This window comes from Vulpes lagopus, chromosome 2, assembly GCF_018345385.1.
Source record: "Vulpes lagopus strain Blue_001 chromosome 2, ASM1834538v1, whole genome shotgun sequence".
NCBI lineage: Eukaryota > Metazoa > Chordata > Mammalia > Carnivora > Canidae > Vulpes > Vulpes lagopus.
Window position 1 is genome coordinate 134,414,239 of NC_054825.1, and position 576,716 is coordinate 134,990,954.

The 576,716-nt window shown below is 39.2% G+C and overlaps 2 protein-coding genes and 1 long non-coding RNA gene across 9 annotated transcripts; 1 reads left to right on the forward strand and 2 right to left on the reverse strand.

Annotated features, from left to right (window-relative positions):
• Positions 1–4,517: 4,517 nt before the first annotated feature.
• LOC121484916 lies at positions 4,518–162,703 on the reverse strand. The gene is made up of 3 exons (XR_005986154.1): positions 162,594–162,703; positions 60,058–61,364; positions 4,518–4,687 (listed from the first exon to the last, which is right to left on the reverse strand). It is a non-coding gene; the product is annotated as an uncharacterized LOC121484916 (long non-coding RNA).
• Positions 162,704–162,961: 258 nt separating this feature from the next.
• On the forward strand, positions 162,962–249,988 carry TLE1 (TLE family member 1, transcriptional corepressor). Of its 7 annotated transcripts, none has more exons than XM_041741115.1 (20): positions 162,962–164,274; positions 165,074–165,174; positions 166,637–166,700; positions 166,813–166,857; positions 190,801–190,863; positions 192,457–192,561; positions 205,283–205,487; positions 206,223–206,239; positions 219,123–219,239; positions 222,768–222,821; positions 223,355–223,507; positions 224,613–224,757; positions 225,764–225,954; positions 227,590–227,666; positions 241,097–241,346; positions 243,244–243,491; positions 246,590–246,737; positions 248,159–248,309; positions 249,209–249,285; positions 249,427–249,988. In XM_041741115.1, exons 1-20 carry the CDS (start codon positions 164,251–164,253, stop codon positions 249,532–249,534), a joined length of 2,343 nt encoding a protein of 780 aa, XP_041597049.1. In that variant the 5' UTR covers positions 162,962–164,250; the 3' UTR covers positions 249,535–249,988. The 7 variants fall into 7 exon arrangements, with proteins under 7 accessions (XP_041597049.1, XP_041597069.1, XP_041597098.1 ...); XM_041741135.1 differs by having other exon boundaries at positions 205,286–205,487; XM_041741164.1 differs by having other exon boundaries at positions 192,457–192,531; positions 225,767–225,954.
• Positions 249,989–381,650: 131,662 nt separating this feature from the next.
• On the reverse strand, positions 381,651–382,595 carry LOC121478286 (PIN2/TERF1-interacting telomerase inhibitor 1-like). The gene has a single exon (XM_041733233.1). It carries the CDS (start codon positions 382,593–382,595, stop codon positions 381,651–381,653), a length of 945 nt encoding a protein of 314 aa, XP_041589167.1.
• Between the last annotated feature and the right edge of the window lie 194,121 nt (positions 382,596–576,716).

Here is a 576,716-nt window from a genome sequence, read left to right on the forward strand (position 1 = left end):
CTTTTCAAGACTTAATGCCTCATTCCTTTTTAACTCTGGATAATGTTCATTGTCTGGATGTTGATTTATCCTTTCACCCTTTGAAGGACATCTTTATATAGTTCCCAGTTTTGGCAACTATGAATAAAGCTCCTACAAACTTTCTTTTTATTTTTTACACCACTATTGAGCCTTAATGCACGTACCATATAATTCACCCATTAAAAGTGTGCAATTGACTGGTTTTTAGTGTATTCACAGTGTTGTGCATTCATCACCACAATCAACCTTAGAACATTTTCATTTTTCTAAAAAGAAATACTTTCCCCATGGGCTTCTTTCAGTTTTCAATCTTCTCATTCCTCCTGCCTCCACCCACATTACCCATTAATCCACTTTTGTCTATTGATTTGTCAGTTCTGGAAATCTCATATGAGTGGAATCATACAATATGTGGCCTTTTGTATCTGCCTTCTTTCACTTAGCATAATGTTTCATGGTTCATCTATGTTGTTTTTTTTTTTTAAAGATTTATTTATTTATTCATTCAGAGAGAGTGAAGAGAGAGGCAGAGACACAGACAGAGAGAGAAGCAGGCTCCATGCCGGAAGCCCGATGTGGGACTTGATCCTGGGTCTCCAGGATCACACCCCAGGCTGCAGGCAGTGCTACACCGCTGTGCCACCGGGGCTGCCCAGTTCATCTATGTTGTAACATGTATCAGTACTTCTCTCTTTTTATGGCAAATCATATACCATTGTATAGATATACCATGTTGTATTTAGAGATTGAGCAGTTGAATATTTGAGCTGTTTCTACTTTGACTTTTATGAATAAATCTACTTCTGTACATGTTTTGGTGTGGATGTATGTCTTCATCATTGCTCGCTTATTCATTTTTATGGTTACTTAAAGTCATACTTCCTGTAAGCTTGTTGCTTTCTGAGATTTGAATATTAAAACCATATAGATTCCCTATAAAATGAGATTTCTGGGGTCTAAATGCAACTTTTATCAAGTATCTGGGTGCATTGATTTGCCCTCCTGGCAACACTCGCAGAATTAGCCCTTGAATCAGAGGGATGATGGGGACGTGCTGATTTTTAAAAGTAATGAACACCTTATGTTCTCAAGGATCTATTCTTAGAAACTCAGAACAGGGTGTGGGAAGAGTAAATGCACTCCAGCCAGAGGGAACACGAGCAAACCTAGAACATATTTAAAATACACGTCTGGTCACACTAAAGCATGATATGTTCCAGAGATGAGAATAGCAAAACAATAGGCAGAAAAGGTAGAAAGGGAATCAACTGTGACAGCTTTTACATGACAGTTTAAGACACTTGAACTTTGTACTGATGGCAGTGGGAAGCTCATAGCCGGAAGAATTACACACTCTGTTTTGAGGATGACTGTCAAAAGAGAAGCTGGTTGAGAGTTCATGAGGAAATATGCAAGTTCATCACTGTATCACATAAGATTCCCTTGCAGATGATAGAAAACCGGATGAATTCTGGCTTGCTTCATTTCAATTTATTGACTTATATTTCTCTGCAATATAGGAGTAGATGGAGCTTCTGACTCCCTACCCCTAGGTTATGCCTCCCAGTGTTGACTCATTCTCAAGACACTTCTTACTTATAGTCCTGAGATGGCATCCAGCCAGGGGAAACAGACTTGTTGTCCCAGTGTTCTCGACTTGAGTCCCACCATTCAGGTGAATGGCACCAGCTCAGGTCATAGGAACACTCCTGAAATCATTACTGGGAACTGGAGAATACTATTGGGCTGGTCCTAGCCAGCGCTACTCAAACTGTGGTTCATGCATAGGTACTGGTTCTCACATCCTTGTTACCATCTGCAACAAGTATAGAAACTGAGGAGGGTTAGAAGCTTCTATTGCAATTTGACAGTAATTGAGTCTAATAATGAAAAATTGTGGCTTATATTTATTTTGTTTGTCTTTTTTGCGTGTCATTTTTTCAGTAATTTCTTTGCATCATTTTCTTTTATGCAAGTATCAGTCCATTGTGTCTGGGGGAGTAGGGGAGGAAGCAAACTGGTCCCTCACCAAATGTCTGAGAAACTATGGTCTGATGTAAATGCTCCATTGTGAAATCTGGGAGTGAGTCAGCATTCTGAAAGCACACAGGGAGACTTTGGGAAGCTCCTTCTTTCCCTTGTGCCATGAGAGGGGCAAAAATAAATGTCTGCTATAATCATGAGTCCTAATTGGAGAGGGAATGATACTCCCAGGCTTACTTCACCTCTTTCATTTTCTCATGCATTCTACGTTGACCTGCTCTTCTTTAGAGTCCCTGATAAGAATTAACTCTGCATAAGCTCTGGGTATGGCCATTTTAAGAAGCTAAACATTCCATCCACATTCACCTACCCTTCCCTTTGGAACTTTTATGACTAGAATCAAAGCATTTGAATGGCTTTCCTAAACCATTAGGAGAAAAACAACGTTGAGTGAGACTAACACAAGGTAATTTCTAAACTGAGCCAAATTCTTTAGCCATGCTTTTGGCACTGAGGTCTGGAAACCCCAGAGCCCTATACGAGGTCTAAAGGAAAAAAAAAATGCTGAAGACGAATTTCAGGGATCTCATTTTCTCATTAAAAATACACTTTAGAAAATTATTATAGGTTAACTCGGGAGGGCTGTTGAATGGCAAGGAAATATGTGCAACAATTTGGCAAATTTAGCTTTCATTTCTTTCTTTCAAAATAAAATGGAAACAATAACAACAAAATTAAAATAAAATTTAAAAACCATAATCTAAAAGAGAATTTTGATTCTTTGTAGTTAAAGCTCTGCAATTAAGGTTTTGCTGGAAAACAACCTGTGTTTGGAATCTCAGTGTCCACAAAGGGGAATATAGGCACAGATTTGAGATGTCTGCTGCACTCAGAGCTGGAAATGACCTAGGAAAAACCTTCTAGTCTGGCTTTCTCTTTTAACAAGTGGGAAACTGAGGCCACAGCAGTCTTACTTCTTCCCCCTGTAGTTCTTTCATGTGTGTGTGGGCCTGTACGTATGTGTGTATGTGTGTATATGTGTATTTTCTGTCAGAAGCCTTGGAAACTTGGATTCTGCACAGTTTTAACATAATTCAGACACACTATGTGGGACTCCTTTCTTTCTGGAGTCCTAACACTTTCTATATGAAGGCAGTTGTTCAGTAAGCACCAAATTTTACCCAGTGCTGCCTCAAAATGTGAAGTTTTTGCCTAAGTGAGCTTTACAAACAATAGAGGTAGTAACTTTTTACATGTGAAAATCTAATGGAAATCTAATGTATGCCTTCACATGTTCCACCAACAAATAAACTGAATATAATGTTCCTTCATGACTCAAGCTTGGTCTAATAAACAGCTGTGATATTCCAAAGGAGCTGGAGTATAAATTTCAACATATAGACACAAATGCACACTGGCCCCAAAACCTACCATCATAAAAAAAATAAATATCCATCACTTAGAATTAGTGGATTACTTCTTTTTCATATAAGCACAGTGGTTGTTTATCAAATCCATACAGAGTATAAAACTGACCTATGACAGAATGACCTTTAGCAGGGTACAAGACTCTCCTTAAGAGTTAATGTGGTTTAGGTCACCCCTGCAGGGGTGAGGGAGGGAACTCTAAGGAAAAATGGAACAGAACAAACTTATGTTTGATGGGTACTAAATATGTGTCCCAAAGTCTCACTCATTTCATTTCTTAACTCTCTGGTGAGGGAAGAAATATTTTTCTCATTTTACAGATAATGGAACTCAGGCCCAAGAGACTAAATAACTTGCCCCAGACCACAGAGCAAAAGGTAAAAAGTGAAGCTATGACTGAGCTTGCCATGGTCCCAGGCCTACATCTTCACTCCACATCACACCGTCCCAGAGAGCAGAGCCCCTGGGCCTCGGGCCTTCCTGCTTCTCTTTCATTATCATACTAACAGTCATGTTTTGTGATAGAGCAAAAGCCCCAAAACTTCCTGGGTTAAAACAAAGGACATTTTGTTTGCTCACAGTTCTGCCATCTGGGCCAGGCTTAGTCAGGTAACTCTTCTGCTGATCTTATCAGTGGTCACTTGTATGGATGCACTCCACTGGTAGGGCCTGGGCTTGGCTGGGCTTTTCTCCCATGGCCTCTCCACATAGCTCCAGCAGGGTCACAGAGTCCTCTATGGAGCAGATCAGGGCTCAGGGCTCAGAAGCAGAACTTCTCAGGCTTCCCGTATAGATACAGGAAGTAGTACAGCATCACTCTGCCACTTCTAGACTGAATAAGTCACAGTCCTTGTTCCAGTTCAAAGACAGAGGACTACATAAGGGCAAATACAGGGAGATGTGATCACAGGGACTCAGCAGTGTCACAGGGGTCACCCTAAAGTTTGCTGTGTTTTCTGTTCCTTGTCATTTTATGTCTAGTTTTCCTCTCTTCTCCTGTTTCTCCACTGTCCACTACTCATTCTTGGTTTTCCTGCATTGAACCTGGCCTTCCTTAGCCAGCTGCAGAGGATTCTTACCTTCACATTCACATCCGTGAACTGACCAAACTCACATCATGTCAACTCTGGTCTGGAGGTCCTCCTTCTTTGCAGCTCAGCTGTTCTACCAACAGAGATTCCTTTGTGGGTTTTGGTTGCTGTTTTGCTTTGCTTTTGCTTTGCTTTCCCACCTGGCTCCAATGCTGGAAGTATAGCTTAAAGGGAAAGAAGACATTCCTGAGTCAAGAAGCAACTTAAGTGAATACATGTCAATGCTTTGCCCTTATAAATACAACCTAGAACTTGTGATCTGTAGTTTTACCTGCAAGAAGGCAAGATGTTGGGTTCAATGGCCAAATCAACAAATCAATGGTACATGTTTTACATGACTTAAATTTCCTTAGCTATCATTCACCAGGGCAGAGAAAGAAGGAAGGGTCACAGGAATCAGATAATTCTGATTACAATTCTGGTTCACAGCAGGTTGCTTCTTACATGTGGCTAAAATGAGATCAGATTACATTTCCATTGAATTGTTCAACCTGTCTGATCACTGCTTTGTGCTATCATGAGAGATTCAAAAGTACCAAGAATTAGCCTGAGCCAAAACAGGCTGTGCAGTTACCACAGCATAAGAAGGGCAAAGCTAATGAGAAAAATAATTATGAAAACACGCAGGTGAAGATCCTTGCAGGTGGGATCATGGGTTTCCATTTGAAGTCCTAGGGAATTAAAATGAAAGTGAAAATAAAAGTTTAAATGTGAATTATCCTTCAAGAGTATCTAAATTCATTCACTGACAATTTTATCATTGTTTCTTTTATTCTTCTCCTGAGGCCAGTCTTTTAATCCTTGATTGTTGGATTATATATAGGCCAGATATGTAGGTGCAAAAATGACGGGAATTAAGTTCAATTGGGCTATTTATACATCTAAATTGCTCAAGTGAAGGAGGCAACAGAGATAAAATGTCTTCATTATTATTTTAGATTAATTCATTGACTCTAATCTTATCTGTGCTCTATAGTCACAAACATCAAAAGTTGATTGAAAATGTGCATAAATTCATACATAAATGAATTATACATGAATTTATTATAGCCTTCATGATTTACACAAATCCAATTAACATTCTATGAAACTTCTGGAGAATCTGACTAGATTCTAAGGTTTTCAGGATGAAAAATATGTTTATCACGGAAAATTTTGAAGAAAGAATATGAGATGGGACTAGCCACACTATATATTTAAATTTAAATATAAGGTCATATCATTGAAATAATTTACTACTGAAAGAAGAAACAATGTATAGATACCAAACATAGACTAGAGCTAGTGCAGAAATAGAATTAGATCTGTGTATGAATTTGCTAGAAAATAAAAATGACATTACCAGAAAGGAACTTGTACAGGAGTAACTGGGTAGGAATTTAGGGAAAATAAAATTAGTTTAGATGCAGCTATCATAGTGTATAACAAAATAAGTCCAGGTACATCAAAAAGTAAAATATTTAAAAATGCCCTTTTTCCAAATGCCCATTCAAACAAGGTGATAGATCTGTGAATTTAAAACCCAGGATGAGTAATGCCTGGGTGGGTCACTTGGTTAAGCCTTTGTCTTTGGCTGAAGTCATGATCCTGGGATCCTGGGATGGAGCCTTGCATTGGGCTCCCTGCTCAGTGGAGAGTCAGCTTCTCCCTCTCCCTCTGCTGATCCCCCTTCTTGTGTTCTCTCTTTCTCTCTGCCAAATAAATAAATAAGATAATTTTTCAAAAAAACAGGATGACCTTCTAAGCTTAAAATCATTTTAAGAAATCATAAAGCAAAATACCCAACTGGTAAGATTACATAAAATTTAAAACTTCTACTTGTTGAGGGGGGACCCATAAACTGCTACTTTTAAAAAAGCAGACTGGGAAACTTACTTTCAGGAAATTTAGCAAAAAATTAGCATCTTTAAAAAGGCAGAATTTCATTACTGTAACAAGAGAGGACATTTTCATATTTATTGTTTGTTGGTGAATATTTTTTGTCAATGGCCTTTGTTCAAGGCAACAGAATTAATCTCCTTAAAACTCCAATTCCTTATGACATTTCCTTATTACAAATGTATAGTGATTCGATTGCTTACCATTCTCTGATCTCAGCCATTTCCGTACATATGCATTTGACATATCCCTATACCATCTGCACCCAGTATTTATTTAATAATTTTCTTTAAATCAACTCTGTTTCACCTAAATAAACCCACTTTGTCCTAACCAATAATTTCTATGAAATTGTTAGATGTTAAATTTAATTCCACAAACTTTGAGCAAAGCAGATGATCTGACCCTTCACAATGTACGTGAGCCTCCTCCAATCTGGTAAAGGACTTAAGAAAAAGACTGAGGTCCTCTGAAGAAGGACTGCCTTCGGACTGCCTTAAGATTTAAGACTGCAATATCAGCTCCTGCTGGAATTTCCAGCCTGATGGCCTGCACTGCAAATTTTGAACTTGCCAACTTCTATATTCACAAGAGCTGACTCCTTAAAACAAATGCCCACCATTACTCCTCTGTCTGTCTCTTTCTCTGTGTGTGTGTGTGTGTGTGTGTGTGTGTGTGTGTATTCATATCCTATCCTATTGGTTCTGTTTCTCCAGAGATCTCTGACTAACACCCTTACCAGCCTTCGGCAACACTGACTTTCCAAATTACAGTCAAATGTCTTGGCCTAGATGCCAATGCTTACCTTAATCTAGCTCTTCCTTCCTTTTCCATGTCCACTTTGTGTGACTTTCCAATGTGTCTCTGCTTTTTTCCAGCTGATCACCTCACATCTATGTTTTGCTCAGCATTCTGTGGACAACGCCTTGACTTGCCTAGCCTCCCACATTCCTTTAGGGCCTGGATAGATTTCCACAAAAGGAGCTAAGGAAGAAATAAGACATAGAATAAGATCCTCACACCTAGAAATATATAAAACCAGCTCTGGCAAGTAGGGTTTCATCTCACATGCCAATTCTGACTAATTGGTGGCGGTTACTTGGAAGATTTTAAGAAGGATTCAGAAGCCACCTATGTCAGAAAGAATGTAGGGATCTACTAGTGATATCTGACGGTAGAAGGGGAAGAAGGGCCAGAGTGATAATAAACCTTATATGTAATTGCCACCTCTGGCTTGGTTATTAAGGAAACTGGCCAAGAGTATTTTCCTGAGCCCTTTCCAATGCCTTTTCAAGCAAGGTATTAGATCTATAATTTTTTTTTGCAAAAACTAATCTACATTTACATATGTAGGGAAAGTCAACAAGAGCATTGAGACAAATGGAGGAGTACATTTGCCTCCTAAAAATATTCTTCACATAATACCAAATGTTGAGACAGAATTTGCCTGCTGGGGCAAGTAATTTTGGGAATACAAACAACCCAAGATGCCAGCTTAGCTTTTCCTTGACCATGCTGCCCAGCACCCAGACATTGGGCCCTCCTCATAAATCCCTTTGCCCCAATTCTCATGGGACAGCAAAAGTTGCATTGGTCCCTCCCCCACATCCCTGTCTTTTCATCCCTGAATTGCTTAAATGAGAGCAGCAGCAACCCTCTTCAGAACACCAGGATCAGAGTAATTGATACAGATCTTCCTGAAAATTAATCAAAAACCATCCTAGTAGAAAATCACCCTATGTCTGGTTTTCAGTGGTTCTTTCCCATAGTCTTTCAGGTTGGGGGTGAGGGTAGCAGGATTATTTATACAGCTGAATTAAGTTACTTTCATTCATTCTGGACTTGAGCACTTATTTCCAATAGGACAGTGTGAGAGGCACTAAAGATACAAAGAGAAATTGTGTTTGGTCTCTGCTTTCAAGGAGCTTCTGGCATAATCAATAGTCAAAGAATATAGAGAAACATATCTTAGACCAAGGTCAACAAACTTTTTTGTAAAATAATAAATGTTGTCAGCATTGCAGGTCATGTGCTTTCTGTTGCAACTGCTCAACTGTGCTGTTGTAATAAAAAAAAAAAAACAGCCTTGGATAGTACTTAAATAGATTGTCATGGCTGTGTTCCAATAAAAATCTGTCTACAGAAAAAGGCTGCTGGCCAGATTTGGCCTTTAGTTTGCTAATCACTGACTCAGACTTATTGGAAAATTAGGACCTGAGATGAGTATCTCTCAGAAGAAAAGGTTAAAAAAAAATGGACCCATTTTTGTTTAGTGTAGCTGTTTGCATAATCAGAACCTTATTCCTTATGGTGATTTAAAAAAATTTATTAAAACTCCAAACAAGATCTATGGCCATCTCCTGTGAGGAAATAAAGCAATTATATTTAATGTTAGAATGGCTTTATTCACTTAAAAATATTTTTAATTCAAGATTTGCCATGGTCATAATTCATTTAATGAGGAGCAATTGCTAAATATAAAAATGATGCTGTAGACATCCACAGGGCAGAGTGGAGAAAGCCCTGGAGGGAAATAAGAAAAGTCTCATTTAATGTGCATGGTGGAAATGTGTCCCTGTCATGTACAGAGTTCTTAATTTTTCAAATCCTCATGGAATATTCTGGAAAAATCACCCTTGCCCCAAAACATCAACTAAGGTTTCCTTTCTCATTTTTGTCCCCTCCAGCAACAAGAAATTAACTGAGCAATAGGGCAAATAAAGAAGTCTGGGGAAAATGTGGTGGAAGATCAGAAAGTACACCTAATATTAGTACTAATGTTAGTTCTAATGAAATCCTGGCCTTACAGAAAGAACTGTTTCCAAGAAGTTGATTTGACAAGTCCATTGAATCATGAAGGCTTTGGGGCTATGGAGCCACCAGCTCAGCTTGTATGACAAAGCAACATATCTCACAAAGTCTATCGCACTTTTCCTCAATGATATCATTACACTTCATAGTGTCTTAAAGATTATGAAGAAAAGTACTCTTTGTTTCACTGTGAAACCAACATCCAGTCAGATTCAGCTTTGGTCAGTAGCACAATCACCACCATCATTCACAAAATGACTTTCATTTCTAGAGGCAACAAAAGAAGCAAAACTGAGGAAGTGAGGGATGCCTGGGTGGCTCAGCGGTTGAGCGTCTGCCTTCGGCTCAGGTCGTGATTCCAGGGTCCAGGATCCAGTCCCACATCTGGCTCCCCATAGGGAACCTGCTTCTCCCTCTGCCTGTGTCTCTGCCTCTCTCTCTCTCTGTGTCTCTCATGAATAAATAAAATTAAAAAAAAAAAAAAAACGAGGAAGAGGCCACCTGGCAGATTTCACTTCTATATCACTGATGCCCCTGATCTTTCCCTGATATACAATTACCTTTATATTTAAATCCCCAATCAAAATATTCCACAGATGTCAGTTGATAAATATATCTTTTACTCCCAATTAGGTATTTATCTACATTTTCAAAACAGGACTCCTAAAGTCCAAAGCATCATTACAGCTCTAGTATTGTTTCCTAATGGCAAAACTCCAAGCGTCATGAGTGATAAAATGACTTTATTAAGCAAGGGAAACAGGTTCTTTTCAAACTAACACTGACTAGTTTCACAAGCACTTATGAAACAGTCTTCATAGATTAAGACTGTTGTGGGTAACCAGCTGTCCACTCACCATATCAAACATGTTTCTCACAAATTTAAACACAAATTGTTATGTCATTTTAGGCTATCCAGTGGGTCTAGTTAACTAAGTTTCTTTCTGTGTTTACAAAAAGCCTCACTCTCAAGAATGTGAAATAAAACAAGAAACATGCATCTCCTGGTTGCCCACTCTATTTATTATATAGTGCTAGATGCTGGGAACACTAAGAAATGTGAGGCATGATTCCTGTCCTGAAGTAGTTTGCGTGGTCAAAACAAAAATAAATAGTAAAGCAAATCATTCTTTGATAGGTATAAGTCCCTACAAAACTGCAATAACACAGTCACCAAACTACTCAGGTTTTTTTGTTTTCCTTTGTTTTGTTTTTACTGGTTTCCCATTGCACTTAGAATAAAGACACAACTTCTTAATAAGATTGATGAAAATTCTTGGCCCTAAGTGACAGTCTTTTCTTGAGCCATAGATCTACTTGCTTTCTCTACTCTGTACATACGATCCATCTTTCAGTTCCTTGTTCTTGCCATATTTCCTCCCACCTCAGGGCCTTTGAACAGGCTTTTCCCCTTTTCCAGAGTGAAGGTTCTTCAATCTGTTCCCTCCCTAGATGGTTTCTTTTCATTATCAGCACTTATATCAGCTTTTAACCTTCCACCCCCACCACATTATGTGCTTTCATTGCCTCCATAGGCTTATCCTTGGTATTTTTCACTGTAGCAAATCATCTATTCATTTTATAATTATTGTATTAATATATTTCTCTCACCTCAAAGCTCCATGAAAGCAAGGAAAGTGTGTATTTTTAGCTTATCACTGAATCACTTATGTTTAGCATATAATCGGGACCCAAAAGATATCTGTCTGAATAAATGGATGAACAAATAAATGAATATCTGAATTTATATAAATAAATCTATATCTTTTTATTTGATAATAATAATTTAATATATAATCATTAAAGTCTAAAGTTCATTCAGCAAATGTTTAAAAATTCCTATTATGTACATGGCACTCTGCTAGACACTGGAATATAAATATAAAGACACTGTCCCTCTCCAAGCTGCCTGCTGAGAGATACAAATAAGTAAACAGATCATTACCACCTAACATATGTTATAGGGAAGAGAGGTCCAAAGTGCCATGAGAACACCAGACAAGAATTAACTGTGTCTGGGGCAGCTGAGGAAGACTCCTAAGGATGTGATATTTGAGCTCTTAAAGAAGAAACGGAAGCATAATGGGTAAACTAGTGAGAGAAGGTATTCTATTCCATGAAGAAAATAAAATGTGAGAGGCACCTACCTGGGTGGCTTAGTTGATTAAGCATCCAACTCTGGATTTCGGCTCAGGTCATGATCTCAGGATTGTTAAGATCAAGCCCTGTGTCAGGCTCCACACTGGTTGTGGAGCCTGCTTGAGATTCTCTCTCTCCCTTTCCTTCTGCCCCTTTAGCCCCTACTCTCTCCCTCTGTAAAGAAGAAGAAGAAGAAGAAGAAGAAGAAGAAGAAGAAGAAGAAGAAGAAGAAGAAGAAGAAGAAGAAGAAGAAGAAAAGAAGAAAAAGAAATGGAACATGAAAAGAATTGAAAGATTTGAAGAGGTTGGGATAGGCATGGAAAAACAAATCGTTTGGTACCATTGTGACTGAGACATGTAGAATGGGAATGACTTGAGATGGGGTGCAGACTCTAGGCTGAGGTACAGTGATGAGGGCATGAGAATCTGAGGTAAGAATAACCTGCCCAAGTGGGACAAAATGGCAGTTGGTGGCAGGTACAGAACAGAGGCTGGCAAAGGACTAAAAAAGAAAAAATTGCCTCCGTGGGAACAATGGGGGATATCTGGGAATCAGGGACCTCCCTAACTGGACTCACATCTTCAAAATCACACTTCCTAATGATAATAATCACATGGCTGTTAAAATACACATTCTAGGAACATATCCCGACCCCTCTGAATCAGCATCCCCAATGGAACAGATCGGAAATCTGAATATTATTTTTTAAGACTTTATTTCTTTATTCATGAGAAACACAGATAGAAAGGCAGAGACACAGGCAGAGGGAGAGGCAGGCTCCATGCAGGGAGATTGATGTGGGACTCGATCCCGGGACTCCAGGATCATGCCCTGAGCCAAAGGCAGAAGCTCAACCACTGAGCCACCCAGTTGTCCCTGAATTATTGATATTGAGGAAGCTTGAGAAACTTCTATTCCACCTTAATGCAAGGCTCACCACCCTTTTTCCCAGCACTGTCCATTGGCCTATCAGGGGTGTGGCTGTCCAAGAAAAGGACTTTTCAAAGATGACTTGCTTTCCTTTCTCAACTTTAGCTTACAACATAATGATCCTTATTTCCAATTTAACAATAAAATATGACTGCTAGTGCAGGGAAAATACAAGTATAGTCAACACACACAGTAGCCAACAATTGCATAAGCTACTGGAGAAAAAAAAAAGTCAGCTAATTGTGCACGAAAGAAAGAGAAACTAGACTCTGTGCAGAAGGAAGAAAGCCCATGAACTTCTTCCATTAGTGCAGTGGGCATGGGTGATTTCTTGGGTCTTCAAATCCATTTGCTTCTCCCCAAGTGACTATCAAGTCACCAGTTGGTCTCCAAGAGTTGTGTGCCCAATTGTAGAACAATGGAAGTTCTTTCAACACTTAGTTGTTGAGCTTCTCACTGACAGAGAATGGAGAAAGGGTACTTACTAACACAGCCTCATCTGAGTTTACCACACCCCTATACTGGAAAACAACACAAAAACAATAACAAAACACTTTCAATGCTATCAGTGTTGAGAATTGAGGTGGCCATACTATAATCATTTGGATGCCATCCCTTCACTTAGCCCACACACTTCCTGTGGCCAGCTGGGTCAGTGTTTAACTATCTATGACTGCAGATGTAAATGGACACTTGGGTGTTGCATGAACCATTTCTTTTTTTTATTATTATTGTTTAAATTTTAGTTAGTGAACATACAGTGCAATATTGGTTTCTGGAATAGAATTCAGTGATTCATCACTTACATACAACACCCATTGCCGATCACAACAAGTGCTGTCTTTAATATCCATCACCCACCTAGCCCATTCCCCACCCATTTCCTTCCATCAACCCTCAGTTTGTTCTCTCTCATTAAGAGTCTCTTATGGTTTGTTTCCTTCTTTTTTCTTCTTTTCCCCCTTTTTATATGCATTAACCATTTCTAATGAAGAGCTTTTGCCCTTCTTGGAAATCCAGCTGGGTAACTGCCTCCAAGCCCAGAACTCATTGAAAAACAAGGCAGTGGGATCTCTGGTTGTTTGTATAATTTCCTTGATGATTTTAGTTAAATAATTTTCACAACTCTATGCCTCAGTTTCCCTACCCTTCAATGCAAATGCTTTTTAACCTGTATCATATAATACTATAAAAATGAAAGATATTTTTAAGAGTTTGCTGGACAGTATATCAAAATTATTTGTTGGCATCAAGCCATATTTAAAAGGTAGCCTTTTGTATCAGTGGGCAAATATGTATACTCTGTTTTTCTCATTTTTAAATTGGATTCAATGATGCTGAATTGACAGTAGGGACCCCATTTGAGACAACAGCAAATCGTAGGAAGGGGGAAGGTTTGTTCAAAAGCAGGAACTTAGAGGTGAATACTGCTATGTCTATATGTCATCTTTCTTCCTTAATGACATTTGAATGTAAGATAGGATGCTCTTAATAAAAGATGACTTGCTTTCTAACATGTTTTACTGCTGATTTGGTAAAAGAGGATTTGGAGGAGGAAAATAATGACAGTTGAGAGGGAAAAAGAGTAATTCCTGGATGTTACTGAGCTGTAAACCAATTCCCACAAATATCAAAAATTGCACTTGGTAGGCCCGTGTATTTAAATGAGGATCCCAGGAAAAACTGAGCATTGATTTGTAAATGGTCATCTCCAAATTTTATGGATACAATACCCAGTCACAAAATGATCCATGGAGTTTTCCAAGATTTCTTTGCCCTTTATTCACAGTGGGATTTCTCAAAGTATGTTTTCAATGGATAATAAGAATTGTACGGAAAAAACAAAATAGGAGGTTCATGTTCAGAGCCCATGTATATGTACACTTGGTTCATGACAAAAATGAAACCAGGAAGTGGAGAAAGAATAGTCATCATAATAAATGGTGCTAGAACAACTGGGCATCCATAAGGGAGAAAATGATATTGCATCTATGACATTAGAGTAAAAAATAAATCACACTGCATATTTGACATCTCATATACAGAGCAGTGCTTCTCAAAGTGTGGTCTATGCACCACTGGCATTCAGGTCATCTGCATGATAATTAAATATATAGATTTGCTAGATTACCTTAGACTTGCTGGTTTTCTAAGAATGAGACCTAAGCATCTGTATTTTATCAAACTCCCCTAAATGAGTTTTAGCCCACTAAAGCTTGACACCAGCAGAGTGTTTGGCAGTTAGGAAAACAACCATCTGAATCCAGGCTCTGCCATTTATGGGCAAATTAATCTGTCTAAAAGCAGTTTTCCTATTAGTAAAGTGGTGATAATATCAACCTCATAGATAGGTTGCAATGATTAAATGAGATACTGTATATACAGTGCTTAGCACAGTCTTAGTTCATCATAAACACTCATTAATGTTAAAACTATTTCCCACACCCAGTAAACCTACTAGAAGTATTTTTAGTCACAAAAATTTTCAAATTATAAAATCATACTTTGGGACTGGTAATACTAGATGTAAAGGACATACCTTTATCATGTGTATTAATAGTAAGTGGTGAGTATTTGGACCTGAGAACTTATTTGGAGGTACTTCTTGGAGAACACAGCTATTTGTTCATATACCTCCACCTAAGAAGTCATGGTCCTATCCAAAGATGCAACTTTAGAATTTGTGTATGTGATGCAGTGACAAACATCTACCCAGTGACCCTGATGAGCTAAATCACCGTGGTCATCAATGCAATCACAGATTAATTTATTCAACAAATGTTTACTGGAAGAATACGGTGTCCTGGGCTCTGTAGCAGATGCTGAGCATTAAGAAGAAAAAGATATGGTCCTTGCCCTCCAGTAGCACCTAGTCTGTGAATATTCCAGCATGGCATCTTCACACTTGCATGTATTAAACAGTGTTTCTCAACCATTTTTGTTGTTGTTGTTGTTGTCAAAAGTCTAGAAGACTGGAAAAGCCTAGTTTTATGGGCAGGGCATTTACAGCTGATCAGGGATTAAAGAAAGATATTAAACAATAAATGTATCTAGCTCCCCCTCCTCCTCCTGTCCCCCAAAGCAAACACTTTTCTTTGGAGCTATGAAAACATGGCTAGATTTTCTTCTAGTATCCAGCAGTCCTGATGAGAAGTTTGCCACGGTGAATGAACGCAGGGAACTACCCTGGGGAAGTAAAAGCTACCTTAGCAACCTCTTGGGCTGGGATATTTCCATGCCTGCTCTTCAGTACCAAGGGACTAACAGTCAATGAGGGGAAGAAAAAGATGCTTCAGAAAATAAAAGGCAAAGAATTTATGAGTCTGGGCTCCACCGTGCCCAGATAGTCCTAACCAGGTACACCTGAGATTCAGAGGAGACACTTTGCAAAGACAGCATAAACTAGTTTGCCTGGGCTGCCATAACAAAACCCCATATACTGGGTGGCTTAAATCACAGAAATGTATTCTTTTACAGTTCTGGAGGCTAAGAAATTTAACAGCAAAGTGTCAGTAGGGCCACGTTCCTTTTAAGTGACCTGTTCCGTATCTCTGTCTTAGCTTCTGGAAGTTGCCAGCAATTCATAGTGTTCCTTGACTTGTAGCCACATTAGTCCAATCTGCCTCCATCTTCACACAGCCTGATTCCCTGCATCATCTCTTATAAGGACACCAGTCCTTGGATTAAAGGCAAGCAATTACACATCTCCAAAGACCCTATTTCTCAATAATCACATTCTAAGGTAGATACAAATTTAGAGAAAGCATTATTCAACACAGCCCAGTCTCAGTAGAGCATAGTTTTAGGAAGCAAAGTTGACAGAAGTGGCGACACACTTAGCATCCGGCAGCACTGAAGTAGTCAGGGTTGCCTTCTCACATATTCCTGCCTCCACCAGCAGGACCCACATGTCCACAGAGACAAGGGGCACAGGCGCACGATACTTTAGGGGTCCATGAAAATGTTTTGAACTCTTAAAATCTACACGACCAAATAAGCAAATATAATCCAACATGGATTACATGTATCTTTGTATTGATGCAGTCAAAAGACACAGTTTTTAATATTTTAGGCAAAAATGCTTAGGGCACACAAAAATCACCATGCAGCCCTGTTCACTAATTAAGTCCATGCTCACATTCTCCACCCGAAATTTCCTTCCTCTTCACCATCATCCTGTCTTACCCTCAGGACTCAATTTATGAGTCAGTGCCTCAGGGAACATTCCTTGACAACCACCCCATCTCCCCTCCATCCCATCCCCCACCATGTACCCACACCTAGCTTGGTTATATGCTCTTCATGTACATAGCTCTATCATTCCACATCCACATTATATGGATTACCCATTCCATGGAGTCACTCAGAGACTAAACATCACCTGTCACTGTGCAGCAGATACTACTGCTCCTCCACCCAGATCCCCTTTGTTATCAGAGTGTACTCATTCCCCAGATGTCATGGGTATTGGCTACTAATGCTCACACCTCAAGTCATGCAAAGGAAATGTCCCCGTCTGACAGAAGTGTCGTGGGGGCATTCAGGAGTTTACATTAGCCTCCATTCACACTCACCCCCAGGGAGGTCCACAGCCCATCAATGTCTGACAGCCCTGTTTCTTTCCCTTCTACTTGTCCAGCAATCTCTTGGTTTATTACTTGTATAAGAATTCCTACCTCAATCTCTTCTACGGAGCATGACCTAAGACACTTTGTATCTCTCCAACTGGCATGAATACTTGGCAAAAGTTCTCTAATAAACAAACACATTGAATGAACAAATGAAGAAAGAAAGGAATGAGGTAGTAAGTGTTAGAGAGACATGGAAGCAAGTATCAAAGACTTACCCAGGCCTCTACAAGGGCTGAACTGACAATAAAAGAACTTCAGTTCTCGATAAACTAAAAACTTGAGCCCAGGAAGAAAAGACAGTGTGTAGATTCCAGAACAGCAGCACAAGACAGTTTCCTGACAAGAACTGGAGAAGGGTCTGACAAACCTGAGGAACAGTGCCTACTGTGTGCCAGGAAATCACTCACAGACACCAACAGACCAATGATAGCAAGACATCAAAACTAAACCAGAGTTCCCTAAGTTCTCTAAGACTTGATCGGCCCCAGAGCTGGGAATGAAATGAATTTGCAAGCATGGACTATGAGGTTGGCTTGGATAAATTTTTTTGTACAGTGAGTTGGTGACAGGTTGCCTTTGAAGACCTGATACCTCATCATAGTGCTCTGGTGAGCCTAAACGTCTGATCCTCTGGAGGTTCAACAAGCTGGAAAAATGAGAGATGGTTTAATGGCATGGAATTTTGATCATAGATGTGGTTCTTTCTAAGTTAAGTAGCTCCTCTCAACCTTTGCAGCAGCTTTGGAGCTGAGCAGATGGCAGGGGAGGGCTTGACTAAGTGGTGAAGTTTCAGCTGCAAAAGGCAATTCCTAGAATGACAATTCAGAAACTCATTTCCCCCAACACTTATCATATTGGCAGAGGGTTCGTGAATCTTTTTAGGAAAATGAGAAGGAAGCAGTGCGTCAGAATAAGGCATCCTATGTTTGCATAGGTTATGTGGAAGCAAACACGACACGACCAAATCCAATTCCTCCCTTGAGTTTGCTATTCCCAAGGAAAGGGGCCAGACTTGTTTGTAAATAAAATAATACCAAAAAGGCTAAAGCTTAGGATCTGCAGTATAACAAACCTGCAGCTCACGAAGCAACTGCTAAATGCATTCTGAAACCAGTATACGATAGTTTCAGATGAGCTGCTCCAACCCTACCTGGCATTACAGACACCTGCAGCTTCTAGCTCTATCTTATAAAGAAACTTCAAGGTTGTAGAAAAAGCATAATCTGGACTCAAAGCCTTTCCCTGATACTAAATAACTGTATGATCTTGAACAAATTACTTTTTCTTTTGGAGACTATTTTCCACAAATGTAAAATGGGGGTGGAGGTGGAGGAGGGGGCAAGAGCAATCTCAAAGGATTATTGTAAGAATTCAGTGTGATGATGTATATGAAAGTCCCTGGCAGATAGTAGACCTTAAAGTGGTATCAGTTGTGTTTTTTGTGTGTTTGGTTGTTTTTCTGTCTGTTTTATTTCTATTTTGCCTATCTTGGCAGAAGTTTATGTCAAAATAATAACTGCCGTGCTTTCAAATTATTTTAGTTCTGGCTCATCTACATTTTTTTCTTTATCTTCAAGCAACTTACTATTAAAATACTTAATAAAAATATTTGCTTTCCTTGAAATTCCATAGCCCTTCTTCTGTGTGAATGAGGCAATAAGGTCTGCTTGCAGAGTTTCAGTTTTGATCCCTTACGATGGGCACATAACAGAAAACTATAAATGTATTCAATATTCAGAAGCTATAAATATATTATCTTTTAATAAGGATTGTTTTAGTTCAGTTTAATTTACTCAAAAACAACAGAAGTGTTTTTGGTGGAGATCATTTCTATGGCAAAAAACAGAAAAACTATTTAACTGGTTTAAACAATTAAGGGAATTTACTGGTCCCTATAATTGAAAAGTCTGTAGGACTTTTCATGGCTTGGGCCAGGAATGTTTTGGTCCAGGCTCTGGCTCAGTTTTTCTGCAGTTTTTGTTTTGTTTTGTTTGTTTTGTTTTTTTTTTCAGTTCTGTCTGCCTTCAAATGTTGGCTTTGTTCTTGGGCTGGCCTCCTAAAATGACTGCCAGCAGCACTGATGGTGGTGATTCTGCATTCAAGCTCAGTTTTTAAAACCATCATACAAAAATCCCAAGCTGCACTCTGATTGGACTACCCTGATACCAATCTCTGTGCTAGGGAAATGCTCTGCATTGATTGGCTTAAACTCCTATCAATCACTATGGCAGGGGATCCCTGGGTGGCTCAGCAGTTTAGCGCCTGCCTTTGGCCCAGGGCACGATCCTGGAGACCCTCCATCGAGTCCCACGTCGGGCTCCTGGCATGGAGCCTGCTTCTCCCTCCTCCTGTGTCTCTGCCTCTCTCTCTCTCTCTATGTCTATCATAAATAAATAAATAAATCTTAAAGAAAAATCACTATGGCAAGGAAATGGGATATTCTGAGTGGTTTAGACCAAGCAGGACCCTCCCCTGGATCTGAAGATAAGATTCATCTATGCTAAACTTCATGGCTGTCACTCAAGGAAGACGAAATAGATAACAGAGGAGCAAAATCAATGTTTACTACAGTTAAAAAATAATTTCTAACAATTTAGTGCAGTGTTCCTAAGTGCCAATTTTTTGAGGGGGAAGTTATCACTAATTTCACTATGCTGAACTATTTCCAAATAAAATATCATACTTTAGCATTCAAGGCAATGTCAGAGTCTACTAACAGAAGACAGCTATTAGTGACAATTTCAGGACATCTAGGTTAGGGGTCTCATTTCTTGTTTTTTTCTCTCTACTTTTCCTTATTTTTCTTTCCCTCTATTTTCTCACAAATCTTTCTTTTTCTCACTTTTTCCCTTCCATCTGTTTTCCTTTTCTTATTAATGTGCCTTTTAATATATGCACATATAACGGGATGTGAGATTAGATAGTTCCTGACGTCTCACGATTTTAGCTACAGCCTCAAAGCTGTTGAAACAGATGACAGGGTCCTCCTAGGGAGGCACTAGACAACAGCCTCTCAGGAATTATTAAAAGGAGGCCACACTCATCCATTGCTTACCTCTCTGGCAGGCTATGAAAGGGAAATCTAGAGATTCATCAGAAAGAAAGTTCCTCAAAGGTAAATTTATATGCACAGGTGCGAGGGATGACGTCACCAGCCTGGAGCCAACTGAGGAAGGCTTTTCAAGTGAATCACTGAGAAGGCCAGCGCTTGCCAGAGGGAGGCTGGTATCTTACTCCCATGCTGGATAGTCACCCAAATTCACAATTTGGGAGGCTGGTGGGACAGGGGAAGAAAAGAGAGAGTGGAAGAACAGATACTGCCCATCTTTGCCACTGTCAAACCCCAAGCTTCCAGTTAGAACTGAGCTAAGGAGAGAGTAGAGAGCTTGAGGGAAGCTTTTACTTCGCATGCGAGATGCAAAGTCTGGGTGTTCGTTTGTTTGTTTTAGGTTGAACTAGGTTTTCTAATACCCCAAAATACAACTCTTGAATAATCACCAAATACGAATCTGCCTGAGCTGTTTTCAAGACGTAAGGAAGAAAAAGCCCTAAGGAACATTGGTAGTTGTGGGTACATCTTTAAAATGTTTTACATTCCAACATAAAGAAAAATAGCTGCTTCCTAATTGTACCCCACTGAATGCAATGTACTTAATAAACCCGCAAAAGCATGAGAGATGTATCTACAGTGCGCTTTCCGTGAACATAGCTAGATAATGCATCAGTCGGCTCCTGCAGGAAACTGGGACTGTTCAGAGAGCAACTGGGACGTTCACAAACATGTAGGTGGGGCTGAGGAACTGAAGATGGCAGAGGGGAGCTTCCAACCAAAGGGAGCACCCTGAGGCCTACAGGGAGGAAGGAAGGGGGTGATCGGCCAAGCTCAGAGAGAGATGGAGAAGCTGGTGCCTTGGACATCAGCCGGCAAGGAAGCCCAGTCAGTGGTGGCATGGAGCAGAATGGGTCAGGTGAAAAGCTCACTGGGATTGGCAAATGACAACTCCTCAGCACATGTAATATGTTTCAAGTGTGAAACTCTGACAAATACCATTGTAATTGATATGTGGAATACTCACATGACTTAAAACTAGGGATAAAGTAGAATTTTCCCAGTGAGTCTCTTGGCAAAAATGGAATTATATTTCTCAAGGAGAAAAAATTAACCTCAGGCCAATGAAATCAGCCTTAAAAGTACAAACAAATGTATTTAAACACAAATGTTACTCACCTAAAATGAATCTAGATCACCCTATGATAAAAATTAACCACCAAAAAAAAAAAAATCTGGAAATAAAAATGCTGAAAATGAAAGCTGAAGAAACAGTGATGCTCTGTGGGATCAGGAATGGTGGTGACAAGGCTCTGAGCCACCTCACCCACACTGACATGTCTGCCCAGATGATTAAAGCACCTTCTCTGCTAGCACTTCTGCTAAGACTGGCCCTTAGTGGTATATTTTCTGACACCTGCCATCTGAAATCATGATAACCATCTGTACTCTTAGCAAAACAGAAAGCTTTGTCCTTCTTGGCCTTTTTTCCCCCTCTGTGTCCCTTTGCCATGACTCTCTGACTTCTTACCTTGCTAAACTTAACGTGGACCAACTAAAGTTTCCACATCTTTGTTCTTTCTCACTGATGGACTAGGGAAGCAAGATGTGTTCAACTAACTCTTTCCTGGACCTATCCTTCCAGTTGGTTCCACATTCCAACAGCGCAGATCTCTTTCTCTTTCTAAATATAAATACAAAGAGTTCTGTGTTCTTCCATGGCTCTGGAAAACTTTCTTCCCTGTCCTCAACACACACACACACACACACACACCCCTTCCCATCCAAGGAAATCCTTCAAGATCCAGCTTAAATGCTATCTCTTTTCTCAACTTCTCACTAATCTCACCCCCCTATCACACTCCCACCCCCATTCTGGCCAAGAGAATTTTTTTTTAAGATATTTATTTATTTATTTATTTACTTATTTATTTATTCATTCATTCATTCATTCATGAAAGACAGAGAGAAAGAGAGAGGCAGAGACACAGGCAGAGGGAGAAGCAGACTCCATGCAGGGAGCCCAATGTGGGACTCGATTCTGGGACTCCAGGATCATGCTCTCGGCAGAAAGCAGGCTAAACCACTGAGCCACCCAAAGATCCCTGGCCAAAAGAATTAAATATCCTTTCTCCTCTGCTCACCTAGTACTCTGTCCCCAAACTTTAGAATGGTCCTTATTCACCTATGCCATGGGTAGCTCTTTTGGTGACCATCTTCCCATTAGAATGTTCTCTCTCGACTCCTAACTCTGGAAAACGAACTAGGGGTGGTGGAAGGGGAGGTGGGCGGGGGGTGGGGGTGACTGGTGATGGGCACTGAGGGGGGCACTTGATGGGATGAGCACTGGGTGTTATTCTATATGTTGGCAAATTGAACACCAATAAAAAATAAATTTATAAATTAAAAAAAAGAATGTTCTCTCTGTCTCAAGTGGCAGAGGGATAAAGTTCATAATTTATGCTGAAAGAAAGAGAAAAATATCTAAAAAGTTTTTTGAGATATCTCTAAGGTTTTAGAAGCAATAGAAGTAACCCTCTGCTCCACAGGTGTATCAGGGGCCAGGGCTATAAGGAGATAGATGACAGACATCTGGACTCCTCACTTGGACAGTGGCTTCCCACTTGACCCCGAAATCAGATCAAAGCCCCCTCAAAATCCCTTTAAAATAAATACAAGAACATGTAATAAATTAATCAATTTGCTTCTAAATTTTTAGCCAAGTTCTCTATGTCAAGTTGCCTTAAAATGAGAGGTGGCTATTTATTAGTATCTTCCTGTTTATTAAGGAGCAATGAGGTGGCTGTGTTTATGAAATGGGTTGTTGCTACAACACATTTACACAGTTATAAATAAAGCAAGCTGCAAAGAGATTAGCAATGGAAGATCTGAGATTTTATTTGTTTTCACGAGAACTCTCCCAGTCGCTTCACGCTTAATGGCAAAGTCATGACTGTACCCTAAGGTCTATTTACACTGGACTAAGCGGAGGTCCCCAGCCCCATTAATGCCTCAGCAAGCTCACTGGAGCTGCTTATAGACCGGGGAGGAGAATGATGTCACTTTGCTTTTAATAGATAAAGTTCTGAAGTCTTTGAGTTGCCTTTGCAGTCAGTAAAGACAGACCACCACCACCACCCCCAAAGTGCAAGAGAGAAGTTTCTGACTGTGAACTTTCAAGACTTCCCTTCTGGCCTGCCCCTCCTTTTGTCATGTTTACTATGCACATTACACGGGTCACTCAGGTACAGTAAGTTCCCATTATTTGCAATCCATTGTTCTCCAAAACTGCTTGGTAAACTATAAAGGACTTTAAAATTTTGTTTTCCTACCCAAGGTAGGAACATTCCTCCTTCATCTGCAATTATCACAGCTACCCAGCAGTGAGGATAAACTTGTCCTGATTTCTAAAGCAACATACTGAAGTGGAAAGAACGTTTTATTTAGAGAACTAATGTCCACATTCTGGCTATATTACCAGGGCAAGGACTAGGGTGAGGTGAGCATTCACTCTGAGTCTCCCTGGTCCTGCCATCCGGTATAACCTCTGTTACTTTTTTTTTTTCTTTTGAGAGTAAGTTTATGTACCATAAAATCAACCATTTCAAAAGTGTACCTTTCAGTGACATTCATTATGTCAAAATGCAATACACCCACCACCTCTATCTAGTTCCCAACATTTTCATCATCCCAAAAGGAAACCTTGTTCCCATTAAAGCAGTCACATCTCATTCTCCCTTCCCCCAACCCTGGTAACCACCAACAGTTCTATCTCTATGGATTTAACTCTCCTGGATACAACTTGTGTGCTTTCGAATAGTAGTACTAATTCCTAATTTACCTTGTGCCAAGATGTGATTTGAAGAGTTTTATGTGTATTAATCCAATGAATCCTCACAAAAACCCAATGAGGTGGACACAAATAGTACCAGGTGAATGGTTTATTATTTAATTCTCTAATTATTATTTTCCCATCTGCAAAATAAAGAAAATAGCAATACTCTAACAATAATTTGCTAAGTATATTTTTGGAAGAGGTATTGTTCCAGGCCAGGAACAGCAAATAAGATTCATCTCTAACCAAGTGGGAGTGACTTCCTATTGAATGGGGAGAGAGATCTTTGAAGTGACTCATGGCATAGAACATAATAATAAACTCCCGATGTCTGTCACAGACAGAGGAATGGGTGAAGTGTCATAAGGAACAGAGATTTGCCTTCAATACTAGGAGAGTAGAAAAAAAAAAAGTAAAATGCAGACTATCTTAGCCAAGACAGGAGGGAAGCATCACTTATGAGCACAATGAGAATGTGAAGGTAATTTGCAGAGTATTAAGAGCAGAGGTGTTGGAAGTCAAAACAAACCAAATGGAGTATGTTCACATCTCAACTCTGCAACTCTTGTGAAGGGTAACGTTTTGAAAATCATTTAGCCTTTCTTGTTCCTATTTCTTCTTTTGTAAAATGGATAAATAAATCTAACCTGTAGAGTTCTGGTGGGAATGCCATGGGATAATGCGAGTGAACTACTAGGCACAATATCTACACATAATAAGAACTTAATAAGTGATCAGGAAATAAAAAATATATATATTATAAACTGAAATATGATCAGATCAGTATACTTTATGTATGTAATATATGTATAAAGAGGAGAGAATGTGTAGGTATATGAATACATTGTACCAAATACACATCTACACATACCTACACATTCTCTCCTCTTTATGGGACACACAGTGGACAGAAAGGAGGAATCAAGTCTACCTGCAAGAGGAGAAAGAGCTCAGAAAAGCCTCATAAAAGAGGAGGTCCTTAAGATGATACTTAAAAGAACTGACCCACATGCCTGCCTCACCCTGCTGTTTTGAGGATTTGGTGACATCATTTATTTAAAGCATTTAGCACAATGCCTACAGCCCACAATTGTAAGCTTAATGTAAATGTTTTGGTTCGTTGCTTTATTATTCCATTGTGACCCTCTGAATCAAACAGGGTTCTTGATGGCAAACAACAGAACCTGCCTCCAGCTAACCTAAGCAAAAGAGAAATTTCTTAGGCAGTTCTCAGGGAGCTCAATGAATCAACAGGAAGTAGGCTCAGAGCAGAGGTGGGAACCAAGGGAGGCCAGACAGCTGAAGACAGCCAAGCTCCACTCCCAGGATCAGCCTGGTTAGGCTGACACCATGCACCCACCACTGCCAGACAGACACTCAGCACTGCTGCTGCCAGCAAAAGTGATTCTTAATGTTTCTGAGATTTCACTCCATTCCCTCAATGTAATATCCCTGGTGAGGTAGCCCATTGATTAATTAGATCTGTTGTCTGTACCTCAGCTGCCGGTTTCATCCAGAGACACTATCTGGACTCCTCAACTTCCACAGTGAGAAGCTGGGCCCTTTTCCCACTGAGAATTACACAGCGGGGATCTATTCCAGCAAAAGAAAGGGAATCTGGATGTAGGGTGTCAAAAAAGTTTCAGCTGTATCTTAAAGAACACTGTTTTGACACAGCAGAGAACATCGTACCAAAAATGTAGAAAATCGTCATAAACAATTTCTCTTTCGTCCAGAAATTTCTCTTCAAAATGTAAAATATTTAGAAATCAAGATATTCAGGTCATGTTTAGATGTTTTGTCCTGAAGACCTATTATATAGTAGGCAATCAATAAAAAATAGTGACATAAATATAAAGAGAGTCAGTAATTGTGTGATTAATATTAATCATAAAGTGGGATTTCTTCAGATCTTTAAAAATTGCCCTGAAATGGGGATTTCTCGGTTTGCACTCCTATATAGGCCAATTTGAGATGTGGAAAAATTAGTTCTGCTCTCATTACCCCCATTTGCAAATTTGAGAGATGTTTTTATCTAATGTGAGTGTAAGCATCTGGAAAGTAGTCAGAGGGGAATAGGGCTTATGAGTTGATAACAAAAGCTGGTTGTTAAGAGTGAGTTGATAATGGATTATCAAGAGATCATTCTGATGCTCCTAAGAGATCTGCTCTGAGATTTCCAGGAACTACACAGACCTTTAGACAGAAGGCAGGAGCCAGGGAACAGAAAAATTACCTCAGTAGAAATAATGGCTTCTTACCACCAGCACTGAAACATGCTCTCTCCCATATCGGACAAACCCTCCCTCTACATCTCCCCCTGTGGGGTGGGGACGTGGGAGTGGGGGCTGCCCTACTTCCTTCCTCTCAACTGTCCTGAACATCTTCATAGTTGCTCATATTTGTTTTTCTACTTCCCACTTGCCACTCACTTCCCAGCCCATTGCAAACTGGCTTCTGGCAGCACCACTCCACTGACCATCACTTGTCAAGGTTACCAACAATTGCCTTATAGCCTAACCTAATGACACCTTTCCATCTTTGTCTTCTTTGGCCTCACACTAGCTATGGATGATGCTAATATCTTCCCAGAAATATGCTTTACTAAACTTTCCTAATTCAAGAGTCTCATGGTTTGCCTCCTGTGTATATTCAATTATAACATACTGTCTTGGGTCTTACAAAGACACTCAAAACTCCAGGTTGAATTCATAATCTTTCTCTGCAGCTACATTTTTCCCTATGTCCTCCTTCAGAATGAATGCCTCCCATTTGCCTGGGTGCTAAAACTAAAGACTGCACCATCTTTGAATTTTCCTTCTCTGTGGGTACTCAATCTCTCAGTGCCCCCCCCACCCACCAATTAGTCAGTCAGTGCCAATATTACAGTTCCTAAATAGTTCTCAAATACTCCTACTTTTATGCATCCTTTCTGAAACTATCCTCCTCCAAGAAACCAACTAAATAATTATATGAGCTTAATGAGCTTGCACCTCTGAGTCTCAATTTCCTGGTCTGCAAAATGAGACAGAATGAACACCAAGTTTCTTCCTTTTCTGTATCCTGTGATTATAAGAGTTTAATACCAAGGAAGGGCTTAGGGCAAATCAATTCCCATGCTTTGGGAGATCATCTCACTCTCTCCATTGAAGTTAAATACCAGAGTGGCCAAGATTGTGCTTCTCATCATCCCGCAGCTCTACTCTTACAGACAATCTGAGGGTCTTTGGGACAACTTAAATAATAAAGTCCTTCTTCTTAAGTAGGGATCTGCCTCATGCCACATTTTTGAGCTGTAGAAAATAGTTTCAAATGAGATTCTAATGTTAGTTAACAGGTTAACTCTGTTTTACTGATTGTTCTGAAAGCTCCTTGAAAAGAATAAGACAAAGCTCCTATTTCTTGAAAATGTCGTATATGGGGGTGGTAGAGGGAAGTCCCAGAGTAAAGTTGGCATCCACCTTTGTTGACTACCTCTTGAGTGTATGTTTTAAAACCTGGTTAACAAGGTTGATGGAGATTGGCGGGGTGGAGATGCAAAGATGAAGAAGTTTGGTTAATTTTCTGCAGTAGTAGGGCCAAAATGAAAGCATTACAAAAGAGTAAAGGATTTATTTAGGCCAGTGCTTTCTGTGAAAAAAAAAAATTAAAAACCATAAGAAGACGGAAAAGGTTAAGCAACACAATATGTTGGATTCCACTAATGAATTTAATGGGTAGCCATTTTAATAGGAGTGAAATTAGACTGCAAACACCGTTCTAAAATTATAGGTTCCAACTATGCTAGCCAGTAGTCTGGTGTCCTGATTTTTAAAAGCCTCATTAAAACGTATCATCAAAAAGTAGTATTTGCTGGAAGAACCTCAGTCCTCATCAAAAGCACTGTCAGGGATTCTTACCATAACCCACCAAAGTGAGTAACCAGCCACCCCTTTGCAGAACTAAGATGCGAGCTGAACATAAGTGAAAATGACATGGAATCAGAACAGAGTTGAAAAAGGAGGACCATCATAAAATTGCAATGTACGGTCCCCCTGGAAAACATAAAGCAGCCTAGAGTGAGGTGAGAGGAACCAAGCAGAAAAAAAAAATACATATATATATATATGTATAGACATATATACATGTATATATGTGTATATATATATGTGTGTGTGTGTGTGTGTGTATATATATAAAGGAGAAAAGATCAAGCTTGCAACTTCATTCCCAGGCTTCACAGTTCTATTGTCCTTTCCAACCCATGAGACAGAGTATTACTCAGATGACTCCACTATCATGTGGCCCTTGAATATCTCAGCAGACATCATTTAAGTCATTTAAAAGGATAACTGCAAATTAAATTAGTTCATCCTAATTATGCAAAAATGATAAATTCAAATAAGCAAGGTAATTCACTTCCAAATTAAAAAATTTTTCAATCACTTGGCATCTCAAATCAAAGCAAATGGGTAATGTTACCAATTATATCAATTTGATTCTTAAATTTAAATACATAAACATATGATGAACTGAATTAAAATTCTTATTTGATATGCACTTAACTTATTAACATTTGTACTAAGGTAGAGAACCACATTCAAGATGTAAAACAGGGTCATGTCCTTGGAAAACAAAAACGGTAGTCACAAAAGTACTTTTGTGAGAATCTAGCAACAGAATGAGTCCCCCAAATCTACTAAACAAGTTATTCCACAGGAAAGCAAAGAGGATCACATCAGTAAAGGTAACACTGTTGAAGCTTATGAAATATTTATCAAGAGAAATATTTGATAACTAATAAAAATATTCAGTGTTAGGATGCAGTATAACACATTAAGTTTCAACATGGTTGCACTTATGAGCATGAGACTTTCATAGAAATATAAAGAAATGGACATTTATTGAATATGTTATGGTAGACATTACTAAGTACCTTCAAATATAGTATAGCATTGGAAACTAGGAATCAGAGACATTAAATAACTTGCCCTAGATCACATAGTGATAAATGACAGAGCTAGGACTTAAACTCCATCTTCTGATTGCATATGAGAACCATTTCTATGTACTCAAAATATGATGGTGTTTCAAATATTTGCTGGAGGACTTGGTGTCTCAGTCAGGTAAGTGTCCAACTTTTGATCTCAGCTCAGGTCTTGATCTCATGGTTGTAAGTTTAAGTTCCACGTTGTGCTCCATGCTGGGTGTGGAGTCTACTTTAAAATAAAATAATAAAAAATAAAATATTTGCTTAAATATTTCCTAAGCTTTCTAATAAAAGTCAATTCAGATTCCAGTTTCAAAGCTAATGAGTAATAAAGTGATTTTTAGGAGAAAAAATACAAAAAATAATATATATGCTTTCTGGGTGGTATGATGAATCTTTCAAACACTTGATAAAACATTCTTTAGGTCTCATATAAAAATGAAAGAATTATCTATTGCTGTATAACAAATCAGACCAAAGTGTAGTAGCTTAAAACAGAAATTTACTCCTATGTCTTATTATTCTGTGGATTGACTGGGATTGACTGGGAAGTTTTTGCTTAGGGCCTCCTAGGAATTGCAGTAAGATGTCAGCTGGGGCTGCAATCATCCGTAGCTCGATTGAGCCCGAAGTCAAGATGGTTCATTCATACAACTGACAAGGGATGCTGACTATTATCTTATTTAAAGCTGGCAATCAGAGGGTCTCCAGGTGACGTGGGTTCCTCTCAAAGTAGTGGCTGGGTTCCAAAAGGGAGCAAACCACAGGTAAGTGTTGCAAAAGACCCAGGCTTCTTACAACCTAGTCTCAAAAGTCCCCAAAAGTCCCTTCCAGAGAATCTATCGCCTGAGCCAGTCACTAAGGCCTGAGCATAGGGTTTTAACTCCACCTCTTAATATGAAGAACACATGACCTAAAGGAACAGAAGAAGACTACCCATCACACCTTCACCTTCTGCCTCCTGGGATCTCTACTTTACCAACTGACTTAGAAGGGGAAATGTATAATAAAATTACAATAATATAAGTCATTTTTTTGTATTTTCTCTTTTTGGCTCTCTCTGGAAACAGCATTCTTGAATGAATAAATAAATGAAAGTTTTTTTCTTTCCTTTTTTCATTCTACTCTTATTTCCCTTGTGTCTTTTCTTCTCTTTTCTTTCCTTCTTTCTAACTAAAGATAAAAGGTATAAAAAATTTCTTAAGCAGCAACATATTCTAATTAGTAAGTCATAGTTAAAGTCTACGCGTATCGCCCATCTGATATCTGTCTTATTGAGTATAGAAAAGTAAAAGAAAAAAAATTTAACGCAGACAAGGGAAAGAAAAGAGAGGGGAAAGGTGGGAAAGAAAAAGTAGATTATCAAGGGCAGAAGGAAAATATAAATGGTAAGGAAAATAAATCAGGAAGACTGAATAGTATTAAGCCCAAGTGGCTGAAAAGACAAAGAGAAAGAAGCCAAATTCTTCCCTTATATGCTGCTTCCACTCCTTCCTTTCCGATCCATTACCACCATCACCAACCTTGTCCAATCTTATTTTTAATGCCTGAATTATTTCTGTATCATCTTACCTAATCTTGCTGCCTAGGGTCTTTATCCCTGAAAAGCCATAAAAAACACTGTTGTCCTCATGGTGCACCCAGTTAACAAACAAACAAACAAACAAAATACTAAATAACTTCTATGGGTAAAGTCTAGTATAAGCATTTTAAAGATTTTCATAATCTGACTCAGCCTCTATCATCTTGTATCCTCTATCTTGTTTCTTTCATTCGGCCAGAGCACTGTAGTTGCTGTATCCAAAAACACAGAAAAATGAGACCAGATATCACTATTTATTATATCATTAAAAAGTGAAATCTGGATCAGGAGAAATAACTGATAAATAACAAAAATACTATGTTTCACAAAGCAGTGGCAACGTCATAAGCTTATATTTATTGCACTCGAGGTCCAGATTGCTTCTCAGACACATGACCTTCTCATTTTTGCCTTCTGTCCTTTGCTCCAATTGATCCCATCCCCAGAAGCTTTTCCTGCTGCTCTCTACCTTTCCAAATCCTATCTCACTGCAACTCATGAAGACCTCTTCTTCATGGAAAATGACATTAGCTGATGAATTTGGAAGAAGTGTGATTAGCAGGATTATTCTGAATCTGAAGTACTTTGTCAACACTACAGCATCTGATTTGATTCTCTGTGGAGACCGAGTTGCCCAAGTCCCATTTCAGCTTTTATTCTGTGGATTTGTTTGGTACACAGTAGTTTAAGGACCATTTCATCCCATTTTGGTAGATAATTTAACTGGCATCAATCATTTGTACAACTTTGATTTGCAAGAATTACAAATAGCAACTACAGAAACAATTTTAAAAACACCATTGCTAATATTATAACTCTTTGGGAATCTGATATAAGTGGGATTTTTTAAAAATAGGATGTTTAAATATAATAATGGGTGTAGTACATGATCAAACAGATTTTGTGGTGAGAGTTTATTGTCAGGTGTAATTAAAGCTGTAGATACCATTTTGAAAGTACAGAGTTTAAGGGACAAGGGAAGAGACTTTTGAAGCAAAGTAAAAATTAGGAATAATTACAGTGATGACCATGGGATAGCAAAATTTATTCTATGATGAGCTCAGTATCCTTTAAAGTCCCACTGAGTCCAGGAAAGCAGTTATAAGACCAAAGGCAGCATTGGGAAGAATACCTTTGAGATATGAAAAAGGGGAGTGCATGGCAGTCAGCAAACATAAAAGTGCACTAAAGAGTAAACGCCTTGATCACCAGTAGAAATTGTACACTTCAAAATATCTTTTTATTGTAAGGGTTTTTTTGAGGGGGAGAGGGAAAAAGAGCCTGTGAGCTGGCAGGGAAGGGCAGTGGGAGAGGGAGAGAATGTGGAGCTAGACACGGGCTAGATCTCACTACGCTGAGATCATGACCTCAGCTGAAACCCAGTCAGACATTTAATTGACTGAGTCACCCAGGTGCCCCTATGCTTCAAAATCTCTTATTTTAAAAAACTAGTTGTCTTTTTCATGTCGGATGTTGAACATGCATGTAGTTGTTATTTTTCTTTTCTAATCTCTTTTCATTTCAAAACTGGGTAAAATGAAACTTTTTAGGGGCACTTATAAAGGTGGTAAAATTATTTTAAAAAGTCAGTAAAAGAATATTATCTCAGGAGAGCAGAGGCTTCTAGGGTGATAGCAAAGTTGTATTACCTGCAGTTCTACAGGTACTCACTTCATTCTACTCATTTATGTTTTATACATTTTGCTGTTTATGAAGATGCTATGTAGAAAACCGTAGATAGTAATAATGTTCAGCTTCTATAACTCATTAGCTCATAGATGTCTGTTACTGCTATAACCAGTGCTTTGCTCACATTCACTTTTGCCCAAATATAGCTGGTTGTGCATTGAGAGATGACTTCTTATTTTCCAGAAGACATAGTAAACCAGGTCTGGCCCTTGTTGATATTTCAAAGCAGGCTTTTTGTTGCATGGGCATGAGAAGATGTCTTTCTTAAGCCGAGGATGAAGTTTCTTTTTTCTTTCTTTTTTAAGATTGATTGATTGATTTGACAGAGAGTACACAGAGCAAGAGAGAGAACATGAGGAACAGAGGGAGAGGGAGAAGCAGGCTTCCCACTGAACAGGGAGCCTGATGTGGGGATAGATCCCAGGTCCCTGAGATCATGACCTGAGCCAGAAACAGACACTTAATTGACTGAGCCACTGAAGTTTCATATTTTGTATTATTTAAAGTACCTGATGTAATGCTGCACAACTAGTATGTATTCACTCATTCATTTGACAGATATTTATTGACTTACCCATCAACTGACTCCCTTGAAAGCCAGAGCAATTTGCCAAAAATATGGTTAAATGGCATTTGATAAGTGCTATAAAGACACTAGAGATTCAGCAATTTCTCCTGGCTATCAAATTTATTTTGCATAATGGATGTCACTCTCATTCCCACTGAAGTCTTACAAAGGGATGCTAGAATACTGACCAGTTAGAAGGTGGGGATTTAATAAAAATTGAAATATAAAGAGTCAGAGATAAGAGAGAATAAAAAAAGAAAATGAAGGGGTGCCCAGGTTGGCTTAGTTGGTAGAACATGGGACTCTTTGATCTCAAGGTCGTGAGTTCAAGCCCCATGTTGGGCATAAGATTTATTTAAAAAAATAAGTAAATAAAAATGTATAAATAAAGTAAAAGGAGAGGAATAAGGAGGCAGAGATTGTACAATAGAAAGCCCTCAGTGTCCTACACAGTTTAAGTTGAACCAGATATTCTTCCTGTTTCCTTGTTTGATTTTTTTTTTTTTTTTTGATCCTTCCTCTTGTGCATGCCCCCATCTGGAGAAGTCAAAATGAGCACGGATGCCACTGAGACAGGCCAAAGCCAGGAAAATGTCCTGGGATCAAAACTTGGCTGTGTAAGGGCAAAACTTCTGAGCAGCCAGAAGTAGAAAGAGCCAGAAGGTAAACATAACCCATTTTCGAAGGAGTGCCAAAGGTGAAGAGTGGGAAAGCCAAAATTATTCAAGTCGAAAATGGGTAAGCACAGAGGCAGAAGCTAGGAGAAGGGGAGTTAAGAAAGCCAAGCAGCAGGTAAAAAGAGAAATAGAAACTTGGAAAAAGAAAAAAAGAAAAGTGAAATAAAGAACCCAAGACAATAATTGAGAACCATTCCTTGGAACTTGATCCTGGATTTTGTTGAATATGGGTTAGCTTAATTTAAGAGCACAGGATCCAGGGATGCTTGGGTGGCTCAGTTGGTTAAGTGTCTGACTCTTGATTTCAGCTCAGGTCATGATCTCAGGGTCCTGGGATTGAGCCCTGCTTGGGGCTCAGTGCTCAGGGAGGAGTCTGCTAATCTCTCCCTATGGCTCTCCCCCAGCTTTCTCTTTTTCTAAAATAAATTTAGAAAGCACAGGATCTGAGAGGTACCTTCCTTCCTTATGACTTTATCTGTCACTTGTTGACAGCCTATTATAACAAAGCATTACAAACACTTACTAAAAGGGGCACCTGGATGACTTAGGAAGTTAAGGGTCTGGACACTTGATTTCAGCTTGGGTCATGATCTCAGGGTTGTAAGATGGAGGCCTCTATTGAGTCCTGTCGAGCCCCCTGTCAATTCCTGGAGGAGGTGTGTGCTTTGGGGAGTATGCTTGAAATTCTCTCTCTCTCCTTCTGCCCCTCCCTCAACTCTCTCTTTCTCTCTCTCAAATAAATAAATAAATTAAAAAAAACACACACACAAAACAAAATTTGAAAGCCATTTAGGCAGTCCTGCTAATAAACCAACTTTACTTAGACTGATTTGACCATAAGGATGACCACATCTCCTGAGGACAGTTGTCCCTTCATTGACTATTTTCAGAAACAGAGAACTTTGAAGAAATGGTAGACTTAAATAAATAAATTCAGGTTTGAACCAGCCTGAGAAACTGATAGGTAGAAATGTTTTACTTACAAGCAGAAAATTTACTGAGCACTTACTATGGCCCATGTTGCATGCTCACCCACAATACTTTACATAATATAATAAAGTCATGGCCCAGTGTACTTAATATTTTAAAATTTCTCCATTTGGTCAAAATCAATTAGGTGTTTTTGAGGCTCTTGATCCTCTCTCACCCCAATTTAAACCACAATTTCCTGAAAACTAGGATTACCTTGCCATATTCTTTGTAACCTCTCTCATTTCTAGTGAAGTTTGTATCAGGGGCTCTTAGCACCTCAGAGGTCATCTGGATTCTACTTATTTCATGGTGGGAAAGTGACTTGCTCAGTAAATACAGAATAAAGTGTTTAGTACCAGCCATAAAATAAGTCTTTTTGAATGGTCTTCTCTTCCTGCTTTTCAGAGAAAAAAACAATAATGTAAACTTTTCTATGTGGCCTATACCCCACAGGCACTGCATAATAGCTGAGCCAGGGCTTAACAAAGGATTGGCGGGGGTGGGGGTGGGGGAGTGGGTTCATTCTGGTGGGGGGAAGGGTGTATGTATGCGTGCATGTGCTTGGGCTTGTGTGCTTGTGTGTCACACAATGTGATTGTCCCACATGAGGTTCGAGACAGGAAAGAATGTTCAGGCACATGCATATTTATATCAAAGAGATGGTAGGACCTTCCAAACCACGCCCTCCCCCCCACCCCAGAAAAAGAATTTGTTTTTTGTGGTGTTAATGTTAAATTTCAGTGAGAGGTTTGGAGAAAGGATGAAGAGTAGCTAGGGATAGGTTCACATATCTAATTGTGTAGGAGGGATCTGGTATGAAGCCAACCAAAGTCTTTCCTGGAATTGGGTTATTTCATTCTTGAAGGGAAAAAATGCCATGCTCATTCCCCTCCTCGCTCCCGCCTTACTTTCTTGGTGCCCTTCCAAGGTAGGGCCCCTTGGTGCTGGCTTCTCAGTCCTTCCCCTCCCCACCATCACTCTCCCCTACCCTACCCCGGGGAAGGCTTACCAAGGCCAAGAGGGCCAGATGGGGCTGCTGGCAGAGATGCTGCTGATCCGGCTCTTTCTCATCCCACTTTCTGTCTGCCAATGCTTTTGGTGGTGGCAGCGCCTAGTCCTGATGAGGTTAGAATTACCACCCTGTAGCAGGTGGCGCGTGTACCAGCAAGCATCCAGTTGCATTCACTGGTTGTCCTGTACCTGCTCCGGGCTGTAATGTGCCATTATCTTGCTACTCCCATTTTACACTTCACACATCAGCTTTCTCTCAAGACACTTATTTGATCACTAACACTTTGAATATCATGATCATTGGCTCATTTATTTTTTCTATTTTAAAGTATAGTGTTGGTGTGTGCAGGGAGCAGCCGTATCGATTTCCACATTTGCCAAGGCAAATCCGAGTGTGAGCTGCCTATCATGGTGCTAACTTTAATAAAAGGTTATTACTGTGATCATTATTTAGCATTTATATAGCTCCTCACAATTGTTTACCCATTATTCCTCAGAGCACCCCTGTCAAGGTGATCAGTATTAGCAACCCCCATTGTAGAGGCAATAAATCAGGGGTCCTGGAGAGGTTTCAGTAATATCCACAAAAGGACACAAAATGAATAACCACAGAACTGTGGCAGGCCTGGTCTCCCTCCCTCTAGCATACGTAGTGGGTTCATTCATTCCATCATTCTGGTTAGCAGACCCACACAGGGTGGGATCCTCATAGCAGGTTGCAGCTCGAGAATATACTGAGAGGCCTTCCCTGGCTACACTATGTAAGAGAGCATCCCCTCCCTGTGGCACTCAATATCACATTCCTGCCTTTATAGACTTTAAAGTGCTTAGAGCTACCTGAAGTTAGCTTGTTTGTGTATTTACATTCCTGTTTATTGGCTGTCTTCACCATTCAAGGAGGTCATCTCCATGACAACAGCTGTCTTGCCTGGGTTGTTCATTGCTGTATCCATCCTCTTTGTTGAAAGCACCTGGCATACAGTAGGTGCTTAATAATGCTTGTTGAGTGAATGACAATAACAAGAGTCCCCTAAATACTGTTAGTCACACATCATTTCCTATGCCTTTCATCTCTTTCTGGACCTTCTGGATATAATCACACATAACAGTTATTCTTAATTACTCTGGAGCTAATGATCTAGGTTAGATGGCCCGAGTCCTTGGCTTCCCTTCCTCCTTGGCTTCCTCCCCTCCAGAGATTCCTCCAAATCTTTCAGTCATTTCTCACCTTTAGTTGAGATGGGTCAAGGAGAGACTAGGGCAATAAATAAAAGCCCTGTTAGACAGTTTCACTAGTTCTTTTTTTTTTTTTTTTTTAATTTCACTAGTTCTAATGCCTTCGGAAAGGTAGAAAGTTGAAATTACTGATTCCAAGATTTCTTTTTTACCTTATTTGTAGATTTTTTTAAAAATCCATCTGCTTTATATATGCAATACAGCGAAATGTGCTTTGAAGAAGTTAAAAGCACTATATAAACGTAGCATATAATTATGTATGCATGTAGCCCCATTAACTTTGGTAATTGAGAGTTGGTTATACATTTAAGGTTTAATTAGTTTTGATAGAACAGTCGCTCACACTTTTCTAATGGGTAGGGCCAGACAAGGGCTTAGAAAATGTGCTTTTGGTCGACTTTTTTCTTTTTTTTCAACCCTCAACTCAAGATAAAGCCTGAAAAATCCCTTCAAAGCCTGAAAGGTAGGCAGTAATGCTGATTTGTCATCAACAAATAAGAATAGGGAAATGGTACTAAAGTTTGAATTTTTCCTGCTTCAAATTTCAGACAATAAGATTTCAATTTCCCGGACAGCCCAGGTGGCTCAGCAGTTTAGCACTGCCTGCAGCCCAGGGAGTGATCCTGGAGACCTGGGATTAAGTCCCATGTCAGGCTCCCTGCATGGAGCCTGCTTCTCCCTCTGCCTGTGTCTCTGCCTCTCCCTCTCTCTGTGTCTCTCATGAATAAATAAATAAAATCTTAAAAAAAAGAACGAAAGAAAGAAAGAAAGAAAGAAAGAGAAAGAAAAGAAAAGAAAGAAAAGAAAAGAAAAGAAAAGAAAAGAAAAGAAAAAAGAAAAGAAAAGAAAGAAAAGAAAAGAAAAGAAAAGAAAAGAAAAGAAAAGAAAAGAAAAGAAAAGAAAAGAAAAGAAAAAGAAAAGAAAAAGAAGAAGACTGGTCTGGCCTAAGTCTCCTGACTCCAATTTAATACCCTCCACAATAATGTGAGAAAACCACACTGGAAAGGAAAAACTCATTCCTAGTACTGCTGTCACAGTACAAACTTCAATGTTCAGGCAAATACTGTTCTTTGTTGTTAAACTGGCCACACTTACTCAGTCCCAGGACCTGTGTTTTGCCAAGGGAGGACACAGTAAAATAAAAGACAAGTTAGACTTCCCTGGCTCTTACACTCTCTCTGGGATGGGAGATACACACATACAGACCCTGTCACACAGGAGGTGGGGGTACAGACTAGGAGGGCCACAAAGGAGTTCCCTCTGTGGCAGCAGAGGAGAAGCAGTATCTGAAAACATTCCATGAGAGGGATTGCCTTGGCATGAAATCAAGATTTAATTGAGGATATGTTGAAAAGAGGGAAAAGGAAAAATGGGACGTCTAGTAAATTTTATCTACCTAAAATCTTATCTACCATGGCAAAAAATTTTTTATGGGAAGTGGGCAGGAGGGAGTGAGTTCGATGGGGGCTGAGTTAAGGAGGGCACTTACAGTGATGAGCACTGGGTATTATACAGAAGTGTTGAATCACTGTATCATACACCTGAAACTAATATTACACTGTTAACTAACTGGAATTTAAATAAAAACTTGAAAAAAAAAAAGAATGAGTAATGTTTCTACAAATTGGGAGGAGAGGGGGCATTTCTAGCAGAGGAACCAACATTAAAAGGCAGTGGGAAGAGCCAGTAGTTCATTTGAATTCGGTGTGGAACGCACCTGCATGGACAAGGCACAAGCTGGTGCTGCTGTAGAAGGCCTTGAATAGATGGACGCAGATCTGTATGCTTACATGGCTGTTGGCAAGGACGCCAGGAAAAGCAACCAAAAGGTGGCACGCTGGGAATTGAGCTTCACAGACGGCAGCAGCAGTGGTTCTCACATTTGAAATGACCTCCTTGTTAAAATCTAACTGCTGGGCACCTGGGTAGCTCAGTGGTTGAGCGTCTGCCTTTGGCTCAGGTCGTGATCCTGGGGTCCTGGGATTGATTCCCACATTGGGTTCCCCACAGGGAGCCTGCTCCTCCCTCTGCTTATATCTCTGCCTCTCTGTCTCTCATGAAAAAATAAATAAAATCTTTAAAATTAAAACAAAACAAAACACCTAACTGCTGGGCCCCACCCCAAAGTTTCTTCTTAAGCAAGTTTAGGGTGAGGCCCAGCACTTTCATTTCTAAAAAGTTCCCAGGTGATTGCTAATGCTGCCGGTCTTGGAACAATGGGAGAACCGGTAACAATAGCAACAAGGAGAAGTCAAAAATCAGTTTCAAAAGGACAGAAGTAAAAGGACTGATCCAACAGCACAGATCGGAAGGAACGGGGCCCTGGCCAGGGAGCTGACGGTGGGAAAGTAGGGAACAGAAACCAGAACAGCCAAGGGTTTCAAAGGACAGGGGGCCACAGGACCTCGTTCCAGGTCATTTCAAACCACATATTATTGGTAAATCTCCAGGGCCTGTGCCAGGTACACAAGAAGGATTTGAAATTTGTTTTGAAAACAGCAGTCCTGGGGCATCTGGGTGGCTCAGCAGTTGAGCATCTGCCTTCAGCTCAGGTCATGATCCTGGGGTCCTGGGATCGAGTCCCACATCAGGCTCACTGCAGGGAGCCTGCTTCTCCCTCTGCTGATGTCTCTGCCTCTTTCTCTATGTCTCTCATGAGTAAATAAATAAAATCTATTAAAAAAAAAAAAAAAAGGAAGGAGCAGTCCTGCCTAGAAATTAAGCTCTGAGTTTTATCTTACTTTCCCTCCCTCCCACATCAATAACCTCATTCTAGTGCAGCTTAGGTTGCTAAAGCATCTCTCAGGGAGAACATAAATATCTATCTATCTGCACCTAGCCAGCAAGTGTATCTATCTGTGTGTATAAAATCATGCTAAAGTTGATTTCCTTATTATTTCATGTTAGAACACCCTTGTCGCTAAATAGTGTTCAGAATAAATATGCAGTACAGGAAGCAACCATCTCTACCTAGTGGGGCACAGAATTATGAACTCATCATACCATATAAACACCCCATGAAAACATGGATGAATCCTTTATCCAACCAACGTTCACTGAGTACCTACTACATGACAAGCACTGCGGATGGGTGAGACACAAAAATGAATAAAACATGGGCTATCCTCACCGCAGTTCAAAATCTAGCAGTCCCTTTCCCATGCTGTTAAATCCGCCTAAGGATTGTGTTTGGCTTCAAATAAAAATTTTAAAGCAGGGACAGATGATACTTAGCTTTTCTAAATTGACCACCGCTGTTGTCTAATTATTCAACTGAAGAGAGCACTTCGGTCCTGGGTTGCTTCACCGAGCTCCAATATATTCTGCTGACACGTAGAGAGAGTGTGGGGAGCATCCAGCACCCGTTCACCCCCCTGCTCTTTTAGTATGGTGACCATTTTTATCACTTACACCTTTCAATACCCGCAGAGTGCCACTTGGGTTTTTAAAATATCATTTCCCTTACTACCTCCTAAAATAACAGGGTCACTTCAGGACCAGTGAGTGGTTGGCACTGTGACGTGTTTCCCACAAGTACTAATAGTTCTGGAAAGGAACAAGTAGTTTCACAGCTGCCAGTCTGGGTGCTGAACTTTCTACTGTCAGTGAGAATCATGTCCCAGTGAAAATAGAGAAGTGGAACTGACCATCAAAGGGATAAGGTGACAGGGACTGTTGTTTACTCGAGGCAGAGAGCAACTGAAAATGATTTCTGCAGCTGGAACAAAACAAAGACAAGGGTTGAAGGTCAACTTCCTCTTTTATTTTGGCTAATCAGCACGCCTAAGCAGCCTTTCCCAAATGTCTCGGGTCTGCTGACTATTTTTATTCCGGAAAAGACCCCACATGCTATACTGACCTAAACCTCTTGGTCACTGGAGAGAAACAACAGGGAAAATGTTGAAGTCATCCAAGGCACCCGGCTCTCCCAACCCCAACCTCATCGGTCTCCAAGGATTTTAATTGTTAAATGACCTCACATCCATGCACATCCCCCACACTGGCCTCCATGTTGACATCATCTCTGTCGTAAATGACTGCAATAGCCTTCCATTGCTTAGCAAACCCCCCCACCCAGGCCACTCTTCACACTAATTCACAGAATTCATTTACTCTAATTCATTCATTCACACTAATCTTTTAGAAATTCAAATGCTGGGATCCCTGGGTGGCGCAGCGGTTTGGCGCCTGCCTTTGGCCCAGGGCGCGATCTTGGAGACCCGGGATCGAATCCCACATCAGGCTCCCGGTGCATGGAGCCTGCTTCTCCCTCCGCCTGTGTCTCTGCCTCTCTCTCTCTCTCTCTCTGTGACTATCATAAATAAATAAAAATTAAAAAAACAAAACAAAAAAAAAAAAAAGAAATTCAAATGCTACTACTAAAATCAGAGTACCTCACACATACACAGAAAACCTATCTTAGAACGTTTCTCTGGGGCAGCTGGGTGGCTCAGTAGGTTAAGCATCTTCCTGAGGCTCAGGTCATGATCCCAGGGTCCTGGGATCCAGCCCCATGTAGGGTTCCCTGCTCAGCGGGGAGTCTGCTTCTCCCTCTCCCTCTGCCTGCAGCTTCTCCTACCTGTGCTCTTGCTCTTTCTCTGTCAAATAAACCAATAAAATATTAAAAAAAAAAAAAAACTTTATCTGGCTACAAACTGGTGGTTGCCAGAGGGGAGGGGGAAGGGAAGATGGGTGATGGGTCAAATAGGGGAACCGGATTAAGAATGCACTTATGATGAGCACAGAGTAATGTAGGGAAATTATTTACTCACTATATTAGACACCTGAAAGAAATATGTTGTATGTTAATTATACTGGAATTTAAGAAATAAATAATATTTTTTTTCCCTCTGGCTCCCTATTGCTCCAAAGACTTACTCAATGTGTGCTATATCCCAGGTTTGGCCCAGAGAGCTCTGTGTGCATAATCTGTGTCTCCCACTCTGTTCCCTCTTCTTGTTGCATCACATTCCTCCCTCCTCACTGGCTTTGCTCTCATCACCCAGATTTCCCTGTCTGGAACACTCCTGCCTCCCTGGTTGGCCACACTGTTTCCTACACACCTCTTAGCTTTTAACCCATATCAGCTCCTGAGGGATGCTTGAGGAAAACCCTCTCCTCCCTGGTGGGGCCAGATCCCATGTTCTAAGTTCCCTTGGCACCATCAACCAGCTCATGAACCTTTCATGGAATGTATCACAGGCCATTTATATGATCTTGTATGACTGTCGAATTTCTGCCTGCCTTCCCACTGGACTATAAGATCCAGGAAGGTAGAGACTTGATGTCTTTTTTGCTTACCAATGTGTTCCAGAGCCCAGCACAGTTTCTGGCACATATTAGGTACTAAATAAATATATTCATTATGAAGGATGGAAGGATGGCAGGCAGGCTGGTGGGTAAAGTAATATCAGTAAGATAAGAAAGAAGAGGTCTAGCATTTTAAGTGAATGATAATAATAGATAACAATTTAAACTTCCAATGTTAGGTAAAGTTCTAAGATACATTTGTAATTCCTTCCTCATAACAACCTTATGAAGTAGTGATTTTGATTACCCTCATTTCATAGATGAGGGAACCAAGGCACACAGAGATTACTCACAATCACACAGCTAAGCAATGTACCTCATAAGGAAAGACAGTATGATCATATGTAACCACAGGAAGACAGTCTGCTCAGCGAGCTTTTTTTTTTTTTTTTTTTACTCAATCACTTTGAGGGTCAAGGACTTATCTTATTTGGAACTAGATATTGAAAGCAAAAAATTCTATGTCCTCTACAAATGTACTGACCTCCTCAATAAATGAAGATCAGAAAAAAACCCTTACCTGGATTTCAGCTGCCCCTCTGTCACTTTTCTGGGTGAAATTTGTCTACATGAATGTGAGGTTGCACCACTGCAAGCGAGCACAGTGTAAAGCGAGAACTCACTCTAACTTCAGTAGTCATTGTATTGTTTTAAAGTGAGCAGAACAGACATTGAAGCAGCTAATGGATAAAAGAAAGGGGGGTGGGGGAAGAGTTCAGAGTATGGAAAGAAGAAGGGAAGAGCTGTTCCCTAGGAAGAAAGATTGAAATAGAGATATATTTGTTTAGAAAAGAGGATGAAAAGAAATGTGCTGCCCTCCAAACATCTACAGGAAGCCACCGGCTGTGCACGCCACCATAGATCAGTTTATTTTGGGCCCAACCTGGAATAGAAAGCCTAATGTTTAAACAAGGCAAAGGCTTCTGGGGAGGACGGGAGGAAGGCATTATGTGGAACAAAACAACTTACTTGCAAAATGAAACTCTAGATGGAGCAGTTTGCTCTTTGATTTTTCTGTGGAGACTGATAGTGATTTCACTGGATTAGTAACTATTGAAAAGATGCCTAGTAGGAATACCTTAGCTCTGTGAGAGGAAATAGAACTGGATGATCCACCATCTACAAAAGAGAATGTAACGTGGGGGGTGGGGGTGGGCAGGGGGGTTTCATGGAAAGAGGGAAAGGCAGAATATTAGGGAAGAGAAAAGAAAAGAATGCTAGTGGGAAGAGCTTTGGAACTGTGTCTGAGAACATAGAGTGTGCTACAGAATATGAAACAGGGCACAGGGTACAGGGGTCCAATAACAGGGATGTGAATCCAGCCTCCATCGCCCTCCCGAAACCTCAGACTTCTCATCTTTAACATTGGGGTTATAATCATATCTAGCTCATAAGATTTTCTTTGATGATTAAAGAAACTAATCCTTGTTAACTTCATAGCACATAGTAACTGCTCAATAAACATTAGCGCCACCGTGGCTGGTGAAGATGATTTATCACCTGATAGCATGAACCTGAAATACTAGCTAAGTTGGATAACAGAACTCATCAGAAATAACCAGGAATAATGCTGTCTTGGACTGTCTTCTGGAAGAAAGAAGGTCAGCACCTAACAGTGAGCTTTATCCCTCTGATGCAGAAAACCTGAGATAAGATGCCATCTTCTGGAAACCAATTTCATAGAAAAGCCTAGAATGGGTGTTTCCTATGCTCCCTCTTTTTGCTTGTGTTTGCATCTTTTTCCTCTTCGCTTGCTTTCCTACTTTGTACTCTGTTTTCCAGTCCTTGGAAACCTCTGTTCCTCTCCCCATGTAAGGATCCTGTCGAGACAGACTAAGCAGATCTGTTTCCTCTAAGCTTTAAACACTGGGGGCCAAGAGGGAAAAATGTTTCCTTTGGGCAGGTGCCAAGTAACTACAGGGAGTGGGGGAGAGAGTTTTTAATGACACAGTAAGAAAGAAAATATTTATGTTTCATTTTAATTGAACTTTTCTTAAGCTCACTACATTTTAGTAGGTGAAAAAAATCAACATATGAGAACACTGGGAACAAAAATACACATAGCTCTGGCTTCATGCACAGAAGTAGAAAAGCAAATGGGGAAAAAGAAACCCAGTGGAGGCATCTCTGGGAAGACTGGCCCTACCAAAACTCTGAGCTTGGTAGCACTGCCTTTATCACTGTATTTCCACAATCAGTGTAGCTCCTGATTCATTGGCCCATAAAATTGGCAAGATAATGAACAAGTTCACTACTTTAAATATATTTCATCTATTGGGTCCACTGCAATACCTTGAGGTGCAAGTTTATGGAGTGTCACACCCCAGTCAAACTCAAACCTGGAAATGTGAGAATTGTAAAAGGCCTCCCTCATTAGGAGATTTGAAAGAGCTACTATTGTCACTGTTTCCTAAGCATATGCTATGTGCTAGGGACTACGCTAACTACTTAATACCTATGATCTCATTTAAACCTCCCAGAAGCTGTGTGAAGCAGGTATTATTAAACCTATTTTCCTTACAGGTGAAGTCAGGCAGTTGACTTGGGCCACACAGCTGATTAGGAGTCACACAGCCGATGAGTGGCAGAGTTGGGATTTGAACCCAGGTCTAGACGACACCAAACCCTGCCCTTACACTGCACTTTCACTTTTCAGTTGCCAGGTAGCTGCCCCACTCATCCAGCTACCTGGCAGCTAACAGCCCCGGGAAAGATACTTAGGGTTTATGAAGACAAAAAACAGAGTAGCTGAGAGTGAGAATGTGTGTGAATGTGTGTGTAATATAATTAAATGACATATAGTAGCATTGTTTTTTTTTTTTTTTTTGGATTTTATTTATTTATTCATGAGAGACACAGAGAGGCAGACACAGGCAGAGGGAAAAGCAGGCTCCACGCTGGGAGTCCGATGTGGGACTCAATCCCAGGACTCCGGGATCATGTCCTGAGCCAAAGGCAGGCACTAAACTGCTGAGCCACCCAGGGGTCCCCTAGTGTCATTGTTCTGTTAAACAAATCATAGTGTGGGGCACCTGGCTCAGTCCATTAAGCAACTGACTCTTAATTTCGGCTCTTGTTATGATCTCAGGATCATGAGATTGAGCCCCATGTGGGGCTCCAAGCGTAGCTGGGAGCCTGTCTGAGACTCTCTGTCCCCCTCTCCCTCTGCCCCCCCAAAAAAGATTCACAGTGAGAGTAGGATAGAAACTTGAATTTCCTCTCACTATTCTCAACTTAAAGATTCTGTTCTTTGTTCAGTTTCTCTTAACTGAACCCAGGGTTATCTAGCTTTCCTAATCCATTTCTGTGTGGACCACCAACTTCCCCAGCTGGTCCTCACTGCTATCATCTGTATAAGCCCTACTGAACTCACAGAGTTATCAGGATTAAGAGAATGAATGCTTTTAAATATCTGAAAGAGTACCTGGCATGTTCTTGGTATTTGGAAAATGTTATCTACTAGCATTGTGCCACTTCCTTGAATAGGGATCACACTCTCATTGGAAGAATTCACTTTAGTCCTTGTCAATGGACATCCTCAAAAATAGACGTTATCATGATATTGTCAAGGAGACTTTGCTCTTCTCCTATGCATCTGTGAAATGCTCTCACCTGACTGGCTCGTTAACTGCCCAGAAAAGGCTCCCTCTCTGCCCACAGCCCCATAGCTCCTTGGAATTCTCTGAAGGGGGTAAGAGTGTGTTCTATGCCCTTTGTCACTCTGAGATGTGGGAAAACGTTTTTGGATGTTCTGATGATAACAAGAATCACCTTCTATTTGTGGTCAAAGCTACAAATGGATTTTTTTTTAATTTTTTTTTTGGATGATGGCCATGAAATCTGTGTATCTAAAATCCTCTGGAATACAGCAACTCAGGAATGCTTCTGTTTAATGTCAAGCTTTTAAACAGGCCCTGGAAACATATATAAAGATACCAATTCCAAATCGATCGGCCTAATCCATACATCTTCAAAAAGGATTTTCTATTGACTGTGGAGGTTCCTGACTCACAGAGTTGGTTTCCAAATCCCATGCCTATTTCAAGTGTCTATTGGGTTTCAGACTCTTCACATTGAATTATCCAGCACTGTGCTCCCATTCTACAGATAAGAAAACCAAGAATCATTCAAATGGATTAAGTCAGTGCCCCTGATAATACTTTTCCTCTAATATTTTGTCTTATCAAACTTTTCTTTCCTGAATTATAAAGATCTCCCACCCCTCCCCAATAAAGATATTGCTAAATTTTCTAGCTAAAATCCCTCAGTTTATCACTTGTCTTGATAACACATGGGAAGTGGGACAGGGCTTCCATTTTGCTAGTTTAGAATCTTTTCCTTTCTTGCCTCATTTTAACTCCATTGTCCCCCAAGGTAGTTCTGTTTTCTATAGGTCAAAAATATCAAATATTGGCCACCATAGATGTTTCAACCTGTTACCTAAAAGTCAAGTACAGTCTCTATTTTTAGGTTTATGTAGTTACTGATACTGTAAACTTTGTTTCTTGCTTCTTTATTTTCTTGGCATACAGTATACTTTAAAGTAAATCTTATAAAGTCAAAAGATTTACTGTGTAAATAGCATTAAGACATGCACATATATGAGCTAATGGCCCATTAATACACTCCTGAATTTCAGTCTCTCACAACACATCGAAGATACCTACTTTGGGGTCCCTGGCCTGCCTTGTCTGACGTGGATGCAGTAAGGCACCAGGAGAAGAAATCAATCTACTAAAGAAATCCAAACCTCCTGCTTGAGGAACATAGAACAGAAAATTAGATTTGCAGCAACATGAGGTTTAGTGGTGTGTCTGGCAATGACACTGACAGGAACCCAGGCCTGAGCAGAGGTCAGAGGTCAGAGGGGACCCTGACATATAGTCCCTTTCTCCTACTTTGGACTAGCTGGTCCTTCATATGTAAACACCGAGCAGAGAGCTCCAAGTTTATGATGTCAGTGTGATAGTGACAGTGTGACAGAAGGTGTGACAAGTGTCAGGGAACGTGACTGTCTACTTTCATACCCCCAGAAAGCAACTCATATGTGACTCAGACCATTTATCAATCACTCGCATGGACAGAAAATGACAAGCAACTCACAGGTCCCAGCAAACATTTCTTGTTTGTGTCTTTAAGGCACCATGTCATACAGTTGCTGATGTATCCATAAGACAATCTATGGGGAAGACTCCCCCAGAGTGGTAGAAATTTATGAGTAAAGTGATTAAAAGCTGCTTCAAATCCAGCCTTTTTAAAAGTGTGAACAAGGCTATAATTCAGTGGTGGTTTCTCCAGGACCCTGCAGCCAACTATTTCAATCTAGTGCAAGTGCCTGTAGGGCCATGTCTATCTGTGGAACAGGCAACGGCAGAGCCACCCAATGGGGACGCAGTCCCTACATGGAGAAAGCCTCACTGCGCCCCTCCCTGCTTGTATCACTTTGGGAAAATGACCCCATTCACACTCAGTTTCCTCACCTGCAAAATGGTAGGTATCTAGGTCATAGTGTTGTCGCAAGCAGTAGTGTTACCTGGTCATTAGTGCTCTCAAAAGCTTATAGAACAGTGCCAGGCATGTAGCAGGAGATGAGTAAACAAGAAGAAAGAAGAATTAGCACTTGAGTGCTTGCTCTGTGCCAGGTATTGTGTAAAGAGCTTTAAGTGTAGCCTTTATTTAATCATTTCAACAACATGAAGATAAACACAAATATGATCTGCATTTTGTAAGTGAAGGAGTCAGGCCTCAAACCCAGGTGGTCATCTGACTCCAAAGCCCATGTTCTTCACCAAAAAATGGTGACCACTGTCTGTCCAAAGAATGACCCATAGAGGACAAGATCCTATCAACAAACTGGCCAAGGCCTTCCTTTCACCTTCCTCTAATTCCCTCCACCCCATGGAAGCCCCTCTTCCTGCACTCAGGAGCAGACCCGGGCTTCTAGGAGCTCCCTAAGCCCTCAGGGGTTGCTGAAGCCAAGCTAAGTGGTTCTGGGCTGAAGGGAGATCATTCCAGTGTCTTTTCAAGCTTTGCTCTGGGCACTGAGCCTAACCTTTATTTTGTAACTGATTTACTCTACCCAGAAGTTAGCTTCGGCTACCTTCTGTGAGAACCGGGTAGACTTGGGAAATACTTGGCTGGCCAACCAGAAAATTAAATAAGAAAATCATCAGGCCCTGAAGCCTAATTCTCAAATGCCAAACAATTCAGAACGAGTCACTCTTTTAAAATAGAGAACACTTGTCATCCAGTGTTTAAGTTCTTACAGTATAAAATAGTGTAAGGGTTCAAAATACAGCATGAAAGCCTGAGTCCTAGTTCTAGCTCTAGCTGTGTGACCCTGAGCAAGTTTCTTACCCTCTCTGTGCGACAGTTACCCCATTTATCACCAGGGAATAAAAATAGACCCTACCTCAGAAGCTGCTGTGAAGATTAATGAATTAATATATGTAAGCACTTTAGAACATGCCTGGCACATCCTCAAAGCTATATAAATGTTAGCTTTTCTTATTGTTATTCTATTGTTTCAGTACATATATACAGGCTTTGTAGCAATGTCTTGAAAGAATAACTTTATTTCTTTTGAAAATGGTTTCCCTGTTTTTACCATCTCACTACCAGCCACCACTCCTCCCCTAAAAATCCCCCTCCCCACCATCTCATCTTTTCCTTAAAAGCAAAGGAAATTACATCTAAAAGCCTCATGGAATTACAACACTCAACATGCTCATAAAAGTCAGGAAATGCAAAAGTTAGAATTCTCTGAAGACATTAACTCAGAATGGAGCTCTGAGATATATTTCAGAAGGCTCAAAGTTGCCTCCTAAAGTTTCTGGGGGGAGCCTTGAGGCCTTCGCTAACCACCCCCTCCTCACCAGCTGCTCTGTCGTCTAGAATGCCTCGTGTGGACATTGGCTGGCTTCTGCACCTGCCATGTCAACAGCATACTACCCTTGCTCAGAACTCAGACTCAGCCACCGCACAGAGCAGTGGCTCTTGGGCTCCAGTGAGCATCCGAGTGCCCTGAAGGCCTTATGAAAACATGGGGTACCGGGACCCGCTGCCAGTTGCCACTCAGGTCTGGGGTGGAGCCTTATAATTTGGGTTTCTCACAAGCACCCCAGGGATGCTGATGCTGATGGTCTGGAGCCCACTTGGAGAACCACTGCCACGGGCATTTGCCTGCACCCCAAATACACTCCCCTCAAATCCCACAGACCCAACCAGTTACCTCACAAACGGAATGAAATATTCTATTCATGTGTGTATATTACTCATTGATTTTTTGAGAGATGGAAAGCAAATTCTGTTCAAAGCTCAACACAGCCTCAACAAAACAAGGTGCTCACCTCATTCCAGACGCTTGCCTCCTTCCACCCACCTTTATGCTTGCAGTCAATTTCTGCCTCTATCTCTGCACAGATGGTCAGGACTGTGTGTATGTTTATACACCTCCAGCCCTGCTTGCTTACATGTACACATTTGTGTTTTCTCCTTCTCCCCCATTAAACTATAAAGTCCTTGAATGTCTTTCTCTCTAAGGCTCCATAGCACCTGAAGCTGAACACACAGTGAGTGTTTAATACATGCAGTGGACTGATAAATGTTGACTTTTTTATTGTACCTGGGAAGCAAAGTGAAGAAACAAATATTGCCATGAGAACTTTAAACTTTGCATCAGAGACCAAAGTGTGTTTATTTTTGCAGCATTAATGTAGCCAAAAGATGACTTTCCACTCACATGTAAATATGCGATATGTTGCCAATGAGCATTTTAAATGCTTTGATGCCATTCTCAGACATACCATCTGTGCTTCTTCTTCTCACATAGTTATCAGAATGAGTAATTTAACACAGGGGAGTCTGTTGCATCCTTATAGGGAATTACAAGAGAGACAAGTCCTAGGAATATTAATGTAATTGTAATCAACTTTTATTTTATGAGACATTTTCATGTATGCACCAGCCACATCTCAATCTCCTCTTCTCAGGAATAGCGAAAGGGATGGCACTAGCCCTGAATATTTTCTGAGTTAATAATTAACCCAGAAGTTGTTATTATTATTATTATTATTATTATTATTATTTGCAAATCACATGAACTTAAATCGTCAATGGATGAGATCATTATTATTTTAGCTAGTGAACAGCAAGGAATTGAACTGCACCGAGTTAAGGACAAAGTATATTATCAGTCTTTCCAAGCAAGCAAAGGCTAGGAGGGAGCCAATCGGATAGCACAGCTTCCGTCTCAATGTCCTCTGAGGTCCAGAATATACATTAACTGTAATGACATTGGAGGTCAAATATTTACCCAATTCTGTTGAAAGAAGTCAGTGTTATACCTACTCCCGGTCGATGTGACGGTGTGTGGCCTTTTAAGATTTTTTTTTTTTAAAGGACTCGATGCTACATCTAACCTTCTGATCCCATTCTTTCCCAATCATTAAATTAAGGAGAATTTTGCTGGCGCATTCTGAACACTTGGTTTCCTTCAGCTTAAATCTTTCTAAAGTTCAACCAGGGACCAATAATGAGTTCTAACTGAGAATAAGTGTAGGTTGTCTCTGAATTTTTAAAAAAGTGATTTCATGCTATTGTTACTTTCATAATAAAACGTAGCGACATCTAGGTTGGTTTCTTTCTGTGGTCTGATTCCCAGTGTTGCTTTTATTCACCCAAGTCAGGTCTTGTTTTATAAAAGAAGCTGTGTTCATGTACTTGACCTAGTCTTTTTTTACACATACCACATAATTACAGGCAGCACACTTCTTCCCCTTGCAATTAATTAATCTTTATCCCCTAAAGAAATCAGGACAGTAGAGGATAAAGGGTATTCTTTTGTCTTTAAAGGTTAAAATTACATTTTACCATGCCACATACAGATATTAAGCCAGACTCTTTTTTTTTTTTAAGTAGACTCCATGCCCAGTGTGGAGCCCAACGTGGGGCCTGAACTCACAACCCTGAGATCAAGACCTGAACTGAGATCAAGAGGCAGACACTTAACCGACTAAGCTACCCAGACACCCCTCAAGCCACTCTTTCTCAGAATTTTTTAATTTTTTTAATTGAGATATAATTGACATATAACATCATGTATGTTTATGATGTATGATGTGTTGATATGATACATTTATATATTGCAATATAATTACCATTGTAGCATTAGCTAACACTTCTATCATATCACATAATTATTCCTTTTTTGTACAAGGAACAATTAAAATCCAGTCTCTTAGCAACTTTGAAGTTTATAATGCAGTCTTGTATAATCACCATGCTGTGCATTAGACCTCCAGAACACATTTCCCTACTAGTTGCAGGTTTGTAACTTTATTTATTTTTTGTAACTTTAGATAACATCTCCACAATACCCACAATACCCACATCCTCCAAGTCCCCAGTAACCACTATTCTACCCTATTTTCACAAGCTCAGCTTTTTTAGATTCCACATATAAGTAAGATCATATACTCAGTATTTATCTTTCTCTGTTCAAGCCGGTCAGACTCCCAGCTCATTGGAATGGCTTTAAAACCAAAAAGGCAGGTGTTGCATGTTAAAATATGCCAGGAACAGCTATGGTCAAGAAAATTGGGGAAATAATCCTGATCTTCCTCTGCTACTTCAGAAGCAAAGTTAAAACTGACTTCAAAGGAAACTGATATTCGGATCAATTCCAAGAAGATGAGAATTCAATCCAGTTCAACCACCGCAGGAAACTGTGGATAATAGGAAAGTAATAGTCAACACAAACTCAGTCTTCAAGAAAGTTAGAGAACATTAAAGGGATGATAAGAGGTCAAAAAGCATTTGTGGCAAAGTACTTTTATTCTTCCAGGATTTTGTTGTGGTTTATTTCATAAATTGTGTTGTTTCTAGTTAACAGGCACCTCTTAGACTTTGGAATTAATAAAAGATTACAATCAGTGGTGTAATTAACAATGTGTTTTCATTAATAAATACAGATTTTTTCAAAGCTAGTCAATAGTCCTTCAGTGAAGAAATTCTTGCTGAGAAAAATACATTAATCTTCTTGTTTGTTTATTAAGTTTAACTTTGTGGGGGAAAAAAGAAAAAAAACTAGATCTTTAATGAACTGAGAACTGGAACTGAGCCCATTTTCTGCATTTCTTATAGGGGAGAATGCTGGCAACTTAGCATTTTTGCAATTGGGCATAGTTCTTTGCCACAAGGTAAGATTCATAAAGGGTTTGAGCTCTTCACATACAAATTAATTGGAGTTGTTTTAGGCTGAGTCTACAATTTCTCCTTCTATGCCACACATTTATACCTGTAAGGTTTTTTTTTTTTTTTTTTTTTGCCTACTGCAAAATTAATTTCATCCCCATAAAAGTCTTCCCAAGTACCCAAATACATAATCTCATCCATCAGCAAACTTTCAGAATCTCTCCAGCTATAACAGTTCCATGTATTTCTAAAGACACATTCCTGTGAAGCGTATGCTTGTGCAAAAACATGTCTCAGAGACTTCAAACTCTGTGGTGTTGCTCTCTGCTGCTCTGAGAGCACCATACAGGGTGGTGGATGTTAACTTGGCATTGTGATGGCATGAACGTGCACCTAAGCTTTGGAATCAGACCTGGTCCGAGTCCCAGCTCCACTACCCAGCACCCAAGTGACCTATGAGATTTTATAACCCTTCCAAACCTCAGTTTATCACCTGTAAAGTAGGGATGATAACAACCTAATGGGATGACTACAGCATTTAAGAAGATAATGCAGGTAAGCTACTTTGAAAGAGCATCAACACATAGTGCACACTCAATAAATGGTATTTGCTGTTGGTATGATTGCCTGATTGGTGTTCAGTAACTTCCTCCCTGTAAGAAAGTACTCTTTTCACAATAGTTTAAAAATACATGAACATTTCCCCCCAGAAATGGCTCTTCCACATTACTTGGCTACAACATGCGGACTAACACTTGTTCACCTACAAACTGCTCTTCATTAATCAATGTAATTATGACAATATCCAGCACACAGGCATCTGTTAAGTCCTTACTTTGCACCTAGGAAAGAAGTAACTCCTCCCAGTAATATAATGCCAAATCAGCTTTTCAAGATCTCACAATTTCATGGAAAAAGACAGATTAAGGGAAAAAAAATCAATGAAAAGGAATTGGGAAAATGGCAGACAAAGAAATATTTTTTAAAAGAGGCCATCTTGAAGGATGATTAGGAAGTTTGTCAGGTAGAAAGGATGGAGGCCAGGGGGAATGAGGCTCCAAACAGAAGTATCTGGTAAGGCAAATTATTAGTCAGAAGTTGACTAAGGATGACAAAATCAGAACAAGAAAATAAATGGTGGAAGGAGCACTCTTGTACCTAAGGATTAAGGGGCACTGGGGTCACTCTAGCCGACCACAAAAACAGCTCTCTGAGACCAGTTGTGTCTATTACTCAGATCTTATGTGTCTCTTCTTGAAAAGTAATAAGCTTTGCCACTATGAACTCCATTTTCTATACTGGCATTTGCATTAGATACTGTTTCTTTTCTTCCAAATTTATGTTATCTGCTACGTTTTGCTTATAAATGTAAATGATGAAATCCAGGTGACTTTAGCAAAGAAACAGAAAACAAAAAAACGTGCTCCTCTAATGTCAACTCCTATGGACGCTTCTGCCTCAAGTCTGTCCTTGGAATGGTCCAGAGGGGTACGTCAGTCCCACCAAGTTCTGTACACTCATAATGCACTGGTCCCTATTCCTTGCCTCATGAAATCCTCCTGTCTTATTAAGAGTGGGATCACTCCTATCCATATTATATACAAGCAGAGATGAAACTTGAGAAATACCCTGCCCAAGACCACACACAAGGCACAGAACTGACCACAGGTCATCTGACTCCACAATGACACACGGTAACGCCTGGAGCAGTGGCTCCCTGCACCAGGTTTTGAACTGGGGCCAGCCAGTAAAGACAAATTCATGGTCTGTTGTGGAATGAAAACACAAAGCCCCCTGTAATGACATTTTACATATAGACAGGCTTATTAAAGAATGGTTCTTTATGAGATTATGTCTTACTTCTTTTTTTTTTTTTAAAGATTATTTATTTATTTATTCAGAGAAAGAGAGAGAGAGAGGCAGAGACACAGGCAGAGGGAGAAGCAGGTTTCATGCAGGCAGCCCGATGCGGGACTCAATCCTGGGTCTCCAGGATCACATCCTGGGCCAAAGGCGGTGCCAAACCGCTGCACCACCAGGGCTTCCCGTCTTCTTTTTTATATCACACCGTCAGTCTTTTATTTTATAGGATGATGAAATCGAAGATGGTAGTTGCTTTCTTTATGATGCCCTACTTATGAAACAAAACCCCTCAAAGTTGGCATCTGCTGTCAGTTTTTAACTTTAAAAATTTGTTTTCATTCCCAGAAATCCAAAATCTAAAATTTACTACTGGGTGAGAAAATGTCTTCATCCCTGTAAGGCACGTTTATCTTCTGTTGTCCACATGACTGGCCATTGTCATCTTGAACTTGCAATTTTTCATTGCATGATTTTTAAGCACTGCCACTTCTCTTCCCCAAACTTGGACCCATTTCATAAATACATTTATATTTCCAGGAGGAGAGTAAGTGAATAGATATTAGAATAGCTTTCTTCTACTGTGGTTTCCACAACAGTGAAAAATCTAGGCTTTTCTTATTATAACTGGCTAGAAACATTCGATGCTGGAGATGTCAAGTCATAACAATGTAGGGAGGGAGCCCACTTTGCTCTCAGAACTACACAGTTCTTCTATAGAAAAGACATTCTTAAGAGCTGTTTGCAATATCCTACATTAATTTCCTCTGGTAAGGCATCTCATACAAAGGGGTCTTATAAATGGATTAAGTGTGGTTGGGCACAAAAGTACAGTAAGCCCTCTGTCAGATGCTTTTGAGGGTGGATGCCACAAACAGGGGCTTCCTTCATAAGGGTTCCTTGCAAATAGCTGACTTGAAGTTTTGTGACCAGTAATAACCTCCTTAAAAATAAACCACTTATACCATCTGCTTAACAGTAGTCTATAAATTATACCAGGAATGTGTGGCTTTTCTACCCTGGAAAATGTCTTCCAAGTTGACAAAAGGATAAACAGAGGGAGGAGCCAGGGGCTGGGCAGCACTGGCTCTTCAAATGTCATTGCCATGCACCAGCATTATTTGGCCCTGCCTACTACGCCCAGCATCTTCCTCAGCAAGAATAATTTTCAGATGAGGAAGAACAGAACCCACCTCAGTATTTTAGAGACCAAATGAACCAAACTTGGACAGGGTTAGGTTAGGACAAGCAGGCTGAGGAGCTAGAATGAACCCTCAGAGCTAGAGTGGCCAAAGACAGTGTTAGTTGTAGTCCTTTGGTCACTGAGCCAGTTGAGACACCGATGAGAGTGGAAGAGGGATCAAGGTATTATTTTTACTACTAGAACTATTAATACCTAATAAATGTATTAGAAATAACTTCTTGGACCAGAGGCCAATATGGTTTTTATGTCTTCCTTCAAAATGTAGATTCAGGTAAATCCACAGGGGAAAGAGATATTTGTAGAGAATTAGTTATCTAATCTAACTTACATCCATTGGGACATAGCATGACTCAGATTCCATTGAGAATTCAGGAGAAACTGGTCTCAGGTGAGCAATTTTACCCACCAACTCACCACACTGAGCCATGTGGGGCTCTCATCTCACATTTTCCTTCTCAGTGGGGAGAGCCCAAGAAGGAGTGAGGGGAGATGGCCATTTCTTCCCAATGCCCCTCAGAAGGAGAGTTTGCTGGGAAGGGTGAAGCAGGCATGTGGAGAAAGGAACAAGTGAGAAACTGCAGCCCAGAGAGCCCAGAGGATCTCCCCAATAAGATCACAGTTTCTGTAAAGCAACAACTTCAAAATCTCTCCAAACTCCAAAAAGCTGGCTGAGGCCACCTCTCAGATGGTAAGAGAAACAATTTTGTCCAACACTTATTCCAAAGTGCTGTGCCTTGAATCACAGAATTATATAGTTTTACTTGGCTTTTTCTTTGGTTAAGTAACACAGGCAGTCGCCAAGCTAATATATAAAACTTAATTGAGCCTTTCTCTTAAACAATTTTTTACTCTTCAAAATGCAGCCAAACATGACAACAAGAGTGGGATGAAACAATCCTCAGAAAGAAAGCCCTGTGTTCAGGAAATGAGAAAATTAAAATGAAAAGAAAAATACTTGCACTTACACCAAATAAACCATATTATATTAGGTGTCATCCAAGCCAAGAGTTTTCTCAAGCAAAGTGCAGACAAGCTCATTTGAAATTAAAGTCTTCATGCTTCACCCTGTCAGCAATCTCTGAGGTCAGTCTCCATTATGTCCTGAAGTACCAGGAGAAGGATGTTCCACCGCTGGTTCCAGCTGGCTGCACTCTTTCTGTGATTCAAGTTTTCAGAGGAAGGCTTTACACTCCTGTGAGCTTGGGTATGTATGTAAGTGTGCACACGTGCATGTGTGTGCATGTGCGCATGCATGCAGGGGTGGAAGGAGCCAACAGTAGCATTCAGAAGCACCCAAGGAGCATTTCTACTTGAAGGGTAGAATGAACAGCATGTCATCATGCTGTGGACAAGCTTCTGGTACTGTGAGCATGTGGGGGCTGCTGGCCAGTCTTCAACAACCTCTCTTTTGTCTTAGGAACTAACACCCTCCTGCAGATAAGGGGAAAAACCAGAGGTGCATGAGCCAGCAGGAGATAGACTGTGTACACTAGAAGGAGGACTGAGTTCCAGCTACTCCCAAGTCCCATGTGATTTGGTGTTCTTCCTTTCAGAAGATTAGTCAAGGCAAAGTTGGGAGCTGATGATGAGAACATAAGAATGTCAGGGCGTTGAGACAAAGGTACATCATGGGAAAAAAGAAGAGATGTGAGGCAAAGCCATCTGGATACTTGTCTTGGCTGGATCCAAACTCAGACTCTTCATTGTTGCACTTGGTTTTCAAATGGCAGCCTCTGGCTGACGTTTTGGCACTTTTGGGATTTCTCTATCATATTGTAGGTATTTATTTGGGTCGTTGGGTCTCAATATTCTTAAAATGGTTTTTAAAACATCTTGTTTCCTCAAGTTTGAGAACAACTGCAGGAAAACTCAGTCCAGAAGCTTACTTGAATTTCCTTCAAACTTATCCCACGTTTTCCCCTTCTTCCTTTCGTTCTAGGTTCCCCTAACCATCACTATTTTTGTTCCTCTCCTATAACTTATTCAACATATGTTGCCTGGGACTGACAGTGAATACATCCTTTCTAAACCTACAAACTAGCCACTCTTGAAGATTTCTCAAGGCAACATTCCTCGGATTCCAACAATCATATAATAAACAATTATGAGCAAAGCATCCCATTATGTGCTTTGGAGACTATAAGAGCATGCCAGTCCAATGTATTTTGTTCTCTACTGCTGCATAACAAATCACTCCAAAACTTAGCAACTTAAACAATAAACTTTGATTATCTTACAGTTTCTGGGGCTCAGGAATGGAGAAGCAGCTTAACTCAGTGTCTAGCTCACCCACTGCCAAAGGCCACAAGTCAAAGTGTGGGCAGGGGCTGTGGTCACTTCAAGATTCAACTGAAGGAAGGACCCATTTATACGCTCACTCACAGGTGCCCTTCCTCAGGGCCATCTCCATGCTTCTCCATGTGGCCTCTCATCTGCCAGAGCCTCCCTACCAAGATAGCCTGAGCTTGTTTATATGGTAGCTGGGCTGGTGGGTGAGGAATGGGGAGAGAGGGAAGTAGTGACAGGGGGAGAGAGAGAAGGACAAGGAGGAAGAAGAGAAGAAGGAAGGGAGAGAGGAAGGACAAGTAAGAGAACATGACCAACATGGATGTCAGTTTCTTTGTACATTATCTTGGAACTGGCATCCCATCAGTTCTGCCACAGAAATAAGTCAACCAACATTCAAAAGGAGAGGAATACACACCTCATGACTATCAACAGATGGGGATCATTGGGAGCCATTTTAGAGGCTGCCTACCACACCCTGTCAGGCTCCACAGACATCTTGGACAAAGATACAGATACAGCATTGCAAGGCAGTTCTAATAAGTTCTTTGACAGGGTAGAAGGCAAATGTTCTGAAATGGGAGGAAAAGAGAACTTAATTTTATTTGGGGGATGCTGGCAAGGCTTCTTGCAGAGAGTAAAATTTGACCTAAGTCTCAAAAAGACCTAAAAAAAAAAAAAGGCATTCCAGGCAGCCAGGACAGCTTCAGCAAGTGGTCCCAGGATTTGAACAAGCACAAAAGTCACCAGGAGGGCTTGTTTCAATGCAGATGGCTGGGGCCCACTTCCAGAATTTCTTTCTATTCAGTAAGTGGTTAGGACAGGGGAAGGCTGATCATCTTCACTTTAGGCCATGACGAGATCCTCGGTGCAGGGACCACACTTTGAGAAATGCTGAGCAAAGGCTCAGGAGTAGCACATATTTGGAAAGTGACAGATAGATCTTTTTATTTGTCAATTTGGACTGATTCAATCAGATCCTCTTAGAACTAGTGGAAATGAAAGGCATTAGCCTGTACTTACTGAACACTAAAACTATCCACTTTTAATGCTGGGAGGGGTTCAGAGAATCGAAAAATCATCATTTTACAAATGAGGAAGGCGAGGGTAGGGGCTGAGATAGTGAGCGTTTTCTTTAAAATCAGATGGATTTTTGTGGTTCCCTCACTCAAGGGCTCCTGAAAGTAATATAACTAGAGTCCTTTTCCTTTCAAGTCTGAGTGCTTTCTATTTGAAATGGGCTAAGGAGTTTGTGATCGACTCTCCCAATACAATACTCACCCTCCGTAAAAGTGCATATACTCATACTTTGGTAGGGAAGGCAAGCTGAAAGACCTCTCACAACGCTTCGGTGTCCACCTCCTTTGTGCAGAAGGCTGCATGTGACTCCTGCCTGGCTTCCCGGTCATGAGAAGCCTTCTCCACACCTCTGAGGTCAGCTAGCCTTCCTCTTTCACAAGGCCTCAGGTGTACAAAGTCTGGTGCTAAGCTTCACTGCAGCACTTGGATTTGGGTTGCTGTTTCTTTTCAAAGTCTAAATAATTAGTAAGATCTAAGTGCAAACCGGGATGCATCCATCTTGACTCCTGAAATACGCTCTCTTTGGAAACAGGGGAGTGAAACCCTGTAGTTTATTCCTTGCAATGTGTGCACAAAATTAGCCTGGCGCCTTTGTTCTGTTGTCTGAGCTTTTGTCACCTTTTATTTGACTGTACTTAGGGATACAATATGAAGACATTTAAAAGAAACCCAAGGGAATGTCACTGGCACATTCAAACACAAGCATTTGTATCATAATTCTCTTCTCCCTGACTTCCTCACTGTCACTCTTCCTCCAGTTTATCCCCTCCATCCCACTCTGACACAGATTCTTGCTCCAAAAGCAGAAACAAAAACTTGAAAGGCAACTGAACTGTAACCCCCTTTCCATTGTGGTTTCTGCATCGACTTGCAGAAACACAGGTGTCTCTTCAATTGTGACATTCTGAGAAGTCCTGGGGCTTACCGCCCACACTTCCTCCCCAGGGCAAGACTGGACCCGAGCTTTAACCATGAATCAGAAGGTAAACTACAGACGGACCGAGCTTCACCAAAGCTTCACTCCAGCTACTCTCATGCCCAAACCTTGTTTCTGAGCATACATTTGCTCACTGGTGCAAAAGGATGCCACATAGCTAATGTCTCCTTGAAAAACTGAGAGGTGAGAATGGCCAACGGTAAATCCCTTTTATTCATTGCCTTTACCAATTCAACCACAAATTGTTTCCTCTTCTCCCACTGAGCACCATTTAAAGAGCTGTATCAGCCGTACAATGGAAGGAATGAACCACAGATGGGAAGAGAACACATCGTGTGAGCAAGCGCACAGGTCAGACCCTGCCTTCCCCACTTCCCAGCTCTCTGGCCTTGGCTGAGTTACTTAACATCTCCAGGCCTCGTGGTTCCTCACTGGGTCTTGGCTTCCTCACCTAAAATGGAGGTAGTAAACTGGAGCTGTTGTGAAGATCAGAGACGCTGTGTGAATACAGCAGGTGTTCAATAAATGGTACTCACGACGGGCCAGGCAATAAATTAATCACATGATGTTTCTCCCCAAAGAAGCTCTCAATCTTGCTCCTGGCTTGATTCTGTCCTTCATCGGCTCAGAACCACTTTTGTGTACCTACTCTTAATTCCAGCTGGACTAGAGAAACCAAACTTACCTGAACATTAATCCAGGGTCAGCCTCTGCCTGAAAACCTCCTGGCTGAAATAACCAGTATGCTTTTTCCAACCAAGATCACGTTTTGAGTAATGTTATTTTCTAAGCTGTTCATAGGGAACTGTCAGAGAGGAATCATTCCTTGTATCTTCTGGGGGTTGATGGAAAAAAAAAAAAGAATTAAGAAATGTTGGAGGCTGAAGCATCAGCCACTGACATATATTCATCGGAAACAAAGATGACTTTTCAAAAAAGGAAACTGTGGTGCACATAGATGTGGAAAGAAAGACACTTTGGCTGCAAAATCCCCCCATCTTCTCTGGGGAGGCTCATGCCTCCGCCTGCTGTTCATCAGCCTTGATTTTGATGGGGCGAGTTTTAGTCAGCTGCCTCGATCATTTTGGCACAGACAAAAATCCTTTAAAAAATGTTACACTTCATCAAAGTGTATCATGAGACTTCACGGTCATTATCTCAATGGCCGCTCTGATGTGCTACAATTGGCAGAGACACAAACGGTAGGGGGTGTATGAGAAGAAAGCCAGCGTTTCTTGTGGAAAGCTGGCAAGCCTCGCCAAGCTTCTGTCAACAACTCCGCGGTCTGATCCGATGCACTGAGCGTGCTGATGATGCTCTTGTTTCTGGAGGAAGTAAACAAGAAAATGAATTCCACCGTGCAACACAGCCTCTTTGTATCTTCAAAATGGTGTGACTGGACCCAAGCCAGCCGCGTTGAAAGTTTGGCCATTTATGTCATCAGAGACCCAGTACTGATGGAAGCTTTGATTAGGACTTGGACCTGGCTATAAGACCCTTCAGGGGCAGCCACGCAGCAAATAAAGGCATTGATTGGTTGTTGGGTCAATTTAGCCATAAGGGTACAGAGCATGGCTCTTTTGAAAAGCCTAATGGATTAGCTACACAACCAGTCCCACTGTAGGCCTTATTTTTCAAGTAACTTCATGACGGTTTTCCAGCTTGGCAGGGAACTAACTCTTCCTCCAGAGCGAGCTTCAGAGCAGTTCTTGTTATCAATAGTGGTGCTCAAAGGATTAGATACAGCGGGCTTTACAATTTAATGAAAACAGCTGTTGAAACAACAATTAAGTCAAACAATAGTTTGCATGGAAAACTATTAATTATGTAAAGTTATGCAGAAAGTGGAATACCCTTTTATTCTGGGCCTTCTAAAGCAACTGAGCCTCCTTCCATTCCGTGGCTCTCAAGTGTCAGGAAGTGGGGTGCTTGTAGGAAGCTGCTCCAGCGCGGGTGGGTTGCATGTGAGCAGAGCTCCAGACTACCAGTTTGCTGCAAAGTAAGTGAGGGGTAAAATAATCAGGAAAAGATGATCAGTTAAACTTACATTACCTTGGGTGCCTCAGATTTTTCAGACTAACTCAGAGCTGTGCTTTCACAAGACTCTGAAATTCAATGTAAGCCTTGTGGTTGTGATCTCTGCTTTTGCTTTAAACACACACACACACACACACACACACACACACACACACACACAACATTTCTATAACATGCCCCCTTTTGGGCCTCACTGACCCTGAGTAGTTATTCATGGCAACAAAATTTTCTGAGTCATTAGTAAGGAACTGTCAGAAAGGAATCCTTCTCTGAGAACTGCAGGGGTGACCCTGTCTTTGGACTTAGAAGGTTTTCACTGCTTCAGGATGGTCCAGCTTGGACTCAACCATTTCTTTTCCACCTCCTCCCCTCGAAGCTCTCAGCTCTCCTTCCTCTTTCTCTGCTTGCTGGGGCTTTTAAATTCATTGCCTCACTCCTTGCAATTTCCATTCTTGACTAACAGTGCTGGGAATTGACTTATGGCCTTTCGCCTACTCCGTGTTCCACACCTCACTTTCTTCCCCGTACGGGAATCACCAAGCCAAGCAGTCCCATTAAGAAGGTTATTAACTGTATACATAAACATTGCCTCCTGCCTACAGTTAGATTTATTTCTCGTCACTTCCAAGTAACTGGTTTTAACACTCTTTCCAGCACACGCAACACCTTTTATTTGACTATATTGTTTTAGAAAGGCCTTTGGGAATTTAGCTAATTTCGTGCTGGAACTTATTAAGTGGGATTTGACACTCTTTGATAATTCCAATAAACCATTAGTCAAGTCTCACTCCCTTCAGGGAAGAAATGAAAGCTTTATTAGTCATAGGGTCTCTATTCTAAACATGTCACTGGAATTTAGTAGCGCATCTGTGTTGAAATCCAATTGACTTTGTGAATAAATAGAACTTTCCCTGTAACTACAAGAAAGCTGTCATTGGCTATCACCAGTAAGAGAGCATGTGCCTTTTTCAGAAAATTCTCTTTAGATTCCCGTATGCATTTTCAAATAATCCAATGAACTTAATTTACTGACCTGTGAATGTTAATGAAATGAACAGCACACATCGGCACCTGCATACATGCACACGCATGTTCACAAATCCTAATGTACTTGGTTTAGTCATTTCTTTCACTCAGGATACAAGAATACAGAGTAATCTCCTTCCCTTCTGTGGACAGTTTAAAAATCTTGGGAGATCATATCTCTAGAAGGCCCCAGAACATAATTGAGTGTGCAAATGAAATTCATTATTAGGGTCACAAACAATAATCCAATTAACGTGTATCTGTATGATGCCTTTAAAGTCATTCTAAACTCAACATCACATCCATCTTTGAAGTATGACACAAAGTACCATGTCCTACCACACTCCAGCTCACACTTTGCACTGGAGAGCACAAAACAGCATCAAGATTGCAAAAGCAATTTTTCCAGTTATCCAGATGTGGTTTTTCAATCATTCTAAGAATTTTTTCCTTTTCATTTTCTTTCTTTTTTTTTTTTTTTAGCAGTTCATATTCCGTGGCACCACTCACAGCTCTCATGCTGGCACGGTACTCACATCTCTTCATTATTAATTCAGCTCATGGAGCTTAATTGGACAAGGCTAGAGCGAATTTGACAAACATCACAGCAGCAGAAAAAGCAATCACTCTTTCAAGATGAAAATTTGTTTGATGTCTTACTGTGTAACTCATTTACTCTCCTCGGGAGTCATGTGACCTGAATGTTAATCAGCCATTGATTGGTTTTTCTCCTTGGACAGTCACGTGACACGAATATTAATGGGCTGGCACTCAGTAGCTGTACTGTTAGGCAACCTTGTGATTGGCTGCCAGGTTAAGATACGGAGATAAGTGGGTGCTTGATGAGCACTTGACAGAACTTCACAGAAAATTAAAGCCCTAAAATAGCATGAGAAAGTCTTGTCAAATCAAGCATGATTATCATTGAATGCTTAAGGAATTCATCATCTGCATGAAATTGATACACTTCAGCACCAGCAGGCCCTGTAGTCAGCAGGGACTCATCAGATTTTTATTTATATGTGTTCACCAAATCACATTAATTCTGAGAGCTAAAACATGCTAAGGATGAAGGTTATTTTCTGTTCAATCTAATTTATCTATGACAATAATCATCACTAATAATGTGTCAAATTGGATTGCAGTCATTTTATGCATGCATGCTGATTTGGAAAATAGTGTTAAACCATCCCGTGGTAATTAACAACCGGTAAAGGTATGCTGGGGCCTGAAGTAATCAGCATATCTAGATGGAAAATTAAGTTTTATAGAATGGATTTATAGATACATATCCTTATTTAATTCGGAATATAAATTATTCCTGGTAAAAGCCGACATCATTTTTATAACGCCATTAAAGCCAATAACCATTGAGGGACTCGCATCCTTAATTTGCTCCATCCTTCATTTTTTCTCTCATTTTCTGTGGTTAACTTTCTAATGGGTGTCACTTCCTTTTTGACGAGTCCTCATTTTAGTGGGGTTTGGTAGGGCTAAGAGATGAATGAATATGCACTGGTTTAAGTGTTAATCATGGATGAAGGACGTGCATCATACCTCTTAATACACAATACCTTCTAATTATTGGGGGGGGGAGGTGCGCCTCAGGGAGAATACAAAGAAGGGGATGGGGCCAGACTTTGGCCTTTTGGTGTTTCTCCATTATTTCTCCTCACAAAGGGATAATAGGAAACTTTGCAGATTAACTCATAAGGGATTAATGTTTCTTGGGGAATCATTTAAGCCTAAATTGCTTTTACTGAAATACTTTTTATGGAACAGAAGTTGTTTGGGGTTTTTGTTTGTTTTGTTTTTTAAATAAACTCCTGCTTTATAGGGCATTATTGGTATGGAGTACTGGAGTAATGAGATCTTACAGAAATGTCTACACCCTTTGGTGAGTGTGGCTGAAATGTTTCAGAGGAGAATTACATCTCCAAAAGAAGGGGGGAAATAAATACGTGTACATGTTGTTTCTTTCCCACCACCACCTCCCACCCCCATCTTAATCTCCTGAGCGACCAGGACAGCCTCTACTCTGCCCCTCTCTCAGGAGGTCTCTTTATTGATTAAATGAATCTGCTCCAAAGGCTGGCTCCCAGGCTCTTTGATCTAATCCGATCTGATTTTATCCTATCGCTTCAGCAGGACATCGGGGAATTAACAATAAGCAGCTTTACCACAAGTGTTTAATAACTCAACACAATCTCCTTATGGCTCCGAGCTGCTCATGTTCCCATCCAGTCCACGGCAAACAGTGTAACAGATTGGCCACCACCCCCCTGAACCTGAGGAATTTTCATGCACTGTGAAACTAATCGCTTCAAGTTCCTTCATAAATCACACAAAGCAGATTTTAGCATCTTAACAAATTGAAACACACACACACACACACACACAAAATCCAGCTAACGGCTATCCTAAGAGGCGCACTCCCCATATCCTAGAAGGGGGACAGGGCAAATGTAAAATAACTTCTGTCTTCTCAGGCAATATGTTTCTCATCTCCTTACATTTTAACATGAATGAAATAATTTGGGCAGGCTCAACCCTAACAATACTCCAAGCTCAATGACCTTATTTATTTTTTTCCCACTGTGATGGACACAGTGTGGTTTCAACAGGCCTCTTATTGTTCCTGTGACAGCCCTTGAAATATGTGAGAAGCACAAAACTAAGCAAGAATTGTGCATCCTGTGTGGTGCGGAAGACCAAGATGTTAGGCTGAGGTGGTATGGCCCTTGGACTTCAAACTGGCATATGTGCATCAAGGGACGTCTGAAATAAGCATTGTTGAAATGCTCTCTTTTTTTACCTGGAGCTATCCCTCTTTCCACATCCCTAGCTCTAAACTGCAAAGGCAGAATTCATTTAATACCTTCCTCACCACCACCACCACCACCACCACCAAAAAAAAAAAAAAAAAAATTACACAAGACCCCTCTTTTCTAAATATCACGAGCATAGTTAGGAAAGGTGATTCTCTCCTTCTCTGAGACAGAAATGTGGACGCAGTGGCTCACCCTTATGTCAGGACTCACAGAGCAGGGTGCCTGGGAGAAGCTGGGTGGGGAAACCTGCTAGATTATCAGTGCCATGCGGAGAATATTGCTCCAGCACTAATCTCAGATAAAACATCTTTTAGTTGCTCTATTTAATACCTACTGTACATCAGAATTACCTATAAAAACAGGTTTCATCACAGAGAAACAGCCTCCTCTCCCCACCTCTGTCACTGCTCTCTCCATTACCCTGACAGTTCTGTGATTTCTCGCTACATCAGGAGAGTAACCAAGTGCCCTCTAACTGAACATCTGGGGGCAGAGGGAATTTTATGACAAGTTTAGGCCAGATTATTATTACTATGGTGGAGATCCTTTTCCATATCCCCAGGGCCCGGGGTACTTACAAATTCACTCAGATACAGCTGGATGCTTCGTTATTGCTTTCCTAAGTAAAAACATTTAATTTTATATCCTTCTATCCTTCTCCACCCACATCCATTCATCAGGATTTATCCAGATTTTCCCACACTACAAGAGTTCAACATTTTGAGATACCTCCTTCTCCCCCACCGCATCCCACCACAAAAAAAGTCTACTCTGATTTTGTGATCTACTCAATATGGAATGGCATGCTAACATGAATAGTGTTATTATTTCCTCTTTGGAAGTGCCTTTTGCCTTACTTTTTTTTTTTTTTTCCAGATAAACTATGTCATAACAGAAGAATCCCTGTGAAGTTCTCCAAAGAACTCTATGCTGCTTCCAGACCCTGGAACTATAATTATGCCTTGCGAAATTAAAACAGAAAGAGCGTCCCCTGCCAACTGTGAGTGCCCCTGTTTATATCACAAAGAGATAGCAAAATGTACTCAGGAAGGTTCCAGCCAAAGTAATTGAGAGGACCGCCTGAACTCAACTGGGCTTTCTAAACATTGCCCCTGGGTCAGAACTGAGAGCCCGGGAAAGGAAAATAAGGGAGGGGAACCCGTGCCAGCAGCCTATTGACTTTTCCCGCCTGGGCGTATGATGTCATGGAGCTCAGTGACTTTGGGGGCTGGTGTTGACTGAAGTCTTGTTGCACATTAAGTCCAGGTACTTCTACCAGGGAGTTTCAGGCCTGTCACTCCACTGCACGGTGGCCTTCAGAGGTTCTCAACCCCTGCACTTATACACAAAAGTCCCAGAGCACTAGGCCAGGGTGTAAACACATTCCTGACATAGAGTAGTACAAAGAGGATTCTTCTGCTTGCAGTTCAGTCACTTTGCAAGCTTGTCTTTCTTTGGAGCCTTCTTTGTAGGCTGTGCAACTGGAACACAGCACAGAAAGACAGACAGAGAAAGACAGGGAGAGAGAGAGAGAAGAGAAAGGGCATGGAGGAAAAAGCGGGGGCAAGCCAAATCAAAGCCACAAGTTGAAAAAAAAATCCCTATAAAATAAAAGTGCATTATGTTTTTGTATATTTTCAAAATGTAGCCAAACTAAACCATTAAATGAGGATTTTGTTTCACAAAGTCTGCAAACTATTCAACCGCTAACCCACTATACCAAGAATGTGGTGCCAACCAAAATATGTCAAGATTAGTAGTACTCAATAAAATCTCAAAACCAAATGACATGCAAGCTGTATTTCATGATTAGAGCGCTTCCTTATGTCAAGGAACATACATATTAACTTGTTTAAACACAGAGATGGGCTGTCATTCTGTTTGTCAAAACTATACCCATCCAGATGATACTTCACGCTTCCTATCTCCCTGGCAGACAGCATGGACACCATCCAATTAATCTTTACATCATCTGAGAGAAGAAAGAGCTAAAGAAGGGAAAGAGGGAGGAAGCGAAGGAGGGAGAGAGGGAGACACCACTTCCCACTATACAGAGCAGGGCAGTGAGAGCAGGCTTGGTGATTGCCCAGCCCAAGGTCCAGACACGAGGAAAGTATTGGGATTGGAATCAGAATGCTTCCTTTTTTTTCTACCCTGTCACCAAAATTGCAAAACACAAACACCTTGACTCTTTTTTGTGTTTAATCTTAGGAGTTGACATTTGCATCACGCTTTAATGACTACAAAGGGCTTGACGTTCTCTCATGAATCCTTACCACTGTCCTAGTCATGTATTATTATCCCCTTTGTACAAAAGAGAAGCCCTAAGCCTCCAAGAGATGAAGGGATGTGTGCCCAAGCAGCTACCACCACACACAAGGGGAACCAGGGCTGGACATGTGTCCCCAGTCTCTGAACTAAACAGGACCCACGGAAAATGATGCTGCTCCCACAATGCGGCACCATTTTTTTTTTTTTTTTTTGTGAAGTGCTCAAGTTTGAGCTGGATTCTAAAAACAGAGAGGGGTAATTATCTCATTCTCTGACTGTCAACAGCACCCAGCGGCTGTGTGCTTCTACCTGGCAGGAGCACGAAAGGGAGGTTGTTCTCTCATTTACAAAATACAGTAGTAAGATACGTGATGATGTTAGGAACGCTTGAGGGGCCTTTGGGGTGAGAAGGGAAAAAAAGCAGAGCCTGCTCCATCTGTTATTCAGATGCTTCCTCGCTTGTGCCAGCCTGGCAAGCTGGGCCCTGATGCTGCCACGGCAAGCAAGCGGGGGGCTGCCCCGCAGGCAAGCTCTGGGCCCTGGCTGCCTTCCTCCTCCCCACCCACCTGCCCCCATGCCCACACACATCCTTGTTCTCTTGGGCCCTCTTCACGCTGGGGCATCGCTGCCTCCCTTCTACTGCCACATAAGCCCTGCGGTGTGATGGGACCGGACTGGAATGCCAGCCAACGTCTCCTCGGGCACATTCCAGTGTGGTTCCTTCCAGTCTGCCCCTCACTCCTCAGCCTGAGGGGGCCAGTGGGGCCTCAAGGCAGCAGGGGTGTCCATTCCCACCCCCCTGACATCCTCCTCACCCTGGTGAGAAGCCCAGGTCTTTGAAGAGCTGGGCATTGCTGGGTGCCCCCATTCTGTCCCCTGATCCACCGTTCTGTCCCCTGATCCACATCCACACGCACCTGACTCCATCCAGGCTTCACAGGTGGCTTCTGGGAGGTGCCGAACTGTGTCCCTTGCCCAAATTCACACATGCAAGGCTTAACCCCTTGTACCTGAGAATGTGACTACATTTAGAGAGGTGGTCTTTCAAGAGGCAATTTAGGTGAAAAGAGGTCATCTGGGTGGGAACTTATCCAATGTGACTAGTGTCTTTATTAGAAGAGATTAGGATATAGAGAAGAGGCCAAGTGAGGACACAGGGAGCTGTCTGCAAGCTAAGGAAACAAGCCTCAGAGGAAACCAAACCTGCTGATACCTTGATCTTCTCTTACAGCCTCCAGAACTGTGCGAAAGTTAGTTTTGAGTCTCCCCTATCTGTGGCATTTTGTTATGGCAGCTCTACTAACATAAAACTTCTTATTCCCGATCCCAATGCCCTTATTCCCTGTCTTGCACACAGCCGTAGTTTCATGCACCCTGGCCCCTGTGCCTGGAACACCTGTCCTTTGACCGTTGGCCCAGTGGTCACTTCATCTCCAGTGTTCAACTCAAATGCCGGGTCTCCTCCTCAGGAGGTCTTCCCAGCTAACCAGACACGACACAGTTCACCTGTGGTAACCTGGCAGCCATGACACACCTCTGTTGTGTGGTCATCTCCTCCATTTTATCTGATGACCCATCTCCTCAGAGACAGTGAATGTTCTGGAAATGGGAGCCTCTGTTACTCATTTCCGCAGCCTGCCACAATGCCCATCAGAGAGAGGACAGTCACTTAGCGTTTGATGAGGGCACAAAGCAGAGCAAGAAGGAAGGAAAAGCAACACTACTAGCAAGAACTACAACTCATTGAATGTTTGCTGTGTGCCAGACACCGTTCTAAAGGCGGCACTGGTACAAACCAACTCCAGCCTCCCAGTAACCAAGACTGTGATCCTCATTCTCCTGCCGAGGACCAAGGTATTCCAAGATAAGTAACTTGCCCAAGGTCATGCAGAGCCAGGGATCTAAAACCAGGTATCTGGCTTTAGAATCTACCTTTCTGAGAAAATGTCTTCTGAGAAGAAGAGGGAGGAAAGGAGAACGAGAATGGAGCAAAAGAAGATAATTAACATGGCAAGAGCCTTAAATTCCTGGAAACTCATCTGCTTCTCTCAGAAGAGGCTCATTTGAGAGAACATAGAACTAGAGAAGATGCAGCCTCTATTCTCAGGAGGCCAGCCACCACTTAAAGGCGGGATTTCAGGGGGGAGACATCTCCCATAGTGGATAATCCCAAGAAGAGACATTTCAAGGAAGAAAAGAATTCCCAGATGAGAGCTGGAAAGCAATGCTCGTCTTATCCTGCCAGGTGCTCCCTGCAGTGCCCCGGGGACACCTCTCCCTCCGGGATCTGTGCCTTCCAACTGCCCCACTAGTTAGGTGTTGCCCCTGGTTCAGAAACCACACATAGCACCCTTGAGGGTCCTACAAGTCAAGGTTATGTTAATATTTCAGTTTATTAATCCAGTCTACTGGACTTAGTACGTACAGCTGGGATCCTGCTGTTACCCATGGGGTGGAAGGGTCTCTGCTGTTTCCAAACTGGACTTTTTGGGGTTCTGTTTGTTTTAAATACTGTCTTCAATGGAGCACCTTAGAATCTCTTTGCTTCATAAATGCACTGAGCATCAAACAATGACTTAATGAGGCCTGATAAAGAGACACATCGAGTTGTTCTACACCTGCAGACTGCTCTTCTTTGAAGGTTTTCAGATGACCTACTTACCTAGGCTAGGAGCTGAACAGTTAAAACTCTCAGAGGAAATCAACTGTAAATAGGAAGGCTATGTTTAACATAATCCCCTCCAGAAGACTCTCTCTCCTGCGGTCACTGTAATCAACCCCGTAGTATCAGGTGAAGGTTCTTCATTATCTCCCTGTGGCATTATGTCTCACCACATAGCTGATAATAAACTGATGGATTATCAAACAAGATTACAGCTTTAGCAAATAAAATCATGTTTTGTGTTAAGAGAGAAAATGCTTGCTGTCCCTATCTGCCTGGCTAAATATTTACATATCACAGGCTTTCTAGAGTCCCTGTTCTTGCAAATCTGATTTTTAAAAAACAACACAGAGGTTAAGTTAACAAAAAAGGGAACACACTGTGCTTTTGACACTAAGCTAAATGCACCTCTGGGAGAAAACAGGGACTGCCTAAAAGGTAGAACTAAGTAAATCCAAGGCCTCAGGTGCTGGTGAGATCAGTGGGTACATGTGACAAAAGACAAAGCTGAATGTGTTTGGAGGGATTCAAATGCCTACTTTAAAAGGAATATAAATGAAAAAGAATAGAAATATGAAGTGTGCATACAGCCTTGTGTGTGTGTGTGTGTGTGTGTGTGTGTGTGTGTGTGTAAGAAGGGGAGCAGTGGGCTTATACAAAGTCTCATGCTGGTCTGTCCTTTATATCTGTCAAAGTCCTTTCTCCTTCATTATCTATATCCCCTCTCCAACCCCTCTCTTCCTCAATTCCCCCAATCTCTCCATTTTGCAGCTGACATAAAGTGAAGCCTGGAAGTGAAGTGACTTGCCAAAGATCCTGGGAGGCAGACCTCAAACAGATTTTTTGGATTCTAGTGCAACCCCCTTTCTGTTGCACCTTTCTGTTCTAACATGGGGAAACTCTCCTAAGGGAAAGGAAAGGTGGAGGGTTTGCTCTTAATTTTAAGCTTCTTGTATTCATATTGACAAATCTGAAGTTGAATTACTATTTGGTTTAAAGCTTGTGGACAGAAATGGATGTAACTCAAAATAGGAAACAGACATTTAAAAATGCCCATCTTTTCAGCCCCAGTGGCTCAGTGGTTTAGTGCCTGCCTTCAGCCCAAGGCATGATCCTGGAGACCCGGGATTGAGTCCCACGTCAGGCTCCCGGCATGGAGCCTGCTTCTCCCTCTGCCTGTGTCTCTGCCTCTCTCTCTCTCTGTGTGTGTCTATCATGAATGGATAAATAAAATCTTTTTAAAAAATAAAATAAAAAATAAAAACGCCCATCTTTTGGGACCCCTGGAGGGCTGAGTGGTTGAGCACCTGCCTTCTCCTCAGGGTGCGGTCCTGGGGTCCTGGGATGGAATCCCACATCGGGCTCCTTGCAGAGAGCCTGCTTCTCCCTGTGCCTGTGTCTCTGTGTCTCTCATGAATAAATAATTTTTTTAAAAAATGCCTGTCTTTTGAAAGAGAGAGAGAGAGAGAGAGAGAGAGAGAGAGAGAGAGAAACAAATTGGTTTGGGAATTGGACTCTACCGGACAGTCTAAATTTGTTACCATCCCAGGGCAGAGTACAAAGCACTCATAACAAGCACCGCGGCTAGTTGCACAGCAAGTTATTTCAGATGACCTAACTTCCTTCCCTGAATGACAGATCTTGCAAACATAGAAGGGCAAAGAGGCGTGAGTCTCTGCATGTGAAATCCACAGAACCTCTGGGTTCCCGTGACTTTTTCATCTGCTCCATACAAAACAGAAGCTGACCTTCGCTGCAAAGGACTTTCTGTTCAGTGGTCTAGGGAGGTTCACAAAAGCAAGAGGGCAAGATGCTCTATGCTTCTGCCTCTACTTTGTCAGGGGGCATATGGCCTTTCAGCCAAATCAACCAGAGTAATCCTAGAGGGGGAACATGCTGCCCCTCAAGCATTGTACCTGAGGATCCAGTGTTCCACACATATTCTGGTCACCCAATGAACAGTACTGAATGAAACAATTATGAGTATTAATAGATAATAAAGACATAGGGGGGTGGGATGGGGAGGGTCAGGATCTAATAAAGAGACTGGGCTGAAGGACAAAAAAAAAAGACATAATACTATACTTCCCTTCTGTAATGGTATGTCTTCTACAAAACAGATCTAGTGAAACCATGACATTCCCTTCTAATAATTAGAAGTTTGAAAAGGAGATCTTTTTTAAAAATATAAGAAATATAATATCAACCAATACATTTCAAATTATCTACAACTTTATAGAAATGTCAGCAACAAATGCACATCTTTCCTCTCCCACATATTTTTCCCCAAGTCCATAAGAATTGTCTCTTTGCAGTTTGGTGTGTGTCCTTCCAGTTCTTTTTCTATTTTATACATATTTTTCCTACTGTATATATTTTACACACACGTGCATATGCGCCTGCACAGACACACAGATTTGTATGTCTACCAATATCTGCTTTGGCCTCTTTTAATACATTATATAGATGAGGTTATACTTCATATACAGTTTTGTCACTTTAAAAAAAAATGTTGTGTCAGTGATCTTCCCAGATTAACAGTGCCTCATTTTCTTTTTAACTGCCACTTAACTTTCAAGAGTATGGATGTTCCATAGATTACTATGGATTCTCCTATTTAGATCATTTCCAATTTGAGGCTATTATAATTGATAATGCCATAAATATTCATGTGTGTATTATTTTGTGCACATGGTAGAAACACTGAGTTAAAAGAAATGTTGGGTTTTCGAGTGCCTGGGAGGCTTAGTAGGTTAAGTATCCGATTCTTGATTTTGGCTCAGGTCATGATCTCAGGGTTGTGAGATCAAGCCCCGCATCAGGCTTTGAGGTGGGTGTGGATTCTGCTTAAGATTTTCTCTCTCCTTCTCCCTCTGCCCTTCTTCTGCTACCACCACCCCTACCTCCATGATACATGCCCATACATTCTCTCAAAAACAAAACAAAACAAAGCAAAAGAAATGTCAGGTTTTGATTTTAATAGGTACTGACAAAATAACTATTAATTTATACTTTTCCACCTAAGGTAGCTCTTAGCACCTGTCTTCTTACCCCCTCACCAACACAGGCTATTATCAAATTTCTAAATTTGTGTCAATATGAAGGGCAAAGACTACTTTGTGTTAGCCCTTTTTCTTTACCTTGCCCATTTTCTATGGTTTTTAAGGAGAATTTTTAAGAAGTTTTTAGAACTCTATATATTATTGATCATTATCTATTTTGAGTTACATAAACTGTAAATACACTATCTGATATAAACTTCTGGTCATAGATTTTTTTATTGCCTTTAATTCTATATTATTGCCTATTTATTGCCATAATCCTAATTTTATGTTATAAAAATCTGCTAATCTTTTTTTCCTGACTGGCCCCGAGTTTTGTGCCTCACCCTAAAAAGGACTCTTCCCTAAGTTTTTACACTTAGCTCCTTGATGCATCTGAAAACTCAGTTTTCTAAGAGATGGGGCTCTCACTTTATTTTCATTCCAAATCAAAAACTAATGTTCCCAGCACCATTTATGAAGTCATCCACACTTTGTTATATAATCCAAAATGCAAACCTTTCCATATAATTAATATCCGCACTTGCTTAGTCTCTCCAATGCCTATTGCAATTATCCATCTCTCTTCTCTCCAATCATTTCAACAGCATTTCAATTGCTACAGCTGCATGTCATGTTTTGATATCTAGTAGAACAAGTCCTCCTTCATTGTTCTTTTTTCAAAATCTTTATAGCTGATACTGTATATTTTCTCTTTTAAAGCTCTTACTATACATCAAAAAGATAAATAGGAATTTTAAAATATGTGTGAGATATAAAAAACAATAACAAAGCCCCCATTCTACATTTTGTCCTCCAGAAAAAAATTAAAATCAGTGTACCTAATTCCATAAAAAAATCATGCCGGAATTATAATTGGGTCTGCATTAAATTTATAGATTGACTGGAGAGAAATGAACCTTTTAAACATTAAGTATTCTCAAACTGAAACATGGTATTTTCTCTTAATTTTTAGAGAGTTTTTATGACTGTCAGTTAATTCTTACATTTTCTTCATATAGGCATGCATATTTCCTAATAGTTTTTGTTGCTTCTGTGCACAAGGCATTTTTATGATACTTTCTGATTACTTACTCTGGAGATCCAGGTAAGTGACTGTTTTTGACAAGTCGATACTATAATTCTCACTAAATACTCTTAAGAGTGCTAATGTTTTTCAATGGATTACTTTGGATTTTGTAGACAGAATATATATATATGTATATATTGAAACATTTTGTCCTTTCCTTCCCAGTATTATACTCATTTCTTCTTATTTTTTATTCTTACCTAAAAGCTTCAGCTAGGACATCCATTATTATTTTGAGTAAGGGTAGTGATAATAAGCCTTCCTGTCTTGTTCCTATTTTCAATGGTATACTCTATTTTACCATATACTTTGGTATTTGCTTTAGATTTCTGGTAGATACCCTCTACCAAGTTAATGAAGTTTCCTTCTCTGACTAACTTAGAAGTTGTTTCATTTTATTTCAAATCACAAATAGATGTGGACTTAATACCATGTGTTTTTTAGCACTACTGCGGTGAACCAATGGTTTTCCTCTAACTTTTTCATGTAGTAAAATATATTAATAAGATTTCCTAGTGTTCAACTATTATTGCATTCCTGAGATTAATACTAATTGATGATAATGAATTCAACTTGATACTATTGTACTTGGAGTTTTAGATTTATGTATATAAGGCAGCTTGGCCAAAAGTGGTCATTTTGAGCATGTGTGCAGTCACTGTCGGTTTTGGTACCTCAACTATATACAGAAAGACAGTTACATTCAGATGATTTTCTTCTATTTATTTATGGTAGGGATTAACTGGTTCTTAAGCATTTGATGATTTAAAACTCATAAAATAGTCAAGACCGTGTATCTTTTTGGGGGGTTGATTTTTTTTTAATTTTTCATTTCTTCTATTGTTCTCATTAGGTCTTCTATCATCTTTTTTTTTAATTTTTTTTAAATTTTTATTTATTTATGATAGTCACAGAGAGAGAGAGAGAGAGGCAGAGACACAGGCGGAGGGAGAAGCAGGCCCCATGCACCGGGAGCCTGATGTGGGATTCGATCTGGGGTCTCCAGGATCACGCCCTGGGCCAAAGGCAGGCGCCAAACCGCTGCGCCATCCAGGGATCCCTCTTCTATCATCTTTTAAAATAATATTAGTAATTTGTATTTTACTAGAAAAGTGTTTCTTTTCAAATAGACTTTGGATGTGTTAATTTCAAGGTAAAAGACATTATACTTGGGCAGCCTGGGTGGCTCAGCGGTTTGGCGCCTGCCTTCAGCCTAGGACGCAATCCTAGAGACCCAGGATCAAGTCCCATATCAGGCTCCTTGCGTGGAGCCTGTGTCTCCCTCTGCCTGTGTCTCTGCCTCTCTCTCTCTGTCTCTCTCTCTGTCTCTCTCTCTCTCTCCCCCTGTGTCTCTCATGAATAAATTTAAAAAAAATCTTTAAAAAAAGGCATTATACTTTTATGATTTTTAAAAATTTCCTCCGATTCTGTTTAAAAATTTCCTCCGATTCTGTAGTTAAGTCCTCTCCTTTGTTTCTAAAGTATGTATCTTATCTCTTTTTTTCTTGATGACACCAAAGGTTTTGTCTACTATACACTACTTCAAAGAAGAGCTTTGGGTTTTATAGAGGAAGTCAATTGTTTTGTTTTTTTTCTATGCCATTAATTTAATTTATTATCTCCATTCTTGTACATGCTTATTTATTTTACTGCTTCTTTTCTCAATTATAGAACTTTTCAATCCTTTTTTATTTTCTAATAACTGAATTGAGGCCATAAAATTTCCTCTAAGTTCTGCTTTAGAGATGTGATGATTGGTAGAGCTTTGTTTATTTATAAGTGATTAGTAGTTCTTGTCTTTATTTCCTCTTTAAATCAAAAGTGATTTAGAAGAGTGTATCTTTTTTTGAAATACGTAGATTAGGACTAGCAGATTCTCCTTTTGTTGTTACTATTTAATTTTACTGTATTTTATTTTGTTCAAAGAATATAAACTATGAATTCTGCTCTTCAGAATTTATGAAGGTTTTCCCAATAGACTCATACATGATTAAATTTTGTAAATGCCCCACAGACACTTGAAAATTGTGCCAATTCTGTAGTTGATGATCATGAAAATTTATAAATACTTAAAATGCATAAGTTATATATGTTATAGCAAGGCTATAAAAAGTGTTTTAAAATTCTGTTTCCCTGGGATGCTTGGGTGGCTCAGCAGTTAAGCATCTGTTTTTAGCTCAGGGCATGATCCTGGAGTCCCGGGATCGAGTCCCACATGAGGCTCCCTGCATGGAACCTGCTTTTCTCTCTGCCTATGTCTCTGCCTCTCTGTGCCTCTCATGAATAAATAAATAAAATCTTTTAAAAAATCTGTCTCCACAATTTACTCATTTTTGAGAAAGTTGTAGTAAATTCTCCCACTATTATCCACTTCTCTGTATTTCATCATTCTTTTTCTTTGCTTTGCTTTATATTTCATAACTTTGTCCTGCAAACAATTTCATGATTTTTTTGAAGATTGTATTTATTTATTTGAGAAATAGAAAATGAGCATAGGGAAGGGTTAGGGGAAAAGGGAGAAGTAGACACCTTGCTGAGCAGGGAGCCCAACGTGGGGCTTGATCCCAGAACTCAGAGATCATGACCTAAGCCAAAAGCAGACGCCTAACCAACTGAGCCACACAGGTATCCCTACAGTTTCATAGCTATTGCATATTACTGTCAAACATTTTTTATTGTTTTTTCTTTGGGGATGTCATAGGTTTTAACAGCATAAAATTGGAAATTTTTTTATATCTAGTCTAAAAATTTGTGTTAAAAAGGGAAAATTTAAGCCATTCACATTTAATGTGACTACTTCTATGTCTGACTTATTTCTGACCACCTATTTTCATGATTTTTTTATCATTCTTTTGTATAAGTCTCTCTTGTCCTCTGCTTTTTGCTAAATTGTGCAGTTTTTCCATTTTTTTCTTTTTTAAATGTTTAAAAAAGATACGAGTTCTATTTTTTTCCTATTTTTCCTAAGGATTGCCTTGACATCCTGGATATTCACATGTAAACATATGTATCTTAACAATATCTAGAAATAATCAAGATCTCTATTATTTTCCTGATCAAAACAAGAATCTTAATACATCTTTAATTCTGGCCCAACCAGAATCCCTATTCTCTCACCCCTCTATTCTCACATCTACTACTTACAGGTTGGAATTTCAGTTCCATATTGTTAACAACTGTTTCTTTATTATGTGTCAATAGTTCTTCAGACTCAGCTGTAACTTTAATGGTTTGGGGTCCACATCCTTCTTGTTGCTGTATTCATTTTGTTTTTCTTTATCCTATTGTTTTGCAGCAATATATTTTGAAGATCACATTCAAAGTAATCTGTTGGCCATGTCTAAAATATCTTTATTCTGTTCTTTCACTGGAACACAAATTTGGTTGAGTATAAAATTTGAGGTGCAAAATTATTTGTTTTCAGTACACATAAATCTTTAGTGGTTTGGCTGTAAGTACTAGTCACTGCTTTTTTGTGAGATTGGGTTTTGTTTTGTTTTTGTCTTTGTTGCTGTTTAATGACAAAAAAAAATGTGTCAAATTTTCCTGTGTGTGGGGAAAAATGCTACTGAGGTTGATGTTTAATACACATAAGAATTGTCTTCTTTTTATCTAATTTCACATGGGCTAAAGAAGCAAAGAAACAAACTGAATATAGGATTTGTTCTTATAAACTCTTATGTAAAATGAGTTCTAAAATGAAGCCATCTGCTAAAATGAAGAGATTAACAGTGGAAAGGGAACCAAAAGAGCTTCATGTGCTACTCTAATCTCTTTCTAGAAGCTTTAGAACTATATTCACTCTAGAAGGGGTCTGATAAGCATAGGTAAAAACAGTTTTCTACAATAGTACTGTTGCTCAAATAATTAGCTATTGATATTAGGTAATAGTTACAAGGGAACCAGAGAATACCAATGGATTTGTATTTCTTTACATTTTTCACTCATGTACTATCTTATTAATACAATAATTTGCCACTGGAAATTGTCATGTTTTATCATTTTAACAGAAAGCTTTTTTTTTTAATAAACGTTTATTTATGAACAAAGAATTTTACCACCATTGTTGCTCTCATTCTACCCAATGGAAAACTTAGTCGTTGAAGTCACAAAAGTTCATCCAAAATATGTCATTAACATAAGTTTCATGGACTATTGTGAAGAAGGAAATAAGCTTTCTCTCTCTCTCTCTCTCCTTTTTTTTTTTAAGATTATTATTTATTCATTCATGAGACACACATACACACAGAGGCAAAGAGATAGGCAGAGGGAGAAGCAGGCTCCCTGCAGGGAGATTGATGCAGGACTTGATCCCAGGACCCCAGGATTATGCTCTGAGCCAAAGGCAGACTCTCAACCACTGAGCCATCCAAGTGAACCAGGAAGTAAACTTTCTGATGACTACCTTTACACACTGAACTCTTTAAAATGACAGAAAACATTTTTTTCCTCTCTCTACTCTTCTTACCATCTCCTTTCCCTGAAGTTTTCTCGTCATTGGAAAGGGAGAAAACTAACTTCACAGCATCTTATTCAAACCAAGAAGAAGAATTCATTGTTCATATTTCAAATCTTCTGCTGAAAGCTTGTGCCTTTTTGATCATCCACACCATTCCTCACCAACACAGCCTCTTGAATGACTAACGTGTCCAAAATAGAATGCACAGATTATAGCTGCTAAAAGGTCACAAAGAATCAACTTTGACAAAATTTTATTTGAAAAATTAATCAAGGAATGTTAATGTCACTAGTTATCTTTGGCTATAAAAGGAAGGGTAGGAGGGGCAGTGAAGTTAATAGGTCTCTACAATCATTTTCTGTATATCTGGGTACTATTTAAAACTTTTACAATGACAATATAATCATACAGAATATAAAAAATAATAATAAGGCAAATATCTCCAAAAAACAAAAGAAAATGTAAACCATTAGAGATAAGCTAGTCACAAATCCCTCAGTTGGGATAAAACTGGGATTAGAGAATATAACTGGCATACCTCAGGTCACAGAGTAACCCAGTTTCTAACTCCTAACCTCCTTTGTTTTTTTTTGTTTGTTTTTTTGTTTTGTTTTTTGTATATTTTTTTATTGGAGTCCGATTTGCCAACATATAGCGTAACACCCAGTGCTCATCCCACCAAATGCCCTCCTCAGTGTCCATTACCCAGTCACTCCATCCCCCCGCCCACCTCCTCTTCCACTACTGCTCGTTTGTTTCCCAGAGTTAGGAGTCTCATGTTTTGTCACCCTCTCTGATTTTTTCCCACTCATTTTCTCTCCTTTCCCCTATAATCCCTTTCACTATTTCTTTATATTCCCTGAATGAATGAAACCATTTAATGTTTGTCTTTCTCCGATTGACTTACTTCACTCAGGACATTACCCTCCAGTTCTATCCACATTGAAGCAAATGGTGGGTATTCGTCATTTCTAGTGGCTGAGTAATATTCCAATGTATACACAGACCACATCTTCCTAACCTCCTTTGAAAGGAGGGAGTGGAGAACACCAAAGAGCTGCCTCCTCTAACAATAGACATCCTCCCTTGAGAAAACAAGAGATGCTAGGGCTTGAGAGGTGAGTTAACCCAGAAACTACACAGGAAAACTGGTTCATATACTGGAGAAAGTAAAGAAATATGCCAAAACCAGTGAATATGGGTTGAGGAAAGGTGGGTATTCAAGTCATAGAGTCAATACAAAGATTTGGAATCTAGGCTATGGAAACCAGTCAGGACATTAGCATCAAACTGGACCAATGGGTTGCCTCCAACACTGGGTCTTTCTTTTTTGAGTTTATTTAGTGGCTCAATTTGTTATAATATATCTGTCTATCTATATATCATGTATATTATACACATATCACAGATATATATATCTCACAGGAGTAGAGTGGTAGCTAACAGTAGATTGCTGGCTAGGATATAAGAACAACATGTTGAATTTTAGTTTAAGAATCCTTGCACTACTCTATCATATGCCAAACACCAGTCAGTAGTAAGAATTTGTCATGCTTACCTAAGTAGTGATGCAAAAGCAATATAAAAGATGATAAACCCCTGGGTAGAAAGAGTGAAAATCCTTCAACAGGAGCAAAAAGGAATCACTAAGAGCTATATTTTCTTATATTCCTATAACCTAGAAATATTATTGTCATGTGATTGGGACTGAGTCATAGACAATCTTTCAGTCTATTACTTGGAGAAATCCAAAATGAGAGTGACTTTCCGGGGAACCCAAAAGAGGTGAAAAAAATCTAAAGACTTGGGCACAAATGGATGTGGTAACTGTAATGATTTCTCTTCATGTACCCATACTTTCCTCAGATGAAAAAACAAAGCGGTATCTTCCAGGATGATATTAAAAAATATCACAAAATTATAAATACCAAAGTATACTGAAGTTCAAGTCAAGTTTCACATTTATTGGACGTCTAAACAAACTTCTTGATAATTAATCTCCAAAATGTATAAATCTGCTGCAGATATGTGCACATAAATTATAATAAAGAATGCTGGTATGCAATTTGATTCAAAGTGCTTTTTAGTAAAGTACATAATGATGCATGCTGAGGAGATACAGGTATATTTAATTGGATATAATTAAAATAATGATGTGTGTTTAAAATAATGATATATTAAAAAAATTTTAAATGTAAGTGGCTGAAGAACCTGTAATAAAAAGCCAAAGCAGTAAGTACTTTTTGATTACCTGATTATTCACAGAGTTAATACCTTTCATTTAACAAGTAATGCCGTAATGCAGTAATAATGTCACACTGGAGGGATTCAGGGATCCCTGCTGCCAATTTGGGCCTTTGCTTCACCCTCTTCAGAGTATGTTTCCAGGCCTCTTCTGATGTCAACTTTCTTCATCAAAAAGAATTTTCTCCAAGATAGGTAAAATGTTGGGGAAGCAATGGGTACATGAGGTTTAGTGTTTTTTTCCCTTTTTAATTCTGTGTATGTTTGACATGGTCTTTTATCAGTTAAAATAAAATAAATTCTCTCTACATTTTGCACATATATTCTATAATGTTTGGTAATTTTACTGCTTCCCTACACAAAAGACATAACCTATTAATGTGTCAGTGCATGCACGTTTCTACTGTAATGAAATTCCCTTAAAATTTCTACTAAAAATTCCCTTCTGGTAAGTGGACCAATAGCAGATAAATGTACATTTCCAAATCTTAGTCCTGGTTAGGTAAGGCCTCCTGTAAAGATTGCTTTTAATCTCGGCTATTTCCCACCATCCTGATTTTTTCTTTGTTCCCCTTCCTTGTCGTTCACCATTCTTCCTGCTTCTCGTTGAATCAATGAGTCACATCCGCCTCATACATGCACAACGATTTCTCAGATGAGCAGCTGAAGAGCTACCCCACTGCCCAGACATCTCATTATCTTCTGTCCTCTGCTGCTCTGCTGTGACCTCAAACAGAGCTCAGTTCAACTCCCTGTAGAGTTGTATGGGCAGTCAGTGTCCTTGAACCCCCAGCTCTATAATTCATGATCTTGGGAGAGGCAAATGGCTTGGCTGATTTTTTTTTTTTTTTAATTCCTGCTTATATGACTAAGCTTCTGCACTCAAAAGGAGAAACTAGGCTTGTGGTACACTTATAACATTTCTTAAGAATAAAAACCATATTCAGGTTCTCTGTATTTCCTCCCTTACTTTTAATGTTTAATAATTGATAAAATTATAACATGTTTTCACTAGTTTGAAACAGATATTCTAAACTTTTGAAAAATCATCTCAAAAACATCTCAATGGTTAATAGTTTTACCTCTAATGGTTAATAGTTTTACAGCTTCACAAGTACATCTTAAAAGTGATTATGAAACAGGGATATCTTCTTTGTAGAAACACACATAGGACATCCAGAAAACATACATTGGAAATAAAGTTCAATGAACTTTTTGGCATTATTTTGTCTTATAGCAATTTCATTTCAATTTGCACGGGCTATGATTATCAAGCTTTTGATTATTTAATGCTGATGATTCAGTTTATAAATTGCATCCATCTCCTATTCCTGTTTTATTTGGTTCATCTTTTAATTACATTATTACTCAATATCAATATCAACTTTACAAAGAAAGGGCAAAGAAATAAAGGTTAAAAAAAACACACACACACAAGCTAATCTATTGTACCCATTTTAGCATCTCTCCAATATGATGGTTTGGAGGGAAACCTAAAACCACTGACCAAAATGAAATCTCTGGAGATTGAAGACTCATGCAATTATACTCCTCCCAGCGCTAAAAGCAATGAGGGAGTTGTTTTTATATCCCAACTTTAGCAAGATAACCATGGAATCCAATTCTTGAATACTGTGACTGAATTTTTATAAGATTTTCCAGTTAACATGGTTTATATAAACAAATACACTGAGTATCCAGGACCGAGCTGGATGTCTGAAAAAAAATCATAGTCTATGTCCCATGAGAGTGTTTACATTTGAATTCTTACATGTTATAATATGCCTCAAAAGGCAGCTGAAAATTAATTTAAAAATAAAAATAATTAAAAATAATTTTAAAAATAAATTTAAAAAGTCAGTTAAGTCTTCTTGGCAAGTCTTAATATTGCACTGTTAGTTTATTTAACATTTCTCCCTGTTCCCTTTCATTTCCTTCTCGCTCACCCACTATCACTGACCCAGATCTCTACCACCAGATTGTACATGGAAGAGAATGGGGAAACACATTGAGAACAACCAAGGGCGAGGAGGGATGAAAAGAGCCAACAGAAACTTTTACAAGGCCCAGGGTTTGGAGATAATGCTGTAAGCTAAACACAAAGCAGCCAAATTATTTATTTTGTAGTTAGTGGAATTTTCTTCTTCAATGTCAAGAGGCAAGAGCCAAACTTTAGAAAGTCACAGTTTTCCCAAGACTTAAAAGGAAGATATCCTTGATTATGCACATATTCTTGGAATGCTCATAGGTTCAAACTATGTTCTTCCACTGGATGGACTTACAGGCCAAAATGCAATCAAGCTTGAGAGCTCCTAGCTCCAGTTACAACTTTGCAAATGAGGTAAAGACAGATTTGCAAATCACATCTTCATCCTGCCAATACACTCTCTGTAATACGTCTCCTCCATTGCTCTGACTTTGAGATTCCAGTGATTATTCCATGTTCTTTGAGGTACTGCAATCTAAGATTCTCTAAATCTCTGAAGGACAAGGAACGGTATGCAGGAATGAAAATATGTAAGGTGCTAGATGCCATTGAAATATGACTTTCCCTTCGGGGGGAACTATGTATGATAGATTTTAAACAGAATCAAGCTCAGGCCAGATTTATTTTAAAAAGATAGTTCTGATGATGCCAACTTCTTTCAAAACAATTTGTAAATTTAATACAATCAACATAAAAATTTCAACATTTTTTTTAACTTAATTAAATGATGGTAAATTCTATTTGGAAAATAAAATGGAGGGTGGAATAAATCTCTGCCATACCAAAAAAAAAAAAAAAAAAAACAAATAAATAATGAGCAAAGAGGAGAAGGATTTGGCCTATCAAATACTAAAACCTATTAGAAAACTACTAGATTTAAAGCAACAGGGCATCTTTGCTAGAATTTGTAGCCAGACTGATGGAAATAGAATAGAAAGCCCAGAAACAGACTTGAAGTTATGTAAGAAATTAAAGAAATTAGTATTGACACATCAAATCATTAAAGAAAGATTGGATTGAACTATAAATAATAATTGGAAAGCTGGCCAACCATTTTAGGAGAAACAAAGTTCAGGCCATTGTATTATACCTCATACCAAAAATTTCCAATTAAAAACATTATAAGTCGTGAAACCACAAAAACGTTTAAAAAATTATATGTGATCAAAAGTCCACTTCAAGTAAATTTTTCTTAACAAAGTGAGACAGAAAGATATAAGTAGATAAATGTAGAAAGATATTCAATATAATATCATTCCTAAAAGCAAAATAACCCGAGTTGGCTCTCAAAAGGAGGTTAAGTAAATTATAGAACATCCATACAATGAAATAATACAAAGCCACCAAAAATGATGTAGATGTATCTTATTTAGAAAAATACTAAAAATATATTGTTTAAAAAAAGGCAGATCACCAAGCAGAATTAGGTTATAATCTCATAATCTCTTGTGTGTATAACCATAGAAGAAATCTGAAGGGATACACTCCGGGATTTTATTTAGTGGTAGAATTTGGCTATTTAACAATAAGAAAGTATTTTGGGGGTGGAAATAAAACAGAAAAGAGCTTGCATTTTTAGGGGAAAAAAAAGATTTGGTCTGGCAACAGTTTGAAATGGGGCTAAAGTAAAGACTAATCCTAAATTAGGGAGTGGCTGTAAAAGTCAAGGTGATAGCAGATGAGAACCTGAGAGACATTAAGGATAAAAAAGCTGAGTCAGAAATATTTGAGGGGTAGAAGCAGTAGGACCTGGTGATCAGCTGGGTTTTGTTACTGGGTTGCTATTTAGGATACCTATATGTTTAAAAAGTAAATAAATAAGTCATTAATTTAAAAGGAGGATACCACTGTATCATAGGGTACATGGGGAAGCCAAAGTGGTCTGCCTTTAGACATAAACCTCAGGATATGGTGGAGGAGCTGTCCAGCAGGCAACTAGAAATAAGGGGCTGGAAATTGTGATACAGAGTTTATTAGATTGAAGGTATTGGTAAAAACCATAACCATGGCTTATTACCATAAAATCATGGTAATTCTCCAGGTAAAATGACCCCTGGGCCCACATAGCTTCTAGAGCTCTTATCTCACTAGACTACATTTTCCAAATTACATGAGATTTCATTTCCTAAAATCCTAATCATCCAAATCTCCTTGTCTATCATAGTCTGGGATTAAGTAACTGCCAGATCCTCCTTTATATCTTCTAGCGGGGGATGCCTGGGTGGCTCAGTGGTTGAGCATCTTCCTTTGGCTCAGAGCATGATCCCAGGGTCCCGGGATCAAGTACAGCATCAGGCTCCAGTCCCTCGTCCAGCTCCAGTCTCACATCTGGCTCCCTGCAGATGTGAGCAGGGAGCCTGTTTCTCCCTCTGCCTGTTTCTGCCTCTCTCTATGTCTCTCAAGAATAAAAAAATATTAAAAAAAAAATCTTCCAGTGGTTTTTCATTTCAGTTAGAACAAAATCAAAACTCTTGGCCAGGATCTACCATCCCTACGTGATCTGGACTGATATTCTCTCTGATTGCATTTCCCACTTTCTGCATTACTCACTGTGATCTTGTTATCTTGGCCCTGGTTCTGATCCTTGAACACACTGAGTTCTTTCCTATTGCAGAGTTTAGCACATACTCTTGTCTTTGCCAAGAAGGTTCTTCCCTGGCTTGTCTCATGACTGGCTGGCTCCTCCTTATTTTTCAGATCTAGTTCAAATGTCACCCCCTTCGAGGTGCATTCCCTAATCTCCATTTCTAAAAAAAAAACCACTCTCTTCTACATTCTGCTACTCTATCACACCACCACATCACATATCCTTGACAGAACTTACCTCTACTCAACATTAGTTTGTTTATCGTCGTCAATCTTTCCTTCATGTAAGCTCTATAAGACAGATTATCTCAATACAGCACCTATAATAGAGTCCAAGACACTAGGCTTTCAATTATTTGTGGAATCATATAATATGGAATGAATGATCAAAGCATTTATAGTAAGTGGCACTAGACTTGCAATCAGAAGAACTAAATGCAATATAACCTTGGCTAAGTCACCCTTAATTTCCATATATCTAAAATGTGGCAAAAATGTTTACTATGCCTACTACATTTCAGGTTTTCATGAGACTTCAGTTATTTATTAATTAATCAACAAATGCTGGGGTGCCTGGGATCGCTCAGTCAGTTAGGCATCTGCCTTTGGCTCATGTCATGATCTCAGGATCCTGGGATCAAGCCCCATGGTGGCTCCCTGTTCTATGGGGAGCCCACTTGTCCCTCTCCTTCTGCCTGCCCCTCCCTCTGCTTATGTACCCCCCCCTCAAATAAATAAATAAAATCTTTTTTTAAAAAAATGTTACCCAAGTACCCTCTATATGTTAAGTACTATGTTAGTTGCTATGCTCACAGCTATTAATAAGGAGTTGAGTCTGGTGGTTGAGACAGCCAAGTTTAGAGGCAGCTACAAATAGTAAAGCTATTGAAAAGTACAGTGTGCCATAACAATACATAGGAGAGGTACCAAATCCATTCTTAGGGAATCAGAGAAAGGTGAGAGAAGTAGAAATCAATCTGGTAGGGGCACCTACCAGGCTCAATCAGTACAGTGTGTGACTCTTGATCTAGGCATTGTGAGTTCTAGCCCCAGGTTGGTATGGAGATAAAAATGAAATCTTCAAAACAAAACAAAACAAACAAACAAGCAATCAATCTGTCAAGGAGAAGGCTGGGGAAGTGGGTAGGAAGACAAAGAGAAAATAGTCCAGAAGGAGGGAACAACATGTACAAAGGCCCGAAGGCAAACAAGGACAAGGCATATTGATGAACTGTATGCCATTCAGTTCGGCTGAGACTAGGAAGGGAGAGTGATGGCAAATTCATAAGTAGAGCTTTAAAAAGAATCAGGTCAGGACGGGCCTATGCACCAGTGTGGACAGTTTGGAGAATTTGGCAGGAACCAAAGGAGGCAGTGGTGAAAGGGGAGGCTGTTTAGGGCACGCCACAGATGAGTCTAGAAACAGGAAGAAGGCCAATTAGAGAGGGCTTTGGATGCCATGTTAAGGAGTTGGACTCTATGCTTGGGGTGATGGGGAGTTACCATGGAGTTTTAGGCTAAGTAGTGACACCATGCCAACATGGAGAAAAACTGGAGGGAGACAAAAATAATAAACTCAGATTTGTTCATTACATCAGGGGGGAAGTTATGAGTGGCTTAAATTAAAAGGATGATGGTGATGCAAATAGAGAAGTTCCAGAGATACTTAAGAGAAAGATCTGATGTGATTCTCAAATCATGTTTCTTGGAAGGGCATCAGGATTTTGAGGGATGCCACTGATAAACCTTTAATAATAGCAATCTTTTCACAACTCATTGAAAAGGTAATAATTAATGGATAGGATTTCTTTAATATTAAGCTCTTCTGTGATTTTTTTCTCAAATTTTGGATTCTGTTTTACTTATTCATAGCTACGTGGCTAAGAGAGAATTTTATGCTTAGTGATCGTTTGATATTGGGGTCTCCAGGAAGCCAATTCTAAGACTGAGGTTAGTGTGCAGGATGTTTATCAAGGAGTATCCTTGTGATAAACACCTTGTGGAAGGGAAATGGAAGGAGAAATAAAGCATAATATGAGCCTCATGACAACCTTGGACAGGTCAGCCAAGAGCTAAATAGCCTGCCAGAGCTGCCCCATGCTGGACAGAAATGGCCTGGCCATTATACACATCTCAATCAGTTGTTGGGAAAGGGCCACCCTGAGAAGGATGCAAACTTGGGCAGGATGTAACCAAGGTAGTTTCCTGCAAGTAAAGTAATTCCTAAAGGCTGTAATAACTAATGTCTATTTACAGGCTGCATTCCCTATAGCTGGGTCAATAGATTTTTCACTATAGAGGGATCTGAGCAGGTGCACCCCCATGTCACAAAATGGTTGTTAAGTCTATTGACCCTGGGAGGACACCCTGACAGGCAAGAAATATGTCACCCTAAGAAAATTTAAGAGCTTCTTCCCCTCCCACATTTCTTTAACACACATTTAATGAGCACATTTTTGTGTGTATCAGGCACAGTGTCAGGCATTGGGTCAAAGGTAGACAATACAAATATGGCCTTCATGGGCCAAAAATGGGGGAAACATTTTTTAAAAGGAAAGATACTGTACAATTTAACAAAGTATTTTCCCATAGAGATACTGAAAATGAAAGAAAGAGAATAGGGTGAGAGGAGTCTTGTTCCTCAGTGCCCAGGGGAAACCCCTCCAGAAGCCACCCACATTCCTTGGCTCATGGCTCCTTCAACTTCAAAGTCTCCAGCATATTTTCTCTCTTCTCTGACCTCTGCTACCATCCTTATATCTTCTGACTCGGGACTCTGCTCCTCCCTGACTCTTTCATATAAAGAAAGACCTTGGAATCACATCAGGCCCCTTGGATAACCCAGGATAATCTCCCTATTACAAAATCCTTAACCTAATTAAGTCTGCAAAGTCCCTTTTGCTATGTAATGTAACATGTTCACAGGTTTTGGGGATTAGAGTGGGGAAAGCCGGCGGGGAGTGGGGGGGCATTATTCAACCTACTCCACTCAAGTTCCTCCTTTAAAATGGGTATGATAATAACACCACCTTATAAGGTTGTTCTGAAAATTAAGTTCATCCACGTGCTAAGAGCTCTGTCTGGCACAAAGAAAACCCTCAACAACTGTTGCTATTTTTACCATATGGACCTCCTTACCTATGCCCTCCTCTTCATCTCGCGTGTTTCTGCCTTGGTTCAGTCCCTAATCATTCAACTCTTTCTATATTACCCATTGTCTTCAGTTTTGCCTTTTTATGTACATGTCCCTAAACCCCATACTCCCCACCCTTCATACCATCACCAGAGTGGATCCCCAATGATAACGTTTCATGAATTCATTCACTTAATAAATATGTATTGGGTATCTACTGTAAGCCACACACATCCAGTCATTATCTATGTGACTAATTCCTGTGCCAGCTGGACATCATTAACCAGGTATTGAGTCTTGTTTATTTCTTTATCCCAGCATTTCTTTATATCCAGTTCCTGGATATTTCTTTATATCCAGTTCCTGGACTATAGTAGGTGCTCAACAATGCCTACTGAATGAATTCATGGATGGGTGCATCTAGTTACAACATTCTTATAGTTCTATGGTTCTATGAAGGTAGGAGCTGTATTAAATTCTCACCAAAGGAACTTATTCTGATCATTTTTAAAGCAGTTAAGGCACTGTAAAAAATTATGACTGTAGCTCAGTGCATCCCTGGGAGGCATTTCTGTGCCTCCAAACCTCAGAGGCCTCTTTAGCTGGAACTGTAAAGACACACTGTATAGAAGGCATCTGGGTAAACTGTCAAAGAGCAAGGCTTTAGATGCCAATGGGCATCTTTGCAACATTTAGAAAGGAGAACCAAGTGACTCTGCAATGAGGCTGCCATTTTGGTTAAGATATATTTTCTCTCTTTCAACATAATCTCATTTCCTCTCCACCATAACCAAAAAAAAGCAAGATACTGAGAAGGGCCCTTCCCTGTGCTCCCCATTCAAGAGTGCCTGCCAAACCAATTAATACCTCTTGAATGTTATCTCCCTGCTATGTTAATGTTATGTTAATAAATGCAATTAAGATAACATTCAGGAGGTGTTAATTGGTTTGGCAGATGTACATGAATAAGAAGCACAGATATTTTGCTTTTCCTATTTATGGAGGCAGGAAGTGACACAAAGTTGGACAAAAGGAAACTTAATTTGCCTCTAGTCTCTTTTGATACTACTTAGGCCTTTTCTGTTAAGTAATATATGGGATTCTTAAAAATGCTAATTTAGATGGTATTACAAGGATGAAGTGATTGTCAAATGTTGCAAAAACATTGAAATTATCTTTTGCCACAAGAATTAACTACATGGTGTTTACTCCCTTTAAAATGATATATATGCTATACATATATACACACCTTCAGATGCACCCATAGCATATATGCAAATAAGCTCTCATGTTAATTTATGAGGCAGATTGTTCTAGAAGACTAATTTCTAGACTATTCTTGATGTAATTATTTAGTATATTCCAGTGACTTAAGAGCTAATGTTATTTTATTCTAACTTACAGTAAGATGGTAGCTTTTACTTTTTGTGTTTAGAAATTACATATACATTACATATATTTTTATTATATAAATTACATATTATAATTACATAGAATTATAATTATGTATTATAAATTATGTGTGTATAGATATATATACACAGTGTATTCTACCTTGAAAACAAAGATTTTTCTCTGACATTTATAATTATACAAATATATATTTGTATAGACTTGAAGCAAAGAGATGTTACATTGTATTGCCATCAAGGTCACTGTGTTTGTTTCTAGAACTTGGCATCTGTCAGCACATCACATGGCCTTTGGCAGGCTTAGTCCTCTCAGGGCCTTATTAGGACACACCCCTGATAAAAGCCCTGCTAAGAACAGAGATCTGAGCGGATGTGAGAGCACAGACCCACTGAGGATCCTTCTAACCCTGGAGGGCAAATAATCAGTATCTACACTGTGAACCAAATAGGGAGAACTAAACTAAAATGCTAGTCTTCAACCTAGACCTCAAACACATTGGAAACACTTTACCTCGACGCTGTGACATCGTTTTCTGTAAAATGCACCAGCTCTTTAACAAGGGTTTTCCAGGAAGTGAAAGGGAGATGAGGAGCAAAAAGAGGAAGATGAGAAGGAGAAAGACTGTTAAATGTTATATTTATTGCAAGACTGATGTCCAATCCCAGAAATGCTAAAATGTGCACCTCAAATTAAAGAATGCTATGTATTATCTAGGGGGAAAAAAGGTAACAGAGTAGGTAGCTAAAATATAGCCACTGCTTTGTTTCAAGTAGATTGTTCTGAGCCAATATCTGTTATATAATTCTGGAGAATTCACCAATCTTTGAGAAATACATTCACATGTTCTTTGCTAAATGCCCATCCACAACCCTTAACCATCCCTTTGTCTCATTTCTCAATGTAAATTCCTTGGATGTTACATCTGGAATAATGGGATGTTACATCTGGAATAATTTCTAGCTCTCAATCTAGAAGTATGGGTCATTTCTTAAACGCTAAGTGGTTTTTGTTGCTCTTTAGTGACAATAGCTGTTAACCGAAATTTGTTAAGAAACATTCTAATCTATGGGCGTGTGTGTGCAAATGTGTTTACAATATTTTCCAGGGAGACAGAATCATTGCGGCTCAAATTTTTTAGGTTTTACAATCTTGGCTCCCCTCCAGGCTAAGGAGGTAGAGGAACAGTCCCAAAGGCAGTGACACTGACTCAGTGTTTTAGGGCAGTCCCCTACGGCTCTTGGCTTTGATTGACTCTGGGGTGGCAATGAAGCCTTGACACAGATTCCATTGAGAAACCATTTCCAGATGATCCTGCTATACCCTTGAGGGGAGGATTGCTCACAGTGGGCACCTCCTACCACTCTGCGCTGAGAGCTCAGGAGGCTGCCTAAAGATGGGATCATGCAATAAATCTTTTTAAAGCAGCATACTCTGGTCCAGGGGTTGGCAAACGCTTGCAGTTTAAAAAGAATAGGTTATACTCACTTTTCAATTATTCTTTTTTTTAAAAAAGATTTTATTTATTTATTCATGAGCAACAGAAAGAGAGAGAGAGAGAGTGAGGCCGAGGGAGAAGCAGGCTCCATGCAGGGAGCCCGACATGGGACTCAATCCCGGGTCTCCAGGATCAGGCCCTGGGTTGAAGGCGGCGCTAAACCGTTGAGCCACCTGGGCTGCCCATCACTTTTCAATTATTCTTAAGTAAAACACTGCATTTATACTCTGTGGCAGAGACAGCAAATAGATTATATGTGAGTATAATAGGCTAAATTGTGTCCCCCCCATTCATATGTTGTAACCCCCAGTGCCTCAAAAATGTGACTATTTCTGGAGAGTCTTTAAAGAGGTGCTTAGCTAAAATGAGGCCTTCAGAGTGGGCCTTAATCCAATCTGACTGGAGGCCTTATAAGAAGACGAAAACAGTGAAAGGGAATATAAGGGAAGGGAGAAGAAATGTGTGGGAAATATCAGAAAGGGAGACAGAACATAAAGACTACTAACTCTAGGAAATGAACTAGGGGTGGTGGAAGGGGAGGAGGGCGGGGGGTGGGGGTGAATGGGTGACGCGCACTGAGGGGGGCACTTGACGGGATGAGCGCTGGGTGTTATTCTGTATGTTGGTAAATTGAACACCAATAAAAATTAATTAAAAAAAAAAAAAAAAAAAAAAAAGAAAGAAGCTAAACCTGCTCACACCTTGATCTTGAACTGCCAGGCTCCAGAACTATGAGAACTAAATTTCTGTTGCCTAAGCCACTCAATCAGGGCTATTTTGTTATGGCAGCCCTAGCCAACCAATACACACTGAGCAATTGCTACTGGCTGCCCAAAGCACTATGCAAAAATAGGATTCTGGTGGGGCAAACATGGACACGGGAGGGACTGCAATGGAATACTTGCCAGATATTAAGCCATCCTTACTCCATACGGTGGAATGGAGAAGATTTGAATACCTATATACCACCTGCATACAAGAACAGACCCCAAAGTAGAAAAATTTTGGTCTTATTCAAAGGTATTTATACATCCCACCTACAGTTAGAAATAGATGGACTGGGGGATCCCTGGGTGGCTCAGCTGTTTAGCGCCTGCCTTTGGCCCAGGGCCGGGATCGAGTCCCGTGTCGGACTCCCGGCATGGAGCCTGCTTCTCCCTCTGCCTGTGTCTCTGCCTCTCTCTCTCTCTCTCTGTGTGTCTATCATAAATAAATAAATAAATAAATAAATAAATAAATAAATAAATCTTTAAAAAAATTGGATCTTTAAAAAAAAAAGAAAGAAAGAAATAGATGGACTGTATGTGTCTTTGCCAGTTTCCTTAGCTTCCACAAAAGAACGTCCATCTTACTCCCAATGTTGCTAATTAGGAACCATGGCACTGCACTGAACAGAATCAACAACCCAGAACAGATCAGATGCTTTTCTGCTCAGAAGGAAAAGCCTGAAACTTAACTGATGTTCAATATTAGTAGGAAGTCTATAAATAGTTCTTTATGAATAAGTGAATCTCATTCAATGATGTTCTAATTTATTTTTTGAAAATATCCATTTTTAGCTTCATTTCTTCCTCCAAAGGACTTTGCAAAACCATCATTTCTTCCCTAAAGAATTGAGACCATGTGTTTAGGAAAGACAGCCTCTGCAAGATTTCAGTTGACAGTGGCTGATTTTTTTCTCAGTGATCTTCTAATATTTACGTTTTAACTCTTGTTTTTTTTTTTTTTTTTAATTTAACATATATTTTTGGTTCTAACTAATCTTCACCTCAAAATTGGATAGTTGGGTTTTGGGGTTTTTAGTTTCTTTGTTTGCTCTAGTTTAGTGGGTCCATAACAAATAAGAGCATTAATTTGGAAAATGTCCCCATTGGGTGCATTGTTGTCAAAGTAGCTCAATGTTTTTTGAGAGATCTTGTGTAGAAACACAATTAGACACTGATTGCCTGACTTGCCTGATGAACCCAGCCTCTCTTACTAGTGAACAAGGAGGAGCGTAAGGGGATGTCATTAGGCAATGTTAGGACTTTAGAAAAAACTGTTATTCCATTTAGTATAGACCTGGCCAAGGGAACTAGCCCTGTATCACCAACACAAGCAAACTCAATTTGGGCAATTCAAGGGAGTCCACTGCTATGCACTAAATGTTTGAGTCTACCTTCTCCCCCTACCCCCATTCATATGTTGAAACCCTAATCCTCAGTGTGATGGTGTCTGGAGATGGGGCCTTTAGGAGATAATTAAGTCAGGAGGGTAGAACTCTTAAAATGGGATTAGTGCCCTGAGAGACACAAGAGAACTTGCTTTCTCACTCTCCTCCTGCCATGTAAAGATACTGAATCTGCTGGCACCCTGACCTCCACTTTCCAGCCTCTAGGATTGTGGGAAATAAATTTCTGTTGTTTAAGTCATCCAGTCTGTGGTATCCAGTTATAGCAGCCGACAACAGATTAAAACATCCATCACGCAAGCCACTTTACCCCTTTCATACATGTAAGTCCCAACTGCCCACTCTAATCATTCAGTGTGTTTTCCAGCCCACATGCTTAATGATTTAAACCTTCTGACAGCACACACTCCATTCCCTATCTACAGACTTTTCTAAAATAATTGAAGCCCCAATCAAGTAGGAGCAGAGAAGTTAGATTCTCTTCCTCCCAACTTAGTGCATTTGTGTCATTTCTAACCCGAAACCATATTGTTACTTTTAAAATTTTTATTTTTAGTTTACATACAATAAAATTCGATCTTTTGGGGCGCCTAGATGGCTCAGGTGGTTAAGTGTCTGCCTTCGGCTCAGGTCATGATCCCGGACTTCCAGGATCATGCATCACACCACGCTCTCTGCTTAGTGGGTAATCTGCTTCTCCTTCTCCCTTTGCCGCTGCCAACCCCCGACCCCCACTTGTGCTCTTTTGCTCACTCTCTATCAATAAAATCTTTTTTAAAAAGTAAAACTCAATCATTTTTTTTTTTAAGATTTCATTTATTTATTCACAAGAGACACAGGCAGAGGGAGATACAGGCTCTATGTAGGGAGCCCGATGTGAGACTCGATCCCAGGACCTTGGGACCACGCCCTGAGCCAAAGGCAAATGCTCAACCACTGAGCCACTTAAGGGTCCCAAAATTCAATCTTTTGATGTGCCATTCTAAGAGTTTTGACAAATGCATATAGTCATATGACCACCACCCTATCAAGACACAGAACAGTTTCCATTATTCCTCTGCCCCCTGTTTTTAGTTAAACATTCAACCACTAACCACGGAAAACCATGAATTTGTTCTCCCTGTAGCTTCAGCTTATCCAGAATGACATGTAAATAGAATCACAAAATATGTAACTTTTAAAAGTTGGCTTCTTTTACTCAGCAGAATGTCTGTGACACTCATCCAAGTTGCTGGATTTTATCAAATAGTTTATTCTTTTTATTGCTAAGTTGTATTCCATTGCATGGGTATACCACAGTGATTATCTATCTATTCACTCATTAAAGGACATTTGGGTTATTTTCACATTTTGACAATTTTTGAATAATACTGCTATAAGCACTTCTGTACAAATTTTTGTGTGAATGTAAGTCTTCAGTTCTCCAGAGTAAATACTCAGGAGTGGGATAGCTGGATCATATGATAAGTGTAAGATTAATTTGATACAACTTCCGAACTATTTTTCAGAGTGGCTGTATCATTTTGCATTCTCACAGCAATGTATGGGGAGAATCCTAGTTGTTCTGCAACTTCATCAAGACTTTGTATTGCCAGTTGTTTGTTTATTTTTAATTTTAGTAATTATATTAAGTGTGTAGTTTATCATGTGATTTTCATGTCTTTATCTAATGACTAATGCCTAATAAGCTTGAGAATCTGTGCACTTATTTGGCATCTATATGTCTCCTTTGACGAAGTGCCTATTGAAATTTTTTGCTTTCTAAAAGCCTGGGTTGTATTCTTATTGTTGATTTTGGAAATTCTTCATATATTCTAAGTGCAGGGTCTTTGCCAAATATATGATTTGCAAATTTTTTCCCTCAACCTATGACTAGTTTTTTCATTGTCATAATAGCAACTTTGACAATGCAAAAAGTCTTTAATTCTGATAGTCTAATTTGTCAATTTTTCTCCTATAAATCTTGTTTTTAGTGTCATATTTAAGACTTTTCCACCTAAGATAAGACCATAAAGATTTTTCCTACACTTTCTCCCAAAGTTTTGCAGATTTATGTTTTCCATTTACTTCTATTACCCATTTTCAGTTAGTTTTATTTAAAATGTGAAGTATAGGTCAAGGTTCCTTTTTGGGTTTTGTACATGGATGTCCAATTGTTCAAGCACAATTTTTTGAGACTATCTTTTCTCCCTTTGTATCTTTTTCAAAAATCAACTAATCATAATTTTGTGAGTCTGTTTCTAAAGTCTCTATTCTATTCCTTTGAACTGTGTCTATATTTTCTTTTTTTTTAAGATTTATTTATTTATTTATTCATGATAGAGAGAGAGAGAGAGAGAGGCAGAGACACAGGCAGAGGGAGAAGCAGGCTCCATGCCGGGAGCCCGACGCAGGACTCGATCCCGGGACTCGAGGATCACGCCCTGGGCCAAAGGTAGGCACCAAACTGCTGAGCCACCCAGGGATCCCCCTATATTTTCATCAATATCTCATTTCCTTGATGACTACAGCTTTCTAGTAAGTCTTGATGTCATAGAATGAGTCCTCCTACTTCTTTCATCTTCAAAATTTTATGGAATATTTACCTTTCCATATAAATCTTAAATTCAGTTTGCCAATACAGACAGACACACCTGCTGGGATTTTTATTGGAATTGCATCAGATATATAGATCAAATTGGGAAGAACTGACATCTTAACTAGATTGAATCATTCAATCCATGAGCATGACCTTCTTTTTATTTATTTCATTTAAGCATATAGATCCTGGTAAATTTTTACCTAAGTATGAATTCATTTATTGAGTTATCATAAATGGTACTAATTTTCAATTTTGGTTTCTAATTGTTTATTGTTATTGTTTTATATAGGAATACAATTGCTTTTTGTATTTTAATCTTATAGCTAGGGACCTTACCAAATTCACTTTTAAGTTCTAGGAGCATTTCTGTGGATTCTTTAAGGTCTTCTACTTAGGCAATAATGTCATCTAGAAGGTTTATTTTCCAATCTGAATACCTTTTATTTCTTTTTCTTGCCTTACTGCACTGGCTAGGACTTCCATTATGAACACTGAATAGGAGTGGCAGAGCAGACATCCTCACTTTGTTCCTAGACTTAGGGAAAAATACGGTCTTTCATCATTAAGTATGATGTTAATTACAGGTGTTTATAGATGTCCTTAATCATGGAAAGGGAACAAGTTCCCTTTTGTTCCTAGAGTGCTGAGAATTTTATCATGAATAAATGCTGAATTTTATAAATAAACTTTCTACAATCAAAATGATTAACTGGTTTTTCTTCTTTTGTCTGTTAATGTAGTAAATTATGGTGATACATTGAATCTTAAAACAACTTTGCATTACCAAGATAAACCCTATTTGGTTGTGATGTGATACATTTTTATATATTACTGGATTCAGTTTGCTAATATTTTATAGAGAATTTTTGATATCTATGTTCATGAGAGTCTTATAGGTTTCTTACACTGTATTTGTTCTGGCCTCTGGTAATACTGACTTCATAAATTGAATTGAGAATTGTTCTGTCCTCTGCAACTTTTTAGAAGAGATTGCGTAAAATTAGCACAACTTCTTCCAAAAATGTTTGGTAGAATTCACCAGTTAAATAACTTAGGCCTAGAGTTTTCGTTTTGAGAAGGTTTGTAACTACAAATTAAATTTCTTTCATAGAAGTAGAACTATTCAGGTAATTTTTTTCTTCTTAAGCTTTGTAGCATGTAGCTTTTAAGGAACTGGTACATTTTGTGTAAGTTGTCATATTTATGCACAGAGTTGTTCATAGCATTCCTTTATTGTACTTTCAGTGTCTATAAGGTTTGTAGTGATATTCTCTCCTTCATTCCTGATATTAGCAGTATGGTCATCTCTCTTTCTCTTTCCTTTTCTTGGTCAATCTGGCCAGATATTTACTACTTTTTATTTTATTTTATTTTATTTTATTTTTTATTTTTTATTATTTTTTTTTTATTTACTACTTTTTAAAAAATAATAACTAGGGGCACCTGAATGGCTCAGTGGTTGAGCGTCTGCCTTTGGCTCAGGTCATGATCCCAGGGTTCTGGGATCAAGTTCCGCATCGGGCTCCCTGTGGGGAGGGAGCCTCTCTCTGTGTATCTCTCATGAATAAATAAATAAAATATTTTTAAAATAAAAAAATAAAAAATAACTAGATTTTAATTTCATTTTGTTTTCAATTTCATTGATTTCTGTTCTTATTATTACAATTTTCTTTTTTTCTGATAGCTTTGAGTTTAGTTGACCTTATTTTAGTTTCTTTCATTTTAGTAAATGAAAGATTACTTATGTGAGACCTTTCTTTTATTCTAGTGTAAACATTTTAATGCCATAAATTTTCCTCTAACCACTGTTTTAACTGAATTCCACAGACTTTAATATGTTTTATTTTCATTCAACTCAAAGTATTTTATAATTTCTTAAGAAATTTCTTTGGCTTATGAATTATTTAGAAGTATATTTTTAAGTTTTAAATATCTGGAATTTTTTCAGATATCTTTTGGTTACTACAGTTTAATTCTGTTATGAAAAAACATACTTTGTACTAGTTTAATTCTTTTAGGTTTGTTATGATTTGTTTTGTGGCCCAAAATATGGTATATCTTGGTGAATGTTCCATGTGATGATGAAAAGAATGTGTATTCTGCTGTCATTGTGTGGAGAGTTCTATACATGTCAAATAGTGGTTAGTATACTTGCTGGTTTTCTGTCTCCTAGTTCTGTTAATTCCTTAGAGAGGGGTTTCAAGGTCTCTAAGTATAATGGATTTGAATAATTCTCCACTTAATTTTATCGGTTTTTATCCTGTATTTTGAAACTGTTTTTAGATGCACATACACTTAGGACTGTCATATCTTCTTGGTGAATTGATGCTTTTTACAGTATGTACTGTCCCTGGTATTTTTCCTTGTTCTGAAATCTATGTTGGATATTAATAAAGCCACTACCACTTTCTTTTTATTAGTACTTGTATATCTGTTTGCATCACTTTGCTTTTAACCTGTCTATATCATTATATTTAAAGAGAGCTTCTTGCAGACATCCTGTTGTTGGGTTTTGTACTATTTTAACCCTGTCTTTAATTAACGTATTTGGAGGATTTACATTTAATGAAATCGTCGATTTATTTAGATTCAGTTTTATCATTTATTTATTTGTTTTTTAAGATTTTATTTATTTATTCATGGGAGACACACAGAGAAAGAGAGAGAGATAGAGACACAGAGATAGATAGATAGATAGAGAGAGAGAGAGAGGCAGAGACACAGGCAGAGGGAGAAGCAGGCGCCATGCAGGGAGCTCGACAAGGGACTCGATCCTGGAACCCAGGATCACGCTCTGGGCCGAAGGCAGGCGCTAAACCGCTGAGCCACCCAGGGATCTCCTCATTTATTTGTTTTATGTTTGTCCCCTCTGTGTTGTTTTTCTTTTCTCCCCTTTTCTGCCTTTTGTTGGATTTTAAAACTATATTTTTAGTATTTTATTTATTTACATGAATATTTTAGAGTTTGTTCTTGGGGTTACAATTGCATACTTAACTTTTCAATTTATTTAAAATTCACATTTTACCACTTAAAGTGAAATGCAGAAATCTTACAATCATATAGGTCCATTTATCCTTCCCCTTTATGTTGCAATTTTCATATCTACTATGTCTACTTACACTAGAAAATCTCATTAGACAATAGTATAGCTTTTGCCCTTGATAGTCATCAGTATCTTAAAGATTTTAAGAGGGAAAAATATTCTGTTTATCCAGATATTTATCATGTGTATTGCTCTTTCTGTCATAGTTTTCTGCATCTCAGTGACCATTGATTTGGGCTCAAGCCCAAAACTTTGGTGTCAACTTTTATTTTTTCCTCGCCCTCATACTCCATATGCAGGTCATCAGTAAGCTAGCTCTACCTGCAAAATATATCTGGTATGTGTCCTTAAATCTCTCCTGTCTGAAACAAGTATTCTGTAACTCTAACAACTCACTTTAAAATGCTTCCTTAATGAACACAAAAATTTTACCTCCCGGCGTTTTAATAAAAAGCAAACTTCTTTTTAAAAAACAAAATCCTTTGTTTAAAGTTATGTAGAGAAGAAAAACGTTATTTTCAAAGTCTTTTGACTAGTCAAGTTTAATGTAATGAAAAAAAGTTCTAAACCATATCCAGCACTGGAGTCATCATAATTCCATTTTATAGTCAATTGGATAAATTTTCTTTCATTCTGCCTCTCAGAATTTTGTCCTTTTGAAGCAGGCAAACAATTCAGCCTTGGCAATATTGTCTCTCGTTTAACAATCTATTTCAGTCTTATCCTTGGCAGTTAACAATGACCTCGCACTGCTGACACATTTTCAGTGTATGCATGGCTGTGTACGAAATGTTGTTATTTTCCTAAGCAGCTCTCCCCTTTGATCATCAACCTTGTCTTGTCTCCTACTCTCCTCTGCAACTCTAATTGTTTTTACTCCTTTGAAACCTTCTGAGGAAAGGAGGTCCTAAAAGAATACTCTCCCTTTCCAAGGCTACCAGCTTCAAAATTTTCCAGTTTCTTTCTCCCTGAATATTTTTGGTTTTGTTAAAACATATTATTCCTTTCCATCTAGCCTAGGCAAGACCTATCTCCACCCAGTGTTCTTCCATCAGTAACATCTCAACACCTTCAGATGGCACTGTGGAAGAGTATGAGGTTTTAAATCAGAACACTTGATATAAGTCATAATCCTAACACTTCCTGGCTAGAGACCTTGGGCAAATCACTGAGAAACTTTGGGACTGAGTCTCTTCATCTGTAAAATGGGGGTAATCATTATATCTAACTTTGAGGGCTGTTTTAAGGATTAAATAAATGTATATGAATATTCCTGAGAGAAGTGTAATGCAGTGATAATGATTTTTTCTTCAGTTTAATAAGCATCTGTTAGTAACTGACAGGACTAGCAAACTCAAAAGGACTATAAGTAATATAAACACATGCAGCAGGCAGGATTCCAAACATTAGGGAGCAGAAGGGTATGTGTCTAAAGAATTGGAGATCACAAGCCTGTCTGAGGAAGATAACCACTGCTTAGCTCCTCCCAATGACTTACCAGGTAGGGGATGCCTAACCACCCCAGTTCAATCTGGAGCAACTCTGAAAGGCCATTTTAGCTCCAGAGATCTTTATGGTGTCAAATGAGACACTGGGTTTGCAGCAAGGCTTGACTTCTCCCTTGGCCCACTCCTGTTTCCTTCTCCTTTCCACAAGGGTGCTCCTGATGAATAAACATCTTGTACACTAAATGCCATCTCAGAATCTGCTTCCTGGGGAATCCAACCTGCAACACCATTCTTGAACTCATGGAACAATCTGTGTGCTAAGCTAGGTAGACAGATTATTTCAATACTATGTGATAAGAGCTAGAATATATACACAAACAAAAGCTATGGGAAGAAAGGAGGGAGTATCTAGATCAACCAAGGGGACTCAAGTCTTCTCATTTATATATATATATATAAATATATATTTTTTTATTGAAGTTCAATTTGCCAACATATAGCATAACACCCAGTGCTCATCCCATCAAGTGCCCCCCTCAGTGCCCGTCACCCAGTCACCCCCCCCCCCCGCCCACCTCCCTTTCCACCACCCCTTGTTCGTTTCCCAGAGTTAGAAGTCTCTCATGTTCTGTCTCCCTCTCAGAGCAGGCAATCTTCAATTCAAGTCTCTTTTGAAAGCTAATGAGACTTATCTATAGCCAGATAAAGAAGGGGAACCAGGTATTCTAAGTAGAAAAAGAAACACTAAAACAATAGACAGATATCCAAGGAATAGAGACCCTACATATGCATAGAAAACCAATAGCAGCTCCGTAATAATAAAACTTAAAAGACCTAATAGAACTTAAGAGAACTAGTAAAATTTAAAATATAAATTGGGGATTGACATGAGATAGTGGGAGAGAAAAGTTACAATTTAAGAGCTTGGCCTTAATCCAGTGAATATGGAGATGCATTTTTCCCTCCTAACTGAACACTTGTCCTCTCTTTACTCCAATAGGCTTTAAAGTTGGTCCTTCATGGAGCCTATTTTCATTCAATAGGCATGATTTGAGAAGCCTTATTATGATTCAAAATCTAGATATGAACATCTAACTCAATATCTCCACTTAAATGGTCTACAAGAACCACAAATTCAGTGTATCCAAAACTGAGTTCATTACCTGACCTTCTTATACCTCATCTTTCTGAATTCTCTACCTTGGTGAGTATTAGTACTGCCCATCCAGTTGCCCAAGCCACAATCCCATGTAACAGTCTTGATTCCTTTTTCTTTTTCACTCATCAAGTTTAATCCTTCAATGTATCCTATAAATAATCCTATTTTAATATATTTTGGACCATTATATATTTACTGCTACTTGCTGACTTCAGTGAAAGCTTTTGACAACTGATTAATCTGCCTCCAGTCTTGCTCCTATCAAATCCATTTGTCAAACAACTACAAGAGGAATCCTTCCAAAACACAAATCTGATAATGCCAAGCCTCAGCTTAAAGTCCTCCAGGGGTCCTCATAATCTTTGAGATGAAGTTTAAAATCCTTAAAAAAACTCTTCATCATCTGACCATGGATTTCATGCTTTCTGCTTTATGCACACTATATTACTTTAAATATTGCCAGTTCTCTATGCTCTCCCTTGGTTTCAGAACATGTACCAGGTTGCACACACAGCCCAAAATATCTTTCTCTGCCTGTCTTTTTTCCTCTCCTTCCTTTACCTGATTAATACCTATTAGTGCTGCAGGGCTAAACTTAAATGTTAATTTCTCCAGGGAGTTTTCTGTGCCACCCTCACCCTTGTTATAAGTGACTTGTTTATAATTCTATCAATCTATCCTTACTTCTCTCTACCATGAGATTACAATTAAAAGCAGAAAACATGTCTTAGTTCTTTCTGAATTTCCAACACTTAGCATAATATTTGGCACATAATAATTTCAATAAATATTTTCTAAATAAATGAATAAATGAAACAGAATTTGATTTCTGATGGTAATGCAAGTTATAGTTTTAAAAGAGAACCTATTGAAAAAGACAAGAAATTCAGAGTGCCTGGGTGGTTCAGTCGATTAAGCGTCTGCCTTCTAGGCAGGTCATGATCCCAGGATTATGTGGGGAACCTCCAGGGCGGAACCTGCTTTTCCTTCTCCGACTCCCCCTGTTTGTGCTTTCTCTCTCTCCGTGTCAAATAAATAAATAAAATCTTAAAAAAAAAAAAAGAAATAAAAAGTGCTGGCAAGGAGGAGGATATAAAGGAACCCTTACACATTGCTGGTGGGAATGTAATTTGGTGCAGCCAAATTGGAGGTTCCTTAAGAAACTGAAAGCAGAACAACCCTATCATCTGGAGATTTCTCTACTGGGCATTTACTCAGAGAAAACAAAAACACTAACTCAAAAAGATATATATACTCCTATATGTACTACAACATTATTCACAATAGCCAAGATATGGAAGCAACTCAAGTGTCCATCAATAGGGAATGGATAAAGACTTCAGACACATGAATAATAGTCATAAAGGATAAAGAAGATGTGGTATTCACACACAAGAATATCACTCAGCCATAAAAAAGAATGAAATCTCACCATTTGCAAAACACATAAACTGAAGTATTATGCTAAGTGAAAGAAGTCAGACAGAGAAAGACAAATACCATATGATTTCACTTATATGTAGAATCTAAAAAATAAGGCAAATGAATAAGCAAACAGAAACAGAGCAATAGATATAGAGAACAAACTAATGGTTATTAGAGGAGAGTGGACAAATTGGGTGAAGGAGAGTGAGAAATACAGGCTTCTAGCCTTGGAATGAATAAATCACAGAGATAAAAGGCACAGTTATAGGGAATAGAGTCATTGGCATTATAATAGTGTTGTATGGTGACAGATAGCCTTCCTTGTGGTGGGCACAGCATAATGTACAAATTTGTTGAAACACAATGTAGTACACCTGAACCTAATGCAACACTGTGTGTTAACTATACTTCAATTTTTTAAAAAATGGGAGAGGAGCCTGATTGAACTCAGTGGATTGAGCATCCAATTGTAGGTTTTGGCTCAGGTCATGATCTTGGGATCATGGTATTGAGCCCCTGTCAGGCCCTGTGCTCAGTGGAGAGTCTTCTTGAAGATTCTGTCTCTCCCTCTGTCCCTCCTCACTCTTTCTCTCTAAAACAAATAAATCTTTAAAAAAAAAAAAAAAAGAGGATAGAGAATTTACTGGAGGCCAAACACAGATTATAAAATGTAGTAATGATCTAAGCCAGAGAAGTAGGAGTAGAAATAGAAGAAACAGGAGCTAGATAGAAAGCTAAATAGAAAAATGTCTTAAAGGTAAAATCAGCAGAATTAGTGATGGGATGATGGAAGTGAGGGAAGGACTATGGTATAACATGGTCCCTGGATTTCTTTTTTTTTTTTTTTTTTTTTTTGGTCCCTGGATTTCTGACTTGAACACCAAGATAATGATATCTAACTCTGACAGAATATAAGAAAAGAAGCAGGTGGAATAAAGGGCATAAAGATGTAAAGTATGATGGTTTATTCATTCAGGGCATGTTAAGGGTGAGGTGCCTCTGGGATATTCATGTGGAGTTATCTGGACATCAGCATATAAAGAAGTAGATACCATAAATGGGATGGCCCATGGGAATAGTGACAATGAGAAGTAAGTCAGGAACAGTGATCTGGGAGCATCAACTTTGCTATAGATTGTGCTCGACTCTCCATCTTGCCCCAAGACACTGACCTATGTGGACATCAATATTTTCCTTGTCCTCTGGTTTTGTTTGGGTTTAGTTAATGTGGGGGAGCAGCAAGAGACAAAAGGAGAGAGGAGAGTGAAGTGTGGATATTTATTCTCCAGCTTTCTTCCTTCTTCATCTATCCACCAAATGCCATAGCAACTTTCAACCTTCTTCATACAGCTTACCTTTCCAGGTTCCAGGAAGTGACCCTTACACCTTAGGTCTCGGTATGTTAATGAAGAGCCACACACACTTTGTAAATAGCCCCCTCATTAAACTCTCCTCAATTACCCAGCTTGACTAGGTTATCTGTATCCTGAAGAGAGCCTGAGTGATATAGAGAGGATTCTAGAAAAGGAAAGATAGGCAAACTAATTGGATAAACTAACTCTATTCAAGTGATTTAACATTTACCTTTCCTTTCCTAAAAGGTCTTCTCTGATAACTAAAGGAATTACTTCTATAGTAGAAGTTTCAAGGGAATCCCTGGGTAGCTCATCGGTTTAGCTCCTGCCTTTGGCCCAGGGCATGATCCTGGAGATCTGGGATCGAATCCCATGTTGGCTCCCTGCATGGAGCCTGCTTATCACTTTGCCTGTGTCTCTGCCTCTCTCTCTCTCTCTGTGTCTCTCATGAATAAACAAATAAAATCTTAAAAAAAAAAAAAAGAAAGAAATTTCAAGCACCTAGGACAAATAAGTGGTCGTTAGCTAAAATGACTGTAATGGGAAATTAACTTGGGAATCCCCAAGACTAAATTTTAATGTGGCACCTTCCAAAGGGCTAAATAACTGTACAGATGAGTTACTTGTAGGTATCTATGGTGACATGGTCTCATGATGAACTTCATAAGACATAATAATGGCAAGGGGTACTAATAACCGAGTATAAAATAGTGGTGGATCTAAAAGGATTACTCTTGCCAACTCAATGATATCCATCCCACTTGGGTCCACTAGCCAGGCATCAAAATAGAGCAAAAGAAATGCTGAGATGTTAGGGAAAACTGAGCATCTTACTGTACTGGACCACAAGTTAGTAACATTTATGCGTTTGTGGTATTAAAGACAGGATTTTGATACATGTATGACCTCAACATTATTTTTATTTATTATTATTAATAAATAATAACACACTAAAGCTAGACAATGGCCTTTCTTTAGACTCTTCAAATGTAGAATGATAGGCCTCTGCAAACTCTGCCCCAGTTCTGTGATATCTTCTTCCACATCTGAATCCTCTTCGTCTTTACTGCTCCACAGTTTACGACTCACTTTCTAAACGAACCCTGTAAACAAATTCCACTTGACTCAAGGCAGCTACTATCATGGCTACAACCCCTAAGGACTCTAATATTGCCAGCTTGTTTACTGAAAGTGGCTAGATTGCAAATTTAATTTTTTTTGTATGATTTATCTAATGCTGCCAAAATGCAAGGAAAAAATAATGGAGGCCACTCAAGAACAATTAAAAAGTCAACATGTTTAGAAAGAGACCTATTAGTGATACAAACATGAAAAACTTCTGATGTTGATATTGAGGTCATTAGAACTTAGAGTTAATCAGGACATCAGAACTTTGCACTGACTTACATTTAGGTTAAGAAAGCAGGCCCAGGGCTGCAGGTCGTTTGCCCTGCTTTATCTCAAGTCAACATCTAAATCAAGTCAAAAAAAAATTCCAAACTTCCAAGTGACTCTAGAGTCCAACTCTTCTGACTTGCTTCTTACTTCACTAATTTCTTATATGATGTACCTGGCAAAGTCACTCATTCAACAGACACAAGTTGAGCACCTATCCCTGCCAATCATTATTTAACCCCAAAGATGAAAAGTACTTTGGTTTCAACTTCCATACCAAGCCTGTCCTTGAATGCTGGCTTCATGACATAAATCCTTACCATTGATTTGTCTTGAACCAAAACCTGCCCTCATGGGGTTCCAGAAGAGAAAACTCTGTTCTGTTTTCAAATATTTTTCAGAAGTGATTATACTTCTCTGCCATCCATTCCAACCCAAGTCTTTTTGAGGCAAAATATGCCATGTTTGTTCCATCACTCCTTATATGACTTGGTGTCCAAACCATTCATGACTCTGGCCATACTCCTCTTTGCAAATTCAAGTCTTTCTTGAATGCCTCAACTTCTTTCTTTTCTTTTCTTTTCTTTTCTTTTCTTTTCTTTTCTTTTCTTTTCTTTTTCTTTTTCTTTTCTTTTCTTCTTTTCTTTCTTTCTTTTTCTTTTTCTTTCTTTCTTTCTCTTTCTTTTCTTTTTTCTTTTCTTTTCTTTTTTTTACAATGCCTCAACTTTTTGAAAACACTTCTGTGATTCTTTTATGTGTGAATGGGTTTGGCATCGGAACTGAATTTGTATTGACAGATAATTTTGTAATCTTGGGAAAGTTATTCTCATCTCTAAACTGTAAATTCGTCTGTAAGACAGATATAATCATTATTTTCAGATGAATTTGGAGGGTGAAAATAGATGACATATGTAAAGCCCTTAGCACAGTATCCAATACATAGCAGATGCTTAAAAATCGTTAATTGATGCCATTAATAGTACCTCTACTTTCACACACATATACTGTTATCTCTTTTTTTTTTTTTTACTGACCAAATCTAGTACCATCCATCCTATATTTAACTGCTTTTCTCCCTGAAATTTAAGATTTCACAGTATTCACAGTTCATGCGTTTTCCTACTATCTTCCCAGTTTATTAAGATATTCTCTAACTTTTTAATCCTGTTGTGTCACCTGCAGATTTGACAAGCCTGAGCTTTAAGTCCTCATCCAAGTCACTGATAATGCTATGACTAAGAAGGACCAAGGACAAAAAGCCCTGTGACACATCAGGAGGTCTTCATTCAGGTTTATATCTATTTCCACTTTTCATCAGTTGTTTAATGAATTGTGGAGAGAGCTTACTGCATTGACATCTTACACACATTCCTTCATCTTTCCACAAAAACGTCTTAAGGAAAAAATCAGGCTGACAAATTTGTTCCTGACATTTTCCAAATCTATCTGCCCAGTAACTCTACCAAATAAGAAAATATTTGCTCTGATTCAGTGAATTTATACTAGCTCTTGATGCTCATTTTCTTCCTTAATTGCCTATACATCATCTCCCTAATAATCCGTAGTATTTCTTTGCCTCCTCCTTCTTCATGGTAAGCAAAATAATGCCCCTTTCCCCAAATATGCCCATGTCCTAATCCTGGACCTGTGACTTTGCTACTTTATATGGCAAAGGGACATTCTAGATGTGAGGAAGGTTCAGGATCTTAGACAAACCAGGAGAGACTCCTCAATCTGGGAAACAAAGGGTTGCAGAAGGGGAGGAAGGTGGGAGGATGGGATAACTGGGTGACGGGCAATGAGGAGGGTACTTGATGGGATGAGCACCTGGTGTTATACTATATGTTGGCAAACTGAATTTAAATAAAATATTTAAAAAATAAACACAAAAACAAACCAACAAACAATAAAAGGTTCAGGATCTTGAGATAAGGCTATAATCCTAAATTAACTAGGTGAGACCAATCTAATTACACGGGTCCTTAAAAGCAAAGACCCTCTTTTCTGGCTGTGCCCAGAGGGAAGTCAAGTTCTCTAGTGACAACAGAAAAAGTTCAGAGAGGCTTAATGTTGCTGGCTTTGAATACAGAGGAAGGAGACCACAAACCAGAAAACACGAGTGGCCTCTAGATGCTAAAAAAAAAAGGCAGGAAATACATACTCCTTTAGAGTCTCCAGAAAGGAATATAGTTCTGCCGATACCTCGATTTTAGCCAGGTGAGACTTGTGTTGGACTTCTGACCTTGAGAACTGTAAGATAATATACTTGGGTTGTTTTTAGCCACTAAGTGTGTGGTAACTTGTCATAGCTGCTATAGGAAACTACTATTTCCTTCTCCTCTTCCATTTTAAATATATACTTTCAGTTGACATGCATTTTTCTTCAAATTCATTTAGGCGGGCAGCCCCAGTGGCCCAGTGGTTTAGCGCTGCCTTCAGCCCAGGGTGTGATCCTGGAAACCCGGGACTGAGTCCCACGTCGGGCTCCCTTCATGGAGCCTGCTTCTCTCTCTCTCTCTCTCTCTGTCACGAATAAATAAAATCTCTTTTAAAAAATTCACTTTAGGCCAGTTGGGGTTCGAAATGGCCAAGGCACAGGAAACAAGTATAAGACAAGTCCAGCGAATTGCAGGAAATCATCAGTTAATCTCTTAATAATTTATCCTGGGCAGCCCAGGTGGCTCAGCGGTTTAGTGCCACCTTCAGCCCAGGGTGTGATCTGGAGACCCAGGATCAAATCCCACGTCAGACTCCCTGCATGGAGCCTGCTTCTCCCTCTGCCTGTGTCTCTGTCTCTCTCTCTCTGTGTCTCTCATGAATAGATAAATAAAATCTTAAAAAAAAAAAAATGTACCCTTATCTCTTCATTGCAGTTTGCAGTGAAATGTCTCCATAGCAAAACTTGGTTAGAATATAATCATGTTGGCCATGTAATTATGTTTCTTTAAAAACAAACATCTTAAATGTCTTTTGATCTTTACTCCTTTGCACCTCTAATATGATTCAATTAAAATCAGTTTTATTGAACGTATTTTATTCTTATAACACATGTGATGTTATTGTGGATGCTACAATTGTGAGCCAGAGTCCAACGAAAGCCTCTGAGTTCTGTGACTTTCAATAGTCATTTCCATTTCTCTGGACCTCAATTTTCAATACCTAGAAAAATAAGGACACTAGACAGGATAATCTCTAAGGTCTCTTTTTCTCCTCTAAATTGCTGTGTTCCATCAGAGTACAGTTCCAAAAAATAAAAATAAAAATAAAAAAGAAGTCCCTGTTTCTTTGCTGAAGGATCAACTCTTTGAAGTATAGCACTTCAATACTTTGTTCATGCCAGTCCTTCTACATGAAATGGGCTCTTCTTCTCCTTTATTTTCTCTTACCACTTATATCTCCAGCTAGGAAAATCCTACCCTGCTTTCAAGTTCCAAATCAAATGCCACTTCTCATGAAAACTTCCTTGATCTCCTCTGAAGCGCTACAGCACTCATTGCCTGTAGCCTGATCACAGATGGAGTTATTCTATTCTATTCTGTTGCAAAATCTTGCCCTTCCAACTGGACTGCAGCTTTTCAAGGATGAGGATTGTGTTCCTTGTTGTTTGCCAACAGCAGGTACTGAGTAAATATCCTGCCTTCCCTCCTATCAATGGAAGTGGTACCCTACTCAGTATCAGCCACCACATCCTGTCTTCTGATTCTACATCCCCCACCTCTCACAGACTTGGCAACATCATCTACTTCAACTCCAGTTTCTCTTCCAGCCTCAGCTCATAAGCTCAACAACCTCCAATTTAAAGAAAATTCCTCTCTCGGTCCCATGTCCAACACTAGCCATATCCTTGGATCTCCCACTGCCAAATTTCATAAAAGAGTTGAGCTATTTACCCTTACTGCCTCAACTTCTCCATTTCTCATGTTTCTGTCCACTCCAGTCTGGTTTCCACTCCATCAATCCAATGAAATGTACTTCCCCATAGGTGACCAACATCCTCCAAGTCACTACAGTTGATGGACAGTTACTATATTTATCTCCTAGGCAGCAGCTTATACACCTGATGGGTGTATAAGTGACCTCTGACCTCCTTTTTGGAACACTGTCTTCCATTGCTTTCCATGATACTATACTTCTTCATTCTGCCTAGATGCTCCTTTAGTCTCTGTTGCCAATGCACCCTCTATTATTCACCTCTTAAATACTTAACTTTCTCAGCCTTACATCCTGGACCCTCTTATGAATTTGGTCTACAAGATCTCCTTAGATTCTTTCCATTCCCAAAGCTTCACCTGTCCTGTGAAAGAGTGAATTAGACAAGTAAGGCCTTTGCTCTCCAGAAGTTTATATCCTAATGTAAAAAAAAAAAAAAAAAAAAAAACAGACAAGAGGCAAACAAATAAATCACAAGATAATCTTACATCGTGATAAAGGATTTTTGCATGCAGATACCATACAACAATAAAATTAAAACAAAGTTGCAGATCAACAAATGCAAAACTCATAAAATTCATATGAATGATTTTATTATTTTTTTAAAGATTTTTATTTATTTATTTAACAGAAAGAGAGAGCATAAGCAGGGAGAGCAACTAGCAGAGGAAGAAGGAGAAGTAGGCTCCCCACTGAGCAGAGAACCAGACATTGGGCTCAATCCCAGGATCCCAGGATTATGACCTCAGCTGAAGGCAGAATCTTAACTGACTGAGCCACCCAGGCGCCCCCATATGAATGATTTTAATTTAATGGGACAGGGACAGATGTCCACTCCACCCCACAAACTGAATATGGCCAGTGTGCAGGCTCTTCTGAGTCCAGTGTGCTGACTACATACCGTACAATGACTCAATACTTCTACTTCTTGTCTCTATTTAAGTTACATAAAACCTTCCTTTATACATCTTGTGATAAAGTCATTTGGCCTTCACTTAGTGAGAACCTTCACATTTTAACTACCTGTGTGTTCTTTTTTTTTTTTCCCACAAATCATGTGTCTCTGACAATTAAAGTAGCACTCCTTGGCACCACAAAATCCTAAACACAGACAAAAATGCAGGCCCTGAAAGCATGCAGCAGCTCTCTGTTCAGCTGCTCATCCAAAGGAACCAAAATATGTTGATTATCATCAAAATGGAAACACAAAATTAAATTCTCACAGAGAAATAGACACCGCTGAAGAATACAACTGCAGACTTTCAAGGATCTTAAGACCTTAATTTGAGAAATATGAATAAAGTGAGAAAGGTCATTAACTTGAAATCAAAACCTGTTGATACACAACCCAGCCCTGACATTGGTAGCAAGTGGGCCTAGGGTATTTACCTTATAGACTTGTTAGAAAGATTAAATAAAACCATAGTAATCAAATTATTTGTGGAATCATCTTTGTTGTCTGTGAGAAGATGCCTTAGCCAGGTTTCTCAGAAAATGGAGGATGAAAGTAAGCAATATGCTAATCCTTAAGGGGGTGTCCCATCCTAGGAAAGCTAGAATTAAAAAAAGCAGAAAGGTCCATTGTTCAGTAACCATCAGGGATGGGAATATTGCAATTTTTCCTTGCCCCTGTCAACGTTCAGTTTATTAATACAATTAGAAAAACACTAGCCTACAATTTTTAAGGGTTTTACTCAAATTACAGTTAGTTAACATACAATGTAATATTAGTTTCAGGTGTACAATACAGTGATTCAACACTTCTATACAGAACCTGGTGCTCATCATGACAAGTATACTCCTTCATCCTCATCACCTACTTTACCCATCCCCTCACCCAACTCCCCTCTGGTAACCACCAGTTAGTTTATTCTCTATACTTAAGAGTCTGCTATTTGGTTTGTCTCTCTCTCCTTCTCTTTTTTATACCCCCTTTGCTCATTTGTTTTGTTTCTAAAATTCCACATACAAATGAAATCATATGGTATTTGTCTTTCTCTGGCTTATTGCATTTAGCAAGATACTCTCTAGCTTGTTGCAAATGGCAATAGTTCATTCTTTTTTATGGCTAAGTAATATTCCATTGTGTATCTATACCGCATTTTCCATATCCATTCACCAGTCGATAGACATTTGGGCTGTTTCCATAATTTCACTATCCCACAATTTTGCATTTAAATCGTATACTCAATTATGATGTTTTTTTTTAAAGATTTTTTATTTTTAAGAATCTTTAAATCCAATATGGAGTTTGAACTCACAACCCCAAGATCGAGAATTGCATGCTCTACTGTCTCAGACTCTTGGACTCCTCAATTACACTGTTTTTAAAATAAAACCAAACCTCTATCTCTCCCCTCAAATTCTTCCTATAAAGAGAAAATGCCTTCACTTCTAAAGACCATTTTTGGGGTTTGTTTTAATATGGTTTGCCATATGAACATGGAAGTAGATTTGCTGAACCTAGCTGCCTTATTTGAAATGCAAAACTTTAGAAACACAAACATGCAAACATGATTGCAAACATGTAAAGCAAAGCATTTTATCTGAATGACCCTAATCAAGGCAATGCCCTGTTGAATTAAATAAATACAACAGATCTGGGAACAGGCTAAGAAGAAATAAAACATCTAAAGCGGCTAATTGCCCTTGGCTCACTGAGAATATTAATCTTATTTAACCTGTAAAAGATAACCACAGGGAAAAATATCAAAAGGCCTATGTGTCTCATAATTTTTTTTCCAGCCAACCATTTTGCAATTTTCACTTCTCACTTCCAGGCTCTGTGCCTATTTTTAGACATTCAATAACAGTATAAGCCAGTGCATGTTAGGCATGAATTAATGAACAGTAATATCTAGGTTTGTGTCAGGGAGTCAGGTAAGATGGATGGTGGAGAGAAGGAGTGTTTCATGATCTTACATAAGATAACACCATGGTGTTTAGTAAAGGAACGATCTCCCTATGTGCTCTTCAGACAACAGTCAGAAGGAGGTTCATCCTGCCAGGTTAGTGGTGAGGGGGCGGTGTACAGCTTCGAACATTCCACCCACCATGAACAACTGGAGAGAGAGCCACCCAAGAGAGTGCCTACAGAATTCACTCAGGTCAGGAGGCCACAGTGAACACAGCCATTCCAGTAGATTAGCAGAGGCAATAAGCAGAGGTAAGAACTCCAAGATAAAAAGTGGACACCTTAGCTTAGACCAAACCAATAAGACAAAAACAATGGAAAGCATGCAGAAGAGAATCCAGTCCAAACAAGCATAGAAAATTCCCTTAGCTACACAATTTTGCAGTGGTCACTGCTCTCAGAAGGAGGTGAATATATAAGAACTCACTACAGTGTTCTTCCACAATGATATGTATAAATAGGAGTATAGACTTCTATGTATTTCATTTTTTCTAGAATATGGATTCAGCTATTCTTAATATATTTTGTCTCCTTTGTAGTCCTAAGTTAAAATGAATGAATGAATGAATCACATAGTTCTTGCCATATATACATTTTATATTGATTTCTGACTTTTATCAAAAGTCTGGCTGCCAAATGGCCAAAACCAGAAAGAACCATTTCTCAGGTCTATGTGAAAGTACGTTACCTATATTTATAGTGCGTATCTGCTATTTTGTTTGACTAGAACCCCTTCTTCTTTCCAAGAAAACTCCCTTCTTAGAACGGCTCCATTCCACATCACGTATGTGTTTCAAAGGGATTCAGCTAGCGTATTTTTAGATGGCCACAGGCCATTGGCACAATTGATTTAACCAGGCTTGGGCCCCTGCCTAAGGCCAAGATAATCAGGGCCTTCCACAAGGCTTTTCTGTCTGGAATTCAGAAATAAAGTCAGTCCGTCTTTGGCATTTTAATCACAGTATGTGAAAGTCAGTAACTACAATGAGAAAATGACCTGAACACCCAGGAAGAGCCCAGATGAAGGCAGAGAAAATGAATACTAATAGTTTGCTTCCTGTGTCCAGTTTTATTTTACTTTGTGTTAAATTTCTGGCTGTTTCCTTGTCTTTCCCATAGAGTAACCTCTAACCCCATCTTTGGTTACTTAAAATATCCTAATACTCTCCTAATAAATTCCTCCCTTTTCCTAAATAAATTCAATTTGGATTTTGGTTGTCAGTAACCAAGGGGATCTTGAATAATATAACAATATATTGTCTTACTTTTGGAAGGATGAATATGAAACTGTGTAAAAACTAAAGGACTAGGTGGTGATTTCCAGTTACAACTTTGTTTTAGCCAACCTTGATAGACGGCCTACCACAAGTTTAACCTCAAGGGTTAGGCAGATATATCAAGGTGAAAGGAAAATTTCCACATTGGCAGGCCAAGACTAACGAAAAGGCAATCACTGTAGGAGACAATAGGAAACAATAAGGATTTTCAAAGAGGTCTTCTCCCTTTTGTTCTTTTTATTATTTTATTATTATTATTATTATTATTATTATTATTATTATTATTATATTTTTAAAAGTCTTTTGCTCCACAGGTAGTGCAGCTGGGAAGCCATGGGTGGTCTACTCCTCACCCCACCAGGATGGCCCAAGATGACACGCCTCATGATCAGTGCCCCTAACTAAGCAGAGTCCAAGGCTGGGACAAATCAAAGGAGAGATTTTTACAAAACAGGTTTATTTTGCTTGCTGTGCAGGGGTAGCCTAGGACGGTCTAGCTGTAAGCTGGGATGTCTGAAATTAGTGTGGCAGGAAAGGAACAGCATGGAAGATGCTTAGCTCCTTCCTGTCTGCCATCACCAAACCCACATTCCCAGGAGAGCAGAGACATCAATGCCCCTCTGGTTCACAACAGCTTTTGATTCTCCCCTAAGGGGATGGATTTGGGAAGCAAAAAGTTTTTTGTTTGGGTTGGTTTTTTTGAAGGAAATCTTAAGACAATAGAGCACCACTACCAAACATCTCCCCCATGTCCATGATTAAGAGGTAAAAAGGAGACAGTACCACCCCAGGTAAGCATTGAGAAATAAAGACTTGATCAGCCTAGCAATCCCAGGCCCCCAAGTGGCTCCTAAGGACATAGAGACAATCCCATAGTGAATGAGTCTGTGGGACTAATCCTGCCAAGCAGGAAAGGCACTGCTCTACCACCTGTTGCTGCCCATGTGGCAAACTATTATTATTTTTTTAAATTCTGAAATCTTCACCACCCAAATCTCCTACACAACAGAGAAGGAAATGTAAAAGCATGGCAATTAAGTGACTGTCCTCCTTCTTTCTGCTTTCACATAGGCATTATTAGTATCCATCTGAAGGCATACCTGCTGTTAGCCAAATGAAGTCTATAGTGTTAAATTTCTAGCTACTATGTGTATGTGTGGTAACAAATATATATTAAGAACTGTGGAAAGAAAAGCCCAGGAAAGAACCCCTTCCCAAGTGTACTTGTTCTTCAGTACCTTGGCAGAAAAACGCATACCCATGCAGAGACAATCTTCATTCAAAATCACACGAGTTAGACAAATTTTACAATGTGTCATTGTATTAGTAGGGGGGTGCCTGTCTGGCTCAGTTAGTAGAGCGTGTGACTCTTGATCTCGGGAGTTGTGGGTTTGAGCCCTACATTAAGTGTAGAGATTTCTTAAAAACAAAATCTTTAAAAGAAAACAACTTTTGCTGAGTATGAAAATGAGTGAAAATGTTTTATTACTTAAGTTGTATTCATATCTATTGTTTATTACTTTTTACTGTTTTTAAACTCTGAATCACAGATTTCATGATATTTGGGCAAGGTCCTATTGGTTGTTTTGCAATTGGGCTTCCATCTATGTTAATGGTGATTTTTAAAATCCCAAATTTAGAGTTAGATGTATGCTATTCCTTTTAAAGCAGTTTCCTGAGGAGACAACAGTAAGGCTAAAATTGCTTGAAGTCTTTCTGGTCCCTCCTTACATACTGCCTAAAGAAAGAACATGTGCCTTATAGTGAACCAGATCTGGGTTTGAATTCTCTGTTTACCACTCATTTGCTGTCTAATCTGGTAATCAACTTCTCTGCCTGTGCTTTCATCTCTAAAACAGGGTTACTAATTCCTACCTTTCAGGGTAGTTGAGAGATTTAAAGAAGACAGTTGATGCGAAGCACTGCAATAACTTTGGAAACATATTAAGGCTAAATAAATAGTTATTCTAAAGTTTGCCTTTTAAATATCCCCAGTGGTTACAACCCATGTTCTCTACATTTTTGAAATGGCCTACATCTACACAAAGCCCAACCCCATGGCAAAGGTGATCCAGCTGGGGCAACACAAGTTTTGATCAGACACAAAGCCAGCCTCATATGTAATGAGGCTGCTTTGGTAATATTACTTGAAAATTGGTTCTGAAGAAATTGCCAAAGAGAATTTCCAAAAGTGGCTGCATGGCCTTCTGTGATGATTGTAGTCTTCTACTTCAAGTCTACACAACATCATCAGCTACTGCCCTTCTATCCTACCTATAGCTCAGATCCACAGTCGGTCCCAACCAAGGTTGCTTGGCTCACCAGACATCAGAGGCTGAACCTTCAGTCATCTTCTCAAACCTGGTTTCTAGAGTCACATTTCCAAGGGCTGGACTCCTGAATCACTCTGCTGACAACCAGATCCAGAGTCCAAGAATGATCAAAATCACCTTCTTAAGAAGCTGCTCTCAACTTCAGCTTCCAATACTGCCCTCAGTTCATTCAACCAGATGTTCCCAACTCCTAGTCCTGACAGGTTACCTTGTTGAGCCCTCTTTACTGTCCCAGATCACCCTTGGCATGCCAATTCTCCTGCTATTTAAAATAGGTCCTGCTACACAGGGGGAGAATCCTTGCATGGAAATATGGTTAAGTGCTTTTTTTTGTATGCAGTAGAACCCAAATCTGGTTGGTTTTAATAGAAAAGTAATTTATTAAAGGATATTGGAATTGACATAAATCAGGGAAGACTGGTCAACCAGACTCAGTAAATAGTATAGAATGAGAGGCACTAGACATTGGCCAGCACCAGAGCCCAAATCATGTCTGAGTCCTTCTGCTAAAGGCACTGCTGCCAACACCATAGCATGCTGGACCTCCTTGTTCAAACTACTATCTCAGAACTGTACATCAGATGCTGCCTTGCTCACAGCTGCTGCTACTACACACATCCTCCAGATGGATTCTCCATTGTGCCTGCTTCTTTGCATAAAGAGCTTCTTCCTCAAAGTGTGGAAGGGGCCAATTTGATTGGTCTATCCCAGGTCACATGCCAATGTCCTCCCTTCAAAGGAGCCTAGGCAAGTATCTGGCACTGTCAGCTTCTAACAGGTGGATAAAAACCAAGCATCCACTATAAGTGGTAACTAAATATCCATAAGATCTCTCATGCTGTGTCCCCTTTGAAGAGGACATCCACTCCAATGCAGCAGGCTTTGGCATACTGGGATTTTTAACATTTGGAACACTTTTCTGGAAAGCCTTAGAAGAGGTTATGCTTTTAGACTCAGATATTTTACTTCTCTATAATAGATAATATCTCAGAATAATTTCAGCCTCTATAATGAGGAGGTAATATGAAACAGACTAAAATTTCTTCAAAAAAGTTAATAATATTGTTTCTAACCATTAAAAACAACTGGAAAAAAAAAACTAAACATTCCACAAGATGATTGCCTGCAAAGTCATGGTATATTCACTTAACAGCCCATTATGCAGCCATTAAAAATCATAACCGTATTAATTTTAAAAAATAAAAAGGTACAAAGTATGATATAAAATTGCCTGCACTAAAGGCAAAATTCTATACAGAATATATACAAAATTCTATACAGAATTTTATTCTCAACCAAATAAAATAATATTGACAAATAGGAGGTAGATAGAAATAGACATATAAATCACCTTATGGGTAACTGGTGGTATTTGAGTATTGGTTGAGTACTAGATGATATTAGGGGGTTACCTGGAGGGAAGTGTGCTGAATATTACTTTGAACAGTCACAATGTCTATAATTTAAATGGTCAGCAAAAATATATAAGGGAAATACAGCAGAATGTTAGAGACACATAAAATATTTTAAAAGGTTCGGAGTAATTAGATAGAGAAAGGAAGACCAAAAGAATGCAAATATCAACCAAAAGAAAGATGGTAGAGCTGTATTAATATCAAAGTAGACTTTATACAGAAAGTACTGGTAGAGAGGAATTGAAACACTTCCTTGTGAGAAAAGAAGATAGATCGATTCTAAATTTGTATTCACCCAATTTAACTTTGCCTCAAAATATATACAGCAAAGACTGAAGAAAGAAATGAACCCATACATACATTTAGTGAGAGATGTTTAAATCTATTATTTACTCAGAGAGATGTCTTAAATCTCTCTCAGTAAATAATATAGTGGACAGTCAAAATAAGTAAGTTGGTAAAAAATACAGATGGCTTGAACAAGATTAAAAAACTTGATGTAATGACATACAAGGAACATTCCCAGCAACAACTTTAGAAAACATTTTTTTTTCAAATGTAAGTATTTATAAATTTATAAAATTGACATAACCTGGATAGCAAAGCACATTTTAGCAACTTTCACCTGACTGAAATCACACAGAATCTAATCCCTGGGGGTACCTGAGTGGCTCAGTTGGTTGAGCATCTGACTCTAGATCTTAGCTCAGATCTTGATCTCAGCATCATGAGTCCAAGCCCCATATTGGGTTCCATACTCAGTGTGGAGCCTACATTAAAAAAAAAAAGAAAGAAAATCTGCTCCCTAGACATCGCAGAATTATACTAAAACATCAGTGTTAGTAGAAATATAGATACCATTACCAAAAAGATGACTAGAAAGTCACAAATTTTGCAAACTAAGAAATACAGATCTAAGTATCTCGTGTACAAAGAAGAAATCACAAAAGAAACTAGAGAAGACCTTGAAGTAAATGATAAAAAAAATTACTTATTTCCTCTAAAATGATTCACACTACACTACTAGGTTACTAAACCAAAGATAGTCTGTTTTTGTTTAAAATAGCAATACTGTTTTTGCCCAAAAAAGAGCTAAACATGACCAAACAAAAAAATTCAGTGTCAGCATTGAGAAATACCAAATCTGACTCCTTCAAAGAACAAGGGCCAATCTTTGGGTGTCTTTACTCTGTCCCACGCTATACAGTTTGAGCAAGGAAATTAGTCCAACTAGGGGATTTGAATGCATTTTTAATATGCATGTGACGCTGTTAATTCAGGTTCATTACCATTAACCAGTACTTCTCTCTGTTAGAGCAGAGAGCAAGAAATAACAGAAGCCTTCTGGCTGGCTGACAACACATGACAGTACAAGAAATGTCACCCAATGCAGCTTGAGGAGCTGCAAGTCTGAAATAGACTCAAAGAGCTTTAACTAAGTGTTTCAGTAACCTACACCATAAGGAAAGAGTCCCTCGGTCAGGAATTTAGAAAGGAGACATTTGGTGTCTGTGCCAGGCTGCACATTTTCAGTAAAAGAAGTCTGTTCTGCAATCAGAATTCCTAATTTGAGCTCCCCCACTGATTACACTGTGTCCTTGGGCTGAGCATTAAACACATCAGATCTCCCTGAAAGAGGGTGTGTATCAAACATGATAATGAATGTGGATGTGCTTTGTAAACTGTAAACGGTTGCAAAAATATTAGTGATTATTGTGTCATAGCACTGTCCCAGGTGAACATTTATTGAGGTCACAACATAAGCACAAAAAGTAACCATTTAGAAACTGAATATTCCTCTCTTCTTTCTCTCTTCTGCCCTCTCTCCTTTCAAGTTCGTTCTCTCTCTCTCTCTCTCTCATTTTGGCAAATACCACAACAGTGAGAATAACAGTGGTGATGTACTAAGCAGACTCCGCACTATGCACTTTATATGTGCATTAATATTCAATTTTCACAACAACCCTCCAAGGTAGAGATTTTTCAAATTTCTCCGATGAGGACACCTGGCACAGAAAACTGGTGGCATTTAACCCTGGGTGGGGGTGAGAAGGGTGACAAGAATGATGCGTGGTCAAAATGAGCCCTTTTTAAAAAAAATGCTAAGAGGGACAAGCATGCACATTTCAAGAGAGTTCTCAGAGTAATTCTGTCTTCTCAGGCCTTTTGTGGAGAACCAAACCACTAGGTTAGTCATTGTGGTCAAGCTGTTAAGAGAGTTCAGAACCTACATTCAAGTCCAGGCCTCCCCTAGCAAAACTCATGCTTTTTTTCCCACTTTATTTCAATGATATATCATGCAATATACATTTAAATTTATTTCTATTTCTGAATCACAAGTAGTAAGTTACCCTCACAGAAAATTTAAACTAGATAGCACACCTTCATCTATAAAATATCTTTCCCAAGAATTTGTAACATAAATCTAATAAAACCTCTAGATTCACTTCCAGATTACAGTAAATACTTGGAATATGAAAACAAGTTAAATGACATGGCAGAGAAACAGATAAATCCAGAATTTTATATACTATGATCATATACAAATTATAATCCAAGATAAATAGCTTGGATTCTTCCAAAAGTTAACGTTATTTAAGAAGAAAAAAAAGTGGGGAAACAGTTCTATATTAAAAGGAACAACACAGACTTAAAGACCAAATGTAAAATTTGAACTTTGACTGTTGAACTGGGATTTGAGATGGAAGGAATGAAAGACATTCGTGGGATAATTAAGGAAATCTGAATATGGAATGCACATTATATAATTCTGTAAGATTGATGATGATTTGGCAGGCTTAGTTAAGTTAGGTGTGATGATGGTATTATGGTTATTTATGAGAGTATACTAATTCTTGGAGATGCATGTTAAACTGCATAGGGGTGAAGCATGGTGTCTGCAACTCTTAAATGATAATATACACACATACGTAGACAGAGATAGAGGAGGGAATAAAAGTGCTGCATTAGTAGAACCGTCAGGTTTTATTATTTTTTTTTAATTTTTATTTATTTATGAGAGAGAGAGAGAGAGAGAGAGAGAGAGAGAGAGAGAGGCAGAGACACAGACAGAGGGAGAAGCAGGCTCCATGCACCGGGAGCCTGATGTGGGATTCGATCCCGGGTCTCCAGGATCGCGCCCTGGGCCAAAGGCAGGCGCCAAACCGCTGCGCCACCCAGGGATCCCGAACCGTCAGGTTTTAGAACCAAAAGTACCCTGGGAATGAATCAGTACGTTTGACATCCTCAAGCAGTTGAAGAAACTGCAGCCCAAAACAAGATGACTGAGGTCACCTGGCAAGTTGGTGACAGAACCTCAGTCCTCCATCCTATGACCAAGGCTCCTCCCTTCACACTACACTTTCTTCCACCTTTGGGAAAACTGTTAACCATCTATTGTAATTTAAGTGGAAATCCTAAAAGAGTCAGGCTTAGTTACTCCTATGCCTCCGTCTTAATGAAAGTAAAATTTTGCTCAGCATAGCACTTTGATGATCTATCAAGCTTGCCGAAGTAAGATTCCTGAAAGGATAGAAAAGTAAAAGTAAACACTGGATGTCATGCATTGCGCTAAGAGCCCCTATAGCTATGATTCTATTTACTTCTCCCAAAGGCCCTATGAGACAGGCATAATATTTTATAAAGTCTACCTCCTAAACCTGCCTCTTAGGTTAAAAGGTAAAGACAATTTCAAGATAGAAAAGGAAAGGGAAGGGATCTCTGGGTGGCTCAGTGGTTTAGTGCCTGACTTCAGCTCAGGGCATGGTCCTGGGGTTCCGGGATGGAGTCCCGGGCACATTGGGCTCCCTGCATGGAACCTGCTTCTCCCTCTGCCTCTCTCTCTCATGAATAAATAAACAAAATCTTAAAAAAAAAAAAAAAAGAAAGAAAAGTAAAGGAAAGGAAAGAAAGGAAAGGAAAGGGAAAGAAAAAGAAACAGATAACAAACAACTGAAACACATCCATGAACCCTTTGAACATTTAATAACTATTTCTCCATGAAACAGAGTAATTATGCATATAGCCCTATGATGATGAAAATTAATAATAAGAGGGGATATCTAACATGTTAAATAACAAACTAACTTAGTAACCTGACAAATCCAATGATAAATTAATTATTGGATGGGGAAAAAAATCCAAATTAGATTAGAATCTAAGTATTCATGAGCCTCGGTGTCCGTCGAAAGATGAATGGATAAAGAAGATGTGGTCTATGTATACAATGGAATATTACTCAGCAATTAGAAACGACAAAAACCCACCATTTGCTTCAACGTGGATGGAACTGGAGGGTATTATGCTGAGTGAAGTAAGTCAATCGGAGAAGGACAAACATTATATGTTCTCATTCATTTGGGGAATATAAATAATAGTGAAAGGGAATATAAGGGAAGGGAGAAGAAATGTGTGGGAAATATCAGAAAGGGAGAGAGAACATAAAGACTCCTAACTCTGGGAAACGAACTAGGGGTGGTGGAAGGGGAGGAGAGCGGGGGGTGGGGGTGAATGGGTGATGGGCACCGAGGGGGGCACTTGACGGGATGAGCACTGGGTGTTATTCTGTATGTTGGTAGATTGAACACCAATAAAAAATAAATTTATTAAAAAAAGAAATTATAATAGGAAGGCATATATATGGACCATAATTTATTTAAAAAGTAGATACTGATGCTAATATAATTCACTTCAGGCTCAGTAATAATATGTAATTGTTTGAATTTTTACTCATTCTGTCTAGTATTTCCTTTACATGAAAACACACACACACACACACACGCACGCACACATGGAAAAAAAACCTTCCCCTCTCCCGAAATGAGAGAAAGGGGAATAATGACAGAAAAAACTGAAAGGAACGGGACAGTCTAAAATCTCAGAAAATAATCCACAAAAGGCTAAAGTAATGCCTCTTTCAAGAACAAGCCCTCACTTACCAAAAGTGAATGGAATCTGGACAGAACCACATTTGGACCAAAATTTTAAATGGGTAATATTTTAAACCTAGTTCAGAAGGACTTTATGGGGAATGCTGCCTGGGTCCTCGCCCCTCTTAAGTCATCTCAGGATGTGAGAAGCAAGGGGAAGTGTTAACATTTAACATACATTTTGAATCTATCTTCCTCTTAAAAATATTATTTCTACCTTTACTACACAGGAGAAAGTGAAGTGGTTAATTGAAGACAAAGTTCATTTTTGTTTGAAAGACAAAAGAGACACAGGAATTTTGCACTGGCCTTGCAAGAATATTCAGAGAATTATTCCAGTTTTACATTTTATGTAAACAAAAGCTAAAAGTTTAAAACCTGAAGTACTTTGACAAGTTGGCCAGCTGTTAATTCTTATACTGTAATAAAACTAGGGGTTTAAATAGATCACAACATGATGAAAATAGTAGTATTCAAATGACTTATAACGTCTACATAATGATTTATAATACAGCTTATTTTTCTTTAAAATACATGAATTTTAACTGGAGAAATGAAAAACTTTATGATAGGGATGCCTGGCTGACTCGGTGGTTTCAGCATCTGCCTTTGGTTCAGGTCATGATGGAACCTGTTATCAAGTCCCCCCAATGGGGCTCCCTGCAGGGAGCCTGCTTCTCTCTCTCTGCCTGTGTCTCTGCCTCTCTGTGTCTCTCATGAAAAAATAAAATCTTTTTTTAAAAAAGAAAAACTTTATGATAGTAAAAGGATGATTTCATAAGAATGGAAAAGTTCCTTTATATTCTGTCAATCAAGAAAAACACTTCTGGCAGTTTTAAGAATCATAGTTGAAAACTTACTAATACATTTGTTAGAGATAATATTTCCTGGGGTGGTTGGCTGAGTCAGTCAGCGAAAAGTGTGACTCTTGATCTCAGGGTTGTGAGTTCAAGCCCCATGATGGGTGTAGAGATTACTTAAAAATAAAATATTTTTTTAAAAAATAAATAATATTTCCTTATGGATGAAAGTATCATTTTAACATGCCAATCAGCAACTAAGTGTCTAATCACCTGGTTCTTTCACGCAAATATTCACTCACATAGATGTTCAAATTATAAAGCTATCGAATCAAGATGGATATTTATCTTCAGAGCAGGGACGGTTGTCTACTTCCCCTGTCAACCAGGGGCATCTTCACTCAGAGGTAACTGATTGTATACAGTGTATGACATTAGGAAAACCCACTCCACTGGCATGTGACTTTCCTCCTCTAGATGAAAGAGCTTTGTGTACGGAAAAGAGATTGGACCACATATTGGAAGGCCACGTTTTTGCATTAACTCTGCCACTAATAACTGTACATCAACAAAGACCTATCACCTTAATGGTATCTCTGCCAAACAAATATATATCCCAAGTTTAAATACAAGGAAACTCCAGCTAAACTCAGAATTGAGGCGTCCTTCCACAAAATTAACAAACAAACAAACAAACAAGAATATTGGTCTGCCCTCTTTAAAACACTGTCAAGTTAGGGATGCTCAATTAAGTGCCTGCCTTTGGCTCAGGTCATGATCCCAGAGTCCTGGGATCAAGTCCCGCATCAGGCTACGCGCTCCGTGAGGCATCTGCTTCTCCCTCTCATTCTGCTAGCTCTGCTTGCTCTCTCTCTCTCTCAAATAAATAAAATCTTAAAAGTAATAATAAAAAATAAATAAATAATGTCAATTTAATGAGTGCCTGGCTGGCTCAGTTGGTAGACTATGCGACTCTTGATCTCCAGGTCATGAGTTGGAGCCCCACATTGAGGGGAGAGTTTACTTAATAAAAAATTAAATTAAATTTAAAAATGTCAAGTTAAGGGGCATCTGGGTGGCTCAGTTGGTTAAGTGTCTGACTCTTGATTTCAGCTCAGGGCATGATCTTGTGGCAGGGTCCAGCCCCATGTGGAGCTCAATGCTCAGCATGGAGTCCTCTTCAGATTCTTTCTCCTTCTCCCTCCCTCTCTGTCCCTCTCTGCTCACATGTGCACACACTTCCTCTCTCTCCTAAAATAAATATTTTTTTTTAATGTCAAGTTAAGACAAAAGCTGAGAAACCTTTTCAGAATAAAGGAAACAAAGGAGACATGACAACTCAGTTAAATGCATGATCCTGGTCTAGGGGAAAAATTAGCTTAAAATTATTTACTGGGACAATTGAGAAAATGTGAATTTAAATTTGGAATGTGGTGTATATTATATCAATGTTAAGACACTTGATTTTGATAACAACCATGGTTATTAAAGAGACTGCTGTCCTTAGGAAAATACCCAAATATTTCAGGGTAAAAGGGCATAATGTCTCCAATTTACTCTCAAAGGATTCAGGAAAGAAGAAGAGTTTGCAGTAAAAATAGATTCACATAAAGATAGTAAATGGTGCAAGATATAAATAAATATGAATCTCAGTAAAAGGCATAGGGGGTTTCTTGCACAATTCTTAACACTTTCATGTAAAATTGAAATTATGTCAAAATAAAAATATTGTTTACCAAAATGCTAAAAGGAAAAGATTTCTGGGAGTGACTTGGCCATCCACAATGCCCAAAACCCCAACCTGAGTGAACGATCTGTACCAAGTAGGAAGTATTGGATGTAAAGATGTATCAGCGGCTGAACAAAATGTTGTTTACCAGATGAGGTAAAGCTGATGCTAACAGAAATACTAGCATTACCAGAACACTGTATGGTATATAGATGGTGACTACACTTATCGTGGTGAGCACAGTAACGTGTAGAATTGTTGAATCAATATGTTGCATACCCGAAACTAATCATACCTCAAATTTTTTAAAGATAAAAATTCTGTACTAATTTTTTAGACCCAACTTTCCTTGACATGAAAGGGAATAACTATCCCTGAGTCATCATATTGGAATGGGTAGGAATAAACCCAGCTGTGTTTCCTTTTAGCCTTCTAATTTAAAGTCAATATTTTAATAATCTTTTAGATTCTCCAGTTGGTTGCTCTCAGGCTGGAAATGGACCACCACCAATATGTAATTAAAGGAAAATAACAAATAGTTAGAATATAGATTACACAGGTGCTGACTTACAAATGCAAACGTTGTAGCAGAAGATTAAGCTCCCAGGAGGCTGGAGGTGTGTGTCTCTGCTTATTGCCATCATAATTCATTAATGGTCAAAGTAAAGCTGAGATCAATATTACTGTAGTCACAGGAATGAGAAAAAATGATCAGCACCAAAATAAGATACAAAGACAGTCTCAAAATATTTGTCCCTACATAATTAAGAAACTAGTCACTGTCATGAATTTTAAAACTTAACAGATTCTTTTAGCTGTTCTATGTTCAAGAGGTGACACAGCTTAAAGGATCCTGAAAAGAACTGTTATTCCCCTAGATAAGACCATATATATATAGAGAGAGAGAGAGGAAGAGAGAGAGAGAGAAGTCCTCTTTTTTTTTTTCCATCTGGGTGGTAAAGAAATAAAAAGGAAGGATGCTAGGATATGGTAAACACCATAGAAGGCAATACAGCATGTAATGGTCTCACAAGAAGCTCAATTCTGAAATACATTGAAGAGGATGAACAAACAAACCTTTTAGTAAGATCTGTGCCTAAACCAATAGCTCCAATGCCAATTCCTTTGGCCCCAGCAAAGGGGATCAGATTCAGTAGGACTATGTTTGGAACCAGGGAATCTGAGTTTGATGACTCCTCCCCAACCCAGTCACCTCCTATAAACACTGTTTTTAAACATGTCTGCTTTTAGGTCTTCTGGTTGTAAACAGCCCCAACCCATCCCCCCAATTTTAAGAACTAAATACTGACTGCTCTTTTACAATATGGTTATATTTTAGATAAATTAGAATGATGAATATTTGAAATAGTGTAATTGGCCTATTGGGTAAGTACTTGTTTCGTGCAAAATTTGAAATAGCTTAACTCCTGTCAAGAGTAATCAAGAATTGCATAATTTAAAGCTAGCAGGCAGTGTGTATGTTTTTATCTGTGTGGCTATGTGACATGCCACTTTAGCCAGTAATCAGAGGTACAGTGGAACTTGTAATTACACCCTCCTTGATAATGGGATTTGGATATAACAAGTTTGGTGATTGGCTCCTGTCTTCTTGCAGCTGGCTTACCTTGCTCATTTCATTAACTCTGTACTGAGTTGACTCCACATGTCAAGTGACCGAAGTTTTCAGATCTCGCTTAGGAAGTTATGGCAGAGTTTTTACTTGCACCTGCCATCATTCAACAGTAGCTTGTGAACCATGCTGTCATTTAAATGCACATGAATGACTACATGTGATTCTAGTGATTTTTATGTTATTTTAATCTTTAGAGTTATAATTTTAAAATGGTTTTTTATCCAGTAACAAAGCCATCTAAGCTTTCATTCACTGGGAGCAAAAACCCAATCCTGAAAATTTTCTTTTTGGAACAAAAGTTAAATGAAATAAAATACTATAAAGATGCCACATGGCCAGTTACCAATCGATTTTGGAGACAGTACTCTGTGAAATATTAGAGGTAATTCTGAGAATATTTAAAAGACTATTAAAGCAGATACAACTTGAAGCTTGCAAACATGATCTTATAATTGGGCATGAATATTGGAATGGGAAAAAATGCCATGGCTGCAAAACCATCAGCACTATAATGTGTCCTTAAGCTAAAGAGATTGCTGATACCTGTGCTCAGAGATTGTGCCCTGGGATCTTACATGTATGACTATGAGAAACCACTCATGAATTATGCATTCTTTGAATATATGGGATGTTTGGAAAAATCATTCCTCTTTTCAATTTCCTGGTTGTAAATGGCCTCCAGTTATGAAATAAGAATTTAGCTCATTTATATTATCTTCTTCCTCCTCCCAACTCTGCTGAGTTTGGGGTATTTATATTATCATTTTTAAGTTTTGTTTTGGTTACCCCTGTGAGCTTTAAATAACATGCCATGCTATGCCTCAATTTCTCATTCTAAAAACTTGAGTCATATCTTGACTTCCCATTATAGAAGTTGTGGGTTATCAGTGATACTAATCTTCTATTTCCTTCATTTTCCACTTCCCATCTTCTGTCAGGTATACTTTTACATTATGAAGATTAGCGTTTGCCTTTTTTCCTTGCAACATAACCAAGATCTTCCTTTCTTTGTCCTTAGGGTGACTATAGAGTTGAAAATCAATCAGAATACTTACATTAAGACTATATCAATATTGTGCACTGCCAAGCTAAGTAGCATGTTAGGATTATTTCCTTTTCTATGAGGGCAATGGTCATAACCTCTCATCTACTTCAAAGGAAAATGTTTTAGCACCATGTACTACATGTCTTTCTCTGACACTCTATACATTATAATTCATCAAAATTGGATCCTAATAGTCTTAATTAGCCTCTTATTTTTCTGGATGTCTTAACTGCCTATCTTTTTTATTGACTATATATCATAAATGTATATTTATGATATACATTTTTAAATATATATTCTTATATATAAATGTATACTTTATCTTTTATTTTTTAAGATTTTATTTATTTATTTATTCATGAGACATATAGAGAGAAAGGCAGAGACACAGGCAGAGGGAGAAGCAGGCTCCATGCAGGGAGCCTGATGTGCAATTCAATCCCGGGACTCCAGGATCACGCCTTGGGCCGAGGGCAGGCGCTAAACTGCTGAGCCACCCAGGGATCCCCTATACTTTATCTTATTCTCAAGGTTTTCTCGTTGGTTTGTTGGTTGGTTGATTTTCATTCTCTCAATCGCATTATGAACTGCATGGAGTTCTCTTTTGCCCTGGAATCCTTCCCCTTGAGCTGTTCATTCTTCTGCTTCAAAATGTAAGATTTTAGGGGCACCGGGGTGGCTCAGTCAGTTAAGCATCTGACTTGATTTCAGCTTACGTCTTGATCTCAGGATTGTGAGTTCAAGTCCCTCATTGGGCTCCATGCTGGGTGTGGAGCCTACTTAAAAAAAATGGAAGATTTTATACCATATTTGACTTCCTTTTCCTGTGTTAGATCCTTTGACTTCTTCTTTCTTGGATAACCTCCTCATTCTGCTAGAATACATATTTAAGTAACTTCTTAAGAAAGAGATCCTGGGAAGTAAAGTTTCCTAGCGCTGGTTTATATGAAACACCTATGTTCCATGCTCACAGTTGATTGATAGGTTGGCTGAATATGGAAATTAGTTTCAAATTCAATTTCCCCTAGAATTGAAAGGACTACTCTATTATCTTCTAGCAGCCAGAGATGTTAATGAGAATTTGGCTGCTCAATTTTCATTCCTCTGTAGGTGGCCTAATTTTTCCCTCTGGAAGCTTTTAGAAAGTTTTATTTATTCTTAGAGTTCTAAAATTTTACAAAGTTGCATCCAAGTGGGTTATTTTCCCCATTTATTATAGTTGGCCCTTAGGAGACTCTTTTAATGTAAAGATGTACATCCTTTTCCAGGAAATTTTCTTATATGATTTCTCTTTCGCCATTCTCTCCCTTTCTGGATTTTATATTACCTAGCTGTTAGATTTCTTAAACAGGTTTTTATATCTCCTCTTTTCTTTCATATTTTCCATCAGTGGCAGAGAATGCTATTATTTGTACCTCAACATTTACTTCACTACTGTCATCTTTGTTTATTTACATCAGTTGATTAAAATAATAGTACTATAATTAACAAATGTGTCAGACTGGAGCAGAATCTTTGATTTTACTGCTTTGAGTGCCTGATCCATAGACATGATCCTCCAAGTGCTATAGTAGGTAGCAACTTCTTGAAGAGTTGATGCTGAAACTGCCAGGGGATGGAATTTAAAAACAAAAAAAACCTTACTTACGTCCAATTGCAGTACTGCTTTCTCTTCTGCCAGGCTCATCACTCTTACAGAGATAAAATTAAATTGGTCTGGCATAATTTGTACTTCACAAAATCATGTTGATTATTACCCAGTACCTTGTGCTCTTCTAGGTGGTCGCAAATTGATTGTTTGATGATTTGTTCTTGTATCTTCCCAGGTATCCAAGACAAGCTGAATAGTCTATAATTATTATGGTTGTGCTTTTCCTTGTTTGGGGGGGAAAAAAAACTAACCCAAAAAACAGGTACTCCATCTGCTGATTCCACTTGTCAGCATCTTCTCCTGTCCAATCTTCCTTTTCTAAAATAAAGGCTAGTGGTCTTGCAATTACATTTGCCAATTCCTTAAGTACCTTGGGATGCAAGTAATCAGGCCCTGCTGATTTGAATGTCCCAAGCTCTCTGAAGTGCTCTTCAATCACTTCTTTCCCTACCTCCAATAAGATAGCACTTAATCTGATTTAGTTTCCTTATCATTGCTGATTAAAAAGAAGAATAAAAACACGTTAAAAGCTTGGTGAAAACCTCCACTATTACAGTTGTTGATAATTTTTGTTTAGCAGTACTTGTTAATGGGTTTTTTTCATTGATAGTTTTAAGGATCGTATTTTGCATCCTATAAATTCCTACCTGTATCTAACTTCTCTCTCTCCTCCCTTTCTTCCTTTTTCCCTCTGTCCTTCGCTCTCTCCCTCCTTAAATTTCTTATATAGAGTCAAGTAAGGGGAAAGGAGAAAAAACAAAAGAGGCAAAGAGCTCCACATTTTATAGGAGAGACATTTACTAATCACAAAATATCCACAGCCTCCATCAAATTTCCTGGCCTGCTTACAGTTGAGATAAGGAGCATGTGACAAGTTCTGGTCATGACTTAGTTCCCTATCGTCCTCTTTCCTCCTGTCCCACTAAATTTGAAGCCACGTGTTCTAGATGATGTACCAACAAGCTGCAAGTGGCCTGGACCACTGAGTCACCACTGAATGGAGGCAGGACTGGGGAGCCATCAGTCCCCCAGAGAACCATGTGTTAAGCTGCTAAGATTTTGAGGTTTGCTTTTTTTTTTTTTTTTTTTAAGATTTTATTTATTCATGAGAGACACACAGAGAGAGAGAGAATGAGAGAGAGGCAGAGACACAGGCAGAGGGAAAAGCAGGCTCCACACAGGGAGCCTGATGTGGGTGGGACTTGATCCCAGGTCTCCAGAATCACGCCCTGGGCTGAAAGCAGGCGCCAAACCACTGAGCCACCCAGGCTGCCCTTGAGGTTAGCTTCTGCAGCAGCACCTATCCTATCTTCACTAATACAGTACTGATTTCTGGATTAGTCAGATTATGCTAGGTTTTCCTAAGGGAACAAATTAACCCTGAAATCTAAGTGGCTTAACATAACAAAGGTTTATTCCTATTTGTGGTACGTAGTAGATAGTCTCCAAAAAGGGCTCCCAGTAACTCTTCCCTCCTGGAATACACACCCTTGAGTCGTCACCTCTCTCTCTGTCTCTGCATTGATCCCGTGACTCACAAGAAAATGTACCAGAAGTGATCCTGTGATAGTTCTCAGTCTCAACCTTAGGAAATCCTGACAGCCTCTGTATCTGAAGTCACTCATGATATAAAAGTCTGACCATCCCACTGCAGAGAGGCCACAGACAGATGCCCAGAGAATGAGACTCCATGTGGAGAAGCACTGAGGTGCCAGATGTGACTGAAGAATCTATCTTCAGTTCAATTCCATTCAGGCCTTCCAAGGACTCCAGCCCCAACCAACATTTGACTACAATCACATGAAACCCAAAATGAGAAGAGCAGAACTGTCCAGCAGAGACAAGCCAATTTACAGAATTGTGAAACCTACCAATAAATTATTTTAAGCCATTCTGTATGAGATGGTTTGTTAGGCAGCAATTGCTGACAGAAGCATGGTAGACAGACAGTGTTGGGTGTATGGGGGCTGGGCTCCACACAGACATTCATGGAACCATGTTGATACAGCTCGTATCTTACATGTTGTATCTGTACCATTGGGAACACATGACTTCCTTTATTGCAGTGGCAAGGCAAGAGGGGGCTGGGTGTTACATACCAATTTCTGAATGCTTCAATCTCTGCTCCCAATCCCTTGGCCCATGAGAAATGTCAGGGAGTATGTGGAAATTCAATGAGCATTAAGCGTCCCTGTTACAGAATGTGCCACCTAAAATTTGTCTTTTTTCCTGTTAGTATTGTAACAAGGTTTATCAAGGAATCATCCAACTATCCTTCCCAAAATTGTAAACAGTGGTGTGCAGGGCTGGCTCATATAGCTCACAAGAGCCCACTGAACATATTTCCTCTTAGTTCTGCATTCTATGATGCCATGTTGGTAGTGTGAAATCAGCCATGGTGGAAATATTTACACCACAGGAACTGGCAAACGCTGTTAAGCCAGGGATCCCTTGTCTGAGAGCTGTTTGTTGCATATTTATCAGACCATGCACCAGCTAAACAAGATCCAAAGTATACCCATTATTTAGTTGCCTCTATATTCACACATATTCATTTATTTTTATAGGTAGAATTTTCAAAACTCGCCATCAACGGTTTGATCTTTCTGTTCCATATTTCAAATAACAGCTGAATCTATGAATTGAAGATGTTTGTACAAGTCTGAGCAACCTTTAATAATAATAAAAAAGATGACAACTTGCAGCTTTCTATATGTAATCAGGCTGTACGTATTTCTATAGTTAACTTCCCTTTAGTACAGTATAGAAAACATTGCCTTAATGTAAGTACAAAACATACCTATTTTCGGTCAGCATCAACAAGGATTTAATCCTTCTAGTATTTATCTAACACTATCTTAGCCACTGATTTATTCTGAAAGCTTCAGTACCATTTAGGCTCTAGGGTTTATAAGAACATATCTTTTCTTTTAAACCTTGTTGAAAGAGTTAATTCAGCCTCCTGTTCCACTTCAACTCCTCCTCTCCTAGCCTTCATCCTCCACACACACAATCAAGAGAAATGCCATCAATAAGGTTCAAGCCTCTGTTATAGGGTATAAAGCAATATAAAGCAAATTTAAATAGCACCTTGGAGGCCTGAAGGAGTTAATACATCTTTCGGCAGTGCCTACTTTACAGCTCTGGAGTATTCTGGATCCTCAAAACCTGGATCATTATTTATTAAAAGCATGAGAAGAATCCAGTTGGAGGGAAAACCTCATTCACCAAGCAAGAAGAAAGGATATGCTTACAAATGACATTTGAAAACAAGATGACCACAAACCTTTTGCTGGAAATAACAAGAGATTTGAACTTGATCCCTGCCTAATTATATGGCAAAATAAAATATAAGATGATTCTGGAATCAAGGACACAAGTCACCTTTTTTTTTTTTAAAAGATTATATTTATTTATTCATGAGAGACACAGAAAGAGAGGCAGAGACATAGGGAGAAGAAGAAGCTGGCTCCCTGAAGGGAGCCCAAAGCAAGACTCAATACCACAACCCTGGGATCACAACCTGAGCTGAAGGCAGACGCTCGCTCAACCACTGAGCAACCCAGGTATCCCACAAGTCATCTTTAAAATGCTGCTTCCTAGGTAAAACCCAGTGAGACCACCTATGCATAATATTTTTTAAGATTTTATCTATCTATCTATCTATCTATCTATCTATCTATCTATCTATCTAAGAGAGACAGAGAGAAAGAGCATGAATGGCGGGAGGGAGTGGACAGAGGGAGAGGGAGAAACAGGCTCTTCCCTGAGCAGGGAGCCCATTGCAGGGCTGGATCTCAGGACCCTGAGACCAGGAGCTGAGTTGAAGTCAGACACTAAGCTGACTGAGCCACCCAGGCACCTCTACCTATGGATAAATTTGATGTCCATTAATTCAAAGAAGGAAGAAAAAGGAAGAATTCTCACTACACCCACCAACCAGTATATTTTCCATCACCAGATGGATAACTTTCTGAGAACTCTGATGACTTTTTGAGTTTCAGGGATTTTTCCATGTATGAATCAAGATTCTTTTGTGTACACGTATGACTGATTCTATTTTCTAAAGATGTCCACACTAATATACATTCTGGCTACATGCTCTTCCCCAAATGTGATACAAATATTCCTTCATTGAGAAGCAGGGAGCATTCCTTGAATGCAGCAGACAACTAGTTCAACTCTTTGAACCTAGGGCAGGAGGGTGGGAGGGAGTCTACTGTCTCCACAAAAAGGATGAGGCAGAAATAACACTGCGTGACTTCGAGACTAGATCATAAAAAAGCGGGATGGCTTCCACCTGGCCCCTTGTTGGGATCACTGCAGCGGCCCCATGGGAGGATTTCTATGGTGGCAGCATTCCCAAAGGTTGTCTGGTTCATTCTTCTTAGTTCACTGCTGGTGTTCTTTCAAGCTGTACCCATTTTGGTCCTGAGCCAGGGGGAACAGACTGGGCTGGGTTTCCCTAAGAGGAACCTGGCAAGATAGGAAGGTGAAGCAGGACGTACTTGCCACTGTGTTTGTTTTCTGGTGTGGTGGTTGTGTTGTGTTTTACTTCACTACACCATCAGTCTTCGCTACCTAAATAGAAACATGCTGTGTAATCTTTGTCACACCAGTATTATTTTAAGTAAACACAAGGAGGTGGCACAAAAGAAAATGGATATTAATCAGAGCTCCAGTCCTGAGCAGCACTCCCTACAAACAGGTGCCTTTAAAACCATCCAAGTTGAACACTTGTTTGGAGGTCACTTGTATCCAAGGCAATCTGCAGTGGACAAGATAAAAAATGATTAGTTCCCTCTTTCAGAATTCACGGTTATGGTCATCTCCAGAGACTTCAGTTCTGTAGCTCACTTCTGAGCCAAGAACCCACTGAAATGGGATTGATGAAAAACATTAGGAAAATATCTCTTCTAATTTGGCAAGTCTAATGCTTGAGTGACTATCAAAAACAAAGTGAAAACAATAAAAATATCAAAACAGTGTTTTTCATTTTTTTTTCTCCTTCCTCCCTTCCTGAATAATCAGCTTCCAGAGACCATGCTGATATATATTCCTCTTTCCTTTCAAATGCAGAATCAAGTGCTTTGCAGCCTGGTTTCTCTCCTGTCCTTGCCCAGGCCTGTGCAAGCCAATGAAGGGGGAAGGAAGGAGGTTTGTAACTCACTAGTGAGCAATGGAGTCACCACCCCACTTCCAGCTTCCTTTGTTAAGCTTTAAGGTTGTATGAAATTATTAGTTATTATTATTAACCTATTTACTTTTTCATATCAGTTTAAAATATTATTTCTAATATTTAATACTTGAAATATTACAGCTCAGAGATCAATCATTCTTTGACTGCAGGGTCAGGCTATTAGCACCCCACCCATTCTGCACCACAGCCTCAACGTATGAATGATGAGGTGTCTCACCTACTTGGTTTATTTCCAGGAAGGGTCATGTAGGGGTTAAGGACTTATTGCCTAAATGCTTGGGTTTGAAACCCTACCGTTTGAACCCCTATCGTGTGGTTTAACCCCTTTGTCCTTAGCTTTCCCATCTGTAAAATGGGGATGATAATAGTATCTACATCCTAGAACTGTGGCAAGATTAAATAAGTTACTATCTGTAAAACACTAACCCACTAAACCAGGGCCCAGCACATATTAACTACCTGATACATGTTAGCTATTTTTACTATGACTAGGAATATCGCAAAATCATATTCACAACATAACATTATATTATGTTGTCCTCTAGCTGCATACCATGAAATCACCATATAAACAAAAATTAGCCAGAACCTTCGCTATTTCGGTTCCTAGACACTCTGTATACGATCCAAATTGCAACACCTGGGACTGACTAAAGTCAGGGAAGACTACCATGAGGTTCCAGGATTCTTGTTGCCAGTAATCCCACATCTAAGAATGCCATCTATGGACATTTTCAAATATGCCAGCACAAGGTACGAAGCAACTCACTGCAGCATTATTTATAGAGTGAAGAATGAGACCCAGCCTACATGTGGAACAGTCTCAGAATGATCAAATTAACACTACAAATATTATGCAGTCACTAAGAAGGGTGCTTTTTTTTTTTCTTAAGATTTTACTTATTTACTCATGCGAGACACACAGAGAGAGGCAGAGACACAGGCAGAAGGAGAAGCAGGCTCCCCGTGGGCAGCCCAATGCAGGACTTGATCTCAGGACGCTGGGATCACAACCTGAGCCAAAGGCAGATGCTCAACCACTGAGCAACCCAGATGCCCCAAGAAGGGTGCTTTTGAAGAATTCTTAATGACTAGTGAATGCTCATGAAATAAAATTAAGTGGAAAAGCCAGCTTCAACAGACCACATTTGGTAACTATGGATGCGTATCTACAGAGAAAACCAAACTCTAGGGAAATGCATCAAAATGTTTACAGTGGGGGTTTCTGAGGATGGAAAGACTTTATTCATGATTTTTGTTTATATTTCTTGATTTTTTTTGGTGTCACAAATTATTCTATATTTGAGGAAAACATTAAGTCATAAAGCCAAAACATTTAATAAAGACTCTTTCAGAAGACACACAACGGATTAACAGGAACCGAACTCATGGTTTCTAAATCTCTAGGCATTTTATTTTCTGTGTGTGTGTGTGTGCAGCTCCAAACAATGCCAAATAATGGAGGTAGGTGTTGCTATTCCTCAACTTATCTTTGCTTTGGAAACAAAAACTGAGAAAAGTCATGGCTAAGAAACAGAGAGAGAGAGAGAGAGAGAGAGAGAAAGAGATGGGTGGGGGCAGTTGGGGAGGACAAGAAGGGCTTCCTAAGGCATTAGGGCACAGTTTGGCATTAGTGAATTATAACCATTTGTTTTCACATCAGGTAGAAACATCCTTGGCCCATAGCAAAATGGTAGAGGGCCCTTTACCAGTTCTTTGGGAAGAAGTTTTAGAAAAACAAGTCTGTGGTAAGAAAGAAAAGAAAGAAAAGAAAAGAAAAGAAAAGAAAAGAAAAGAAAAGAAAAGAAAAAAAGAAAAGAAAAGAAAAGAAGAAAGGAAAGGAAGGAAAGGAAGAAAAGGAAAGGAAAGGAAAAAAGAAAAGAAAAAAAAAAGAAAAGAAAGAAAATAAAGAAGAAAGCAAAAGAATATTAATGCAAACAAGACATTTGTTCAAGTCCAAATAGACAAGTACCAGAACTCCATGAATTCCCATGCCCTGGCTCCCTGAGCCTCGCTAATAAAGCTCCCTCTCTGAAAGCAGGTGAGCCGCCCTCTGAAAGGGCTTGGAAGCATCAGGGAGGTCAGGCTCACCTGCAGGCCACCTACTGCCCCTCAACTCGGGGTGCAGGTACTGCCCTCCCCGCCTGGGAGCCTCTCCCCTCCCACTGTGTGCTCAGGAGAGGGAGCTTTGTAGGCACTGCGCTTTGGCCTGAGAGGCAAGATTAATAAAATTAGGATTATTTATGATACTGGAGTTATTTAATAATATTTTTCAAGAACCTGAAGGATTTATGTAGAGGAACTGCAGTTTTAGTAACCAAACCCTTTTGGAGGGACTCCAAGATAAACTCGTCTTGCCTGGCTTCCGCCCAGAGCCCCCCACCTCTTCCAGTTTCTCTTGGCAAAGAATCTCTTCTACTTCACTGAAGGGTGGATGGTCGAGGAGATGACATTCCTGGCTGCTTTATCTACCTCTGTCCCACCTCAGCATGTCTCTCAGCTTCTTTTTGTTCCTTCAAATCTCAAAGGAAGAATCAAGAGGGGAAGGGAAGTAACATTTGCTGAACGCCTGCTCCATGCCAGGAGCTGGCAGATACATTACTTCATTTAATTCCCACAAACACCTTGTGAGGTAGGCATAATTATCCCTATTTTGCTTGTTAGGGGATAGAGGAAATTTATTCTTTTAGCAGCTGGTAGAAGAATTCCTCTTGGGGACAGAACCAACTTTGTGTAAAAATGCCTTCATCAGCCTCTTTGGGCCGTAAAGCAAGGATATGGGGCACTGTGTAGAGAACTGGGGGTGGCGGCGGGCGGGGCGGGGGGGGGACTGGGGGCTCCTGATTCAGAAAGAAGAGACAGAAGTAGGAGGTTTAGAAAAAGACTGTGGGGCAAGGGGAGAGGCACAATGTGCTCCACTCTCAAAAGTGAGACTCATCTAATCTCCAATAAATAGTGCTGAACTATGAAATGCTTGCTGAGAGAGAGAATTCTCAGCCTGGGCTTGTTGGAACAGGGTGAAATGGAAGCCCCATGTGTGTCACCTGAAACGGTGAGAGGTGGTACCAGAAGGATATGTTTCCTCAGTGAAAGAGGAAGAAGGCCCCACTTGACATGGAGCTAGATTAAGGCATCAGCAGAAGGGGTCTGAGGCTCAGAGGAGTCAACCAATGTTACTGAGCTCAAACAGCAGTGATGAATATATGCATCACCAGGCGGGACCAAACCAACCTCAGGTCTGTTTATTGCCAACCTCCTTTGCTTTTAATCTAATCTACAGGCCACACTGGCTCTCTCCTCTCCAAGGCTGGCTCTTCCACTGGTGCACTCCATCCAATCCTTGTCAAAGCAGTGAATATTTTTTGAGTGCCTAATATCTGCCAGGCATTGTGGCCTACATTTACTCATTCAGTCCTCACGACATCACTTTTATGTTTGAGCATAATTATTCAGATTACAGAACATGAAAATTGCTACTTAGAGAAAGGGAAGATGAAGATGCTAGTTCAGGGTCACATGGCTGGAAGTGGTGAAGCCAGACTGTTTGGTTCCCTCATCACTTCCCTTCCCACCTCCATCTGGAATGATTCCTCTAATTAATCCATGGAATTAACCCATTCCTTCCCTGCCACACCCTGGGCTGCACCCTAAGATGGGACCTGGCTGGATGTGCACAGGTCACACAATTCCACTCTGTTTTGCTCAGGCTAAGTAGTGTAACTCAGGGTTTAGAAGACCTTTTCTCTAAAGGGCCAGACAAATGGGCCAAAAATGATCTCTGAGGCCAACTACTCTTTTTTTTCTTTTTTAAAGATTTTATTTATTTATTCATGAAAGACACAGAGGAGAGAGACAGGCAGAGACATAACATAGGCAGAGGGAGAAGCAGGCTCCATGCAGGGAGCTTGATGTGGGACTTGATCCCAGGACTCCAGGATCACACTGTGGGCCAAAGGCAGGCAATAAACCACCAAGCCAACCAAGGATTCCCTAAGGCCAGCTACTTAACTCTGCCTTTGTAACATGAAAGTAGCTGGAGACATCAAGGAATGAGTATCGCTAAGTTCTAATAAGACTTCATTTATGGACACTGAAATTTGAATTTCATACAATCTTCACATGCCACAAAGTATTATTCTTCTTTTGATTTTCCCCTCCAACTATTTAAAAAGGTGAAAACCATTCTCAGTGAGAGAAGGACACGAAAACTGTGCTGGATTGGGCTCACAATCCAGGTCACAGTTGCTGACCTCTGGTTTTAGTACACACTCCTTTCTTTAGGGTTCTGCATCCAGCTGGGCCTGCTTCCAGGCTGAATAGCCTCTGGGCTGGGCTTTGATCCTTCTTTCCTCTCACCTATAAAACCACACATGTTCAGTTCCTGAGCTTCTGCACGTGCCTCTCTCATGAGGAGCCCTCTTCTAAATGCTTCAGCTTCTCCTGCTGAACCAGAAGAAAGGCTGTCTGCTGTTTCTGAAGGACGTGGCCATAAGATAAGACAGAACTGCCAGTCACTTAGGTGACCCCGTGAAGCTAAGCTCCAGGGCAGGTGAAAGGAGTGTCACCCTAAGGCTATGACAAGCTTTGAGAATAATATGCTTTCAGATAGACTGAATGTCCTAGAAGGAAATCTCCTGGAAGAGAGGGTGGAGAAGACATTGCTAAGAATCAGACTCCGAGCAAGGAGTCCTGGAGCCCAAAATGGAAATGTCTTTCTCATTCGGGAGGCCAAGAGGACAAGGAATGGTAGGACAGGTGAAGGACAGGAATGCAATTCAGCTCACTGCCAGGGACAGCTTAGGTCAAGAGCCAGAAAAATGATCAAAATGCACTAAGGAGCAAGTAAGAACTGTGAACATTTATTAACCATCTGCTATGTTCCATGCACTACATTGCAGGGCTCTTTACACATATTTTTTTATTTAACTCTTTTAACACTCTGGTCAAATAGGCATTAAAAAACAAAACAAAAAAGAAAAAGAAGAAAAAGAAAAAACTTCTCCTTGCATTTATTTAAGAAAAACAGAACACATATTAATTGTGCATCTTCTATGTAGCAGAGACACTGGGCTAGATGCTGAAGACAAGAGAAGCAAAAACAGACCTTGCACTTGCCCTCATCAAGATAATAGTCTAGTACAGAAATTGGCAAATCTCTACTATAAAGAGACAGTAAATATCTTACTAGGTCATAGTCTCTACTGCAATAATCCACTCTGCCACTGTAGTACAAAAATGGCCATAGGGAATACATAAATGAGTGGGCTTCCTCATGTTCCAATAAAACTTTATTTATAAAAACAAGGTGCAGGCCAAAGCTAGCTATAGTTTGCTGAACCCTGGTCTAGCAGGAGACATTCATTAAGCAAATAATTTCACAAATAATAACCACAAAGTGCTATCACATCAAAGTTCCTGATAACAGAAAAGCCTATAATAAGAGGGAGTTTTCCTATTCAGGGAGACAGAGATATCCTAGAAGGAGTGGGCTTAGATCTAAATGCAGTAATTACTGAAGAGGGAAGCAACAACTATCCCAGCGGAATCAGTATGTGCAAAGGTCCTTGGTAGAAGGGACCATAACAAACTCAAGATTGAAGGATTGTTTATGTGGTTGGAGCAAAAAGAGTGGGTGAAGAGAAGATGAGGTTGAAAATGTCCACAATAGCCAAACTGTGGAAAAAGCTGAGATGTTCGTCTATAGATGAATGGATAAAGATGTATTGTGTGTGTGTATGTATATATGTATATATATACACAATGGACTATTCCTCAGGCATCAGAAAGAATGAATACCTACTATTTACATTGATGTGGATGGAACTGGAGGGTATTATGCTGAGTGAAATAAGTCAACTGGAGAAAGACAATTATATGGTTTCACTCATATGTAGACTATAAGAAATAGTGAAAGGGACCATAAGGGAAGGGAGGGAAATTGAGTGGGGGAAAAATTATTACAGAGGAAGACAAACCATGAGAGACTCATAACTCTGGGAAACAAAGGGTTGCAGAAGGGGAGGTGGGTGGGGGGATGGGGTAGCTGAGTGATGGGCATTAAGGAAGGCATGTGATGAGATGAGCACTGGGTGTTATACTACATGCTGGCAAATTGAATTTCAATAAAATAAAAATAAATTTTAAAAAAGAGTAGGCTGGGATCCCTGGGTGGCACAGCAGTTTAGCGCCTGCCTTTGGCCCAGGGTGCGATCCTGGAGACCCGGAATCGAATCCCACGTCGGGCTCCCAGGGCATGGAGCCTGCTTCTCCCTCTGCCTATGTCTCTGCCTCTCTCTCTCTCTCTCTCTCTCTCTCTCTCTGACTATAATAAAAAAAAAAAAAAAAAAAAAAGAGGAGGCTGAAAAAGGCAAGTAGGGGACAGACCACAGAAGATCTTATGTATCTTATTAAGGAACTAAGTCTCTAAGTACAGAAACTGTGGCACAAGAAATTAAGTAACATGCTCAAGGCAGTTTAGCTAGTAAACAATGCAGCTAGAAGCCTAGTCTGTTTACTTCCATCCCAATTTCTGTACTCTTTGTTCACTTTGGTTTTATGTTTGCCTTGTGTCTTTACAAACTCCTTTTATGAAATTCCAAAATCTCTCAGTGAAATTAAAAGGAAAGGGAATTTTGTCTACACCTAGGCTACAAGGCTAACAAAGCCCTGATATCAGCTGAAAACCAAAGGAAACCGAGTAGAGGAGTCCTGGTTAGAAGAAAGTACAAGCACTGGAGATAGCTATACTCTCTATTCTCTTCCATCTCGAATATCCCCTTATATGGAGCCTTATTAAATTGTCCTTATACTCAACATCAAATAGTTGTCTTCAGAATATCACCAAATCCCTACAACCTGCTCTGACACTCCTTCTTTTTTTTTTTTTTAAGATTTTATTTTTAAGTCATCTCTACACTCAACGTGGGGCTTGAACATACAACCCCGAGATGAAAAGTTGTGCCAGCCAGGTGCCCCTCTGATGTTCCTTTCTGATCTAGCTAGCCCCTGCCTACCCCTCCAGCTCTGTCATCACCACTTCATTTGTCACCCTCTCATTTTGGAAAATTGAATGACTTGCTTGCTGTTCCATGAAAACTCCCTGATCCCTCTTCTTTTGTGCTGGAAGAGCCAAGCCACCCCTGCCTTTTTGTCTGGTTAGCTTCCCGTCTTGAAGAATCAACTCAGGAATTACTACTCAGGCTTCCACTTCTGCAGGGAATTTTTCAGGCCTATTCTCCACCTAGCCTGAATGCTGTGTTCCTTCTCTGTACTCACACAGTCTCCTGTGTTAATAATGGCTAACACCTTAAAGTCCTGTTCATGGCCAGCCTCGCTCACTGGACTCTGAGCTTGTGAGCTCTGTGACAGCAAAGAATTTCTCTGATAGGCATTTAGCATTTTCTATGTAGAAGTTAATTTGTTTAACATCACTTTCCATGTGGAGGTTAACCTGCTTAACTTCTTGTTAATCTACTTGTCTCTGCCTCCTAATTTTTCTCGTATTTCTCCTTTAGAGGTCCTAGAATCAACTGTCTCAAAGTGGGGTCCCTGATTCAACAGTATTAGCATAACCTGGGAACCTGCTAGAACTGCAAATTCTCAAGCCTTCCTCCACCTTAGTAATCAGACACTCCAGGGGGTGGTATCCAGCAATCCCTGTTTTTAATAAGCCTCTAGGTGATTTGGATGGTCTCTAAAGTTTGAGACCCACTACCTTGTAGGAAGTTATCGCTCATTAAATTGTTGTTGATTCCCTGAAGGTAGTACCCACTTATTTTCAATCTGGAAAAGAAAAAGTCATTGAGGAAATGGCAATGGAAGCTTCATTAGACTGGAGTTTTAGGAAAGGAATTTCTGGCATCATTTCAAATACATAACTTGTTCGCTCTCCTTCATATGCCTTAAAAATATGACTGATTCTCCTTTATCTGGCTCAGTCTGGCTTGGGTGTGGACTTGGAGAATGGAGGGGTTTGGACAAAATAATCCAACTAGCTGCCTTCCAGTCTTCAGGTTCTCTGCTTCTAGGATAGGCTATACACCACAAAAGAAATACAAGTTAGGGAACAGGGGACTTTGGGTTTTCCACCCACAAGGAAGTATATCCTTTTTTCCCTTCATAAGTTGAATCTGTGCCAGTCTATACTCATAAAAGAGAGATGACCAGGACCTTTTGAGAATGGTAATTGTTTGTTTTCAGGTCATAAAAATGAATCCTTGCATTGTTTTCAAAGGAACATGCTCTTCATGCAATCTATACAAATTGAATGACAAGTAGGTGAGGTCCAAGATTGGGAAGATAAAAACTTCATTTGTTGATTTTTGGCCAGAGAGCTGAAACAATGGGACAAAGGAGTGGCTTGTTGGTATAAGCTCTATAAAACACAATAATATTAGTCATGTAAACAGAAGAAAATAGGAGAGGCCTAATGAGATAAATTACACCAAGTCACCACATTAGGGATTAAAATATTCTGATAAAGCAAACACTAAAAGGTCCAAAAGAAAGGATAAAGGGAAGAGTGATAACTTCAGACTTGGAAAACAATGGGTCCTTCTATCCAGGGAGCTGACAAGAGGAGCTTTCAGAGACTATCTGAGCTGACTGAGCGCCTATTAAGATCCTACTTTTCTTCCAAAAAAAAAAAAAAAAAAAAAACACCCTCTGCTCAAACCACTGGCAGACAAAGCCAACACATTCTTTTCTTCTTTGCTTCTCTGTTCTTTTTTTCCCCTCTTCACAATTGCAAAGCAACCCATTTTGCTATATAAGTCTGTGAAGGGAATAAAAGCGTTCACAGGTTTCCAACTCTGTATTTGCATTCGCTAGATTTGTTGGCCTGACTTCTAAAGTGTGAATCAGCCGCTGTTCTCAAGCTCAAGGGAAAAAGAGCCAACTTATCACTGTTTAAGATTGCCCATGTACCTGTGTGAACAGCAACTTTTTATGACTGATTTTATAGGGACGGTTGAACAATTGAAGTATAGTGCACGGATTTGTGCTACTTAAGCTAAAAGTGCTGCCAGGTCTGGAGCAGATATTATATATCTGTCTTTATTAAGTATACATCTATCTATAACTATGAAGAAATAGAACTTTCCTCAAAACTTGGAATGGGTAAATTCTCACTGGTTTACAATACCCAAAACTTCTTAGCAATGGTGATGAGGTTGCCAAAAGCCAGTGAGCATTTTAAAAAACAATAGAATAAATAGTGGTAATAGTAATAATAATAATAATAATAATAATAATAATAATAAATAACCAGGCTATCAGACCTGGATTCAGGTCAAGAGCTGATGATACTACTGCTAGAGATAGGACACCAGCTGAGCTTTTCAGGAATATTCTTCCTGGGTGTCAAAACTCAAGGCTATGAGAAAAAAAACAAAGCAAAATGAAACATTTGAGCCTAGATATTTTCACAATAAACTTTTGATGATTTGATTGGTTGCTTTTATTATTTTTATTTATTTATTTTTAAGTAGGCTTCATACCCAACATAGTGGCTTAACCTCATGATCCTAAGATCAAGACTTATATGCTTTACCAACTGAGCCAGTCAGGCAACCCCATTTAGTTGTTTTTAAAAGGTATGTATGCATTTGCTATGGAAAGTATTAAAAATATTAAAAATGCAAAAAAAATAAATAAACCCAGCCTTGATCATAAGACCTACATAAAGCCATATTTTGGTTTATGTCCTTCCAGGTTTTTTTTGTGTGTGTGTGTGTGTGTGTGTGTGTGTGTGCGCGCCTATATCAAGATAGGCACACACATACAAATACACACAAGGATTGGTATTAACCAATCCAATACCATACTATGATATACTAATATATACTACTGCATTATGTACATTTTTCACTTAGTAATTATTTTTTTAAAGATTTTATTTATTCATGAAAGACAGAGAGAGAGAGAGAGGCAGAGACACAGGCAGAGGGAGAAGCAGGCTCCATGCAGGGAGCCTAACGTGGGACTGGATCCTAGGTCTCCAGGATCATGCCCTGGGCTGAAGGCGGTGCTAAACTGCTAAGCCACCCAGGCTGCCCTTCACTTAGTAATTATATATAATTTATTTCCAACAAAAATTTTAAAGCAAAGGTTGTAAATTGATAGCCAATGAAAAGGTCTGATTGGCTCAAACAGTGGCCAACCAAGTGGGGCTGAGGAGAGCTAATCCTTTGAGACAGGGCCTGTGTTCTCTACTTTGCTGAAGTCTCTGCTACTCTACTGTTCTCCATCTGAGACTGGCAGCTGCCATTTCTAATTTCACTTGTACTTAAAAAAAAAAAAAGTAGTTAAGAGGAAAGTGAAATAGTACTCCTGTTCTCCATGTCTCTGTTTTACATCCAGACTTTTTCACTCACTTCTGTTACTGCTTGGCACCTAGGTTTGGAATCCTTTTACTAAAGCATGTTTTGTAAAAAGCTTTAGAAAATACAGCATTGGGGCGCCTGGGTGGCTCAGTTGGTTAAGTGTCCGAATCTTGGTTTTGGCTCAGGTCGTGATCTCAGAGTCATGAGAGACTAAGCCCCATTTCAGGCTCTGTGTTCAGGGGGAGTCTGCTTGAGATCCTCTCTTTCCTTCTCTCTCTCTCCTTCTCCTCGCATGTGTGCATGCTCTCTTTTTCTCTCAAATAAATAAATAAAATCTTTAAAAAGAGAAAGAAAATACAGCATTATGTGACTTCCATAATTTACTAGACCAAATCACTGCTACTGCATATCCAAGTTGTTTCCAGTTCGTTGATATTACGAATAATACTAGAAGAAACATAAATGTAAAAGGAAGTTCCTAGAAGCAGAATTGATTTTGAAGGGCAAGAATATTTTCTTTTTGATAGCTGCTTCCAAATGCCTTTCAGGAAAGTTGTACCAAATGCATTCTACTAACAACAGGTGATTTTGCTTATTCCCTATTCTCTCTCTATGCCAGAGTATTACTATCCATTTTGGTAAAAGTATTTGCCAGTTTGAGGAGTTAAAAGTGGCAGTTCAAGCATTATGCTAAATGAAGTAAGTCAGAGAAAGAGAAGAACTGTATGATCTCACTTTGATGTGGAATTTTTTAAAATGGCATTTTAAAAATAGCAAACATAAAATGGGCATTTTTAGGGGAGCCTGATTGGCTCAATTGGTAGAGCATGTGACTCTTGATCTTGGGGTTGCGAGTTTGAGCCCCATGTTGAATGTGGACTGTACTTTTAAAAAAAAGCATTTTTAATATGTATTTCATACTCATTTTTTCATATAAGGCAATTATATTTTCTTTGGGAATTGCCTATTCATGTGTTTGCTCATTTTCCACTAGGGTATTCATAATTTTCTAAATGGACTATAAAAATTTCATAAGTAATGATATAATTTTACTTGGTCATATATGCTATAGGGTTCTCCCCAGCTCTCATTTTAATTTTGTGTGTGATTTCTTTTGACATGTTTAAATTTTTAACATTCATGAAGTCAAACCTAGCCATGCTGTGTTTCCTTCCTTTGTATACTTATAAAGTCCTCTACGTTGTGACTGTGTAAAATTTTATGTATCTTTCCTCCTGTTCTTTTATGGTTTTCCATTTTACATTTATGTTTTCAGTATCCCTTTTGCCCTCTCAATAACATCGGCCAGGGCTCCATAAATGAAACTCTGCCTCTTGGGCCATGTGACACTATATCCACCCAGGGTTCCTTTTTAGTTCTCATGCTTCTCTAATTCTTCTCAATTTTCCCATAATAGCTCCTTGCATATTCACAATCCTTTAAATATTTCTTAGACTAACATGTGCTTCAAAAATGATTTGGGGAATACCATAAAAATGCAGTTGTTCTGCTTCCTGGGGTAGGACTCAGAAAAATGCATTTTCACCAAGCATCTGAGAGAATTTTTCTGTGAACTGATGAAGGAACTCCTGGGCCCTTTTGCCAATGTAAACTCTGTTTATATCTCTATCTCCATGTCTACACAGAACCACATTCACATCTGTGTAGGACCTACTGAACATCTGTAACTCAAACCCAATACAAAACACAATTAATTACCTCTCTACTCAAAACTGCCCATCTGCAACCAACAAGAGGTCTCCCTGCCCCGGATCTGAATCAGCCATTTCTCCAAGGATCTCTAATATCTTTTATTAGATAATGATATTTAGAAACTAAGATGTGGGCACTGTACACTCACCATTATCTTGGCTTTGAACTGTTTCCTTAGGACACAGTTCCAGCAGTGAGATTATTGGATTACAGAAGATGGAATATTTTATGGCTCTTGATTCAATATTGACAAAGGTACAACCAGCCCATTCATGGGCCCGTTTGGGACCATATATCTTTGCCTTTCCTCCCTCAGCTGGTGTCAGTCACTAATATTAAAGCAGTAGCATTATCTAACATTGTCCTCCTGGTATTAGAAGTTCAGGGGAGAGTTCTGACATACAGTTCCTATCAGTCTTCTCTAGTCGTCTAGGGATCTTTGCTAATGGAGAGAACAACAAATTCACTCTGAACAGGAGCCAAATATGGAAGAACTAGGTGGGCAAGTGCCCTAACCAGATCTCACTCATGCCCCTTCTCTAAATCAGTGAGTATTTGGCACATTTGCGGAGGAAGATGGGGCAAAGGCCAGAACTTGTAGGCAAGGCTTCCCACTTGCATTTACCTTCTTAGTCTAAGCACCTTCAGAATGCACCATGAAGACTAGCCTGGCTTTTCATGATGGCAGCGAAAAATAGAAAGATGGGCATGATTTCCAAGCTTTAATCAACACTAACATGCCCCCAAAATGTGTGGCCCAGATTGGCATATTGGAGGAGACGGAGGATGGAGAGAAAGGTAGTCAAGAAGAGGAGTAGAAAGGGGGAGAAATGTGATTTCTCCTAGACCTAGAGTTATCATTTGTGACAAGAGGGAAATGGGATTCCTTCTCCCACAAGTACTACCAGGCATACTCTTCAACCATGTTTACTCTTCCTTCTCTGAGGTATAGCCTACATTTGCTCACCCAAACTAACTCCAAAAGACACTGCAAAGCCCTTGGAAAGAAAAAGACTTGCTACAAGCTGTCTCAATTTCCTTAAGGGCCAGAAGTGAAGAAAAAGATGTCAGGAATATAACATGGTATGTTAATTATACTGGAATTAAATTTTAAAAACTTAGTGAAATTAAGAAAAGAAAGAAATGAAAGATGCCAGGGAAGAATCAGAGCAGATATTGATCATCCTAACAAATCCTATACTTGTCCAAAAACGTGCCACTACTGTATTGCTGCTGATGGTGAGTTCAAGAGAGATCACTTCCTTTTGAGTTCTTCTGATGCTCCTGATGACTGGAACTCCTACCATCTCCAAATTGGACTGCTCTAAGTCCAGCTCGTTCAGTTAAATCCAGACATTAGGTCTTAGCTAAAGAGTAGTCAGTAGCCGGCATCCTGGCTAAGAACACGGACTGTAATGTGGCTCTGCCATTCACTAGAGGTGAGATCTGGGTCTTAGTTTCCCATTTATTAAATGGAGATGTATTAGCCAGGGTTCTCTATGGAAACAGAACCAATAGGAGATATATGGTGGGAGGCAAAAGAGAGAATTATTACAGGAAATGCTCATATGATTATGGAGGCTGAGAAGTCTGCCTGCAAGCTGAAGCACTGGGAAAGCCAGTGGGTACTTCTGTCTGATTCTAAAGGCCTGGGAACCAAATGAGTTGATGGTGTAACTCTCAGTTGGAGGCCAAAGAGAGAACAAGGATTGAAACCACCGTGGGGGGGTAGTAGGAGTGGTGATGGCATAAATCCCAGTTCAAGTCTGAGGACCAGCAGTGTTGTCAGAGGGCAGGAGAAGATGGATGTCTCAGCTCAAGCAAAGAGCAAATTTGCCTTTCTTCCACCTTTTTTTGTTCTATTGAAGGCCTGACTTGACCAGATAATACCCATTCACACTGGTGAGGGCAATCTTCCTTATTTATTCACTCTGCTTCCTGAAATACTGCCACAGTTATACATAGAAATAACATTTTACCAGCTCTCTGGGCATCCCCCTTAGCCCAGTCAAAATGACCCATGAGATTAACCATCACAGGTGAAAACAGTACTGACTTCAGAGTCATTGTGAGGAATAGAAGAATTTATATGTAAAGTATGTAGAACACTGAACTCAGAACAACGGTTAGAAGGTGATGATAATGATAATGGCAACTAAAGAAGGTGCCAAATGGCATTTTCCTTCAACCTGCTAGCATAATATTCCCTCTGACCACTGTTTTCATTTTAAAGTGGTCCCCAAACTACTTGGTCCCCAAAGTAGCGTCAGAGGATGCTACTGCTTTAGGAGCTGGGCCAAAGTGACTTATTGCTACAATCATATAATGACAGCCTTCCCTACCCCTCTCTCCACTAACTGCAGATCAAGTTAAGTAAATGGATAACTTAAAAACTTAAGTTTAAGTTTTTAAACTTAAATTTTCATCCCATTAGTTTTTACACTTTCAATGCTAAATGAGCATTTGGAAAAGAATTAATGAGTAGAAAATAATTATTACTAGAAATGCTCAGAAATAGTCACCCAGGCATAGCTCAACAGCCAGATTATTTTTCATGAGGATGTACCCAATTGTTTCTATTCTAGATTGCATAAATATAAGAGTTATTTTCTGCTAGTAAAATTAGTCTTCAATTGTATGAGAGAATGAAGTATGTCAGTATTTGGTTTTGTCCTACCAAGAGGATAGTAGGGTCAAGGTTCAGTGCTAGGTGAGAAAATTTGGGTCCCTAAGATGAGATACTGAAGGCCTTCATGATGCCATCTCCAGGCACATGGCTCCTCTTTTGTATACAGGGCTCACTAAACATAACACTCATCTGACTGTTAGCATGTACTGTCTTATAGGATTTTATTATTATTACTCATCATTTAAAGCATTAGTTTTTATTTTCCAGTTGCACTTACATCTATGAAAGAATGACTTTTATATAGTTCCTTATGTCTTAAGACATGTCTAGAAGAAAACTATATTTTTGGTGTATATCTGAAAAAAACACATTGGTTAATAACTTGTTGCCTTGCATGGATTATGCTTCAAAATTTTTAACTTCCAATAATCACCCCCAAAAATGAGATGTGTGGTAGCTAAATCTTAATCATGAAGGAACTAGAAAATGTCTGCCAACTAAGGACCAACAGCCCATAGTATGAGGTCTAGAGCTGGAGCTTCATGATTAGAGGATGAGCCCCTAAAAGTAGTTGTGGCTGGGAAAAAAACTCGGCTCCACCAAAGTAATTCCACTTGCTCTAAAGGCTTATTGGTGGCCCTCACTACCAAACTGCAAATGATTTGTACTTTTCTGGGTCCTAACATTTGAAGAGGCTGTCTCCCTATTGATTCCTTTTATATATGGAAGAACTGTGGTTTTTGCTTTCTACACAGACCACTGAGCTAAACTCGGTGAAACTAAATTCAGCTTGAAACTCTTATTGGATATCTGTTGAGACTGTGGAACTATACAGTATCCTGTCAGAATGTTTTTCAAGAAATATGAATGATGGAGTTCACAGAAGGAACATCTTAGGCTTTTTTTGCACTGGAAATAAACATTCTCAGCCTTAACCTCTTCCACTCACAAAGAACACCCCCCTCCCCACCCATGCCTTTCCTTACCACCTGTCTGCCATACTTAACTCAAAGGGATGATGGAAATGAGAATACTTCATGCCTAGAAAAGACTCTCTTCTAGTCCATGCTCGTTCTGATGCCCGTAAATACATTATTATGTGAATACACCTACTAAAAAAGAGGGGTGTATTTCGAAGGACCTGCTTGAAAACGTTGGATGACACTTGAGAGACTACAAACTCTTGATATGCGTCCCCATTTGACACTGAAAGAATTCTTACTGAGGGAAATTGAAGAACGAAGTACCACCTTCTGCTTGTCCATTATTCCTTCTCCATCTCCAATCCTGGGAGCTCAGTACTGTTCACAACATAAAGATAGGCTTTGTTCTATATTCCCAAACAATACTTTTCCTGAAATGGCTATCATGGGGGGAGGGAACATATATAGCAACGCTAAACATACTATGTTTTTTAGGTCATAAGGTTCTTTTCTCTTTTTTTAAGCCTAATTTGAGTAGCCAAGATTATTTACTGATGGTCTAATTTTTTCCATAATGGAAAAAGCCAAACCTAGACAGAAAAATCCCTTCTTTTTTTTCTCTCACTCTTGTCATAAACACAGGTTTTATATTTCAATTTTTCCCCTTCTCTCTAAAGTAGGCCTGATTTCAAATGAAAGATTTCAAATGAAGAAAGACACATAGAAGAGGTCCTAAAGAGTCTCTTGGTAGACACAGAATTGTTGAATTTAAAGATAATTGAGTTTGACTTCTACCATATAACAGCAACGCACAGCCATTAGGATTCTTACTTAGACAGGGCTCATCAATTCTCACTAAACCTTATTCACAGATTTGAAAGACCTCGGCCATTGCTAATAAAACAGATGATGTGGAAGGAAAGTCTCTGGGAGGAAAGTGGAAGTTCCCAGTTCAAAAATAATCCTAAACCAGATCACACTCCTTAAAAAAGTTCCATTAATATCTAAATGACTTCCTAATTTCTATATGTGTTTCTCAAGATCTTTCCAAGCACAACTTCATATTTGTTGGGTAAGATGGCATGACATTCAAGGAAAACATATTAGAGATCTAATTCCATTAAGTGCTCACTGGTTAGTCACAAGTTTTTACTATTATATTCTCTAAAGGGGCAACCCAGGGCATTTAGCCACCAAAGGAACTGTCGTATGCTGTGGTGAAGTTGTTCATTATTTTTCATAGCCCACCCCCAAAATTTCATTTTTATTCCAAAAAGATAGGTGTATTAGTATTATTTCTTCTTTTTTTTTTTAAATTTTTATTTATTTATGAAAGTCACACACACAGAGAGAGAGAGAGAGAGAGAGAGAGAGAGGCAGAGACATAGGCAGAGGGAGAAGCAGGCTCCATGCACCGGGAGCCTGATGTGGGATTCGATCCTGGGTCTCCAGGATCGCGCCCTGGGCCAAAGGCAGGCGCGAAACCGCTGCGCCACCCAGGGATCCCAGTATTATTTCTTCTTGAGTATGAAACAGCCTATGAATGTAGCAGTGGGATAAGGAGAGGTCATTCAAGGTCAGTGGCTCCTGCCTTTCCCTGAGATCCACTTATCCTGTCCCCAAGAAACACCATGATGATGTACTTCCTGAGCCCCAGAGGACTGGCCCACGACTGGACTAGAGTTCCACTTAGAAAGCCCCTTGGGAATCCCTGCTGCCATCTGATTTTCTAGGCTGCTCCGAGGCAGGGGTGGTACTTCCCCAGCTGTGAGGGTAGAGCCTTTATCAAGCCCCAGGTAAAAAGGGAAAGAACACAAGGCTGTTAGGGCCAACCACTGCATTAAGAACTATATATGTTTATCTCAGCTCATCCCATTCAGTGTAGCAACCACCCAGAGAAATCTGTGCTGTCATCCTGATTTTATAGGCGAGGAAACTGGCCCAGAGAGGGGAAGTGGTTTGCCCAAGCTCATATAGTAAGAAGCAGATAGGAATTCCATTGCAGGGCCCTCTGTCTCTGAACCTGGTACCCTTCTTGGTATAATTATGTTTGTTAGGTATTTGGTTTTGTTTCTATGCTTGGGGGGTGGGGTGGACAGGGAGGTGGACGAGGGGCACCCTGAGATGAGGGGAATATGGGATGGGGATGCAGGGCCAGCATTGCAGGCAGCACCAAAAGGATAAGCAGGAAATTTCCTGAAGGGCTTTGGATCCTACCAGTTTGGAATTACGACTGACTTTAGGGCAGGGATTATGATTCATTGTTGTAAAAAGTGTAAAGGAAAGAAAGCCTGTCCTAATGTTATTGATTATAGTTTTGGGGTTAATGACTTTCCATAAGTCAGAGATGTTAATCAAATTTAAAAATTCTATAGCTGTGATAGTTCACTTTATGTCAATTTGACTAGGCTAAGGGATGCTCGGATAGCTGGTAAAACATTTCTGAGTGTGTCTGTAGGTGTGTTTCTGGAGATTAGCATTTGATTCAGCAACCTGAGTAAGGAAGACTGTCCTCACCCCTGCAAGTGGGTGTCATCTAATCCATAAAGGGTCCCCCAAGTAAAACAGAAAGGAGGAGGATTGGCAAAGTCTCCTCTTTTCTTGAGCTCGGATGTGTAGCTCCCAGTCCTCTTGCCTCCAGACTCTAAAACTTATGCCAGTGCTCCCTCTGTTCTCAGGACTTCATACATGGACTGGATCATACCACTGGCTGTCTTGGTTTTCTAACTTACTGATAGCGGATGGTGGGACTTCTTGGCTTCCATAATTGCATGGGCTAAGTCCTGACTTCAGTGTCCTATTGGTTCTGTCTCTCTGGAGAACCCTAACTAGTATGATTGTATAATTTAAAGCAGTGTTTTTAAACCAGGTGTTGCAATGTGTGCTTGTGACTTGCATGTGCATGTGTGTGTATGTGTGAAAGACAGAGAACTGGACTGAGATTTTAAAAATGTATTTCTTACTATGGTCCGTGGTCAAAGACACTTGAAACCCATTGGTTTTCAATGGGTTGGAGGATAGAAATAAATCCAATCACATTCAATAGGCCAAATATTTCCAGACGTGTTATCAGGGCCCTGGCTACGTGTCTGCTGTTACCAGGACATCTCAAACCACTATTAATCACAGAATTCTCTATGGCCTCCATAATTTTGTGTTTTTATTTTTAAAAATGTTATTTGTGAAGTTGTAAATTAGAACAAGTTGCCCTGTTGGCCTAATGGAGTTAAGACTCATGGTCTCCCTCATTCCTCTGCTACTGAGCTGTCTTTATTTGCTGAATTGCAATGTGGGGTATGGATTGGGTGCTGCCAGAAAGCACACAACTCAAAGTGGCTGTGTTTCTCTGCTGGTGGGCACAATTCCAGAGCCCGAGGCAGCTGTTAACTCTGTTTGCAGAAATATAAATTCTTAAAGTATCAACCTTAGCTCCAAAGTGCCAAGAGAAATCCCTACAAAGCTTGTGGGCAAAATACATAGAAACATTTTTTTGTCAGTAGGTCAATGAGCAATGGAATCTAGTGAGAGGAGAAGGAGAAATGATACCTAAGTACTCAGCAGTGGGTAGAGCCTCCTACGGAGCTCTGCCAAGTGCCAGGGTTCAAAACCAGTCCTCCCACCTGCAACTCTGGGAAAGTACTGGGCTTCAGGTTTCTTTATCAACAAAACATGGATGATAATATACTTGCCTAACAGAAATGATGTGGGGGTCAAATGAAGTTATACAAACAAGTAAAAGCACTTAGAAGAATGCCTGACATGTAGTAAGTGCTCAATAAACAATCATATGCACAAATTTAGGAAATAAATAGAATGAGAATCCACCCACTGTGAAATCACCAAAGAAAAGAATCCTATTGACTTAAAGAGATTGGTAACATACACATAAGATAAAATGTATCATCTTAACCATTTTTAAAATCAAATTAAAAAACATTTTTAAATAGGCTTCATGCCCAGCATGGAGACTAGCGTGGGGCTCAAATTCACAACCTGGAGATCAAGACCTGGGTGGAGATCAGGATTTAGAGGCTTAGCCGACTGAGCCACCCAGGTGCCCCTTAACCATTTTTAAGCACAGTTCAGTGGCAGTAAGTACATTTACATGGTTGTGGTGCCATCACCACCATTCATCCAGAGGACTCTTGGAAGACTGAAACTCTACAATAATGCCCCATTCCGTCTCCCCAGCCCTTGGCCATTTGACTTCTTTTCCACAAATTTGCTTATCTTGGTGCCTCATATAAGTAGAATCATACAATATCTGTCTTCTTGTCAGGCTTATTCCACTGAACATAATGTCCTACAGGTCTGTCCACATTGCAGCGTGTGTCAGAATTTGCTTCCTTTTTAAGGCTCGTTGACTTTTTAACCTACCAATTGCTTTTTTTCGAGTTTTCAGAAACTAAAGATGTAAATAGGACACCTCCTCTCTCCAACAAAGGCAAATAACGTCTGGAAACACTCCCTGGAGTTACCTGGAGATACCTGTCTCCATAGAAATGCTAATTGGAAAACCAGTTTTCCTTAGAAAAGTATTATTCCTTGAGGCAGGCTGTTTACATTAATCAACATTCCTCTAATACTTGTCAGTGTTTTGTAACACTTTTTCAAGTGCCAATTGTAGCTTGCCAGTTCTTCTGAAGTGTGGCGCCTGTGAATGGGGGAAAACCGGAATGGTAACTCTGTTCCCTGGGGGCATTTTCTGCCATGGTGAAGCAGTAATTTTGATCATTTTCATTTTACACAAACGTGGCTTAGGTGCACGTTGGCTAGAGATAGTGGATGGACTGATTAGTCGGGGTGCGAAAAATCCCCGTTTCCCTGTACCTTCCTATATTCACCTCCTTGTAAAGTATTCAAGTTTTTCATTGAAAGTTGTGGATTTAATCTGTTTTACACAGCAACCAGAATCTGCTTACCACTGTCACAGAAATTTTCCCTTTCCATAAACATAATGGGGACAGGAAAAACAAAAACATGCTAAACAGCTACAATTAAAAAGAAAAAGAAAAGATAGATGGGACATTCCAGCCGACAACTCTTTGATTATGCTTTGTCATTTTTCATGATTTTTGGGGGGAACTATTTATTTATCGGCACATCATAAATATGTGCCTCTGTGATTCTAGATGAGCATAACATCAATGTCCGAGATTTAGTGCCATTTTCGTTTCTTTCAAATTAATATTTAAAGCTTAGTACACACAGCAATCCTCTGTTTCAGCATTATATTTCAAAATATTTAGGAAATTCCAAAATCAAACCAACAATTTGTAAATTTCACTGAAAAGCTCAAGCGATGAAAAGGCCAGTAGAACAACTATTTTTATAATGGGAATTAAGAAATTAAAATAAAATTTATTTGCTATCTTATTTTTAATATATAGTTTTCATTTTTGTTTTATAGTGAAGTTTCTGGTGATTTGAGCTTGATGGCACAAAAAACGATGCATCAGAGGATTGCTAATGTAATTTTCTTAAAGATATTCATTTTATATTAATTGATAACTAAGGGTCATTTGAGACTGCAGAGAAAACAAACAAAAATAAATAATAAAAAAACTAAAAGATCCAGAGCCAAGTGGGTAATCTTTTGGTTACTAAGTACAGTTTTTCCGTGATCAGAGAAAAAACAAACAAAACGCCATTTTTTTCATACTTTTTAAAACTAGAAACATTGTGAATCAATCTTTTAACGACAAAGGAAATTTTCATATTGACACATAAAGAAAAAGATGTAACATTGACCCTGAAATTATTTTCCCATTTTTTTATCATGAAAGATTCCAAACATAGTTGAAATACTAAGAGGAGTAGTGACAGATTCTATCCTTAAATTCTGAGACTACATGTTTCAGGAAATTTGCTTTCTCTTTTTGCACACACACTTTTTATTTGCTGTTGCAGACATCATTTGAAGTTGTAGGCTTTACCAAGAATCTTCTCAGAACAACATCCTCCTAGGTAACCACAAATTTCTCACATCAAGAAAATTAACCATGATTCCATATTACCTAATATCCAGTCCCACATTCATATTGCCCAAGAAAGTCTTTCAGAGTTGCTGGGGGTTTTTTGTTTTTGTTTTTTTGTTGTTGTCATTTTGTTTAATAACAAGGAACCAATTAAGATTCACATATTACATTTCTCTCATATGCCTTTGTTTGGAGGGACAGTCCTCCCTATTCTCTTCCCTACACCTGTAACACTGGCTTATTTTTATTTGTTTGTTTATTTTAAAGTAGGCTTTACACCCAACTTGGGGCTTGAACTCAGGACCCTGAGATTTAGAGTTCATGCCATAATGACAGAGCCAGCCAGGTAACCCTAATATTGACTTTAAAAAACATTTTTAAAAATTTAGTTATTTGAGGTGGGAGGAGCTGGGGAAGGAACAGAGGGAGAGGGAGAAGTAGGCTCTCTCCTGAGCAGGGAGCCTGTTCCGGGGCTCAATCCTAGGACCCTGGGATCATGACCTGAGTCAAAGGCAGATGCTTAACTGACTGAGCCACCCAGGCACCCTAACATTGACTTTTTAAAGAGCCCAGGCCAGTTGTCTTGTGACATGTGCCAACATTCTGTATTTATGTCATTTGACTTGTTCATGTAGGCCTAGAATTTCCATTCTAGAGGCTGAAGACATCTGGAATACCTACCGCCTAGCCTTCTAGCTCTTTATCATTTCCCAGAGCTCCTCTGCCTTCAATCATGAGGAACACCATGAGATCACAGATGAGCTGAACTCCAGCTTCAACTCTTCAAAGCAATTGCCAGTTTCTTTTTTTTTCTTAAGATTTTATTTATTCATCACACACACACACACACACACACACACACACACACACACAAAGAGAGGAAGAGACACAGGCAGAGGGAAAAGCAGGCTCCATGCAGGGAGCCCAACGTGGGACTCGATCCCGGGTCTCCAGGATCATGCCCTGGGCTGAAGGCAGCGCTAAACCGCTGAGCCACCGGGCTGCCCCAATTGCCAGTTTCAAGAAAAAAAAAGTATTGGAGATCCCTGGGTGGTTCAGCAGTTTGGTGCCTACCTTTGGCCTGGGGCATGATCCTGGAGTCCCGGGATCGAGTCCCCCATCGGGCTCCCTGCATGGGGCCTGCTTCTCCCTCTGCCTGTGTCTCTGTCTCTGCTTCTGCCTCTCTCTCTCTCTCTCTCTCTCTCTCTCTCTCTGTGTGTGTGTCTTGTGTGAATAAATGAATAAAATCTTTTTTTTTTTTTTTAAGTATTTAAAGGATACCCCAAAGCAAAAGCTTTTCTAAGGTTAAAAGAGAGGCATCCTGGTTTAATACTGATCTCCTTGCAAGTCCAGGGTCTGCAGCGTGGTAGGCCCTCACAGACAGCACTCAGGGGGTCAAGGTCAGCTCGTGGTTTATGTGAACACGTAGGAAAGATCAGCATACATGCTTCCTTTAAGGTCCTTTTGCCTTACCAAATGACTCTTTGGCTCCTGTTGAGCTAAATACTAAACTGAAAGAATAAAAAAAAGTGTATTACCTCGACTTTTATCAGACTTCAGAATGGAATAAAAAAAAAAAACTTGCTAATTTACACTGAGACGTATTGGTACGTTATGCTCTGAGCTCCAGGAAATATCTGCTCTTGCCCCAAAATACTGTCTTTGCTTTTCAAGGGCAGCTCCCCAAGGACTTGGAGAGCTCTGATAGAAACTATTTCAAGGAAAACTAATCCTGCATCTACGGGAACACGGAGGAGTGTACCATCCATGTGCATAAGATGTAAACAGGCCGAGAAGGGCATTTAATATGTGAGAGAAAATGCTCCAGTGGTATTTGGGGCTGTGCTTCTGCAGTGGCTTATAGACAGGCTATTTTGGCCTGGTACCTCTCTAGAAATACAGACTTAAATAAACAAAAGTTCAGCCTCCACCGAGGTGGTGTCCTTCTGCAAGTGTTTTTAAAAACGTGATTGGCCAGCTAAGAAGTTTATCCGCCTGGTGCCTCAAATTCTCAAACAGTTTATTTGAATACCACGTGAATGTCTAATCTCCTACAAGTTTTGGGGCTTTAACAAGGTAAACAGATGAGTGGCTGTGAAAGTAAACACTGCATTTCCTCCCAGGCTCCAAAATTCTACTCCCTCCATCCCTTTCACTGGCCCCAGCCTTCCCCTTCCCAAGCTTGGTCTCTTGTACCCTGCAGAAGTACTGAAATTGCAAAGGAGACATTTTTAATTATAAGTACTACAGTAATGAATTCAAGTACACTCGTTTATCATAAAGGGCTTTCCCATCTGTCTCTAAAGTATACTTAAAAAGGCTGTGTATTTGATAACATTAGCACTGAGCATCTTCCACATATTAATGTTCAGCATTTTAGATGTTCTTCGCTTCCCCCAACCCCTGAAGACAACACAGCGGTAGTTTGAGAAAAGGCACATTTATCTCTGTGTTTGGGAGTGCCTGTGTGGTCTTTTCCTAATTTATTTGCACTCTAATCCTCAGGGATAGCATCCCAATCCCCCATAGGCAAAGGGAGATTAGGGAATGGGGATGTCTGCTTCTCCCCATTCTGACAGAGAAAAGAAAACAACTTCCTCAAGTCCCTCAAGTTCATCTGGCCACTGTACAAATTGTTCTTGAGCATGGAGGGTTTCCAAAAGCCCTAATTAGCAACTCACAGCAAACATTTCTTTGCATTAGCTAATGATCCGGCTACACTTGTAAGCAAACAGAACCAACATATCTAATCAATGCTGAAAAACCAACCAAATGCCTATTAAACATCTGGATGTAATTTTCTAGTTAGAACAAAATGAAAACATATGCAGGTTCCTTTGATCTGCATCTTAACAAAGAAATTGTTGATAAAAAAGCACACTGGTCAGTCAATGTGTCATTTTCATAAACTACTCGTTTCTCTTCAAATGCTCCCAGTTTAATTTAGTTGGTTTCCTGCAATCTCTAATTTTACCATATTGTGTGAAACCGCAAGAGATTCTTTGGATGTGATTTTATTTGAGGTTTTACTGCTGCATGGATCGGCTACTGATTTTTTTTTTTTTTCCTTTCTTTGCTTTCTCTCTCCATGCCCCACACCCATCCTGCCCTTTTCTTTGGTAAAGGGGTGGGGGAAAAGGTTATAAAGCAATGCTGGGAAAATTCTTCTGGACCCTATATTCTCAGGGTTTAAGAAAACTCAGTTAAAAAAAAAAAGTCAAATGAGAAAATGCATGAGCAATAACTCACAGCTAAAAGGAAGAGAAAATAATGTGATCTTCAGAAACCGACATACTCATTTCAAATAAAAAAGTAATAGATTTAAAAGTTGCATAATATCATTGATCAGCAGCCATAGCTTTTTCTATGACATGTTTAGAACCTGTACGATATACCATCTACTTTTTGTAATGACTTACGCCATTGGTTGACTTGAAAATTTGATAGTCAGCAGCAAACAAATGGAAATATACCCCTATATGCATCAAGGATAAAATAAACAATCTGGTAATCTTCTTGTTGCTTTGCAGAGGATAAAAAGGGGATTGTTTTTTTCAGAGATAATTTTCTATGGAAGCGGCGTACTTAATATCATTTCATGTAAAAACATCATCAACATATGAATATGTTAAAGGTAAAAAAGATTATGGTTAACAGACTTTAAATAGAAGACTAAAATGACAGATTTCATGGGTAGGATTATTTTCTTTTAAACAGGCTGTAGCCAATCTGCACATATATTATTTATTTAAAACATAAGATTAAAGCTACTTGATTGTTAAACACCATCATTTGTAATGCAGTTTGATGAGAGTTTTGTAGTATAATTATTACAGCATGACAATCACAAAGAAAATATGACCTTGAAAAGGGGCCCAGCCTTCTCCCTCTGTCAAGGAGGATGGGATACACTCGAAAACCAACCATCTTTATGTACACAATTAAAGGTCTTCCAATTTTGAAATCATCACTCTTTCTTTTCTCCAGATACTACATTATACGGAATTCAGAAGGTTCTTGTCACGAAGTACACCGTTTTAATCTCTCTGTTTAAACCTAATTACCAGTGTGTGCTAGTAAATCAAAATAAAGCTTGGGTAAGCCAGGGAGAAGTGTCAGTTGCCCCAGTTGGCTCAGCATGCACAGGCATATTTGTGGCATCCAAGTTCTTTCTACACAGTCCTGAAGCTGATTATGGGATGAACTGACCATAGACTGGCATATGGGGCCCAATTACTAGATGAAGATTACAAGGAACGCAGGTTGCCAAAGGACAAAACTTAGCTGCCCATGAATCACATTATTTCAAAAAGTCCTACACGTGGAGCAAGTCTGCTCCAGTCATCACTCCGTTTAACTCAGGAAAGAGGGACAGTGCTTCCTTCCTTTTCATTCTCCATGTTAGCAAAACGAATAATATAACCCTCTCCCCAACCCCACTTAATGAGAACACTGCAAAACCGCATACCCAACTTGTTTAAGAATTTACTGTGGCCTTGTACAGGCTGGCTAAAATCGCTCCTTTAATTTTTCATTTATAATTGATATTTGGGATTGATGCAATTATAGACAAATCAATATCATGCATATTTAAAAACAACTCCAACGGTGAAGTGTATTATCTAAAATGATTCTTTTAACATTTCAAGAAAAAGATCTCTGAGAAAGAAAATCTCCGAATCAAATGTGTTTCTGTTTAAATAAATGCTTTTCCATAAGTCCCTGGAAAGTAAAATAGTGAGAACGTGGGAGTTATCAGTACCCAAAACTGAAGTATATTCCAAGGTAGGATGAATGCTTGTCAAAGACGTGTCTTTCTTACCGAAGTATTCACCACCATTTGGCTACCACAGTATTATTCACTCACCGATCGTGTGAAAATAGCTCAACCTAACTGTTCTTTAAATAAAAGTATAAATGCGGCAATACTGAAGGTTTTCTGCTGTGTCGTGTATTTGGAGACATAGACAAAAACTGGAGATTGACACAGTGTGCCACATTTACTTAAAACCTCTAAATACCTTCTAGGTCAAGTTCCACTCGTAAGAATTTTAGCCACGAGTGGCTAATGGACCCAACGCTTCCCATTTAGGTCCTTGCGCAGCTCCGCCCTGCCCTGGGCACCACCCAAAGGATGGGGGTAAGGGGCGGGCAGGACAGGTTCCCAGGTCTCAATGCGGGTTTATCCCATTGTCTCCCTTTGTTTCTAGGAATGGGGAACAGACTCGTGGGCATGTTGCTGAGAGGCCCCTAAACTCCCGGCGGCCCCCAACTCCCAAGACGGCGAATTCGGTCCAAGACAAGGACCAGAGATTTCGCGCTTCCGCGACTGGGACGCGCGTGCCTTGCCCTGGCAGCACCTCGGGGCATCCTTCCCGCCAAACGAAGGCAGGCCGACCTTTCCGCAAAGTCGTCTGAAATGCTTCAATAAGAGCCAACCGCTCCCACGTTGGGTGCAAAGGATGGGGGGGGGGGGGGTGGCCTGAGTATCCAGATCCTAGTGTTAGACGGCGGTGACCCTGCGCCAGCCCACGCGCCGCCGCGCTTTCCACCAAGCGCACAGTCCACTACTGCTTCTCACGGAAAAACAACCCTCAGAGAGATTTTTGAATGTGACCTCACTTTCAGAAGAGGAGCATCGCACAAGGAAGGGGCGCGCACGGAAAGACTCATTTGGCTCGAGCTACCAACCTCCCCAACCCTCCCCCGCCCCCCATAAGAAACTAGGCGGGTTAGACTCCGAGTTACTTTCACTGAGATCTGAGGATTTCCATTAAAGGGAAAAGTGAACAAGTGGCAGGATTTCTGCAAACTCGAGCCCCCAGCTTCCGCGGCGGCACGCTCGGTCCCTCCCGCTCGCGCGCGCCCGCGCCCGCGCCCGCGCGCACCCGCGCCGGCCCCACGTTACTTTGATTGACAGCCCGGCCCCGCCGCTCTCCTTCCCACCGACCTTCCCATCCGCGGTGCCAATCTCGGCGCCTCGCCTCTTCCCATTGGCTGCTTTCGGCGTCCCGCGGCTCCTCCGGGAACAGTTCCTCACCGAGCCCGGGAGGACGCGGCTGGCTGGGGGGGGGGGGGGGGAGCGGGGTGGGAGGGGAGACCGGGGAGACGGCGGAGACGCGAGCGAGTCGGGTGCGAGGGGAGGGGGGGCCGCCCGCGCGGCGCGGCGCTGCCATAGGCTTCGGGGAGGCGTCGCGTCAGCGCCCCACGTTGGGCGCCCGCGCGCGATTGGCTGGCGCGCGCTGCCCCGCCCCCCGCGGCCTGCCGGACCCGCGTCCCCGCCGGCTCTGCGCTCCCGCCCCCCGCCCGCGCGGGGCTGGGCGGGGCCGGCGCTGGTTAGCTCCGGAGTGTGAAACCGCGTGTTAATGTAACCGGCGCGAGAGGCGCGGGCGGCGGCGGCGGGAGCGGCGGCTGCAGGAGCAGCGGCAGCGGCAGCGGCGAGTACCCTGCGCCCCGCGTCCCCGAGGCGACCGACGGCGCCACCCCCACCCGCTCACGGCCGGGCGGGACCAAACCCCCCGCCGCGACTGCTCCGGACCCGCCCGCGGAGTTTGCCCGCCGGGGAGGGCGGCCGGGCGCGGAACGCTCTCCTGCTCTTTCCTCCACCGTCTCGTGGATGTCGCCCCCCGGGTCGTGAGAGAACTTTGCGGCGGGCTGGAGCGCCCTTTGCGACGAGGCAGACGAAGGGAAGGAAAGAAAGAGGGCCCAGGCCGGGGCTTGGGGCAGGAGTCCGGAGCGCCCGGGCCGGCCGTGTGGGGCGAGCGCGCGCGGGCCGCGGCGCCCGGATGCGCCCCGGGCTCGAGGAGCAGCGGGCGGCTGCCGCGCTGCCCCCCGCGGAGTAGCCCGCCGGGCCGGGAGGGGTCGTGCGGCCGCGGAGACCGCCGAGTGTCGGTGGCGCGGGGCGTGCCGAGCCGCCTCCCGGCGCGCCCTCCGCACTTTCCCCGCCGCGGCGTCATCCCGCGCTCCTCCGCCGGGGCTGAGGCTGCGGGGCGCCAGGCGCGGAGCCTCCGCCGCGGCCCGGGCCGTGCGCCTCGCCGCCTCCCGGGAGCCCGCGGGCGCCCGGCGACGGCGCTGCCCTGACCCGCGGCGGCCGGTCCCGAACGTCGCCGGGCTTGTCTGTGTGGGGTTAGCCGGGGGCGCCGGGCCACCTGCGCCTCGCCCGCGGCCGCGGCCGCGGGGAAAACCCGGAGAGGAGGCGGAGCGGGAGAAGAGCGACGGAAAGCGGCCCGCCTGGATCTGTTCGCCCCGGGATCGCCGAGGGGAGCGCGGCCCGAGGCCCCGCGGCCCCGCCGAGGCAGCGGAGGCCCGCGGGTTGGATCGCAGCCCCCGCGCCCTCTTCTCGGGCGCCGGCGCCACCGCGCAGGTTCTTGGCGCAGCCCGGCCCGGGGCGCCCCGCGATGTGGCCCTGAGCGAGGGAACGCGCACCGGCGGGAGCAGGAGTGGCCGGGGCGCCCCGCCGAGCGCGCCTGCGTGCGTGGCCCGCGCGCTCCCAGCGCTCCCGGGTTTTGCCCGGCTTCTCGGCTTAATTTTCCTCGGCGGGATTAAAGTTGGAAATTGAGCGGAGAATTGAGTTGCCCGGAAACAGAGCTGCGGCCGCCGCCAGAGCGATGTTCCCGCAGAGCCGGCACCCGGTGAGGCGCGGCGGGTACTGGGTGGGGGGGGGGCGGGGGTCGCGGGGTGGGGGGGGGGTGGGGGGGGATAGACGCTCGCCCTGCGCGGCCGGGAGACGGGCCTCTGTTAAATTCGGGAGGACCACCCCCCCCGCCCCGCGCAAGCCTCTAGGGGTGCACGGCTGGGGAGGTCTCGGAGCCTCCCTCCTGCGGTGGGGAGGGAGCTGAAGCTCAATTTTCCCCTCTACTCTTGGCCCCCTCCGAGCTGATGTCTAGACGGGGCGGGCGGGGGCTCCCGGGGACGCTGGGGTTTCTTTCCCGAAGCGATTTCTCCCTCCACCCCACCCCCTTGCCGAGACGGGTAGGACGCCCCCCCCTTTGTCTCTCGTCTCGCCTATTTACATGTCAATGCGGCCCCCGTTCCGGCGCCCCGGAGGTGGCCCCGGCGTCTCTGGGAACGCGGAGCGTTAGGGACTTGTTTTTCTTCTCTGGTCCCCGGGGTCATTATCGCCCCCGTGGGGAGGGGGCGGTGGCAACGACGACAGTTTGGCCTGGTTTTCCCCGGCCGCCGGGAGCCCCCGTCCCTACAGCCTGTGACCCGGGCGCGCGTACCGAGCACCGAGGAGGCTCCAGACTCGGCGAGGGTCCGCTTTCTCCTTCCATCAAGCGCAGAGCAAACTCGAGTTCAGGGCTCCGTTTTCCGCCACTTCTAACTTTATTTTTTGTTTACGTCCCGCCCACTTGTGCTTCCTCTGACTTCATTGTTTTGTCTGTCTCCCCGCATCCCTGTGCCTCGATTCCCCTCGGCGGCCGCCCCCAGACGCCGCACCAGGCTGCAGGCCAGCCCTTCAAGTTCACCATCCCGGAGTCCCTGGACCGGATTAAAGAGGAATTCCAGTTCCTGCAGGCGCAGTACCACAGGTGCGTGTCCGGCCGCGCCGGGCGGCGAGCGGTAGCCCCGGGGGCAGCCCCGGCACCTCCTCGCCCAGCCGGGGGCGGCGGCGGCTGTACTTAGTCCTCGCGTCCAGGCGGTGGCGTGTGGAGTCGCAGTTAAGACCTGTCATTCATGTTACCCTGTTTCCAGGTTATTCCTGGGCCGTCTCTCCTCTAATCTCCTCCTACTACCATTGTTTCCCTTTTGCCGGTTTGCTGCTGTTACAGGGAGCCTTTTTTTTTTTTTTTTTTTTTTTGAGTATTTAGGAGTTGCATGAGAACCGTCAATATTTGCACTTCGTTTATTTATTTTGCAACAGGCTGAGCTGAAACCTTGGTTCAATCGATGCTCCAACCCTGGAGTGCAGGTTTAGGGAGGCAGAGCCAGTGTTGAAATCGCTCTTTGCCATACCAGGGGATTGTGTTGTCTGAGACAAAGTCCATCATGGGAGACCAGGTGCTGTTAGCTGTGCCCGTCACTGGTGATGAGGGGGGTGGGGGTGGGGGGGGTGGTTAGGTGCAGGGGAAAGCTCCCCTGCCTTGGCCTCGTCATTTTGGAGTGGTTTGGGCAGGACAGGGGACTGCAGGCTCATTTATATAAATCCTGGCTTAGTCTCTTCACCTGAGACCTACTTCAAAAGGTTTATAAATGAAAAGTGATTGTAAAGTGCCCTGTCCATAGTGGATTTTCCAGAACTGTTAGTTTCTTTCCCATGTTCCAGTGAAGTCTTAGCTGATTAGAGCTAAGAAATAACTCTGTAATGACAGCCCTTATTTTGGTCATGCTTGAGAAAAAGTGCACAGATGCTTGGGTGTGAATTTTCTTATTTTGTCAGAGGCTTTTCTGATTGTTGACCTTTTGTCTGCTTGAAGATAATAATCTCTGGAACTTGAGGCATACCTGCTCACACTGTGTTTACCAAGCCGGGAGTAGCTACTTAACATATTTTGGCAGGGATTTAAAAACAAGATTTCAAAAGGGACCAACAATTGTAGAAGTAACTCTACAAGTATAGTTTTTAAATTTGGAGACTGTTTGAGTTGGCATAGATGGGACAGCCTGTGTCTGATGCTGAAAACTGTGCAAAGGCCAGATTTTGGTGGAATCCAGAGGAGCAAAACTGGTCCAGGGAAGTAGGAGTGAACAGATGAACGGGAGGAGGATTTGGTCTTCTGAGTAGATCAGAGGTTTTGACAGATTTTTCATTCTTGGCATCTGACCAGGTATGCATCAAGAAGAAAAATAATAGTAGCTGAATGGAGACGCTGTACTGTTCACCTTATTCCTTTTCCGTATTAAATGCAAGGACAAAGGTTTTGCATGTTTACCTAGATAGTTTATGGCTTTTCCAAATTGGTCTGTGTTTTTACTTGAAGTGCAAATATGTGAGGCAGATGTTAAAACAAGTGACATAATGTTTACATTAAGTTGCCTGTTTTGTTTTTGTAGCCTTAAATTGGAATGTGAGAAACTGGCAAGTGAAAAGACAGAAATGCAGAGGCACTATGTGATGGTAGGTATCAGAGATTAGACTTCTCTCTTTTGCATGTAAGATTAGCAAATACGTGTTCCTAGCATTGCAAAACATGAATTAATGAAATGCTTGATTTTTTTTCTTTTTGCAGTATTATGAAATGTCATATGGATTAAACATAGAAATGCATAAACAGGTAAGCTCTATTGAAATCTCAAGTTGAAATGAGAAATCAGTCATTATGATTCTATAAAACTGGCTGTGTCCTCAGTGGTGGTGGTGGTGGGGGGGGGATTTGTATGCCCTTAGTTTCTTTCCCTTCCTGTGAATTGATTGTAGTATTTTGCAGCAAGAGTTGTTTCTTGACAATTACAGAATCTGTAAGTGACTAGGTGAGAGGTGCCTTGGAAATGTGACCCAACTTGTCTATATAGGCTGATAGAAATTGAGTCTCTGAGTTGGCTTTTCCACCTGGATAGATTTATTCTCTGCTTGAAAGATCTGGGTATCCCATAGAGTTCTGAAATTCAGAGTAACTTACGTTTTTTTGCTGGTTGGAACAGCAGTGTGGTCCTGCGGGTGGAGGGGAAAGAAGGATATTCAGGAGTTTCTTAAGCAGGTTAAACATTGTATATGACTAACTGTGGGGTTCTCGTCTTGCTTCGGGGTTGCATAAAGTGACATTCAAGATTAGTGGCTTATTAGCAAACATCTTTTTGAAAACTTTCTCAATTGATGCAGATTTGGAGGTGAAAAAGCATTCTTTTATGGCCACAGCATATGTTGGGAGTCGCTTCAGTCCTAGTGGTTTTAAAAGCATGAAAAGATTAGTGACTGGAAAGCTCTAGCTATGACTATGAGTTTGCAAGTTCCCATAAAATTCACACTTATGGCTACTATAATGGTGTATAAAAAGAGTATTGAGCTGGAACAAGGCACTAAGGACCTCATAAGAGAAGAAAAGCTAAATGATTGCTCAGCCCAAAGGACCCTCGATTGAGTAGTCATTGTCTGCCAAAGAAAGCATTAATGGCAGGGTGTAAGTATTCTGGAGATATGCTGACATTCACTTTTTCATCAAGACGCTGGTACAATAAGTCTTTTAGAAATCGATTGCCTCTTAAAAAATTATCATCAGATGAAGTTGCACAGTTGGACACATTTCAAAGTGCAACAATACAATTCTTACTTGATGTATATGTGCTATTTCATCTCAAACCCTTGTTTCATTAAATTAAAGAGCATGGCTGACCGGCTGGGGCACAGTGGAGAAATTGATTAGTTCAGCCTTCAGATCTTCCTTATATTCAAAGACTTTCATTAAGCAAGTGTGTTTCAGAGTTGAATTCTGCTTTTGTAACTCCACACTCTTTGATTTTTAATTCATCATAGATTTCATAATGTTAAGTCGTGTACATTAGATCTATTCTCAGATATGTGTTTGGAAAGGGATAGTTAAGTTCAGGGCCTTTCTTTAATAATATAATTGGGCCTTTAAAAATGCTGATTTTATTCTGATTTGCAAAATTGGTAGCCTAGATTATGTTGGACTTGTGCCTTTGTTTTTTGTGTGTTTGAATGGCAAGTGCCTGATTGAGGCGGTTGTAACTTGTTGATAGTAATTGGGCAAGAAGATCTATGGTCATTTAAATGAATTATGCAAATAAACTGGGTGAAGGAGTTGTAACCTGCCACTTTTTTTTTTTTAAAGTTACCCCAAAGGCATACTTTTGCTAATCACAATTCTAGAAAGGGTAAACAGGAGACCGAGCTTTTTCTTAAACTCATAAACTCTTTTACAAGGAAACACTACCTCTGGATGATGCTGTATGCTGATGCAGGATTTATTGGGGAGGTAGAGGAAGTGTGTAATTCTGCCGGGTTCCTGAAGGTTACATGGTTACATGACCTCTTTTTTATCGAGTAGGAAAAAGGAAGAAGGGGCGAAGAGGGTCAGGAGCCCCATGGTGTGAAAATAGGTTTCTGATGAGTTTCTATACACTATTGGGCATTTGTGGGTAATATTGTCCATCCGTGAGCCACTATGCATTAATAATATGCTGCGTATAATTGGCTCAGTAATTTGAAAAATGTGAAAAGCTGAGAGATGCCATGTTCTTCATAGTAGGGTATTAAGCCTCTTGAAATTTAGTTTATATTGTAAATGCTGACAGACCCGTAACTAGAGTGGTGTGCAAAGCAGTGCTGTAATTCAGTTTAAAGTGGCCTTACATTTGAAAAACATCCTTCTGAATGTCACACATTAATAATAAGTTCTGAGGAGGCATTTGGTGCAGCTAGTAATCATAATTCTTATTAAAACTGGTGACGTCTGGCCCCCAGGGTGTAGCCAGGCTCAAATTGATGCTTTTTGCCGCCTGATCACCAGCATGGCCTAAGTGCTCATTATATTGTAGAGAGGGCCTTTGGAGCTCTCATTAGATTTGACAGGAATTCTCTCTGGGGGGAAACTGGGCATTAGTGAGACTCCTGACAGGCTGAAATTAGTCCTGCTTTATGGCTTATAACCAAATGCTAGCAAGGCATCATCAGGGGACACAAAAAATTGTCATTTCTGACAACATCTTTGTTACTGAAAAAAATGCAGCGATGGGGAAACTTTCCACGGAGAGAGCTTTAATGTTGTTAAGATTTGTCTGCAGTGTGACGACCGCTCTCTCCACCTTTCAGCGGGTTTGTCTAAGAAGTGAGTTTTAGAGATTTCAGTGTCAAATCTCACCACCAACTTTCCCGTCTGGAAGTTTTAAAGTGGAAGCGTGTCCAAATGGAGAATGGTATAATTGTGGTTTCCTTACTTGGGTTGGTGCCCACAGTCCATGTTTATGTTGTGTCAACACTTTCTGATAAGCCTTTCCCTCACTTTCCCTGCTCCCGTATGTGGCTGGTTACTGAAAAGTCAGTGCACCAGGGATGGTAATAGGTACTTAATTTTTTTGCTGTGGCATTTAGACAGTTGTTTTTTGTTGTCGTTATTTTGAGGAGTGCCTGGGTGGCTCAGTCTGTTAGGAGTCCGACTCTTTGATTTTGGCTCCTGCGGTGATCTCATGGATCCTGGGATCTAGCTCCTGTCTGGCTCCTTGCTCAGCGGGGAGTCGACTTGAGATCCTCTCTCCCTCTCTGTCTGCCCCTCCCTCGCACAGGTGTACACACTCTCTCTCTCTCTCAAAATAAATAACATCTTAAAAAGAAAAAAAAATACAGGTTTTGCTTTTTGAGTCTTTTATAGATCTCTGCCTACCCATCTCTCTCCAGGTAGATTGTAAACTCTGGGTGTATCTATCCAGAAGAGGTGGAGACATCTCATGAAACGTCAAGGCAGTTATATGCCCCCAAAGCATTAGGGTACAATACAAAACAGCGGGTGAACGTGAGTCTAGTTGTTTTGAGGGCTGTGCCTGGTGTGTTTGGCAGTGTGATCTTTCAGGTTTTGTTTTCTGTCCTGTGGTGTGGTATGTCCTCATTTGGTGTTTTTGGAACAAGATGCACTGTAAATACATACATAAGCCTTATTTATTCCACTTGTGGATCTTTTTACAGGATGCTGATGAGGCCATGCCATAAGTTGTCTTAGTGGCGTGAATTTGTACAGCACTTAACAGTTTTCAGAAGTGATTTGCCTCATCCTGTGTGGTTGATTGGGTAGGTGTTTTGCCCTGCCTGCAGCTGTGGGCATGTGTTCGGCGTCTGGGATTTGTCAGGGCCAAGTTTCTGTTGAAGCTGGTCACCTGGTTCCCTAGAATTCAGTCCTGCTTTCCTTGATCGACCCCTTCCCCCCCTGCATTGGAGGATGAGGCCACACCTGTGGCCTGCGTGTGGTGACCCAGTGCCCTTGGCTGCATGTCTCTCCTGTTCTTGCTCTTTGTGCTGAAAACTTCATGTCATGATACACAGTCACATCAGGACCTGGTGCATTCTAAGAGTTCCTGAAAATCAGCAGTAGTGACTGGTCTGCAGAGGTCACAGCCATGGGTAAGGTAGAAAGTTGTAGCCAACCGAGCACTACTGTCTGCAGGTTAAAATATGTCTAAGAACAAAAGAAAATTCGAAACTGTTGTCAGGACTCCTGGTTGAGGCCCAGTGCACAGTGAGCATGATCACTTTGTCTCTCTGTGCCTCTATTCTTCTGAAGAGCGGGGCAGAGTGAGCACTCGGGGCTCTCCAGGGCGGCCAAGAATTTAAAAATAAATGAAAGGACTGGCTCTGGAAGGAAAGAGGGATTCTGCAGTGTGGTTGTGGGGCGGGGAAGGAGAGGAGAAAGAGAAACAGATGAGAGCTTAACATAACCAAGCACCATGTGATGTTTCTGCCAGCGCCGTGTCTCAGACCACGTAAATTTTGGAGTGAAACCGCTTTCACGCTTTTGATGTGTGCTTTAAAGTTTCTCTTAAAAAATAAATTGTCCTCTGGTAGTGTTTTAAAAGTGCTTAGGTGGAACTGTTAGGAGTTCACCTGCAGGTTAATCCCTTAGATGTGACTCTTGCTATTTGTCTGCAAGTGTTACCTTTCTTCCTGCTTTATAACCATGTGTGTTTTCTGTCTACCATTTCTCACTTTGAGATTTTTTTTTTTTCCTGAGTCTAAGTCTCAGGATGGGAAAAGACTCGCTGTAGTACTTGCAGTTACAGCTAAGCTCTACCAGGTGTTAATTACCTTGTAATACAAAGGGAGTCACTGTCATCAAGAGTGGAGTGGTCCCCAACTTCATGTCCTTAGTGAGGCCTGCCCTTCACAAGCTTCAGTGAAGAGAGAGAAAGCTCCCTGTGTATTTGGAACACAGATTCTGAGGCACAAGATTAGCCTTTGGTTTTTATCAGCCAGCAGGGCGAATCCTCCCAACTTTGTGTCACTCTGCCTGACCCCTTCAACAGTTGGCTAGTTCATGGTTTCTATCCAGAGCCTAGACTAGGATGAGGTAAGGGATGCACTTGCCCTGGGGCACAGAATTTAAGGAAGGGATCAAAAAACGTAGTCATTAAGATTTTAAAAAAATATTTTTAAATTCAAAGTTCATGCCAAAAAACTCTGAGGAATGAAATATGTGATCTTAAGGATGGGCCTTGGTATAAATAAAATACAGTTCCATCGGGGTGGGTCCCGATTTAGGGGACTTTGGGGACTGGATGAGTCATTGACTAGTTGTCTGGGCCTCAGTTTCCTTCTCTGCAAAATAAGTGATTAGACTAGGCAAGTTCTCAGAATGACTCCTCTTAGGAGAGGAGAGTTGTCCCTCCAGACCACACCCCTGCCAGAGTTGAAAACCTGGTGCCCTGTGTCAGTTGAGGAGAGTCTTTGGCCAGAGAGCTTAAGATACTCCTTCAAATAGTGTTTATTAAGAAATGCAGAAAGAATCTGTTCCTTTAGCAAATATTTAAGTAAATCATCTTGTGTGGTAGTTAAACTAACGATATATTCAGTTACTGGCTCATGGAACCATTTTAGGTTTCCATAGATGTGAGTGTTTGCTCTTCTATTATTAAATATTTGTGGTCTTCAGGAGTGGATTACGTTGGAGGAAACTAAGAAACTGGGCTTCTCAAAGGCTTTGATTGGCTCAATTGTCAGCTCCCCCCACCCCCACCCCATCCCTGTTGGCTTACTGTTAGTTCAGAATTTGAAAAACACATTTTCAGAACTAGTACTTTTAATGTGGAATATTTGGTCTGATAGTTTTTAATTAAATTTTAGGCAGCTGTTTTCATAAGTAGGCTTATTTGACAAGAGTAGGCATTTATAGATTGAGAACAGTCCTCACCAATGGGATTGGTGAGTTTTGTGTTATGAAATGTGCCATAGAAATGTGTCTGTGACTGTGATTTGGTGTTTTAAATTAGAGCACGTGTGTGTGTGTGTGTGTGTGTGTGTGTGTGTATGAGAGAGAGAGAGAGAGAGAGAAGGCATGGGCACTAAGGTGTGGCAGATAGAGGGCAAGGTGAAGGTCATTTTGGGTATAAGATGAAAACTAAGAGGAAAAACCAAACTCCGAGAATTCCATCCATTGAACTTATTTTTTCATCTGCCAGATGGAGAAAAGCTATAGGGTGTGGTGTGTTTATAGCCCTATGTACGTCAAAGAGGTATAGTAAGATATATTATTTCCAGTGTATTGGTAGATATGTACTGGATTTTCACTTGACAAAGTAGAACCAGTTTTTGAGAATGAATCTGTATTTGGACTTGCACGTCCAAATCATGCTGTTTGTGGAACTGCTCAGTTAACTGCAGCACTGTACCGGGTTTGATACTGTGGGCGCCATTCCTGGTCTAACTAGATTGTTAGTTAGCCCCTGGTATTTTGTGCATCCTGTCCTTGAAAAACTTGAAAATATGCCACCAGACGCGTTCGCTTACAAATTTATGAGTTATAAAAGCGTATAAAAGTATTAACACATTGTATATGTTTGTCATAAATGCAAATCATAAGCAGAGGGATCAAAATAAAAATCCTCACGCCATTGGTGTGTCCTCTGCGGTCACTTGGGTCCATGTGCTCTACTGTAGAGACCAGCAGCCTCCATCCAGACACTCCAAACTCCAGCCCCAGAATGGGAGCATCTTTAAAGTGGTGAATGCAAACTTTCAGGGCTGGGTCTTCAGGTATGTTGGTGTGTCTGTTCTTTCTAATTTTGACTTCCCGCTTTTGTCAGGGCGTCTGTGTCCATGACTCACAGCCTCGTGTGTCTGCCCCCAATTACTGTCCCTACTAGTCTTACTTGGTCACTTCTGTCCTCCTTCCACCAAGCCCTTTAATCCAGCCAGTGGGTCTCCTCTTCCTGCCTAAAATATGTTGTGTATTTTTCTGTTTTGTTTAGAAAAAGTCCAGGTCGTCTTGTCAAGCTTCACAGGCCTTCCTCAGTATCCTTCAAGGTCAAGTTCAAATAACAACACTCCCTGTTTACCTTAGGCCTTCTGTGTCCTCTGCACCAGGAGCCTGTCACGTCGCTGAGTTTTGTTCCAATTTCTGTAATCATGTTTTTTCACATGTGTCTTTTGTTACTCTCACTAGGCTACGGTCTGCTCAAAACTTGCATTTGAGACTTACTCCAACTGCTTCCCAATGGGTTAGCCACAGTGGGCACTTATTAGATAGCATTTCATGTGCTGCTTAAGAGAGTGGTGGTTGGGGATGCCTGGGTGGCTCAGCGGTTGAGTGTCTGCCTTTGGCTCAGGGCGTGATTCTGGGGTCCAGGATCGAGTCCCTCATGGGGCACCCTGTGGGGAGCCTGCTTCTCCCTCTCCTCATGTCTCTGCTTCCCTCTGTGTGTCTCTCATGAATAAATAAATAAAATCTTAAAAAAAAATAATAAAAGAGGATGAGGGTGGTATTTGTTTTTCATTTTGGATCCTGGACCCATCTGAAAATCAGGTGGAAGTTGCTTGGCAAATAAATTCCACACGTCTTTACACGCAAGATAGCCTTACCCAACAGCTTTGGCCATTTATCATAAGATCCTTCAGTAAATCCATGGAATCCAGATTAAAAACTTGAGCTCAGAGTACCAGGCTGGATTCTGAGGCTGACGTGAAGAATGAAATGTTTGATTTTGCTAGATGTTTTACAGGACTTCAGGTCTCATATAACCACTTCTGCTTGGTTTTTCTTTGGGACCAGTGATTTATAGACAACATCCATGGAGGCTTCTTCATGGGGGAGTTTAATTACAGTGGTATATTTGGGTTTGTACTGAAGAGAGAGTGAAAACAGAAGTGGTGTGTTGCCAAGGCCTGGATTTCTGTGCAAGCAACGTGTGTGCATGCATCACTGGCCCTAGGGTCCCTGCTGGTCTCCTTAGGACCACTGCAGCCCCTAAACAGAATTATGGATAAGTAGCTCATAATGTGTTAAGTATAAAGACATTTAACTTGACTTAGTTGCCAGATTTCTTAATGACTAATATCATCCCTCTTGATTATTTACTTTTGGTCTTTACATACCTCTTTGCCCCACCAAACATTTTATCGTGAAGAATTTCAAATACACGGAAAAGGAGAAGGAAATAAACAGTGAACGCCCACACTGTTCTCACCTGTGTGATCCCAGGATTTGCCTGTCACATAACCTTACAAAGAGCTTTTGCTGACCTCCCCCCAGTAAATAAGTGAAAGAGTAATTCTGGAAAACTTGGGTTTGTTGGAGGGCCCGACCTTTTCTTAGCTACCAACCCCATTTTAGACTGAGAGGTGAAGGAGGGCTTTTCTCCAAGTACATTTTAAGAATTCCATCTCAACAGGTGTTTACAACATTTTAGCGCACTTTCCTCTTAGACTTGCCCTTTGTGTTGCGGTATGGTTGTATTATGTGGTGTTAGGGCGCTTTCTTTTTCAGCTGTCACCTGGAAGCAGAGATTTGTACTTAAACAAAAAAGCCAGACTCTCCTCCCCTCACCCCCCAGCCTTTCCTATTTTTTGGTCCTTCAGAAAGGACCTTTAAGATGCCATCAGCATATTCTCTGGGGAGGGAATAGTTTTCATGTTGTTAGGTAGGAACCTGGGAAGAAATGGTGCTAAAGGACTCTGATTTTGAACTTTGGATGGATGGAAACTGTCCTTTGAGGGAGTTTGCATTGGCCTCAGAGCCCATGGGTGGTGCAAGGATGTGAAGTGCCAGAAAACAAAACCTCTTTGAGGACCCCAGTGTGAGGAGGAGGCTCTTGAGGCCGGGCCCTCCAGAAGCAACAGCCTTTGTCTCTCCTGGGCGCCCTCTTGATGCCTTGAGCAAACAGCCGGTCAGAGCCTCTTACAAGTAAGGTGACCAGCCAGTGTATTGACACACAGAGACACAATAGAAAACTGCATTAGGAGGTGAGCCGTTGGGATTTGCAGTAAATATATTACAGAACACAAGTGACTTGCCGATACTGCTTGTTTAGCAGTTTGCAAGGGCAATGGCAGTATGGATTTTTGAATTAGAAGGGAAGGGCTGTTCTTTCTCTGTGCGGGAACATCTAGTTGATGGCTGGGGAGAAAATTGATTTAGAGAACAAAATGCAGCCGCCTTTATTTGTGCCATTTGAAAGGCTTCTATGGATTAGTGAGTGAAAATAAAAAGGTCGCATTCGGTTTAGGAAAGGAGGTCTTAACATTGATCTGCATCTTGGTCTGGAATGGAGAGAATAAAGGATGGACCACTGGGGTGGAGGAAGGGTACCCTGTCTCTGAGCAGCCTGCAGCTACAGGTCTCCACTGGTTCCCCAGTGTCCCTGTTGTCTTTTTCAAAAGTCAGCTTCTTGGGCTGATTATTGTAGCGTAAGCTGATATGGGGCATCTGAGTGAGCAGTCATGGCTCCCATCCATTGAGTGCCCCTGTGCCCTATAGAACCTGTCTATAAATCCTTCCGGCCTCCTTTTGTGTAGATACTAATCATTTCTCCTTGCTAAAGAGAAAACAGCCTGGTAGGTTAGGATGGCAATAAAGGGTAGTTATCTAGAGTAAGTGAGTTTCTTACGCAGTAGTGTTTACATTGGTGCCTGGCACTTGGGCACCCTGAGGGAAGGATACTTTGTTCTTGAAATCGATTACCTAGATATATTATCAGTCCCTTTAAAACTGTCCCCTGCTCTTGGAATTCTAGGCCATGCTGCCATCTTGTTTTTCCAAGCCCAGCAACTTCCTTCCTCCTTGCATTATTCACTTCTCGTTATTTCCCTTCAGTTACAAAGGTTTGTATTTGTTTCCTTCTAAGCTCTGAGGCATTTGTCTTTAGGCTTCAGAGGAAACTTTTTTTTTTTTTTTTTTAAATCACCTATTGGCAGCCTCTGTTGTCCAAGGAATCTAGAAGAATTAAAAATGCTTTATTTAGGCCAAACAGCACAATGTCCCCTTGGAAGGCAACAGCCTTAAGTAGTTAATACGACTACCAGTGGGAACAGAGTTCCGTTGAGTTCTTTCACTTAAGGGGATGGAGAAGCAACAAAGAGGATTTGATTCGTTTTGTGGAAGTGAGTTTTGGGAGAATAAAGGATGATAGGTGCGTGCTTGCTTATTTATTTATTTATGTAATGTAGAAAATCCAACTCTTAGTTGGAAGAGAGGCTTTGTCATCCTGAAAAAAAGGAGGTGAGAATTATCAAGTGAAGTTGTCGTTTGGTTAGAGAAGGAAAAAGTCCCCAACCTTGGTTAGGTAGACGTACAGACCGTTTTCTTTTAGCTGTGGAAACTTGTAAGATGTTATGCAGAAGTTTGAGTAGATACTTGTGTTACGTTCTCCACGGGCTTGAGATCATTGTAGACTGGCACAGTCCACAGCTGCCACTTATGTGCTAATACTTGGGGAAGCAGGAAAAAAAATACACAGGGGAGAAAGGCAGGGGCATTGGGATTAGACACACTGGAAGTCTAGGTTTTCAGCTCTTACTGCCATGCACGATGGCATAGATGCCGTAGAAACTTCTTGGATGTCATCGTAAGCGTTTGGGGTAGAAGAGAGCACAGTTCAGATTGTGCCAGTACCTGCCCTCACACTTGCTTTAAAGGCTCGACAGCCTGCTGACATCTGTGTGCTGAGAAGCCCTACGTTGCTATCTCTCTGTGTTGAGCTTGAGAAGGGGTCCTGAAGTCCTGAGTATCTATCTGCAGGGGAAGCACGAGGTTCTCGACAACCCACTTAGCCTGCCAGTTGGCCCAGGTTCTGGAGCCTTTTACATTTGTGAGCCGCTGGCTCTTCTACAGTGCCTGGGCTGTGAGCTCCCACTTGCAAAGCCAGTCTCCTTGCACAGCTACCAAGACAATTGGAATTGGACCACTGAAATGTATCCAACTTCTGTACTTTTTAGCTGACCAAAGGCCAGAAGCATACCACTAACTCTAGAGGGAAATTGCTGACTTTTGGATCTCATGAGAAATCTGTATTCCATAACTGACTTACCCTAGATGTGCTATTCGCGCATTAAAGTACAAAGAGGTGTCACACATTTTGGCTATGTGGCTTTCTCTAAGGGTACAGAGATTTTTAAACTAGTTGTTGAATCTGCATTCATTCTTATTTCTTGACTAATGCATCAGGTATGGCTTCCCACCTAAAGAGCCCAGACAAATCAATGTCAGTGCTCTAGTATCATCTTGTGTAGCCATTGCTTTGGTCATTATTTTATCGTATGTTTGAATACCCTCAAAAGCTGTGATTTTTAATTTTCTTTTCCTGATTAGTTTGTAGCATCACTCTTGTTGATTTTCCTCAAAGTATTTAAATTGCTCAGGGTTTGTATGGAATGATTACCAATTGTTCCTTCTCAAATTAAAACAGTATAAAAGGGAAGGAGCTTTTGAGTAGACTTTGCACTGTGAGAATATTGGTATTGACACCATTTATAATTTGGAGTACAGTTTGAAGACCAGATTCTACTGTTTGTCGCATACTGGTTAATATGGCTGTAAAGAGGAGATGAATGTGGCTACTTTTCCAAGTCTATTACTCAGGAGGACTGTAAATTTGATTGGCTGTTACAATTCTAGCAGAATCATTCGATTTGAGAGCAATAGAAAGATAAGATATCCAATTACCCAAATGATTTGCAGGGTTAGCCAACGTTGTCATGGAGACACGAGTTGGAACAAATTAAATTTTAAGCAATAAAATAATCTTAAAGCCCGTCTGGGAACAAGAAAATTTGGCAGTGGCACTTACCTGAATTGAATCTTAGCTTGACACGATGTTGTTTGACATTGATATACTGTGGGGGCCTAAACTTATATATAGTGCAGCATTAACTTAAAAAGGTAGCTCGGCCAAACCAGTGAAGGGGAGTATTAGTATAAAGTCAGGATATTAACATTTATTCCATGGCTTAATTGATAATTAGGCTCTGGGTTCCCAGGAATATTTTGTATCTAAGGATTGAAATGCCTTAATAATGATTAAGCAGCATTAATTGGACACTTGGAAAAAAAATTATTTCGTAGCAGCATGCAGTTTCTGAAACCGCTGCTGTTCCCCTGTGTGTGTGTGTGTGTGTGTGCGCGCGCACGCTAGCAGATGTAATAGAAATCGTGTGGCTGTCTTTTGGTGGGGGGTGGAGGTGTAAGTATGCATATATTTGCATGTACAAACACGGAGATTTTGGCACATGCCCCTGCACTGCAGATAATTCTCTGTATTCGTTAAAATTTCTGCTTTGCAGTACTGCTTGCAGACTGGAAAATTGCGTTCCAAACTTGAGCCCATGGCCTAAAACCCGAGTAAGTGTCGGTCTGGGGCTTAGAAGGTTATTTCCCCTTATTAATGTATTGTTTAACTGGTTCCTGGCTTGTGCCGCGGATTTGGAAACAGCCGAGTGGCCCAGAAGGAGGGAGGGGAGGGCCTTTTATCCACATGTCTATTAGACAGATGGAGATGAAAATTGGTCTGAGGTCAGGCCATTTGCAGCGTTCTCGAAGCCTTCGATTTTCCTCTCATCCTCACCACAGATCATCTCAAATGATTCAGTAATGACCAAAAGTGCAACATTGACCTTTATTCCCTGGTGGATTACTGTGTTTCACAGTCCAAATGGCAGGAAGTCTATTCTCTTCTTCCAGAAGGAGCTCAGCATTATCGAGCCAGCCCAGCCCTGTGGGAACCAGTATAACAGAATATGGGGTTCAGTTTGGTTTCTGCTGCTCTGGGAAATGAGAATTGACATGTCCCAAACCCACATAATTAATGAAAGGGTATCTGGGATGCTTTCTGAAAACACACAGGAGCACATGAATTGATTTGCCCACTTGTAAAAGAACTGGTGAGTTACAGGAGCGGTAACTTCTGGGGACCCATGGCTTATGACTTGCCCTCACATTCATGGCCCTATTTGTTCCCCCTTTATATAATGTTTCCCCCAGTGTAGCTTAGCACGGTGACCTTGTAACACTGGATCACTTTCAAGTTCTAAGTTGGCATGTCTGGGTAGAAGGAGACTCCGGGCTTTTCTTTGACATGCTTTTAATTATATATATCTTAGGTCAATCCGTGGAACCCTGAATAAATGATCTCTTATGCAAGACACTTTTTTTTTCTTTTTCCCCTGAAAGGAGCTTGGTTGTTATCTTGAAAATAGGTAATTATTTTTCTGTCACTTCAATTTCTCTGTGGATTGTATTGTGATGCAATGATCAGGGATTTTTTTTTTTTTAGTTTTTTAGTAATTTAATTTGTATTTAAAATGATATTCCTGTTTGCCTCCACCTGCATAGCTGAGTAAATAGTCTGTGAATCTTTAATACACCAGTGAAGTCTGTCATCTAGAATCCTTGTACTTACCATCTTCTAAATATTTAAAAGCTTTTGCAAAAGGAGGACGCGTTGAAAATTTTCGCCGGCATCCCACATTTCATTTTAATCATGATCTAAGATGCTATCAAGAAAATAATTTTTTTTTCTTGACTGTTGATTTCAGTGTGCACAAGCTCTTTTTCTACCTCAGTGGCTCCCAACCTGTGATGCCCCATGCTTGCTGCATTCTAGAGTTTTGCAGGTTTGTTGGCACACAATGTGAATTGAAAAGACAATACCTGGGACATCTGGGGTGGCTCAGCGGTTGGGCAACTGCCGTCGGTTCAGGGCATGATCCTGGAGTCCCGGGATCAAGTCTCACATCAGGCTCCCTGCATGGAGCCTGCTTCTCCCTCTGCCTATGTCTCTGCCTCTCTCTCTGGGTCTCTCATGAATAAATAAATAAAATCTTTAAAAAAGAAAGAAAGAAAAGAGAATCCCAGGTTCCAATGGGGAAGGCCAGAAACTTTGTCTTCCTTTCCAAAGGATCATCTCTCCAGTAGCTCAGCCTGGGAGCAGTAAAGCCCAGAAGTGAGACTTCCCAATTGAGACTGAGTTTAGGGCTCTGAAGGCTTTGCCTTGGGCCCTCACCATCACAACCACATATCTAACTTGTGGCCACCATGCCATGTGGCACTAATGGCATAGGCCTCCTGATAGAGCAGCTGCTTTGCCTAAGAAGTTGCTTTAGAAGAAGAGTAGCAGATGTCATGTATGTGTGTGGGTGATTACACTGCAGAATGCTTTCAAAATTAGGGAATCCTTGGGGTGCCTGGTGGCTCGGTTGGTTAAGTGTCCCAACTCTTGATTTCAGCTCAGGTCATAATCTCAGGGAGATCAAGCCCCCATGACAGGCTCCATACCTGTCAGCATGGAGCCTGCTTAAGATTCTCTCTGTCCTGCAACTCCCATGTCTGTGTGTGTCTGTGTGTGTGTGCATGTGCGCACATGTGCTTGCTCTCTCTCAAAAATAAAGTAAAATTAAATTAAATTAAAAAATTAGGGAACTGCTGGCTCATAGTCGCTCCAGGCAGGAATTTCCTCTCCCACTGTATGGATTGGCTAAAGGCTTCAACCTTTTAGGGAAATACACCCCACTGTTTGTCCAGTGATCTCCAAACAAAATGTGGGGAGCTATGCAATGATTAGTGTTAAAGCTAATGATAACTAGTGCTTTATAGATAGTATGCACTGCTTATTTGCTTTGTCATGATGGAAGATGTGGAGATACTGATTGTAGATGGTTGGAAGTCAGTGCCAACCAAAGACAGGTTATACAGGCCCAAAAGGTAGCTGCAGTGAAAAAGAAATGTTATAAATTTTATTGAGAGGAAAAGAACGTTACAAATTCTGAAAAGCGGGCAGCCCCGGTGGTGCAGTGGTTTAGCGCCGCCTGCAGCCCGGGGTGTGATCCTGGATTCCCGCGATCGAGTCCCACGTTGGGCTCCCTGTGTGGAGCCTGCTTCTCCCTCTGCCTGTGTCTCTGCCTCTCTCTCTCTCTCTCTCTCTCTCTCTCTGTGCCTCTATGAATAAATAAATAAAATCTGAAAAAAAAAATCTGAAAAGCAAGAGTCTCACAAAACCTGGTTTTCAGAGGTAACTGGAGTTTTGCATATCCCCATGCAGTCTTTGTCTTTACATAGGCATACTTTATTTTCGTGATTGTAATTTTAGCCTTCGTGCCAGGATGATGTAGTCTGCTTTTCCTCCCACTAATCCTGCTATTGTATGATATTATCTAATTTCTCATGAGCTCCCTAATGACTAAGACCTGTGAAGAGGGTGAAAGGTGTAGGCTTGCTCTGGGTGTGTTCCAGGAGACTTGTTCTCTTTCCATTCTGAGAACAATAGGTGGTGACTTCATGGTTCTGTTCTGTGATTCACCCCACAGAGTGTGTCTTGAAAACCTTCTGTGGCGTCGCAGTGCATTTTCCTTTAAGGCTACCAAAAGCTGTCTTTTTCCATCATGGGACAAGTTGGTACGATTTCATGTGAACAGCACTTGCTGAACTCCATAACAAGGGTTTCTGAATAATGGAAATGTGCTGTTTGGGCCCTGAAACAGCTGCGATGCTTTTGTCAAGGATGCATCTTTACCAAAATGACAAATTAAAGCCCAAATGCTCTGCTTGGCAACAGTTGGGTCAAAACATTTAAGTCATTAATTAGAAGGAACTGAAGGGGGAAAATTTTACACAAATAACACAGCGTTGCAGACTCAACTTCATCTTGGAAAATGCAACTGAATTCTTAAAAAAAAAAAAAAAAATGAGGGCAGCCCTCAAGTGGGGCCTGCCAAGCTTGTCATTTGCAAATAAATCAAAAGACCATCATTGCAGGACAGAGAACCAATGAATAGAGTTGCTTTGTCATTCTTTGATGGGCCCCACACTCAAGCCTGCTATTAAAAATGAATGCATTCAAGAGGCTCTGCATTAAGAACATAAACAATTAAGGGCACTTGAGTTGCTCTGCTGAGAGCTGCCGCGAAGATAGGAGAGCTTTCTCCGGAGATGCAGGCCCCTGCAATCTGCCTCGTGAGGAGCCAGAGAATGGGAGCAATTAGTGTTGCTATCTCCGCCCCGGCAGCCTTTAGCAGGGCTGTTTTTTTTTTTTCCTCCCCTACTTCTTCCTTTTAACCCCTCCCTGTTTTCGGAGAAGCTGCGAGTGTGAAAGATGAGCAAGGAAAGGATGGAGTATGCGCCCAGTTGGAAAGGGCTCAGGTTTAGAACACGGTAGGAGCTGCCAAATGAGGGGGAGTTAGGACATAAAAGTTATTATCTGCCAGTAATTGGTGACTTCTGTTCTGATTAATTGAGCCACTAAAGGGTTTCTGTCATCTGGTACTCTTTGTTTTGTTTTAATCATAGGGTTTAAGAAGGGGCGAGACTATGTTGCCAGGGATGGTATCATTTAAATGAATATTGTTTGAGGTTTCCCACAGTAGGCAAATGTGCTCCTGCACCCCTGGGTTGTGTTCCTGCCACGGGCTTGGTTTATAAAAAATGGGCAGAGAAGGGCACCATTGCTCATGGCTAGGCCTTGGAGGAGAGGCGGGTCGGATCTCCTTGCCTGCTTGTTTCTGACCCCAGGCAGGATTTGCTCACCTTTCAGCCCTTTCTCACTGGGCACTTATGCTGATTGATGGGGTGTAAGAGGACCTGGTATGTGTACTAAGTAGTAGATGCCGCCACTGTCTTGGCAGACCCTTGTCTGCGGTTCTCAAAGTGGGGTTCCTGGTTCAAGAACTGCAGATTACCTGGGAACTTGTTAGAAACGCAGATGCTTGCGCTGCAGACCTCCTGACTCAAACTCTGGGAGTGGGGCCCAGCCATCTGTGTTTTAACAAGCCTTTCATGTGATCTCACTGCCCCCTTAAGTCTGAAAACCACTGACAACCCTGTTAAACTATTTAAACCACAGAGAGAGGCCAAGCCCTTTTCATTTGGATTTCCCCAAAATGTGGTTAGTCCTTTATCAACATAATTCTATTTTAAACAGAAGGCTACACTGATGCATTAGAATCTAAGATAAAATTACCTTCGCATGCATGTGCTGGTGAAGCAAGGTGCCATTATGGGAGACAGGCTGGTGAAATGCCAACCTTCTGAAGATAGTCTGTAGGCAGGGAACCTTTCTCCTCCTGTGAAGGGCACTGGGAGACTATCGGGAGATTATTTACAGTGTTCTGGGAGACTATCGGGAGATTATTTACAGTGTTCCTCATATATCATTTTAGGTATGCAATTTTTGTTCAAACATTTAAATTTTTCTTAGGTATATCCTGATGTCATCTTTAGGATCTAGAGATGTATTTTTGGATGGGTTTTTGTGGATTTTGCTTTACTGGGGTGCTAGATTGCCTGATGTTAGGGCTGACGCACTAATGAAAGGATGAAAGTGAAGTTATTTGGCTGGCTGCTCTTTGTTTGCCATTTATAACCCAGGTCCCTTATAAGATTCCTCCCCTGCCTTGTTGAGCATTTCTGCCATGCCACCACCCGCAGATGGGGGCTGCTGCTTGTGGTGCTGTTGTTGGCTGAGGGTTGACATGCTCTTGACTTTGCGCTGCTGTGGTCCTACTTAGCCGTCTTGCTTTGCAGACAAGGCTGAGTTCATCAGTTTTGTTTCTGGTTTTGAGTGTGTCCCAGTTTCCCACTTCCACTTCCCAGAGAAAGGAGTAGGCAGAGGAAGTGACTTGTAATCTTGCTTTATGATCCCGGGCAAATCATTTCCTGTAGGCATTGGTTTCTGCACTGTGATAAGAGGATTGTAAGGGAGCTGGGCACCCAAAGGGTTTTAGGGTTTGCCAGCATTGTTGTGAGTCAGCGCCACCGTCAATCACAGGAGTAGTGGGCCTGACTGCCCTTCTCTCCCTTCCCTGGGTAATCACACGTTAAAACAGTCAATCATGTGTGGTGTTCTCAAGGTCAGTGGAGGGGGGAAAAGTTACAGATAACCCTGCCACCCCAGCATAATCACTGTTTTTATTTTGGGTATCAAGTTATAGCACTTGGCCACATGCATAAGTTTAAAAAAAAATAGACACATTAGCACCACATCTTTGTTCTCCTCCTGCTTCATCTAGTGAACGTTTGTTGGCCATTTAAAGCATCATTATCCATCAAAATCACTTTAATGGTTACTGGCCATGCCTTTGGGTTGATGTAGTGTATTTAACCATTCTCCTAGTATTAGACAACTGACTTATCAGGAGGGCAAATGTTAACTTTTTCAAAAACTCTGCAGATGGTTGTGATGTGTGGAACTGCTGTTCTATCTTTACCTGGCTTTTTCTCTTTTGCTTTGAAACGAGTGCTGCAGTGAACAGCTTCATGCATGGAATGCTTTTCATCTGAACTATTTCCTTAGGATACATTCTTAGCTGTGGGAAGCCTTACCAAAGGGTTTGAATAATTTCATGCTCTTGAAACACATTGCCCACCTCTTTCCAAGATGACTGTACCAATTTACTCTGTCATCAGTAATATACGATTGTTCCAGCTTCCCAGAGGACTCATCATTGTGGGATTTTATTAATTTTTTTTAATAAAATAACTTAACTGGTGTGGAATGACCCTCCTTACATACAACAAAATCTGCATTTTATTTGGTTACTGGTGAGGTTGGACTCCCCCACCCCTACCCCCGCCCCCCCCGTGTTTCAGGCTGTCATTTCACAGACTCAGAAATCCAGTCAGAAGGGATTTAGAGATTATTTATTTCCTTTTTTTGTATGCTTTGTTTTCATGTTCTTGCCCATTTATCTGTTGCCAGACACTTCTTACCAACACTCCACTGTGTTTTTCTCTTGGCTTCCCGCTTGGTTCAAGGAAACCAGAAGATTGGTTTGCCAGCCCTCAGCACAAGCAGCATTTTTTATGATCCATCAATTTGCAATTTAATGGTGGTGGAGTTTCCCCTCCCTAAGCTGACTTTGGGCAAGGTGCCATTGGATTGCTTTGAGACCCACGGGCAATTACTCTTGAGCAGTCTTTGCCCTGTTTTGAGCTTCAGACAACACTCAATATATATTACTCTCTGCATAGCAGAAAAGGGGGCAGACGTTGGGGAGTGGGGTCTTCAGTCTAGTAGACAAGGTGTAAGGAATATGAAAAGGTGGATTGCTGAGCTCTCAGGAATCATAAAATCCTAAAACTTTAAGTTTAGGAAGAACATTCCATGTTCCATTAAGAGCCTTGCAGAATACACTAGGTTTTGGTTCATTGCAGGCCCTGGAGGGGTTTGTCCATATTGAAGTTAAAATACGCATGTACACCAATCTCATACTTCCTAAGACAGGATTTTGTCCTGTAAACAAAGCCTTATTTAAACACCACTTAGAAACAGTTTATCTGGTTGCATCTTGGCCATTGAGTTGAAGGTGTGCAGGGATTCTATGAAGCATTCTTTTTGTGGGGCAGGTCTGGCAAGGAGCTGTGTCAGGGTTCACTAGGAGTCTTGCTCTCATGCTTCCTGTCTTTCATGGAGAAGACTTTAATGCCAGAAGCTGTTATGAAACTCTATGGAACCTTTAGGTAAACGAGATTTTAAACATAGAAGCTTATTAAGGAGGGCACTTGATGAGACGAGCACTGAGTGTTATATGTTGGCAAATTAAATTTAAATAAAATGTTTTATTTTATTTAATAAAAAACTAATAAACTAATACAGAGGCCTAGGTTGCTAAATGACAGTAAATGCTATGGAGGATTATGCATGGCCTGGACAAGTACTTATTGGTGTTATGGGGCAGCTTCGAAGTGGATTTAAGGAAGGCCTCCAAGGGTCAGGGTAGTAGTAGTAGAGCACTTTGCACTAGTGTAGCTATAGCTGACATAGTTGGTCACTTGATTCTGACGAAACACTGGGGTCATTTGGCAGAGATCTGGGGCTCAGCAGTGGGAGTGACTTCCCTGAGGACACTGAGTACTCACTCATTTGCTGAGATGGAAACCCAAGTTTTTGGATTATCAGGGCCAACGCTATTACCATAAGCAAATCAGTGAGGGAAGTTGGCACTGACAAGGAGAATAACAGATAGTTCTGGACAGGTAATTTGGATTCCTGCTTCCTGCTACCTCAGTATGTGGCAGCTATCCATGAAGGAAGGCTTGGTGCTGGGGCCTTTGACCTGCTCATTAAGTTTCTGGGCATGAAGTTTCCTTGCAGATCTGGTTTGGGGAAAGCTCTTGACAGCCTAAATGTTGTTGCTTTACGTGGTGTCATAAATACAGGAACAGGAAAATTTATTTATAAGCATTATGACTTACCGAATGTATCTTCAGCTTTGGGCAGAAGAATGATTTCTAGAGGGAAAATACGGTTCTCCTTTGCATTTTTTTCCCCCTGGAGCTGTCCAGCCTTCAGAGCACATAGAAGGCAGTCTTAAAAGAGTCATATAACTTTCTTAATACCTGCTGAAGCCGGGTCAAATGTCCAGTTTAACCTGCTTACAAACTCTGTAGTCAGGAGTAGAAGCACAGGTGGCAAACTGCTACTTGTTATATTGTGCTAAATTAAAGGTCTTATCAGAATATCCTTGCATTGAAGCAAGAGATAATACTAAGGAATTACTGTCCGCTTTTATGCTGCTGTCCATGCTCTTTTAAGAGTTGGGGAAAACGTTTGTGAAACCATCCTCGGGTGGCAGTGATATTTCAGAGCTCACAAAGCCCTGTCTGGGAAACAGGTTGCATCCTCACTCTGCCAGAAGGGTAGGTACTCTTGTTAGGGAGAACCAGGGCAGCTTGAAGAATTTCAGGGTAAACCAGAGGTGAGATCTGAATTTAGCTTAGTAGGCCCAAATCAAGCTCATTTGTCAGAGGATCCGTTAAGATGAGGGCTTAGAGACCTGGCAGAGGGGGGAAGACAGCTGGGCTAATAGCCTCCTCTGTTGCTCTGATTTCCATTCTTTCTCCGGACCATCGATTGAGAATTCCCAGGACAGATGGCTTGGCTTTTGACGTCTCTTCATCGGTTTGAGTTTTGATCTTTCACCTTCTTCTTCTGTTTCAATCTTATGTACTCTTACCTAATTTATATTGTTTATGCCTTAACCTGTACTTCTTTTGTTTTTAGTAACTTTGATATTATTGAAGGTTTATGAGTTCATTCCATTTAGGGTCTAAACTGTCCCCTGACAGTTAAGTTCAGTTCTACCTTGAAGCCATTCTATGTAATAACACATATAATTATTATTACTAATTAAAGAGATCCATCTTTTCTTAAACCAAAATAAATTCCGTTAGCAGTGCTAGAAGAAAATTAAGAATGGCCTCTGTGATTTTTGGGTGTTCTAACCCTGACCCTAAAGTCAAGAATACAGGAAAAATATCCCTTAGTAAGTGATCACATAAAAATTTAAAGTTACTTATGGCCAAAAAAATCCATGGTAAGCAAGGTTGAAAGACTAGTGGCAAGCTGGAAAAACTATAGAAAAAGGGTCAATATTTATTATATGGCAAGAACTACTACAAAAAGACAGTGATGAGTAGTAAATACCCAAGGAAAAATAATGGAAAGAAAATAGAAAGTGGACCAAAAAATATGTGAGAAGATGTTTAGCTACAGGAAGAATCTAAGTAATGCAAATAAAAATGAAGTCATTGTTTTAATCTATTAGATGGATAGAGATTTTAAAAAGGTCAACAAAACCCAATATTGACATTGGGTAGGAGAGCAAGCCCCCTCATAGAATAGTGATACTGTAAATTGGTAACCTTTTCTGCAGGGCAGTTTATCAGCATGCATTACAATGTAAAATATGTATACACTTTGACCTAGCAGTTTCACTTCTTCCTTTTAGAGATCTGTGTAGAGGGTTATTCGACACAGAGTTTGTAATTGTGGACAATTAGATGAAATGTAAATACCCACTGATACCAGGAGTGCACCAGTATGCTTGTATGGTGGTGGAATGATGTCCTTATTCATGTTTGTATTTATTGAGTGGGAGGGCATCCATTTATACATTTTTGGGTGGAAATAATGTATTATTGTAAAGCAGTGAATAATATAATGAGACCCCGTGGTATAGGAAGTATATCTTTCCACCCTGGGCTTGTGCACTTGTGTGTGATGAGAGCCTGGAATGATCCTTTCCAGAATCACCAAAATGTTGTTAGTCATGGATATCCCGGGATGATAGACTTAAGGTTATTTTAACTTTATTTTTTATTTCTGTATATATATCTCAATGTGTGCCTGTGTATGCTCAAAATGAGCCTATATCCTCTTTAAAAGTGGACCTTAAGTGTGCATTTTGGAGAACAGGAAAGTACGGAATGCTGTTGGACTGTATGGTAGGTATGGAATAGGGAATAAGGACCTACAAGTCCGCAAAGGGTAGCTCTACTCCTACATGGGTACCCTAATATATGGTGCAGAACCCTGTTGTAAAGGAAGGGAAGTCTACCCATACTTTCGAGGAGAGCCATGACCTTGAGTTAGAGTTCGTGGCTCTGATCAAATGAGCTGGGTGGGGCTGACCCAGTTCTGTTTTTGCACCTGGTACAGCTGCACCTTTTTTGCATAGATCTGTTTGCCCCGCTGGTTAAAGCAAGGTCATGGGTTTGCTCTCTACCCCGAGCATTTCCCCCTCTCTTCCAAGGAGAGGTCTGTAACCCTATCTCATTGGTGGTCAGGGAGAATTGAGTTGGTTTGGCCTAAGTCCCATCCCATAAAACCAAAGTCCTTGTTGCTTAGTTAACTGGAATTATCCTGGAGGAGAAAGGCAGCTCCTTTTAATATGCTTGATTATACAGCTTCTAGGCTTTCTACTTTATCTTGCTTACTCCATTCTCTGGGCATAGTCTATATGCTTCATAATTTTCTTCTCATGCTCCTTTTCATTACCTAATTCGGTAATAGAGGTGGCATTAGTAAGCATTGACAGAAAATGATGAAATAAATAAGGTCAAGGCTGGGCCTTTGTAGATGACCTTTTTTTGTTTTGTTTTGTTTTTTGTTTTGTTTTGTTTTGTTTTTAAGGCAGAACTGGTTCTTCAGAGTTAGAGGAAAGCAGAGCTGCTTTGCATTGCTGGAGGATGTTAGAGGCAGGGTGGGCAGGTGGATTCTACCCTAGGCAAGGAGCAGAGCACTATTTATTGCCTCCCTTGGCCAGTTTATCCCTTGCAGCAGAGGGACTGCTGTGGATTTGGAACTGAGCGGGGACTTCTTTTACTTTCTTTATAAAAAAGCCTGTGCCACAGACCCTCAGGACACATTTTGTGACATCCAGCTGACCCATGGGGCTCTCCCAGCAAGGTGTACATTTGATACCTCACTGTGGTGATACTTGACAGATAAATACCCAGAGCACCTCGACCTGACCCTCATACTGGCCTTGGGTGCTGTTTCAGCTATGTTTTCTTGGCCTGTTTGAAATAGTGAGACTCGTTGAGGGCTACTAATGTTGAAGTCCTGTTTGAGTTGTATAAAAGTTAGGTTGTATAAGAGTTGGGATAAGCAGGAAGGAGGTCTGTGGGCTCCTCTTGCTCTCACTCTTGACCTTATCTTGAAGGCTAGACCCAGTTTGACGGTGCCCCTGCCCCACTGGCTTACTACACCAGTTGGAATGAACTTGCTATAATGACATAAAAACATGTAGTATGGAGCGCCTGGGTGGCTCAGTAGTTGAGCATCTGCCTTTGGCTCAGGGCGTGATCCTGGGGTCCTGGGATAGAGTCCCGCATCAGGCTCCCCATAGGGAGCCTGCTTCTCCCTCTGCCCGTGTCTCTGCCTCTCTCGGTGTACATCTCATGAATGAATGGATGAAATCTTTATTTTTTGTTTTAAAGATTTTATTTATTTATTCATTAGAGACAGAGAGAGAGAGAGAGGCAGAGACACAGGCAGAGGGAGAAGTAGGCTCCATGCAAGGAGCCCGACGTGGGACTTGATCTCGGGTCTCCAGGATCACACCCTGGGCTGCAGGCAGCGCTAAACCGCTGCGCCACTGGGGCTGCCCATGGATGAAATCTTCAAAACAACAACAACAACAACAACAACAACAACAACAACAACAACAAAAACAGTTCAATAGTACACCATAATTGAATAAGCGTATGAGGGGGTTTGCACTCACCAGGTTAAAGGACCGTATAGCCTTAAACCACGTAGATTTTCCGACTCAATTAAGCTACCCATTGTCTTTTCTTTAAGTGACCAATAAAGTGTGTGATTATGTCTTACTTTGCAAGTGGGATTAATATCTACTGTTTATCTCAAGATAAATATTAGCAACATAGCTTGGGAAAGCAATTTTATGCCCTCCAGAGTGAGGTAGTGGAAGGCTAAAGTGTTGGGTATGAAGTTTTATCTTTCTGAACTGATTATCAAGTATACTAAACATTTATATGGCTTTGTCTTTATAGACTGAAATCGCCAAGAGATTGAATACAATTTGTGCACAAGTCATCCCATTTCTGTCTCAGGAAGTAAGTAAAACTGTTCAGCTGTTAAAGTGCAATTATGTTGCTTCTCTGTTTGCAAATTAGCTAGTTTTAAGATGTTAATTTTATCACAAGGAACAAGTGTGAAGAACATCTGTTACAGCTGAAGTGTGTAAACCCCCTGCTATTCCATCTAACAGATCTGAGGGCACACTGTAAAAGTGGTGACGATAGCTCAACCTCAAATTAATTTTTTTTTTTCTGTGAAAGGCTGCAAAATGACAATCAAATGTAAAGCTTTCCTTTGCTTTGAGGAATAGACTAAGCTTGGTAAGCCCCTGGTGATTCAAGTGTCCTTCTAGAGAGCTTTTCCTTTCCTGCATTTTGAAAATGGTTCCATCACGATTGACTTGACCATGGAAGCAGGTACTCCATTTGTACTTGCACATCAAGTCAGGTTGACGTAATGATGTCCACGGAGGATGAGAATGCTAATACTCCTAAGTGAGTATTGAAATCTTCAAAACAACAACAGATGTTGTTGTTACCGTGATGTACAGAGTCACTTACATATGTAAGCCATTTTATGAAGTTACAAAGTCACAGAGGTTGAACTTTTGTACTTTGAGAGGGAAAAGCTCTTCATATGAGTAATCTATGAAACTGATTCAAAACCAATATATTATAGTTTGCCTGCAAGTTTACTTTACTTTCAGATACAAGCTAATAAATGATAAACTGTGTTTTCAGCCTGGACAGGATGCATGTATCTTGAGACCGTGAAAAGCTTCCTGAACTCACAGCTAGAATACTGTGTCTGTTCTTGTTGGCATCTGCTGCTCCATAGTGGATAGCATAGGCTTCATCTCTGCCTTTCCTGGTGTAACATCTATTTGATGATAAAATTCAGATTTGTTGGCCTTTGGGATGGTGTCCTTAGACTTTAGTAATCCCAGATTCTGCCACAGCCTCATGCCTCTCTAAGCAAAGATGTGGCTTGTTCTTATTTGTGAGTGGAGTTGGGAGGTATGCAGGGTGTTTCCAACCTGTGAACTAAGAGTTGGGGGGGAGGGTGTCCTTTTTTTTCCCCCTCAGGAGGATGAAAAATCTAAAGGCTAAATAAAGGAGAAGAATCCCCAGAGTTTCCACAAACTACTGGCAGGTTGAGATTTGTTGACTTGAGAAATAATGGAAGATTTTATGTTTAAATTTTAAGTATAGAAATGGGTGTTTTAAACTGGCTGTAAACTTTACCCACTCAAACTTACAGTGAACACCTTTCACAAACCTGGGTAATCCAAATCCTCATACCATCGATTTTCTAAGGCTTCAGGTAATCAGTTTTGATGTCTTCGTTGACTTTTTTTTATCATTTCAACCCCAAAATTCCCATCAGAAGTTAAGTGGAGACTAGTGTTGGTTAGAAATAAGGAAAGCACCCGTTCTCTGTTTTCCTTTTCCTGCTGTACATGTGTTCTGTGAAATAATCAGTACTTGAGAAACTTCACATTTAAATCCATATTCTACTTGGATCTGCATTGCATATGCTTTTATATTTTTGTTGTTGTTGTTGTTGGAAGGTACAGTGAAGTTCTTTGGCTGCCTTGCTAACACTTTTTCTTCTCCTTGTTTTCAAAGCATCAGCAACAGGTGGCCCAGGCTGTCGAGCGTGCCAAACAGGTGACCATGGCAGAGTTGAATGCCATCATCGGGGTACGTGGCCTACCAGGTCTACCTCCTACAGTGTGTATAACCAGCTTTCATTTCTTATTAATTTGATGGCTTAATCTGTCTGTATATATCTACATGTATATAATGTCATGTAGGCTTATCGTTGGCCTGTCGGTCAGGGTCGGGGAGGAGGGCTCAGGTATGCCCAGGTGTGTTGAGGAAGACAGGTGAGCATAAGGTGATAGAAGCATTGTTAGGAGGGGAAGAAATGGGGAAATAGATGCAGTTTATACCCTGACACTTAAACCATCCTTGTAAAAGCTTCTAGTTAGAGTTTTAAATACTTTCCTGACTTCTGGCATCTAACTTCGGATCACAGTGAGGTCAGGACAGGTCTCAGGATGATCCTTTCATTTAGCCATTTGTGCTTTTTTGCCTTTTGCTTTCTGGGGTGTTAGACCCTGGTATAACTGTTTGCTCTTTCTCTTTCTTGTGCCTCTTGCATGAATTTTTAAATGGCACCCCAATGAAAAGAGCTCTCTCTTGCCGTTGAAGAAGTGATAATTGTCTGCCCCAGTGCTCTCTAGCCTTTCACCAGGTTTCTGCTCTCCTGCATCGAGTTCAGTTAGCACTCCACGCTGGCAACTGGTTGTCAATCACAGGTCATTTGCTCTGCATTAATGAGCCCAGTGAACCGTGGGGTCCATCCCTCCCCTCCCCGCCCCCCTGAGCTCGTCCTCACCACTGCAGGCCCTGAGACCCAGAGACGGTTTTCATGTTTTCTGCCCTTCCAGACTAAGCCAAAGAAGTAGCTGAAACAAGGGACCATCCTTTCTGATTTTATTCATATGTTAGTGCCTTGAGCGGATTCAAATCACTCATTTATCAATTTATGTTAATTGCTTGTGAGAAGATGCCCTGCTGGTCTTTATAGTTCCCTCAGACACTTTGTAATGATAATTAGACATGCTGCTGTACGGATTAAGAGTGCCATAGTCCAATGACGGCCACAGACAATGGAACCAGTTAATCCATCAGGGTTTAAAATTACATCCCAACTGGAGATGGAGAAAAAACATAAGAGCCAAGGAGGATTAAAGAATGAGCCTCAGCTTGAAAACTCTCCTTTCATCAGTTTCTCAATTGCCGATCTGCAGTCGGGTTGCCTGTGGTAAGCTATTGGCAGTCAATTAGGTGAAATAAAGTGGGAGGGTGACCTTCATTTCCTTTTAATAGCTTTTTCCTCCCTGAAATGGGGAGCTTCAGTGGATTTTCAGCTTAAATTTTATTCAAGCTGCTTTATTACACTTGACAGCTTAGCTCTGCATAAACAATTCTCCCCTCCTCCTCTTTCCCCCCAGACCCAGGCTCTGCCTCCCCCCCCCCCCCGCTCTTTAGATCACATTTTTGACTGTTACTTAGTGGGCTCTCTAATCACATTCAACAAAAAACACAATTACATCTGCATTTGTCGGCTGCCTTCTGTACCCTTTTCTTGTGTAATGAATTGCTTTATTTCAGAGATCAAATCAAATATTCACTGGTACTTTTGCATGTACCGTGTTTGATTAGCAAAGACTAATAGCAAATTGTACTTGTAGCTCGAGCACAGAAATTTTTTAACCCAAATGAATGAGGATGGAAAAGCCTGTTTTGATTAAAGAGAAACATATGCAAAGCAATGCTCAAGTACCCAGTTACACTTTGTGGAACATGTTTGTTTTCTGAGAGTCTCTAAATTTTTACATACCATTTCTTGATGGCGGCGAGTCTCCTACCTGTAAATTCTCAAAGGCCCTGCCCAGTCCCACACATTAGGAAGGAGGAAATTGCATTAACCAGATGTTTATAGGTAATACTCCTTTTGAATTGAATCAGAAACTGAAAATGGCAGGTCGCTTTAGAAGGGCAATGAATCGCTAATTTTATGAATGGCTTTCATCCAGGAAACATGTTGTTGAGATTATAAAGGCAGATTAGCTCTGATAGCTAGCAACAATAACCCAAATCAGTGAATTGGGCCTCGCACAAGACTTAACGCCAAGTGCATGTCTTCAGCGACTAGCATGTGCGGTTTTTCTAATTGTAATTTTTGGCTCAGTCTATTAATTTATGTCAGAAGGCTCTTTTAAAGTTTGTAGTGATCAATAATTATCCTGCACCGTAAGTTTCATGCTCTGGCATATGCTTGATTTTTTCTTGAAAGGAATTGTGCGCGTCCTGGAAAATTGAAGTAGCATAAAATTGGGTTGACAATTCAGTGGACCTTTGCACCCCTTCATTGAACATGCAGTATGTCAACCTGTCTCCCCAGAGGGGAGGAGGCTCCGGGAGGCTGTCTGCTCCTACAAGCAGCAGCTGCGCACAGAGTAAATGCAGCCCGGTTTGATAGCAGCTGTCAGTATTGTTCAGGGACCGGCTCAGGATGAAGAACAATGGGAGAGGCCACGCTCTTCGTCTGCATCGACTTTCAGGCTAAGAAAAGAAATAGTAATTTAACGGTTTAGACATCTATTACAAGTGTGAAAGATCATGAAAGAGTAGCCTTTAAAATGCAAATGAGCCGAAACATTCTCATTCCCTTTAAGGTACAATCAAGGAGTTTACTGCTTGCTTGGCAGGGCTAAAGACATTTCTCTTTAGCAAACCTGGAAAAAGTGAAATCTTCTCAAGGACACCAGAGCTTCTAAGGTAGGCTCAGCTTGTGTCCTGGGACTGCAGGTGGTCTTGAAGGAGGAAGAGATTGGTTCTATTTTTTCCGTTCACGTTGAGTGAATTAGCGATGCCCATTTCTCACCAGCATGGAGAACTTAGTTCTCCTACCTGACAGAAAATACTGGATTTTAAAGCCTTTTCACTACAGATGACACCTGCTTTAATCTCATAGATTACTGGTTATTTAAGAAAGATAAGCTTCTTAGATACTTGATATTTGGAGAAACTATTGAAATAGTTACTTTTAATGTGATACTTTTTTTAAACAGTTGTGACGGGTAGCAAATTTGATAATTGGCAGAATAATCACTGCAATCCTACTTTTTGAATTTTGCTTTTTATTAGCTCTTTTGCTATTAAACGTGTTATGTTCTTGTAGCAATAGAAAGAATATTTAAAAATGCAGCGATCTTAAAAGATATGGGGTTTGTTTGGTTTGACACATGGCTCACTTGTGCTTTAGAAAACAGGTGTGTTGTAGGAAGGGAACTTACTATAGACCTTGATCTTTTTTTTTTAATTCTTTACATCAGGACAGTCTCCATGATTAAATAGACTTCCTCAAAGATTTCTTTTCCAATTTGGAATTCTATTAAAAATGCTCAAAACAAAATAACTCTTTAGATGACAAACTTGTGGAATAGTTAATGTCTTCCTAAAGGCAGGGAAAAGGATTGAAGGACTCTTCAAGGCCACTTTCCCTGGTATTATTTGTGGGGAGTTTGGAACTAAAAACTTTCTTCTACTTGCTATGATAATGATTTTAGTTGAGGTTGGGATTCCAGATAAGTAGTGTTATCTTTTAGTGGGTATATATCACATGTAATTAATATAGATTGTATGGGAGCACCTGGGTGGCTCAGTGGTTGAATGTCTGCCTTTGGCTCGGGTCATGATCCCGGGGTCCTGGGATCGAGTCCCACATCGGGCTTCCCACAGGGAGCCTGCTTCTCCCTCTGCCTGTATGTCTCTGCCTCTCTCTCTGTGTCTCTCATGAATAAATAAATAAAATATTTTTAAATTTAACAGATCTTATGGTTATACATATGTATAAATTTGTATACACAGACTTTTTTTTTTAATTGAGGTGTAATTGTGAATCACACCAATCTTAAATATACAGTATGATCACTTGGGCATGTGTGCACACCCTGTAACTCATACTACTTTTGGGGTGCAGATTCTCTCCACCCCAGGAAGTTCCATTGTACATTTTCGCATCCATCCTCAAAGGAAGATGATTGCTTTTTGATTAAAGAGGACAAAATGATTAGCTGAGTGTAATTTGAAAAAAAATTGTGTCATTGTATGTCCACTGGCATCCAAGGACCAGCTGTCCAACCTGATGATGTTTTGTCCTCATCTTTCTAAGAGCATTTGCCCTGTGTTACCTTGGACAAAGCATGGGTCCAGGATCAGATGAACTTGAGTGGGTTGCTTGGTGCTGCCACTTTTTTAGCTTTGTGACCTCGTCCAATCAGTTAACCTCCTTGAGTATCCTCATCTGTAATGGATAATACCATCTACCCTGCCTAGCTTTTGTAGGGATAAGACCATGGTTGGCAGCCCTTACCCAGCACGATACTGACTCCTCTAACTGCAGTTCTGTCTACCTGTTTCTGTATCTGTAGCCTATCTGTGGGTCCACTTGACCAAGTCTCTGTGAGGGGTGGTGGCTCTGAGTGGCTGGTCACTTCCCCTGGTTTTCCCCTGGTTCTATGGATGTCTGTGTTTGAGTTTAGACCCATCCAGATGCTCTGTTCCTGCCTTTCAGGTGCCGTACGTGAATGGTTTTTAGTAAGGTTGCAGCAGGGAAGAAGAACTGACTATTTAATTTTTGATGAACAAACTTAGGATTCAAAACAGAAGGGAGAAGGAGCACCTGGGTGGCTCTATGGTTGAGCATCCACGCCTTCGGCTCAGGTCGAGATCCTGGGGTCCTGGGATTGAGTCCCACATAGGGCTCCCTGCAAGGATCGTGCTTCTCCCTCTGCCTGTGTCTCTGCCTCTCTCTGTCTCATGAATTCCTGGAGAGAAAATCAAGAAGCAGAAATAAGGATAAGACATCATTGGCTTCCTTACCTAAGAGAAAGGGAAAAAAGGCTTGTGCTGGCCCCGAGGGGTTGCACAGGTCATTGTGATAGAATTGAAAGGAGAGAGTGAGGAGATGGCCAGATGATGAGTAGGGGTTGTTCTTCCTATACTATAAAATGCCTGATTTTTGACAGCTGTCCCACTGATGGATGTTAAGACAATTTGAGCAGTTTCTCATAGCGATGTCTGTGAACTTCAGGAGCTCAAAACATTTGGCTTAGTATAGGCCATCTTGTTTGTCCTTTCTCATTTATTTGGACCTATTCTGACTTAATTTTCCATGAACAGAACTTCTGTCAAGGCCTTTGGGGCTCCAGTTATTGGTCAGATGTATATATTCCTGCTTCATAGGCGAACTTAGAATTCTCTACACTTTAAAACAACTTAGTATGAAACAAAAGAAGTCTAGGGGCTTTGTGATGTCTATGTTTGTGTTAGGGGATGGCTATGAATACAAACTCCTGATGTGTCCTCTAAGGAGGCTTCCTGTCCTTAAGAGATTGAGTTGTAGACCTAAAGGCTCCCCATTGTTGCATGAGATGATTGGTTTAAGGATTAGCAAAATGTTGGATTATTTTTCTCCTCCGGCTGTAGCTGTCAGCTATCTATAGGATTGCAGTGTGTGGAGTTTAAGAGGATGAGGTTAGCCTCTTATTCTTATGAGTATGCAGTTAATCCCTGGAAAGCCCAACAATAACCCAGCTGTAAGTTTCTTTATAAAACAAATTCGCCCTAGGAGAATAATGCCTAGCTGCTACCAAGAGCAGAAAATGACAGGGCTACAACTAGCATAGATATTCTGGCTTTACTAACATATTTAGTGATCTGCCCTCCACCTAAATTCCGGTAGTCCAGCCCTTTTGTTAATTTCCCAAGGAGAAGGAGCAGTATTACAAAGTCCGTTATGTATCCTACTTCTTCTTGGGTTCAAGTTAAGTTTTTTACTAAGAGTACAAATGCAAGGCTTGTCTTAAGTGTCTGGGTTCTTTTGAATAGTCAGCGTGATTTTAGTTACTAGAAAACTTGTTGAGGCGTTGTTCATTTTTTAATTCTGCTGCGTATATTCATATGATTTGTACTTGATTCCTTGGAAGAAGGCATTATCACATTTTCTCTTTTCCAGAGTAGAAAGTAGAGCACCCCATTTTAAGAGTTAGACCTATGCATTTTTAAAAAATTGATATACCATTTACATACCATAAAATACACCTGTTCAAGGCATACGAATCAGTGGGTTTTAGTATATTCACAAACGTGTACAATCATCACCCCTAATTCTAGAATATTTTTATCACTCTAGAAAGAAGCCTTGTATCCATTAGTAGTTACCCCCTCCACTCCCCATCCCCCAGTCCCTGCAACCACTGATCTTTCTGTCTCTGTGGTTTGCCTATTCCAAACGTTTCGTATAAAAGGAATCTGATAACGTGACCTTTTGTGTCTAGGTTCTTTCACTTTGCATACAATTCTCAAGGTTTATTCATGTCGTGTGTACTTCAGCCTTATTGATGAATAATATATCAGTATACCACCTTTATTAATCCAGTCACTGGCTGATGGACATTTAGGTTGTTTCCACCTTTGGCTGTTTATGAATAACGTTGCAATGGACATTGTGTACATGTCATGTGGATCTCCTTTCTTTTCTCTGGACTGAACCTAAGAGTGTTATCACTGGGTCATGTGATAACTGTTTAACTCTTTGAGCAGCTGCCAGACCATTTTCCAAAGTAATGGATGAGAGTTCAGTTTCTCAGCATCTTCTCCAGCATTTGTTTTTGCCCATCTTTCTGATTCTAGCCATTCCAGTGGTTGTGATGTTGGAATCTCATCCGTGGTTTAGATTTTCATATTTCCTCGATGGCTAATGATATTGAGCATCTTTTCATCAAATCCTTACGTGGTTTTAGAAGTGGATCTACCTAAATAAACATGGTTTTTAAAAACTTAATCTAATTTAAGCCATTCAGTCCATTGCTCTGATCATTGTCACAAGTGTTACCATCATCCAGGGCAGGTGGAAGGGGCAGGTAAGGTATGTTGCAGGATGAGTTGGCCTTTGTGGATTTGCTAAAAAGCAGGAAGAATAAAGATGAGTTCAGATCCTTTTCAGAATTGTAGGCCTCCATCCTGGTGCCTGCCTACATACACACCATCAGTTTTGCCTGTGTGTGTCATTTTCTGTGGGCTCCTACATGGACATGGCGTCTCGGGGTGGTTGTTGTTGGTTTTGTTTTGTTTTTTAAAACTGTTTTCAAGTGGCTTGAGAATTCTTGACCCCCAGGAGGCAGTTTCTGCCTGTTTATCACTCCTGCCCCTCTTCATAAGATAGGCCATTCACATAATGGAAGGTTTTCAGATAACTCTTAGAGTAGTATCCATGATGTTTCTTTTCCCACACGGCTCTTTCCCCCTTTCCTGCTTGTTTCCTGCGGCATGCCAGTTTTCTTCTTCTGCAGTCTCCCAAGATAACTGCATGTTTTTAAAGAACAGGGAAATAGCAGAAATCGAGGAAGAGTGATTTGGAGAAAACTGTCAACAAATGCTGCTTTTTCACATTTTTTTTTTCTTTTCAAAGTGTTTAAATACCAAATGCTATAAATGCCACTTACTGTCATGCTTTTAGCATTAGAGATGCTATTTTGGGGCATGGTTTTAGCTCTGGTTGGGTTCAGTTTGTGATCTCTGTGGCATGGTTTTCCCTCAGGTTTATAAAGCAGGGTAAATTTCAAAAATTCAAGTTGATTCTGTGGTTGGTGATAAGTAGCTTAGCGTCTAGTGAGGTGAAGGTGGGTGTTGGCCTTCGTTTTCATTCCAGTGTCCTTTCCAGTTGTATAGGCAGTTCTATGGTGATAAAGCACGTGCTACAGCTGTTTTAGAAACACAACTGGAGAAACCACTATACCATTACATTAAAGCTCCAAATGTAAACAGCAAAGTCAATTTCATTATAGTAACATAATTGACCCTGGACGCAGTAGGTAAAATGCAAATTAAAATTCTGAATGTGCGGCTGTTGTTTGACATGGATGAGGTGACTTTATTCGTTGTGGGTTTTCATTATCATTAACTCAGGGTTTGGTGTTTGTTTTCCTTGTCTGACTCCCAGCCTGTCCACATTGTTTGGGTAAGAGCAAATGCATGTCTCTCCTTCTGTCAACAGTGAGAAACCTTTATGCAGCCACCTTTGAGGCACAAAACCCCCAATACATGGAAGTTTCCAGTGTATTTTAAAGCTGTTTGATGAAATATGAACTTTTTTTATTGTTTGTTTTATTTTAAAATTGTCAGTGGAGTCAGCTCTGGGAAGCAGATGCTTACTTTTTGAGTTATGACAAGGTATTTGATGGTGATGAAAGGACAGTGAACAATTGTTGACAAGCATTTTTATTTTTTTTAAGTCAGCAATTTGTCAGGTCACTTGCTGTATAAGAACAGGAATTCTAATGTAATGGGACAGAATTCCAGCTTAGATCTAGACTAAAAATATTCAGCCTTAGTACTGTTGACATTTCGAGCTTGTTAAGTCTCTGTGATGGGGGTGGGGGTGCTGTCCTAGGCATTGTAGGATGTTTAAGAGCACTTCCTCCCTATCCCATCCCCCTCCCCCCCCCCCCAGGGTGTGATAACCATAAATGTCTCTAGACATTGTCAGATGTCCCCAGGGTGGGGAAAGGAGGGTGATAACCACTGGTCATCTGAGAAACCACCTGCATTGCTTAAAGCCACCATTGCTCATCCAGAATGCCTTTTCTGATGGCTTTACAGTTTTGCTTGCATGTCCTTTGCTATATAAGTCTGCAAGCATTAACTTAAAAAAATTTACTAATGAGCGTAAGGTAACGAGATAGAAGGTTGGATTTTCCCACACCTGCTGTCCTGTTGAAAAACATTTCCATTTCCTCATTGGTCTGTGCAAGTTTAGGTCTATGGGGGACCAATGCGTGTAGATTCCCCAGTTAGTAGAGCCTTTGGGTTTGTTTGAGGTTTCACTGGCTGTGTAGTGATATTAGGATCTCGCTTGTTCTAAAATACATTTTTAAGATAGCATTCATGTTTTTTTCCCCCTTTGGGGAAGGTGCCAGGCACTGGATTGTCTTAGGTAAGCCTTGCTGACAGAAAAGTGTCCTTCCAAACACATATGGGACAGGTGGGCTGTCTTTTTGGAGTAGTTTACTCTCCTGGATGTGGGCCCTCTATCTGTTGCTGTGTATGTTGTCTGAGACACGACACTTTTTATTTAATCATCTTTTGAGAGAAGCCATGGCTGTAACCGTTTTGGCTTGGTGGTTCTTCACAAGCTTCCTTGGAGCTAAAGAGATCCATTTTTGGATGTAGGGGCATGGGGTATTGGGAAGTGGGGACTGCAGAAGTAGGACTCATGAGGCACAGATCTAGGAACAAATTTTCATCTGTCACTGCTGTTAAGGCTGCATGGGAAGGTGGATTCATCTCTGGTGAGGGTGGATTGTCTCAAGATGTGTGGCATTATATGCCCTCAAGAGCCTCCCCTTACCTGGGAAGGGAAAGACGTGGGGTCTTCATTAGAGAAGGAGGTTGCCCTCTCCCTTCCCCATTCTTGGGACCACTCCGTCTAATTCCTTGTGAATGTGACTGGGCTGCTGTGGGATCTCAGGAGAAATCCTAAAAAGTTTGCAGTCCTCATTCCGGCTGTGAGCCCCATGGCAAGCCACTGTCTCCTCTGTGAAATAGGATCCACGATACCCACCCTTCCTGCCTTGGGTATGTTCTGAGCTGTGGGCAGGGGGAGATCTAGGAGCCCTGCATGGCAGCAGAAGTAGTAGAACATGAGGCTGCAATGTCCATGTTCCTAGACCTACAGTATTTTCAGTAGCGATCCATCCTGTCTCTGCTTAGTACTCTTTCCAATTTGGTAGGTTTTTTGCTTTTTTTAAAAAAAGAAAACAGCACCGTGGGGCACCTGGGTGGCTCAGTTAATTAAGCACCTGACCCTTGATTTTGGCTCAGGTTATGATCTCAGGGTTGTGAGATTGAGCCCCGTGTAGGGATCCCTGCTGGGCATGGATCCTGCTTAATGATTCTCCCTCCCTCTCCCTCCCACCCTATGCTCTCTCTCTAAAAAACTAAATAAAATAAAATATAAAAATAAAAAGAGGAAGAAGCTTTCAAAATGGCCAACAAAAGGAAGGAGGAACTTGGTTGCCTCTAATAAGGGACAGTGAGCTTTCTTCAAGGATCCTGGAGAACCAGAGCTGGGTAGAGTTGGGAATTCCCTGGGGCAGTTAAGGCTGTTGGACATCCCTGTTGATAGTTATTAGCCTAAATGTGGAGTTTAATCACGTGGGTCTACTTCACAGCTGTGGTGAAGCCCCGTTATTACGCGAGCTAGTTTTTCTTTTTAATCATATATCATGGAACGCTTTCTAGTTTATCTTTCTAAAAACCAACTTGGGTTTGGCTGCAAAGCTCTACTTCCTTCTTGTGTTTCCATACATTTGCCTGAGTATGCGTTAGTGGAGACATAAAATCATCACACCTCTGCAAAAGTTTTTTGGTGGCTCTGTTCTGGATTTTCGGGGGGAACAGGGTGTGCAGGGAGGGATGAGAGGATGGTGCCCCCCACCCAGTAGTTAAATCCCTTTCCCTCTTCTTGGCTTCTCTCATCTTGTAATCCATGCCATGCTTAATTACCCCGTTGCACTTGCTTGTGTATGCATCATTGCACTCCCCTCCAGAAGCCGGACATAGCTCTTATTTCTCTAAGTAATGATAGCAATTGCTGGGAGGGCAGACCTGTTCCTCATCCTTCTCCGAGCACATTTCTTATGGCAGGTGTCTAGTTCCTAATTAAGTGCTAATGAGCATGCCTAGTGGACCATGGTGCTGCTGCCAGCTTCTCCAGTTTTATGTCTTGCTATTGCCAAGCTCTTAAAAGGTGACAGAGCAAGAATTAGTGTCTTTGGGATGACAGGAAGGTGATTTTATGTGTAGAGAAATTGTTATTATGATCTCAAATGGTGAATGAGGAGTTTATAAATACTTTCCAAGAATACTGTTAATGCTGGCTGCTCTGACCTTTCTCTCTCCCCCTTTCCACCTGTCCCCTGATGAGCACTGTGCTTCCCTCTGGGAAGTAGAGGAGTTTCAAGACCAGGTGGACTCCTAAAGATTTTTTTTAGAAGATGCTAGGAGTGGTTGCAAATTTACTGTGAACTGACTATAGACACAGATCTCTGGCTTTCAGATGCAGTTTTCTCTTACTCTCAGGGCGGGAAGCATGTTTAGGATTCAATTAAAGATCAGTGGTCTGGGTAGAAATTACTGAAGATCTGGCATGAAGATTTAATATATGCAGTACACGCGAGGGGGTAATAAATAAACGAGTAATTGAGTCCCAGGGAAGTGAGCACAAATCAGAATCTTAAGAATTTTCTAACATTACACCTTAGAAATTGAGCTTTAATCGTTTTTACTGTCTCATCAAAAACGAGTTTTATGTTGGACAGCTGAAATGTGGCCAGATTTATGGCTCAGGGGCCATTTCTTGGATACTTTTTCATTTACTACAACATGCTCTTAAATATAATATATGAGAACAACGGTACTTTTTAGTGTGAACAGATTTCTGACTTCTGGCATATAAGAGAGAGGGGCCGAGGCATTTGGGAGTGGGGACTTGGGTCACTGTGGGGAGAGGCCCATACAGTGGGGTTCCCAGTCAAGGCCTCTTGGGTCTCAGTATTTTCCTCTGACACTGAAAGGGTGGATTTGTGGGGGGGGGGGGGGTGCTCAAGAGAAAGGAAGCCATAAACAATCTTAGGCTGTAGTTTCTTCCAGCTGTGGTTTCTTCTAGCTGCCACAGCGTGGCCACCAGAGTTCACCCCCAGGGTGACCGGAGTGCAGCCATGAGGGTCATCATATTGGGACCCCCACACCCCTCCCTCCTGGCAGGAGAACCTCGGCAGTTTCGTTAACACCCTGTGCCATGGTTCCTTCTGTGAAAGGGGGATGTCAGGGCCTCCTCCTGGTTCTTTGAGGGCTCAGTGAAGTAAGGACACAGGGGTCCTTGAGGGGGTGGAGCAGGGGTGCCTAAGAGATGCTGGGTCTTTTTTCAGCCTTCTGTTAATTTAAGGTAGTATTTTGGTTGCGCCTTATTGTACCATGCTGGTACGTTAGCACAAGAATATTGGGGAGACAGAGTCACCTCATAACTGGTGACCAGTAGAGAGTAGAGTTACTGGTTTATAGGGTACACGTCTACTCCCTCCCCCCTACTTTAACCTTCCTGACGTCAGGAGGAGTCTCACATTCTGGGGACAGACTGGATTACATCCCTGGAGGCGCTTAGAGGTGGATCTAACATGGGAAGTTCACAGACTGGCCTGGCTCCCTGCCCTCAGCCACCACAGTGTGGACAGCCATGCCAGGAGGAGGCAGTGGCCCTAGGTCTCGGGCTAGACTGTGGAAAGATGGGGAGAGACAGCTGTGTAGATGGAAGCTTTTGATGAACTGAAAATGCTAATCACATTTTCCCCCCTTTCCTCCCTTTGTCTCTTTGTCCCCTTCGTGTGCTTGTGGAACTTCCTATTGTGTTTCCTCCGTCCTCTTGGGCACCTTGGGGATACTTCCCCCTGGATGTTACTGCTACTTCCACCTTCCTCTGCTCCTTCCTCTTTTCCCTCCTCGTCTTCCTCTCATCCTCTCATCTGTTCCTCCTCCCCCTTCCTCTCTCATCTCCTCCTCTTCCCTTTCCTCTCTTCTCTTCCTCCTCCCTCCTCCCTCCTTTTTCCTCCTCCTCTTCCTCTCTCATCTCTTCCTTCTCCCTCACCTCTTCCTCTCACTCTCATCCCTCCTTCCTCCTCCTCCCTTACCTCTTCTCTCCCCCTTCCTCTCATGTCTTCCTCCTCTCTCACTTTCTCCTCTCCCTCTTACCAACATTCTCTCTTCACTTCCTACTCTCCCCGCCCTCCTCTTCCCCTTCCCCTCCCACCACCATCAACAGCAGCAGCAGTTGCAAGCTCAGCATCTTTCTCATGGCCATGGCCCCCCAGTGCCCCTAACACCTCACCCTTCGGGACTTCAGCCTCCTGGAATCCCACCCCTTGGGGGCAGTGCTGGCCTCCTGGCGCTGTCCAGTGCTCTGAGTGGGCAGTCTCACTTGGCAATAAAAGATGACAAGAAGCACCACGATGCAGAGCACCACAGAGGTGAGAGGCCGGGCAAGCCAGATTAGGACTTGGTCCTAATACTCATACAGTGCTGCAAAGTTGTGTGCACCGCTAAAGCAAGCCCCACCCCATACAGAGAGCAAACAATGAGCTAAGAGGAACTGTCGCAAAGCTTGGCCACTGAAACACAGTTCTCCCTGGAAGTTTCCAGGGTTTAACGTGGGCATCTGTAGATTTCTCGATCTCTTTAGATTGCAGGCATCTTGACATCTTGGCAACTGCCTAGTTAATGCCAGTGGCCTGTACCATATTATGGAAAACTGTTAACTGCTTAATTGGGTAATTTTCAAAGAAAGTAATGTTGTTAAATGGGGCGAAATAAGAAGTTAAATTTGAAAGTGAATGTGTTCAAATGAAAGGTTTGATAATTGCATCTGTTACTACTTAGTTTCATAGGCTTTAATTCTAGTATGCATTAAATATTGGGCAAAATTGCACTTGACTAATTTTTTGAAGAAAAGTAATTTATTCTGTCAAGAAATAAAAAAATAGGCTTTGTGTATGGTTAAACTGTAAATCTTATGTTTACAAAAAATACTGTAATTTTCAGGAAATCACTGTATTAGGAATGTGCAATGACTTATATAAATAAAAGCCATTTTTAAACCTGTTTGGGGCTTGTGTTCTAATTATTCCCCCCTTTTTTTTATTTCTGTTCTTGCCTCTGTGTCTGAACGGGCATGTCTGTGCGTTTCTTGGTAACCTCGGGAGCAGACAGAGAACCGGGCACAGTAAGTACTCAAACGCCTGCTGCACATAAAACACATTCCCCTTCCTGCAACATACCCCAAGCCTTTCTTTAAACACAGCCACAGACATGCATATGCTGTCTCTCTCAGTGACCTGGTTTCTTTCTTTCTTTCTTTTTTTTTTTTTTTTTTTTTAATATGACTATCCACTCCCCCTCCCCCGGCCTTTTTTTTTTTTTTTTTTTTTTTTTATAAAACTTTTGTTAGATAAGAGGGACATGATTTGGAGGCCACGCTGTCTGCTATGATTACTCACTTGGAAATACACTTTGATCTGTACATGCCCCAGGCCTACTTTAAAAATGTTTATCGTTGCATTCCAACTATAGGTTGCTTGTAGTTTAAAAGAATATTCATGTTTATCTTAAATCAGTTTTACAGGCAAGAGGTCACAATCCATATGTGAAATTGGTTAGTAATGTGTTATTTCTACTAAGCCATTCATTATCCTCTACAAATGCATCTTAGTTGCTAGGTTTCCATATCTACTTTTCTTTTCATAATTGCCCTTGGAGGGTGAACTTGAACTTCAGATTTATTTTTGACCAAAGAACTGAGCGTCTGAATAAGCTCTTAAAAACAGGGAAGTTCAGTGGACAGAGGCTCTAGGCTTACGGGGTTCATTTTTTTTACCAGCCTAAATCTCACCCATTTTACATACTGCACGTTCAGTCTGTACATGTATCTGTCAGTAAGCTGTGGGGAGATTGGACCTAAAATGCATCTCTGAAATGTTGTGGAGCAAACAAATGGAGTAAGAAAATGGCCCCTTGTCAGCGAGGATAACCTTCGCTTTTTGCCTCCTTTCCTCCTTTCCTTTCCTTCTGAACATGGCAGGTTAAATATGAATATGGTAGCAAAACTGAGATACTGAACTCTTAAATCATTCTGATTTTTTTTTTTTTTTTTGAGTTTGGGGGAAGATAGTTAAATCATTTGAGTGTGGAAAGTTCTTTTTCCCTCTTCTGTGTGGAGTAGTGGCTGCTTTTAAAATTCTCTTTGAGCCTGAACTTGGTATACTTTGTTTTGTGTTTTCTTTGTTTTGTTTCTTTTGAGGGAGTGAGATGGTGGTGGGGCCAGAAGGCCAAAGGGAGAGGGAGAGAGAGAATCTATAGCAGGCTCAACACTCAGTACAGAGGCTGACATGGGCTCGATCTCACAACCCTGAGATCGTGACCCGAGCCAAAATCAAGAGTCGGTTGGTGTACTTTGTATTTCAGGATGCCTTGGGGGCGGTGGATAAGGGTGAAAGGATGGGCTAGCTGTTCTGCAGTTCTCATACTGTAAGTTTTCTCTGGACAATGTTGGGAGCAGAAGAAAGAAGGGAGAAAAAGAATGCCAGCTATGGAATAAAATATCCTACTCCCAAAGTACAAACCTAATAAATAAACTGACTGATGGAGGTGACCTTTATGTTTTTCGCTGACTCAGTGTCACTGTAGATTGTCTTCTTTTATGCGATGTTCATTCAATAGAGTGTTAATTAAAAAACCCTAATCCCGAAGAACAGAGATGGTGGAAGATATTGAGAAAGCTCCTGTCCCTCAGACCTATAGTCGGCTGCAAGTTTTAATTTATTGAACTTACTCTAGGTTTGGAACTGTATTTCTAACTTTAGCTTCCTGTTCTCGGTACTGTTTCATCCAAAATCACTGTGTATTTATTGAGTGCTTACTGTGTGTAAAGCAACACAGGAAATGTAGCTCTGGTCAGGGATAGGTAGGCACACCTATTACAAGCCCTTTCTCAAAGCACTGAGGGAAGGTGACAGAAATATTAGATATAAGATTGTAGAAAGTTCCAGCAAGAGTTCTAGATAGTTGTGGGAGGGGTTCTGTAGTATGGATTTCGCTGAAGCTGTGTGGCAGGAGTGATGAGTTGACTTAACCCAGTAGAGGTGTTCTCCACACCTCCGTGTGTGTCTGAGTGTATCAAATACTAATTTGTATTTTTGGCTGACAAATTTAGCAAGAACTTAATTCACTGGGGAAGTGAGAACGTAGAGTAGAGGAAGGTGAGGAGTTATACCCTCCAAGTGCAAAACCATCCTTCACTTTCCATTGTTCTTAGGTCCTCATGTTTTCACAATCTGAACTTTCAAGTCAAAATATGGTGGCTACATTGCAGAAACCCAATCAGTACAAACACAAAATAAATGGTTACTTAATGCATTATTTGCATGTCTCTTTCACATCAAATTTTCCACAAGTTTTAATGATAATTTTAATGGGTATTTTCAGAATAAGTATATATACTGTGTTTCCTGCCTAACTTTTATAGACCTCTCTTGGTGGTGTTGGTATAAAATGGGAAAACTATACTGATTTGTAACCTAAACATTTAATTCAGTTTGTAGAGAGAAACAAAGCTGTTCACTGTCCACATAAGTGGGATTTCGCTACAGTTACATAAAATGAAATAGCTCTTCAAACTTTGTGTAAAATTGAATAGGAGATGCAGTGGGTAATGAGATGATGTATGTTCGTAGTACATAAAATATTGTAATACTTCTGTATTTCATAAAGTGGTTTGAATTATGAAATCGAATTTTACTTGGCAGAGAACGTTGATTATACTTTTCGTGTTTGGGTTTGTTTTGTTTGTTTTTTCAAACCAAGGAGTTGCTACAGGGCAGTGGTTTCCAAACCTTGGTCTCAGGATCTCTACATCTTAAAATTATTGATGACCCCAGACAGTTTTTCTCTATGTGGATTATATATTTTGAAATTTTTCTGGATTAAGAAATTAAAAAAAAAAGTGGCAATAACTAGAACAGGTAAAGAGCTTTTTAATTTGTGCTACCATCAATAACATTATTAATGAAAATGAACTATTTTCTGAAACAAAAAATGGTGGGATGAGTGGCTTTGTGTGGCATGTTTCCAGATTTCTTCAGTGCATGACTGAGTAGAGAATGGACGTAGTCTCATCAGCTTCTGCGTCCTGTCTGTTGCAATACGTTGTTTTGATTGAGATATAGGAAGAAGATGTGTCCCCAAAGAGATTTTTAATGGTCTCTGAGAACCTCACGGGTCCTTGGACCAAGCGGAGAACCTCTGTCATAAATAAGACCAAGGAGTTTTGAAGCATTCTACGTTGGTACATAGTCTTATTTTTTTTCCTGTTCTTTTTGTATTGAACAAACATGATAATTAAATATATCAAGCTCAGCAGTCAGGGACTTTTGTCAACCCAGGGGGGAATGTGACTGTGTATGGATTTTCATCTATGAGTCTAAAACTGGTTTGTAGATAGTTTGTGTTTGTTTATTTTTAGTGACAAGATGACTACATTTGCTAGTTTAAGGTGATTTGGTAGAAAGACAAATGAGCCTTACTGTAGCCTATTTTACTATAAAACCCAAGAAAAAAAATGAAGGTACTAATGGACACTATTTTTTAACTTTCTTCTTTTTGAGAAAGATGAATGATAAAAGTAATAACTTTTAGGAGGGTTTATTTTGCTATTTGGCTGTTGGTTTTAAATTAAGATTTGACTACTGTTTTTTACTAATTTGCAAAACGTGTTTGCCTTTTTTTTTTTTTTTTAACATAAAGCTACTTATGAGAGTGCTATAGTTGAGCGAAGAATTATGACATGACCTAGCAAAAAGGACCTTATTTCTTACGTAGTAATAAAAAGTTTGGCTATCTCAATTAATTTAGAGATGAATTGTATTCAATTTTGGCTGAAGTCAGTCTTTAATAAGTCTGCTTGAAAGACCTTGAATCAGAGAATTGACAAGGCATTGTATGGCTTTTAAAGAATATGCTAGAATATGTGTTTTGATACTCATTCATTTAACACATATTTCATGAGCACTCACTATGTGCCAAGCACTGTAAGGCATTACATGTAGAGATGACCCTTGAACAACACAACATGGGTTTAAACTGTGCCGGTGCACTTACGTATGGATTTTTGTGATAAACAAAGTACATTATTATATTTTCTCTTCCTTATGATCTTAACATTCTCTTTTCTCTAGATTACCTTTGAAAACACAGCATATAATATATATACAAAATATATGTTAAATGTTATCAACTGTGTTATTGGTAAGGCTTCTGGTCAGCAGTAGGCTATTAGTACTTAAGTTTTGAGGAGTCAAAAATTAGGCATAGACTTTTGAATGAGACGGGGGTGCACCCCTAACCCCCGAGCTGTTCAAGGGTCAGTTGTACTTGCCACCATTTTACAATGATTATCTTTTAATATCACAGCCACATATTTGTTAAATGAAAAGCACTGGAATGCCTAACACATGTCAGCACTATCCATGTCAGGACATTTCAAAGAGGGAGATAATGGGGATCTCAGGGAGAGATTCCAGGGCAGAGGGTCTGTGGACATGGGTGGGCATCAGAAGGTCCTTGAACCCCCTCTAAAATTGTGTGCATAGTGTTCTGGGTTGGTACTCTTTTCTATAATTGTGAGGAGAGATTATAACTTTCATCAAATTCTCAAAAGGGGTTCCTGGTCCAGAAAAGTGTAAGCACTGTTAATGTATTTAGAGGTCATAATGATGCAAAACCATCATCTTAACCAATAAGACACCGTGCTCAAGGAAGCTAGGTACCTCTAATCCTACAATTAATTAATGGAGGTAGAGATTTAGATTATGTCTTTCTGAGGGACTGTGTTATCACTCCTGTAACTGACTTTGTAGACTTCTCAACTTCATCTTTAGAGCTTATTTTAAAATAATGATGACAGCCATCACTTTATTTAATGTGAGGTGGTGTCTTTGTGTTTCTTCTGTGGCTGTTCTGCTTAACTAGTTAATTGGTAGGACCAGATCCTAGTAAGGACCACCCATGATTTTTTTCTCAAATCTCACTCAGCACCATAGAATGCAAGGAAAATGTGAGACATGAGTTTTTCTTCAGAAAATACTTTACTGAAATTTTGGCCTTTTTCTGAAAAAAAATGTTTTTAAAATATCACATCAGCTCCCAGTAATAGCTTGTTAGGACCATGGCACCATGGAGCCATGGGTGATAAAAAAGAACAGTGGTTTTGGACAGCGACTTCTGTGGCATTTGGGCACAGACCAAATGTGTGTGACCAGGTGTGTCAGCCTTTTGAACTTTCCCCTAGCGTCATCTATAAATTGATGATGGAGGCTGCCTTACAGGGTGAGGGGTTTTAGGGACCACAAGCAGAAAGTTCTCAGACATAGCACATCAAGCCTTTAGGGATTGTCCTCCCCATTCTCTCAACCTACAAAGTAGCAAGACAGCAATAAATGCATTATTAGTCATGCTCAATGTAGTTACTGATGGTTTCTTTGCCTGTTTTTAAATGTGTGAGGCAGTTGTGGAGATGTGGGCAATTACTGATGTTTCTCAGTGTGGAGGGGGCGTGATACTGACCCTAGCCCATTACGAACTTGATTAGGCTCATGATACTCAAGTTCATGAAGGGACGAAATGTTTCTGCCTAAATGTTTGTGAATTGATCACCTGACATTTCAAGGAATTGCTTGGAAGTGAAGGATAAAACTGAGATGAGTCACCTAAAATTTCAATGTTTAGGTACAGTGGAAAACACTAAGTTTTCTTAAGCAGTTGTCGCAGCAGATTTCATTTTTGGCAAAATTTAAAACTCTGCTTAAAACAAAAGAGATCTCTGGGAGAACTGCTCACTGCATCCCTGCTGTGAAAAGGATAGACAGGAAAGTGACAGTGGTTTCTAGATGGTTGGGCGTGGTCTGTCCCTGTACCAGCGGGGGTGTGGTTTACTGTGGATGCCCTAACTCAATCGGTGGCTATCGGGACCTGCGTGTAACTGGAGAAAGGCTCCAGGTTGTATCTCCTGCTCACTCCGAAGAAGGGACATTGGGCATCTTTACTCTAAAAAACCAGAAAGTCAGATAGACAATATTTCCTCCTTCCGAAACATTTTTCAGATTTCAGTTTGTGCTTCGTAATTAGAAAACTTAACGTCCACCATTTAGAGCAGGGTTGGGTTTTTTTGTTGTTGTTTTGTTTTTTAGGATTTTATTTATTCTACAGAGAGCAAGAGAGAGAGCAGGGGGAGGAGCCAAGGGAGAGGGAGAAGCATATTCCTCAGTGAATGTGGAGCTCAATGTGGGGCTTGATCTCAGGGCCCTGAGATCATGATCTGAGCTAAAACCAAGAGTCTAACATTTAACCAACTGAGCCACCCCAGTGCCCCGAAAGCAGGTTTTTAAAAATTTTATTTTCCTTTGGCCCCATGATCATTTTTATCATTCCCTCTGAAACGCAGTAAGCAAGAAATGAGGTCTTCGTCTTTCAGATGAGGAGAGGTAGATGTGAGTGCCATGAGACATCCAGGTTACCTTGCAGGCAAGTACTGACCTGGAGCTTTCTGGTTTCTTGTATTAGAAAGTATCTCATCAGGGATTGGAGAACGAAGAAGGACCGTGACAGCTAAATAGCTCTATGAAAATGGCTCTTGAGAACTGTGAAATACAGATTTGATTTTTGCTATTACCAAGGTCCTGATTAGGGGAATGAAGTCATGAGGGCATTTAAAAGTTATATTGAAATAATAATATTTATTGTCAGCTCTAAAGTGTGTGTGTGTGTGTGTGTGTGTGTGTGTGTGTGTGTGGTGTGCTATTTTCCTTAACCTAGAGTGGGTGGAAGGACAAACTGGGAGCTTAACAGGTGACACCAGGGTTATCTATCTCGGGCTCGAGTGCCTTTTCCAGCCTGTGTATTTACTGGGTCTGTACCTTCTGCATGGCCACCTTCCTTCCTGAGCGGTGTCTGGACTAAACCACTCAGCTGCAATCTGACAGTGCTGAGTTCCTAGATCGAGGTATGAGAACTCACAGGTTCTTTCCCATATTTTGCATTCAAACTGTATGAAAAATCATTGTGTACCCTTCAGACCTGCTTCCCAGCCAGGGCTCCTGAGATGTGATGCAGTTGCCAAGTGGATGCATTTCCACCCATCTTTACTTTCGTACACTTCTCACAGTCGATGCATGGGGATCCCTTTGGTTTTAGGGGTTAAAAATGCATTTGTTGAAATGTCAGGCAGAATCTGTGAATGACCCATTGGACTGCAGCAAAGAGTACAGCGCAGGGTGATGGCTTAATTGGTACCAGGTGTAGATGGAGAAGGCACACAGATGTTATGGGGGTGCGTCACTACCTAATTGTTTTAATGTTCACCGAGAAGTTAATTGTCAGTGTAGAGTGTGCTAGCAAATTAGGTTCCCACTGCCTTAGTGTAACTGAGGATAAATGAGGTGTCATGAGTTTCCAATCTGTACCTCTGACACAAACACTTTTCCTGCGGGAGGAGAAAGTTCCCAAGGGGAATCAGCATGGCAGCTAAAGAAATCCATTTGAATAATGTGCATTATTTTCACATTAGGGAAACCTGTCTAGCTTTTGCTGTCTCCATGAGCGGGGTTTCCTTTCACATTTGCTGCTGGTGGCTTCAGGGTTTAGACACAGTTGGCAGAAGAGTTGCTTTGAGGTCTCAGAATCAATGAAGGCTACATGAAGGCTCTATAACGAGTGTTGTGGTAACATGACAGCGTAACATTCCATTAAACTTGCTCTCTTTCATATTTTCTGGAGTTTACCTTCCAGAATACCTCCATTTACATGAACAGCCATTACTGTTAAATTGCTAAAGAAAAGTGAAAGTCTTAGAGCAAGGGCATAAAGACGGGGTTTTATCCATATTGAAGTATCTGAGTCTCACTGCCTCAGTCTTGAGTGGGTGTTCAGAGCATGAACTAGAAACGTCATTATCCAGATGGTGAGAATAAAGGTAATATGAAGTCCAGATCGTCATGATTTCTTTTGATTCAACGAATCTTCTCTGAAGTTCAACAGGCTCCTAACGCTTATCATCGGACGTTCTTATATGAAGGTATGGTTTAATTATTGCATTTGGATGTTTATTTTGGCATTAAGAGAATGACCGTGTGCCTCTGCCCACGAGGTTCAAACCCTCTGCCAGGTCTCTAGTTACCTTGTTCCCAGAAAACTGCAGCAGAGGATAGTGCTGGTATGTGTTTTTATAAAACATGGTTCACCCCTTTAGAATACTGTGATCTGGATTTGGCAGCTCGAGGTAGTGGACACCAGTCGTAATAGGAGAAGATCTGCTACTCTCTTTTCTTTGAATAACTCTTTCAGTCTTTGAACTTTCCTTAACCATCATGCCACTGTGAGTGGGAGAAGAAATGACCCTCAGGAAGTATATGTTAATCGTAGCCAACAGTTTGCTTCTTGTCAGTGAGGGTGCACACTGAGATTTTATGTTCTCCAGATTTGGGGCACCTGGGTGGCTCAGTCTGTTAAGCATTTGCCTTTGGCTCGGATCATGATCCTGGGGTCCTGAGATCAAGCCCCACATTGGGCTCCCTACTCTGTGGGGAGTCTGCTTCTCCCTCTTCCCCTGTTCTTTTTCTCTCTCATATAAATAAAATCTTTTTAAAAAGTATGTTCTCTAGGTTTTTTTGGAGAGAGAGTGTTCCCTTGGGGTACATGTTTTCTGTCCTTGTGCCTCATCTATTCATTTCATGTGTAGTTAACCTACAAATGGAGAGATAGTCATACCAGTGAGGCTAACAGGTCTTATGGACCCTCTTTCTGACTCTGATACTCAGCGTTCCACAGGGATCCTTTTTCTCCAGAGACTTGTCAGATATACCTCTGCCTTTATCATTTTACTTGGCTCTGTTCCCATAAGTGTGCAACACATAAGGTATGGAAAACCATTATGGTTGTAGAATTTTCGTTTGTTTTGAAGTCAATGTGTTTTCAGACCTAGATTTGCTCAGATTTGTAATCTCCCCTGAGGGCGGTATAAATGTCCAATTTTGAGCTCTTGTGGAAGACGCAAAGTAAATAAAATGATTTTGTTTAGTTAAAACAATTTTAAAACAAAGGGAGACTTACATACACAGTCTCAAAAATCCCAGACCTCGGGACATTTGTAATAGAAATCTGCCCAGTAATTATCGTTTTTGAAAAATTCTGGCAGACACTAAAATTTCACCAGCTGCAAGGTGAATAAAACATTGAGTTTCTTGGCTAGAATTAGAGTGTATCAGTCAGTGTGGTAACATGAGATCTCATGCTGATCAAAAAAAAACCCCTCTGATTCACAATTAAATATTTATTTGGCAGATTAAATGTTTGAAAATGAACTTTATTTGATGAATGCTGTTTGGTAGATTAAAGTCTTTCAAAATACGGACTCTGGGAGAAGTCTGGTGGCAGCTATGTCTGCAGAACAGCCATCGGCCATGACTGTCATCACATGGACTGGTGCCGTGGGTCTCTGGATGACTTGTTCCTCTTTACTGAGGCCTGTTCTGCTGTGCATCTTGGATTATAAATGGCAGGCTTCAGGAATGGAAAGGCAGGCATTTGGGACTTTTCAGGTCATTTTAATGTAGAATGTAATTTCTTTGTTCTAGGTTTATGGTCTTTGTTTGGTGTCATAAAACCAAGTGTATGTGTGTCTTCGTTTGGTGTCATAAACCAAGTGTGTGTGTGTATGTGTGTGAGAGAGAGAGAGAGAGAGAAAGAGAGAGAGAGAGACTGTGGTTTTTGGGGAGCTTGGGAGGTGGTCAGAGAAAAAGCCTACAGCATGCATAAGGCATTATTATGTCCAATGAGAATGTTAAATGGTTAAAGAGCCAGTGTGACTTTTAAGTGATAAATATGTGGGGGGCCAGCATTTTATGTTTATAAATTGAGTATAAGTATCGCTCCTCTGGGAGCAGAGATGCCTTGACTTAATGTGAAGAGCTTGGTGACTTTAGGTAAATCGCCTCCCCTCTCTGGGCAGCCTCCAGATAAAAGGAGGGGAGTGAAGAGGATGAACAGGGAAGTCTTTTAAGGCTGCTTTGGCCTCTTCAGATGTGTGACCCTAATTACCTTCTGTGTTTCTGATGCACAAGTTAAAAAAATATATATACTTGAACAAACCCCAGTTTCATTCTTGTGCAAATGGCTTCTTCCTAGATGTTGATTAAATGCTGACATTCAATGTGAAGCTATCTTAGTCCAGATCTAACAAATCAAGATAGAATCCAGATAAATTCTGAAAGATCCAAATGATAGTCAGTACCCAGGTATAATCTCTTTATTCTTAAAATGCATATAAAATGGCTCATAATGGCCATCAGTATAACTGATGGGTCATGAGGAACACAAACTGGTGTGTGAGGGAAAACACAGAACATGAGGGAAAAACAAACTTCTGGTATCATGAGACATCCAGTAATAATACCTGTGAAGTCACTTTTGGGTTTCTGGGGGAGTGCATGAGAGAATCTTAAAGATTAGGGTCACCTAGGCAGTAGTTAACCAAAGCAGCTGTTATCGCCAACAGTGAAGTTCATTAGGCTGGAACTATTTGCTTAAATCAGGAACAACAATGAAAGCAGTGTCAGGGCTGGAAGATGTTGGGGACATTCCACGAAGAAGACTGGGTTCATGGGAACAAGGGTAAAAGGAAGTGGTCCACTTTTGGCAGTGCTATCCCATGCACCAGCTACCCCCTGGCTCCTGACTGTCGCTCCTCTGCGCCTTCCCTGCCTGCAGTCTTTGCTGCCTTGTTTTGAATCCATTTTACTGCATCAAAGGTATGATGAGACTTGTGTTTTGTAACTTGTCTGAGTCTGCCATTTTGAATGAAGCCAATTTTCACATAAGTAGCAGTGCTAATTACTAGCCCTATCCGAATTTATAGGAACTTCCAGAGCTTTTCAAAACCTATTCAGATGATAGGCCTCATTTAAGCCGTTCAAGCGAGAATTACAGCAGTAACTTCTAACATGCAGAAACAGAGGCCTCAAAGCTTATCAGACTTACAGGTCCAACTATAGAAATGTTACTGTTTCTAACAGAAATTGCATTGTTGCTAACAGAAGCTTAGTTTACCTTTATGTTTACAGTACCACTTGACATCATAAAAAAATAAGTAAATAAGATTGTTAAAAAGCTATCTTTGAGTAACTGAGTGGTTTGGATGCCTGGTGCTGGTTACAGCAGGAAGGCTCTGAAGGTGACCCTGCGGAGAGATCCTTAACTTTAGAGTTGCCAATGGACACCAAGGCTGTGCCACATTCTTCTGGGCACTGGTTTAAATGTAAAGTTGAGTGTTCTCTGGTGCTGCCCTCAGCGCATCTGATCAGAGTCTGGACAAGGAGATTTTGAATGCTGATAAAATCTAGGACCCAGGCAGGTATATTTGGACACTGTTTACAGATGAGCACAAGCTGCTATTCCACTCTGTGGCTGACCTTTTTGGAGTGCACATTAGCACTTTGAGGAGTTTTGTGAAGTCTCCTGTGTCCTATCAGCCAGTGGGTCTGGGTCCGAGGGGTTAGTTTTTAGCAGACATTTACCACGGTAATTAGTAGAGGGATCCAGCCAGCTCACCTTTCAGCCCCACACACTGTGCTAAAGACATTACTCTAAGCCACCCCGTATTGAATTGCATGAGTCCCTCCCTCTGCTTTTATGTAAACCTCCTGCATTTGTGTAGCTTGAATGGTCATGAATCAAAGCTCAGCTCACTTCAGTGTCAGCCCCTGCAGTGGGCAAAGAGGCTGATTCAGATTGCCTCCTGGCTCCCAGTTTTGGTTTCTTCCTGTGTGTGATTGAGCTGGGAATGCTCCCATGGTGGGGTCCACAGTTTTCATGAGGGAGCTGTGACACCTAGCCACCTGGCTGATTACCTTGGGCTGGTTAAGAGCAAAGATACCCCTTCCCCCCACCCCTTGCCCCCACTGGCTTTTAAATTTTTGCTTCTGGTATATGCCATTGCATTAGAGGTGGTCTAACTTAAAGGTTTCCCCCCAGCCCCTTCTCTTTTAAATTGTGGCAGAGAAAGGTAACAATTGTCTGTTGGCCCTGGACATCACCCTGGTAGTTTTCCAACATCTTTGGGAAATTGAAGTTATCTGCTTTATGAGGGAGATTTTTGCATGGCTCCTTCAAGGCACTAACACATCACTGAACAAATTGCCCCCTTGCATATGCTAATCCTGTACTTAAAAGGACTCATTGTAACATGTTCTGATGCCTTAGCCTGAGGGGAGATGGGAATTGAAGGGATGTCAGATCATGTGACCCCCCCCAAATATCTAAAAATGCCTGTTTTCTTTGGGTCAACAGTTCGTACTCAGCACATGGGAATGAAAGTATCATGTGTGGCTGGTAGAAAAGATTAGTCCTTGTTCCTGCTTTTGTGCAGCGGAGCTGGCCTTGCTGTTGAAGATTCACTGGCTGAAATACTCGCTTTGGGTCTTAAATTTCAGTGCTGTTGGCGAGGAACACCAAATCTTATTTTCAACAGTAAATTAAAAGAATTCAAAGGAGTTCCTTCATTGTTGCTGTGGAAAATGTGATTTGCCTTTTAGGAAGCCCTGCTGTTAATCCCACCTGCTCTCTGTGTGTCTTTTTCGAGGGGCACACATTGACTGTTAGTCACAGAGTACATCTGATAGAATAATCTCAGGCCCCCCTGCTCACAGGCCATGTATATTCCTGACCAGGAAATCACAATAGGAGAGAATAAAAACACATCCACATGTAAACAGCAAGCTCCCGATTCTCTAACAGAAAAAAGGATGCAAGAGCATTTAAAGTGAGTAGGGCCTGAAGGATCCACCAGGCTCTGGATGGTTTAATTGCATAGTCAGGGTCTCCCTTTTAAGTGCTTGAACCTCTATAAATGTTTGCCATCAAAGTCCTCAGTCGAGATGAATTACATGGAATGAAAGGCTGTGTAGGTATCACCTTTCTAAAACCGCGGTCACATCCAGTTTGGGTTTTTATGTGTACAAAGAGACCTGGCAAGGAATCTTTGATTATTTTTTTTTTTCTTGCAGAGTAATTCTCTCTTGGTCCCAGACAGTCTAAGGGGCACAGATAAACGCAGAAATGGGCCTGAATTTCCCAATGACATCAAAAAAAGAAAGGTGGATGATAAGGACTCCAGCCACTATGTAAGTAAATAAAGAACTTGAAACAGTATTTGTTTGCTTACTCACCTTCTAAGGGAGCCTACAAGCTCTAAGATCTTAGTGATAATTCCACACCCTTTAAAGTAAGACTGTAAAGAGGATAGATTCTTATAAGGGTACTGTTTCCCTCTAGAGCTATAAACTATGTTCCGCCAGACTCACTAGTACATTTTAGGCTTTCTGCCTAAGTTCCTCACAAGAGGGGATACTAGTGTTCGGGGCCTGTTTCGTGGACATACAGCCAATGCATTTGCACAGGGTCTGCTCTTAAAGAGTCTTTGCCCTTGGTTTAATGCTCTGCTTTCACCATCTTCAGATCCTGCATTTTCATCTGTCCTGGGCCCTGCAATTTTGGTAGCCTGTCCTGCTAAAATAATCGGGGTAAAAACAATTAGTGTCACAAAAATACCTCTTTGGATGCTCTTCTGTTGACTTCTTCAGACTCATATTCAATCTTGAAGTAGAGTTCGTCCTCTTGAACAGCTAGCACTTTGGTCATGTTAAGTCCATGATAACAATGGAAAAAACCTTGGAGAGTCAGACCCGGCAGATTGAGAACGCGTGACTGTGGAGGAAGGGCTCTTGACTCATATCTAGCTGGAACCACATTTCTTGAGGAGAGCAAACCAAGCTAAATGGCAATTGGCTCAAGTCTGAGGGTCATAAACATTGCAGCTGGTAGATGACTTGGGAGTTTTCTTGTGTATCTCTGAGTGTGTCTATTCCAAGATGGACACATTCTCAGGAATGCTATGAGAGTAGAATGCTGGACTAGTCCACTTCCCATTGCTTATAGAAGAAGTGTCCATCTCTGGTGGAGATGGGGCTAGATGGGGGTTTACATATTGGGCCTCTCTGCCTCCTGCTGGCTGGTTCAGGCCAATAGCTAACAGTGGGAAGTAGTTTCTGAGCAACAGCTTGTTAATGTTGGGTACTCTGGTTTTTACATGGATTGTTTCATCTGACTCTTAAAATGACTCAGGGAGTTCAGTACCATCACCTCTATTTTAGATAAAGGAATTGAAGCACAGAGCTTAGAAGTGATTTGTCCAAGGTCAGAGTTAGTGGTGGAGCCTGGGGGCAGTCTAACTCCAGAATCCATGCTCTTTATCACTGTGCTAGGATCCCCATACTGAGGGCCTAGGAGTGGATATTTTGACAAGGCCCTTATATTGGTCCATCCTTTGCACTATGATAACATTACAAGAACTTTGAGTTTAGGTTATCCCCATCCCAGTCCAAACTTTTTTTGTGGCACATGTTTGCCCCTCACCTTTGCCTACAGCCAGTGTCCTAGCAGGTACTTTTATATATGGCATCAACTGTTAATAAGCTATTCAGAAGGTCCATGACATGTAGAAATTTGGAAGTTGCCAGTAATGTAATTTTGAGTTGTGCATGAGGCCCAGGTAGATATTTAGTAGTAAGTGATCTAGAATCCATAGCTCTACATTATTGTTTTATAACCTGCTCATATAAAGTATGTCCAAATGTATAGGTAGTTGAGGGTGATGTATTGACCAGTGTACACTGTATTGTGAAGGTTCACATTTGCAGGATCTAAAACACAGCTAAGATTGAAATTATAGGCTACTTAAGGACTCAATTTCATAGTCCCATTATAATAAATGAGTTCTTTGCTACTTTTTGCCAATTTGTACACTATGTGAAATATTTTTATAAGTTTTTTTCTAAAAGGGAAAACATTTTGTTTATATTTTTTTACCACCATCTTTGGGTTCTTTTTTTTTCTTTAAGATTTTATTTATTTTTTGAGAGAGAAATAGAGATAGCAAGACAACACAAGTGGGGAGAAGAGAGAGAAGCAGGCTCCGCACTGGGCAGGGACCCCAACACGGAGCTGGATCCCAGGACCCTGGGATCATGACCTGAGCAGAAGGCAGATGCTTAACCAGCTGAGCCACCGAGGCATCCCCATTTTTGTGTTCTTAACACCTGAAAATATTTGTACTTTTCTGTGGTCTTTACTAACAGAAAAAGCAAATTTTCTTTAGTTTTAATTTTTTTCTTAGATGAAAATAGTTCTTTCAAGAAACTGAGTTACTCCTCTTCCTCATTGGTTATAATTTTATGTGTTCTAGTGAATTGCATGGTTCCTTAACAACAATGATTAAAATAAATCTAGTAACATACTGTTGAAGAAAGTAAATTGGGTCTTCCACATGTAAAACCCTAGATACAGTTAGAAAAAAAAAAAAACATGTAAAAGATATGAATTTAAAGTTGAGTGTAACTTTCTCACTAGAGTTGAAGGCCCCACCAAAAGCCAACATGGCTAGTTGCACTTGTACTTATTATTACAAATTGTCAAACATTCATGTATTTGTAATTGATAGTGACATCAGTAAAAGGATCATTTGGGTTAAAAATTAATGACATACTCCTTTTTGAGAGTTAGGGCCCATTATGAGATCCTACTTCTTTCATAAACTCATTGTATTCTGTACTAAAGGACAGGAGGTCTTTTGGCTAAGAAAGACGTTTTCAGTCTTGCCCTTAGGTTGATTGATTTAGTGATCACATAATTAAATTGAATAGCTTTGGGCCACCTGGGTGGCTCAGTGGGTTAAGCGTCTGCCTTCAGCTCAAGTGATGATCCCAAGGTCCTGGGATTAAGTCCCATGTTAGGCTCCTTGCTCAACGGGAGAGCCTGCTTCTCCCACCCCCCTGCTTGTGCTCTCTTTCTCTCTCTCAAATAAATAAGTAAAATCTTTAAAAAATAATCAATTTAATAGCTTTTCTGAAGCTTTTTCAAACTTAGTACAACCTTGGAGTTTCCTTGATTAGCACATTTTACAGTTTTATGAAGAGAGAATCAAAGCCCTACTGCAAGGTATTAGTGCCCTCCAGACTTTTCCATCCTCTCTTCCATCTCTCCAAAAATATTCCATGCTGATTGCTAAAGAGGTTTATTCTTAACATGAGGTTAGATCTTGGTATGTTATCCCAGCCAAGTAGATAGCTTCGTTGTTTTTAGGTTTTTTTGCTTTTTTTTCTTAAGTAGTTAGCAACCTCATGGGAACATGGTTGAAGTTTGTCCTTATAATTACAAATTGTCTGTGAACACAAGATTTGTTGGCTATCTTCAGGATGATATACCTAAAGCAATGACATGAAATTGTGTTCTTAATTTGACATCCCGTGGGAAAAGAGCCCCGATGGAAGGACATGCATGGATTTCAGATTATAAGAGAGATTCGGCTGTTGCAAACATTTATTGAGCTCTTACTATGCACCCCATGTTTGCAACTTGCCCTCACCAGTATGATCTATAGCAGGCATGCCACTGCAATAATTTCTGCTTGGGGCTTTGGGTAGACCACATCAGATGACAGGGGAAGGAAATATTAATGACTCTGCCTCGCAGTCTGGAAGGGAACCTATAGGCATGTCCTGGGCTATTTTTCAGTCTGTCTGCTACCAAGAACTATAGAAATTTAACTGGGCCTCTAACCCTTTAATAAATGGCATTACAATTTCTTTTTCCAGGACAGCGATGGTGACAAAAGCGATGACAACTTAGTTGTGGATGTGTCTAATGAGGTAGCCACTCATTTTCTCAAACTTTATTTTCAGAGTGACTTATGAGAAACAGAAAGTAGAGCCATGGTATTTTAGTTTCTCACAACTTTACACCTTAGAAACTTCATGGTGGTTCACAGATGGAGCAATAGTGATCTGACACGAACTTTTGTTAAAAAAATCTGTTTTCCCAGTCATTTAGGATTCGTAAGTTGGGTGCTTAGTGCCCCTTTCATTCCTGTGCCCTGGGAAAAAGGCTTGGTGCCTTTCTCATTCCTGAGAAAAGTATCTGAACATGAGGAAGGGTAGAATTGTTCTTGGATGTTTTCTCCCTCTGTGCTGTCTTCATGGATGTGTTTGCAAATGCCATCCTGTTAATTCTGTTAATTATAACAACATTGCTAGTCAGGGTGCACACTCCCAAGTGCTCCAGATCTAAAGGACTTAAAAGGTCCTCCTTTAATACAGAGAATTAGTGTGGAAATAGAATCTGTGAAGCACAAGGTCGATCCATTATAAGTGAAATCACACAAGCTTTGCTTATGCTTGTTGAGGACCCTTCTTCTCCACGAGCAAGCCCTGCCCATTCACCCAGGGAAAACGGGATCGACAAAAACCGCCTGCTGAAGAAAGATGCTTCCAGCAGCCCGGCGTCCACAGCCTCTTCAGGAAGCTCCACTTCTTTGAAATCCAAAGAAATGAGCTTGGTAGGTCCCATGAGCTGTCCCCTGCCTGTTTAGCAGTTTATTTTCCTTTGTGGTTCAGAGGACCCTTAGTACCTTATTTTCAACTGACCCATTGTATTGGGGCATGTTGGGATTGGGTTGGGAGTCAGAAAGGGAATGTACTCAAGTGATCACGCCCCAAGAGGCCTGAAACTGATTCAGGGAGGGCAGAGCCTCCTTGCCTGTTTCTACTTTCAACCATTCAACAAATAATGTGGAGCATGTCATCTCTTAGCCCACAAAAACTGAGCCATAACAGCTCTGCGTGTGATGCTTATACAGTCTTCCTGGGCATTATCCCTGTCACCTATGGGGAAGAAAGTCTGAGGAGCCTGCCAAGTTTATACAGCCCATCAGATCCAAGGCCAGAGGGAGCTAGGGTCTCTCTCCCTAGCCCATGCATGCTCTTGGCTTCTCCACAGTGTTCCTCAGACTGGGATTTAAAGGAATGGATGAGATGCAGAGGATGATGCCCCATGACCCTGTTACTGCCACACCCCTGATGGCCTCTGCGCTGGAGGTCAACATCTGTTATGTAGGCAAATGGGCGGTGGTGCTTAACACCTCACACAGCTCTCAAAGGGACAGGACTCCTCGGGCTTTTGCCTTTGAGATGCTGGTTTGTTTCTCATCAAATCCGTGGCCCTGCTGCCTCTCACTAATAGTCTCAATCCTACTGCCACTAACAGGCAAGATTAGAAGAGGGATCCTCCCTCTGACATTCTCAGTGACCCAGCCATTTATTTCTGAAGTGCCTGGGGATTTTTCTCTGGGTGGTCATCATTCTGACTTGGCCCACATCCAAAGTCCACATGCCTGATGGAAAAATACTTTTTAAAATAAAATCTGCGGAGGAAGAAGTGTGATCATGTTCTGTGTCTCTAGCTAGAGTTTTAATTCTGGCAGGAAGAGGAAAGGTCAACATTTCTCGCTCACAAGTTAATGCTGTCAACATTGTGTGGATTTATGAAAATTGGCTGAGGGAGTAGCTAGAAGGTGCCCAAGTGCCCCAGCTGCTGTTGTGATAAATTGTGTAATATGGCTTGGATTAAAAATAATACTCATTTAATTTGTTTAATGATACCAGCATGAAAAAGCCAGCACGCCTGTTCTGAAATCCAGCACACCGACGCCTCGGAGCGATATGCCAACGCCGGGCACCAGTGCCACTCCAGGACTCCGTCCAGGCCTCGGCAAGCCTCCAGCCATGGACCCCCTCGTTAACCAAGCGGGTAGAGCAACATTGCCTCTTGTTGTGCTTTGTTTTGCATTTTCCCTTCCTGGCTTGGTTCGTTGTGTGTGCACTCCTGACGCCATTTCCCCATGAATATGAAACACACTCAATGCCCGCCTCCTTCCCATCCCTGAAAAGCCATGATAAGAAACAGATGTTTGTCCTTAGGTTTCAGCAGCTGCACCCTGTTCGGTCTCCGACTGTTTATATTTGGCTCCACCACTACCACCACCCCCTCCCCATAAATAATCCAAATTCTAGGGACTTCAATAAAGTTTCCGATAATTATTTGCACATAAGCTCCTGACCAAACTATCACTTGCATTAATGAGTTCACTGATACTAACCAAAACTGCCCGCCCAAGTGTGCTTCTTGCTTACTTTTTAGTTGGCCATTTTTTTTCCTGGTATATCCCTCAGGAATCAGTGGTCTGTCATTAGAAATTGGGAGGGTTTCATGGAGTCTCCAGCCCATGAATAAATTAGTAACTTTTAACTTAATCTTCTTTAACACCTTGGCCCCAGACGAAAATAGGCCCTAGAAGATTCCTTCTAAACCCATGCTTTGGTTTCAGTCATGAATCCAGAGTCAGGTCTTCATTTGGAATAGGTAGCAGGGAATGAAAATTTAGACTCTAGGAGGAATCTTGGATTTTACCAAAACCTTATTTTGAGATTAAGTCAGATAAACAGGTAGTGCCCTCTGCCTTGGTTTACCTTCTGTGAATCAGGCACAATAGTGCAGTTTATTAATTTTAATGGCCTGGTTTCCCAGTGCTGGAGAGCCAAGGACAAAGTGCACGGACAGTGCTTCCCCTGGGGTTCATTCTTCCCTGGAGATGAATTCAGCTGAGTGGGTGGTGATGACTGCCCCCTATGTCACCCAGGCCATTCTTGTCCTCACCCCTTGTGAATGGCACTAGAGGTGACTCTGGAGTTGACGGTCAGGCTGGACCACAGCGGCCGGCTGAGTGACATCCTGCACATCTTGTGCTTCCTTGCAGCAGCCGGCCTGAGGACGCCGCTGGCGGTGCCTGGCCCATACCCCGCCCCGTTCGGGATGGTACCCCACGCCGGCATGAACGGCGAGCTGACCAGCCCCGGCGCCGCCTACGCCAGCCTGCATAACATGTCCCCGCAGATGAGCGCTGCCGCCGCTGCCGCCGCCGTGGTAGCCTACGGGCGCTCCCCAATGGTAGGTGCCACAGACAGGCATGCAGGTGGGCAGGCAGGTGGGTGCACAGGTGGGCAGGTGAGCCAGGGTCAGGATCTCCGCTGCCACTGCCGTGGTGGCCTACAGGTACTCCCCAATGGTAGGTGCCACGGATGGGTACTCGGTGGGTAGGCAGGTGGGTACATAGGTGGGCAGGTGAGCCAGGGCCAGGACCCCCACAGCCGTTGCTGTGGTGGCCTACGGGCACTCCTCGATTGGAGATGCCACAGGTGGGTGGGCAGGTGGGAGGGCAGGTGGGTGCATCGGCAGGCAGGTGAGCCAGGATCTGGACCTTCACCTGCGCCTGCCCACCAAACAAAGCCCCAGTGTCCCCACTGCGCCCCGCCTGCCACCATCACTATGCTGCTTCATTAAGTTAGGGCTCGGCGCTTCTTGGTTTACTGTTTTTGTGGATGAAACAAGGCAGTGTTTAGGAGCTACTTTCGCGATTCAGGGGACATCTGGTTTTCTCCCCCCAAGTAGATTTTTTTTTTTTTTTTGGAAGGCAATGAAATGACTCAAGTAGCTCACAGAAGCCTTTTCATTCATTTTCTTGAAGTTTTTTTTTTTCCTTCTTTAATTCTTAGGAAAAAATATTTGAGAAGGTGTAACTTTTTCTTTCCGTGCCTATATTATCCTTTAAACCCAACAGTGTGACTCAGGTGTAAGCAGTGATCTCAGGGCAGCAGAGAGAAAGCAGAAGTGGCTGAACTCTGGGCCAGCTTGCCCATCTTCTTGTCTAGTCTTTAACCACTATGTGAATAGCCTCATTTTTTACTGTAAAGGGCAAAAGTGATTATAATCCTCAGTTGGATCAGGGAAAGCGAATAGATAATAACCTGTAGCAAATAGAAGTCCCTATATATTTCTCTTGGCTGTTTAGGATATGTCATGTTCAGGGGCACATGGGTGGCTCAGTTGGTGAAGTGTCTGCCTTCCCCTCAGGCCATGATCCCAGGCTCCCTGCTCCTGGAGGAGTCTGCTTCTCCCTCTTCCTCTGTCTGCCACTCCCCCTGCTTGTGCTCTCTCTGTCAAATAAATAAAATCTTAAAAAAAAAAAAAAAAAAAAAAAACAACTAGAGAATCCATGAATGTTTATGCAGTAAATTAGATCAGTGGTATGAAACTGGGGGTGATTTTGCCCCTTCCCCCGACCACCACCATGGATCAGAAGTGGGGAATGCTATTGGTACGCAGAGGCTAGAAGCCAAGGGTGGTGCTAAAACATCTGCCATGCCCAGGACAGCCCCAAACAACCATCTGGCTCAAAACATTGATAGTGCCAAGGTTAAGAAATCCTGACTCAGACAAACGTACTGTTCTCTGTACCTTTTGGGGAAGGCAGGATATCCCAGGTCCACAGGAAGTCTTTACTATGGGAAGCTGGTTCTCGATGTACAGATAGACCACACTCCAACCAACCCAAAAAGAAGTGTGGCCTGTTGTATTTACAGGTGGTTCTATTACTAATTTTTCTTTTGAAAAGCATTAGCACGTTACCGTTCCTGTTTATGTGGCTTTGGAGGTCTGTGAGTTTCTAGGGAGAAGTCTATAGATGTTCACAAAGTGCCTACTCTGTATGAACTGAGTCTTTAATGTCTTCTTTCTTGTTTCCAGGTTGGGTTTGATCCTCCCCCTCACATGCGAGTACCTACAATCCCTCCCAACCTGGCAGGAATCCCTGGGGGGAAACCGTAAGTACCTCCAACTCTCCTCAGTTTTGTTTTAAAGGCAATTACTTAGTCATTGCTATTAGCAGACTAGAATTCCAAAGGGAGCACAGGCTTGGACGTTTCCAAGGAGATTTCTAGTGTCTTTTCCTGAGGAGTGTTAACACTTTCTATAAATAGGCACCTTGTAGGTGTCATGCCTCTGTTTTCTCACTATGGGTGATCTCATGCATTTAGTTATTTCTGGAGAGAAGCTGTTGTCCCTGGGACCTAGAGGGAGGCAAGAACTGGGGGTGGTTGGCCCTCCTTGCTTGACCCTTCTTCGGAAAGCTGCTCTGCTTTAACTTTGGTCAGCTGCTGGAGATTTTCAACAGGACTGTGTTGTGGGCAGTAATAAGCTGTCATGAACTCCTGAAATCTCAGAAATTTGAAACATGTCCCTGTCCCTGGCTCAGTGCTATACTTTTTCTTATTTGACTGGAAACTAGGGGTGTATGAAGGGTAGTTGTGACATCTATTGGATGCCAACATTTGAAGTTGGAACCTCCCTGCCCATCCTCGCCCCTGCCCTGAACCCCATAAAGTTTGGTGCATGCTTCACTCTGAGAGGTCCTAGACTATAAAATGCAGAGTGGCTTTGTGGGAAAGCAAGATAAATAAATTGAAGGGGCAAAACAGCATTCAGAATTTGAAAACCCCATTGGCTGTTCTTTCGGTGTCCTTTCAAATCACTTGGCTTTCCTTATGTTAGTAATTAGAAATGTGATTTTGAAGAATTCCTAAAGTTCTTAATTTTCATAACAAAGCAAAATTGAAATATTGAGGGGGGTGGAATATCTGTCTTACCTCCCAGCACATACTCTGCTTTTCTGTAGGGCCTTTACAATTTGGATTTTTTTTCCAAATAGGGGTACATGTCACAGACCTTCGGTTTATTTTTCTTATACTGTTCTACCTTTGTGTGGTTGATTTCCACTTTTATTTATGCATTTGCTGCATGTTGTGTATTACATTAATTTGAGTGGTCCATTCAACTACCTGGTCATCTTTGTGTGATGATTTTGACTGGAGCCTTTCTTCAAATAAACCAGTGGCATGAGGAAAAACGGAATTCCTTACCTCCATCACCTGCATTTTGGAAAGCAGATTCCCATGGCTCGATTTTACATGTATTATAATATCTATTTCATGGTAATTTGATTCATGATGAAATGAGACTTTGTCTACATTAAGAACGGGAAGAGACGTTAAGAATTTATGGTGACACGCTAGACCCAGGGAAGAGCAGGATTAGGGACAGTATTGCAAATTATTCTTGAAAATTCATGAACTGCTAGGTAGTGTATTATCTTGGGTATGCCCCTCTGCTTCCAGCCTGGGATGCCCCCGGGCATGTAATGGGTATTTCTTGTCTGTGGTTGGTGGCAGTGTAGCTGTGGTGTGTCCTGCAGACTGGTGAGTGAATAAAGGGCACATGAGTAATGTGATAAGAAGCAATAATTAATAGTAACTGATGAATCTTCAGGGGAAAATAATGGCAAGTTCAGCTGACAATTAGGGAAAGCCAGTTTCAAGAGTCAGAGGTGTGAGGGTGTATCTGGCTGCCAAGACCCCACCCTGAGTGGGGTGTGAGGTATGAGGCACATGGGGTGGGGTGGGAAGAGCTCTAGGCTATGGTAATGGTCTTGGAGGTTAGCATGCAGAGGACCATTAATTCAGACCTAGCTCCTTACAGTTGGGGTGTGTGTGTGTGAATAATGCAATTAGACATAAACTTTAAACCTTCTATGATAATACTGGTGTCATGCTTCTTTTTTTTTTTTTTTTTTTTTTTTTTTTTTTTTTTGGTGTCATGCTTCTTAGAGCCAAAATATTCATGTCCTTGGCTTGTAAGCACCTTGGGTTTCTTTGTGTTCCCAGCTGTATTAAGGTAGGATATGACATGCTCAGGGACAGTGACAGTGAATGTGACAGCAAAGTCCTGAGAGTCACAGATGAGGGTGACAGCATCAGAGTGGGTTTTGCTCTCCGAAACAGTGAATATATATATATTTTTGGCATCTCTTTAAAGTTTGAGGGAAGCTATATTCTGTGAGGAAGATCAAGTGAATATCAGAGGGGAATATAGAGTTCACCATTGTCTCTGGGATCTGGGCTATATTACATCTTACTCTCTTTGTTTTAATCCATTAGCTACTATGAGAGGGTTCCTGTCCTCATTGTTGAGTAAAGGTGCACTCAAAACACCAAGCAGTGCTTCTCAAAACATCTATGATGACCAGTCTTTTCCCAACATGAGGAACAGACAAATAGGGATGAATAGAGGAAGAAAAATACACAACCCAAGTCCTGGTTTTTTAGTTACAAGAGTCAGCTGTCGTGAACTGATTCTGTCAAGTTGCTGTATAACCATTTTCAACACTTCCTGTCCCCGAGTGAGCAGGTCTATGTGCGGACAGTAGCAAACATTTGCAGACCACACACTGAACAGCTTTGGTCTGAGGCACTTAAGAGAAATGGTGACAAACCAGCATGGCCAGGGTTAGGGTAGGAAAGGGGGGATCCCCGGGTGGCACAGCGGTTTAGCGCCTGCCTTTGGCCCAGGGCGCGATCCTGGAGACCTGGGATCGAATCCCACGTCGGGCTCCCGGTGCATGGAGCCTGCTTCTCCCTCTGCCTATGTCTCTGCCTCTTTCTCTCTCTGTGTGTGTGACTATCATAAATAAATAAAAATTAAAAAAAAAAAAAAAAGAAAGGGGTGGTAAAGGTTTGTGAATGTCATCCTCTGACAAATACCAAGAAATAATATTTGGGTAGGGCGACGGATGGTTACTCATGGACATTTGAGAGAGAACTGTGTGCCAGGCTTTGTGCTCCATGCTGGGCAGGCTCCAGGAAGGAGAATGTTCATCTTCCCCGCCCTTGGGGCCCCTCTGATGGGGAAACACTAAAGAGACAAAGGCTGCAGTATGTTTGTGTGGCCCTGCGAAGGCAGAGCAGTGGGTGCTAGGCAGACAAGTCAAGAGTGACCGTGGTAAGGATGGGAAGGGCTTCTTGGGGTGAAGAGGAGATACTGAAAACTGAGCATGAGCAGGAAAAACAAGCCCGCAGAGCAAAGGGGGCAGAAAATGTGGACCCTTGCAGGGACAAGGGGCAGCCCACGACATGCTCCCAGTGCAGACAGAGCTTGAGGGATTCCTCTGCAAATGGGTGAGTTCCTCTGGGTTAGCACAGCTGGGGGACTTCCCGGTGGGACTTTGAAAGCGTTTCTAGGGTAAATACTCATTTGGCTCACATCTCCTATGACTGCCTCACCACGTGGCTGTGTGCCTCTGACCTAGCAGGTCTAGTGTGGTGACTTCTGGTACCTGGAGCAAGCCATTTTCCCTGGCTGTGTGAAAACCATTGCAGCCCTCGAGCTGAGATCTGTCTCTCCGGAACCTTTATCCATCGATCCTGGTTCTTTCCTATGCCTTGAAACCACACGGTGCACCATTAATCTGTCATCCCTGTGACAGCTCTTCAGATATTTGGAGACCACCGTCTGGCCAAAAGCTTCTCTCCTGGCAGAATGTGTCCATTGCTTCAGCCCTATCTTGTGGGATGTGATTTCAGGTTCCCACACCATCTGCTCACTAAAATCTAACAGTCACTTCCCTCTTGTCCTTTCCCACAGATTTCATGGAAACCGCTGCATAGGTATAAGGGACCCTATTAGAAGCTCACAGCCCAGGGATGGAGAGATCATATTAATCAAATAATCACAGAAATGAATGCATGATTATAATTGAGAGAAGAGCTATGACTCAGAAGGACATTATTCTATTAAAGTTTGTGACAGGCTGATTCTGTCTGAGAGGGTCAAGGAAGAAGTGTTTTCTGAGCTGCTTTAACCTCATAGGGGAGGTATAAAAGAGCATATGCAAAGGCCCCGTGGCCTTACCTTTTTTTTTTTTTTTTTAATCAAAGTGGAATAGAGCAAGATGACTCCTTTTGCCAGTATTTTGTACTTACTGTTGGTGTTAAAGTGATGTAAGATCTCAGTAGGGTTTTCCAACCAACCTGGTCAGTTTCCCTGTCTCCCTTAACCCCTATACCAGCCTCTTCTAACTTCTCTATCTTTGTTAACAGCACAGTCCTCATTCTCTGGCATCTGGGCACAAACATTAGTCTGTGATTCTTCCTTGTTTAAATCACATTTTGCTCTTCTTCTTCTTCTTCCTCTTCCTCCTCCTCTTCTTCCTCCTCCCCCTCCTCTTCTTCCTCCTCCTCCTCCTCCTCTTCTTCTTCTTCTTCTTCTTCTTGTTCTTCTTCTTCTTGTTCTTCTTCTTCTTCTTCTTCTTCTTCTTCTTCTTCTTCTTCTTCTTCTTCTTCTTCTTTTTCTTCTTCTTCTTCTTCAAGTTTTTACTTATTTATTTGAGAGAGAGAGAGTGTGTGCGCAAGCATGAACAGGAGGAGGGGCAGAGGAAGAGGGAGAAGCAGACTCCCTGCTGAGCCCAGAGTCCCATGTGGGGCTCAATTCCAGGATCCTGAGATCATGACCTGAGCCAAAAACAGATGCTTAATGACTGAACCATCCAGGTGCCCCACCAATCTTGATTGTTAAGATCCTCACTTGATTCCTACTTGCTTTTGTCACTAAGATCCTAGGTCTGTTTTCTCCCTTAAAAAGTGCTTACCTGATTAGGCTCTTTTCTTACCTAGAGATCTTTAGTAGAAGTTGCACATAAACTGGTGACAGGGCATTCCAGGCCCCTCTGGTGCTATGACCCCCACCTGCTTTTCTAGCCTCGTGTCGTGTGTTCTTTGTCTCTTGCACCTGGGCTGAAAGAAGTAACCTTCCACTCCCTGACAGCCTTTCCTCCTCTCTGGAACAATGTCCATTCTCACCAGTCTTCTTTCTGTGGGAACACTCCCTGTCCTTCAAAGACTGCTTCTGCTGCTGCCTTCATAGCACGAAGCCTTCCCTGATGGCTTGCCAAATGTGATCCCTCTCCAGGAGTACCTTGTAATGTCTGTGACACCGTGCACACTTGGAGCTTAAGTACCATGATGAGCACATGTCCTATTTCTGCCTGCTTCTTCCCTACTAAAATGGAAGCTTCCAAAGTCCCTCTGTCCCTTTGAGCACCACTACCCAGTAAGCAAATATTTGGTGCATTGAGTAGGTGGGAGATGAGGCCAGGATTGTGTAAGACCCTGTGATTCATCCCTTCCAGAGGAGATTCACATTTTGCATTGTAGACTTCAGCATTGCTGAGTTACAAGAGGTAACCTGACTGTGTTTTCAAACCCTCAAAGCAAGATTTAATTGGTATTGTTTGATCAGCTTAACTTGAACTCGCTTTTGGGTTGAGGAAATGTGTTCCCCTGAGCTTTGTAGAAATCCCTGATAAGAGAAATTCTGAAGTTGAGTTAGATCAACATCTCTTTGTTGATCTGCCCTCCCCATCCAGGGCATCATTTTGGCCCAGAAATACTGCTTTCCTCCCCGTACACAACTTGTTCTCCCTGCCTCGTGTAGTAGCACCTAGAGGTCAGTAACAGCTCAGAATAATAATGGTTTGGCTGAAGATTCCAGCTTAGTTCCAGGTTCCTTCACCCTGTGTTTTAATGCTAGACATGTCATTGAGAAATCTTACACCCACTCATTTCATGTTTAAATAAATCTTGAAAGTACCTTTTAGGAGTTGGAGCCTAAAGAGAAAAGAAAATCTTAACCACATATGGGGTAAAATTGCCTCTCAGGAAACCATGCTTTGCAGCAGTGACCAGAGGCCATCCCAGCCTCAGCCAAGGACACGTTTCTGTGGCCAGTCCCCCTCCCGCCTCCCACCCTATGTCCCAGTCCTGATCTTGCTTCTGGTTTATCTGTTGACTATGTCTAGAATCCACAGCTGGTGTATGTAGTAGATTTGAAAATTAATTCAGCCCTCTTTTCACATGTTACGATATTTGGGTGTTTTTTGATCTATGAAATGCTCAAAGTAACATGCTTGCTCTGTGCCTCATTATCACATTTGGGGTTGGTTTAATTTCTGTTTTTCTACTCTTTGATCTTTTGGGAATGTATAGCAATTTCTTGAGATTATATTGAAATGTGAGGCCCTTTCTTTTGATGTGAGTTATGTTTAGCTACCAGGTAGCTGTCCTCTCTGCACCTCCTCAGAAATTCCTTTCAGTTTATCAGATATAAGTATAGTCTGTTTGTTTCTTGTTCATATAATGCTTGTAGGCCTGTAGTAGTTGGTTCCTTCACTAGAATTTTGTAAGTGAGCTTTGAAAGGGCTGTATCTTAAACTTTCCTTCGTATTACTTTTCTTTAAAAAAAATTATTTATTTATTCATGAGAGACACACACAGAGAGGCAGAGAGACATAGGCAGAGAGAGAAGCAGGCTCCATGCTGAGAGCCCAATATGGAGTTCGATCCCAGGACTCCAGGATCACACCCTGAACTGAAGGCAGACGCTCAACCACTGAGCCACCCAGGTGTCCCTTGCCTTACTTTTCATCCAGGAATCTCTCGGTTTGAATCTTTGTCCTGCATGAGAGTCCTGCCACTGCCCAGCACATTTTTAAGTTTTGAAACTTTTAGTTGGTGGAGGAGGTAGGACCTGGAATCCAGAATCATAAATGCTAACTTCGCTAGAGAACCTCTGAGATTGTCAGCTAGACCATCACCTGTTTTTTTCTGGAGTAATTCTCTTTCTTCATGTCCATTTTAAGAAGTTCTACATTTGCCTTTACACAACATGAGAGTAGTCGTATGTTAAAATAAATAAGGAAGCAAACATGGAGTCTCCCATCTTAATGCTTTAATTTCTTACCTTGTAATATAAGTTACTACATTCATGTAGATATGCTATCTTCCAAATAAGGTAGAAATTGTACCCTGATCTGCATATTTGCTGTTTGGGAGGGTGCTGGGATGCCAAACTGGAAAAATCCTGTGTTTTATAACCGTTACAGGTTAGATATGTAGACCTTAAGAATTGTGAAAGGTTAAGCTTGTTATATTGGCAGTGAAGGAGATTTTACCATAAATAGATGAAATGTATTCCCAGGGACCTATTTTCTTTTCCTGAAATCTTAGAATAATATGGCTCTGATTTTCTTATGACCTCACATCACAATCCCGCAGCCACCATCTTCATTATACTAGTTCTTGAGGCTAAGAGTGTCCTCCACAGTCATAAATTACATTATTCTCATCTACCTTAGAGTGACCCAGGTGCCCCTGCCCTCATAGCCTCCTGGGCCAGGACTCGGTAATGAAGTGCCCTGATGACATTGACAAGAAGGTTTCTTTTGTGTATATTACATGTCTCCATCCTAATGGGCACATGTTATCCCTCTTTAGGGGATAATGTCCAAGGTAGTGCCAGTGTGAAGCTAAGCTGAAGAGTTAGAGCTCTACCTTTGGGGTGGGCCTGCCCTAGCTGCCCTGAACGTGAGTCATGGCCCGTCCACTTACTAGCTGAATGGGCCAGTGACCCTCTCCTGTACTGCTGCTTCTCTCCAAATAATAAGGGACAGTGAGCTACGTCCTGTGACACTAGAAACAGAGGTTGAATCTATATTATGCTTCATGCTTTTCTGGAAGTATCTTCTCATGCAACTTCCATTTCTACCACACCTCATCAGTCATGTTTATTGGATGTTTTGTCAGGGCATGTTGTAAATATAGAGAAATGAGGCACAAATAAGTTACATATGGCCCCCGCATCTTTTATAAATGACTAACTGAAATTCTAATCGTGTCTCTTCAATTTTTTTTTTTTTTAAGATTTTAAAAATTTATTCCTGAGACACAGGCAGAGAGAGAGGCAGAGACATAGGCAGAGAGAGAAGCAGGCTCCCTACAAGGATCCCAATGTGGGACTCGATCCCAGGACCCAGGGGCCACGCCCTGAACCGAAGGCAGGTGCTCAACCACTGAGCCACCCAGGCATCCTGACTCCTTCCTTTTTTTTTTTTTTTTTACTTTATGGTATGCTTTTCAACTGCCAGACACAGGATCGCGCTTTTTGTGTGTGGCCTGTGGTAGCTTCTGCTGCAGCTTGCTTCGAACAGGTCCTGCGTCCCTGGGCTCTGCTGACTTGGGAGAGGGCTGTGAATTTCACTTCTGTTACTGTGGTTGCTTTCACTGCCTTTTGCTTCAGTCCACATTGGCTCTCTAGGGACCGCTTTTCCCCCTCAAGAATGTTGATACTGTCTCTTAGCGACATGTGGTAGGACTGCTGGAAATCCCTTGGGGAAAGTTGGCTGGCTTAAGCCAGGTGGTTAGAGGACCCTCCACTCTTTAGCCTCTCCTCCTTGCCAAAGAGACCATTCCTGCCTCAATCTATAAGTAATTACGGTAGCGATGAGTGAGTAACCTGGGGTGTTGAGATTCACATACTGAGTGCCAGCTATGTGGTCAGCCCACCTGTCCCCGAAGAACTCTGGAGTGGGAAAACAACAAATGAGAAGTGTAAACACATGCAATGGTACACAGTGTGAGATGTGCTATGGTCAAGATTTACAAGCAGAGCCAGGACCCCAGAAAAGAATCCTCCTGCCTGGGGGGGTTGTGGCAGACTGAAGAGCAGAGCAAGTGACGTGCACTTAGGAGGGAGGCGGTGCTATTCTAGGCCAGAGGGAACAGTTTGTGCACAACTTGGAGACGTGACAGCATGCGATATTTTAGGGGACTGGCCCGTTGTTCTGCGTGGCAAGGAGTTTCAGCTCCAGGATGCTCACATGAACTGAGGCCCAGCCGCAGTAAATCGTGAGGGGCTTGTTGAGCCCCGAAGAGCACTTGAAGGCTTCTGACATGATTGGATTTTTGATACCTGTTAAGGCAGCAAGAGATTACCCATGGAGGGTGCCAAGGCCAAGGTGGCTGCACCCAGTCTCCAGAGGCCCAGGTTCTTCATCCCCGTTTACCAGATCCACCACTGCTGGTCCTGCCTGTTAACAGCAAACCAGTGACTATGTCAACACCTGTTTTCCTTTGGCCACAGAAAACAGCATCGTTTTATTAGCAGCTGTCAGTGTGCTAGGACAAAACAACCTGCGTCTCCAAAATGCATTCTTGTTTTCCAGCTTGCCGCTGTGTCCCCAAGAGGCTTCTCAGTGGGGACTCTTTCCTTCAAGTCCCTTTACCTCTGTTCTGTGCCCAATACAGGATGTGTCTTCAGCATGGAAGGAGTTTGATTTCATCCAGTTTTTACATCTGTGCTGTCCAGAGGGCTTTATTCTTTTCAGTTCTCCAACCAGATTTCGGAATTAGATCCTAATCACCAAGTGCTTGTTCAGAAAGCTGGGTTGGGGCAGGGGCTCAGTTCCCTGAGGCTTTCTTGGGTGTAGGTGGGTGGCGCTGAGAACTCATTCTTTCTGCCCCACATTCCTACCTAAACGTCCTCCTCTCCTCTTTGCCAAGGGCTGTCTCTCCACTTTTGCCCTTCAGGATCTTTGGATTTCCTGATTTTCTTTGCCTAGTCATTGCCATGTGTTTTTCTAACCCCCATCCCACACCTTCCTCCGTTTCTGCAATTCTGGCCCTCACACTTGTCCGCTGGTTGATGAAAGAGCCCTTGATTGAGCATGCCCTCACTTTTCCTCATGGGTGTTTTAATACTGATGCAGGTGTGGGGCAGCGTTCAGTGTTTTATGATTTTGCAGCTCTTTTCAGCCTACAGCAACCCCTGCAAGCCCTATACCTTATTATATTTCTGCCTTGTGTATCAGGAATGGACATGCTATAGGCTACAGGTAGTTAGGCCAGTAAGGATGACCACAGTTAGGCCAGTGAGTTGGGCATCTCCTATACATTTAACTCTAGCCCAACACCAACAGTTGGGCTCTTGACTTGGCTGTAGACCTAGTCTACTTCATCATCAGTCAGAAGCCCTCTTGACTTTTTCTTGAACCAACAAATAAATTTCAGTGTTTAACACTGAGATACACGTACAGAAAAGTGCATATAGCTAAGTGACTTCTCACCAAGAACACTGAAGAAGCCCCTCTTGTGTCTTCTCCAGTAGCCGAGGGGAGCCACCACTCTGGCTCAACATCACAGATAAATTCTGCCTGTGTTTGAAATTGCATAAATCCAATCATTCCATATGCATTCTTTGGTGGCTGGCCTCTTTCTGAATTCAGGCTTGGGAGATATTTATAAATCCTCACTATCTGTTTATAAATTCCCCTTCCTGGTTGATTTTTACTTTCCTTTCCCTAGTTTCCCCTTCAATAAGTAGAGATCTCAGTTTCCTTCTGGGACGTCTTAACGTTGACATGATAGGCCATCTATGTGGCCTTTGCTCAACGATATGCTTGTTCTTCCTGTGGGTGAGTAACTAATTCCAGACTCTCGTATGCTCCCCTGGTTTTTCCTTCCAGTTGATCCCTCTTTGAGACCCATCAGCCCTTTGTGTCATTCTGGTTTGTTCATTTGATTAGGCTCTCCAGCACAGCGGGCAGCACCAGCTTCCTGCCAGGCCCCCTGTGACTGATGTATTAACATCCATGTGGGTTTCCCTTGGGACCTAGAAATGTTCACAGCTTCTGGCAGCAGTTCACTGCATTGTGAATCAATTTTAAATTGCCTCAGTATGATGATCATAGACCTCATGTGTGGTTTAAAGAAGAAGACACCTGAGAGAGAGGTGGGTGTCTTCCAAAACTCAGTGTACAGCTCTCTGTCTACACTTTGTGCATCTGTTTTAGTCTGGAACATTCAACTCCCTTAACAAGTGGGGTTCTAATTGAAGCAAAGTAGAATTTTCTTCCCCTAAAACTCCAGAATTGCTAAAAGGGTGCCTGATGGAAAGTTTGCCAACCTGGAGGCACCCACCGTGATTTACGTCAGTGAAATGAACCTTCACTTGTGCCATCACCAGCACAGAAAGCTGTCAAGGGCAAGTTCTCTCCCGAAGTCAACCACTGTTCTAACCAGATACATTGCATTTGATCGTTTCATGGAAACACCCTGGTCCTCTCTCTACCTAGTTATTTGTTTGTCATTTTCAGTCCCAATTCACAGTGCCCGATAGCTGGGTCACATAACTTGCTACTGGACCTTAAAGAATTCTTCTAGACCATGATGGAGTTAAACTCCAGTTCTTGTGGTTCCATCTTCAAAGGCAATCCAATGCTATTTGATTCCAACTCCAAGTATCCCATAATAAATGGCATAGAGTCCGTTAACCACAATGTTCATGTATTAGAGTATCATGTGGGCTTGATATGTTACCACGGACACCAAAGGATACTATTGCATAAAACAGAGGGGATTTAATGGCTTGTTTTGATATAAAGGCTTGAAGCTATAGTAGTTTTGTATGCATATTTATTTTCTAGGACATTCTGTGGGGTTCCCATTCTGTATGCTCGATTATTCAAATTAAGAGTAATGTTCAGGATTTGGTCCAGCTAGCCATGTAATATTAGTTATGGAACCAGTCTGTCAGGAAATCACATATATCTAAGATCATATCGTTTGCTTGGGGAAAGGGAAAGTTCTTTTTCTAACCTTCATGTATTTGATATTTTGCTCTCATAGAGAGAAAACAATAACGTATATTTTCTTCCCAAGCTTAGGAAGTATGTAGGTTTTATGTGTAAGCAGGTTGGAAACCTAATATCCTATATCAGTTTTCAATTTTGTGCATGCTAGCTTATTTCACAAAATTTGAGTTAGCATTAAAATGAAAATTTGAGTTCTCTGTTAATACCCATGGTCTGTTAGATCTGTAAAAGGACTGCAAGGTGCCAATGACAAGTTCCAGAAAGGGCCCAGACTTATCCCAGAGGGTCATGGAAAGGAGAAAACTCTACGTACCTCATTTGTTATGTATGCAGACCTATAGAAAAGGCTTAATGTTGAACCTCTAGAATGCCTAGTGATGCCTAGATAAGAAGTAAGTGAAAGCAGGGATGCCTGGGTGGCTCAGTGGTCAAGTGATTGCCTTTAGCTCAAGATCCTTGGGTCCTGGGATCAAGTCCTTCTCCCTCTGCCTATGCCCCTCTTTCTGTGTCTCTCATGAATAAATAAATAAAATCTTAAAAAAAAAAAAAGAAGTAAGTGAGAGCAGTGGTCTTCAAAGTGCCATGTGCATCATTCCATCAGTTTGGATGTTGGGGGTATATCCTCCACCCTCTATCTTTTTTGTGTGCATGTTATAATGTCTATAATATACTAGCGCTTAAATCATTAGATCATGATGCATAAAATATGCTTTAAGATTTTGGGGTGGAAACAAGAATGTACTAGGATTAAGTTTGTTTGTAACAAGGGGGGGTGGGAAACAGTAGCTTAAAGTAACATAAAAGTTTATTTCTCTCTCTCATAAGAGATACTGGCTGTCAGCAGCTCAGGGCAGGTCACATCCCCTTAGTGTCACCAAGGCCTCTGCATCCTATCCATGTGTCCTATGCCCTTCCGCAATTGATTTCCATCTTCAGAGTCCCCTGTGGCTTCGAGGGGCTGGTGGAGGTCTGGTCTCCTTGACTCATAGTCCATACAGTAGGAAGGAGTAAGAAAAGAGCAGGAACCCCGATCTTACCCCCACCTTTAAAATTATTTTTCTTTTAATTAACAAACTTTATTTTTTAGAGCAGTTTTAGGTTCATAGCAAAATTGAGCCAAAGGTACAGAGAGCTTCTGTAAACCCCAGGGTTCCCTTCTTTGAAGTGATAAGCTGACTGCCACCCTCCCCTGCATGTATGTTGAGCCGTGTACATCTCCATGGTGAGAATGGGGCAAACCTGGCCACGGGGAAGCTTGGAAAATAGTAGAGAGCAGCTTTGCTGCCTTAGATAAAACTGGGGGTCATGGCCAAGGTAGATGGGGAGATGTTGAGAACACTTGAAATCGTCATAAAGCTACTTGATAGACTTTTTGTACCTTAAGTCTTTTACTGTTTTCTCTGGATTATGCAAAAGAGAGTAAATTCAAGCCTGAAACCGGTGCCTTTAGAAAACTTTTTGTGGTGTTAATGTTGAAATACACCGTTTATTGTGCAAAATTATTATGAGTTCTTAAGGGCTTCATCTGAAGCATAAGAAATAGTCATTTAAAATTACGCCAAGAAATCCTACAATTATACAAAGTACATGGAAGGAGGTATTTTATGTTAATTTGGAAGCATAGTTAGCATTTGATATGGGATCGGAAGGAACGCTCTATGGAATGGCTAGGCAACAATCGAAAGACCGGTAAATACTGAAAAAAATCTAGAGTTCAACACACCTGTCCTTTGGTGCACCCTAGACTTCCGTTGGCCTGTGCTTTCAGTTTGTTCCTTCAGTAAATACTTCAGCTCCTACTGATTTCAAGAGACTCCTGAGGAGCACCGGTCCTTCCTTGTCGTCCCTGTAGACCTGCTGAGGTAACGACTAGCTGCTCTGTGCTAAACGTTCTGTCTCCTCTCCCGTCTCTCTCCCTGGCCTCCCCCTCTCCAAAAGCGCGTACTCCTTCCACGTGACCGCAGACGGTCAGATGCAGCCTGTCCCCTTCCCCCCCGACGCCCTCATCGGACCCGGCATCCCCCGCCACGCACGCCAGATCAACACCCTGAACCACGGGGAGGTGGTGTGCGCCGTGACCATCAGCAACCCCACGAGGCACGTGTACACAGGCGGGAAGGGCTGCGTCAAGGTCTGGGACATCAGCCACCCCGGCAACAAGAGCCCCGTCTCTCAGCTCGACTGTCTGGTGAGTGAACAGGAACTGGCCTCCGGGTAATGTCTCCCTGGAGACTCAATAAGGAAATGGCTGTTTGGGCCTGGGTTTTATTCCCATTATGAGGAAATGGAAACCCTTTCTGTTTCCTGCCGTTTGTTTAGCTCCCCCACCCCTCACCCTGCAATGAAACCTTGAAGGTTTCATTTGCTGCTGTTTCAGTGGTTCAGTCTCCGCACTGATGGATTTCTTTTAAAAGATATTTTCCAGGAGTTTACAGAAGCTGTCCTTGTTTCAATGTGTATTCAAAAGGGGGTTTCCCATTTAATGGATGAAAGCACAGCGAGGCCTGGACTCTGAGCCCTGCAATCCACTCAACTTTTAATTTCCCTGAAGCCTTCGGATAAATATTGAATAGTAAACATTTGATAACGTGGCATGAAAAAGTATTCTGAACGGGGTCTGTGTTTTCAGGGAGACCTGGAAGGGCTGGCCGGGTTTTATTACTTTAACTTCAGGAAAGGTTAATGGATCACACTGCCAAGAAAATGGGGTGGCTGCAGGCAAAAGGGGAATGGGGAGAATGCTTTCCCAGAGCACCCGAATCCACCTTCTCCCCTGAGTGAGAGAATACCATTTTTGCATTTCTTGGGATCGAAGAACCTGTTGGGACAGGTCTCGATCTCTAAACCGTGACCCCAGACTTTACAGACCACATATCACGGCCCCCCTGGCCCCGATAGGGTGCCTGCCTGTGCTTTTCCATGGTCGGTGGTGCGGTTTACCCACCGCCTGCCCAGCGACTGCTGAGGATTCTGGAGACAGAGGTTTCCAGAAGAAGAACAGCAGTGTTTTAGAGATGCAAAAGCCTTTTTTTGGAGTTGTGATTGATTTACTTTTTAATCAAACAGCTTTAAAAGATCTCAATTAATGAGATTTCAACATGCTTACACATAGACCCACATTCTATAAAGTAGGGGTGTTTTGTGATACTCATCACCTTTTTTCTCTTTTTTTCTTTTTTTTTTTTTTTTTGAAATTTACGTGCTTAGAGCCTTTCTCATCTTTGGATAATAGGCCATGGTCAAAGCACAGGGAAAACTTCAGTTCTGTTTCTATTTGGTTTGAAGGTTAGCAGTTATTTCTTTCAGGGAAGGGAGGGACATTTTTTTTTTTTTTTCAAGAGGTAGGGACTGAAGCAGAGGGAGAACTTTCTGCAGGCTCCACGCCCATCATGGATCCTATGACCCTGAAATCATGATCTCAGCTGAAATCAAGGTTCCGACGCTTAACTGACCGAGCCACTCAGCACCCCTCTCACCTTCCTTAGTATGTGTTGGTTTTGATAGAGAGATGCCCTCTTTTATCAATTTCTTTGGGCTGAGAGGCTTGAATATGGCAGCAGCTGTGTTACCTCTTGAGAAAGCAGGTCTGTTAAAGTCTTAATAAGGATCCATGTGGCTAATGAAGGCACAGTGCTAATGAAGACGTCTTAAGTAAAGATTTAAGAGTATGAAAACCAGAACACAGGCAGTAGGTCTGCAGTTTCCAAGTAGTAAATAAGGGAAGGTGATGAGGTCAGAGATTTATAACCCAGCTTTGAAAAGTGGTTTCTTCACAGAGAAGTACATACACACCTACCTTGCAACCACTGATCATTTCAGTTCTTTCTACTCAGCAGGAAACTGGGTGTCAGGAATAGTTCCATCTAAGAGTTTGCACATGCCCGAGCAAGCCTCAGAGTTTTTTTATTTACTGTTTCAAAGGGGACAGTTACACCTGGATCCTGATCTTTGCTACTGAACTCTTGCTTTATTAGTGTCCACAAAATACCACTTTTCAAGTCAAAAACCAAGATAGCAGTTGGAGAGCATGGTATTGTTACTGCTTGGTCATGCATCATAGCAATTGAATTATGTTTATTTCACAGAACAGGGATAACTACATCCGTTCCTGCAAATTGCTCCCTGATGGTTGTACCCTCATAGTGGGAGGGGAAGCCAGTACTCTGTCCATCTGGGACCTGGCAGCTCCCACCCCGCGCATCAAGGCAGAGCTGACGTCCTCAGCCCCTGCCTGCTACGCCCTGGCCATCAGCCCCGACTCCAAGGTCTGCTTCTCATGCTGCAGTGACGGTAACATCGCGGTCTGGGACCTGCACAACCAGACACTGGTGAGGTGAGCAGATGTGGTTTTCTAGGGTTGGGGTTCCCTCTTTGGGTCCCTGGGCCTTCAAGCCTCCTGTCCCCTCTGCCTCTCTGGCTGCATCCAGGCTCTCAGCCCATGTTAGGAGCCTCCTTTTTGCCAGGCGTAGACCTCTAGGTATTGGGAGTGTGAAGACAAAACTTTGACACTGTTGTCTGTGGGGCTTACAGCCTTGCTGCTGTGCTTGGTGTCCCCCACACTTTACCTCCCCAACATCCCCATTCTTCAGCCACTTAGAGATGCCAGGCTTGTTCAAAAAATATTCCTGACTTCCGCCAAGTGGAGGCATACATACCATGGGATTACATGGCGGTACGGAGGGTTCTTAATACTAGATGTTTTTGGCTTTGACTAGAACCTTGTTTGTGCAAATAGAAGCCAAGTGACAGAGGATAACAGAAAATCAACAGAAGGACATTAGAGGAAGACACACACAAAACAGTTTTAAAGTATCCTTGTTTCTCAAAAACTAAATCAGCACTGTCCAAGGGTCATTCACCCCAGGAATGAGCCCAACTTCCTGGAATCTGTCCTCTTAACTGTGGTGACAGCTGTAGTCCTGCCAGTCCTGTGTCTCTTCTCAGCGCTGGCCAGCTCCTTCCCTCTGCTGGAATCAGAGTCCACACCAGAGATGTTACAGAAAAGTTTCCAAAGGGAAGCACCAGTTAAACATCCCAGGTGAAACTGGTGTGTGTTCTGGTTTATTCCCTATTTCAACTTTGCTCAGAAGTGCTCTTCATTTATGGTGCGTTTTAGGCTCATGAATTACTTAACAGGTCCCCTAATGCTTTGGGTCCATGTGCCAGAGCAAAGGGATGGACTTTAGATGCCATTATAGCAGCTTAGTCTCCGTCCAGATGTCCTCTGTAGAAATCCAGTCAGTGTCACTGAGCCAGGCTCTGTCCCTGTGTGTGGGTGACCCCATGGCCATTATTTTTCTCTTGTCACCTGCTGAGCAGCTCAGAATGTGCAGAATGGACACATGCAGCTGGAGCTGACACCCCCTTCAAACTTTTAGCCCAACAGGTGTTTGTTGTTTTTTTCTTTTCTTTTTTTTTTTTTTTAATCTCAATAAATAACACTTTCAACATTCTAATTCTAAGGCCTTTTCAAATACTAATCCGTTTAATCCTCAGAACATCTGCACTGCTATTATTTTGATTTTATAGGTAAGGAACTTGAGGTACACAGAGAGGTTAAGTCTGTTTGCCTGGCTCACACAATTGGGTGTGGGGGAGATGTGATGGGGCACAGGCATGCTGTTCTTATGTCTGTGCTCTGAACTCCTGCTCTGTGCTGGCGCCCTGCTGAATATAACAGGGTAGTGTTTTACAAATGTCTTGCTCAGTTTGGGTTGGCTGCAGGTGGCTGGTGGCTTCTCTGTATGAGAAGGTGACATGGAATCTGCTGAGCATCTCAGTATCTCCCGAGACCCAGCACGGTCTGAGCCTGTCTTCCAGGAGCCTGAGATTAGTACCGAGATTTGTGGGTGGGAGGGGTGGAGGAAAACACCCACCAGGCACCTGATGTCAGCAGAGAAAGGCATTCATGACTCCTAGAGAATGCAGAGAGGTCACTGGGTTTCTCAAGGAGAAACCAGGATGGAATAGCAGAACTTTCACAAGATGAGTCTGAGACTGCAGTTGTCCTGGGTGACCTGTGGGGAAGTCTTGGAGGAAAGGGCAGCTGGCTGGGGTACGTGTGCATGGGACACGGTGGGGAGGGTTGCATGCATGCGGGGAAGAGGACTAAGATGTATGTTCAGAATAGCTTTTAGAGGAACGATTTTTGAAGCTCTCATCTTAGAATTCACATCAAGTGGTGCTTTGTCTTGTCTTCCACACTCAATAAACTCTTTTTTCTTAAATGATTTTATTTATTTAGTCGAGAGAGAGGCAGAGACACAGACAGAGGGAGAAGCAGGCTCCCTGCGGGGAGCCCAATGTGGGACTCAATCCCAGGACCCCAGGCTCATGCCCTGAGCCGAGGGCAGATGCTCAATTGAGCCACCCAGGCGTCCCCACACTCCACTCATTAAATTCTAAGCTCAGTTTCAAAGTTTGGAGCTCTGTGAGAATAATAAGGTGAGGGGACCTAGAGGAAGGACAGACATAGAGACTCCTCTCTGGGTGTTGAAACTCCCCAGCCCCTCTAACATATCCCTCCTGGTTCCCCGTAGCGATGGGGCCTGTTCTGGTCACTTCCTTGCTGGCTTCTTCCTGCCCTGCAGAACCAGGTCCAGAATCCACAAACCACCAACCCTGCGGTGGCTCAGTGTGGCCTCTCCCTCAGCAGACCCCACCTCGGGCCTAGCAGAGCCTCTTTGCGCCACAAACCCCTGTCACTTGATTGTTTCTGGTCTTGTTTTTTTTTTTGACTGAACCACAGGAGTTCTCTCTAAGAGAACAACCTTGAGCTGACCTTCAAGGCAGGGTCCTGCGGAGGTGCCCATGGGTCAGCCTCAGCAGTTAGTGGTCTCTGCTCAGTGCCCCCCGAATCAGGAGGATGGTATGATCCTTCATCTCTGGGAGTCCAGATTTCCTAAAGCAGGGCTCTTTCTAACACAGAAAGTGAGGTTGAGTAAATATGTGAGCTCATGCTGTGTTGGCATGGAGGGCATTGCCTTGTGGACTCCCTCATGGAAAAGGGACCCTGAGCTGGTAATGTACTGATGCGGGCCGACATCTTTCTTTACAGAATACACTTGGGATTCTGTGTGTTTGTCCTTCTTTTTTTTTTTTTTCTTTTAACACTCAAACACTTTTCCAGACCCGGGAGGAATTTTACCTTCCAGACGGATTTGTAAGAAGAGCTACAAGAGCGCATTTAACTTCTCCTGTGTGATGACCTAAAATGGCATTCCATTTCTTTAGCACTTGGATCGTGAAAAAAGAAAAGGGAAAAAAATCTGCAGGTGCTGTTTCCTCCTCGGGGGAAGGTTAGTTTGATCTTGCACATCAGCAGACACTGAAGAGATGACACACACACTCCGCGTCCAAAACTAACAACACAACAGTGTTTACCTTGAGCTCTGGCAGGAAATCATTATTCAATCTCGTTTGTTTTATCAGGCAATTCCAGGGCCACACAGATGGGGCCAGCTGTATTGACATTTCTAACGATGGCACCAAGCTCTGGACGGGTGGCCTGGACAACACGGTCAGGTCCTGGGACCTACGCGAGGGGCGCCAGCTGCAGCAGCACGACTTCACCTCACAGGTGATGCGCTTTTCCCCACAGGAATCTCTGAAGTGGCCTGTGTGTGATGTCTTCCTCCCTTCATACCCCGTGGCAGTAATTATGAGGCAGACAGACTAGCCTTAAATTTGAGATACCCATTTAAAACAAACAATTAAAAAAGTCCACAGACAAACAAAGCCTCTGAAATGCTTAGCGTGGTTTCTAAAACTTTGTCAGTAAGACCTGTGAGTTTTACTTATATGTGAGTTCACTGCAGGAACTTGTTCAGCAAGGGACATACAGTTTGACCTGCTGTACATATTCCCACCATCTAGTGTGGGAGGTGAGAGGTCATTATTGGATCCACATATAAACAGAGCTTGAAAAATGTGCCGGGTTATCATGAGGAGTCAAGAAAAATCACTCTGAAAGTTAATTCATTTCCCTTGCATCGGGGAGCTTAAAAAAATGCAGCAGCATCTCAGTGGTTGCCCATTTTCTTATTCATCCCTCGGAAACTGGACTCGTGGCTGGCTAGATTTATGGAGGTTTGAAATTACAGGAAATGGCAACTTTGTGGATCATGGAGATGAGTTAGATATCGAGTATCTGAATCTAGACTTGTTCTGGGAACAACGGTGCCATTCTAGGTGTCTTCTGACGGTGGGATTGATCTTTTGATCATTACTCATGTATAGCTGTGCACAGTTCTAAATTTTGTGTCCCTGTTAATCTTGTGGGGAGTCTCTTAGAGTCTTCTCATTCTAGCCCTTTTCTCAGCATGAGTTAGGCTACTGTTTTTGGTCTGCCTTTTTAAAAAAAATAACTTCTTATGGAAAATTTCAGATATATACGAGTGGAGAGAATGTCCTAGCATATGGAAGTAAGAGAAGTATCCGATAAACCCTATTTGCTCATTACTCAGCTTTACAGCTGCAAACCCATAACTTGTCTCATGTATCATCCCTGCCCCCCAAACACTGGATTGTTTTAATGTAAATCCCAGACCTCGTGTCATTTCATCCATAAGCATTTCAGGGAGTATCTGCAAAGGACAAGCACCACGTGAAAACATACACACAGATGTCATTATTAGTAAGACTCATTTCTTGGGGTACCTGGCCAGCTTACTCAGAAGAGCATGTGGCTCTTGATCTCGGGGTCGTGAGTTTGAGCCCCACACTGGGGGTAGAGATTATTTAAATATGTAAACTTAAAAAAATACTTTTTAAAAAATAATTTCATTCCCTGTGGTGTATGTATTCCAAGTTTTCTGATTGTTTTCATAAAGGTTTGAAACCTTTATGTGTTGAGTCTCTTGTCCCATGGACTGTACTATAGACTGGAGTTTGCTGAATTACATCTCCTCTTCTTTGCTAATTTACCCCCGTTTCTTGTTGCCATTTTACTTCTCAGTTTATTGGGCAAAATCACTAGTGAGCCTGTTCTGCTTCCTACAGATCTTCTCCCTTGGATACTGCCCAACTGGGGAGTGGCTGGCCGTGGGCATGGAGAGTAGCAATGTGGAAGTTCTTCATGTAAATAAGCCTGACAAGTACCAGCTGCATCTCCATGAGAGCTGCGTGCTGTCCCTAAAATTTGCTTATTGTGGTGAGTGGAGCTGAAAGGAAACTGGAGGATGCCAGTGACCTCAATAGAAAATACTTCTAAAAAAATACAGTGGAGATCATGTCTGGAAAAAATGTTCTCTGAGCAGCTGGATGCAATAATTCTATTGTGTTAATGTCCCTCAAAGCATAGTGATGTCCGTTTCAACCCATTTTCCTAATATGAGAAAAGTCAGTAGGTAATGCTTGCAAGGTTTTGACAGATTTTTTTATTATTATTGTTATCATTATTATTATTATCATCATTATTATTTAGCGGGGGAGTCTGGGGCTGAGGTGGAACCACTCTAACGCAGGGAGAACTTACAGAAGCCTGGGGCAGGCACACTGGAAGTCACTTTGGATTGAGCAGAATAGGGAATGAGGATCACAGAAGGGGTTATTTAGCTTCCCCCACACGGTTATATGCTGCAGTGAAGAAGAGGGAAGAAGTTCATGTGGAGTCGGATATTTGTTCTTGGAGTGGACTGAGGGATGAGTGGCCATTAGTCACTGAGCACATTCTATGTGCCATATATTCGTGTCTGGCATTTTACTCAAGTTCATCATTTAATCCTTCCTAGTCCCATTTCATCATGAGGGAAGTGATGAAAAGGACAGTAGCTTCATCATCTCACTATTTGAGGACCCACTGTGTGCTGAGTGTTCCGAAGTGTATCTGGTGGCTCACAGCCCCTGCCGCTTCGATAAAACCCAAGACCACAGGTGGTTCACGGTGGAGCCCAGATTTAAAACCTGATCTCTCCCTTCACATCCCAGCCAAAGCCGTTGCACATGATAGTTCATGATTAGAAATGCTCTGAGTTTGTTTTAGTCTGGGTTGCTAATAGTATAGTAGGTATTTTAATCTTGCTAAACCCCATATTCCTTTGCTGACTCTAGGTAAATGGTTTGTGAGTACTGGCAAGGACAACCTCCTCAATGCTTGGCGGACCCCCTACGGAGCTAGTATATTCCAGGTGGGTCAGTGCCCCTTCCAGGAATGGCAGTTTGATGAGGGGATTCTCCATGACTCCTGAAGTGAAGGTGCCTGGGGGAGGAGCAGGGCCTCTGAGCATCGCCATTCACAGAAAACCTTTGCCCCTTGTTTTCTCTTCCAGTCCAAAGAGTCCTCATCTGTGCTTAGCTGTGACATCTCAGTGGATGATAAGTACATAGTCACTGGCTCAGGAGACAAGAAGGCTACAGTCTACGAAGTCATCTACTGAAAACATGGGTTTAACGTTTATAGTTGAATCGGGCCAAAATGTTTTGAATTTGTAGAAATAGAAAAGTTGTAACTTTAAAAGGAAAAAAAAGAAAACCTATTTCCAAACCTTGACACAAAACTATTTTGAGTCTACAAAGAGGAGGCAACGAGTCCCATCAACTGAAGGTCACCGATCTACCTAGACCAAACGGACACCGAGGCAGAGTGGACAGAGGGGCCAAGGGCTGTAGGCAGAGCCTGTTCTTTCCTTTCTGTGTGATCTGCCTAGATTACCTTTCTGTTCCTTGCAGTTCCCCTCACGTTCTGTGCTTGGTAGAACAGTGGTGTCTCCAATGAACTTGTTTCCTGGTTTTGCATCTTGTGAAATGTTTTTTTGTATTTTTGTTGAAGGTTAAACATTTGTATAAATTGTAAATATATTTGGTTTATTACAGTAAAGGCTTTAGTACCAATAAGTGGTTTTCCCTTTCCTTCTTTTCTGTTTCTATCAAAGCTTTGGGATCATTACTGTAGATTTTATCAGCAAAGTCCACACATTTGCAGAGGATGTTTAAAAATGCACTTTTGAATTTGCCAATATATTTCGCCATGGGCTCGCACTGCCCTGGCACCTGATCAACACTTCTGAGTTCCTGGGAACTCAAGACTAAAAATAGTCAGTCCTTGAAGGTTTGCTAGTGACACTTTTATTTGGGAAGCTAAAATAACTTCATCAGGATTCATGTTTCCTTTTTTAAGATACACTTGTGATTGGAAGTCACAAATTAAAACTCTGCTTTTTCCTGGTGATTCATAGGGAGACAGAATATTCTCTAGGAAAGGCCATCTTCAAATCTTTCTTGGCACATCTCGAGACATGTGGGGTGACTTGTGTCTAGTGTTATGATCAATGATGTTCACAAAGCTGTGGAATTCATTAACCTGTAAAAGAAAGATGGGATGCCAACTGGTTTTGTCTCGTTAATATTTATTTAATCTATTATATGGATTAACTTAAGCCAGTCACACCCAACACTCAGCCCCATTCTTCTCATTAAGGCTTTCCCCTCAGCTTCTAGCCATTGTGATCTCTCATTAGTCCGGTCTTGCTCTTGGTGGGCAAGCTTTTATTAATTTGATTAGATGAAACCTTAACGTTGGCCAGGCATGTTTCCTCCTGAAAAGGCTACGTGGCTCACTTCTTCGTATACCTATTATTTCCTGTTATATTTTAGAAAAGAACGGTTAATATTTTTAAGCCAAGTTTCCTGGCTATTTAAAAATAGCACCTAAGGAATTTTTAATGTTCTTGTTTTCTTAGGATCCAGCAAGTTGTTGGCAGTTTGTCTTAATATTTTTCATTTGTTATCCAGACCTTCTTGTTTTTATACATTTAACAACGTTATTTTGTTTGCCTTTTGCCAAAATAATATTTGTGTATGCTGAGAGTTTGTTAAATATTTTCTCTTCTCATTAAGAGAATGGCAAAGCCCTAATTATGGAAGCTGATTTCTCTCATCCCTCCCCTGTATAATGAAGCATGTTTCTGTACTACATATGCTGATGGCTTATTAATGTATTTATCTTTTCTGTTGTCTCTTCTTACCTGACTTCCCTATTTTCTATAATAGGAGGGAAACAACTTAAGTTGCTAGAACAGAGACCTCCAATGCAGTGGCTTAGAGACCACGGGAGTTTGTGCCTTCCCCTAGAGACCTGAGCCAGTGGTGCGGCACTGTGCTTTCATGCTGGCTTCTGTTGCCCCCACTCCCAGCCAGCAGTGGGGAAAGTTAAAGTCCAGGGGACAGATAACCTTTCAAGCAGATGACTTAAGAGTCTGTTCATTATTCCTAATTGGCTAGAACTCAGTCACGTGGGAGACTGGGAAAAGGGATGTCTTGCTTGCTGTGCAGCTAGCTGTGTGCCCATTAAGAAGAGGGGGTTTTGAAAGGACTCTAGGTTAAAGAAATAGCCCTGTTTTCTCTTGGTGCATTTTTTTCCTTCCATGCTTTCTTGTTTCTCAAGCTTTGGATATTCTTTCTCTAGTTATATTTTCTGAGGGTGTAGACCTTACAACTCCTCAATTATCGTGAATCTAATGAAACCGTCTCCATTTGCTAGTGTGGTGCTGAAAGAGGCATCTTAACGCAAGTCCTGCTCTTCTGCTCAGGGTGTTTGGAATCTTGGGGAATTGCCAAGACAATTGTTTCCCTCCTTGTAAAATGGGAATGATACAATAGTTGTGCCTGCCCCTCTGAGTCTAGGGGATCAAAAGCAGGACTGAGTGGCAGCTCTCTCACAATTGGAGGATGTGAGTGGGAAAGCAATTTTTTCCTAAACTGAAATTAGGAGTCATGCTGCTGTCCCCAAGGAGTCTGGAATCATGGGATTGTTGAAACCCTGGTAAGCCAAAAGTTGGTATACTCCATGCTTTGAATATGGATTACAAATTCAGGTTTAATAAATTCAGATTCAACTAGATATTGGTCACCTCTATGTGCCAAAAATGGTACTAGGCAGTTTTACCCATAAACACGTTTCGAGATGATTGTCATTATCCCTAAATGTATTTAATCCTTTTTTTTTTAAGCACTCGCAGTCTTTGCACCTTGAATGTAGGTTTCTGCCATCTGGCTTGTCCATGGAATTGAAGTTTACTGGGTAAAAATTAAAATCCTAGTGAGATTAGGTTTGGAATGTCTTTTTGTAAAACTAGATGTTTCTAGCACTCCTAATAAGGACAAAATATTTCATCAATATGATAATTAGCATTTTTTTAAGGTTGTGCTATTTGCCAGGTGATAGGGAAGTGTTTGACATAAATTATAATCTTCACAGCTGTTGAGAGATGGGATTTTTTGATGGCCTATTTTTTTTTTTTTTTTTTTTTAAGATTTCATGACTGGTAAGTAGCTTCTGCCTTTAAAGCCATCAAGCATTCATACAGAGATTTTTTAAAAATGGCACTTTTGCTGTTGGCACACAGAGGTTGTGACTTTCCCCAATGAGTTTTCCAACAAATCAGAGAGAGATCAAATTCTTAACTTCAGCATGCTGTTTCATGCCATCAGGAGACTGCTGCCTCTGTCATCAGCTTGAAATTGAGTGATGACATTTCAAACTCCATTCTGCTGTAGATCCATGGATTTTTTTCTTCTCGGACATCTCTTCACTCCTCGCTCAGCAATGAAAGTGTCAGATCACCACAGTTTCGGGCTTCCCTGAGCAAACTATAGCTTGGGTGAGGGTTATTTTCTGCTCTGGGGAATTTACTCTCTAGATACCCAAAGCTTTGGCTTCATATTTTGTCCTGGCACTTAAACAGTTAAATGCTTGTGAGTTGGGTTCATATTTCTAGAAAAGTTGTTCTCAAACTTTAATGGGCTTCAGAATCACCAGTAGGAACAGATTCAGATTTTGGGGTCCCCAACTCTTGAGTTTTTGAGTCAGTAGATCGGGGTGGGACCTGAGAATTTGTAACTGTCCACGTTTCCAGTTTCAGGCTTCTGGTCTGGAGACCACACTTTGAGAATTGTTCATCTAGAGCAGTAGTCTTTATAATGGAGCTATCGGTGTTTTAAAAACCTTTTAGAGTGGATTCGTAGTCTCTTGCCTGGATCTCTCCCATCTTTTAATCTTCAGGGGTAAGGAGTAGAACTAAAATGACAATAAAACATAAGACCTACTCTTTGGAGGTGGCTGTTGCATTAGTTTTTGGTCTCCAGACTAACTTTTGAAGCTGAATATTATAATACAAATGCAAATTGAGTACTTTAAACGTTGCATTTGCACTTAATCTTTTTTTTTATTTTTTAGATTTTATTTATTCATGAGAGACATAGGCAGAGGGAGAAGCAGGCTCCCTGTGGGGAGCCCGATGTGGGACTAGATCCTAGGACTCCAGGATCATGACCAGAACCAAAGGCATCAGATGCTCAACCACTGAACCACCCAGGTGCCTCACTTAGTCCTAATCTAATCTGAGTTATATGAGTCTTCTATTAGGATTAGAAAACCTACCACAAGGACCTAAAGTAGTGGAAGCCTTGTGAATGCTTAATTGGAGTGGTGATGTATAATTAAAAGTTAGAACTTGTTCTTTGAAAATTGGAATACTTATGGGATGCCTGGGTGGCTTAGTGGTTGAACATCTGCCTTCAGCTCGGGGCATGATCCTGGTCCTGAGATCAAGTCCCACGTTGGGCTCACTACAAGGAGCCTGCTTCTCCCTCTGCCTATGTCTCTGCCTGTGTGTGTATTTCATGAATAAGTAAATAAAATCTTTTAAAAAAAAAAGAAAATTGGAATACTTAACTGTGTGTAAAATAACAAGCTGCTGACTTTATAGAATGTTTTTATTCTTCAGATTATCATATTAGATTCAGTCAATCCCCCCAGTATTTATCGAGGATGTGACCTCGGCCCTTAGTGACATTATTCTACTGAGAGAGGTCTGGGGAAGATCTGCTGATAATAACAGAGGGCAATATGGGTGAGCCACAGCCCTAAGGAAACCCAACAGCAAAGGACTGGACAGGCAGCTCTCAACAGTCTTGGATGTAAATTATTCATTTGACATTAGCTGTCTGTTGCCATTTTAGCAGCAGTTTGGAAGAACTGTTGTGTGCCAGGCACTGGGCCAAGGGCTTCCAGATGTTCCCACATGATAGTATTTTTTTACTCATAAAACTATCATATACCTCTGATTTTAACTTGGAAAGTATAACAAGGTATGAAGAAGAAAATAAACTCCATAATGGTGCCTCTAAGAAACAATGTATTCTCATATCAAATATGTTCAATATAATATAGATAATTAATAATGAACTTTTGAGTACCAAATACCAAATACTCAAGGACATTTGTACACTGTATTATCTCACTTAATGTTCAAAGAAGCCCAATGAGGTGGTTATTGGGTTCATGCTCATTTAACAGATAAAGAATAAGCACAGAGAGGCAGTAACTAACTAGCTGGAGATCACACAGCGAATTATTGGTGGAGTCAGATTTTAACCCAGGTGGTCAGACTCCAAAACCTAGCACCTTAATTCTGTTCTACCTCCTTGTCCATATGGCTTTATAATGTGTTTCTTGCCTTCTTTTGCTTTTCTTGTTTTCAGCTTGAAGTATAATTGACAAAAATAATTATTAGATATTTAAAGTGTGCAACATAATAATTTGATAGAAGCATATATTATGAAATGATTCCCCCCATCAAGCTAATTAACATATCTATCGCCTTGAATATTTATTTTTGGGGAGTAGTGAGAACACTTCAGTTCTACTGTCCCAGCAAATTTCAGTTAATACACTACAGTGTTTTTATCCTTGGACCTTGTTCATCTTAAAATGGAAAGTTTGTACCCTTTTACCAACCTCTCCCTATTTTCCTTACTTTCCAGCCCCTGGCAATCATCATTCTGTTTCTATGAGTTCATTCTTCTTCTTTTTTTTTTTTAACTGCACATGTAGGTGATACCATACAGTGTTTGTCTTTCTCTAGGTTCATCCATGTTGTTGCAAATGGCAACATTTCCTTCTTTTTAAAGGCTCAATAATTTGTGTGTGTGTGTGTGTGTGTGTGTGTGTGTGTGTGTGTGTCTCACATTTCCTTTATCCAGTCATCCACTGATGGACTCATAGGTTGTTTCTATACCTTGGCTATTGTGAACAATGTTGCATTGATCATGGGAGTGCAGATATCTCTTTGAGATAATCATTTCATTTCCTTTGGATATAAATCCAGAATTGGGATGGCTGGATGGATCACATGATAATTCTATTTTTAATTTTTTGAGGAACCTCCATGCTGTTTTCCATTGTGGCTGCACCAGTGAACATTCCTACCGACAATGCACCAAGGGTTCTCTTTTCTCCACGCACTTGCTAGCATTTGTTATTGCTTGTCTTTTTGATGATAGATATCCAAACAGGTATGAGGAGATATCACCTTGTATTTGATTTCTATTTCTCTTAGTGATTAGTGATGCTAAGCACCTTTTCATGTATCTGTTGGCCATTTGTATGTCTTCTCTGGAAAAACATGTATTCACATCTTTGCCCATTTTTTAATTGGGTTATTTGGAGGATTTTTTGCTAGTCGGTTGACTTTATTTTTCTTTATTAAAATTTATTTGCACACAACTCACAATGTTGGATTTACTATAATTTGCTCATTTCTCATTTGTTAGGTAAGTGGGCTATTTCAAATATTGAGATATTGTTATAATCCTTGTAAAGAAAATGTTCATATATAATTTTCTCTCCTTATTTCTCTTCCTTTCCTTAGAATTAATCCCAAGAAATGGAATTACTGTATCAAAAGATAAAATGTTACTGCAGATCTTTGATATACACTGCCAAATTGCTTTCTAGAAGACTTTCAAATAGTCTTGGGACTATTTATACTACTCCCAGCAGAGCATGGTAATGCTAGCTTGCCTCAGGTCAACCACATGGTTCTTACCCTAAGACATATTTGCTAATGGTAGGCAATAAGTGATATCCCATTTTCCCATTTAGTTTTGCTCAAGCTTAGATTTATTCTTTGAAAGGATCCAGACGAGGTCAGCTCGTTGACCATGTGATCCCTATACTTAAGATCTCTGTCCCATTAGCAGTCCTAGGAAATCTTTCATAGAGCCTTATGATAGCTTATTTTAGCTTATTTTAGACACCTAAAGTGAGTGTCTAATTTTCTCAAGATGGGTTTCTGTTATATAAACTTGTATGATCTCTTTTCAATATTAAGAAAGTATGTTCATTATTTTTTACAGTTATCCGCTGCTTGCTTCAAAGAGGTAATTTACAAACCCCAATGATGGTAAACCCTAGTAATGAGTTAAAAGCAAGGAATGATAACCTACTTCTGTATTGTTTTTGTTTAAAACAAAAGGTTCTTCTGTAGCTGCAGGTGTGATATCCTACTTGTAATGAGAATGTGAGCCGGAAATAGACCACTGGGCACTGTGATGTGTTGGAAGGACACCAAGTTTGGAATTAGGCACAAATCCCAGGTGTGATATGGGTTTATTATCATTTGGGTACGGCCTTGGGCAACTTCCTTAGTGCCTCTCAGGATTTTTCTCCAACTACAAATTGAAATAAAAATACCTACCTTACAGGGCTATTGAAGGGATTAAACAAGACGCCATGGGGATCTCTGGGTGGCTCAGCGGTTTAGCGCCTGCCTTCTGCCTTCTGTGTCATGAACCTGGAGTCCCAGGATCGAGTCCGCATCGGGCTCCCTGCATGGAACCTGCTTCTCCCTCTGCCTATGTCACTGCCTCTCTCTGTGTCTCTCATGAATAAATAATAAAATAAAAATCTTTAAAAAAAGATGCTATTTTCTGAGAATATAACAATTTTAACACATTTGAGAGTTTCTGCAGTCTTAAAGAATTTTTTTTTTTTTGAGAATTTAACATGGCACTGGTCATGCCTTTATTTCCTATTTTAGGTCCAGTTTAGGTAACCATTGAACTCATCAGCTAGCTTTTATAATATTGTGAGTGCCTTGTGCAATGAGTTAATGGTCTCAGAGCAGACTTTAACAAAAGTTGGCGCATTAATAACTGGTACCTGACCTGGTGACTCCCGTTCAGTCTGCTCAGGCACATCTGTTATCTTGTAAAGTGTCAAGCTTCTGTGTCCAGGACCCTCTGAACTGGCATCTTTCCCTCGAAATAACCAAACTCAAACATCACCTTCTGAAAAGGCAGTTAGTAAAGAAACACGGAATTGTTTTGCAGCATGTTCGGATGGGAGGGGTCCTGCATTCCTGGCACCCTCTGCTGAAAACTGGTGTCTGTTCACTCTGTGCTCTGGAAAAATGCACGTGGTGCCAGTGAATGGACTTGAACTTAATAGGTTAGTTTGGGAGGGTTCCCCTTCATTTTGTACAACACTAATCATTCAGACCATTCTCTCCACGAGGAAAATACGTGTTTCAGTATCCTCTAGGGTTTGGGTGGTGTGTATACTCTTGCCATTTAAAAGGCTATAATGATGCATTTCACCCAAGAGGAGTGAGCTAAATAAGGCTTGTACAATTTCTACCTAGTCCACTAATTGTCAGGGTGTCAGCCATATTTTTAAAAGATTTATTTATTTGAGAGAGAGCACAAGTGGGAGGGGCAGGGAGAAGTACAGAGAACCTTAAGCAGATTCCATGCTAAGCACAGAGCTCAACACAGGGCTTGATCTCAGGACCCTGGGATCATGACTGAGCCAAAACCAAGAGTCAGACACTTAACATCTGTGCCACCCAGTGGCCCTAGGGTGTCAGCAATTTTTGATGCATGTGGCCATTGCCCTTGCTGTGAGCAGGGCATGCTGTTATTTCTGTTTCTGTCACTCTGTCTAGTTAGTGAAGTAACCAGTGTAACAACCCAGCTTTACTGTATACTCTGCAATGAGCAACAGCCAACGTGCAAAAGCCACTTGTAAAAGTGAGGTGGGAAGATTCCAAAAATCAAATCATTATTACTTCTATATATTTATATATATAGTAATATATATATATATATATATATATATATATATATAATTGAAGAAAGGGTCTACAAAGCATTTTTTAAAAGACCTCAAAACCTCTCCATCATAATATTTCTGTTTTTGATGTATTTCCCATACCATTCATATGAGAATGCACAGCACTCCATTTTGCATTCTGCTCTTCTCATTAAGCTATCACAAGTACTTTCCTTCCCCATATATCTGGATAATCTTCAGTTCTTTTTATTGGCTCCATCAAATGATACACCACCCTGTACTAGACTACTTCTACAATATTGCATGACTATTTTAACCACGTTTTAATTCTAATAACTACTGCAGTATTAAGCATCTTCACATATAGAACTGCTTTCTTCTTCCTTTGAATTATTTTCTTGGAATAATCTCAGGAATATTGCTAGATCATAGGTTGTGAATGTCTTATGAGCTTATTTTTCATTTCTGTAGTTGGCTTTCTTGTTTGCACAAAAGTAAAATCTGTCACTTCCACCCAACACAAGCATCTCAATCAAGAGTTTTATTTTTACCAAACATTTTGGGTTTATTATTTCATGGGCATGTTTTATATGGCAGAATTAAAGAAAGAAACACAGTTTCCCTTTCCATTATGCAAACCATCAGCACACAAATAAGGTGTATGTGCTGAAACCTATGCCCTTCTGGTTTTCTTTCTGATATTGTATGAAGTGACCCATATCCTACTTATGCATCAAAGACAGTTGATGAGAAAGACAAAGCTCTTGTTCTTTGGATGAGTGATTCATTGGTTGATTGCCTAGAGTTTTCCACTTGGGAGCAAATTCCTTCTGTGGTTTCCAGAGCTTGAAGAGACATTAGTTTGCTTTTCAATTTACATGGCCATTCTACTGAATCCACTGCACAGCACTCTGCAATTGTAATAGCCCCGATACATAACTTCACATTTGGAATGTAAAGTGCAACCATTCTTAATAGTTCAGTTTAATGGCCACTCTTTCCTTTCCCCTATGGTTTCTTGTGTATTATTATTTTTTTAAAGCAGACCAACCATTTTAGTGCTACCACATTCTCCACTGAACATAACCCTCTGCAGTGAAAATCCTTTTAAAAACAACTTATAGTCCCTTGGAAAGCAAACCATTTAGGATGAGAAAACATTGATCTATGGGGAAAGATGACCCAATGAGCCCTTGTCTGAAATTTTCCATTTTTTTCCCCTTTAGGAAAACTGAGCATAATCTATATGAAAATGCACAAGCAGGCTCTCTGAGCTATGGAGAGAGGAGTTGTGTAGACCAGTGGGGTTTAAATAGTTACCTCGAGTGGTGGCAGATTTTAAAGTTGGTGGCAGACTACCAGTTGTATATTTGTTTACTTGAATGACTAGAGCTTGAATTAAAGAAAACCTTGTATTTTTTTTTTAACCTTAGAAGTTTCAGGTGACTTCCAATTCCTTTTCTTCCTTACATCCCCTTGGCTGATCCTGGGAATCACAGCCTTACTGGCTCTCGCCTTCAGTGCTGCCTTCAGAGATCAGCAAAGAAAGAGTTCCTGCTCTCAGCTCTTAAGGGGTGGCATCCCTGATTCTGTTACCAGGGAAACCAATTTCAGATGGGTGCAAAGAAGGCAAAAGGTTCAAACATCTTATTTGAAATAATGAAATAAGAATGCAACCTATAACTCCCCTTCTCCCCACCTGTCTAATGTCAATTTCCATGGCAACAAGATCAGAAAGGCCGCTGACAGCCAGCAACTGACAGTAAACTCACATGTCTCTCTAGGTGGCAGGCATCTTTTTGATAACCGCAAATGCCAATTTGTTCAATCCCAAGACATATCATTGGGCTGGAAAGACTCTTATTTGAAGAGTGAATAAAATGGAATCTACCAAGGCACAACATCTGTCCTTCTAACTTCTATCAAACAAATAATTCAGGAATATGGTTCAGTTGATTACTATTGCTTCCCATAATAGTCACTTTGTCAATGTGCAAACCTCATTGTCTACCATGTTTGTCTTTCTGATTTCTGGACTGATACTTTACAGCATGACAACCATCTCCTCTGGGCTGTAATTTAATATATCATATATTTTGACACTGAAATAGTTGGATTTTCTGAACTTTCAGTATACAAAATGTAAATGTTAGTGTTGATTTTAATCTCTGCAGTAGTGCCTAAACATTTGGTCGCATCGTCTTACTAATTTGTATCCATTTTAGATGTTTGGCCTTCTAGAAGATGTAGACTCCCAGGATGAAATACTTGGAAATCGCAATGTATATGTCTTAGTAGTTAAAAAGCTCTAGGAAGTCCCTAGCATGTGAGGAGCTGAATCCCTCACAGGTAAGCTATATGCTGTTAAAGACTGCATTGTTGTGGCCATAATCCAACTGAACACTTCAACACAGAATGGCTATTTCTTACTAATGTGGGCAAATTAGTAGCAGAAGGGACTCTTCCAAAGGAACAGAGGGCTTCAAAAGAGTTTCAACCCTTAACCATTGTGTAGAGATGCTGGATCACTTACATTATGAATTTTAGCCTTTTCAGCTGGCTTTTGTTAAAATAAAAATACAATGGATATTTCTCTGGACTCCTCTACTAATATTAGACTTATTTAGATTAAATCAACTAGATGTTCACCGAGTTTTAAATCAATGGATTATTTGCACTTAGTAAATATCAATTGCTACCTGTTAATGGTGGTATTATATATATAAACTCTTCGATTTTTTTAGCACATACCTGCCTGTCTGATGAAACACATCTATAGAGCAGTACTCACATAAGACAAGCTCAGCCCCCAGTCCATGCTGCCCTTGTTAGCTACATTCCTCTTAGCATTCATAGCTGAGGGAAACTTCCCCATTAGTCACAACTCAACATGTATTCTGGGGGCGAGGTGATGGAGAGTTAGTTGAGTTGGTTCAATGAGTCATACTGAAAAAGTGCTGACATGGATTTTGGTACTGGCCTTTTCCCTCTCCTGGGGGCAGAAAAACGTTAAGATAAGATACCAGTGAGCTGATTTTTCCACAAGCTAAAAGACATTAAACTTGCCACTTTCCTCTGTTTCTCCTTCTCTTTCTTCACATTGACGGTACAGTTGGGGAGGCTGACATCCCAACTGGGCTAAAAGCCCTTGATGCACACATGATTTCTTTGAGTTAGGTTGAGAGATATATAAATATATAAAGAAACGAAAATGTGTGTTTGATTTGAACAGAAATTTCGTTGTATGTAATGTGTGATTCCTTAGGTTGACAATTGACAGCTGTTTAAAGCAACTTGTTAAATAGCGTGTCTTGTGCAATTGTGAGAACTTTTGAAGTTACTTCTTGTCATAGTCACAAAAATATCAGTGACTATCCTGTTCAAATGGACAGTGTTTTTTTCTGGCATTTCCATAGACTATTTCACAAGGTTCTCTCGTCATCATTATTTATACTCTGAGCTACTTTGGTTTATGGGTATTTTGATGTTAGGAATTGTAATTCTGTAATTTGCCAGTAATTGAAATCTTCCAAGTCATTCAGTTCAGCATTTCAATGATTCTAGAATGTGAGGAAAATTATAGAAGAAATAAATGCTGATTAAGTAAAATTAGAGTTGATAAAAATATTAGAGCAAACCCTTTAGTCAATACTGAATTATACTTTAGTTTTTGAACTTCAAATAGAAAATAACTACAGGGACATGTAGCCATGTGTAAGTGACACTGCCTGGTGCACTCTTTATTGAATCATAATGTTATTTTAATCACCAATAGAATCCCAGAGCAAATGCATATCCGTACTGCACTCCATAACAATGAAGGTAAAGGAAACCAGGTTTTTTCCAGCCTGAATAGAAAATATTTTCTTTTTTTCATCCAGGATTCAATGGAAGCATTTACTCCATACAAGCAGTAGATTTGATTTCCAACTTTTGAAATGTTAGAGGTAAATGTAAAAATATGGACAGTCCCCAACACCAAGTCTGCTCAGCCTAACAAAACAGATAATAGCATGCTTTTAGAATACACAAAAGTTTAGAGGATATTTCAATTGTATAAAAGGCTATACTTCATTCAACAAACATTCACTATGTTCAAATAACTCTGGAAGGTGCTATTTGAGGGACATAATAATACTATGATTAATATTTATTGAGTATTTCAGGTACTTTACTAACTACTCTATTTGCCAAATTTCACTTAAAAATAATAATAATAATAAGGGACGCCTGGTGGCTCAGTGGTTGAGCCTCTGCCTTTGGCTCAGGTCCTGATCCTGGGGTCATGGGATTGAGTCTCGCATTGGGCTCCTAGGGAGCCTACTTCTCTCTCTGCCTATGTCTCTGCCTCTTTCTCTCTCTGTGTCTCTCATGCATAAATAAAAAATTTAAAAAAATAATAATAATAGTAAAACATGGTTTCTGCCCTAAAAGAGCCAAGTTCAGGACCAGGACTAGGGTGGAAAAGGAGGGACTATTCTTGGGGTCCATGTTTAAGATGCCACCAAAAAAACTCAGTGATCAAGATAAATAATTTTTTACTGAAATTATTATTTTTTTAAGATTTTATTTATTTACTCATGAGAGACACAGAGAGAGAGGCACAGGCACAGGCAGAGGGATAAGCAAACTCCATGCAGGGAGCCTAACATAGGACTCGATCCCAGGTCTCCAGGACCACACCCTGGGCCGAAGGTGGCGCTAAATCGCTGAGCCACCTGGGCTGCCCCTGAAATTCTTAAAGTATCAAAATTAGTGCAAATATCTGTGATGATATGAAGCAGCAAGAAGTCTCATTCATTGCTGGTGGGAATACAAAAATGGTGCAGTCACTTCAGAAGACAGTTTGGCAGTTTCTTAGAAAACTAAATATACTCTCTCCATGCAATCCAGCAGTCAATCTCCTCGGTATTTATTCAAAGAAGTTAAAAACGTATGTCCACACAAAAACTCCCACATAGAAGTTTATAGCAGCTTCCTTCAGAATTATCAAAACTTGGAAGCAATGGTGATGTCCTTCAGTAGGTGAGTGGATATGGTGGTTAATTTTATGTGTCAACTTGACAGGTCCCCAATGTGACCAGATATTTGCTAGAACATTATTCTGGTGTGTGTGAGGGTCTTTTTGGATGTGAATCAGTAGACTGAATAAAGCAGATTGTCCTCGCCTATATGTGTAGGCCTCATTCAATAGTCGAATGAACAAAAAGATTGAATAAGAAGGAATTTACTTTTTGCCTGTCTTCAAACTGAGATAATCTTTGTCTGCTTTCAGCCTCTGACCTGAATTGGCACTATACCCTTGGCTCCCCGGGTTCTCCAGCTTACTGACTGCAGATCCTGGGACTTCTCAGTCTCCATAATCATGTGAACCAATTCTATAAAATAAATTTCTTTCTCTCTCTGTACATATATACATAGATATATATATATATATTGCCTGGTTTTGTTTCCTTGAAAAACCTAGGCCAATATAGTGGATACATAAACTGTGGCATATCTAGGCAAAGGAATATTACTCAGCACTCAGATGAACTGTCAAGCCATGAAAAGTCATGGAAGAAGCTTGAATGCATATCACTAAGTAAAAGAAGCCAATCTGAAAAGGCTGCCTACTGTATGATTCCAATTCTATGACATTTTGGAAAAGACAAAACTATGAAGACAGCCTGGAGTGGTAGTGGGGAGGGAGGGATTTTTAAGGCAGTGAAAATTCTGCCGCGAACTAATATGGTAGATACACATCATTATAGGTTTCTCAAAACTCGTAGAATGTATGCCACTAAGAGTGAACCCTAATGTAAACTTTGAGTGATAATGATGTGCCAGCATAGGTTCATCAGTTGTAAGAAATGTACTAGTTGGGGTGGGATAGTGATAGTGGGGAGGCTATGTTTGCATGGGGGCGATGAGTATATGGGAACCATGTACTTCCGTTGAATCTCACTGTGAACTCTAAAAAAATAAAGACTATTTATTTTTTAAATATTTTATTTATTTATCCATGGGAGACACAGAGAGAGAGTAAGAGACATAAGAAGAGGGAGAAGAAGTCTGATGTGGGACTTGATCCCAGGACCCCATGATCATGCCCCGAGTTGAGGGTAGATGCTCAACCACTGAGCCACCCACACTTCCCAAAATAAAGTCTACTTAAATCTATAATGAACACAATATGAATATTTTAAATAAAGGCCTAACCTTTAATCTTTGTGCCTTTGCACATTGTTGACTCACTCACTTTACCCTAATTTTGATCCTCTTTGATCCTAGCTTTATGTAAAATTTTGACGCTGTGTTCATCATGAATTTTTTGCTTCAGTTTTGGTTTTTAAAAGTATTTGATTACAGTGTTTTCTGGCACCCCTTTAAATTAAATTTTGTGCCCACAGTGAGCGCCTCTCACCCTAGTTTCAGCCTTGAGTATGACAGATGTTGTACACACAGCTAATTATAAAATAAGGTATCAAATGATACGTTCCATTAAGGTAATTGTGAGAGCTGCCAAAGAGAGGTGTGAAAGATGTTCCACTAGAGGCATGGGAAGAAAATATAACTTTAATTGATTAACATAGATTTACTATTTATATGCTTACATGTGTGTATATATAAATATTACAACTTCCATAGGTAATCTTTATAGATTTATATATAGATATAAATTGATACAGTATTTATAAGATAATAAAATAAGGCTTAGTAATATTTAAAAGCAGGTTTAATGTTATAATCCCTACTGAGTCCATATGTCAGCAGGCCCCATGTCCCATTCAGTTCATGAGGTGCCTCAAGGAATGGCAGGGACAGTGGAGTGGGGGTTGACAGTGCTGTCCTCATACCAAGTTCTGATACATTGCAGATTCCATGTGCAGAGGAAGTAGATTTCTGTATCAATCTACCTAATTTTAACCAACTAACTTGACACTTGGAAAGGTGACTTAAAAACCTTCCAGCAGTGGAACTGGAGGTTGAAAGTAATGCGAAGGATACAAACATACACAGCCCAAAGTGCTGGGGCTGACCCTTTTTCTACTTAGAATATTTGGAACTCTTCATCAGATAAATGATGAGATAAAAAAGAGGGATGAAGAGGGCTTCATTAGATCTAACAAGTAGTCTGTTGAGAAGAAAAATTCAAAATGATCAAGAAGACTATTTGAAAAACGAAGCTTACATCTACCCTGGTTGAGAATGCACTTTAACCTCATGTGCTGAGTTCTTGTGTTAAATGATGGGAGGCAGGGAGTACATGGGAGTTCTTTGTAATCTTCCGCCCCCTCAACCCCTCCCCGACCTCACTACTGATGGGGAAGTAGATCATGGTGATAATGGCCCCACACATTATTCCTCCCTGTGGCCACACCTCTTTGCACTGTAATGTCGCTGCTAGTCCCATCAAGTGTCAGGGTCTATTTATCTGCCTCCTTGAATTTGAGGTCATCTTGAGACTGACCAATAGCACATGATGGAAGTGACATTGAGTTTCTCTAAAGGCCTTTGAGCTTCCACTCACACTCTGAGAAGGCTGAAAGCATCATCTATGAAGAATTCTAGTCTAGGCTCCTGGGACCTGACTGTTCAAGCAGTGGACTAGGGGCCCTAGTGCTGACAGCCAGCACCTATAGCCTCAGGCAAACCACCAAATGACTATACCTGCATGGGACCAGCAGAACAATGACCCAGACTGCCAACCAATAGAATCTGGAAAGTTGATAAATGATAGCTGCCAATCAATAAACTTGGGGTGGTAACTGAACAGCAACAAGTAACTGAAGCTGGTGGTCTGTTAAAAATGGAAGCTGGTCTCTAATAGAATGTTCCAACTTTTGTAGGAAAACAGGTTCAAAAACATCACACAACCTTTCTTTTAGGCTTGTGCAGTCCCTGTTCTCTGTCCTTATAGGTGTTCTGAACAGCACCTTGCATGAAAGGGTCAGCAATTCTTCTAGTTGGATCAGACAATGAGGACTTTCAGGACCACAGGGCATTCTGGAAGTGGGGAAGGTTCTAAATTGCTGTTCTGAGGGTTTATTGCCTTGTTCCTGCAGGATGGTGGTACATGTGTGTAATTATAGGGTTGAACACATTTATTTTCCCAATGAAAAACTTAAACCTAACATCCCCATACTAATTAAGGAAACTTGGTGCTATTTTAGATAGTATCTGAAGCATTTGCAGAATCGAATCTGGAATATGGACTCTTTTTTTTTTTTTAAATATTTTTTTCTTATTTGAGAGAGTGAGACAGAGAGAGAGGGAGAGAACATGAGCAGGGAGAAGGGGTCGAGGGAGAAGCAGAGAAGGGAGCAGGGAGCCCGATGCAGGACTTGATCCCAGGACCCTGGGATCATGACCTGAGCTAAAGGGAGATGCTTCACTGACTAAGCCACCCATATGCCCTGGAGTATGGACTCTTGATTAGGGTTCTTCATTTCTGGGTTGACTGCCCCTGGAGTAGGGATTCCTAAGTAGGGTTTATGCTAACTCACAGCAACCAGGGAGATTGCCATTAACCTGCGTGCATGTATGGATCACTAATTTTATCAGTCTCTTCCCTCACCTCTTTCTCCAGGTAGCAACCCCAAACTTGAGTATACTGTCCTATACAAGGCTGCTGACTGAAAGAGGATAGAACTCTCCAAGGGAGAAGGGCAAGGTAGACAATGAAATTTTCCAGGGGCATGGGGACACCCAGCAAGCAACCCATCCAAGAGGAGTTAGGAAAAAAGCAAGAAGGCCTGGTCTGACTTTGGACTCCCACTCAGTGTTTTAAGTATTTCCTAACCTTCTTCAGGTTATGGCACATACAGAACAAGAAAATATTAATAAGATACAGTGGAGGAACATAGAATCTGCTTGTGCTGAGTATCACAACACTGGGGACTGTGGTTCTCCCAGTGTGCCTCAGAGCAACTAGTAGGAAGATCTGGCTATTTGTTAAAAACAAAACAAAAAAAAAAACACCCCTCCTTTATGGCATGTGTATGTAAATAAAGTAAACAAAACTTGACTATTTCAACAATCAGTGGGAAAATATCTCACTACCCCTTGAGATCACTGAAGATTCCTTAGGCTGAGCACGCCTGGGGCGGTGAGTCTGCACCCAGCCACATTTAGTCACGGGAACTCAGTAAGAATAAGCCAAAGAGTGTAAGAAAAGAGACTAGTCTAAATTTAAAACTGCATACTGTAGAAAAAAAGATTCTTTTATTATTTCCCTAAACTCAGCAAATTAGACACTGAAATCTCAATAGCTACTCATGGGTTAAATGAGAAGAGCTACCAGAAGAACAACCATTCTCAATTAAATTAGGAACAAAAATGTCCCGAGTTGCCAAATTAGCTGTCTCAAATTAGTTGTGTCTAAATAAAATCCAGTCACAAGGGTAAGGATGGAAAGTGCATATACTGAGTGACTGCTATGTTCCAGAGGCTTCTATATCTTACCTTCAGCTCATATATCTCCCATCTTGAAACCAAAAATCAAACTCAAAGCCTGAAATCAAAAAAGCTCGCTGAACTCCATGCCCTTGAGGAACTGCCATACTTGTCCTCTCTGTGTCACATCACTTCTTCTCGGAGTAATCCCATACCAGTTCCCTCCCTTTCTTCATGTCCAACCTTGGTTTAACACACTCAGGTTTCTAATCCCAGTCACACCATGGAAACTGCTTTTGACAAGGTCTCCAATGCTCTTACTGCCAAACCCATTGACCAATGTTTTATGTTTTTCTTGCTTAAATTCTCACCAAGCTTTTAAAACAATTGATGACACAGTCCTTTTAGAAACTTTTCTTGGCTTTGGAGACACCAAAGGCTTCCACGTTCCCTCCTGCCTTCTGGATACTAGCCTCTTTTCATTGGCACTCCCTGTTTCTTTACTACCCTCTAGATGCATTTGCCTTTCTTTCTGTTTCTGAAACATGCCAAGCTTGTTCAGGTTTGTCCAGTGTCTTCGTACAAACTGTTCCTTCTGTCTTGTTGCCACACGGAGGTTCCTTCTCGTCATTCAGCCCAACTATCATTACCTCAGGGTGTCCCCTGACTTCATAACCTACAGTCACTCTCTCACCTCTTTCTGTTATTTTTTTTTAATGCACATATTTGTTTTAAAACCTTATTTGCGAACTTATTGTTTTTCTTCCTCCCTAAGACTGTGAACTCTTGAGAGCAAACTTATTATCTGTAGCAACCAGAAGATACACACTATAATAGCCAGCCTCCAAGATGGCCCCCAGTTATCCTATTCAGGCTTTGTGTAATCCCTTCCTACATTGAATTGGAAATGTGTGACTGATAGAATACTTGGTCTTTTGGGTGACTACCTTTGAAGGAAACCAGCTGCCATGTTGTGACGTCATCAAGCAGCCCCGCGGAGAGGAACTGAAGGCTCTGCTAACAACCAGCACAATTTGCGAACCATTGGAATGTGAGTGAACTTTTTGGAGCAAATTCTTAAGGCCCAGTTAAGCCTTTGGTTGACTTCAGCCCACCTATATCTGACTGCAACCTCATTAGAGACCCCAAGCAAGCTAAAACTGCCCAGCCAAGCTTACCCTAAATTCCTGATTCACAGAAACCATAAGAGATAGTAAATCAGTATTATTATGTTAAACCATTATGGTTCTTTTTTGTTTATTATGTAATGTTAGATAATTAATACAAATACCTTACTTTATCCATTTGAAGAGAATGCTCAAACTAGCAACTGACTTCCAGCCCCTGAGTCATATTTGACTTCAATGTGAATCCCACATTATATCATCAGCCTGTCAGCAAGTATTTATTGATCAGATGGTGTGTGGGAAACACTGCTGAGCTGGAGATACAGAGCTGAACAAGGTATGGTCCCTGTTCTCACGTGGCTCCTGATATAGCTTGGAAGACAAGACAATAGCTATTGATATAATTTAGGAGACAAATAAGGGCATGTAAAAAGTTAATGACATAAAATAGAAGTGTAAGGGATGATGATTTCAGAGGACAGGAAGAGATCTTAGAGTTTGCATACCAATAGAAGTTTTCATGGTAGAGATGGGTATGAATGTACATGAAAAAGTGGTCCAGATCTAGAATATTTGTGGTTATCAAACTTTAGAGTGCATTGGAATCACCTGGAGAGCTTGTTAAAACTCAGATTTCTGTACCCTATATCCAGAGTTTCTGATTCAGTCTGTCTGGAGTGTGGTCCAAGAATTTGCATTTCTAACAAGTTCCCAGATGATGCTCTCCAAGGAGAACACACCACTAAACAGCAACTCAAGTGTGATCTATATACCTGCAGAGTCAGTACGTCCTGGAAGTATGTTAGAAGTGTAGATTCTTAGGCCCCACTCCAAACCTACTGATTCAGAATCCACATGTTAACAAGATCCCCAGGTAACTTGTGGGCACGATAAAGTTCGAGAAGAACTGCTACAGAGGAGAGAGGTCATGCTCTCTTTAGTAAGCTGGGCAAGTGCTGGATTTGCTGAGCATGTCTGAGGTCAGGCATGGCCTGTGTATATGAGAGAATTCTTCTCTATGGTCAGCTCATTTTGGTTTCATTGATTTTCTCAGGCAGATCATTTTTTTTTTACTCATTGATGTTTGCTACAGCTTGAGTCTCCCTCATCAGCTTTCTGCAGGTTATTTCAATTCATTTTGATTCATTTCCTCACCAACTTGGCATTTCTGCCCTGGCACTAGATGATGCAACTAATTGCGCTTTCCTGTGAGTGTCTAAATATGACACAATCGTGGAAAACTGCAAAAGGTCAAGGGGATACTGCCCTGTGCAAAAGCAGAGAGGCCTGGAGGGCTTCTGGAAAGCCAGAGAATTTGAACCAGGGCCAGGCTTTGGGGGCCCAGTGATGTTCATGCTGTTTGCTAAGTGAGAAGCAGGCGACAAAATGAACATTTCTGTGGCAGTGCTTTGAACACAATGGAAAAATTCTATGCTAACTCGAGGAGGAATGGGCTATTTTCCACTGGTGATTATGAGATGGATGTGGTGACATCAGCTTCTCTAATGTTCAGCCCAGGAAATCTTATCTTGAGCCTTTTGTGCTCACACGGAGGCCAAACCACTCCCATGAACAGAAGGGGCTGTTGTGTCTGTGTTGTCATGTCAAGACATAGGGAAACAAAAGCCTGCCACTCAGATCTGCTGGTCTCAAATTTTCCTTATTTCCTGTCTTCTCTTTTTTGTGGGTTTTCATATTTTATCCCATTGACTGAAATCATGCCTTAGCTAATTTCTTCTGGGGGTAATAAGCTCCCTTTTCCAAAAAACATGTTATTGGTGGTGATGATTTCACAGATATATACTTATCTCTAAATTCATCAAGTTGTGCACATTAAATACCTATATTTTTTGGTATGTCAATCATACCTTGATAAAAGTGGTTTTAAAAATAAGTAAATTAAAAGGCATTCTGCCCCCCACCCTTCTTTCAAAGTCATTTAGCAAACATTCCTTGTCTTTGGGCCAAGATAAGACAATCCCTTTCCTTAAGGAAAAAGACATTTATTTTTAAAAACTGCAAAATAGTGTGGTATGTTATATAAATACTGTTGAATTTATATAATTACTCAGTTGTCTTAGGCAGATGTTCCCAAACTTTCTTTGTTCGTGACATCCTGTAATGTTTTCATGGCACTCCAGGCCATAAGAAATATCTAACTGTTCTGCTCATTAAGTAGTTATGTCCAAACAACTTAATAATACTTGTGTCCTATAAACTTAGTAGCTGTTTAAATACACATAAGTTGGACGAGAAAACTCTTCTTTTTTTTTTTTTTTTTTTAGATGACCACACTTACTCTGGATATGTACACCGGTACACCGGTTGGGAACTAAACAACTTTAGAGGCAGAATGAACCACTACCTCTCATTTCCTGACCCATATTGATTTTTTGTGATATAATGTTAAAACCATAAACTAGTCAAGCTAATCATTCATACAATTTGTTCGTCTGGCAATTGTTAAGTACATCTGTGTTTCCTTTGGAAACGTAAAATATTAGGGCACTTGGGTGGCCCAATTGGCTAAGTGTTGGACTCTTGATTTCTGCTCAGATCTTGATCTCAGCATCATGAGTTCAAGCCCTGAGGTATCTCATGATGTCCCTGTGAGTTTGTTGGGGTGCCCCAGGGGGCCATGGCTATGAAGTCTTACTGAAATGTTGAAGAAATCTGCAGCTCACAAAATCCTGGAGCTTCATATTGCCCACTCTCCTCATGCACTCTAATTTAAGGAAGCACATTCCAGTTAACAAATATAATTAAAAATAAGAGTTCATTTTTTTCCCGAATGTGTTCTTGAGATGCTTTATTCCAAATAATTCAAATGTTTACACATTTTAAAGCCTCTAATATTGCAGACTAATTAATTTTGTTGGTTCAAAATTTTTTTTGGTCATCGATCACTCTTTGTCTTATACAAACAGTAAAAAGGACCTATGGAATGTCAGCTGCTGAACTTTTATGTAGATGAACACTACCGACATTTGGGTTGAAAATTTTGTTGTGGCAGCTGCTCTGTGCAACATAGGATATTCAGCAGCATCCTCGGCCTCTCCTCTCTAGGTGTCAGTAGCAGGTTCCCGCCAGTTATGACAACCAAAGATGCCTCCAGATGTTGGCAAACGTCCACTGGGGCAAAATCACCCCGAATTGAGAAGCATCCTCCGTTTGCCAGATTTAGCAAATACAAGAAACCCAGTTAAATTTGGATTTCAGATAAACCGTAATTAAAAAAAAAAAAAGAAAGAAAAAGTGTCCTTGACTGTATTCGGCAAGCCTAGGCCACCCAGATGACCCTACAGAGAAGGTTCCAGAAGCACAGGAAGCGCCTCTGTGCCCGGGTGGGTCAGGAACCGCAGGGCGGACCTCGCGCTGGGCCGAGGGGTCTCCAGCTCCCACAGACCTGCAGCAGCGGCCCTCGTCGCGCGGACGGCCGCCCCCCAGGGAGGCTTCCAGAGAAGGGGAGACTGGCCCTGAGATTTTGAACTCGGATTTGGCTCAACGGTCGTGACTGAGGACGTGTGTTCTGAATCGAGATGTGAAAGTTCGGAGGAAAGGTGGATATTTCAGTATGGTTCTGGGATGGGGAGAGGGATGTGCAAGGTTGGAGTCCGAGGCAGAATGGTGCGTGTTTGGGTAGAGCAGGGACGCAGAGGGAGCCACGTGGGGCCTTAAATATTTTCTGTGGGTCACAGGGAGCCCACCTCAGAACCTGGTCAGTTTTTCACTTTGGACACATCACTCAGATAGCTCTGTAAAGGTGGGACTAGAGGGAAGGGTCAGTTAGGAGACTTGCAATTTAGGCCAACGTGCTCAGTCATTCACCTCTTTTATGAATTTATGTTTAGCCATTGTTTTCCTCCAAAACCCTAGCTGACATTAGCAGTAAAGACATGGCTGTTTTACTGAGGCAGTAAGATGACAGTAGGGCCTTTTGAGGCTGTGGATACCACTAGGGAGTTCAGGCTTGGTGGAGGGGTACACCTCAACTGCACAGGGTTGGCCTCCGGTAGCTTTTGGCCGTTGAACACATGAAGTTGGAACATGGAGGCAAGCATGGAATTAAAGGGAGTGGAAGGGACAAAGGTGATCCATATCATGAGTCGGCCTGGGGTTGTTATAAGCTGCGTTGATGGGTATACAAGTATGGGATTGTTGAGTGCTCTGAGAATCTGGCGTTGCAAAGGTGTGACATCTCCTGAACATTTGTTGTCATATTTATCAATATGTTCAGGAATGAGTCCAACATCAAGGGGACAAATAGTTTGGAGATTAAGTAATCAAGCATTCAGCTGTGGCAATCCCCATGGTGCCTTGTTTGATCAGTTTAGTAGAAGCTAGAGACAGTAGTTTACAATCACAGAGCACAAAACTGCTCTCCCAGAAAGGACTGAGATCTGGAGAGGGGAAATACGAGCTAGCAGGCTGGAAAGGTCAGGAAGGGAAGTTAACCCATAGCATGGAAAACTGAAAAATGACTTGTTACATCCCTTGTCATGGGTCTAATTTGTTTAAAATCAAATCCTCCTGCTCATTTCACACCCTTTGTTCCACTTCCTTGCTGCAATCCACAGTGGATTACTCCATTACTTTAGAAACTGGCTGCACTTACAATAAGCTAATAACTTATTTTGTGGTTAACGGCGTCAAGATATTCTGGAACATGACCAACATTTATTCTCCCTCCTCTCTCCCTCTCTTTCCCTCTCTCTCAAGAATGAATTTTTTTGGTGCAGCACATTGACAGGGAAAATCCTTTCAGTCTCCTTCACAAAACATACTGTTTGCAGGCTCTGAAGTGACACAGGTAGGGGAAAAGGTTTCTCTCATCCCACTAGGCCTTCCTTTGACTCCCTGCACAACCTGCAAATGCTCATTTCCCTCCCATGCACCATACATTACAAAAGACGGCTTGGCTCAATTGATTCTGTTTATGATCTCCAAATCTTAATTTCAAATGAAGCTTGCCTCCTTTTCAGGAAAGAATTATCTTCTATGCAGTGAACCAGAGTCCCCTGAGGCATTCATTTGAGATGCATCAATTCCCTTAAGGTCTCTAACCCATTAAAATATGTACAGTATTTCTGGTTAACTAATGGATCATTGGAAAAATGGAATTGCATAGGAGATATAATTCAGAGAAATGCATGTGGGGTTGTTGGCCAGTCCATTCATAGGAACATTTGCTGATTGGGAAAATATTTTATTTTCTTGGCTTATCCTTTGCCAGATCACACAAACGAGTAAAGGTTGTCATTTTTGATTCGTTGGACCTAATTCTGAAGACAGAGCAGCAGTGGAATTTGTGATTTTTGTCACTGCGCTTGATTAAGAAATGAGTGGCTGGAATTTAACTCAGTTGGATCCATACAATCTGGATATTACCATTTTTCCCCCTTGTTGAGTACACGTTATTGCTAGATGTTATATTCACTCCTGTCTTTTGAAGGGCCAAACATTTTGAAAATATAATATTTATGAAATTAGATATTCAAATGGCAAGTGATTTAAAGCTGAGGAATGGGTGTTGAAAGATCCCAGGACATGCACTAATAGTAATTTTACATTTTTCATTACTGAGGTAATTAAAGAATTCCTTAGGGCTGAATTATAGCAAAATTTTATGTATCTTTCTACTAAGCATAAACTAATTTTCTTTCCCACTGGACAGTGTTAATTTAAGTAGGAAATATTTTTAATTCTGTCTCATTTATTCATATTATGAAAAATTGCAAGCTTTACTAATTTCATTCAACATTATAAGTGTTCTTAGATTCAGTAACTGGTGGGCATTTAGTCTTAAAGGTTAAGCATATATAAAAGATGTGATTTTTTTTTGTCTCAGCCGTGACCTTTCCTAGTTCATTCCTAATTCCTAGATGCCCCCATGAAAGTCATAGAGTCTGAACCTTTATATCTAAGTCCACGAAGGTCATGAAAACATGCCTGTCAGTTTTTCTTTGAATTTTGACATTGAGGATTATGTGAGATACCGTGTGATTTGGGATAGGTCCTTAACTTATCTTTATCTATGGAGGAAATATAATGAGCTAAATTCTCTCCCTCTACCTAATTTTTCAAGTAGCAAGTAAAACGCTTAATGAAGCCCTTTGCCTCTTTCAAGCCACAGGGTGCCATTTTGTGTCATATGGTTTCAGTAGTATTAAGTTTAGGGTTCACTTTTCTGATACTTATGGAAAGAGAGAAAGGAACGTAGCATACAAGAAGTGGTACAGAATCTGATTAAAAACCATTATGTCTGGAAATGGCAAGAAGGAACTGAATTATTACATCCATTCGGGTGTAATAATATCCTATAGTGGCTCACCCATTTGGAAGTTATGCCCAAGAGAATGCAGTGACAGAGAAGGTGAAAGAGGGAGGGTGGAGAGAGAACACTGTACCCGTGTTTGAATTGGATCCATGTGGATCCTTGAGAAACTGTGGAGGGGCTCTGTACTTCATTTGTCAGGGATGGCTTGGGCAGGAGAGGCTAGAACATCCACTGTCAACCTGGGGGAAGGAGAAGGATGATAAGGAGGAGGAGAAGGAAGAAGAGGGGGAGGATGATGAAGAAAGGATAGGAAGAGAGAAGAGCTGCCATTTTTTGTAAGCCTCCCCTGTGCAAGGTGTGCTTTACCAGTCCTGGCCATAATGGGATGAGCTTCACAAGCATCACCTCCTGTGACCCTTATGACCACCCATACTATAATAGATAAGGAAATAAAATATTCTGACTAGGTCACTTGGCTGTGTTCCCATAGTTTGTAGGATTTAAAGTACGACTTTGAATGGAGGGCCCATTCACATACTTTTTCCATGGTGTGTTATTATGTCCTTAGATATTCTTTCTGGGTATACTTTGGTGTCTGTTCCACCCTGGTAACCCATACCTGTCTCAGTGGTTTTCTAAATCAGCAAGACAGGAGGGTCAGGCAGGCAGGTGCCAGGCCTTTGCCCAGGTCTGGTCAACTAGAGTCTCTTCCTGTAGGGATACTTGGATAATAAGTGGTTTATATCAGAGGGTATTTGCATTTTAATTGAGGGACTCTTGATTCTATTCAGTTCAGCCAGCCATTGTATACTAAGGTTTATTTTGGGCCTGGCTCTGGACACCTTGAGATTAAAACACATTCTGTCTTTAAGGCTGACTGTCATCTAAAAAAGCTTTCAGGTTAGGAACAAATATGGATGATGGAGTTTCAGATTTCAGAAGTAGCAAGTGGAACAGATCATATAGAACAAAAAATCTTGCTGGAATTCTTCACATTTCTACCACTTGGGTAGACCTGTCCTGCCTGCCTTCAAAACCAGTGAGCTGGGATGATCTGCTGAAATCAATGCCGCAAATCCTAAGGTTTAAAAATTTCCACACCAAAACTTTTCATTTTCCCTCTTTAAGGTGATCCTTTATGTTTACCTCTACACATACCTGGTGTGATAGCTGAAAAAGACAGCATCATAACACTACTTTTTATGGAGGTATCAACAAATATAGCAGAGACTAAATGGTTCTGCCAGTGGCTGCCTAATGTAAAACCCAGAGAAATGAGAGGTGTTTCTGCTGCTGTTTTACTCATTTGTAAAGATCAGGTACTTCTTAATCTTTAGGAAGCGATTCACCTTCCTGGAGTCTTTTTTGGTCTCTTTTAAACATTCAAGTCTTCTCTGAGTTCTGGAGTTAGATATTATTTAGAAATGAAGTTCATAAGATTAGGTAGGAATTCTGCATTTCTCTGACACATACTCTGCGAAGCACTCTTTCCTGCGTAGACCCTTGTAATCCTGAGGCTCCTTCCAGCCTTCTTATGGCAGGGTGAGGGTAGAATTACTGTAATATTACCCTAATATTAGTGCAGTCATTACAGCATAGATTATGTTGTCCGAAACAGTACTGTTTATATGCTTTTCAAGTCATGGTCTCTAGAAGCAAATAATGAGAGTGTTTGGTTACTATTTCCACATCGATCCTCTCAAATAGAACCACTTTAAGGAAAGCAGAGCAGACTCTGAATCTCTGCTGTTTATTCACCTGCACTGTTTAACTCCATCTGAGCTGTTCTGCTTCTTCCCTCAATTTACTTTTGCAGACAGTCTGTTCCTCCTTTCTTCACAATTGGCATTCAGATACTGAGGCACAATGTCTTACGACTTATTTGTTTGCATGCCTGTCTCCTCCACTAGACTGCAGTCCCTAGCAGCAGGAGCCTGTCATATTCAATTTTGTGCAGTACCTGGCACAGAGTAGTGTTCTTATAAATTAATTTTAAATAATGCTTGAGTTGATACAATGGCTAGGTGCTCCCCTTTTTCTTTTTTAAAAGATTTTATTTATTTATTCATGAGAGACACACAGAGAGAGATGCAGAGACAGAGGCAGAAGGAGAAGCAGGCTCCATGCAGGGAGCCCGATGTGGGACTCGACCCCTGGACCGTGGGATCATGCCCTGAGCCAAAGGCAGATAGATGCTCAACCGCTGAGCCACCCAGGTGTCCCTGGCTAGGTGTTAGGTGTTTACTTAATCAGATTTTTCCTTCTCTTTTCTAAACCTTTCATGTTGAATGTGTATTATATAATAAGGCAAAATATTTCAGTAAAATAAGGGTGTTTCTTTTTAATCCTGTGCAAGCATTTCCACTGTTGTATTAAACTATTAACTTTTAAAAAATATTTTATTCATTCATGAGAGAGAGAGAGAGAGAGAGGCAGAGACTTAACCAGACACATAGGCAGAGAGAGGCAGAGACATAGGCAGGCTCCCTGTGGGGAATCTGATGTGGGAACTCTATCCCAGGACCTTGGGATCACGACCTGAGCCAAAAGCAGGTGCTCAACCACTGAGCCACCCAGGTGCCCTAAACTGTTAACTTAAAAAAAAAAAAAATCTAGGCAAAGCATAAATCAGTGTCATGAGCATGTTTTGCAAATGTTTATACTATTTTTTGAAATGCATTGGACCGTTCACAAGCAAATGGACCTGTGTAGAAGAAATAATTTCTCCTGTGCTGGCCAAAGGGCTACAACCTGTTGCATATCATTGTCTTCATTCCTTTTTGAGTCATCTTTCCAACCTTCCTATCCCATCACTTAAAAAATCAGCAGCTTAGCCCTAACTCCATAAACAGAAATTATTGAATGCTAATCATTTCTGGTAAGCAATTTAGAAGACATTTAAGTCACTAATATATATGTGATCCCCTTTTTACTGCAATTTCCAGGGAAAGTGCTACAAAGTGATATGTGGCAATAACAAAGTCGGAAGGAAGGGAATATGAAATTCAGCGAGCAGCGTGAATGATTTGCTGTTAGCATGGGGCCCAATAACACTACAAAGCTATAAACTCTGTCGATCTAGATTGCCCAGTTAGGTGGCAGAGATGCAATTTGTCTTTTCTGAAGCCGCCTGCTGCTTGCTAGCTCCATCTCCTGTCACAGCCTATTAGCTCCCCAAGAAAATTGGTAGGAAATTGCCTGCAGATTGTAGGAAATTGCATCTCCAGGCCCTGGAAAAAATGTAGGATAGCACAACACTGACCCTCCCAGAGCAGCTATTAATACAGCAAAAAGTGACCTTTGACTTGCTGGGAAACGACTTTGCTATTTGCTGAATAAAGACTGTATTATGTGTGGCTGAAGGAAGGTGCAAATGATTATCCTAGCGAGGCTCAAAGCCAACCTGCTTTTGAAAGCCTAAATATTAGTTAGATTTTTTTTTTTTTTTGGTTTATTTGTTTGTTTTAGGTGCAGAAGGTTGAGTGTTGTGGCTCTGCAGGGAGAAAACGGTCCAGTTGACTTGTTTTTGAAAGCACTCTTTCCCGAAGGTAAAAAGAAAAAAGTAAATTGTCCCAAGGAAATGTTCACAAATTTCTCAGGCAAAAATTCAGGAAGTAAATCTTTCAAAGAGGAGATTAAAAAACAAAGATGAGCACATCAGAGCATTGTTTTGTTTCCCCGTCAGTTCTGCTACATATACATCTGGGGCTTCCCCGCCCCCTCCCTAATTGCATTTTACAATACTGCCTATGTCTACTCACTTCTGAATTATTTTCTTTATAGACCATCCCCGAAGTTCAGACACCAGGATAATTCAGTGTTCCACAGGGGTACATATTGTGCATATTTTAAGCATCATTAACTTTATGTTACAAAAAAAATCAAGATCCTGACATGGTATTTACAGGCTTGCATTTCTACCTAGAAGGATCTCAGCTCCCATTTACAAGTGATTTTTTGGGAGAGAGAGAATAGCATTTTAGCTGCTCCTGAATAAGATGCCTTCATTGCCTTTGATTCCTAAACACTGTCCCCTAATCCTCCCTTCCTCCCCACAGTACTGGGTCATCCACTTTCAGTGCCCTGGGAAGCAAATCTAAAATGAGGTAGTGGGATGCAGATAGATGAACTTCTTTGTGAAGGACAGTGGTACCTCATTTATTATTGCACAAATTAAAAAATAGCTAGATGAGACTCCTTTCAGCTTTCCCAGAGATGAAAGATTTTCTTTAGATTTGCTGCTTTCTTATATTTGGTGCTTCTTTCTAGAGAGAAAAGTACTGGACGCCATGTCATATCTGAGAACACTGAGTTTAGCCCATGAATTTCTGAGCTTTTATATAAGCTCTGATAATTTGCCTATGTGATATTTTTTAAGCTTGTAGTATCTCAGTTTCATTATGTAAAAAAAAAAAAAAAGGATGTTCTCTAAGAATGCTCTGAGGTGTTAAATTTTGTGAATAAAGGGTAAAGAAGTTAGGGGGACAGGATTCAAGGCTGAGCAGCCAACCTGCTTTCTGCCTACTTCTTAGGCTTTCCTTGACTGACTATCATTGGAGAAGAAGCTCTGTTTGGCCAAAGAATCCGTTTTGGAGTCTGCCAGTACCCAATATGCAACCAGCAATTTACCAGTCATTATTCATCAAGACTTGCTTATGTCTACAGAAGAGCCCAAAGAACTTCTTAAGACATGACCCCTGGGGACATACTGATTACCACAGTGAGGGACATTATGTGGTAGAAAATTCCTTTCAGGAGTGCTGCTAGGCAGTAGAATTTGGTTGATATATATAGCCCCATATTATAGACTAAGGGAAGGAGTATCAAAAGAGGTCCATCCAGTTAAATTTGAAAATATATTTTTTTAAGGATTTTATTTATTTATTCATGAGAGACATGCAGAGAGAGCCAGAGACACAGGCAGAGAGAGAAGTAGGCTCCCTGAGGGGAGCCCGATGCAGGACTTGATCCCAGGACTCTAGGATCATGCCTTGAGCCAAAGGCAGATGCTCAACCACTGAGCCATGCAGTCGTCCCTAAATTTGAAAATATTATGTTACGTAAAAAAGCCAGACATGAAAAGTCACATATTATATGATTCCATTTACATGAAGTATTCAGAAACAGGGAACTCCATAGAGACGGAGAACAGATGAGTGGTTGCCAGAAGCTAGGGGATGTGGGGGATGGGATGATGGGGAGTGACTGTTCAATGGCTTTTCCTTTTAAGGAGATGAGAATATTTCGGAACTAAATATAGGTATTGATTGGATAACCTTGTGAATATACTAAATGCCACTGAAGTGTTCACTTTAAAATGCTTAATTTTATGTTGTGTGAACTTTACCTCAATAAAGGAAAGACATCTAGTTAAATTGATGAATAAAAGGACAAATGCAAGAACATATAATTACTTAAAATTTAAAATGGAGATTTTAGCCCAGGTAGTATAACGCTGGCCACAATACAAACCACCCTGTACCTTTCTTATGTGCCTTTGTTTCCACTCTAATCTTTGACCATGATGATGATTTGAGAAATGACTGGAAGTTCTGATGTCCACAGTTCCAAAAGCTAATGCTAGTGCTGATTCTGAGATGATTTATGAATACCATTTCTCCTACTGGCTCCTTCAAAATCAAATTCAGGTGCCAAGTCTTTTCTGAAAGGTTTCTAGTCTTTCCAGTAGAAAGAGATCTCTGCCTTCTCTGAATGATATTTATCTACCTTTTTAGGGCTTTACTCACTTCCTATCTTGGATTATGGTTGTTTATTTTTCAGACATGCCTTACCTCCTGTACTTGAGGCCAGAATCACATCCTTCTCACCCCTCTGTCCTCACAGACACTAGGGAAGTGTGTGCTCAGTAAACATTGGAGCTTTTGCTCTTATTTTCTTCTCTACCTGAAATGTCCTTTCTAGGAGAATTCCACAGCAGTTCTTTTCCTCTTTCTATTGAAGATGCTGGATTTCTTTAGGGATCTACCCATTCCCTATTCTCAGTGTCCAAAATTCAGGTTGGGTGGAATGCCTCCCTGTAGGTATGCCAACCCTCCAACCATCTTCAGCCTGTTCCACATTTGAGACTCTTGCCACAGAGATTCCAGATTTGGGCCTATGTAAACAAACCTGGAGCTGAAGATGACCACTGGCCATGGCATGGGAAGAACTTGCCTGGGAGTAAAGTCAACGTGACGAAAAGCAAAGCTGAGCAGAGGAGAGAGTCTGGTTCTGAGCATATTGTTTGGATACCAAGGTTGTTCCAGTCTGGGGCCAGATTTGCCCCTGGTCTCAGTTTCATGAGCCAACTATTACTTCTTTTTTGGTGAAGCCAGTTTGAGTTTGTCATTTGTCATTGAAAGATTCCTGTGATGCATTCTTGTTATCTCTTCTCTTTGTTCAAAACATCCTTCCAGGCTTGGGTAAGATCAGATATTCCCTGGGAAGTCCTCACACCTCTTCTTATATTTTTATTTCATTCGTTCTGTTATTTACTATTCTACTTTCAACAGAGATTTATTGAGCATTAGAACAAAAGCAGATATATAAAATGAGACTGCCTTTGTTTCGATGGAGTGATATTTACAGAAAACCTTATATTTAGGCAATTTTGTATAATTTTATTTATCTCCTTTAATCCTTTTTTTAAATTATTTATTTATTTATTTATGATAGTCACAGAGAGAGAGAGAGAGAGGCAGAGACATAGGCAGAGGGAGAAGCAGGCTCCATGCACTGGGAGCCCGACGTGGGATTCGATCCCGGGTCTCCAGGATCGCGCCCTGGGCCAAAGGCAGGCACCAAACTGCTGCGCCACCCAGGGATCCCTCTCCTTTAATCCTTACGTTAGTCTTGTGAGATGACTATTACTACCTGCATTTTACATATGGGGAAATTGAGGATCAGAGAGGATCAGAGGTTATAAAATTATTCAGATGAATGATCTCACAGTTTGACCATTTGGACTCTAATTTGAACATCTACTTACTTTGTTCTTCCACTGCAGTCTGCCTTGCATTATGTATTTTTTGTCTTCTCCACTAGATTCTAGATCCCTTAAGGGCAGGAACTATGGCTTATTTATTTTTCCATCAACAATAACCTTTAGCATAGTCTCTTGATGATAGAATTTAATAAGTTTTTTTTTGTTTTTTTTTTTTGTTTTTTTTTTTTTTTTTGTGTGTGTGTGTGTGTGTGTGACTTGATAGATGAGTGAACCAGTTGAGGAAATCATTTGTGTCCTTGGAATCCAAACAAGAATTCACATCTCCAGGTTCAAATGAGCTAGAGATGCCAAAATGCTATTTCTGAAACTCAGAATATTATACACCTGTATAGTCATTTACTTCCTCTGAGGCATCACCCCTGTCATGGGAGCATGTGTGTGTGGAGCCCTCAGGATTCAGAATCAGTAAAGACTTACCATTAAATGAATGATGTTTTCCCTTCAGCGCAACTCACTTGCAAGGTCATATGTAAAAAAATTGTAAAAGTAAAAAAGTAAAACATTTGAAACATCTAGTTTAAGACCATGATCTCTTTCCATTCCAAATTTCCTTCCACTATGCTATCTCTTGCACAGGGTAGTATTGGAATGGCCATGTGTGTTGAGAATCTAGCTAAGAGGAAATTGGGTTAGGGATACAGGTAGTTTGGGTTTGGTGAGATGTATTTACATGCTTCATAGTCATTTTCAGAAGTACATAGAGAATATTTACTTAGAATGAGAATTATGCTAGGTGTCCTGCTATGGGAATGGCTCCTAGAAGGTTCCTAGTGCCCATTGTGCTAGCTGACCTGGTGTTACGGCATGGAGGGTGTGAGGAATGAGTAGTCTTGCACTATGAATGTGTCTCATAGCCCAGCAGTAGAAGAGTGTGAGTAGTGGAGGAAAAACAAAATTTGAAACTAGAGTCAGAAACTAATAGGGAAAATTTGTCCAATCCTTGGTTCTTAGTAGAAAATTTGGTTTTCATTGAAGCCTAGTAAATGAAAGTTCTTTCCTCTCAGGAATATAGTCTGATAATGTAACATACACAGTTATAAAAACACCATAATTTTTTTCCTTTGTGATGGGAATTGAAGAAAATACAAAATTGGTATAGGGCCTTGCAAGGTACCCATGGGAGTGAGGGGCCCTGAAGCTTCAACTGCTTCATGGTAAATCTGCCTCTGAAAATGCTTTTCAAAATTATTGTTGTGTGAAGAGATGGTCAAGGATGCAGACAAAAGATTCTAGGGAAAAATATTAGGGCAGTGCATCAGGAAGTTACAAATGTCAGTTTTTCCAGACATCTTGTGATTTTTGTGATATTTTCCATTAAAATTATTATGTTGTGATTTTTTTCATTCTAAAGAAATATTCAGTAAGTATTCCTTTTACTAAAGCTCCTTCCTCTCTCTGACAAAAATATAAATGCTCCAAGCCTGCAAAGTCTGGATTTGCCCCTGCTGAGAGTAACTATCAAATGACTTTGGTTTGGTCATTTCCCTAAACACTTGTGAAATTCATCTCACAGTATATCACATCCTTCTGGAGAAGTATTCCCTTCCAATTTTCTTCAGGACAGGGACATGACATGTTTGTGATTTCTGTGCTTACAAATTCCAAGGTGATAAGATTCCTCTTGTTTCTAACTATGCAGTAATTTCTTTGGATTCCGTGTAATAACAGCCTCGGAATCTGGGAAAGTTTTTTTTTTTTTTTTTTTTTTTGCGAATGAGTAGTATACAAGACAAGACTTTTCCGCTTAACATTAAAATATTGAAATTGTGTATTGTAGTGGAGTACTATTAGCTACAATTTATGCACAAATAGGCCAAGGCCCAGGGAAAAAATTGCTTTGCCCAAGTTCACAGCATAATGAGTATCAGAGCTGCAATTACAATTTTCCAACTCCCCAACTGTACGTGCAATTTGCAGGTTTATAATCCTGTACAAAAAACTGACAGAGAACACAGATGGGCTTCTAACCCCTGCTAATGAGAGCATCACTCTTCATTGCTGGGATAATTAAGCAAATATTTAGTGGTCAGAAACCCACCCAGACTTTAAATAAAATCAATCAAACCCCAGTCCCTTGGGAGATGTTGATTTTGGAATTTTTTTTGACTCTGAAATGTAACTTCGTGGTGTGTGTGTGTGTGTGTGTGTGTGTGTGTGCACGCGCGCGCAGTTCTTATTTTTATGATTTAGAGCAGAAGAGAGTTAGTTCATTTGTACTATGCCCACTGAAAAGCCACATTCCCCAGAAAGACCATGCTTCTGATACTGAAAAGGCACCAGGTCAGGAGAGCATTTTCTCTTTGTTGATTGCTCTTTTTTTCCTCAGAATTTTCCTTTTTCCTTATGGAATTAGACCCTTTAAGTAAATTGCAAACAGTTCCCCCTGTGTGAAGCAATGTCTAGCCTAACACACTACCTGACACAATCATTGACATTTCTTGTGTAAATAACAGCAGCTAGATTCAGCACTTTGAAGAATGAGTTGAAAAAATAATGATTTTTTTTCTGAGATAAAACACACTATATGTTCAGAAATTAGAAGGGTCTGAGGTAAAATGAAGAGCAAATTAATACACGATTATTGTTTATTTTTGTTATAACCCATCCATTCAACCTTCCACTCCAAATTCTCCTTACTCAGCTATACCTTTTTTCCATAGAATTTATCACCTATGAATAAACTATAGAATGTATTTATTTATTTATTGAGACTATGGTTTATTATTTGTCTCTGCCTGCTAGAATGTAAGATCTAAGGGGACAAGAATTTTTATCTGAGGGTATCCCAAGCACCTAAGGTAGCACCTGGCATATAATAGGAACTCAAGAAATAGTTACTGAATGACTGTGTACCATGTTTCAGCACTTGGAGAGCAAAAAAGTAAATATAATATTGCACTTTCCTCTGAGAAGCTTTATTACTTTTTCCATGGATTGAAATTCCAGAATTTTGGCATTTAATATTTATACTATTTTTTTCGTATCTTTCCTATTTAGAACCTTGATTTGTTTGAGGTGGCAATATGTCTGGTGAAAATAGCCAGCCCATTAGTCTAGCCTTTCTTGCAGCTTTTCCTTCAATTCTGGCCAGCAAGACCTGAGTTGAATTCTATAAGGGATATGTAGGAAAGTTTTGCTGTCTTGAGATAGACATTTCATTTTCCTTTGTCACTGATTTCTTCTGTGTGTCTGAATTGTGCCTCCAGGTATAGCTGCCATATTGGGACCATGAAGATGAAAGCAAAGTGAAGATGGCCAAGTGAAAAGATAGAAATAGAGCAGGATTGTCTACTCTTCCACTTGCCACAAGAGAAAAATAAAGCCCGATTTGGTTAAGCTTTTTTATGTGGATCTACCTTATGTTGAACCCCAGAACAATCCTACAAAATGCACTCATATCAAATTGCAACTTAACTAAATATCTTTAATATTATTCATGATCCCAGTATTCCAGAGAGTTAAGGCCATTGGGTAAATTCTACATTTTGGTGTCTTCCTATCCTGGACCCCGGGGGTTCCAGAAATAGAGGAGGAAGGAAGAAGACAAGTGAAAAGGATTGTTGTAAGCCCTGTCATAAGAAAAACACTTAATAGATCTAAATTCATTAAAAAGCTAGATGACAAAATATCTGCTCTTAGCAGTAGTCACTTTTTTGCAGAGGCATTTTGTTTGTTTTCCTCCTGTCCGTAGATTTATTGCTATCCATGTGCAGGGACTATGTAGAGGTACTAAAAAATCGGATTGTAGAACTGAATCATTTGAATATCTTTTGTGCTGATATAAGTTGTTGTTTCAACTCAACAGAAGTATATGATATAGGTGTATGTTTGAATGTGTAAGAGTGTGTGAGACTGTCCTCTTTGTATCCTGAAACTAGCCTGTAAGTTTTCTCTTTAACTTAGCCAGAATAATCATTCCCAGTAGTCACTGCTATTTTGATATTTGCACAACAGTACGTGTTATTTATTTATTTAATTTTGGTTGATTAGTTGGAGGCACCACACAAAAAGTAAAATATCCCCTTATATCTGGGAAATTGTGTGTGCCTCTATTGTAGATTTTCAGATTTGGTGTTTTGTTTTTTGTTGGTTTATTTTGGATATAACGGTAATCCTATAGAGAGAAACTTGTACTTCCATTCTGCAAAAAACATTTAGTAATATTAGTTGTAGATTTGTGGCTTTTTAAAAAAAGATCCTATCTTAATATAGAATACCTCTCTTTTTAAAACCTTTTCAAAAAATTTTTTTAAAAGATTCTATTATTTATTCATGAGAGACACAGAGAAAGAGGCAGAGACACAGGCAGAGGGAGAAGTAGGCTCCATGCAGGGAGCCTGATGATTTCAGGACTTGGGGATAACTCCCTGAGCAGACGCTCAGCCCAACCGCTAAGCCAACCAGGCATTCCAAACCTTTTCAAAATTTAAGGTGGCAGTTTCCTATGCTTCATTCATTCAAAAAAAAAAAAAAAAATCAGTTACTTCCCTGTTCTTTTTTTTTAAACCTCTGCAGGAGTGCTTTGCCACTATGTTCTTTTGAGGAAATTTGTATTATGAGGAGAAAAATGAAAGAGATAAAGAATAAGGCTGCTCCAATTCTGATCAGTTTTATCTATCCTAGAAAATTCCAAGATCCCCCGCCTTGAGAAAGAATTCTAATTGTAGTTTATATGACTTGTTGTTTTTGGATTCTTCTTCCCCTTTTGTTATTTAAGAAATTGATTCCCAATTTCTTTTTTTTTTTAAAGATTTTTTTTTATTTATTTATTCATGAGAGACAGAGAGAGAGAGAGGCAGAGACACAGGCAGAGGGAGAAGCAGGCTCCACGCAGGGAGCCCGATATGGGATTCGATCCCAGGCCTCCAGGACCACATTAGGCTGAAGGCAGGCGCTAAACCTCTGAGCCATCCAGGGATCCCCCCCAATTTCAAATCTATTTTTCATCTCCTTACATTTGTTTTTAATGAAAATGTGAAGACAAACAAAATTGATTTATTTCACAATAAAACTCAAGCATTCTGTCATTAACCGAAACGGTCTGAGGAACAACTATTACCTTAATTCTGTCTTGGAGGTCTTCTCAGTATTTGGAAATAAAGACAGAGCTTACTACCTCCCCCCACCCCCCCCCCCCCACCACACACACACACAGTATTCATTCTTTCATTTCTCTTTATCAGTAGAATTCTGGAATCCAGAATAAGGATGCCATATGTAGCTAGGTGAAGTCACATGAGTAAATTGTGGCCAGAATTGGTGTGTACAACTTCTGGGAAGTGGAAGTCTTTCTCCTTTTCTTCTCTTTCATTCATGGTTTGTGAATGTGATGACTGGACCACTTAAAGGAATTTTTTTTTTCCATGTGTATTGTCTTAGGAGTCAGATAGAAGGAATACTTCTCTCATACCTAAATAAATGGGGTTTGTGGTTAGAAATTCTCATGGTATAATTTTGGTATAATTTTTTTCTACATCATTTAAATCCAAAGCCAAAGCTCAGTGAAACATGTATGCCCAGCATATCTGTCTATAATGTATATGGATGTTTTTTTCCTCTGCCCTCAGAGTGTGTATTTGGGCAGGCAAGGGAGGGTGTGTGTGGAGGGGTACTTTATGACAAAGCTTTTCAATATAACTGTTCTCATGTGAGAGCTGGATACAGCCCAGGGAAATATAAATTATAAGCCTGGCCTCTTTTTTTTTTTTTTTTTTTAGGATTTACTTATTTTGGAGAGAGAGAACATGTGAGTGGTGGGGAAGGGCAGAGGGAGAGGGAGAGAATCCTAAGCAGACTCCGTGCTGAGCATGGAGCCTGATGTAGGGCTCGATTTCATGGCCCTGAAATGATAACCTGAGCCACAATCAAGAGCTGGATACTTAATTGACTGCGCTACCAAGGCGCCCCTGAGTTGTAGGCCTCATGAGGATTTTTAGATAGTCCTAAGATAAGTTCTTTCTTTACTGCTTGCCTACTTTTCTAGATTCACACTTTTCATCTCTGGCCTCTAATCCACCCTTATATTTTCCTGCTAGCCAAGCCATGCATTCAAATGACATTTTAAATATTTTACTTAACATTTTTGCTCTGCTGGGAGGGATGAGTCTGCCATGTTGCTGAAAAAGAATTCTAAATTCTATTTGTTTCATTTTCAAAAAATAATGCTTACTTAATTTCTTTATATTCATCTACATTATTTCTTTTATTATCCCCTCATTCCTTAAGTTAGACACCAAGGTGGGATTTCCCTTCATTTCCTTCTTTCTTTTATTCCTTCCTTTTAATCTTTTATTTTGTTTTCTTTCCTCCTCTCTCATTCTTTCCTCCTTCCCTCTCCCTCTCTTTCTCTTTTTTTCTCTCTTAATCCTTCTCCTTTTTAAAAAGAATCCATGAATCTAAAGCCCAAGGTAGCAATGCTTTTAAGGAAGAAGTAAAAGAATCACTGTTTACTTACACATTTATTGAGTGCCTCCTGTGTGTCAGGTACTGTGCTTGGAACTGAACATATGAATGAATAAAGTTCTTCCCTCAAATAGCCAGTTATGTGGGGTAATGGTACAGTGTGGGGTGCTATTGTGGGGGAAGTACACTGTGCTAAGTGATCACAGAGTATGTGGAAGGTTTTCAAGAGGAGGCCATCATTAAGGGTAATCTGTATATGAGAGTTCCTCTTTGAGAGATGACTCACCTGCCCCATGAGCTGATATAGTAGGTCAGGAGTGAGTGACCAAAGTAGTCCTGTCCCTGGAATTGGAGTTCTATGTGGAAAACAAGCACTATATTATTATCGCTGTGTTAACATATGTATGGGCCTTTTCTTAGTCTGGAAATAATCACAAAACATTTTTCCTGTAGCAGCAGAGTTAAGCAATCACATCCAGGAAGAACAGGAGGAATCTTCTGCTTCAGAATGGCTGGATAAAATTGTCAGGGAGCTCTGAATTCAAGAAACAGACCCCCAGCGAGTCAGCACACAGACATCTATCAAAGGATAAAAGAACTGCCCATGGGCTCTTTATAATCACAGCTTGGTGACCTCACATAATCCTTTGCAAAAGAGTTGGCGTAGACCATTACAAAAAGTATTATGTTGCACTCCAGTACTGAACGTATCCTAATTGAGATGGGTGAAATAATGACCTAGAGATAGGATTGTTTTTGGAGGCTTATTTTGCAGTTAACCTAATGTATAGTGGAAATAATCACTTTCTTAAAATCCAATCTGTTTGGATCATGCTTTATGCTAGTATCCCAAGACCCGTAAATTTTTGTTAGTACAAAAGTACAGAATGAGAAAGCAGAGAACTCCAAGAACTGCAGGCTGATGGACGTTTCTGGATCCATACTGCCTCTTTCTTGGTTGGCTCGTCCAGGGCCCCACAGATGACAAACTGCATGTGCTCCTGGTTGTAGATCACAGCTGAACAAACTGCTCCAGAGTGTGAAAGGTCAGCACAGTGTAAACAGAAATCAGCAGTGACCTATGGAGTCTTCTCAAGACATAATAAATACCGTCTTCACGGTACTCCCCACCTTCTGCTGACTCAGGTATTCTCTAGCACCATGTGGCTTGTTTCTGGAGCAATATTTCAAATCCAGCAGACCATTGTATTTGGAGCAGAATTTTCTAACTATGCTTTTAATTTTCGCAAAATAACTTTCAGCCCCTTCTGAAAATGTAATCATATACAGGGAGCTTCGTTGGGGAAGAATAAAATACTTTTTAAAATACTCCTTTAGCTTTGGCTGCTACTATTAGCTTTACTATTCTATAAGAATTTCTTCTAGGTTTAGAGGATAAAAGCAGAATTCTTTTTTCAATCCAGATAGAATTTTGTGGCAGAATCATTAACTTTTCCTCTCCTTGAAATCTCCCAATGACTTTTTTTTTCTGTACTCCTTTATTGAGGGGCATCCAGGCCAGTGCTACCTCTTGCTAGAGCAGTTGGGCTCACAGTCATCCTGCTCCCTTCCCGAGGATAGCCACAAATCAATCAGGAGAGCCTGCACTAGTCCTTGTCCATGTTAGATGAAAAGATTCTCAGATTGCACTTTGCCTTCAGCTAGCTCATACTACCCTGGGGAGGTAATTTAAGACAGAGTTGCACACCTGAACCTGAGGTGCCTGGATCTAGTGAAAGTAGACCATACACTATGTTCCCTGTGCACTCCAGGGCAAAGTTTAGGAAGCTGTGTGAGTATATGTGGGATAGCTTTCCAATTCCCATCATGTGCAAGATCACATAGATTTGCTTGTCTAATGGGATAGCCTTGCAGAGGACCTAAAGCTCCTCACAGAATAATACTGACACTGTGCCTCTAGACATAAGTGTAGACGGGTGATAGGAGGGAAAACTTCCCTCCTCTCCAAGCCAAACTAAACAGAAAGCCCAATCCATAACCTACAATAACTTAACCCAGATGGTCATATTTTCTTTAGACTGCTAACCATTTCCAGTGAATTCATTAGTTTCAGTGTTTCTTCTTTTCAATTCTTATAGTTAACATTTGGCTTGCCAAATTCTAGGCATCCAAGAACAGGAGAGATCAGATGCTTCAGATTAAACAGTTCAAAGTCAGTGACATTTAGTTAAAATAAACAAATGGAATAAAATGGACTGCAGACTCATAGGTCCAAAAGTTAAAACTCGTTGACTGAGACTTAGTGCTATTACTCAGAAGTGAAGAGTTCATGAACAATAAAGCCAGTAATAATGGCACCAAAGATAAAATGGGACTGTTATGTTGAAGGAATGGTCCAAACTTACCTGTTGTGTGGCATCATTTTAAATCCCAGCAAAATTTCAAAATGAAATAAAACAACTGAAACAATGAGAAACTAAAACAGTGGGTAAGAATATGTTGGTCATTAACATCTTCAGCTTGGTGGGTTGTGATGATTCAGGGTAGGAAATCGTACGGGAAGGAACAAAATTTAAAGTTAGAACAAGAACCCAAAAAAGTCTGACTTAGAGAATTATGTGCATACATTTATATTTTAGCAATTCTTCATCCCTTACTAAATGCATTTGAAAGTGAAAAATAAGGGCTCATGACTGGCTAAAAATAACTTCAAGACCTCTCACCAGTCATTTTTACCCAATACCCTTTTGCTTTCCAAACTTATCACTTTGCTTGGCAGATAAAGCTGTTCTTAGCCTACTTTGAATACTATTTCTTCTTTGGCCTTTATGTTTGCCCTGTATATTTGAAATTGTCCCTGGTCATCTCCCCTTACTTCTTCACAGCACTTCTTAAATCTAGCACCTGCCTGATTTTTCCCAATTTAGAAGATTCAACTTATTCTTCAATACAAAAGGAAACATACCTCTCTCTCTGGACATCTAGGTACCATTCTCCACATGTCCTCATGGTCTTTGTTGGTATATATACTTTGTAAGGGCAGGAGTCAGGTGTTTTGTAAGCTTGTATGGTTCCTCCTCCAATGCCACGACCCATATGGGTACTCAGTAAACGTTGAAATGAAGTGAACTGCTTTCCAGTGCATTTATTGGCACATGTACTTCAGTAGGTCAGGATACATCTGTTTTTTGCAACACTTAGTGATTTTCTTTTTCTTTTCTTTTTTTTTTAAGATTTTATTTATTTATTCATGAAAGACACAGAGAGAGGCAGAAACATAGGCAGAGGGAAAAGCAGGCTCCATGCAGGAAGCCTGATGTGGGACCCGATCCCCGGAATTCGGAATCATGCCTTGGGCAGAAGACAGATGCTCAAACACTGAGCCACCCAGGCATCCCTAGTAGTTTTATTTTTGAATGATTTTCTGACCAGGTTGGAGTTGTTAGATGTCTCTGAAAGTTGTTCATGGCTTGCTAAACAAGGAAGCAGTATGATTATATTACTGTACTGTAGACATGTCCCAGGTTTTAACATCAAGGATATTCTACTTATGTTTTACAAATGGTGTCCTTTCAAATGGTGTCCTTTCTCTTTTGTTCTTGTTTCTTCTTCTGCCCTCCTTCTATTCCTTCCCTCTTTCTTTCTTTTTTTATTTTTTAAAAGATTTTATTTATTCATAGAGACACGGAGAGAGAGAGAGAGAGAGAGGCAGAGACACAGACAGAGGGAGAAGGGACTCGATCCAGGGTCTCCAGGATCACGCCCTGGGCTGCAGGCGGCACTAAACCGCTGCACCACTGGGGTGCCCTCCTTCCCTCTTTCTTTCCTTCCTTCTTCCTCTCTCCCTTCCCCTTCCTCTCTCTTTCTTTTACTTTCTTTTTAAACAAAGCTCTCTTACGAAACTGAGACATTTATAACAGGATCAACAGCCATGAAGGACTGCATTTTTCAGCCTGGCAAAGCTGGACAAATACAACTCTAGAAGCCTGGCCTCATACCTCAATTGAGGATGGTGTCAACAAGTATGAGCTGAATCAAGGCTGGCCGAAATCTCTGCTTGGGGATGGCATTGATTCCAACAGCGGGAACGCTGAGTTTCTAGCTTCAGGCTTTCAGTTCTCTCTAAATCTTAATGGCTCACAGCCCTTTTATGAGACAGCTGTATAACAATGTGCTTTTATGACAGCCTGATTCTTTTTTCCCCTTTTAAATCTCAAACTGTACTGTATAAGACATTCTGTCTCCTATCATTCCATCAACAAGGCCTGAATAGCCAAGGCAAGTGCTCCTGAAGCACTTGTTTATTTCCTTGGATTTTTTTACCCCAACAATAAAAGAATAAGGGGAAAGGAAGGTCCCGGATGTGAAAGATGGCTGGTAAAGGCCTCTGTGTGAGGTCCTTGGTGAGATAATCTCATTCTAAAGATCTGGGTGACTGGAATTTCCTTTCCTCCCATCCCCCGCAGACATCCCCCTCCCCAACAACCTTCTAATACAAATCCTTAAGCATTAAGTCAGGCGGAAAATGAGTCTACTCTACATTTATCTTCCTGAATGGCAGTCAACTCCCGCTTAATCTTTCAACATATATTTGTTCAATGGATCAACAGATTGTGTAAGCAGCATGACGGTTGGGTTTAGAAATGTGTCTGCTCATGTTTGGTTTGTGCTGAACCATTGACCATTTTGTTTGTGAATCCATCATAAATTATATCTCCGAGTTACCCAGCACTAGGAATGGGGACAGAGGACAGTGCTCATACAGGCGGAAAGACTTTTAGTCACTGTCATTTTCCAGTATTGAGAATGCTGGCTTGTTTTATTTTGGAATGCTTTTTAATATTTTCAAACTAGAAAACCTCAATTTTAACTTTTTTCCTCTTTTCCCAAAGGTGTCTCTTATATATTATTCTGCTGTCCTTGCCCCATTAAAATTAAGTAGGCTTTGAAGGCACAGAGTAATTAGTAAAATAGTGTAACATATTAATAAGAAAGTTAAGAATTAAAAACCTGTGACTCTGGACATATTGGTTTGATTCACTCCTTAAAAACAAAAAGAGTTTGTGTGTTAAAAGATTGAGGCATTGATCAGTGAACTCATCACACAACTGATTTGACCTTTTTTAAAAAAATGAATTGTCAGTTTCATTAAATTTTCAAGTTATTATTCAACCAATCAACCAGTACTTACTGTGTTCTTACTGTATTAAAGGCAGTGGAAAAAAAATAGAAAAAGACAAAGACAGATTTCTGACCTCAACAATTTAAATCAAGTTGGAAGAGTAATAATATGTGTTTTTAAAAATGTATTATGAGGGGTATCCCTGGGTGGCTCAGTGGTTTAGCGCCTGCCTTTGGCCCAGGACATGATCCTGGAGTCCCAGGATTGAGTCCCACATTGGGCTTCCTGTGTGGAGCCTGCTTCTCTGCCTGTATCTCTGCCTCTCTCTGTATCTCTGCCTCTCTGTCTCTCTGTGTCTCTCATGAATAAATAAATAAAATCTTTAAAAAAAATAAAATGTATTATGAAGATTCCTAAATAAAAATGAAGAGATGAGAAAATCTGTGTTGTAGTAATTTAGTTTCTTTATAAGAAGGAATAGTTTGCAGGGACATTTTATTTATTTGTAAACTGTTCAGCAGTATTTACTAAACACAGTATTTTTTGGGCACTGAGTGCATAATGCAAAGTAAGATTTACTTGCTGTCTTCATTATGTGCTTAAGATTAAAATAGGAAGAATGGAAGTAGAGGTGTGGATGAGGAAGGAAAATTGATGTCAGCCCATCATACCCATGTCATGTCCAATTCATGTCCAAGTCAGGCCTGTGTTGGGGAGCTACAAGAATATCTGCTGGTTCTCATAAGTAGATTTTGAATGTCATAGTGGAAACTTGTTAGATAGATAAGGGGACATTTCCATATATTTTAAATCTTGTATTCTTATATTTCAAAATGGAAGCATAAATCATACTTTGAAATAATCAAGGCAGGATTTTACTTATATGAGTAAATGATATATTATTTTTTAAAATCTACTGTTGATGTTACATTTTAACTATTCAGTTACCCCTGTGCTTCTATTGCCTTACTGATTTCCTATAACAATTCTGTCAGCTTGTAAAAGTGTTATTGTCATCAGAAAGGGAAGGAACCTGCAAGTTCTGGTGGGCAAGTACCCAAGGTCATGGAGCCTAGTTAGAGGAAGATTTTTTTCTTTTTTAAAGATTTTATTTATTTATTCATGAGAAACAGAGAGAGAAAGAGGCAGAGACACAGGCAGAGAGAGAAGCAGGCTCTCCGCAGGAGCCCTATGTGGGACTCGATCCCAGGACTCCAAGATCACACCCTGAGTCAAAGGCAGATGCTCAACTGCTAAGCCACCCAGGTGTCCCTAGAGGAAGATTTGATATCAGTTGTCTAGGCCTCTTGATTCCTAGCTCTGGGCTTTATCCTCCTTACATTCAGCATCCCTTAAGTTTCACAATGAAGGGTAACAACCTCTATTTGAAAACTCATCTGTTGATTCTCTTTTTCTGCTGGGAAACATTAACCAGTGCTTTTCTTTAGCTCAAGATATATTTTAGTATTTGTAGGTGAATTCATCTGCAGATACCAAGACAAATTCTTTGCCAGTGGAAATGACCTGTTATGGTGATTCAGTACTGACTGTCACTACACACATTGAATGTTGAGTAGCAGTAATAGAATCAGATACATAACATCCAATAAACAAAATACCAATAAAAAGTCCTTTAGGAAACCTGGATCAGGAGACATTCAGGTTTTGGTGTGTTTTCCCAGGTTTGATGGCATTGAAAGTCACGGAGAAGCTGTAGTCCTAGACTCAAAATTGATAGTGATGGTTTCCTTGATTGCAGAAAGAGAAACTCACTGAAGGCAGTCCAAGAAGGAAAACAGGTTCTTATGAGATTTCATGGGATCTGTCAGGAAATAGAGCTAGTAGAGGAGCCTTACAAGCCCTGTTGCTGGGAAGAAATGGAAACCATGACCTTCCCTTAACTAATGTAGGGTTAGGCAAACTTTGGGTTAGGGAACTGCTCTGGGTCCAGTCACCTGAGAGACTCAGGATGTTGCATGTCATTATGTCTGAGGCTATGGGCAGAGCTAGCAAGGGTCTATGTCTTTCATTAAGAGTATTGTATTTATTCTGTTTATCTTGCCCCACAGCTAATGGACTTAGTAGACTCTAAATGTTTCCCCCAATTCGATTAGGGTTGATCTGGTTATTTATAATTGTTGAGAAGCATAACAACATTTTGTTTGCACTGCAGTTTATTATGCAATATTTGATTTCCTCTAAAAACAGAGGGAAATTGTAATATTCAAAATGACTGTATCAGTCAATGACAGGAACAGAAATTAGAATTCTGTATATTCTGGCCACCGGAGTTTTGGTTATGCCAATGTTTCCTAATAGAGAGGAGGGAAAAATAATTAATTATTTAGGTATAGCTGATAAATATAGACTCTTTGCTAATAAGGGCCAGAGAAAATATGTGAGCTAAGTTTTATCCTTCTTCCTCATGGACATGTTGCTGAAAGAATGCTGCTTTGATTTGGCCTTCTCTATCCTCTCTCACCCTCTGTGTACATTTCAGGACAGGAGTTTCCATCACTTAGGATGAAAACTTTGGGAATCCTTGAGATCTTTTGAGGTCAGGTGTTATGGGGGACAGAATTGTATTTCCCCCAAATCCATATGTAGAATCACTAACTCTCAAGGTAAGTATTTTTGGAGATGGGACCTTTACAGAGGTAATTAAGGTTATGTGATATCATAAACATAGGGCCTTAACCTAATAGGGCTAATGTCCTTATTAAAGATTTATTCATTTATTTATTTTGAGAGAGAGAGAAAGAGAGAGAGAATAAATGTGCCTGAGTGGGAGGAATACAGAGGAAGAAGAAGAGGGAGAGAAGCAGACTCCTTGCTGTATATGGAGCCTGACTCAGGGCTCAATCCCATGACTCTGAGATCATAACATGAGCCAAAATCAAGAGTTGGACACTTAACTGACTGAACTACTCAGGTGCCCCAGGACTGATATCCTTAAAAAAAGAAAAGAGTCACTAGGGGACTCTGTGTACACACAGAGGAAAGGCCATCTGCAAGCCAGGAAGAGAGGTTTCAATAGAAATCCACCCTGCCAGCACCTTGCTCTTGCAATTCCAGCCTAAAGAATCATGAGGAGATAAATTTTTGTTGTTTAGGCCACCCAGTCTGTGTTATTCTGCTAATGGCAGTCTGAGCAGTCTAATACAGATATTTTTATATATGAGGAAGCTGAAATGTGGAGAGATGAAGTAACATAAAGTATTAAGTGGAGAAAATTTGAATCTGAAAATAAAATTTTAAACTGAATTTTTAATTTGAAAATAGAATTTGAAAGCAGCCCCTCCTGAATGTGTGATAATGGTCTTTCTCCTACTTGTTCTGCCTATTTAAGTTCCTCGAAGACTTAGAGTTGAAAACTCTTACTGGTGTCAAATTTACAGGTGGGTCAGAAAGTTTGGACGTAATGAAATGCTGAGTGAAGGTAGGGGCAGACCCTGACCATTGCCTGGCTGTGATGAGGGAGCTAAGGCAACACCTTGAAGTCCATGCTGCAGTCCATGAGGTGGACTCATGGTGTTGTCATATTAAGGTACTTCCAAAGGAAGTAGAGAAATGGGGCCATTGTAATTATCAGCTGAAAATGGAATTGGGGAAGATAATGGGAAGCTAGCAAATCCACAGGCTATCTTCTCTTTGTATTCAGGCTGGGCATAACCATACCACTTGGAGCAGTCCAAGAAAGTAGACGTCATGTAGAGGGGGTTAATATTTGAGTAGAATTGGTTTCAACATTCACCGTTAAGGAGATTTTGAAATGCTGCCAGTTAATTTAACAACAGTCTGCCTTAAAAAATAATCACATGGGTTTACTTAGCCTTCATTTGTATTTGCTAAGCAAAGCTTATCAGGACATTTCCTCTTAATTTTTTATCTTCCTTGTACAATGTTCAATGTTGAATTTCATTGTATTTTCTTTTTATCCTTGAATGATGGAAACCTCTGATTTTTTCCCTTTTCCTCTTTAGAGAAAAGAGGAACATTTAGAATTTGCCCTGGAGATACAATGTCTTCCAAATATTAGCTCAGGGAATAGAAAGGCTCTGAGTTGCCATGTGCTGTTGTTTGCTGGAATAAATAATCATATAAAGGCCTTGCTCTTTTCGCTCTTTTCTCTTTCAGCAGAGTTCAAACCAGGGTTATTTGCAGGTATCTTCTTGAATCCAGTTGAAAGACTCTGAATATCTTGGCTTTTCAGTCTTGCTTTCTTCTTTTTCTTTTCCATCACCACATTCCTTTTTATTTCTTTCTAGGTTCTTGACCTTATTTCTTTATTTCTTTCAAATAATAGGAGCTCTAGTGTGTGTGTGTGTGTGTGTGTGTGTGTGTGTGTTGTCAACCAAGAAGAAGAGGCTGTAAAGCAACTACAACGTTTATTTGGGGTCTTAGGGATTGCAATCCAGAAGACATAGTGTGGACTGAAATTAGAAATTGAAATTGTGCCCCAGATTACAAGCAGGAAGTTCAGATTTATAAAGGCAAAAACCACAGGGTTACATAACTTGTTCTGAAGGAATTATGATTGGTGCTGACAAAGTTAAATTGACTAATATAAGATTGTCTATTTAGCTAACAGGTGTTACATTATCTCTATTTCAGCACAGAATAGAATGATATCTTCCAGAAGGTGTGGCTGGGTGCAATGGACAAAAGTGAAAGTCTGTGATACTCCAGAAATTGAAACAGAATATGTGCACAGGACTTTCTTCCTCAATATCCTTCAGACCCTGTTTTGATTGACTCCCTTAGCATTTCTTACTTCACTTTGGAATATTTTTCCACAGTATTTATGTGTATGTATGTAGATGTGTGTATTTGTGTCTGTGTGCATGCGTGTGGGGAGTGGGTATGTGGTGTTTCTTTTCTTTAAAAGTGACACCGATTGTACCATTGTTAAATTCCCAAGGCTCTGCCATTTGTAATTATAATTGCTAAGTATTGATAGACTAAAAGTCAAATGAATGAATGAACTACTAGATGCATATCAAGTACAAATAAAGATCTTAAATATCAATTCCCCGCATCTATTGTGTTTGGAAAGTAAAGTGTATAAAATGCATTTAGATGCTTCGAGGAATAAGGGTTATGACACTCTGGGCTGTTCTCTCCAGTGTTCACTAACACACCTGCTTTTAAAAACAGGTATTTTTTTTTCTGTTTTGAAAGAGTAAACACCTTGCAAGCTGAAAGTCATCAAAATTCTGCCTTTCCCTATTCATCATACATTACATTTGCCAAACACAGATTAAGGCAGATTATTAACCTACTCAATTACAATGGAACTCCTATGGAAATGTCTATTACGACCACATTAATATCTCATTAGTTCATCATGTTAATGTTATTATAGTGGTTACCAAAGGAATTGGTACTGATTGGTACCTAATTTTGAAGGGTTGTTGCCCCGAGCATCATTTAAGAGGGAGGCTCAAGAGTAGAGGTAGAAATTTGCTTTCTGTCTTCTTCCCTAAAAAAAGAAAAGAAAAGGAAAAAGAACAAATGAATATTCCTGGCAAAACATGCTGCAGAGGCTGGATTAGACTCAAGATATAAATCTATTTTGACAGGTGTAGTCATTATTCTTATCATCTAGGATAGCATTATTCTTTTGTTTTAATGGCAGAGATAGCAGGATGACAAAATTTGCCTTCATGTGAATGCATCAAAATGTAATAACAATTAGCTATAAAATTAAATTATTACTAATGATGATAATAGCATGTTTGTGTCTTTACAATGAATGTGTAGTTCTACTTATTTACATCTTTTCCCAGAGGAGTTCAAGTAGATTTACAGAAGTTAAACCACTCCCACTTCTCCATTCATTTGCATATATTAAAAGAAAGCATAGAAGCTAATTGTACCATTTTATAAGGAAAATTACGTCTCTGCAGTTTCATGTCTTTGATTTAGTTGGAAATTCTCCATATTTGGAAAGTAAGTGGCACCAAGACTGCAGTCTAGACTCCATGACTTTGGGAGAGTATTAATCACTGTATACCAGGGTTTCTGGTCCTGGTGGAGAACAAATGGCAGTGAGAGTATCCTACACAGCAAACCAGAGCTGGCAGATATAAAGAAGAAAAATTCTGTTGCTGATGCTCTCTTATTTTCTATAATTTTCCCACCTGTTTCTCTACTTTTTTGCTAAGACTCCAGGGCTCTCGTGGTCTTTTCAGTGAAATTTTGTGGTGGTCTGTCATAGCAGTTAACCTTTTGCTTTGTTTCTATTTTCTTAGTAAAAACAACAACAACAACAAATTGTTGGAGGTTTGCAGAGAAAGGAGAAATTATGAGATGGACCTCCTGAAGAGTGGGTGAGTTAATTGTGTCAGAAAATGTTGAATAAGGCTCAACTGGCAGTGTTGAAGCCCCACTTGTACAGATTTGTACACACATTGAGTGGTGAGCCATTAGAGTTGTTGTGGGGCTTTCTCCTGCCATGTTCAGTTTGCTTAGATACAGGCATCTGGTCAGATTGGGATCTTGCTGAGTGTGTAAGACAGAGGAGAGAGATACAGAGACATAGCAGGCATATGCGAGGGAAACATTATAAATAACAGATTGTGGAAACTGGAGTGAGGAGGCAAATAAGAGTGTGTAGCAGACACTGAAGTGTAGGGGCACTCAATGGGGGGGGTTCCAATATGGTTGAAGAATTATTGGATCAGGATCATTGGAGGAATGAGCAAGAACAACAGGAGATGGTGATGTAAAAGAGATTCTTGAAATTGAGATTTTTGGAGGCAGTATGGTTGGTAATGACAAGGTCTAGGACATCAATATGGGAGGTAGTGAAAGATAGATTACTGCCACAAAGGCAGGTTAATTTGGTAATCTAATCTGTTAACACATGTTTCCATGTCACTTGGGGAATTTTAGAGATTGGAGGAAAGCAATTGTTTGGAAATCGAGATAAGAAGTAAAGGCAGGAGAGGGGAGGAACCTGGCCTATCTTTAAGCCTCGTTGAATATTGGGTATCAGAATAAAAACAGCCACTGCTTGAAAAGGCTACTCTTTAAGTGGTGCCTGAAAACTTCAACTGCAGCAAGAAGATGAAGGCAGCTTCCAGAAAGGAGCTTACCAGCATAGGGGACTTTGGGTTCCAGAGGGCACGGTGCAAGGTGCTAAGGAGTCATGGAGGGGTCAGAGATTGAGTCAGAATAGAGGAGGTTCAAGTGTACATGGGGACTGAATCTGAGTGGTAAGAGATGAATTGGAAATAGAGAGAGTGTGAAAAAAATATTGTGAGTCCCTGATATTTTGGAGTTTGTAGGCATAGCACAATCTAGCATAAGTTAATCAATGCAGTCCTTTAAAGAAAAGGGCACATTCTTCTGTTTCGCTTTCTTTGTGCTACTTGGAATATGGATAAGAAAGTTGACACTCTTAATTAGTTTGGACTGTGAGGTATATGCTAAAGATTGCTGGGCTGTAAGAAAAAAAAACCCAAGTCCTTGATGACTTTTAAGCTGCTACACCTACCATGGGCTGACTACCTCTGGACTTCTTTTTTGGAATAAAGAGACTTGTATCAAATTTAACACAGAAGAGAAAATGATAAAATCCTTCCTTAATTAAAATTGTGGCCAAAGGGGAAGAGAGAGCCAAAATGGGAAAAAAAGATTGTAAAGAGAGTGAAGCACCCCCTTGCTATAAATGCATGTTTTTCTTTAAATTCTATTTCAAGACATTTAAGAAAAACCTGTAAATGAGATCGTTGAGTAATCCTGGCAACCATGAGGTATGCTGGAAAATCAGATATGGGAGAATGCCATTTTGCCATTCTAGTTTTCAAAATGAGGAAGAGAGACTCTACAAACTATTGAATCATGAGCTTTATTTTATTTCCTGGAGTTCCAAGAAGAGGAAGTGGTTGGGTCATCATTATAGTAACCTCATTTCCTTCTTTGACAGATATATTGGACTATGGTGCCAGGGGAAATGTGGCAGAGTGTACTTTTGAACTAAAGCAAGGCATTTGAAGGGGCTTTCAGAATGTCTTTATAGATCAATTAGAGGAATATTGGTTGCATAGAAGATGGAAAGAGTGTATGAGGGTAGTTCCTATGGGATAACTTGCAAGTTATTTCTATTTTTGCTCCCGGCCTTGGTGCCAGCTTCATCATAAGGGTTGGCTCCCCCTTGTGGTTAAAAGATGACTTCATTAATACTTGCCAGAACAGGGAGATAGTTCCTTCAGAATCCTTCCTCTGAGTCAAGAAGCTTCTTTCCTGGATTGTGACAACAGACCTTTCTCATGTTTTATTGACTCCAGTTGAATCAGGAGTCCATCCCTGAACCAATTACTCTCTCCACGGAAAAAGATACTCTACTTGGCTTAAGGCTGATTGGCTTAGGGGTGGAGTTGGCTTCCTTCAAGCACAATGGCTTCATGGGGCAGGAAGGGAATTGGTTATGTATCTATATTTATGTCTATATCTGTATCTATATCTATGTCTATATCTATCTATATCCATATCTATATCTATATCTATATCTATATCTATATCTATATCTATATCTATCTATCTATATCTATCTATATCTATATCTCTGTATTTAGAGAGCTGAGTAGTCAACAAAAAATGAGAGAGTGGATTATTGTGTAGGCAAACATAATATTCACTATTCTTGAAAGATTTTGAAGGTAAGAATATTGAATTCCGAAAGTAAAAGTTTAAATTTTGATTAGACAGGCATTCTGGTAGCACTGTCAGGATTACCTTACCAACAGAATACACTCCAATTAACCAAACAAGTGAACCCCAGGAGCAGAAATTGTTTATCATTACCCATCTTACAGCAGATATATGTTGGCCATAAACCATGATTTTGGTTTAATTATAATCAAGGTTAACACTTGTACCTGATTATAATTGACCAATATGTTTACATTCCTTAGAATATTAGAGGAGGCTTATGCTCTCTGGATAAGAATGACAACCAATTTTTTATTTTATTTTTTTTATTTTATTATTTTATTTATTTATTTATTTATTTATTTTTTTTTTAACTACATGATTTTTTTAAAATTTTTATTTTTATGATAGTCACAGAGAGAGAGAGAGAGAGGCAGAGACACAGGCAGAGGGAGAAGCAGGCTCCATGCACCGGGAGCCCGATGTGGGACTCGATCGCGGGTCCCCAGAATCGCGCCCTGGGCCAAAGGCAGGAGCCAAACCGCTGCGCCACCCAGGGATCCCCTCAATTTTTTTTTTTAATTGTAGGATGGCATGTATTGAAAATTGCAACAAATTGCTCAGGTATAAATTAAAAAGCAAGTGGCCATCCTCCTTTTTTGGTGCTGCTTAAATAGTTATTTGTAATACTTAAACTTTAGTGTAATTTTTAAGATGATATTACAAAAAAAAAATCTCTCAAAGGATACTTAACATGTCTTGGATCATTTTATTGAGATCATAGAGACATATCTTATTTAAAATGCTTAGAATTATCCAGTATTTTCTGCTGTTTTTAACCAGTTTCTTTGTTATGTGAGGCAAAATATATTAATGGTCACTGGCAGAAAGTTCGTCTTGAAAATAGCTTATTCCATATGCTTACTTTATATTTAATTGAGTAATCAATGTGTTGAAAAAGAGACCACAGAATTTTGGTAGATATTTTGTAAAACAATAGATCTGTAGTTTTGGAAAGTTAAGAGAAGCCCTTTTGTAGATAAATCATCCTTTAATGTTTGTTCTAAAAGATATAAATCTAAGGACGTAAAAAAATAATTTTGTAATAGGAGATCCTATGATTCAAAATGTAATTTAATGATTTCTCTTAGCAGAAGATTGTCCCTGGAGGCCATCTTTACCTGAAAATAGTTAAATATTCTATAATACCTTGTTACTCAAACTCTGGTCCATGGACCACCAAGATCATTATCATGGGGAGCTTATTAGACCTACACAATCTCATCTCCATCCTTGACCTGGTGAATCTGAATCTGCCTTTTAACAAGATCCCCAGGGATTCACGGGTTCATTAAATTTTGATTGTTGATTACTCAATCTCAGGGAGATTTCCGAAGTCCACAGAATATCGGGGGGCAGGGGCTCATCAGCCAAAGAATTCATGTTTCTTACCAGATTCTCTTGTGAAATCTCTTCAGGTATATCACAGAATTTTCATTTTCATTTACAGTGATGGCTACATATAATGTTTCCTACTAAAATCCATATTACTTTATCATTATTATTTTAAATGAGCTGTCTCTAGAAGAAAGTCTTTGCAGTTTGGATCTGCTGCTTCCCAAACATCTGAACTTAAGCAGATTACTTCAACAGTCGAATCCTAAATTTCTCATCTCTAGAAACTTGAGATTCTACAATAAATCTTCAAGAAAGATAGCATCTCTAGATGCTAGTGATCTTATACTGTTGTGAGAATGAACTGAGTTAAGGTGGGTAAAACACTGTAGCCCTAGGCCCAGTAGAGGTAAGGAACTTAGTATTAGTTCCCTTCTTCCTTGCTGGAACACGCAGTCCAGTGAAACCTTAGAGTTATCTATTGTAAATGATGGAAAGACTACTGAAAGTCTTCCTCTGTGTAGCAAAACTGTAATGTGGTTCCTATAAAACATTAGATTTTAAACAGTTCTACTTGCAGAGTAAGTGATTTGCAAAATGATATTTAAATAATTAAATGGAATTGAACTGTTTAGTGTGGCCCATCTGGATGCCAAATTGCACTTGCCAAAATGATAATTTGGATTTTAACATAATTGATACTTTACTCTTCTTCCTGAGTCTGATTTATCAACAAGCTTTGCTGTTTTTCTGCTACTTAGCTTTTACTTAGTGACTGCTTCTGGGGTCTGCTAACAAGTTTTCATCTTGCTAAGTTTCCTTGACTTCCTGAAATGCTTGTCTAATGAAGAGTCAAAGTGGTCCATTCCCTGGTGTTCAGAAGTGTGGCTGGATGGGTTCTGATGAATTGTTGAGTGGTTGGCTGAGAAGCTGCTCCTGAGACAGCCTGGCCCAAGAGCTATAAAATCCTTGGACCACCAGTAGTTCTTTACAGTTAAACTCTTACTCTGTTGTGAATTCCCTGACCACATCATCCCAGGATAAGTGAATTGTGAAATGATTGCCAGACTGCATGGCAGTAGTCAAGGTGCAGAGAGACTTAGGGTCAATGCACAGGCAAATCCATGTGACAGATGATGTGGCGGTGGCCACTCATGGACACTCCTTATATGGGCTGCAGGTCTCCACAATTCCTTCCTACCCAGAGAACTTCATGATGTAGCTTCTTCAGTATGTTATCATTTTATTTAAAAATGTTTTTAAAAATTAAACCAAATGGGGCACCTGGGTGGCTCAGGAGGTTAAGCATCTATCTTTGGCTCAGGTTATGATCTCAGGCTTCTGGGATTGAGTCCCAAGTTGGGCTCCCTGCTCATTGGGGGTCTGCCTCTCCCTTTCCTTCTACCCCTCCTCACTGCTTGTGCACCCACGGTCTCTCTCTCTCTCTCTCTCAAATAAATAAAATCTTTTAAAAGATAAATAAAATTAAAACAAATATAGTAAAATATAAAAGAGCATAACAAATACCCATATTCCTAGAATCACCTAGAATTAACTGTTAATATCCCATTTAACCATCGTTTCCTGTCCCATTACCCTTTCCAGCCCCTCCAGAGGCAAGCACCATCAGTAGTCTAACATGGAGCATTATATGACTCTGAAAACTCTCTCTCTCTCTCTCTCTCTCTCTCTCTCTCTGTATCTCCAATATGGAATGTTATTTTGTGAGTGTTTTTTTTAAATGGACATAAATGGCATCAAATTATGTCAGTGTTTCAGAGCATTGCTCCTCTCTCTTTGGCATTTATGCTTCTGAGATCCAGCCGTGCTCATGGGCCTAGTTCACTCCTCAGTTTCACTTAACAGTAGTCGAGCTTTCAGTCTTAGAAATAGACTACATTTTGCTAATCTCTTTTCAGGATTTGTAGGTCGTGGCTAATATCTAGCAGCCATCAGTAGATCTGTGAATGTACTGGCATTTCTGTTCCAACCCTAATGGTTTGCTTGTTTAACTAATGGCTGCTGTCTTCATTAGAGATTAGCACATTAATTGAAAGAGTACTTATCCCTTTTGGTAAAGTGATGAATTGTATGTTTTATTCTTTTGTCCTCAAGGCTGAAAGGCAATGTATGCACCCTTTGGGGAGCTCAGAAACCCTAAATAAAGCACAGCGCATTAAATAGGCCATTTGGTAAGAACAGGAGAGTCTCACTGTGCATCCTCTTCTAAGTTGCTGGCTCCTGTTAAACACAGACCAATGAATAGATAACTTCTGTGTGAGGCGGGTCCAAGCTGACTCCAGCTTTCACAGCTCGTTTCTCTCTTTGGGGGCGAGAGAAGGGAGTTTCTGTGGCTTCTGCTTGTCCAAAAAATTTTTGTTTATTCTTCTTAGCAAAGTCAACAGAGTAATGACACTAAGGTCTTTGAGGGCATCTTCGTGCCACACTGAATGGAGCAGTTATTTTAATGGGAACATTATCCTCCATATAAACTATTACTTCCTGGTTTCCTCAGGTCTCTTTTTCTTCTGACACCCTTTATTAAGAATATATTCAAAATTGTCAAATAAAAAATGTAGCTGTATAAAGTTGTCTACTGAAGTGAGATATGGTACAAAGCAGTTAATGACCCTAGCTGTTGGATTAGGTTCTAACATCAGAGGGATATAAGCAGGACAGGAGTGTGTGTCAGTGTGTGTGTGCCTGTGGGTTCAGATCAGGCTTTCCTCCCCATTGTTTTACTGTCACCCTTCAGGTTAAGTCACCTGCAAACTGTTTTGCCAAGTTCAGTAGTTAATTCTCAATCTTCATCTCACTCTCCTCTGAGTATTTGATACAGTTCCCTTCCTCCCTGAAGCAATTTGTTCATTTGATTTCCAGGGACAGCACTTTCCTTTCTCTTGATTATTCCCTATTTTCCAGTATCTCATGTGAGATACCTTCACCTTCCAGACCTTCTACATGTCAGTGTGTCCAAGGGTTCAGTGTTTCCATTCCTCTTCTCTCTATACAATTTGCTATAATTACATCAAGTCCATTCCTGCAAGTACCATTTATAAGGTAACCATTCTCATATTTGTACCTGTAGTCCAGATTTCCTCTTTGACTTTCCAACTCATGAATGTCTGTTTCTGTGGCAACTTCTCTTGGACAGTGAATTGCAACGGTTCCTTCAAAAGTGTAAAACTTAAATCTTGCGTTCCATACCCCAATCTTTTGTGACTCCAGTATTCACATTTCAGTAAGTGGTGCTTCTGCTTATATAATTGCTCACTCCACAAACCTTAAAGGGCCATTCCTGGCTCTTTTTCCCACCTTTGTACATACTAAAGTTTACCAAGTAAGGGTTCTCTTGGATCTGTTTTAGTGATTATATATGTAACATTTATAATTAGAATATTATCTGTATGCAGATTATCATAAAAATAATTTTAAAAATCATTGAAAACAGATGAATTTCTTTTATAAGTGATACTTTATTTTTCTTCTACTTGGTATGTAATAAAGGGGGCAAACATTAGTCTTGTGTATTTAAGTCATTATGGATGTTGAATTAAAATATTCCAAATTGAGAAGGAGTTCTTGTAATTTGAACAGTTAAAAGGAGGAACGAAGACTCTGGTTTTCTTGGTTCAGATGTGAGAAACTCTTTAGGTGACTTCATCTTGACCCTTGAAAGGATTTTAGTTTCCTCAAAGAAGCCACAGAAGCCAGTGTAATTTTCTAAATTCGAAAGATTACTTACATTTGGTACTGAAGGGAATTCCAGAGTAACCCATTTTCTTGCTTATCCTCATTGGCTCTAGAACCTGTGGGAGAGATGGTTGGGCTACTTTGAAGTTGAAAAAGACATCCCTTTCTGATTGAGATCCCCTGGCTTACCTAAATTACTCCCTAGGGGCAAAGGAAGAATGGTAAAATGTTAAATACCGCAATTATGCAAGAAAAATATTAGTCTTGTATCAAATCAGATGCACTCTGATGGTACATATTGCAAGAGTGCTCCAGGAGACTAGGACAGTAGTTCCTTTGCATGACCACTGGTGGGGATGGGTAAGTAGCTTTGGGATACCTCTGATTCTGGCTGAGGTTATCTCCCCTGGATGTTTTCCCTGGAGCCTCTTTCTTCTCAACAACACTGCAGTGTCTTCAGCCTTCTCCCAACAAGATCAGCCAGGGTGACATCGGAAGAGCTTGCATATCCAAATAGTGCCATATTTGTCTTCTGAGCTGGCCTCCAGAGTCTAGGCCTCTACTTAGTAAGGTTGGAGCCTGTGGGTAGGGCCTGGCAATGAAGGTAGAGGGCTGGTGCCTTTTTATTTTTTTAAGATTTTATTTATTTATTTGAAAGAGAGAGAGTGTGTGTGAGTACATGAGCAGAGAGAGGAGCAGAGAGAGAAAGAGGGAGACAATCTCCAGCCAACTCTGCACTGAGTGCAGAGTCTGATGTAGGGCTTGATTCCACAACCCTGAGATCATTACAGCTGAAACCAAGAGTTAGATGCTTAACCAACTGACCACCCAGGGGCCCAAGGGCTGGTGCTTTTGATTGGTAGGAGAACCCATGAAAAAATGCATTATGGTCTGACAATTGATCTTTTGATTATGTGTGGAACAGGAAGAGTCTTGCTTTCATAAATTTTCGTAAGTCCAGCAACTCTCGTGTTCACACAGTAACTTAAAAATTGTTAAACAGATCTACTTTGGAGCATATCCAGAGAAGCTTCTTTCTCCACCCAGGCCCACCCACTTTGAAATTTGTTTTTCTCTGGTCATTGTCTCCAATGTTGTTACTGTTTTGTTTTGTTTTTTCCTCCCTGCCTGCACCCCCCTACCCCCATTTCTCTGGTTTTGCTGTGAGAGTCAGCAAAGAAGAGAGTAGAGGTGTGGAAAAGAGCTTTATGGGGTCTGACTTGGCAGTGAACACCTGATAAGAGCAGTTTAACATCCTGCACTCTGAAGATTTATGTACCACTAGGATATCTCCTGAACTTTGTTATAATTATAGTGTCTAGCGCCTTCCTAGTGACACTACAGAAAACCTCTTCTCTTATCATACACTTACAACATGCCTACGGCCAACCAGGCAGTTAGTGCTTATAGGGTGAGGAACATATCCAGTCATGTTGAATGAAGAGGATTATTACATTAGGTACTAGATTCCTTCAAAAAGGAAGGCAGAAGAGAGGAGGGATTTAGTAAAGCATGAAGAAATTCGTGCTCAGGAACAAAGTGATGTCTGTGGACAGTAAAATCTACCCAGCTGCTAACAAGAGCAGACATGTCCAACTCTACAAGTTCCATGATAGGACATGGGATTCCTTCCTTTCTTATTTTACACACAAGATTTACCATGCTGAACAAATTCTTCCGAACCTTGCTTTTAAACTTATTAGTATATTTTGGAGGCTGTTTCAAAATTTTCTATATAGAGCTGCTTTGGTCTTTTCAGTGGTGCTATAATACTTTGTTATTTTGATGTACTATAATAATTTAAAACATAATCGTCTATTATTGAACATTTTAATTACTTCTAATATGCAAGTATGGCCTTTTAGGAGGAATGCTGTAAATAATTTTTTTGTGCATGCTTCCTTGTATACATTTGTAAGTGTATTTGTAGCATAATTTCTTGGAAGTGGAATTGCTTGGTCAAGGGTATGTGAATATTTTAATTTGAAAAAATATTGCTAAATCATCTTTTATTAAGAATGTGCCAGTTTACACTTTGTCTACTGTACACAGGGATGCCTGAGTGCTTTGATCTTTGCCAGTAGGATAGCTAAACCATGGCATCTTGTTATAGTTTGTATTTCTCTTATTAGTGGTGATATTTAGTATCTTTTTCAAACATTTAAGTCTTTTTTAAATTTCCTTTTTCTCGAACTATCTTTTTATGTCTTTTGTCAGTTTGTGTTTTATCTTTTAAGAAATAGATCAGTTAATGGTTTATCTATTTTATTTGTTTGTTCAAAGAACCAAATCTTGAAAATAGTTATTAGTAGTACCATTCTTTTTCTGATTTCCAAGAAATTGATTGCTATTTTTAGCTGCATTATTTGTTTCATGTTGATTTTTAAAAAATACTAAATGAAGCAAGACTGGTAAAAATGATGGAAAGAGCTGGTTATGGTGGAGGAATATACATATAAAAACACATTTTTATACACTTGTGTTTGTTAAAAACATTGTAAAATAAATGAATACATAGATTAAGTTCTGTGGAAATTAATTTAAAAACCTAACAAAGTAAATGGTTTTCTTGAGAAAAATATAAATTAACAAAAAACTGTTGCTTTCTTCTTACTGTCTTTTTTTTAAAGTTTCTGTGTTTAAAAAATAAGCTTTTAATTTAAAAATTTACATTTATAGAGAAGTTACATTTATAGAGAAGTTGGTAAGAGACCTTGTATACCCTTTACTTACTAGCTCCTGTTGTTATAATCTTACATCTTTAAAAATAGTTTTTAATTGTTTATTCATGAGACACATAGAGAGAGGCAGAGACAAAGGTAGAGGGAGAAGCAGGTTCCCTGGAGGGAGCCTGATGCAGGACTTGATTCCAGGACCCTGGGATCAGGACCTGAGCCAAAGGCAGACAATCAACCCCTGAGCCACCCAGGCATCCCTGTTATATAATCTTACAATCCTGTGGTATATTGGTCAAAACTAAGAAACCCACACTGGCACATTATTACTAATTGAATGGCAGACTTTATTTGGATTTTACCAGTTTTTTCATTAATATCCTTTTCTGTTCCAGGACCCAATCCAGATGCTACAGTGTCTCCCTAGTTTCCCTAGTCTCCTCTGGTCTATGACAGCTTCTCAGTCTTGTCTTATTTCTCATGATCTTCTCAGTCATGAGAGAGTACTGGCCAGATATCCTGTAGAAACTTCCCCCATCTGGTTTTGTCTGATGTTTTCCCCATGATTAGAGATTTTGGAGAGAAAATCAGAGGAGAAAAGCTCTTCTTGTCATATTTTATAGGGACATTGACTATTCTCCCATAACATCTACTAGGAATGTGAACAGTCATGGGTTGGTTAAGGTATCTACCGGGTGTCTCCCTATTCTGTGCTCTGGAAATGAGTCACTCAGTCTAGGTCCACGGGCCCACAAGGGAGGATAGTAGTGGGAAGTAAGCTCTATTTCCCAGCATTCTGAGACCTCACACAGCCCTTCAAGTGCTTAAGCAAAACTCCTCGCGGTTTTAGCTGCTCTTCTCAGATTGGGGCAGCTCACTTTCCAGTGTATACTTGTTGGCTGTTTTGGAGTTCTCCTGTTCTCAGGTCTTTAGATGCTGTTTTGCTTAGACAGATTTTGTGGCTGTTGGTCATGTGTCATTTATATTTTGGTATTCATGATTTGTTGTAATTGTTGTCCTCAAATACTTGGTGTGTTTTCATGTGAAGCTTCTGAGAGATCCAGGCCCCATGCTGCTGCTTCCCTGTGCTTCAGTCTTCTGAGGTCCTTTACTTAGGGCTTTGGATGATGCTGTGTTACTTTGTGTAGATAGCCTACCTGGTAGATCTTTATGGATTATTAACCTTTACATGAGAAACATTTTAATGTTGTGAATCCATTTTTTAAAATATTGAGATCATAACCTCTTCCTTTTCCTCCCTTGTCTCTATCTATCTTTTTTATTTTCCAGCTTTGTTTTTGTCAGCTTGGAATCACCATGTTTTAGAGGTAGGTCTTGAATAATGCTTGCAATTGGGTTTTGTCTTGTTATGAGTAACTGAGTATATTTTGAGTTTATGTGATTATTCTGTGTATAATTATTAATGATAATTCTTTTGGACTTACTCTGGCATCATATTATATGTTATGAAATATTATAGTTTTTTTATTGCTTTGTTTCTCATTTACATTCTGGTCTGCTTGCTCTTTGCTTGGTGTATGAAGTTTTATATATTTCTGTATATCATGATTACCCTTAGAGTTTATAGTCTTATGTAATATTTTTGGTTCTCACTAGTGTGAGCAGTGACAAATAACTTTTCCTGAGATTTTTGTCTAGACCTTTCTTCTTCTTGCCTCCTCTGGTTTTTGCTGATTGTATTATCTTTTCCTAGGAAGTGTTTAAACTTTTTAATATGCTTATAATTCTGTTACTGGATTAATCAGAATTAAATGATGTATTTTAATTTCTGCCAATGTAATTGCACTCCATTCTCACTTTTTCTAACCATTATCTCTAAACTTTAGTTAGTAAATGGAATCAGAAGAAATTGATATATTTTATAGGTTAAAATGACTGAATATTGGCTGTTTCATGGTTGATATTATTGAATGACTACTCAAAGAACTATTTCTCTTTTTTTGTTTGACCAAAAAGACAGGTTTTATTTTATTTATTTATTTTTTAATTAATTTTTATTGGTGTTCAATTTACCAATATACAGAAAAACACCCAGTGCTCATCCCGTCAAGTGTCCACCTCAGTGCCCGTCACCCATTCCCCTCCAACACCCGCCCTCCTCCCCTTCCACCACCCCTAGTTCGTTTCCCCGAGTTAGGAGTCTTTATGTTCTGTCTCCCTTCCTGATATTTCCCAACATTTCTTTTCCCTTCCTTTATATTCCCTTTCACTATTATTCATATTCCCCAAATGAATGAGAACATACACTGTTTGTCCTTCTCCGATTGACTTATTTCACTCAGCATAATACCCTCCAGTTCCATCCACGTTGAAGCAAATGGTGAGTATTTGTCGTTTCTAATTGCTGAGTAATATTCCATTGTATACATAAACCACATCTTCTTTATCCATTCATCTTTCAATGGACATCGAGGCTCCTTCCACAGTTTGGCTATTGTGGCCATTGCTGATAGAAACATCGGGGTGCAGGTGTCCCAACGTTTCATTGCATCTGAATCTTTGGGGTAAATCCCCAACAGTGCAATTGCTGGGTCGTAGGGCAGGTCTATTTTTAACTCTTTGAGGAACCTCCACACAGTTTTCCAGAGTGGCTGCACCAGTTCACATTCCCACCAACAGTGTAAGAGGGTTCCCTTTTCTCCGCATCCTCTCCAACATTTGTTGTTTCCTGCCTTGTTAAGTTTCCCCATTCTCACTGGTGTGAGGTGGTATCTCATTGTGGTTTTGATTTGTATTTCCCTGATGGCAAGTGATGCAGAGCATTTTCTCATGTGCATGTTGGCAATGTCCATGTCTTCCTCTGTGAGATTTCTCTTCATGTCTTTTGCCCATTTCATGATTGGATTGTTTGTTTCTTTGGTGTTGAGTTTAATAAGTTCTTTATAGATTTTGGAAACTAGCCCTTTATCTGATATGTCATTTGCAAATATCTTCTCCCATTCTGTAGGTTGTCTTTTAGATTTGTTGACTGTATCCTTTGCTGTGCAAAAGCTTCTTATCTTGATGAAGTCCCAATAGTTCATTTTTGCTTTTGTTTCTTTTGCCTTTGTGGATGTATCTTGCAAGAAGTTACTGTGGCCGAGTTCAAAGAGGGTGTTGCCTGTGTTCTCCTCTAGGATTTTGATGGACTCTTGTCTCACATTTAGATCTCTCATCCATTTTGAGTTTATCTTTGTGTATGGTGCAAGAGAGTGGTCTAGTTTCATTCTTCTGCATGTGGATGTCCAATGTTCCCAGCACCATTTATTGAAGAGACTGTCTTTCTTCCAATGGATAGTCTTTCCTCCTTTATCGAATATTAGATGGCCGTACATTTCAGGGTCCACTTCTGGGTTCTCTATTCTGTTCCATTGATCTATGTGTCTGTTTTTGTGCCAGTACCACACTGTCTTGATGACCACAGCTTTGTAGTACAACCTGAAATCTGGCATTGTGATGCCCCCAGCTATGGTTTTCTTTTTTAAAATTCCCCTGGCTATTCGGGGTCTTTTCTGATTCCACACAAATCTTAAAATAATTTGTTCTAACTCTCTGAAGAAAGTCCATGGTATTTTGATAGGGATTGCATTAAACGTACAAATTGCCCTGGGTAACATTGACATTTTTACAATATTAATTCTGCCAATCCATGAGCATGGAATATTTTTCCATCTCTTTGTGTCTTCCTCAATTTCTTTCAGAAGTGTTCTATAGTTTTTAGGGTATAGATCCTTTACCTCTTTGGTTAGGTTTATTCCTAGGTATCTTATGATTTTGGGTGCAATTGTAAATGGGATTGACTCCTTAATTTCTCTTTCTTCAGTCTCATTGTTAGTGTATAGAAATGCCATTGATTTCTGGGCATTGATTTTGTATCCTGCCACGCTACCAAACTGCTGTATGAGTTGTAGCAATCTTGGGGTGGAGGCTTTTGGGTTTTCTATGTAGAGTATCATGTCATCGGCGAAGAGGGAGAGTTTGACTTCTTCTTTGCCAATTTGAATGCCTTTAATGTCTTTTTGTTGTCTGATTGCTGAGGCGAGGACTTCCAGAACTATGTTGAACAGCAGTGGTGAGAGTGGACATCCCTGTCTTGTTCCTGATCTTAGGGGAAAGGCTCCCAGTGCTTCCCCATTGAGAATGATATTTGCTGTGGGCTTTTCGTAAATGGCCTTTAAGATGTCGAGGAAAGTTCCCTCTATCCCAACACTCTGAAGGGTTTTGATCAGGAATGGATGCTGTATTTTGTCAAATGCTTTCTCTGCATCTAATGAGAGTATCATATGGTTCTTGGTTTTTCTCTTGCTGATATGATGAATCACATTGATTGTTTTACGAGTGTTGAACCAGCCTTGTGTCCCAGGGATAAATCCTACTTGGTCATGGTGAATAATTTTCTTAATGTGTTGTTGGATCCTATTGGCTAGTATCTTGTTGAGAATTTTTGCATCCATGTTCATCAGGGATATTGGTCTGTAATTCTCCTTTTTGGTGGGGTCTTTGTCTGGTTTCGGAATTAAGGTGATGCTGGCCTCATAGAATAAATTTGGAAGTACTCCATCTCTTTCTATCTTTCCAAACAGCTTTAGTAGAATAGGTATGATTTCTTCTTTAAATGTTTGATAGAATTCCCCTGGGAAGCCATCTGGCCCTGGACTCTTGTGTCTTGGGAGGTTTTTGATGACTGCTTCAATTTCCTCCCTGGTTATTGGCCTGTTCAGGTTTTCTATTTCTTCCTGCTCCAGTTTTGGTAGTTTGTGGCTTTCCAGGAATGCGTCCATTTCTTCTAGATTTCCTAATTTATTGGCGTACAGCTGTTCATATGTTTTTAAAATCGTTTGTATTTCCTTGGTGTTGGTAGTGATCTCTCCTTTCTCATTCATGATTTTATTAATTTGAGTCTTCTCTCTCTTCTTTTTAATAAGGTTGGCTAATGGTTTATCTATCTTATTAATTCTTTCAAAGAACCAACTCCTGGTTCTGTTGATCTGTTCCACAGTTCTTTTGGTCTCGATATCATTGAGTTCTGCTCGAATTTTAATTAACTGTCTTCTTCTGGTGGGGGTGGGGTCTATTTGTTGCTTTTTCTCTAGTTCCTTTATGTGTAAGGTGAGCTTTTGAATTTGAGATCTTTCCAGTTTTTGAATGGATGCTTGTATTGCGATGTATTTCCCCCTCAGGACTGCTTTTGCTGCATCCCAAAGATTTTGAACGGTTGTATCTTCATTCTCATTAGTTTCCATGAATCTTCTCAATTCTTCCTTAATTTCCTGGTTGACCTTTTCATCTTTTAGCAGGATGGTCCTTAACCTCCACGTGTTTGTGGTCCTTCCAAACTTCTTGTTGTGATTAAGTTCTAATTTCAAGGCATTATGGTCTGAGAATATACAGGGGACTATCCCGATCTTTTGGTATCGGTTCAGACCCGATTTGTGACCCAGTATGTGGTCTATTCTGGAGAAAGTTCCATGTGCACTTGAGAAGAATGTGTATTCAGTTGAGTTTGGATGTAAAGTTCCGTAGATATCTGTGAAATCCATCTGGTCCAGTGTATCATTTAAAGCTCTCGTTTCTTTGGAGATGTTGTGCTTAGAAGACCTATCTAGTATAGAGAGAGCTAGATTGAAGTCACCAAGTATAAGTGTATTATTATCAAAGTATTTCTTCAGTTTGGTTATTAATTGGTTTAAATATTTGGCAGCTCCCACATTCGGGGCATATATATTGAGGATTGTTAAGTCCTCTTGTTGGATAGATCCTTTGAGTATGAGATAGTGTCCCTCTTCATCTCTCACTATAGTCTTCGGGGTAAATTTTAATTTATCTGATATAAGGATGGCAACCCTTGCTTTCTTTTGAGGACCATTTGAATGGTAAATGGTTCTTCAACCTTTTATTTTCAGGTTGTAGGTGTCCTTCTGTCTAAAATGAGTCTCTTGTAGACAGCAAATAGATGGGTCCTGCTTTTTTATCCAGTCTGAAACCCTGTGCCTTTTGATGGGGTCATTAAGCCCGTTCACGTTCAGAGTTACTATTGATAGATATGAGTTTAGTGTCATCATGATATCTATTCAGTCCTTATTTTTGTGGATTGTTCCAGTGAACTTCTTCTTAAAGGGGAATTTTAAGAGTCCCCCTTAAAATTTCTTGCAGAACTGGTTTGGAGGTTACATATTCTTTCAGTTCCTGCCTATCTTGGAAGCTCTTTATCTCTCCTTCCATTTTGAATGAAAGCCTTGCTGGATAAAGTATTCTTGGTTGCATGTTCTTTTCATTTAGGACCCTGAATATATCCTGCCAGCCCTTTCTGGCCTGCCAGGTCTCTGTGGAGAGGTCTGCTGTTACCCTAATATTCCTCCCCATAAAAGTCAGGGACTTTTTTTCTCTTGCTGCTTTAAGGATCTTCTCCTTATCTTTGGAATTTGCAAGCTTCACTATTAAATGTCGAGGTGTTGAACGGTTTTTGTTGATTTTAGGGGGGGATCTCTCTATTTCCTGGATCTGAATGCCTGTTTCCCTTCCCAGATTAGGAAAGTTTTCAGCTAGGATTTGTTCAAATACATATTCTGGCCCTCTGTCCCTTTCGGCGCCCTCAGGAACCCCAATTAAACGTAGGTTTTTCTTCCTCAGGCTGTCATTTATTTCCCTTAATCTATCCTCATGATCTTTTAATTGCTTGTCTCTTTTTTCCTCAGTTTCCCTCTTTGCCATCAAGTTGTCTTCTATGTCACTCACTAGTTCTTCCACCTCGTTAACCCTCGTCGTTAGGACTTCTAGCTTGGATTGCATCTCATTTAATTGATTTTTAATTTCTGCCTGATTGGATCTAAATTCTGCAGTCATGAAGTCTCTTGAGTCCTTTATGGTTTTTTCTAGAGCCACCAGTAGCTGTAAAATAGTGCTTCTGAATTGGCTTTCTGACATTGAATTGTAATCCATATTTTGTAACTCTGTGGGAGAGAGGGCTGTTTCTGATTCTTTTTTTTGAGGTGAGGTTTTCCTTCTAGTCATTTTGCTCAGTGCAGAGTGGCCAAAAACAAGTTGTATTGGGAAAAGGAGAAAAAGAGAGAGAAGGAAAGAAAAGAGAAAAAGAAAAAAGAGAAAGAAGAAAAAAAAGGGGGAGAAAGAGAAGAAAAAGAAAGGAGAAAAAAGAAAAAAAAAGGGTGGGGTGGGGTGGGGGAAGCAATCAGAAATAAAGAAGAAAGAAAAAATAAGCACAAAACAAAACAAAACAAAAACAAAAAAACAAAAACAAAACAAAACAAAAAAAAACACGGGGGAGTATCTTCCGATTCTGTGTACTTTAAGTCCCTTGACTTCCCCTGGAACTGGTCCGTGTCGCTGGTCTTCTGGGGGAGGGGCCTGCTGTGCTGATTCTCAGGTGTTAGCACTTGGGGGAGCTGCTCTGCCCCTGCCTGGTGCAGGGCTCAGTGGGGGTTGTTCACCCCGTGAGGCCCCGGGAGGAAGCCCCAATGGCGGGGGCAGCTCTGGGACCGTGGAGTCAGCTCCCGCAGTAGCTCCGGGGCTCTCCGTCTGCAGGGCCTGGGGGCTCCGGGGCGGGGCCGCTGATCTGCTGAGCCCCGGGCAGGAGCCTCCTTGCTGTCCTGGGCCCTCCCGGCCTCTGCCTGTCCCGGGGGGAGGCCGGATCCTGGGCTGTGTCCCGGCGCCCTGTGCTCCGGGGCCTGCGCTGTTGGATTCGCGCTCCCGCCCCGCAGCCCCCTCCGCGGAGCCGCCGCCCGAGCCCCTCCGAGCTGCTCCGGGCCCCGCCGAGCGCTGCAGCCCTTAGGGAGCTCGGCGCATCTCCGGGGCGCAGTTCCTCTGTTACTGTCCCAGGGAGCCCGAGGGCATCCCCGCCTTTCTGGGGATCCTGCTCCAAGTCCCTGTGGGCCCCTTTCCACCGGGAAGATGGTGCAGCTCCTGCTCCTCCGGGACGGGGCTCTCCTGCCTTGGGGACACTCGCCCCGGCCTCAGCCTGGCTCCTCGGGGCCCCTCCCCCTTGGAGGCCTTTTGTGTCTTTATTTCTTTTTCCCCGTCTTCCTACCTTGATAGAAGCGCGAACTCTTCTCACTGTAGCGTTCCAGCTGGTCTCTCTTTAAATCTCAGGCCGAATTCGTAGATTTTCAGGATGATTGGATGGTTTTCTAGGTAATTTGGTGGGGACAGGTGACTTGGAGACCCTACTCTTCCGCCGTCTTGCCCCTCCCCCCCAGGTTTTATTTTTTAAATATTATTTATTTTTATTTATTATTGAAATATAGTTGACATACAATGTTATATTGGTTTCGGATGTACAGCATAGTGATCTGAGAACTCCATATATGACTCAGTGCTTGCCACAGTAAGTGTAGTTACCATCTGTCACCATACAATATAATCATAATATTATTGACTACTCCCTGTGCTATACTTTTCACCTCTGTGATTTATTTATTTTATGACTGGAAGTTTGTACTCCTTTATCTATTTCATTCATTTCCCTGCCCACCTCCCCTCTGGTAACAATGATGTTATTTTCTGTATTTAAATGTCTGTTTATTTAGATTCCATATATGAGTGAAATCATAGAGTGTTTGTCTTTGTCTGACTTATTTCATTTAACATAATGCACACTAGGTCCATCCATGCTTTTACAAATGACAAGATTTCATTATTTTATACCATTGTGTATATGTATGTATGTGTGTATATATGTATATGTGTGTGTATACGTATATATGTGTGTATATGTATGTATGTGTGTATGTATATATGTGTGTGCCTTGTTGTTTTTAGGTAATTTCACACACACACACCATATTTTTTTAATTCGTTCATCTATTGATGGATACTTGAGTTGCTTCCAAATCTTGGCTGTTGTAAATAATTCTGCAATAAACAGGGGTGCATATATATTTTCAAATAAGTATTTTTGTTTTACTCTGTACTGTAAATATCAGGAATGTGATTGCTGGATCATAGGGTTATTCTATTTTCAAGTTTTTGAGGAAAATCCATACTGTTTTCCACAGTGCCTGCACCAATTTGTATTCCCACCAACACTGCAAAGGGGTTCTTTTCTCCACATCCTTACCAACAAGTGTTATTAAAAAAAAAAAAAAACTATTTCTTTAGCTTTAAATTTAATTCCTTACCTGAAATATGTCTTGATGTTTATCTCTGATTCGTTACTTCATAGGATGTGGTATAAACTTTTAGTCTGTAGTTTTAAATCTGCTTTTATTTAGGATAGCTATCTTGAATCATATTTTGATTTTTTTTTCTTTTCTTAAACTGATTCTCTTTGTTTCAGGATCAAGAATGATTTGAACTTAGGATCTTTTTGTTTGTTTGTTTTATACCTGAATCTTCTATTTCCTTTTTAATCCTGCAAACTTCTTTGTTCATACTAATTTTATTTTATTCCTCTTTTCTCAGTCTTATGTTTTCTGCAGTGTCTGTTTTCCTTTTTGGTGTTTCCATACTAGCCTTAATTTCTGTGATTGTTTCATTTTCCTCTTTCAGTTATTCCCGAAGCACTGGATGCTTCCAATTTAATTTTGTTTAAATTTTACCTTTTTTTCCTCTCTTGAATATTTGTATCTTTTCATTGTGCTCTTGTTTTAAAATGACATTTATTTAATTCTCTTAGATCCTAGTTATGTGTTTGCTATTTCCATCTGCATCACTATAGTATTTTTTTATGATGTACTTTTTTTGGACATTGCTTTTTTTCTGCTTCTTTTCTTTTGGCTTTTACTGTAATATCTTTGACTAATCTTTTTGCTGTTACTTTATATTATCCCAGTGTTTAAATGAAAAACCAGATATTTAAGTGTATTTTATGCTGAGTGTTCTGGAGTAACAGAGGCCTTGCTGGTGTACATTGAGGTTCCTTATGATTTAAGATTTTGAGTGTTAGCTAGTCGACTCTTCTATCTCTGAGAATGACAGTTTAACATCTCCTCAAACTTCAGAATCTCTTCTCTCCTTAATCAGCAACATACTAACTGAGGAATGATGGCAAGTCTATGTGTTTCTTTTTCTATCCTGGCCTCTCTTGTTATTCCTGGCGGCTAGAAGGGGTCCAAGGAAACTCCTACCATCACTGTGTGCTTTATCTTGTAGTTTCTACCCTTAAGGGCACCACCTGCTTTGGATCTGTGACATCTAGATGCAGTTGTTAGCATTGTTCTGTGCCATCTTTTCTGATATTCACAAAATTTGGGAACTCTTTCTTGTATATTTTGGTTCTCAATTATAGATATATCCAGATTTCATCCAAGTTGAGGTTTGCCTTTCTGCCTGTCAAATGCCTTGTTGTTTTTAGGTAATTTCAAAGAGGGATATAGGGTGGAGACATCTTAATTTTGCCAATTTAAAATTGTTAGTCCCTGCATCATTCATTTTTGAAATTTGTTATGTGAATTTAAAATGGAAGTGAAAGGAAATTCAGAATCATTCTCCTAAACTACTTCAGACAGAGGTAACCATTCAGAATTAGAGATACTCAATAAGGTAGGTCATATATTTTTTAACCTAAATATGACCTGTTGGCAAATTCTTGGATAGCCTAGCCTAGCACACTTGAATTAATGAAGGGTGTAAAGAAATATAAGGTTTTTTTTTCCTTTCAGAATTAGCTCATTTGGGTAAGTCATGTAGATTAGTTACATTTATAATCAAGTTAAATTTAAAAGATTTCTAAGAGATTTTAATTTTTAAAAACTGTGTCATACTATGATACCTAAGAGACTGCTGGTTATGGTGCTGGTACTTTTAAAATTTGTTCCAGAACAGCTTTTTAAAGTGAAGCTACACTAGAGTTGTGAGACGTATTTAAGAATGTCCAGCTTAGGTCTCATATTTTATAGATGAAGGAATTGAAGCTTGGAGAGCTTCACATCTCATTCATATTAGAGCGATCAGAGTTTTAGATGAGCAGTGTTCCTAAATTCAGTTGTATGTAATGGCTTTATGTTTTTGCTATACTGCATGTTATTTTAAATATTTTTACACAATATCTTTCTTTAATTTTAGTCAATCGTTTTATCAAAATAAGCTCACTTAAAGAAGACATTTTATGTAAATATTGGTACAGATTCCAAGTATTTGGTAGCTATTAACTTCCAACCCCATGATGTTTCCTTTGTATCCAGCTCTCTAAGATTTTATTCTCTGATTTAGAGTCTGACTATTCTAGCCTTTGGTCACCTTGACTTCTTAGTTCTTTTGTATCCAGAGATGAGGTTTTTGTGGGCAGAAATGCTTTAAAGCCTCTCTGTGAAACTGGATTATCTTTAATTTTTTTCTTTGTCTAATAAATCTCCCTTTTCTACTTTTCTATTGAGATACTTTTCTCTCTTCAATGGCATTCAGTCCTTTCTCTGTGGAGCTAGAAGACATGTTGGAATTCAATTCCCTTCATTTTACTTATAGGCAAACTTGTCAGAAAGTTGACTTGGCAACAGAGTGTCTTGCAGTCTTGGACTAAGACCTGGGTTCAGATTTCATCTTCTTACTAGTCTGTGACCTTCAATAATTTATTAAGCCTCTTTATAAGTCTTAGTTGACCTGTTAAATGAGGATAATAATACTTGCTCTAGAGGGGTTGGTGAAGATTGAAGAATATAATGAATATGAAAGTGCTAAGCATGATGCTTGGTAAATAATAATTAGTCAACATGGTGCTATTATGACTCATTACTATTATTATTATTAGTGGTAGTATTTGTATTTATGGTGGTACTACTACTCTCAGAATTAATGTGAATCATTTAACCACATGACGTAAGCAATCCCTTAGTTTGAAATACCATTTTAAGAGGTTTATGCTCTCTATTTGACAATGGGTTCTCTAGTTAAAAGTACCAAAAGTGACCAAAAAGAACTACCTGTTTACTCAGCTTGAAGCATATCAAAGTCAGTATTGCATAATGTGCATCTGTTAAATGGTGTGGTTCAAAGTGTCTATGGTATATCCTCAACACTCTATGCAACGATTTAGAAATTGTCATAGACTCGAGAAAGGTAGTCAGATATATAGTAGTTAAGATAAAGGCTCTGGAGCTGGACTGCATGATTTGCAAACCTGACTTAACTAGCTGTGCTACTATAGGCAAGTTACTGAGATCCCTCTATGTCTCGGTTTCCCCATCTCCAAGTTGGGGTTGATAACACTTGCTTCATTAGATCTGAGAGAGTAAGCGAGTTGCCAAATATAAAGCATGTAGTTTAGGTTCTGGCTCTGTTTTCACCTCTTTCTTTGGTCTTCGAGGCAGTGGTTTGCCCTGTGTCCTCCCCTCTCTTACGGATCCAAGAAGAGTTACTGAATTTTCTTCCTTTTCAGATTTTTATTTTCTGTTAGAATGAAGTGGCAAGCCCAACACCTTACATGTGGGACTTGAAACTTAAGTACTATTTAATATTCAAACAAGAGAATATTATATTCTCCTACATGCATAAACACACACATATACACAAAGCACACACATACACCTCTGATCTTAATGAAGTTACTCTGATTGCAACAGTGATTGTAGCTCCAGCAGTTAGGAGTGGTATGCTTGGATGAAGTGGCAAGAGGTCAGGAAGGGCCGGGAGTGGGGAATATTCAGGCATCTCAGGAAAGGCACAGAAGGCCAGGAGCCAATCTCAATACCCCAGTTAGGGCATAGTGGGGTAGGTGATGTGAAAAGAAGAACAAGAATGGAACACCAAAAGTAATAATAAAATAAATAATTCCTACCACTTGCAGAGGATGTTATCCTTTCCTGAACACTTCATCTCTATATCTCCATTTAAATTTTACAGCAACACCAGGAAGTGGGGACAGTGGGAAAAAGGAAAGTGGGGAGGGAGTAGAACATGGAAGACAAAACTCCTCTCCCTCATCATTTCTTGGGTCTCTGTTAGTAACATCAAGGAGTTTGGGACGTGGGTGATATACTTGAGCTTTTCTTAAATATTGGGCATTTATGAAACACCCAGTGTGTGGTTTGTGGGAGGAAAATTTGAGCATATCTTATATTTTTCATCTTTTGTTTCCTATCCATGATCATCAACTTGCCATTTTCAGAGAGCAAATCACTTTATGTGAATTTTTGCATAAGGGGGTATCACATGAGCATCAAGACTCTGCATTCTCACTTGTGTGACTAGATTAAAATAGCCCTTATCTGTCTGAAGCCTACTGTCTGTCCTATTGTTAGCTTACCCAAAGGTACATCATAACATATATGAGAAGGGCAAATCTTTAGGAAAAGTCGAGGTAGTGGCCTGATGCACAGAGGTATTGCTGACCCTTTCTCCATTTGATCTTCTCAGTCAGGGGTCATATGGTAAGAAATGGAACAAGTCTGGGCCAACTATGCCATTCTCTGGATCTTAGTAGTCCTAGTGGCCTCACTGTGGAGGTTAGCATAATTGAATCTGCTGTTTTAATATCAAGCTACTTCAAAAATGTTGATAGAATATCCTTTCTGCCTTGATGTTCAAAAATCCCTTAGTAAGTGGTCATTAAGCCTACTTCTCTGCCTTTCCTACCCTCTTCTTTTCCAGGACATTCTCTTGGCACTGGATGATAGAAATATCCCAAAACCTTTGCACACTTAGAAATATGCTGTACCCTGAATAAGTCTTGACAAAGAAAATGTTGAAAGACTGTGCATCAGGCCCATAAAATTCAAACCTAAAAAAATTATGGGCCTGGGTCAAAGAAGCTATTTCCAAGAAAACAGTTGGACTCCGTGCAAAGGATTTTTGACACAGAACATACTCTTCTTTTAGACAATCAGTGGGAGACTAGCTGGTCCCCAGCCATGCATAAATCTGTCCATGTGCAATTGGTAGCAGTTCCTAATTGAGAAAAAGGAGGGTGGGAATGGACTGGGCAGAGACTGGCAGGCGGGGCAGAGCCAGGAGGGAGAAGCCCAGAGCTTACTGCCACCCTTCCTTCTGAAAGCCTCTACCATGTGACTGCACTGAGAATAAATCACCACCTTTTCTGGAGCTCAGGAAAATAAGACCATAAATAATGAATAGATGCACCCGAGTGCATTGTGGAATGGCTGGATATTAAGAGAAGAGCAGGAAGAGCATGTCCAGGCCGGGGGGAAGGACAAATGGAGTAGCATTTGCTGAATACAGTGAAAAGCGGAGTGGCCCAGTTAATTTTTATTAAAACTCTTCCCTGTATTCTGACTATCTAGCCTGTGCTCTTCAACAGGGGGAAAAAAATCAATGGTCTTGATTCCTGGTGGGTAATACATTGTAAATAGCCTTGGATGGGGCATTCATAGCTGTCTGAAAGGCTGATTTCTAGGGATAGGTTCATCCTCCAGACTTCTCCTCCTGAACTTTCTTCCTCTGGGTTGGAACACTTAGTGCCACCATTGGAAAGCCTCTTTTATAAATTTTTACTCCATTATGTTGTAATTTTAACATCTCATGCATTTGGCACTCACAACATTTTTATAATGGTCCTTGGTTTATTTTTGGTTCAGTTTTACGGCTTTCTGCCAGGCCCAAACTTCTGCTGTGTAGCTGACCCAAAATAGTTTCCAAGGCTCAGATGCAACTTGATATCAAAATTTTATCCTCACGTGTTTAAGTTAGCCCTGTAAAATTTGAAGCCTCTGCAAAAGTTTTCTTGGTTACTTATTAGTCTCATAGGATGTGTTATACCTTTGCTACATGATGTGAAAAAGGTAGATGTCCAAATCACTTGCAGCTAAATCCAAATTAAAGATGATTCTGCACTAAGGTGTTTTATACAAGTCCAGAAAAGTTCCAGATGTATAGAAATAGAAATCAGGCTGACATTTAAAGGAATCTCAACTTGCTACATAGCTAGCTAGCTAGGCTGGTGAGAGTCCTCATGCATCTTCATCATTTCATCCCTCACAACTGTGTATCACTATTTTCCCCACCACCAACTAACAGTGCTAACTGCTATTGCCTGATCATGTACAGTGTGCCAAACCCTGTACCATTTGTGATCTTGTTCAAGTATTCCTTTTTTTTTCAAGTATTTCATTAACTCTTTATAAGTAGGACTATTTTCACTGCTGCTTTATAGATGAGGAAATTTGCTGTTTGGGGCAATGGCTTCCAAACTTAGCTGTTGAACTCCTTGGAGGGCTTTCAAAAATCCCAGTGCTAAGGCAGCAACCCATACATATTCCAGAATGCCTGGGGGCAGAAGCCGGCATTAGTATTTTAAAAAAATATTCATAAAAATGACAGAAGATTCCATTGTTCAGCCATGTTTGTGAATCACTGGCTTAGAGAGATTTAGGAGATTGGCTGAGGGTCACCCAGCTAACAAGTAGTAAAAAGAAGGAGCTGTTTCAGTCCATGTCTTGTGCTTTTTCTAAAATACCAGGCTGTCTTTCATCCTCCTGCTGGGAAAATTGTAAAATATGTACAAAATATGGACTTTGCTCTCCAGGACACATGGTCCGAGGAAGAAAAATGATATATAAGTAGAGACCAAATCATGTTAAACTCTGTGGTGTTGGTTATGAAGTCAGTAAAAGTTTAGGCCATTAGGCTAGCCAAGCAAATGGGCCTTCCTGGATTTGGCTACTCTATTTAAAAGAAATATTCACATTCAGATTTATCTAACTAATATTAACAAAACCACTGCTAGTGCCAAGGAATGAGATAGGTGCTGGTGATATAATGACGAATAAAAATATAGTCCTTGACCTCACTGACCTTTAGTAGAGAAGACAGACATTAATCAAATTTCATAAAGCAAGTAAAAGCACAAATGTGTTTTGGTGTATAAAGCAAGATGCACAGTACGTGCTAACTAGGCAAAGGGAATAGCCTATGAAATTTTCCTATGATAGGAGGGAATTTGGAAATCAGAAGGAACACAAAAAAAGAGGGTGACTGTGTTCCAGATTGGGTTGTGGCTAGAGAGGTGACCTTCCTTGGTGGTGGCTGATGGGAGACACTGTGGGAAATGACATCAGATCATGTATTGAATCACTCTGGTTGGTTGCCTTTTAGAGAATATTTTATACGAAGACCAGCATGGATTGTGTCAGGGCTGTCAGACATTTTTCGCAGGTAATTTTTTGTTAATTTCTTAATGCATTTCTTAATACAAGTTATTTCATGACTTAGTATACACCACACACACACACACACACACACACACCCCGTTAGTGTCAGGAGAAGACTTACCTTCTTTATGAGTGGTATACTCTCATGTTTTCTTTTCTATTTTAGCTAGAATAGTGTATTTCATTAAAAAGAGTACTGGTTGCCCTCCACTACAGTTATTATTTATTTATTTATTATGATCAGTTTAAGAAATACTGTTTGAGGTATAATAGGTACCAGTTTATTACATTAGGCTCAGTAAGAGGTTGATAGAGATAGAAGTTGACAGACTAGGGATGCCTGGGTGGCTCTGTGGTTGAGTGTCTGCCTTTGGCTCAGGTCATGATCCCAGGGTCCTGGGATGGAGTCCTGCATCAGGCTTCACAGAGGGAGCCTGCTTCTCCCTCTGCCTATGTCTCTGCCTCTCTCTCTCTGTGTCTCTCATGAATAAACAAAATCTTTTTCAAAAAAAGAAGTTGACAGACTAAAAAAAATAGATAAAATTGATAAGACTAAAGAGGGAATGAGGTCTGTCAAAGGTGACTTTGTTTTCTGGTTTGAGAAACTGTATAGATGGTGGTTTCATAAATGGGGAAATGATAACATTTATGAAATGACCTTAGAGAACATACCTTGTGGAGGAAGATCATAGATTTGACTTGGACATTTTGGGTTTATAGTGCCTTTGAGACACCTTACATAAAATGTCCGTTGGAGGGGTCTGGATTAGAGATCTATGTTTTTGTGTAATTAATAGGCCATTGCGGGAGAGCCATGGGTGTGAGACTACCAGCAGGCATTGAGAATGGAGTGAAACAGGAGAAGATCCAGGACCAAGATTTGAGGAACTCTAGAATTTAATTTTCAGGTAGAGGAGGATAAACCTATGAAGAGATTTAGATGGAGCAGTTGGTCTGGAGCAAAACATGTATTTTGTGTCACTTAAAGCCAAGGAAAGAATGTTTCAAAAAGGAAGGAGAAATCAACAGTGTCAAATGCTGCTCACAGGGTGAAGTGGGATGAGGATCAAAATATCTGTTGTTTTTAGGGACATATGTGTCATTGGTGGCATTAGAGAGTGCTGTTCTGATGGATTATTGGGGATAAAGGCCAGGCGGAAATAATTTAGAACAACGTAGAGGGAGAAGTAGACATCAACTTCTTATGAGATCATCCTGTCACCTGAGAGAGGTAGGAAACAAAATGTACAGTCCAGGAGAGGCAGTTCTGGACAGAAGAGCTCCCTACTTTTTGTAACAACCGGAAAGCTCCTTGCTTCCTCACAGAGTCCTTGGGTCCCTGGATGTTCCTTTGCTTTGGAGGCTCAGATTTCGTAAGTTGTTTCCAGGATAGGTTAGTTAATTCTCTAATCCAAAATTAAGGTCATGTGTGCTATTGTTATGAATGTATTTAAGGGAACAGGAAGTTTAAAGTGAAGAATGGATGCAAAATCTGGGACACTAAGTACTTGTGACCATTGACATAGCTAGGTCCTGAAAGTGGGGCCTTTGAGCATCTCCGTGTGCCATACTATGTACCATAAACCCCTATGTTAAACAGAATTGCAGAGAGGTAAGGAACTTGTCTTATGTAGCAAGTTTCAGAGCTGGGATTTCAACCCAAGTTCTCTTCCCTAAGACTGTTCTGTGGTCTACAGTGCCTTGTCTACCATCCAGGGAAGAGTCTCTCTCTGCAGAAACTCACTTCTCTTTGTCCTTTGTACATCTATAGAAGAAAGTGTGTCATATACAGGCCATTTCCAATAATAGGACTTTCTTTCTAAGCATCTTCTCCTACCGCTAGGGTATTCTTCATCCCCCCACAGATTATAGAACAGTTCCACCATAATCGTGGCCTATTCTACCATAAGGAATAGATGCTAGTTTTATCCATGCCGTGAAAACAAAGCAAGGCTAATAATAATAGGAACAAATCAACAGGGAACCATAGAATAGGGACATTTATTTACATTATATTCTATTTTGAATTATATCGTATCTTGTCAATTATATATTGACATCTCTGGAAAATTTTATTCTGTTATTACTTTCATATCAGTAAGACCAAGATATGATCATGGGAATTTTACATGTCCTCTCTTTCAAACTGTTTCAGTAGTGAAAGCTACCATTTAAAATGCTATGTAAGTGTCAAATATTTTGCAAGCATTTTATCTAATCTTTAAAACAGTCATATGAAATAGGATTTGTTGCCCTAATTTACAGATGAGGAAACTGAGTCTGTGGTGAATTAAAAATGGCTACAAATTCTTTGCCACCCTTCCATTGAGAGGCTGGGTACTTTTCTCCCTTTATTTCAGTCTAAGTTGGTCCTTGAGACTGACTTGATCAATAGCATGTAGTAGAAGTGGCATTGCATGCTCTGGGTCTGATCTTGAAGACACTTGATAGCTTATGCTTTTGCTCTGGCTGCCATGTAAGAAATTCAAGAATCCTGAGACTATCTTGCTTTGAATAAGCCCAAGGTAGCCATGTGGGAAGAGAGAGAGGGAGGGGTAAGTGAGGGAGAGAGAGACACACAGAGGTAGAGAAAGAGAGATTTAGAGAGAGAGAGAGAGAGAGAGAGAGAGAGAGAGAGAGAGGTTTGGTCAGCAACACCCAGCTCCTTAGGCCATCTTAACCCAGGAATTATGTTGGACATTCTAGCTCTATTAAATTCTTTTTGGAAAAGAGCCAAAAAGATTAACTGACCAGAATCTAGGCCCCAACATATGTCCCGAGTTGGGTCATTCTCAGTCATTCCCAGTCACCCGTGCCACCTAGTGTGAGGCCACAGACATTGTGGAACAGAGACAATCTGTCCCTACTATATACTTTGTAGACCCACAAAATCATGACTGTGGTAAGGTGGTTGTTGTTTTAAACCACTAAGAAGGTGGTTGGCTATACAGCAACAAAGAACTAAAACAGCACTGCATTAAGCAATTTTGCCTGATGACAGAGGAAGGAACAGAGTCTAGATAGAAATCTTCATGTATCTACTATAGAGCTAGGACACTTTCTGCTTGGGCTTATTTTATGTGTTCTTGTCTTTGGGGCTTCCAGAGTGGTGTTTAACTTCCCAATGGGTCTTTTGCTAAATTTCTTTTAGCTTAAATCCTGAGCATGTAGGGAAGGGGAAGGTTTGTTTTTCCTCAGTATTACAACAAAATTAAATAATAGCCAAATAAGTTCTAAGGTTAATTCTCAGCCTGGTGCTAATTCTTCTTCCTACACTTTAAGATGTAACTTAGTAGATAGAAGAAGTAGAAGTTCTAGAAGACCAACTCTATCCATACCCTCATCCCTGCTCATTCCTGATGTTTTCTCTACCTCTTGATTTTTTTAAGCTTAAAAATAAAACATGATGACGGTAATTCTGCCAGAGGAAGGAGGCAAAAGAAGAGCATACAAGATAAATACATTACCCTATTTCCAAATTGCCATGAAGTAGGAGTGCATACAGCTATTTTGTGGGAACTTTAGGAAGTGGCAGGAATTCAACTTACAGGGTGAGTATGGGATGTTCCTGTAGAAGAGGTTCTGTGTTTCTGTGGTAGCAAATGTACCATGTGGTGATAGCCCTGTGAATAGCTGTGTTTATCAAATTCCAAAGCAAATACTCAAGCGAAACTCCACATAAAAGCCCAGACCACAAGCTAGAGGTTTCCTCATGGCACTGGCGAATTTGCAAAAATGTCTGTGGTTTGTGAGTGAGTATGTGTGTGTGTTTAAATGACACATCATTTAATCATGCATCTATTTCTAGTGCCTGCTTTACGCAACTAGCAGAAAGGCCTAGTCCATATCTCTTAACTAATGCTAAATAGACAATGGTGTTAAAGTTGTGATAGACAACTTCTCTATTCATGGAAATATCGTATTATCTAACTTCCCATACTGGGCAAAGAAGATATCAATATTGAGATGCAGGGGAATGTTTAGTGCATAGGGAACAAATAGCTGGCAGGTACACTGATATTGTAGATTAGATAATTTTTAAGCAAATGTTCACTTTCTTTCACTACCTCTGTAAGAAGAGTATACTGATGTGGACTTGGCATTGTGAGTTTGGTTAATGGAATGTAGTAGGAAATCACAGTGTGTGGGCTCTAATCCTAGGCCTTTAGATTCTTTGTGTGTGTCCACATGTATCTCTGGGAGCCTCTGACCTCTTCCCATGATAACAACTGCTTGCTCTTTAGTCAGGATGGACTCTTGTGAAATAGAATTGTCCTATCTGACTTACAGCCTGAAGCAGAGCCTTATGGTATGGTTTTAAGGTCTAGGTTAATTTGTTACTTAGCATTATTGTGGCAATTGCTGATTGATACAAGTGTCTATCAACTTTTGTGCACTTTTCTCCCCATGGGCTTGTGCTTATGAATTGAGGCTGCTTTGGGGTTGCAAATTAGGTGAAACTCTAGAAGAACTATTAAAATCATACCTTTAGTTTTTTTCAGAGCAGCGAGTTTGTGATTAGAAAGGATGGTTGTCATCTGAGGACAGGTCAGGGGACTATGTTTAAGGTTACAGAATAGCTATAGAGTAGCAGTTGGGCAACTGGAAATTCATCACAAGGAAGATGGGACAGTTTTTCCACTGTGACAGATTTATAGCTGCTATTTGAATTATGTAAGCAAACTAGTTGAGTGTGTGCAATTGAGGAAGAATGCTATAATAGAGGGACTGGTGAAGGGGAAGGATGAGAAGATGGAGTTGCTGCTGCCACAAGAAGCTAAAAACCTACTATTCCAATGTATCTTGTGTGAAGAGAGAGAGCTGAGTTTTCATAGAGTTGTATTCTGTAGGCTGTATTCACCTGCTTGAGGACAGGCCATGTGGTAGGCCCTCTTTACAAGCTTCAACCAACAGAATGAAATATTTTCTGAGATGCTAATATTTTCCCTGGCCATCAGAGGAAGGCTGGCCTGGGCGGTAGTCAACTATGACCACAAAACAACTCTGCTGTGTTTTTCAGATCACATGTTTTGGAGGGGAACAACTTTGCCTTTTACTCTGGACATAATAGCATCTCAGGAAAAATATTCAGAATTCAGTCACAGATAAGAAATACATCTTCACATGGGTGCCTCAGGGGGTTGAGCATCTGACTCTTAGTTTTGGCTCAAGTTATGATCTTAGGGTAGTGAGATGCAGCCCTGAGTGGAGCTCCATGCTCAGCAGGGGGCCCTGTTAAGATTCTCTCTGCCCCTCCTGCTCATGCCCCTTCCCCTCTAAAAAAAAAAGAAAAATGAATGTTCATGGCCTTTCTGGCTGCTGCTGGCTTCCTTGCCTTTGCTGAGTACCAATGGTAGAATGCCAAGCAAATATGTAGGGGTTCTTTGTGAGATTGAATTACAATGTGAAGAAACAACAACAACTAATATTTTTTAAATGACTAACATGTCCTAGGATGGATGTTTTAGGTACCTTATTTCATTTATTCCTTATGCAATATCCCTATGAGGTAAATATTATTAGAACCATTTTACAGATGAAGAGTTAATTAAGTTACTTCTAGCCACATAGAATTGTCTTGTTGGCCTAGAGGTTTTTTTTTTTTTAAGATTTTATTTATTTATTCATGAAAGACACACAGAGATAGACAGGATATAGGCAGAGGGAGAAGCAGGCTCCCTCTGGGGAGCCTGATGAGGGATTCGATCCCAGGACCCTGGGATCATGACTTGAGCTGAAGGCAGACATTCAACCACTGAGCCACCCTGATGCCTCAAGTTTGGTTTTTAACCTAGTCTTCTTCATGCAGCTGTGCAGCTTGTGATGAAATGGAGGTTTAAATCTTGGCCAGAAGGGCACTTAGCCACCATCACCTTGACCTTCCTTGACAAGAATGGAGAGACTGAGCTGTGCATGGAAGGCAGAGGCATCCCTGCCCCCGAGGAAGAGAGGACGCGGCAGGGCTGTCAGCGGTACTACTTTGAGGACATCAAACAGACCTTTGGCTATGGCGCACGCTTATTTTAGGCCTGGCAACAGGTGGGCTGCCTGCTACTTTGGGCCAGCCCTCTCCTGACTGGGGCTTGGGACTCCTAGAATTGCACCATCCCAACTACTAACTTGGGGCTGGGGCCCCTTCCCTCCACATATACCTTGGGTTTGTGTATGTTTTCTGCTGGGTGGGATCAGAGGGCGATTTCTCTTTTATGTGTACATACGCTAAATAAACGTAATTTAAAAAACGTAAAAAAAAAAAAAAAAAAAAACCTGAGACTTTCCAAAAGTTAAGTTTTGGCTTTGAAGATAGAATTTAGTGGAGAGATGGTGGCTGACTCTGTTAAAACTGCATTAGCTTTGGGGCACCTGGGTGGCTCAGTCAGTTAGGCATCTGACTCTTGATTTTTGGCCCAGGTCATGATCTCAAGGTCCTAGGATCCAGTCCCACATGGGGCTTCATGCTTAGTGGGGAGCCTGCTTCTTTCCCTCTCCCTTGGCCCCTTCCCCTTTCTCAAGTAAATAAGTAAATCTTAAAAAAAGAAGCACATTAGGGTCAAGTAATTATGCTATACACCTTAAACTTATACAGTGTTGTTTGTCAATTATATCTCAACAAAATGGGAAGAAAAAAAGAGGAGAAGGCAGTTCAGACTGTCTCATGGAGTGGGAACAAGAGAGATGGATAGATGAATTTGGGACTTCTTTCTAAATCTCAGACTTTCTGCAGGGAAGAAGGAAACTGAATTAGGATGGATATTTGCAGCAGGGCAGAGAGAGGGCAAAGTTTCCTTAGCATGTGAGCTTCTCTCTGCCACCTGGTTTATGCTGCCAAAGGACTCCTGATATCTGGCCTACAGTGACTTTTGTGTAATTGCTGAGAATCCGTAAAACTGTAGAAACCTTCTAGCCTTGAGTGTACATCTATTTTCCACTGGCATTTTTAATAGCCTCTCAATCAAAGGGATCATAAGAACTGGGTTCTAACATCTGCTCTGGTATGTGATCGTGGGCAAGTTTCTTACCCTTTTTCAATGCCTCTGCCTTTCTGTAACATGAAGGGGTTAGATGATATCAATGCTGCCTTCTCTTTAGCAGCAAAAATATTTTTTAAAAGTAACATTATATGGAATCATATGTATATAATATATGGAATCATAATATATAATACAGATTCAGCTTTTTTGAATGAAGCAAGGATTTAAGGACCCAAATCCCTGTTCTTTCTGAAAAAGCCCCTGGAGCCACCTTTGAGAAACCAAGCATTTTGTGGATCAAGTTCAAAACTGCTGTTCTGGGAGATCTCTAGGTTTGTTTCCCCCAGAATCCATAATATAGAATTACAGAACATGGTACTGTCCTCCCATGTTGGCTTCTTGGATATTCTTTTAATAGTCAAATGAACTGGCTCAAGCCTCTTCCTTTGCTTTTCCTCTACCTCATATCTGAAGATCCACATCCCCCAATTTTAATGTTGCTCCAGTTCTGATGAACACATATCTCTTTTGTGATTCTCTTCTTCTGCCCACATTCACTCAACATGAAGAACAGCTGCCTTCCATTTGGTTCTCCTCCAAGAATTACTCACATATGGCTGTGTGGGCAATTACTTTTACTTATGGTTTGGCAACAATGGAGGGTTGTGGGGGTCATATCACCTTATAGCACAACAGATACTTCAAAATAGAAATTTAGCCATACCTGCTCTAAATAGCTCCAAGGGCATGTTAGCACTGAAAATTTTATGGATGATCTTTTTGCCTCGGAAAGACTTTACTCTCCAGGATGCTGGGTTCCTTCACTGTCCATATGTTCTCCAGCCCCAATCTCCACTTTCTTTTGAGGCCACTCACTTCTCTGTGCACATCCAAGTCTTCTCATTTATGAAAAATGTAAAAGGCATTTCTTTCTTTCTTTTATTCTCTTCTAGACTACCACGATTGTTCTACCTAAATGGCTCATCAGGATATTTTCCTTAACAAAGGACAGTTCTGTTTCTAGGAGAAATTCTGCCAAGGTCCTTTAAAATAACATTCCTCTGCTTTCCAACTCTTGGCTATGAAATTCCACGAAGTACTTGTATTAAGAGATAGAACGATGAAACAGGCAGAAGTTTTACATAACTATCCCTGGGTTGGTGAGAAAATTAATATTGGACTCACTCTGAAAAACCAGGCTTTTAAAGCCATGAACTGAAAAGTAAGTTCTGATGGGCTGCCCAGTTTGGGTTGCCAAACTCAGCTTGGCCAGCCTTTCTTCCAGCCCTGTGGTTTCTATTTAGCTCTGAAATAGGTGGTTTTTTCCAATATATATTTTTTAAGTTTTTATTTTAATTCCTGTTAGATAACATACAGTGTTATATTAGTTTCAGGTGTACAATATAGTGATTCAACACTTCTGTACATCACCCTGTTCTCATCCCGACAAGTACGGAGTGTACTTAGTCCCCATCACCTATTTAACCCATCCCCCACCTGCTCCTCTCTGGTAACCATCAGTTTGTTCTCTATAATTTGAAGTCTGTTTCTTGATTTGCCTCTTTTATTTTTTTCCCTTTGCTTGTTTGTTTTGTTTCTAAATTTCACATAACAGTAAAATCAGATGGTATTTGTCTTTCTCTGATTGACTTATTTTGCTTAGCATAATACTCCAAAGCTCCCTCCATCTATATATCATTGCAAATGACAATACTTCATTCTTTTTTTTTTTGGCTGAATAATATTTCATTATATATTTCTACCACATTTTCTTTACCCATTCATCAATTTATGGACAGTTGGGCTGTTTCCATATCTACGCTGTTATAAATAATGCTGCTATAGACATGGGGGTGCATGTATCTCTTTGAATTAGTGTTCTTGCATTCTTTGGGTAAATACCCAGTAGTGCAATTCCTGGATAATATGGTTAATTCTGTTTTTAACATTATGATGAACCTCCATTCTGTTTTCCAGAGTGGCTGCATCAGTTTGCATTCCCACCAACAGTGCAAGAGATCTTTTTCCCACATTCTTGCCAACACCTGCTGTTTCTTGTGTTGTTGACTTTAGCCATTCTGACACATGTGAGGTGATATCTCATTATAGTTTTGATTTGTATTTCCCTGATGATAAGCAATGATGAGCACTTTCATGTGTCTGTTGGCTTTCTGTATGTCTTCTTTGGAAAAATGTTGGTTCATGTCTTCTGCCCATTTTTAAATTTGATTTTTGGTTTTTGGGTGTTGAGTTTTAGAAGTTCTCTGTATATTTTGGATACTAACCCTTTATCAGATATGTCATTTGCAAATATCACTTCCCATTCCATAGGCTGCCTTTTAGTTTTGTTGATTATTTCCCTTGCTGTACAGAACCTTTTTATTTTGATGTAGTCCCAATAGTTTTTTTTTTTTTTTTTTGCCACACCTTAATATTAACCGGGAGAAAGAAGATACTTTCAAATGTTAAGTGGTTACTTAAGAGGTAATAGTAAATTTTCTAGAATTTTAAACTTTTTATTATCTTTATGTAAATGGATGAAGAAATAGTACAAAGAAGACTCATATTCCTATTGCCTCTCTTGATCAGTTTTTAACTTATGGCAAATTCTATTTCATCTACCTCCATTCACAGATGGATCATTTTGAAGTAAATCCAAGACCTTGAATCATTCTATTCATAATATTTTAGTATGTATCTCTAAAAGGTAAGGACTCTTTAAAGATAACATAATCATATAACCATTATCATACTTGAAAGAATAATAATAATACCTTTGCTATCATTAAATACCTGTCAGTGGTCACATTTCACAGATTGTCTAAAAAATTTCTTTTTTTTAAAACAATTATTCAAAATAGAATCCAAGTAAGATTTATATATTGTAATTGGTTGCTATGTCTTTTGATTTTCTTGTAATTTATAGGTTCTCTTCTTCCTCCCATTTTGGAGAAGCTGGGTCATTTTTTCTGTATAGTTGCCCATATTCTTGATTTTATAGATTGCATCCTTAAACTTTAATATAATGAGATAGTTTTCTCCCATATCTATTAGCAACTTAAAGTTAGATCTGGAGTCTTCTCTTTATAGGTAGTGATATCTACTTCCAGTAGCAGGCACATATCTGTTGATCATTCTCTTGGTGATACAAGGAGCCATTAGTGATAATTTTCTCCATTTGTTAGTTTATCAGGGCTTGCATATTGAGGAAAAATTAACACTATAATTCCTCCCTAAATTATAAGCTTATCCAGTTATAAGCTGGATTATTTTTGTACAGTTAGCATATGAAATATATTCTTGATTATTTGTTATTTGCCAGTTTTCAAAATGTTGAATTCATTCCCCAGCATTCTCCAAAGGTAGCCAATGAGTATTTTAGCATCATAACAATCTAATGCATTTAAATATATATGTTTTAATCCATTGCAGTTGTTATGAATATTGATATTCAGATGATTTAATCTTTGGCTGTATAATCCTTTCACATTGGCATCTGGGCCCTTTTGACAATTGTGATAGTCTTTAGTGGGTTCCTTGCTTTCTGGATTCACAGAATGCTCCAGGTTCATCTGACATATTTCAAACAAGAGGCTTAGAATGACCCTGGTTCCTTTTGGTGGGAATAGGTATTTGGAAATTATAATTGAGCAACACAGTGCTCCTTGTTACTGGAATGGTGATTATTTCTAAGCCTTTTTAATGGTTTATAATTTATAAAATTATAGTATTATAAAATTTTAAACAGCATACTATTTTTGACCTAGTGTTAAATAAAAGTACATGTATATGGAAGCTCCAAGAAATTGCTCTTATTGCTGTTCTGTTTTCTGATATCTTTCCCTGTATCCACTTGGCTTACACAGAGGACATGGTCCCACATGACTTTTCCACTAGAAGTATTTGCTAATTTGTAAGGAACAATGGAGAGGCTGAGAAGATAAACAGAGATTTTAGCACTTTTCTGAGGCTGGGATGAAATAATTAGGAGTAAGGGTCTGTCAAAGAAAAAGGATCTTAGTAGTTACTTCAGGCTTTCATTTGAGATCCTGAAGGTCCAAATTGTAAAAATAAATACCTGTAAATAGACCATCTACTACAAGGACTGTATTTCAGCTCTAATGCCCTCTTTCTGTGATACATTAAGATGATCTGCTCTCCACCTGACAGAAGCACACACTTGGAAGAGAGAATACCTTTGTAGTAAATATCCCTGTTAAAAAGCTTGTATCTGAAATACATGAAAAACAAACAAAAAAACAAAACCACCACTACAAATCAATAAGTAAAAGATACAGACAACCAATAGAAGAGTGGGCAAAATACTTGAACAGGCATTTCACAAAAGATGATAGTTAAATGGCTTGGACGTATATAAAAGATCCATAACTTCATTTTATTTCATCACAGAAATACAAATTAAAATCATAATGATATAACTTGTAGTGCTGATACCTGATAAAATGGCTAAAATTATAAAGTTCGAAAATACAGAGTTGGCAGGCATGTGGAGCAAGTACAACTTTTTCTTACAGAGTTGGTGGTAATGAAAATTGGTATAACGACTTAGTAATACTGTTTGGCAATATCTTCTATGGCTGAACATACAGTTACCTTATGACCCAATAATTCGCTCCCAAGTATACATCTAACAGAAGTGTATAATATCGTCTTCTAAAAAACATAAATAAATATGTTCATAGTGGCATTTTTTTTGTAATATCCCCAAGCTGTAAATGACCCAGATATCCACCAACAGTAGAATAAATAAATAAATTGTGGTATATTTATACAATAGGATTTTATAAAATAACGAAAATGAAACCACTATCACATATAACCAGGTAGACTTGACAAACATCAAGTTATGTGGAAGAAGCCAGAGATACAAGTGTATGTACTGTGTGATTCATTTATATAATGTCTAAAAATAGGCAGAGCTGGTCTGTGGTACTGGAGATCAAGATGGTGGTTATTGTTGGAGAGGAGGGTGGAGAGAAGACTTAGAGAAAGTAAGTGGGGGTCTTCTGGGTGCTAGCCATGGTCTCTTTGATTACTTGGGTACAGTTACACTTATGTTCATTTTGTGAATAATATGTACACTTTTGATTTATGCATTCTTTCCTATGTATATTATACTTCAACACAAAGTTATGTAAAAGAATCTTTTGTTGATTTCTTTCATCGGACTCTGTTTCATTTCCTAATTATTATCTTCTAGACTTACATGCTACTTTCTTGACTTAACATCTTCCAGTTAAGAAGCTACTATTGAGAAAGCAGTAGCCAGAAAGATGTAAACCAGCTGGAGACAGGTAAAGAGATGGAAAAATAGAACAGTCATGATAGCAGTTTTCTTGAGCGTCCATATACATGTACTTTTTTTCTTCATGTATTTTGTTTAACATAAGACTAGAAATATGATATTTTTTCTCTTATAACAAAAAATAACAAATATGCAAGTACTGCAGTAAATTCAGAGATACTGGAATACATTAAAAAAGGAAAGGAAAAATAGCTACATATCACCAATAATCTTGCTACCTTAAAACAATCCTTTGTAAACATGTTGTTGAATGATCTTCCATTCAGCACTGTCTTAAAATATATTTACAGAACTTGAGTTATACCTGCGGATATTCTCGTTTCCTTTTAAGTCCACTCACATATGTACTTAAGTGAGGCATTCTGCTTATCTAAGTTGTCTAGACAGAGAACAAAGATAATCAGCTATGCTGAACTATGAATGGAAGACCTGGCTACTATTAAACCCATAGAGAGCAGCCACAGAGAAATTAATTGAAGGACTGTTTCTATACTCAGAAAATGAATTCCCCTTAGAGAAACATATTTTTTCTCTACTCTTCAAGTCTCATAGCTGAATACTTTGGAGGCCACTAATTAGGTAGTTAGGGAATTTTCTGAATTCCCCAGAAAATAGCTGCTGCTTCTTCTTCTTCTTCTTCTTCTTCTTCTTCTTCTTCTTCTTCTTCTTCTTCTTCTTCACCTTTCTGCATTGTAGATGTGGAATAAGACAGGTGGCATAATGGAGTAACAGGCACTTATGTGTCTTTGCTGGGACATGGTGGTAAGCGTAGAGGTGGTACCTGCTTAGAGGGAAATTTTCTGTGGCATTTCATCTGCTTGAGAATCCTCCTTTCTGTTGGGTTGAGTTTGAATTGTAGGGGGTATACTGCAGTCATTACCTACCAATCCATGAAGTTTCCAGACAGTAAGCAAGGTTTAGTCATGTAAACCCCAGTGGCATTTAGGGACCCACTCTGTTCAAATGTTCTTACCACTTTCCTTTACTCATCTCCTTTTCCAGGGCACAGGGTAACTTGAGATGCTGCATTTGACCAGTGTTTCCTGTTCACACCTGTTCAGCACTATCTGTGAATTCCACATAGAATGAAGGACATGGGCTACAGAAGAAGCACCACCAGGCCCGTGGGAAGGTCACTGGTGAGTGCATTTTTTCAGAGTTTTTATAAGAGGGAGCAGAGTTTGAATAAAAGATAGCATAATTATAAAGCACTTAAAAAGAATTGTGGTGAATGGACCTGTGGGGTGTTGTTTTGCCAAGTGAAATAAGTCCGAGAAAGACAAATAACCATATGATTTCACTTATATGTGGTATCTAGAAAACAAACGAACAAAACAAAACAGAAACAGACTCATAAATACAGAAAACAAACTGATGGTTGCCAGAAGGGTGGGGGGTAGGAGGAGGAGTGAAAATAGATAAAAGGAATTAAGAAGTACAAAATTGGTGACAGACAGTAACTAGATGGATCGTGGAGACCATTTTGTAATGCATACAAATATCCAATCACTATGTTATACACCTCAAACTAATACAACATTGTATGTCTGTTATTCTTCAATAAAAATTGTGATAAAATATACATACTATAATTTCAGTGGCATTCGGACATTTACACTGTTGTGCAGCCATGACCACTGTCTAGTTCTAGAACTATTTTATCACACCAGAAGGAAACCCCATATACAATAGCATCAGTTTCCATTCCCATGTATCCCTACCTCCCTCCCCAGCCCTTTGCAGTTGCTATACCTGATTTCTGTCTCTATTTAGCTAAAATATATATTTCACATAAATGGAATCATATAATATATGGCCTTTTGCATCTGGCTTCTTTCACTCAGCAAAATGTTTAAAATGTTCATCCATGTTTTGCTTATGTCATCATGCTTTTTTTAGGACTGAATGATATTCTGTTGTATGGGTATAATTTATTCATTAGTTGGTATGGGTGTTTTGGTTGTTTCTACCCTTTGGTTACTATGGATTGTGCTGCATTTGTGTGCAGCATTTGTGTACAAATATTTAAATACCCATTCTCAGTTCTTTTAGGTGTCTAAGGCTGGAATTTCTGTGTCATTTGATAATTTTATGATTAACTTTTTGAGGAACCACCAACTGTTTATCACAGTTATAAAGACATTAATCTGAAAATTTCAGTACTGGAGTCCTTTAAACTGTGCTAAATTAGGAAATAGTTTCTGTTCCATTTACTCATCCCAATCCCTTTCACTTCCACAGTACAGTTTCTTTTTGCTGTCCCTGGATTCCCAGGGCTTTTTTTCCTCCTGAAGCAAACTGTTCTGGCCTACCTTTTTCCTTCCTAACTGCCATCTCATCCTCAAACTTACCTGTTCTTTTTCTTCTTCTTTCATGGCCCTTAAAAAAGACAAATTTATTCCGTTGTGTTTGAATGATTACTGAGGGATTATTTCAGTGTACCTAAGGCTGAGATGAGTATCAGAGTGGCCTAGGATACAACATGCCATTACCCCTGGCCTCACTACTGAGCCACTATTCTGGAAGGTGAGGCTCAGCATGTGCATTTTGAAAAATCCTACCAGAGGATTCTGTTGCACATGTTTACTTAGTAATCAATAGATTAATGTGTTGCCTTCATAATTTTAAATTTAATAGGAGTGTTCAGGGTATAATACTTCATCCCAAAGTTAGGACTAATGATGTTTCTGGCACTAAAGCAGGTAGATGGAAAAGATATTTGGACATTTTGGAGCAGTAGGGAGGCTTTAGGTGCCTTAATTTACATTGAATGGGGAGCTAGTGGATTATAGGACAATTCATCATGATTCTACGTGCATATTATTGCTTGTGGCTGAAAATAAGCTGCCCTCATTAGAAAAGCAGATTCCTGAATCTGTCAGAGTTGGCATAAAAGGAATGCATGAATTGATGGGGGAACTGCTGGGATTTGTTAAGTATAAAACAAATTAGAGATTTGAAAAGAATAGTTATTTGAGTGTGCTCTAGAAGGGAGAACAGAACTGAGTGGAAATGGAGTGCTCCAAGAAACGAGGAAATGTGGTATCAAGGCTTGAATGTGTGATGCCTCTTTTACTTATAGACCAGTTGATGAGGCATCTGGACATGGGAATTGGCTGAGAGATTGAGAGGGCACTGTTAGCAGTCAAAAGAAACCTACGTTTTTTTAATTCAGCATCTGTGATTATTTGTTATGACTTGAATTCTGTATTTATGCTAGATAAGTATATTTAATAACATGTTTTATTTAAGATACTTATCTTCATATAAACACTAATCTAATACGTCCCATTAGTTTTTCCAACCCTAAAATTGTTCAGTCTTAAATTGTCATGCATATTCTGCCATTTGCTGGAAGCATTTCCTATGAGGGTTTTATTTGTGGAGGAGAGAGACTTTAAGAAGGTGAACCAAAGAGTCTTAAAGCTTTGGACATCCTGACCCTTGTTCCCAAATCTATACAAAAGAGATAATGGGATTACTGGCTCATGGAGGTATTTTAAGGTTGACTTAGCTAACATTTTTGTGAAGCTCATGGGAAATTAAGTATTTCTTTATATGATACTAGCAATGAGAAAAAAAATCTCAATGTTTTGAAAATATGTCAGAAATACTACTAAATATATTTAACATAACTCATGATATCAGTCAGTTGTTGCTTAGTTGATACCCTGGGCTAGGACAACAGGTGTGTTATGCTGACAGTGCTGCCAGTCTCACACATGGGCTGAGATATGAATAGTGGTGCTAATTACACTTAGCAGAACTGGTAGCCAATTCGTGTAACAGAGAATCCCACTAACCCCAACTTTATAGCGGCCATGCTAAAAATAACATAATCCTAGTGCTGACTGGTATGCTGATTTTATTTGCCTGTTCCGCTACCATAATGATATATGTTATTTTATATTTTCTGTCTGCTGCTAGAATCAAGATGGAATGAAAACAAAATAAAAAAATATTGGAGAATTTCTTCTATAATAAACATTTTAAAAATCTAAGTTCAGTTGCTTTACTTACTTAATTGTCTGGAGAGGAGGGGTTATCTGGTTAAATCACATAGTAAATAAACTAGTTCAATGCCACAAATAGGTACTAAGGACTACTTTTTAAATTGTGTACAGTAATTTGGAAGTTTACAGCATGAGAAATGGGCAGGCTTCACTCTTAGAATATTAATATGAGTGTCCTTTTTGCTGGGACAGTATAAGCAAATAGAAACCACACCTCAACCATAAAAACAAACCACAAGTCCAAATGTGTTTTCCCTACAATAGTAATATAAAGGCCCACTTTAATGAAAAAGAATTCACTTATTCTGCCCACACCAAATTAACTGATATTGTTTTAGGAAAATGGTACTCACATCCATGCAAATGTAATTAGGTATAAGATCGTTATGGTCACAGATGATAAACAATCATAAAATCAAAATGCATTTACAGATTAAGTATCAAGAAAATTACCAAACCAATGAAATCAAATTTGACACCGATTTAAGAAAACTTAGATGCTGAAAAAGAAAAGGAAAACTCAGTTGCTGTTTACAGTCGACTTTGAGCCTTTGCTGAGTTTTGTCTAGTTTTGGTATCATGAACTACATTTTCCCATTTCTTTAGTTTAACAATTCAGAACTCATTGTTCACTTAGCTAACCAGGATTTTATTTTGCCTTCAACTGGCACATATATCATTTCTGTGTTCTTCCTCTGCTTCCTCTGCATTAGCCCATGCAAATTACAATAGTGTCAGTTACTTGCTGTCAATGCAATAGGAAAATGCAACCACAGGCACTAAAATAGAGTAGAAGCACTCATTAATAAGGTGGTTACTCATGTGGCTCAAAATATGCTTTAACAAATTCTTTAATCATCAAAAAGAAAACACAAAATCAGAAAATTCATTTCTAGGCAATCTGGCAGAACTCTTCCTACCCTCAAATTGCTCCAGACTGCCTTGGTTTGTGCTTGTCCTTATTTCTCTGGTTCTAGAAGTTTAGCTCCGCAGTTTGACTTTAGTATTCACCTCTGACTTGCAGATACTATAGTTCCCTAGAATTCACATCTGGTATTTTGGACTGATGAGCCATTCCATAGATTTTGGCTTTTCTGACTCCTGGAGCCAGAAAGGGGGGGAAACAGGCTGAGTGAAGATGGCACACCAAGAAAGCCCTGCTGCTTTCGAGACTTCTCTGTTCTTTGCAGTCCGTTGGGAAGCCCACTAGCCATCTCATCAATGGAGTATATCAACCACTCCTCCCTGCCTTGCTCTTTCCCCCTCTGTTCCACATTGCACTGCTGAATCAATTGCTCTAAAATATATTCTAAAATAAGGATGTTCACTTTTTCCTAAGGTGCTCTCCAAAGAGTTTATTCTCTTTTACCATGCATTCAAAGCCCTTCACGGTTTAACCTCAACTTACCTTTACTCCTGAGCACCACCACCCCCTGTAGTACACCACAGTCCAGCCAAATTGGATCACTGTTTGTTCCCTGTACTTTTCTACTTCTGTCCTTGCTCATGCCATTCTGTCTGCTTGCAATGCCTCATCCCCCCCATCTGTGCCTTCTGAAATCTGACTCGTGGCTTAATGCCCAACTTGGATGCCTCCTCCTCTGTGGTGAGAGCATTCCCTGACCATAGCTGCTGGAAGCGAGGCTTCCTCTGAATTCACAGGGTACTTGGTCCTTCTTTCCATGACCCCAATTTCATGCTGCCTCACATTAGAGCCATGTATATGCATGTCTCACCAGTTGCTCCTTGTGGAGTGTCAGATTCTTGGAGGAAGGAACCAGTCCTAATTCACTTTCCTATTTCCCCACTGGCTAGCCCAGTGCTTTTGGCATAAAAGAAACTAAATGTTATTTTCTGTATAAAGAGGAATCTGAAAATCACAATTCTTGAAGAGGTCTGAATAGTTTAATACAGCTCTAAGTAATAGATGTTATTTCACCTTCAAAAATAGCACCAACTATTGAAGTCTGATAAATTTTTCCAGGTTTCAGACCAGATACTTATTTTCATGCATGATCAATAACAAATTTAACAATTTGTTCAAAGATAAAAATGATCACTATGAAGAATAGGCAGCCAATTTACACTCACTAAAATGAGAAGAGACATTTTATGCACATGCAGGAGATCTAATGGGAAAACAGAGCAATGGCCAAAACTCTGGTCCAAGGACATATTATAAACCGTCTAGAAGCTATGTTTACAGAAAACAGCTGACTTTGGGTATCTATGAACCCCTGACTTTCTGGCAATCATTTTTTGCTGCCAACTTTGAAACATGAATAACTAATTCACATCAATTCATTGACTTCACTGACTTGACTTAGTTTTTACTTATTTATTTTCTCTAAGTGTAGCATATGTTAATGGGAAAATGAAAATACATAGAGATACATTCTTCTACTAAACTCTGACATGAAACTGAGGTCAAACTTATCATTCAGAGAAATGTTTTGGATTTTAAATAAATAATTTTCTTCTGTTGAGCCCTACTAGTATAAACAGTTTTATGAATGGGCACATTTTTCCCCGGTTGAGTTTATTTTTGGTCAAGTCCAGACACATTGCTTTCTCCTTATTACATCACTGTTGGTTGCAAAAGTTATAATAATACATTTATCAGAAAGAGGTGTCTACCATGCTGATGTTCTTGGTTATAAGGAGGACTGCATGGTAGAAGTGTCTTAGTAATGAGGAGAGCCACCTCTTGAGATGCCTTTGTAATAAAGAAGGTCACATGACTAGCAGTATTTGACCAAGGACTCTATACATAGTAGATGGCTGCCTGACTCCTGAGAATCTGACCATTGTCAGTCAAAGATTATTATAGTTCTGGAGGCAGTACGAGCAATGCATTGTTTCTGGCACTTGGCAGGGAGGAAGTACAGTGTTGTACCCTGAAGAAGTTGTAAAAAAAAAAAAAAATTGGACTTCCTTTGGAAAGTTAAATGTTAGGCCACAGAATCCTGAGAGAGAAAGCCTTCCCTCTAGGACTGATATTGAGACCTAATCCAGCATCATATCATATGTAAAGAGAAAACAAAAAAAAAAAAAAAAAGAGAAATAGGAGATGCTTTATCATCCAGGGATGTATCAAGGAGAATCAGTGAGACATACACGTAGGCTGTACCTTTCCAAGCAAGCACTGTATAGGAAGAGAGCCTCTTAGTTAAGTTTGCTGGTTACATTGGTACAGCTCTTGGTGAGGATTTATCTAATACAGAGATGGATCCAAATAGTTGTAGCTAGAGCACTTCAGGTCCTCATTGGTAAAACCACTTCCATCAGCTGTAGACATCTGGCCATCTTAACCTGATGCCATCTGCTTTGATTCATGTGATGGGTGTTTTCTTTCTGATTAAGTTGCCTTTCCATATAATTTTGTTTATGACAAGGAGATGTGCTCATTGTTGCTTGTACAGAGAATTCTGGTTTCTGTGACACTTTTTTCTCTAAAAAATTTTGTTTATTTATTCATGAGAGACACAGAAAGAGAGGCAGAGACACAGGCAGAGGGAGGAGTAGCAGGCTCCATGCAAGGAGCCTGATGTGGGACTCGATCCCAGGAATCTGGGATCACACCCTGAGCCAAAGGCAGACACTCAACCCCTGAGCCACTCGGGTGTCCCTCTGTGACACTTTCTTGAGTCAAAATAGTATATTTGATAACTTTGTGAACTTGGGTTAAAGTAAATCAATCTGTCCTTGGTGCTGATGAGATTTACTTTCTGAGGCTGTAAGGCTGAGAATCAGACTCTGCACTGTGCGAACAAATTCACCAAGGAACTTGAGGCTGTTGGGGGGCACTGCCCAGAAGTTTAGCCAGATGGAGGCAGGGGGCGTGATTGCTCTGAGCTTGTTCTTTGAAAGTGGAACAAGCAGAGCCCACGCATTTGGATGTTTGTGCACTTTGTTCACTGCTTGAGGGTATCTGTTGAGGAGTGAGTGGCAATCTGGCCCCTGCTCAGTTCTCAAAGTTTTACTCCCTGAGCAGGTCCACCTGGAAAAAGGTCTTATTTTTTGAATTTGCAGAAAGTAACAGTTTGGTTCTGAATCAGAGGTTATAATACTTATGAAAAGTATTTTAGGGCAACTCAGTTTATATATGTTTTTAAAACATCACAGGTCATACCCTAAGATTCTGAGCAGGAGTCTCCAAATATGTGGATCATTTATCACTACCAGGAAAAATTATAAGTATTATCAGGAAAATACCGTAAATATGTAAATATATCGTACATATATATTTATAATACATAAAATACATTTTATTTATCTAAATTAGATGTTTCAATATTCTATGTTAATTATTAAATGTAACAAAATGAAAGAAATGAAAATAAATACAAGATTTTTTTTAACTTAACTTTGGAGATCACTAATGTAAGGAAGATGATCAACGTGGGCTCTTCCTTGCCCTAAGACCACTTATACATCTAAAAAAAATTGTGGGGAAATGCTCCCCTCCCCCAAGAGATTCATCTTTCCTACTCCCTATACTACCGCATCACCCTGAGTTCACAAAGCCTTTTACTTGTCTATCTCAAACATAAACTTAACATTTGCAAAGATACTCTAGAAATTCTTTGCAGTAATGAATTCTAGCATTTGGTATTTAGGTGAGATCTTAATCTTAACCATCTTTAAGTAAGCAATTAAATTAATTATATATGAAAAGAAATTTAAAAGCTTAATAAATATAAGAATTTTCTTTATAATATTTTGAGTTTATGTTTCTGGAAGATATCCTTAAAGTTAATGGCAAAGACAAAGAAGAGCAAGTTTCTGAAAATGTCACTATAATTACCAACAGTAGCTCAATAATATATTTTATCTTTAAGCTTGTTCTTAAAAGGAGCCCAATTAACCAAGTCTGTTGTAGAAATTGGTCATTGAAATAGACATTTCCTGCTGCCATGACAGATTTCCAGAAGTTTTGCTTTATTATCATTGATCATTTTATCTGGTTGTCACTTTAGGGTATTTGGTGATAAAACTACAGTACCTTTCTTGTCTATGTCTGTATTTTTTTTAGTATTGGCACCAGACTCTGTCTGCCAGAGTGATTCCATGGAGAGGATTAATTAGCCTGGTTATGACTCCAGAAGGTCTGTTCAAAGAGACAGAGCCTTGTATAAATACTGGTAACCCCTCAGAAGTTACTGGAACTTCAACATTCACTTTGCATCTTACTGGAAGTGTGTTCTTCAGAGGCTGGCAGAGTGTTCTTTATGTCTACAGGAGCTTCTAACAGGAAAATACTTTTAGTTTATACTTGAAGAAAACTATTCCTTGGGTTAATATGATAAGGAAAGTGAAATATAAGGAAGAGTATCTTTCTATAGATTTTTCTTATCTATTGAAGTGAGTCCTTTCCCTTGAATACTTAATATTTACTGGTATTTGATGTGAACTGGTGGTGACCTTTATTTGGCAATTAATTTGATTACCCCCCCCTTTCAATGCTCAACACTACTTTTTATATACAGCTTTTAAATCTCCTTGGAAATACCAGATATCTATTGGGAACAGATATGTAGAAATCATAATCTAGAGCTAGTTCACATTGTAGACTTTCAAAGGAGGAATTTCTCAGGGTTTAACTTTTAGGGACTAGTTTAATCACTATGATCTAGGAGAGCCATGTATGAGTATTTCTGATATGGACTGAAGTATAAAGAATTGGTTTTTAATTAAAATACTGAGGGGGACCTGCGTTGGCTCAGTGGTTGAGCATCTGCCTTCAGCTCTTACCTTTTGTAGTTCTCCATGCAATAACTACTGTGAGACCATATGTAAAGTGGATGAACTCCTGTTTAAAAACTTGCATGGCTTCCCATTGTTCTTGGGTTTTAAAATTTGTGTTTTTTTATTCTGATTTACATGACCTCTATCTTTCCAACTTCATTTTGTGCCTCTGTACAGCTTGCTCAATATATTTTGTCCTCTGTGATCTTAAAGTTTCTTAAATATTCTAAGTTTACTCCAGAACCTTTGCACAGTCTATTGCTTCTGCCTGGAATGTTTTTTACATGGTTGACTCCTCTATCTTTAGGGCTCAGCATGAGTATTACCTTTTTGTAGATGTTTTCCATAAAAATTTAATCTAAAATAGCTCCTTTCCAATACTTTATATTTCCTCAACTTTTGTTTCCTTCATAATATTTAATACATTTTACATTTTTGAACTTATTTGTGTTATCTTCTTTGAAGATAAGGAAAAAAAATGAAAAATAAGTTTCCTGGATCCTGAGCTCCATCAAGGCATATTCTGTCTTTATTATTCTATCCCAAACTCTCAGCACACTGTCTGACACATAGTAGGTACTCAGGTACTCAAGTATGCAAGTCCTTGAATTAATGAGCCATTTTGTTCAAATCTCTCATGTTAACAATGGGAAATTAAGGTGCTTTGAGGTGAGTGTTGAGCCCAACACAACATTAGGATTTAATGATTGGATCCATACCTACCTATACCTGGCATTGGAATCAATTGAACAGTGATATAAAGGTGTTGGACATAGTTTCTTGGGCGTTTCATTCGGGTATTGGGTAAGGCTAGCTCCATTTTAAGCCAAACATTTGATTTAGATTAGTAAAATATTATGACTCTGCAGCTGGAATTTAATCAAGATCTTTTAGTTTATTTCTGAATATTAGGACTTATTTACCTACCATTACACATTCCTGATTACTTGACTAATAAGAAAAATATAAACTATGAGGGAAGTTTATAAATAGAAGTCAGTTTTTTTTAAAGGATCACTCTATATGATCAATTTGTAAAGGCATGATTCTTGAAAAATGGCTGAGTGGACACTGCCCTTTCTTTCATATTTTCCCATCTGAATCCTTCTGTAGAGCCTGTAGGAATCCCTGCAGGGTCCTTCTGACAGGAACAGAGCTTATTCTCAAGGGGATATCCCATGACAGGGCCAAACCCATAATAGCTAGCCTAGAATAGATATGGGGTTAATGGAGGGCACTGAGGCAATGTTTGTTGTAATCCACTTTTGTACTTCTATTTCTTGGGCAGCCTGGGTGGCTCAGCAGTTTAGCGCTGCCTTCAGCCCAGGGCCTGATTCTGGAGACCTGGGATCGAGTCCCACGTCGGCCTCCCTGCACGGAGCCTGCTTCTCCCTCTGCCTCTCTCTGTGTCTCTCATAAATAAATAAAATCTTTAAAAAAATCTTTATACTTATATTTCTTGCCTGCATGGTACCTTGCCCATGGTATTTGCTCCATGTAGTCAATGCTGTTGGCCCTACTGAAAATTTGCTTTATGGGACTAGCATGTCTGTCTGCCACTGCTGTGAGGGTGGGCTACAAACAACTCACAGCTATACCTGTTCTTGGCCTAGGAAGCTATCTCATCTAAGAATGCTTGGGAGCTATGCTTCCTGTCACCCTCATCCCAACTGAGGGCAGCTCATAGCCAGTAACTGACAGATATGAGGTGAAAAAGGATAGGTCCTTGATTAAGGTGGGACAACTCTGTGGTGTTGTTCAAGTTCCATAGTTCCCTGTGGGAGCTGACAAAGGGTAGACTTCAACAAAACCCATATCTTAGCTTATCCTGTGCCATTCTTCATCCCTCCCTTAAAGATTTTACCTTTGAGCATGCCTTCCATATTGATATATAATCACTTGTACAGTATATCCTGTCTCCGACTGCTTCTAGGGAACCTGGCCTAGAGCAGGTAGTATTTGGGAGCAGTCATGAATGAAATGATTGAGGAATTCTCTCGGAGGCTCAAAATACAAACCTCTCCACTACCATGCTCTGGGTACTAATGACAGTCCTCAGGAATGGGATGCGCCACAAAATTCTTGTTTTAGGTTTTAGCCTGGCTCATCCCAGCTGTCAAAGGGATTGATACTATATGTTTGACAACATGCCAATCTCCATGGCTGAAGTGGAAGCAGAGTAGTCTTTTGAGGACTAAGTCATCCCTGGTGCCTGTTAATCTCAACATTCCTATTTTATTTTCCCCTAAAGACGTCCATCTTATAAGAACATAATACTTCAGTGCCTATTTGCATGCTGTCTCTTCAGTTCTTTTTCTCTTCCTACCTTCTTCTGGGATCAGACTCATTTCTTCTCATCTTTTATCATATGAGTCTGGGAAAACTTAGTCCTAGAAATTCTGATTTAACCCAGAAGAACTCAAAGAGGCAGAGGATGCTCTTTGACCCAGAGACTTCTGAGGAGGTATAGTGATGAAGCCTTGTCCCAAGTTGAACTGTCCAGGAAGCAGACTCAGTGGAAATGAACATGCATAAGGTTGATTTGAGAGTGCTTTGGGCATCAGAAGCTGAGAAAGGGAAGAAGAGGAAGCAGGATCCGGCAGAGAAGTTGAACAGCCGTCATTCTCAGTGGAAGGCTTGGCCAACCCCTGGGGAGCTCTGAAGCTGGAGTGATCCTTCAGAATCATTCTGGCTTGGGCAAAGAAGCAGAGCCTTCATAACCACCACATTAATTGTTCATCAATATGGGCCAGCTAAAAAAGGGAGGTGATCTTGAGCATGGAGGTGCTCTTCAGCAGAGGCAGTCCTTGTATAGGGCTGACAGTTAAGGGCTCTCTGCCTTCAACATTACCAGTATTGGAAGACTGCCTCATTTCTAGAGAAGAATCTACATGGTAAAGGTACACGTACATTCACTTTTGCATGGGGGGGAATCCTAGGACAGATAGACACATGGTCTACTACTCTAGGCTTTATTGTGTGGATGGCCTGTAGCCTCTCAGGACACCCTTGCCCCAAAGCCTATCTCCAAGAATGTAATTGGAATGTACATGCAGGTGGGATAGATGCTGGCTCTTACTGCTCCTAAATTATTGTGGTTAGTTGGGGCCAGATTTGAGCATAGGCTTGTTTCTCTGGTGCCTTCTAGCAGCTGGTCCAAGAAGAAAATAGAGTTGTTTAAAGTCCTGCAAGATCTATTAGAGGATGGTGTTTTTGTAACATAAGATCATAAATTCTGTTCCTAGTATCATATGATTTAAATTTAGCTGGGAACTGGATTGGCTGTGTGTCTTGACCACATATCTATTAAAAGAAAGCCTTGGGCTACAAGAGAAAGGCTTATCACAGCTTCTCCCAATGTTTTGGAGACCTTGAAAGAAGGAAGAATATTTGGGAAGTGAGAAGCTTGATAGAAATTTGAGTAGACATGGGACAACTAGATTCAGGAAAATTTGAGTAAGGTTAAAAATATCAACTGATATGATCAAATGTAAGACTCAAAATACTTTGTATTTTTATTTTCATTTTTAAAACATGCATTTTTCCTTCTAGGCCTTGTATTTTTTCTGATGAAAGTATGTCTAGAGTTGGTACCTCTTTCTGTAAAATAGAAATGATAGATGAACCAGTTAGGACATTTTAAAATTAGGGGTTGTAAAGCATTTTATAGATTAGTACTCTTGCATACAGTGATTGGATAAATGGTACACATTTTGAGTTGCCCATCAAATTCAGTGGGATTTAATCTAATCTCCAGGCTTTTTAAATACTCTATCTAAATGCCTTATAGATGAGCACAAATATGAAAAAGGGTCAGTATGTTGCCAAAAACTTGAAAAGGGTGTGTGTTCAGTGTAATTGGGTAGCACATTTAGCATTAGGGTGTTCACAGTCTTCTCAGTAATCTGTTTGGGAGAAACAAAGCCTCTTCTTTTTAACTTAGTACCTTTAATAGCCAGTGACTCTGATAGAAATTTAATCTTATACTGGCTTACAGCCCTACTACTGAAACATGGTGGGAAGCCCTCAACCCCAAGAATGGAGTTTCAAAAGCACCTGGAAAAATCTGGACTTCTGTGTGCCATTGTCGGTAATCTTGTATCAGCTGGAAAATGCAGCTGGAGAAAAGATGGTCTTGCCCTTTTGCATATCCATGTGGAGAACCAAATAAAATAGTGAAGACCTAATAAGATTTAGCTTTCCAGCAATATAAATAATTTAATCAGATTAATGACATTGTTCTACCTGAGGGGTTCCATAATTAGTGGATTATTGAAGCCACATGAAAGCTATCTGCCATTAGCACCTGGAGGAATTCCTGTTGTCTTAGACTTTGTGGAATCGAACGATATGAATATTCCTGTCATGCAAAGTGTAAAGATAATAAGCCCCTGGCATTTTGTAAGCTATATAAATCCACAGATTTCACATTAAATATTTAAGGCACAGGAGGTGTTATTTGTTAGGATATAGATAAAGGGAGTTCAACTGCCTCAGCCCTTCTTTTCCCTTTCGGGAAGTCTCTTTCATTGTTGGAGATGCTTTGATGCCTTTATTATTATGTATTCCCCCCACCTTTTCATCTGTATATTGTTTCAGTTCCTCTGGAAGTATTCTTTGGATTTTGCATGAGAAACATTCAAAATATTTTTATAGAAGATTTGTCTTTTTCATATAAAAAGGAAATTCGTACCAGGGGTGCAAGCAACAATGAAGCAAGTAGTATCTTAGTATATGGCAGATGCTAGAATTCTATGGGAAGACCATCTCATTACTCTGTCCCTAAAATATTTGAAAGCCAAGGTTTTTCAGCTTTGTGTGTTCTGTTCCTCTCATTTACATGTTATTTAGCTATGAGAAAAAAAGACCAGCCTGGAAATGTAGGCCTATTATTTCAAGTTTTATATTTTTGTAAGACCTCTCTGGTAAACAAAATTCATGGATCAGAAACCTAAAATACTGTTGTGAGGCCATGTGTCTGAGTGGTTGGTACAGAAAACATGGTAACCATACTTTAATAGAGAGTAGATTAGAGTCTGTTAGGTTGTTGTGGGATGTGCTGCTGACATGACGGGTTTCTAAAGTAGAGCGCTTCTCATTCAGCAAAGGTACTGCTTTCTGAATTACGTTCCATTTACTTAAAATATCAGGTTACAGTATACTCAGATGGGTAAGTTGAGGAGAGGATGAAGGGACTGTTTGTAGACACATAGGCAGAGAGAGTTAAGGGAGCCACAAGCAACAGTGACTCATCCCAAGGTAGCAAGAGTGGAGAGTCCTTACCACATGCAGGCCTGTAGGCGAGAGGGGAGGAAGTGGTTATCTGTCTCCTCCAGCTGTAGAAGAGCAGTGCCCAACAAGAATTAACATGAATTATCACTGTCAACAGTGGACCTTAGCTGCTGCCAACCCAAAGCTTGGCAGGGAAGTAGCTAGTGGAATAAATACCCCCAAACCTCTTTCCTATTGCCTTCCATGCTGTTACTTCCCATTGACTGAACCTAATTGGAAGCCAGAGGACAGGAGAGCCTGTTGTTGCTTTCCATGGATGTCAGGTTCCCAGGCCCCAAAGCAGGGTGGAGAATGGATCAGAGTGACAAATGGGAATATTCAGCATAGTCATATTTATAAAGATTTGGCAGAATTCTTCTTATATGAGGCTTTATGTAGACAATGAAAGCATTTATGAGAATGATAGAATCTAATAAATTAATTTTAATTGAAGTATACTTGGCATACAATATTATATTAGTTTCAGGTATACAATGTAATGACCCAACATGTGTGTGTGTGTATACATATGCATATACATACACACACATTACAAAATGATCACCACAATATGTGTAGTTACCATCTGTCACTATACAAAGTTATTACAGTTTTATTGACTACATTCTCTGTTTTACTTTACATCTCTATAACTTACTCATTTTATAATGCGAAGTTTGCACCTCTTAATTCTCTTCACCTATTTTGCCATTATTCTCAGAGAATAACAGAATTTAAATAATGACATGTGCTGTATGAGTTTACATTATTATTGTGAATGTATGTGTATGTGTGTGTGTATGTGTATATATAGAATTGCATATACAGTGAAATATCACTCCTGTTACCTTAGAGAATTTATAAGATTATAGCCAGATGGTGGTAAGGGAATATTTCTGTAATAAATGCATTCAGATTCTTATTTCCTTAGGCTGAATTCTGTATTATCTGCTCATCTGATGTGATGTGGTGGGACATATTCCATAATAGCCTGTGTTCAAGTGAATTTGACCTTATATCAGAATTTTTATATTAATTAACAAAAATTCACAGTCCCTATTTCTGTGATTTCTCAAAATTCATAGATCAAACACAAAGTTTTCATAAATATTTTTATAGCCCTGGCTATCTTTGTTTTTAATGCGTTACTGTACTGATCAGTGCAGTGCTTATATTCAATGAAATTTGCTCTTCAACATAAGGCTTGAAATTTTTAGTTAGCTGAAGTTATTCCTTCCCATGACCTCTATTCTCTGTAGTGGCAATAGAAGAGATATTATATGCATCCTAACACTTTTGGAAGGAAAGGTATTAAAAATTATCTTAAGCAAAGTACTACATGAAAAAATTTCTTTGCTGAAGCACTTGACTCTGTACTTCCTTGTATACATCTCCCGATATTCTTTTTTACACTCCTTATAAACTTAAACATAATGTTGTCCTAGGTGTGGCATCTTTTAGTTTGCCCTTTGTCTATTTCATGCCTTCCTTTACACGGGCTATGCATTGATACAGATTTTCTTTTTTTGGAGGGAGGGAAAGAAGTTACTTATTTGCATAGTGGTAAAGGATTATTGAACTTATTTTATAGTATCATCCCTGGGTTTCCTTGTATGGGAAAGTATAAATACAGAAAGCTGAGGGTTAGCATTTGGGCTGTAGTTTCTTTTATATAATTAAATCCATAGTTTTGATATTATTTGCAAATTGGTCTATGGAGTTAGCCAACATAGGCAACATGGAGAAGTAAAATGCCTGTGGAAGATTAGTACACTCTATATAGTTCACAGGAACAGCAGGAGACCTTGTGAAATTGTAAAATTGCTGAGATGCGTTAACTGAAGAACTTTAAGATTGCAGTCTCATGTTAAAACTTTAATGGAGATAACCAATGACCTTGACATCCTTAAGATGAATTGTACTTTGTGTGCTTAAGAGGACAATGCAATTAAAAATATTTATGTAATTGTTCTTCAGAAAGCCTTGGACATTAGCATGAAGTTATAAATTACCAGAACTTTCAAAAAAGCAGGGAAAGGGGGAAATTCTCAGTGGGATGGTCCTAGAATGTATCTGTAGAATTGTTGCATCTTTGGCAAGTATGAAGTCACTATGAGGGCAAGTGGGAAGTTAGTGGTGGGCTGATAAAGCAATTGAGTTATAACATGGGTCTAATTCTTCTTTCAGCAGCAATTGTAAGACATATATCAGAAATTTATCACCTCCTTTTTCTAGAGATACTTTATCTAAATAACTAGCAAATGCTGTCTTTAATCCTCCTCGCATCAATGGTGGTCTAAATAAATCATTTTTAAACAAATATGTTTAAAACCTTTTACCCTACTTTAAATGATAGACTTGACTAAGTAAGTCTTTATCAAATTATAGTGGTGCCTTTTGTCCTGTCTCTTTCTCCATTAGAAACTATTTTTAGAAATTTGTAACTCACATTTCCTTGAGGGAGGAACTGTGGCATTCAAATTAGAGAGAATATGACAGTTGGGCATTACTATTATTGGCTCCTTAATAATTTATTATTATTTTCCTCCTCCTCTTTCTCCTTCCTCTTCCTCTTCTTCTTCAGTGCTTTATCTCCAAACTGAATTATGGGAAAGCAAACAAAAGCCTGAAATAAGTTTAGGGCAGCAGTTTTTTTTTTTTTCTTTCTTTTTTTTTTTACCAGTAGCTTGAGCTTTAATTACATAATTGAGGATAAAAATTAAATACTACTATCCAGTCTGTGCTGGACATGGAAATATTTTCTGAACCTTTATCCTTAGGATCAACCAAGTTTCTGCCTCTCTCTGACAAGATCTGAAGTCTTTGTTAATTCTATTTGACTTAAATCCTCCATTTCCCTCTGTTATTTGTATTTTTAGATCCTTTTTTTTTTATTCTTTAATATCATGGGAATAGAATAATGTTTCTATTTAATACAATTTAGATAATTAGTGGCAAATAGTAATTTTGAGATAAACATTGAATCATGTGAACCCTAAATAATGTGGAAATTTTATATAAATGTTTTATCTCCCTTGGAGAGGCATTGTATAGGGGTCATGGATTTAGTAAGCTTATCTGATGAATGGAGCCAAGTAGAATTGTACTTGTAAGGTGATTCTTACCCAAGATTATGGAGTTGAATCAGAGGGAATGTGCCAGGGGTGTAGTGGGAAAGGTGCTGATGATAAAGTGGGTCCAGGGGGAGATGTGAATCAAGGGGGTTGGTTAGAAACTGGAGTGAAGAGATGTACACAAATGGGTGAAGCTGAGGGAGGGGCAGCATGCAAAAAAGGAACATTGGGAATAGGCAAATATTGATTGGATGAATTTTGGAGATATGGGCCAAAGCATATCACTTTTCTTTTAATGTGTCAGTGTGTATTTGCACATAAGTGAGTGAGATTCATTTCAGCTATTAATATGAGCTAGGCTCTCTTTATTTTATCCAAAACTTAACATTTCTAGTTTTTATTGATACTAACACTTTCTTTAGATGGTGAGGTGCTATGCTTGTAATGTGTCCTATGGGTGTGTGTGTGTGTGTGTGTGTATGTGCATGCACACTTTCTGAGCCTGTGGAAAAAAGAACCTATAATATATCATTAGATCTTGGCTGAATTTGTCAGGTGGTGTCACAGGTTTGTGGCAGGATCAGCAACACTAAGAGTGATTTGGAAAGCATTCACAAATTCAAGAGTTAGGGCAGAGCTAAATTTCTAGACCAATTCTTCTAATTAGGATTACTAGAAAAATGGAACTGAATATTTTTAAAAATCTGTTTGTTGGCGAAGGAAAAAAACAAAACAGTAAAGAACAATTGCAGTGGAGTATGAGAGAGTTCAAAGACGCAGGGAAGTTTTTGGCTGCTTTACCTCTGGGACCATTTTATTCTGAAGGGTGTGGCTGAGAGACTTGATGGTGTTTTGACAGTGTCACATGGGGAGATGAACTGGAGTCTAGTGTCACCAAAGGGTGAGTTAGGGCACTGGTGAGCTCTCAACACTTGGGTTTAGGAATCCAACCAAAGTGCTAAGCCCTGAGTGGGGGAAACTTGGAGAAGGGATGCCTTTTGGGGACTGCCGCTCTGCTGTAAATCATTTCAGTTTCTGAAATTGGAATGCAATGACCCATATTGGTAGTTCCTCTAGCTGCTTGTTAAAGTTGAATTTAAGTCATCTCTAGTTAAAAAGTATCATCATTGTATACTTCAAATTATTTCTAAAAACAGTTTTGTAAATACAGTGCATGGAAAACAATAAAAAGTAACCACACAACTAAAGGAAACATTAGAAAAAACAGCAGGAAGAAACAGACAATAAGAACATACCCACTGTGGCTTCATATTTTGGAGTTATCAGATAGAGATTTAAAAATAATCTTATTAAAATAAGAGAGATAAAAATTCTTGTTATATTTGAGATGGAGATTTTTTGCAGAAAGCAGGAAACTATTAAAAAAATAACCAAGTGGAAATTCTAGAACTTAAAATTATAAAGCCAAATTTATGGATCCAATTGATGGGGCTCTGAAATATTAGATCTAGATGAAGAGAGAATTCATAAATTGGAAGGTAGATTAGAAGGAAATATTCAGACCAAAGTACCGAGTGAAAAAAACTTGAAAAATGCAGAAAGCAGATAAATGGCATAGATGATATAGTGAAGATGTAACATATTCATAATTGAAGTCTTGAATGAAAGACAAGGAAAACTGGAAAAAGCAATATTTGAGAAGATAATGGTTGACAAATTTCCCAGTCTAATTAAAAACTTTGAGTTGCATATTCGAGAAGTGCCAATTTAGCAGCCTAAATAAAAATAATCCATCTCTAGGCACAAAGAGAAAAAAATCTTATAAACAGGGAATAAGAGAGTAAGGTCAAAGATGCAATAATTAAGCTAATAGCTGACTTCTCAGCCAAATCAGATTTGAAATTGGAAAATAAAAAAGGAATCAAATCAGGATATAAGATTAGATTTAATGTTCATGGAGCTGAAAACAGTAGGGATAGCTAAAGTAATAGATGAGAACAGAAAAAGGACGTGGAAGATGATAGAAACCTCAAAGTGAAATAACAGTGGTACAAATGGTGGGATTACATATGTGTAAGTGACTGTGTAGACTCTTCCTAGCGTCTTCAACAATTTCTGGAAATTGGCTTTTTATCCTGGTCTTCATTGCTTTTTGTTATTCAAGATTGGAAGAGATGTGATACAGCATTATTCCTGACCCTTTCACAGGTTATATTGGCTTACATGGCTATTCTAATATTTAATAATGGAGAAAATAGTATAAATCCAGGCCTTGGTTTACTTGATGCAAAAGAACATGACTGGGGGTCACTTGGCCAGATCAGTCTGTAGAGCATGCAGCTCTTGCTCTTGGTCTTGGGGTCATGAGTTCAAGCCCCATTGTGGGCACAGAGTTTACTAAAAAAAAAAAAAAAAAAAAAAAAAAAAAAAAAGGAAAGAAAGAGAAAAGAACATGGCTCAGCACTGTCTGATATAAGGTGGTCCAAAGCAGTCTAAAAAGTGTGTGCTAACACTATAACTATATGACTGTGAATAAGTACTCTTTATTTGAGAAAGCAGAAAGGAAACTCATTCCAAAGACCAGAGTCAAAAATATTCAGCACGAACAAATATTTTTAAAATACTGTGATCGGGATCCCTGGGTGGCGCAGCGGTTTAGCGCCTGCCTTTGGCCCAGGGCGCGATCCTGGAGACCCGGGATCGAATCCCACGTCGGGCTCCCGGTGCATGGAGCCTGCTTCTCCCTCTGCCTCTCTCTCCCTCTCTCTCTCTCTCTCTCTCTCTCTGTGACTATCATAAATAAATAAAAATTAAAAAAAAAATAAATAAAATAAAATACTGTGATTTATATTACTACTGAGAAACATAATCTGAGTTCAATAATCCTTCAAGTCAAGAATTGGTCCTGTGTCAATATTTTGCTCTAAAAATGGAAATGTTCCCCTCTCCTCTTAATCAAACCAATGACTTGTAACTGTATTCTAAAAAAGTTTTCTCAGATGTCAAGGTACTAAAGGCAGTTTCTCAGTATTTACAACAATCCTTGTAAGCATAAGTGTGTTATATTTTAAAATGTATTTCAATATAATGCTTGCTTCAAATCTTTCAACAATTCTCGGGGCACCTGGCTAGCTCAGTAGTTGAGTGGCTGCCTTTGGCTCAGGTTATGATCTCAGGGTCCTATGATCGAGTCCCACATCAGGCCCCCAGCAGGGAGCCTGCTTCTCCCTCTGCCTGTGTCTCTGCCTCTCTCTCTCTGTCTCTCATGAATAAATAAATAAAATCTTTAAAATACCCCCAAAACCTCTCAACTACATATAATCTTATCATATTGCCTATACAATTTACTTGATTTGGCCCTGTCTGTTTGATATTAAGATAAAGAAAGCAAGGTACGGAAGAGATTTGGCAGATGAAAGGCCATAATTAATGAAGGTATTTATGTTGAGACTTAAGGCAACAGGCTGCCAAAAGTTGTATTTGAAATTTGAGATGCCCTGAAATAAAGATAGACTCAAAAAAAAAAAAAAAAAAAAAAAGAAATAAAGATAGACTCTGTGAGCATTTTCCAAATAGTTCAGACAAGGACAAATGAGTAATGCCTGAAACAGTTGCAGAAAAAAGATCATAACCATGTGACAATGACCCAGTTGCGAGGAAATGTATAAATTAGGTAATGAACAGATTCAGGGCCCACTGCCTTTCTTTGGGCTTTGCTTCCCAAGACATGAAATGAAGACTTTCCTACCTTTTGAAGAGCATGCAGCTTTTCATGGAAACACTTGGCAAGAATAAAGATGGTCTCATATGAGTGTCTTAATTCTGTCTTATAGTTAATTGATTAAGGAAAAATAAATGAATTACTGAAGCAAAATGACCCATTTAATATAGCATTATGTGAACAATGTTTCCTTTCTGTAAATCTTTAATGCTAAAGGGATCAACATTAGAAACTGTTCTATGTTGATCATTAAACTGAGTGATAATCTTTCTAATCCCTTGAAATATAAATTCTGTGAGACATAGGGTGGTGGGAAGTGGAGAGGAAAAGAAATTCAAGTACTCTTTGCAGGCTTTGGCTTTTTACCATCTGCTTGTTGATTCATTGGTCCCATTTCTTCCTCATCTGTTTATTTGCATAGCAGCACCAGCTGCCCCCTCAAATTTGAATTGCCTGACTTAATCAGACAGGCCCCTGATTGAGAACTGAGTTACAAATTGGCAGATGAATACCAAATTGTTTTTAATAAGACACAGAGTTCTGGGTGCTTTGTGCCCATGCTATAACTGTTTGCTGGCAGCTACAATAACCAGCAGCGTTCCTTTCATCTTGAAAAGAAAGGCAAAAGGCATTCAAAGGAAGCCTTTGGATTTTGTACTCAGAATTTCCACTCATCTGCTTAATGTTCTTTTTTTTAATTAGAAGGATACACAAATGACTTAATTAATCAGGCCTGTCTTAGGGAATTATGCATTTATTAATGGTTTCTGCACTCAAGCACATTATTAAGGGATTTGTGCTAAGCACCTGACATAAAGCAGACTAATTTTGCTTGCTTTGCTTAATGTATTGAGAAACGGCATGTTGATCAGATTTCAAAACATTCAAGCTATGAACTAATGTCCTATTTAGAGGGTTTAAAAATTCAGTGCATTGGCAATCCAGCCTTATGATGCTTTTTTTTTTTTATATATATATAAGGCACTCTACAATGGGAAAGGAAGAATAATTTGATGGGAGGAAAAAAGCATTTAAAAAGTGAAACACAAGGGAAGAGTAGAGAGGGAAGCCCTTGAGGACAAGACAGGGCCTTTGGATATTAAATTTTTGGTTCCTTGCTTTGGTCTTTCCATAGTTTAGGATGGTCTTTCCACTCTCAGTTTTTAGTGACCATATCTGAATAGCACTTGCAAAGCTTCCCCACTGAAGTGACTGGATTACACCTACTATATCACGACCTTGTCAGAGGATCGACTGTGTGAATCCATATTTGAATGGCTGATCTAATTGTATTCTAAACTCCTTAGGTTACTGACCATTTTGATCATTTTTATTATGACAGTGTGATTAACAATAAATTATGTGGCGTGGTCAATACCATTATTAAAAAGACATAATATATTAAGCCAGGAATTCCACATAGACCATAAAAATGTAATGCAGCAAGGGCGCCTGGGTGGTTTAGTCAGTTAGGCATCAGACTCTTGATTTTGCCTCAAGTCATAATCTCAGGGTCATGAGATTGAGCCCCGTATTGGGCCCTGTGCAAGGAGGGCATGGGCTTGCTTAAGATTCACTCTCCCTCTCCCTCTGCCACTTGCCCCTGCTCACTCTTGCACACACTCTCTCTCTCAAATAAATAAATCTTTAAAAATGTAATGCATCAAAGTTTTCCTTCTCATGGCTTCAGTAACCAAAAAATAACATGAGAAGAAACACATCGCAGAATTCTCTCAGAACATCTATGGTGAAAGGAATCTGTTTTGACCAAATGGAGAACAAACTTCATGGATTCAGGGCATTTTTCAAGTGTCTCATTTGCATCAACAGTGGCTAGATGATGTCATAGAAGAGAAGTTCTCCACAGGCTACAAATATTAAAGTCCTACAATTCAGCACCATCCAGCACTAATACAGATAACCTGAGTTCAGTGTACTATTGTGGTTTAGAGAAATGTCTTTTAAGCCAAATGGGTGGCCTAGGTTGGAATCTTGGCTCTTCTACTTAACCATTAGAGCAGCCATGCACAACCCATGAAGCCTCTCTAAACCTCACCTCTAAAATGGGAATAATAATAGTATTATTATTCTAGACTAGTGACTGAGACAAGTAAGCATTCAAATTATGTTAACAATATTATTATTATTAATCAGTCATCAGCCATGTGCAATGGAATTCACCTTGAACTACCCCCTTTTTAAACAAAAGTGACAATCACCACCCCCACCGTTGCTTTATCCTATTTTTCAAGGTATCATACCTCATGATGAAAAGACCTTTTGAAAGAATAATTTACCTTCACTGCTTTTTTTTTTCTCTCAATTCTCAGTGATTCCTTAAACACCTTAGTTTAGCTTCCTTAGATATCACTGCATCATTTAAGCTGCTCTCAGGATGGTGAGAGCTAATTTGGTGGTCAGGGGACACTTTTTAGTACTTCTTTTATTTGATTTCCAAATCTATATTTCTGAATAGATAACTTCTTACCTCACTTCAGACTGGTATATCTGAGAGTCTAATGTATGCATCAGCATGACGCACTGCAGAGAAATGGAGTAGACAGTGTGGAGTGGAATCTGGGCTTCTACATCCTAAGATGAATTCAAGAATGATAGATAACACTAAAAATCTTCTCTAGGCTGCCTAGTGTCTTAAGTTCCTCATTAGTCATTAATTTGGGTCTGGCAAGGATATATGCTCTCTAAAGGAAACCCATTTATGGCATTATCAACTATTATTAGCACTTCAAAGAGCTAAGTTATGACCTCAAGAGAATAGGAAATAGAGAAGATACATTTTGGATAAATAAGGATAAAAGGGTATTGCAATGACTGGAGCATGTTTCTGGAAGTGGATGTGCAGTACCAAGGAAGGTCACTTGGGAAACACAATGAGAGAAGTACATTATTTTGTATATTTTTACCCTGCCATCTAATAATAACAAGAAAAATAGAAACTGCCGCTTATTGAAATCTTTGCCAGGCACCTTATAATACCTTGTGTATTATGTGCACAACCTAATTTAATCCTTACAACAACTATGTAAAATAAATAAAATTAACTTCCTTCAGAAGAAACTAAAGATTAAGTGATTAAGTAATTGGCTGAAGTTCATGGAACAGATAAATAACAAGCTTAGGTTTGATTCATTCATTTCATTCATTCAGCAAATAGTTTGTAATATTACATGACAGGTACTTTTCTGGCTTTGGGTTACAACAGCAAGCAAAATGTATACCATCATGGAGCTTATATTCTGGTGGGTGAGATAAAAAAGTTTTCATAGCACTTGGAAACTGTGATTGATTGTTCCTAACATCAGACCAGTTTTAAACCAGCTTAATGTGCAAGCCAACCTGTTACAGCTTCTTGGTTTTGAAAATTAGCCAGTTATAAACAGACTCACTCTATTAAACACACTCTGAGTGCCAACTAAGCACTAATCTCACTTGAGCTCCATGCTTTTATAGATTATGTCAGCTTTATTTTTTAAAATATTTTATTTATTTATTTGAAAGAAAGAGAGAGAGAGCGAGCAGGGGTAGGAGCAGAGGGAGAGGGAGAAAGAGACTCCTGACAATGATGATGTGAGGCTCAGTCCCAGGACCCTGAGATCATGACCTGAGCCAAAGGCAGACTGCTTAACTGACTGAGCCACCCAGGTGCCCTGATGTCAACTTTTTAAAACATCTGATAATGTGCCAATCCCTGAACTCCACACGTCTCAAAAATCTGATGTAAAAGCAGCATATGCTCTGCTGGGGGAGATTGGGCACGGCAGTATGGCTGTCTTGTTTTCAGGAAAGGAATAATTGCGTTGTTGAACATGAAGGCAAATATATAGAAATTGAACTTAAAATACTGGTTTAGAGTTGCATTAAAGCTATAATGAAAGATTTTTTTCTGAAAAAAAAAGAAAGATTTTTTTCTAAACATCAACAATACAGACAAGTAAGTGTTTCTTGCAGAATTTGGCTTTTTTTTTAAATGATTTTATTTATTTATTCATGAGAAACACACAGAGAGAGAGGCAGACACACAGGCAGAGGGAGAAGCAGGCTCCATGCAGGGAGCCCGACATGGGACTCGATCCCAGGACTCCAGGATCACGCCCTGGGCCGAAGGCAGGTGCCAAACTGCTGAGCCACCCAGGGATCCCCAGAATTTGGCATTTTTAAATATACTTCTAAATGTCATATTTTGAATAACAGATTTGTTTCAACTGTTTAATTCATCGTTATCCTCTCAATCAAGGAGAAAATGGATAAAAGAAGCAAGAAGGGAAAGGCCAGGCGAGGATTTAAGTAACCAAATTGTACATAATTGAAGTAAGAAAAATAGAAAACACATTATATAAGTTCATGTTAGAAGACTTTTCCTTAAGCAATGATTAGTAAAAAATGTAAAATTATAGGTAAATAAAATAGAGACAAATCAATAGGTGAGTTTAAAATAGACATAAGGAAATTTTCAAATGGGATTCTGTGTTGGGTCGTACAAGTGACGTAAACGAAGCCTTGTCCTTTCTTTTCATAAATGGTCTCAGGCTGTACTAGTCAGAAAAAGTAAATTAGAATTGGAAATTGCTAGTTTAGAAGATCTTTAAAATGTGGGAAACATTTTCAAAGAATATCAAAAAAGCAAGCTAGAAATAAAAGCAAAGTTTGAGTTTTTTAGTTAAAACCACTAGTTAAAAACAAAAACAAAAACAGGAAGTCTTCTATTGTCTAAAACTGAAGAGCTGGGCAGCCCAGGTGGCTCAGTGGTTTAGCACCGCCTTCAGCCTGGGGCGTGATCCTGGAGACCCGGGATGGAGTCCTATGTCGGGCTCCTGCACGGAGCCTGCTTCTCCTTCTGCCTGTGTCTCTGCCTCTCTCTGTGTGTGTCTCTCTCTGTGTTTCTCATGAATAAATAAATAGGATCTTTAAAAAAATAAAAATAAATAAAACTGAAGAGCTCATAAATAAGGACACCTATGAGATCTTGCAAGGAGAGTAGTCTTTGGAGGAGCCAATGTCCCATATTATTCAAGAAACAAAAGGTCAGCTCTCTAAAATATGTCCAGTGATGCTACTTCAAGGGAGAATCATTAGTGTCTAGCAATTTCTTGTCCTTCTTCTGACCTCACAAGAAGTATGAACTAGAAATATAGATGACCAGCATTATAGTTTCTTATGGATTTGTTTCACTCTAGTTATCGTTATTCTCACTACCATAGATTATCAGTCCCCTTGGAGTACTGAAACAACTCAAGTAGTGGGGACTTATAGCAATCTTCAGCCTTTCCCCTGACTAAACTTTTAAGTATTGTTTTGGGACCATTTTCAGAGGAACACTCTTTTCTTCTTTGTGACCCTCCCTATACACATGTAGTACAGATTTACTTTGCAAATAGAACTGCCATTAGATTGTACTCCAGAAGGATTTTTGTAAAAGTTCCAGACAGTTCCTCCCCACACAATTAAACTATAGCTTATCTGAGTTTACAAATAATACACATATTATATGTGATTCAAAAGAGAACAGCAGAATTAACTATGGTTGGTTCTAGAATCTCTACGGAAACATGACTCTGTGGACATAAGCAAAGTAATTGGAGCACAACTCATAGGGTTTCAGATCAATTCTTCTGACCCATTACCTAAAACTTTTCAGTATCCCCTTAGAACTGAAGCCAAGGAAGGATGTAGGCCATCTGTGAGTAGCTTAATAGAGAAAGGACTAATTATTACTTAGTTTTAGTTCTAATCATCTTAAAAATTGTAAAAAGTAGAAAGAACAAATAGAATATTAAACCTGAAGTTACCTAAACTATCAGATACCCTTGAACTCCTATTGCCTAAATCCTTAGCTCTTAGCTTTGTGCTCTTCCTCCTCAAGAACTTAAAACTACTCCTTACTCATGAGATTAAGAATAGCTCCATCCAGATTTTTTTTTATTGTGGTAAAATTTACATAAAATAATATTTACATTTAGCCATTTTAAAGTGTATAATTCAGCAGTATACTAAGGATTATAAGGAATTACAATGAACAATTTTATGTTAACAAATTCGGTAACCTGGATGAAATGGATAGAATAATAAAAGACATGAACTACTGAAACTGACTCAAGAAGACTAGAAAATGTGAAGAAGAGTATAGCAAGTAAAGAGACTGAGACTCAGGGAAAGAGCATTGCAATTAGAGGGACCGGTAAATCCCTAAATAGGGAGAATACTAGGTGTGTTCAGAGAATGACAGGGAGGCTGCCTTAGCTACACAGAGTGATGAATGGAATCATACTGGGGGACACAGCCAGAAAGATAATGAGGTAAAGTATAGGTGAGGTAAAGTTTCTATAACATCTTTAACTTCATATCCTAGTAGATTAACAAAACAACAGTTTATTTCATGCTTGTTGCCATTTTAGGTTTGCAGTGAATCTGTTCTACATAGTTTCTTAAGGACCTAAGCTGATAGACCATTGACATGTAGTGGAACTGTTTGGAACATGTGGACTCCTTGATGGTTGCAGAAGAGAAGTAGATAAATACTAGACCATAACCTCTTCTATATCTTGGCTCCACCTAATTTCAAGGAGTCTGAGATGAGGTGGAGCAGTAGGACTTTTTGGTAATCCTTGTTTTCTTTGCCATACAAGGGTAGAGAGTAGGATCTTTGAAGGCCATTATAAAGAGTAATTGTGATTAGCAGCCCTGGGTGATTTTAACTTATGTGTGTAAACAGGATAATTCTGGCTGCTATGTTAAATGGAGAATGACAGAAGGAGCTTAAGGGTAGAAGCAGAGAGAGAGAAGTTCAGAGCTGATTGCAGTAACCTGGGCATAAGATGATCATCCTAGGGACCAGCATTGGTAAAGGTGGAGGTAATCAGAATTGGTAAATTCTGTGTTGGGTTACCTGTGTTGGGTTAACAATTAGATTGATAAGTATTTTATTTTTGGATTAATTTTATCATATTGTTAACTATCAGCAGTTTATCCATTTCTGATATAAGCTTATGCAGGGAGAAAGAATTCTTGTTACTCATACTAGCATTGTTGCTTCTATATTTAAATAGATTAACCCAGTATAACATTAGGGGTTAATTTAATATTATTGGAATTAAGTTATATTAATTGTTGAGCTTGAACACTTGCTTACTCAATTGATGGCTGCTTTTAGGCCAACTATGGTAGTATTAATATATACTCTCTAAGAAAGGTTGTATCCTTATTCTAAAAAGCTATACCTTTTTAGATTATACTTTAAATTTACATTAAAATTCTAATTTTTTAAGGTAAATTTAAAATTGAACTAAAATTCTGTTTTTGGGTAACCAGCTATCACCAGGCTCGTTAGGCTTTTCACCACTACCTATAAATCTTCTCACTATTTTGCGACATAGATGAGTTGATCCTTGTAGATTGTCCATAGGTAGCTTGTCTGGTTTTGGGGGGCTTAGCTTAAGTTCTCTTTGTTAAGTTATTTCTGGCTAATTCATTATGCAAAAGGTAAAAGGGGTAATCTTTGCTGTTTTATACTTTTAAAATGTCTTTCATCATTCCCTTTCGGTACTGTCTCTATAGCTCCAGTTAAAATTTCTATCTCCTATACTCTTATGGTTTAACTAAATGTTTTGTTTTATAATATTATAGTACTTTAGTTTGAGGTTTAGTTGGGCTAGCTTTTGTTCAAAGTGGTCATAGTGTATGAAATCTTCTGGGTATAAGCCAGATGCTTTGGTTAAGCTACACTTTGGTTAATCCAAGCATACCTTCCGGTATGCTTACCTTGTTACGACTTATCTCCTCTCGTGTTTTGGTATCGTTAATATGATTATGTGTGAAGTTTTCACTTGAGGAGGGTGACAGGTGGTGTGTGCGTGCTTCATGGCCCTATTCAATTAAGCTCTCTATTCTTAATTTACTACTAAATCCTCCTTCGGTTTTTAATTTCATAAAAACTTTCATAAGATGTTCTTAAAGTAGAAAATGTAGCCCATTTCTTCCCATCTCATGAGTTACACCTTGACCTAACTTTTTTACGTGACATGATTGTGCTTACTACTCTTAAGGGTTTGCTGAAGATGGTGGTAAATAGACTGCATTAGCAAAGGATGGTGAGGTTTATCGGGTTTTATCGATTATAGAACAGGCTCCTCTAGAGGGGTATAAGGCACCGCCAAGTCCTTTGAGGTTTAATCTGTTGCTAGTAGTTCTCTGGCGAATTATTTTGTTATGGAATAGCTTACGTTTAGGGCTAAGCATCGTGGGGTATCTAATCCCAGTTTGGATCTTAGCTATCGTGTAGTCAGAAGTTTTAAAGTCACTTTCATAGTATATTTTATGGTAACTAGCTTTTTACGGCTTAGTTTTGACTTTAGTACGGTATTATCTTAAACACGCTTTTGGGTGTGGTGCTAATATATCCTGTTAATTAGCAGAATGTCCTATGAAGAACTCATATTGGCATCATTAATCATATTATTAACATCACTAATCTTTATAATTTGAATATAAATCCTTTAAGTTCAAAAGCCTAGACTCTTAACCACTTTTATAACTGTTTAAAAAACTAAGAAAATTTTTCCTAAATCTTAGATGTAATAAAAATATCATTATATTATTCTGTAATTAATCTAAATGCATACTTACTTTAACTAAAATAATAATATCACAATACCAGCTAGCCAACAGTTAGCTTTGTTTTGTGGTAAGTTTTGGTTTGGTAGTGATGCCATATATGACAGTGTGTGTATTTTCTTTCTTAATCTTAAGATTAAGAAATAGAGCAAAGCATATTTATCTTATTTCTTCTGAAGGCAAAAAGTAATTTCTGAGGCACTAAATACAAATGATTGACCAATCACATATAAAGAGGAACCACCCCTATCAGATTCTACAATCACATCTGGCTTTTGAAAAACAAAACAAAACACAAAACTCTGTTTAAAGAAACATTTTCTTGCTAATATTTAAGGTTCAAGACCCCTTAGATATGAAATGAAGTCCTAAATGGTTTGGCTAGAATTATTTAATACAATAATTTTTGCTTTTAATTCAGTAATTTTATGATAATGAAATAATTTTTTGCTTTTAAATCAATAGCATATTCTTTTAACAAGAGGAAACAAAGAAAGGTCCATGAAGACAAACCAATACTGGACATTGTTTTACCTGTTACAGAGAAGTATATGCATTTGAAAGCAATTTCAAGGGATGGCTGTCAGTGGCTGTCAAACATTTTATGGATATGGACCTTAAATTTTCATAGCATTTCATTTCATAGAGTTTTTATATCAAGACCAACCAAAAATAGGGCTATAATTCCTCTAGTTTGTATCATTGGAAATCTTTTTAAGACATAGGTTCATAAGATGATTAAAATTTTGAATCATGACACAAAATTGATGATTCATAAATTATACATGTATCTGCATTGTTACAAAATTATGTTGCACCCTCTATGTACTTAATGTATTCTCAGTGTCCATAACCTACATTTCATTTTCAAAAGAAGTCAAAGTTTCAAAAAGAAGCCATGGATACCCTATCTTGGTAGAGAGTTCATATGCATCCATTTATGTCTGTAATAAGGAAGGTGATAACAAATGAAAAAAAAAACAGATAAAGCTACAAATTTCTTATTTTCTTCAGGCCCCATGTAGTTACCAAGGTAAAGGGCTTTGTATAGCAGCAAGAATTGAATTCAATAGGCCTGTGTACTGTGAAATTTAGGATTGGAAATGAATTTAAGAAAGCATCTGCTTTCAAGAGAATCTCATCCCTTCACTGTCCTAAACTTATGGCTTTTTCTGGCTGGCATGTTCACCCTGTTTTTTTCCCTAGGGACATTACTCTTCCTTCATGCCTGAAAAAGGAGAGTGGGTCACCGAGTCTTGATGTAAGCATTTCTATCTTGAGAAGCAGCTGAAATCTGTGGTCACTTTCCCTAACCAAAGTATATGTAATTAAAGATATGATTGTTTATAAATGATATTGTGGTTAACATTTGTAGATCTCAAATTTCAACTTCAGGTAGATCACATTTGCTCTTGATCCTTGCAGATACTGTATCATTATTTGTATTACTTAGAAGGCACAAGTGGTTCTAAATGGAATTATTCCAACAAAAGTACAAAAAAACTTCAATTTTATGATATACATGTGTGTAATTTAATTATACATAAAATTTCACTATATATAAACTCTTATTATAATTTTAGTGCACTGGAGATTTTAGTGAGCTCATTGAATTATGGGGGGAGGTCCTTGAGCAGGTGAAGTGGAAGTATAGATTATGGTGGACATAATGGAGTTGTTTGACATGGATATTTTAAAGGTGGTGATGAAAATATCTAGGATTTTGTCATGGGATGGGTAGCTGGAGAGGAATGGAGGATAATATTGTTTTAGGTGAGAAAATCAAGAAACTGAGGTCAGGGTGTCACTTTGTTCATCCATATGGTTATTGAAGTGACTGAGAAGTGATAGCAGGTGTGGTTGAGAGCCTTGGGAACAACAAGATGTTGGTTGATGACAGCTGCAAGATGAGGAAAAGGGTGGTAGAACCAGATGGTACAGGCTTTAAAGATATGTTTTTAGTTTTGTTTTGTTTTTATTTTTGCTTATTTGTTTCTGATGAAGGAAAAAAGAGAAATAGTTTGGAAGTAGCAATGGGGAGCAAGAAGAACTACTAAATTTCTTGTGGCCACGGTGTATCAGTTATGAAAGTAAAGTATTTCTACTCAAGAGTGATATTCTTAGGGAACTGCCAGGTTTCAGTTAACAAAACAACAATAATTCAAATTTATTGAGTAGTTAAGATGTGCCAAGCTTTGTTCTCAGTGTTTTATAAGAAGATTAAAGGCATGCTCAGTGAGGGTTTAGATTGGAAGGGATTTGTAGATCTCACATTAGGACTCAGTGAAAGGGCTTGAGAGGGAGGGAAGGATGATTGGATCATATTGGATAGTTTATGCCTATGGGAATAAAAGCCCTTATAACCTGTACTTGCTACTCAAAGTGGGGTTCATGGAACTGCAGAGTCAGTGTCACCTAGGAGAGTATTAGAAATATAGAATTTTATATCTTTTCTCAGACTGATTGAACCAGAAGCTGCATTCGTAAAATGTATCCCCCCAGTGATGGATATGCACATAAAAGTTTGGGAGGCACTGTTTTAGAGGACAATTAGCTCTTTCAACTAAGATGAATGACCTACTAAGAATTAGAATTTTAGAGGATGAAATTTTAGGGAGAATATGGGAATACATGTTCACTCTTAAGAAACTTGCAAGTAAATCTTTGTGTGCATGATGTCAATATGTGCGGCACAAAGGCATAATAGAAGCCTATTACAGTGAGTTGACTTGAACATAGGTTTCCACTCCAAGGAAACCATTGATTCATAGATGTCATTTGTATGGACATCTCTCCCAGGTATAACAGTGCTCACTTGCTTTGTGATTTGAATGAGTGTGCTGGGATTGAAGAGGAATGTCCCAGATAAAGAAAACTGCTTATATGTAGCTGTGACAATAATTAAAGGCTTGAAAATATTATGATAAATATTATGTTGCTTTTCCTCTCTACTTAATTCATCATTTAGACTTATTTTAGGAAGAGCCTGAGTGCAGAGAACAGAATAAGGATTTGCCTTAGATTAGCTTCTGTTTTTAGGGTATCTAATATAGTATTTATCAAGTATCCATTATGGATACTTGATGGATATTTGCTTATAAGAACAGAAAAAAAGAAATTGTGTAAAGCTTTTCTATCTGTGCCAAAAACATACCTTAAAATCTTTATATATAATCTGATAATAAAAATGAAATAATTCTGATCTTTGTAAGGAATTACTGATGAGGTATTACAGTGAAGATCTTAAGATGAAGATAACAGACAAACCCACTACTGTATTAGGAAATACTTTTAGACCTTAGGAAAATGCCAGTTTGACTTTTAATTACTTGGACAATTACTGAAAATCATATAATCTTTGATTATTTTGGATTATGAATGATTCTCTCAGGTTTTCTAGGAGCAAGATGATTTAAGACTTGGAAGGTGGCACATTTAATCAGAGGCTAATCCATTTGATATAAAATTGAGTAAGAGTGTAGAAAAATGGAAATCTCTTGGTTACTTACAGGTATTAGAATTTAATTTATTTAAAAATCAATACATGTGACTCAATGACACAAGTGTACTCCTCCTTTTCAAGAAAGAAACATTTGTCAAATTAAAAATCCTAGTGATTAGGAGACAATGAAAGATAGTAAGTTTAATCCAAGAAAAGGAAGTGCTAAAATTTATGAAATAGCATATGGTAGATTGCATCAATGGCCCCAATTAATAGCTTCCTTCTGTCATGCTATTTGTCCTGCATTTTTGTGGTCCCTCCTACTCTGACTCTAGGCTTGACTAAATGACTTGCTTTGGTCAGTGGGATGCTATGCCACACAATACATAGACCTGTGCATGATTAGGCTTACTTTCTCTCAATCTTCTGTATTCACCATGACAAAGTGTCTGGGATAGCCTGATGGATGATGACATGGACTAAAGTTGAGTCAGCCCAGTTGTCCCAGCTGAGGCCCAGACATGTAAGAGATCTCAGCCAAATTTATCATTGCTGCCTACTTAACCCAAAGCTGGCCACTGACTATAGGTGAGCTCTGCCATGCACAGCTCAGATGAGCAGAATATCTAACCAATTAAAAGAATTATGAGCAAAAGTAAATATTTATTTTTATATGCTCCTGACATTTTGTGGTTGTTTGTTATGCAGTATTGTCATGGCGACAGACAGCTGATACAAAGAAAGAATTAGCATCCTACAGTTTACTTGCAAGATATTATACTCTTGCTTTATTTTGTGTTCAAAAATGATACACACATACACACAAAAGTGCAGGCACATGGATTCAGGCTGAGTATAATTCCATTAGATCTTTTTTTAATGTGTAAAAATAAAGAATAATAGAAAGCATGATGGAAGTAGGAAAGTGTCTTAAATGCATACATAAAAGAGGTACCTATTTTCAATGTATTTTAGGCTTCCACATTTGCTTACATTTGTGTTGATACACACTTCCTATATGGGGAACTCTCCCAATAGAGCTATGCCTATCATATGTGACATACGTGTATACTACAGGAGTCCAGCTTATAATAAGTTCAGTGTGTTCAATCTGTAGTAAGATCATTTGGTAATTATTGTTATTGATGTTATAAAATTTTACCATAATGCTGATACAGTGAACACAATAATTAATATGTGTGGCATTAACTATTTGCCAGGTACTAGTTTAATTTTTTTACATATATTAATACACGTCATCCTCATAGGAATCCACTGTAGTAGCTACAGTGACTTTTGCCATTGATAGATGAGAAAACTGAGGCACAGAGTGGTTAAATGACTTCTCAAATTCACATAGGATAATAATTGGTAAAACTGGGACTTGAATCCAAGTAGTCTGGATGTAGATCCCACACTTGAACATATTGCCTTTCAAATTTATATTACGCAAGGGTATCTTTTCATTTACTAAAAGGAATACCCAAGTGAGGAGAGAGCACAAGTGAAGGAGAGTAGTATCTATTATATTTGCTCAATATAGGGCTGGGTTTTTTTCTTCTTCTAAGTAATTTAACTTAGAAAATGAGACAATTTTACATGCATTTGGTTAAGAGGTCACTGATCAGTTTTCTTCAGGGTAATACTTCTTTTCTGTTTTTCTCATTGCTGTAGTTAGATATGATACTTTATATACTTCATTTGTAATGTGTGATATAGCAGATTGGATAGGAATAATAGGAATACGAGAAGAATAATGAAAAGGCATAAAGCAGTTAGGATTAAAACTTTAAACTGATGATGAGACTATGTTAGGGACCTCATTCTTTAACCCTATAGTTCTCTATTTTTTAGTACACATATGATCACCCAGTAGAAATCTGGATTTCACTTTTAGAGAGAGTCTAGTTCAACACATCTAGATAGGTGAAGAAATATGTATTCACAAATCACATCAGGCAATTCTTTTTTTTTTCCCATACATTATCTCTTTATTTTTTTTTAAATTAATTTTTATTGGTGTTCAATTTACCAACATACAGAAAAACACCCAGTGCTCATCCCGTCAAGTGTCCACCTCAGTGCCTGTCACCCGCTCCAACACCCGCCCTCCTCCCCTTCCACCACCCCTAGTTCGTTTCCCAGGGTTAGGAGCAATTCTTATGCATGTTGTTTCTGGAGCAGCACTGTCCAAGAAAACTCTCTGTGGTGATGGAAATGAAATGTTCTATATCTGTGCCTTCTACATTTAACACATGTTCAACTGAGGAACCAAAGTTTTAATTTTACTAAATTTAATTTTAAGTAATTTGAATTTCAATTGTAATAACCACATGTGGCTAGTAGCTATTGTATTGGACAGCTTTACAGTAGGGTCAGTAAATAATGTCCATTTATTTACATATCATTTATGGTTACTTTCACTGTACAAGAGCCGAATTGAGTAGTTGTAACAGATACCATATGGCTTGCAAGGCCAAAAATATTTACTATCTATCTGGTTCTTTACAGAAAAGGGTTTTCTATCTCCTGGTTTAGGGGGAAAGGAAACAAAGTCCTGTAACATGAGTTTTCTTTTGAAGGTAATGGGGAACCAAAGAAATGTTTTTATAGGAAATTGTGAATGGGTTGAATAATTACATCTATTCCACAAGGTGCTATCATGGAAAGTTTTGGTATATTTTACTAGGACACAATAATCAAGACTCCAAAAAACTGATATTTCAGACTTTGCTTTTTTCATATCTTGATATCCTTGAGCATATGTGTAAGATTTTTTATAAAGATTTTACTTTTAAGTAATCTCTAACATCCAATGTGCAGCTCAAACCTGAGATCAAGAATTGCATATTCTAGCAACTGAGGCAGACAGGTGCCCCATGTGTATAAGATTTTGAAAATCATTTTGAGCACTTTCCTAATTCTATCATCTCCATCATTTGTGAGTCTCTTTATATTTGTTGATTTTTTCACCATGGGTTGTATTTTCCTGCTTTTTTGTAAGCCTAGTAATTTTTCATTTGGTTTTGACCATTGTGACTTACTTTTTTTGAATGCTTGATTTTGTTAGATTCCTTTAAAGAGTGTTGGGCTTTGTCTTGGCATTTAACTTGGAGTTAATTCTATCTTTTTGAGGCTTACTATTAAGCTTTATAATGTCAGTTCAGGTAGTCTTTGTTCAAGGGCCAGTTTAGCCCCACTAGTAAGGTAAAATGATTCTGAGAACTCTACCTTAGGCCCTACATATTATGAATTCTCTCCACTCTGACTGGTGAGAGGCCAACTATTCTCTACTCTGTTTTGGTTCTGGGAATTGTTTGGCCTACAAATTTCCAGTGATTTTTCCTGAGGCCTTTTGAATTTTTCATCAGCATATGCATGGATCTCTACTCAGGCAGATATTAGAAAGGAACTCTCTTTAGGTCTCCAGAGCTTTTTGAGTAGTGTCTTCCCCTCCAGCACTGTGTCCTCAAATTCTATCTGTTTCAGTTTTTCTACTCTGATCTCTGTTTCCATAACTTAGGAAGACCTACCTTCTGGGCTCTAAGTTGCCCCATCTCTGCATGGCAGACTGAGAAATGCCTCCAGACAGAAAGCTGGGAGCATTCATGGAGTTTGTTTGTTTCCCTTCACTGAGGAATCAATTTCCTGTACTGCTGATGTGTTGGTAATGTCTGAAAACAGTTATTTCAAAAGTTTTGTATGTGTTTCTAAATGTTTATAGTGGGATATCAGTTCTCATAAGTTAATACTTCGTGGGCAGAAATTAAAGTAAAATAACTCATATTTAAATGGCTTAAAATATCTTAAATAACAATTTAGTTTAAAAGAGGACCATGTATTTTAAGTGTTTATTTAGTTAAAATATTAATATAAAATTTAAATTATAAATTAAAAAAAATATAAACCTTTTAACCAAGTCAATAAGAAATTTTACATGTACAATTTGTTCCTCATTTTCCTTTTCATATTTATTCATGATCTGGAGGAGGAATACATTCTCTATTAATTCAAACTGTTCCTCAGCTTGAATGATTTATCAAGGGAAAAAATTCTATGATTGTAGAAGGAACTATTCTTGTAAAACTAGCTGGGTTTCTGGGTGTTTCATAACAGTTCTTGAGTCTCTGGTGAATGTAGATGTTTTAGTGATTTCTTTTTATCAGTGACTCTCTTTAAAATCTCATCAGCAAATCTGTATTTTCCTGAGTGACTCACCTTTAACTTTCAGATCGATTCTGGTTATTATAATGGATGAATTATTTTTGGAGTTTTATGTCTTTCTTAGTTTGCTTTCATAGTTCAGTTTTGACCCTGGAAGCAAGTGTGAGAACTTTGGCAAGTGTAGCATGTACTTCTCTTGCCAATTTGTCAAAAATTTCCAGAATATCTTCTCATATACCTTTTTATATCATTAGTAGTTAGAAGCATAATTCTGTAGTAATACTGTGGCCTTTAATGTATCTTAAAAGCCCTTTTAACATAACATTCATTGTTTTAATGAAGTGTTTTAAGCATAAATTAACATGTTCTCTAGATAAAAAAATGTTTGGTCATTGTTTCAGCCATCCTGATTTATTTTCTCCATGGCATTTTGAAGGAGAAAAAAAATGATGAGATACATAATAAAAAACAAATTTCTATTTTGTTGATTGATGGAGGCTTGTCAGTTTAAGGCCTATGTCTTAGCCAACTGAAAAGGATGATCCCTCCTATGAAAGGGATGCTGCAGATGAAATGGATCAATGAATTGGAGACTAACGGTTCAATAAAGATACTGAAGTCTGAGATTGGACACCAATGTGAGGTTATAAATCTTGTAGCTGCTATATTATTGCTGCAGGGGAGGAACATTGAAAGAAGTGGGGAAAACAGGATACAGTACAGGTAGAGAACAGATCATGGAATGGTCATGAAGAGTTAAGAACCAAGAGGAATGACAGAAACCCACTTCAATCTAATTTAATTCACTTCAAGCCTCAGCTGACCTGAAATGACTATTGAGACAATGTATTTCACAGGGTGAACATCTGGAGAATACTCTGTTGGATATCACTTGTGAAACTAATGTTTATAATATGATAACATTATATATTACCACTTTTGCAGTTTTTGTTTTTGTTTTTTTAATTAGGCTCCATGTTGGGCACAGAACCCAATGCATGGCTTGAACTCATGACCTGAGCTGAAATCAAGAATTGGCTGCTTAACTGACTGAGCCACCCAGGTGCCCCCACTTTTACAGTTTTATATCTATTACCTATCTCTGTCAGTATGTCTGTCTAGTGGGAAAGAAGGTATTAGGGGGAAAGTTTTATTCACTAGAGATCTCGTTCTTCTCCTAATGCTTTGCATTCCTCAGAAGTCCTGTGGAAACATTATTTAAGCATATCCTGACATGTGACATCTCTAAAGGAGGAATTTACTTTTGTAATTTAAAGTATGCACGTATATGAATATATGTGATTGACGGTATGAAATTTCCCATATTCAACCAGTTTTAACCTACAGCAATTTCATATTACCAAACTAGTATTAAATTCACATATGAAAATGTTTAAAAACAAAAGTGTTTGGCATTTGCCAAAATGATAAATACATTTGAATATGATTTGTTGCTATTTCTAAATAAAGGGCCAATAGCTTAGCTCCTGTATTTTGCTTTAAGCTTTGGATTAAATTGGAGGGCTACACAACCTCAAACAAATAGTCTCTCCCCCAAATACAGAAGTTTCACAAACCACTTCCAAACCCCCTTGGAGTTTCTTTGTGGGTCTTCCCAACTTGATTTCTAAAGAACTGCTCATGTTCTCTTTCTTTTCCTTGCTAAGAGTCAGATTTAAAAAAGAGGCAAAGATTCCAATTCCTCCCTGCCATTTTCCCATTTCTTTTTCTTTTCTTTTTCTTTTTTTAAGATTTTATTTACTTATTCATGAGAGACACAGAGAGAGAGAGGAGGCAGAGAGAGAAGCAGGCTCCATGCAGGGAGCCTGATGTGGGACTCGATCCCAGGACTCCAGGACCACACCCTGGGCCAAAGTCAGGCACTAAACTGCTGAGCCATCCAGGGATCCCCCCATTTTTCTGTTTCATTGTATTTTGGATAGATAGACCTATGAAGGAAACTAAATATCTTAACATTTTCCATAGTAATTGTTGATTTTTAAATTTATTTTAATTTTTTCTTTATTCTGTCAATGTTAACTTCATATGTTTTGAAAATTTTTTTTAAAGATTTTATTTATTTATTTGAGAGAGAAAGCACAAGCAGGAGGAGCTACAGAGAGAGTGGGAGAAGCTGGCTCCCTCCCTGCTAAGCAGGAAGCCTGACTTAGGGCTCATCCCAAGACCTTGGGTTCATGATCTGAGTGGAAGGCAGATACTTAACTGACTGAGCCATCTAGGCTCCCCTGAAATTATGTTATTAAGTACACATGTTTAGTATTTCTATACTTCACTGTTGAATTAACCCTAAATCATTATTATTTTTTCATTTTTGGTGATACTATTTACCTTAAAGTCTACTTAACCTAATGCTAATATAGGCATACCAGCTTTCTTATGCAGTGTTTACAAAGCACATCCTTTTCTTTCCTTTTACTTTCACCCAACTTGGTCCTTTTTTATAAAGTAAGTAGAATATAGTTAAGTTTGTTTTTAAAAATCTAGTCGAATAATCACTGTCTTTTAATTGGAGTATTTGGTCTATTTACATTTAAGTTAGTAGTGTGGTTCATTTTACATTTTCCATCTTACTCTTTGTTTTTTTGTTTGAAGCATCAGTCCTTTTTCTTTTTGTCTTGCTTTCTGATCTTCAGAGAGTTTAAACAGATCGTGTTTATGTACTAGAAAGATCACATAGCAGTTTTGGAGGGAGCTGATATTTGGATAAAGGGACAAGTTAGCAGGCTATGAGTAGCGAAATGATAGTGGCCCAAGTAAAGGCATTGATTATAGGAATGAGAGGTGGGACCACATTTGAGAGATTTTATAGGGAGATTCTATAAGACTTGGGTGTTAACTGGAGATGGGAACTGAAAGAGAAGTCTCTAATAATTTGTTTTCTTCTATCCTTCCCTTCCTTTCTTCATGTCTCGTGTTCTCAATAAGTTGGGCTTTTGTACTTTTTAGCTGGATCTTATCCAGTTGTGTGGAAACTCCACCCAGCAGTTGATATCTACCCTACTCCTATGACCAAACTGTAGGAAGGCAGTGACACCTTTTTTCTCATATATCCATCATAATAAAGGACTGTTTCTGAGCTGTCTCACTGCTTCTCTCCTTAAGCATAGATGGCAATGCTGACAATGTCTTTGACAGTCAAACTGACTTTCTTAAGGAGCTTTCCAAGGTATCAAAGTATTTCATCAGAGGTAATTAAATGCAGCAACTCCAAATTGCCTCAAGCAGGAGACATTGGAATGCAATATACAGGTTTGTGTGTTCTCAGTGTAAGTATCCTAAGAGGAGAAAAGGAAAACCTAATCTGTCAGCAGTAGCCATCAGTTCTAGGTCCCAGAGACCCACATTAATCCAGTGGCTGCCTTTGGCCCAGACATCTGATTTTGTAAGAAGCCTTGGGGGAATTTTAAATATATTTGCTCTCATGATAATGTTAGCAAATGGTTAAGTAAGGCTGGAACCAGAAAAATTCATTTTCAATGTATTCGGAGATTTTATTTTAAAGTCTCTTAGTTTCTTAGAGCTCAGTATTTATTTAGGCTTATAATTTCTAATTTTTATTTAAAGGGATATCTCTGGAGTTTTGCCCTATGAAGATACTTGGATTATTTTGGAACGTGGACTAAATGTTGCTGCCAAGAGGCTACTGTTTTGGTTTATATCCATATGATTCCAAAGGAATTGAAAGTCTCTGAGAAAAATAAGTGGTAGAATGAGCCCAGCTTCACACATGGGAATATCATAGACAAAATTTTTGGTCCCAAGGAACAGAAATTTGCTACTAAATTCGCCCAAGTGAAATAGCAGTTTATTTAGAAGGGTAAAGGAAACTCTTACATCAAAGAGTGGGACCCATATCTGGTTGGGACTCACTAGCCTGGAGCTGCATTGTATTCATGGAGACTATAGAGTCCAGTTGCTGCAGGTCATGAGATTTCATCCTGGTGTTTGGTTCTTAATATGACTTTGCATCCCCTCTCTATTTGTGTCCTTTTTGTTTCTCAGGCCTAGTGAAATCACATATGAGGTTGAAAGTATGCGAGGAAAAAGCTGTGGCCAGTGACTGGGGAGGATTAAACACAGAGAGTCAAGGAAAGAGCTTGAGATTGGTTCTGAGGCATATTGGTTTTGAGTAAAAGAGTTTTATAATAATGCTGACATCTACCTAAATGAGGCATAATGCTTAAAATTCTACCCATTTTTCTCTTATTTAGCTTAATCCTGAAACACTGTATTTAAAGTTGAAAGGTCTATACCTGTTTTAAAGATGAAGAAATTGGAACTCAGAAAAGGCCAATGATTGACCCAAAGTCACATTACAATAAATGGTGGATCCAGGATTCCAATTCATGTGTCTTTGACTCTAAAAACTAAATTTCCTAACCCCTATCACCGCAATGCAATATAGTGAACTCATCTTAATTAAAATGTATTGTTTAAATTTTAAAGAGGGAATTTTTCCTATTTACCCAAAGAGAGGAAGGAAGAGTAATATAGGAGTCTCCAATTAGTCTTTTGGAATCTGACCTGACAGTATTGGAATAATCAGGATAACAGGATAAGTTGTATTAGCTGCTGTAACAGACAACTCTAGAACCTTAGAGGCATTATGTTTTTCTTTCTTTCTTTCTTTCTTTCTTTCTTTCTTTCTTTCTTTCTTTCTTTCTTTCTTTTTTAAAGATTTATTTTTATTTATTTATGATAGACATAGAGAGAGAGAGGCAGAGACACAGGCAGAGGAAGAAGCAGGCTCCATGACGGGAGCCCGACGCGGGACTCGATCCCGGGACTCCAGGATGCCACCCAGGGATCCCTCTTTTTTTCTCTTTCTTTCTTTCTTTCTTTCTTTCTTTCTTTCTTTCTTTCTTTCTTCTTTCTTTCTTTCCTCTCTCTCTTTCTTCTTTCTTTCTTTCTTTCTCTTTCTTTCTTTCTTTCTTTCTTTCTTTCTTTCTTTCTTTCTTTCTTCCTTCTTTTCTTTCACTCTGTGGGCCCAAAGCAGATATTTAGTCATAGTTGTGACTGTCTAAGGTAGCTGTCTTGCAATAGGTGACTCAAGAATCCAGGATTCTTTCATCTTGTACTTTTACCATTTTCAGCCCATTTTGTCCAAAGTCACTAGAGAAAGGAGAAAAGTGAGTGGTCTTAACAGCTTTGTCCTAGAAATGTCATGTTGCTTTTATTCAGTCTGTTGATAAGGACTAAGCACATGGCTCCACCTAGAAAAGATATGGTGAATGTCTGATCAGTTTCTGCCACATGGTGTGTAACTTCGAAGTATATTTTTATTTTTATTTATTTTATTTTATTTTATTTTATTTTTTTTGCAGTCTAACAAGAAATATATTTGTTTATGAGAACCATGATTTGGGACTTTAGAAAGTTCTCCAGAGATGTGGTAGGAAAACTGTGGTAAGAGGGCGAGACTCAGCAACCCCCAGGCATGTCAAAAGATGTGTACAAACTCTCTCGCGTGAACTCTGCTCTGGCTTCAATCCAAAGGGTTTGCACACAGGGCCTGACAGCTTTAGTGGCTGGAAGGCCCCAGCTCAAGAGAATTTATTTGGAACCTTTCTTCTTTTTCTTCTTCTTCTTCACAGGTGTGTCATGTAATGTAGCGTCCATAGCTACTTCAAGTTGGTTTTGTAGCTTTTTCTTTTCTCTCCTTTTCTTGGACTTTAGGGTAATGTCCTGGACATGAGGTGGCCACACACAATCTTCTCTATTTTCGACAGAAACACCAGAATTCTTGTCCCAACAAGGGTCTCCAAGCTGCCACTCAACTTGGTGTCTCTTCTTCTTGGCCTTGGGTACTGTGTAAGTCTCCACTTTTCTATCTTTTGCCTCTTTCTTTCTTTTCTTTCCATTTTTTCTTTCCATTTGGGTCTCTGCAAAGTCAGGCCCTGCTGCTATGACCTGTGGCTTGTTCTTTAGCTCTGCCATCCTCTTGGCAAAGTACTCCTGGATGGTGAAGGCGCTGGTCATTGTAGTGGAGGATGAGTTCCCATCTGGAGTGGCAGGGCTGGAATCATCCTCAGGAGTCTTCTTACTCTGTCTTTTTCCAAAAATGCAGTCAAGATCTGTTTTGCTCCGACATGATAGATCCTTCCCTTCTGTGAATTTCATATAATGAACACGGTTTTGGGAGATTTTGGACTTTTCTTCGAGGCTGAAAGTTTTCTTCTCTTTGTTGTCTGAGGAATCTGTTGTTTCCTGCCCATGGCAAGTGTTCAGGCCAGCCAAAAGCTGGTTAAAATCATCCTGATGAACAATCCAGTTATCTTCATTATTGATTGTAGCTCCAAGTCCCAGGTGGTTATTTTTAACTTGAACTTTAATATGATCTGTTGCTCCTTGCTCCAGAGCCCCTAAACCCTTTCCTTTAAACCACCCCATTTTTTCTAGCATCCTCTGACCAAACTTGGAATCATTATTGCTCCACGCAGTGTTTCTTGGATCCACAGCCCACTTTTGCTTCCTCTGACGCTCAGCCAGCATCAACATGTCGACAGCCTGGAACACCACGAGCCTCCGGACCTGAGCGGTGGCGGCTACCGAGCAGCCGGCTCACGGGGAAGCGAGAAGCGTGGGGCCGGCAGACCAGGTCAGAAGTATATTTTTAAACTTTGAAATGTATGATTGTTTTTTAATCATATTTGTATTACTAATTCTAATGTAATTGGATTGTATGAATAGAATGTAATCTGTAAAAGTAACAATCCTTTGAAATTTATCAGTACTACTTTATAATTGTATATTCATTTCTCATAAATATTCCACTTATGCTTCGACAGTAGGTATATTTCACCATTTGGGGCACTGGTGTTCTAAGTATGTCCATTAGTTTAATCTTACTAATTGTTGATAAAATTATCTGAATTCTTATTTATTTATTTGCATGTTTAAGAGAATTAGATGAAAATCTCCTACCATAGTAGAATATTTGTTTCTCTTTGTAGTTCTGCTATCTTTTTATATATATTTTCCTGACATCCTGTGAAATATTTCACAGTTGTATTACATTGTAGTGTGTATGTATAATGGAATATTGTTCAGCCTTAAAACAGAAAGAAATCCTGCCATGTATACTAGCAGAAATGTTTTGGGCTGGCGAGACTGGGGACCTCAAAACGGCCGACCCCAGGCCAGCAACCTCCCAATAAGGCTGCCTTGCTGCCCTACCCTAACTTAGCACACAAAGACCTGTAACCCTTGCCCTAACTGGAATGCAGCCCTACCCCCCATCTTCCCACCAAGACCACCTTGCCTCCCTACCCTAACTTAGCTTACAAAGACCTGTAACTCCTGCCCTAATCGGAATGCCACCCTGCCCCCATCTTCCCACCAAAAAACTCTTTATAGACCGCCCCCTGCGGTTTGCCTGGGCCCGACTTCTCTGACTCAAGCCTCTCCAAGTCACGGAACCTCGCCCAGGAGCACTCCCCATTAAAGCACTCTCGAACCTACTGCCTGGCTCTGCTGTTTTTTAATTTCTCCGCTGTTCAAGATGGACCAGGAGATCATTATGCTATGTGGAATACCAGTCACCGAAGGACAATACTAAATGACTCCACTTAATGTGAGATATCTAAAATAACTTAATTCATCCAAGTAGAAAGTGGGATAGTGGTTACCAGGGGCTAGGGGGAAGGGAAATGAAGAGTTGTTATTCAATGGGAATAAAATTTTAGTTGTGTAAGATGAGTAAGTTCTAGAGATCTGCTTTACAACATTGTGCCTATAGTTAACAATACCATGTTGTGTGCTTAAAGTAGTTAGATCTCCTGTGAATAGTCCTTAACACAAAGAAAGAAGGAGAAAGAAAGAAGAAAGAAAGAAAGAAAGAAAGAAAGAAAGAAAGAAAGAAAGAAAGAAAGAAAAGAAAGGAAGGAAGGAAGAAAGAAAGAAAGAAAGAAAGAAAGAAAGAAAGAAAGAAAGAAGGAAAGGAGAGAGAAAGAGATAAGGAAATGCTAAAGAAGTGTGTCAGAAGTGAGTGAGAAAAATTAAATGATTAGGACATATATATTAAATTTGGATATGGATACAGTCTAAAATGATAAATAAATAAAATGATTTGAAAATACTGGAAATCAGTTTGTCTTACATTTTAGTCCTGTGGTAAGTGGGCCAGTTGGAAAAGTCACTAAATAGTATGGCCACTAAATAGTTATTAAATAGAAACTAAATAGTCACTAAATCAAGACCTAGGTTTCTTTTCATTTGTTTGTCCATTACCCCTATGGTGTTATCTATCTGTAGGGACAAAACAGGCGTAGTAGGCATGTCCATGCTCAGTTTCTTCAAAGGGGAATAGAAAGAAAATTGCTACTTCTTAACTTATACCAAAATACTGTTATTATTGTGTCAAGTAGTTAACACTTGATTAGAATTTATCCATGTAATTGTTTTTTTGTATATTATTTCCATGTTCTCTATGCTCTTCATTCTTTCTTTCATCTCAGACTTTCAGTCTCTAATATCTTTAATTCTGTCTACAAATATCATTCAGAATGTTTTTACAGTGTCATATTAATTTCAGGTATACAGTGTAATGATTCAACAGTTCCATACATTCCTCAGTACTCATCAAGATAAGTATACTCGGTGTACTCTTAATTTTTTTTTAATGTTTTTGTTTTTCTGAAAAAGTCTTTATTTTAATCTCATACTTAGGAGACATTCAATTTCTCAGTCCTATATATGTCCAGACTGAGTAAGATTTCTTGTGTCAAAATAAGCCACTGTTTCCACTCTTGGTGCTATAAAATTCTAGGTGATAGCCATTTTCTCTCAATGCCTTGAATATATTTTCCCATTTCTCCTCTGGCTTCAATGTTGCTGTTGAGAAATCAATCTAATTGTCATTTCTTTGAAGATAATCTTTCTTATTCCTGATAACTTAAAAATTCTTTTTTTTGGTTTTGCTTTTGTTGATAGTAGTAGTCTTCACATTCAGTAAGACAGGTTAAGGTGTGGATTTATTTTTATTTACCTTGGTTGAGTTTTATTGGATTTTCAAAATCTGTAGATTGATGTTCTATAGTCAGTTCCAGAGTATTCTCAGCATTTAACTGTTGCCTCAACCCTGCTTTTACTTCCCTCTCCATCTAGAAATGCAAAAGTGCCAATTATGTTAGAAATTATAATTTTTATTACTCTCAAATATTTTTCACATTTCCTATTTCTTTGTTTCTCTTATTGTATTCTGGATAATCTTTTCAGAAATATTTTCCAATTCTATAATTCTCTCTCCAGTTGCATCTTATCTTCTATTAAATTTATCCAGTGTTTTTAATTTCTATTGTTAAAGTTTTCACTTTGAGAAATTCCTTTTGTTTTTTTTTAAATGGTAATTTAAAAGTTTCTCATTCTTATTTTAATTACCTTTTTAAATGTATTTAGATATATTGAACATGTTTACAATAAACTCTTATACCATTTGGCTTGTACAGGCACTTTTTCTGTAGTCCTTTGGCAAGTGATCTCATTCCCTCTGGAGTTTCAGTTTAAGAAGGGGCTAGAAGTTAATGTCTCCCATCAAATCACTCACCTTGGATATACCCTTAGATATGTCTTCTATTTGCAGTAACTGAAGGCCTTGAAAACCAAGGACAAAATTACCAGTTTACTCTCAGGGTAGAAGCTAGCTTCAGTGATAGGCTTATATTTGTGGATTCTTCTTCACTTAGTTTTTTACTCTGAGTATTTCTTTCTTTCCTTCTTTCCAGATCATTAGTAGATTAAAACATGTTACAAAAAAAATTCTTCTTTCATTTTTTCAGCTTTTTTCAGTAAGAAGATTGTTACTGGATAAATTGTGTCTCTTGAAATTTATATCTCTCTTTAAATTTGTAAATCCTAACCCTCAGTGCCCTAGTATGTGACAGTTATCTGGTGATAAGGCCTTTAAAGAGGTAATTAGTGAAGTCCTATGTGTGGCCCCTAATCCAGTATGACTGATGTCTTTATGAGAGGACGAGGTCAGGACACGGACACACAGAGGGAATATCATGTGAAGACACCATGATCAGAAGAAAGTGACCATCCATAAGCCAAGAAGGGCCTTCAGAAGAAACTAATTTTATTGACACCTTGATTTTAGACTTTTGCCTCCAGAGCCGTGAAGAGCTTAAACAATTTTTTGTTCATCAAGCCACCCAAGGCGTACTTTGTTGTAGTAGCCATAGAAAACTAAGACCAGGATTACTCCATGTATCTGAAATGATTATCTTTTTTTTGCCTTTCTTTAAAAAAGTCTCTAAAATGAAATTTTACCATTGTGGCACATCCCTGGAACCAAAAGAATCCAGAATATTCTTTTCTTGTAACATTTTTAAAGATCATTTAAGTTAAATTATAAGGCCATAAGTATTGTATTTATCTTCTCTTTCTTTCTCAAGATTTGAGTATCCCTTCTATGTAACCTGGTCAGATTGTGGATGGAATGGGTAACTCTTTCCACAGCAATAATATCATAATTTCTTCTCTTTCCTGTTCACTGATGTTCAGACAGCTTATTAAAGAGCCAAACCTGTTTGACCATTATTATGTGCATTTCTCTGTCATCTGCAAAAATTTGGGTGAAGGAATAATATTAATTGGAAGGAGTATGATGGTTCTAAGCACACTTTCTCCCCAGGTTTTGGCTAGTTACCACTTGGACTTAAATAGGAGGCTAAGTAAATATCCACAAAATTTCATCTATGTAATTTGAAATCTTTTATTTTTTTTTTTTTTTATTTATTTATTTATTTTTTTTTGTAATTTGAAATCTTAAGCATGGGGCCAGTACCTACCCTGTAGCATCATGAGAGTATATAATAAATTTTTGGGCAAGGATCTCTCTCTCTCTCATTTTTTCTTATTGTATGACAAGCTAGAGGAAGACTTAACCTGCTTGCTTATCTGTATCTTATAATGTGCATCTTCATATATATTGTATTTCATTGTTCAAGGAGCACATTTTCTATCCTGGCCTTTGTGTGTGTATATAGATGAGGTTTCTGAATCTCTTGGCAGTCTTGATCTTTCTTGATGCTGGGGAATTTTGCCTGGGGTATGCTTTTAAGCTGAATGGTATTTGCTAGAAATCATTTTCTCACTTAATTACTGAAATGGCCCTTCAAATGTAATTTGATATTAAATTCCTATACTATATTGTACGTTTCACTTTTTAAGAACACCAACACAATGGACAAGTGTTTTCCATCAAATATGTTTGATGACTGATATTTTGGTTTGCCAGGATAATGAAATGAGATTAGTGCTGCCAGATTTTCTTCCTCCCGCCCCTTCATTTTTGTTTAAAGAAATGACTGGTTAAATTACTAGGATTGGAGAAATGCAGCTGCTTTCTTTATGTACTGCATAATTTTGCTCTCTTGATTTCCTGGTACACTTGGCAAAGTTTCTAAGTCAATGTTTAAATAGGAAAATGTCCTGACCAACTGAAAAACCCCTGTGGTTCCTAAATACGTTTATGAAGCAACAGTTGATAATTTCCCAAATAAGACAGTATTACAGTTGCTTGAAATGTGTAACTTACTCTTCTCTAGGGATCAGGGGCATCTTAAATTTTGAATTGTTTTATTGGTTAGGGCTAATTGCTGGTGCTACCTTTTAGAATTTAAAGTCTAAATAATATCAACTTAAGTTAGAGAAATGTCAATTTTCAAGAAAAGCAGTTTTTCAAGAAGGCTTTATAGCAATTGGTTAGGAAGAAGCAGGATATAGGGTGGACGGAGCTTCTCGGAGGAATTGAAGCTGATGATCTTTGACAGGGTGGGTATACCAGGCTAACATTGTGAACTTTGTTTATTTCTGCCTCCTTAAGATCCACAATAATAAACTTTCAACCAATATACTGGCTAAGACATGTCCATTTTGACAGCCAAATCAATTGGCTGTGCTGATAGAGTTTCTTTTTAGATGGAAGTTAGCCAATTCTTCTTGTTAACTGTTGAAGCAGACAATCCTAACTAGCTTTAAAAGGAAGTTGTAACTATAAACTACTTGTTTTTCTCTACTCCTGCAGGAGGGGGGCTGATTCTACTTTCAACTTTGTCAACTAATTATGCTCCTTACCATGTTTGGCAATTGGATATTTGGGTTGTTCCTTCTCCTGGCCCTTTCTGCTGTCACTGTCCTGATTAACTTATGTCAAGGGGGAAATATGATCAGGTAATCTTGGCTGTAGCTCTGTGACTCATCTGCTGGTTGGACAGAATCAGAAACAAGTGAAAATGTCTATTACTCTACTAGTGGTCTTTGCCAGGCTGCCTGAAGAGTGCTAGAAGGCTGTAAATAACCCTTGGCTCATACTTGAGTCCTTCTTTTAGGTCAGACTCTTGGCTGATGTGCAAGCCTTGCTGTCAACATAGAATCATGAGCCTACCTCTAAACCCCTTGATACAAGAGGAGTTCTGCTTGATGGTCTCAAGTTTCACTGAAGGTGACATGACCGCCTGTTTAGGCCACAGGATGTTCTGCACTGATGAGAGTCTAGGCTTGTTATGTGTGTCAGCTGTGGGCTTAGATAGAGCTTAGCAATTAAATTCCAGGAGAGGATTCACTGTGGAAACTATGTTGAGTATGAATACTCTCGAAAGCCCCTTAAGTCAGGGTTTTATTATATGACACTCTGTCTGTGTGAAGGAGTTCATGTTAGAGAAGGAAGAACAAGAAGAGATGTACAGTGAAATGTGGTATGTATGTGTTTTTAAAAGAAAAAAAAAAAGTTCTGGTGTAGTCCTGATTCCCAACTATTTTTGGAGGCTTTCAGGCTTTGTGGATGAGGGTAGATATCAGACCGCAGACATTGTATCTTTCTTTTTTACAACACAATTGAATAAGCACTGAATAATTGGGTGGCTTGTGGTAAGCTGTAATTATAGACTATGGTTCCATTTGCAAGAGGAAAATATTTGGACCTGATTAGATGCCTGAAGCATCCAATATGTTGCTAAAATATAGAAGTGACTTCAAAAAATGACTATTAAAACTTTAATCCAGGTCACAATAGAGACTAAAAATCAACAGCTAACTTTTAAAAATTTTTGCATGTATTTACACGTTTAATGCAATCCCTATCAAAATACCGTGGACTTTCTTCAGAGAGTTAGAACAAATTATTTTAAGATTTGTGTGGAATCAGAAAAGACCCCGAATAGCCAGGGGAATTTTAAAAAAGAAAACCATAGCTGGGGGCATCACAATGCCAGATTTCAGGTTGTACTACAAAGCTGTGGTCATCAAGACAGTGTGGTACTGGCACAAAAGCAGACACGCAGATCAATGGAACAGAATAGAGAAGCCAGAAGTGGACCCTGAACTTTATGGTCAACTAATATTCGATAAAGGAGGAAAGACTATCCACTGGAAGAAAGTCTCTTCAATAAATGGTGCTGGGAAAATTGGACATCCACATGCAGAAGAATGAAACGAGACCACTCTCTTTCACCACACACAAAGATAAACTCAAAATGATGAAAGATCTAAATGTGAGACAAGAGTCCATCAAAATCCTAGAGGAGAACACAGGCAACACCCTTTTTGAACTCGGCCACAGTAACTTCTTGCAAGATACATCCACGAAGGCAAAAGAAACAAAAGCAAAAATGAACTATTGGGACTTCATCAAGATAAGAAGCTTTTGCACAGCAAAGGATACAGTCAACAAAACTAAAAGACAACCTACAGAATGGGAGAAGATACTTGCAAATGACGTATCAGATAAAGGGCTAGTTTCCAAAATCTATAAAGAACTTATTAAACTCAACAGCAAAGAAACAAACAATCCAATCATGAAATGGGCAAAAGACATGAACAGAAACCTCACAGAGGAAGACATGGACATGGCCAACATGCACATGAGAAAATGCTCTGCATCACTTGCCATCAGGGAAATACAAATCAAAACCACAATGAGATACCACCTCACACCAGCGAGAATGGGGAAAATTAACAAGGCAGGAAACCACAAATGTTGGAGAAGATGTGGAGAAAGGGAACCCTCTTACACTGTTGGTGGGAATGTGAACTGGTGCAGCCACTCTGGAAAACTGTGTGGAGGTTCCTCAAAGAGTTAAAAATAGAGCTGCCCTACGACCCAGCAATTACACTACTGGGGATTTACCACAAAGATACAGATGCAATGAAACGCCGGGACACCTGCACCCCGATGTTTCTAGCAGCAATTGCCACAATAGCCAAACTGTGGAAGGAGCCTCGGTGTCCATCGAAAGATGAATGGATAAAGAAGATGTGCTTTATGTATACAATGGAATATTACTCAGCCATTAGAAATGACAAATACCCACCATTTGCTTCAATGTGGATGGAACTGGAGGGTATTATGCTGAGTGAAATAAGTCAGTCAGAGAAGGACAAACATTATACGGTCTCATTCATTTGGGGAATATAAATAATAGTGAAATGGAATATAAGGGAAAGGAGAAGAAATGGGTAGGAAATATCAGAAAGGGAGACAGAACATAAAGACTCCTAACTCTGGGAAACGGACTAGGGGTGGTGGAACGGGAGGAGGGCGGGGGGTGGGGGTGAACAGGTGATGGGCACTGAGGGGGGCACTTGACGGGATGAGCACTGGGTGTTATTCTGTATGTTGGCAAATTGAACACCAATAAAAAATAAATTTATTATTAAAAAAATAAAAAAAATTTTTTTTTGCATGTTCTTGCATCCTCATTATTTACCTGCTCAATTAAAGGTCACTATTTGGAATACGAGAACTAAATGTTGGGGGAAGATATAGGCTTGTGTTATTGCCATATGATGATATTTAAATTTCATGTTCTCATCAGGTGCTATGTAAAGGGATACTTGTGCATTTATGAAACCTGTCAGTCATGACTATTACATGCTTATCCAACCTTCTTCCCTACGCAGCTCCATCTCCTCTCACTCTGCTGTCCAAGTCCTCTGTCCCAGTTCTAACCTCTCATTCTTCAGCCCCCTCCCCCATCAGATGTGGGAATCCCTGCTTCTAGTTACAGGAATTCCTTCCTGTCAGTAGGTTGGAACTAGAAGTCCCGACCAGGACCACTGCACTGCACAATTGCAGGAGGCAGCCCTCATATAGAATACAGTGTGAATAGGTTTTCCTAGAGTGTACAAAACACCTGGCCCTCCTCTCACTTCTGGTTTCCTTGGTGTCAGGGAGGTATTGAAAGAGCCTATCTGTGACCAGTGTCCCTGCTACAACTTGAGGACGTGGCCTGGCATTCCTAGATGGAACTTAGATATCCTGTTGAAGAGGTTCTACAGAATTCATTGTACTCTATGGTCTGGGGATATCCTGGAGTAAAAAAGAAATTATGTGAGAATCTGTATGTATTTGTGTTTGGGCAGATGGGATCCAAGTTTCAAGCAACAAATTTAGGATGGAAATTTTGGAAAATCCCTCCTTGGTAATGTGGTTGTTTCCTGTGTTAAATGCATCTGGTTCCTCTTCTGTGCGCTTTTTCCCTTTAATTGAATTTTTATTACTACTCTTATGTATAATATTTTATAGAAATGCGTAAATGTGACATTATCATATATACTGCTGTGTTATGGTTTTGGGGAACATTTTCTTTCTTTCAATTTTCTCCTTCCTTCTCTCCCTCCCTTCCTCCCTCCCTCTCTTCCTCCCCCTTCCTCCTTCCCTCTCTCTCTCTCTCTCTCTCTCTCTCTCTGTCTCTCCCCCCCACCTTCCTCCCTTTCTCTCTCCTTTGACTTGGCTTCTATCTCCTCTATTCTGCCCCTGCCCTAAGTAATTTACTCATATCATTCCCTGTATCCCTTGAGAGCCCAGGCCAACAGCCTTGTATGTCTTGTGTGTCTTTATGCTGTATGATTATAGAGAAATATATGCTGCACACATACTCATACATATGCTCATATAACCATATATAAATATAATAGAGTTTTTGGTTAATATTTCACTTTCTTTTAAAAAATATTGTATTATATACACTTTTATGCATTTTGCTTTGTAAGTTACCAGGTATTTCTTCTTAATGGCTATATAGTAGTTTTGTTTTATGGATAGATGAAAGCTACCCTGTGGATGGACATTCACTTTGTTTCCTGTTTTGACAGTGTTGCAACAATCTTGCTCATCTTTTCCTCATATTTCCTGATACTCAGAAATTGGTACTTTCATTCACATAGGGTGGATCCCTAGGAGTAACTTGGCTCTGTTGAAATACGTAAGGAGGGATGCCTGGGTGGCTTAATGTTGAACGTCTGCCTTTGGCTCAGGTCATGATCCCTGGGGTCCCACATCAGGCTCCCTGCATGGAGCCTGCTTCTTCCTCTGCCTATGTCTCTGCCTCTCTCTCTGTGTCTGTCATGAATAAATAAAATCTTAAAAAAAAATAAGTAAGGATTCTTTCTTTTTATAGAAGATTTAATTTATTTGAGAGAGAGAGAGAGAGAGCACACATGCACACAAGCAGGGGGAGGAGCAGAGGGAGAAGGAGAAGCAGACTCTGCTGAACAGGGAGCCCAATGCAGAACTCGATCCCAGGCCTCTAAGATCATAACCTAAGCTGAAGGCTAATGCTTAACTGACAGTCACTCAGATGCGCTGATGATTCTTAATTTAAATATAGGTATTTCCAGGTTGTTTTCCTCAAATTCTTTAATATTTCATTTATATTCTCAACAGCCATGTGGGGGAAGTACTTTCCCCCCATATCCCTGGCAGCAATATGTTTTATCAGACTTTTTCATTTTTGCCTGTCTAGTATCTTCTTGTTATTTTAATTTAAATTTTCCAGACTGCTAGTTTATTGTAATATATTTCTTGGTTTTGCTTTTTCTCTGAATTGCCTGTGCTTCCCATCTTGCCTATATTTCTATTGGGTTATTTTTCTTATGTTGTAAATTTGGAAGGCAATAAGTATATTATAGATATAAATGCTCTGTTTCCTCCATTGTTTGTGTTTTTTTCACATTGGTTTTTTATTTAATAGATGTTTTGCTGTTTTCTTACACACTTGAAAAACATGGAGCCAAATCGGGTTCTCTGTTTTTTATAGTTTCTTAATGTCTAATCTCAGCTAAAAGGGTTTCCTCCACCTAGATTGTATAGCCTGTAAATAGCTATATTTTTTCCTTTTTTAAAGATTTTATTTATTTATTTATTTAATTAATTTATTTATTTATTTAGAGAGAATGCACACCCAAGCTGGGGAAGAGGGAGAGGGAGAAGAAGACTCCTCACTGAGCTGGGAAATCAACATGGGCACTCAGGACTCGATCCCGGGACCCTGAGATCATGACCTGAGCCAAAAGCAGATGCTTACTTAAACTACTGAGCCACCCTGGCACCCCAGTAGCTATATTTTCTTATAAATCTGTACTTGTTTTATTTTTTTGCCCTTAAATTCTTAATAAAACTAGTGTTATTCTTTAAGATTTTATTTATTCATGAGAGACACAGAAAGAGGCAGAGACACAGGCAGATGGAGAGCAGGCTCCCCACAGGGAGCCTGGTGTGAGACTTGATCCCAGGACCCTGGGGTAGAGGCTCAACCACTGAGCCACCCAGGTGCTCCAATAAAACTAATATTTTAAAAACAGTCTCCTTTTTCATTGAATTAAAATATATATCTGTGCCATTAAAGTATCAAATATGTTGGCACCAATTTTGGTTCTTTACTCCATACCAATGATCTTTTGTCTATTCCTAGGCCAATACCATATAGACTCAATTACAATTGGCTTCATAGAATCCAATTGTAGAATCATGTAATATCATGTAAAGCAGGTCTTCCCTAGCCATTCTTCCATTTTAAAAACTTGCTTATTTTCTGGGATTTATTTCTTCTATGGAAATTTTAAGATAATTTTTATCCAATTCCAAAAAAACACCTTAAATTATGTGTTTATATATGTGTGTACACGTGTATATATGTGTTGGTTGTGTGCATGCATATATTTGTATATATAATCTATAATATGTATGTATGTTGTATATTTTATATATTTAATCTATGATAATACTCTCTGTTGATTTTTGATAGTAGTCTTTGTTACTTTTAAGTGGTGTCCTTTAATTCCCATTTTGCTTGAAATTCTTAGTAGGAATGGCATTCGAATTTTAGGAAATCAATTTTCAGCATACTTGATATGACTCTTTGCTTTTCCTCCTTTAATAATTAGTACAATTAATTATGTTGATCTGCATTCCCTGACAATGATCTGCCCATGCATTTTTGAAATAAACCTTTTTTGGACATAGTGGATTATTTATTTTCTAAAAATCTGGATTCTCTTTGATAATATTTCATTTGGAAATTATGCATTTATATTGAGAAGAATGTTTTCTTTTTCTGTGCTATCTTTACCTTGTTTTGAAGTAAAAGTTACACAGGATTTGTAAAACAAACTGGAAGAACTTTATTTTTCTGTGACCTGGATTAGTTGAATTAACATTATTTTGTTTAAAAAACTTAACATGTAGTGAACTTAAGTTTTGGTGTAGAGTTCTATGAATTGTAGCACATGTAATTCATGTAACCACAACTACAATTAGAACATGGAACAATTTCATCACTCGAAAAACTCTCTTGCAAATCCTTCTGCTAACCCCCGCTAGCCCTTAGTAAACACTGATTGTTCTCCATCTGCTAGCCCAACTGCTAGCCCCTGGTAAACAATGATTGTTCTCTGTCACTATAAGTGGAGTGTTTTCAAGGATGTCATATAAATGGAATCAGAATATATAATCTTTTGAGACTGGCTTCTCTGAGACTGGCTTCTTTAACTCAGCATAATGCCTTTGAAATTCATCCATGTTGTTGTGTGAATCAATAGTTTGCTTGTTTATTCATTCAGCTATTGAAGGACTTTTGGGTTATTTCCAGTTGTTGGTGATTATGAATAGAGCTGCTGTAAACATTCCTATACAGGTTTTTTGTGTGAATTTAAGTTTTAATTTCTCTTGGAGAAATACCTAAGTCTGAGACAGCAGGGTTGTAAGGGAAGTGTATGTGTAACTATAAAGTTTAAACACTGAGAAACTGTCTTCTAGATGGGCTATGTCAGTTTGCATTCCCATAGCTATGTATGAGAGCTCCTGTTTTTCAGCATCTTTGCCAGGACTTGATATTCTTGGTATTTTTAATTTTAGTTATTCTCACAGTATGCAGTAGAATCTCATCATAATTTTAATTTGTATTTCCCTAATGGCTAATGACTTTAATATCTTTTCATGGGCTTGTCATCCATATATCCTCTTTAGTTGTGTCTGTTCAAGTCTTTTGCCCATTTTAGAATTGGGTTGTTTTCTTCTGTTGAGTTTTTAGAGTTCTTTATATATTTTGGTTAGAAGTACTTTTTGGATGAGTGATTTGCCAACATTTTATCCCTATGACTTGTCTTTTTAGTCTCCTAACATAATATTGTTCTAAAAGCAAAAGTTTTGATTTTGACAAGGTCTGATTTATCAGCTTTTAATTTTTTGGATGTACTTTTGGTGTTGTATTCATGAACTCTTAACTCCACATCATATTTATTTTCTGTTTTGTTCTATCCTAAAAGTTTTATAGTTTTTTTTTCATAATTTGACTCTCAGACTCCACCCCAAACTACTAGATAAGAATTTGCTTTTTATCAGGACTTTCATGTGATTTCCCTGCACATAAAACTTTTGAGAAGCCTGTGCTGTTACATTCTCCCTATTCCCCCTTTTTTTGTTTTATAGGATTTTATTTATTTATTCATGAGACACACAGAGAGAGGCAGAGACACCAGCAGAGGAAGAAGCTGGCTCCCTGCAGGGAGCCTGATGGGATCAGGACCTGAGCCAAAAAGCAGACACCCAACTGCTGAGCCAGCCAGGTGTCCCACATTCTCCCTACTCCTAAATCCATGTGGCCCTTCTGAGTTCTCCCTCTTTTTTAAGAACATCTCTGAAGATTTTCTTAGTGATTCTGTCCTAATTTTAGTCTCAAGTATTTCCCTTACTGCTATTGTACCCTGTCTCCCACAGTATATGAAGCTGTGTATAGGAAGATATTACTCTTTTCTTTTGTCATGGTAAGTGTATCCTCACTTACTCACATCTTCAGTTCCCCTGACCCCCAACCTGCCTCCCCTCTGGTAACTATCATTTGCTCTCTATAGTTGAGTCTGTTGAGTCTGTTTCTTAATTTGTCTCTCTTTTTTTTTTCCCTTTGCTCATTTGCTTTGTTTCTTAAATTCCACGTGAGTGATATCATGTAGTACCTGAGTGACTTGTTTTGATTAGCATAATACTCTCTAGTTCTATCGATGTCATTGCAAATGGCAAGATTTCATTCTTTTATACTGATAAATAATACCCCATTGTATATACATACAACACATTTTTTAAAAAGTGGGCTCCATGCCCAACATGGGACTTGAACTCATGGCCCTGAGATCCAAAGTCACATGTCTTACTGAATGAGCAGCCAGGTACCCTGTCACATCTTTATCCATTCATTATCCTTTCATCAATCAACAGACACTTGGCTGCTTCCATAGTTTGGCTGCTGTAAATAATGCTGCAGTTAATAGGAGTGCTTATACCCCTCTAAATTAGCATTTTTATATTTGAGGGGTAAATAGCCAGTAGTGAGATTCCTAGATCATAGGATAGTTTTATTTTTAACTTTTTGAGGAACTTCCATACTGTTTTCCACAGTGGCCGCACCAATTTGCATTCCCACTAACAGTGTAAGAGGGTTCTTCTTTCTCCCCCTCCTTTCTTTCTTCCCTGACGGGTGTGAGGTAAATACCTCATTGTAGGGATCCCTGGGTGGCGCAGCGGTTTGGCGCCTGCCTTTGGCCCAGGGCGCGATCCTGGAGACCCGGGATCGAATCCCACGTCGGGCTCCCGGTGCATGGAGCCTGCTTCTCCCTCTGCCTGTGTCTCTGCCTCTCTCTCTATCTCTCTGTGACTATCATAAATAAATAAAAATTAAAAAAAAAATACCTCATTGTAGCTTTGATCTGCATTTCCCTGATAATCAATGATATTGAGTATCTTTTGATCTGTCTGTTGACCATCTGTATGTTTTTTTTTAATGTCTGTTCATGTCTTCTGCCCATTTTTCATCGGATTATTTGGTTTTGGGGTGTTGAATTGTATCAGTTCCTTATATATTTGGGATAATAACCCTTCATTGGATCTGTCATTTGCAAATATGTCCTCCCATTCAGTAATTTGCCTTTTAGCTTTGTTGACTGTTTTGTCTGCTGTGCAGAAACTTTTTATTTCAATGTAGTCCCAATAGTTTATTTTTGCTTTTATTTTCCTTGCCTTCTGAGATATATCTAGAAAATGTTGCTATGGACAATGTCAGAGACATTATTGCCTGTACTCTCTTGAAAGATTTTTTTTTTAATTTCAGGTCTCATATTTAGATCTTTAATCCATTTTGAGTTTATTTTTGTGTATGCTGAAAGGAGTCCAGTTTCAAATTTTTTTTTTTTTGCATGTGATTATCTAGTTTTCCTAACATCTTTTGTTGAAGAGACTTTTTCCCATTGTATGTTCATTCCTCCTTTGTAGAAGTTCAATTGGCCATATAGCTGTGGATTTGTTTCTGGGTTTTCTATTCTATTCCATTGATCTGTGTATCAATACCATACAGTTTTAAATACTACCACTTTGTAATATAACCTGAAATCTGGAACTGTGATACCTCCAGTTTTGGTTTTCTTTTTCAAGATTTGCTTTGGCTAGTCGAAGTGTTTTGTGGTTCCATATATATTTTAGGATTGTTTGTTCTAGTTCTGTGAAAAATGCTATTGGTATTTTGATAGGGATTGCATTAAATCTGTTGACTGCTTTGGGTAGTATAGACATTTTAACAATATTTGTTTTTCTAACTCATGAGCATGGAATGTATTTCCATTTCTTTGTGTCATCTTGAATTTATTTCATCAGTGTTTTATAGTTTTCAGAGTATAGGTCTTTCACCTCTTTAAGTTTATTCCTAGATATCTTATTATTTTTGGTGTAATTGTAAATGGGATTCTTAATTTCACTTTTTGCTGCTTCATTATTAGTGTATAGCAATGCAACAGATTTCTGTACATTGATTTTGTGTTCCTGCAACTTTTCTGAATTCATGTATCTGAATGATTCAACTCTACTGAACTCATGTAGTAGATTTTGGTGGAGTCTTCAGGGTTTTCTATATTAGTAAATATAGTGAGAGTTTTACTTCTTCCTTATCAATTTGCGTGCCTTTTTTAAAACTATGTTGAATAAAAGTGGTGACACTGGACATCCTTGTCTTTATTCTGACCATTGAGGAAAAGCTCTCGGTTTTTCACCATTGAGGATGATGCTGGCTCTGGCTTTTTCATATAAGTACTATATTATGTTGAGATGTGTTACCTCTAGACCTACTTTACAGTGGGTTTTTATCATGAATGGATGTTGTACTTTGTCAAATGCCTTTTCTACACAGTTTTTTAATTTCTTTTTGACATTCATGTCCATGATTTAAAAGATCTATGAGTATATGTTATATAAAATATAATTAAATTTTGAATTGGGCTGAGGTTTACGTTTTTGCATATAGATGTCCAGTTGTTTCAATACCGTTTGATAAAAAGACTATCCTTTCTCAACTACATTGGTTTTGCACTGTGGTCAAAAATCAATTGACCATACTCACATGGGTCTATTGATACTCTGTTCTAGTCCGTTGATCTATGTGTCTGTCCCATTGTGAGAACACAGTGTTTTGGTTAATGTTGTTTTATAGCATGCCTTAAAATTGGGGTGGGCTTGTCATTTTTTAAAAATGTTTGGCTTTTCTCATTCCTTTGCCTTTTTTAAAAAAATATTTTATTTATTTATTCATGAGAGAGACAGAGAGAAAGGCAGAGACCTAAGCAGAGGGAGAAGCAGGCTCCCAGTGGGGAGGCAGGACTCAAACCCAGGACCCCGGGATCACGACCTGAGTGAAAGGCAGACACTCAAACCACTGAGCCACCCGGGGGGCCCCTTCTTGCCTTTATATAAAACTTAAAATTAGCTTATCTGTAGCTACAAAAAAAAAACTGACTAAGAGTTTGAATGGAATTGTGTTAAATCTATATATCAGTTTGGGGAGAATTGACATCTTTGGTGTTTTGAACCTTCCAATTTATGCATATACTATGCCCCTATGTTTAGGTCTTCTTTTATTTCTTTCATCAGAATTATGTAGTTTCATCATACAAATCCTGTGCATTTTTTAAAGATTTATGCCGATGTATTTCATCTTTTGTAGCTATTATAAATGATATTTTTAAAATGATAAGTTTCCAGTTGTCCATTACTAACATATAGAAAAAATACTCTTTGTTTATTTGCTTAGTAAGGGAGTATGAGACAATCCTCAGAGGTCCAGAATTAATCTAGCCTATCCCAGGTGTGTTTTTTCTTGACAAGCTGACTTGGAATTCATGAACTCTAGATTGATCCTTTTTTTACCTTTGGGAAGAGGTCTGTCATCTGTTAAATTATGTCCTTGTTTCAATTTGTGTCTTCATTTTCTGAATCTACTGTTAGCACCTTATGTCTCCTTATCGTTTTCCTCAGAATTTTCATGATTTCATTATTTTCACCCCTTTATATTTTAAGATGTTTCTTTCATTTGATCTCTCATGGCCTAACTTTGGTCTCAGTGATGTCTGGGTTGTTTAGTAGGAATATCTATTTTCTCCCCCAATCATCTTTTTTAATGCTGTACTTGAATTGCCTTTTTTATTTATGTTGAATTTATGATTTGTCTCTCCCAGCAGCTCTGTTTTCTGTGCCTGAATACTTTCTGTTTAGACTGGTCTTTGCCTGTCTTCCAGCTGGCCTCTGTTTTTTGGATTCCTGGGACAGAGGTATGATTGAGGTATGCTGAGTGTTGCGACAGGCCTCATATATGTTTAGGAATAAGCAGTCTCTCTTGAGCATTATTGGCATTGAGGCAAGCAGATATGAGTTCACTGTTGAGGCACCTGAAGGGAAGAAGCCTCTGGGTAGTAAGATTCTTTATGTTTTGCCAGGGTGGAGGAAAGGAAAGACTGGGTCTATCCATGTGCTCGTTCTTGGCCTCTTAGGACTGAAGAAGTCAGGCTCTTTCCTGAGGGTTGATCTTGACCTTTCCTAGGAATACACATATCTCTGCAGTCCAACTGTCTCTTTAGAGTCCACCACTTTATGACATTCACCCTTGGGTCTAGTGTCAGGTGCTTAACTAGTATAAGAGGGAGACATCCTGCACCTAGTTCTCTGTTAGGAAGTCCACAAAACCCAAGTGTTTATTTGCTCCTGGTGGCTCCTACAGCTGAACAGCTATTTGATGCAGAAATATAGGTTGAAGTTGGTGTGGGGGAGGAGAGAGTTAGAATCAAGCCTCATCTTCTTGGAGTCACCTTCTGGGTTCCTTTTGTCTATGATAGCTGTGTAAACATCTGTGGGGCTTGGGGGTTTAATTGTGTACTAAAAGATAGACAAATAAAAACATGATTTTCATTCATGTTGCTTATTATTATCATTTAAGCAGTTTTAAATATCAGAATTGATATTTGACCTGTTAAGATATTAAAAAGCCTGAACAAAGATACTAATTGTTATCTGAAACCAAATTTAGGAGATTTTAGTTGAGAAAATTGTTATAATTAAACCAACTACCAATTATGGACTCATTTGGTTTTCCTTGTGATTTAGCTTATTTGTAAAGTTCCTAAAACAGAATATACATGTATTCTGGATGCATGAATATTAATGTAGTATTAATAGTAAAAATATCTCATTCTAGTAAAAGCCAACCATATGTGTGTAAATGTATAAGTACTAGTGATTAAAAGGTCGCATTAGAACTTCCTTCTCCCTTAGAAAGTAAACAACCTTGCTTTGTATAGAACTAATCTGAGGACAAAAGGAGAAGAGCTCTGATTTTTTTTTTTTTTTATCCCTTGTGACCTTTTAATGACCTTTGGATGCCAATTACAGCTAAAGAATATTCTGGAGGTTAAAGTGAGAAATTCCTTGGGGGAATTTTTTGGGTATGTTTCTGTGAAGTGTTCAACATCACTGAGTTCTCAGATCTTACATATTTTCATGACACAGGACACATACTCTGAATGCAGGTGTATTCTTTTAACTGCAAGTATTTATTTAACGAATTTCCTCTCAAGTCTTCTTGTGTCAGACACAGCATGACAGTAGTTAAGGATCTGTCACCATTCCCATTAAAAACCTTATTGTTTAGGCTTTGCTTCCTTGACTGTTTCAAATTACATCTAGCTGAAACTTGCCAGAGAAGTTGTCAGCTTAGATATGACTTTGATTTTGAAAACTGTTGAAAATAGGAAAGCCATTTATAGTGACAGAAAAAAAGAGAATTTGGCTGGCATCAAATGTCTTTCCTAGCTGAAATACACTTGTTCATGAAGTTTTCTAAACAATTGCAGTATGGATTAGTACATTTTGACACTTTAAAAATAAGCATACTTTAAAATAGGATAGATAATTAACTGGAAAAATATATGTCTGCATATATATTAGAAATGTTTCCTGGCTTCATTTTACCACGAGTGTCCAATATGTCACTATGATAAGACTCAAATGGCGAGATTCTATTTATACAGAATATGAATCAGGAGCATCTCCAGAAACATCTCACACAAAAAGAACATTTGCATAAGAATATGCATTTTCCTCTCCTTGGTATATTCAAGGAATTAGTTTTTGTGTATAATGCTTAGATTCAGAATTCAGTGAAATTTAATAAATAGGTTAATTAGTAATTAGACCTCACAAGACAAGATTTTCCTGAATTGCAAAAATTGTTCAGAGAGACAAAGAGGTGGGAGAAGTGGAAGAGAAATTAAGAGGCATAGAGGAAAGAATGATAAGCTCCCACATTGATCTAATGAGTTCTAGAAGAGAAAGAGAATAGGAAAGGGTTAATATTTGAAGAGATTATCACTGAACATTTTTTGAGAATTGAAAGACAAGGTTTTTCAAATATAGCAAGCAACATTAAGTTGCAAGCAGGATTTGACAAACAAGTCTATACCTAGAAAATCTTAAAATGACCTAAAAAAAGAACTCAGATTGTTATTCTTTTCCAGATAATTTTACTGACGACAGACTTCTCATGGCAAAAAGTAGACTGCCAGAGATTAATTAAATAATTTTTTCAAGGTCCTGTGGAAGCACGAGCTGGGATTCTATTCTCGGCCAAAATGTTGGTCAAGAAAGAGCGTAAAATATAGGCAAACATAGATATACAATGACTGAGAGTTTATTATTTATTGAGTGTATTATTCATTTATTATTCTCTCTGCTGAAAGAACTGCTGATATATTTTACTTCACTAAGAAGCAGATTGAATCAAAAGAAAAAGTGGGAGGCAAATAAAGGGAGAAAACATGCTGGTAAATGCAAAGGAGGACTGACTCTGCCCCTGGAACCCTTCAACAACAAAATGAAGGAGGGGGCTGTTTGAGTCAGAGCCATGCAAAAGTTCTCTTCTGTTTGGACAAATCAAGATTTTGATTAAAAACAGGATTTGCTAAAAACACAAGTTAAGGACAGTCCCAGTGGCTCAGCAGTGTAGCGCTGCCTTCAGTCCAGGACATGACCCTGGACACCCAGGTTGGAGTCCCACATCAGGCTCCCTGCATGGAGCCTGCTTCTCCCTCTGCCTGTGTCTCTGCCTCTCTCTCTCTGTCTCTCATGAATAAATAAATAAAATCTTTAAAAAAATAAAAAATAAATAAAAACACAAGTTAAAAATGTAAGGGCAATCACAGAAAGAAAATAGAACTAGGAAGTGGAGCCAAACCAACCTCTGAACTATGTGATAATCTCTAGTTTAAGGATATACTTTTTCATTGTGACCTCCATATGGAGGCTGGTGTGACTCTAGTTCCCTCATTAAAACAAGCTCACCTGATTGGTTCTTTACTTCCATGCAAAAGGAGCTTCAGGAAAAGTTAAGAATGTAGACACTCTTGTCAATTTTCTGTAGACACATGCTGAGGGTTAGGAAGATATTTTTTTAAATTCCATTTGACTGAAGGGATGTGTGGTTGCTTTGGAGAAGAGAAAGGAAGTGCTCAAAAAAATGAAGTGTCTCTAAAATGACAGCAATGAGGATAGTTACTATTTATTATCTACATGCCAAACACATTACATTAGCTTATTTAACTCAAAAAACGACCATGCACTTTAGTTATTATCAACCCCATTTTGAAGATGGGATGATGTAACAGCTTGTAAATGGCAACCCTGAATTTGAGCCCAGGTACCTCTTCCCTGATTCTACTTCTTCATTCTCTCTATTCATTATGCTGTATCTTCTATAATTTTCTCACATGTAAGTATCTTGTCCTAATGCTGGCTGTATCTTGATCTTTGGACACTGAGGGAGAAATCAGTGTTATATAGTAGGACACAGTTTTATATTCTTGGATAGTGTTTTGTTTTTCTTTTGTGTGTGTTTCATTTTCAGTCTCTGATGCACCTATTGTGTGACAGGTAGAATGAAAAGAATGTAAAATAAGGCTTGTCCAGCATGGGCTAAATCTTAATTCTGTTAGGAATATTAGTGGATTTTAAAAAAAGCATTTTATATTGCTGTTTGATAAATGTATGCATTATTTTATTTTATTTTTTTTTGTTGTTGGCGGATGGTGGTGCTGGTTAGTGATTTCTCGAGGAAGGCAGATAGAACTAAAGTGATTTTAAATCACTTTAAAACACACTTTAAAAACATACAAAAATCATGATATGGTAAACCAAATTTTAAATAGGCTCATTAAAGTCTAAAGGAAATTTCCCTCTGTTCAAGAGGGTAATGTTAAGTGGCATCTGCCTATCTATGAGTGCTAAAGGTTTGGAGATGCTTTTTGCTTGTGTGTTTTGCCTCTGAGCTCTAACCAACATAGAGATGGATGAAATTGTTTGGCTATCTTCATGTTCCTCAAGCTGCTCTTGAGAAAACCATACAAAACTGGGAGAAAACTTTGTCCATGTGAATCTGTTGCTACCTAAGAGAGGCCTTTGGGCTTCCTAGAAGCATCAGCTATATTCTGATGCCAGAACACATGTGAATTGTACAATCTCTTCCTCAGAATTTGGCTTCCCATGTAGATTTCACCACAGGGAAGAATATACTGAGCAACATTCCGGCTGTTATATTAGTCTCTTATGAATTTGAATTATGTTCTGCTTTTGAGAAATGAATTTCTGCTTGGGATAATCACAGATTCCAATTTCTATGAGCCTTTAAAACTGAAGCCCCATTTCTGGGTTGAGATACCCCCTTCTGAGATCTCTTGGCAGCCAGCCATTTTGGCTCTCCCTAGTGATGACCATTCTTTGCCCACACCCCTTCAATGTACACAGTTCCTCTGGCTCATCTGTGTTTTATTGTTGTTATTCCATTTGTTCTCTCTGTGTGTTCACATTTCTCCAGTATTGACATTGTTATTTTTATCCTTACTTTCTCCAATTGTTGGGAGATTTCTGGAAGCAAGCCTTGTGGGTAAATTAAAGAGTGTGATGTACATCAGAAACAAAGAAAAACTTACGTGGCAAACCTAAAACAAAACAAAAGTCATTTAACCTATATAGCATGGACCTAAACTCTACAGTTGAAATGTGTGTGACATTACAAATTTCTAATCCTCATGTGGCATATATGTGTTGCTTTTGCTTTCAGAGTGCTAGAAGTTGTGTGCTTACTTTAAAGTTTGATTTTTGAAGGTATCTCTTTTAGAATCCTCAGTTATAAAAAAATTGTAATCTAATCTTTGGGTTAAAGTATGTGAAACTGTAAGCTTTCTGTTGCTCAACCACCAGTCATTTGGAACTGACTAATTAATGGATTAGAAAAATAATGTAGCAGAATCGTTTAGCATTTATTTTTAAAAGAGCATGATGTAAAAAAAAAATCGAGAAACACAGAATATGAAAAATGAAATATTGACTTTCCTGTGACTTTACATGTACTTTGAGGTGATGATTATGACTGAAAAATATTTGTCTTCAAGTCTACATTATCACACAAAGTAGACAGATCTAGGGATCAGGGAACATAGAAATCAGACAACGTGGTAATGATTTGAATTCATAAGGAAATGGGTTACATTGGGTTTGCTCAGGAACTCTTTCTCTTTTTCCCCTGGGGTGTGGTAATTGCTAGAGGGAAACTTTTCACCCCCATTGCATTGGAGGGTAAACTCACATGATACCAATAATGGAAAACAATTATACCATCCCAGTGACAGAGGTCTCTACCATGAAGAGCCAAAGATCAAGAAGAAGCAAGGTATAAGATATGAATTCTAATGCCTATTTTTGGCCTTCCATCTTGTACTTCCTGCCTGGATCACACAGATGAGTGATTTCATGTTTCTATACCTCACAGTGGTGTTGGCTATCTTAGCTTTCCTTTCCTCCTCAGCAACATGAGGGTAATAACATTTACTTCCAAGCTCTTGATGGCCAAGTGGATCAATATATCCAAGACATTTAGAGTAGCTCCTGGTATATAGAAAGCATTAAAAAATTCCACTACAACCCCATCACATCACCTTGCCAACAAATCACAGTTCCTTTGGGAAAAAAGGAAACCTGGTTTCTTCCTAATGTCTGGGAAACAGCATGAGTTGACTTCTTCTGTTCACATACCTGTCATATTAGTTTGTGAGAAGATGCCATAGCAAAGTACCACAGACTAGGTAGTTTAAACAATGGAAATTAATTTTCTAACAGTTCTGGTAGCTGGCAGTCCAAGATCAAGGTGTTGGCAGGTTTGAGTTCTCCTAAAGCCTCTCTCCTTGGCATGCAGGTGGTCACCTTATTGCTATGTCCTCACATGGCCTTTTCTCTTTGTGCACTCATCTCTGGCATGTCTTTTTTCTCTTATAAGGATACCGGTCCTATTGGAATAGGGCCCCATGCATATGACCTCATTTAATCTTCTTAATTACCTCTTTGAGGGCCCCATTTCAAATACACTGGGGACTAGGGTTTAACATATAATTTTTAGGGGACACAATTCAGTCCTTAATACCCTTTAAGATATTTTTAAGGCTTGCATTTAGGTGAGGACTTTGGCTACAGTGCCAAGCATGGACTTGAACATTCTTGAAGATGTTTGCAGGTTAGCTTTTAGCCTCAATGATGGTAGACACAATATTCTAAAAGTTGGGATTTAGCTCTGTGCAGTCAACCCTATTATGCCTGGTTCTGAATACTTCTGTGTTGAAAGGAGTTTCTATCTTTTTTCTTTTCTTTCTTTTTTTCTTTTCTTTCTTTCTTTTTTTCTGTCATGAGGTGAAAGGTAGATATTGCTGTTAGGGTGCTAGACTGATAATCGGACCCCATCTGAAGGAATCATAGGTATTTACTGTCCTGTGATATATAGGTCTATGATAGGGATTCACTTTAGGAATAAGATAAAGTAAGCAATTTGAGTGGACATTCATTAAGTTCTGGGTCCTTTCTATGACTACAACTAGTGGCAGCATGTTTAGCAAGCTGGAAGTTCAATTTATTTACTTTTGCCAGAGAAGCTATGGATAGGTGGAGCTAGAAGTTTGCATGGAAATGGGTAAGCTGATTGGCATAAGTAGCCCATGAGTTCCCAAAATGCATAGTTATGTTTTGCCAGTTAAGTGTAAACTAAGATGATCCTGACCAAGGCCCATTAGTCCCTGAGATGAGGTCACCCAGAGAATATAAAGAGGAGAGGATGATGGCCTGGACCCTATTCCAAGTAGCATCATCAAGAAAAAATGATGATTTTGAGTCTGTGAAGCAGTGGGGCCAGGACTCATTTGAGCAAGTCCCTCAGATAGCAGGTTGGGATGTAGAGACTGGCTGTGTGAGGAACTGAGAAGTTGTGTCTCTAGGTGGCAGGCCTGGGTTGGTCTGGGGCACCACTGGATGATGTAGATGGAGAGGAGTGCCATTATCCCTTCATTTTGCAGGCCCGTGTGGCAGCTGTATTTATTCAGATGCAAGCTTTTGCTGTGTGTAAAGGCCTTTTCCCAGAGTTGGCTGTCACACCAGGTCTCTAAGTTGGCAATGTGGAACTTATTCAGAAGCAGCAGCTTCTGATGGATGGTGGAGGGCAGTGCCTGAGTTCTGGAGTCAGTGGAGAAGGTAGGAGGTAAGACGGACTCAATGAATACTCGTCAACTAAGGGAACTACTTGGGTGTTTTCAGGGAAAGGGCATTCTGTAACTTAGGCACATGGGATTGTGCTGGGACACTCTGATATGATTACTCAAATCCAAAATGCCACCTTCCGTGGAGAGAGATAGATCCACACATTGAGTCAGAAGTGTGTCTGGCCCAGTTTCCCCACTTCTTTCAGTGGTCTTTCAAAAACATAACCACAGTGGAGTGGTTGCTCCAGATCTTTCAATGGTTCCCAGTTCTGGTATTCTAGAAGAGAATTGTCATACTCTTGCCTGGCATGCAAGCTCTGGCATAATCTGTCCCTACCCACCTTTTGTCCATCCTCATTGTCCTTACTGGCTCCTTCTACATTCCTGCCAAAAGCACTCTGTACCCTTACTGAGGCTCTTTCCTTATGTCCCAACTTCCTAACCAAATTCTTACTCACCTGACATGACCTAAGTCAAGTATCTTCTGGAGACACCTCTGAACCACTCAGAGAATTAATCATTCTCACCTTCATTTGACTTCAGTATTCACACTTCAGTTATAGTGTCTATAGTAGTATGCAGAGTGTTTACCTAATTTTGTCATTGTCATTCACATCCTTTTTTACTGAATCTGCTTCCATACTCTTTAAGCTCCACAAAAATCTAGATCTACTCGAGGACATATAAATCAGGCCTGGGATTTCGTCATAAGGGTAACAGAGTTGCACAAGAGACTGCATGTGCATCCACAATGTTATCCCTGATGGTAAAGTCAAGCCTCTGACTGGGAAGTAGTGAATATTGTGTAAAGTCTATTTCTAAAATGCTAGATCCTTAAAAACAAGAGCTTGTTCATTTTGCAGTTCTTTCCATCAAGCCCAGAGCATGGCACTTTGTAAACCCAGAATAATGGTTTGGAGACGAAATGAGCATTGCACTTGCTTGGTGTATGAAGCATGATATAGAACTTCTAGACATTTAGAGTAGGGTTGTTCAATGGAGATATGTGAGCAGCCTATGTAATTTAAAATTTTCTAGAAGTCTTTGTGTATTTTGCATTGATGGCACATCTCATTTTGGACTAGCACCATTTCAGGTGCTCCATAATCACATGTGACTAGTGGCTACCACATTGGACAGTGTAGATATAGAGTATAATTTTAAAAATTATGCCAGGAAAGAGACAATGGTTTTGATCCAGCGATTTAATGATGGTCGCATTGGTGACTTCTAAGTTCCAATAATATTTCCTGCCTTCTAAAAATCACATTAATTTTATGTCAAAATGCCCTCCTCCCCAAAACTGCACAGTAGATTGAGGTGAAAAATGCATAGGTATCAGCATTTAAATGTAAATGTAGAGGTCACAGTATTCTTAAAGGTATAGTGGAATAAATGCAGCCTCCCAGGGTCAGGTGTTTTTAACATGCAAATAGCATTGTGAAGTCCTGAAAGAGATAGAGTTTTCATTTATGAAGCATTACAATAACTCCAAGACCCTTCATTTCGCAGCAGAATTTCCGGAGCTCATTATGTGAAAAGGAGCGTATTGTCTAGTACATTCTGTCTTGGGAAGCTCATCTACTCCAACTCCAGTAGATGTGAAAGTTGTATGTTTACATGAAAAAAAAATTTCATTAGACATCCCTGATGGTAAATTTTGTAGGCAAGGATCCTTGCATAAATCACTGGTGTGGCTTTGCTGATTTCCTAGTCAAACTCAGGCTGTGTGTCACTGCACGCTGCAAATTAAATTTCGATGAGCTTGGGAAAGTAATTGGGCTGTGAATGTTACCCATTACTCAGAGAATTGTAAATGTCCAGAAATGAAATCAAATGATGTAAAATCCAATTAATGTTTTGGGAGCAACAAGGACCATAGAGATATAGAGCAGTCAGGAACCTAAGTTCAACCCCTAGTATTTCACATTAAAAGAACTCAAGGCCTAGAGGGGTTTGAGAAGCTCACCCAAGGTCAAGCAACTGATCTTGGCTGCAACTGAATTAGGATCCATTTCTACTGACTCCTTTCCTTTGAGGTCATTCCTCTTCACGCAGCTGCCCGTGTTTTCCTGGCACCTCTTGCTTTCTGCGACTGGCCATTTCTCTGAACTGCGTTGTCTTCTGGAAGGAGAGGGAGAGGAAGAAAAGCCGAAAGCTGTCAGCATTAGCTACTTCCATTGTTATATAGCGTATAATTGCTCCTATCCCTGCCATAGCAGAATAGAAACATATGATATTATATGTAAATGTTGGTTTGGGGAAAATACTAATTTCCTGAGCCAGAAACTGATGGAAGAAAAGTGGGAAAAAAAAGTGGGTCAGACAATGGAAGGAATCTGGGACAAGAAGTACAATTCCACATGGAACTCAGCTATTGAAAAAGGTACATGGGCACTCAATCAACATTGACTTGATCAATAAATTGAAAGTGATAATACAGGAAGGAGAGGAATTGCGAGTGGTCCTTTATCAAGGCTTGGGGCTTTTTGAATTCACAAGAGTTAGGGGTCCTAAGAGTAGATCTTAAGGGTGCCTCAAATGAGGTGATTATGAGGGTAGGCGGGCAACTTGTCTCCTATAGATAGATGTGGCACTGGCATTGGTGGGTCACACTCCCAGATAGGCTGTTTCCCAGCTGTGTGCCCTTAAAATAGCTTCTTGTCCTCTTTAAACAAGAGGGCTGATCGCAGTGACTGATTCTGGAGTTCCTGCACCAGCCCTGTTATTCTAGGATCTGTGGAGCGGTGGGGAGCTAGTGTCACTGTTCATGGAAAATGGAAGAATTCAAGGATTGAGCACGTCTATAGAAAACAGGCACATCATGCCATCTTTCCCTTTGATATGAAGAAATGTGACCTTTCCTGCCTCTCTTGATGGCTTAGAATAATAAACTGAGGGGGACAGGGGGGCCTGGGTAAAGCCAAAAGAGGGAGATTTTCTTCCTATTCTCTGAGAAGCTCTAGCATGGCCTCTCCTCTCCCATTATGTTCTGCCTTAGAAACAAAGTCATCCCTGTGCCTCTGTACATGGGTCTTGTAACATTCATTTAACAGCATGTTTATTTTAAGTCTCTGACTCGGCACTGAGGAGAGATTGAAATGCGCCAGCCTCAGGCACTTTTGATCTCCTGCTCCTCGTGAATGTGGCATTCATCACGTAAACGTAATATATTTATAATCAGGGCCAAGGCAGCATGACCTTGTTTTATTCTAAATGGATCAGAGGCAGCTAGACATGGGGGCTTCCTGCTTTAAATCAGATGCAAGACATGTTAGCCGTCAAGGACTTCGTTATGATTCAGTTGATCTCTTTAGGTTTGATCTGTTTCTTTCTTTGTTATTTGTATAAGAAGAAAACAGAAAATTGGTGGTGGGTGAAGGAAATATGGTAGGGGCTCCCCATGACACCAAACTTCAGGGGAATGGAAAGTTGATCAGTGTGGCCTTTCATTAGAAGGGGCTGGGGCAGGAAGACAACATCATGTCCAAGGCTTAGATCTTTCAACCCAAGGTAATTAATTTCTAAGCCACATTTTTTCCTTTCTCTGGAAACATTGATCATGAAAATTAAAAACAAAAAACAAAAAACACCCTGAGTCAATTGTTATTTATCGCTTCTCTGTGCAGCGGTGTTTAAAGAGCACTCACCAGGAATGCTCAAACACATTTTTTTTTTTTTTCCTCCCAGGACTTAGTCTGGGGCCAGCCCTGTATATAAATAACAATATAGGGCGACAACTCCAATCTTCTTCAGCCCCATCTTCTGCACTGTTCTGCCTTACTCTGCTTTAAATGTCTCTACTAGATAAAGATGCAATCCCTTTCAGTGACTTAAATTGCCCTTAAAAGTCAGAATGGGCAAGTATTGCTTATTTTAGTGATTGTAGCAAGTGAGAATCAAAGATCCAGAACCGAACATTTACACAGAAGGAAATCTACAGGGGCGTTGTTGCTTTAAGGCATCTGATTATTTATCCACCTACAGCTGGTTCCTCCACTCTCCCACTCCACCCACCTACCCACCCGCCCACCCACCCACCTACTGTTTCCCCTTGTTACAAGGTGTTCTATCTTGGAGATGAAGCAAGTGAGGGCTAAGCTAATTAACTAACCAGCAGTGATCTACAGCTTCAGCACCTTGCATTCCTGAAGATTTATCCCATTTCGAATTCATTGCCATTTCCCTCCAGGGAAATAAAGATTGCTGCCTATTAAAGATGGGGACAGAAAAAGGCACCTTCACTGGAGACAGCCTGTACAAGAAAATAATACTGTAATCATTCCCTCCAATCAGCTGAAAAGGATTAAATCTTCTGCTTCTAAAGTAATGTTCCAATTGAGCCTTGGGGAAGAATAATTCATGATTAGGGAGAAGGCTGGTCTAGCAAATGTGAACATTATGTCCATTACTTAAACACACTTCCTGGGCTGACTGCTAATGTACCCAAGGGACTCCAAGCCCCAGCAACTGATAGGCGCAATGAAACAGGCAGACAAGGACAAGAAGTATTATCATCTGCATTCAACAGCACTACATAGACTTTACCACTGCTAAATCACTGCCTTTGGTAAATAGCCCAGATAACTCATTTTAATAGAAGAATTCTTCTCTTCTTTATGTGTATTAAACAACAGACTCTTATGAGCGGTGGCAGTGTATTGATTCCTGGGAAAGGCCGTGTGAATACCAATTCTGTAATTTATGCTGTTTTGTGGCTCTGGCTGTATTTGTTATGCATAGTGTATTAAACATTCAATAGCTCAATTTAATCTTTGCAGCCAAATTGCACAGCACATCATGCCAGATAGTGGTTGTTTCATATACACAGCCCATCTGCTTCCTGTTCTATAATTCATTCAGCAGGCAAAGTTTCTGGCAGCCTCAGGCTACCAAAATATATATATATCCTTAGGGTACCAGAAGTGCTTGGCACTCAATTAGTTTTCCGGGTTTCTAGTGCTGTGTGTGTGCCTGAGCATGGGTATGTGTTTCCACTTTTATGAGAATTAAAAATGGGAATGGTTTGCTAAGTTCTGTGTCCTCATCTGGACAACTTTTTGTAAACTTGTGGGCTTTCACACAACCCAAAGAGAAAAAAAAAAAAAAAAAGAAATGAAACACAATGATCCTCTCTCTTGGGAAATTATCCATTGCAATAAAATGTGTTCTCTCAACCGTCCCTATCTAAATAGATTGATTTATATCTTGTTGGATGGGGGTGGGGGATAAATAAAACAAACCCCAAAGTACTATAAATTCTTGGCTCGTTTCTCTGGACAAACCATTTGGTATTAACTCTCTTATGGTGAATGTTTATTTTTCCTAAATCCCCTCCTCTCCTGGAGGCCTGCCTCTGTCTCTCAGAGTCCGTGGTAACTTTGTCCTTGCCTCATCTCCACTTTCTATTTGCTTTTAAAGAAGTCAGTGCCTAGATATTGCCCAGTGGAAAGCTACATATGCAGTTTATTGAAGTCTTTCTGCAACTCCCACTACAAATGCCTAATTTTCAGAGCATTTTATGGCCTTTACCACACACAGGGGACATGGACCACCCTTGGTTTGGGGTAATCATTTTACCCCTTTTCGGGAAAAGTGACGGATGAACCCATCTTATGGATTAGAATTACAGCTTCTCAGAGCGGAAGTAGATCATCCATTCCAGTGACCTCATTTTACAGGTAATAACAGCTAACACTTGTGTAATGCCAACAGGGCCCAGGGAGGCCTCTCAGAGGACTGAAGTGAAGCTTGCCTGGTGGGGACTGTGGGGAACTGCAGCACCCATCCCTGAGTCTGAGGAGGGAGCTGATACAGAGCTACAGAGAATTCACAATTGCCATCACACTGAATGCAGGCCCAGTGTTTCCAGATCTTTTGGTTTTTCAAGAGAAGCTGAAACCTGGATTTTTCTTTTTTTTAAATGGGAAGTCTACTGTTGTTTTTTTAAAATGTTGGCATTAAATAATATTATATTTTTTTAAAACACTGCATGGGCCAAACAAAACACATCTGTGGGGCTGTCAGAACATATGGGCCTCTGGTTTGCACACTGTTTTCAAGTTTATGCCACCCTATTCCATACATTCTTACGATATTCTCCTGGTAGGACCCTGAGGTCTGGGGAGATAGAGTCTTGCCCAAGCTTATAATCTAAATGATAGGGTAGAACTGGGATGGAGATTCAGTCTGGTGGCATGTGCTCCAGGGCTCCATTGACATAACTATGGTTTCCCCTGTGGTATACAAAGATTCACCCAAAATTCTTTTTCTAGTAATTGGGATCTTCTCTTTGTAGCAGAGAACTTCACTTTACTTCTACTTTTTCTGTACGTCTCTGGTCTTACCATCATTGGTACATGTTATTTTTGGTTTGATTCATCCCAGCGTTTCTCCAGGATTGGGATTATGATCCTTGGGTAAACTGTATGTCCAGCACTTACAACTCAGGATGCAAACAAAACAATACTTTATCTGACTGTCCTTAACATTTATTCATTGGTGATGATGTGTCTGTCTTATCTCTTTTCCCCCTGATGAAAACTACACAAACCATTGACCTTTCTGTTTATTCTTCATTAATTGACAGTTCCTTGGTGTTGCAAACAGACCCTTGATTTAGTAATTTGAGTGTTCAGACCTAAGGAGCAATCATAACTTCCAATCTGACTTGTTTGTGGTAGACAGATTCTCAGAATGACCTCCAGTGACCTTGAGTATTATAGAATACTTTTCCTTTTGAGGGCAGGTGAGGTCTGGGAATTTATGAAATATCACTCTTATGATTGTGTTATTTTGTGGGTCAAAAGGGAGATTATCCTGGTGGGTCAAATCTAATCACATGCTACCTTTAAAAGCAAAGTTTTCTCTTGCTGGTAGTAGAAGGGGAAGCCAGAGAGATTCTAAACCTTAGGTTTGTATTTTTTTTTTTTTTAATTTGACAGAGAGAGAGAGAGAGAGAGAGAGAGAGAGCAGGAGCAGGGGGAGAGGCAGGAGGAGAGGGAGAAGCTGGCTCCCTACCAAGCAAGAGCCCCGTTGTAGGGCTCAGTCCCAGGACCCTGGGATCATGACCCGAGCCCAAGGCAGGTGCTTAGCTGACTGAGCCACCCAGGCACCCTAGAAATAAAGACCTCTGACTTATAGCCACATAGAACTAATTTCTGCCAATCACCTAATGAGTTTAGAAGTGGATTCCTTTTCAGAGCCTCAAGATAAGAACGTAGTCAGCCAACACTTGATTTCAGCCTTGTCAGACCCTAAGTAGAGAAACTAGCTGAGCCATGCTAGACTTTTGACCTATAGAACTGTGAGGTAATAAGTGGATATTGTTTTAAGCTGCTAAGATTGTAGTAATTTGTTACGCAGCAGTAGCAAACAAATACAGTTTTAAATCTCTCTTTCCCCTGCCAGGCCTTCAAGGATGAAGGGGAGCCTCTTAGCTTATCCTTTTCTTCTCTCCAGGCTCACCTTTTCGTGCTAGCTAGCTGTGGTTTTGCTGGGGGAGGGGGGTGTGGAGAAGGGATAGAAGGTTTGCTGAGGGATAGAAGGTAGGAGGGTAGAAGGAAGAAGATGTAAAAAGTAGTACGGTTCTTACTTGGCTGGTGTCTTCTGCCTTCTGGGCCTGCAGAGGGTCCAAGTGGGCTCTGTTAGGGGCATTTTGCAGGGACTTTGGAGGTTCTTTGCTGTCCTTTTCTTCCATAGCCCTTTTGGCCTAGACGGATGCTTTCTTATTCTGAGTTCCTGTGTGAGCTTGCTCTCCTGCATGGCTCACAAGAAACATGTGTTGCTCACCACTCCCTCCCCCTGCACCCATGACAATGAGCACAAATTGCATATGGATATGTGTTGCTGTGTATTTCTGGCCTTGCCATCAAAACAGTTGTCTCTTCCCTTACCGTTTTATTTGGTATTGGTATTGTGGGCTGGGGTCAGGCCACAGTCCAGTCTGCTTTGTCTTTCTGGTGAATGAATCAGACATCAATTCTTTATGAGTTTCAGTGGCAAGCAATCCATTTCAAAGCTCTCTGAAGCAAGCCCTTGCAAATTCTCTCCTTAGAATGTGGAGAAGAGGCAGCATTCCTCACCTCTTCCCCTAAGGGACAGGTGGTATGGTAGAACCAGGCTGTGGAGAAGCAGGCTCCATGCAGCCTGACATGGGACTGGATCCTAGGTCTCCAGGATCACACCCTGGGCTGAAGGTGGCGCTAAATCACTGAGCCCCCCGGGCTGCCCAGAGCTGGAGTTTTTAGCGGTCATATCTGGTGGCTTATTGCACATCTCTGGAGGGCTCATCAGTTGACTTTCCTTTTGGCCACCTGTGCTCATTTTTATTCCTGAGCATTTCTTATTCTGTGTGTGTATCTTTTTTTCATCTATGTTTCCCTCTTTTGGATGTTGGGAGCTTGGTGGTATTTCATTCAAGAAACCCAGTCTGGCCAATATCCATGATCCTTCTTTCTTGTTTTTGCTTACTCATTGCCTACACTTCCTTCTTCTCAGTGTCTGCTTACCTTGTGCCAGGCTTAGGCCCTGGGAGATGAGCTTGTTGGCAAAACCTGCTCTTGGAGAACATGGGTTCAGATGGTGAAGTGGCTTTTTGACACAGCTGGCCCTCTTCATGTGAGTCACCTGCATTGCCAGAAACACAGAGGCATCTTGTTCACGAGACTTAAAACAGCCGTTCCAAGTGATTGACTGAGTGTCAGCCTCACAGGTTTTGGGTGAGTATCTGCTTTAACCAGCCAGTGGTTTCCTGGTCTAGAAGATCATGCCTGCGCAGCTTGTCTGAAAGGGCATCTGAACATTATTCTTTTCCTATCTGAGTCCTAACCTCTTACTCTTTAACTCCCAATTAGATTGGCAGTACCTGCCTTCCTCTTCCCTCCTCTTTATCAAAACCATTCACACTATATGACTGACAGTTTAGATGTTAGTAGTCCCAGGGTGTTCAAAACATTTAGTAACAAGGGCTTTCAAATTTATGACATTAATACAGTGTGATAGGTGAGAACTGGATGGTGTGTGTGTGTGTTTGTCCCAGCCCAGAATTAGCCACCTATTATGTAAGTTGAACTTTTATTCCCTTGCCTTCTCTCCTCTAGAGCTGGTGAGTAGATCATTGCTTTGGTAGAAATGGCAGGTTTTCCTAAAGACTGACAACTATCATGTCTATTGTAGGGCTTGTCAAATACCTATGAATTTCTAACAGGAAAATCAGTCAATTTGGGTCAGGAGGGTATAAAAAGTCTCATATCTTCTAAAGGGACATAGTAATAATCCATACCAGTTCTCATTGTCTAGTTGTGTGTGTTTTTTTTTTTTTTCTAGTAAGTGTTTTTAAATACTTGCTATGTCTTCACTGTGCTAGAGGCTCTGGAGCTCACAGAGAGGTCAGATAGACCATAAGAATTCAGTCTGGTGATGTGCATGGGGTCTCTGAGAGCAAGGGGCCGTGGTGTCCCACACAGTAGGAATGGATGGGTAGGAGGAGATTGCTGGGCACCTAAGCATTGCTGAGAGCAATGAGAGGTACATACAGAGAATGGAGGAACTGTAGACCACCTTGGCTTCCTTCATGATTTAGTCCAGTCCTTTCCCCCTTATGTCTGTTTTCCAGCCTCCTGGCTCCTTTCCTCCCCTCCTCGTCTCCATCTCATCTTGGCACTGCTCTTCTTCCCTCTCAGTCTGGTTCTTCACCACCCCCTTTCCCATTATGCTTCGTGTCTCTAAACTTCCAGAAGGGTAAAGGGGAATGGAGACCTAAAAGAGTCACACCTTTCATTTTCTCCATATGCTATTCCAACTTCAAAAGAAGAGAAGGAAATTTGATTTTAGATGTTAGGCTTTTTTTTTCACCCTGCAAGCAGTTCCAAATTCCAATTTTTACTCTCCATTGAGGAGAGTGATTATGCACTAGGATTGAAATAAAGAGGGTGCAGGGGCACCTGGGTAGCTTAGTTGGTAAAGCATCTGACTCTTGGTTTTGGCTTGGTCATGATCTCAGGGCCCTGAGATTGAGCCCCACATGGAGCTCCATACTCAGTGCAGGGTCTGCTTGAGATTCTCTCTCCCTTTGTCCCCCCCTTGCTTATGTGTGCTCTCTCTCTCTAGAATAAATAAATCTTTAAGAGAAAGAAAAGAAAGTAGGTACAGAGGGTTTGTGACAGGAAGTGGAATTTATAGCCTACCTCCTCCCAGGCTAGTTCTCCAAGAATCCTCAAAGAGAAACCCAAGGACAGAACAAAGCACATGGTGAGTTTACAGTAGACACAGACCCTGGAGTTTCAGGAGGCAGATGTGAAAATTGCCTCATCTGCTTATGGCTGTTTTCTGTTATAGTACCTCTTGCTTTTCAAACTGGCCTGCAAATGAGTTCCCAACACAGATACTTGTCATTAGCTGGCATATGGGAGAGGCAGTGTGCAATTTGTTGTTGCCTAAAGTAATCCCTGCACTCATTTTGCACCAGAAATAATTGAGGACTTGCTTTGCTATTGGGAAATAGGCATACCCTGACTTGTGTTCTTTTTCACAGGACACAGGACAGATGGTTTCTAAACTAATGTCTAGTGATGAAACAAAAGACTAGGCTCCTTTCTTTGATAAGTGATTCTTGTTGTGAGTGCAATAAAATATTTCCACAGCTTCCAAAGTCAGCCTACTTGGCCAGTGAAATAGAAGGTAATTAAACACAGGAAAATAAACCTAAAACCAAATATTATACGAAGCAATAATAATGTTAGTGCTAATTGTTCTCCATGTGGAGATCTGAAACCTCCATGCCACCTTCCTTAAAGAGGAGGGTGGTTTTGCTAAATTAAATGGGCTTGGCATAAACCAGACTCCTTATACACTGAATGCTTCAGTAAAGAGTATATTCAGAGAAGACATAAACTCTCAATGCATCATAAGGCAAAGGGCTGTAGGGAATAGTCCAATAAAAGGAAAAAAGTCTGCTCAATGAAAACACTTTACAAGTGAATATATATATTCACACTAAAAGAGATATCTTAAATTCTAACAGAGGTACCATTCAGGTGATAACAAGTGGTGGCAATAGCTATATGCATTTCCCCTGGCCCTAACAGAGAGCCAAAATTGGAGGGAGTGCAATGTACAGGAAATTATAAGCACTTTATTCCCATTTAACTAGATTTTCCTGTTCTGTAAACACATGAGTCTCTGACATTCCCACCCATTCTGGGAGGAATGCATGCTCTTTCTCACTTTAACCATTTGGTCGCTCAATGAAAAGCATCACCATCGCCCTGCTCAACCCATTTAGCACCTTTAAAAGTCACTACATGGATTTAGTGATTAATGATGATTGATTTTTTCTTGCCAGCTTAATCGTCACACTTGAGTGGGGCTGATGTAGACCCAGCTGTGCTTAATTAGCCCACAGGCCTTAGAAACCATATTTTAAAGACAGGCTTGTAATGGAAGAAGCCTTCTTGATGATGCAGCCTGCTGAGGTGAACCCAGACATGTGGCAGGCACAGTTTTTCATTAGGTCCAAGGAGCATGTTTGGGAAATGTATATTGTATAAAAAAAGCCCTGTGTTTTCCTTAGATTTGGGAAAGCTATTATTGCCTTCTAGAACATGGGTTATAAAGGGAGATAGATCAATAGGAATTTCTTTCTCTATGGCATGATCTTGGCTAATTAAGACAAATGCTTGCTTCAGTTTCGAAGGTAAGTGTATCATCATCCTACACCATTATATATGGCATATTTTTAAATTCTTGGTGGATTTAACCTTCACTAGTATCTACCTTAAAATGTGAAACTCCTTATTATCCTGGAAAATGTTCATGTCTATAAGGCTGTTTTCTTTTATTCAGGATCTACAATAAAAAATCAACCTAGGGGATTCCTGGGTGGCGCAGCGGTTTAGTGCCTGCCTTTGGCCCAGGGCGCGATCCTGGAGACCCGGGATCGAATCCCACATTGGGCTCCCGGTGCATGGAGCCTGCTTCTCCCTCTGCCTATGTCTCTGCCTCTCTCTCTCTCTCTCTCTGTGACTATCATAAATAAATAAAAAATAAAAAAAAATTTTTTTAATCAACCTTCTTCATTCCCTTCTTTGTTTGGCTTCCTTCCTTCCTGCCTTCCTCCCTTCCTTCCTTCCCTTCTTCCTTCCTCCTTGCCTCCCTTGCTCCTTCCTTTGCTCCCTACATTCCTTTCTTCTTTCCACTAGATACATCCTTTGAGTCACTAGGAAAATTATTTCTAAACTCAGCTTGCTCCCTATCAGTCAAGAGGCTTCCTATTGATCTTTATGGCATGAGCACTTGCCCAACTGGGCTTCATCCCCTAAACTGTAATTTCATTTCATACACACTAGAGAAGCTCATCCAAGCATTATCATGGCTTGTTTTGGGTATCCTCTGGCTTGAGTCAACTAATGAATGATATAGGAAAGCTGTGATTCTTACTAATACTTCTCTTAATCTAGGAGGCCCGAGGTAACTTTATGAGGATAGGATGCTAAGTGAGTTTTCAAGGAGTATTTATAGATACACTTATAGATATTGCTGGGAATTATAGAATTGTTCATATGTGAAAGTCATAAAGAGATAGGGAAAAATGTTTTGCAAGGCTTGGTCCCATACCATTGGGCTGCTGGATAGGGAGATTCATGATGCAGTTTTAGTAAAGGGAAGATTAGTGAGAACATGGGGAGTGGGAGTGGTAAGTACAAGTCTCCTACAAGATGCCCAGAAGCTTGGAAATTGTTCCTCAGAGAATTGCCTTCCAAGGGTGGTGGAAGTTCATATTTGAAACTTCTGCTAAGTGCTGATGAAGAGAATTGTCAGTGTGAAAGACAATATTGTTGAAGAATATTATTGTATTTAAGAAGAATGCTACATTTATTCACAGCTCTTTGGGCCACAAGTGACAGAAACTCAAATTTGATAGTTTATGCAAAAAGGCTCACAAAACTTGGAAGGAAATGGAGTACAGCTTATAAGACTGAAGTTGTAGCATAGGATCCAGGGCCTCAAGAACTAGCACCAAGCAGTTGACTTCAGGTTTCTTTCTCTACCTCTTTCCATCATCATCTGTCTACTCATCTGTCCACATATGCATCTGTTTATCCATCCATCCATCCATCCATCTCTCATCTCTATACTTGACTTTGTTCTGCAGACAGTATTTTTCTAAGTGGCATGGTTTAGCAAACACAGTGAGAAAGGCTTCTTTGGCCAATCATGCATATACGGTTCAGTGGAGGGACACTGTCTGGCCCTGTTAGGTCATCTGATCCTCCCCTAACACAGCACAGGGGAATAGGGTATTATTTGGCTAGGCATGGGTCATGTGCCCATATTTGTATGAGTGGTTATATCAGCACAAGAAGGCATAGAATACCTTGCTGGGTACACAAAATTTACAGAGGACTGTAAATTCCATTGTAATATTACATGCAGTAAGAATACCTTTTTTCTGAGCAACAATTTATTCTGTTCAAAGCATTTTGACTTGAATATTACCTAAATTTTTGCTGACAATGATGCTATGAGGGGTTAAACAGACTTAGTCTCTCTTTCCTGATGAAAAACCTGAGTCTAGACTAAATAGTAGTACATGCATAAAAGGGCATAATAATAACTGAAGTATTTTTAAGAACCTAGGAGATCTAGGTCTAGTTCTAGTTCTGTCACTAATGAGGCTCTCAATATTATCAAATCGCTTCACTATTTTGGGCCTCAAGTGGAATTGAACAAGTTCAGTAGTTCTCAAACTTTAACATTCTTTATGAAATTGTTTATGAAATGGTCATTGTTGAACTCCACCCTCAAGAGTTTCTGATTCAGGGATCCCTGGGTGGCACAGCGGTTTGGCACCTGCCTTTGGCCCAGGGCGCGATCCTGGAGACCCAGGATCGAGTCCCACATTGGGCTCCCGGTGCATGGAGCCTGCTTCTCCCTCTGCCTGTGTCTCTGCCTCTCTCTCTCTCTCCCTGTGTGACTATCATAAATAAAAAAAAATAAAAATAAAAATAAGAGTTTCTGATTCAGGAAGTTTGGGATGGAGTGAGAGAATTTGCATATCTAATAAGTTCCCAGATCAGTTAGTTTCCAATTGCTACTGTAATAAACCTAGTGGCTTAAAACCACACAAGTTTATTGTTTTATAGTTCTGGAGATCTGAAGTTTGAAGTGGGTTTCAGTGAGCCAAAATTAAGGTGTTGGCAGAACTTTGTTCTTTCTGGAAGTTCTAGAGAAGAATGTATTTCTTTCCCTTTTCTAGCTTCTAGAAGCTCCTTGAATTCCTTGGCATGTGGCCCCTTCATCTTCAAAGTCAACAATGTAGCTCCTTTAAATCTCTCTCTGACTGACCTCTCTACTGCTTCCCTCTTCTAGGGTAAAGGACACTTGTGATTACATTGGTCCTACCCAGATAATGAAGGATAGTCTCTCTGTTTTAAGGTCATCTGATTAGCAACCTTAGTTTCATCTGTAATTCTAATATCCCCTTGCCATGAAATAGCTTATTCACAGGTTCTGGGAATGAGGACATTGACATCTTTTGGGGGAGCATTAGTCTGCCTACCACATCAGGGTTCCCTCACTGAGAACCAGCTATTATTCCATTTTACTCAGCTATGAAATTGCAGTTCTGAGATAGCTATGCAGCAGCATTGTTCTTACTTCTTTGAAAGTGGACTAAGGCTTACACATTTTTACATTAATTCCTTCCATTGGTTGAACTCTACTACAAAAATAATTTGCTCGGAGTTAAGTTGTTCCCAAATAAAAGCCATTTTCTCTCTTCTAAACTGGATGGACTCAATGAAAGACTGTATCTAAAGCTATTTTCTGTCCATGAGGCCAGATCTAGCTCAGTAGTGAAGTAACATGAGCTTTGAGGCTTAGAAGGTCCATATTCTCATATTTACATCAAATAGTCTGCCTCATGTTTATTTTATGGTTTTGTGGTTTCCATTCTTGAGTTAGAAATTTTTCTAGCATTAATGAACTGCGAGAAGGGCCTGAGAATGCAGAAAATGTTACAGAAGGCTTCAGTTTCTATACTCTGGTCTTAAGTCAATTATTGGTGAGACAAGGTTTTTGGTCAAATCTCTTAGGAACTGTCCAGAGTTGATATGGGAACTGCTTGCTTGTCTACTGTTCTCCTGCTTCCTTCCTCTGCATCATTTTGAATCTGGGCAGACAAGTATCTGTCCGATGATGTCTCACATGCATATCTTAGATTCTTGCAATGAATAAAGTAATTCTTACTTTCTTCCTTTCCCTCCCTTCACCTCATCTCTTATTTGCATTTAAATATGAGTGAACCTAAACTTCCCTTTGCAGTAGAAATCCACCCCGCTGTGTGGTAATCTATATTTATAGTGAATTAAAGCTTGATTTCAATCTGAAGTCATGGTATTATAACCCACTCTATGAGACTGCCAAAGTAGATGCTCAGTCTGGGCAAAACCTCCCTGGGGCCATTTTTGTTTCTTCTTTTAGCTCCTTTTCATCTTCCTATACTCACTTCTTTCCCCTTTGCTGCAATTTGCTCTGAATTTAATGTGTCCTTCATTTAACATGGATTTAGGCATTTTATTGGGGAGCGCTTGAAGGTCTAAAAAAGTAAGTCCCTAATAACAGAATCGGGAGGAAAATTTCTGTTGGTATTTAAGTAACAGTGTGTTTGCTAACTTAACTGCAATTTTGTTAACATGCATTAAAAGGAACCTTGCCAATTTTGGAATCTTTTCTTTTGAAACCACTAATTACCTTGATTTAAATTGATAAGTACCTTACTGCCCTAAAAGATTTAATGTATTTTATTGAAGATACGTATTTTCAAATCTATAAAAATATGTGATACATATATAATATGTATATATTATATGTAATTATATAATATGTATATCTATGAATCCAGGTTAGTATAATTAGTGTAATTGAGCATTACATTTAGTTCTGACTTTTCTGACAATGAAAGCAAAAAGGGCAACTCGATTTACTGTAATAGTCATCTGGAAAAATGTTAGCTTAGCAGTTCCTTAGGAGAGCTAGTAAATATTTTAGATACTATTTTTTTTTGCAGTCTTTTTTTTTTAAATAAATTTATTTTTTATTGGTGTGCAATTTACCTTTTAAAGATATTTTCAGGGATATACAAATCCAAATGCTCATGTTCAGGATGTTTGCTGTAATATTATTTATAGCAGCAAAAAAGTAACTAGAAGTAAACACTGAGGGAATAAAGATATAATAATATTCCATGCCACTGTTTCATAAAGTAGTATGCATTCATATAATCTTATGACGGCCAAAGAAACCATGTTGAAAATGATTATCTTTCATTCTGTGAAAATGTTTATGATGATACACCTGGAATATGTATACACTATAACAAAATATCAACAATATCTTTATTTGGATAGTGGAATAATAGATCACATTTATTTGCTTGCCTTTGTTTGTTTGTTTATTTATACTTTCTCATGCAAACATTTATTACTTTAGGGCTTTTTCTTTTTCATTAAAAAAAATTGTTTTCCTCCATAAGTCTTTCAAGCAAGAGGCACTTGACAGCCTTAAGCAATATATGATGCCTTAAACAATGGTTTTACCAAAAAACCAGAACATTCTTCATGAGACTTATTGACATCCGATGGCATATTTGGTGAAGGCATTTCTTTGTATCATGAAGCAAGGTGGTAGCAATCCGTGAGCACTAGGTAGAAAATTTCAAAGTGACTTAATAGATATGCAAATTAAAGAGAAGTGCTCCTTGAACCTTACTGCCCACACAAAATACCTGGAGATCCTGCTTAAATGCTGATTCTGATTCAGTAGGTCTGGAGTGGGGCCTGAGATTTGGCATTTTTAACATGCTAATGGTCCATATATGCTTTGCAGGGTAAGGCCTAGAGCACCTAAGGAATCAGATGGAACTTACTGATTTCTTTCTTTTTTTTTTAATTTTATTTATTTATTTATTCATGAGAGACAGAGAGAGAGAGGCAGAGACACAGGCAGAGGGAGAAGCAGGCTCCATGCAGGGAACCCGATGTGGGACTCCATCACGGGTCTCCAGGATCTCACCCTGGGCCAAAGGTGGTGATAAACCACTGAGCCACTAGGGCTGCCCATGGAACTTACTGATTTCTGCTCCAGGCTGTTCATCAGAGTCACTTACAGAACTTTAAAAAGTACAGATTCCAAAACCCACCTCAGAGCTAGCAAATTGCAAGTTTTGGAAGTGGACCTTGGAGATACGTATTTTATAAAGCCTCCTCAGTTATTTGGATAAAGTTGGATCGTAGACAGTGTGTGTATGAGGTTCATTTCCCGAGACAGTCTTATCTGTCACTCAGTCCAGTGGAAATTTTGATAGGAACAGCACAGAAGCCTGCCTGGAGTATGGCCTGTCTCTGGTCGTGTGTAGAAATTAGCCCCATGCCTTGATAGCAGACATTTGGGTGGCAGGCTTGTTCACAGCAAGGTTGTGAGAAGTGAGAAGCCAGGTTGGTATCGTCACCCTATCTCTGCCCACTGTGGGCCACTGTGATTGTTTCTAGAAGCAAGATATTAATTTTCCATAATTCACTGTAGATTTGCTCAAATAAATATATTGCCAATTGCATAATATTATCTAACTCTGTCAATGAGTTTATCTAGTAACATATTCAACAAACCTATTATTGAAACAGAATCATCATTTTTGTAATTTCATCTCCCCCACATTTAACTTCTTAGATAAGAAAAAAATCTCATAGGTGATGCTACATCTGTCTATTCAGAGTGGACAGATTAATTATATTTGCATGAGATGCAGGCTGGACTCCGATTATGATATATACTGAGCAAATACCCACATGAGCTCACTAGGTAAGGTTTGCATGGAAACTGAAAAATGAGTGAGTTGCCAAGGAGGTCACCGTCCTTTGGGATGTCTGGTGCATGCAGAAAGCAATGTGTGACAGCATGGAACACGTCAGTTTATCCTCTAGTGAGGTCTGACCCAGCAACTAATATATGCCAGCTTGTCACTCAGAACTGTGCTCGTGCTACTGGTATCTACATATGCTTGTATTTGAGAGCAGCAAAACCCTGGCTTTGAGTTTTAATAAGGCATACCTAATTTCCACATAAAAATTACAGGTTAACCATGCTAGCATGTGGTGGGTGATTTCCATCTCATGTGCAAATTTGCTTTCCACAGACCTTGCTTTCCAACAGGTTTCTGGAAGCCCACGTAACTGTAGTGTGTAGGATAGCTAATGAACAATTCCGTGATTAATAGATTGACTGCGGCTTTGTAACAGATAAATCAGCACCTCTTACTAGCATACCTTCTGACTGTCGGGTTTTATTTTTCTGTTGCCAGAGTTAGACTTTGTACTGCAAAGGCACTGTGACCTGGCCCCCTATGGTAAGGCTTCTTTTTGGTGAATCAAGCCTTGATTTCTTGGAGATGCTTTTTATATTATAATCCCTATTATGATAACCTGCTGAGCCAGTGGGTTGTATGAATGCTCCATACAGCTGTCCAGGAATGATTACAAGATGAATAATTTTACCTCTTGGCAAAAGAGAAGAGTTTTCTCCATTTTTCCCTGTCCTCCTTGCCCCCTCTCTCCTTTGCTGTGCACTCAGAGGCTTCTTTTCTCCTTTGCCCCTGGCATGGGTAATTATTCACATCACCATTAAAGAAGAGCTATGAGCTAAAGTTCAAGACCAAAATGATACCGATGAACATCATTTAGCTTCCCATTTGGAGTCCTTTCAAGTTTATTTTTCTCTTGACTACAGCTGCCCAGCATATGTGGTTCACCCGGCCACACAGCATTTCCTCTTCAATGGGGACCATTTATAATCAAGCTGTGGATCTCTCACATTTCCTTCCTTCCCAACCTCTGCTGCTTTATCTTCTTGGTCCCCTTCTCTTTTTGTGTCCTCCATTCTTTTTCCTCTTGCTTCTTCCCAGCTTGCAAATAGAAGCTGGGGCCTGGCTCCTCCAGGGTCAAACACATAATGTAATGGCTTACCTCCTGTTTGATTTCAGCCCTGGTCCCTGGGGGGACACCGCGTTATTGTTGTGGCCCAGCTTTGTAGCACCACAGGCTAATGGATCAATTCAGCCTTCAAAGCATCCTATGGCCTGTCGATATGAAATTCTAGCAATTACTGAAGGGGGAAGGCTGGGAAGCGGCTGAAAAACATTCCCTATTGATCACTCTAGAGTATGATGAACTTGTTTAAGAAAAATTGATCTGACACATTGATTTTTTTTTTATCAGAGAATCTCATGAATGCAATTTAAGTCACCATATTTCTTGCCTTGCAGAGTGTTTTCTTCATGAAGAAACTGTGAGGAAAGCCAGCCAATGAGAGACACTGAGAAGAGTTGCAAAGCTTCCCACCCCTTGCTTGCTCCATCAAGAAAGGGAAACTGTTTCTGTGTTAAACTTGTTTTTGAATGTAAGGTCTCCTTTGTGCTTGATGCTTTTTACCCTCTCATAAACCGTCTTAACCAATTTTCCCTTCCTCCCAGGCCCTCAGCTCCTCTTCACCTTCTAAATGGAGGTTTTTGTTGGAGGAGCAGGCCCTCAGATACAGCATGTGCTTCCTCATTTATTGGATGGAGAGTAGGTTTTGGAAAATGAGAATCTTTATTATGGCCCAAAGTAGCTCTGTCCCTTGACATATCCAAAACTATTTGGAGAGTGATGATGATGGATTGCAAACCCTGGAGCCATTTACTCTCTGAACAGTGTCACATCTGCAGCACATGCTTGGACAGTTGCTGTGTCAGCCAGAACTGCACCATGGACTTGAAGATGTGCCAGAAATCCTTACCTACTTCTAAATACCTCTCCCCATGCATCTCTACTGGGTGACTCTGTGCCTTCTCCCTCAATCTGACCTGGCGTTCTCTCAGGGAATAGATTATTAGTTTCCAGATTTGGTTGATCATTGGCATCCTTTGGGAGCTTCGAAATATCCAGATTCTTGAACCTTATTCCAGACCTGTTGAAGCAGAATCAGAGAGTGGAGTCTAGGAATTTATAACTAAAAAGCTCCCCTAGTTGAGTCCTTTGACCAGCCATGTTTGGGAACCACTGGATTAGATAACAGAGGGGTGTATGTGTGCATGTGTGTATGTGCATGTGTTTGGTAAAGAAAGAGTTTTTAGAAGCATGAGAGGAGAAAGTTGCCAAAAAAAACTGTGCAATATATAATTCATCCCTTTAGAATTCCTTATTAGCACTTTGAATTTGAGTGTGCTTGTACAAGAACTGGTTGATAGAGGAAGTTAGCTGACACTAAGCCCAAGAGAATAAGACATAAAGGATGGAGCCATTTCCAGAGAGAGTTGTACTGGGGGTAGAGAAGAGTACAGGGAAGAGATCTGGCACACTTCAGTGTTGCGTCCAGAAGAAACTCTCCGGGCAGGGTTTCATGCCTGCGTCACAAAGGAGAAAAGATACCTCTGTCTAAAAATTCTGATGGCTCACTCATGCTAAAGCCTGCACCCAGCTTCTCTGATGTGCATAAAAGAAACTAGTTTCCCTCCCATCTAACAGATTGTGTGAAAGTGGAGAACCATATACCCAGACCTTTCAACACAAGAATTTAGGAGCTGTGTCTTTAATAACTTCGTCAAGCCTCACAGAGAAAGTTCTAAAGTGGTTGACCCACAAGAGAAATGCAGGTTGCCTATTCAAGAATACATCCAGGAAATCTGTTCCCAAATGATTTTCCATTCCATTATCTCAAAGACCTGCTTTCAGGGGTGAATTTTTAAGCAACTTTGCTGCTTGCTTGGTGAGTTTGAATAAGCTGAGAGGTGAGTCAAAAGAATCTTCTGCAAGTCATTTAGATTGGAGATGTTCATGTACTTGGAAAATAATCTAAGTTTCAGTGCAGTCTAGTAAATTCAACTTTTAACCATTTAATTCTTACCAGCATTACCTTTTTCTCTGGGCTCCTGGTAGCTTACGTAGGTAGACTATATAATTTGCCACAGTCTTTCTCATTCTTGACTGTACTCTATAATCCTCTGGGAACTTGAACTAGTACTCAGGCTTGGGTCGGCCCCCAGAGATTCAGACATAATAGGTCTGAGGTTAGGTCTGAGCACTCTGGTGAAAGCTCCCCAGGTGATTCTCAGTTATGGACAACTTCAAGAACCCCTGGTCTATTTAGATTCAAAGACAGCAGACTGAGATTTTGCCAGAGTTCAAAATATTTCTTTTAATTTTCTGCCTGCATACTTCTGGATTTCTGGAGAAGACAATGCACAGCAGAGAAGGGAGGTACCTTCTGTTTGCCAAATTTGTGAAGAAAACAAAGGCCTCCTGTTTCAAGTACTTCTCAGATAGCATGTGGGCTCTCCTCAATACACGGCTCTGCTTTCAGCAAAATTGTTAATTATAGATCATAATAAGCTGTTAGGAGCAAAACACACACATAATTTGAAAGTGAAATGAGGCACAGTACATAGATAAAGCAATTGTTTGTTTAAGAGGTGATTAGCAGCAGCAAAACAAGCAAACTGATACTTGAACCTGAAAGAAATTACACCCATTTGGAATTGTTATACTCTTTGGTTATTTGTGCACTGCAGCCTAATGCAATGCAAAGGTGCAGTCTGTCGCTATCAGGTTTTTTTTTTTTCTTTTTTTCCGTGTGTGATGTAGGGAAGGTACAGTCTATGCCATCTTAGAACTAAGATGATATTAAAAGAATAGCCTGTCAGAAGGAATAAAGAAAGGGAAGTGTCTCGGTTTCTCAAAGGAGCACAACTGAGATTTAAATTGTTCTGAGCTATGATAAATTATAAGGCTTTTAAACCACTGTAATCACTGAATGAACAAAACAGTTTGCCTTGAGTAATTATGCCTTTTTGGTCTCCTTCACTTTCAAGTTATTTTCTCCTTGTAAATGTTACACTCTGGCGCTGTGTGCTGTGTCAAAGAGTGTTAATCTCAGTGTGAAATGCTGGGGTTGTCTTTAAGAGTAAGTGAGCCCAGAAATATTCTCAGCTCAGACCAACTTAGATGAAAACACAAGCAACACTCGAACATGACACTTGGTGACAAGAGCTTCTAAGTCACAGCTCCACCTGGGGTAAGGTGGGGCGGGTTCAGAGTTTCATCTGCTGATTTCACACGAGTGTTACTTGACTGAGCAATCTCATGGGCTCAGCCTCAGCACTGGAAGTTCCCAGGATGGTAGCTTCATGTGGAAAGATGCCAGTTACTGAATAAGGAGGGGCCCACAGGCTGAAGATAAATAAGCCTGTTATTAGGCTAGATTGCAGTGCTCAAGATGGGAGGGTTAATAAGCAACTAAGGTTAACAGGAAATCCTTAGCTTTTTGTTGCCTGAAGATGCGTTAAGATTTTGCAGCTTGCTGCTTGGGAAAGTTGAGGAAGGGCTTAACTGGGACTTAGCAGAGGCAATACAGGTCAGAGCCCACGGTCCAGGCCTAAGCACCCAATCCGATTCTAAGGTTGGCAGCAGAAGGGGAGGCTGCTCAGTGTGCCTCATCTGGCATTGTTGTCTTTGAAAGTTCCAACAAGAAAGCCTCTATTTAGTGTGTTGAGTGAGAAAATGGAGGCAAGAGGCAATTTTGGTGCTGCCAGATTGTTAGATTGCCTGGTCTATTTGGGTTAATGTTCTGTTCTGTTAAGGGGCAGAGCCTGCGACTTTCCATTTCCTTGGAGATAACAAAGTCAACATGATTACATGCTTGAAGAAGTCATATTAGTGATAAGAGCTAACATGTATTGAGCAATTACTTTGTGCCAGGCATCATTCTACATACCTCACATGTCTTACTTCCTCTAGCCTTGACAAGTATCCTGTGAGGCAAGTGCTTTCATTCTCTCCATTTTAATGAAGAGGAGGAGGCAGGAGTGCTTGGTGAACTTGCCCAACAACACAGATAATGGAGCTGAATTGGAACCAGGTGATCGGACCCCAGAATACTCAGAAGGGACTGCTAAGTATACAGCTTCAAAGACACAAAACCTCCCCTCTCTCTCTGCTGCCCAAACCCCCTGGGACAGCATTTAGGCCTGGTTCACCCACCTGCCTACTTCCTCCCCAGCTTTCTCAGTCCCCAAGGGTCCCCAGGACCCAGCACATGTACAAACAGCAGTGCACCAGTCTCCCCACACTGGCCCCTGCAGGAGGCTCCCAAGTCTGTGTTTCAGAAAGTTAGTCTTTATCTGACCTTGTGCCTTTGTGTTGTTTGGTTTGTACAATGCTGGGATTTATGAAATTGCTCTGAAGCACAGGACTTCAGGGAGACTATGTTGATGGTGTCTGTTGTAACTTCCGTGGATGATGTCATAATGCATCCTCTCTAAAGAACTGTGCATGAGCCTCCTGCTAGTTGTAAACAGTGCAACAGACCAGGGGATTTTAAAATCCTAGTGAGATTGCAGCTGGAGCTGCAAAAGTATAACACGAAAGGCAGAGAGACAAAATGAAGTCTGATAGAGATGCATGGATATATGAAAGAGGCCAACAATCTTATAAATGCAATTGGACTTTTGAATTAGTTGTGGCAATGGACTTGTCAGCCTGCATGTTTTATGCAGCCTAGCTGGCTACATTCAGGATTTCATGCCTCTGTGAGTGTCAGATTTGTCAGCCCAGGCCCTTGATTTTGATTCAGACCTTCTGAGGTTTGCTCCTCACTTCTTGCTCTCCTTTTGCTGCCCTCATGGAGGGAGGAAGCAGGTCTGGCTCCTAAAGTGCAGTGGCCTGGGTTTGCCTGGGACACTGGATCTTGCCTCTCATTTACCATGTAGGGCTCTCAGAATGTGCCCTCCCCTAAGTCTCCTTCTGTATCTTGTTTTGAATCTACTTGTGCCTCCTCCCACTTCCTCCTGTTACTAATGAGGCGCTCTGGGTGAGGGACTGTGACATCTCAGGGCCTTGGGAGTAGCAGAAAAAAGTGTAGGCCTGTCCACAGAGGAGTCCCATGACACTGACCATTTATCTGGTGACCATGTGGGCCTGATAAACAAAGCAAATCTGTCCGGTTCTCCCTCCCTCTGTGGCTTTTGGGCCTGTGCGTTTGCATTTCCCAGGACAGTTGCAGGAGACACCAAAACTTGTCTTCATTATGGCTCTGACTCATAACCCAATTAATGGTGTCAAGAAGTGAAACATGGTCCCCAAGCCCAGCTGCCTTTTGAAAGCAAGTCCCAGCCTGTTCAGAGCAGTAACGAATTGTGCTCCAGAGAGGGTGGCTCCGAATCTGTTCTGCTAGCCAAGAGCAAAGGAGAGCAGGGTGTTCCAGAAACGCAGTGTGTGATGTCAGCTCTTGGTTTTGGGGTTTGAATGCACTTGGTCTCAAAAACAAGAGAGAGGGATGATGGGCCAGTGGGAGGGGAAGAAAAGTTGTCCCATGCTTACCCTGACTTCAAAGAGGAGCTGTTTGTCTCATCAGCCCTAGATTTCTCCTGTCACCTCCGTGGTCAGAGTTTCTTTAGGTAGAATCCCCCTTTCACCTGGGGGCTCGTACATGGGCCCATCCTGACAACACTGGTTTGTGGACACAAGGCCAACACCATGCGACCATTTCCCAACTTCCATTATAGAGTTATTCTGTGAGTTCAGACATGCTAAATTTTCAGAATGGGGTATACTGGGAAGGACTCTCAGCAAGACCAAGGCTTACTCTTCCTTTAGACACCTGCCTGAATGCACATAATTTAAAAAAACAGGCTTCCTGTGACTGAGTGGTAATGCTTCCTTCTAGGAAGCCATTTACTTCTTTCTGAAAAAATAAAAAATAAAAAATCAGACCTCTTTATGAACCAAATGCAGGGTCCCTTTAATAATACTGAGGAGAGCTGCCGTTTAGTGGCACAGTGTCACACTTGATGAGAGAGCTCTGTTATCTTGTCCCTGATGTTCAGAGCAACCCTTCCAGTGGGAAACTGTGCCCCCATTTCTCAAGTGAGCACAGTTTTTCATTTTGAAGGAAGCTGGGTGAAGAAGAATGTGGATGGTCTTTGCCTTGGAAAGAAGATGGGAACTCCTGGGTTCATAGTTAAAAGCTCATCTCTTCTTACTACTTTCTCACCCTCTGTGAGTTGTCTGGGGATATTTAGTATCCCAAGTAGTCTAAAACCTCATTTCATGTCTGCAGGAGACAAGAGGGGGATTTCTAAGAGGGTAGATCTCCCAAGGGGAGGTTCAGAGGGAAGAAAGAGACCCCAGCAACATCACCCCAAACACCTGCAGGGATCTCAGGTCTTCTTCAGTGGCCCTCCCCCTGGTGTGGACTGAACCCAGTTTTGCCTGGCTTACTCTCCTGACAAGATGACAGCCTGTGGTGACAAGAGAGGCAGTTGAATGCCCAGCCCCTGCCTTTCCCCAGGGATCCCTTTCTTCTGTTGCAGCCAAATGCTGCTCAGTTGAGAGCTCAGGAAACAAAACAGTCTTTGTTGCTTAAACTGAAATTATTCCCATAGCTGATTGTCCCAGTGGTCTTGTTGTTAACAATACTTCCTCCTCCTCCTCCCCCCCTTCCCTCCTCCTCCTCCTCTGCTTTCTCTACCCCACCCACTCCTCGCCCTCTATAATTCTTCATCATTATCCTTCTGAAACACGACAAACCTAACAGAATCCTGCCAAAGCTAGTGGCCCTAGGGAGTTAGTACAAAAACTAAAACAAGAGCCAAACTCATTTGGAAAGGTTTGGGTTTCATGGGAATGGTTTGGTGCAGTGAGAAGGAGAGAAGCAGGGAAGCTGCCCAGTTGGTTGTCTACTGGGATGGTTGCCCAGGGAGTGGGGCCATGACTGGGTCAGTGATTGTTCACCTACTTTAGATCATGGATGTCTCTGAGAATTTGAGGAGCACACATAACACCAGGTTTGGGTTCACAGTTTGGTTTTTCTGAGTACTCAGTCTGCAGGCTACTGCTCCGTACACTCTGACTTCCTTTCACTGGCTTGATCTATTTTAGTTATAAACCCAATGGATACATATAGTTAGGAGATGTGACCATGTAATTTATTGTCTTCATTGGAACACCTTTGAGAGTGAGAGACACTGCTAATAACTATACCGAGTCAACATGTATCATCATCCAAGATGGTCCCAGGCAAACTGGGACTCCCTTCTCTTGTCATGGGAGTTTGGTGGCAAGATCTAGGACTGGGAAGTGGGTTCTATTGCAAACTACTTAGAATCTCTGGGTGACTCTGAGCTTACCCAACTGTAAAAATAAAAGAATTGGACTATCTTCAGTGTGCTTTTGTGTGCTGGTGCTTTGAATCCTTCTATCATTTACATGTGAATGGGAGAAAAAATATTTTGGGTGACATATTTTGCTTCCTCTGGGTTGGTTTAATCAATGCATCTGCTCAGATATCTGGGGGAAAAGATACTGGGACTTGTGAGAATAATGTGGTGCAAAAACCTGGGAATATGTGAGGATTTTTCCTTTTCTGAAAGAACAGGGCAATACTCTTATGAAGTGTCTCCTTGTTCCAAGTTATTGACCACGGTATTGAGTACTAATCATGCAGGGTGTTTACTTGGGGCTTTCGGGGGAGCACCCAAGATGGGAGGCATTCTCTGTCTCAGGGGTCTAGTCTCTCAGTTATATGGAGAAAACAAGCCTGCATTTGAAGATAACAGTAGCTGGGAAGGCACTGAAATCTCAGAGCTCTTTGAGATCCAGGTGTAGGGATAATTTGGGAGAGATTCTGGTGTTAGGATTTCCCCAGTCACCTTGTATCTCTTGAGCAAGCAGGAGTCAGAAATATGAAAGAAGGTGAGGGGCTCACGGGCGGGTGAAAATGAGTTTGGTGCAGAGCACCGGATCCCGGGACAAGCATGTTTGCAGTTGTTCTGGGTCTGCCATTGATTTTTAGATGCCCACAGGCAGATCCTTTTCGCTTCTTTCAAAGGTTTCATTTTCTCCTGCTGTTCACACTGAATGAGAATTGAGACCAGAATATTGTAAATGGCTTACCCACTCTGCGTTTTGAGGTTAAAGGCATACAGTGAGGCGGGCAGTGGGGTGGAGAGAAGGCAGTGATCCAGGAGTGAGGACACTGTTCCAAACACTGGCCCACACTCAGTCTGGATATACTGACCCAGTCTTTTTGCTCTAGAAATCTCTATTTTTGTCCTCAGAGGCTTTTGTTTGCTTTTTTTGTTGCTGTTTTTTCTTAAAACAGTGGAATCCTTTTAAAAGGAAGAAATCTTATATAGATTTCTTCCAATATAAAAAAAAATATAGTATATATATATATGTGTGTATGTATGTGTATGCCAGCAGATCAAAACTTAGATAACTTTCCTGTTCCTGTAAAAGCTCTGACTGTCCAGAAATGCAGTATCTCCAGTCATCCAATTCCCAAATGCCAAGCCAACTCGGGCTTTATACTTACTTCCTTGCCTCTTATTCTTTACCCTAAAAAAGTGTCCTGCCTTCTGCTACATGTTGCAGTTTTCTGGACCCTTAGGAATGAAGACTGCCCACTTTATGAGGTGTTAAATACAGATCATTTGTGTCAGCTGAATTGTCTTCTTTAATCATTGTGACACATATATAAAGCTGTTTCGATTGAAGAGGGCTTACGACCCTGACTGGCTGACTGGCAGACTAGTACCAGTTCTGTCTTTCGTCTGGCAGCCTATAGAGTGCTCTGAGGCACTTCTTGGCTTGGCTTCCATCAGCCCTGAGGTTGGGGTGAATTTTTAAAAGGTGTGGTACTCCAGTCTGTGGAGCTTCTACAGGTGTTGGCACGCGGAGCAAGGGCTAGGTGGAAACCTCTTCTCTTCCGTGGGTCTGTGCAAATTGCCCATGGCCTGCCCCCAGACCCCTCGCACTTGGAAACCATTGAACAGTTCTCCAAATCGCTCCTTCCAGAATTTGGCCCTCTGTGTCATAGACATGGCTTTCTGGGTTGAGGACCAGAGCCTGGAGTGTGGTCAGCCCCTGGATTTGTCTGAGGAAAACAAGGAGCCAGAAACCAAGAGCTTGCCAATCAAGAAGCCTGGCTCAGTGTCGGTGCCACCTCTGGAGACATCCATTCAGCCTCAAGCCGGCCATCCTGGCTCTCTGGCTGCCAAATCCACTGTTCCCTCAGCAATTCTGGTGCTCAGTTTGATTGTTTACCCAAGCGGGTTATCCGGGACTGTGAAATATGATTCTTGAAGGCTGGAGTGAAGTGAGTGGCCCTCAGGGACCAGACACCTTGGGTTGTAAATCAATCTTTGCCATACAGACACTCCAGCGGTTAGACATTACAAGGTGAGGAGTGGCTCCCTTGTGGAACACCCTGTAGCGATTGCCATGTTAGCCAAGAAGATTGTGTTACTGGAAATGCTCAGATGGAAGATACAGAATCCCCTCTTGGGACTGTGTTTTGGACACATGGGAGCATCTGTTAACAGGAAATGAGTATAGCTGGGCACTGGGAATGATTTGAGGAGCAGCTTTTTTTCTTTCTTTTTGTATGGAAAGGGAACAGATGCTTGCATAGAATATATTTCTTGATAATTCTGTTCAATACTCATGAAAACAAACAACCCAAAACCTACCCATCAGGATAAATGCTTTTAACTCTTTGAGTCTCCTTTATGTTCTAGCACATTGAATAATTATGTCTTCTAAAATTTCATTTTTTGGATGATTTCTAAGCAGTCAGCTATGTTTGAGTTATACTTGGGAAGAGTCAGCAAGTGACTTGAGTTAATGAACTGATAAGGCCACAGACTATCCCTGTGATAATATCTGAGAAAATCCAGACTCCAGATGTCTTGATCTAGTGTTGAACTTAAGTTTTTCAGTTTGGGAAAATGAAAAAGTTCTAGAGATGGATGGTGGTGATGACGGCACAACAATGTGAATGTATTTAATGCCACTGAATTGCACACTTACAAATGCTTTAAAAAGTAAACGTTAACCTCTGTGTATTTTATAATTAGAAAATGAAAATTTATAAAAACCTGAGGTCTTCATTTTTATTTTTAGGCATTGTGTACTCTAAACCAAAGGTAATGTGGTTTGCTTTTTATATTCATGACCCATGAGAATCTGGCATATTTCATATCTCCCTGGACTCGTCCGCTCACTTGTGAGTCTCAAGCTCCGAAATGTTAATTCTTATTCCTCTGTCACATGATTCCTGCTCAGCCGTTTCAAATCCCAGGGAGCAAAATAAAAAGCAGGCTGTGCTTCCATCGCAGAAGTCCTATAAAAAGCTAATGCTGTGAGGGCTCTACAAAGATTTTAGAATCTGTGTTTACTTTGGCCAAGCATCCCAAATTTGGAATGCTGAGAGCTACTAACAAATTCTTGCCACTTACTGACCAATTCATGCTTTATTTACCTGTTTTCCTGCCTCTGAGTCCTTCAGTACATGCTCATCACATCCTGCAGTGTTCAAGGCACCATGTTCAGTGCTTTGAGAAGTATCAGACTGACCTACCCTCAAGGTAGAGGCACTAGAGATAATATTCTTCTTTTAAAAGAATATATTTATTTGAGAGAGAGTGAGCATGAGGCAGGGGATAGGCAGAGGAAGAGGGAGAAAGAGAAAGAATCATCAAGCAGACTTCTGGCTGAGTGCAGAGCTTGACTTGGGGCTCCATTCCAGGACCCCGAGATCGTAACCCATTGGACACTTGACTGACTGAGCCACCCAGATGCCCCTCAGATTTTCTGTTTTTAAAAGTATGCTCATTAGCCTAAATTAGAAACCTGGAGTAATCCCCAAGCTCTTTTTCCCTAAGGACATCTCATTAATGATCAAATCTTATGGCAGTGGTTTCTTTCATGTGTCCCATCCTCTTTGTTCTTCTACCTCTAACATCATCTAAGTCACCAGAATCCCTTCTAGATTACTGAAATAGCTTCCCAATGAGTCTCACTATTTCCTGACTTATGCCTTGAAATCAGTACCAGAATAATCTTTATAAAAACACAAAACTGATTATGTCACTGTGGTTAGAAAATAAAAAATCATTCTACGTTTTCCCATTGTCTACAAGGTAAAATCAAAACCTGTAGGATGGAAATAGGACTTTTTGTGATCAGGCCCTACCTATGCTTCCAGCCTCATCTCCTAGCACTACACTCTATCATGTAGTCTTTCTGCAATTAAATTCTCATAAGTACCTTACAAATTCATGCCTCTGTTTCTTTGCACACAAATATCATTTCCTCTCTTGAAAGTCAGATGAATACTTTATCTGGCTCTTATTTTTTAATTTCTTTTTAAGAAATTGGAAGAGAGAGAGAGTGAGAGAATGCACATGTGCTTGTGGGTTGGAGGCAGGAGGGGCAGAGGGAGAGGGAGAGAGAGAATCCCAAATAGCCTTCACACCCAGGGCTTGTTGCGGGGTTCATTGAGGGGCTGATCTCACAATCCTGAGATCATGACCTGAGTTGAAGTCAAGCATTGGACACTTAACCTACTGAGCCACCCAGTCGCCTAACTTTATCTGGCTTTTTTTTTTTTTAAATTTTATTTTGTTTATTTGAGATCGAGAGTGAGAGCAAGCAAGAGAGAGAGAACATGAGCAGTTGGGAGGGGCAGAGGGAGAGAAAGAAGCAGGCTCTCCCCTGAGCAGGGAGCCTGATGCAGGGTTTGAGCCCAATACCCTGGGATAGTGACCTGAGCTGAAGGCAGATGCTTATCCCACTGAGCCACCCAGGCGCCCCTATCTGGCTTTTAAAACTTAAATGGCATGTCTACTGTGCCCTTCCTTCATACGGTTCCCACTAAAATATCACTTCTTTTAAACTACCATAAATGGCAGAATGGACAGAATTATAAGGTTTAGAGTCACATAAATCCTTATACAAATGTGAAATGATGACCATCATATCAATTGCTGATTATTGATATTTCAGAATCTCCCCAGAGAAAACCTGCTGGTTGAGCAAAGCTAAGCTTATTGGCCTTCTGAGTAAGGGAGAAGGCCAGTATGACTTTTAGTAGCTTCTTAACAATGGGTGGGCGAGGGGAGGATGTTTTAGGGCCTGGGCTGTGTGATTTTAAGGTGGGGCTTTCACGGCAGAAAATTGGATGGGATTGGGCAGGTTATATGTTTAAAATAACTTGGAACTGGTGGACGTGGTGAGGCAAAGATCTTAAAGCAATCCTTGATGAACACCTTTGGTCTTAATAATTGAGTAAGCTGTTTTTAACTAGTTCAGTCTTACTGGAGCAAAGATTTCATGGAACAAGAGTACTTTTTTTTTTTTTTTTTGCCTGGTTCAGTATTTTTAGCACAGAAGCAGGAAAATACTGTCCTAGGATTGTCTAGCCAGGGTCAGGGAAGAACTGGTAGTTTAACTTCTTGCTATCTCATAGGGATATTTCAAGGATTGAGTGCTTTTAATGCATATGAAGTATTTACCATAAAACCTATATAGCAGGTTCTCAATAAAAGGAGTTTATAATTACTACTCTACATATTTTGCATATTAGAACACCTATAGTACTTTATTTCAATGATTTGTTTTAATGTCTCTTTCTCTCTCACTATATCACAAGGAACCAAGTATCAGCCCTATGTTTTATTCATTTTGTATCTCCAGCTTTTAGCACAGAGCTTTGCCACTTAATGGGCTCTCAATAAATGTTTGTAGAATGAAAGAATGAGTGCACTGTGTTAAATAAACTGTGTATGTGAGTTGATGCTGAGGAACTTGTTAGTTATACAGGTGACTAGCTTGAGAAGGGAAGAGAGGACAAAGTCTTCCTGGAATGTAGGAGGTGAATGAAGAAATGAGAAATCTTATTTTTCTCCAGCTCTTTTGGACTGACGTTTAATACATTTAGCAGACAGCCATCCATCATTCTTTGTTTGCAGACAAGAGCAGGTGATAGCTCCATTAACTCTGCCTGCGTAACCCGTGGAGCAAAACCTCCAAGGTTGGTTTGGATTAGGACCTGATGCTAGCTGATGTGGAACAGGGCAGAGAGGCTGAGAAAGACAAGCATGGCTGGTGACTGTTTCTCATGTTTAATGGGAAAATCTTGAACTGTGGCAACCCTTTGCACTAAGAAGGTAGGGATGACTCAGGAGAAAACCAGGACCATATAGTGTCAAGAATGGGATTGATAGTTCTGTCTCTTAGTAGTGAATGACACTGTTCAGGTTAAATAACAACACCGAGTCTTCACTTACATTCTGCTAGGCAGCCTATGTTACACAGATAGTTGTTCTTGGAAATCATATATTTGCTCGAATCCAACCTTACTTCTACTGAGGCAAAAAAAGAGTTTGGGTTATGTAATAGCTGTCTGCTCTTAGTTTATACTTCTGTTAAAGCACCGACTCAAACAAAACCATACTTAGTTTTGTAAAGATCTTTTTCACTAGAGTACAACTCCCATAGGGGAATGGTCAGTAGCTTATTCAACATTTCATAACTGCCAGGCCCCTTTTGCCATGGATCCCAGGAGTGACAATGCCTGGCACATAATAGAAAATGTTTGCAAAATTGATGGTGATGAAATGAATATACATAGATGGAATACCTGAGTCAAACAAAATATTTCTTTTAAAATAATATTAATTTTGAAAAAAAAAATAATATTAATTTTGGTTATAAAGTAATGCTTCATTAGGAAATATGTAACCATAACCAAATTTATACGGAAGCAAAACAAACCCATAAAGTCAACACTGTGAGCACTTTATTCACCCACTTTCATACATACACATACATATACACATACACACAGTACATAAATATGTATTTATATATAGATATGTATAGTTAGACTTAAAATACATTTATACATACTTGTGTTTGTAAATATAATGTATATATATTTAAGTATGTATATATGTGTGTGCATGAAATTGGATTTACATTATGTAAATAATTTTGAACCTTATTTTTTCCACTTTATCTATTGAAGAATTTTCACATGTTTAAAATATTTTTGAAAACATTTTTATTAGCTATATAGTTTTCCATCTTGTAACTTGGCATTATTTACCTAAATTGTGTCTGTCTTCCAAATTTACCAGGAGCTCCTTTGTGACAAATATTGAATGTATGTCTCTATTTATATTGTTAAAAGAAATTCTAAATTTGTTTTGGCTCAAAGGGCGAGAATATTTTTAAGACCCTTTATCCATGTTACCAAGTTGTACTTCATAAAAATTTTACTGATACATGATTTCCTCCACAAAGCATGGTTTTTCTTTTTCCTGTAGTGGTTCCAATGCAAGTTTTTAACATTAGAGAAAAATTTGGTTTCAATTTTAAAGGAAAAAAATAGAATTTTATTGCACTTTAATTTGCATGTGTTTCTTCATCTTGAATGATGTATGAGTATCTTCTATTTTACTATAATGTTTACCATTTTCTTATTGAGTCACCAATAAGAGCTTCTTATATATTAATATTGTAGTTTTTTCACACTGTCATTTACCTTCTATGTTAGAGTTGACAAACATATTAAAATTTATGGGAAATAAAATATAATCTTTCTTTTTTTCTTTTACACTGTAGTTTTTTCCTTTGTTGTTAGGCTTAGAAGTTTTAGTACAAAGTCAAACCAAGAAGTTCATGCTTCTTTGGTTTAATTTCTTATATTTAGCCTTTTAATTCATTCACCTGGTGCTATTTGGTATAACACATTAATTAAGGATGGTATATTTTTTAAACTGCAAATATTTTTTGTAATTGCCCCAGTCTAATTTAATGCATAATTTTAATAATAATTTTAATTGTCCCAGTCTAATACATTAAGTTTTCTCTTCCCATTAATTTGTTGTACTAAAATCTAATGTAACTTGAATATTCCTGTGCCTCATGAGCCTATGGATATTAATTGGGTCATTTTAACAGTACTTACTTAAATTTCAGTGGGATGTGTTCCTGTTTGAGCAGGAATTCCAGTCGCTCATGTGACACCCTCCACCTCCACCCTTCACCCCAAGACCCATCCCCTCTTGAGTATTTCTGGGAATTCTTAGGGGCTGGCTCATGTATACTCTCTGACAAGTCTGATTGGAGATTTTCGAGACAGTGCTTTTGCCTTGAAATGAAGTATGTAATCCTCCCTTTCCAATTACTCCATCTAAATGGATCCTAGTAGTTGATGAAGTAATTCTTTATATATGCATTACAGCTAATCAAAGAGGAAAGAATGATATAATTAAAGTATGCCATTTTGCTACCTGTAAGGAAGTAATGGTTATAGGCAGTGTTCTCATTGGCTTCTAAGACTATTAGGTAAAAAAGCTCGTGGAGAACTTTTAAAGTGGCTATGACTGATAACATCTAAACCCATGGATCCATCTTAATGGAAAAAGAGACAGCCAAACACACATGCCTCCTGATGGGATTCTATAACATAGCTTTGAAGAGTTTGAACAAAAAATATCCAACTGGAATCTGCTCAAGTCCCTAGATCTAATTATTAGCTCTCAAGGCACTCAAGGGATGTAGGAACGTATAAAACAACACTATGAGGATGTATTTGGCAAAATTGAGAATGTAAGGAGCTTTTTGGGATAGACAATCCTGTTCATTCAATGATTAAATTGTGAAGAAATTTGCAAAGGAATGGGGAATCTACACATTGAGAGTGACAAAAGAGACATAGCGACTAAATATAATGTGATCTTGCTTGACTCTTGTTTCAAATCAAGAAACATTGTGAACCAATGAGGGAAATTTTAACTCTGATTGAATATTTGATGATGAATTATTTTTAGTTTCAGGCATGATAACAGTTATGTTTTAAGAAAGTATTATTGTCTTTTAGAGAACCACATGGAAATAATTATGGATGAAATGACATGCTGCCTGAGATTCATTTCAAAATAATTCAGTGTGAATGGAAGGGATATGAATTTACATGAAACATTGGCTATAGGTTAATCATTGTTGAAGATCAGTGATGGGTCTATGGAGCTTTATTCTACTTTTCTTTTTTTGTGTGTGAAATTATTAATTTATTTTTGTGACAGAATAGCACAGCACTTACCATTTTAACCATTTTAAGGTGCACAGTTCAGTTGCATTAAGTTCATTCATGATGTCATTCACCATTATTACTCTCTAATTTCAGAATTTCTTAATCACCTCAAAAAGGAATGTGAAAGTTTCCTTAAGAAAAATATTTATAGGGGATCCCTGGGTGGCTCAGCAGTTTGGCACCTGCCTTTGGTCCAGGGCGCCATCCTGGAGTCCCGGTATCAAGTCCCGCGTCAGGCTCCTGGCATGGAGCCTGCTTCTCCCTCTGCTTGTATCTCTGCCTCTCCCTCCCCACCCTCTCTCTGTTTATCATGAATGAATAAATAAAATATTTAAAATATATTTATAATGAAAGCAGCATCTACTAAATATATGGGTGGCTACTCAGTTTATCATTTTGTTCCCTTTGTCTTTCTTTTTTTTTTTTTTTTAAAGATTTTATTTATTTATTCTTGAAAGACACAGAGAGAGGCAGAGACATAGGCAGAGGGAGAAGCAGGCTCCCTCTAGGGAGCCCAATGCAAGACTCAATCCCAGAACCCTGGGATCATGACATGAGCCAAAGGCAGATGCTCAACCTCTGAGCCACCCAGGTGCCCCTTCCTTAGTCTTTAAATCAAAGAGTCATATGATATGGGATATTAAAAAAGTCTGTATTTTTTTTTTTTGTCAAGTTAGTTGCTTTTCTGAGCTGAAGTCTGGTGATAATGTTCTTTGAATTTTCTTCCGAATTCTGGCAACAGTTTATCTACCTTAACATTTTCTTTTAAGTAGTTCCCCCTTTTTTACATCAATATTTTAGCATTTGACTTAGAAGAAGTCATTGCAGGATCTGCTAGGTGCCATTTTTAAATGGAAGCACAGTCTGATTTCTTGGATTGCCCACTAGGGACATTTTTTTCCTGTTCCATAGAGGAGTAATATTAAGAAAAAAATATTGACACTTACCACTAGGTGAACCAGTAACACAATTATTAGGTGAGAAAGTCTGAATCTTTGTTCTAACTGGAATTTCTGAACACCCAAAATCCAAATGTGAAATCCCTGCATCAAAAAAAATCCACGTATAAGTGGACCCATGGAGTTCAAAGCCATGTTGTTCAGGGTCAATTGTATATTTGAAGCCTGAGGCCACTAATTTGATGTATTCCCAGTGATGACACACCTTCATTTTTCAATGATATTCTGCTTTGGAGGAACAATAACAAATTATGGCCTATCTGACAAATTGAATGATGTAGGCAAAACAGCTAATGTTAAAAAATGAAGGATGCTCTAAGATAATGTAGTGAAGTTTTGCATGTGCTGTATAGACTGATTTGAGGCCATACTGCTTCTTAAGATAATTGTGTAAAGCTCAATGCTTACCTAAAGACAACTGCTAGAATGATTTTTTTTATAAAACAACACATGACTTTGAATTCATTACTTTAGTATCACAACCTATAGCCTTTATTAATCTACTTTTTAAGACATGTATCTACTATATGTATGAGAGTGCTAAAAGCATCATCAAAAAATAAAATAAAGGTGTAAAGGACATGCAGCCATAGCAATCAGCAAGGCAGGGTGAGAAGGACCTGCCCTCATTACAGGTGAGGAAGTTCTTTGTTCAGTCTTTCCTTGAGTGAGGAGCAACCATTGCTAGGATTAAAACTATCTCCTGAACTTCTTGTTCTGAGTTCTCTCCACCTTAATGTTATAGAGATGGGTCATCTGGAAGGTTGCGGGCAGTTCTTTCTGAATATCCATCAGGATATACTTCCTTCCTTTCTGCAGAGGATAATTTAAATGTAATCTCACCTGTAAAGGACATTTAGTTTTTCTAAGCCAGTGATTCTAACTGAATTTGAATATACTCATCTGAATTTTCTGCAAAGCATGTTTTAACTCTTGACTGCATTTAGCATGTTAAGACCTGGGAATAGGATTTTCACAATTCTTTTGAATGAAGAAATGAAGGAACTAATTATGATTATTTTAATTCAATTGGTACAACTTCATTTGGTAATAGAAATGCTAGAAAATCCTGGGGTGGGTGGGTGGGGGAGAGATAGAAAAAAAAAAAAACAGAGAGAGGGAAGTAGGGTAGGAGGGAGGGAGGAGGGTCTCTTAGGTAAGCGGAAGGTCCATGATGCTCACAGGGCTTCCCTAAGATTTAGAAGACCTGGGTGCTAGATCTGTGATCACCACTATTCAGCCATGTGACTTGGAAACACATCTAACTTATTTGGATTCTTTAGTTTCTAAAAGAGATGGTTTTTGGTAAGGTAGTCTTGAAGTTCCCTTTTAGTTGGATAATTCCTTGACTCTAGGAAAGAATGTTGGATCTAAAACAATCAGCTGTTATATTGTGAGTTGATACAAAAGGCTGGCTTTTAGCTTAGTGTGATACCATGTTGGAAGCAGCATCTATTTGAACATGGACTCCAAGTATAGTTTTCTGAAAATGGAGGAAGTGAAGTTGACAGGACATCCACTCTATGTTACCAACTTTATCAAATATAGTATCAATGAAATCCTTGACCTTGAGAATATATTTCTAATGAGCAACTGATTCTGAATAATTATGAGTAATATTTATATGTTCACATGTATAATCATATAGAGAGGAGGGGGCCAGAGAGAAAAATTGAGGAGCTTTAAGGTTTGAATTTCTTAGTATCACACAGCTGGAAGAGGTTGGTTTTTTGTTACAGATCCGGCCTTTTCAAATGTGCCACCTGGGACATTTCCATCAACTTTTTCTTTGTTCACCATCAGACAAAAGGAACTCAACTGTTCAAAGTGTAGTGAGTTTTCAGGAAGATTATTCATTTATAGCAGGACAAGATGAAAAATGAACACCAGAGTTTCTCAAATGAGAAGTCTAGGGAAGATAATTTAACTTTTCTGAAATTTTTCAAAAGCACCTAAATTTGGACCAGGAAGTCATTCGCATCACTCACCTGTGGGACTGGTCACTCCTCAGATGAAACAGCAGCACACTCACTTAACAGCCTGTCCTCAGGGCTGCAGCTGCTGCTCAAAGGACTGATCAGGGCTCTGGTCAGGATTATGCTCTCCCTGTTTTTTTCCACTGGGAAGGAATCATTGTCTTTAAATGACACTTCTTGCCTTGTCCTTTGTAGTATGGTTTTATTTTAACTGACACTTGGGCTTGAAATTCAGTGGCTGATAGGGTGTGAAATGGAATCCAGCATGCTGTGCAACATGTACAAGCGGACTGGTGCCAGGGACCCTGGGGGACAGGTTGGAACCTTCATTAGTCCAGAATTGTTAGCCACAATGAACTGGAAATTACTGATGGTTCATACACAATAGCCAAGCCGTCATGAGCAATTAAGGAGCACTGGTGTAATTGACCTGATTTGAGGATGCAGGGCAGCTGAGCACTTCTCCCTGGGGCCAGCTCTCCCACGTGAGCAGAGCAGATGGCCATCTGAGGGATTACAATAACAAGGGCAGCTGAATAGTCAAGTGACCAGTCAGGGTAACCAAGGGGACAGGGCAGTTAGATCCCTTCTGGATGGATGGGCAGCTCATGCCTAACTGGGCTGCACCATATGTCCCTGTCTGTGGCACCCTTCTCCTCCCTCACAGAAGTGTTTCTTCTAATGCAAAGTGTAAGGGCGAGGGATGTGTCGCTTCAACAAATTCCTCTATGTTGGCACTGTGATGAATGCTGGTAATACAGAGATGAGTAAGGCACTAGGAATGGACTCAAGGAACTTATGATTTAAAGGGGGTCAAGCAGGCATGAATACAGGTGAGTATAATTACAAGTCCTCTTTCTAATGCTGCCAGAGCACATACCATATGATGAATGCAAAGAAAAAGAGACATCATTTCTTACTAGGGAAGACATGGAGAAAAAGTGACTGTTTCCACTATATATTCACTAAAAAATGGCTCCATGGCTGAGTACATTTCAAAACCACCACATAAGGATTTATAATACACATTAGCATATGTGATATATTCTAAATAGGAAATGCATAAATATGATTCAAATTTTAAAATATCTCACCTATATCCCCAGGAACTCAATTTCCTCATTGGCAGCAACCACTTTTACTAGTTCTGGTGGACTCTTCCAGTGATACTCTGTGCCTGCGCATATACGAACACGCATATCTACATCCCTTTCTTTGCTTATTCAGAACTTTGATGGGTTTTTTTTTTTCATTTAAAATCTATCCTAAGAATCTCTCCTTATCAGTCCATTTTGAGCTAACTTTAAATGACTATCTTATTCCATTGTATGAGAAGATTTCCAATTACTTAGTTTGCTGTCTTAGTGAACATTCTGTTGCAAAAAAATACTTCAGCAAATCTTCTTGCAAATGATTAATTACATTATGTACATGTTCATATATAGGGGCAATTTCTAGGAGTATTGTTTCTGGGAAAATTGGTACTCTCATTTTTAATTTCAAGAGAGATGGCCAAATTATTTTTGTTGAAGTGATTCACCCCTACCAACAACAATATGTGGACCTGCCCACTTACTACTTTTTCACTAATTCACTGTTATCAACTTATTTTATTTTAAATCTTGATCAATATGATAAGTAAAAATGGCACTTTGTAATTAATTTTTTTTCTTATGAGTGGTATAGGGGAAAAAAACCTTTTCATCTACTTTCTTAGGTTAAGTTGCTAGGTGCTGCAAACTAAACTGACAACAGATTAACAGAAGAAAAATCATACACTTTTTATTGATGTTAATATTTTTACATGTTTGAGGGCTTTACAGGAAAGAGATGAAAACCCCAAAAAAGCAATTGGATTTGGGAGCTGATGTACCATTTTAACAAAGGACAATAAACTGTGGAGAAGTGAGTAGACAAAAGAAAGAAGCTTTGTTGGGGATCCCTGGGTGGCTCAGCAGTTTAGCGCCTGCCTTTGGCCCAGGGCATGATCCTGGGGTCCTGGGATTGAGTCCCATGTCGGGCTCTCTGCGTGGAGCCTGCTTCTCCCTCTGCCTGTGTCATGAGAGACAGATCTATGTCTCTCATGAATAAATAAATAAAATTTTTAAAAAAATAAAAAAGGAAGAAAGAGGGTTTGCACTTCTACGGCCTATGAATTGTAGGAAAGACCGGGAAATCTATGAGGGAGACCAGGAAATAAACGAGGAAAATATGAGGAGAAAATACACAGAAGATCAGTATTATTCTGGTGAGGACTGTTTGCGCGAACTCATCTCAGCATCATCCACTCCTCGTCTCTGGTGATAAGAGAACTGTCCTCTTCCTGGTAACAAGGAGGGCACCTTTCATACAGGAAATTCATACCCTGCTTTTTAGGCAGAGGGCATAAGGTTCTTCCTATGCCTGCTGTTTCTAACTTGTCTTCAGCCCAAAATAATCAGTATGCCAAAGTGGCATGTTTGAGGATGGCATATTCTGATCCCCTTCAGTGGAGTTGAGAAATTTTTCTTATATTTAAGAGCTGTTTTTATGTTTTGTCTATTTAATTTTTTATATATTTCCCCTTTTCATTATCGATTTTCTTTTTTAAAAAAAGATTCTATTTATTTATTTGAGAGAAAGAAAGAAATAGCAGGAGGGGCTGAGGGAGAGGGAGAAGCAGACTCTACTGAGCAGGGAGCCTGATATAGGGTTGGATCCCAAGACTGTGGGATCATGACCTGAGTCCAAGGCAGATGCTTAATTGACTGAACCATCCAGGTGCCCCTATTAATTATTTTCTTTTGGAATTGTAGGCATGCAAGTTATATTAAAGAAATTAGAAATTAGGCCTTTGTGAAATGAGATGAGACTCAAATATTTCTCTGAACCTCTAGTTATCTTTTTTTTTTTTTTTTAAAGTCTTTTTTTTTTTTTTTTAATTTTTATTCATTTATGATAGTCACACAGAGAGAGAGAGAGAGAGAGAGAGAGAGGCAGAGACACAGGCAGAGGGAGAAGCAGGCTCCATGCACCGGGAGCCCAACGTGGGATCCGATCCTGGGTCTCCAGGATCACGCCCAGGGCCAAAGCAGGCGCCAAACCGCTGCACCACCCAGGGATCCCTCTAGTTATCTTTTTGATAATAATTCATGATATTTTTGCCAAGCAGATAATTAAAAAAAAAAACTTTCGATTAGTCGAATTTATTGATTTCTACATCTAGAGTTTCTGAGCTTTGTGTCTGACTTTGAAATTCTTCCAAAATTATATAGAAAAATAGTTCTCCCATAATTTCAGGTAGTACTTTCTTACAAGGTTGATATTTGAGTCTTTGATCTATCTGAAATTTATTTTTTTTAATGTAAGGTTGAGGTAGGAATCCAGGAATCAAACCATGTATCTCAAAATAATTTATTGAATGATCTATCTTTTTTTTTTCATTGAAATAAAATATCACATTTATCTTATATTAGGCTATTTTTGGGTTCATTTCTGGACTTTCAATTCTATTTGGACTTTCTGTCTACTCAGTGTCAGTATTGCTAAGGACTGTAATTTTATAATGAGGTTTAGTATAGGCTAGAGAAATTTTCCTTTTATCACTCTTCCAGACTTTTTCTGGATTTTCTTGTTTGTTAATGTTTTCATATGAATATCAGATTCAGCTTGTCTTGTGAAAAATAAATGGTTGGTATTCTTCAGGGGGAGTTCCATTAAATATAGATCAACACAGGGAAAACTGACATCTTGATATGTATTCAAGAACATAATTTTATATATTTGTCTTTTTGTGATTCCTTAGTAACAGTTTAAAGATTTCTTCCTATGGATTTCCTATAATTCTTGTTAAAATCATTTCCTATGTATTTTATCTTTTTTGCTGCTATTGATTTTTCTTTCATTATGTCTGCTAACTTATTTTTATATATGAAAACTTGATTTCTATATATTATTTTTTATGTAGTGAAATTAGTAATTTATATTGCTATTTGAAATATCTCTTCACTTGATTCTTTTTGGAGTTTCCTGTTAATAATAACAGTCATGAATAAACAATTCATTCAAATACGGATAAATCTTACCTTCATTTTTCCTGTTTTTATACCTCTTTTCTTTTTTCTTTTTTTGCTATTTCTTATAGAACAATATTAAACATAAATGCAAGAAGGCATCTTGTTTTGCTCTAAGACTCTTTTTTTTAGATTATTTATTTATTTATTCATGACAGAGAGAGAGAGAGAGAGAGGCAAGCAGGCTCCATGCAGGGAGCCCGATGTGGGACTTGATCCCGGGTCTCCAGGATCACTCCTTGAGCTGAAGGCAGCGCTAAACCGCTGGGCCACCAGGGCTGCCCTGCTCTAAGATTTTAATGAGAGATTTTCTAGTTGTATTTTCCTGTCAAATATACATATGCATGTAGACCCACATACACAGAAGTATCCATGTATTTTATTTTAAATTTTTTTCTGAAGAATAGTTGTTAAAATTTGGAATGCCTTTTCAACAGTTGTGTAGTTTTGTATGATTTTTCTATTCATGAAGTAGAAGATAAATATGGTGAATTATATGAATAGATTCCTAATATTAAACTATTTTTATAGTCTTTGAATAAATTATTTTAGAAAATTCTCCTGTATTCTGTTTGTAAATATTTTTGTGACATTTACATCAATAATTGTAATGGTAATTGGCTTATAGTTTCCTTTTTTGTGGGTTCAGTTTTTATTAGGGTTTGGTAGTGTTGTTATATTTTTTCATAAGAATTATTTGAAATCTTTTTTCTTGGAAGATTTGAAATAGTACTAGGACTATCTGTTTCTTAGTAAATAAGTCATGGGGATGTAAGGTATATCATGGTGATTATAGTTAATAATACTGTATTGTACTAGTTTTAGTTATAGTTAGTAATTCTGTATTTGAAATTTGCTAAGGGAGTAAATCTTTTTTTTTTTTTAAAGATTTTATTTATTTATTCATGAGAGACACAAAGAGGAGAGAGAGAGGGAGAGAGAGAGAGAGAGAGGCAGACACAGGCAGAGGGAGAAGCAGGCTCCCTGCAGGGAGCCCGATATGGGACTCAATCCTGGGTCTCAGGGATCAGGCCCTGGGCTGAAGGAAGTGCTAAACCGCTGAGCCACCTGGGCTGCCCAGGAGTAGATCTTTAAAGTTCTTATCACAAGAAAAAATTTGTAACTATGTGTGTTTTGTGGATGTTAAATAAACTTATTGTGGCGATCATTTTGCAATAATTACACATATCAAATCATTATGTTATACAGCTGAAAGTAATAAAATGTTATATATCAATTATATCTCAAGAAAAAGTTTGGTAGAATATCTTGATGAAAGCACCTGGGCCACTTATTTTTTTGAAGTAACTCTTTTACATTTTTTCCCTTTTGTTCAATTTAATTTTTATGTTCTATAATTTCTTCCTATTTCACTTTGATTTCTTGGACTCCCTATTGTTCCTGAAATTTTATTTTGATTTTGCTTTCAGTCTCTTTCTTCTGTGTTTTCTGTAGTTTTTGCTTTATGATAATGGCTGTGTGTCGTTTGATTCAAAGATATTTGTAATTTTTAGGTGTTCCCTGTAAATTGTACCCTTTTAATAATATTTACCTTAAATTCAACCTTACCTGAATTTTCCCTCCATGTAAATACTCAATAAGCCTTTGCTGAGTTGTTTTATTTTCAACCTATCTGAGCCACTGCTCAGGTGTGTCATGGTGTGTCTAGGTGTGTGTCATGTATGGCTTGTGCCCTGTGTCATATTCCCTGAGCCCACTTTTTACCCCAGCTGTTGCTGCAGCTGGCTCTGTGTGTGGGTGTTCTGAAAGCCTCTGGCCTCCTCTGTGACTTGAAGCTAAGCATCTGCATACCAGCTCAGCCACTATCATCAGCAAAACTTCATGACTAATGGAAGACAGGAGACCACAAATAAATATTCGCCTTTTCTGTGTCTTGGAGGGACAGTTGGTATATTCACAGGGATGTATGAAGGTCCTCATGGTAATGGATTCCATGACACACCCTTTCCCTGATTCACCTCTCCCAACCCTCCATCCTGATCCTTGGGATTATTTCCCCAAATTAGCTACCTGTATCAGCTCCTTTTTTGGGGAAGCCTAGATTAAGACAGTGTGTCTTTTCAATTTGCAGTGAATTAAATCTTGCTTTGTACCCATCTTTTAACATACTCTTATGTTGTACTATGTGTAAAAAACATATGGTATATTCATTAATATGAAATATATTTGTCCTTAATTTGGTTATATTTTATTGTTCCCATAGTCTTTCTTTCATGATAAGATTTGTGTTTCTGTGTCTATATATTTCCAGGGATTATATTTTTGTTTTAATAATTCTTTTTTATATTTATGAGCTATAGAGGAAATTCTGACCAATGGTTGACCCTCAAACTAGATCTGGGCAGTCTGGCAGTTGGAAGCTCTTCAATCCTCCCTGTCCTTGGATGCATGCTCTGCCTACCATTCCTATAGCAGGGAGCCGCTTTCAATGTCACAGCCTTGGGAAATCATGTGTCCTTGAGAACATCTGAACCCTGTTAAGGCCTCTCAGTATAAACTCTGAAGATTCTGGCAGTGGATGTGGATATCTACTCATTGCTTGATGCCCAAGGTAGACAAGCCTCATAAGTTCCCTTGCTTGCTGAAACCTCCACCTGCCAATCTGCAGTGGCCTGCCTCTATGTTCCATCTCTCCTGACCCTCTGTGTCCAGTTAGAGAACCAACAACTATATTTATTGATTCCTTTCTATAAGCAATGATGTAATTAGTACAATTTTAAATTCTCAATTTTTCTCTCTATTTTGCCACTCATTTTTGTTGAATATTTCATTTTTATTAATGTTATCTGATATCTTTAAATATATTTATACCACTGTTAGCTGATTTATTTTATCTAAATGTCTTTTGATACTTGGTGATAACAATTGAAGAAATCCACCCACATTCACTACCTCTCCTCTTCTCCTATGAGCTTTATTAGTGAAGGTTATACAATTATATTCTCTTTTGTAACTATAGTCTTCACATTATGTTAGTCTTACTTTTATGATAAAATGGATCCAATACTCAGCATTCATTCTTGTGCCATAGGTTTCCTGTTCATTCTCTGGTAATTTCTATAGAAAACTCTTGGGAACTATATTTTAATTTTTCACTTTAAAAATTATTTGTTTCTTGCCTTTATATTTGGGCCACAGTTGGTGTGGTTATGTTTTATGTCACACTTTCTTCAGACTTTTAGGTATTGCTTTGTAGTCTCCTCATATTAAGACTTGCTATGGGAAAATAAAAATTAAAAAAAAAAATTAAGGGATCCCTGGGTGGCGCAGTGGTTTGGCGCTTGCCTGGAGACCCGGGATCGAATCCCACGTCAGGCTCCCGGTGCATAGAGCCTGCTTCTCCCTCTGCCTATGTCTCTGCCTCTCTCTCTCTCTCTCTCTGTGTGTGACTATCATAAATAAATAAAAATTAAAAAAAAAAAAAGACTTGCTATGGGAAAAAAGTCTGAGGCCTATCTAAATTGTCATCTCTCTTTTTATCACTTGACTTTCTGTTGGTCAAGGAAAAAATTATTCATTTTTGAAATCCAACAGTTTACTAGATTATATCTTTCTGTTGATTGCTATAGATTAATATTTCCTAAGGCATTAATTTATGACTGAAGTCTTTTATTTGTGAAACTTTTTCTTTAAAATTTTTTCTTCTAGTATTTTGTTCCTCTATCTTGGGGATACCAATTAACCATATGCTGGATATTATTTGCCTATCTCTGTTTTATTTTCATTCTCTCTACTTGGCTCAGTCATGTTCTCTCTGTACTTTACTATGTTTTAAGCAATGGATATTATTCTTGAGCTACTTCCAAGTGGTTTTATATGACTGCCATTGTATGATGATTATTCTTCCACTTATTTTTGGATCTTTGCAAATTCAAATTTTCACTTTTTGTTGTCATAGTTTCTTCATACTCTCATAGATTTCTTTTGTGCTGTAGATTTGAAGAACTCATTCATAAATTTAAAACTCATAAAATACATGATCTTAAGACTTCAGTGAGCATTTCCATCTCTTCCCCTCCCTCAATGTTTTTCCTGAATTTGTTTGTTTATTGCCTTATAATATTCTTTGGTAGATATTGTGATGGTACTTTTCTACTTATTATTCACTTTGATTACGTTATTAGGAGATTTGTTTACAAGACTGTAGTCTTGTAATTTACTGCTATCCTATTTATTATGCAGGGATGAATATGTACAAATGCCACATTTTTTATTTTAAAAATTATGCACTTTCTACTTTTACTCCACATTCATTCTGGATCTCAAGGATCTTCCTCCTTGTTCTTCTTCCAGAAAACTATCCTTTAGTATTTATTTTAGGGAGGATCTACAGGAGATAAACTCTTATAGTCTTTGTATGTATAAAAAACTCTTATTTCACTTCTGCTCTTAAAAGATAGTGTAGGTGGGTATAAAATTCTAAATTATCAGGCATTTTCCTCAAATATTTGAAAGACATTATTTTATCTTTATTGGCTATCTCATAGATGAATTTACCTACTTTGTACACTATCTTGTTGGTTTTAAGATTTTATATCCCTTCTAGGTTTGATATGCTATTGTATAGCTATGGATAGGTTTATATTTATCTATCTCACTTGGAATTTTTAAATATGTTTTGATTAGAGGATTTGTGTCTTTCTCCAATCTTAGAAAATTCTTAGCTCTTTTTTATAAATACTGGTTTTCAGCTATATCATTTTTATCTTTTTCTGAAATTCTTTACAATGCACATTGGAAGTTGAAGATTATCCTTTATGTTCCTTAGCGATTTCTCATATTTTTTAAATTCTTTTTATCTCCCTTTCTCTGTGCTCTAAATGAATTCCACAACCTTTTTAGCCCAATTCTCTTTGACTATGTCTAGTCTCATATAAAATCTACTTCAGGAATTTTTGTTGTATTTCAACTTCTTGTTTTATTTTGTCTTTGTTTCTTTCTTGATATTTATACTTGTATTTCCTGTTAATGATTGTAAGTACTCTTTAAAAATCTTTATCAGTTTTTCTAAAAACTAATTATATCTTAAGTGTATTTATGTTCTTTTTTTTAAGATTTTATTTATTTATTCATGGGAGACACAGAGACACAGGGACATAAGCAGAGGGAGAAGCAGGCTCCCTGTGGGGAGCTCAATGCAGGACTCAGTCCCAGGACCCCGGGACCACAACCTGAGCCAAAAGCAAATGTTCAACCACTGAGCCACCCAGGCACCCTAAGTGTATTTATGTTCTAGTTGTTTAGTTTTCTGTCTTTCTTAGTATTTTTTCACATGTTTTGGTGTTTTGATGAGAAAGGTCATTTTGATTTGGTGTTTCTTCACTCCTCTGTTCCCACTCTTCTGTTACTGTGGGTTTAGTGCTTGCTTTTCAGGACTGCAGTTTGCAATCAGGCCTCATTATTTATTGTGTGACTCCTGCTTCTAAGTAATATTGGGCAAATGACAGATCCAATCCCTGAGCCAGTAGACAGCTTGGCTTAGTTTTTGTTTGAAAGACTTTGCCTGTGTTTTCTGCTGCCTCCATACTTTAAGTGACTAAAAGTAGGTCTTTAGACCAAGGTTTCTCACTGTACTCAGTAGTATACTATTTATATACTGGAACTATTGAAATTTTGCACCAAACAATTCTTTGGTTTTTTTTTTTTTTTTGGGGGGGGGGGGGCTTTGTGTGTGTGTGTGTGTGTGTGTGTATTAATTGTAAAATGTTTTACAAAATCCTTGGTCTCTGTATATTATATATGAGTAACATCTTTTTTTTTTCTCTTTTAAATATTTAACTATTTATTTGAGAGAGACCATGAGATGGAGGGAGAGGGAGAGAGAATCTGAAGCAGACTCTATATTAAGTACAGAGGCATATGTGGGCCTTGATTTTGTGACCACAAGATCATGACCTGCACCAAAACCAAGAGTCAACTGCTCAACTGGCTGAGCCACTCAAGTCCTCTATTAGTAGCATCTTTAAATCTCCAATTCTGACAATCAAAATGTTTCCTGACATTACTAAATGTCCCCTGGGGGACAAAAGTACCGCCAGTGTAGAACCACTACTCTAGAAAATTGATGGAAATCTATTTCAGTCCTTTGTCCAAAAAGGGAGAGAGCTTCATTAAAGCCTCTTGCTCCAAGTAATATCCTAGTTCTGGCTCTTTTTTTCTAGCTGACTGTAACTGTCTTTTTCAAACCTAGAGGTCTACATCTCATGGCTTCAGCTGAGCTGACCACTTTATATTTTTCTCCCTTGTCGTCCAACAGATATTTATCTTGATTTTGAGATAAAATTTTTGTGTATTTCTGTTTTCTATTTTCATCTTTATGTATAATTTCTCTTTGTCCAGAGCAGAGAGGTTGCATCAAAGTCAAAACTAGTGGAGCTATCTTTACTGGGAGACTTCACCACTTTTTTTTATAGGGTTATTATACTCATACTCCCCTTAAGTCACCCCCAAACAGCACATAAAGCAAAAGAGGAGCAAGTAAAAAGTAGTATTATATTTTTAGGTTATGATGCTCCTCTGCCCATCATCAATTTCTGCCTCTATGCTAGACCTTTCCTTTCAGTACATGAATAAATCCTTAAATATCCATGTAATCTGTCTCCTACCTACTCTCCAACACCATCTGGTAACCCCTATTATCTAGCCACAATGGACTTCTTTTTGTTTTTCCCCAAGTCAGGCTTATTCCATTTAAAAAAAAACTTACCTATTTATCTTTAAATTGTACAACTTTGCCATAGATTACTTTCAACAAAAGTTGAAACATAAAAAGAAGATAGGGAGGAGATTAACTAAAAAAAGTAACTCAAAGACTAATTCTAGAAAAGCTACAAGCTCATTTCATTTTAGGACACTTTGGTTTTCTTTCTACATCTTTGTTCAGTTTGTTTCTTCTGAACATTTAAATATTAGCTTAAATAACACCTTCAGCAGAAGGCTTCCCTGACTATCCAATCAAAAATATCTACTTAAATATTTCCTTGCATTGTCCTGTAATAGTTCTCTTTCTCTATAAGTGTCCATTCTCCATTAGTCTTTTACTTTTTGTATTTGCTTATTATCCATTTCCATCTACTGTAATGTAAGCTCCTTTAGGGAAAAGACCTTCAAGTTCTTGTTTAAAGCTGTATCTTCAGTGCCAAGGATAAACTTGATACATACATAAAGATCAATATTAAATATTTCGTGAACAATAATAACTGCAAAAAAATGATATGCATACACAGTTTATTTGTTCCCTTAATAAAATTCATCCTAAAAGGAGACTTGAAACATTACCCTCTTATTCTCATCCTCCAAAATTTTTAGAATAATTTCTTTTTTTTAAAGATTTTATTTATTTATTCATGAGAGACAGAGAGAAAGAGAGAGGCAGAGACACAGGCAGAGGGAGAGGCAGGCTCCATGCAGGGAGCCTGATGTGGGACTCGATCCTGGGACTCCAGGATCACACCCTGGGCCGAAGGTAGGCGCCAAACCACTGAGCCACCCAGGGATCCCTTAGAATAATTTCTTTATAAATTTATTAAATGCATCAACAACATTTAGTCACTTCTTAGACCGCTTTCATGAGGAAATGCACAAGGAATCTCTGGTACAGAATGGCTGACACAGTCAGTATTCTCTGAGGTGGGTGTACACACAAACTGAAGAAAATACTTTTCATATCTGGAGCTGAATACTGACTCTTTTTTTTGAACTTTCTTAAGCATTAGGTATTGAACTGCATGTAACAGAATATGTTTGGACTTAAAGTTTTGTTGCATTCTTCTTGTTATTTCAGATAGGTATAAAATGTTCTTAGGAGTTAGTCTGAAATTAGGTAAATGTTTATTAAGGACGAGGTTAGATCATGTCACTGGTTTATGTTCCATATGTTTCTGTGGTGTTTTACAAAGAAATGGCTGTAGAAAAGAAAGGTATGGGAACCTATGAAAGGTTGCAAAATGAAGAAGTTAGATCTGTATTTCAATTTATTTATGTGGACAGTGATACTAATAATACCTAATCTCTTCTGACTTTAGATGATGACTGTGATCATAAAATTAAATAAATGTATAAGTGTTTTGGACACACCATGGTCAAAATGCAATACTAGTAACTACAACAAAATAATCACAGTAATATTGAGTTGTTTAAGGCTATTCAATAAAGGCTGTAATTCCATGGGAGATATTTCCGTTTTGCTTATTGTGGGGTGATGTCATTGTTTTGAAGAGGAACCCAAACCCTCAAGATTTTCAAGGTAGATTGAACGTCATTCAGTGGGCCAGCATTTGAGAATGACAACCACTTGATGACCATCAGTAGTACCTTTCTCTTTATTCCTCTCAATGGTAAATTTTGTCTCCTCTTTATCATTAACTGTAAGAATGCTGATTGCTGCATTTCCTTTCTATTCTTTTCTTTCAGGCAGTATTGAATCTAAATTCATTGCCAAGAGTTTTGGGAAAGTGCTGATATGCTTAGATTTGGTTTTCAAATTCAGACAATAATCAAGATTAAAAGGGGTTATCAATGAAAATGTTAGAATGCATTATATGTAGGGAACTATCCAGATGTAGACTGTACCCTCAGCATTATTCTTCTGTGATGTAGAACTATTTGAGAAAAAGGAAACCCTGGAACCCTGTGTCTAGGGATTGCATTTCTTTTAAAAGTCAAGCTAGTTACTTCAATAAATACCTGAAAAATGGTGAACATAACAAGTTTTAAGATAGAAAGATGATATTAATAGAGTGAATTTCTCTCTCTCTCTCTCTCTTTTAGTTCTGTGCAAGCATACACACTTATAGACACAAACATGCACTTAGATAATTAACAAGGATAAACTCAAGATGAAAATTATTCTTTCCAAAATGTTCTCTGAAGAGGTCTAGATAGTAAAAATGAAACAAATCATTCAATAAGGCAAATTCAGCATCAGTAGTGTTTTAGGTTAAAACGATTTTATGATAATTTTGATAAAGGAAATTAAGAAACTTATTACACATAGTAATTATTTTGTCTTTAAGGACACAACATATTGCTATCTTCCCATAATCTCCAAATAAATTTTAACATATGTCATGACATATGATAAACTATATGGAAGTGTTTTTTTTAATGTACAATTCAGTGGTTTATTATTGTGTTTGTAGATTGTGCGACTGTCACTGCCATCTAATCACAGAATATTTTTATCCCCTTGATAAGAAACCTCATTAATAATAACTCCCTATTTTCCCCAGCTTCAGACAACTACTAATATGCTTTCTTTCCTGATGGATTTGCCTACTATCACCATTTAATAAAAATTGAAAACATACAATATATAGCCTTTTGCAATTGGCTTCTTTCACTTAACACTATGTGTTCAGTGTTCTTTATTGAAATACTGGTAGCATTTATTAATATTGCAGTCCTTTTTATGGGTGAATAATATTCCATTGTGTGGATATGATTTATTATCAGTAGTGGTGTTATGAACATTTGTGTACAGGTTTTTGTGTGGACATATGTCTTCAATTCCTTGGGTAAGTATCTAAGGATAGGATGTCTGAGTCATATGGAAACACTATTTAACTTTTTAAGGGACTGCCAAACTGTTTTCCAGAGTGGCTACATAATTTTACAATTCCAGGAACAATATATAAGGGTTCCAATTTTTCTACATCCTTGCCTGCACTTGTTCTTGTTTGTCTTTTTTATTTTAGCAATCCTAGTGGATGTGAAGTGGTATCCTGGTTTTGATTTGCATTTTCATGATAGCAAATGATATTGAGCATATTCCTTGGGGGAATATTTTCTTTGGGGAAATGCTTATTCAGATCCTTTGCTTGGGTTGTCTTTTAATGGTTGATTTGTGAGTGCTTTATATATTCTGCATACAAGACATTTATTAGGTATAGATTTGTAAATATTTTCTGTCTTTCTGAGGATTGTCTCTTCACTCCTTTGACAGTAGGGTTTTTAGAACTTGATGTATAATTGACATATAGCCATATATTAGTCTCAGTCACATAATATACTGATTCAATATTTACATATATGGTGAAAAAGACCATTACAATTAGTCTATTGATAGGGTATTTTGATGCAGAAGACATTTAATAAAGTATGATTTGTGTATTTTTTCTTTCGTTGTTTGTGCTTTTGGTGTCATTTCCAAAAAAAAAAAAAAAATTTGCCAAATCCAAGTTAAAAGGATTTATTCTGAAGATATCAGCCTAGAGTTTTATAGTTTTAGCAATTCCATTTAAGACTATGAACAATGTTAAGTTAGTATTTGCATATTTTGTGAAGTAGTGTAACTTCATTCTTTTGCCTGTGGATATTTAGTTATTTCAGCATCATTTCCTCCCTTCTCCACTTCTTTACTGACCTGGCACCCTTGCTAAAAATCAATTGATCATAAATGTAAGGAATAATTTCTGATTCTCAATTCTATTTCATTAATATATATGTCTATCCTTGTGTGAGTACCATATTGCCTTGATTACTGTAGCTGCATAATAAAAATTTCCCCAACTTTATTGAGATACAATAGCATGTAGCATTATGTAAGTTTAAAGTATACAATGTGGTAATTTGATACTGTATATATTGTGAAATAATTAGCACGATAAGGTTAATTAACACACCATCACTTCACATAGTTACCATTTTCTTTTGTTGTGATAACATCTAAGATGTACTGTCTTAGCAACATTCTGGTATGTAATACAGTATTGCTAATTACAGTCACCATGCATTACATTAGATCTGCCAGATCTTGTTTGTCTATAACTGAAAGTTTATACCCTTTGACCAATATCTCTTCATTTTCCCTAACCCCTAGGCCCTGGCAACTACTCTCTGTATCTATGAGTTTGGCTTTTTTTAGATTTGTATAGTATTTGTCTTTCTCTGATCATGTAGTGTAATGCCCTCAAATTCCATCTGTGTTGTTGTGAATGGCAGAGTTTCTTTTTTGTAGACCAATAATATGCTACTGTAAAAACATATACTACATTTTCTTTATTCATTCATCTGTTGGTGGACACTTAAGTTGTTTCTGTGTCTCGGCTATTGCAAATAATGTGGAGTCCAGATATCTCTTTCAAATAGTGATTTCATTTCTATCAGAAAATACCCAAAAGTGGGATTACTGGATCACTGGTAGTTTTATTTTTAATTTTTTTGAGAAACCTCCTTACTGATTTCCATAGTGGCTGCACCAATTCACATTCCCTTTAGCAATACAGCAGGGTTTCCTTTTCTCCACCTCTGGCCAGCGTTTGTTATCAGTTGTCTTTTTGATAATAGCCATTCTAACAGGTGTGAGGTGATAACTTAAGGTTTTGACTTTCACTGCCCTGATGATTAGTAATGTTGAATATCTTTCCAGATACTTGTCAGATATTTGTGTGTCTTCAGATCTTTGCCCATTTTAAAGTTGGATTATATTTTTTTTTGTGCTATCGAGTTTTGTGAATTCCTTATATATTTTGGATATTAACCTCTTATCTTATATATGGCTTACAAATTATGCCATTCTGTGGGTTGCATTTTTATTTTGTTTATTTTTGCTTTGCTCTGAAAACATTATTTAATTTGATACCATCCCACTTGTTTATTTTGCTTTTGTTGCTTGTGCTTTTTGGTGTCATGTACAAAAATCATTACCAAGACCAATGTCAAGGAGCTTTTTCCCTGTGTTTTCTTCCAGGAGTTTTACATTCAGGTCTTAAGCTTTGACTCCATTTTATGTTAATCTTTGTAAGTGCTGTAAGACAAGGGTCCAGTTCTATTCTTTTGCATGTTGATACCCAGTTTTCCCAGAATGACTCATTGAAAAGACTCCCCTCTCCCTACTGAGTATTCTTAGATCCTTTGTTGAATACTTGTTGATTTTATATGCATGGTTTTATTCTTGGGATCTCAATTTTGTTCCATCGGTCTATGTGTTTATGTGTACCATACTGTTTTATTATTGTAGTTTGGATTATAGTTTGAAATCAGGAAGGTGATGCCTCTAACTTCGTTCTTTCTCAAGGTTTCCCTATTTGGAATCTTTCATTTTTCTGTACAAACTTCAGGATTGTTTTTTCTATTTATGTGAAAAATTGGGAATTTGTTAGGGATTGCTTTGAATCTATATATGTCTATGGGTAACATCAACATTTTAACTATCAATTTTTCTAGTCCATGAACACAGGATATCATTCCATTTGTTTCTGTCTTCTTCAATTTCTTTCATTAGTGTCTTACATTTTTCAGTGTACATATCTTTCATCTCTTTGGTTAAATTTATTTCTAAGTATTTTATTGATTTTGATCCTATTGTAAATGGGATTGTTTTCGTTATTTTTCTTTCAGATAGTTTGCTCCTAGTGTATGAAATGCAACTGAATTTTGTATTCTTACTTTTAATTCTGCATCTTTACAGAATTAATTTATTAGTTCTAAAATTTTTTTTGGTCGAATCTTTTAGGGTTTTCTGTCTATACAATCATTCCATCATCAAAAAGAGACAATTTTACTTTTTCCTTTGCGATTTGGATGCTCCTCACTCCCCTTTTTTTGTTGCCTAATTACTCTGGCTAGGATTTTTATGACTATATTGAATAGGAATTGTGAGACTGGACACCCTTGTCTTTTACTGGTTTTAGAGGACAAGCTTTCAGCCTTTCATCGCTAAATATTATCTTAGCTGTGATTTGTCATTTATAGCTTTATTATGTTGAGATATGTTCCTTTTATACCCATTCTGTTGAGAGCTTTTATTGTGAAAGAATCTGAATTTTCTCAAATGTTTCTGATGCATGTATTGTGAGAGAATCATATGAATTTCATCTTTTATTCTAATAATGTGGCATATCATATTGATCCATGTATGTTGAATTGTCCTTACATCCCAGGAATAAATCTCAACTTGTTCATGGTGTTTGACACTTTTCATGTGCTGCCAAATTTAATTTTCTAGTATTTTGTTGAGAATTTTTGCATCTATGTTCATTGGGCCTGTTGACTCTAGTTATCTTCTCTTTTGTAAAATGAGTTTGAAAAGTATTCCCTTCTCTTTAGTTTCTGAAAGAGTTTGAAAAAGATTGGCATTAATTCTTCTTTAAATTAGTCATCTGGTTTTGGGCTTTTCTTTGTTGGGAGGCTTTTGATTATTGATTAAATCTCATTAATTGTTATTTTGTGCAGATTTTGTTTCTTCCAAATTTAGTCTTGGTAGGTTACATGTTTCAAGGAATTTATTAATTTTCTTCTAGATTGCCCTATTTGTTAGCAATCATAGAAGCTTTTTATAGTTCTTTAAATTTCTGTGATGTCAGTTTCTAATGTTGCCTGTTTCACTTATAGTTTTATTTGAATCCTCTCTTTTTATTCTGGATTAGTCTAGCTAACAATGTGTGAACTTGGCTTGCCTTTTAAATAAACTAACTTACCAGTTTTGTTTATTTTTTTCTATTGTCTTTCTAGTCTCCATTTTATTTATTTCTACTCTAATGTTTATTATTTTCTTCCTTATGCTAACTTTGGACTTAGTTTGTTCTTTTCTAATTCCTTGAGCTGTGAATTTTGGTTGTTTATTTGAGATTTTTTGTTTTTCTTAATTTAGGCATTTTTTACTATAAACTTTCCCTTAGAACTGCTTTTGCTATGTCTTGTAAGTTTTGGTATTTATGTTTTCATTTTCATTTGTTTCAAGATTCCCTCTGATTTCCTTTTTGATTTCTTCTTTGACCCACTGGTTGTTCAGGAATATGATGTTTAATTTCTGTGTATTTGCAAATTTTCTAGTTTTCTTCCTGTTATTTATTTGTAGTTTCATACCCATTGTAGCTGAAAAAGATATTTGATGTGATTTCAATCTTAAATTTGTTAATTTTTGTTCCCTTCTGTTTTGTTAATATTTGCCTTAATTATTTACATGTTCCAATGTTGGTTGCATATATATTTACAATTGTTATACCCTTTTGATGAATTGACTCTTTTATCATAATATGGCCACATTTTTAGTTTCTTGTGATTAATTTTGACTGAAGGTTTCTTTATCTGAAATGTGTATAGCCATTGTTATGCATATTCACTCTATGTTGATTACCATTTGCCTGGGTTATCTTTTCCCAGCTCTTTAGTTTCAGCATATATGTGTCCTTAAAACTAAAGTGAATCTCTTGTAAGCAATCTGTTGTTGTATCTTGACTTCTATTGTTATTTTTGGTTTTTGTTTTGTTTTGTCCATCCAGTCACTCTGTGTCTTCTGATTGTAGAATTTAATGCATTTACATTTAATTTTTGATAGGTATATTACTAACTTTTTATAGGTAGAAAATTACTATTGTTATTTTGCTAATTGTTTTCTATTTAATTTCTTTGTTCTTCTTTTCTTACTGTCTTCCTCTGTGACTTTTTCTTCTGTAGTGGTATGCTTTAATTCCTTTCATTTTATCTTTTGTGTATCTACTATAGGTTTATTCTTTGTGGTTTCCATGAGGCTTACCTAAACATCTTATAGCTATAACAGCATATGTTAACCTTAATACCTTACCTTCAATCTCATACAAAAACTCTACCCTTTTAATTCTCTTCCATATACTGTGTTATTGATGTCACACTTTACATCTTTTTATGTTGTACATCCATTAGTAAATTATTGTAGCTATAGTTATTTTTAATAACTGCTTTTTAAACTTTTTTTTTTAATTTTTATTTATTTATGATAGTCACACAGAGAGAGAGAGAGAGAGAGGCAGAGACACAGGCAGAGGGAGAAGCAGGCTCCATGCACCGGGAGCCCGATGTGGGATTCGATCCTGGGTCTCCAGGATCGCACCCTGGGCCAAAGGCAGGTGCCAAACCGCTGCGCCACCCAGGGATCCGCTTTTTAAACTTTTATACTAGAGATGAAAGTGCTTTACATATACTATTACAGTATTAGAGTATACTGAATTTCACTGTATATTTCCTGTTACTAGTGAGCTTTATATTTTCATATATTTTCATATTGTTCTTAGTGTTCTTTCACTTCAACTTGAAGAACCCCCTTTAGTATTTCTTGTAAGGCAGGTTTAGTGGTGATAAACTCTCATTGCTTTTTTCTTTTTTTTCTTATTTCTTTTTCTTTTCTTTCTTTTTTACTTTTGTCTGGGAATGTCTTTATCTCTCATTTATGAAGGACATTTTTGCTGGGAATAGTATTCTTGGTGGCAGTTGTTTATATACTTGTCACTTACAATATAAATAACAGAAATATCAGTGATCATTCATTTTTGGCAAAATTGAAGCAGAGAAATGTACTTTCAGATCTGCCTCTACTACTAAAGAGTGAACTCTCTGAGTCTCAGTTTCCCTACCTCTGTATAGTAAGAATGTTAGGAGTAAATTGTCCACAAGATGCTTACTAGATCTAAAGTCTTATGAATCCTAGAACAACATATATCGAGGCTGATGCACAGATTTCTAACATGCCTTATAGTCAGAGTGTGGAAGCCTATAGATTCAAGGATTCACTACTATTTTCATGGTCTCTGACATAGTTTTGTTCAATTACAGTAAGAATACAGGGGAAGTGACTGTCTAGGGAAAAATAAAGAAATATTATATTATCTAATGCATTTGACAATGTGGAAAATACAGTAGTATTAAGAGAAGGTTAATAGCTCTGCAAGAATACATGGAATGAACCCAGTGTGAAGTAGATAGAAATGTAAGCAAATTTTTTAAATGTTAGGCATTTACTCCAGGAAAAACAGAATTGTTACAAGAGAGGAAATAGAAGGGTAGTATTCTAATTGGTTAATAATTAACAATATTTATGCAGTAATAATGATATAAATAGTAAATATCAATTTTAGCAAAAGTAAATGTAACTATATCTGTGGAAAGGAGGGGGGTAACTGGCGGTAGTAGTATAAGAGAATTAATACATCTATTATAGGAAACAAATAAATGTAATGTTTGCACAGAGCTATAGCAGTTCAATCATATTAATTGGAAATACAGAGATAAACATAAAAAGAAACAGCTGAAGAACTAAAAAGGAGCATCCCTGGGAATAAAGACTATGGTGGAAGGGATGGGCATAGGCCAGGTACTTTTCCCTATAAGACTTGAACAACTCTTTAACTTTCTAGACTTCCTGACATTCCTTTTTATTATAAGCTTTGTAGAACAATTTTACTTCACAAATTAAGAAAATATATATTTTTAAAAATCTATTATAAATAATGTACATTCATTTCTACCATCTTACAATGTGAATTTTTTATGTAATCATCATCATCATCATGTAACATCTGTTTAACAACTTAGAGACATATAAAAAATGTCCACATTTATCATTTTCATTCATCTTCATTAACCTGAGTTGAGTAGAACATATTTCAATATCTCCCCATTTTATCATTAAAAAAATACAGAGAATGTGACTTGCCCAAGGTTAAATAATTAGTAAATGGGGGGGAGGGGCAAGACGGCGGAAGAGTAGGGTCTCCAAGTCACCTGTCCTCAACAAATTACCTAGAAAACCATCCAATCGTCCTGAAAACCTACGAATTCGGCCTGAGATTTAAAGAGAGACCAGCTGGAACGCTACAGTGAGAAGAGTTCGCGCTTCTATCAAGGTAGGAAGACGGGGAAAAAGAAATAAAGACACAAAAGGCCTCCAAGGGGGAGGGGCCCCGCGAGGAGCCGGGCTGAGGCCGGGGCGAGTGTCCCCAGGACAGGAGAGCCCCGTCCCGGAGGAGCAGGAGCTGCACCAACCTTCCCCGCGGAAAGGCCTCCCGGGGAATTGGAGCAGGACCCAGGAGGGCGGGGATGCCCTCGGGCTCCCGGGGACACTAACAGGCACCTGCGCCCCGGGGAGATGCGCCGAGCTCCCTAAGGGCTGCAGCGCTCGGCGGGACCCGGAGCAGCTCGGAGGGGCTCGGGCGGCGGCTCCGCGGAGGGGGCTGCGGGGCGGGAGCGCGAATCCAACAGCGCAGGCCCCGGGGCACAGGGCGCCGGGACACAGCCCAGGATCCGGCCTCCCCCGGGACAGGCAGAGGCCGGGAGGGCCCAGGACAGCGAGGACGCTCCTGCCTGGAGCTGAGCAGATCAGCGGCCCCGCCCCGGAGCCCCCGGGCCCTGCAGACGGAGAGCCCCGGAGTTACTGCGGGGGCTGACTCCAGGGTCCCAGAGCTGCCCCCGCCACTGTGGCTTCCTCCCGGGGCCTCACGGGGTGAACAACCCCCCTGAGCCCTGCACCAGGCAGGGGCAGAGCAGCTCCCCCAAGTGCTAACACCTGAGAATCAGCACAGCAGGCCCCTCCCCCAGAAGACCAGCGAAACGGACCAGTTCCCGGGGAAGTCAAAGGACTTAAAGTATACAGAATCGGAAGACACTCCCCCGTGTTTTTTGTTTGTTTGTTTGTTTTTGTTTTTGTATTTTTTTTGTTTTTGTTTTTGTTTTGTTTTGTGCTTTTTTTTTCTTTCTTTCTTCTTGATTTTTGATTGCTTCCCCCACCCCCCCTTTTTTTCTTTTTTCTCCTTTTTCTTCTCTTTCTCCCCCTTTTTTTTCTTCTTTCTCTTTTTTCTTTTTCTCTTTTCTTTCCTTCTCTCTCTTTTTCTCCTTTTCCCAATACAACTTGTTTTTCGCCACTCTGCACTGAGCAAAATGACTAGAAGGAAAACCTCACCTCAAAAGAAAGAATCAGAAACAGCCCTCTCTCCCACAGAGTTACAAAATATGGATTACAATTCAATGTCAGAAAGCCAATTCAGAAGCACTATTATACAGCTACTGGTGGCTCTAGAAAAAACCATAAAGGACTCAAGAGACTTCATGACTGCAGAATTTAGATCCAATCAGGCAGAAATTAAAAATCAATTAAATGAGATGCAATCCAAGCTAGAAGTCCTAAGGACGAGGGTTAACAAGGTGGAAGAACGAGTGAGTGACATAGAAGACAAGTTGATGGCAAAGAGGGAAACTGAGGAAAAAAGAGACAAGCAATTAAAAGATCATGAGGATAAATTAAGGGAAATAAATGACAGCCTGAGAAAGAAAAACCTACGTTTAATTGGGGTTTCTGAGGGCGCGGAAAGGGACAGAGGGCCAGAATATGTATTTGAACAAATCCTAGCTGAAAACTTTCCTAATCTGGGAAGGGAAACAGGCATTCAGATCCAGGAAATAGAGAGATCCCCCCCTAAAATCAACAAAAACCGTTCAACACCTAGACATTTAATAGTGAAGCTTGCAAATTCCAAAGATAAGGAGAAGATCCTTAAAGCAGCAAGAGAAAAAAAGTCCCTGACTTTTATGGGGAGGAATATTAGGGTAACAGCACACCTCTCCACAGAGACCTGGCAGGCCAGAAAGGGCTGGCAGGATATATTCAGGGTCCTAAATGAGAAGAACATGCAAACAAGAATAATTTACCCAGCAAGGCTTTCATTCAAAATGGAAGGAGAGATAAAGAGCTTCCAAGACAGGCAGGAACTGAAAGAATATGTAACCTCCAAACCAGCTCTGCAAGAAATTTTAAGGGGGACTCTTAAAATTCCCCTTTAAGAAGAAGTTCACTGGAACAATCCACAAAAACAAGGACTGAATAGATATGATGACACTAAACTCATATCTCTCAATAGTAACTCTGAACGTGAATGGGCTTAATGACCCCATCAAAAGGCGCAGGGTTTCAGACTGGATAAAAAAGCAGGACCCATCTATTTGCTGTCTACAAGAGACTCATTTTAGACAGAAGGACACCTACAACCTGAAAATAAAAGGTTGGAGAACCTTTTACCATTCAAATGGTCCTCAAAAGAAAGCAGGGGTTGTCATCCTTATATCAGATAAATTAAAATTTACCCCGAAGACTATAGTAAGAGATGAAGAGGGACACTATCTCATACTCAAAGAATCTATCCAACAAGAGGACTTAACAATCCTCAATATATATGCCCCGAGTGTGGGAGCTGCCAAATATTTAAACCAATTAATAACCAAACTGAAGAAATACTTTGATAATAATACACTTATACTTGGTGAGTTCAATCTAGCTCTCTCTATACTAGATAGGTCTTCTAAGCACAACATCTCCAAAGAAACGAGAGATTTAAATGATACACTGGACCAGATGGATTTCACAGATATCTACAGAACTTTACATCCAAACTCAACTGAATACACATTCTTCTCAAGTGCACATGGAACTTTCTCCAGAATAGACCACATACTGGGTCACAAATCGGGTCTGAACCGATACCGAAAGATCGGGATAGTCCCCTGTATATTCTCAGACCATAATGCCTTGAAATTAGAACTTAATCACAACAAGAAGTTTGGAAGGACCACAAACACGTGGAGGTTAAGGACCATCCTGCTAAAAGATGAAAAGGTCAACCAGGAAATTAAGGAAGAATTAAAAAGATTCATGGAAACTAATGAGAATGAAGATACAACCGTTCAAAATCTTTGGGATGCAGCAAAAGCAGTCCTGAGAGGGAAATACATTGCAATACAAGCATCCATTCAAAAACTGGAAAGAACTCAAATTCAAAATTAATTTTTTTTTTAAATTTTTATTTATTTATGATAGTCACACAAAGAGAGAGAGAGAGAGAGAGAGAGAGAGAGAGAGAGAGAGGCAGAGACACAGGCAGAGGGAGAAGCAGGCTCCATGCACCGGGAGCCCGATGTAGGATTCGATCCCGGGTCTCCAGGATCGCGCCCTGGGCCAAAGACAAGCGCCAAACCGCTGCGCCACCCAGGGATCCCAAGAACTCAAATTCAAAAGCTCACCTTACACATAAAGGAACTAGAGAAAAAGCAACAAATAGACCCCACCCCCACCAGAAGAAGACAGTTAATTAAAATTCAAGCAGAACTCAATGATATCGAGACCAAAAGAACTGTGGAACAGATCAACAGAACCAGGAGTTGGTTCTTTGAAAGAATTAATAAGATAGATAAACCATTAGCCAACCTTATTAAAAAGAAGAGAGAGAAGACTCAAATTAATAAAATCATGAATGAGAAAGGAGAGATCACTACCAACACCAAGGAAATACAAACGATTTTAAAAACATATTATGAACAGCTGTACGCCAATAAATTAGGAAATCTAGAAGAAATGGACGCATTCCTGGAAAGCCACAAACTACCAAAACTGAGGCAGGAAGAAATAGAAAACCTGAACAGGCCAATAACCAGGGAGGAAATTGAAGCAGTCATCAAAAACCTCCCAAGACACAAGAGTCCAGGGCCAGATGGCTTCCCAGGGGAATTCTATCAAACGTTTAAAGAAGAAACCATACCTATTCTACTAAAGCTGTTTGGAAAGATAGAAAGAGATGGAGTACTTCCAAATTTATTCTATGAGGCCAGCATCACCTTAATTCCGAAACCAGACAAAGACCCCACCAAAAAGGAGAATTACAGACCAATATCCCTGATGAACATGGATGCAAAAATTCTCAACAAGATACTAGCCAATAGGATCCAACAACACATTAAGAAGATTATTCACCATGACAAAGTAGGATTTATCCCTGGGACACAAGGCTGGTTCAACACTCGTAAAACAATCAATGTGATTCATCATATCAGCAAGAGAAAAACCAAGAACCATATGATACTCTCATTAGATGCAGAGAAAGCATTTGACAAAATACGGTATCCATTCCTGATCAAAACCCTTCAGAGTGTTGGGATAGAGGGAACTTTCCTCGACATCTTAAAAGCCATTTACGAAAAGCCCACAGCAAATATCATTCTCAATGGGGAAGCACTGGGAGCCTTTCCCCTAAGATCAGGAACAAGACAGAGATGTCCACTCTCACCACTGCTGTTCAACATAGTTCTGGAAGTCCTCGCCTCAGCAATCAGACAACAAAAAGACATCAACGGCATTCAAATTGGCAAAGAAGAAGTCAAACTCTCCCTCTTCGCCGATGACATGATACTCTACATACAAAACCCAAAAGCCTCCACCCCAGGATTGCTAGAACTCATACAGCAATTTGGTAGCGTGGCAGGATACAAAATCAATGCCCAGAAATCAATGGCATTTCTATACACTAACAATGAGACTGAAGAAAGAGAAATTAAGGAGTCAATCCCATTTACAATTGCACCCAAAAGCATAAGATACCTAGGAATAAACCTAACCAAAGAGGTAAAAGATCTATACCCTAAAAACTATAGAACACTTCTGAAAGAAATTGAGGAAGACACAAAGAGATGGAAAAATATTCTATGCTCATGGATTGGCAGAATTAATATTGTAAAAATGTCAATGTTACGCAGGGCAATTTACACGTTTAATGCAATCCCTATCAAAATACCATGGACTTTCTTCAGAGAGTTAGAACAAATTATTTTAAGATTTGTGTGGAATCAGAAAAAGACCCCGAATAGCCAGGGGAATTTTAAAAAAGAAAACCATAGCTGGGGGCATCACAATGCCAGATTTCAGGCTGTACTACAAAGCTGTGGTCATCAAGACAGTGTGGTACTGGCACAAAAACAGACACATAGATCAATGGAAAAGAATAAAGAAGCCAGAAGTGGACCCTGAAATGTACGGTCATCTAATATTCGATAAAGGAGGAAAGACTATCCATTGGAAGAAAGACAGTCTCTTCAATAAATGGTGCTGGGAAAATTGGACATCCACATGCAGAAGAATGAAACTAGACCACTCTCTTTCACCATACACAAAGATAAACTGAAAATGGATGAGAGATCTAAATGTGAGACAAGAGTCCATCAAAATCCTAGAGGAGAACACAGGCAACACCCTCTTTGAACTCGGCCACAGTAACTTCTTGCAAGATACATACACAAAGGCAAAAGAAACAAAAGCAAAAATGAACTATTGGGACTTCATCAAGATAAGAAGCTTTTGCACAGCAAAGGATACAGTCAACAAAACTAAAAGACAACCTACAGAATGGGAGAAGATATTTGCAAATGACATATCAAATAAAGGGCTAGTTTCCAAAATCTATAAAGAACTTATTAAACTCAACACCAAAGAAACAAACAATCCAATCATGAAATGGGCAAAAGACATGAAGAGAAATCTCACAGAGGAAGACATGGACATGGCCAACATGCACATGAGAAAATGCTCTGCATCACTTGCCATCAGGGAAATACAAATCAAAACCACAATGAGATACCACCTCACACCAGTGAGAATGGGGAAACTTAACAAGGCAGGAAACCACAAATGTTGGAGAGGATGCGGAGAGAAGGGAACCCTCTTACACTGTTGGTGGGAATGTGAACTGGTGCAGCCACTCTGGAAAACTGTGTGGAGGTTCCTCAAAGAGTTAAAAATAGATCTGCCCTACGACCCAGCAATTGCACTGTTGGGGATTTACCCCAAAGATTCAGATGTAATGAAACGTCGGGACACCTGCACCCCGATGTTTCTATCAGCAATGGCCACAATAGCCAAACTGTGGAAGGAGCCTCGGTGTCCATCGAAAGATGAATGGATAAAGAAGATGTGGCCTATGTATACAATGGAATATTACTCAGCAATTAGAAACGACAAATACCCACCATTTGCTTCAACGTGGATGGAACTGGAGGGTATTATGCTGAGTGAAATAAGTCAATTGGAGAAGGGCAAACAGTGTATGTTCTCATTCATTTGGGGAATATGAATAATAGTGAAAGGGAATATAAAGGAAGGGAAAAGAAATGTTGGGAAATATCAGGAAGGGAGACAGAACATAAAGACTCCTAACTCGGGGAAGCAAACTAGGGGTGGTGGAAGGGGAGGAGGGCAGGTGTTGGAGGGGAATGGGTGACGGGCACTGAGGTGGACACTTGACGGGATGAGCACTGGGTGTTTTTCTGTATGTTGGTAAATTGAACACCAATAAAAATTAATTAAAAACAAAACAAAAAAAGAACTTAAAAAAATTAGTAAATGTTAAACCAGATAATTATAAGCCGAAAGTTTAAAACTTCTATTTCCCAAACTTGATTTCCTTCCTTCATAACTATGTTCCTTCATAATCTTTCACTGGTAACATAGAAATTAATAGTTGTATTTTAGTTTACTTTCGGAAAGTATAAGAAGAATGTTTCATGGAGTCCTCATGCTGGAACCTCAAAATATTATTCAGTTCTAAGGGGTAAAAAAAACATTTTTATTTTCCTTCTTTTTTTACCCCCCTTTCTGCTTCATTTTCTCCAAAAATTCTTGCCACAAAACATACTGGTGATTGGTGTCATGAATTTTCTTAAAAAATCACTTTAGAGAACTTCATTATTTCTATTAATACAACTACTATTAATAACAATAATAACCATGTTGTGCCTTTCCCCAGCACCTCTCATCCAGGGATCTCAGAATGCTTTTCAAACATTAATTAAAAATCCTCTTGTTATCCCTGTGAGTTCCTAGGGCAAGGAGAGAGGAGGAAATCGTATCTGCTCTGACATTAATTAAGCTCTCCCTTGGCTTGCAAACTAGGTAAATAGCTTTTCTTCCCCCCATTAACAAACAAGCTGGCTCTCCGTGATGATTATCACAGATGTTCACAAGTGAGAGGAGAAATTGCTTCTGCTGGGCACTGAGGAGAGGGACTGACATACTTGCCAGACTTGGCTGCTGAGGTTTTGCTTTCTAACAGTGATTTCCAGACCTGGGCCGACAGCAGCATGGCCTTAGGAGCTTTGCAAATATACCTGCACCTGAGCCATTTATACTCTCTTCCCACAGTTCTGACCTAGTAGGTAAGGAGTAGGGCTCAGGAATCTAATTTTTTAAACATTTTCTTTTTTTTTAAATTTTTATTTATTTATGATAGTCACAGAGAGAGAGAGAGAGAGGCAGAGACACAGGCAGAGGGAGAGAAGCAGTCTCCATGCACCGGGAGCCCGACGTGGGACTCGATCCCGGGTGTCCAGGATCGCGCCCTAGGCCAAAAGCAGGCGCCCAACCGCTGCGCCACCCAGGGATCCCTTTTAAACATTTTCTTACACAGTTTGCGAATAATCATTTTCGATAGCATGTTCATTATTAATTTCTTTCAAATATTAAAAGTGTCCTTTCCTATGTTTTGCTTTCTTACCTGGTTAATAGTTGGGATATGTGTGTCTAGACTAGAGTTTCTCAAATCCATGGATTTTTTGTTTTGTTTTGTTCTGTTTTAGCCGAAAATGCCTAGGAAACTTGTTAATTATACAGATGTATTGGAATACATAGTTCTTATTTACATTTATATTTCTCTCAGGGATATAAAACTTGTTCCTACTTCAAAGAAAAAATGAACAATGCTGTAATAGAGTGCATGAAGATATAGGACCTACGGGCCCCCAACACTGTGAATGTAAGGTATGTGTGGATACTGTGTGTCAGCTTCTATGTATGCTATTCCAGGATTCATAGGACTTTAGTGCTAGTAAGCATTTTGGAGACAGTTTATTCTTATCCTACTTATACAGAGGTGGAGGAACTGAGTCTCAGTTCATTACAGGAGTCCACAGTCCTACAGATCACCACACGACCCACTGGTGGTGGGTGCAGGCCTGAAAGCATGTCTCCCAGCTCAGTGTCCAGAGCTCATCACCAGAAGGACACAGACCACCTCAGTGTAAATTTATCTCTTGTTTGCCATTCTGAGTCCCCTGTTTTTAACAATGTAGGTTAAAAACAGAAGCCTGTTGGTGAAAAATGTGATTGTCCAAATCTTTGAGATTAAGAAAAGGAAACAAGCTGAGACATTTGCCCTGTTGGCAAACTGCCTTTCTTCTCTACTTTGTGTCTCTTTGTTCTTATCCTCTGGCTTCTGCAGATGTCTCTGCTGGTGGCGTGATAGGGACCAGCTGATGGACAAGCAGGCTGAAGTAGCTATTCAGAGGAATAGAGATATTTGAGTGTAACATTAAAGGTCGTAAAAATATCATAGCACTTAGTCTACATTTTATGTCCCAAGAGTCTATAAACCTTTCAGAGACTCTTTCTTCCATAATATTCCCTAGGACAATTTGGTTAGTTCCACTGTTACAGGTGGAGACACAGGGGCAGTTATTCATTTCTTAAGATACCCTATGTCATTAGCAAGTCTGGAATAGGAGATCCCAAGGGATTCCTTCACCCCATGGATGATTGGTCACCTGCTTCAGTGGTCTGTAGTTTGGCCCTTCTTCATTGGATGATGGTAAGTGGCAGATGACTTTGGATGTTGGAGTAGGGAACACCCAATTTTGCATTCTCTAGATAAGGAAGAGGAGAAAAAGGAAAAAGTGCTAATTAGTTGAGGAACCACAATGGGAGTCACTTCCTTTTCTCATCACTTTTCTTCCTTGCAAGAATATTGTGGGCAAGTTCCATCAGTTACATTTTACAGATAAGAAAAGCAAAACTCAGAGAATTAGGTGTCTTGTGGAACTCTGAGTGGAATCGAGTCTTACACATCTTTATGCTTTTTGTGCTTTCTTAATACCTGGAAAAATGTTTGCTCACAAACCAAATATGAGTGTCACTTACTTCAAAGTCCACACTCTCCCTGTGTACCCCATTGCCTGCCCACATAGAATTTTTTTAGGTTTTTTGGTTGAAGTGAATAGAACTTTCTCTCTTTTGCCCTATTGCAATAGCACTAACAGCAGTGAATTGTTCAGAAAAGAGAATGCAGTCATGAGTGTTTTTCATTTATTCCAGGATAAAAAACAAACGAAGCCAAGCACTGGTATGCTCTAGCAGAGCCCTGTGGGCTAATGTCCTGAGCTCAGGTCTACAACTCAGAAGCTCATGGATTTCTAGTCTCTGCCAGACCACTACTTTTGGTAAACAGAGGATGAGTCATTTAATCATTCTGTGCCATCTTTCCTCCTCCAGAAAAGCAGGATAATTAGTGTTTGTCACCCATGTATATCAAAGGGGTGTGGTGAGGGTAACCTCATAATTATGAGGTTCTGGGCAAATATAAAAAACCCACATGGTGGTAATGTCACCACTCATCCCAGGTCAGAGATTGGTTTTTGGGTTGGAGAATTTGCAACACAGCAAATGCTTGCCACTTGGTGGTTTGCAAATTTGGAATGTTAGAGCTGGAAGAAATTCCTAGAGTTACCTAGTATGAACCCCATAGTTTGCAGCTGGGGAACAAATCTAGAGGGGTGCAGGGATTTCATCGGGTCATAGTGAACTTGAGATAGACAAGGATTTGAACCCAGGTCTTTTGACTTTTGCCTAGGCTCCCCTTTCCCTCCTCTTTACCTGTCCTGCTGCTTTTGGGGAGGATCCTGACCCATCTGGAGAGAGTGACTATAGTTGAGAGCAGGCTTGGGATACGATTGCCGGAGGCTGCCTTTCAGGTCCGACACACACCATTCACTTTCAGCTGAAAACCTCATTCAAATAAGACTGTGCAAGCCAGGCAAACCAGATGGGTAATTGCCTGGAGTGTGTAGGGAGATGGTAGAGAGTGTGGTTCACTGAGTACCCAAGGAGGTTTGGCACACTGTCATTTCCAGCCATACAGAATGTGAATGGCTAAACCCCAGTGGTCTGATCCTGTCAGATTAGTTTTATTTAACAGAGCTGTGCCTCTGAGCTAAGCTGTGCTCTGTACTTTGTTATGCATAAACTTACAGAGATGAAGTTTAGTTGAGGAAGTTGGAAAGATGTTAGAGAAGCTGTACAAGTAGTTGCATCATTACTTTGTGAGAAAATCATGAAATCCCATTTATTTCCTTCACATTTTTCCTCCTTCCATACATATTTATTTAGTGTCTACTATGCTCTAGTCTAGGCTCTAGATATAGTGGTAAAAAACACACACAAGTTCTCAACTTAGAGCTGACATGAAAAATGAAAGTAAACAATAAAAAAATGGGCAAGAGAATTTCACAAAGTGATCAGTGCTATGAAGAAACTAAAGCAGGGTGATACATTGCAGACTGTGAAGATGGACTTTGAGCTGTAATAAGGGCCAGCCACAAAGAGATCTGCAGAGTCAAGAACAAGTGCAAAGGCCTTGAGGCAGAGAGAATTTGGGGAGTTTGAGGACTAAAGCAAATCTATTAGAGCTGAAGTATAGTAAGATAGGGAGAGAGCAGGAGGTCCTGAGGCTAGAAAGGTGGAACTGGGTCATGTCATATTGTCTCTTATAGGCAACAGGAAGGACTTTAGATTTTATTCTAAGTACAAAGGGAAATAAATTATGTATTCTTGTATGTGTGTGTATGTGTGTGTGTGTGTGTGTGTGTGTGTGTGTGTGTTGGGCTTTGTTGTGTTATATGAAAAGAATTGTGTTTTGAAAAGAAAGTTCAGATTTTTTGTGGAAGCAAAGGTTCCATAGCAATGGAAATTACCTCTCTTGTAGATTAGAACAATCATGCAGGTGATAATGATTGCAACTGGAAGTGGCTGGTGCAGGAGAGATAAAAAGGAGTGGGTAGATTTAAAATCTATTTTGGACTTGAATCTGAAGTAACTTGTTTAGGAATTTCAAGTGAAGGAGGAGAATGAGGGGAAGAGAGGTGGTTTCAACCAGGTGGTTGGTAGAGATATTGGCAGGGAAGGAGTTCAAAAGCGCAGTTGGGGATAAAATCAAGGGAATCAAGGTTATGTTTGGCCATATTGGGATTAATAAGATGATTAGATATTCAAGTGGAAATGTCAATCATAGAATTACAGTTAATTACAGCTTAGAGTTTAGAGCTCAGTGGAGAGGTCAGTTATGGAGATACAAATTCGATAGTCTCTCCACATATGGTATTAAAATAGTGGGGATCTATAAAAGCTCACCAAAGAAACCACTGGACATGGAGAAGAGTGGGGTCTTGGAGCAGCCGTGGGGCACTCCAGATTTTCAGTTTTAAATTAAAGGAGAGGGCCAGAAAAAAAGAGGCTGAGCAGAAATGATTCAGGTCTAAGGAAGAAAAACAGTAAAAGTGTGGAGTCATAGAAATTAAGGATGTGTTTTAAAGAGAGTTGAGGGGCTGACAGTGTCTAATCTTGCCAAGAATTTGAGTAAGATGAAGAATTATAGCTGTCAAATAAATTTGAAAACATGGTGGACTTTGGTAATAATTTCTAATACCCCTGACAAGAAGAATCAATTTTTGGGAAAAATAATGGGCTATGGAGAGATGGCATGGCAGAAAGTAAAGACCGGACCATAAATAAGCCATTCAAGAACTTTTGCTATGAAAAGGAGCAGAAAAGTACTCCAGAAACTGAGGGTGGACCATGGGGTCAGTGGAGGTTGTATGGAGTCAATAGAAATGATGATAATATGACATCATGAAGAATGTGTATGTGTTGATGGGAAAGATTCAGTAGAGGGAGAAATTGATTACCAGGAACTAAATGGATACCCTGAAAAGTAGAAAAAGAATGAGGTCTAGAGCACTTGTTTAGAGGTATATAGGGAAGGCATACTGCATCCATTATAAGGGAGGGACAGCCAGAAACTGTGGTGACAGATCCAGGGAAAGTGGTGGACTTGGTGGTGGTAAGATAAGGCAGTTTTTCTTTAGGTATTTTTTCTCAAATATAGGGCAATATCATTAGCTCAGATTATGTGTGTGTATGTGAGTTCCTGGGGAATAGTTGTCCTGGAGGTTTGAAGAGAGAGGAGATATTGAAAGTCCATTTTGGTAACCTGGGGAGCACTTGTATTCTGGAAGTATATGTGAATTATTGAGAGACCCTTTGACTCTCTGGTCATTATTTTCAAATAATTCTTGTTTTGATTTTCAAATTTAGACCTGGCAGCATGCTTCTGTGTCTTTCCTTAGTAACATTCAGCTTTTTGGAGAAAAGTATAGAATGGTGAGATAGTTGGGTCTAACCAAGGTGGGGCTTTATCCAAAGGAGCATGAAAGAGGGAAAGTGGGGCAAGAAAGTTGTGTGGGCAACTAGTGAGTGCTTGTAATGATAATCAGTATACAGAGAGCAATACCTACTCGAGAAATAGTAGATTGGACAAGAGTGAAGTGTCCGTGGATTTGTTATACTTAGGGATGCATAGTAGAACGAAAGGCTATATAATAATACAATACAAGATGATCTTTCTTGCTAATAGATTTTGAAGGTGGTGTATTTATTTGATGAAAAGGGAAAAGATGTGACCAGGTAAACTGCTGACTGAAGTGGGGTATAAGAAAAGACCACAGTGAGTGAGGGCATCACAGATTTGAGGGGTCAGGCTCTTGGACACTTTAAACAGCATGGTCATTGGTGGCTCCAAGAATGGCAACTGGAGTAAAGTATAAAGAAAAAATTCAGTTGCTATTTTCCATGAACAATCTAGAAAGACCAAGAATCTTGGTAGAGAACAGCAACAAATAAGAACAGACGGGAACAGCAATAAAACCACAACAGCAATGAGAGTTAGTGGGTGGTAAAAGATGGGAGCACAAATATCAAAAGAGTGTTGACATGGAGATACAGTAAAAGCAATCCACATCATATCAATGCATGATCTTGTTAAAGAATGATTAGCTTGTTTTTAGTGCATTCAGATAATATTGAAAATTGGAATTCTGTACTTTTGCCATTAAGAATTTTAACAAATGTCATTTCTGGAAGATGTCCTTGAATCATCATAATTTGCCATGAAATGATAAAGACACCCTAATTTACTAAGCTGTAAATGACTTTAATGCAGTAAACTCCAAAATTAATGAGTTTGTTAAAATATGTAGTGTAATTATTTCATGTAGTTACACCTGCTTTCTGTTGATATGAGGCAGTATTTTTCCTCAATTTAAATACTGACACAAGACAGTATTTCTTCAATATCAGTCTCATAATACACAATATATTGTTTCTTGATAACAGTGTTGACCTACCTCTGATTAAAGTTGATACCTTAGAAATAGGTCAGTGATTGCATGTAATGAATACTGTCTTCTGTACTATATAGTCAATATATCTGCTTCTCAACCAAAGTACGAAAGTGAATTCTGTTTAATGCAGTATTTTACTTGACTAGAAAGCTGCTTAGCATGTCAGTCTCATAAAAATCCAATCTCTTTGCAATAAGGAGCAGCTCTCCAATATTGTAACAGCTACAGGGGGATGATAAAGGATAGTACAATTATATTTTCTTACCGGGGGTGACCTCTAGTGTGAAACTATGGCATTTTAGCATTCCTTAGGGTTTGAATTAACAATGCTTTGCCAATTATGATAAGTTTGCTACATCCCCTTCCCCCTACTGTTTTCAAGATCACAGGTAATTTGTCTTGGTGGTGTTTTCTTGAGTAGCTTTTTGATATTTGAAGTCAAGTAATCTATCTGTATCTTTTTTTTTTTCCTTTTACTTGTTTCGGGTCCTCACCTAGAGGTCTTTACAATTTTATTTTTATAGGTGAGATATCTATCTCATATTGCTTATGCTGGCCTATTTGAGTTCATTCTCAAGCTCACAAGTGCTACATTTCGAAAGATAGTTTTCATAGATGTCCTTCCTGGGCCACTTCTTAAGTTATTGCCTCTCAGTTCCAAACCCATCCTTTTATAACTCTGTATTTCTGTGTTGCAGGGGCTGGGACTCTACAAACCCTATTTCTGCTTTGCCAGCTGCTTCTATATTAGGCTCCGTCAATAGGGACATTAGAAGGTCTGGATGAGGAAGAAGGAATTCTCTCCTCCCTCTCTACTTCCTGTTCTTACCCGCATCTCCCCAGCAGTGCTGCTTCTCCCTGGCAGTTATCAATTCCTTCCTGTAGATGCAACTGAATTCGTTTCTAGTGTTTTTAATACCAACTAAATACAGGGGCCCTATTTTCCAATTCTGAGTTTCAGCCTGATAAGTTCTTCTTTGAATTTGTAAGTTTTTATACTTTTAATCTCTTCCCTTTGTTTCTCCTGGGCCACAGGGACGGTAGCTACCTCCTTCAATCACATCTTCAGTACCTTTGAATTCTCTTCTTAGTTTTTTAGTTCTCTGGTTGCAACTTGATACTTAGTCAAATTCTTTATATTACATTCTCTCTGTTAAAATATCTGGCATGGCTTCTAATTCCATATTAGATCTGCACCTGACTGCTACTCTGCCTCTGCTATCCATGTCTTAATACACATGAAATAAAAACCACATGTTTATTAATAGTCTACAGTCCTTGATTTCAGGTTATTATGTTTAATATGAGAGACAGTATATCTTTGTAGATAAGAATGGGGGCTGTTGAATTGGGTAGATCTGTGTTAAATGCCCCTCTTTCCTCCTCCACAGTAGAAAAAAAAGGGAAGGTGGAAAAATGAAGAATGAGTTAAAATTAACCACATATCCACAATTCCTCTCTCTTCACACACACACACATACACATACACACACACAGGTTTTGTGGTTTTGTTTTGTTTTGTTTTGTTTTGTGTTTGTTTTTTTTATAAACAGACTACTAGTCTATTTTTACTCATTCATCAAGTATGTATTGAACATCTAAAATGAGGAAGGTTGGAAGATTTTTTTACTGAATCCTTTGAGGGAAAAAGAGATTCAGAAAATCTTTTTCCAGATTTCAAGCTGTATCAGGTAAGACAGGGCAGAAGCCAAATATGATACAAAGTAGAAAACTATAATGGCTGTGAGAGAGGTCTAATCTAACTGTAATTAAGAATTTGAATATGGAAACATTTCTTCTAGATAGAAGGTTAGGGATGGCTTTGTGGAGGAGAGACCATTTGAGCTGGGTCCTCCAATATAGATAGGAATTAGGTAACCAAAGTTGGGAAGGCAGGGAAAAACCAAAGCATGGGAGAATGAAGTAGGTAAGAAAGTGTTTGAGTGGCCAGGGAACTGCACATAGTTCCTTTTGACTACTGCTAATGGTGCACACAGTTAAGGAGTTGGATCATTAGTGTGGGGCTGGCTCAGAGAGGGTCTTTGATGTCAGGCTAAAGAAACTAGACTTTAGTACAGAAGCATTAGGAGGACTTCAAAAGGTTTTTAGGAAGAAAGAGAAAATTAGAACTATTCTAAGGAAAGGCAGTCTAACAGCACTGGAGAAATTTGGTTGTTTTCTGGTATCTAGAGCTATTTCTATGGTACTGCAATGAGCAGGGCAAGAGGTACAGAAAGCTTCTCCCTTGGTGGTAGGAAGGAACAGGAGACAGAGACATGACATAAATGTATTGAATTTACAGAAATTATTCACTAGGTGAATATAAGCAGCTGGGGAAAGGAGGAAACCAAACACCTGTGGAAATTTTGAGCTGGTTTTAGCCATAGAGATAGTAGTTACAATGGCAGAAATAGAGTCGTAGAGAAGGAACAGGTGATGCGATACTTTCAGAGGGAAGTTGGGACTCTTGAACTTAAAGTGTCTATAAGACATTCAGGAAGCGTCATCTTACAGGCTTTTGCAATACAAGACTCTAGACTGTGACGGAAGTCAGGTTTTGAGGTGCACATTTGCATGTCACTGAAATAAACACAAGTGGTAGGTCTATCAAGTAATTAGATGAGACTGACAAAAGAACAAACAGAAGAAAGACAAGAACTGATCCAGCTACACCTGCATTGAGAGCACAGATTGACAAATTATGGCCTATAACATGGGCTATATCTGACCTATTGCCTATTTGTGTAAATTAAGTTTTATTGGAACACAACCATGCTCATTCATTTGCATATTGCCAGTGGCTGTTTTTGCGCTACAAAGAGTCCGGTAATTATGACAGGTACTATGTGGTCCTCAAAACATAAAATATTTACTGTCTAAACAAATACTGACTAAGCCTTTGATTTAGACAGTGGGGGAAGAATTAGAATCCAGAGAAAGACTGGTCAGATTTAAGAAAGAAAAGAAAGATGAGTCAAGGAAGGCAAAGAAGAGTTCAAAAAACACTGAAGGAATCAATAATATAAAATCCAGCAATAGCATTTCCCAAAAGATACGCAGAGAATATGAGAAGTAATCTGAGAGATATTGATCTCCTTAGTCCATCCCAGACTGGGGTAGGCCTGGCATGACCAGAACCTTCAGGACTTCAAGTAGGGTTGTCAGATTTAGCAAATAATAATACATGACACCCAGTCAAATTTGAATTTCAGATTAAAAAAAATAATACAAGTAAGTTCCATGTAATGCTTGAGACATGGCTTTTCTAAAAAAAAAATTTCTTTTTATGAAATCCAAATTTACCTAAGTGTTCTGTACCTCTTCTGGAAAATTCAGCCATGAGCAGCCTTGTCCAGGGCTTGCAAGGGACTGCCTCAGGAGATCTGATGATAAATCTGGTAGTATATACAGATAGCAAGAGTGATGGGCAGAATTGGGCATTTGCTATTCCACTGGGATACTCTGACTACTGCCAAGAAGGGGATTATCACTGAGCTGCTAATAAATTGCTAGATCCAGAGTTACTGAAGTCATTTGTGTTTCATGAGCCTGAAGAGGGCACAGTAGGTCAGGGGTAGGGTCTTCTGACTAGCAACAGGAGGGGCAGCCTTAAATCTTTGATTTCATATCTAATACCTCTGTCCCTGCCATAGTAATATTGAACTCAGCCACATGATGACAGCTCTAGCAATATGTGTACAGTCTACAAATAAGAGCTTCATCTTTATTTTCAATTATTTAGTAAGAATTCTTTGCAAAAATAAATGAGTGAGACCACATCCCACTGGAAAGCTTCTGTACGGGGAACCATCAACAAAATGAAAAGCTGACTTAGTGAATGGGAGAAAAATATTTGCAAATTTTATATCCCAACCAGACCTGTTCCACATGTACGTGGGTGTCCGAGCTGGTGGCGGCATCGGGGATGAGATTGAGGACCCAGCGGGCGATGAATATGAGCTGTACCGGGTGGTCTTCGACATCACCTTCTTCTTCTTCGTCATCGTCATCCTGCTGGCCAACCAGAGAAAGGGTTGATTTTTAAAGTACATAAATAACTTCTATAATTCAATAGCAAAAAAAGTTGAAAACAGAAGGAGGTCACGGCCGTGACCCCAGCACAATGAAGATCAAGAACATAAGTACTCAGTGTGAATGGGGGCTCCATCCTGGCCTCGCTGTCCACCCTCCAGCCTATGTGGATCAGTAGCAGGAATACAAGGAGGTGGGGCACTCCATCATCCTCCACAAATGCTTCTAAATGGACTTTGAGCAGGTGGATAGCATTTGCTGCATAGATTAATTTAGGAGTGTGAATTTGCCCTGCAAAACCTCATGGTAGCCACAAGAAACTGGAATAAACCTTTGAAAGGAAATATGTCCTTGAAATGCATATCTGATACTATCACTGAATTGTAGGCTTGTTGCTTAACTTGTGTTCAAATGAACTGTCCCACTTACATGTTTAAATATGCCGTATATATCTTTGTCTTAATATCTTAGGACATGTTGCTCAGTCACGTCATGGCAGAGGTAAGAACATGTTTATGGAAGACAAATCCATTGGCTTGATGAGAGTCTACTAGAACATGAGTTTCTTGATCTGTACAGGGTATTCATGTGTAAAAGCTGCCTTTTCCAGGGTTTCTCTAGAGGCTGGCAAGAGTCCTTAACTAGTTCTTATTTCTGCCCTGCTGGTCTGGTAGGGTTGGGAAGGTCCAAGCCTTTAATTCCACTTTTCTTTCTTAGCTGAGTGTTTTCCCACCTGAACACCTTGGGATAGTGCTTGCCTTCAGTAACTCTGGATCTAGCAATTTATTAGCAGCTCAGTGATAATCCCCTTCTTGGCAGTAGTTTGCATTTATATATGTAAATTTATTCATCCTTTTAATTTATAGAAGGTAGGGGTTTTTTGTTTGTTTGTTTTGTGCTCAGTTCTCAATTCTCAAATTTTGGTTTTCTACTGTCAGTGAGAACATTAGGGCCCCAGCAATGTGTCTTATGTGAGGAAAATAAAGTGCTGCAATAAGCCAAAAAAACCACAATGAGGTATCAACTCACACCTGTTAGAATGGCTAGTATGAAAAAGAAAATACAACAAATGTTGGTGAGGATGTGGAAAAAAGGGACCCCTTTGTGCACTGCTGGTGGGAATGTAGGTTGGTGCAGCCACTGCTGATAACTGTTGAGGTTCCTCAAAAAATTTAAGATAGCACTGCCATATGATTCAGCAGTTCTACTTCTAGGTGTTTATCTGAAGGAAAGTGCTATAAATCTTGCTTTTGCCCCAAATCCCTTAGGAAGACCATTTCACTGCTTGTGAGGGACTGTAGTCCTCCAATCCATGGATTGTTTTCCCTTGAATAAAGGACATCAAACTTGTAACTAAATTGTATTAGTTTTTGTCCTTGTCATTTGATAGTTCCTCAGGAACAGAGGCTGAAATGGAGTTTGTAGGGCTTAAATGGTTTATTAGGGATCCACACCTCTGAAGAGAAGAGTACAAGAGGAGGATTTGGCAGAGGACACTGCATAGTGATACATTCAAAGACTGGGCCAACCCCCTCCCTGCCTTACTCCTATCCCCAGACAGCTCTGGAGACTTCCTTGAACCCCCCCTCAGACTTGTTCCCTGCTGGGCCCATATGGTTGGGTCCTTATACTCCTGCTTTGATTGCCCATTAGATATGAGCTGCCCCCAAACAGATGTGTCCTTGGACAAGGTGGAACAATCCCTGAGCCAAACCTTTCCATGAAGAGGGGTTGCAATGGTGCATTCCCTGCCAGCCACAAATACTGCAGTCAAAAATCTCTATTTTATTTTTATTTTCAAATTATTTGATTTAAAGAAAATGTAATGATTTTTTTTTTTCACTGTATCCATGCAGAGTCTCCCAAATCCCCTACAGTTTATTCAGTGTGTTGTTCAAACATAATCATCTCCTAGGTGTGCCAGTGATAGATATAGATATATATAGATATCTATATCTATCACTGTGCTCTTCTGAAGTTGAGAAGAAAAGGCCTTGAATCATCTTAATTTTTATCCTTTCAGTGTCTCGAAGGAGGTAGATATGGCTTGGAGTGCATACATTTGATCGCTGAGAAATAAGAATATCAAAGGACCCTTGCTGTTTATTTTGGCAATGTTCTGATACTTAAAAGCCACTAGTGACACGTATATTCACGGCTTCCTCTTAATTTGGTAGTTCTTGGCAGTAGCAAAAAGCATTAAAAACAGTTGAATTTCATATGAAAGCGACAGGTTCCCAGTGTCACTCTTACTTGGCTGCACCTTTTACTGAGTTTGTGTAACTCTGACCTACTACCATTCAAAGCAAATTTGGTTAAATACCAAAATTACTTGGGAGTGGGGAAAGACTTTTTAAAAGGATTAGAACCTGTTTGAAGAAGATCATAAGTGACAATCACAGAGCATCTCCTGCCCCACTTCCCCTTCCCTCCTCTTCTTTCCCTTTCCCTCTCCTCCTCGCCCTTCCCTTCCCCAGATTTACTGAATCGAAAATCTCCAAGTTGAACCTCTATGTTTACTGAATGTTCATGTTGTGGCATTTAAAGCCTTGAATAGTTTTTCTGATCCCATATTTCTGCCCTGATTTCCCACCTTTGTGCATTATTGTGGCTAGCAAGCCAAGCTGCTCCCCACACAGATCCTTTGGAGCCTGAGCTGGGGCTTGGGATACATGACAGGTAAGAGGGAAGGGCATCTCATTTAGTCTTCCTCTCAGCCTCTCAGGCTCCACAGAGTTCTTCACAGGGCAAGCTGAAATTTCTACTTTAATAGGAGTCCCACTGCCTGTGTGTTTCCAGGTGGGTGTTGTTTATAGGGTGTTTATTTTTATTTTTAATGAAGAATTTTATTTTATAGTCCTAGATTTGAGTACGATTAACAAATTGATGCATGCCATTTTAATTGTTCTTTATCTATTATTCTTAGCCCATTTCAGAATTTTGCTAACTTTTAAAGTTTTCTATATGCACTATCTTTCCCTGTATTTTCTGAAAATTGTGTTTATGCTCTCTTCTTATTTTTGTCCCTAAGACTTTATCCTGTTAACTTGTATTAGGTCCTTTTTCTTTTTTATTTTGCCAGTTTTACCTTTTATCACTTGAATTAGTAGCTCATTTTATTATTTATAATTCAAAACTTCTTTTATTCCTAACTTCAAACTTTGAAATGTAGGTTTATTTTTATGCTGCAGTTAAATGCTTTACCACTGAGCTATACCCCCTCTGCTAGGTTTATTTTTATGAATTTATATTGTCCTTACTTTGAAGTTACTTTGAATTTTATTATCGATGTTAAAACATGCATAATTTTTATTAAGGTCATTTTTATTATTCATGCTTTACATTTAAAAATATTTATTGTTTCTAGAGGCTTTCTTGCTTTATTTACATTTCTTTTACATTTTAAAATATTCATTGTTTTAAAGGCTTTATTATGTGTTTTTTTGGTAATGTTGATTGCTTTTAAACTTATGTCTTCATCTGTTACAAAATATTTTTATCTATTGCATACTTCTAATAACAACTTGTATTAGATTTTTGTTATTGTTTTTTGGATTTAGTCCTTGATTTTTGTATAATGGCTGGAAAGAATAGAAAGTGGAGGGAAGCTCATCACAACAGGTGAGAACAGATGCTCTGTGATTGTCACTTTGGGATTCATCCACCATGTTGCGACATTCTTAAGGCACAGCCCCAGCCCCATACACACATTTAATTTCACATTATGATAAGATATATGTGAGAAGCCTTCCAATATAAATAATGATTTTATCTGGAGAAATGGCATACTTGTTCCATGAGAATATTATTGCTTTCTTTTGACATTGTGCACCATTCAGTCTTAATATGTCCGTTGTAAAATCTGTGCTAACAGTTAGGGTTGTACTAGTCATTTCACTTTACTTTGAGATAGTCTTGAGACTGCTCATTTGGTTGATTAAATCATGAGTCCTATTGTAGTAGATTACTTTTCAGGATTGGTTTAATATGTGCTATACTCTTGACTCTGGGTGGGGGTGATTTGTCAGGTCTCAGGGAGGTGAGTCAAAGAGGCAAATCGGCCTAAGTTTCCTCTCTTGAAATGTTGTTAGGAGTGTTAAAAGCCCAAGCTTTTCTCATAGGTTTAATATCTAATCTGTAGAAGAAAAATGCATTTTATTTAAGATTTGAGATGTTATTCCACTCCTTAATTTTAAGCAACAGACAAAGAACCTTGAGGAGGTTGTAGTGGATTGACTGCCAGGTTTTTTGGGTGGTGTGAAGAGGATCTATTTCTCTCAGTTCTGCTTCTATTAGCGTTAGGTTTGGTGTGATTTGCTTCAACATATTTATCTTTCTTCTGAGGCACCTGCTTTCAGCTTGGATATCAGTTTACATTTTCAAAATCTTCTTTAACTTCAATTTACTCAAAGCAAAGTTAATTATTTCTAGGGATCTATAGCCAAGATTGAAAATGAAATAGCTGGAGATCTATATGGAATAATTGAGAAATGTCATGATTGCTTTTTTGCACTTGAAGGGTCAGCAAACTTTTTCTGTCACGGGTCACATAGTAAATACTTTAATTTTTGCAGGCTCTTAAGTCAGTTGCACCTATTTAAGTTTGCCCTTAAAGGAGAGAAGTAGCCATAGGCAGATAATAAGTAAATAAATGGATATTTCTGTGTTCTAATGTAACTTTATTTACAAAAACAGCCAGTGGGGTGGGTCCACTGGTTGGGGTTGGTTCTATTTGCTTACGCATAGTTTGCTGATCCTTGAGGTAGACAATTTCTTTAGGGAAAGATACATCAATCTGATTTGAAACATTTCCACAACCCTGGAGGATTAAGGATGGCTACAAATTCTTCTTCTTCTGCCCTTGAGAGATAGGCACTTCTCTTTTCTACTTGAATCTAGACTAGCTTTGATGTCTTACTTGTGCACTACAATGAATTGGAAGCAAAATTTTGTCTCTTCTGAAGCTAGTGCTTAAGAAGCTTTGAAGCTTCTCCCTGGTCTTCTGGAAACAATCTCTGAGCCCCAAGCCACCATGTAATAAGCCTAACCATGGTAACTTCATAATATATTCAAAGTTCATTTCCTCATTTTGTTCAAGTCTCTGCTCAAAAATGGCCTCTGAAGAAAGACATCTTTGACCAATTTATATCTAAAATAGCATGTCTTTCTCTACTCTAGTGTAGGGGAGGGGAAGAAAAAAACTTTGTCTACTCTCCTCAGTTCTCCAGCTGAAGCCATGGAAATTAGACTGAGAAAAGGTAGATTAATAGATTAATAGGAAAAAGGTATGCAAACTTTATTTGATGTTTAGTTTTTACTTGGGAAGAGGGTCTTCCTAGAAAAGAAATGAAGACCCAAAGGAGCAGCTGGGCCTGAGAGGTTATATACCATGTCTAACAAAGAGTAGTAGATTGTGGAGATGTGAAATGACAAAGGAAAAGGATTTTAGGCTTCCAAGTGTGACAGACTATAGGAAGGTAAATATATGGGACAAATTTTAGGCTTCCAAGTGTGACAGACTATAGGAAGGTAAATATATGGGACAAATTAATAGAAGGTAAGAGCCATTTTAGTAAGGTTTGTGCATGTCCATCTTGGTGAAAAATTTCATGTTTTTCTTGGCTATAAAACTCTTCCAGGAGTGGGGATTGTGGCACCTGGGTGCTTTAGTTTAATAAGCATCTGACTTTAGCTCAGATCATGATCACAGGGTCCTGGGATGGAGCACCTCATCAAGACCCACCTCAGGCTCCTTGCTCAGTCAGGAGTCTTCTTGCCCCTCTGCACAATGCCCCCACGCTTTTCTCTCTCTCCCTCTCAAATATAAGTAAATAAATAAATAAATAAACAAATAAATATCTTAAAAAAAACCCCAAGCTTTCTCAGGAGAGGGAATTTATGGCAATCTTTATTTCTCAGAAGTTTCTGCCTTAAGTTCAATAAGGAAATCTTCAGAAAGGCTTCTTTCTGCATCTTTGATCATTGTTGCCTTCAGCTCAAAATAATCCATAAGCAAAAGTGGCATTTTTGGGGGGTGGCTTATTCTGATCCCCTTCGTTGCTTATCCTTTTTCTCTTTTTTTCCTGCTTTATATCTTTTTTTGTAGCATTACAGATTTGTTTATGTATCTATTTTTCTATCTGTTATGAGTTTTTCATACTAAATTGTAAACATGAAGGCAGAAATTTTTTTTCTGCTAGCCTGGTTCATGTGAGGTGTTCAATAAACTTTTTCTTTTTTTTATGAATGACTCTTGTAATTCCCGTTTTATTAATTTCATATGTATTTATTCAAATTGCCTCTAGTAGTTTAGAGAATGAGTTGACATATGAATAATAAATAAATAGACAACTTTCATCTATTAAATATCTCTTCTTAATTGCAGACACTTCAAGAAGCTGGGAGTATTTTCCCTTGTCTTCCCATCACCTCTGTTTCTGGACATCTAAATGCTTATCACTAGAGTAAATGCCACCTCTTCCTTGAAGTCTATCTTGGTTCTTAATTCCAATAATCCTTTCCTTCTTACCCCTCTGCCACTAATAAATAATATTTTTCTTCTCTGAAGTCATGGAAAAATTTCATTTATATCCCATCTTAAAAAGTCTTTATTAAAATTATGCATGGACAACTCCTGTTTCTCTTACTATAATAATGGCATGAAAGTTAAAAGTTTTGGGATCCCTGGGTGGCGCTGTGGTTTAGCGCCTGCCTTTGGCCCAGGGTGCGATCCTGGAGACCCCGGATCGAGTCCCGCATCGGGCTCCTGGTGCATGAGAGCCTGTTTCTCCCTCTACCTGTGTCTCTGCCTCTCTCTGTCTCTGTGTGTGACTATCATAAGTAAATAAATAAATAAAAGAAACTTAAAAGTTTTATCTGAATATCTTTAATTTTTACAAAATCAACATACCACCTTACATTTAAAGGTCTTTCTGTGTGGGGTGTGTGTGTTAAAACTGGAATAAATGAAGACATAAATTACTAAATGCAAAACAGAATCTTGAAAATTGGCTAAAAATTTGTGGGCCTTTTAATAACACTTTTTTTTTTTTCCTGTTTACACAAAACTTCTCCTTTCCTAGTACTATAATTCCAAATAGGATCTGAAAATCACCTTGCAAGGAATAGAGTAAGAAACATTTTAAATATATTAGTGAAAATTAGGCCAAAGAGTAAAAGGTTAAAAAGAAAGAAAGAAAGAAAGAAAGAAAGAAATCCTAACATCCTCATTTACTTACTATCTTTTCTACTCTGATTCTTTGTGGTTCTGTAGGATGATTTCTGATAGACTCATCTTTTTTTTTTTTTTTTGTCAAACTCAAATATTTTATATTTCATGAGCTTTTGGAACAGCTTTCTTACACTGTAGATATTCATCTCAGTGAATATCTCATTTCATCCTTACCATGGCACAGATATTTTCTACTATAAGATTATGTTCAGTGGACAACCTGGTTATTAAAAATTATTTGTAGATCTATGCTAAATCTGAGAGGAGTGTAAATCATTATCAAAAATTAATTTTCTCCTTTGTATGAGAAAATATGAAATAATTATAATTCCAATGGTGTTATCAGTTTCAATAGAAAATCATTATTGAGATTATTTTAAATTCATTAACAAAAGAAATTTTATTATGAAGATAGTCTGGTCTTAGTCATATTAAAAATAATTTGCCCATGCTTTTATTCTCTAATTAGAGTTTTAACCAGTTCAGGCTGGTTACAGAAAGCAATATCAAGAAGAGAAAGGGGGATAAAAACATAATATTAATCTCTAAGCCAAAATATTAAAAATAATAGGAAATAAATGAGGTTCTGAACCTTCTGAAATTAAACTAAAATGGGATATTAAAAATCCCTTCTATTATGTAACTTTTTCAGCCTGACTTCCATTTGTTCTTCCTGGACAGCAAGCAGTGTGCATGGATAGCAGTAAGAAAACTCAGGTGTCACAGGAGGATTTGGGGCCCTGGAAAGTGGGGGCATGTGATCTTTTACTGATAATGTTTTCAGCTGAATTCAGTTTACCAGGGCTGGAAATAAAAACAGATGATGCTCGTGGACTTCCTTACTAGGAATCTTATAGCAATGGCCATTCATCATCAATCAGTTCATGAATATTATTGAGCACCCCCCATTTGCCTGAAGAATCTGGTGCTTGATGGGCTACTTCAGGCTGTTTGAGTCCAAAAGGAATTGAAGCACTTACTTTCTTGAGGGTTCATAATCTCACTGAGGACTTAGAAACAATCTCCCTGAGGACTTAGAAACAAATGAAAAAGTCTAGGGAGGTTGGTAAGATAAGGAAAAGCCAAAAACCCTAAAAATGAGGCAGCTAAGCTGAAGGATTAGAGGAAGTAGCTTGGTGGGGTAGGTAGGGAAGAGGAGGGAAAATATTTTAGGAATAATATTAGCAAAGCAGAGGAAGTAATTGTGCATTATTTATATCCCGTTTCACTTCACATAATGTTGAACACAACTCATAGAATAAACCATAATATGGTAATTGTTTTTTGGAAAAACTAAGAAATTAGTGAAAATTAAAATGTAGATAAAATAATGGATGAATGCAAGTTTGAGGTCAGAATACAGAATGCTACCAAGTTCAAGCCTCCCTCTATTCATAGGAAAATCAGCCAACTGTCCAGAAATAACTAAGAAAGGAAGGAAAGAAAGAAAAGGAGAGGGAAGGGGAGGGGGAAGAAAGAGGCTTTGAGTGATTCTAGTGGTTGTCAGACTTTGCACAGAAGTCTCTCCATTTCTTTTCTTATGAAAACCTCCAGTCATGTGCTGTAGAATATGATAGCAACTTGCCACATGTAGCTATTGAATACTTGAAATGTAGCTACTCTGAATGAGCAATAGAGTAACATTAATCCCATTCTGAAGACTGAGTATGGAAAGATGAATGTAAAATACCTCATTAGAAACTTTATTGCATATTGAAATGAAAACATCTTGGATATATTGGGTTAAATAAAATATATTATTAAAATGAATTTCAGCTCTTTCCTTTTACTTTTTTAAAGTGGCTAATAGAAAATTTAAAATTCTGTATTTGGCTCACATCTTATTGCTAATGGACAGTGTTACTTCATACTCTCTCTTATGACCCATTTAATCCCTGATCATACAATTCTAACATGATTGTATGTATTTGAAAGTCCTCCAGCAATTAGAATCATCGTAAAAGAAGGTAGCATTGGGATTAGTATGGTGTGGGGAGTGTGGGAGAGGCTACCATGTTAACAATCAATGATGAAAATTTATTGTTGGGAAATGTGTGATCATCCAGTGAGATAAAACCTAAAGATGGAGGGCACCATATAGTTAGCTACTGCCACAACAAAAATGCCTGACAACCCAAATCAGTGGCTTCTAAAAACCATTTATTTGTTATTCATGCATTTGTTAGTTTGGGTTCAGCTGACCTCAGGTGGCTTTGTCTCTCAGCTGTAGGTTGAATAAAGTTTACTCCTGTTTCTCTTATCTCATTGCATTAAATGGCTACCCAAGTCTTTTGATGATAAAGGCTGGACTGCAAGTGAGCAAGTCAACTGCACAAGTACATTTCAAATCACTTCTTGCAAAATATCTGCTAATATCCTATTGGCTAATGTAAAGCAGGTGGTCACACTAAAAATCAAGGTATGGGGAAGTACTTTCTCCATCATGAGGCCATGGCAAGGACATGTATGCATATCTTGTAATGAAGACCTCAGTCAAAATAATCCGCCACAAGCACCTTCAAAGCCACACACAAACAAGCAGATAATACATGGACAATGAAAGAGAAAATACAAAATCATTACAAAACAGATGCCAATGCAAACTGAGAGAAAATTCTAGGACCATTTACTATAAACAAAAACAGTTCTAACACCTCAGAGGTATCTGAAACCTTACGATAATACTTTCTGTTCTTCTTGATAGCTATTAAATATTTTTAATAGGGTCAGCACAGGAGTGGATCGTGTGATTAAGACCTAATCAGTCAATACATTATGTTCTCAAGTTACCACTTTTTATGATACAGGCATCATCCGTATACTCTTAATTAGCATTTTTGGGAGGAAAACATAATGCTTTGCTTTTCAGATTAAAACACTAACCTCAGTGGAGGTAAGAGACATGATTAGGGTCACAGAGCTACATGAAGTTCCAGAATGCCACTTATGTGCGTAAGACTCTGAATTGTTTTATTATTATTTTTTTATTTTTTAAGATTTTATTTATTTGAGAGCAGGAGAGAGAGAGTGCATTTGTATGTTAGCATTAGCAAGGGGGTGGGCAGAGGGAGAGGGAAATCAGACTCCCTACTGTTCAGAGAGCCCAACATGGTGCCCTGATCCCAGGACCCCAGGGATCATGACCTGAGCTGAAGGTGGACGCTTAACAGATTGAGCCACCCAGGTGCCCCTACATTCTGTTTTCTAACATGATTTCTATGGAAAGGAAGAAGGAAATAATCAGAACTAATCTATATTATCATATAATACATTAAGTGGAGTTCCTATTGATGACTTTTTTTTTTTTTGGAAAAGATTAAAATATGGTTTGTCTGGGTATAGTATGTTTTGGAGAGATTTTTAAGGGACATCTGGATATACTACCCCAAAACCTGCCACTTTCAAATAAGGATTATCTTGAGCTGCAGGCAATTGAGCATCCACAGATGTAGGTTCTCCACTTTCCCCTTTTCTGCCTAAAAGCAAGGCATAAATTTCCTTTGTGAAGGTGTTCCTCTCCTGTAACAGGAAGAGGAGAGAGACTCATTACCAGAAATAGACAGTTGCACTAAGATGAGTCTGTATAAACAACCTTACCAAAATAATCCTATCTTCATTGGTTTCCCCCATAGATACCTCCTTACAATTTATTATCTTGGAAGCCCAAAACCCTTTTCCTTTGTTAGAATGATATATAAGCTCCCAAGTCTCACTACTTTGAGTTTCATTTCTTTTCTGTGAATTTCTGTGCACTCAAGACATTAATAAAAATCCTGTGCCTTTTCTCTTGTTAATTTTCTTGCTAATAGAAACTATTTTACTAATTGTTTAATGAAATAATTTAGAAATTTTAGTGACATGACCTACAGTCTCCCAGATAGTCCTCCTACAAATGAGTTGGTGTTGTTTGTAAAACTGTGTAGATGTTGAGAAGAGTACCTACATGGTAGGTGGTAACTAGCAAAGAAATTAAAAAAAAAAAAAGAAATCTTGGGGAATGAATTTTTATTTATTCATTAGTTTGTTTTCCTAGAGGGGAAGAAAACAGAGACTGATAGTCTAGGGAGGAGGAAGAAGTAATATCTTGTTTGTAAAATTAGTGGGAAGTAAGTTCTATTTGGAAATTTTAAAATATTTGTTTATAGCAGGGATGTCCGTTTTGGATTTTTGAGCCAAGAATTAGTGAAATGGTAGAGGTGTAACTTTAACTATCCTTTACCTTGAGATGGCCTATATTTGTATCGCTTATAGAGCACCGTGGAATTCTCTAAGGGTCTGATGAACTTGAGACTTTGTCATGTGGTATTAGGATAAAGACAGCACCTTTATTTATTTATTTATTTATTTATTTATTTATTTATTTATTTATTTTGGCTTGTGGCATGAGTAATATGGAAACATTCCCATGCAGTAGAAACTGGCAACTCATGAAAAAAACATTAGGCTTGTGTGTCTAATACCACTAAGATGTTATAGAAATACTGAGCTCCACTTCTGAGATCCTGGAAAAATGACCCTTTTCCCCTTGTTTTTCTTTTCTTCCTCTGCTGTTGTCTAGTTGTGCCCCTGCAGTATGAAGAAAATGAAGCACTGTGCTGTTACAGAATAATAGGAGATACAGTTGGGTCATGAAGGATGACTCTGCCCTTGTCCTGCCTGAGGTCACCCACTAACCCTCCATGCATCTATCTACTTTTCCTGGAAAGTATGCCACCCTCTGTGCCCCACCCCCACTGTATTCATTTTTATCAGACTGCTCTTCTTTTCTGTTTCTCTTTCCAAAAGATAGTGCCAGTGTTTTTCTCTGGTGATGCACTTAAGGTCAAAGTTGTGAAATTTTAAAACCAGAAAAGTCATTATTTTTTGGGCTTTAAACCCAGTGTAACTGTGGAGCTGCTTGCCTTTTAAAAATTAATAAGGGAATAATAGGGACAAAAACCCAAGCAACATCTTAGGGTCAGAGTTTGGTTAAGCACTGCATTTTTAAAGGGCTAGTGAGTTGCTGGCTGAGCTTCTAGAGATGGTGGGTCCTTCAGGGACTTGCCTCTTGACACTCTGGATTTTTAGTTTAGCACATTTTTTTATACCATTATTTAGTTATTTGAGAAATAGTGGTTGAAGGGCAAGAAAGGGGATTCGATGTGAAAGCCTGACAATGAGTGAGATAAACAGAGGAAAACAACTCCTATAGACAATTTCATGCCAGCATCTCTAACTTGTTCTCAAATATCTAGATGCTTTCTTTCTTTCTCTTTCTTTCTTTCTTTCTTTCTTTCTTTCTTTCTTTCTTTCTTTCTTTCTTTCTTTCTTCTTTCTTTCTTTCTTTCTTTTTCTCTTTCTTTCTCCTTTCTTTCTTTCTTTTCTTTCTTTCTTTCTTTCTTTCTTTCTTTCTTTCTTTCTTTCTTTCTCTTTCTTTTCTTTCTTCCTTTTCCTTTCTTCTTCTTCCTCCTCATCCTTCTCGTCTTCCTCCTCTTTCTTCTTCAACTTTTAACCAGTTGTAGTTTTTAACTTAGATTCAAGAAAGTTTACTTTTTTTTGATGTACAGATCTATGAGTTTTGATATAGGCACAGAGTTGTGAAAGTACCACCATATTCTAGATACAGAACTGTTCCTTCACTCCTAATAGTCTTTTGTGCTGTCCTTTGGTAATCAGCCATTTCCCTCACTTTATACCACTGGCAGTCATTGATCTATTCTCTGTCCCTATAGTTTTGTCTTTTCCAGAATGTTGTATAAATGCAGTTGTAAAGTATGTAACATTTTGAATTTAGCTTCTTTCACCTGACACAAACATTTGTAGTTCACCCATTTGTCACACACACACTAATAGTTCATTCTTATTTTTTTGATGAGTAGTATTCCATTGAGTCGAATGCTACCCAGTTTATTGATTCATCAGTTGAAGAATATTTAGGTTGTTTTCAGTGTTTGCAATTATGACTAAACCTGCCATAAACATTTGCACTTTTTTGGGGTGGGGGGTAAGAATCAGTTTTCATTTCTCTTGGATAAAATGACCTGGAAGTGGGATTGTTAGGTTATTTGATTTCTATTGCTGCTATAATGAATCACTACACATTTAGCTATTTAAATAAAAACAGAACATAAGCTTATTCTCTCACAGGTGGGGACGTCAAAAGTCTAAACAGTATTGGCAAGGCTCTAGGGAAGGAGACTCAGGGAAGAATTCACTTCTTACCTGTTCCAGCTTGTAGAGGCTACCCATATTACTTGGCTAGTGGCTTTGTGTCATTCTGACCTCTACTTTTATGGTCACATCTCCTTCTGTGACTCTTCCTTCCCTCTCTCTTAAGGACCCTTATGATTATATTGAGTCCATCTGGATAATTCAAGATTTTTAACTTAATCATGGGCTTTAAGTCCTCTTCAAAGCCCTTTTTGCCAGAAGAGGTAACATACTCACAGATTTTGGAGATTATTCTGCCTGCCACAATCAGAACATCTGATAAATGTACCATAAAATTTGTAAGAAACTGCCAAAATTATGCTTTATAAAAAAGTATTATCATGCTATGAATTTTTGCTAATATTTCCCAATGTGTTAAAAAAACATAGAAAGCTTATTTAATTAGGGTATGTTTCTATATAAGTTTGGAATTTTTTTGTTGTATGTCAGAGAAAATCCAACACAGGTTAGTTTAAAGAAAAAGGAAAGTTATTGGCTTACCTAAATATAAGGACTAAGGCTGAAACTTTGCAGATTTTGCATTTCTGACCTCAAAGCTCAAACATTTTTATCATTTAGTTTTCTGTTGGATTTTCATTATTCACAGGCTCCATGTGGTGGCAAGGTAGAGATGCCAGTAGCTTTAGATCTTATATTCTCTTTGGTTCAAGTCCCTAGTAACACACATCTCGTTATGTGACAGTATTTTTTACATTTGTCATTGGATCACACGACAGTCCTGTGAGCCAATCACTTTGGTGAGAGAACGTGAGGTGCAAATTGGTCTTGGTCACATGAAACATTCCTGAGATTGGCTAGGAGCTTCACCTGAGGACTATGGATGGAAAATGAGGGAGAGATGGATCTAAAACAGAAAATACGACTGTCAGGAATACACTAAGCAAACGTCCACTCTAATTTCTTTAACTTCAGATAGAGCTTTAGAATGAATTCTCCTCTGAGGAAGTTACTCCCTTGAGTATGTTTATCCATTTTTACCAAATGAGGAAACCAAGGAAGCATGTTAAATTCCATTAGACTACGTACGTACGTACGAAGGATTGCTTACAGACTCCCTGGGGAGACAGGCAACCAGGGATGTGCCGCAACTAGCTATGCTGGTTTACACACAATTTTATGGATCTCTTTCCAACTCTACATCTAGTAACTTCATATTAATAGTATGAAATAGGCCACAATGGAGTATTTACACCACAGAAATTGGCAAATGTTCCATGTAGGGGCTTTTAACCCTAGGGAGCCCATTACTAAACATTTACCAGGATACCATGTCTGGCAGCCAATACATAACTCTGCATAATTAGTATGATAGCACTGTGTGATAATTTTGAAATATTCAAACATAATTACAACAGGAATTGAGAGAAAGGAGATATCACTGTGTGTGTGCGTGTGTCTCCCTCCCCAAAAAATTCCTAAGAAGAGGGCTTGAATTGGACATTGCATCAGAGAGAATATACACATCATTTTGAGTCTGGCTTATGCTTTTATGGTTAGGACTTTTGGTGTCCTATCCAAGAACATTTTTCATTTTTCACAAGATATTCTATGTTTTCTTGTAAAAACATAAGAGTTTCTTAAATTAACTTTTGTGTGTGGTGCAAGATAGAGGCCAAGTTTCATTTTTTTCCCCTAATGTTTTAGTTGCGAATATCAAAAAAAAATCTCCTCTGAATGCCATCAAGACATTATCACTGAATGCTGCCTATTCCCCATTCCTTTTTTCTCTGGTTCTCAATTCCCAGTGGTAGTTCTGTGAAATTCATGAGTCTTCAGCCAGCACAAGAACAGAGATCTTATGTTCAAAACTACCTGTGAGTCTGGTCTGATGGTGTGTCTTGCTCTGTAGTCTGGTCTACCACTAGCTGCTCTGATGCTAGATCATTGATCTGGGCATCGTTTCCCCTCACAAGGAGCACACAGGAGTCCCTAAAATACTAGCCGAACAAGAGGCATTCATTTCAACTTCAGCAGAAGCTATGCAGATGTTCCGTTTTTTAAATACATCTCGTGCTCACTCCCACTGCACCAAAACCCCACCTCAGTTCCTCAGATTGTCATCTCCCAGGTTTTATCTTGCCCCCTTTCTTCATGGGGTCAGCTGAGGATGAAAGATGATTTCCTTCCCAAGAAGAGCTTCGGTGTCTTGAGCCTCATAACTTTTTGTGTAATTTCGTGTCAGTTCTCTCTTAGGGCACCGACTCCAGGAGCTGATTGATGTGGATGAGCTTCCTGAAGACGAGCTGTTCCCTGATGATTCACTGCCCTGATCTCCCACATTCTTTTCACTTCAGCTTTCAGGGAAAAAGATTTTTTTCCTTTAGGTTATTTGCACTCTAATGATTCTTTTCTTGCAAAGTCTGCTGAAAGAATAATTTCATGGTTATAATAAAGATGCACAGGTCCCTGTTTTCTCGTTTAGGACCACACTTTTATCTACAGTTCTAGATAGGTTGGGGCGATTGGGAAGAGGCATTAGAACACAGGAGGTCTGAATTGTGGCTTTTGTGTTATTTGTGGTGTGACCTTGTACATTTGACTTAAACTCTCAGAAAAGTCTGAGACTTTGTTAAATGGATGTACTGAAACTACCTCAAAGTATTATTCTTATGAGTGAAATGAATGAAATGAAGGTATCTGAAGCTGTTAGTATATTTCCTGGTTCTCAGAAATATTGCTCATTTTCCTTCTTCTTTAAGAGGAAGACAAATAGTTATGGGGGAGTTTGGGAAATTCCCAAATGGGGCATATTATGCCCTAGTAGAATTACATAACACTTTATTTTTTTCTTTTGGGGAAATCGATGGGACTAAAAAGTTATGATGCTTCTTCCATCTGCCCTATCATGGAGGTACTAACCCATGCCAGGAGGCCCAGGGATACTCAGAGCATGGAAGAGTCCTACAGAGGACTAAAGTATGATGGGATAACCATGAAGATATTTGGTATAAAATTTTAGAGGATAAATGCCATGTGAGATTCTCTATCTCTTTGTCTGAAAGTTTCCATGTCACTGCCGTGGAACAAATTAAAGAAAGGTCTGCTTTAGAGAAAACTCTGGAATACCTGAAAAATGAGCCCCCCCCCCATCTTTTGTGGGAATCCTATCGATAGTAGATTGAATGGCTTTGTTCGAACAACTTTGGTTAATAGGCGATTCTAAAGGCATCCTATTTCGTTTTTGAACAGCTGAAACTGTTAGAAATTCCTTTATATTCAGTCAAACAACAATTTGTGCTGCAATGTCTATCATTTTGGTACTAAAGTCAGTTTCTACTGTCTTGTGTTTTTTCAGAGGAGTACCCAATGAAAGCTTATAGGCTTGGTTCATCTAATGCTCTCTTTGTATACACCAGAAGGAGCTATTTCATTACAATGGATGGCAGCCCTGAAGCCCCAGTCTTGTACAGAGTATCTTGCGGTTCATGTGGGTATGTGGATGGGAAGGGGGCTGACGAAGTAGCATTGGGAAGCTCATCCAGTACAAAGCCATCAACACTCCTGAAACACCAACACAAAGCTCAGGCTTCTCTGTTGGTTATTTGAACACCTAATTCTTTCAAAGCATGTGGGTAGAGTTCAGTGATGTTTTCCCAGGAGATCCCAGTAGAAGCAACTTTCTTTCAGTTGCTAATTATCTATAGGAGAAAACAATAATTGCATTTCCAAAGGTCTCCTGTATTTTAACATTCAGATCCTTGATATTGATTGCTCTTTGAAATTTCAAATACTGATGAAGGAAAGGTGTTTGAAAGCAATGCCATTTAAATTCAGGCCTGTTAAAAGCCTAGCTGTGAGAAGAGTAACTCTTCAAATAATACTGAATTGTTAATGCATGGTTATCTGTTACCAACCCTCTTTGGAAGCTCCAAAGAAAACAGGGATCTGAAGGAGTTGTACTTAAGAGAATAAGAACCAAAGCAATAAAAATCATCTTTCTGAGGAATGACTTGTTGGAGATGAGTTTCAGTGAGAAGCAAATTAAGTGTGAGACTAGAAAAGAATGCCGAATTCTGACCCTCCCTAGATGGAGAAAGGAGGTTTCCATGTTTTTGTTTTCCCCATAAAATAATAAGCTTCAAATATAAGAGTTTTCTAATGGTATCTTGAAGATACCAGGTATCTTGAAGATAAATTTACTCAATCTCCTTCATTTTACAGGTAAGAAAATTGAAAGAAATTCTTACCAAATAATTGGTGCATGCCTATTATATTCTAGGCACTATGATGGGAAGTAGGGACATTGTGGACAAAGCAAGTCTCACTGGTTAGAGCAGTTAGAGAGAGATCATGGACTAGTTAGGTCTAGACTAAACCGGAGCTAGATTATTTCCTTTGACCAGCAGTCCTGCTTTGCACCCCCCTTTTTAAAAAAGATTTTATTTATTCATGAGAGACACAGAGAGGGGGTGGTGCAGAGACATAGACAAAGGGAGAAGCCGGCTCCATGCAGGAAGCCCGATGTGGGAATCAATCCCAGGATCCCAGGATCAGGCCCTGAGCCAAAGGCAGATGCCTAACTGCTGAGCCACCCAGGAGGACCCCTGCTTCCCCTTACCAACTCCTTGGACATCTTGAATGCATCTTTAATTGCTTATTCCCCTTCCCTCTTCCACTCTCTTACTTCTGGTTTCAGTTCCCAACATTGTTGGTTTCTCCCCTCTCAAATCCACATGTAGGTGCACACATATAATTTTTCATACCATCTCAGGGTATGCACAATTCTTCTGAAGTCCATGGACATCAGGACAAGAAACTTTGTACCTACATGGTAAATGTTAGCACACCAGGCACATAAAGAAAACTTTATATGCTATCTGCTTTGTATTGTGGAATTTTGTGGAGTCTGCAGTATTTTTACTATTGGTAAGAACTTTATCAATCACTCAATAAGTCAAACAAGTCAAGAAGCAATTAACACACTGTTTTCCAGGCACCATGGTAAGATACAGAATTTTAAAATATAATCCCTGTTTTACCTATAAAGAAATTGAGAAAAAAAAAAAAAAAAGAAATTGAGACAGATTTAATCAAGTAACAAGTCTTCTCAGCCTCTAAATAGTGATACCAGGGTTTTAACCCAGAGCTTCAGATTCTAATTCTAGAGCTTTTCTCTCTCAGAGCAACTACTTTGAAATGTCAGAAATACCTACATATTGGAGACACTTTTTTTACTGTGTAACAGACCATGAGTGTTTTAGGAGTCTGAAAGTGAGGGAGATCAGGGAGGGCTAGAGTGCCTAGGGAAAGGGAAAACTTCTTGAACGGATAATCCATCAAAGGATGGGGTAAGACAGGGATAAGTGAAGTACGATATTTCAAAATGGTTAATTTTAATTTCACCCAGGTTTTTCTTGAAGGATGGGAATTAGTTTGAAGTGCCAAAGAGCAAATTGCTGGTATAGTAATTGCTATTGTTTCAAATTCACTTTTAATATAGATATGTATACTTAGGTATCAATAGTTTTCTTTTTTTGGCGTTCTTTTTCCTACTTAAACCTCATATGTTAATATGGAGCAAAGAAGGTGTCTGGGATCTAGTTACTTTAGCACACATTTATTCATCTGTTACCTAGAAGTAATAGATGATAATAAGCAACGAACAGTCCTTTGTCTAAGAAAACTTAGATTCTGATTGGGAAATTATGACTAACCATATCTGAAGAATCCAGAATATAAAATATAAAATAAAGTTAAATGTGCCCTAGACATTTCACTCCTAGGTGTTCACATAGGAGAAATGAAAAATTGTCTTTACAGAGACTTATACTTGAATATTCCTAGCAGCTTTATTTACAACAGCCTCAAACTGGAAACAGCCACAATGCCCATTAATAAGTGAATAAATAAACAAATCATGGTATAGCCATACAATGCAATACTGTTCAGTGATAAAAAGGAGTGAAATATTGTACACTGAAATGAATGAACTTCATGATATTCTACTGAATGAAAGAAGTCATACAAAAAAAGTACGTGCTTGTACAACAATGTGAATGTGCTTAGTATCAATGACATATACACTCAGGAAGAGTTTAAATGGTAAATTTTATGACATGTGTATCTTTTAATAAAAAATGCCAGTATATACTGCATGATTTTCTTTATATACAAACCTAGAAAATTAACTCATCTATAGTGACAGAGAGCAGATAAGTGGTTTCTGAAAGATCAGAAGTGAGAGGGAAGGATTACAAAGGAGGATGAGCAAACTTTTGGGTGTGATAGACATGTTCATTATGTTGACTATAGTGATGGTCTCATGGGAGTGTGTGTGTGTATATATGTATATATATATGTGTGTGTGTGTGTACATATATAATATGTCGAAACTTGAATTGTACACTTTAAATACATGCAAATTTTTAAAAAGTTTCGATTTATTTGTTCATGGGAGACACAGAGAGAGGGAGAGAAGAGAGAGAAGCAGGGACATAGGCAGAGGGAGAAGCAGGCTCTCCACAAGGAGCCCTATGTGGGACTCGATCCCAGATCCCAGGATCATACCCTGAACTAAAGGCAGACGCTCAACTGCTGAGCCATCCAGGCATTCCTAAATATGTGGAATTTATTATTTGTTAGTTATAGTTCAATAAAGTTATTCTTTCTTAAAAAGTGACTTCAGCTGATCACCCCCTCCACTTTTTTTTTTGTTTGTTTTTTGTTTTTTGTTTTTTTTAATTTTTTTTTTTACCCCCTCCACTTTTTATCTAAGAAATTAAAAATGCTGAAAAAGTTTGGAGATAAAAGAACTTCTTTAGAACTTCTGAATGTGCTCAGTATCCTCTTCTCTATTGACACAGGGTGGGGATGTCCTTATCATCCACTCAAGAAGAGCTTCAACAAATAATTTTGAAAGCTTGATATGCAACTCCTGGATTTTGAGGGGTGGGGTACTATAAATTGTTTTTTTTTTATTCACTTTGAGACATTTTTAAGAATGAGGAATTGGTTGAATGACCTGTGTTGGCAGCAGGAGACTGAGTTTTATTAACTGCCCTGCTATAGATTTGAGGTCAAAATTATGCATTTTGCCTGAGTCCATCTTATAGTGTATTTACTCAAGAGATTATCCTTTAGGGTGATGGGAACTCAATGTAGAGGTTCAGAGGTAGATCATGGAAACCCAAGGGCTAAAGAAGAAATCATAACTGGCCATCTGAACTACTCATCACTCCTATCTCTTACAAAGTAGGAGTCTCTAAATAATCTTCAATGAACCTCTTGATAGGAAGAGCAGACTTTCATGCCCAAATTGACTGAGAAAACCAAGGCCATCTTTTATTATTATTTTTAAAAATATTTTATTTATTTATTCATGAGAGACACAGAAAGGCAGAGATATAGGCAGAGGGAGAGGCAGGGTCCCCATGGGGAGCCCAATGCAGGACTCAATCCCAGGACCCCGGGGATCACGACCCAAGCCAAAGGCAGACGCTCAACCACTGAGCCACCCATGCTCCAGCCAGCTTTTATTATTATATTAGAAGGAACATATTAGTTACTGATCAGAGACATTTTTGAAACCTAAGTGACCTGAGTTTATATTAACTATTTTAAAATGTACCTAGGATTTGTTTTAATCAGGTATGGTAAGACATACAGACATGGAAATGATTGTCATGAAGGAAAAATTTCGTATATTTAGAGATCCCTGGAAATAGAAGGCATGGCATGTACACAGTGCAATAAGAAGAAGCGACAGGGTTGGTTCAGAAAGCAGAGAAAGTGAAGGGGAAATGGGGGCAAGAACCTTCATGGTGGTTTCCATGAGAAAGATAAGACAAAGAAAGCAGGTTTAGTTTTAGCAAGTTTGAATAATTTCAGGGGCCCTGAAAGGTAGGGGCTCCTATTTGTCTGGTACTTAACACTGGGATGATAGAGCAAGTGGATAGTGTTTGGCATATGAGAGCCTTGGGAGATCCCAATAAAGGAGGTGGTTGGGGGCAGGAGCTCTGGATTGTTTTGCTTTTGAAGAGCATGCTATTGGGTATGTGCTTACTATCTCTAGGAATTAGCTAATCCCAGGAGGGATAGTTAGTGGCAGTAAGGCCTCAAGATATTAAAGCAAACAAAAAATAAAAAACATGACTAATACACAACTAAGAGTGAGAAGATCAATATATGGCCCAAGAATTAGACCCAGGGATAGAATGAATCATAGAGCAGGTTTAATGAGCAGTAGTGCTTTTGGAAAGATTAAAAAATATATTTTTATATATTAGGGTTCTGAACTTTCCTGTGCATACAAATCACCAGGGATCTTGTTAAAATGCAAATTCTTATTTAGTATGTCTGCCGTAGGACCTGAGAGTCTACATTTCTCACAAACTATAGTGCTGCTGGTGTAAGGTAATCCATTGTATAGCAAAGTTATAAGTGGTTGAATGAATAGTGGTTAAGAATCTACGTTAAAATTTTGGTTCTGCTACTTGTTAGTTGGATGATTCTGGACAGGTTACTTAATATATGGAAGACATATATTCCTTATATATAAATGGGAGTAATAATAATCTACCATAGAATATGTTGTGATGGTTAAATGAAATATTACTTAATAATGCTTAGTGAAAGGCAGTCAAAAATAAGATGTGAGGGGGCAGGGCAGAGCAGATGGGATTTCTTTTTTTTTTTTTTTTTTTTTTTTAAATTTTTTTTAAATTTTTATTTGTTTATGATAGTCACAGAGAGAGAGAGAGGCAGAGACACAGGCAGAGGGAGAAGCAGGCTCCATGCACCGGGAGCCCGACGTGGGATTCGATCCCGGGTCTCCAGGATCGGGCCCTGGGCCAAAGGCAGGCACCAAACCGCTGCGCCACCCAGGGATCCCGCAGATGGGATTTCTAAGGAAATTTAGGGTTTCCTAAATTGCAAGGGTGGATAATTTAAGGATTCCATTCTTGCAATGATCCCTTTTGCCATCTGTCTGATAAGGAGTTATTTGGCTTCTGTATTTCTAGTGATAGGAAGAATTTACATGGAGACCATTTTGATTCTAGACGGCTTTGTTCATTTCAAAAGGTTTTTACAATGTGGAGATAAAATCAGCTGCTACTAGTTCTATCAGAACAACATAAAAGAAGAGAGCCCCACCATCCCAAACCCCTCTCATTTTTCTGATATATCCAGATATTCACATTGAACCAAACCAACTCAATCATTCATGATAACTGTATTTTCTATGGTTGATACTGACAACTTTTAGTAATAAGTACTAAGTCCGAATTATTTTTTAGATTTATTTATTTATTTTAGAGAGAGAGAGAGAGCTAGAGCATGTGAGAGTACACATTGGGGGAAGGGGTAGTGGGAGGGGAGAGAATCTACAGCAGCCTCCCTGCCGAGTGCATTGCTCAACATGGGGCTTAATCTCAGGACTCTGAGATCATGACCTGAGCCAAAATCAAGAGTTGGTGACTTAACCAACTGAGCCACCTAGGCACCCTTCCAGGGTGCAATATTAAAGTAGGAACTGAAGAAGTCAGGTGTGGTCTTGCTGAGGGCTTATCCCATCTCATTCACTCCCCTTTTGTGGACCACAATATTGAGATATCAGAAAAGGTACTAAAGAAAGTAAACCCCCTCCTACCACCACATGTCTCCAAGGACATAAATTCTTCTGAGGATAGGCAAGGCTGTATTCTACTTAATTTTGAGATCTTTCATGTATTTAGCTTGTCAGATTCTGTGGTTGTTGTTTTTTTTTTTTTTTTAAGACAAGAGCAAAATGGTATATTTCAGATAAAGTGGAGCTATTGGAGAGTTTGAAAAAGAGGCTGCTGTTGGGAGGGTGGTGGTAGTTTTTATGTGAATGGAATTTCCCTGGGCCATGGGACAGCTGCTAAAAAGCAGATCCCAAAGTGAAGTCTTACTATTTCCCTACATTTTGGAAGCTTTTCCTGTTCTTTAAAGACTGGTAAAATTACCTGAAGGTAATATGTTTTTGTTGTTTCCCTTGAGTTTAAGCTCTTAAACCTTCAGTCTTGTATGTTATAGACAATGAAGACCATTAGTTTAAATATTACAAAAATGACATGCCATTTAAAGCACGTACTTGGACTCAAAACAAGTGCTGTTGCATTTAACACATCTTTTCTAGAGACCCTTTATTGACCAGACAGCCCAATTAAGTTTGTAAAATAATGTCAGGAAGATCTGCCTTATATGTCCTCTGTTAATAGCCCTTACGACTCCATTAAATTTGCTCTTACACGGGAATTACTGCTTTATATGGGAAGAACAGGAAATTTGTATATTGCACATAGAGAACTCTTGCTTTCAAACCTGTCTTCCAGAATACTTAAAGGCTGTCAATATAGCTCTCTGATAAAGCCATTTTATTTGGTCAGCCCCTTCCTTGCTAGAACTCCAGTAATTGAACAAGGTGTTACTGGGCCATCTTGGAAATCTGCCTGAATCATTTGGAAAGGAAACATGTTTCAGTACTGACTTCAATAGGAACACAAAGTTTCTACATGAAAGGTTTTTGCCTTTAGCTTGAACAGCCATATGGAGACTGAGAGGGGGGCTGATCACTCTCAGAACTGGTAGAGCATTCAAAGGATATCTGCCAACAAAGGCAGTGTGTTTGGGTGTGTGATGTCACCTGAGGTAGCCTTGTTCAGCATCCTGGAGATTGCGTCCTTTACCTCTGCCCTTGGCTGTGGGCTCCAGAGCGTGGCACATGAGGTATTTGGCCCAAGGTCTTCAGCCTTTTCAACAGGCAGTAACTGAATGAGAAGAGATGCTGTGGAAGGTGTGATGTTTTAAGATTCCTTGATGGTAGGCTTCAAAAAAACTTACTGAAACTGCCTTGTATTAGTTTAGATAAAGCTTGATGTTGTGTCACATAAAGCCTGAAATATCTGTGAAATCTTGACCCAGGAGAAATTTATTTCTTGAGCCTGGAAAGCCTCCTTGATAAGGATGGGATGGCTGCTCCAAGCATTCTCTCAGGAACTTAGGCTAAGGTGGCTCTGACATCTTCAACACAAGGCTTTCACTGTTGCCCCGGGTGGTCACTCCCTGCTGGCCTAGGAGGAAAGAGAGTTAGTGGAGAATCATGGGGGAGGTTTGTTATGCCCAGCCTAAAGTAGAGAAAATCACTTCCTCTCACATTGTATTGGTCAGGGCCCAGTTGTGACCACAGCTAAGTGCAGAGGAGGCTGGGAATATAGTTTGGTTCTGTGCCCAGAAGGAAAGGGAATGGCTTGGTAAACAGCTGGCCAGTCAGCCACGTAGCTTAAGCCAAATGGGATTTATGACAAGAGTATGGGGTTCTTACAAAATCCTACATCTTTAGGGAAGGACTGGACCTAGAAATAAAATAGCTGTTTCTCTCTCCACTTTGATTTTTATGCCACTGCTTCATTCCACTCTCTCTGTGTACTTTTTCTTTAAGCTGCTCCTTTGTCCACAAGGAAGAATATGGCTGCTCTGCACTATTTTCACATTATAGTCTTGACTCCGTGCAAAATATTAACGATTTTTCAAATTTCAATTCCAAATTTCTGAGCAGAAGAATTTGATTGGCCCCATATGCCCTAGTTTCATTCAACTGAGATCAACAGTGAGGGTCCCAGAGTGCGAACTTGGCTTCCACATCCCCCACCTCCCACCACTGCGACCCTGTGGAAGAAGGAGACAATTTTCAGAACCAAAATAGTTTTGGGCCGCCAAAACTATCCACATGTTAGAATGGCAGGTTCCAGAAGTTGCTCAGAACTTTTTAGCCCCTGACTTGTATGCTACAAGAAGGCAAGAAGAAGTGAAGTTCTTTTGGTTATAGCTGTGTATCTCCCCTTCTCTCCTCTGTCACCCATTTCTTGGCACTTGTCCCTTTGTGACATTCTATACATCCCAACTTAATCACACCACCACTTCTGTGTCTTAGTGACTCTGCCCTAATGTTGTATAAATATGCAACATGTTTAGTTTTTATTTAACTTTTTATTAAATAATAATTAATTTTTATTTTATTTTAATTTTTATTTCATTTTTTTACATGCCAGCCCCTTCAAGCTAATAAAGCCAGTGACCTAAATATTAAATTAATGAAGTATACAAGGGAATGGAGAAGCTAGGAAGGACTTCCCTCATCCTGGAGTCTGTGGTATTCTATCACTATTATGGAATATTCTGTTTTAAGATTCATCTTATTTTTAAGGTGGAGGAAAAATATATATAGAAATAAATCTGTCTCACTTTGGTTTGCGCTGTGATTTTATAAAATGCTTACTGTAGGATGATGAATCAAGGCCCAGTTTGGCTATTCACTTAATGTCTTTGAGCATTAAAACAAGGACTGTAATACATACTGGGAAGAATAAATATAATAATGTATCTTAAAAAACTGTGTAGTCTACAACAAGTTAAACATGGACTTACCATATGACCCAGCAATTCTACTCCTAGACATGTGCCCTAAATAATTAAAAACAGGTATCCAAACGAAAACTTGTATTTGAATATTCATAGCAAAACAGCGAAGAGCCAGAAGGTATAGATAACACAAATGTCCATCGAGTGATAAATAGGTAGATAAGATGCAGTGTATCTATACAATAAAACATTGTTCAGCCATAAAAAGGAATGAAACCCTGATATACAATGAATATACAATGAAAGCATGCTAAATGAAAGAAGACAAAAACAAAAGATCACAAATTGTATCAGCTCATTTATACAAGTATTCAGAACAGGCAAATCTATAGGGATAGAAAACAGATTTAAAGTTTGCAGGGGTTGAGGGAAGGGGGAACTGAACCGTGACTGCTTAATGGAAACAGAGTTAGTGGGGATGATAGTGGTAGTAATTGCACAGTATCTTAAGTATACTTAATGCTACTCCATTGTACACTTTTAAATGGTCAAAATGGTAAATTTTATGTTATTTCTATTTTATCACAGTAAAAAAAAGGGGGCACCTTAAGGGCTCCTGGGTGGTTCACTCAGTTAAACATCTGACTCTTAATTTCAGCTCAGGTTGTGATCTTTGGGTTGTGAGATCAAGCTCCACACTGAACTGAAACCTGCTTAAGATTCTCTCCCTCCCCCAAGCATGCATGCTCTCTCTCTCTCTCTTTCTCTCTATCAAATAAATAAATAAATAAAATCTTTAAAAAAATAAAAAGGCTACCTAAGCCCCCAACCTATTTTTTAAAAAAGCTTTTTAATTCTTTCTTTAATGCTATATGAGATTATATGAGAAATGCTATATGAGATTAGCTCATGAATGAGCTTTTTGCCTTTTATGAAAGTGGCTGTCTTAGGTGGCTCCAGGCATTTCATTTCTACCTGATACTTGGTGTTGTTTCATAACGTCTCAATGACCCAATTGACCAGTTCCAATCTTTGCCTCTTCAATTCAAAGTCCTTCTCCTTACTCCTATGAAGACACATCTATCATGATAATTTATTCAAGAAGGAAGAGAGGTAGATAGATGCTGCTCCTAAGTTGTCCTCTAAAGAAACAGTGAATTTTTCTTCAGAAAATGGCTACTTAGCTTTCTACAAAATAATATAAAGATTAGGTTGCATACTCAAAAGGAACAAAGCAAGAAAAGGTCCAAGCTCTGAATTATGTTGGGGTTTATTAGTACTTATGCATTTCCAGTTTCTCTCTCCTTTGTAGGCACTTGGGAGGACTAGACTTTCCAGCTCCCTTGGTACCTAGGCAGTCATCTGACTCATTCTAACAAATAACATGGAGACATTCAAGAGACAGTATGCCATCCCCTATCTTTTCTTCCTCTGCTGCAATAACACTTCCACAGGAGACCCCAGAGGGGCCTGAAAAAAACCCTGATAGGGTAGGGATATTGTTGGGAATGATGTAGACTGATCTTCGAGGTTGAGCAGAAAAGGAGGGGCCTGTCTGCCTAGGACCAAGCAGGATCTCTAGGGGAAACTGCTTCCAGGAGATTCCAGTGTCTAGGCTACCCATTTCCCCAATCTCTCTGGAGCCTTCACCCCTACTCAGACCAATCAGTTACAGATGGTAGGTTACTAGCACCAGTCCCTGGGGATCAAGGGATGGACAGCACACAACCTCTGCCATCAGGAAGCACACAGTCCAATGGAAGAGACAAAACCAAAAGGGGGAGGGGGAGAGATGATCACAATACAGTGAGGTGAGTGTGGCAACAGAGTTTGGCCCAGAGAGCTGTGGAGCACGAAGGTGGACCCCATAAGCCAGTCTGATGGATAGGGGTTTAAGGGAAGTGTCCAGGAAGAGATGACAACTGAACTGAGCTGGGATGCATTGAGCTGTAAAGATATTGGAAGAGAGTTTTGTTCTCAGCCTAGGGATGGCATCAGAGAAATGGAGGTTAAGGCATTTCAATTTGGAAATCTAATTCATTTTTCACTGAACATCATTGTACGTGGCGGACACTCTAGTCCTATTGGTGGGGTAATTCTGTTAGCAGTGATTCTGAGAGAGAGTAGGGAATGGTGGGTGTGAGTTCTGCTATGGGGTCAGACAGACTATTTCAATGCCAGATTAGTCTTTTTTTTAACCATATGAGTTTGGAGAAATTCCTTCTTTATATTTCAACTTTTGTTTGTTTAAATATGAAAATGTGGGCAATAATCTGTTGCCAGGATTGAAGTTTATACCTCCAAAGTTTGATAGCATTTACAATGATATGGTTAAATTGATGAAGACAAATAGTTTTAAGACCTTAACTAACACACTGACATAGTTTCACTAGAAAAACACTACCGATTTCCAAATAACTGACCTAAAAGAAACACAGGGGGACCCAAATTACCTAGGAGGGGGACTGCACCTTTATTTTAGCAGCGTTAAATTATTGCTGTCATTTTCTGGCACCTACTGAAGAAGAAACATACTGGTAGGATACAAGATATGTTTTATAAATAGAAATACAGTGCTTCTCTCCTAGGCCTCTATCCTCATTTACCCTATTTAGAAATTCATAACCAGTTGAATTACATTTAAACTCTGTCTTTGATCTTTGGCTTTGATTAATATGTATGTGCTTGGGAGATAGTTCTAGATAAAATTCTGAGTACACGGTCCTTTCACGGGTCTATCCTTGGATCTCCTCTACCCAGCCCTGGTGCAGAGGTAACACTGGGCAGACATCCAGGTGTTACTGAAGAGGAAGCTTAAGAGCAGAAGCCACTGCTTCTAGAACTTAAGTACGGGGACTGACCATCCTTAAATCTGAAATCTCTTTGCCAGTGAATATTATACAGGCTATTGCACTGCAATGAGCAGAGGGAGGGAGATTCTACTCCTCAGACTCTGAGGTCTCAAGGAACTTCCAAAGCTGTATAATCAAGCACTTGAATAAGCTCTTAATGAGGCTGTCAATCTGCAGACCACATACCTTGGCAGAAATTGGGACATGCTAAGTGGAAAGAATTAATCAAGATTTGCGGATTGGATGGTGGGTCACTTGCCTTCTAATGTTTGAAAAGGAATGAGGAGCTGAAAGTGAGCATTTTTTGAATTACTTTGGTGTCAAGGTAAGTGGATATTAAATATGTGACCCTCTCTGACAGCTTCAGGCTGCTTCACAGAGAGCTAAACTTACGGGATGGCATGGTAATTAATGTCAAGAAGCTGTTATAAGTTGACATCATTCTGAAAAGCACAGGGTCTGAAAGGAGTGAGTATATTTCTGGAAAAGATATTTTTCAGGTTTTAGTGGGCTGAGGTGTTCTTTCCAGGTGGTGCTTTATGATGTCACATTAATCAAGAAGGGTCTTTGCACATCCACAAGTGTGAAGACCGTAAATTGTGAGCCTGTTCCCTTCTCTCTGGTAGAGCTCTGGAGATAAGGAACATGGGGCATCTACACAGATGCTCTTGTAGGTTGTTTTTCAAGATGATGCTTGCAAAATAGATGGCAGAAGGTGTGTCATAATCTTTAGTGCTCTAAGTTCTAAAAGAAAAAAAAATTAATCCAGTCAGTGGCAGAATGAAATTCTATATTTACATGTTTTAATTAAGAAATGAGTAACAATCTCTATTTAGAACTCTCTAAACTCTTTCTTTTCCCTCTTCCTGACCTCTTTTGCCTTACCCTTCAGTGACCTCTTACTGAGAAGAAAACCTAGTCCAGTCCTTGCCATTTGCTTTCTTTAGTGCCCAACTCCATAATTATCCCTGTTTTGTTTCTCCCGTTTCTTCACCAAAGCTCTGGCAGGTGTTCTAGGCAGAGTGTCCAGATCCGACTTTCAGTCATTAGCACATACTCCCCTGCTGCTTCGAGTGCTGAGCTAACCTTCTCTAGGGAACTGTCTCCTCTGTAGCCCAGAGGATTCTGGAATTTACAAGCCTGGCCTTCTTGCTTGAAGGAGGGACAATGCTGGATCTGGCCATGACTATATCGTCTGAAAGTACATCCTTTGTTACTTATTCTGCTCTGCTCAATCCTTTGTAGGGCCCTCCTGAGAAGCACATCCTCAGTCACATGTGCCTCTACCTCTCACCTATTTCTAGGAACTCAACCTAAACGAGGTTGAGTCCCTTCCAGCTCAGTCTCTTGAGAATATTTATCTAAATAAAGTTATTGCACACACATGTCCGAGAGTTCGCATGTTCTCAAAGTCATCTTCTCTTTATAAGAAGTCCCTTGTCAGCAGCTAAGCATCCCTAATTGGTGAAATTTCATTTATTATTATAACAGACTAAACAATTTTAGACAGTGTGGGAGACAGTTTTCATGGGAATTGTTACTGATCCCTCTTATCTTTTTAGAACAACCTATTATATGCTTTGTTGAGGCTGCAAAATTGTTGATACTATAAATATAAATATCATAGGAATTTTAAAAAGAAAAAATTATTAAAAGATATAAGAGGGTATAATTATGGGCAATTATCTTTTAAAACCCTAGGATGGACCAATGCTCACTATGTAGTACAGGTAATCTTGCTCCCAGGTGAGAATGAGGTAGGGTTTCTCACTGGTCTCTCTCAGGCTGCCCTTTGTAAGTCATGTGGAACATTGCAGAGTTACTGTTGGTTGTTCAATGGGGAATGACAATGATCATGGTAGGAGTGAGAAATAGGACACATGAAATAAAGAGACATGGCCAAGTGTTACACATTACTGTCAGTTTTAGAACATGCACTTTTTACAACACAAGAAATTTACATAAACCCTATAGTTATGTTCCTAATAAGGAAGGTAGTTTAGTGTTAAAATGAATGATTGACTGAATGTTCCTCTTTTTTTCCCTATTAAAAGAACTGAATTGTTTTTTTAAAAAGATGCAAATTTAGAAGAATAAAAAATAAAAGTAGAAAACTTTTTTGCCTTTTACTTTCTATTTCTACTCTAATTTTACAGAGATAAGCACCATTTGCTGAACACTTTATATATCCTTCCAAATATTATTTTTTGTACACACAAATATATAATTAAATATATCTATCTCCTGTTACCACAAAGGTTCATTTATAGATTTTCTAAACCTCTAAATGGAATTGTATTATAATTCTGTTCTTCAGCAACATTCCTTCTTCACTCATCAGTAGATCATCTATATCCTTCTATGTTGGTGCTTGTGGAGCTACCAGCTTATTTTCTAAATGGCTACATTCTGTATTACAGGATAATGCACTGATTATTTAACCATTTGGAAGGGAAAGTACTGAATTATATTTTTCTCAAGGTCTTTAGCAATAGGAAAGTAGTTATTGGCTTAGTTAAAATCTTAAGTCAGAATGGGAACCAAATCACCAACTTCACTTGTAAATGTTTGCTCTCCATTGTACAGTGCTAAATGACATTCAAAGGTTTCTTTTTCTGTTTGTCTGGCTTTTTTTGTTTGTTTGTTTGTTTTTACATTTGCAATTCTCAAAGTTAGAAATCAATATTTACCTGTTCTGGGCTGTGTTCTAAGAAATTTGAGAAAGAACTCTAGAGTCAGGCAGAGCTGACTGTAACTCCTGGTTTTAACTATTTTCAACTATATTATCTTGAAAAATCATTTACACCTCTCAGTTACCTTGTTTGTAAAATGGAAAAAGACAATCTTTAGCTCATAGGCTGTTTTCACTATTAAATGAAATGCCATATATATTAGCACAATATCAAGGTGTACAGGTGCTCAATAGAGTTTTAATTAACTAGATTTATATATTAAAAACATAAAGTGGTTGATATTCAATCTTTTTTTTACTTACAAAAAAGGCAATTTCATATGGTTTAACCTAATATATGTATTTATATGTTTATATAATATATACTATGTACAATTATTATTGAATATGATATATATTATGTAATATAACTATATGTGTTAATTTTATATATGCATACACACACATATACTTCGTAGTGATTGCCATAAAAGAGTATTCACTGAAGGGATAGTACACTTAGTTATACTTTTCAATTGCTATTTAAAAGCCAAATAATCAAAACAAGACATGACTTTGAGGAATTATAATATGGAGAGGTAAGTGTGGGCTGGAATAATTAGGGATGACTTAATGGAGCTATGAGATCTGATATTGACCTTGAAAGATGGGTAGGATCACATGGCTGGAGAAACAATAGATTATTCCAAAAGTTATGATTGATTAAACTGTCTCTTTCAGAGGGACGCCTGGGTGACTCAGTAGTTGAGCATCTGCCTTCGGCTCAGGGCATGATCCCAGAGCCCTGGGATAGAGTCCCACATTGGGCTCCCCGGCAAGGAGCCTGCTTCTCCCTCTGCCTATGTTTCTGCCTCTCTCTGTGTCTCTCATGAATAAATAAGTAAAATCTTTAAAAAGACAAAGCAAAAAAAAAAAAAACAACTATCTCTTTCAGAGACAGAGGAATGACACAGTAAACATTTAAAATTTAGAATGTTAATGCCAGATGGGACCTGTAAAATATTTAGTTCAACCATTTGATATACAGAAAAGGAAAAGGGCCTAGGGAATTTAAATGACCAGCCCAACATTATACACTTGGTCAGCTATACAACTACAGGAAAAAAAGATGATAGGTACCATCATTACTCACAAACAAGAAATGGAAATAACTTTAGGGTTATGAATAAACAGTCCTCAAGAATATTTTAAAAACTTTAAATCAATATTTTGAATAATACAGGCTGTGATGATTGAGAACAAATAAAACATGTTGATGGAAGTAAAGGATGCAGAGGGAAATGGCAAGCATTTGAACAAAAATTAATATATGCCCAGGGGCTATGCAAACCATTGAATGATAAACACAATACTGGCTTTATTGAGACCATGTAAATCAAGGAGCAGGGCTGAGAGTAATCAAGGGTGGTGAGCAAGAGGCATATGCAAGATATAAAACATTCGGGACAGAAGAGGCTGGAAGAGATTACAGAATAAATTTAAAGAGTGTACAAAAGAGCTCAGGCAAATCAAAGGTGGAAAATGAAGGGAAGATTGCACAAGAGGATTGATAATAAGATGTGTTTCAAGAACATGAAAACAAGTTGTCTGTACAGAAGGCAAGAGTCTCTCACAGGTGGCAACAGTAATTTATTGAGAGTGGGGGTAGAATTTCTGAACAAGATAATTAAATGACTCTGTTTTCCTAAGCACTAGTGATGTCAGGAGTGGACACATACCTCTCAGACTCTGTTTTCCTAAGCACTAGTGATGTCAGGAGAGGACACATACCTCTCAGAAAAAAAACTGGGAGAAATCAGGCTGATACTAGTATAGCTGGAAAGCAAACAGATTGAGGATTTTGGTGACTTACTTAAGGTTGAATTAAACAGGATTCCTATAGGGAAATCTAACAAGCTTCCTTGATACTGTGGAGGTTGTTGAACTTCTCAGGACCTCGGTTTCCTCAGCTATAAATTGAAGGGGTTGGACGAGATGAACTTTAAGCCAATTTTACTCAAAAATGTGGCCCAAGGAACAGTAGGTCTTTGTTTTATTTGCTTGAAAACAATAGTACAGATTTTTAGACTGTTGAAGAACTTATAGCAATTTGACACTGCTGTATACAACATCAAAGTATGTGATTTTATATTTTACAAAGTATTGGTGATGAAGTGTTTTAAAAAAATGGCCCTTCACTGTAGATCGATTGACAATCATAATTATATTTTTTCAACTTTAAAAGTTATGCTTACATATTTTCAGTGATTCAGACTTTCCTGAACTATGGAGAGGTCTGATTCATCCTTGTATTAACTTGCTGGGTTGCCATAACAAAATACCACAGAATGGTGGCTTAAACACAGAAATTTATTTTCTCACAGTTCTAGAGGCTAAAGTCCAAGACTAAGGTGTCAGCAGAATTGATTTCTCCTGAGGCCTCTCTCCTTGGCTTGCAAGCAGCCACCTTCTTACTGTGTCTTCTTGTGATCTTTCCTCTGCATCCTTAGTGTCTCTCTCTGTGTCCTAATTTCTTATAAGCATGCCAGTTGGATTGGGTTAGGGCTCTCTTTAATGGTATTTTAATTTAATTACCTCTTTAAAGGCCCTGTCTCCAAATACAGTCACATTCTGAGATAGTAGAGGAGTTAGGGCTTCAACATATTAATTTGGGGGACACAGTTCAGCTCATAACAATGCTGGAGTAAACTGTTTTCAAATCATAGCTTTATAAAAACCTAACCAACTGATGGATATTTTGGGGGTTTGTTTGGTTTTTGTTTGTTTTTTGCTTAATGACCACCAGTATAAGAAGTAATGATATGCTTTCATTTAATTTTAGTTTAGGTACACTTTTTTCCCCAAACAAGGCCCCCATTCCAAATAAATTTACTATGCACAACTAAAAGATATTGATGTATTTGATTTTTTTTTCTATCTTTCCATCATGTAGAAGTTTATCTGTACTCTGTTATTCAAATTCCCAATATGCTGTCATTTCCCCCCCTTTTATTTAAATCAATCTTTGGCCATATTGTAGATTAACTTCATATGTTAAATCTCTAAAAGAAGATCTACTGGGTCAATGAACAGAGCATTTCCAAAGATGTTCTAATCTACCACAAATTGCCCTATAATCAAGAGTATAAATTGCCCTCTTCCCTAGTGCTGTGTGATAATATCTGTTTTTCTGTGTTCTTGCCAGAATTGATGGTTATCATTAAACAAACTTGAAAGATGAAATATGATACATTGTTTTTTGTATATTTCTTATTATAGATAAAGTTGCAACCATTTTTCAAGTTTATTGGCTACTGTATTTCTTAGTCTGTGAATTGCCATTCAGTTTAGTATGATGCACTTTCAAAGACAGCAAGGGACATATTGCCCTATAATAATTTCACCTTGTGGTCAGAAATGAGTGTAAATTCAAAGTACTATAAAGTTTTATAAAGTTGTTTGCATTTTTTTTCTTCCTCCCCAACTTTTCCCAGTTTCCATTAATGTACTCTATTGAATAACTTCTCTGCGTATACCTGCAGACTTCCAGAATGCAAAGCATGTTGAGAAATGCATAACAAAGTTTAACACCCAGTTTATTTTCAAACCAGATCCTGAAGAAAGGGAACCTCTAAGTTCATCAAGAAGCATAGGAATTGAACTTGAAACTTTCACTTTGGTCGAATCTTACCTGTACTGTCTCTGCATTAACATTTTTTTCAACAATAAATAAACATGGAGGCCCAGAAACTCTGAAGAACAAGGCTGAAATGTGACTTGATTTTCTTTGGCTTCCTACACACTTTGCCTGTGAAGAAGTAAATACTTCAATTTACCTTGCAGTCTATCCTGTGCATGATTTATGTCTGACAGAGGGACTGAGACAGACATTTCTGGTATTGCTAGGCTTTCAAGGGCTTCTCTGAGGGCCTACACAGAAACTCCCACTTCCCCTAAAAGCCAACATTGAATCTGTGTTACATAAAGGAGGGCTGAATTCCTGAGGACATTTTTCATTATATGAAGAAACCACTTCCTGTCACATGACCAGGGAACTTTGTGCAAAGGGTGGAGAGGTGAGAGATAAAACATTTTCAAGAACTAAGAGTAAGGAAAGAGCATCTGGAGCCTAATTTCAAGTAGAGAATAACTTAAATAAGATGATAAATTTGTAGCTTTCTGGCTGAATTTGGGTTACAGATATTTCTGGACAGTAAGCTTTGCATTTTGTTCTGTTCTTTTGGTTGTTATACACACATAACATAAAATTTTACCATTGTGATCATTTTCAAGTGCAATGATATTAAGTACATTTTTATTGTTTGGGATTCACCATCACCATTCATCTACAGAATTTTTCTCATCATGCAAAACTAAACTCTGTACCCATAAACAATAACTCCTCATTCTCCCTCTTCCCAGCCTCTGTGAACCATTTTACTTTTTGTCTCTGTAGTCTGACTACCCTAGGTACCTTATATAAGTGGAATTGTATGTTATTTTTCTGTTTGTGAAGGCTTATTTCAATTAACATAAGGCCCCAAGGGTTCTTCCATGTTTATCACATGTCAGAAGTTTTTGTCTTTTTGAGGCTGAATAATATTCCACTTTATGGATATATCATATTCCCCTTATCTATTCGTTTTCCAGTGGACACTTAGGTTGCTTCCACTATTAGCTATTGTGAATAATGCTTGCTATGAGTATGGGTATACAAATATCTCTTCAAGACCCTGCTTTTAGGACTTTTGGGCATATGCACAGAAGTAGTTTTGCTAGGTCATATTTTTAATTTTTCAGAAACCACCATACTGGTTTCCACAGCAGCTGCATCATTTTACACTTCCACCAGTAGTGCCCAAGGGTTCCAATTTCTCTATATCCTTGCCAAAACTTGTTATTTATTTATTGATTTTTTAGTAGCCATACTAATAGTGGTGACATGGAATCTCATTGTGGTTTTGATTTGATTCTCCTAACAGTGATTTGAGCATCTTTTTCATGTGCTTATTGGTCATTTATATGTCTCCTCCAGAGGAATATCTAGGTAAGTCCTTGATCCATTTTTGAATTAGATTATTCGTTTTTCCTGATTTTTAGGAGTTCTCTATACATTCTAGTTATTAACACATTATTAGATATATGACTTGCAACTATTTTCTCTCATTCTATGGGTTAATTTTTCACTCTGTCGATAGTGTCCTTTGAATGTACACAATTTTGAAATTTTCATGAAACCCAATTAGTCTGTTTTTTTTTTTTTTTTTTTTTTTTTTTGTCGCCTGTGCTTTTGCTATCATATCCAGGAAATCATTCCTAAATACAATCCATTGCTAAATCCAATAAGGCAAGTAAGTTTTTGCCTCATTTTTCTTCTAAGAGTTTTATAGTTGTAGTCTTATGTTTAGTCTTTGATATTTTGAGTTCATTTTTGTCTGTGGGTTAGGTAAGGGCTAACTTCTTTCTTTTGCATGTGAATATCCAGTTTTTCCAGCACCATTTGTTAAAAAGACTGTCTTTTCTCCCATTGAATGGTTTTGACATGCTTGTCAAAAATCATTTGACCATATATGCAAACATTTATTTCTGGTCCTAGTTGTAAGCAGTTAGTGATCTTTCAATAATAAACTTCTGTGTGTGCCCTCATGTATCATGGCAAAAGACCTGTTAACAGATTTGTAACCTATCAACTATTAGTATTTTTCTAATGGTTGGAGTTGCCTGATATATTTTTCTTTTGCCATGAAAATAGAAATGATCAGTAGGTTTCTTAGTGTTAAAGATGATCAGTTTCTTTAAAAATTTTAATATATTATCCTCTCTAATTGCAGAATATTTGCCATTCACCATATTTTCTGGGGTATATGATGCAAAGATATATTTGACATAGTTTCTAAAAGGAGAATTGTTTTGAATTAACCAAAAAATAATTGGTATTTTCAACTTGAGAATAAATATCCTTATCATGGTTTGAAAGTCAATGAATTTTTCTCAGTGTCTATACTATATACTTATCATTTTTTGATATTTCAGATTTTTCTTTAAGTGTAAAATATTTTATTACCTCATAGATAGTCTTATTTTTTGTTTGAAATCTTAAATTTGAATATTTTACAATTATTTTTCTGACCTTTTCTTTACTCAGGCTCTAACCAACTATTTTTCCCCAGTAAGTATCAGCTACTAATGGTACTGTTCCTCCTTCTGACTTATTGCATTTAATCTGCTCTGGGCAAGCAAAGTTAGAATTTTGTGTAAAATAAAAGTAAGCCCCTTTCTCTGAAGAAAAGAGGTGAAGAACTCTTTAAAAATTATAAAAACTTTGAACTTTAGAATATGTGTTTTATGAGAGGATATGATTTCTATTACTATAGTATTGGCTGTGTTCTGGAGGATTTAGGCTACAGCTGCTTTTCATGCTTGAATTTGATTTGTCATTAATTAAAGTCTCTTTAATTACCATTAAGAAGAATTTATCATTTATTTTATTTTTTTTAAAGGACTTGTTGCCTCTTTTTTGGGGGGGGAAGATTTTATTTATTTATTCATGAGAGACAGAGAGAGAGAGAGAGAGGCAGAGACACAGGCAGAGGAAGAAGCAGGCTCCATGCAGGAAACCTGATGTGGGACTTGATCCCGGGTCTCCAGGGTCAGGCCCTGGGCTGAAGGCAGCGCTAAACTGCTGAGCCACCTGGGCTGCCCAAATTTATCATTCAACTGCAAAGTGTACAAACTGTCGTATTTTGCCTTTGCCATACAGTCTGCTAAACACTCAATGTGAAGAGAGATGTCGTTTTCAGTCATCAGGTGTTAGACTGACTTATTTGCCTTGAAGACTTACCCACAGGTTACTACTCAATCTAATACTGTAGGGGTATTGATAAACTAGGTTTTTTTTAAATACCTTTTAGTTTATAATTGCCCACATTTCAACTTATTTTTTATATCAGTTCCTTGTAAATGTCCTCTGGAAGGAATAGTGCTGCTGTTAGTGAATCTTTAGTATTGGTTGACTGGCTGTGACAGGGTTTCCTTGTTGGTTATTTACTCAAAAGAAACATGTCTTTTATAGTTACCCTCAAATTTACTATTTATAATGCTTTTCCTCCCTTTTTGTATATCCAGGTGTCCATCTGTTATACTTTTACTTCAACCTGAATTTCTTTTTTTTTTTTTTAATTATGGAAAATTGTATCAGATTTATCATTTCCAAAAAATTCCTTTATTCACCATCCTTTCTGATAGGTTATTTCATCAGATACGGAGTTTTTGGCTGATAGTTTTTACTGTCTTTCAGCATTTTAAAGATGCAATTCCACTGTGGTCTGATTTCCATTGTATCTGATGAGAAGACAAGTAATCCATGTCTTTGTCACCTATATAGTATGTGTCATTTTTCTCTGGTTGCTTTCAGGATTCTTTCTCTACCTTCAGTTTTCAGCAGTTTGACTCAGATGTGTGTAGGAAAGAGTTAACTCAGCAGGCCTAGGCTACTCAAAGCCCACACACACCCAAGAAAAACCTATCTTCAAGACTGGCCTCTGGCTAGTTTCTTGGAGATAAACTCTGAGACCTTAAAGTAATCTGCCCCATAAGAATGTTTTGGTATGACTGAGGCCTTGAGCCATATAATACCAGTTTGATCTAATTGTTTATGTTAACAATATGACTTATAATGAATGTCTCTTTTCATTCTGGGGGGGCTAGAGTTTGAGTAGTTCCAGTCAGTTATGCAGACACTGCTTGTCCTACATGAATGATCACCAATAAAAGCTCTGGACACCAAGGTTCAGTTATTTCCCTGATTGGCAACACTATACATGTGTTGTCATCATTATTGGGAGTCTAAGTCTAAGTGTGTCTGTTGACTCCATTATCAACACAGTATATTTTCACTGTAATTATTCACAGCAAAGCATGAATCCAATGAAATTTCTGAGTCTGTGCTCAGTGACTCAGCAAATCATTGAGGCAGAGGTGGTCTGGAGGACTTGTGACACAGTTGGCATCTGAATTGGGATTTGCTAGAATAGCCCTGACTCACTGAAACATGGAGGAAGCGTTTTTTGGGAAGAAGAAGAATGACAAGTCCTTGATGGTTGAGTGGCTACCAAGTTACCCATAGTATGAAGCAGCAGCTCCATTGCCATCAGCTACTAAAAGTTGTCACTGAAATTTAAAAGTGGTCAACTTAACTACTGAAGAATTGACTCACTGTATACTTAGGGAAATACAAAATAACGAGAAACAAGGCAAATATTCAATTCCTTGATTATTTTCCATCTTACTATTTTTCATAACTAAGATAAAATTAAGGAAGAATATTAGAGCAGATTATAGTACTGTGCTACAGTCAGGGTTTGGATGGTCTAGGCTATGGCCACTGGCCTCAGGACTACTATCAGTGGGGAATAATAGGCTGCCACAACAGATAACATCTCTCTACCTTTGGTCACCAGGCAGGTGAGTTAGCAGTCTAGGAGTTAGGGGATAAGGAGAAACCAAGAAGCTCTTGAAACCAGGGGATGTAGTGTGAAAGAGTTGCCTGATTTTGTGGATTAATATGACAGTTTTCTGATGAATCTTTAATAAAATAAGTTATGAGAGAGACTTAAGCTAGGAGCAGTCTCCTTGGTTTTGAATACACAGAATAGAGGAGCAAGTTCGGGTAGATATAGGACCCACTGCTTATTGAATAATGAATAATTACTGATGGTTATACCTGCAAGTTTGGGTAGATGAAAGACCCACTGCTTATTGAATATTGAATAATTACTGATGGTTATACCTGCATATTCTATATTTGGAAATATTTCTAGCTCTTAGCCATAAAACTGCCTGAATAAAGAATGTATTTGAATGGGGGCCTGAACAACATCAGGCTATTTTTGAGTTGCAAAAAAAAAGTGGCCTATTAAGTGCCTTTGAGTTCTTATGAACCAGACTCAGAGTAGTTTTAAAATACCTGCAAGTCCCACTTAACACAGATTGGGGCCTTTGACAAAACCCATTAGTGACTCCCAGCAGGGACCACTGGGATTTGGATCAGAAAGTTTCAGACATTGTTGTAAGACACAGGTTGTTTGAGAAACAATTGCTGGCATTGGTTGATACTGCCTCCATGTCCAAATGATATAAAATAACCTGGAAACGTGAAATGCCCATAGCGTCTTGGTCAATGTCAGAGGTGCTGTCTAATGAGGAAGGCAAGAGAATGATACGATCTCAGCATAATCAGATATTCCAAATCCCAAATCCATATTGTTGCCAAGACTATCCTTGCTTTTGAAACTTGATATGGGATGGAAGCCTACAAACCTGAGTGACATTGCTCTGGGAAACAAACATTTTAGTCATACAGTATGATCTTGAAATAGACTAATTTCTGATGGATGAAATTCTAGTAATGTGCAAGTATTTTTTGACTCCCATTTTCCAATTACAAAGAATATCATTTGGGAACAAATGTCCAGGAACTGTTGTCTCCCAGATCATCAGATCATGTGTTTTTAAAAAAAAACGAAAAAAAAAAAAAAAAAAAAAAAAAAACCTCTAGCAGACTGATCACAGTGTAACTATAAACCTTGACGACCAAATGCTTAGAAAACATTTTGGGGCACCTGGGTGGTTCAATTGGTTAAGTATCTACCTTCAGCTCAGGTCATGGTCCCAGTGTCCTGAGATCAAGCCCCATGTCAGTCTTCCTGCTCAGTGGGGAGCTTGCTTCTACTTCTCCCACTGCTATTCCCCCTACTTGTGCTCTCTGCCTCTCTGGCTCTCTATTTTAAATAAATAAAATCTTAAACCAAAAACAAAATCTGTGGTTATAATGGACAAAACACAGCAGCTGCATGCCTACCCATGCCACAGTGTGCTGTGCACAAACACATAGCACCTTATTTTTGTGGATTGAAAGTTATTAAACAGAATAGGGAAAGTTGATGGATTTATTATGTGAATAAAGCAGTAGGCTTTGCATGTTTGGATTCTAATTCCCCTGAGGAACAGTCCACACTGAGACAAGAAAGGCTATGGAAACCATGTGGCATATTCAGACTAAATTAACACCTCGGTATGACTAACACTACTATAGAGAACCCACCACTTCTGGATATACTACATGTAACCTAACTACAGTCAGGTTACTCTTAGCAGCAGCAACAACATCCATGGTGGATTAAACATTAGCCCCATAGAAAGTAATACCTAAATAAATGCATAATTATGAACTACCAACACAATCAATTCTCTTTTGTGTGGTATTTGAGGGTCCTCATAATAGTTTTCCAACATTATGCCCATAGTATTCCTCTTTCTTGAACTTCAGTCATGCAATCACACACATTTACTACATCAGCTTTTTTTTTTTTTTTTTTTTTTTGCGCTAATGCTGTTTCCTAAGCCTAAAATATTTTCTCTTTTCACCTGCATAAATCAAACTCATCTTTCTAAGCTCAGCTCAATGGCAGGTATGTAGACTCTTTCCTACTATAATTAGTGTTTGAGAACTTTGACACTGGAGTTTGAGTTCAAATTCTGAATTTGTCATTTATTTGTGATTTTTGAGCAAATTGCCTTTTCTGAGTCTCAGTTTTGTTGTGAGTAAAAGGGAGATATAAATAGCATCCATCTAATAGAATATATTTGAGGACTACATGTGATAATACATATGAGGCACTTCAGATGCCTAGCTAAGAAAACACTCTGTAAGTTAGCTATTCAGTCTCTAAGCAGAGTAATAATTAGTTTCTCCATATACTCATACCAATTTCCTCTATTTCTTTCATGGGGCTTATTTTAGTCTGTTTTATGTTAAAGTGATAGTATGCCATAAGTTCCTTGTAGTTGAGATTATGTATAATTTATCCCCTTATGTTCTCAGTAGCTAACATATTGCTTTACACATAGGTGATGCTTAGTGAATACTTTAAAGAAAAAGGAAGTAATCAATAAAAATTAGAGGTGACACTTTGAATAACATGGTGATTTTAACTAAATTGCTACAACTAGCTTGGCATCATAACCTTAGTGAAAGGAAGCAGAGAAGCAATTAGAGAAAATTTCAGTCCTTCCTCCTTTCAATGTCTCAGCAACTTTGGCCTGAGATATATCAGGAGATAGATCAGTTATGTATATTTGTAACAAATTATAAACACAACAGTGTGAACTGGATCTTGAGTTAATGCTCTTGAATTTCTATTAAAAATACCTGAATACAGACATGTAGCTTTCCCATTAGGTATAGTCAACAATTGCTGTTACAATTTTCTCTATACTAAAAACAGATACATGAAAACTAATGCTTCTGGCGTAAAGGAATATCAGGAATAATACTTACCATCCTACCTGAAATAACTATAAAAAAGGAAAAACATGTGAAAATCAATTTCCACACTTTGGAAAAGCAACATAGATCAGTGGTGCCAAAAGAAAATAAAACAAATGGAGTGAGCCCTATGACTGCCCTAGTTTACTATCTAATGCGAGTTTTCAGTTCATGGTGCTAGAGAGCAGAAGCTCAACAGAGTAGCTTTGCTGAGATAAAGAGTCAGAGTTCAGAGTTTGTAGAAGGCAAGGTGGCTAGAATGTGGGGGCCAGAAAAGAGATGCAGAGAGGCTCTGCCAAGGGATTCCCTGGAGTATTTGGGAATTGATTTGTGCATGCATGGGAGGAAACTGCCCAAAGTTAGGGGGAAAAAAGTAGAAAGAAGTTGGAGGAAGGAAACCAGAGCTCATACAGGTTGGAAATAAGTTTTCATCCTAAGTAGTCAGAATAGAGAAACACAGCTCATCATGTAGAGCCCTCAGGGTATTTCCTCAGTGGTAGAGCCAAATTAGCTATAGACTAAAAGCTGCTTTGGATTCACCTTTAAAAAGCTTAAAAGGAACTCTAAAACTGATCAATATGATTTCAAATACCTAACTGAATCCCAGAATAAATACCAATAATACTTAAATCAATACAACAAAATCTAGTTGTTGTATTTAAGCTATTCCCAATACAACCAATCAACATAAAACACAATGCCAACCATTCAGTAACAAATTATCAGGCATTCAAAGAAGCTGGAAAAATACTGTGACTACCTAGGGGAAACAAAAGGGAGGCCTAGAATTGACAGTGATGATAGATTTAATAGAAAAGAAAAAAATATTTATCACAAATATAATCTTTATCTTTAAAGCATAGAGAAAACCCTTATACTAATGACAGAAATGAAAGGATAGAAAAGGTATAAGTGAAAGTTCCGGAGATTAAAAAATTAAACATCCAAAACAAAGTATACACTGAGTGGGATTAACAGCAGATTAGACACTGCAGGAGAAAAGAGTAGTATATTTGAAAAAGAGAACAACCAAAAGAGAACAACCAAAGTGAAGCACAGAGAAATAAGAGAGATTGAGAGAAGAGTAAGTGCATTAGGAAGTTGTGGTATAATATAAAGGATCCTACTTTATGTTTAATTGGCTTATCAAAAAGAGTGGAGGGAGAAGGGAACAGAAAAAAAAACATTTGAAGAAATAATGGCCAAAATGTATGCAAGTTTGGTGAAAACTCTATACTCACAGATCCAGTAATCTCACTGAGACTCAAACTGACAAAACATGAAGTAAACCATGCCAAGGCATAGTACACTCAAATTTATGGGAACCAGTGATAAAGAAAAAAATTTAAAAGCAGCCAGAGGGAAAAGACACATTACAGATACAGATCAGCCATAAGAATAATGTCAGATTTCTTTTAAGTAATCATGCATGCCAGAAGATAATGGAGCAGCATTTTAAAATCCTGAAAGAAAACAAACAAACAAAGCACACAAAAAAACATAGATCTAGAACTCTGTATGCAGCAAAAAGAGCTTTGGAAAATGAAGTAAAATAAAGACTTTTCCAGACTAATAATAGCTGAGAGGATCCATTGCCAGCAGATATGCACAGAAAAGACAGAAAGACAATGATATTATATTTGAATCCATACAGAAGAATGAAGGGCACTTGAAATAGTATGAGTAAATAAAAGCCTTTAAAAAAGAGAGAGAGAAAATATTTGTGACCTTATGTTATACGAAGATTTTTAAAAATTGAACATAAAAAGTAGGAACTATAAAAGAAAAACAGGCAAATTCAATTTCATCAAGATTATAAACTTTTGCTCTTCAAGATATTCTTGCAGGACCATTATTTAAGGTACTGGCTAAGACAAATATTTGTAAACTATATGATATATCCAGAATATATACGTATATATTATATAAACTCTTACAAGTCCATAATAAAAGGATAGCTCACTGGAACAACAGTGAGTCAAAAATTTGTGCAGACATTTCATAGATGGCCAATAAGCTTATAAAAGGATGCTCAACATTATGAATTATTAAGAAATTGCAAATAAATACTATCAGGATATGCCTCCAGATGCCCACCAGAACGCTTTTAATCCCAAAGACTGACAATGAGAAATGTTGGTGGGGAAATGCTAACAACCTCAGTACATAGCTGGTGGGAATGAGAAATGCTATTTCTCATGCATTAGAAAACAGTATGGCAGCTTCTTATAAAGTTAAAAATACACTTACCTTATGACCCAGCAGTTCTATTCCTAGAGTTTTGCCCAAATGATATAAAAGCATACATCCTTTCAAAAACTAGTACGGGGCACCTGCGTGGCTCAGTTAGTTAGGTGTCTGCCTTCGATTCAGGTTGTGATCCTAGGGTTCTAAGATCAAGCCTCACATTGTGCACCCTGCTCAGCAGGGTGTCTGCTTCTCCCACTCCCTTTGTCCCCTCCCCAACTCTCTCTCTCTCTCTCCCTTGTGCACTCACTTGTGTGTGCTCTCTCTCGGAATAAATAAAATCTTTAAAAAGAACTAGTACAAAAATATTCATAGTGGATTTTTTCATAATAGTTTCAAATTGGGAATACATCAAATTTCCACCAACAGGCAAATGGGTAAACAAATAGGGGTATAATCATATAATTGAGGCTACTCATTAATAACAAGGCATACAACATGGATAAAGCTCAAAAACATCTTGCCAAGTGAAAGAGGCCATTCATAAAGGAGTACACGCTGTATAAATCTGTTTATATGAACTTCTGAAAAGGGCAGAACTAGAGTGGTAGAAATCAGATGCATTTACTATAAAGTGGCATAGCGTGGTCAAGTGAAGAAATGTTCTGTATCATGCTGTGGTGGTGATATACAGTTGTCAAAACCCATTGAATTGTATATTATAAATTGGTGAATTTTGCTGTATCCAAATTATCCCTCAATAAAACTGACCAAAAAAATCAGCCAACCATACTGGAGTAATTTTTGCAAGGGAGCAAAAAATAATCATTTAGTTATTTTACCTTTCTTACTTTACACTGACATCAATGTTGGTATTACATCCTATTCATCACGTTTCATTGAAGTCTAACATTCACCAAAAGTTAAGAGGAGCCTATTAATAAACAGAAATGCTCTTTGGGAGGATGGCGTAATTCTGTTGGTAGAATGAAGTGACAGGAGAAGTAAATAATAATCAGTCATAATCTAATTAATTGCTAAGTGGTAGAACGCAATGTGAAAAGCTCCATGGAGATGAGGGTAGCTCGTTTGGCTTAAAAGTGCTTTAATGCCTCTTGAATCCCAGGTGTGGAAGGAAAAGAGAAGAAAAAAAAATCCATCAGCAAAACTGTCAGACACTTTGGGTCTTTGGCTTTCAGAAAGAAAGGTCATTCTCCTGCCTTTTCCAAAATGCTAACAGTAATCTCTCTCAGGCAGCAGCGGTAGTTCTATTATCAGCTGAGCAAGGCCTGTTGTCAGTGATGGAGAAGGTTTCCACCTTCGGGTTTCTACCAAAATTGTACTTAACATCTTAGGGCTTGCAATCGCCTGCTCATGACGAGAATTCAACAAGGCTTAGGCAGGCAGAAGCCCAGCAGGGCTTCATGGGACATGTATTCCTTCTCACTGCACTCTGCTGGGGAATATTCGACTTAGTAAGCCAGGCTGTTAGAGGCATAGAGAACTTGGGAACTAGGAATGCACTCGGCATAGCCCAAAACACTCCTCGGTTTTGTGGCAATCTTCCAGAAGTCCAGTATGAGTGGATGATGATATTTCCACCTGAAAGTGAAAATAAGGAGGTAAGTTAAACGTCTGTTTTAACAGAAATGTGAAAAATTTGCATTGTAACTGTCAGTTGGTAATGAATACCTCAGTGGACCTCACCTCCAAGTTATGGGCTCATACTGTGTCGAGCAGGAACCAATCAGTCAGGTCCATGTGTCTGTGATTCAGAAGGGTTCTGTGATTCAGAAGTTGTTCATGCATTAAAGCATGTTCTGTTGTTACCATCTTGAAATAATTGATAATTTGATCTTTGAATTTGTGTTTGATAATTGAACCCCAATGGGACAAGGGGACATATGTGATATGTGCAAAACATATATCTTCCATTCATTGCTGCCCCATTTACATATTATGTGCACAATGCCCCATGAGTGCAGAATTCCAGTGACCCCCTCCATGGACAATCCTGAAAGGCATGCTTTTCATTTGATCTAGAACTTTCTTCAAATGTATCAGGGAGGGGGCACCTGGATGGCTCTGTCAGTTAAGCATCCAACTGGATATAGCTCAGTTCTTGGTCTCAGGGTCTTGAGTTGAGCTCCACTCAGGGTGTGACACCTACTTATATAAAATAAAGTATATTGTGGCAGCCCGGGTGGCTTAGCGGTTTAGCACCGCCTTCAGCCCAGGGCGTGATCCCGGAGATCCCAGATCGAGTCCCACGTCGGGCTCCCTGCATGGAGCCTGCTTCTTCCTCTGCCTGTGTCTCTGCCTCTCTCTCATTCTCTCTCTGTCTCACAGGAATAAATAAGATAAAATATTGAAAAAAAAAAGTATATGGGGACACCTGGGTGGCTCAGTGGTTGAGCATCTGCCTTTCCCTCAAGCCATGATCCCGGAATTCTGGGCTGGAGTCCCGCATTAGGCTCCCTGCAGGGAGCCTGCTTCTCCCTCTGCCTATGTCTCTGCCTCTCTCTGTGTCTCTCATCAATAAATTAAAAAAAATATTAAAAAATATATATCCAGAAGATAATGACATTGTAAGAGACAGGAACAACCCAGAAATCCTATATGCTTTCTTACTTGTATTACTTCCTACCAACTAATGCTGAAAATGGTGACATAGGAGGATAAAGGAAAGATAGGGTGGCTCAGCTATTTTTTTTTTCTTTTTAGTCCTCCATTATTCATCAGTAACTGAAAGTAGAGAGTGTTGGTAGAATCCGTACATATCAAAAAGTGCATTTTTTCATTAACAGTTGAGTTCGTTCAGTTCATTGTTTATGGTCTTTTGGTAAGAATGAAATACATATGCATATATGAGTTATAAAACACACCTGTAATTTTGGTGATTCTGCCTATAAGTTAAATGTTCTTTTACTTACATTTAAAACTAGCATTGCACAATATAAAGATGAATGGTAAAATTAATCCTAATCATTGAAAATTTTAATTTTTTTACCTAGGATTATATTAAATCACAAATAAACACTATGATGAATAGCGAAAGAGGCTGCAGAAGGAAGAAAAAGACTTTATTAACTTAGTGACTTTAATAGCACTTTCTTCCCATTTTTGTACAAGGTGCCGTGCATTTTCATTTTTGAACTGAGCCCCATATATTGTGTAGTCAGGGCCCTGACATCTGTATTGGGTTGTCTCTTGAGCAAAATGCTTTAGTGCTATATTACATGTCAAATATTGGCTATAGAAGGCAGCCACATACTTTTTAATTTTGTGTCTCTAACTACTCATGCTTCTGACTTGGGTTGAGTGATCAAGTAGACTTTTTCTATTTTAGTTAAGGCTATGCTTTTTGGGTGTGCCTGGGTGGCTCAGTCCATTAAACACCTACCTTCTGCTCAGGTCATGATCTCAGGGTCCTAGGATCAAGCCCTGCATCAAGCTTCACATCGAGCCCCACATTGGGCTCCCTGCTCAGTGGAGAGGGGAGCCTACTTCTCTCTCTCCTTGGCTGCTCCCCTTGCTTGTGTGCTCACTCTTGCTCTCTCTCGAATAAATAAATAAAATCTTTTTTTTTTTAAAGGCTGTGTTCTTTGATTTCGTACATTAAGCAATCCATTGGACAATTATAAAATATCTACTATATGCCACTTACTCATTATGAAAACTTTATAACTTAGTTGAGGGAATAGATATTTCCATAGAAACTGATATGTGCTATCTAAAATAGGCACGAAAGCCCACAGATAAGAGTGATATAATTGCACCTGGTGGTACAACAGGGAATGACAAATTGGACTTTACTGAGCTGGTATTGTTTAAGCACAGTTAAAGAGGGAGGGTTTTTTGCAGGTAGTTTGTGGATTGATGGAGGACATTCCAGACTGAGGAATATTTTATTCTCATAACTAAATTCATTGCAATGCACTCTGGTTTTGAACCATAGAATTTATTCTTTGCATCCTTTCTTTTCTGTAGAGTTTAAATTTGTGTATACATTTACAGATATTTTTGGAGTTTCTTTGTATGAGGTAGGGCTAATTTTTGTGTTTGTGGCAATACATATATACAACTCTTTTTTTAATTTTTGGTTCCTTTTTTCCTTTATAGGGATAAGGGGTGATATTTTTAAAACTAAAATGTCTTTATGTCATTATCTCACCCATCACAGTTTTAAATATCTGAATTTTTTTTTTTAATTTTGAAAAATAACCTGGAACGGTTTGCCTTTTCCACTTCTCTCATCAGTGAAAAGGACGCATGAAAATTGTGGATGTATGTATCAGTGAGAGAGGATGTATGAAAAATCACACATGAATTCTGGAGAAATTCATCCAGGACATGGCCCCATGAGTAGCACCAAGAACAAAATACCAAGATTGGTCTTACAATTCAAGATCTACTTACCACTGGGGATGCCTGTGAAATTCGATACAGTGATGACATTCCATTGTAGTAAGTGGAGCAGTGTCCTGGAGTAATCAAAGAACACATCTGAGATTTCTCTAAATGTATTGTAAAGATGTTTCTGGTAACTGCACTGCTTTCTTGGTCCTGAGTTGTGGGTATAAGAATGTCATGGACATTGCTGCTACTGTTTTGACTAAATGGGAAAGATAGGTGCTGGTCATGCAGAGAAATGTACTTTTATTTTCTGTGCACCTCTCTACTCCCTGTGGTAATAGCAAAGTGTGAGAGTCAGAGGAGGACTTATGGGAAGTGAGGTGGAGAGAGCTGTCAGGAATGTAGCGTGGCTCAGGGCCAATAGCCCTGGTAGCAGTTTCAGGTTCTCATTCTCCACCTCTCCCCCTCTACTCACTCCAGTGTCTGCAGGCCCAGCCTTTCCTGCCCACCTGAGAAAGTACTGGCCACAGAGCACAAATCATGCTTACATCTGAAGAATGGGAAATGCAAGTCTGCCTGGAGCTGTGGTGGCTAAAGGTTACAGTTAAACCATGTTTACCTGTAAACCTAACAGTGTTGGAGGCCATGGTTTGTGCTTTGAGAGATTGTTTTCCTCCAGAGATAAATGTCTTGTAGACACTCACTCCCATCCTGACACTCTCTAAAGAGGCTTTTATAAATGATGTTCTCTCACTTCCCTTTGTTTGGCTTTTAGCAGCAGGAAGCCAAGAAAAGGTTCAACTCTGGTTTTGAGGGCTCTGGGGAAGAGTTGCAGGAATAACACCAGCAGGTGTGGGAGGCTGTTCGGTGACCCCCGGTGTGCAAAAGGCCAGGAAGAAATTATGAGATTATAGGATCGAGAAAGTGACAGCAGCTGCCTTTCAGCAGCTTTCTCCTGTTGCCGTGAGAATAATTCAACTCTAGCAGACTCATTTTGGGCCTGAGAAAACAGTGCAAAGGGAAGAAAGGGCTAGAAATGATAGTTGTCCACCTCAGGGAGAGAAGAGCCATTTGAGCTTGCCCCAGGATGCTGAGAAGTGGATTGGCTGAGCAAGTCATGTTAGGAGAGCAGCAGGACATAATTTTCTACTCTGTATTTTCCTAGGAGGAAAAAAAAAATGGATCTGCCTAAACATTGAGAATGTCTTTGATAATTTACAGGAGCATTAGTAAAGCCAGGAAAGCTAGTAAGCCAAACTAAACACCTCCAAGTTTTAACAGTGACCAGAGAGTACAATGAAGAAATAATAAATGAAGATTAATGGCTTCTTTAAAAAGGATTAAAGCAACTTTCAGCTTAAAATTGCATCAGGCTAACGTTTCCTTGTGCAGCCTCTTTTAACCTTCTGCTGAACTGCCAATGAAGACAGAAAGACCAAAACTCATGCCACCAAAACTGGACATTTCAACCGAATTCCATAATCTTGGCAATTGTGATTGTTGGAGGTGTATTTAGAAATGTACTTTAATACTCTATTTTTCTAGATATAATTGACATAGAACATTGTGTGGATTTCAGTGTACAATATGATGGTTTGGTACACATATATGCTGTGAAACGGTTACCACAATAAGGTTAGTGAACATACCCATCACCCCAAGTTAAAATTTTTGTTGCTGCTGTGAAACCATTTAAGATCTGCTGCTGTCTTAGCAACCTTGTGTACTGTTGGTAGGAATGCAAACTGGTGCAGCCACTATGGAAAACAGCATGGAGGTTCCTCAAGAAATTGAAAACAGAACAATCATATGATCCAACAGTTTCACTTCTGGTATCTTTTATCAAAAAGACAAGAGATAACTGCTCTGCTGGCCTTTGGTGTCTTTAGTGATGAGAGGCTGCTAGGGCTGTCGGCAGAGCAAGGGGCTGGGATCCATTTGTTCTTGCAGTGAGGTGGATACTGATAGCTCCTCCTCTTCTCCCTTGTTCCCGGCCATCCCTATATATCTCAGCTTTGCTGGGCTTTGGGTGGGGTAAAACTGAAGTGAGTCCTTCCTGCAGAGTCTCAAGAGGCTTGGGAAGCTGGTGGATCACCCAGCTCCCTTTCTGACTGAAGAGAACTCTTTCTAGCTGTGGGTTCCCTTTTGTGTTGAGCAGAACTGTCCTGAGGATAGGACGATGGAGGCAAATAAATCTGTCTTCTCTTTTTTTGTTTGGATATTCGTAGGATTTTTTTGTTCCACTGTGTTGCTGAAGTTTCTTAAGTGGACTCCTGAGCTCTCCCCAAGCTAATTTTATCCATGGATAGCTGGCTAATTGTTGATATTTTTTGAGGGGGATGGAGGCTGGGGTCTCCTACTTCACCAGCTTGGAGGTGTCCCTTGGACTTCTCAAAAGTCTTAGCCTCTGAGAGTAGACTCTTTCATCTATCACTCACTAGTCTCAGTTCAGAAATAATACCAAGTCCTCACCTCCAAATAAAGGCAGAGGCCAATTTACTACTTTAGGGTTGCTGCTGTTTAAGTTACTAGAGTTTTGGTATCATTTTTTTTCTTTCTCCTCTCCTATCAAGAGCCTTTCTCCTACATCAATTTACCACACTCTGAAAAATACTCCACGCAATCAAATTAGCAGCGGGGAAGAAGGAGGGAGTGACTCAGGTTGTAAAATTGTATCCCCAGAGGGATTGTTCAGTGAGTGCCATGGTAGGGAGTGTGGTGAGGAGGATCTCTGGTAGCATTTCTTTTGTATATAACGTCAGAGGGGATAGGTTGGGGGAGTTGAAGATCTCCTATTTGCATAGTTTGCAAGAATCACAGCTGGTAAGAGAAGGAATATCACTGAAGTCTATAGATTTCTTATGTACTACTTTGCACATTACATTTGATACCTGCCTTTTACTGGGGAATGGTATTTAGAGCACTGGATAGACTTAAAGCTTGCTTATTGCTCCCAGATCCTTTTAGAGGACAAAGCTAGAAAAAAAATGTGTTTGTGTGTGCACATGTGTATACACATGTATGCATATATAAGGCATCATGAGTTTGTACTGATACATTGACTACAATCCTACAGAGTTCCTTGTTGCCTTCTCTTACTCCATATTGGTATCTCTCTTATGAGAAATGGGATTCTCAACAACACTAATGTATTTATTCATTTGTCAGTCCTACAACATACCTAAAATAGTTCCAGAATTTTTAAACTTATATTGCTTAAAAAAAAACCTACTAATAATAGTTTACTATGTATTTTCAGTTTTTTATTTTCTTTAGACTAAAGATACACAGTCAAATTGCAATGTTCAGGAGTTCCTGGGTGGCTCAGTTGGTTAAGCATCTACCTTTGGCTCAGGTCATGATCCCAGGGTCCTGGGATCGAGTTCTGCATCAGGCTCTCTGCTCTGTGGGGAGCCTGCTTCTCCCTCTGCCTGCTGCTCCTCCTGGTTGTGCTTGCTTGTGCACTCTTTCTCTCTCTCTGTGATAGATTAGATAGATGATAGATAGATAGGTAGATAGATAGATAGATAGATGATAGATAGATAGATAGATGATAGGTACATAAAATCTTTTTTAAACTTATAGTGTTCAAAAACACTTGGGTAGATTCTTTTTTCCCCCTTCATTTGAAGTAATAGTTTGTTTCTCTTTAATTTGATTTTAGAGTTCCTTGCATTCTTGTTGATTTATTTATTTTTGCATATTTAGATCATTAATATAATTCCAAGTGTTAAAAACATACACTGCTTTCCTCATCCTTCCCACTCAGCCCTCCCTTTCCCATGTACATAGGTAATCAAGTTCATTAGTTTCTGATTTAGACTTGAAGTCTTCCTATTTTCAAAAATAAATGCATAAATGGTTCTATCCAAAAGGTAGCATACTATATATATATATATATATATATACATATATATATATATATATATATATAGTCTTTTGTACTTTTGTCATTTAACAATATATCCTGGAAGTTATTTCACATCTGGAGCAGATCTGCCTCCAAAAGGTAGAGTGAATGTCAGTATTGGATTTATAACAGAAAAAAAAAATTAAGATCTACAAATAACAATATTCTAAAGCCACAATCTTTAGGCCTAAAGTTCAAGGAGACATAAATACACAAGTGGGGCCACAGTGTGTTTTAAAAGAAACAAATCTTTAAGAATGATCAACATAAAGACTTAATGTTGATAAAGCTTTTTATAAGAAAAAAAGAAAAAAGAAGAATCCTATTATTATTTAGGCACATGATAAAAAGTCATCTCTAAGCACCTGGGTGGCTTAGTCAGTTAAGCATCTGCCTTTGGCTTAGGTCATGATCCCGGAGTTCCAGGATTGAGTCCCGCATCAGGCTCCCTGATCAGCAGGAATCTGCTTCTCCCTCTGTCCCTGACCCCACTCGTGCTCCCTCCCTCTTTCTCTTTCTCACTCTCTCTGTGTCTCCCAAATAAATAAATAAAATCTTAAATTAAAAAAAAAAAGTCACTTCTATGAGAAGATGAGGCTGGTTCAGCATATCCTTCAGTGCCAGAAGACAATAAAGGAAGGTCTATAGAGGGAAAGGGGAAATGTGGGATCAAAGAGTATCATACCCCGACAAGACATCATCCCTAGGCAAGCACCAAAGCGAGAATGTCAAATGTGCAAGAACTCAGAGATTACCACATACATGAAATGCCTTTGTACCTATGACTTAACAAAATCAAGTCAACTAAGAGAGTAATCAAAACAAGGAAGGAACACAGGAATGTGGAAGGCATTATATAAAAAAACTGATAGTATCGAACCTATTTATTTATTAATTTATTAATAAATAAATGTAGGACTTGATCCCAGGACTCTGGGATCACAACCTGAGCCACAGGCAAGTGCTCAACCACTGAGCCACCCAGATGCCCTGTTGAACCTATTTAGATGTAGAACTGAAGCCAAACAAAATTGGAATTATTGTTATGCAATAAAATTTAAATATTACCAATTTGAAAGAGTCTATGTCACATACCATACAGTGTTAGTAAAATTATAATGTACTATAAAATTACTATAAAAGTCTCAATGTGACAAATTGTTTTTATCTTTAAAAAAATGAGTTTGTTGATTCTGGTTCACTTTTAAAGTTAGTAAAAAGAAATGAGGGTGTGAAGGTAAAATCTAAAAATAGAATTTATGCTTTCTAAGTTTAGGGAGAAAATTAGAGTTAAGAAGATGTATACTGCAGATCAAATAATGAAATGATAGGAGATAGCCAGAAAATGGTAAAGATTAACAACAACAAGAAAAAATAAAATGCCAAGTTAGGCCAAGCATGATAATGCAGCAATTAATGGGATACAATTTCTTTTTAAACCACCAAATGCTTTATCATGAGAAAATACCTAATTAGAAAAAGTATGATCCCATATCTCTCATCATATAGGTATATATGTAGAAATTATAAAATGAATAGCAACAAAAATATCCTAACCACTTTGCAATTTATAAAACCTCCTCTGTTTAATTACTTTTGGGTAATTAAAAAAATTAAAGTAAAAGTAAATTAAAAAAGAAAATTACATAGTAATAAGGAAATAATCATAATGAAAATACTCCTTTCAAGACCTATGGCATGTAGGCAAAGCTTTGATTAGAGAAAAATGCAAAGCTTTTAATATTCATCTTGCTGAACAAAAAGAATGATAAAATAAGTGAAGTATATTCTACATGAGAAATTAGGAAATGACCAACAAATTAAACCAAGGGAAAGCGGAAGGAAGGAAATAATCAAGATAAAAGCAGAAAATAATTAAAAATGGAAGAAAAACTCAATGTCAAAATTGATAATACATGAAAAGACTCTTTAGGGGAAAAGTCAATAAAACAGATAATCCATTAGCGGGCTCAATAAAGAAAACCACAGAGAGCACAATAAACTAAATCAAAAGGAAAATGGAGAAATTACCAGAGATGCAGAGAAAAAAAAAAATTTAACTCTATTAAGACACACTTGGGATCCTGGAATGGATACTTTTCTGGGAAAGAAGGAATTACCAAATTGTGAAAAGGGGAAACCTGAACAGGTCAGTAACCATGAAAAAAAATTGATAGAATTATGAAGCAACATTTCTTCCTAAACACCATCAGGCCTGGAGCATTTAATAAATGAATTCTTTCAAACTGATTAAAATTATTGTTCTTGAGAGGCTGGAAGGAGGAAGCAGTCTTTTAGTTAGATGTTAAAGGGCTGGAAGGGAGAATTCTGAACAAAGACACAGAGCTTGAATATCCTGAGTTTTCACTGAGAGACAATGACTGCATCAGGTCTCTGCACCTGCGGTCTTGTTATCAACTACATTAGGGACAACGTGGATATTAACCACATGAGTATGTGCAAATTGGGTTTCCCGGGAAGATCCATGTCTCATAGTCATGGACACTGGCTAGGTCTGGGGGTAGCAGCTCTCTAGCTGTAGGCAATCCCTGTTGAGAGACTCAGCTGAGTTGTCAACCCCCACCATTTTCAGCAGCTGAGAAAAGGCATGCCGGAATCCCAAAGTCACAAGGACTAAGCACTCCGGAGCACCCACTGCAGCCCACACCTTGTGTTGTGTGGATCCACTGATGTTTTTTTTCCCTAAAAGTTGTAGGAGAAGCTCTTCCAGGATTCTGGTGGACTTCCCTTCCTGATGTAATGAGAGGGCAGTTAGTATGATGAACTATAGCCCTTACCATTGTCACCAATATTCATTATATCTCTTTTCTAGTAGGTATTTAGAATTTTCAGACCTCTGTGGTCTGGATGGTTGACCTGGTGGGGTGACTCAAATCCTTTCCTCATGGGTCTGGGTCCTTTGGTCATCACCTTCTCCCAGGCTGTGATTATAGAATTTGTCAATTTCCGATCAAAGTCAGGTTGTAGGATACCAAGAAAAGAAATACTCATGTAGATCACTTTTCCCCCAACAGAATTTTCCTAGTTCCTATCTTCTAACCAAAGCTCTCCCTTCTGATTATCAGTGTCAGTTACCCCAGCAGAATGATGCTGATTCCTTTATTTGCCTTCTTATGGCACAAGAAATCTGAAGTGACTAGATGACAGCCAGAGCTTGAAATGTAATTGGATTTTTGCTCTACCCTGATGAGCTTTATGCTTCCTCTGGCAGCCAAAACTCCTAGACCTACAGATCCTAGAGTTGCAGGCACAGGATGCACAAATTCCTCTAGTTGGTCACTGGGAATATTTGTGTTTTACTTTTAGGGACAATACAATACAATTGTTGCTACAATTGTTGATTCAGAGCACTGGTTCTTCACAAAGGGGAATTTTTGTGGCACTACAGGACATGCAGCAATGTCTGGAAACATTTTTACTACCACAGCCTGAAGGAGGGAGGTACTGGCAATTAGTCAGTACAGCCAGGGATGCTGCTAAACATCCCACAGTACAAGGACAGCCACTACAACAAAGACCTATGTGGCTTAAAATGCCAATTTTTCTAGGATTGACTTAGGGGATATACTGCATCTTGGAGGATGGGGCCCCATCCTTGCAGGGTATCATCAAGCTGGTACTTTAGCTGGGTCTTCCACAGGTTGTTATAGGTAGAAGCTTCTGGGTTGAATGAACTTGATAAATCATATGATGTTGAGCTACTATCACACTCCTTTTCTGTAAAAAAAAAATCCCTTGATCTCATGTAATATTATTCAGGATCCTGTGCTAGTGGATCAAACACACTACAAGTCCATAATGGTTGAATGAAAGTCCATAATGTGTTAAATGAAATTCTGTAGGGAGGAAAAGCAAACTAATGCCAAGTTTGTGTTAATCCTGGTTAAAGATAAACCACTGTACATTCTAAGGTTAAAGGATCTAATAAAATAAATAAATAAATAAATAAAGGATATAATAAAGTCAATTTGCTGTTGAAGGGTTGACTGGACTTCTTGAAGAGTTCATTTTTAATGTTTGTAACTGGCAGATTGGGCTTTCAGTGATGGAAGCAACAAGATCAGCCTTGTTGAATTGATAGCACTGCACTCAGGTAGGAAAGAAAAAAAGCTAGCTGATGTCAACAAGTCAAGTCTTTCTGTCCACTTGGTTATTTATGCCTATTCCATAGTGGTGGTTCTCAGAAGGAATTAACATGTGATAGAAAAATCTTCGTGTTCCATCTCCTCATGTACAGGCCCATGCATGCCTCTTTCCACATCTCCTTATGCTCCACCTGGAGCTCTTTCTCCTTCTAGCTCCTGACCAATCAGCTGAGCCATTTACCACTGCCCATGTGTTCATATGTATTCTATCCTCAGGTCACTACTTTTTCCCAAGAAAGTAGATGACTTATTGCACTGCCCACAACCCTTCCCATTAGACTCATTCCCACTTAAAACTGATTTTCAGCATCATCTCTGAATGTGGCTATGATACAGTTCTCTGTTTTCAGTTTGCACCCATGTACTAACCTAACCAGTCTATGTTCCAAGCTTGAACTTTTTAGTCTTCCTTTAGCTGATTGTAAGAGAGCCCCAGAACAAGAAGAGCCAGTTCAGTAGTAATGGATGACAGGGTATCTGGTTATCTGCTTGTGCCACTTACTACTGCCATTTTGCCCTGCTCATGCCCAAATATGGCTATTACCACCTTTATCGTATAATAAATAGCTCTTGGGCTCACTTGACCTTGTCTCTTGATGAGTCTGGAAGAACCCTGATCATGGTTGACAGTTCTGGTCTGATCTTCCACACTAGATTTCTTATGCTGTATAGATTAACACTTTTCTTGGTTGTCCATTGATCTTGCCCCTACAGATGCCATGTTTTATTACCCTATTCTATAGCTCTCTTCAGATTAGACTCCACTTAGTGACATCCATCCTTGCTGCTCAATGAAATAATTTTGCCCACTTTGTTTCTGATAATTGAATGCTGCTACCCGGCCTCTATCATATTGGCGATTCTGTAATTTCCCAATGCTACAAGAGGGCCTAGATCTATAATGGTATTTCCTATCATCAGCATTGGCCTACAAAAGGCCACTCAGAAGCTTTCACTGAGCTTTTCAGTGATACTGGTACCCTTTTAATGGGCACATGCCTCATTGCTTAGGTAAACGGAGCATCATATGTGTCTGCCCTTGGAACATGGTGATCTGGTGGGTTCTCTGACCTTGAGTATTATTTCTACTCAGAAGTCCATTTCCCACAGTCTGCCTTGGCAGCTTTAACATTTCTGCTTCACTTAGTGTGGGCTGTTGCCATCCTGTTCAGACCAACAAGTTATCTTCTCATCATGTAGTCCTTGTGTAGCTTTAAGCCCTGTAGCATACAAGAGATTTCCTGTATCTGAAAACTCCCTGATTCAACTTAAAGTCTTATCCCCTTTGATCCAACTCCCTTAAAATCCAGTCTTACACCTCCCCTCCCTATCCTTCCTCACCATATTGACTCAGTCCTGCAACAATTTGAAGACATAGTGGCCCCAGCACTTCCATGGCCAGATTATGTTGTGGCTTAAATTTAATACCTAAACTTCTTTTTGACATTTATTGTTAATAGAGAAGACTTTTGAACTGATGCTGATTTTTTTTTCTTTATGGGTAACAAATTTTCCCTCCTGGAAACTTGTAAATTTCTCTCTCTCTCTCTCCCTTTCTCTGTTTTCCTCTGTTCACTTGTTCCTGCTTCCCCTCTCCTCCCCTCCTCCCTCCTCTACTTCTTTCCCACTTCCCTCTCACCCTTCCTCTCTCCTCCTTCCCTTCTTTCCTACTTTCCTTCAATTGAATCAGTAATACACTATCATTGGGAAAATTTGAATGATAGCAAAAGGTACAAAATGAAACACCAGAATTCTCCTTGCCACTGGCCACTACAATGTCCTCAATCTCATTCCTCAAAATTAAGTATTATTAATAATTTCTTGTGAATTCTGAAGGATATTTCTTCAGTGTAGCATCTCTCTCTCTCTCTCTCTCTCTCTCTCTCTCTCTATATATATATATATATATATATATATATATATACTATATATACATGTATATATACACACATATATATGTATATATATACTTGTGCACAGATGAGATCATACTCTATAGTTCTATAAAAATCAGGATATTGTGTTATTTCCATGTGATTATATTTCCCAATGCTAGCTTCACTGACTCTATAACTGAGTAATAATGACCTATGTATTATATAGGGATTTGAGGGAAAATAAATGATTTTATGAAAATACTCCAAAGAGCTAAGATGTAGTTTCCCGAGCAAATTAGACAACTAATATTTTTTTGTGTTTTTTTTCAACCGTGTGAATAATGGCTGGATTAAGTTCTCTAATAAAGATAGTTGGCTATTAACATAGTCCCAAGTAATGGATATTTAAATGCAGTGAGTATGTCCATACAGATGAGTGCCATTCCTACCTTAAGGCATATGACTCAGCCTCAGAACTGATGGCTTTTTAAATTCTATCTTCACATTTAAATCTTACCTTACTCTTATAGACTAGCTTAATCATTGGGCCTATTGATATTTTTAGGACTTCTGTGTTGTATTTGACATTTTTCTTTCCCTGTTACACTTTTCATTAGTCTGTTTCAAATTATATATATTTGATTTTTATTGAAGTTTAGGGCCAGATAATTCTGGTTTATCTTAGAGTCTTAAAATAGCTTCAGTTTGCTCTTTGCCTTCTTTTTCTTTCTTTTCTCTTTTTTTACAGGACTTCTCTATTGGTCTCACAGCATCATTGTTAAAAATCACTCTCTTTCTTTTATCAATTTGTTATTTAATCTGTTATCAAATTTTCTTTTGATATATTCTGAAGAAGGAAACATGAATATTTTGTTTGTTTTTGGTTTTAAGTAAAGACAACCAGACCATGGCAACATGTTCCAGTGGGTAAAGTTAAAATGCCTTCTGCTAAGTGTCACTCACAATATATCCTGGTGCCAGAGGGAATGGAAGGGTATAGTGTTAAGTCTACTTCATTCATTCATCTATATGATTTTAACTGATGACTTCTACATGTGAGATACTGGAGAATTTTGTAAAGTATTTATGTTAGGGGTTATCAAGACTACCACCAGATTTGATGACTTGCTAGAAGGACTCAGAAGTTATTATATGAACAGTTATTGTTTATTACAGTGAAAGGATTCAGAGGAAAATTAGCAAAGTGAAAAGGCAGGTGGGGCAAAATCCAGAGGAACCCATGCAGTAAGAGTGATACATATTTGTATACAGCACACTACAGCACGCAGCTGCTATGTTTTATGTATTTTATACATTATATGTATAAATATATATATGTATATATATATATATTTATATATATACTGTAGGCAGGGACCTTTCCAGTATTTGGTCACCAGAGTTTATATTTACACTGCGATAAGTCTGCTAGGAGTTATACACATGGTTGATGGCCCAGCAGAGAGTGATTCCTGGAAACTCCTTGCCAAATGATAATTTATATGGTAGATATAACCTGAAAAATAAGAATCAAAAGATACCTGCACATTGCTAGAGTTCCATTCAGTTGTCAACAGCTGCTGCTGCTCATCATCATAACATGACTAGAATGAATGTCATTGTGGTGCCACTCAGTCTTGCAGCTTTCTATCCAGTATTGTCAGGTTTCAAAAGTGGAGGCAATCTTGGCAAACATACCACTCCACTCTTTCAGGCATTTGGTCTAATTACGCTAAGAGACAAATTTATTTTCTTGCTCAGAGCTTCTCTCAAGGGAGCAATGTAATGTATTTTTCTCATTGCATAACGCATTTTTTCCTTCTTTTACTTTCAGCTGCTATTTCTCTTTCTTTCAATTTGTCCTTCACTTTAACCCAAACTTTTCCACCTTTGGAAGGGGGTGCCTTTGATTCAGCTGTGATGCTGGCCCAAGTTGCCAATAGCAATACGAGTTCAGCAAGTGCTTCCCTATCAGCCCCTTCCCAATTATCTAGGGCACAGACATGCAGAACAGGTGAGCTATCTAGGCCAGCTCAGGCACTGGCAATCCCTGTCTCACAAAGAACCACATATTGTATGATTTTATTTATGTGAAATTTCCAGATTAGGTAATCCCATAGAGACAGAAAGTAGATTGGTAGTTTGTCTAAGGCAGAGGAGGTTGGGGGATATTGGGGAATGACTGCCAGTGAGTTTCTTTGTGGGATGATGAAAATGTTCTAAAATTGACTTCAGTGGTGGTTTCCTTTGTGGTTTGTGCTTTTGATGTTATAATCTAAGAAACCATTGACTAATTCAAGGTCATGAAGATTTATGCCTATGGTATTTTTTTCCTAACAATCTTATTCTTTTAGTTCCTATGTTTAGATCTTTGATTTCATTTTGAGTTTTTATATATGGTGCGATGTAACCTTTTTCTTTTGCATGTAGATACACAGTTGGGTTGGTACTGTTTGTTGAAAAGATTTTCTTTCCCCATTTCATTGTCTTGGTGCACTTACTGAGAATAATCTGACCGTAAGATCAATTTGAGGGGCATTGCCATCTTAAGAATACTGAGTCTTTTGATTCATGAACATGAGATGTCATTTCACTTACTAGGTCTTCTTTAATTTTTTTCAACAATGCTTTAGTTTTTAGATTATAAACTTGCACCACTTTTTTATGTCAATGATTATCTTTTTCTTGTTATTATTTTCCAAAAAAAATGTATTTTTGTGACTTTTTAAAAAAAAATTTATTTATTTCTTCATGAGAGACACAGAGAAGAGAGGCAGAGACACAGGCAGAGGGAAAAGCAGGCTTCCTGCAAAGAGCCCGATGTGGGACCTAATCCCAGATCCTGGGATCATGTCCTGAGCCAAAGGCAGACACCCAACCACTGAGCCACCCAGGCACCCCAAGTGATTCTTTTTATTGTTTCTTATCCTATTACATTATTTCTCGTCTTCATTAATTCTTCTTTATTTCTTTATTTAGATTTACTTTTTAATTTTTTTCAAATTTCTTGTGTTAGTAAGTACAGGCATTTTTAATCTTCCTTGTTTACTAGTATGTGATATCAAGTCTGTAAATGTTCTGCCAACTACAACATTAGCTCTACTCCACAAATTTTGATATTGTTCCCATTATCATTCAGTACTATGTGCTTCCTAATTCACAGTAGGACTTATTTTGTCACATCCTTGCAAGTTTTTATCTCAATGACAATCTTTTCATGGTGGTTCCATCTCAAGTCTATTCATTTATTTCTCATATTGTTCTAATCTTTCCTTATTTTTTTCTCGTATCTCTTTTATCTACCTATATATCTTTATAATCACTTTTTAACTATTCTTTGATTTCAGGTACTTGAGGGTTCTTATTTTTTCTGTTTTCTGTTTTGGCTGATGTTCCCTCACCATGCTTACTTGGTAATTTTTAATTTTTTCTATTGATTGCTTTCTACAAGTAGGGTTACAAGTCTGGTGGAATCCCATGAGCTCTGAGACTCGAAAGGGTTTCTCCAGAGGATGTTGGTTTTGCTTTTGTCAGGACTGCATAAATTCAAATGGCCCTGGACAAAGTGTTAAGTTAATGTTACAGTTACAGTTTCTGTTTTACAAAGCAAATGAATATTGTACATTCAAGCTCCATTCCCAAGCTAGAAATAGGCTTTGGGTATTTGATTAATCCCTCATGATTTTTCTTCATTCCATTGCTAAAATAGATGGCCAGAGTTTTTTGGTTTAGGGATATTGTTTTTTGCTCCTGCTGCTGCTGGCTAGTAGTCAGGGAGAATTTTTGTACTTCTCCTCTTAAATGATATTTAAAGATTGGATATAATTTATGGATATAACTCTTCATTTGAGAAAGAGAGAAACTAAAGCAATAAAATGTTACAAATTCTTGTTGGCCCTGTTTACCTGCCTTTCCCTCAGGAATTTCAAAGCCATACATTTGAAAACCAGGTTTATTACATTTTTTTCTCTCCAAATGAATCCCTTTTCTGTATTTCCTATCCCATTTAAGATGCTGACAGTCTTTCTGGTCCTTGAATGAGCAAGTTCTTATTGCTATCTCTCCTCCTGCATCAACTGCCACAGTACACCATCAGTGCTACCTTTCAATAGTTCCCTTCCTTCTGGGCCCATCCCTAATTCCATGATCCCTGTCCCAGTTTACACCCTCCTTACTTCTCACCTGGTTAACTGCAATATCTTCCCAAGCAATCACTCTGCATTCATATTTTCCTTCAGACTGTCTTCCTAGGTTACTTAAGGCAGAAATATAATTGTGTCATTAGCTTGCTTCCAAGCAAATTTGTCAGCTCCCCATTGCCTAAAGATTCAAGTGGATACACATTTTATTTTTCCAACTTCTTTCCTTCTTATTGCCTACTACCTTTCTCATACTGCATTCAAACCAATCTGTTAGATCTTCCCAGGACACCCCACATGTAATGTTTTTCTTTTGCCAGATTACCTCCTCCAGTCCATGGGTAGCTTCTACTAATTATTTAAGGCCCAAATCCAGTGCAGTTGCCTGTATCCCTTCCCTGAAATAGAATTAGAACTAATCACTTTTTTCTTTATGTTCCCACTCACTTCTCTCATGCTTCCATTTCAGCAGTATCTTATTATAGCATAGACTTTTACATGCCTGTTTTGCCCTTTCGACTGTGAGCTCCTGCAGGGTAGAGACAATTTTTCATTCATCTTTATCATCCCTTTGCCTAGCTAGCATGTTGTCTAGAACACAACAGATGCTCAATAAATGTTTTTAATAAATTAATGAAATAATGAAGCTGTATTATTACATCAAAATAGCAACAGGAAAATGTTTTCAATTTTAGATAATATGTATCTTCTCATCTAGTACCTGCTGCACAGACCAAGAATTCAGTGGGGGACCTAATTCTAAATGATACCTGCTGCTATGGAAGCAAAATTAGATTCTTTGAACGTTATTATCCTCTTCCTTAAAATATAGCTAGAAATTCCTGGCTTTCAGTTGCTATAGAACCAGATAAGCAAATATAGCCAGCAAATTATTTATGTTAACTAATACTGGTAGGGTTTTAAAATATTGCTTTTCTTATCTTCTTATTTCAATTACAATACAAATTCACAATAGTAAATTTAGAATACATAGAGACACAAACAAAAAGCATAGATAATATCACTATAATTCTGTGAGATAATCAGTATTTTGGAGTATATTTATATAATGTCTGATAACAATAGTGAAGCCACAGGGTATCTACTGTTTTATATTCTTGCTTCTTAAAGTAATATATTAAAAATAGTCTATTATTGAGGATACATTCAACTATGATATTTTATAGAAGAGATAATATATGTTTATATTATGAACAAATAATATGTTTAAAGCAGGAAATTTCAAGTCAAATTGTCCTAAGCAGTAAAGAAATCTATTTTCTCTCATCACTGATTAAGGTCGAGAGATGACTCTGATTGGCTTATACTAAGCATGATCATTCCCTGGAATGAGACAGAAGGTCACCCTTCCTGAGTCCCATGCAGAGGGGTGACTATATTAATGAAATCAAGAACTTATTCCATAGGAAGATGGAGGTAGGGTGATATTAACATTGGGTGACCCAGAGTGTCAATCACAGTGGCTACTGATATTCTCCCTTTTAAAATAAGAACTGAAAGCTATTTCATATAACATCGCTCAGTTCCCCGATGTGGGGCATTTAGTTATTTTTCCTTCAATTTTTCAATATTATAGACAGCATAGCTGTGAATAGTCCTATGGCTAAATCACTGTGAACATCCATGTTTATGTATAGGATTTTAGGGTCAAATTAAGCAACATGTCAAAGCTTTGATATATAGATATGTTAAGTGTGGAAAAGTCACACTATTCCCACCAACAATATATGAGAGTAACTTCCTTTCACCTCGAGCAATGTTGGGGCATTTTTTTTTATTTTTTAAAGATTTTATTTATTTATTTGACACAGAGAAAAAAAGGGAGAGCCTAAGCAGGGGGAGCGGCAGGAAGAGGGAGATGGAGAAGCAGGCTTCCCACTGAGCAGGAAGCCTGATGCGGGCTCCAAACCAGGACCCTGGGATCATATCCTCGAACTGAAGGCAGACACCCAACTAACTAAAGCACCCAGGAGTCCTAATGTTGGGCATTTTACATAGAATATTGTGATCAGGGCCTCTAAAACTGTATAAGGAAAATCTGTGCTTCTGCAGAACCCTACTTAAATCAGTGTGGGTTATTTCACAAGCTGACCTAAGGGTCCCAGTGCTTCTTCAGTACTACTGATATTGAGTTTGTATCAGCCTATTGTTTTCTCACTCTGGTGTATTTTAATTACCTTTCTTTTTTACTTATGTTACACATGTGTTATTAAGAGTGATCAAGAGCTGAGTAGCAAAATAAACAAAACAAACACAAAAGAAAAAAAACAAACACAAAAGAAAACAAACTACTTGAACACATTTTGTAAAAACCAAAGACCATCTGAGAAAGGATAAATTTTATTCTAATAAGCTAACCTTTTTTCTAGCTTTCAAAACACCCTTCTTGGGGCACCTGGGTGGCTCAGTGGTTGAGCATCTGCCTTTGGCTCAGGTCGTGATCCTGGGGTCCTGGGATCGAGTCCAGCATAAGATCCCTGCAGGGAGCCTGCTTCTCCATTTGCCTATGTCTCTGCCTCTCTCTGTGTGTCTCTCATGAATAAATAATCTTTGCAAAAAACAAAACAAACAAACAAACAAACAAAAAAACCCCACCCTTCTCCTATAAAGGATATTTGGGTCTAAAACACCAAATATATATATGCAATCATCATATATATGCAATTATTAAAATTCTGTTGATCATGGTTCTGTGTTTTATTTTTTACTATTATTATTATTTTTTAGGTGGAGATGGGAAGAGGGGCAGAAAGAAACTTAAGCAGTCTGCGTGCCTAGCACAGAGCCCAATGGGGCTCAATCTCACAGCCCTGTGATCATGACCTGAATGGATATCAAGGTCAGATACTTAACCGGCGGAGCCATCCAGGCACCTAGGTTCTGTATTTTAAATATTTCATTATTTCAAAGAGGTTTATAATCCTGAGGCCAGGTACTGAGTTCATGTGAGACCAAGTGCTTTTAAACTTTTGCAAAAGTTGTTAAGACGTTTAGTTGTCCCAGTGGTGATGATTTATTTTTATTTCTCTAAGAGGTTGCCTATTTTAGAAATAGGTGACTTTGGGAGTGGGGCATTGAATCTATTTTCAGGCCAATTTTCCAGCTCTATATAAACTTAGTATGTTTGTAAGCTTTCCTGCCAAGTGTATGATATCATTAAATATAATCGGTCTATACATTTGCAAGTGGTACATTTTGGTCTCAGTGTGTAAGACTTATTGTAATCCATAGCATAAAACATTCTTCCTGGAAATCACACGTCTAATAGAAATATGTTTAGAGGCACGTACGGTGTTCCTTGCTTAGGTGGTTGCCATACACATTACTTCATTTTCAGAAGGAAACACAAATAGAAACTGTAACCTTAAAAATGTACTTATAAAAACTTTATAAGCCTTTCTTTTTTTTCTTCCTTTTTTTCTTTTCCTTTCTTTCTTCATTTTTGTTGTCTTCTCTCAATGTTGTCAACTCTCAATGAGACCTCAGAAATCCATTTAGCTCCTGCTCTGCTAAGACCAATTGGCTGATAGACTGGGAGGCCCGTGAAAGCCTCAGGTAAATTAATAGCAGAATCGGTGCCTGAGAACCATGCCTGGCTGCTCTTGAAATCCTTCTGAAGCCTGAATTATTTGTATTAAGATAGGCCAGCACTCAGGCCCCTATGAGTCAATTCTTTGTAACAGTTGCCAATATTTTTATACCTGAGAGAGCGGCTTCATTCTTTATTATTGCTCAGGAATCAATACTCCCATTGCCCTCACAAAATGCTATACAAGCATTATTGGCATTTCACTTGGCAGTGAAGGGTATCAACATCAATCTCGCCAACTGCACACTTCGCTAACCCTGCTCTACTTCTCCTGCGTCTATTTGTATTCCATCTGGGCTGTCTTGGCTGCTCGATTTGAATGGGAATCCTTAGTGCTGCCCTGACACGTTCTGCGATAAGGAAATGGAAAGGCATCATCTAGCTACTCACAGAAGCAGTCCCTCGCTCCTCGCCCCTGCCCATTTTGTGCTTGATGGGCTTGCAGCATTTCATAAGATACCATATCCCACCATCCTGTGGTTTTCTGAAATTGCCATTTTGGGGGCTCTTCATTAATAAACAAATGGCAGCTTTTAATCCCATGCATTGAAGTTACTGTGAATTTTAAGTAATTTTTGCAGTTTGAGAGTGACTCTTAAAGTAACAGATCTTAAAAAATGAATACTCATACACATGGAGGTACAGTGTGCACAGAGCATACTGGGAACTGCAGCTGCGTTTGCTCTGAATATTAAACACATGTTGCTCTGTCTGCTTAGTAAATTCAGTAAAAATGCTCTTCACTCCACATGTAAACTCCCCTTTAAAAATGCAGTTCCTTGGCAATATCTGGATGGAAACCGTTATAGGGCATTCTATCATATACCAATCTCATGCTGGACATTATCAATCTGTAGTTTGATCAAAAGTAGTATCTAGAATATATAAAGAACTCTAACAACTCAGCAATAAAGAGAAAAAATGACTTAATTAAAAATGGACAATGGCCACCGTGGGGAACCACACCATTAGGTTGGCTGTTATCAAAAAGCCAGAAAGTACAAGTGTTAGAGGTTGTGGAGAAATTGAAATCCTTGCATGTTAATGGTGGGAATGTAAAATGGTGCAGCTGCTGTGGAAAAGAGTTTGGCAGTCCTTCAAAAAGTTAAATATAGAATTGCCATTTGATCCAGCAATTCCACTCCTTGATACATTCCCAAAACAACTAAAAGCAGGGACTTAAACAGATGCTTGGACACATCTTCAGAGAAGCATTATTCACAATAGCCAAAAAAGTGGAACAACCCACTTGGCAGAGTGACTTTGAGCTACTTCTTATACGACTTTTCTGAACCTCAGCCTCTCTCTCTCTCTCTGCCAAATGGCAGTGATGATGATGGTGATGATGGTGATGATGGTGGTGATGGTGGTGATGGTAATGATGATGCCACTTCACAGGATTATTGTCAAGATTAACATACAGTGTGAATAAAACGATGAAGTAAGGTTTATGAGAATATCTAAATCTGTAATACACCCTAGTTCTTTATTTTAAATTTTATTTTAAATCCGGGAATCAGAATATTTGTATGCTTTATATCAAGGAGACATATTGAAGAGACTAATATTTGCTTCAGAAGACAGATATTGAAAATTACATAGTCTGTGCTTGTAGTCGTGCATATGTGTGAGCCTAGAATAGGAAACCTTTTCAATAATATTCACTTTCAGAATTACATTAGCTTTGGTGGAAGTAAAACAGCAAAGCTATTAATTGTTTCCCAGGAGAGAAAGAGTTGGTTTTTGTGTGTATTGCTCGTGACAACTTTCTTGATTTCTATTTTCTGAGCTTCTCTTTGTACCACATAAAAGTGAAAAGGGCTTGAAAAAGATTAATTGTTCATTTGGTGTTTTTTTGGATATCAAAAGGCAAGTTTCTGCTCCTGAGTTTTTATATATTGTAGATATTCTCTTCCACCAGACCTGAATTTACATAAAATATTTCTGGGAAAAACAAATGAATCCATCGTTTTATTTCTTTAGTAGAAAAAGCCTTAAAATAGGAGTTAGGAGCCTTTAACTCTACTTTCAGTTTTGTCATGTTAAACATTTGACCTTAGACAAGTTAATTAGCTACTGAGCATTCATTTTCTCCTCTGTTAAATGATTTTTAAAAAGTCCTACCCCTATTTCACGTAGCTGTTGAGGTCAATTAAAATGACATTTGTGGAATGCTTTGTAAATTATAAAGTTCTGCATAAATAGAAAGTACCATATTTTCTTCAATCTAGGATTATTAGTCATAAGATGTAAAAGTTATATTTTACTCAGGATAAAAATGCTGCCAACTAGGCTATGACACAGTGCCTTAGTGTACTGTCTGATGCATGGATGGGTCACACTAGTCTCTTTTAGTTTTGAACATTCTTTCATTGCTTCCAAGAAATATGGCAGTACTTCTGGCTTTCAGTTGTGTTGCTTAGCAGGAGATAGGTAATCTTTTTGCATATAAATCAGTTATAAAGCATAGCAAAATGCCCTGTATTTTCCTAAATCTTGTAAAGCATTTGACTGTTTCATTGTAAGTAAACAGAATTGAAGTCATTTCTTCCTTCATTAATATTTGCTCTGCTAATTTAATATTTGCTGCATAAACATGCATTTTTGCCGGGTTCCCATGGCCTACTTCATATGCAATAGTTTCATTTCACTGCTAATCAGAATACTGTATTTTTGAAGACATTTTAAGTGGTAACTAAACTCAAAATGGCTATTATCCCAGCAATGCATATAACTCAGTCGAAATGACAAAAACGTGACAGCTATGGCCAAGCTTGTCCAAGCAAGAGTTGGAGAAGCTCCTTTATCACTGCCACCTGGTAGTCAGTGATTGTAAGACAACTGCTCATTTCAGGGATGTTAAAATGGTTAGAAAAAGGTGTCGCAGGATTAATTGGATAATTGCACTTAAGTTATTAGCTGCAGTGTGACACTTTGATTCTTAATACAAAATGCAGATAGCACATTGCTTGATACACTGTAGTTATACAAGTGTGAGACTCTGTGAAACTATTCTGGCCTCCTGAAGTCACGGAGAAACCATCTGGTGCCTCTTTGGGACTATACTTGTGGGCAGTGTAGTATCTGCTTTGAGTCATCTCTTTTCCTCACTAAACTCTCTTTATTCACTTTATTTATCTCTCCCTTTATTTTGTCACTTTCTTCAAGCTTTAATATAGCATGGTTTTGAGGTCCTTCCTTTTGATCATTTTCCTCTGAACTAGGCCTCATAATTCAGACTTTTTTAATGTGTTGTATTTGGAATTAAGCTTTCTACTCCATTTTTACTTATTAAAATGATAGAATGGTCTATAATTAATTTATTAAGACAAAAAATTATTTTCTTGAATTGGGTAACTAAAAATTTGGAAACAAGTTATTCATGTACTGTGTAGTTTTATTTATTTTTAAATAATGATAAAACTATATTAAACTAGCTGTATGGTATTATTTTAAATGAAGTACATTTTTATTCTTATATTTTTTTGTTCCTAGTCTTTTTTTTTTTTTTTTTTTTTTTAGCACATCTGTTGTATCTTTACAATTCTTTTCAGAATGTCAAATAGACCAGAGTCAGAATCAAATTCCTGATTGTGGGACATACCTGTGATAGTTTCTGAGGGATGTTGTGACAAAATACCATAAACTAGGTGGCTTAAAAAGAAGAAATTCATTCTCTCACAGTTCTGGAGGTTAAAAGTCAGATATTAAAGTGTTGACCAGGCCATGCTTCCTCTGAAACTTGAAGGAGAGAATCCTTCCTCCCCTCTTCCTGGTTTCTGGTGGTTTGCTTGCAATCTTTGTCATCCCCTGGCTTATAGCTGCAGCCCTGTGGTCTCTGTATCCATGTCACATGGTGTTTGTCTCTGTATTTCTCTGCCTTCACATAATGTTTTTCTCTTCATATTGTATTAAGGCCCACCCTACTGACCTCATTGTAACTTGATTACATTTGCAAAGACCCTATTTCCAAAAAGGTCAGATTTCCTAGGTACCAGGAGTTAAGACTTCAGCCAGTCTTTTTGGGGGGATACAATTCAAACCATAACACCTGTGAATATTTTTTTGTGGGTTGACACAAATTCCTTACTATCTGAGTCACTACTCCTTGTGTATAATACATCCACCCACTGCTAATCCAAAAATCTTTCTTAGCATTGAACCCATATTTCTCCATTCTACACAAAAAGATATAAAAGGGAACTGATTGCAAGTGGACTTGCTGAAGTCCTCATAAACTTTGTGTCCTGAATTCTTATAGTAGTCAGATTCTGTCATTCTCTCAGAGCAAAATGTACTGCAGAGTGTGACAAGCCATTCTAAGACAATTTTGTAAAAGATTTATTTCTTTGTTATTTGAGAGAGAGAGAGAGAGAGAGAGAGAGAAAGAGAGAGAGAGAGAGAGAAGATTGGGAGGAAGGGCAGAGGAAAGGGAGAGAATCTCAGACTCCCACCAAGAGTGGAGCCTGATGTAGGGCTCAATCTTATGACTCTGAGATCATGACCTGAGCCAAAATCAAGTCAGGCACTTGACCGACTGAGCCATCTACACACCCTCATTCTAAGACTAGTTATGATGGCTACCCTCTCCTAGATGTTCACCATCCATTTCCTCCATTTCCTCAGTAGCCCATCCTTGTATTGAGTGGCTTGTTTGCTACACCTATCATTTCCGACTTAGAAGTGATACTGACATTGGCTTCCTTCCAGGTTTCTGCTTCCTTTGCCCTTCTCTAAGATTTCTAATTAAACAGGATGGTTGTTGAGTGACTGCATTTGTAAGTTCTCCTAGAGCCTAATGATATAATTCATCTAAACCAAATGACTTGAGTTCACATAAAACGACTTTACTACCCTCGGATTTTGTATCCACTTATGAATGTTTTTTCAATACTTGGCAGTGGAATCAAGAAGCAAAAACAGGAATTTAGATACTCTCTGTTTCTATCAAACTTCAACATAACACATTTTGTCCCATGGAGCGGGCGTGACCCTTTGTTCACCTTTTTGTTTGTAAAATAGCATTTTAAAAAGTTTTTATTGTCCTTAGCATGTGGTAACTCTAAGTCCACTCATTTTGAACTTAAACTCCCTGATACCATGGTTTTATACACATTCTTCATTATTTATTAATTTTTTTCATTCTCAGGGCATATACTTACTTTATGAATTTCCTCTTTTTTTCTTTCTCCTAAGATGATTTGCCATTCCATACTGATGATGATTTGCTCATCAGTAAGAGCAACCATTCAAAACTCATACTGGGAACCATATATAATGGTACCATGAATTATATTATTTTTGAAGTATGCCTTTCTAAATATCTCAGTAGGGTGTTTGTAGCAAGTTTTACTCAAGCTTTCCTACTGTAGATATTATATCTAAGATGATATGTTTGCTTTCTTCTAAGATGTTTATCATTTATCCATAACCAAATAACTCCCCTCCTGGCTAGAACTAGGTTTAGAATAGTAGTTCCTCATACCATTTTTTCTATGGTTGGAGAATTGAGATTATCATATAGGCTAGGCAAGAACTTCTCAGAACTGTTAATTTTAGGTAACTGAGATTTGCTACCTTTTCTTGAATAAATTAAGTCCTGATTATTGCTATACTTCTCTTGTTCAGTTCCAAGGAGGGATACACTGTTTAGCCTCTTCACACGGTGAAGTTAACTGCATTGTCAATGATGTCACCTTTGTTAGTTTTTCTTATAAGTTCTACACCATGTTTTTCAAGATGCCTCCATCAATGCTTTTGATATTTCTAAATGGGATTATATGAAGCAGAGATGTTTAATGCGACACTACCCCTCCTAGGTTTGACTATGTTACTAATGGAATAGAATTCAAGTTCAAAAGTACATGAAAGAGAAATCCTTCATGCAAAATTATACATTTCTGAGAATATTTCAAGAATCAATTCCTTGTCTTTTGCATCATTCTGTCAAATCAGAAATAGAAAAAGCTATCAGAGACTCTCCTCCCAATTAAGCTCTTACTAGGGAGTGTGTGTATGGAAGGAGTTGGAGAATATTGTGCGGTGAGATTCCATTTTTATGGCCTTCAGCATGAGGGCAAACTGTGATCACATTTGTACAGGGTGGCTAAAACTCTGATAGAACCATAGTTCTCTGGCCTGCAGAATCTGATAACAGAGACTGGAGTAACCATAGCCACAGGAAAATTAAGTAGAATCCTAAAAAACAGAGATCTGAAAAAAGCAGACCTCCAAATCTTCGTGTAAACTTTGCCCAAATCTTGGGATGATTCCAGAACCATGATTGTGTGAGAGAGAATTCAGACACAGAGAAAATAATCAACTGCTAGTCAGAAGACAGAATTGGCAGTTTGAGTCCAACCAAGTTAATTGTCTGCTTGAAAAAAATTAATACTCTGAGGATTAAAATAGAATTCATATAGCATTCACAGTGTCCAGGATACAATCCCAAATTACTTGAAATATGAAGAACTAGGAACATGTGATTCATTAATAAGTAAAGAACAATTAAAGAATAACAACTCTAAGCTGACCCAGAAGTTTGAATAGTGAGAATTTCAAAGCACCTATGATAGCATGGTCAAAGAGGTGAAGGAAAATATACTCAAGGTAAATAAAAAGATAAAACATCTCATCAGATAAGTAGAAATTATATAAAAGAACAAAATGTAAATTCTAGACTTGAGAAATAAAAACCTGAAGTAGAAATAAAATACCTGAAGTAGAAACTCCACTTAAGCATAAGGTAGAGTTGGTGATAAGAGTTGGTGGTCTTGAAGATAATTTAATAGAAATTATCTAATTTATAGAACAGAAAGAAAAAGAGTAGGAAAAAAGTATAAATAGGACCTCAGTGACCTGTGGGACTTTATCAGAAAGGTAGGAGGGAAGTAATAAGGGAAAAATATGTCTGAAACAGTGGCCAAATTTTCCCAATTGGTAAAAGGCATAGTTTTACATATTCAAGCAACTCAGGTGACTCAAACAGGATAAACACCAAGAACACAATACATGGGCATTTATAATCAAACTGCTGAACACTCAAAGATAATAAAAAATATCTTGGAAGCATCTAGCAAAAAATGACACATTTCATACAGAGATACCAATGATTTAACTGCTGAAAACAAGCAAGCAAACAAAACAGGCAAACAAGTTATAACCTTGAATCCTATATCTGGTGAAGACTTGCATTTTGAACAGTTGTGTGTGGGCACTTAGTGGGACATCTTGCCAAAAACTCTACAACAGTCCTCATAATTTTTAAACAACTTTAGGAGGATCTGGACATAAACAACCCTTTACTCAATGCTGCATTAGAAGAATGTTGGAATAAGTGTCCTTTTTGTCTTCTGTTGTATCCTCCATTATCAAAAATGCCCCAAGGCTAGGACAGAGTAGCTTTTTGTTAATAAAAGAATCTTTGCAGATCATCAAGGAAATGGCCTCTTAATATTCAAAGTTAAAGGAAAAGATTGCAATTGGATATCATTCAATCATCCCATATATGAAAGAGGAAGGTAGGTCACTTTAAGTGAGAAAGGGATTATCTGAAAGCTTGCCCATAGATGAACATTTTTTGTTGCACTCCATCTAACATCAGAGCTGTGTGTGTATGTGGGGGGGGGGGGGTATATTTATTTGTTTTTATTTGAAATGATTCGAGTGGAAGGTTTTTCAGAAAGAATACTAAAAACCCAACGAGGTAATATCTGAACGTTTTTTAATGTTACTGTAGAGGAAGACAAATTCTCCTCTGATCTCTTAGCATCTCCAACTGGGACTAGGAATTAGACTGCATAAAACAGATTAACGAGATAAAAGCACACCTGCTTTATTAAACTTTTACATATACAAGGAGGTCTTCATAAGAGAATGAAGCCCTGAGGAAGTGATCAGAGCAGAAAGTTTTTATACCTTTTATTTTTTATTTATTTATTTATTTATTTTTTTTATGATAGTCACAGAGAGAGAGAGAGATGCAGAGACACAGGCAGAGGGAGAAGCAGGCTCCATGCACCGGGAGCCCGATGTGGGATTCGATCCCAGGTCTCCAGGATCGCGCCCTGGGCCAAAGGCAAGCGCCAAACCACTGCGCCACCCAGGGATCCCTATACCTTTTAGACAAAATGACAAATCTGTAGAAGAAATGACAAAACAGGGGATCCCTGGGTGGTTCAGTGGTTTAGCGCCTGCCTTTGGCCCAGGGCGCGATCCTGGAGACCCGGGATCGAGTCCCACGTTGGGCTCCCGGTGCATGGAGCCTGCTTCTCCCTCTGCCTGTGTCTCTGCCTCTCTCTCTCTCTCTCTCTGTGTGACTATCACAAATAAATAAAAATTAAAAAAAAAAAAAAAGAAATGACAAAACAAGGGGCAGCAAATTGTGGGGAAGTGAGTAGGAAATGTAATATATATATGGGGGGGCAGGGGGGCAAAATCAATGGAAGATCAGGGTTATTTAGGAAGTGTGTTTTTGCACACATGCGTGTCAGTCTTGGCTCCCAGTCTTTGGTGATATGGACATTCCCTTCCTGGTACAGGGAAGGTATTTTTCTCATGGGTAATTTTATGGCCTAATTTTGGTAGAAAAGGATAGGTCAGCAATCTCTTCCTGTGTCTGCTGTTTCTCAAGTGCCTTTTGCTCAAAACAATCAATATGCCAAACTGGTATATTTTGAAGTGGTATGTCCTAAATTCTTTCATTATCTTCAATATGAAATAAATGAATTTAGTTAAAAAGCTCTACTGACTTATTTTCAACTTTGGGAGTTCTGAACGTTTCATTCATGCCTTATAAACTTTGGGGCTTAGCAAGTGGGAATTCCAAATGTTTAGTCAGTTTGATCCCTAAAACATATCTCAGAATTTATATGTATTTTAATATCCACATAAAATCTTTAGCTATGATATTTAAACATTTTATAGCTAAATATGCCAATCATCTTTTCTTAATTCTCTGTTCTGTGTCAATTCTCAAAATGTTTTATGTATATATACATATAACACTCTAATTTTTAATTAAACAGAGTGGTATGTGAATATTTTCTTATAGAATATTTTTTAAAAACCTAGAACACACGTAAAACTCCAGCTCTTCTGAAGATATTCTCAGAGAGCCTGGTTTTTTCCTTCTGTTTGAAAGTTATGACAGTTGTGAGTTTAGCCTATCATTCTAAACATATTTATATCTGCAATTACCTATATTTATTCAATAGAAAAGTAGGCTATTATTTTACATACTTTTAGCATAATATTATACTCTGTTATTGTCCTATAATTTGCTTTTTACAGTTACCTGTATGTCTTCAACATATATCCATATGCATAAGTAAAGCATGTTCATTGAAAGAATAATAATACATATATATCACAATTAGGTTATTCAGCCATTTTCTCATGATGAACCTTAAGGTTTGTCCAATGTTTTCGGAAAATAAACCATGCTATAATAAATATCTTGTACATGATTTCTTGTGTATATGTGCAACTGTGTCTCTAGGAGCAATGCCGAACAATGAAATTATTGGGTCAGAGACTGTGAACATTTTCATGTTTCATAGTTAATACTATAGAATTGTCCATAGTGATTGTTCTAATAAGCCTTTCTTTTTCTTTCTTTCTTTCTTTCTTTCTTTCTTTCTTTCTTTCTTTCTTTCTTCTTTCTTTCTTTCTTTCCTTCCTTTCTTTTCTTTCTTTCTTTCTTTCTTTCTTTCTTTCTTTCTTTCTTTCTTTCTTTCTTTCTTTCTAAGATTCTATTTATTTATTCATGAGAGACACACAGAGAGAGGCAGAGGCATAGGCAGAGGGAGAAGCAGGCTCCCTTGCAGGGGGCCCAATGTGGGACTCAATCTCGGGACCCCAGGATCCTGACTTGAGCCAAAGGCAGATGCTCAACCACTGAGCCCCTCTAATAAACCTTTCTCTTTCCAGGGCACTCATTTTACTTATATTTTACCAGAAATTAATATTATTGGACTTTTGAAGTTTTGTCCAACTAATGGAGGAGATGAGAAACTGGCTTATAGGTCAAACCTGGCCTATTACCATTTTTTATAAGCCTGTAAGCTAAGAGAGGTTTTAAATTTTTTTAAATGGTTACATTTAAAATGGTTGTATCCATACCTACAAAGTAGCTAACATTTTGCTAATTCTCAACCCACAAAGCCTAAAATATTTGATATTTGTCCGTTTAACAAAAAAGTGTGCTAACTCCTCATCTAATGGAAATCATTGACAAAATTTACATTTCTATGGTCACTTAATAACATTGAATATATTTTTATATGTTTGTCTGACATTCATATTTCCTTACCTGTAAATTGTCATTTTTGCTCATATTTCTAAATTTTAAATTGATTGGATGAACTCTGTACATATTCTGAATACTTATTTTGCTAGACACAACTGTTTGCCTACCCACTGATCATCTTCCCCACTCATTCTGTTTTGCCAGTATAACTTCAGTTCTTTTTCAGGTACCAGGCAGTGATGTACGTTTGGGGATCTGAACCCCACCCAAATCCAAGGTGGGGGGGGGCTATAAAATTATGATTATTCTAAATAAGTGGCAATTGCATTTCCCCTTGTCTATGATTAGCTTAGGATTGAACATTTGATGAAATGTGTCCAATGAGATATGAAGGCCTCTAGGCAGTTCCTCCTCATTTTAGAAAAGGGATACTGGCATACTTTTGTCCCTCTGTAACCTCTGTTCCCTTTTTTCATGTTACTTCTGGGAATGTTATGCTCAAAAGTAGCCAGATTAAATGGACAAGTCAGCTTTATAAAAAGAGGGCAAGCTCTACATTTTGAGCCTCTTCATAGTTTAGGCTTTTTACTGGATGTGTTTTCTGTTACTTGCAACCAAGTACATTCTAACTAATATATTCAGCATTTGGCACACTTCAATGTGAATTTGAAAGCTATATTGTCATACTCCTAATCAGGTCATATTGTCATGATTAGAACTACTTTGCTTTTTCAGATTAATTGCAGCTTAAATAATATCTATAAAACATTGAGTCTTTCAATAAATTCCCCGTTATTCTGTTCTTGCATTAGGTCTTTAAAAAAAAATTTATTTATTTATTTGAGAGAGAGAATGAGAATGTGAGTGAGGGGGTGGCAGAAAAAGAAGGAGAGAATCCTCAAGCAGATTCCCCACTGAGTGCAGAGTCTGATGCCGGGCTTGATCTCAGGACCCTGAGATTTTGCAAATTCATATTAGATTCATTACAAGGTAGTTCCTGTAGGAAGTGGCTTTTATTTTTCTTAGTACACTATATGACTGTTCTTTGTCAGTGGAAAGAAATATTGTAGAAATTTTAATATATCTTAATAATCTCTCTGTAGGTTTCCTTGAATCTTCTATGAAGCCAGTCGTATCATTTGGTAATAATTTTAATTTTGTGTCTCACATCCATTGCCTTGTAATTTTTACATCTTATATCTTTATCTTATTGCTTTGTTTGGAAGAGGCACAATATTCAATAGAAATTATGAAAGAAGTCATTCTGTATTATTTCTACTTGTTTTTGAATTTGATGGAAAATGGATTTAAATATGTCATCTGTAAGTCAGATGTTTGCCATAGGTTTATTATGGATATGCTTTATAACAAATTCTCTCTTTTATTCATTTATTTATTTAATTTTACTAATTTTCCAGGTCTTTTTTACTTATATGAATGAGTGTTGAATGTTACAGAAGAACACATTAGCTTCTATGCAGATGACATAGATTTTTCTCCTTCAGTATGTATTAATGCACTGAATTATACTGTTGAATCTATTATTGTTGATTATTGTCTTCCTAGGAAAAAAACCTACTTTATCCAGAGTAGATACAGATAGGTGCTCCAATAAAATTTTTCAGAGTTTTATTTGTATATTGTTTATTTTTCCCCAAAATACCTCTCAGATATATTTGCTTCTTTATCTTTCTGTTTTCATATTATTTTTGCCTTCATTTCCTTTATTATTATTTCTTAGGGTTTTATCTCTTTTTTATAAGTTACTTAATTGGATATGTAGTATAACTTTAGTCCCTCTCTCCAGTTTTTCCTTTTTTTTTTTTAAGTCAGAGCGTGTGTGTTAGGGTGAAAATTGTGGGGGAAGGGCAGAGGGAGGGGGTAGAGAGAATCTTAAGTAAGCTCCACACTCAGCAGGGAGAGACTGACACAGGGCTCCATCTTACGACCCTGAGATCATGACCTGAGCTGAAACCAAGAGTCTGACACTTAACTAAGTGAACCACCCAGGCACCCCACCATTTTTTCTTATAAAAAGATTTAAGGTGGTGAGTTTAACTCTGAGAATTGTTTTGGCTTGGTTTTATAATTGTTATTAACTTCCCATGAAAAATGTCAGGTTAGATTTATTTATCTATCAAACGCTGCTTCTGTCCCAAATTCTTCACATATATTATCTAATTTAATCTGCAAATAATCCTGCGTATTATCCTAATTTCCCAGTTGAGAAAACAGATTCTGAAAGACTAAGTGACTTGTCTAACCTCACTCAGCTTGTGACTAGTGGGACCTTTGTCTTATCTCTGCTGCACACATCTTTCAAAATATCATTTAAGCAGGGCCATGCTAGCAGCATGGTCTTTTTCATAGCATTTACCCAGTGTGTGTTTGAGTTTGATGAATGGAATGGAATATAGGGATAGGAATGAAAAAACAAAAGACTACTCTTTTTGTTATACCTGGGATATTCCATATCTTCTGTTACTGGTTCTGTGAGCCTTGCTTCTTCAGTGGTAGCTAACGCTATTTGCTTCATGTAAACAAGTTTGATAAGAGCATGGATCTTTTCATGGAGAAGGTTGGCATTGAAGCCATGAGTTTAAGAAAGTTTTATGGAAGGTATTAATTCAGAATTATAGTAGTTATAGTGAGGAAAATTAAATTTTACAATTTACTTTCTTTAATCTTATTTCAAAATGCTAGTAGTCATGGCATCTTCACCCCACATGAAGGTTATAAATGGAAACAACGGGAAAATTTCCTGAAAGGGACTTTTTTGTCGTCAAAGTCCATTTTTAATTAGTAGAACCAGGAGTATTAAAATAGATTCTTGATCTTACTCAGGATTAGGAATTATTTTTTTCCTATAAAACATAGAAGGATGACCATATGTTTGCTCCTAGTGGTCTTAATAGAATACCCTAATTAAACACTTAGGAATATGATGTAACCTCTTTTCCAACATACTGAACCACCAAACTGGCATTACTGTAAAATATGTATAAGAAACCTGAAAATGAGACTTTTTTTTCTTCTCTAGTGGTCAGTGTATCCACCAATGTTCAAATTACTGGGCTTGTGTTTATGATGATGGAAGTGATAAACAGTCTGAGAGGATCTGATGATGTAATTCAGAGAAATCAACAGTTTAGTGACTTCACAACTTTCATTAAGGAAAACACTTTGCTTTGCAATATGATTATATTGATTAAGCTTTAGCAACTGATTACAGTTTCACTTTATTATTCTTTCAGGCAAGACACATGATTTTTTTATATCACTTTTGATGTTTTCATTAGGCTAGCAATGCATTAGAAACCTGACTCACTGCTTCCTTGGATATCAGGGCCAGATATTTTCTGTGTGTCATTTTTTAAATAAAGAATGTAGTTTCCCAAGTCTTTAATATTTGAGTGGGGTTATAAGAAAAAAGGCTTCTCTTTGCCAAGCAAACCTGCCATATTCAGATTACATTCATTTCAGAATTTAGGGAAAACATAGTTTTTTACTTGCTTTGGTTTTTTTTTTTTTTTTTTGGCTTTTTCTATTTTAACATCACTAGGAGCAATATTTGTGTTACCCACTGTGTCTTGCTGAAGTTTATTAAATAATATTGTGAACCCACTAACAAATGAATTATTTCACTCCAGGCAATGGACCCATGTTAATTATGGGAAGATCTTGATTTTTAACAAGGAATACAGGTTATCATATGTGGACTCGTAATCATTTTTAAAAATCTTTTCTTGTTTTCTAGTGGGAGAATGTAATTAGGAGCTAAGACACTTGACATCTGATTTTCTTGAGTGATTTAATTTGAACCCTACCCCTTTGGGCATAGCAGAGCTTATAATCATGGGAGGGAAACCTGTTTAGAAGCAGTCTGAAAGCATGGAGGTCACTCTTCATTTCCTCTGGGTTGTTATCCAGATGCAGTCCTATTTGTGCTTTTGCTTCACTTCACTCAGCTGAGCATGGCTGCTTTCTCGATCCTTTACATTTCACACCACTGAGCTTGATTGTTCTCAGGTCTATAGTTGCTCACTAGAAGCATTACTCACACTAATATTCTAGGCTTCAAATCCCAGCCAAAACCAATCCCTCAAGATTCACAGATGGTGAGTCACTAGAGGGCATGCAAAATATCGAGAGTATCAAAAGCTTACTGAAGTTATTTCTGCCAGGCCAATCTGTAGTATAACATTGACCATTGAATTTTGGAGTTAGAATGTCCAAATCCTCATTGCAACTATCCGATGGATGAATTGTCTCAGTGATTGTACTGGAAAGAGAAATTCACAAAAAAATTCTGGCATGTTGCTCCAGGATCTTTCTTCACATATTGGCTTTATTTGAGAAAATAAGCCCCTCTCTTTGTTAATACTGACAAACTGACAACCTGACTTTTCTCTTACTCTTTGCAATATTTTTTGTTTCTCCTCCCTTATAGTCAATCTGATCCTGTCGTTTGTATTAATAAAACTTCCTATGTAACTCAAACTGCTCCTTTGGAGAGTCATGAATAAACTATTAAAAATCCAACCTCTATCTATATATTGCCTGCTTTGTGAAAAATGGAATTAAAGGACTCATCTGTGAATACCAAATTCATTGCATTTGTAATGCTAGTGGATTTATAAATCCATTCCCCAGGGCTGCAGTGCATCTAGACTCTCTGTGTTCACTAGAGGGTAGATTCATGAAGTTTTAGGGAGCCCAAGATGTAAACTGTTCTTGTATTAGACAGGAATTATTATTTGGGGCTTGATCTGCCAGGGCTTACAAGGAAGATTGGTTCTTAGAGTTATGCAAGGTGTCCAAAATCTAGACTGCCTCTAGTCCTTATTGTTCAGGATGGACACAGCACTGAAAGTATTGGAAATATTCATCTATTCACTCATGTTTCACTATGTCTTGAGTACCTACTATGTACTACAGACTCTGTTATACATTGAAAATACAAAGTTGAAAAAAAAAAAAAAACCAGGTGTCTCTTTAAAAGAATGACTGCTCAGCATCCCTGGATGTATAGTGTCCACATCAGTTAGACATGCATTTGTTTAGTTTTCAAATCTATTTACACACCAATATTGATCTAGATGCCATGAGGGACTAGACAGGCATGTCCTCAGCATTCGCACACCACTAAATTCATTCTAAATTTGCACACCACTTTATCTGCCCACCTTTCTCATCATTTGCGTTTGTATTATTTAGGATATTCATGTAGAACCATGCCTACAGTGTTCTACAACACTGTAAGCTCCTAGGGGAAGGGCTAATAGATGATTAATCTTTATAATCCTGGGCAGCCCAGGTGGCTCAGCGGTTCAGCGCCGCCTTCAGCCCAGGGCCTGATCCTGGAAACCCGGGATCGAGTCCCACATCAGGCTACCTGCATGGAGACTGCTTCTCCCTCTGCCTGTGTCTCTGCCTCACTCTCTCTGTGTCTTTCAAGAATAAATAAATTTTAAAAAACAATAATGTTTATAATCCCTACACTGGATATTTCTGCAATAAACTCTAGAGGTGGCAAGTTACAATGTACAGCACTGACATAGGTAAGAAGGGGTCACTAATTACATAATCATTCAAGCACTTATTTTTTCTAGTCTGCATGCTCTACTACATTCATGTGACTAATTATGTTCTCACAGGGGGAGTCCAGAGACTTGGGTTTAGTCTGGCTCTGTCACTGGCTGTGTAAGCTTTAGCACAGCATATAACCTTTCTGCACCTCAGTTTCCCCATCAATTTCTAAAAACAGTGGACAATTTAATTCAAATTCTATAGATAGATATATGTGTTCTTTTTCACTAAGTGTAACCAAAATTGACTATTTGTGGCCTGCTTGGTTTAGAGTGCTCTATTAGAAACAGATGCTATTAGAATTTCTCAATTTTTAATGTTCAGAACTTAGGAATTCCTTCCCAGGATGTATTGTCAAAGCAGACTTTATGGTTCCTATTACTATGATCTTTAGGCTGTTAACTTCTAGACCACATAGGAACACAAAAGTAAAAAGGAAAAGTGGGAAAAGGATGCATGAATTTGATAAAAATGGTTGTCACATTTACCAAAGAAAGAGAGAGAGGGAGAGATCTTGCTGTGAAATGATTTATCTAGTCCTGGTGGTCCTAAACAACATCTTGTCTTTCTGCTGGAAGAACACCCCATTTCCCAGAGTGATCTGGACTTTCTCTGAGATACGAATTGATGTATTTTACCTTTCTCTAAGTTGTATCCTTAAAAATGTATTCCCCCCAAACTGTTTTTTTTTTAAATTTTAAGAGAAAAAAATGCAAGTCATTTTATGAAGATATGTTTTTTTCCTAAGATTTTATTTATTTATTCATGAGAGACACAGAGAGAGAGAGAGAGAGAGAGAGAGAGAGATAGGCAGAGACACAGGCAGAGAGAGAAGCAGGCCCCATGCAGGGAGCCTGACGTGGGACTCGATCCCAGGTCTCCAGATCAGGCCCTGGGCTGAAGGCAGACACTAAACCACTGAGCCACCCAGGCTGCCCTGAAGATATGTTTTCATAGATAAAAAAACACATTAAAAATATGTATATACACTAATGTATATACATCCATTAAATAACATATTTGTATATGTGTATATACATACTTCTCATGATCAAATATTTTAAAACATTGATGAATGTTGATGAAAAGATAAAAAGATATCTTTCTTTTTTTGACACACAACTTGGAGACAAATATGCAGTATGTCCAGCTCAGTAGAACAGACACTTACAACTCTTAAGATCAACTGAGTGAGGTTCTCAGGTGAATGTTGTGAATTTCAACCATCACAATGCATATTTTGTCAGTGAGATAATCTGAGGTGTATTTTCACTCTTCTGAATTTCTTTGCTCTGATTACTATCATTTTAATTATGAATTCATGGAGGGAAACAGCTGCATTTAAATTTAATGCACCTGGAGATAAATATATTAAATATTCATTTTATTTTAAGAATCTATATCACTAAGTCTTATAATTTACCTTACATAGCTTAACTATGGTACGTTTGTTTGCACATTTGAGTTACTGTAATTTCTAATTTTACGGCAAATCCATAGGAGATAGGCAGAAGGTTACTATCGTTGGCTTGTCTAAGAGGCTAAGTGATTAGTCTAGGATTTCCCATGCTAGATGTAGATTTAAAAATAAATACCAGCCTGCTCCAGTCAATAACTTAGACTTATAAAACAATAATTGCTAAGGTTGACATTCAGATAAATCAGCTGATACCATGAGTAAAATTTCCATCTGATGAAACAATATGTCTTTTAAAGATATAATCCCCAAGAGTTAAGATTTGAAAATTCATGTATCAAAGGTGAAAAGAGTGACATAAAGCTAAAAACAAATCCTACAGACCAGCATAAACCATAAAGGGAAACGGGGGATAAAGTAGTATTCCCAGCAGTCAAAGGGATAAGTAGGAGGTACAGTGAAAGCGATGCCTCAGAATAACAGTAGGGGCAGCATGGAGCCAGAAAGGAGCGTGCCCAAGGAATCAATAGAATCAGTAGAACACAAAAATATGCAAAGTAAGATATTTAATACTATTAGACATTAAGAAAATGCAAATTAAATAACAAGATACCTCTATGCATCCATTAAAATGTCAAAAACTAAAAGGATTGACAGTACTAAGTGTTGACAAGGTTATGGAGCAACTAGAACTCTCATACACCACTGATAATAATATAAAATGCTATTCACCTTGGAAAACTGGAAGTTTCTTAAACATTAAACATATGCTTAACCTGTCACATAGTTATTTCACTCTTAGATACATACCTAGAATAAATGAAAGCACATTTGATCATACAAAAACCTGTGTGTAAACATTCCTTCCAGTACTATACACATTATACAAAAACAATCCAAGTTAACATGACTGTTTGATTACATAAAATTCTAGAACATTTTAGAATTTCTAATGATATAGTTCAGGTTGGTTCTCACCTGGGGTAAGGGTACAGGAGGGGCTGGACTATACACGGGCACAAGGAAACCTTTGAGGGTAATGGAAATGTTCTGTAACTTGATTGTGGTTTCATGGGTGCATATATGTATCATAGACTAAACATGTATCAAAACTCAAGCTGTACATTTTACATGGATACTATTTTTTGTGCATAGATTGAACCTCAATAAAATTGTAAAATGATCAGTCAGTGAAAGACCCTGGATAGGCAGCTATGAGCAAAGAAAATCAGGATATAAGTAAGAATTTATCCTAGAATGAGAAACGAAGACATAATCTAGATAGGATAAAAGCTGAGCTGGATATTTCCAGGTCTCAACTATACCCTCTTTTTCACTTGTCTAAAGAACATAAATTTATAGGATTAATTGATAACAAAGTCTGAGTTAACAATAATGACATTTCAAATAATTATTGTATCTATAATTCATAGCCTGCTTATCGATGACAAAGTATACTACTAGATACTTGAAAATATATATCTCATGTTTTTAGACTTCAAAATTGAGGGGAAGGGTAGCCTCAGGAAGGTCCTTTATAATTTCCTGATTCTGGTTTTGCTTTTATTTCCTCCCTTTTGTTCTACATTCTATTACCCTTAAGGAATAATTCTTTGTGTCTTTTATAGGATGGTTTACACATTCAGGCCTCTTTTGGGGCTTTTAATCTATTACCCCAGTCAGTTTTTCAAGAAATTCCCTTTAAAAAAAGAAAGAAAGAAAAACAACTTCTTTCCTTCTAAAGAAGCTGTTGGGGAATGCAATTTTTTTCAAACTGGGGTATATGCCAAGAGGCCAAAAACTAGGATTCCCTTTTATAGACATAGTAGCCCTTTGGCACGGAGACTAGTCTAATTTTCTTATGAAGCAACTGAGCTGATAAAGATAAAGAGAATCCTGTCTGAGTTCACATACATAGTAAGTGCTGAGTCTAGGATCTGGTTCCGATAATGCACTGTCCATCGCTTAAACTTGGTCATCAAAAGGAGATTGGGGGTTTTGCCCAGATTGAGTCAGAAATGGCCCACAGCACCTGAAGCCAATAACCAGTAGGGAGGCAACATAGTTAGATTAGTATTTTTCTGGGAAATCTAAGAGTCAGGGCACAGGGAGAGGTATGGTGTGATATATCAAACAAAATATAAGGATGAGGTTGATATTCATTGGTTAGGTAGACTTTTATATATTCCCACAGTGTGCCAAAGCACCTTAGCAGGCCCTGAAGATCCAGGTTCAAATACAACATGACTGCAGCCTCCTATGAGTTTCTAGTTGAGAAAAGGGAGACAGCCCCTGGGGCAAGTATTTGCAATGCAGTAATTTGTGATATAGGTATACACATGATGCTATGAGGCTTATGGACATCTAAGTTATACTAGACATCTAAGTTATACTGGAGAAGCCAGAAAAAGCATCTCAGCAAAGCTGTGTTGTGAAGCACAAGCAGCCGGGTGGAGAGTAAATGAAAGTCATTCCAGGAAAATCCAGCAGGTTCTGCTCATGCAGAGACATGTGACATGAAATGGAGTTGTCCAGGGCCTTTGGAGCTCTTTGTAAAGGCTGGAGTAGAGGGTGAGTAAGAGTGTGTGATGCATGTGTTATGAGCTAAGTGAGGGAGGCTGGAGGAACAGTTCAAAGGGGTCTTGTGTGTTACATTAAAGTGTTTCAACTTTTTTCCTTAAGACTTGGGGAACCACAGAAGGACCCTCAGCAGATGAATGTGATGATATACATTTGTGATATTGGTGATCTGAAAACATGGCCTGCAGGTTGTCACAGGGATGTAGTCACCATTTTCATCCTGCCTCTTTGTGGTGCCCTGAGCAAGATGTCAGGGTGCTTTGGCTATAGTCTCTAAGGACATAGAAGTTGCTGGAGTTGATTCTGTAGGATTGGCAAAGTTCACCTTTGAGACTGAGGGTAGGGGAAAGGACTTAACATTTATTGAATTCTCAGTATATTTCAGACCCTGGGCTAGTTCTTACTCTAAGTTATTGTATATAATTCTCACAACTACTCTGTGAGTATTGATACCATTCTCAGATATTTTGGCACTCAAACAAGTAAATACATGTCATCTGGGTCATAGTAAGTATTGCCTACAGTTCCCAGATAGGCTGACACATACCAGTGTTTTGTCCAAGAGACTTGGAGCAGAAATAATGAGTGCCACTTTGAGACAAGGCAGGTAAAAAGCCAGTACGTATCTTCTATCTCTTTATTTCCTTACCATAGTGGACTTGGAAATACCATGTATTTCAGATGACATAAATTCAAGTTGGAGGACAGTTGACCAACCTACATGAGATGCAAAGTAAGTAAGACATAAACCCTTATTTTTTGAGCCACTGACTCTTCAGAGTTATTTATTACTCCACTATACCTTAAACTACCCTCACTAAGGTAGTCCCTTCAAACAAACATAATTCTATGTTTGTACATTTATTTATTTGGAGTGAAGTTTTAAAGATGTCTAGTAGAGGACAATTTCTGCGTTGGTCAAAAGATAACCAAGAAAATGTCACTACTTTTATTAGAAGCCATACTTAGAAACTTGAGTTACCTTGCACCAAGGCTTCCATTCAATCCACTGTTCTTCTATCAAAGCTGTTGATCAGCATGTTGGGCAGTAGTATGATTAGCCTGCTCCTTAATCTTATTTTAGGCAATATTAGCCCTATCGTATATATAGATGAGAAAACTAAAGTTAGGAGAAATAACTTGCTCTAGGTCAAATGTAAATTATACAAGTATAGTTATCAATGTAAATTATAAAGGCTGTATTTGCTTTGTTTTTTTTAAATTTTTTTTAATTTTTATTTATTTATGATAGTCACACACACACAGAGAGAGAGAGGCAGAGACATAGGCGGAGGGAGAAGCAGGCTCCATGCACCAGGAGCCCGACGTGGGATTCGATCCCGGGTCTCCAGGATCGCGCCCTGGGCGCGCCAAACCGCTGCGCCACCCAGGGATCCCTAAAGGCTGTATTTGAATTAAATTATTTTTAATAATTATCTTACATAAGAAGTCATTGTCTTTCCAATACTCTAGACCATTATTCATATTATTGAGTTGTTCAACAAAGATAATTTAATAGTTTCTTAATATGCAGTTGTATTAGTATTAAATCCTTTCCTCTGTGTGTCTCTTTTATATCATCTTGTCCTCACACTCAACCTCCTTTACCCTAACTTAAAGGTGAACTTGGAAATACCATATATTTCAGATGGTGTGAAGTTTAAGTTAGAGAATAGTAAGTAGAGTATTTTTTAAAAGATTGTATTTATTTATTTATTTATTTATTTATTTATTTATTTATTTGACAGAGAGGGAGAGAGAGAGCACAAGCAGGTGGAATAGCAGAGGGAGAAGAAAAAGCAGGCTCCCCACTGAGCAGGGAGCCTGACATGGGACTGGATCCCAGGACCCTGGGATCATGACCTGAGCCCAAGGCAGACGCTTAAACATCTGAGCCACCCAGGCACCCCCAATAAGCAGAGTGTTTTTTTTAAGACTTTATTTATTTATTTATTTATTCATGAGAGACACACAGAGAGAGGCAGAGACACAGGCAGAGAAAGAAGCAGGCTCCTCACAAGGAGCCTGATGTGAGACTCAATCCCAGGACCCTGGGGTCATGACCTGAGCTGAAGGCAGACACTCAACTACTGAGCCACCCAGGTGCCCCTATGCAAAGTATTTTTAAATGCTCTCACTGCCTTGGAAAGGTTGCGGAGCTTTAAAGTTGTTCACAAAATATTTCTTAAATAAACAAATGTGATTTCAAAATGTCTACAAAAAGAAAAGAAAACCACAATCTTTTTCTGAAATGAGTAAGAGTGCTAATGAGGAAGATGGTTGTGTATGCTGCCACTCATTCTGATCTGGGAGAAGCACTGTGTGTACCACCACATCCCACATGTCTTTGAAGAATAGTGGGTGGCCAAGCAGATCAAGAGGATGCTTAACACGAAGGTCAGCCTGACCCTGGCCTCCTCTGCAAAATGGAACCATGACAAGAATGTGTGGAAGAAACAAGAAAGTGAAGCATATGTGTCTGAACCTCACCCAGTTCCATCACCTCCATGTAGCTCAGCATGTTTATTGGAAACCATTATGTCACAGAATCAGTGCTAATAAATGAGCAGTTCACATGCAAAGGAAGAAGGTATGCCGGGCCTACGGAAGCAGCGAGTTGCTAAAGGAGACACACAGCCAGCTAGTGATAAAAGCACAACCATAAACCCTGTGCCTTCCGTTATAACAAGAATTTTTCTACTACAGGAAATGTTTCTCTTTCTCTTTCTCTTTTTCTGTCCTGCAAGATTGTCTGTGTGTTGGATTCTATGAGCTTGTTTGCAGAATTAAACTCAACTGCATTTTTGTTTACCCCCAATTAATAAATAGCTGTGGGTTGTTTACTAACGGCACACATTCTGGTTTGCACAAATGTTCTTTCAGACTGGAAACTGTAGGAGAATGAGAAGCCTTGTAAGCTGCCTACCAGGCACCTTTTATATCTTACTTGATTAGATGTGTCTGTGAGGATGAGGGTGCACATTTAGACATCTCTCGGTTCTGGCCTGCCCAGAACTGACTTATTTGCAGTATCACAAGTTGGTAGACAGTAAAGCAGAGTGAAAATAATATCAGCTCTGGGAATGTGAAACTGCTATGTTTGCATTTCATGTTTGCTGTGTGGTGTTAGGCAGCTCACTTAAAGTCTCTTAGTCTCTGTTTTCTTAAGCTCTAAAATGAAGATAGAGTAATATGCGAATGTTCTCCTGAAGCAGATGTCAGCCACTTCAGAAATCATCCTTGAGCAAGAATCGTGTTAACCTTTGGTATTAGGAGAACTAATACCTTGAACTTCAATTCTCAAGGGCTTGAATGGAGAGGTCTTGGGAAAGGCCTGTATCTTGACACAGAATGGGGTCAAGTCCTTAGCTCCTTATGACCCCAGAAGTATGGTCACACCCCGGAAAATGATTCTTCTTATACTTATTAGAAGTTATTTATGTGATGGGCTCTAGGCCTCAGTGTGACAATAGAGAGAAGAGCATCATTTTTTTTTTTTTTTTGTGTGTGTCTTGAACAATGAACATTCAAAATCACGTGAGCTTCCTCAGTGATAATGGTTGGACATCACTGGAAGAAACCAAGACTGCTACATAGGCTGTCCAGAGATTAGCCATCTTAGTGACTGGTTTATTGTCTGTGACTAATTATTACAGCCTTCTCCTGGCTGAAAGCAGGAGGCAATAAGCAATGAGAAGGACTAATTTATAATTCACATAAGTATTCCTTTGGTTTCAAGTAGTCCCTCAAAGTGGGGAAGTTTGGAGAATACCTTTTTCATTATAGGTATGGGACTTGGAATTTAAATTAAAAAATTTAAACTTAAATATGTTATTATTCTCTTGCAGCCTTTTTTAAAATTCCATGTTGACCAAGTTAGGCCTATGGCTACAGAATCTTCTATTTATTTTGTTGCAAGATTAGAGGTAATATAGTCCATAGCCTAGTCTAAGTAGGCAGTACTGTTCATAGCCTAACATCTGGTGGTCAACGAGCGGTAACAATCAGTATTATTATTTTAAAAATTAATATTACCAGATTCTACTGCTTGGGATAGCTGGGGCATTAATAAGCTATAAATCTATGAGGCCTAAATTTTATATAATATTTTTAGACTGATTTTGTTTATTTTCAGAACCACTTTTTTTAACTTTTTCTGTTAACATTACCAGTAGCTCTTGATGATTTTTTCTCTTTCAATCTTCTGAATCAACATTTTACATGACAGCCTTGAACATTTTTAACTATGTAGCTGATTATCTTTCCAAGCAGACTATAAACTCATGGAAGACTGAGAATCATTTCTTATGTTCAGTTCCTATGTGTAGTACAGACCCTACTAATCACAGTGGAGGCTGGCTCTGAACCATCTGGCTGGTCCTACTGGTAGATACCAAATAATAGTGACCCATTTTATATCTCTGAATCCTTCATAGTGCCTTCCACATAAAAAAGGCTCATGAATATTTATTCATGATTAAAGTTAGAAAGTTTCTGTAACGTGGTATTGGGAGAGGCTGACTGGCTACTGAGTGTCCTCCCCCAGATTATTATTACCATGAGAAATTTATCCCAGTTAAGTTTTCAGCTTTGCAGGCTCAGAAACTCAGGTTAATTGAGCTTACAAACTTATGCATGAATTGGAATTCCAATTAATTTATTTCAAGTAGAATTATGCATCGATGTTCACACTAACCTCAGCACTGCATTCCTCTAGTAAAGGCTGATTTATGTGGGGAGTCAAGTTATTGTGAGAGGATACTGTCATTTGCACCATATCAAGGAAGGGATCCTTATATTTATGGTCAATTGTTTATCAACAAAGGTACCAAAGCTATTCAGTAAAGAAACGGAGAGTCTTTTCATCTGGGAAGATTGGCTATGCACACATAAAAAATGAGCTTAGCCTCTATGTCACAGCCTACACAAAAGAAGAAACTCAAAATGGATCATAGCCCAATATTTAAGAGCTAAAATCATGAAACTTCTAGAAGAAAACTTCTAGAAGAAAATCTTTGTGACTTTATGTTAGGCAATAATTTTTCAGTCAATAAAAGGAATAATTGATAAATTTAACCTTATGAAAATTAAAAAAAAAACTTTTACTTTTCTAAAGAAGGGAAATGAAAAGACCAGAAATAGACTGGGAGAAAATATTTGCAAAACATATATCTGAAAAAGGACTTGTCTAGAATATATAAAAAATATTTATCACTCAACAAAAGAAGACAAACAACATAATTAAAAAATGAGCAGCATATTTGAATAGACATTTCACAAAGAAAATGTACGAATTGCCATTAAACACATGAAAAGATGCTTAATATCATTATGCTAATATCATTAGTCATTAGAGAAATGCAAATTAAAACCACAATGAGATATATCTACACATCCACTAGAATGGCTATAATCCAAAGACTTACAAGACTAGTGTTGGTGAAGATTTGGAGAAACCAAAATCCTTGTATGTCACTGGTAAGTATATAAAATGGTATAGTCACTTACATATACTTACATCTGACCCAGCAATTCCACTTCTAGTTATCTACCTACTCCAGTGAAATTGAAATTGAAATATTTCACATTAAAAATTGTTCTTGGCAATTTAGTCATTCAATCCAAGTATTCCAAAGTTAATAGATAAAATGTAGATCCATGCATACATATGAATGGAATGCTATTTGTCAATTTAAAAAATGATCTACTGGGCAGCCTGGGTGGCTCTGCGGTTTAGCGCCACCTTCCGCCTGAGGTGTGATCCTGGAGACCCAGGATGGAGTCCCGCGTTGGGCTCTCTCCCTGCATGGAGCCTGCTTCTCCCTCTGTCTGTGTATCTGCCTCTCTCTCTCTTTCTCTCTCTGTGTCTATCATGAATATATAAATAAAATCTTTTTAAAAATGATCTACTAATACCTGTAACAACATAGATGAACCTCAAATATGCTAAATGAAAGAAGCTCAACAGAAAAGAATATATATTATATGACCCCATTTACATAAAATTTCCAGAAAAGGCAAATCACAGAGATAAGAAGTAGATTTATAGTTATCTGGGACCAAGAGTCTGGATGGAAATTGACTGCAAATGAGCACAAGGAAACTCTGAATGATGGGAATATTCTAAAACTAGATTATGGTCATGATTATACAACTGGATAAATTTACTAAAAGTCATTCAACTGCACACTTATAATGGATGACTGTCATGATATGCAAACTATGCCTCACTAGAGGTGTAAAAATTTCAAGGATGGGAGTGTGGGCTGCTGGACAAAAAGTCTCTGAGACTGGCTATATCTATCCATGCAGCAGAAACATTTGCCTCCCAAAGAAATGTACCAGGGTAGACCCATCTTGAACACTGAAGAAAGGAGTTAGAAATAGTGATTCTGTTTATTTACAATTCTTCATTGATCAAAGCCCATTTGTATGAATATATTCCGTTTTTATTATGTTAGTATAATCAATATCGTTCTGGTCTGTGAATCATTTGTGAAATGATGTGGCATATTTCTGTTCTAATTCATTTTCGCTCATTTTATGGTTTAACAATAAGATGGTACTCGACTCTAGTTTGTAGCTTAAATTATATCCAGAGGAGTTAAGTCATTTCTAAATTCCCTTATCTCCAAATTACTGGAGAATATTTAACTGTGGTCCTGAGTATAACTATATATACAGACACACACATGTGCACAGGGACACACACATGCTCACACGCAAATTAGCACTTCATTAATAAACTACAAAGTTCTTTTTTTCCCTAGAGAAATATTATCTGCCTTTCCTATAAGCTTACAAATAAACCCTTACAATTTTTGAGTTCTGTAGATATGGTAAATAGTGTTTAAATGGGGCAATATATGCCACAGTAATCTTTACAGATATTCATAAATTTATCCAAGTAGAGGTGAAATATGGACATATATTTTATTCATTCTTTGAAACCAGAAAAGATGAGGAAGAGATAGA

Bases quoted from the DNA above. Each gene is read 5' to 3' on its own strand.
- TLE1 (XM_041741115.1), top strand. From the start codon at position 164,251: ATGTTCCCGCAGAGCCGGCACCCG. The intron at 222,822-223,354 runs GTAGCCACTCAT...ATGCTTGTTGAG, and splicing joins TTGTGGATGTGTCTAATGAG to GACCCTTCTTCTCCACGAGC. The intron at 248,310-249,208 runs GTGAGTGGAGCT...TGCTGACTCTAG, and splicing joins CCTAAAATTTGCTTATTGTG to GTAAATGGTTTGTGAGTACT.
- LOC121478286 (XM_041733233.1), bottom strand. From the start codon at position 382,595: ATGTTGATGCTGGCTGAGCGTCAGAGGAAGCAAAAGTGGGCTGTGGAT.